The 576,716-nt window shown below is 40.3% G+C and overlaps 7 protein-coding genes across 14 annotated transcripts; 3 read left to right on the top strand and 4 right to left on the bottom strand.

Moving 5' to 3' along the window:
* Positions 1 to 15,241: 15,241 nt before the first annotated feature.
* Positions 15,242 to 18,329, bottom strand: LOC134534398 (armadillo repeat-containing X-linked protein 4-like). Its single transcript, XM_063372863.1, has 4 exons — positions 18,324 to 18,329; positions 16,162 to 16,396; positions 15,626 to 16,054; positions 15,242 to 15,534 (listed from the first exon to the last, which is right to left on the bottom strand). The coding sequence occupies exons 1-4, from the start codon at positions 18,327 to 18,329 to the stop codon at positions 15,242 to 15,244; spliced, it is 963 nt and encodes a 320-aa protein (XP_063228933.1).
* A 20,102-nt stretch (positions 18,330 to 38,431) lies between these two features.
* Positions 38,432 to 128,713, top strand: LOC134534399 (uncharacterized). Its single transcript, XM_063372864.1, has 22 exons — positions 38,432 to 38,468; positions 38,738 to 38,862; positions 70,052 to 70,278; positions 72,243 to 72,350; positions 72,393 to 72,461; positions 72,507 to 72,593; positions 72,639 to 72,725; positions 72,771 to 72,857; positions 72,903 to 72,989; positions 73,035 to 73,121; positions 73,167 to 73,253; positions 73,299 to 73,385; positions 73,431 to 73,517; positions 73,563 to 73,649; positions 73,695 to 73,781; positions 73,827 to 73,913; positions 73,959 to 74,045; positions 74,091 to 74,370; positions 89,769 to 90,070; positions 93,816 to 94,054; positions 98,940 to 99,360; positions 127,632 to 128,713. The coding sequence occupies exons 2-22, from the start codon at positions 38,820 to 38,822 to the stop codon at positions 127,749 to 127,751; spliced, it is 2,853 nt and encodes a 950-aa protein (XP_063228934.1). The 5' UTR covers positions 38,432 to 38,468; positions 38,738 to 38,819; the 3' UTR covers positions 127,752 to 128,713.
* A 12,667-nt stretch (positions 128,714 to 141,380) lies between these two features.
* Positions 141,381 to 396,821, bottom strand: LOC134533658 (WD repeat-containing protein 47). Of its 2 annotated transcripts, XM_063371197.1 has the most exons (10): positions 396,463 to 396,821; positions 344,656 to 346,227; positions 334,593 to 334,694; positions 326,880 to 326,946; positions 196,291 to 196,493; positions 165,756 to 165,925; positions 164,907 to 165,077; positions 162,560 to 162,696; positions 147,659 to 147,881; positions 141,384 to 146,580 (listed from the first exon to the last, which is right to left on the bottom strand). In XM_063371197.1, exons 2-10 carry the CDS (start codon positions 346,218 to 346,220, stop codon positions 146,435 to 146,437), a joined length of 2,784 nt encoding a protein of 927 aa, XP_063227267.1. In that variant the 5' UTR covers positions 346,221 to 346,227; positions 396,463 to 396,821; the 3' UTR covers positions 141,384 to 146,434. The 2 variants fall into 2 exon arrangements, with proteins under 2 accessions (XP_063227268.1, XP_063227267.1); XM_063371198.1 differs by lacking the exons at positions 326,880 to 326,946; positions 334,593 to 334,694; positions 344,656 to 346,227; positions 396,463 to 396,821 and adding an exon at positions 298,925 to 300,689 and having other exon boundaries at positions 141,381 to 146,580.
* Positions 341,289 to 344,220, top strand: LOC134533660 (tigger transposable element-derived protein 1-like). The gene is made up of 2 exons (XM_063371199.1): positions 341,289 to 341,496; positions 342,231 to 344,220. The coding sequence occupies exon 2, from the start codon at positions 342,233 to 342,235 to the stop codon at positions 344,042 to 344,044; it is 1,812 nt and encodes a 603-aa protein (XP_063227269.1). The 5' UTR covers positions 341,289 to 341,496; positions 342,231 to 342,232; the 3' UTR covers positions 344,045 to 344,220.
* Positions 396,817 to 464,583, top strand: LOC134533661 (selenocysteine-specific elongation factor). 2 transcript variants are annotated; one of them, XM_063371200.1, is made up of 7 exons: positions 396,817 to 397,484; positions 418,043 to 418,212; positions 431,207 to 431,321; positions 444,505 to 444,665; positions 446,027 to 446,445; positions 446,734 to 447,038; positions 461,169 to 464,583. In XM_063371200.1, exons 1-7 carry the CDS (start codon positions 397,199 to 397,201, stop codon positions 461,321 to 461,323), a joined length of 1,611 nt encoding a protein of 536 aa, XP_063227270.1. In that variant the 5' UTR covers positions 396,817 to 397,198; the 3' UTR covers positions 461,324 to 464,583. The 2 variants fall into 2 exon arrangements, with proteins under 2 accessions (XP_063227270.1, XP_063227271.1); XM_063371201.1 differs by having other exon boundaries at positions 396,837 to 397,484; positions 446,737 to 447,038.
* A 12,703-nt stretch (positions 464,584 to 477,286) lies between these two features.
* Positions 477,287 to 524,128, bottom strand: LOC134533662 (RNA-binding protein 41-like). 6 transcript variants are annotated; one of them, XM_063371204.1, is made up of 9 exons: positions 524,067 to 524,128; positions 518,566 to 518,575; positions 507,318 to 507,470; positions 502,604 to 502,864; positions 497,318 to 497,501; positions 494,168 to 494,530; positions 493,946 to 494,093; positions 485,312 to 486,208; positions 477,287 to 477,554 (listed from the first exon to the last, which is right to left on the bottom strand). In XM_063371204.1, exons 3-8 carry the CDS (start codon positions 507,458 to 507,460, stop codon positions 486,078 to 486,080), a joined length of 1,230 nt encoding a protein of 409 aa, XP_063227274.1. In that variant the 5' UTR covers positions 507,461 to 507,470; positions 518,566 to 518,575; positions 524,067 to 524,128; the 3' UTR covers positions 477,287 to 477,554; positions 485,312 to 486,077. The 6 variants fall into 6 exon arrangements, with proteins under 6 accessions (XP_063227274.1, XP_063227275.1, XP_063227272.1 ...); XM_063371205.1 differs by lacking the exon at positions 524,067 to 524,128 and adding an exon at positions 517,582 to 517,607 and having other exon boundaries at positions 518,566 to 523,919; XM_063371202.1 differs by lacking the exons at positions 518,566 to 518,575; positions 524,067 to 524,128 and adding an exon at positions 523,826 to 524,052.
* Positions 524,129 to 549,145: 25,017 nt separating this feature from the next.
* LOC134533663 (translational activator of cytochrome c oxidase 1) lies at positions 549,146 to 555,029 on the bottom strand. Its single transcript, XM_063371208.1, has one exon. It carries the CDS (start codon positions 554,906 to 554,908, stop codon positions 554,036 to 554,038), a length of 873 nt encoding a protein of 290 aa, XP_063227278.1. The 5' UTR covers positions 554,909 to 555,029; the 3' UTR covers positions 549,146 to 554,035.
* Between the last annotated feature and the right edge of the window lie 21,687 nt (positions 555,030 to 576,716).

A 576,716-nucleotide genomic window follows, 5' to 3' on the forward strand; every position in this document is an offset into this window, starting at 1 on the left:
AATACGAAAAATTTCAAAAATTTCTTAAATTTAAGTATACTTTTTTACTATTTGGAGTGTTTCCGAGCCATTCGGGGTCCTCAAACTACCCTCCCCCCACAAGGAGTCAGACCCAATAATAAAAAAATTTACCAAACTTTCGAAAACCTATTCTCTTTCGGTTTGGAGTGTTTACGAGCCATTCGGGGTCTTCAACATCACCCCCCCCCCCCCTCCTTCTCAGGGGTCAAAGCCCCAAAATTTAGAAAATTTGAAAAATCATTCTCTTTCGATTTTTAGTGTTTCCCTGCCATTCAGGGTCCTCAAAATAACCCCTCCCCCTCTGGGGACAAAGCCCCAAAATCTCGAAAATTTCAGGATTTTCAAATATCATTTCTTTCGAGATGGAGTGTTCCGAACCATTCGAGGTCCTGAACCTCTGCCCCCCCCCCCCCTTTTCTCAAAAGTGAAAGCCACAAAATTTCGAAAAATTGGAGGAAATTGTATTAAAATTAAGTCATTACTAACTAAAGTGTCCGGGGGATGGCAGAACGTTTACCCAAAGACGTGTTCTCCAACAAATTTTGGTAAGGGGATTGGGGAAATGCAAAACCCCAAAATTTCGAAAAATTTCTTAAATTTAAGTTGGAGTGTTTCCGAGCCGTTCGGGGTCCTGAAACTACCCTCCCCCCACAAGGAGTCAAAGACCCAATAATTAAAAAAATTCCCAAAATTTCCAAAAACCTATTCTTTTTCGATTTCAAGTGTTTACGAGCCATTCGGGGTTCTCAACATCACCCCCCCCCCCCCCCTAAGGGATCAAAACCCCAAAATTTAGAAAATTTCAAAAATAATTCTTTCGATTTTTATTGTTTCCCAGCCATTCAGGGTCCTCAAAATCACCCCCCCCCCCCTCTGGGGACAAAGCCCCAAAATTTCGACAATTTCAGGAATTTCAAATATCATTTCTTTCGAGATGGAGTGTTCCAAACCATTCGAGGTCCTGAACATCCACTTTTCGCTAAAGTGAAAGCCCCAAAATCTCGAAATATAAGAATATATATAATTGGATTTTAGTATGTATGACGTCGATAAACTCTTCCACCGTTTGACCGATCACCATGAAAGTTGGCACATCGAAGTGTTTTATCATGGAGAAGGTTTTTATGCTAACCATTTTTTTTGTAACTCGCCGCTAGATGGCGCTGTAGCGCATCAACTTCTAAACCTTTCAACCGATCGCCATGGGTTAACAGAAAATCATAGGTCACAGATACACAAACAGTAATTATGTGTCATTTCTTAATGTCCAACACACTGGACATTTCGCTATCCATTTTGCTGTAACTCGCGGACAATATATCACCTGGTGTTCAGCCCGGGCAAAGCCGGGTACTGCAGCTAGTTCTCAATAAAAAGTAAAAAAACATCTTACACCACATCCTACATTTTGAATTATGTCACCACTGAATCAATTATCGTTACCGATGCCATCTTGGATTCTAGAAACATTGCTTGATTCGTTATGTCCGCCATCTTGGATAACTATGACATCATCATTACACTTTTCTTTACGGCTACCATATTGGATTCTAGAAAGCTGCAATTTTCGTTTAGGTCGCCATCTTGAAAATCTTTATTAATATTCAATTTTGATGAAAATTTTTTAAAATTTATAAAAGGATTCCATTAATTAAATTTTATAAAAATATTTAAAAAAATCATACATTTACTACATGGAGCTCGGAGTTCTCGGTTCGAACATGGTAAGAGAAAAAAATAAAAAAACCATCAGATCCTTCTTCCATGGAAGCCACTTACAGACTGACCTCCCTCCACCAGTACCAACGTATATATCGTCAGCTGGTATGACGTCATGTACGCCATCTTGTCTTCGTCCGCTGGAGACCACCATCTTGTTTCGTCTGCTAGAGTGTGCTGACACCATGTTAGTATAATTTTTTTGTTCACCATACCTTTGACTTCGATTTTTTACATTTATCTTTGACCTTGACCTTGAAATTTGACCTGGACCTTGAATCTTTGACCTGGACCTTGAAACTTTGACCTGGACCTTGAAACTTTGACCTGGACCTTGAAATTTGACCTGGACCTTGAAATTTGACCTTGACATTGACGACCATCTGAGATCCACCATTTTGTGTTTAGTACTCGCTACCAGGAATGATAATTAACACATATTACCCGCTATAGGACATTGCCACAATATTGTTTTCATCTGCTGGGGGACTCCGTGTACTTGTCTGATAGAGTGCACTACTATCATACTTGTTTAAGTTTTACCTGCTAGAGTGCAGTAATAATTTATAATTACTGTGACACCCGCCATCTTATCATTTGGGTGCCATCTTGGTAATTTGTAATTATTTAGCTTGAAATTCGGGAAAAAAATACAAAATTCATAAAATAAATTTATAATCAATATACTGATTGATTCCATCGATTCCTGTTCTTGGTTCGATCCCTCGACGATGCAAAAAATTTAATTTTATATAAAAAATAACTTTAATAAATCATGTTCAAAGTCCTAAAAGAAGCATAGTTTCCAAATCATCCATCATCATATAAGCCATTACGACCACCATCTTGGATATTTGTATTTATTGACTTATAAATTCGGGAAAAATTCCAAAATTCACCAAAAAACTCACTAATTAACATATTGAATCGATGGATTCCTGTCGTCGGTTTGCTTCTTGACCAGTGACAAGTGTAACTAAATATTAAATAAATTTTAAATTTTGGTTTACATTACCTTTCGCGGAGTTTATCAATCATTCACTCTACGAAAAACAACTCAAGTCAATATACCTACGACAATTTTCGACGAATTAAATACGTTACCGATAAGCCTAACATGAAAGTATAGTTTTTGATACTTAGAATAACCTTTAAAATGTTCATGTACAAATCATCCATACATATACACCAAGCGTCTTCGGACCACGAGACCGGGTCATGAAAAATGTCAGACATATAGACCATGAACACACAGTACACACAGGAAACGGAATGAACACACAGTACACACAGGAAACGGAAAGAACACACAGTACACACAGGAAACGGAAAGAACACACAGTACACACAGGAAACGGAATGAACACACAGTACACACAGGAAACGGAATGAACACACAGTACACACAGGAAACGGAATGAACACACAGTCCACACAGGAAACAGAATCAAAAAAGAGTACACACAATACACACAGGAAACGGAATGAACACACAGAACACACAGGAAACGGAACGATCACACAGGAAACGGAATGAACACACACAGTAGCGTGAACACAGGCTTAGTTGGAATTCAAAATACAATAAATAAAACATTAAATTTTTGTAATTTAAATTTTTTATTTCTCAACGTTATTCAAATGCAGGTAAAACAAGTCATTATTGTATGTAGCCAGTTTCCTTCAGTTCTTTGAGTATGAAGGATATTTCTTTGATGCACTAATAGTTTCCTGCACAAAGCGAGCCATGTAGAAGTCTAGCCGGTCAACCAATATGTTTGGATCTTTCCATAATGTGTAATCAATCTCTTCTGCCACCATCTTCCTTGCACGTTTATAATAAATATTATGATCTCTGGTGTCTTCCGTTTTAACACCAACCACGAGGTCACTTTCATCATCGAGCCAGTGATCATCACAAGCTTGATCAGATTTATTTAATATAACACGTTTCCATCGTTTTGGTCTCAGGACACCATCACAGTCTTCGATCTTGCCTGCTTTAGGTGCTTCAGCACAGTCTTCGATCACGTTGCCAGCTTCAGAGTCACTGTAACAATCACCGTAGAAGCCATCGTCTTCAGCCAGATTACCGTAAGAATTCGTTATCGATGATGTCGAAGTTTATTCAATGTCTTCATCCATCCTTTTTAAGTGTCCGTCATTATTCCAAAGTATGGAGGATCTACTGAATATGGGCTTGAATGTATTCTAACTTTTCACGGTGTTGATACTTGCATTAGTTTAAGTATTCCCGAAGCCATCATCATCCTTCAATTTATGTTCTTCGTCACGATCGGGTCAGCTAATACCATCATGCTCAGGACAAGGAAAATTATTTACATCAACCAGCACACTCTTCCTTTGTGTAGTGTCTTTATCGATGTCCTCTATGCCGTAAGTGGGCTTGGCTTTACATGTTCTACCGTGTATTTTTAAGCTGTCAATTCGTGTTAACAACCCGCTACACCGATTACAGCTTAACATTTTGCGTAGTGGGTTTTTAACACAATCATTCTTCTCATGACAAAATCCTTGCTATAGTATCTACAGCGGCTTCCTTCCGATTCAGCTGCAGATAACAAACTATGATCCCTGGTAGCTTCTTTGACTAATGTCATATGCAAACTTACAGTTTTCCAATTGGAACAATTACTTAAATAGAATATTTTTAAATATTTTATCAGCGAGAGTTAAGTTATCTTATGCAAAACAACTTGTTGTAAGTAGTTCTGCTTGTCAACAAAAGATGACGCCACATTTTGCTTGCGGGTAAATATGGTTTATTTTATGAGGGATGCGGGATGCTCACTAACAATCGCAAAAGAAGGAAGGCTTCGCTAGACAACTAGGAGAAGGAAGTTCGTCCTTCGTGATAGTGTTTCTCATCCGTCTTATCACATATTTTTGAACTGAGTAATGTTTTTTTTATTATATTTGAAAGATTTGTGCAGTGGGAGTGCATGACTTGATGTAGGCTTTTGGACATACGCTATTGCTTAGCACATGTATGTCTGTAGAAGAAAACTACAAAAAAACACAAATGACAAAAAACACAAATTAAGCAAAAATTGCTGTTGTCAGGATTTAACGCCACACAATATTCCACAACAGGAATATGGTCAACAAACAAGGAAAAAACAAAGAAAAATGGACTAACAGAACGAAAAAACCCCTACAAATGATGACAGCACAAAAATTCCGAAACCAAAAAAATTGAACACAACAGTTGAAACGAGACAAAAAAACACAGCAAAACGAAAAGACGAAACAAACACAATAGTTTTCCAAAAAAACAAAAAACAAAAAGGGAAACGAAAAAAACCCACAAATGATGACAGCACAAAAAATATTGAACCCAAAAAATTCAGTACAACAGTCAAAACGAGACAAAAACACGACCAAACGAAAAGACGAAAGTATTGGCTATTGTTTTGTGCTGCAGGGATGTTTCTCTCATCCACATATTTTTTTAATTCAATGCTCTGCTGGCTGAAAATATTTTTATTGCTAATAATGAAAGCTGATTCTTTGATTTTCCTTTTTATTTTATCGGGTTCCTGTATGAGTGGTGTGGAGTCTTCCCAGAGAATTTTGTGGCTATTTTCCCATGTATTTTCAGCAAGTCTGGATTTTAGGGTTTCACCCTTCTTGTAGTTGTTTTTGTGTTCTTTGATTCGGGTGGATAGAGCTGTGCCAGTTTCACCTATGTACATGTGGCCAATTACACAGGGGATCTGATACACACAGTTTTGTTTTTTTGGAAAACTATTGTGTTTGTTTCGTCTTTTCGTTTTGCTGTGTTTTTTGTCTCGTTTCAACTGTTGTGTTGAATTTTTTTGGGTTCGGAATTTTTGTGCTGTCATCATTTGTGGGGGTTTTTTCGTTCTGTTAGTCCATTTTTCTTTGTTTTTTCTTTGTTTTTTCCTTGTTTGTTGACCATATTCCTATTGTGGAATATTGTGTGGCGTTAAATCCTGACAACAGCAATTTTTGCTTAATTTGTGTTTTTTGTCATTTGTGTTTTTTTGTAGTTTTCTTCTGCAGACATACACGTGCTAAGCAATGGCGTATGTCCAAAAGCCTACATCAAGTCAATGTTATTTTTATCCACCATATAAAAATATTGCAAGTGCTGATTTAGTAGTAGCAGAAATTCACTAATTAAATTTAACTGAATAAAATGGTATGACTCATTAAATAAAAAATTCTTCATGCAAGATTGATTTCTCATCTGTAACCATAAGCACTTGGAGAAAATCACCATAATATTGACAAGAATAATCGGAAGCACTTGGAGAAAACCATCAAAATATTGACAAGAATAATCAGTTGCACACGGAGAAAATCACCATAATATTGACAAGAATAATCGGAAGCACTTGGAGAAACCACCATAATATTGACAAGAATAATCGGAAGCACACGGAGAAAACCACCATAATATTGACAAGAATAATGGGAAGCACACGGAGAAAACCGTAACAAGTTTTCTTTGATATCATAAAATTACAGAAAAAAATTAAAATTTATTAATAAAATTTTTTAAATAAAAACAAAAAAATACAAAAATTTTGTCTTGTACTAGAACTCTAACTTTGCACAACAATGAGAAGTTCACAAGCTAGCAGAATCTATCTGGCACCGTTGACAACCATTGTAACACAACTGAAATGTTAACCTCGGAAGTCTTCAAGGTCTGCTCTGCGGAAGATATTGCACACATCGAAATCTCCTGCAGTGCTGGGAGAGTAGGTGTAACTGTTGATGCCGCTACCATCGGGCTCTGCGCTGTTGATGGTAGGCCTTCCATCCAGGTCGACGTTAATAGTGGTAATAATGCCATCGAGTTCTCAAGAATAGCTAGATAGTATCCTATTATGTTAGACAAGTCTAACTATCAGATCAGCACAGCACCTCATATCGTCTGGACCTCACTTATATACTCCCAGTGACGGATAAAATACATGAGTCAAAACAACCATTTTCATTATGCTTGCACTTAATTTTCCCGAAGCAGATTTCATAATGTCGATTTAGGTTATCGAGACGTGAAATTAGTTTATTACATTTAGTGCACTGAAACAGTATTATTTGAGCATTATTATTTCATGCCGACGAGCATTTGAAGTTGTGGTGAATAAAGCATTACAGTATTTTCAGTGACCTTTCGTCGTTCGTTGAAGTTTCCAATGTTGCTGGCGAAATTTCAACCGTTGGAACAGCACCTGTTGTTGTGTCCTCTGCAGCCGGCTTCGGGATCTCCTACTCCATGAACGTCGCTTCCATCGTGGTCTCAGCTGTTGATAATAAATTGTCCATCAATGTCGACATTAGAACTAAAACTAAACCTCAAAAAACTTACTGAAGAGACCCGACCCGCTCTGCACCGTGGCGAGAGGTGGACTGAGGGTCCTGTTTGATAGAGCCTCTGAAAGAGCACTCTGTTGAGTGCCTTCCAGAGACCCTTTGCAGTTTGCTTTGGAGTACCTGGTCCACTGGACCTTCACCTCCTGCCTAGGGGATAGATTTTAGTTCCTATTCTTTTTGTGGGCTTTTGCCCTGCTTATTATTATTATTATTGGTTTTGTATGTCCCACCAACCCCCTCCATATGGATGGTGGTCAGTCAGTGTGGCAGTCCAACTCTCACCTAGTTTGTCCCTATGTATATAAAATTAATTTTTTTGACGTGACGTCTAATAAATCGAAAAACGCTGGCTGCACGCACGAAAAAGTGTCCCGTAACGCACATTGTCCCGTTACGCTCATTGTACGCTTGCGCCGCATCTATCTCTCTTCCACTCGATTGGAACAAACATCGAATTGAATTTTTCGAGGCACATTAAACTTGAAACACTCCCATTAGTTTCCTACTTTTCCTATCATCGTCCATTCCTTAACAGAATAACACAGATAGGAAGAAGTTAAATAGCGAACATGTATAAAAATTATAGTTAAAATAATTTCTTCGTTAAAGTAATAAACATATTTGAATTAATGAGTGCAAATAAAAGTAAATTTATCAATTAAATTGTAGATTTCATTTCACTCCTTCTTTGTATCCATACAAAATAGTGATAATTCAATAAAAATGATTCAATTTTATTCATAAAAGTATGCAATCATTTCATCAATGTTTTGTTATGACGTTGTCACGTTAAACTATCGTCCATAAACCGACTTTACAGACAACCAATTTTTTTTACCCTATGTGCTTTTTACCGCTTTGGTAAGTCGGTCGTCCCTGTTTCTAGTTTAAGAATAATTAAACACATTTATTTGCTATGTCTATCCCCACCTAGGTAATGTTTCGCCTAGATGGGGCTTCCCTGTTTGATTCTACTGGCAGCGTCATTTTAACATATAATTTGATTACATTTGATTACATTATATTTACATTTGGTTTTATTTCCTATTGTTACCTTAAATTATTTCTAACATAAGTGATTGGGATTGCTGCTCTAAATAATTTTTATCGTTACTTTATTCGTTATACTTGATAATAATTAATCCCTACTAGTTTTGATTTGAAACTATTTCTTATCTTATGTAGTATTTATTGCCCCTGTTGACCCAGTGGTTGTCCTCCTGACAGGTCCCTCCGGCTAGCGTGGGCTCAAGGGCGATACCACCGGCACTGGCCCTGCCAGGCAGTCCCCTACTGGCGTTCTCCCCACCGGGTCGTCAGTCTTCTTGTATCCTTGTTGCGTGCAGCAGGGTTCTTGCGTCCTCTGATGTTTCGGTAGAATTTTTCCCTGATTTCTTCAACTTTTTGCGTTATTGTTTTCATATCTGTTCTGTTGTGTAATTCTTCGTTGGTGGTTCCTCTTTCGCTTTGTAAAATGATTCGGAGGCATTTTATTTGGGCTAGCTGTAGCTGTTGTATGTGCGTTTTTGCTGCCTTTCCCCCAATTTCATTACCATATAGCATGGCTGTTCTTATTACAGAGGAGTATAAGAATAGTTTCGTTTTCATTTTTATGTGGTTTGATTTTAACAAGGAGTATAATTTAAGCATTTTCCCTGTGGCTGCTTTTGCTGTCTTTTGAAGGTGCTGTTTCCATGTTAGTTTTGAGTCTATGTAGACTCCTGAGTATTTTATTTATTTGGTTTTGGGTACCATTTTGTTGTTTAAGGTGATGTCATGTTTGTCAGGTTTTCTTTTCCTCGTGCATTCCAGGATCGCACATTTTGTGGGGTTTATTTTTATGGCCCACTGTTGCCAGTATTTTTATAGTTTCTGGATGTGGCGTTGTACCAACGTCTTTGCCAATCTTCTGTTCCTGTCTTTGGCGTAAATGACGGTATCATCTGCATAGATGGTCATGTTTAGTTTCACCTTTCGGAATGTCTCTCTCTCTCTCTCTCTCTCTCTCTCTCTCTCTCTCTCTCTCTGGTGTAGAGCGCATACAGAAGAGGTGAGAGGGCTTCCCCATGTGGTCCCCAGCCTTTATTTTTCTTATGGTTGATTGGCTTCCATCTAAGTTCACTTGAAATGTTCTGTTTGTTAGATAATCTTTTATCAGTTTACAGTATGCCTCTGGGATGGCTGCCTGTATGAGTTTTTGTATTAAAAAGGTGTGATGCACTTTATCGAAGGCCTTTTCTATGTCAAGAAACATTGCAATGGTTGATTTATTCCTGTTTAAGCCTTTCAGTATAAATTTGGAGAACTTTGTGATTGCTTGTATGGTGGCGTGTTTTTGCCTGAACCCAAATTGCTGGTTTGGTAACAATTTATTTTCTGTTGCTATCTTAATTATTCTTTTTGCCAGTATTTTTGCCATGGTGTTTAGTAAGCTGATTGGTCTTCGGTTCTGTGGAAATTTTGGATCCTTGTTTGGTTTTGGTAGTGTTATCATTATTTGCTTGTTTCCAGACTGTGGGCAAATTTTCTGTTTTCAGTATTTTGTTATAAATTTACAAAAGATGTTCAAGTGCCTGTAGTGAAATCGTTTAATTGCCTCGTTTGGGATTTGGTCTGGACCTGCTGCGTTCCTGTTAGGAAGTGTTTGATTGCTTCTAGAAGTTATTTGAGTGTTATTTCTGGTACTTCCTCATTTTTGGAGTTTTCCTGGGCTTCCCTTATTATTTTCTTCGCTGTCTTTAATTGGTCCTCTTCCATTAAATCGTGGTTTGGTTCAAATTGCGTTTCCAGGGTGTCTGCTATGGCCTCTGCTTTTTCCTTAGGCGCATAACAGAGACCAGTTGTTCCATGTACAACAGGTGTGAGTGTTTTTATTTTTGTCCCGCCAGTTTGCAGTTTAGTTTCCATATATTGTTTCGGTCTTTCATTAGTTCTATGATAAAGTCTTCCCAGCATTTGTTTTTGTGTTCCATTGCTTTTTGTTTTATTTGTTTAATTCTGTTATTTGTTTACGTGTGATTGGATTGTTGTAAGCTTGATTTAGTCTTCTGGTTATATTTCTTTCTTTTATTAGTTGGTCTAGTTCTTCGTTGTTTTCATAAATGATTCTTCTTGGTGATATAATTTCGGTTGCCTGCCGCATGTGATCTTGTATAGTGTATGTAATGATTTTTACTTCTGTATCTATGTCTTCTACCTGTTCGCTTACCTGGGGGTAATTTTGTATGCTGTCTTTGAATTTTTCCCAGTTTTTTTTGCCTATTTTCCTTTCCAGTTTGTCTATTGTTCATGGTATGCTTATTTTTGCGATTATTGGTAGGTGGTCAGAGCTTAATTCTTGTGGAACTTCGATTTCTGTTATTAAGAATACATATTTAAAATATTTAGAATTTTTTCCGAATTTCTAGTATAAAAATAGCTGTTTTTCAAGGTGGTGACTGCAATGATAATTGCAACGTACTAAATTTTAAGATGTCAGGGCTTAACGAAAAGTGCAACGATGATGTCATTCACAACCTAAAATGACAGGCATAACGAAACATGCAACGTTTATATAATCCAAGATGGCGATCGTAAAGATAGGTGCAACGGTGTTTTGAATTAATTTTTTATTAAAATTTTATTAATATATTTTTAAAAATTTCAAAAATTTTCCCGAAAACTAGCATAAAAATTACGAATTTTCAAGATGGTGGCAGTAACGAAAATTGCAACAGTTACATCTTAATACAATATGGCGGCTATGACATTAATTTTCAAGGTCATGCGCTCAGAGGCTTAGGGAGGCTGTAGATATGGATTCTTAAGCCTCATTAGGGAATTTTCAAGCCGTTTTCATTTTTGAGGACTTAAAACGAGAAATTTTCCTTTCAAAAGAAATTTTTTTCCCTCAAGAGGTTTTTTTTTTTAATTTTTCTGATTATAAATTTTGGACTGAATTAAAAAAAAAAACTAGAAATGTTGGCAATTTTTGGCGAATTTTTGTTAAATTTTTTTCAAATTTCGAAGTGTAAGGTCGAGGTCAAGGTCAAGAACAAAGTCGTCTAAGATGGCCGCCGTGACATTATAATACAAGATGGCGGTCACCTCCGGCAGCTCCTGCGGAGGCCTGGACTCGGAGGAACTAATCTACACTGCGTTTTCGCTATAACGATCCGGAAAGTGGCATTTATAAAGACGAAGATCATGAAAAAATGTACATTATTGCTCATTTCTTCAGTGAATTAGCAGTACCTACATGGTGAAAGTTAAAAAGGCTAGTAAGTGATCGGAACTTTGACTATGAGTATTGGGACGACCCCAGTGAATTAGTTGATAATCTTAGACTTCTACATGCTTCAGTTAGCGTAGGAAACTATTCGCTCATCAACGAAATATTCTCCATACTCTTCTAAGAACCGAGGGAAGCCAATTACATATAATGAGTCGAACCGGAATAGAACGCGAACTTTATGCTCCCGCAAGACAATACCTTCGTCGCAAAGTCATAATTCACGGAATTAATGATTTATTCCAGGCGGACCTTGTTGAGATGATACCATATTTCCGATTGAATAAAGGATTCAAGTGCACGTTGATGGTCTTCGATGTGTATAGCAAGTTCGCTTGGGCTAGACCTGTGAAATCGAAGACTGCAACTGAAGTAGCCTAGGCCATGGCCAAAATGTTTAGCAATGGTCATGTACCGTCGCACCTGCAAACGGACCTCGGTAAAGAATTCTACAATGCGACCTTCAAAGCTTTAATGAATATTTATGGTATCAAACACTACTCTACATTTAGTAATGTCAAAGTTTCCACTGTCTAAATGTTTAACAGAACACTGAGCACCAATATGTGGCGACAGTTCACGGCTAACGGAATTTACAAGTGGCTTGATATCTTGCCGAAAATAATAAACGGTTACAACTCCACAGGGCATTCTACCACGAAAATGAAGCCTAAAGACTTAAAGGATGATCACTTGCTTCGATCAGTGTTTTCCAACACAAAGAAGAAAGAGCCACGAAAACGTGAGGGTTTCTTCGAGAAAGGTTTCACTGCGAACTGGAGTCCCGAACATTTCCGTGTGACACATGTTCGTGAATCGGAGCCTAGGACCTGCTACCTCGAAGATTTGGACCACAAGCCTATTCTTGGAAGCTTCTATGCCGAAGAGATTCATCCAACGATACGTACTTGGCGGAGAAGATTATCAAAAGAAGAAATAGTCGGTCCCACGTCAAGTGGAGGGGCTTCCCAACTGCCCTTAATTCGTGGGCAGCAGAAACATAAATCGAGAAATATTAAAGATTTTAGTAATGTGCTTGTTTTTTTTTTTGTACTTACTTATAGTTGTGTAGAATTTATGTAAAAAACTTTTTGTTTGTAAAAGATCTTGTGGTGTTTTATTTCTCGAACCTGTCACTTTTGTGGTATTTTTAATTAAATTACTTTTTTTCTTTGGCCAAGGATCGAAGCAAGGACAGGAATCCATTGATTCAATCAGTAAATTAATGAGTGATATATTTTGTGATTTTTGGCATTTTTCCCGAATTTTAATTATTCTGAATTTTCAAGATGGCGGTCAATATATCATCAGCGGCTTACTAGGGGCTGGTTGTAGAGGAATTTAAGCTTCTTTTAGGACTTTCCACCATATTTGTTGAAATTATTATTTTTGCATAAAATTAAAGGTTTTCGCATCGATCAAGTATCGAACAAAGGACAGGAATCGATCGAATAAATCAGTATATAAAATTCATTTTTTTATTTTATTTTGAAATGTTTCTCGAATTTATAGCTAAATAATTACAAATATCTAAGATGGCGTCGTAATTTTAAGATGGCAGGCGACACAGTAATAAATAATGATTACTACACTCTAGTGGGTTAAAATTAAACTAACATGACGAAAATAATATTGCGGCCTTTAGCAGACGAAACACAGATGGCGGCCTCCAGCAGACATAAAGAAGATGGTGGACGTGACATCATATTGGCTGGCGATATATATACCTTGTCATTAGTGGTGGGAGGTCGGTCTGCCGGTGGCTTCTTTGAAAGAAGGATCGATCACCATTTTTATTTTCTCCCTCTACAGGTTTGAACTGAGGACTCCAAGCTCCATGCCATAAATGCCTTAAATAAAAGATTTTTTATTAAAATATAATTAATTTTTTATAAATTTTACTTTTGTTTTAAATTTTTGGTATAATAATTACGAATTTTCAAGATGGTGGCCATAAGAAAAATTCCAATGATGGTTCATAATTCAAAATGGCGGAAGGTTCTAGAGAAAAAATGGTGGAAAGTTCTTGAAAACCAAATGGCAGAATCCAAGATGGCGGATCCAAATTGGCTACGGGGATAAAGGTTAAAGTAATATTTCAAGGTCAAGGTCATCCAAGATGGCCGCTGTGACATCACAATCCAAGATGGCTGTCAACTCGTCTGCTCCTCAGTCTGAAGACTAGGCTATTACCGGCAAATATACTACTATTAAGTTTTATTATATGATTATTTTTAATACAACAAATTAAAATTAAATTAACATGGTTCCAAATTTAAACAACCATTCATTTATTTTGTTTGCCAGTGTGAGCAATAATGCATACTTTCTAGTCATCGTTCGTTTAATTTCCTGCATATGCTTTACTCACATTTGTTATTGCGTGAAAGTATAACTTCTCGTAAAACTGCGGGTGTAGGTACAATTCTGGGACAAATATTTTCTTTTAATATTTCGAGCAACATTTTCTGCCCTGGTTCAAACAGAAATTCAATGTTTTATATTTGCAACATCTTAACTCTCGGTGCATGGCACGTGGTGGGAGTCGTTCCGTGAATGCCAAGGAATTTAAGGAACGGAAATGTGTAATACCACGGTTTTGCTATGCGTAGTGGGTGGCGCTAATAAAATTCACAAATACAAAGGGAAACTTTACAATATTAACTGTTTAAATAATTTTAACAAGCTGACCAGTAATTTAATAACATTCCTTTTCGAAAAGTAGGTCTAAAGACTGTTTCGCTTTTATTGGAGCCGTTTATTATAATAGTTTAAATGTTGCTAATCAAATGATTCAATAGTTGACGTAGCCGCCCCGGCAGTGAATCCTAGCGGCGGTCGCGGGAACTACGTGTGATTCGCGTCCAGAAATGTAATTGAACCATTTGCTAATTTTTTTTTATTTCGCTCTGGATTATTTTAAAGAATTCTACATTAAATTTCGTGTGCGACTTTCGTATTATTAGTGTATTAGCAACACGAGAAAACACGAATTTTCTCGTCACCGAGGTGAGAGTACTGAGAGACCAGCTCTTTTTTATTTTACTATTAAATTGTTTTTTGAATGTTGCAAAAAATCCACAATAAACAAAACCTTTTATTTTAAAAAAAAGGGGGGGGGGTGTCTGTAAAGTCGGTTTACAGACGATAGTTTTACTTGATAACATCATAAAAAACATTGATGAAAAATTGCATACTTTTTAATTTTCAAATATTATTAACCGTTTTTGCCAAATTTAATTTAAATAATTTGTTTAAATATAATCACAAACAATTAGTTAAAAAGCCCGCCTTAACCTGTTTGATATTATATAAGATTTTCTCACACGGCGATTGGCCGGTTCTTGCTAGCTCGGCTCAGGCGGAACGTGACAATGAGTCATGCTTTTTCGTACGTGCAGCCGGCATTCATCGATTTATAAGATGTTATAACGTCAAAAAAAATAACTGCAAGTCACAAACGATATCTGAAAGGAAGAAGCCTCAGTTTAGCTTGAGACTGGCTGTAGTTTGTGCACACTCCTGCGTCCCGGAGCTAACGAGCAGTAGTTGACGCACAGCCGCAGAGGGCGTAGGGCGCCGGACTCCAGGCTTGGCCGAGCCACGCCCACGCTAGCCCATGCTTATTTTCGCTGAGCGTGAAGGCGGGAGGCCGGATATAGCGCTGGCCCGCCGCCAGGCGCGCTGCCGCATTACATATTTCCTGCGCGACAACCACTTCCCGACTCGGCGCGCCGAATAAGAGCATGCCGTGGCAGCTGGAGCCGCGGTAAATATAGCGGCACCTCCATCGCCCTCGGCGGGTTCGCCGGCCGCGTCCATCACTGGCCGTCACTGGCCGTCACTGGCCGTCACTGGCCGTCACTGGCCGTCACTGGCCGTCACTGGCCTCCACTGGCCTCCACTGGCCTCCACTGGCCTCCACTGGCCTCCACTGGCCTCCACTGGCCTCCACTGGCCTCCACTGGCCTCCACTGGCCTCCACTGGCCTCCACTGGCCTCCACTGGCCTCCACTGGCCTCCACTGGCCGTCACTGGCATCCACTGGCATCCACTGGCCTCCACTGGCCTCCACTGGCCTCCACTGGCCTCCACTGGCCTCCACTGGCCGTCACTGGCCGTCACTGGCATCCACTGGCATCCACTGGCATCCACTGGCCGTCAGTGGCCTCCACTGGCCTCCACTGGCCTCCACTGGCCGTAACTGGCCGTAACTGGCCTCCACAGGCTTCCAATGGCCTCCACTGGCCTCCACTGGCCTCCACTGGCCTCCACTGGCCTCCACTGGCCTCCACTGGCATCCACTGGCCGTCACTGGCATCCACTGGCATCCACTGGCATCCACTGGCCTCCACTGGCCTCCACTGGCCTCCACTGGCCTCCACTGGCCTCCACTGGCCTCCACTGGCCTCCACTGGCCGTCACTGGCCTCCACTGGCCTCCACTGGCCTCCACTGGCCTCCACTGGCCTCCACTGGCCTCCACTGGCCTCCACTGGCCTCCACTGGCCTCCACTGGCCTCCACTGGCCTCCACTGGCCTCCACTGGCCTCCACTGGCCTCCACTGGCCTCCACTGGCCTCCACTGGCCTCCACTGGCCTCCACTGGCCTCCACTGGCCTCCACTGGCCTCCACTGGCCTCCACTGGCCTCCACTGGCCGTCACTGGCCTCCACTGGCCGTCACTGGCCTCCACTGGCCTCCACTGGCCTCCACTGGCAGTCACTGGCAGTCACTTCCACTGGCCCCCACTGGCCTCCACTGGCAGTCACTGGCAGTCACTTCCACTGGCCCCCACTGGCCTCCACTGGCCTCCACTGGCCTCCACTGGCCTCCACTGGCCTCCACTGGCCTCCACTGGCCTCCACTGGCCTCCACTGGCCTCCACTGGCCTCCACTGGCCTCCACTGGCCTCCACTGGCCACCACTGGCCTCCACTGGCCTCCACTGGCCTCCACTGGCCTCCACTGGCCTCCACTGGCCTCCACTGGCCTCCACTGGCCTCCACTGGCCTCCACTGGCAGTCACTGGCAGTCACTGGCAGTCACTGGCAGTCACTGGCAGTCACTGGCAGTCACTGGCAGTCACTGGCAGTCACTGGCAGTCACTGGCATCCACTGGCATCCACTGGCATCCACTGGCATCCACTGGCATCCACTGGCATCCACTGGCATCCACTGGCATCCACTGGCATCCACTGGCATCCACTGGCATCCACTGGCAGTCACTGGCAGTCACTGGCAGTCACTGGCATCCACTGGCATCCACTGGCATCCACTGGCTTCCATTGGCCTCCACTGGCCTCCACTGGCCTCCACTGGCCTCCACTGGCCGTCACTGGCCGTCACTGGCCGTCACTGGCCGTCACTGGACAGCAGTCATGCTGTTGCAGCTTAAGGTGGTCGAGTGTGACATCCCGAGGTCATCACAACAACGGTTCTACTGTAACATCTTGTGGCTCAAAACATGCACCAAAGGTCAGCACACCTACGACCCGATGACAATGCATAATATCCCAGTGTAGAATTCGTCTATACGCATTGTCCTCACAAATTATCTACGCCCATATTACAGAATATCTGCAAGGATTAACTCAAAATTTACTGTTTCCATACTTTCCGCCTAGTATGTAGGATCATTGATTCAATGGATCCAATGACGTTGTTCCGCTGTATGTGTAAGTTTATTGCGAATGAGGAAAGCTTCCTCTTTAAGTTCTGACGGAATTTGCTTGTGAGTCAGTTTTGAACAGTCGGAACTGCCACGTGGGTGCAAGGACGGTGGACTGATTTGTCGGAAATGATAGACTGATAGACTGACGAACTGATAGGTTTACATGAATTCTGACGCGGGCTCGAGAGCACTCAGTTACGAACTGCCGTGTGTGGGAACTATAAATGCAAGGTATCACTTTTCTCCTAATCATTAATTAGTCAGAATTTCCGGCGCCTCCAGCCACCTCATTAGTTAACATCAATAAGTTGTTTCAGGAGTAGTTTGTCTTCCAGATGGCTCGGGGTTGGCACTTTGAGAAGAACTGAGGGATGCCACGTCATCGCTCTGATTGTCGGGGTTATTACTTGACGCAAACAAGCGTTCGTTTTGGAGACGTCCGTAGAAAAGGGCTATTGGACAGCCGGAAGGCCAAGACACTGTGTTGAAAATACGTTCATAATCAGATTCAGCAACTGCTAAATAAAATGAAGAGTAACTATCGTTAAGGGTTTTCAGTTCGACCACCTTTTAAGTTCTGCGTTGTTGTATGGCACAATGTCGGTCTCTTGGATATCTGGTTCAAAACGGGAAACAAAAATTTTATTTCATGTGGAGCCTGGTGCTTTTGGATATTGTTTTGTTTTTAGGTGCCCATTGTTTCTGACGGCGAGTTAAACTTGTTTCTTGGCGACATCTTCTTGGGAGTCACGGACCCAGATTGTCCAGGTGGTTTCTTCACGCAACTGCGCACTTCAAGGAAGCCATCAGCCTCAGCAGCTGACTGTGATGCAATGTGGTGACTGGGTGCTTTGCAGAGGAAGGCTACCAGTAGTATAATAGTTCCTCCGAGGTCAGGGCCCAGGGTGAGGTGCCGAGGTGCCGACCGCCATATTGGATTGTGACGTCACGACGGCCATCATGGATGTGTGTGACCTTGACCTTTGACCTTTACCTTGAAGTTGTCCTTCAAAACTTGTCAAAATTCGCCAAAATTTTCCAAAATTTACCCAAAAATCCTCAAACATTACCTAAATTTCCATTTTTTTTTTTTTAAAAATCCTGCCAAAAAATTTCAAAAAATTTGATAATTCAAAAATTAGGATTTCGAAAAACCTCAAAAGTCTTTTGCCTTAGAAAGAACTCAAAATCCTAAAAGCTGCTTAAAACTCCTAAGAGCTAGCCGCTTTAAGCCGCTGAGGTCATGACCTTAAAAATTAGGATGTCATTACCCCCATCTTTGATTATGACATCACCGTTGCAATTTACGTGACGGCCGCCATCTTCAAAATCTTTATTTATTTTCCGTATTAATGAAAAAAATTTAAATTTATAAAAAAGTCAATTAATAAAATTTTAATAAAAATATTAAAAAATAAACATTTACGACACGGAGCTCGGAGTCCTCAGTTCGCAACCCGGTGAGGGCAAAAAAAAAATTGCGATCGATCCTTCTCTCACAGCGGCTTCTGGCAGACTGACCCCCACCAATATTTACCATGCATATATATCATCATGTAGTATGAAATCAACTCCGCCATCTTGAAATTCTGTAATTTTTATGTTAGAAAATCGGCAAAAATTAAAAAATCATTAAAAAAATTAATCAACCGAATTAAATAATAAAGATCCTTAAAACCACCGTTGCACTTTTCGTGACGGCCGCCATCTTTAAAAGCCGTAATTTTAATGCTAGAGATTCGAGAAAAATTCCAAAATTCATTAAATAAATCACCCATTAATTTACATATTGATTCGATCGATTCCTGTCCTTGGTTCGATACCTGATCGATGCAATAATGTTTAATTTTATGTAAAAAATAATAATTTCAATAAATCATGATCAAAATTCTTAAAGAGACTTTAAATACTCTACTACCATCATCCTTTAAGCCATCATGTCCGCCATCTTGGAAATCCGTAATTATTTAGCTATAACTTGGGAAAAAGTTAAAAACTCATTAAATAAATTTACAACCAATAAAATGAGTAATTAGATCGACTTACGTCCTTGCAACGATTCTTGAAGGAAGAAAAAATTTGAATATAAAAAAAATTAACATAATAGTGGCAGGTTCGATAAATAAAACAAGACAAGTTCTTTCACAAAATAAACTTTATTACATAATTTATACTTTACTACAGGATCACTTGCGAAGGTTAGTAATCTTATAATCATTTAGGTCTGCATAGGCGTGAAATGACTAATTCTTAGCTCCAATCGGTTTATACTAGAAAGAGTCCAACCAGAACCTTTACAGAGTTAGTCCTCCTCTTCTTGACAGAGTTTCTGGATACCGTTTTTAACAGTTTGCTTCACATCGTCAGAATTGTAAATTACTGCAGCCGATGTCTTGAATGCACACTTCTTCACTTCGTCTTCGAAAGGGTATGGTTTTCCATATATACAGTCCAACCAGAAGTTATATTTTAATGGACCATTTGTTTCTACATCATCAGTAAGCTGATTGATTATGTCCTCTTGATACCTATCATCAAGAAAATTACAAATGTATTTCGACTCACCTAGCGTATTTAGATAATAGTAATCAATTTTCCACTAAATGCAGACTGCGCCAAGTAGAACCCATTATCATTCACTTGTAATGCGCCGAACAGAGTCTTAGGTTTATTTTCATGTCCAGACATTATAGCAATTATAAAGGCAATATTTACACTTTATATAAAGTAAATATTTAATTTCCTTAAATATTTATTTTGTTTAGTTACATTTTATTCCGTATGTTTACATTTGTAATCTATGATTAATTCAGACTGTAAATTTCTTTGATTATCGTTTTGTCTATGTATTACTCTATGCTATATTTATTTTAAAATATTATCAAGGCTAGCATAGCAGTATTTTTTGAAACAACTATTAATTTAAAGATGAACACGTCAGTAATGGTTAGTAATTTTACAAGTTTTTGTTTTAACAACAAACTAAAGAAAACCGTTTACTAGTGACTGGGAAAATATTCTTTTAGAACGAAATGAGACTTGATTAAGACAACAGCTAGAACGCAACGTTGTTGACATTGATTTATAATTGAATATTTTATAGAAGATTGTAAATTGTTATTAATGCCAATATTAACGGAGTTTGAAGAAAATAATAATTTTAATCGACGAAGATAATACTCAGACATCAAGATTTTAAATAATTACTTAAGAAGAGAAGTCGACAAAAATCCGTGTCCAAGAGATCGCCAAATGACTAATTTGATTTGAAAACTACGATAGACTGTAGTGTTAGCGAGACATCTTGAGGGTTTTCTGCAGCGGCGACAATTGCATTAATGTGCGTATTGGCGAGAAGCAGTACGAGCTCTTGTTTCGAATTAATGATTATATGCTTGTAGTCCTCAGCGAATCCAAGAAGCATGGACAGAGGAACACAAACTTCTAACTTCCCTTCGGCATAAACCGGAAGCTTATATTCATCCTCGAGGGCCCAATCGGCCATCTTTGCAGCAGACAGTTCATTTGGCGTGAGCGAAAGGTAATTTTTCATAGCAGATGTTATGCCTACATCTCTCGTCTGGTCCACCTCGACGCCATTGAGTACATATGTAATGCGCTCGATTAGGTGAAGAATACCATTGCAGCATATTGACGTTGTTGTCGGGTGCGTACCATCCGCTTTTGTCAGCATGCCACTTATACGTAGAAATGACTGCGAAGGTAAAGTACAAATATCTTGGTGCTGTACAGCAATGCGTACCTCCGATGGTAGTTCGTACGGTCCGAGCAGGAAAGGCTGGTACTCGTGTAATTCCATTTTCGTAATGCTGTCATCAAAAATGACCGGATCTTCCACATTGAGTATTTCGTCTTCCATATTTATTCGGCACTTGTCCAATACTAAGAAGATACTTTATGCTGTTAGGTGTTAATACGCCGATGTCTGGTAGAGAACTGTTCTTATTCATGCCAATGCGATTTCTTTTATAACTGTTCGGTGTTACGAACTTTATGCCCATCGCTTCAAGTGCAGACGTAATGTAATTTCTTCGTCTTGAAAATTCACCAAACGTCCTCGCTGGTCAACGATTCTGACAACGACTTCGTGTGCGCACTTCACGACGACTGGAACGTAAATGATACTTTGCGGCACTTCAACCAGTTTATATCCTGGCGGGACCATCGGCGAAAACTCGTGCAGCATGCTGCTTAGTCTTCCGTTGAGATACGTTCCACTTGCCAAATTACAGTTTATTCTTATGACATTCACAGGCAAAATGTTTACTGCCCGCGTAGATTCGTATGTTCTTCCTGTATCATACATCTTTGATTCGAATCCGAGCATCGTACCTATGTTCCCAGGTTTCGTAAAGTCGACATTTTCACTGCATGTTAGAATGCTTTTTTGAGTGTTTGGATTTCCACGCAGTTGAAAGTCTATATCCTGTGGTAACATATCCCTGATGTAATTTGCAATGTCGTCAATTTCGTAAGAGCCAACAGGTAACCGTATTTCATGAGCGGTCCCATCGCTATTCAGGAAGCAGATCTTGCAATTTTCTTCGTCGATATTCGGTATGGCATTATAAGTTTGAAAATCTACGAGTCCGATACACCATTCTCCATCTAAATTTAGAGGCAGGAAATGAACCGCCCGCAGCTCAGATGCGTGACATGTCAAGGTAAGTGTTATCGACATGACTAATAAATTATCATCACTGCACAACCTTTAAGTAGCAATTTTTATCTGTCAGCTAATTTTTGTTTGTTAAAAAGCGAAGACACAAGTGTCCGCAGTTTGTTTGATTAGGCTTCTGTTCGGTTTCGTAATTGTAGAACAATGTAGTGGTTCGACCCAGGTACCGCCTAAGTTCTGGCGGAGGCCGTAAATTTCCAAAACTATCGTAGTACTCGGTCATTTTTCCAGACTTTATGTACGCCACCCAGTGCGTGCCGCGACCCGCTGACGTATCTAAATTATGGTGCGCTCATGTGTCTTTGGCTTGCTGGGTAAAGTGTCTCGCATAAACACGCCTCGGAAATTTGGTATTTTCAGTTTTCGAGCGTACCTGATCAAACCTATATTGGTGAGCGGACGTTTCGGCAAAGAACTTAGGATTTTTTCATTCGTTTCTTCCTTATGCCTCGACCTGATTTGTGAGGTTGCAAGTACAGTCCTGCGCCGTTTTTTTTACCCATGGTAATGGCTTCCATGCTGGCATTGTGTCGCTGTGCTTCTTTTAACTGCTTGCGCTCATTCTTCGAAGTGTTGACTGCCCGCACTATACCGCTCGTTGCACCGATGAGGCCACCGAGAGCACCCAATGCAGGCAAAATCAAAGGAAGAAATCCTCCTATAATCTTCTTGTCGAGTGTCTAATTTTTCTTGGCTTTTTGCACGCCTGTACCAGTCTTGCGTTTGGTCTTGCATGAGTTAGTCTTTGACTTGATGGAGCTGGCTTGACGAGCACCCAGTCCTAATTTCGTCTTTGCCTTCATGATTTTAGATACGCCCCACGCTGCGATTTTCTCTCCTAGTCCCGCGTTCGACGATTTACTTATATCTTCGGCTTCCTGTGCCAATATCTCGTCGGCCCGGTGTCTGGATTCCAGATCCTTGCTTAATGAATATGCGATATTGTGCTTCTTGCACTTTTCGTCGAGAGAATTAATGCCCACGTCACCGCGAGCTAACCTTTTCGCTAGTTTAGTGCCGGGGCCGCAGAATCTGTAGCCGGGAATGTGTAGCTCGAATGGCAGATTGTTTATCAGCGAGTTCACGATTCCTGCACCGATGTGTTTTTTGTTGTTACCTCTTCGAGTCATTGCGCACAACTGACCAGAAAGTATAAATGTGTTTGATTTTATACAATTTCGTCAGTACAATGCAAGTCGTCACGCAAGAAGTGTGTTTGCCCGTGCACATTACGCAAGACGATGTATTTAGTGCGCGTGAAACACGACATGGCTTACTGTTGCCTTCTGCCGTACGTTGCATAATAGCGGGCCCGTCAAACTGCGGCAAAACGTGCATTCTACTGAGTTTATTGGAGGAAACCAACGGTCTTTGGTTCGAAAATGTTTACCTCTATTCCAAATCGTTGCAACAGCCAAAGTACCAGCGCCTAACTACGGTTCTACAATCGGAGGATGGTCTGGAGTATTTTCCATTTAATGATAATGCAGATGTGGTACCTCCAAGCGAAACAAAAGCCAATTCCGTGTTTGTTTTCGACGATGTAATGTGCGAGAAGAAAGGCATAATACAAGAGTACTTTTCCATGGGCAGACACTCCAAGGTAGACTGCGTTTACCTGTGTCAGACGTACAGTCGTATTCCAAAACATCTCCTACGAGACAACGCGAATGTCATAGTGCTTTTTCGCATGGACGAACTTAATTTACGTCACGCTTATGACGATCACGTAAACACCGACATGACATTCCAGGAATTCAAAGACATGTGCTACTTGTGTTGGAAAGAAGAACACGGATTCCTAGTTATAGTCCAAGATTGGCCTCTATATAAGGGCAGGTACAGACGAGGTTTCGATCAGTTTATCGTCAAACATGAGTCATAGCATTTCGAAATTCGGTCGTAGCAGCAGACATACTGTATGTCACGACTCTGATATCCACAAATACATTATACTACTGGCTCAAAAAGTAGAAAGTGTGAAAAAGGAATTACTAGAGTATCTCGTTGCCATCGACCAGTGTGTGGAAGACTCGGATTCTCGCATTCGCGACATGATCGAAGTATCGAATGCACAAAGACGTGACGATGTGAGAACTTTTCAAAGTAGTCTGAAAGCATCACTATCTCACTTGTCAACAAATTCAGATTTAGCCAAACACAAGAAAGAAGTTTCTGTGAACGAATAAAAAAAGTATAAAAGTAGATCTTGCAATATGTTTCCAGCCAGTACAATGTCGGACCTGGCCAGTGACCTTCATCGAGCTATACAGTCTGTTCGTGAAAAATATTTACTTGCTAGACGAACCAAACTTGCACGTGAGATGGAAAATGAGGAGATATTTAAACCAATCACTAGTCGCCTCGACGAACTTAAAAAACAAGGAAGAACCAGCCATCATTGTGAAGTCAGAAGTTGAAGATGAAATGCCAACTGTAAAGAAGAGAAAGTATGAACCAGATCGAGAAGAAGAGGACTTAACAAGTACAGAGTCCATGCACAAGAAGAAATTACCGAAAAAGGGACATCAATTGAATACAATGGTCCGACCATACCTGATATCGTTTACGAGCCGGAAAATTGACGCGACCTACGGAGTGTACAGAAAACATAATAAGTGGTTCCTCGGTGCTAAAGAAATAGACTTTCTACCAGGAAATATCGTGCGCGTAGAAGCGTTCAAAATGCGCGGGAATCCGGGTCTGTACGAATTGCTGTTTCGCAGGGAGCCTAAAGGATATTCTCACAAAGACTTACAAGAGTAGAAAAAACTGCTAGAGCTAACCAATGCACATTTTCGCGATAACGATCCAGATAGTGATGTATATAAAGTAGTGATGGGTCGTTCGTGAACGATTCGTTCAAAAAGAACGAATCTTTGAGAGAACGAAAGTAGTATAGGAATGGGCATCCGGGGACAGGGTGCAGGGTGTGGAGCCGAGAGCCGGCTCCGCCATATTGGATTGTGACGTCACGGCGGCCATCTTGGATGGTTGTGACCTTGACCTTTGACCTTGACCTTGAATTTGGTCCTCAAAAATCGCCAAAATCCGCCAAAATTGGGCAAAAATTGCCCAAAATTCCTCAAAATTCGTCAAAATTTACATTTCTGTGAAAAAAATTCCGCCAAAAAATCTCAAAAAATTCCTGAATTCAAAAATTAGGTTTTCGAAAATCCTCAAAAGTCATTTTGTCTTAGAAAGAACCCAAATTCCTAAAAGAGGCTTAAGCATCCTTGTTTACAGCCTCCGATAAGCCTCTTACGTCATCTAGGATTATGACCGCCATCTTGGATTATGTCGTCACCGTTGTAGTTTCCGTTACGTCCGCCATCTTGAAAATCTTTATTTATTATCCGATTTTAACGAATTTTTTTTTAAAAATTATAAAAAAATTCAAATAATAAAATTTTTATAAATTATTTATAAAAAATATACTTTTACGACACGGAGATCGGAGTCCTCGGTTCGAACCCGGTGAGGGCAAAAAAATTAAAAAATGGCGACCGATCCTTCACTCACAGTGACTGCTGGCATACTGACTCCCACCACTTTTTTCAAAGAATATATCGTCACCTAGTATGACGTCATGTACGCCATCTTGAAATTTGGACGTCATCTTGAAAATCTTTATTTATTATCCGATTTTAATGAAAAAAAATCCAAAATTCATCAAAAAATTAACGTATTTGAATTCTGTTTGATTATATCGATGTACGTCCTTGGTTCGATTCCCGGCGAGAGTAAACGGTCGATCCTTCCTCCATGAAAGCTACCTAGACTGATCTACCACCACCAGTACCAAGGTATATATCATCAACTGGTATGACATCATGTCCGCCATCTTGTCTTCATCCGCTGGAGACCACCATCTTGTTTTCGTCAGCTGAGTGTGCCGATACCATGTAGTATAATTATCTGGTCACTAAACTTGTGTCCTCAACTGTTGACATTGAACATTGACCTTGAACTTTGACCTTGACCTTGAAATTTGACCTTGACCTTGAAATTTGACTTTGTCCCTGAAATTTGACTTTGTCCTTGTCGACCATCATGGATCCGACATTTTATGTTCAGTACACGCTACCAGAGGATACCACCTGCTGGAGTACGCCATCTTGTGTGTGTACTTGTATTATAGAGTACATTTCCATCTGGATAATTTTATTCTAACCCGCTACAGTGCAGTAATCATTTATTACCGAGGTGCCCCCGCCATCATGAAATTCGACCGCCATCTTGAAATCATGTAATAATGTAGCTAGAAAAGCGGGAAAAAATCCAAAATTCATTAAATAAATCACTCATTAACTTACATATCGATTCGATCCGCTCCAGTCCTTGGCTCGATCCTCGATCGATGCAAAACATTTAATTTTATGAAAAAAAAATAATAATTCCAATAAACCATGTTCAACATTCGTAAAGAGACTTTAAATCCTCTACTACCATCATCCTATCAGACGTCAAGACTACCATATTGGAAATTCGTAATTGTAATGCTAGAGATTCGGGAAAAAGTTCAAAACTCATTAAATAAATTTGTAATCTATATATACTGATTGATTAGATCGACTAAGGTCCTTGGTTCGATCCCTTGTCGATACAAAACAACTTTAATTTTAAAAAAGTACCAGAAAAGTGTAAGGTTCGAGGAATAAAACACCTAAAAGTCTTTTACAAACATAATATTTATCACACAATTTCTATCCTACTACAGAATCACTTGCGAAAGCCAGCAATCTTATAAAAATTTAGCCCTGCATAGACGTACAACGACTACTTCTTAGCTCCAAATGGCTCCAAATGCTCCAAACGCCTCCAAATGGCTCCAAAAGCTCCAACAGCCTCCAAATGCTTAACACAGTTCCAAATGGCTCCAAATGCTCCAAACGGCCTCCAAATGCTTGACAGCTCCAAATGTTTCCAGCAGCTCCAAATGCTCCAAATGCTTGACAGCTCCAACAGCTCCAACAGCCTCCAAATACTTGACAGCTCCAAATGTTTCCAGCAGCTCCAAATGCTCCAAATTATTGACAGCTCCAAATGCTTCAAAAGGCTCCAAATGCTCCAAATGACTCCAAAAGGCTCCAAATGCTCCAACAGCTCCAAAAAAAAAGGCTCCAAATGCTCCAACAGCCTCCAATGCATAACACAGCTCCAAATGGCTCCAAATGTTCCAAACGGCCTCCAAATGGCTCCAACAGCCTCCAAATGCTTAACACAGCTCTAAATGGCTCCAAATGCTCCAAACGGCCTCCAAATGCTTGACAGCTCCAAATGTCTCCAGCAGCTCCAAATGCTCCAACAGCTCCAAAAAAAGGCTCCAAATGCAACAGCCTCCAAATGCTTAACACAGCTCCAAATGGCTCCAAATGCTTGACAGCTCCAAATGCATAACACAGCTCCAAATGGCTCCAAATGCTCCAAACGGCCTCCAAATGCTTGACAGCTCCAAATGTCTCCAGCAGCTCCAAAATGCTCCAACAGCCTCCAAATGCTTAACACAGCTCCAAATGGCTCCAAATGCTTGGCAGCTCCAAATGCTTCAAAAGGCTCCAAATGCTCCAAATGGCTCCAACAGCTCCAAAAGACTTCAAATGCTTCAAAAGGCTCCAATTGCTCCAAGAGCTCCATCTTCAATTGGTTCCAACTGATTCCTATTACTTTTATCGAACTTGGCATGATTACTAACATGTCTTTATCAGTATACATTTTGACTGGCAGTGGTAACGTTTTTTACACCTTTAAGTTATAAGTTTTATTTAGAAATCAGATTTCGATAAATGATAGCTTCCATCTGGAAAGAAAATATATTAATTTATCTTCAAGTTTATACACATACATTTAATTTAATCCATTATTGTATGTAGCCAGCTTCCCTCAGTTCTTTGAGTATGAAGGATATTTCTTTAATGTTCGAATAGTTTCCTGCACAAAGCGATCCATGTAGTAGTCGTAGCCTGTTAACCAATATGTTAGGATCTTCCCATGAGGTATAATCAATCTCTTCTGCTGCCTTCATCATCCTTGCATGTTTATAATAAATGTTATCTCTGGTGTCTATCGTTTTAACACCAACCACAAGGTCACTTTCGTCATCTTGCCAGTGATTATCACAAGCTTGATCAGGATAATTTATTTTATTACGTCGTTTCCATCGTTTTGGTCTCAAACCACCATCACAGTCTTCGCTCTTGCATGCTTTTGGTGCTTCAGTACAGTACTCAATCATGTCAGCCTCAGATGTGTCACCACAATCTTCAATCATGCCAGCTTCTGATGTGTCACCACAGTCTTCAATCATGTCAGCACCACAAACTTGATCAGGATAATTTATTTTATTACGTCGTTTCCATCGTTTTGGTCTCAGACTGCCATCACAGTCTTCGATCTTGCCTGCTTTAGGTGTTTCAGTACAGTACTCAATCATGTCAGCCTCAGATGTGTCACCACAATCTTCAATCATGCCAGCCTCAGATGATTCATCAAAGTCTTCGACCTTGTAAGCTTCAGGTGGTTCTCCATCTTTCACATTTTCATGGAGACGACTAGATATTGGAGTAAATATATTTTCATTTCTAATGTGGTTACAACTTCCTTCGTTTGTTTTAAATTTTAAATTATTATCTTGATCTAGATCAGTAATTTTAGCATTAGCTTTTTCGCCTTCGTTCCTCTTCCGCGATGTTGTAGCCCAGTCTTAGTTATCTTTATTCATCTTAATTGTACAGGTCTTGTAATGTCTATCCAAGTAATATCTTCTACCAAAGGATTTCTGACACTGACTGCAATGAAATGGTTTTTGACAAGGACCCAAATTACACTCGCTTCTCTCATGTCGTTTAGCATTCTTTCTCAAGGTAAACACCTTGCTACAGTATCTACAGTGATGACGTTTTGATACAGCAACAAATCCCGTTTCAGGATTCATATTAGTTATTGAGACTAATGCCAGATGCAAACTAAGAGTTTTAAATTAGATATATTACTTAAATAGAATTTTTTAATTATTTCATCAGCGAGAATTAATTTATCTCATTCAAAGGTACTTGTTGCAAGTAGTTCTGCTTTTCAACAACAGATGTCGCCACATGTTACTTGCAGGTAAATAATATTTAGTTCTTTTATGCGGGATGCGGGATGCTCACTAACGATCGCAAAAGAAGGATGGCTTCGCTAGACTCCAATGAGAAGAAAGTTCGTCCATCCTGTTAGTGCTTCTTAGATTTCTCAGAGATTATTTGACTGAGTAATGATATTTTTTTTTAAATTTCCACCTGATAAAAATATTACAAGTGCTGATTTATTGGCAGAATATCAATAATTAAATGCGACCTTGAATAAAAAATGACATGACTCATTAAGTAAAAAATTCTTCATGCAGAGATCAATTCCTCATCAGTAACCAGAAGCACCCAGAGAAAACCATCAAAATATTGTCAAGAATAATCAGGAGCACACGGAGAAAACTACCATAATATTGTCAAGAATAAACAGGAGCACACGGAGAAATCCACCATAATATTGACAAGAATAATCAGGAGCACACGGAGAAAACCACAGCAAGTTTTCTTTGATATCATAAAATTTCAGGAAAAAAATAATACTAAAAATAAAAATAAATTAATAAAAAATTAAAAAAAAAAAATACATAAATATATTCTGCTAGCTTGTGAACTTCTCATTGTTTAACAAAGATAGAGTTCTAGTACAAGCCAGAATTTTATGTATTTTTTATTTTATTTTTTTTTAATTTTTTATTAATTAATTTTTAATTTTTATTATTTTTTTCCCCTGAAATTTTATGATATCAAAGAAAACTTGCGGTGGTTTTCTCCGTGTGCTCCTGATTATTCTTGTCAATATTATGGTGGATTTCTCCGTGTGCTCCCGTTTATTCTTGACAATATTATGGTAGTTTTCTCCGTGTGCTCCTGATTATTCTTGACAATATTTTGATGGTTTTCTCTGGGTGCTTCTGATTATTCCTGACTAGACATCAGATGGTTTTCTCCGAGTGCTTCTGGTTACTGATGAGGAATTGATCTCTGCATGAAGAATTTTTTACTTAATGAGTCATGTCATTTTTTTTTTATTCAAGGTTGCATTTAATTATTGAAATTCTGCCAATAAATCAGCACTTGTAATATTTTTATCAGGTGGAAATTTAAAAAAAAAAAAAATATATCATTACTCAGTCAATAATCTCTGAGAAATCTAAGAAGCACTAACAGGATGAACGAACTTCCTTCTCCTTGGAGTCTAGCGAAGCCATCCTTCTTTTGCGATCGTTAGTGAGCATCCCGCATCCCGTATAAAAGAACTAAATATTATTTACCTGCAAGTAACATGTGGCGACATCTGTTGTTGAAAAGCAGAACTACTTGCAACAAGTACCTTTGAATGAGATAAATTAATTCTCGCTGATGAAATAATTAAAAAATTCTATTTAAGTAATATATCTAATTTAAAACTCTTAGTTTGCATCTGGCATTAGTCTCAATAACTAATATGAATCCTGAAACGGGATTTGTTGCTGTATCAAAACGTCATCACTGTAGATACTGTAGCAAGGTGTTTACCTTGAGAAAGAATGCTAAACGACATGAGAGAAGCGAGTGTAATTTGGGTCCTTGTCAAAAACCATTTCATTGCAGTCAGTGTCAGAAATCCTTTGGTAGAAGATATTACTTGGATAGACATTACAAGACCTGTACAATTAAGATGAATAAAGATAACTAAGACTGGGCTACAACATCGCGGAAGAGGAACGAAGGCGAAAAAGCTAATGCTAAAATTACTGATCTAGATCAAGATAATAATTTAAAATTTAAAACAAACGAAGGAAGTTGTAACCACATTAGAAATGAAAATATATTTACTCCAATATCTAGTCGTCTCCATGAAAATGTGAAAGATGGAGAACCACCTGAAGCTTACAAGGTCGAAGACTTTGATGAATCATCTGAGGCTGGCATGATTGAAGATTGTGGTGACACATCTGAGGCTGACATGATTGAGTACTGTACTGAAACACCTAAAGCAGGCAAGATCGAAGACTGTGATGGCAGTCTGAGACCAAAACGATGGAAACGACGTAATAAAATAAATTATCCTGATCAAGTTTGTGGTGCTGGCATGATTGAAGACTGTGGTGACACATCAGAAGCTGGCATGATTGAAGATTGTGGTGACACATCTGAGGCTGACATGATTGAGTACTGTACTGAAGCACCAAAAGCATGCAAGAGCGAAGACTGTGATGGTGGTTTGAGACCAAAACGATGGAAACGACGTAATAAAATAAATTATCCTGATCAAGCTTGTGATAATCACTGGCAAGATGACGAAAGTGACCTTGTGGTTGGTGTTAAAACGATAGACACCAGAGATAATATTTATTATAAAATGCAAGGATGATGAAGGCAGCAGAAGAGATTGATTATACCTCATGGGAAGATCCTAACATATTGGTTAAAAGGCTACGACTACTACATGGATCGCTTTGTGCAGGAAACTATTCGAACATTAAAGAAATATCCTTCATACTCAAAGAACTGAGGGAAGCTGGCTACATACAATAATGGATTAAATTAAATGTATGTGTATAAACTTGAAGATAAATTAATATATTTTCTTTCCAGATGGAAGCTATCATTTATCGAAATCTGATTTCTAAATAAAACTTATAACTTAAAGGTGTAAAAAACGTTACCACTGCCAGTCAAAATGTATACTGATAAAGACATGTTAGTAATCATGCCAAGTTCGATAAAAGTAATAGGAATCAGTTGGAACCAATTGAAGATGGAGCTCTTGGAGCAATTGGAGCCTTTTGAAGCATTTGGAGTCTTTTGGAGCTGTTGGAGCCATTTGGAGCATTTGGAGCCTTTTGAAGCATTTGGAGCTGCCAAGCATTTGGAGCCATTTGGAGCTGTGTTAAGCATTTGGAGGCTGTTGGAGCATTTTGGAGCTGCTGGAGACATTTGGAGCTGTCAAGCATTTGGAGGCCGTTTGGAGCATTTGGAGCCATTTGGAGCTGTGTTATGCATTTGGAGCTGTCAAGCATTTGGAGCCATTTGGAGCTGTGTTAAGCATTTGGAGGCTGTTGCATTTGGAGCCTTTTTTTGGAGCTGTTGGAGCATTTGGAGCTGCTGGAGACATTTGGAGCTGTCAAGCATTTGGAGGCTGTTTGGAGCATTTGGAGCCATTTAGAGCTGTGTTAAGCATTTGGAGGCTGTTGGAGCCATTTGGAGGCCGTTTGGAACATTTGGAGCCATTTGGAGCTGTGTTATGCATTGGAGGCTGTTGGAGCATTTGGAGCCTTTTGGAGTCATTTGGAGCATTTGGAGCCTTTTGAAGCATTTTGAGCTGTCAAGAATTTGGAGCATTTGGAGCTGCTGGAAACATTTGGAGCTGTCAAGCATTTGGAGGCTGTTGGAGCTGTTGGAGCTGTCAAGCATTTGGAGCATTTGGAGCTGCTGGAAACATTTGGAGCTGTCAAGCATTTGGAGGCCGTTTGGAGCATTTGGAGCCATTTGGAACTGTGTTAAGCATTTGGAGGCTGTTGGAGCTTTTGGAGCCATTTGGAGGCGTTTGGAGCATTTGGAGCCATTTGGAGCTAAGAAGTAGTCGTTGTACGTCTATGCAGGGCTAAATTTTTATAAGATTGCTGGCTTTCGCAAGTGATTCTGTAGTAGGATAGAAATTGTGTGATAAATATTATGTTTGTAAAAGACTTTTAGGTGTTTTATTCCTCGAACCTTACACTTTTCTGGTACTTTTTTAAAATTAAAGTTGTTTTGTATCGACAAGGGATCGAACCAAGGACCTTAGTCGATCTAATCAATCAGTATATATAGATTACAAATTTATTTAATGAGTTTTGAACTTTTTCCCGAATCTCTAGCATTACAATTACGAATTTCCAATATGGTAGTCTTGACGTCTGATAGGATGATGGTAGTAGAGGATTTAAAGTCTCTTTACGAATGTTGAACATGGTTTATTGGAATTATTATTTTTTTTTCATAAAATTAAATGTTTTGCATCGATCGAGGATCGAGCCAAGGACTGGAGCGGATCTAATCGATATGTAAGTTAATGAGTGATTTATTTAATGAATTTTGGATTTTTTCCCGCTTTTCTAGCTACATTATTACATGATTTCAAGATGGCGGTCGAATTTCATGATGGCGGGGGCACCTCGGTAATAAATGATTACTGCACTGTAGCGGGTTAGAATAAAATTATCCAGATGGAAATGTACTCTATAATACAAGTACACACACAAGATGGCGTACTCCAGCAGGTGGTATCCTCTGGTAGCGTGTACTGAACATAAAATGTCGGATCCATGATGGTCGACAAGGACAAAGTCAAATTTCAGGGACAAAGTCAAATTTCAGGGACAAAGTCAAATTTCAAGGTCAAGGTCAAATTTCAAGGTCAAGGTCAAATTTCAAGGTCAAGGTCAAATTTCAAGGTCAAGGTCAAATTTCAAGGTCAAGGTCAAAGTTCAAGGTCAAGGTCAAAGTTCAAGGTCAAGGTCAAAGTTCAAGGTCAAGGTCAAAGTTCAAGGTCAAGGTCAAAGTTCAAGGTCAATGTTCAATGTCAACAGTTGAGGACACAAGTTTAGTGACCAGATAATTATACTACATGGTATCGGCACACTCAGCTGACGAAAACAAGATGGTGGTCTCCAGCGGATGAAGACAAGATGGCGGACATGATGTCATACCAGTTGATGATATATACCTTGGTACTGGTGGTGGTAGATCAGTCTAGGTAGCTTTCATGGAGGAAGGATCGACCGTTTACTCTCGCCGGGAATCGAACCAAGGACGTACATCGATATAATCAAACAGAATTCAAATACGTTAATTTTTTGATGAATTTTGGAATTTTTTTCATTAAAATCGGATAATAAATAAAGATTTTCAAGATGACGTCCAAATTTCAAGATGGCGTACATGACGTCATACTAGGTGACGATATATTCTTTGAAAAAAGTGGTGGGAGTCAGTATGCCAGCAGTCACTGTGAGTGAAGGATCGGTCGCCATGTTTTAATTTTTTTGCCCTCACCGGGTTCGAACCGAGGACTCCGAGCTCCGTGTCGTAAAAGTATATTTTTTATAAATAATTTATTAAAATTTTATTATTTGAATTTTTTTATAATTTTTAAAAAAAAATTCGTTAAAATCGGATAATAAATAAAGATTTTCAAGATGGCGGACGTAACGGAAACTGCAACGGTGACGACATAATCCAAGATGGCGGTCATAATCCTAGATGACGTAAGAGGCTTATCGGAGGCTGTAAACAAGGATGCTTAAGCCTCTTTTAGGAATTTGGGTTCTTTCTAAGACAAAATGACTTTTGAGGATTTTCGAAATCCTAATTTTTGAATTCAGGAATTTTTTGAGATTTTTTGGCGGAATTTTTTTCACAGAAATGTAAATTTTGACGAATTTTGAGGAATTTTGGGCAATTTTTGCCCAATTTTGGCGGATTTTGGCGATTTTTGAGGACCAAATTCAAGGTCAAGGTCAAAGGTCAAGGTCACAACCATCCAAGATGGCCGCCGTGACGTCACAATCCAATATGGCGGAGCCGGCTCTCGGCTCCACACCCTGCACCCTGTCCCCGGATGCTCATTCCTATACTACTAACGAAATCTTGCGATTCGTTCGCGGTGTAAAGAACCGGCTCTTTGAGAGCCGGTACCTTGAAAGATTCGGAAGAACGAAAACGCGGAGAGAACGAGAGAACGAGATGAGAGAACCGGCCACGCGCCTGGTCTGATTCGTTCGTGAAATGATTCATGACGTCAGGAGTCTGAAGAATTAGTAATCACAGCGTGCGCATGTTCACAAGAGCAAACGATAACTGATCAAATAAAATAGTGTAACATGAAAAGTATCTATACCTGAAAATGTCAACTGTTAAGTAGTGGTTTAAAATTGCTTTTTCACATTCACATACACAAATTTGGAAAAAAAAAACGTATGAATTAAAAATAACAGGGAAAGTAACTACAAATGTTCACACTTACCATTTTTGGGTTAATTAATGTACTTCATTTGTTTCTCTACATACTGAATCGCAGTAGTAGTATTAAATTTTTGTCTTTTTTTCTCTAAATGTGTTGGTCTACATGTAAACACTTTACTGTCACTAGAGTGTAAATAGCCTATATATTAATATTTGTAACTTAAAAAGTAATAAAATTTAAATAATATTGTTTCATATACGCAACTGTGATTCACTGGCTACGGAAAGCAATGTTCAAATTCAAATACAAAAACACGTACCTAATACTCTAAAGGATGAACGAGTTACGACACCTGATAAAAGAGCCAGATCCCATACACAGAAAAGAACAAATTGACCGAGATGAACGAATCGTTTCACGGTACTGATCCAAAAGAACCGATTCGGTCAAAAGAACCGTTCTGCCCATCACTAATATAAAGACGAAGATCATGAAAAAATCTACATTCTCGCTAATCTCTTCAGTGAACTAACAATACATGGCGAAGGTTTAAAAAAGCTAGAAAGTGGTCAGATATTTGACTATGTATATTGGGACGACCCCAATGAATTAGTTGATCGCCTTAGAATTCTACATGCTTCGCTTAGTGTAGGAAACTATTCGCACATCAACGAAATAGTCTCCATACTTGAAGAACTGAGGGAAGCCGGCTACATACAATGAGTCGAACCGGAATCGCTCACGAACTTCATGTTCCTGCTAGACGAAAATACCTTCGTCGCAAAGTCATAGTTCGTGGAATTGATGATTTATTCCAGGCGGACCTTGTTTAGATGATACCGTATTCCCGATTGAATAAAGGTTTCAAGTACATGTTGACAGTCATCGATGTTTATAGCAAGTTCGCTTGGGCTGGACCTGTCAAATCAAAGACTGCAACTGAAGTAGCCAAGGCCATGAACAATATTTTGCGTTATGGACGTGTACCGTCACACCTGCAAACGGACCTCGGGAAAGAATTCTACAATGCAACCTTCAAGGCTTTGATGAAGAAGTATGGCATCAAACACTACTCTTCATTTAGTAACGTCAAAGCCTCCGTTATCGAAAGGTTTAACAGAACTTTGCGTTCCAAGATGTGGCGCCAGTTCACGTCTAACGGAAATTACAAGTGGCTTGACATCTTGCCGAAACTAATAAGCGAGTATAAATCCACGGTGCATTCTACCACGAAAATGAAGCCAAAGGACGTAACGGACAATCGCCTGCTTCAAACAGTGTTTTCCAACACGAAGAAGAAAGATCCACGAAAGCGTAAAGCTAACGTCGGTGACATTGTGCGAATCTCCAAGCAGAAAGATGTCTTCGAGAAAGGATTCACTGCGAACTGGAGTCCTGAACTTTTCCGCGTGACACATGTTCGTGAATCAGAGCCTAGGACCTACTACCTCAAAGATTTGGACCACAAACCTATCCATGGCGGCTTCTATGCCGAAGAGATTCAGCCTACATTGTATCCCGATACGTACTTAGTGGAGAAGATTATAAAACGACGAAATGGATGGTCCTACGTCAAGTGGTGGGGTTTTCCACCTCGCTTTAATTCGTGGGTGGCAGATGCAGAAATCGAGAAATCCACAAGACTTTAGTAATTTGTCTATGTTTTTTTTTGTACTTGTAATAGTGTAGAATTTATGTAATAATTTTTTTTAAAAGAACTTGCGGTCTTTTTTATTTTCTCAAACTAACACTTTTGTAGTATTTTTTTAAATTAAAGTTGTTTTGTATCGGTCAGGGATCGAACCAAGTATCGATTCTATAGATAGATTAATGATTGATTTTTTATAAATTTATGGGTCAATATATACAAATATCCAAGATGGCAGTCGTATCGGCTTATAGAATGATGGTGGTAGTTGATTTTAAGCCTCTTTTAGGATTTTGATTATGATTTATTGAAATTATTATTATTTATATAAAATTAAATGTTTTGCATCATCCAGGGATCGAACGAAGGACAGGAATCGATCGAATCAAGCAGTATATAATATAGTATATAATATATTATATTGCCAATTTATTTAATGAATTTTGAACTTTTTCCCGCATTTCTAGCAAAAAATTATGGATTTCCAAGATGGTGCCAAAATTTCAAGATGGCGGGTGTTACAGCAATAATAAATGATTTCTGCACTCTAGCAGGTACGAATTAAACTAACATGTGTCAGAGCACTCTAGCAGACGTTACAATGATGATGGCTACCAGCAAACGAAGACAAAATGGCGGACATGACATCATACCAGGTGACGATATATATGCATGGTAAAAAGTGGTGGGGGTCAGTCTGCCAGCACCCACCACGGAGGAAAGATCGGTCGCCATTTTTATTTTTTTGTACTCGTCGGGTTCGAACCGAGGACTTCGAGCTCCATGTCGTTAATGTTTGTTTTTTTAATATTTTTTATTTAAATTTTATTTAATTTTATTATATAATTTTTAAATTTTTTTCATTAAAATTGAATAGTAAATAAATATTTTAAAGATGGCGGCCTTAATGGAAATTGCAACGGTGACGTCATAATTCAAAATGTCGAAAAACACAACGCCAGAAAGTTCGAGAAAACAAAATGACATCATCAAAAATGGTGGATCCAAGATGGCGGATCCAAGATGGCCGCCATGATCTACTTGTCCGTTACATTGTGTCCCGTTACGCTGTGTCCTGTTACGTTCATCCAAGATGGCCGTCGTGACATCAGAGCAATCGGTCGTTGACCCCGGCTCCAGCTCCTCGCGCTCCTCAGCCTGAAGCCTGCGCTCTGACATACATTTACATACAAATTTTATATATATATTACACAATCCAACTGCTTATGAATTTTAAAGTTTGTGTTACAAAATAACATTTTATTTCTGGTTATGTGCTACATTAATTTTAATTAACAATTAAAAATATTAAAAATAATGTGCAATGTGTAAAAAAAAAACAATCCTACAAACGAAATATTTTTGCAATTTATGTGTGAAGAAATTAAATTCCCTAGGTCCATGATGTAAAAACAAACATAAATTAATATGGGTTAGTTTTTTTTTGTCGTGAAATACAAAGGTTTTATTAAATTTTTTTCCTGAAAGCGAAGAATATGTATCAGGTGTAACAGTATGTATTATATGCAGTAAAGTAATTCGTGCTTGTAGTAAAGCAAAAATTCTCAAGAAAATATCTCTTAACATAACATTACACATTTATTAAAGAAAGGCTGTCAATATTAAAGTTAAGTAATTTTGTTCCAATATAATCCTCTACGATACTGTCAGGAACGCGAAGACAAGGCCGCAACGCGCGCCAGACACCCGGGGCCTGGTGGGCCCACACGGCCACTAGCGACACGTGAGCTTACCGTTGAGGCTTAGCCACTCAATCTCCTTACCGGAACCCCGCATGAAGTGGCGTGAATAGGCATCGTTTTTCTGGATGTTTAGGGTGTCGGGTCGGCCCGGAATGACGCGACATGTCACAACCACTCCAGACTGTTCCAGAAAGATGTCAACAGGTACATAAGCAACGACGCCGGCCTCCGCGGGAGTTCCGAGTTTGGAGAGTTCCGAGAGTTCCAACATCAATGCCTTTTGTGCCCACAAGGGATAGTGCATCATACAAGCATGTTGGCCCCTTAAGGGTACCGAATCCAGGGAATACCATTGATTCCTCTTAAGGTGTGGGGCTTATCTTAATTTATATTTAAGTTTATGCACAATATTTTAATTTTAAAACCACCTTAAATATACTTACAGAGCAGTTCAAAGTAAACACTGACAATTTACAACTTGACTAGTAAATGTAACTTTAATATTAACGTCATTTTATTACAGCATTTTTAAGCCTTGAGCCACCTTATGTGCCATATTTTTATTCAAGGGTCTGTGAAGTGTTAGCTATTAGGTTCACATAATATTAGTTTTGGTTCTTTTGTGCTGTTTGGCAGAAGACTGCTCTCTAACCCCACTTTCCCGCCACCGCCACCACGAGGCAGTCTTCAGTCTTCAACAAGCGATGGTCCAGGGCAGATGCATCGTCCTTCTGTTGTTCTCATTGACTACAGTAATTTTGGTAACTATAAATTTTCGTCCTAAACTTTTTTTACATTTTTCCTCCGCGTCTCCCTGGAATGTTTACCATGCAAGGCTTAATTCGGCCTTTATTAACTTCACTTGCTGTGTGATCCTTCCACCGTATGGTCCAGAATTTACGGTGTTGGTCGAATCCAGCCCACCGTTTTTAATTTACTGTCGAGAATACGTCTGCCGGCATCAACAGAATTTGTAATATTTCAATATAATTTTGTGACTCACCGAAGCAGGCTAGAGTACATCGTCATCATGTCAATTAATGGTACTGGCAGACTCCAGTAAAGCCTGTGCAAGACTGTCGCTAGTTCTTATCTCATTAAAAGTTAAGTGCAAAATGTATAATTAAGCTCTCAGTGATGTTGCATAAACATTAATGTATAATGTTCTGTCTTGTTCTGTGAATTTGTAACTTCGCCAGTTACAAACTTTGCAGTGTAATGCAAGTGTGTAACATAAACTGAAACATTTTCGAGTTGTGTAGTATTTCATATTTGGTAAATGTAAAGTATTCTCCACCATGGACTGCGACCAGCCAAACATTAATAAAATAATGTGCTTCCCCAACCACTGCTATCATTCAGAGAACCTATTCAGCCTAATCTGGGATGCAGAATGCCTAGTGTGCATTTTGACTTCTAATTAAACCTTAGCCACCAGGCCTAGTGGGCACGCTGGGTCAGACGACCCACGAAACATCATTGGTTAGCTGCAAGAGCTAGCCTGACGCAGTCCCGAAACAAAATCATTCTCGCAACCCACATTTGGCTTAACCCAGGTCTCGAACCCAGACAAGACACAGATGAATTTTAATAATGTAAATAGTGTAATATTTTTTAACAGGTTACCGTTCAGTGTCACATAAAGTTGTGTCCCTGGTGGCAGCCAGATGCGCTAGTGCACTTGAGAGGCCAAGTTGTAGCCCCGATTATAGGCCGGCTGCTGTTCCTCCTTCTTGTCCCTCAGTGGTCGCATTGCGTGGTCCATTTTTGATATGGCTTCTTGCTCAGGGAAGGTGGGGAGGAAGGAAGGTCTGGGGAGGATTGGTGGCAATTCCCAGAGGGTCACTACTGGGCCAAATAGGAGGTTAGAGCAGTCCCCGAAAATGCGCTACATAATGATCGCTCCAGGAAGGGAGGTTAGAGCAGTTCCCCAAGGGTCACTTCTGTGCCGCAAATTTGAAATATTAGGCACAAATTTATTTTCACCTAAATTCCTTAATATAAACTAAACGGATTACCTCTGTCAAAACATTTATTGATTAGCTACTATAAAGTGGCTTAACATCAAATAACTCGAATATACTTAGACCCATTCTAATGAATGTATAAAATAAAAGCAAAATAAAGAATCATTTAATGTTAAATTATGGGTGCGAACAACTTCTAAGAAGTTGTAATAAACTGAATCTTTATATGAATTAGAAGTAAACAATAAAAGTGTGTGAATGTGTTGACTTAAATATGAATGCCACAATATTAGTATCGTGAACTGAAAACAAAGGTTATTACTTTTCAGTGTCCTTCAATTAATACAACGTGCTATAAATGGTTTACTTCATACCAGTAAAATATCGTAAAACTTATTGAACCTATTTTATTAAATGTCTTCAATTATTGAATGAATTATATACAGAATGAAGTAATTTTCATTATCCTAGCTATTCAGTAAGTAGAGCAGGGTATGCCGTGGTGATGTTTGCTAGATTTATAGATTATATGAAATACAATATTTAAATAGTAACTCAAGTTATGATAGATGTAAACATTCTGGTACTAGATGGAAATGGTGTGTCGACTGACTTTAAGGATTTTAAATATTCCGGAGTGTTTGTTCTGCAAAGGTAGTAAATTATACGAGATTCCTTAAGAAAGATACGACCGACCTGTAGTAATAGTTCAGGGTAATAGAACTATGTAATATGGTTTCTGACTTCTTAATACTGGAACTCAGCATCGAATATTCCGCATCTTCATCCTTGAAACACCAGCGCAGCAGTTCCGCGTCTTCGTCCTGGGAACGCCTCTCTGCAGTTCCACGACTTCGTCCTGGGAACGCCTCTCCGCAGTTCTACGACTTCGTCCTGGGAACGCCTCTCGGTGGTTCTGAATGGACTCGAACTGATGATTATTCCGTAGCTTTCTATTTCTTCGTCCTGGGAACGCCTCAATATTTCTTATAATCTTCCTAGCCGTGGTTCGTTATCTTCATCCTGGGAAAGCCTGAATACTTCTTGAAATTCTTCGTATAAATAATTTATTTTCTTCTAACTGGGAACGCTTGAATAATTATTATAATCTTCGTATAAGTTGTCATTTCTCTTAAAATCAATAAATATTTTCAAATTATCAGTAGAATAAATTTCTCCTATTATTTTATGCAATTCTTCTAAATAATTAAAATGCCATAATTTTCAATTTCTTCTGTAATGCAATTATACGTCCTGCTTTTACGAAGGTTCGAATATTAATTCTCGTTTTCGTTTTCTCCGTCAAAATTCCGAACAAAACTTTTATTTTCGAGCAATAGTTTTTGTTCTACCGTCTTCGTCCAATACCAGAGTTTTTTACAAAATTTAGTTATAAAATATTAAGCATAAAACTTGAAAATACATTTCTTATTGGCTTAACAAAATATCTAATTACTTGAGCAAAGAAGTTTAATACTAAAAGATATACCTGCAAAATTATTAACTTATAGTTCATAGAGAAAGAAAGACACGTACACTGAAGTGAAATTATAAAATATAACACATTAATTTTGTTCCTCCATCTTGTTTTATAAAGTTTCCAAGTTCAACCTTTATAAAACTTTGCCAATTGTTCATCCTGATCGAATCTTTCCTATCAGAGTCCCACGATTATTTCCTAGCACCGCAATTGAGGACCCGGTGTGATTTTGCAAAGCTAGTACTATACATAATTTTTCTTCCCGCCTCAGGCCACGAACACGACCAGTAACAGTGTCCGGCTTCGTGACCGAGAGTGCTTTTCTCGCGTCCTCCAAGTGTAGTCTTCTTCCCAGAGCTCAACTTAGGTTAGCAGCTCCAGTCATGCCCCATTCTAATGTTCCAGGGCTGTCGCGCACGTATAGGTGCCCGGCCTAAGACATTTTTCACGAACCAGCAGATTCCCCCCTCCATATTTTCCACGAACCCCAGCCAAAGGCACTGACCGGCACCTTCTCTCCCGGTGAGCTTAAAAAAAGGTCTACTCACTGACCAGTGGAAAGCCTGCCTTCGCCATCTCGCAGTAAAAATGACAACTACTTAACTTTAGTTCCGTGACCTCTGCCATCTGCCATTCACACCTCTCTAGTTCCCTTCTAGCCCGACAGAGCACGAACCAGCTGGGCCTATAAGTGCCAGGCTTATGCTAGTCCCTCTTGCGGGACTTTTGTGAACTAACCTCTAGTCTGAAGTAGCTTGGCTTCTGGGTTGTAGCCGCGTCCTTGGCGAATATTTCACCAATGCTTCGGTCGACATTGCAGTCGCCATCATCAGGGAGCAATACTGCTCCCTGATAACACTTCATAGTTTCTCAACCACTGAGAAGCTTCCCTCAGTAGCAGCCCTCCGATGTGGTCGACCCATTCAGTCTGGGGAGTACCCTGGACAGCATTGCCTGTTCCCATTGGCAGAGCTGCTAGGCGGGATCTTCATTGTTCTTTCCTCGGAATGGTCTAGAGGCCAGTTTGCTTTTGGTACTTCTGGACATTCCTTGTGGGTTCCTACATATCTCGTACTTGAAGGAAAGTTATACAAGGTTCAGCAAGGTGTTTTCCCAGCCAAGGCAGAGCAGATGATCATCCCGATGGCAGTTCGGCAGGTGGTAAGGACTATGGTGGTCCGTGTATAGTCCGGGGTGAAACATCGCCAGGATACCACTGGTGTAGGTTTCTGATCCTGCAGTTGGTCTCAGCAGGGGTGGCACACATGGATGAATTGTTGTGGGTCGATGTCTTGATCGGCCCGCCCTAGACATTGCAGGTGGTTGACGTGTCCCGGCAACAGCGTCCAGTGCTGGAGTGGTGTGAGGTTGGGTGAAAGTCCTCCCTGGGCGTAGTGTGCTCAGACATTGTCGCCGAACAGCTCCTGCAGGCGGGTAGTGCCCAATGCTGAGAGGGGCTATGGAAGGGAGGGGTCCGGTAAGGAACGAGGAAGGGGTATTAGTTGGAGTACTAGAGCGAGCTCCCGAAGGCCGCCCCAAGGGGGTGGAAAGGTAGGAATCCTAGAGCGGGCTCCCAAGGGCCGCTCCAGGGGAAGGGAGTCAAGAGCGAGCTTCCGAGGGCCGCTCCAGGGGAGGGGAATCTAGAGCAAGCTCCCGAAGGCCACTCCAGGGGAGGGGAATCTAGAGCGAGCTTCGAAGGCCGCTCCAGAGGGAGGAGGGAAGAGATTCTAGAGCAAGCTACCGAAGGCCGCTCCAGAGGAAGGAAAAGAGTGAGAGGGGAGAGGAGAGAAGAGCAGAAAGCAATAAGCCAAATTCCAAATTCCTGCTTTTTTTTTTTGTTCTGGCCTGCCTTCATTAGTCCAAGGCACGTTATGTCTAAGACTAAAGGTTGATAGGATTGTCAGTCATGCCCACCAGGTATGGTGCTACTGACTGCAAAAAGTGTTGGGGGAAATCCTTTATTAATTCATTGGGGCCATTTTTCATTAATTCCAGTGTTCACCCTTTTTTAGGTGGCATGGGTGAACACTAACATTCCTGTGTGTCAGGTGTCTTGATGAGTGGGAAAAACCAGAGGTCCCGGTGTAAAAAACCACTGATGTCATGCCGAGTTCTGGAAGGCGTGTTGAGCGCCAATCTTCTAGTCGTGGAGTTGAACCTGGTAATCTTCTTGGAGGTGGTCTGCTGTAAACGAAGCAATGATACTGCCGGGTATAGGTACGGCTAAAGCCCGGATGAGGGGATTGTGATGGGCAGGAAGTCGGAGGGCGAAGCGGCCAACTTGACGACGAAGGTAGTAGGGGATGCACTGGACGTTCGCCTCTTCTAACAAAATGCGCCGAGGAGTGCACCGGGGCAGTCCAAGGAGAAGCCGAAGTGCCAGGTAGAAAGCAACGTAGAGAGGGCGAAAGGCAGTTCGCCTGGCGGTAGTCCAAATGGGGGCAGCATAAGTGAGAAGCGGCACAAAGTACAGCAGAAGAAGGTTCACACGTAGTGGGAACGGTAGTGGTGTGCCAGGCTTGAGTACCGGGGCAAGGGTATGGAGGGCGCCCTTCGCCTTACCACTTGCGATCCTGATGTGGGTGTGGTAGAGTAGGTGGGAGTCCAGTGTGACTCCTAAGTATTTGGCAGTAGACTGCCAAAGAATGTCAGCACCACCGAGTGAAATCTGTTGCATGTGGTCATCCTGTAGGTGACAGAAATACACAGCTTGTGTCTTGCTGGTGTTGAGCTTGATGCCGATGGATGTAAAGAAGCGACTGACGGTCCCGAATGCGGTGCGTAGGTGATGACTGAGTTGCTCATCCGTGTAGCTGTGCGCAATTAAGGCCGTGTCGTCTGCATACAACGTGATTGTCGTGAACATCGGGACAGGGATGAGGTGAATGAAAAGAGCAAATAGGAGCGGGCTGAGCAGTGATCCTTGTGGGACCCTGGCCGCAATGGGCCGCAGTTGAGATACGCAGTCCTCCACTCGAACGCAAAAGGTGCGGCCGTAGAGGAAAGAATGAAGAATCCTTAGGAGGTGGTGGGGAATGTATGCCGCTATCAGATTCGCAATGAGGACGCCGTTGTGAACAGAATCAAACGCACGCTTGAGGTCCAGCAGCACTAAGCCGCACCGCTGCTGTTTGTTGAAGGTGGTATGAATAACTCTGGTCAAACAAGCTAGCGAATACATGGGGCGTGGAGTGGTTAGGCCTGAAGCCAAACTGAAAATTTGGCAGTAAGTGTTTCTCTTGCACCACGGTGGAAAGACGATTGTAGAGAATCCGTTCGGCAATCTTCGAAAGACACTAGAGAAGAGATATCGGTCTGTAAGTGTCCGGTAGTTCCGGGGGTTTGCCCGGTTTCGGGATTAGCACAACGACGGCAGTCTTCCATGTAGTGGGGTACACGGCGAGCACTATCATGCTGTTTAAGAGTTTCGTGAGGTACACAATCCCAGCCCGCGGAAGATGCACCAGAACAGCATTGGGAATACCATCCCGGCCTGGGGCCGTCGAAGTGCGTAGGCCCGAAATGACCATCTGAACTTCGCGCGGGGTGACAAGCTTAATGTCCGGTGTATGGGCCAAAGGCGGAAGCGCAAGTGAGAGCCCGGGTTCAGCAGCATGCAGTGTATCATCCGATGATGATGAGGAGGATGATAAAAGCGGCATGGGTGCAGCACGAAAGGTGGTTGCGAGGTGCTCTGTAATCGCGTCTGCCTCTCTGCTGCAGTGTTAGCAGTGCGCCCGCCAGAGGTAAGCGGGGGCACCTCTGGTGTGGAGGCCTTGAGGCGGCGAACGAAGGCCCAGACTGTTTCGCTCCTGCGAGCGATAGCACAAAGTCGGCGTTCTTCTTCGAGAGCCCACCACCGCTTATACAGAGTTCGACAGCATGACCGCAAAATCTTGTAGCCATGCTGGTGGAGTGGGTCCCGTGTGTGTTGCCAGAGTCTGCGAATGCGGTTACGAATGCCCAGCAGTGTTCGCAAATAAAGCGGGAGTGGGTTGTTGTGCACTGCAGAGTCCTTCAGGGGGATGGAGGCAGATGCCGCAGATTTGATCACTGACACTAACTGTACGATCCAAAGGTCCAGATCTCAGGGAGTACGGATGGAGAAGTCCAGGATTATATCGCGAGTTATGATCTGCTGGAATTGGCACCAGTTTGCTTGCTGGAAGTTAAACCTGGGGGGCGTAGGACGAAAAAGAGGTTGAAGGTGGATGTGGCCGATAACTGGATAGTGATCCGAAGTACCAACACACACAATGGTAACATCAGTGATCGTGAGGTTGCTGGTGGTAATGAAAAAGTCAAGAATATTCGGCAGGCGGTTGGCAGCCGCTGGATAGTATGTGGGTTCCTCCGGGGGAAATATGCACAGCGGCGTGAAACGTAGGTAGGAGTAGAAATGGGCGCCTCTCCGGTTGGTTGTGGGACAGCCCCAGTGGCAGTGCCTGGCATTAAAATCCCCCATCCAAAGAACACGCTGGTCCAGGGGCCGGATGGATTCCATGTCCGCGATGGGAAACTGGTGCCCAGGTGGTATGTAGGCTGTGACGACGGTGGTTGGAGTGTACACATCCTGCAGGCGGATGGCAAAAGCCTCGATGGTGTCCAGAGGAGGCAGCCGAATGGCATGGCACCGGAGAGAGGAACGCACGAGAAGTGCGACCCCACCCCCTCGGTCAATACGGTCCTTGCGATAGATGGTGTAGCCGGGAAGTGACAGTCGATGTTGTGGGGTGAGCCAAGTCTCGGTGAGGGCTACGATGTCGAGGTGACGAGTTTGTAGCAGTTCGAGAAGATCCCCCATATAACAAGCGAGAGAGCGCATGTCCCAGGTGGCGACCTTAAGCCGTGTTGCCATCAAAGAACGAACACAGCACTTCGAACAAGATCTGGAACTTCTCGCTGTTGGTACATGCACTGTGCAGGCGGTGGACTGCCGCCCTCACAATGGGTAAGAACACACGGAAAGTGTCTAGTAGTTGACGCAGTTCCTTCATGAAGGTAAACATGTCGGAGATCTGAGCAGTAGGCAATTGAGGAGTGTCAAGAGTAGGTACGTTGCTGGTCTGTCGAAGGTTGGCAGCAAATTTCTTCGGAGCCTCTAGACCGGAAGTCGACGGAGGTCGTTGCACCGCAGGAGACTCAGGTGGTGGAGGTCCCTTGACCGTGGTTCGAGAACGCGACAAAGTGCGAGGTTGCAGAGGTGCCTCGCCAGGGAATGAAGCTTATGGGATGGCCGGAAAATCTGAGCTCTTAAACATAGGAGCTTGAGAGCTTTACGCAAGTGGCGGTGCCTTAATGCTTGCCTGTGTCCAAGCTTGTCTTCGAGGGCACAACTTTGAACCACCCACATGAGGGCCCTCGCAGTTAGGACACTTAGGGGTGCAGTCCGGTGGATGAGGACAGTCCTTGCTAAGGTGGGATTCGGCACACTTCATACATTGAGGCATCCTGTAGTAGGCCCGGGCTGAGTGACCATACCGCTGACAGTTGAAGCATTGAGTAGGGCCGTTTGGGGTGTAGCGGTCCGCTTTCACCAGAAAGGGGCCGATGTGGCGAATGGCATGTAAATCCCGTTCCTGTGTGCGGCCCTCAAGGGTTATTAAGTAGAGCGGCATGTATCCAGGTGATCGGGTGATCTTGGGGTCTCCCAGTTTCCGGATCTTGGCATCGTGGAAGCCCTGGGAGGCCAGACTATCCTCAATGTCTTGAATATAGAGTCCTTGGGGCAGCCTAAATAATGCCTTCACATTTCGGGACGACATCAGTGGATAGGTAAAGGGTTCCATCCCCTTATCAATAAGAAGCTGAAGGAGTTTTGTGTGAACTGCAGGTGTAGAGGGGTCGAATCGGATCTTATGCCCTGCTTGGTGCACCTGAAAAGTTTATGACTGTTGCTCCAAAGAACAAAGGAAAACCATGGGCTTGTCGCCCAGTGACCCGCGACAGTAGATCGAGGGAATTTTCGGTGGCCGAGAAGGATGGTGCTGGGTGCTAATAGGGCCATGACGAGAAGGGTGCTTGGTGCGAGTAAGGCCAATACGAGTAGGTTTCTCGGTGCGAAGAGGGCCAAGAATACTCTGGCTTTGGTTTGGTGGTTGAGTGATGGTGTTCCTCCGGAGCTTTAGTGGGCGGTATGTGCCCTGAGAGGTGTCCTTTCTTGTAGCTGTCTGTGCGGCAGAAGCCCTGGTGTAAGAGTCATCGGAAGATGACTGTCGGAGGGACGGTTTGCGCTTGGAGTTCTTGACGTGCTGAGAGTCAGTGTTGAGATCGTCACGACTGGAAGCCTAGTCGGCTGCGGAACCTACGGTGGACATCTCGCCACCATCATCAAAATCTGTGAGGTTGCTGAACCGACTGCCGAACACTCGTGATGAGGGGGTGCCACGTTGGGAGTAGTCATCCATCTGTTCCTCAAGGTGAGACTCAGCGACAGGGTGAGGCTGAGAGGATGCGAGCCCGCAAGAAATTGTTTCATCGAGCAGTGGACGATCACAATGGGTGGGAGCGTCATCTATCACTTGAGTAGGTGGCGTCTCAGGGATGAGCCGCACAGCAGATATGCCTGGGGGGGCATCCCGTAGAGCCTGGGGCTTCGGATGAGCAGAGGCTATGTCACTAGTCAGCTCTGGAGAGCTGGTGTGTCCATTAGTGAAGGGTCTGGTCATGCGTTGCTTCCGAACATTAAGTGAAACAAGGTTCGAGTCTAGTCGGGTATGTGAGCGGAGTCTTTTCCCTACTGCTACTGCGCACTTGCAGGGGTCAAAAGCACTGGTCTTACGACTACGACTATCAGAACAGTTGGATGATCTGCCCGACCTATCCGATTCTCTGGCCTCGGTCCTCCCCCGGCTCGGGATGGGTGCAGACTTTTGCTTAGGTCCATTCCAAACCTCAAGCAGTCCGCCCCCTTACCCGAAGAGGGTTCGGCGCCAGAAATAAAGCTAAATCAACTATAAGATCACTGAAAAAAACACAACTAAGCTAAAGTCCGCACTGCGCGCTGAATAAAAAGAAAATTGTCAGAAAACTGCACTGAAATAGAAAAGTAAATATTAGCTGTCACAACCAATAACACCCTCAATTCCCAGATTTCTCTGGAGTAAGGATCTCTGGCTAGGTAAATTTATACCTAGCTTAAATACAACTTCTCCACACATTGGTTACTGATACAAGCGATACACATTATACAACAGGTCATCAGTTGTCCCCCCAGTAACCCGCAATTAAGAACACTATTTATTTATTACGAACACATAGCACTGACAAGCATCTTACATGGTACATTAATTATAAAACATATATGCACAGTAATAAATGTCAATAATGCTTGATGCCATCTAGGTATGGGTTGCGGTACCACTCGTCGCCTATACCCCAAGGCTTGTATAGAGAAGCCTGTAGGATACTGCTTTCTTTGCGAGGTGGCCATGTTGGTTTCAGAGGGAGGAGCATGTAGCACTCATTCCAGGAGCCCGAGCCCAAACGCACGACACGACAATTCGCCCCCTCCCTCTGTGGCCTTGGCCTGGATCATCGCACTGGCCAGAGGTCAGTAACCTGAGCTTCAGTCCCAGGACTGACCCCCCTACACTGGCCACTGCACTATGCTGAGGATGGCCGGTAACAGGGCGGTCTGACCAGCCTTTCCCGTGGCCGTAGGGTCCTGGAGGTACGGTCTTGTCCTGGTGGAGAGGGGCTAGTAGGTTCCTGGTGGTTCGGGGTTTTTTGACTGATGTTTTCTGTCTCCATGACTGCAGGTGAATCCTGTTCTGGGAACTCCAAGTTCCTCGGTCTGGAAAGGACTCTTATTCTGGTTGCATCTTGCCTTTATGAAGGCGCCGCTCAGCGGTTGTCTCCATGACTGCATGGTCGATTTCCCCTTTGGGGTTCCTCCTTTCTGGCACCACTGAAAACCACTGCCTGAGTTAGTTTGGCTCAGCTTGGTTGTGGCAGAGTGTGGGGAAGGAGTTTATTGTGGTCGCTGTTCCCCTTGCGCCAACATAACCATAGCGAGGTCTCTTTGTTGTTCTGTGCAGCTTCTAGGATTAGGGTTAACACCACTTGGATTAGGGGCATTCGAGACACATTCCTGTGGTGCCCCAGTTAAGAGTTCGGCGGGACGTTCGTCCGAAGTGTACAGTTTTATCTTCGAAGTCCAATGTCACCTGCTGCTGCGTGAGCCAATCTTGGCCCAGCACGAGTTCTTCTCGAAGGTCCTTTGCGACTAGACATGGGATCTCCATCTCCACATCGGCTATGCAGCATTGTACCGCAGCATTGCCCAGTAAGGTCATGGTGGATCCCTGAGTTGGGACTTAATAGGGGTCCCTGTTATCTGCAAAACACTCTCGCGCACAAAATTAGCGGTGGCGGACGAGTCAATAAGGGCCTGAATGGGCTGTGAGTCCAGTTGCACCTTGACTCTTGGCAGTTCTTGTTGTGGGTGGAGCTGTGTGCACATAAGGCTAGGGGTTGGTCTACTTTCGAGCCGAGCTTGGGATTTGAGCTCTTCTGCCTTGGGTGTAGAGCTTGTTGGCACCACTTTTTCCCTCCAGTGGCCTACTGTGTTGAGGCTGTTCCTTTCAGACTTTTTGCAGCGGAGCACTGGGCAGTCTTGGTGAAAGTGTTGTTCAGGACAGTGCCAACACTTCGGCAATCTTTTGTTAGTGGTAGCATACTCTTGTACCAGGCTTGGTGGTGACCAAGGTTTACATGTTATAGTGCCTCTAGTCTCAAGACAGTCTCGCTGCACAGCAGTGGCTCGAACCATAAGTTCGGATAAATTTTCGGGAGGTGGATGCCGCAGAAATGGCCGTAGGTTGGGCCGCACCAGCTCCAACAAGGTAGGGAGAAATTCATTTGGGTCTCTCCCTGGGTGTAGCCTCTCATAAAGTTTCCTTTTCTGTAGTAAGAAACTTTCGACATCTCCTTCCTTTTGTTTGGTACCATATAATTGGGCGGTAAGCTTTGCCAGTCTTGGCTGGTTTCCAAAATGGTTCAGGAAGCCCTCTGTGAACTCTTCCCAGGTGTCATACAGCCCCTCATGGTTATTCCACCATCTAGAGGCTTCCCCAAGTAGTAATTGACCTATCATGTCCACCCATTCGGTGGGGTGGATTGCATATGACCGTAGGGCTTGCTCCCATTGGTGTACAGATTGCACAGGGTCCTCATGATACTGACCTCTAAAGGGCCGAGGTGCACTTGCAGATCTTGTACTTGAAGGTGCAGTGGGATTAACTCTACACTGGGTGCAGGTAAATGACATCCCAGCAAGGTCCAGTGGTGTATCTTCCCAGCCTAGACAGGCGAGATGGTAGTCGTGTTGGCAGGTCTGGCAGGTGACGAGGACTAGGGCTGTCCCAGGGCAGTTCGGCGCAAAGCACCGCCGGGGAGCTGGAACTGTTGGCTTCTTCTCCACCAGAAGTTGTCTGCAGGGCTGGCATATGTGGATATACACTTGTTCAATGACTTGTTCCAGGAAACCAAGGCATTGTAGTTGAAACTGGGCATTGCAGCATACACAGGGAATGCTGGGTCCATCTGTTGCACTGCAGCGAGGTGCTGCACAGGATCCAGACATCTTTCAGATAGGTTGGGTGCCACCAGGTGTTTTCTGCACTCCTGGAAGTGGATGTTGCTCTGGCTGTGATGAGAAGCTCTAGCCGTGGTAGGTTGTGGTCCTCAGCCTATCTAGACTGACATAGGCCCCACGTTGGGCGCCAAATTGACATGTCCCGGCAACAGCATCCAGTGCTGGAGTGGTGTAAGGTGGGGTGAAAAACCCCTCTGGGCGTAGTGCCCAATTCCGGGAGGGGCTATGGAGGGGGGGGGGGTCCGGTATGGAACAAGGAAGGGGTATCAGTCGGAGCCCTAGAGCGAGCTCCAAGGGATTGGAGAGGTAGGAATCCTAGAACAGGCTCCCAAGGACTGCTCCAGGGAAAGGGAGTCTAGAGCGAGCTCCCAAAGGCTGCTTAAGGGGAGGGGAATCTAGAGCGAGCACCGAAGGCCACTCCAGAGGGAGGAGGGAAGAGATTCTAAAGCTAGCTCCCGAAGGCTGTTCCAGAGGAAAGATGAGAATGAGAGGGGATGGGAGAAGAGAGGAGTGGAGAGGGGAGGAGAGTAGAAATCAGTAAGACAAATTCCAATTTTCCTGCTTTTATCCCCCAGATTTTTCTGTGGTAGGGATCTCTGGCTAAGAAAATGTATACCTAGCTTAAATACAACTTCTCCACACATTGGTTACTGATACAAGCGATACACATTATACAACAGGTCATCAGTTGTCCCCCCAGTAACCCGCAATCAAGAACACTATTTAGTTATTACAAACACATAGCACTGACAAGCATCTTACATGGTACATTAAATATAAAACATATATGCACTGTAATAAATGTCAATAATGCTTGATGCCATCTAGGTTTGGGTTGCGGTACCACTCGTCGCCTATACCCCAAGGCTTGCGTAGAGAAGCCTGTGGAATACTGCTTTCTTTGCGAGGCGGCCATGTTGGTTTCAGAGGGAGGAGCATGTAGCACTCGTACTAGGAGGCCGAGGCCAAACGCAGGACACGACATGGTATAGGGTCCTGCAACATGCACACGTGATGCTTGGTCCCTCCTGGGTATTGCAGCTGGGTGCGGCAGTTGTAAATCAAAGGAAAGCCCCATTTACTTACAGTTATCATATGTTCCACAAATGCATTTTCCTCCTGTTCGGAAAAAATTGTAGGCTTACCTACCTTTTGATCATGTTTTGTGTGCAGTCGGTTGATGAATGTTCCTTTTGCAATTTTGAAGTGTTTTGCAGCTTGTGTTATGGACATGCTTCCTGCTTTTACTTTGGCCATTGCAATTGACACCATCCCCGCTGCCTGTCTCTTAAAATTATTATATTTAAATTACGTTAAAGGGAATTTTGACTCGAGGGCGGGGTTCTTTGCCTCGTGGCTGCAGGCAGGGACGCGTCTAAAAAGGGCCCCCCGGGCTGTTTTTGCCACCCAGGATGCCGTAACTATTGAAAAACACACGTAAACGTAACTGGTTTTATTGCTGCATCACACGTTACAGTACTTCACCTTGTACAGTACATATTTACGTGACTGGCCGTATCATCGTCTACCTTCTCATCTCCGCTCACACGGCCCATGGGCGTCGAAAGGATATATTTTTTGGGGAGGACTTCAATTGATTTAGTTGTTGAGGAATATTTATCTCTTGGAAAAAAAAGCGGGGGGTCCGGGGTCCTCCCCCGGGAAAATTTTGGGTTTGTAGGTGCAAAAAGGTGGTTTTTAGGCATTCTTCTTTCCTTAATATTCTAATTATAGTTGGTTGCAATATATAAAATATTTTTTATAAAAAATATTATCAGAGAACAAATTTGTAAAAAGGCAGTTAACATATCTTCTGGTGCTATATCCACACAAAATTATTAATTTAAACATCAGGAGAAACCTGAATTTTACACATAAATGCCGCAGCACCATTAAGAATATTTAACACATGTACACAAACATAAGTAATAAAGTGGTTATATTCACTATTATTATAGGAGGGGACGAAATTGAAGACTTTTATAATGGGGGGGACGTGCCCCCCCCCCCCCCCCCCCGTCTACCTGGTTGCGACGCCCATGCACAGCCCTCGATTGGCGGTACTGATTAGCGTCTGGCGGAATTCTGGAAGACTACCACTACCACACCGAGGGGTGCAGGCTATCCTGAGAGTGATGGTGATGACGATTAAGGCACGCTGCGAATTTAGTGGATAGGCAGTGGTAGCCTGGACGGTAAGTTAAAAGAAGGTTCACTAGTCACTGATTAAGGAATTAGACAAAACACTGGAATTAACATTTACACATGGCTGATGGCGAGAACTAACACTAACATTTGAACGATAGAAATTACGTAGTACTCAAATGACTCGTAGTCGAGTTACATACATTTAATTATGAACTGCGCGACACGTCGTACGGCTGATTTAGGGCCGGCTGTGGAGCAGATGAAATCGTATTTGGAAATATTATCTATTGAAGCTACATGTTGTTTCTGGCGAGAGAAGTGAAGGCTCCACGTGCGTGGAGCTGCCAGCCCTGGTGAGTGCTGGAAGGCTACTGACGACTCTCCCTGGCAACCCGGCCAGGGAGGGGAAGAAAATCCGCGGGAAGCTATGGAGCACGGGAAGATGATGCTGGCCAGTTTTGTGAATGAAGAGAGTTTACAATTGCATTAATTAATTATTAAGGAAGATTTAACATATTAAATTTTTAATTGGTGTTTGTACTTTAAATTGCATGTGCACTGAATCCCCTTTTGCGCATTGCCACACCTGGCCAGGCGCTTCGTATACACAGCCGGCCGTGACATATGTCATGCCGTTCGAGGCACTGCTCCCCCTACTCTACATTGCACGCGCGGGTGTGTTCGTAGCACTAGCCCTAATTCAGGTGTTGAGGACACATAACGGCCTGTGCTCTCAGAGGGAGCACCGACGGCGGCGTCACAATGTTGAGGACATCTTTAGAAGTACCTTGACGCCAACCGCCGGTGCTCCCTCTGGTCCGCAAAGGTCGTTATGCCACAACAACACTGACTCCGAAGTGCGGCGAACACGCCCGAGCGTGATCTTCACAAAGTGTGAGAAAGTGCACCGCAACGAACGCCGCAGCGACGACAGCGCCTGGCCGGGTGTGGCAATGCGCCTAACTAATTATATATAATTATTTGTCAAGTTTAAACAACTAAATTAATAACAATTTAAAAGAGGATTCATGTAAGGGAAATTATGTCTAATTGTTTTATAAGCATATATTTTGTAACTTGTCTTTAAGTCCAAAACTGGCCAGGTCGGTTTTCCCGCGTTTCACGTGGTTAGGCGCGAGGCCGCAGGGCGGTCTCGCGCTCAGTTACCGTCTGGGACTCGAAGGGGTCGGACGCTCCGCGATCGTCGGGTCTTCAACTTTAGCATCTCTTCAACATTTCAGCAATAGTGTAAGTTTTCGGAAACCTTTTGATTAACTCGGCGCCGACCCCAACCCAGTCGCACGATATTTCGTGCGGCTCTTAATTAATTTAAATTCTTCCCACCAGGGAGCTTTACTTTTCATACGTAAATCCATGTCCAGTTTAAGGACCGCGTAATAGTGGTACGCAGTTTCCGGCTAATGAGCCAATGAATCGTTATCGTCGTAGATCCTCAGTAATAAGTGTTGAGAATAACACTGACTAACTTTCGTCTTGTAACTTTCTCCGTTTTATTGTGCAAAGTGTAACGTGTAATTAAGTGACTAACTTTTATGTGTAAGAATGTTTTACGTGCACGTCTTCAGTCGGCGTGCCCACGTAATTTCAGAGACGTTAATCTCGTAGCAGGCTAGACTGCAAACTATCCTGAGCATAGGATCTTTTCTAAGTATTTACGTGCCAGCCTAAGTTGTGGCAATAACCATTCATTTACATGCTAAACCTTCCATAGGGACGTGAAGCCACGGTTTCAGTGTGTCAATATAACTTTGCAATCTATCTTGGTCGCGCGAACCGTCACGTTTAGAGATACGCGTGTCATAGCGGTCCGACAACGGACGCGGCCAGTCTCGGGGCGTATGAGTGTATTGATACTGAATAAAGTGCAGTGTCCTATAAATCGTTTACCATTTATTTACAAGGCGTCCTGGGTGGCCTGAACAGCCCAGGTAATTTTTGAACGTAATTTTCAAACTCCGAGACGCGCTCCTGCCTGCAGCCACGAGGCCGAACCCCCGTAAAACCCCTGAGATATTTCACATTATTAATAATTAAATAAAAGCTAAAAACAGGCAGCGGGAGTAGCGTCATTTGGCGCGCAACTAGTGTGGCTTTCGAAAAACGAACTTTTGAACGTTTTTCAAACTTTATAAGGAACATCAAAATTAATTCAGCACAAGTGAGTTTAAGGCCGGCAAGTGGCAGTCAGTATTTGTGACATTTTATCATTCCGGGACTATTCATTAAGGAACATTTGTATTTTAAAACATTTTAAATTTACTTTCATTACTCGACGCGACGGTCTCACGCCAGGGCGACAGCGGAAGCCGGCGCGCCAGGACACGGGAGACGGCGCCGCGAGATAGCGACGGGAGACGGCGCGGCGAGATAGTAACGGGAGACAAGGAGATCGGTTTCGCCGCGACGCGATAACGCCGGCACCGCGGGATACGGCCGGGATCGGTTGCACGGCGTCTCACCGCGATCGGTTACGTCTCGGAACCACGGGAACAGCGTGCCACGACCGCGGGACACCTGGAAAACGCTTTCTCCGTGTCGTAAGGGGGTAGGGGCCCATAATGTCCAACGCTACTGTGTGAAAAGGTTTCTGGGGCCTGTGAGGGTGCTGCTGCTCCTCTCCGTCAGCGCGGCATGCCTTACGCTGCTGACAAGCTTGACACTCACGTACGTGATCCCTGACATTCCGGGTGACCCCCGGCCAGTGGAATGTTTTACGCAATTCGTCCAGAGTTTTTTCCGCACCTGGGTGGCCTGCTAAGTCATGATTGTGAAAATTTTTTATGGTAGCTTTTCGTGCTCCAATGGGTACGTGGGTGTGCCAGGCCTCCATATCCCCTGGCGTGCATGTCTGTAATACGCCATGTACGCACCGCTGATAAGAAAGCACGTGCCGGCCACAGACCTCCACAGCCTCCTGCGTTGCCGTGTCGTCCTGCTGAGTTTGTCGCACAGCCTGCAGTAGGTCTGACAAAGTGTTTGGGGGCCTATTGTCTGGCTCGGGGTTTGCCTGGGTGGTGATATACAAAGCTGCGAATGGCGGGTTTTCCAGAGGTGTCGGTGCACTACCCTGAGGGGGCAACAGGTCCTCCCAACTGTTGTCGTCCTGGTATGTGGTGTCTGGGTCTGGGTGACGGGACAGCTCATCTGCTAGCTGGTTTTCCCATCCCGGCACATGCTCAACAAAAATCATAATTCTGTAGTGTCATTGCCTACCTTGTGAACTTAGATTTACTGCCTTGCATAGAATCTAACCACTTCAAACACTTACTGTCTGTGTGTAACGTGAAACTCTTCCCCTCCAAGTGGTGCCGGTACTTCCGCACTGCCCACACGACTGCAAGGCACTCTTGTTCGTTTGCGTGGTAGCAGCGTTCGGCTGGCCCGAACTTTGCACTGGTGTACTCCACCACGTGCCGTTCCCCATCCTCACCCAGCTGGTAGAGTACCGCCCCCATGCCTACCTGACTAGCATCTGTTTGGAGCCCCGATGTGGCATTTGTGTGGCGCACATGTCAGGCCTATCTGGCCAGCCGCTCGAGGACCATGGCAAGATGCTGTGCATGCTCCTCCCATGTCCGTGACCAGATGATCACATCGTCCAGGTAGGCCGTGACAAACTTGCCAACAAACCCATCCAGGACGCGGACCATCATGGTCTGGAAGGTTGCAGGGGCGTCCATCAGCCCGAACGGCATGGCACAGAACTGGAATCTGCGAACGTCGGGGCCAGTGAAGGCGGTCTTGGGGCGGTCTTCTGGGCGTACGGGCACCTGCCAATATCCGGACTTTAGGTCCAGTGACGAGAAGATACGGGCATCCCCCAATCCGGCCAGTGCATCTGTGATGTTAATTAAATGAGGTGGTGCAGGTACAGTAATTGAGTTTATTGGTTTAAAATTAATGCAGAACATAAGTGAGCCATCTTTCTTCTTTGCCATTACCACAAAACAATTATATGGCGACTCACTTGGTTCCACGACCCCATCTCTCAGCATCTCGTCAATTTGAGCCTGAATCACCTCCTTCTCTCTGGGCTCGAAACCAAGTGGTTTCAAGAACCGGGGCTCGTGGGTGCAGGTGGGGATGGTATGCTCGGTGACATTGGTGCGCAGTAACATGTCAGTGGCTGCAAATACCTGGGGCTGCTGGGCCAAGACGTCCTCAAACATTGGTACAAACTCACGCGGGTCCTCTTTGCGTAGATCGGCCAGTGAGACAGGGTATGTGGGTTGTGGGGGGGTTGGCTGTCCCAGGCAATACATGGTCCTCCGGCCCTGCCGGTCTACGTGCACCTTACCCTCTCTGACATCGATCGTGGCATCCTCCTGGACCAACCATGGTAGGCCCAGGATGAGGTCGTCCCTCAGGCCTCGTACCACCAGGGCAGTTGTTCGACTGGACTGATTCGCATGGTGACAGTTACCTGGGCGCGCCCAGATGTGAGCGTGCAAGTCCCCTCTGTGGCCAGCTGGATGTCCTCCTCGCTGGTCTCCAGGTCCCCCTCTGGCACCAGGTGGGTCGCGATGTATGTGTGGCTGGCTGCGGTGTCCACCAAGGCCTGAACTGGATGTCCGTTCAGTAGGACAGGCACCCGGAGCAGCGTGCCGGTGTTGTCCCCAAGTCGTCCCAGCCTGGACGGTCCGTAGTCAGGCACAGCAGGGGCGACCGATGCCGTCGGTGGTGCCTGTTGATGGGTGGTGCTCGCCGACGACCTGGTGCGGGATGCTGACAGGTGACGCGCGCCGTGGCTGTCAGGCGTGGCAGTCAGTTGCGGTGCAAGTGTGCGTGCTGGGCGTGTAGTAAGGGAGCAATGGCCAGCTGTTCTTCTGCTCCCTACTGGCGGTTTCCAGTCTGGTGTTCCCTGCCTTCCTTCTTCATCCATACCTCGGACCTGGTAGGGCACGCATTGTGCCAGTGGTATTTTTCTGTCCTGCAGTACCGGCACCGCGGTGGCCGACCGGCCCCTCCCTCCCTCCTGGTCTGGGCGCCGCTCTTCACGACGATTCGCTCGCTCCTGTCGCGGCCCGATGGGGTGCTGCAGGTTCTGCAGTGGCGGCGGGCCCCCATAAGGGACTAATGCTCGGGCATCTGCCGGTGCCACTGCCTCCCAGGGTGTTGCTGATCTCAGCACTGGTGGTGCCCTGCGCATGGCCCCGGCCGAGCGTAGATACTCCTCGATTTCCCTGGCCAAATCAATGAAGTCTGCTAGTGGTAGCCCTGTGGCTCTTCGCAGGAACGGCCGCAATTCCGGCACGACCAGCTCGCACACGATTGACGTGACTCCGCTCATGAGCTAGGTTCCCCCTAAGCGCTGATGTAGGCGAGCCTTGTTGTAGATAAAGGCTTCGACCTCTTCTCCTTCCGCCTGTGGGCGGCAGAACAGCTGACGTTGCGCCTCCGCGCGTGCCCTTTGGTTCGTCAAATCGTCGCTCCACTGTGGTGGCAAACTCCTGCCAGCCTGCGTAAATGTCCCCCGTTTCGGCCCACCAGGCCTGGGCTCTGCCCCGGAGCTGACCACTGACCCGCTCCACCAAACACTCCACTGGCACGTTCAAGAGACGTTCACAACATGCCTGAATGAAGACTCGCGGATTTTCGTGGGCTTGTCCCGCAAACTCCGGTAGTGCCGCCGGTGCCCCTACTGCTCGGACAATCGGTTGTGCCTGTACGTGTCCTTGTTGCACCACCTCGTACTCGTACTTGTGACACATAAAAAGTCATTCTCGGAACTGGAGAAATTCACCCCGATCGGTTCACGCGCATGCTTCACTATCCCGCATCCATGGCACTTAGCTGTTTCTCCAGGCTGCCCGCGACAGCCAGCTGCACTGCATGTTTCCTGTTGCCCGCGCCTCTCTCTCTGCTGATCTGACTCCGTTTTAATGTTCAGTGAACATGAACATATTTTTCCCGCGTGATCAATCGTAGCTCGCGGCAATGAACACCATCCGCACCTGCCCTCCATGTCCACAGCAACTTCCCGTATGTCCTGCATGACGTCACCCGATTCACACTGTCCTAACAATGTCACAATAATGTTCTCACAATGTTCGGTAGTTATCTTGACATTATCGCGCGCGGCTGATGGGCCGACTTGGGTTGGGTTACACGCAGAGCGGAGTTGCGATAAGGTGCGGAGCGGAGTCGAGTTGCGATAAGGCGCGTAGATGCGAGCGTGAGATGCATAACTAAGAAGCTTCTCAGGTCATCCCTTATCTGTAACTCGCCGCGCCGTCTTCCTGTTCCCCCGTTCGTACTGTCGCGTCACTGGGTTTTACCGACTTGAAAAATTTTGAGTTTCTAACTTGAGAAAATTTGAAATTTTTTAAGTCGTGGCCACACGAGAAGGGCGCCAATTGACATGGCCGTGGCTAGTCCCTGTCATTAGTGGCACGTCTCCGGCTGCTCAGGGGCGGTAGATTAGGGTTCGTGCCTCGTGGCCTAAGGGATCTAGCCTGCCCAGGATGACTTCAGGAAATAAAAGTTCGCATGAAGTTTCCGGGTTTTATGCACGATAAAACATACCCTTTACATGGGGCTACCGCGGTCCCGCCTGTGGCAATCTCAATAAGGGCGATGCCCGGTTCCGCGCGCTTTAATTTCCCCGCACACTGCAAGGGGCGTCACACCCGTACTGTAATCGCGACTAAAAAGGCCTAGCTGTGGAGCGACGTCTCCTTGCGTCCATCTCCCTGTGTCTCCCGAGCGCGACTGCTCCCCCACGAGCCGCGACCTTGACTCCCCTCCTCCATGAGCATGCGGAACGTGCGGATTGGCCACAGGCGAAGAACCACGGCCTAGGCGCCTGGTGAATAATACGAATAAAATAAATAAAAAATATGAACTATAAAAACAAATTAATCTAAAATGAAATACAATACAAAATAAGTACATGCAAAAGAAAACACAAGTCTACACTGCACCCTCGGCGAGTAGAAATACTTCCACGAAGCACCACTCGGCAGGAGAAGGCATTGGCGTGACATATAGGCCTGTAAGAGTTAAGGAGGCCTTTGGGCCGACGCCATTCCTTCATCACTTTTATTTTGTTGTTCCTTCATCACTTTTATTTTAAGGGCTATTATAAAATCCTTAACTCAAAACTTCTTTGCATTCTTGATCTGTTACTAATATTAGAAAAAAATATTCACTTAATGTAGTATTATGCACGTAAAAAGGTGTTAAAGTCTTCGTAATTATCATCACTTGGGTGCCATTTTACACCCATGATATTACACTTTGTAAATATTTGTTAAAGTACTTTGACCAGTCAAAGTAACCCCATTTCACATAAAAATTTGCCATGTTTTAATGAATTATGATTTCTGCATACTAAACATCCATTAGCATGTAAATATTTATTGTAATCCATGCAGGATAAATAATTTGTACTTATTTATCCAAATCGTAAAACACTGAAAAACTGTGAAGATTTCCTTTCACTACGCGGATTTTATATGGCTTCTAAGGGCGCGGTTACACGGGAGTCTGAACTACTTCAGGCAGTGGCGTAGCCAGGATTTGTGTATGGGAGAGCTTAAGAAGCATGGTTCCCCCCCCCCCCCCTCCACGGTATTAAAGTGGTGGGTTCGGGGGTCCTCCCCCGGGAAATTTGGATTTTATGGTGTAAAAAAGTGCTATTTTAGCAGTTTTCGGTACTTAAATTTAAATATTGTATAGGTAAAAATTTTATTAGTTTTAATATGAGATTTGTTTGAGTGATGAATAAGAAATTAATTAAAAATTTTGCTAAGGGGGGTGGGGGGTTGAACCCCTAAACCCCCCCCCCCTGGATTCGCCCCTGACTTCAGGTGAACATGTTCAGCTGTTGAGTGTGGTTACACACAGTCTGAACATGTTTCGTTCGAGGCCATTTCCCATTTAACTTAAACAGGTTGGCAAAGTAGTTCAGATCGACATATCTTCTACATTAGCCTCTGATTGGCTGTTTAGAATATAAACACAAGTTAAAGTAATATTTTACCAAATGCAACAAAAAAAATCAATAGGTTCAATAGGTACCTACATGTTTACCTGAAGTAGCTCAGGGTCCCGTGTAACCGCGCCCTTATTAGCATTGAGGTGGGTCGAAAAGTATCAACCTGATACTTTGGCACTGATATGCGCCTGTATCAGGAACGGCAAACGAGTACACTTGAAAAATATCAGGTACTTTAGTATCAGTTCAGAATTCGCCTGGAACAACACCACGGCCAATGTGCGCAGAACCCGATCGCAGATGACGGTCACTTGGGCGGAGCTTGTGTAAGGGGAGGGAGCAGGAACGACGAATAAGGGATAAAGAAGGGAAATAATGTAGGGGAGGAAGCGCAGGGGAAGGCGTTGAAGGAGAGGCGCAAAGCGAAATTGTTACGAGTCGTTTGGTTATTGTCCCACGTCAAAGTATGCTCAGAGCACAGTGCGTGCACAGACTCGTTCAATAATAAAACTAATGAAATTTTAATATTAAAAAGTACATTAATACAAGATATAATATTTATATTTGTGCACCTAACAGCTATGAAAATGCAAATAAATTCTCAGTTGACACTAATAACAGATGTAATCAACATTAGGACTTTTTTTCCGAAAACAATTAGTAACTAGTGTTTTCATACATTAAAAGATTACGATTTTATAAAAAATTAAAAATTAAAAAAAAAAAAACTGATACGTACATTAGTGAGCATACTATATCAATGTTTACGTTTAAAATGTTTCTTCAGATTAGTCGATGATGATTTATAACTCAGTTTTTGTTTACACAAATTACAATTAGCAAACTCATTATTTTCCGTAAAAAAATTCCACACAAATGAAGTCTTTTTCGTGCACTTATCCATTCCTTATTTCACTATAAAGATACTAACTACAAAGCATGACAGCCCGCAACAATGTACATGGTGATACACGGCCAGGACGAACTGCAGTGACTGTTGAACTGATTGATACTGGCTGTATCAGGTGGGCATGAGAGTAACAGAGGTAGAGAATTACCGGGCGTGATAAATAATGTATCAGATTCTCCTTCCGGTCGCACGGTCTGCGTACCCGGAGCTTTGTTGCTTCCTGGGACCGTCTGATACAGAAGTATCAGAGACTTGTAACTAGGTACATTACTGTATCAGTATTAGGTTGGAACAGATACCGAAAATTGCTGTAACAACCCACCTCTAAATTAGCATCAAATATAACAGATGAACATCTTAGATAATATAAACATGTAATATTGTGTAAAGCTTTTTTAGTCCATAGAGAGAATTTAAAAGAGGTCACATAATGGAAATTACGCCATGTTTGATATGAGAATTTTGATACAGTTGTCACCAGAGGTGCTACAATATTTTATTACTTTTTGGTCAAAGTAACCCTACTTGACAGTTCTCTATACCCCAATTGTATGACATACAACATAGCGATGTAATTCAATAAATAAATAAATATGCTGTCAACAATTTCTCTATAAGCGAGTCTGATTAATACAAACTAATGAAATATGACAATATGGGAAACTCTGACCAAATAGCATTGGTGAAGAGTCAGACTTTAATGCATTACTTTTTAACTGTTTTACACTCTAAGCCGCTAGATGTCACTACTGTAAGTAGTTTGACGCACTTACAAACATAGGTACCCTCCACACCGCCAGGTTCACTGCAATCAATCTCACGTATTTTGTTACGAGTTTCCTTTCCCTTATTTGTTTATAAAAAATGCTAATCTATGGGTTTCCCGTTTGGCACCGGCTATGAAAGAGCTGCTATGTCATGTAAAATTTATTCTAATATAGTGAAAAGTGATGTTAGAAAACAGTTTCTTAGATTTATACCAGGAAGAAAAGCACCCGTGCAAGTTTTTAACTATAGACATTTATTTATACTTGGTCGTAAAGGAATTGAAAAGAGCAGGGAAATCATGCTCATTGATAAACACGTATTGTTTCAGTTTAGTTCTGCTCTTAGAAGTGCTGCTTTTCACGGTGCTTTGGTTCAAAATCTTCGTAATATGAGCAGTGATACCGAAAGCTCACGTGTGTCAGACACTACTGCTGAGGAGTACTCGTCGATCACTGTGTCCGAGATGAAAAAAGTGTTCAAATATAACGGCGTTAAAGTCGAAGATGGATTTGCATGTTTTGTTGTGGACTGCCTTAGCTGTATTAGTAGAAGAAAAGACTCGGCTGTCCCAGGGAAAATGTACGTCAACAAGACAACTGGTATGTTTGTATTTTATTACTTTGGCTAGGAACTCGGTATTAGTAAACTACTAGATTTCCTGAAACATTAATCACAGAATGATGTCGATTCCGGCAAGTGCAAAAGTCTATTACATGTCAAATCAAAAATTTAAAAGAAATGAATGACGTCATAGGAGTAGGCCAATGAGGTTGGAATCCAGTAAGCAGTGGAGTTGACGTTCATGTGTGGTTTTTACTTTCTTTGGGAAGTAGTTAGTGACAGTAAAGGACATTACAGACAGTGTGTGATTTGTAATGTTCGTGTTTTGACTAACTAAAGGTTACAGAAAATATAGTAAATGTAGGCAACAAATGTGTGTAATTTGTTAATATACTATTTTGGAATTGGTTTGAAGAGAAAAGTGTAGGCGAAACACAGTTTATCATGCAATTAGGTCAGTTATGATATCATTATAACTACATTCTTACTGAATTAATGGAGAAAAATGTGGGTTTTGGCCAGAGTATTTTTCAAATAGGTTTTGTGATAATTAAAATGAAGACTAAAATTCCACCCAATCTAGTTGAGTTTTTGATACCGGTATTTCTTTTTTTGAAATGAAGACTTCACAATTAATTTTTCATGGTACCTATCATTAAGTAGACTACAATCCCACCTAGTATAATTTATTTTGCAATACAGGTATTTATTTTGAAGAGGAAGAGTTCTTGAGGTAATATTTTATCGGTATCGTAAGTAAAATACAGTCTCACCCGGTCTACTCTATTTTGCGATACACATATTTTATTCTCATAATTTACCACTTTTCCACCACTCTTATTTTTCAGTATCATGAAGTTTTGTAGGAGACAGTGTGGTAATATTCTTACATCATGGCTTTTCCATGAATAAAATAATACATTAAGAAAATTATTTTTTGAAAATTAAATACGTTTATCTATTTACCCTGAATACAGTGTTTCTAAATCCCCTACTGTTTTCAAAGAAATCACCATTTTCAGTTTACATTACTATACATGTGCATTGATGCAGCCATCACCATTTTTAAACGTTATTATATTTGGAGACACAGGATTGCAAACCTAACATTCACAACAGTCTATTCCAAGACCGTGTTCGTGCATGTTCAGTCTAAATATAAGAATTACATATTAAATATACATATTACATTATGAGAATGGTCGTTTAGATTAGGTTAGCTCCATTAAAAATACTTTAAATATTGTGAATGTTTGGTTAGGTTAGTATAGCTACAAAGAAGTACTGTAAAATATTTTTAATGGTTGTTTAGAAATTACCACGTAGTGTAGCATCAGTTTACAAGTCCATTCCAAGGCCTGAACAGTTCCAAAGTTCACCAAAGATTACAGAAGTTCGCAGCTCGTACAAACAAATTTAGTACCACACAGGGCCCCCACATCATTTTGTGGGCCCAGTTGCTATAAGGGTGTCTACTGACCTGGAAAACCTGGAAAAATCAGGGAATATTGTAATCAGGGAAAAATCAGGGAATTTTTTTAAAAATCAGGGAATTTTTGTTTGGTAGGTTGTAGTTGGCAATACGTTTTTTGTTTATTGATCTGCTTGCATTGACGTAGCATCAAGTGAATCACGCCCAATTTTTTTATTTTTGAATGGAAAATAACGAACAGTTCCCACGTCCATTTTCTTTTATTTACCATCGGATTCGGAAGTGGCGTTAAATCATGTGATACAAACTGGTTCAAGCTGGTCTGTTATCCTGCTGACGTACGTGCTGTGGCATGTGCTTCCCACGTTCGGATTATACCGACAGGTGCATCAATGGATGCCCTCAACGTAAACTGGGCATTTTTGTTAGCTTTGAAAATACATATCACAGACACTTTTGGTGAAGATTCGCCATCGTTGCTACAAAATTGGTAGCTGTGGGCTTCATACGGTCCATGGTGCTTTCAAAACTGGAATTTCTGATATACAATTGGACGTTGTTAGTTTTTTGAGGCACAGTTACTATATGTTTATGCATGTACCTACCTGCAAGGAGGGCAGATTACATTAGAATAACTGGATCAGAGCTTTTTTCCAATAAATTTTGTGCAATCAGATGGAATACTGCAGTTGCTGAGCGTGCCATGAAAACTTACCCCACCTAAAGAAATTTGTTAGTGAAGTTTCTATTTCATCTGTGTCTTTCAGTGTAGTGATAAATGCTCTTGAAGAAAGTAAAATTGACATTCTTCTACTCTTTGGCATCAGAGCGGGAATTGTTTCTCACAATGTTCCAAAGTAAAGCACCCATGGCACCTTTTCTCTATGATTCACTGGTAGACATTTTATTAGCTTTGGCAGGAAAGTTTTTTAAACCAGAGGTACTGAAGAGCTTTAGGGAGAAACGCAATGTATCTCGGTTGGATGTGGATAACCAGGAAAATCTATTGACTGCTAACAATATCAAGTTGGGTTATGCAGTACGCCATGCCATCAAGAAAGAGAAATTACCAGTAAAGTCTGTCCTGTTACTGAAAAATTATGTTGGGACTTGTCTAAAGGTTATGGTAAAAAAACTTCAAGACAAAAGTCCCCTGAAGTACAAACTTACCAAGGGAATTTCCTGCTTATGTCCGTCTGTGGCTTTAAATTCGGGTGTGAGGAAACAGCGTGTGAATTACAGTTTATAATGTTGTCTTCAATAAAAGTGGCTATAAGGACAAGAAGCTGATAACATTGAGTGATCATATCAGTTGGTATGTTCCTCGCAAGATTCTGAAGCACTGTTCTCGTCTTTTTCTCGAGAAGACTGGCGCCTTGATCACTTGTGGATGCTCATTTTAAGGCACATACAGTAGCTGCCAAAACAGGCCTTCTAAAGTTTGTGAGGATGTTGTTGGTACTTTCCCATGGAAATGCATCATTGGAAAGAGGATTTTCAGTAAATTCTAATTTGCTGACTGAAAACTTGCAGGAAGAAATACTGATCGCACAAAGACAGATGTAAGAAAAGGAAGCTACAGACAAGAAGAAGGCAGAAAAAGAAGAGTTGAAGAGGAGATCAAGGCATTGCAGTTGAAGAAGGCTCGAGTGTTCAATTTGGCTCATTCTGAAGCAAGTGCAATAGACGCAAAAGTTGAGTCACTGCGAAATTGATGGGAGCTTCCTTTTACTTATGTTTTTGCAAAAGTAAGTGTTTGAAATATTTGTAGCAGCATGTTTTGTTTGCCATCAATTGAGTCACTTTGGCCACGTCTGGAAGAAGGTATTTTTTTACTAATTTAAGTGAGTTGAAATACTTTGAAACCCGTCAATGTACTGTTACGCAGTTTTTTCAGTTTCGTGGAATGTCGTAATTGTTACAGAAAACCTGGAAAAGTTCAGTTTTAGACCTGGAAAACCTGGAAAAATCAGGGAATTTCATTTACTAGATCTGGTAGACATCCTGTATAAGTCATGATGCCCTCCCCTTTTTTTTTCTAACACAGATAAAAACATTTTTTTTTCCTTTATGTACATTGTTTTTGTTATATTTGTTTTTAACCTTTTAACAAATATTTTTAAAACTCAATAAAACTAGTTTTAGGCCAGTGTTTCGATTGTCAACGTAAATTTATTTTGAATAATGGCGAATAAATGAGTGTAAGTGTTCTGCACTGTCAACATGGTGTCACGTCAATTGGTGGTGGTTTTGTTACTCACAGTTGTAGATTCAGACACGTTCTGTACGCACAGCATATTCCGAATAATATTACTCTGGTGTAATATTTAATTGGTACCTAACTAAATTTAGGCCCTAATGTTAAATTGTTTTCTATGATTTATTTAAAATTGTCTACTTTTTTGTTTTAAGTTTTTTTTCTTTCCTTCGTAGGTACCCTAGACCTACGGGCCCCGTTGCCATAGCAACGGTAGCACCGGCCATGTGGGGGCCCTGGTACCACATATTATAGGATGAAAACATGCATGAAAGATGTCTATATCATCTTTCATAGACTTAGGTGACTGAGAAATTGGAAAATAGACACAATTAAAATATTCCAAAGTGTGTGGACAGTTGATTAGGTGAGGTAAGCTACATAAAAATGTTGTGAAATCGTGTGAACGGTTAGTTAGTTCTGGATAGCCACATCTTAAATTGGTAATTCCTAAGCAACGATTAAAAATATTTTGCAGTATTTTTTATTGTAGCTACACTAAACTTACCAACCATCAGCAATGTTTTAAAGTATTTTTAAAGAAGCCAACCTGACCTAATTGACCATTTTCAATATTTAATAAAGTTCTCCAAAACATACACACACAGACCCACATGGGAAAGCAAAAAAATGCAGGTGGCCACGTCAATGCACATATATTCTAAAGTAACCTATAACCGGTGATTTCTCAGAAACCAGTTAGAATTTAAAAACGCTCTTTCAGGGTAAATAGAGGTATATGTCTTTAGTGTTTGAGAAGAGGATTTTTGAAATTTACTATTTTAGTCACAGAAAAGCTGCGATGCAAGAACTACACTAATATTATAAATGTGAAAGCTAATGTGTATGTTTTTTACTCAATCATTCTCAAAACGCCAAATGGATTTTAATGAGATTTACCATGCAGCTAGCTCATAATGTGGATTAACACGTATGCCACATATTACTACAAAATTCCATTCCTATTGGAGTGAAAAAGGGGTAAATTAATTTTTGTAACAAAAAATTATAGTTCTTAGACATCGAAACAGTCAGTTTGTGTAATTTTTCTATGTCCGCGAAACATTCAACGAGGGGAGACAAAAAAAAATTTGAACTTTTGTCATAAATAATTTATTTAATACCTTTTTTTTACAAAATTCCTTCAGTCACTTTCAAAGTACTCTCCATTAGATGCAATGCACTTGTCAAGTCTTTACCCCACTGTTTGAAGCACCACTGGAACTCTTCATCTTTGATATCCTCCAGTAGCTGTTTTTACCGCCTCCGAATCATCAAAACATTTTCCTTTTAGATTTTTCTTTATTCTCGGGAACAGGGTAAAGTGGCACAGGGCTAGGTCTGGCGAATACGGAGGGGGGAACGACAGAACACCCCTGAGAGGCCAAATAGCAGTTAACTCGTACGGCCGTGTGTGTGGGATGTGGTCGTCATGAAGGAACCAGTCACCTGATCGCCGTAGTTCCGGGCATTTCCTCCACACATCCTCTCGCAAACATCTTGAAACTTCCAAATAAAAGTGCTGGTTAACAGTCTGGCTAGAGAAGCAAATTCCCCATGCACAATTCCTCGAACATCAAAAAAGACATTTATCATAGTCTCTTGTCTTGCTTTTGTTGGTCTGAGGGAGTTGGGAGACTTCCACTGGCTTCACTCTTTTTTAGTTTCTGGGTCATCCCTGTAACAACTCATGCCACCTGTAATGACTTTGGTCAAGAATTAACAGATGCTGTCTGGGCAGCTATTTGGTGAAGGTATCTACTAACCCCATCTAGGGGGAGAACTCTGTATTACGTCTACGAATGGCAGCACACTCTCAATCCATTTTTTTTGGGTCCGCTCTCGTATAGTACGGTCTGGCAACTTCCTATCTTTCTCCTTGGTGAGACCCGTCTGCTTATTGGAGCTCGCAGTGGCTAGCCAACTAACAGTTTAATTTTGAGTTTCAGCAATAGATGGTGTTGCCTTGAATTAAAACATGCTTATCTTTTTGTGCATTAAAACATAACTGCCTTACATTTGATGTAGGTTTGTTTTAACCTGTTTTCACAAACTAAGTAAATAAATACTACCTTCATCCAAGAAAAAAAGAAGGTTTCTGCAGGATAGTTTTTTCTCTAATCTCTGTAACAAGTCAATCCTGAGGTGCAGTAAGTTTTCTTTGAGTGCCGATAGATGGCGCTGTGCTACCTTTCTATGATTTCGATGTTTTCTTTTCGAATAGCTTTCTCTTACAGTCGACTTTGTATTTGTTTTGGATTAAACTGATTTAGTTATTTATCAATTTAGTTTTAGGTTATGGGTAAATTTTATTAGTGACATTGAAGTTATTTTTATCATGACTCGCAAACGCAAGTTGAATCTTTTGCAGAGCGCACAAAAAGCTCGAACTAAGAAGTTAGCCAGACACAAAGCAATGTTGCTTCATGCTGAACAGCAGAGAATTGAGCAAGTGAAGCATCAGACAGCTGCTCGAGTAGCTGAGAACTCTTTGTGTCTTTTAGGCCGGAGTCAGTCAGACGGCTTTGCCAACAATTTGCTCTACGTCGAAGTGCCAAGGATTTTGCATGGAATGCTTCAAGGAAAGAGTGAAAAATTGGCCTGTAGTAATTATAGTCCAAACTCTAAAGTATAACAACAAATAATAAAAATTTGACCAAATGCAAGTGGTAATGATCTAAGAGTTGACCAGTTTTTTTAGTTTAATTTAATTGTCAAACCGTGGGTGGCAGATAGTTTTACTATAAATTTGAGTTGTGCCTTAATTGCATAACTGAGATGGTTTTCCACGAGAAATTGATCTAATTCTGTTTGAGTGTTTCCAGAGCAGATAATAGGTATGAGTCATGATGTCGGTCGCTGCTGGCAGGGTTCTTCTGCTGCGGGCGGTGCCGCGTGGCGGGCCAGTGGGAGGCCCTGGGGGACCTGATGCAGGCCCGCGGGGAGGGGGCGGCACTGCCCCCGGGCCTCCTGCCCGGCCGTGCTGCCTCCGAGGCGGGCCGGCAGTGGCAGCAGCTGCGACGCTCGTGCCCTGCGCTGGCCGAGCTGCCGCAGCTCCAGCGAAGCAGCCTCCTGCGCAGCTTCCATCTGCCTCAGGTCAGCATAACCAACATTATCAACACGTACCGAAATGAATCGCAAACCTAGTATAACAAACAAAATGACTTCATACAATACAAATGAAATTATGCTTTTTTATGAAATGTACTTTTTGTTAGTCAATCCCAGCACTGGTTGCTTGACCATTCTAAGAAAATTTGATAATTTGTGACTTTTTAACATTCTGTATTGACAGTTTAAAACTGGCATAATTAAATTTTTATCCTCACTGGTTTCATTATGGCAGCCGTTTTGTTGCCATGGCGCGTGACAATTTTTTACATCTACAAGGGTTTGCCTACATTGCCATATCTTAGCTTTGGTAGGTCATTGCATGATGAAACAAAATCTGAGGTGTTAAGCACATTATATACCACAATTCTGATCATAAACCATCTTTCTAAAAGACTCAATCTTACAAACTTTGAAGGTTGAACCTCTGCCTCACAATAGCAGAAATTTGCATTTTCATATTTTTTTTTTTTCTGAATGAAGGCAATATGTGTTGGGCTTCAAAATATTTTTGGAAGTAGGCGTACTTATGTAATAGAAGTGTAAACACAAATTATTTGGAGTGTGAGACTTTGCTACTTTTTTTTTACAAGCGTGTTAAAATGTATTTTTTTTTTCCTTCATATTTGTGCTTACTTTACGGCTTAATATCTCCTAAATACAATAAACACTGCCTTAACACAATATAGTAATGCACCTAAAACTTTCAAATTTTTATCCTTACTTCACATAAGCGTCATCTCATCATGAACCACCATCGTAGAATAAGGATTTTCAGTTTCTTAGTTGGAAAATCACTTCACTTGAAAAAGGAATTGCTGATTGGCTGGACTGCCGCTGATTAACATCTTCAGGCACAACAATCACACTAATAAGCCGTCAACAATACTATATACATGAGGAATAGTACTGCTTTTTAAATACAATCACACTGACTGTTATAGTTTATATAAAATTAATAGTAAGTTCAATGACAGGGTAAATAGTTCTTATAGAGTTTTGCGTATTGATAAATGTGGCATGAGGCATAGAGTTAATGTGTGGTAGATCTGACTTAAGTTCATAGAACTAATGTTGCTTAGCAGGGCTAAAGTGATTAAAATCATCAAATATCAATAGGTAATAAAAGATAAATAAACACATCTGTGTGTGTCATTTCGGCACAGGGGCAGTGTTAAAACCTAGTGTGTTGTGAGTCATCTGGCTGTTTATTTGCAAAATATTTTTGTTGGCAGTGGCTAGAAAGTCTTTTAAGACAGGATGTCTTAAACAGTTTATTTAATAATTATTAAATATATGTGCATCTAAGTTTTCACAACCTCAATGCTGCAATTATGAAGACCTGCTGTCCCGATGCACAAGGACACAATATTTCCTATACACTATTTCATGGCTTACTACAGGTTTAGAGATTTGGTGGGCTAAAATATTAAATTCTATCTTTAAATGTTATTGGGATTGAAAAATTTCTGTCATAATAAAAAAAATATATATAAGTAATATGATATTCAAGATAGCTTAGATGGGAATCACAAGTAGGAAAAGTGAAGATTGTTAAATGGAAGGTGTCCAGTGTATTGATTATTGCCGGTTCTACCTTGAACTTCTGATTAACGAAGAATGTTTGCCATAATTTCTTGCTTCTTAGATTTGACAGGCTTCCTTGGGCATTTTGAGTGTGAATAGGATGAAGAATGGAATTGGTACCCTGTGTATAGAGTCGGTAGGAGACACTGGAAGGACCCACATAGCATAGACGTTCTTGAAGAAAAAGGGAGTGAAGGAAAGGAGAGTGAGTGGTGTGACGGTGTGCACAGAGCGAGTCACTGCCCCAGCTGGAGGGACGGGTGCACTCGGAGCGGCAGGAGCTGTACTTCCTGCTGCTCGACGGCGAGGGCCAGGTGGTGGGATACAAGAGGCTGAGAGTTGTGGTGTGACGGTGTGCACAGAGCGAGTCACTGCCTCAGCTGGAGGGACGGGTGCACTCGGAGCGGCAGGAGCTGTACTTCCCGCTGCTCGACGGCGAGGGCCAGGTGGTGGGGTACAAGAGGCTGAGAGTTGTGGTGTGACGGTGTGCACAGAGCGAGTCACTGCCTCAGCTGGAGGGACGGGTGCACTCGGAGCGGCAGGAGCTGTACTTCCTGCTGCTCGACGGCGAGGGCCAGGTGGTGGGATACAAGAGGCTGAGAGTTGTGGTGTGACGGTGTGCACAGAGCGAGTCACTGCCTCAGCTGGAGGGACGGGTGCACTCGGAGCGGCAGGAGCTGTACTTCCTGCTGCTCGACGGCGAGGGCCAGGTGGTGGGGTACAAGAGGCTGAGAGTTGTGGTGTGACGGTGTGCACAGAGCGAGTCACTGCCTCAGCTGGAGGGACGGGTGCACTCGGAGCGGCAGGAGCTGTACTTCCCGCTGCTCGACGGCGAGGGCCAGGTGGTGGGGTACAAGAGGCTGAGAGTTGTGGTGTGACGGTGTGCACAGAGCGAGTCACTGCCTCAGCTGGAGGGACGGGTGCACTCGGAGCGGCAGGAGCTGTACTTCCCGCTGCTCGACGGCGAGGGCCAGGTGGTGGGGTACAAGAGGCTGAGAGTTGTGGTGTGACGGTGTGCACAGAGCGAGTCACTGCCCCAGCTGGAGGGACGGGTGCACTCGGAGCGGCAGGAGCTGTACTTCCCGCTGCTCGACGGCGAGGGCCAGGTGGTGGGGTACAAGAGGCTGAGAGTTGTGGTGTGACGGTGTGCACAGAGCGAGTCACTGCCTCAGCTGGAGGGACGGGTGCACTCGGAGCGGCAGGAGCTGTACTTCCCGCTGCTCGACGGCGAGGGCCAGGTGGTGGGGTACAAGAGGCTGAGAGTTGTGGTGTGACGGTGTGCACAGAGCGAGTCACAGCCTCAGCTGGAGGGACGGGTGCACTCGGAGCGGCAGGAGCTGTACTTCCCGCTGCTCGACGGCGAGGGCCAGGTGGTGGGGTACAAGAGGCTGAGAGTTGTGGTGTGACGGTGTGCACAGAGCGAGTCACTGCCCCAGCTGGAGGGACGGGTGCACTCGGAGCGGCAGGAGCTGTACTTCCCGCTGCTCGACAGCGAGGGCCAGGTGGTGGGGTACAAGAGGCTGAGAGTTGTGGTGTGACGGTGTGCACAGAGCGAGTCACTGCCCCAGCTGGAGGGACGGGTGCACTCGGAGCGGCAGGAGCTGTACTTCCTGCTGCTCGAGGGCGAGGGCCAGGTGGTGGGGTACAAGAGGCTGAGAGTTGTGGTGTGACGGTGTGCACAGAGCGAGTCACTGCCCCAGCTGGAGGGACGGGTGCACTCGGAGCGGCAGGAGCTGTACTTCCCGCTGCTCGACGGCGAGGGCCAGGTGGTGGGGTACAAGAGGCTGAGAGTTGTGGTGTGACGGTGTGCACAGAGCGAGTCACTGCCCCAGCTGGAGGGACGGGTGCACTCGGAGCGGCAGGAGCTGTACTTCCTGCTGCTCGATGGCGAGGGCCAGGTGGTGGGGTACAAGAGGCTGAGAGTTGTGGTGTGACGGTGTGCACAGAGCGAGTCACTGCCCCAGCTGGAGGGACGGGTGCACTCGGAGCGGCAGGAGCTGTACTTCCTGCTGCTCGACGGCGAGGGCCAGGTGGTGGGGTACAAGACGCTGAGAGTTGTGGTGTGACGGTGTGCACAGAGCGAGTCACTGCCTCAGCTGGAGGGACGGGTGCACTCGGAGCGGCAGGAGCTGTACTTCCCGCTGCTCGACGGCGAGGGCCAGGTGGTGGGGTACAAGAGGCTGAGAGTTGTGGTGTGACGGTGTGCACAGAGCGAGTCACTGCCTCAGCTGGAGGGACGGGTGCACTCGGAGCGGCAGGAGCTGTACTTCCCGCTGCTCGACGGCGAGGGCCAGGTGGTGGGGTACAAGAGGCTGCTGCGGGAGGAGCCCCGGGAACAGACTGTGCCGCAGACGGGCTGCGGTGGCGTGCTGGCGTTGAGCCCTGACGGGGGCGCGAGCGAGGATGCAGCCGTGCTGGTGTCCAGTGTGGCGGACCTGCTGGCCCTTGCACGGCATCACATTCCTGCACGGGTTGTCTGCCTGCCTTACGGTCAGTGGCTTTTCTTCTGTCAGTTCACATTAAGCAATTTTTATATTGTGTGGATTCTATTTTCAGTTTTAGTTATTTTACATCATATCAAAGAAATGTTTTTTTTCAAATTCATGTTAAATAATTCAAACATAATTGCACTATTTTGTAGGTGATGCAATATATAGTTTTATATATATTAGTATTTTTAGTTATTGAGATTTTTTGTGTTAGACTCAGTAAAATATCTAAAAAAAATTTAATGATTAAAATATATTTTTTTGAGATTTAAAAAAATCTTGGCTCTCAGTATACAGCATTTGTTACGAGTAATTTCATGAACAGGAAACGGAAGTCTGTGAACCGACATGTGACACAAAGATAGTGGACCCACTGTGCTGCAAATTAGGGATTTCGTTGGCACACTTTTACACATTTTTATTTATTCATGTTTTTGATGAGCATCAAGAGGCCCATCTTTAATTTATGTACCCAATGGAGACCTTGTAATTTAACATTCAACCAGTTGGTCAGACCACTGCGTCCAGACGCATCACGTCACCCACTAGACCTCAAGCGCCCGGCGCAAATGCTACATCTTTAGTTACATCCGGGCTCCAGTTCTCGTCGCACCAGACACGCACGGCGCTGTGCATCCAGCCTGCGTAAGCACGGTTCCCAGCAACTCTGACGTTCTCTCCCCCGTCCCGCCCACCTACGACGTCAGCATGATTCCCCTTGCCTCTCTCCGGGCCCTAGTCGCCAGCAACCCCCTCCCCCTGAGGCCTCGAGGCTCCTGTTGCCATCTAGTGGCAAGGGCTGGGAACTAAGGCATTGTTCCAGTACATGACACTTCGTCTGTGCACGAGTTGATCTAAGTTTCGCTTGGACGGTCAATTACTTCAGGATGTAGTTCTCAAACGAATGGGAGAGTACTCCCAGACTTTGCTACTTTTAATCATGTAGTGTTGTGCAACTTTCCTTTGTTTCCCTGGATTATCTTTTCACAACATTGGCATCTCGGCCGTCGCCACGGTGTGACCACTGACCGGCCCACAGTATTGGTAAATGGAAGCTATTAGGTATTTGTGAATTTCATCCCCAACGCCTCTCTAATTACCTGCATATAGTTTTTTAATTTTAACTCTTTGTGGTTTATTGTGCAGTGAGTGTCAGCTTCCCCCCATTAACTTTCACACACATCTGTGCCACTTATATCTTCCTGTTTCGACACCCACCCTCAGTTCGTGCTTTAGATGTGCGGCTCTCCCCTAATTTCTGACCGGCAGTCCAGCTCAAGTCAGCTACTGCCTGCAGTGTTTACAACCACAGGTACAGAGATATATCCTTTTATCATGATAAACCATCTAAAAGACTGATTCATCTAAATGGGTTTATTAGATATAAGAGTTTACAAAATCTTAACTGTTGTTTTGCAAGTACATATAACAATTATTGTTAAGGGGCCCCTCTTCTTAAAATAGTATAAGTTTATTTAAATCTACATGAAGAAATGCATAAAGTTTTGTTAAAAGTAAATAATTTAAAATTCATCCAAGAAATAATTACCAGTTTGATTGTTTATTTTTGAAATGTTTAAATTATTATAACGATTTTAGAAAAATAAGTAAACAAAACTATCTTCCAGGGTAAATCTCTTTTAATTCAAGTTCCCTGCATATCTAGTAATTCCCTAATATATTAAGGCGGTCCCACCAAAGGTGTTTCAGCCCTTGTGATAGGTAATGTTCAAAGAATAGACATTAAGATCTTTCATAATTAATGAGACATACTTCCACCATCTGTCTCCTTTCTATTTTATACTTGAGCAGTAAATCTTTTTATTTCTATTTCTGCACACAACCCCTTTATTTAAACTAGAAAATAATGATAAAAAATATTGTACATGTTGTATGAATAAATTACAGGGGTATGAAGTCTTAAGTAGCCGCCTTAGTTATAACTAATTCTATTGTGTATTCACTGACTCAACTAAGATGTCTCACTACGTTTAGCAACATAAACCTGTATATAGTCACTTTCGTAAACATTAGGGGACATACCAAACATATTGATGTGCTAAATAAAACTTTCTGATAGTGAAACTACCCTGAAATATACTCGGTAAACTAAAATGGCCATAGTAAAAAGTAAATTCAAGTTTTAAAATACCTAAGAAAATTAATTATTATACATATTCTGTTTCAAAATTCAGAAGTGGCCTAATAGCACGGCGGTAGAGCCCGCACTTGTTAACCTCAAGGGATTTGGTTACAATCCTGTTGCTGGGAGTTTTTTTAACTTTTTTTTCTTCTAAATATAATATTGAAGCGTTAGGATCGCCGCTTCTTTCAAACTCCGTGCGTCTGCGCGGGCGGCGGCTGTCGTCCCCTTCTTCCTTCCTCCTCCTAGTGTATGCCTGTTTGCTTCTCGCCTCCCCTCTCCTCCTCCGTTCGGAGCATGCGCGCTGCGCGGCACATATGTTATAAAAGCAGACGTTTTCAATTTATTCTGTCTTGTTCTTCTTGTTCTTCTAGTATCAACTAGCTCGTCAGACCTATTTTAGTCTCTTGTGAGAGCTCGAGTGGTTGTTAGCCAGCATGTAGTCAGTCAGTTAGACTTTAACTTTGTACGACGTGCGCGACCTCGGGGGAAAGAAAATGTAAGTTGGAGTAAGGCGGTGGCCCTTGCCATAATGTAAACGTTTATTGAATTTTGTGTGTTTTGTCTAAATTCCTTTTCGATCGCCACCTGGAAAATTACTTTTGGTTTTCATGTAACTTGAATTAATTTAATTTAACTTCACTTGTTTGTAACTGTTCTCCCCTGAGTCGTCGACGTACGTAAAACGTAACGTAAATATTCTTTTTTAGATAATGTAACTTACTTTTGTAACGCACGTAATGCGCATAAGGCAGTGGGTTTTCCCTGCGTTTTGACAATCTTGTAATTTGGCAGTTTCAATGCGTCTACCGCGCATGTTTTGTACCACGATGCGCCGGCGTAAAATCTCACCTTTTTTGTAGCCTTGATAATTGCTCGTTCTCTTTTGCTGTGTGTGTTAAGCACTTGGTTTATTTGTTACGTAAATGATTACCTTGTTATTTATTTTTGTTAAATTTTAATAAGACTTAACAAAAATAAATAACAAGGTAATCATTTACGTAACAAATAAACCAAGTGCTTAACACACACAGCAAAAGAGAACGAGCCATTATCAAGGCTACAAAAAAGGTGAGATTTTACGCCGGCGCATCGTGGTACAAAACATGCGCGGTAGACGCATTGAAACTGCCAAATTACAAGATTGTCAAAACGCAGGGAAAACCCACTGCCTTATGCGCATTACGTGCGTTACAAAAGTAAGTTACATTATCTAAAAAAGAATATTTACGTTACGTTTTACGTACGTCGACGACTCAGGGGAGAACAGTTACAAACAAGTGAAGTTAAATTAAATTAATTTACATGATTTCCAAAAGTAATTTTCCAGGTGGCGATCGAAAAGGAATTTAGACAAAACACACAAAATTCAATAAACGTTTACATTATGGCAAGGGCCACCGCCTTACTCCAACTTACATTTTCTTTCCCCCGAGGTCGCGCACGTCGTACAAAGTTAAAGTCTAACTGACTGACTAAATGCTGGCTAACAATTACTTGAGCTCTCACAAGAGACTAAAATAGGTCTGACGAGCTAGTTGATACTAGAAGAACAAGAAGAACAAGACAGAATAAATTGAAAACGTCTGCTTTTATAACATATGTGCCGCGCAGCGCGCATGCTCCGAACGGAGGAGGATAGGGGAGGCGAGAAGCAAACAGGCATACACTAGGAGGAGGAAGGAAGGAGGGGACGACGAGCCGCCGCCCGCGCAGACGCACGGAGTTTGAAAGAAGCGGCGATCCTAACGCTTCAACTCCCCTGCCCTGGAACCACCGTGCTCGTTGCCCTCGTGAGAAACAAATTCAATGTCCATTCTAAGTTATAGGTTGCCAAAAAAAACTTGAAGTGTCCACGGAGAGGTCTGGCTGCCAGTCCATTAATTTCCGATAATTTTCAAACACGTACACATACAATCCAAAAACATACACGTTATTAAATATGCCATTTATATAGGCCAAAGATTCTTGAATATACAGTAAAACCCCTTATTTGCACTTTTCAAGGAACCCCAAGGAAAAAGTGTAAATTGCGGGAAAGTGTAAATTGTGGGAAAGCACTTTTATTGGCAGTTAATGCTAAATTTTAGCTTAAAAAAATGTATCAGCATTTACTGGTGCTACAAGACAAACAATAGTTGTTTACAACACATTTAGGGCACTGCAAAAATATAATTTTCTTAAATATAAAAAACAATGCAACATAAAGCCTACATTAAATTTTCTCTAGTACAGTTTTATAGGTACATACTAGTATAAATTCAACACTTTTTAAAGAAATCTGAAATTTTTGTTTGACTTCTTTTGTTCAGTTTGTATGGTCTGAATTTCTTTTTCCAAGGAATGAAGTGCATCAACTGCATTTTCACTGTTTGGTGCACTGAGAATATAATTCCTTAGAGTCTGTAGGGCTTGAAGTGCATCGATCGTCGTCGGTATGGGAGTTTCCACTTCCGAATCATCATCTTCACTACTTTCTTGTTTTTCTGCCAGATGACTATCAACAATGTCCTCCACAGTCTGGACTTCACAAGTTACAACATTATCATCCAGTTGTACATAGTCAGTGAAGTCTCCATTTTGTGAAAGTTGCAGATATTCTTCTTTCACTTTATCTGCTCCAGGCAAGTTTTCACTGGATCCAGCACTCTGTCCACTGTCAACAAAGAAACCAGCTTTCTGGAAACAGTTGGTTATAGTTTCTGGTGTAACTACCTTCCATGCTCTTTCTGCGAAATGTAGTGCAGTTAGTAGATTTATTTTCATTTGTGTTGGGTCCTTGCCATTGTCCAGCATGGCAACTGCTCTGGATACAATGCATTTGCGGTAATAGCACTTGAAAGAGTTGATGATGCCCAGATCTAGGGGCTGGGGTGTGCTTGTGCAATTCGCAGGGAAATACACAATCTTCACATTCCTCAGCTCTATGTTTATTTTGTGGGCAGGGCACTGATCAATGAATAGCAAGACATTTCGGTTACGCAGCGCCATTTTTCTGTCAAAAGCTTGGATCTGTTGCTGAAAAAGAGACCCTGTCATCCAGGATTTATTGTTTGCTTCATACAAAGTTGGCAAAGTTTTAATGTTTTTAAAACAACGTGGTTTTTTTGATTTGCCGATTACAAACAACGGAAATTTTTCAGAACCATCAGCATTTGTAAGTAAGAGAATGGTAATGCGATTTTTGCTCAGCTTGCCACCATGGCATTTTTCCCCTTTAAAGCATAATGTTTTATTAGGCAATACACAGTAAAACAAACCTGTCTCATCAGCATTGAAAACATCTTTAGCTGAGTACCCCTCCAACTGTTCCTTGAGCGACGTGTTTTTCCAAACATCAGCAGTTTCCTCGTCCACACTCTTGCTTTCACCACACACAACCTTATAAACAACATTATGGCGTTGGCGAAATCTGTCTATCCATCCATTAGAAGCTGAAAAATCATCAATTCCAAGCCTCAAAGCAATGACTTTTGCTTTCTCGCGTAGTACGTTGCCATTGATTGGAAGATTTGAAGAGCGAGCACAAATGAACCACTCATACAACAAACTTTCAAGTTCTTTAAATGTAGAGTCTTTCACGTACTTGCGCTTCTTCGCACTAGGCCCGCATTGGGCAGCATTTGCTTCAATAGAACACCTATTTTTAATTATTGTGTTTAAAGTACTAACAGGAATATTCAGTTCCTTGGCCAAAACCACTCGGGTACCCACATGCTTGTCAAACTTCTCAATAATTTTAATTTTATCTTCAATAGATAAAGTATTTCGTGGAACTTTATACCTATCCATCTTCAATCAAAATCTTGCCATAAATAATATTGTGAACGATAAAAAAACACGTGCTAACCAAAACGGACGTTGACTAATGTAAACAATGAAAGCCATCATAGATATGTACTGTACATAATGCAGCACTACTAAATATACGTACTGTGTATGAGCGCTTTCCGGTAGTATCGATAGCTCAGCGCTTCGGACTATGCTCTGCTACGAGAGTGCTCTATGACACCATAAATAAAACCGTTTGTGGTTCTGCTACGAAAGTTCTCTATGGCAGCAAAGATTAAAACGTTAGTAGAGGAGAGGCACCATAGAACTTGTCGATACATCAAAACGAAAGGTTACAGACAATAGGCGAACTACTTCAAACTTTTCACATCTATGACTAACGTGACTAGTATTTACATTTTTACCATGTTTTGAAACGTACATTCCGGGTTTTTTGGTTACGTAGCAGTGTAATTTCAGGGAAAATGCAACATGAAAGTTAATGTACAATAAAACGGACCTACATAAAATGACGTTATTTGCGGGAAAACGTAAATAACGAGAACGTAAATACGAGGTTTTACTATATGAATATCTTGAATATACAAAGTCCCAATACAATGGTATCTTCATAGTCATAGTCATAACATTGGTTTCTTCAGCGCTGAAGATAATTCTTGAATTTAGCGGGACGTCCCAGGAAAGTTCACGTTCAATTGATTCGAGCACCAGAGTTCGAGAGTCGACAGCCGATGCGCCTCCAGGCACAGCATGCGTCAGGCGTCCCTAACCCAGCGTGCAGACGGGCGCCTGGCTGACTCGGCTCTTCACCTCGCACCCCTGTCGAGCGAGTTGCATGCTCACAGGGGCGAGGGCTTCTTTTGCGACTCGTTCACGGCCAGTGTCGCGGCTCCAGACGAGCGGGATGAGGTTTGCACACCAGCACGTCAGCACGTCGGCACGCCAGCACGCCAGCGTCGCAGAGTCGACGGCAGCTCGCTCAGCCAGCACAGCCTCGAGAGTACCGCGGTGACTCAAAGAAGGCTCCTCAGGGCGGGCCCCTGCCCTGAGAGGCAGCGTATGGCCGCACTGCGACATGTGTACGCGGTGTTCCAGATGGCTCAGGCGGCAGAAAAGGCGGGCGGCGGCGTAGACGTAACGGCGAACGAGCGGGCATCAGCAAACACGGCGGTGCGGGCAGGCAGAGGAGCGTCAGGTCCTCAGCGGTGCGCATCCTCTTGTGGGCGTGGCGTACTCGACGAGGAAGGGGGGAGGGGGAAACGATAACCAAACAAGCTGAAAACAAAAAAAAACAAAGCCAGACGCGCACGCCTAACAACTTCAGGCCATCAAGGCTACACATTAAATTTCTTTAATTGCCCAACATGGGCCTTTCTGAATTTCTTAGAGCCCGCAACAAAACAGTGTTGTCACATAAGAATCTATTTATTACGTACGGACCAACGTACGGAGGGATTAATTTAGAATTTATGTTATCAGCCAACTTAGGCAGCAAAAAATTCTTAACTAACACAAGGTCTCCAATTACATAACCGTGAGGTCTCCGGGAAGCGTTATACAAATTAGCCACAGCTTGGCGGGCCTTCGTGAGGTTGCACGCCACACTATCAAGCACGGCCTCCAGTGACTCGTCATCAGAGGTAGATTCCAGAGGCGGCAGTCCCCACAGGTTAAGGAGGAGGTGGGTCAACTCTCTACCAAGGAATGGGATCGAAGGAGGGAATCGAGTAGCGGAATGAACAGCTGAATTAAGCCCTACTTTAATAAAATCCAGATCACTATCCCATAGCGACTGATCATCCCTGTAGAAAGCTGTGAGAATACCCTTAAGCACTTTGTTTACGCGCTCAGATTGATTGCCCTGGGGACAGTAAGGACTGCTGTAAATAGGCTTAATGGCCCATTGAAAACACGTCTTTAAACTGTACTGAACGGAAATAGCGTGCGTTATCACACGTTATCATGGCAGGCGCACCAAAAAATTTCCACACCTGGTCTCGCTAGGCTCTGACAATACTAACGGCTTTCATGTTCTTTAAGGGAATGAGTAACACAAATTTAGAAAAAATGTCCAAAATGACCAAAATACAACTATTACCTTTTTTAGAACGTGTAAGTGGACCGAAAATGTCTATGTGAAGCACATGCCAGGGGGCAACAGGAGCATCAGCGCAATACAAGCAGACTTTGGCACACTGCGGGGGCTTCGAGACTTGACAATCTCGACAAGATCCCACGTGTTTTTGAACATCAGCTCGCAATTCAGGCCTAGCTAAGTGCGCGCTAATTCGACGAAAAGTCTTGTCGATGCCCAAGTACGCACCCAACAAGGAGTCATGAAAGTATTTCAATACCATGAGGCTAAGGGAGGCGGGAACAACAGCCTTCTTTTGCCTACCGGATGTCCCGGTATAATACATTATACCCTGTTCCTCAATGTAAGGCATGGCTTTACCGGCAATCAAATCCTTACGGATTTGAACACACAATGGATCCTCCTGCTGACATTGCTGAATGCTGAGAAATGACTCGGGAAAAAACTTTACAAACGGCGGCACAAATCGGCTTTGATTCAGCCGCAGACGAAACATGAGTGTCAAACTCATCCGGGGAAAACATTCGCGAAAGCGCATCAGCCACTACATTGTCACTACCCTTAATGTGATGTAATTTAAATTTCAAGCGAGACAGCCGCAACACCCAGCGCCCGAGCTTACCAAGCTGGTTCGGATGGTTAAAGAGCCAGCTGAGCGTGATTGTCTGTGAATAAATCAAATTCATGACAATCAAGATAAGACGCAAACTTCTCAACGCCAAATAAGCACGCTAAGGCTTCCTTCTCGTATGTACCCAGACATCGTTCCCCGTCAGTGAGTGTTCTACTGGCATAGGCGATAGGGCGTAACCTATCGTTTTCAATATGCCCAAGGACGGCACCTACCGCGATGCTTGATACATCTACCTGGAGTGCGAACCTGCGTTGAAAATCAGGTAGATCTAGACAGGGGGAGAAGACACCAAAGCCTTAAGGCTGTCAAAGGCTTTCCGTTGAGCGTCGCCCCACTCGAAAACAACAATCTTTTTACGCAGCTTATTCAGCGGGCTACAAACCGCCGCGTAATCGGGAATGAAACGAGCGTAATATCCCGTCATGCCAAGAAATCTTTGAACTCCTCGTACGTTCTTAGGAGGAGGGAAATTTACAATATGGGAAACTTTATCGGAATCCATGATCAATTTACCTTTAGAAATGATGTAACCTAAAAATTTCACGTAATCTTTACCCAAGTGAATTTTATCGGGATTTACCATTATATTAGCGGCTCTGAGGCGGTCAAACACTTGACACAAATGTGGTTTATGCTGTTCCAGATTAGCACTGTAGACGATAATATCGTCAATGTAATTAAATACTGATTTGTATTTCAAGTCACCTAGAATGTGATCTAGCACTCGGCTCATCGCCTGGCTACCAAAAGACACACCCATAGGCACTCGATTGAATTGAAATTGCCCCCAAGGGGTAGAAAATGCAGTATATTTGCGACAGTCCGGATGCAAGAGACACTGGTGGAAACTAGCATTTAAATCAATGACGGAAAATATGGCGGCATTCCCTAGATGTTGGAGGGCGCGCTCTACGGTTGGCAACTCGTAGCCGTCCTCCTTTATCTTATCATTAAGTTCCTTATAGTTATGAACCAGCCTAAATTCACCAGCCTCCTTCTTAGGGACTAAAAAGGACGGTGAACTAAAATCGGAAACAGAGGGAGCAATAACTCCTGCATCTAAGAGACGATCGATGATATTTTTCAACTTTTGTAATTTAGGCGGTGAAATTTTATGTCCCTTTGCCCTGACGGGAGTCGTGTCCTTAAGATAAAATTTGTAGGGCATGACATCACACCTGCCTATCCGGCTGGTAATTACGTCAGAATACATATTCATGACGTCAGCTATAACCGCGTCCCTATTGATGACGTCAGAATTGTCGGCGCACGACATGACAATAGGAGTGGAGTCCTGATGAATGAGTTTGATTTTCTTTGAAGGATGAAAACCGAATACTATTTCCCGATTAGCGACGTCTAACAAACATCGCGTTTTCCCCAGAAAATCTAATCCTAGAATGAGCGGGTGACATAACCCGGAAACAACATTAAATCGCCAATTCCACGAGAAACCCGCGATTTTTAAGTAAAGTTCAACTTCTACGTCTGACGTAACAATCATGCCGTTGGCGACACAAATTTTTACGTCAGAGCCGGTACTAACACGGCTTAACAAATGCGGAGATTTGATGCAACATGCATCAAACAATTCAGAACTAATTAATGATCGGGTAGCACCAGAATTTTTTAGGGCCGGAACAATTTCGCCAAACAGACAAACGTGTACAAAATTATTGTACAAAAGATGAGCGGCTTTCCTCAAGTGACGACCGTGGCGACCACTCGCACGCCCGGTCAAGGCCCGTTTCCCAGACATTGATTTCTGTAATGCCCTGTGCGTTTACAACGGTAACATTTTCGCTGTTCGCGGTTCACAGCGGGCTGCGTGCACTCAGACACCGCGTGGCCGAATGTACAGCAGTTGGCACACCTGGGACGATTAGAGAATGGGCCGGACACATTAGCCGACTCTGTGCGTCTGCCGGCGGCCTGACTCGCCGCGGCAGAGGGATCACTAACACTAGCCGCGCACTCAACGTGTCGCGTTGCGCGCACGGCGCGAGCGGGTTCAGAACTGACATGCGAAGCGGACTGAAAATTAGAAGATTTAATTTTAGAAGTCGAAGCAATGCTACCTGGCGTAGGCATGGAAGGAAAATCCTCCTGATACTTCTTAATAGCCAATAATCTATTCTCCACGTCTGAGCTCCACTTGCGGAGAGCACTCAGACTGGAAGGAGGGCTTAGCATAGCGCTATACTGTAACACGAGCGGTGACATGTTGCCTACAATAGCCTGAGTTAATTCAGCCTCAGAGGGAGATTCAATTCCAGGACCTCGGCATAGGCCACAACGGAATTAATGAACTGTAATAAGGGCTCATCAGGCTTCTGAAACCTGAATACTAGCTCACGTTTACACGTTTCCAAAACACGTGGCGGACAGGCGAACTGTAACACAGACGTCTTGAACTGCGGGAATGTTAAATTCCGGCTTATGGCGTCAGTGAGCAGTGGCAAAAATGCCGCGCCACAGAGGCTTAAGAGAGCTTTCAAAAGCTCCGCCCCACAGACTAGTTTCAACCCAGCTAAGCGAGCAGCCGCAATCAAAAATCTAGAACCGCACGCGGTTCACAACAGTCTAGACGAGGGAGAAGTTTCAAATTTGCAAAGAAAACCTTTTCATTAAATCTAGAATTAGACACAGCAGGATATGCGGGGGTGGGGACTTGCCGAGACGGTACCTCTTCTGACGATTCCCAGGCGCGTCGCACGTGCTAAACAAGCAACCCACGAAGGGTAGCCACAGTTGCGTCATCCTCGAACGGAACAGCTTCCTCAGTTAGGACCTGGATTAGGTCGTCTCTCTGTAAACAGTATATCCACCCGGTTGCCGGAGTCCCCATGGTGCATGAAAAAAAAGAACAAATACACGTTAAACACAATCCTCAGCAGAGTGACGCAGTTGTAATGCCTACAGGCATTATTGTTAAAAATTGTTGTTGTGTTACAAATACCCGTTCGCAATCCTTGCCATGCTATGGCGTTCCACCCCGTCCTTATGCCTGTAGGCATTACAATATAATAATGTTAAAACAGCTCAATAAGGTTAAGGTTTGTTTGGAAGAAGAATGTGCAGAATGATTTCAGGCATTTAAGCTAAAACAAATATACAAATATAATATTTACTGTTATAATATGTGTTTTAAATGTCTCAGGTTAATATTTTAGTAATGCCATAGAAGTATAACTCTTACTTGTGCAAACTTATAGTTTTAACTGTTAAGTGAATTTTACACAAGATGGTTATTATTTTATTAAAATTATTTGTAGAAAATCAGGTCCAAAGTCAGGGTTTCTAATAGTTTAACATTTCCAGTTGTTTCATGCTGCTATTAGAAATGAGCAGTATTTACAATAACCACTATATACAACGGGTATGAAACAATGTTTCGTTACGTTGCTAGGGCTCTAATAACTGGTTATCGAAGAAAGAGAATCTAATTCTCATCTGTGCTGTAGCACACATCGCTCGATCTAGCAAGCAAATAGAATAATGTAACTTCAACTCGTGTGCTGCCGCTAGGTATCGCGATATGTGCATTTCATTAGCGAAGGACCAGTACTTTGCTATCGATTGTATCGATTCTCAAACAGCAACATCTATTTTCTGAACGAAGCTATCTATGCCGTGCTTTTCCTTCACACAGTTATCGGTTGTAAAATAATAGTTTTGCAGTTGACATTTATAAGTTTTTCAAGTAATTAAGCAGTTTTTAAGTTCTTCACATTGTGACAAATCTTCAAATGTAACATTTTAAACGTAAACAGTCCTGTGCTCTCTATCAACATTTTAATAACTATTTCTCAGTTATTTGACAGCTATCAAGAAGTGGCAGTTTTTCATTATTTGTAATGGTTCTTTTTAACAGATTAACAGTTTAAAGTTGTTTCATGTGTGCGTCAATAGGTTATAGCACCTCCACATTAAAGTTAAAAGCGGAAAATGTCATTCATTCAGTCAGTAGAAATTTCTTCGTAATTACGCAAATAAATAAGGTACTCTGAACAAATTATATATAATTACATCTGCAGCCGCAACAGAATATTCTTTTTTTTTTTAATGAAAAAAAAGAAAAGAAAAAATTCTGTTTTGGTATTAAAATTATGCCATAAATTTGATAAGTGTAAAAAATTTTTGTCGCTCTTTGCTAGTGGAATAGTGAATGACTGAAAACAGACCTTCATGCCCAATAACTGATAACATCAACCATCTAAATAACAAGTTATTCATTCAAAATCCACTGGACTCAATCGACAAACAACAATATCAAGAAGAACCCTAAAAGTTTTTGGAGATATGTTAAAATAATGAAAGATGGTTATTATGAATAACTTTCTCTTAAAGTAAATGGGGATATATCAAATGATCCGAATGTGGTAACGAATGTGTTTGCTCAGTATTTCTCTAGTGTATATGTAACCCCAAATACTTCTCCCCCAATAACTACATCGGTCATGTCTGTTGAGACTATAGCTGTGCCTAAAATTTCTGAAAGTCTAATACTTTGGGCAATTAAGGACTTAAAATCAACTAAATCCACTGGTCCTGATGGCATTCCCAATTTTATTCTTAAAGACTGTGCCCATCTTTTAGTACCCCTACTTTATCACATTTTTAACACCAGTCTGAAAACGAATATATTTCCCAATAATTGGAAAATAGCAAAAATGATTCCTATTCATAAAAATGGTTCAAAATTAGACGTCTCAAACTACAGGCCAATATCATTACTTAACGGGTTCTCCAAAATTTTTGAAAAAATTATAGCTAAATTTTTAAATTTTCAACTTAGTAATACTCTCACCAATAATCAACATGGTTTCAGGTCTGGTATGTCTACTACCACTAATCTTCTTACCTTTCTTAATCCTGTATATAATATAGTTACAAATAGGGGTCAGGCCGATGCCTGTTACTTCGATTTGGCCAAAGCCTTTGATACTGTAAACCATTCCTTACTTCTTATTAAATTATCCCATTTTGGTCTCTGTGGAAACTATATCAATTGGTTCTCAAGCTACCTATCCAACAGAAGTTTTTTTGTATCGATCAACAATCATAGATCTTCTCAGTATAATGAATGTTCTGGTGTTCCCCAGGGAGGTACTCTTTCACCTCTTCTCTTTAATATATTTATTAATGACATTACACAAGTACTTTCCTACTCTACTGGCATTCTTTTTGCTGATGACCTAAAAATTTATAAAATTATTTATTCCTTAGAGGATTGTGAATTATTACAAGAAGATATTATTAAAGTTAATAATTGGTGTCTAAGAAACTTGGTCAAACTCAACAAAGATAAAACCAAGGTTATATCTTTCACTAGGAAATACCACCCGATTAAATATTCATACAAATTAGCGAATTCTATCATCTCTCAAGCCCACTACACAAAGGATCTCGGTATCATCCTTGATTCAAAACTATATTTCCATAAACATGTAGATTACATATATTCCTATGCACGAAGAACTCTAGCGCTTATAAAATTTATTACTTCGTATGCAACCAACTCAGACTCACTTATCTCTCTTTACATGGCACTTATAAGATCAAAATTAGAATATGGCTCTGTTATCTGGAATGGTATCAACTTAACAGATACTGAAAAAATCGAAAGTATTCAAAATAAAGTTATAGATTTAATTATTACAAGGAATCTCCCACGCCCCATTTGGACACCTCTGGTAGACCGTAGGGCCTATCTTGATGCTCTTTTTGTTCATAACTGTTACATTCATAAATTCAGATGCCCTTATCTTCTTGAAAATACTGCCTTAAGAATTCCTCAATTCAATTCCCGCTTACGCTCTACTCTGTGTACTCTTATTACTAATAATGATATTATTTATAGACTTATAACAAATTACAATAATATATATTTGAATTCCAACAGTGTTTAATTATATATATTCTGATTTATGTCTGTCATAGCTATATTATTTTTCCTTCAATATCTCTTAACATTTAATAATTTGATTTTACCTGTATTAATTATGTTTGTATTTGTTTTTTATTTTTGTTAATGACCTAGTTGTTGTTGTTCTTATTCTATATATCTTTGTTTGTCTTGTTTATGTATTTGTGTTTCTGTGTTATAAGCTTTTTTTTTTTTTTTGTGTTTTCTGTATTTTGTATTTTAGTTTTTTTTTTTTCGTGCCCACCATAAAAGTGTTTCAGCTGTCGGTGGGCATGTCACAAATACAAATAAATAAATAAATAAATAAATAAATAAAAAACCATAACTGCCATAAGTGGTATTCGAAAATAACCATTTCACTCATTCCTAGCCACTATGTGTGTAAAGTATGTTTATGATGCGCAGCCAGAAATTTTGTTATTTGAAAAGTGAATATTTAATTTATCACAATTGGCATTATTTTAAAGAATTTCACATTGAAATTTGTGCCAGAGTTTCATATTATAAGTTTGTTTGCAACATGAACAACATGAGAACACGTGAGTCAGCTTGTTACCGAGGTCAGATGTTTACATGCGTTGCCCGAGCTGAACACAGGGTGATATATCGTCCGCAAGTGAAAGCAAAGTGGATAGCGCTGTGCCACACAAGAGGCGCTGCCCTCCCTGTAGAGGCGGTGGTAGAGGGAGCCGTGTCTGATTGGTCGGAGAGTGCTGGTTGGTCGCAGGGTTCGCCCAGCTGCCACAAGAGGCGCTGCCCTCCCTGTGGAGGCGGTGGTAGAGGGAGCCGTGTCTGGTTGGTCGCAGGGTTCGCCCAGCTGCCACAAGAGGCGCTGCCCTCCCTGGAGCGGCACTCGAAGCTGGTGCTGTGGCTGGGGGGTGACGCGGCCGGCTGGGACGCAGCACGGACCTTCGCGAGGAAGCTGGGAGAGCGTCGCTGCCACCTGGTGCGTCCCACGGTGGGCCGCCTGTCTCCCCACGAGGCGGTGCGGGCCGGCCTGGAGCCCCGGGACATCGTGCTGAGCGCCAGACCCGTGCTGCACCAGGCCATCACCACCTTCAGCAGCCTGCGCGAGGACGTGCTGTCGGAGCTGCACAACATCGACAAGGTACAGTGTGCTTCCTCACACATGTCCTAGTTTTACAACCTTATATTATTACAGTTTAATTTAGACTATTTACAACAAATGATACATCAAATTGACTGTAAACTAACCTAGTTAATCTTACAAATGTTCATTATATTCACCTTTAGTTATACGGCACACATCCAACCTAAAGTCCAATCGTTTCCACACTTTTGTTAAAACGTTGGAGAAATAGAAGGGATGGCCACTTCAGTTCTGTGCCTGAACTCTGGCAAAACATTAGGTAGCAGCAGAATGTAGACACTATCGTTTATAAAGCCCCAAAGGAAAAAAAAATTGCATGGCATTATGTCAGGAGAACATGGAGGCCAGCAAAAAAGAGCTCTGTCTTCTCGACCATTATGACCAATCCAACGGTCAAGGACTTCGATGTTCAGCCACTCTCGTACAAAGAGATTCTAATGGGGAAGGGGTCCATGCTGTTTCCAATTAAAGTTTACAAATTCATCCTCTACTAATTGGGGAAATAGCTATTCGCAGTATTTGTGCATGTCCTTATCTAAAAATGTTTGAGTTACTCTTTAATTGTGACCTTGAACCAACACACTGCAATGCTTACAGTTGATACTGTTAAATTTTATAACTGGGACATTATTTTATGGACACACTTTATTTCAGTACTTTGCAAAAGTTATAATACTATAATTTTTTTTTTTTTTTTTTTGGATGTATTAGTTTGGTTTACTGTGAAAATCTATTCTTAGTTATAATTAAATTGGCTTTTAAAATTTCCATACCTCCTTTAATTTATTCTAATACAGTGGATAATACTTTTTATTATAATTTTACTTGTCAGCTAAAGAAAAGTAAATGCTGAATTAATTATTTTATATATTTTCTATTATGCAAATATACAGAGGCTGGAGGCGTGTATAATTTATTATATAAGATTTTACTGTCTATTTGTTTAATCATCACCTTTTATAAAGATTTCACCATCTTTAGAGGACCATCTTACTCTTATTAGGGAGATGCTCAATGTACAGGGAACTTGAATTAAGAGCTACATTTAAACCTCGTCTATCCAGAATTACTGTAACCAAAGACAATCCATACAATCGAAAATCCCGATAATCCGTATTATGTTGGTGATAAGCAAAACAAAATCCTTAAATAAGCACACTTACTGTTCATTACAATAAAAACTAAGTTTTGTAAATATAATACCTAGTATACAGGCCCTGTATTCTTTACAGGACTTAAAAAAAATATAAAAGTAACTTTTTGCATCATTTCTAAACAGATAATTCATCCACTTCTTTTTCAAACATGTGTGGCATTTGAATGAAGCAGAGTGATGGGAATGCTTTATCATCCTGGAGTGGTGTTGGACTGACGCTAGTGCGCTTTCTTAAACTCATCAAAAAGCATTTTATTACCACAATTCTACCATCTATGAAGGAACTGTACATTGAATCTAACTAAAACGTGAGTATTTGGTGTACCTACAGTTATGATCTTTCTAATGTAGTTAAAAATAAAATTTATGTAAGCATTAAATAAAATGTCAACAAATCTGATTCGGATTATCGGGAGAACCAGATCGATGGCCGGATAAACGAGGTTTCACTGTATACCCTGGAAAATGGTTTTCTTTACTTATCTTTTTTAAACTGCATTACAATAATTTAAACAGTTCAGAAAAAGTTATACTAATAATTATTTCTTTGTTTCTAGGATTTTTTATATATAAAAAAAAATATTCTTTTCAAACTTTTGTGCACTTGTTTACTGTAGATTATTTACAAAATTTTGAATTATTCTAAAAGAGGGGCAAAACAAAACAAATAAAGTTAAACATTTGTTAATCTTTCTTGTAATGTACTCAAGGAGATTTAGAAAGGTTATCATATGTTTGGTTGGAAGTAATGCTGGGTGGGTACAAGCAGTTATCCAGATTGTAGTGGCACAGGTGGACCCAAGAGCCAGTGGGGACGGTGGGACCCACTCCTCAACGAACCAAGTAGAGTTAACCATAACAAGTATAAAGGCAGGCAACTCATAGCACGGAAGAAAAATTTCTAGGCGTCAGTTTATGAAGAATAACTTTCACTTTCCAATACTGTGATTTGGCATGTAATCTCACCATGATGACTAAAAGATGCCAGTCTTGCTGAAAAGCAGAAATGAAGCAAGAATACTACCTTACTCTAATGAAGAAAAAAGAAGACAATATAGCACCATCCAGTATGGCTGCTGCAATGTCACATTGGCAGAAATTATTTGTGCCTTGTTGTAGTCTGCAGGGGAAATGTTTTGGAAATTTTCTAAATTTTTCTAGTTGGGCTGTAACTGAGAACTACAAACTTAATTTCGTAGGAATACTTTTTGTTTATACATTTTTTTAATTTTTGTAATTTTTCACTTAATATTTCTTAAATTTTGGTTAAATATAAAGTTTTTTCAATATAATTATGGTTTCGAAACAAGGACTCTTAAGTCTAGGACATAAGAAATATTTTTATTTCAAATTGAATTTATTTATATTTTTTTAATTCTCTCTTTTTTAGTTTATAAGTGAAAAAAGTACCGTATATACTCGTGTATAGCGCGCCCTTTTTTCCCCTCAAGTAAAGGAAAAAAATAAGGATGCGCTCTATACACGGAAAAAAAAAGTTTGGTGGGAAGGCGGGGAGGAGTGGAAGTCATTAACTGCCGGGTGACGGGTGACGTTTCTGGCCAGCCCCCACACATACGCACAGCACAAGCAACAAGGCCTCTGTTTCTCACACTCACACACACACACACACACGCACGCACACACACGCGCGCACACACACACTCTTGTTTATTTTTAGACCCCCCTTTACAGAAAGCCAGCTCAGAAGCTAGTAAAAAAAGAGAGAGAGAGATTGTTGTCACCAGTTCCCCCCCCCCCCCCCCCTTTGCCCAATTTCTTCGCTTCCTCCATTCCTCGTCCCAGCAGCGACAGGTGAGTCATCTAGTCCTCCGCGCCAGCTTAGCAACGTAGCGCGGCACGCCTCCCTCCCTCCCTCCAACGTACCAGTTGTGACGATAGAGCGCTTCATTATCTTCCGTCTACACAGTAGAGTTTAAATATTTTCCTGACGCATCACCACACATCAATTTAAATAATCAGGTACCACAAAATGTTAGTAAAATTTATTTATGGGGAAAAAAAATTTCAATTTTTTTTTCTTTGGAATTTGTTGCAAAAATCGTGGTGCGCGCTATACACGAGGGCGCGCTATACACGAGTAAATACGGTAATAAGGATGTCAAATTTTATCCGGGGTTGAGGTTACGGTCTCTGGAATCCAAAATGGCAGGTCCCTTGCTCTGGCCCTGGAACTGTTCTCCAGCCTGGAGCCCGTGCCAGACTCCAAACCTGCACTACTGTTAACATATTTACTTGCATAGTTTTACTGCTGCAAAATCTCTCCATTAGACTCGTCTGAAATTCATGCAACTTTACTATCCTTAGATTAATAATGTATACCTTGTATGAATGTCGTGCTTGACTGCTGTTTTTTTATTACATTTAAGAGGTTAAAAAATGTTTAGAAGTTGGCAATTTATATTTTAACATTATAGTTAGTAAAAACAGAAATTAACCAATTTTTTTATTGGTTTTGTTTAGTTTCATGACAGTGGAGTCAGGAAACAATTCTGTGATTTTTGTGTTCCACATTTCAAATGTAGTTGAGTGATGTGAATTTTGTAGCTAAGTAGAAATATTTTGTAGGTGGCAGGTGTAAAGTGGAAGCGGTTCCAAGCACTGAACCGCATCCTGAAAGGACACCGACGAGGGGAACTGACCGTGTTGACAGGACCCACCGGAAGTGGCAAGACGACGCTCGTAAGCGAATTGTCTCTGGACCTGGCGTGCCAGGGCGTCAACACGCTGTGGGCGAGCTTCGAGATCCGCAACACGCGGCTGGCACGCACCATGCTGCAGCAGCTGGCCGGCAAGCCGCTCGACAAGTACGTGCTCCTTGCAGCCTAGACACGCTACGTACACAACCTAGCAGCAGCTGTTCTCCTTGCAGCATGTTTGCTTTCTGGTTTCCACACCTCCGGGATAATACACCATGCTGCAGCAGCTGTTGGCTTGGTTGTTTACAGGTACAACATGTGTCTTTTCTTGCTTTCACACGACTGGATTATACAGTTGTTGATGTATGAGCCAAGACAAGCAACTCATGTATGGCACTATCTCATTGTATCCATCAGTGGAATATAGAGTTCATAAGATTACCTAGTTAATAGTTATAGGAAAACAGAAAAAGTAAAGGCAGTATCAATTTTTTTAACAAACATTAGCGGTATAGCCACAGTGATAAATTAAATTATGTTGGTTTGCTATATAGGTTGCTATATTGGTTGTCTGTATCTAGTGGAACAATATTACTTAGGCTAGGTAACCAAATGAGAAAGTTATTATTTTTAATTTACCTTGCCTCTAAATTTGTACCAATTGAGTATTTATATTAATTTTATTCTGAATAGATGTAAAGATTCAGCTTTTACAATGTTAGAAAGGAAAGGCTGGTCACAAGGTTACATCATGGAATGCGAACTGACATCTGAAACACACTATCGACTCTGCACCAGGACGGCAGGAGCCGGCCCAGTGAGCCCCGAGCTCACTCAAACAAACTTCGGCCTCCCTCCTACTTTCCAGGAGGTTTTGGTGCAGCCGGCCCGAGATTTCTCAATCAGGGTACAAACAAGCTGAGTGGACCCCACGTAGCTTGCGCCCCGAGGGACAGTGCCCCACACTTCGCCACAGAGCGACCCAGAGACGACCGGGCTCACGCCACACACTGGTACGTGCGACGCCAGCACAACCACCGCCCGGTCAACACATACACCCGTCACCGAGTTGCACCACAGTGCGACGGTGGCAACCCACACGCGGCCTGCACCAAGAAACACAGAAATTTAAAGACGGCCATGCCGAAAAATTCTAGAACGCGACAATATCATGAAAAACACTTTATTACTAAATCAGTACAATACCATCAGAAAATGTTTAATATATATCACCGCAGTTTGAGATGCAAGGTGTATAGATGAGGTGTGGGCGGGGGGGTACGGAGCGTGCGCTGTGCTCTCGCAGGGACTTGGACTAACTGGAGGTGTGGGCGGGGGGAAGAGCTCCCTGTGTGGTACGGAGCGTGCGCTGTGCTCTCGCAGAGACTTGGAGTAGCTGGAGGTGTGGGCGGGGGAAGAGCTCCCTGTGTGGTACGGAGCGTGCCTTGTGCTCTCGCAGGGACTTGGAGTAGCTGGAGGTGTGGGCGGGGGGAAGAGCTCCCTGTGTGGTACGGAACGTGCCTTGTGCTCTCGCAGGGACTTGGAGTAGCTGGAGGTGTGGGCGGGGGGAAGAGCTCCCTGTGTGGTACGGAGCGTGCCTTGTGCTCTCGCAGGGACTTGGAGTAGCTGGAGGTGTGGGCGGGGGAAGAGCTCCCTGTGTGGTACGGAGCGTGCCTTGTGCTCTCGCAGGGACTTGGAGTAGCTGGAGGTGTGGGCGGGGGGAAGAGCTCCCTGTGTGGTACGGAGCGTGCGCTGTGCTCTCGCAGGGACTTGGAGTAGCTGGAGGTGTGGGCGGGGGGAAGAGCTCCCTGTGTGGTACGGAGCGTGCGCTGTGCTCTCGCAGTGACTTGGAGTAGCTGGAGGTGTGGGCGGGGGGAAGAGCTCCCTGTGTGGTACGGAGCGTGCGCTGTGCTCTCGCAGGGACTTGGAGTAGCTGGAGGTGTGGGCGGGGGGAAGAGCTCCCTGTGTGGTACGGAGTGTGCCTTGTGCTCTCGCAGGGACCTGGAGTAGCTGGAGGTGTGGGCGGGGGAAGAGCTCCCTGTGTGGTACGGAGCGTGCCTTGTGCTCTCGCAGGGACTTGGAGTAGCTGGAGGTGTGGGCGGGGGGAAGAGCTCCCTGTGTGGTACGGAGCGTGCGCTGTGCTCTCGCAGGGACTTGGAGTAGCTGGAGGTGTGGGCGGGGGGAAGAGCTCCCTGTGTGGTACGGAGCGTGCGCTGTGCTCTCGCAGTGACTTGGAGTAGCTGGAGGTGTGGGCGGGGGGAAGAGCTCCCTGTGTGGTACGGAGCGTGCGCTGTGCTCTCGCAGGGACTTGGAGTAGCTGGAGGTGTGGGCGGGGGGAAGAGCTCCCTGTGTGGTACGGAGTGTGCCTTGTGCTCTCGCAGGGACCTGGAGTAGCTGGAGGTGTGGGCGGGGGAAGAGCTCCCTGTGTGGTACGGAGCGTGCGCTGTGCTCTCGCAGGGACCTGGAGTAGCTGGAGGTGTGGGCGGGGGGAAGAGCTCCCTGTATGGTACGGAGCGTGCGCTGTGCTCTCGCAGGGACTTGGAGTAGCTGGAGGTGTGGGCGGGGGGAAGAGCTCCCTGTGTGGTACGGAGCGTGCCTTGTGCTCTCGCAGGGACCTGGAGTAGCTGGAGGTGTGGGCGGGGGGAAGAGCTTCCTGTGTGGTACGGAGCGTGCCTTGTGCTCTCGCAGGTACTTGGAGTAGCTGGAGGTGTGGGCGGGGGAAGAGCTCCCTGTGTGGTACGGAACGTGCCTTGTGCTCTCGCAGGGACCTGGAGTAGCTGGAGGTGTGGGCGGGGGAAGAGCTCCCTGTGTGGTACGGAGCGTGCGCTGTGCTCTCGCAGGGACTTGGAGTAGCTGGAGGTGTGGGCGGGGGGAAGAGCTCCCTGTGTGGTACGGAGCGTGCCTTGTGCTCTCGCAGGGACCTGGAGTAGCTGGAGGTGTGGGCGGGGGAAGAGCTCCCTGTGTGGTACGGAGCGTGCGCTGTGCTCTCGCAGGGACCTGGAGTAGCTGGAGGTGTGGGCGGGGGAAGAGCTCCCTGTGTGGTACGGAGCGTGCGCTGTGCTCTCGCAGGTACTTGGAGTAGCTGGAGGTGTGGGCGGGGGAAGAGCTCCCTGTGTGGTACGGAGCGTGCGCTGTGCTCTCGCAGGGACTTGGAGTAGTTGGAGGTGTGGGCGGGGGAAGAGCTCCCTGTGTGGTACGGAGCGTGCGCTGTGCTCTCGCAGGGACTTGGAGTAGCTGGAGGTGTGGGCGGGGGGAAGAGCTCCCTGTGTGGTACGGAGTGTGCCTTGTGCTCTCGCAGGGACCTGGAGTAGCTGGAGGTGTGGGCGGGGGAAGAGCTCCCTGTGTGGTACGGAGCGTGCGCTGTGCTCTCGCAGGGACCTGGAGTAGCTGGAGGTGTGGGCGGGGGAAGAGCTCCCTGTGTGGTACGGAGCGTGCGCTGTGCTCTCGCAGGGACCTGGAGTAGCTGGAGGTGTGGGCGGGGGGAAGAGCTCCCTGTATGGTACGGAGCGTGCGCTGTGCTCTCGCAGGGACTTGGAGTAGCTGGAGGTGTGGGCGGGGGGAAGAGCTCCCTGTGTGGTACGGAGCGTGCCTTGTGCTCTCGCAGGGACCTGGAGTAGCTGGAGGTGTGGGCGGGGGGAAGAGCTCCCTGTGTGGTACGGAGCGTGCCTTGTGCTCTCGCAGGTACTTGGAGTAGCTGGAGGTGTGGGCGGGGGAAGAGCTCCCTGTGTGGTACGGAACGTGCCTTGTGCTCTCGCAGGGACCTGGAGTAGCTGGAGGTGTGGGCGGGGGAAGAGCTCCCTGTGTGGTACGGAGCGTGCGCTGTGCTCTCGCAGGGACTTGGAGTAGCTGGAGGTGTGGGCGGGGGGAAGAGCTCCCTGTGTGGTACGGAGCGTGCCTTGTGCTCTCGCAGGGACCTGGAGTAGCTGGAGGTGTGGGCGGGGGAAGAGCTCCCTGTGTGGTACGGAGCGTGCGCTGTGCTCTCGCAGGGACCTGGAGTAGCTGGAGGTGTGGGCGGGGGAAGAGCTCCCTGTGTGGTACGGAGCGTGCGCTGTGCTCTCGCAGGTACTTGGAGTAGCTGGAGGTGTGGGCGGGGGAAGAGCTCCCTGTGTGGTACAGAGCGTGCGCTGTGCTCTCGCAGGGACTTGGAGTAGCTGGAGGTGTGGGCGGGGGAAGAGCTCCCTGTGTGGTACGGAGCGTGCGCTGTGCTCTCGCAGGGACTTGGAGTAGCTGAGGTGTGGGCGGGGGGAAGAGCTCCCTGTGTGGTACGGAGCGTGCGCTGTGCTCTCGCAGGGACTTGGAGTAGCTGAGGTGTGGGCGGGGGGAAGAGCTCCCTGTGTGGTACGGAGCGTGCGCTGTGCTCTCGCAGGGACTTGGAGTAGCTGGAGGTGTGGGCGGGGGAAGAGCTCCCTGTGTGGTACGGAGCGTGCGCTGTGCTCTCGCAGGGACTTAGAGTAGCTGGAGGTGTGGGCGGGGGAAGAGCTCCCTGTGTGGTACGGAGCGTGCCTTGTGCTCTCGCAGGGACCTGGAGTAGCTGGAGGTGTGGGCAGGGGAAGAGCTCCCTGTGTGGTACGGAGCGTGCGCTGTGCTCTCGCAGGGACTTGGAGTAGCTGAGGTGTGGGCGGGGGGAAGAGCTCCCTGTGTGGTACGGAACGTGCGCTGTGCTCTCGCAGGGACTTGGAGTAGCTGGAGGTGTGGGCGGGGGGAAGAGCTCCCTGTGTGGTACGGAACGTGCGCTGTGCTCTCGCAGGTACTTGGAGTAGCTGGAGGTGTGGGCGGGGGGAAGAGCTCCCTGTGTGGTACGGAACGTGCGCTGTGCTCTCGCAGGGACTTGGAGTAGCTGAGGTGTGGGCGGGGGAAGAGCTCCCTGTGTGGTACGGAGCGTGCGCTGTGCTCTTGCAGGGACTTGGAGTAGCTGGAGGTGTGGGCGGGGGGAAGAGCTCCCTGTGTGGTACGGAGTGTGCCTTGTGCTCTCGCAGGGACTTGGAGTAGCTGGAGGTGTGGGCGGGGGGAAGAGCTCCCTGTGTGGTACGGAGCATGCGCTGTGCTCTCGCAGGGACCTGGAGCAGCTGGAGGTATGGGCGGACCGGCTGGAGCGCCTGCCGCTGTACTTCACCACCTGGCACGGACAGCAGGCGCCGCGCGCCGTCATGGAGGCCCTGGAGCACGCCGCCTACGTGCACGACATCGCTCACGTCGTCATCGACAACGTGCAGTTCCTGCTGGGCGTGGAGTCGGAGGGCCAGCACGGCGACCGCTTCTGGAGGCAGGACGCGCTGGTGGCCAGCTTCCGTCACTTCGCCACGCACCGCAACTGCCACGTCACGCTGGTGATGCACCCACGCAAGGAGCGCGACTCCGACGACCTCTCCGTCAGCTCCATCTTCGGCAGCGCCAAGGCGGCTCAGGAGGCCGACAACATCCTCATAATACAAGACAAGAGGCTCAGCTCTGTGCGCGGCAAGAAGTACCTACAGGTCAGTGCTCCTCGCTGACCCCGGAGTGTGCATCTCCGCAGACAGCCCGTGAAGGACAGGACAAGAGTATTTGACTATCGCGTTCATCCATTCTTCTTGTCACTGCGTGAGATGTGCTGTCCTGGGCTTTTGTGAGGCTATATCCCCCAGGGCATGTACGTGTCGACAGTGCCACGTACACTGGTGCGATTCACTCGTCCATTTCATATCTTTATATATATATTTCTTGTGTGCGTGTGTATGTCACTGAACTCCTCCTAGACGGCTGGACCGATTTTGATGAAATTTTGTGTGTGAGTTCACGGGGATTCGAGGATGGTTTAGATTCACAATTGGATATTTTATCTCGATTCTGAGTTAAGAAAAACTAAAAAAAAACACGCTTTAAAAGCAAAAATTGCAACGCATTATTAGAAGCCATTAAGTTTTGCTATTGTAAGGAACTAAGTAGAGAGTAAGAAAAAAATAAAGATCCTGACAGTTTATAGCGTCGCCATATTTGTTTCAATTTTCAATACCCTTTTTGTATATTACAATTTAAATTGCAGAAAAAAAATCATGTTTCATAGCCACACAAATAGTGAGGATGGTTTAGATTCACAATTGGATATTTTATCTCGATTCTGAGTTAATAAAAACTAAAAAAACACGCTTTAAAAGCAAAAATTGCAACGTATTATTAGAAGCCATTAAGTTTTGCTATTGTAAGGAACTAAGTAGAGAGTAAGAAAAAAATAAAGATCTTGACAGTTTGTAGTGTCACCATATTTGTTTCAATTTTCAATACAGTTTTTTTATATTACAATTTAAATTGCAGAAAAAAATCATGTTTCATAGCCACACAAATAGTGAGTGTGTGTCATTTCTCTATGTCCACGAGGTCTCGCTGCGTCAATTTTCTCCTTGGAGCGAACCCGTCCGCTTAATTAAATAAACAGCTTTTATCGTTGAATGATTTCATGATTTATTTAATGAAAATATGCTCTCATAAAAAAATTAGTTAGATAGACATTCAATAGGTGTCTTTCTCTCACTCTCTCTCTCTGAAATGTATGTAGCTTGCTCGCGGGTCAGTAATACAGATAATCTTTACATTCTAGCTCAAGATGGAAAAAACAGTAAATGTGGTTTACAAAGACATTTTATGAGGTGTCTTCCCGTCATTACATTTGAAAGTAGAAACATATTTACTCAAAATTTAGGTAGTAACATATTTTTATTGCAAAGACTGAAATAGAGGTGAGAAAAATTATCATTTGTGAACATAAGAAAACTACTACAACTGTATCAACTGTTATGTTTGTGGCCATAAGTGGCATGGCCACTTGATTTTATATTTATTTTAATTAATGTTGAATTATGGCTGTGACGTAATTTTAGTTTTAGTATTTGCCCTTTTTCTTTTTTTATAAGTATTGGTCTTTTATAAGTTTTGTTAATCTTATTTTTAAATATGTTTTTATAATATGTTTTTTTAAATGGTTTAGTTTTTTGATATTTAATTATATCGTTTTGGACTTTGAATCATAATACGGTGTACGACACTCCCCCCCCCCCCCCCCCCCCCCCCCCCCCCGGTGAAGATTGAAATGGACTGTTCCAAGGCAATAAGGTGGTGGGGGAAATACGTCAAGAGGGACGGAATGAGCTGTATGAGAGAGTCGTCAGCTGATCGCCGTGGTGGACGTGTATGCGCTTCGGGCGTGACGAGCGCGGGTGATGGCTCGTGGTATTGGGCCGGCGGGGACTCGTGAATATTTTTTAACATAAATCAGCTGGCGTATATTGAACTTCGGCAAATACTTAGATTGTGGCGGGTGCTGCCAAGAGGATGAAGAGTCTACGCTACTTTTTTTCGTTAATGAAGCATTTAGCATGTGTGCTAAAGTACAGCCGGCTAAACTCCGGGCCAGGAGGTCCGGGGTGGGATGCGACGTACAACGTTTAATCCAAGTAAGTGATTCCGGCTCCGAACTTTTGCCCCTGGTACCCCGGGGCGTTGATATAAACTTTGCCCACCATAACAGCGAACAATTTAAAAATGATTTTTGCCAAAAGACCCTAATTCCCACGTCGAGTGTATGTTGCATCCTCGTACTCATTTTTACCGAACCTTCAATCAAGCATGCCATGAAGCGCCGTAAAATAAATTCACCCGGGTGTAATCAAGATGTTTTAGAGAGACATTAATTTTTACTTTTACTTGAATAGTATTGTAATTTATTATTTATACATATATATATATTTTTAGAACGGTTTTTGTATCAATGTCTGAATTTATTTATGCGTTTATTGCAGTATTTATTATTTATTGGTATATATTAAAACATGGCTATATTAAAAGCCTCTATAACTTTATAGGGCAAATGGTTTTAGATATAATTGTAATTTTTTTGATATTTGGTCGTAACTTAAATTCCTTACCATGCTCATGCGCAAATGGTCTCATTAAAGTTTTTCACATTTCGAGTAATTACGTTCTTTTCATTTTAAATGCTATTAATCTGATCTCTTCCTTTTCTAAAAACCTTTTGAATAATTTATTTATGAATTTTGGGGCACTCGTTTTTTGGAGCAGCGTGCAAAATAATAACTTAAAAAAGATAAACAAGATTGGAGTGTTAAAGGCTGTTCCCAGACGGGTGTCTAACTTGTGGTGGTGTGACACCGGGAGTGTCAACCGCGACATGTTATAATGTTTAAATTTCTAAATGGTGCAAGATAATACAAAATTCCATGCGGAAAAAGTCGTGGGCAGCAGATACGTATAGTTATAGGTGTGGGGCTATGCATGCTGATTTTTCATATACTGCATGGATGCGAACATGTAAGAATAATCTATCTATCTTACTATAATATAACAGTACTTTTTCTGTCTGTATGTTTGTACGCGATTTTGATGAAATTTTGTGTGTGAGTTCACGGGGATTCGAGGATGGTTTAGATTCACAATTGGATATTTTATCTCGATTCTGAGTTAAGAAAAAATAAAAAAAACACGCTTTAAAAGCAAAAAAAACTAAGCATTGTTGATAATTAGCCTCCTTGGCAACAGGCTTTTGCATTGTTGTTGCCTTCTGCGTAACCATGGGAAAGGTTTTTGGTAACGGCAGTGGCGTGCCCAAGAGGAGGGGTATGTATAATGAGAAGATACAAAATGTCCAGCGTAGAAATACTTACCGCCATATCCATATCTCACAAAAAGGACATTTGGGCAGGACAATGTCTGTCGGGTCCGCTAGAAAGATATATAGAGATATATATGTAGAAAGATATATAGAGAGATAGAGATATAAATAGAAAGATAGAGAGAGTTATAGAGATATACATAGAGAGATAGAGAATTAGAGAGATAAAGAGAGATGCTTAGTATACGTTTAAAAAATTACAAAAAAAAAATTGAGGCATTGCAACGCATGCCGGGCATTATCTAGTTTTTTATATATATAAGTAGTATATTTTACAGAAGTAAGAATAGTATTATAACTAGGGATGGGCCGGTCGAATCCTCGAATCCCACCGAATCTCTAGTATTCGAAAGATTCGAGATTCGAGGGAAGAGATTCGGGATTCGAGGAAAAATATTGATGTAAATGTAGTACTTTAAAAACTTAAATGCTTACAGTTTACTTGGACTGTTTACGTTTTCCTTGGAACACATCCTATTGACGTACTGTAGAACCTCGTTAATGGTCGGGACAGAGATAATCACGGATTACCGAATTTCACGGACTAGCGATTAAAATCCCGGAAGATCTTGTCAAGCTTCTCAGACACCGGTGTGCAGCTAGGTTAAGGCCAAGGTCATGTGACGTAACATCTCCCGAGGCTTACTGCGCCTTGGCAGCACATGGATAAGAAATAGTAAATTCCCCATTATTCGTGTTAATTGAAACCCGCCGATGCCCGGATAATTGAAATCCTGTAAAAAAAAAAATTAAACCCGGATAATCCGTTCAGGGTAAGGGCCGGCCATCTTCGAATTAGTATCTCGGCTTAAAAAAATACAGCACTGCCTAGCCATTAGTTTACGGTCATTTACAACAGACGAAGAGAGAAAGATAAGATCGTGCTGACCTTGCACACATAAATTTTGGGTACCCCCCCCCCCCCCCTCCTTCGTACAGCCGAATGCCAGCCATACACGTCACTCGCCAGGCGCCTGCCGTGCGTTGGCGGGTGGAAACAAACAAAGGGTGATGGGAAGCAGAAGTCAGGACATCCCCCTCAAGTTTAAAGAGTGACAAATGTGACAGCTGAAAGGGGGGTGACACAAAGGGTCGGTACAAACAGTGTTGCAGAGTTTGGCGCCCACGCGATGGCTTGTAGTGTTTGCCGGCCGCCAGCCCGCTTGGCGTGACGTTAATTTTAAGCGCTGACAATTTTTACATCTTTTTTTTTTTTTTTCTTCTCTTTTAAATCGTCCCAGATTATCCGATTCCCGAATTAGCTCATCACGGATTAACGAGGTTCTACTCTATTGTACTTTTAATTTGATATTATATAAAAAAATTATGAAGCATGTACTGATTTGGGAAACATACTTTATATTAATGAACATGGATGCATTGCTGGTACATTGGCATTAAATAAGGCATAAATCTCAGATGTATTCTCAGAATATGCTAAAAAATAAAATAAAGCACATTTAGGATCTAGACTAGTAATATGAATCGTGTTTTTTTTTTAATAACTTTACCGAGAAATCTGTTACTTAGTAATACAACAATAATGCCGACTTTCATCGCAAGTTACGGTCGCACATGTAGTAATAACAATGAAATAATGAATGACAAAAATTAATACATTATACAATTACTAGTGATGGTTCGAATCCGAATCTCGAATCCGAATCCCAAACAGTACCTCGAATCCACCCCTCGAATCCGAATCCAGTTCTCAAGGGTTAATTATAAAATAATTTATAAGTTAAGAGAAAATTAAACATTATGCCGAATTATTTAACCCTTTAAATTTTTATTTAAAAAAACAAGGATTTGACATGGTCTGGATCAAGACGATTCCGTTTTTGGTCACATATGTTTCCTGCAGTGCTGAACAAACGTTCAGAGAACACTGTCGCAGGTGGTGAACACAAATATTTTTTGGACAGTTAATGTAGCCTGGGTGAACACGCAGACTGAGTTTTCCAGTATTCGAGAATGTTTATTTCTGGGTTAACTGTAGGATCACGTAAGAATCTGGTCACTTCATCAATTGCTGTAGAATCCGATTTGGTGGATTTAAGGCATTCAGGCATTATCTGTGAGTACAGTGATTCATGTATCCATGGGAATTGGAAAACAAAATTCAACATCTGACGGAACAATATTTTGTAGTTACCAACTTGACATTTGTTTAAAGTCCCAAATAAAGGTAAACACATTCCTGAAATATTTAATGGAAACTAAAAGGCGCCATCTTGGCTTCAATGGTTTTAGGCCATAAGAAATATTGTTGTGCGTCTTTTAAAATTAAGCCTCACTAAAGCATAATGATTAATATGCCCGAAGTTAAAAGTGACGGGGTGTTTTCTCTAGTTTACCCATTAAAATTTTTTATATTAATATTAGTTATTTTTATGTTGCTTAAAATAATGGCTAACAAATTCATTGGTTGGCCATCATGGAATTCTCAGATAATACATATTTTAACGTTGGTAGTCTACACAAACCAAACTTGGTCCTAAAAAAATTCATAAATAGAACGTATCAGAATATTTAAAATTGAATTGCGATTAAAATAATAATTGTATAATGTATTAATTTTTGTCATTCATTATTTCATTGTTATTACTACATGTGCGACCGTAACTTGTGATGAAAGTCGGCATTATTGTTGTATTACTAAGTAACAGATTTCTCGGTAAAGTTATTTAAAAAAAAAAAAAACAAGAATCATATTTAGTCTAGATCCTAAATGTGCTTTATTTTATTTTTTAGCATATTCTGAGAATACATATGTGATTTATGCCTTATTTAATGCCAATGTAGCGACAATGCATTCATGTTCATGAATATAAAGTAAGTTTCCCAAATCAGTACATGCTTCATAATTTTTTTTTATATAATAACGAATTAAAAGTACAATACAGTAGAACCTCGTTAATCCGTGATGCGCTAATTCGGGAATCGGATAATCCGGGACGATTTAAAAGAGAAGAAAAAAAAGAGAAGTAAAAAGTGTCAGCGCTTAAAATTAACGTCATGTGGGCCGGCGGCCGGCAAACACTACAAGCCATCGCGTGGGCCGCCAAACTCTGCAACGCTGTTTGTACCGACCCTTTGTGTCGCCCCCCTTTCAGCTGTCACATTTGTCACTCTTTAAACTTGAGGGGGATGTCCTGACGTCTGCTTCCCGTCTCCCTTTGTTTGTTTCCACCCGCCAACGCACGGCAGGCGCCTGGCGAGTGACGTGTCTGGCTGGCATTCGGCTGTACGAGAGGGAGGGGGGGAAGTTGCAAGGTCAGCACGATCTTATCTTTCTCTCTTCGGCTGTTGTAAATGACCGTGAACTAATGGCTAGACATTTTTAAGCCGAGACACTAATTCGAAGACGGCCGGACCTTACCGTGAACAGCCTTAACCCAGATGCACGCCGGTGTCTGAGAAGCTTGACAAGACCTTCCGGCCTTTTAATCGCTAGTCCGTGAAATTCGGTAATCCGTGATTATCTCGGTCCTGACCACGTATTAACGAGGTTCTACTGTACCTCAATAGGATGTGTTCCAAGGAAAACGTAAACAGGCCAAGTAAATTGTAAGCATTTAAGTTTTTAAAATACTACATTTACATCAATATTTTTCCTCGAATCCCGAATCTTTTCCCTCGAATTTCGAATCTTTCGAATACTAGAGATTCGGTGGGATTCGAGGATTCGAGGATTCGACCGGCCCATCCCTAACAATTACATATTAATTTAATCACGATTCAATTTTAAATATTCTGATACACATTCTATTTATGAATTTTTTTAGGACCAAGTTTGGTTTGTGTAGACTACCATTGTTAAAATATGTATTATCTGAGAATTCCATGATGGTCAACCAATGAATTTGTTAGCAACACAAAAAATAACTAATATTAATATAAAGAATTTTAATGGGTAAACTAGAGAAAACACCCCGTCACTTTTAACTTCGGGCATATTAATCACTATGCTTTAGTGAGGCTTAATTTTAAAAGACGCACAACAATATTTCTTATGGCCTAAAACCATTGAAGCCAAGATGGAGCCTTTCAGTTTCCATTAAATATTTCAGGAAAGCGTTTATCTTCATTTGGGACTTTAAACAAATGTCAAGTTGGTAACTACAAAATATTGTTCCGTCGGATGTTGAATTTAGTTTTCCGATTTTCGAAGATACATGAATCACTGTACTCACAGATAATGCCTGAATGCCTTAAATCCACCAAGTCGGATTCTACAGCAATTGATGAAGTGACCAGATTCTTAGTTGATCCTACAGTTAACCCAGAAATAAACATCCTCGAATACTGGAAAACTCAGTCTGCGTGTTCACCCAGTCTACATCAACTGTCCAAAAAATATTTGTGTTCACCACCTGCACAGTGTTCTCTGACTGTATGTTCAGCACTGCAGGAAACGTATGTGACCAAAAACGGAATCGTCTTGATCCAGACCGTGTCAAAATCCTTCTTTTTTTAAATAAAAATTTAAAGGATTAAATAATTCTGCATAATGTTTAATTTTTTCTCTTAACTTATAAATTATTTTATAATTAATCCTTGAGATCTGGATTCGGATTCGAGGTACTGTTTGGGATTCGAATTCAAGATTCGGATTCGGGAAAAATGGGATTCGACCCATCACTAATTAAGTAATTATGTATAACTATTCTCCGTTCACTCTTACCTGAGTTTTGGAATAAACAAAGCCTTTTGTAAACAAACATTTTCATTGGCTGCCGGCCGCCACGCACATTATTCTAGCGCAAGAAATAGTCCCTTGGTTACGTACCATTTGTAAGTATTTTTACACTGCCTTTTTTATAACAATTGTTGTTATATAGCATTATAGCATTTCACCATTAATATCCAATACAGTTTAATGTGTCAGCAAGTATTTTCTTACAATTATGTTAGCAGACGCCATGTGTACAGTGTACAGTTGATGCCCAACGCAACAGTTGTATTTTGGATTCGCGCGCGCACGGTTTGTTATGGCTGACGCCGGACCGAGTTTTGTAAAGCACAGAACGGGAAAGCCTTTGAAAAGTGCACAGAAAACTATTGTGTTGAATGTTTTTAAAACATTTTCAGACAAATATCCGGATTGTCGTGTGATTGATATCGCGAGTTTAACTGTGGAATTTACGGGTGTTTCGAAGAACAGTGTGCTTCATGCAAGGAAAGAATTACAGGACACTGGGACATTAACAATTCCCAGGAAGAAAAGGAAACGTGAGTATCCTGTTATCAAAACTTGTGATGATTTTGTGAAGACGGCTATTAGGCGCAAAGTGCATAGTTTTTTCTTCGCAAATGAACCACCTACGCTGAACAAAGTGCTACGGTGTGTTAACGATGACCCTGACTTCCTAATTTCAGACGAACAACATTTTATAAACTGTTAAAACTTATCGGTTTTCAGTACGCACAGAGAAGCAAAACAAATATCATAAATGATAGGGACGACATTTCACTATGGCAAAGAAATTATTTAACCAAAATCCGTGGTTACTGACAACAAGGACGCAAAATATACTATTTAGATGAAACGTGGGTGAATGAAGGGCATGCTACAAACAAGTCTTGGAAAGATTCTACAGTTAAGAAGAAGAGAGAAGCTTTTCTCTCAGGACTGTCTACAGGACTAAAAAAAATCCAATAAGTAAGGGGCAGTGCCTTATATTGCTTCATATTGGTAGTGACAGTGGTTTTGTGGAAAACGGTGAGTTAATTTTTCAGTCAAAGAAATCCGGCGATTATCATGAACAGATGAATGGTGACGTTTTCCGGGATTGGTTTGAAAAAACATTGCCAAAATTAGAACAGAACAGTGTTGTTGTTATGGACAATGCGTCCTATCACAGTGTAAAGTGTGATCGTGTGCGAAATCATTTGTGGAGAAAACAAAGTATTATCGAGTGGTTACAGTCAAAAAATATATCTTTCAGTGCAACGTCTTTGAAAGTGGAGTTGCTGAATTTAGTTCATACAGTACGTTCATCTTTTACTGCATATGTGATTGACAACATCGCCGAGAAAGCGGGGCACACTGTACTTAGGCTACCGCCGTATCATTGCAACTTGAATCCAATCGAACTCGTGTGGAGTCAGATTAAAGGTTACGTGACACGTAATAACAGAACATTCAAGCTAAGCAAGGTACGTGATTTGGTAGCCACAGCTTTGTCTCAGATTACTCCAGAGAAGTGGAACGACTGTATTCGGCACGTAATGAAAGAAGAGGTAAAAATGTGGAATTGGATGGTATCAGTGATATTGTCGTTGACAGTGTTATAGTTCCTCTCGGTGACAGTGACGAAGATAGTGGTGGTAGGGTCTGGAAGGGATAGCACCACTGCCAGATAGTGATTAGGTGAGTACCAAATCGTAACACTATCATATTGTTGTCTTACGTTACGGTGCTATTATATCGATTATTCAAAAAATAAACATTGTTTGCTTTTGTGTCCTGAATGGTAACTGCACCATTTTCCTGTTATATTACTTTTCCGTTATTTTATTATCACTGACTGTACTGAAGTGTGTGTGTTGTAACTAGTGCTTGGCGCGCAAGATGAATTCAGCCTATCACTTGCTGACGCGGCACAGTGATACGACGGTGTTTGTTTATTTCAAAACTCAGCTAAGAGTGAACGGAGATTATAACACATACAGTACTTAAACTTTCAATAAAGTTGGAAATGGTTGTGATGCAAAACTAAGAACTGTGATCAACACTTTATGAATTTAGTTTATATGTTTTTTACCTGTGATTAAAGTTTTCATTAATGATCATTATGGACTAAGTAGAAAAAACAATAAATTTTTTAATGATGCTACTATCGTGTGTCATCATAAGCATTTCTTCACTGTCAGTATGCTTTATGCACATTCGTTAATGTTCTGTACCACTGGTTGTTGGTACTCTTGTGGATTGGCTATGTTGTAACGTCTAACTACTTGTTTCATGTTCACATTTGCTCGCATGTAACAGTTTTCCTTGGTTACTTCTGTAACTTTAAAGGGTCCGTCTACGTCAGAAAAAGTTTCTTCGCAACATGTTCCCACTTACTGACGTTCGCTGTCCTTCTTAGAACTAGATCGCCGACCTTGAAGTGGTTCGTGCGTGAGGCAGGCTTCCACTTCTTGTGTGTGTCTGCTTCTCATCTTAGTCAAAAATTACCTAGTAATTTACTCTATGAAACTCGTTATGAAAACTTATACAATTTAATGAAAAGCCTTACAGCCTCCAAAAAATGGAGAACTACACAAAAATGAATCAATGCACACATGTACATATGTATTTAAATTCACCATATAATCTAGGGGCTAGCAAGTGTATAGTAAATATTCTGATATAAACTCTAAAACATCCCTGAAACTAACATTGAAACATAGCTTCTTTAAAATTGGAATTTACAACTTAGGCCATCACGTAAATGAAAGCTCCTAATCACAAAATACATGATGTATCACAAACTAGAACAAACACTAAAAAGAATGAACACAAACATTACATGCTAAAATCACTATATCCTTAAAACTAATTAAAACAATTTTTAAATTTAACTAAAAAAAACAATCAAATTTGGTTTGAGAAAAACTAATATGGCTATGATAATTTTTTATTAGCTTCTGTTTCCAAGATACATAAACATACCACATATGGTCCCTTTACAATTTTACAAGGAAAATGAAATAAGTCTTGCCTCACAATTTCTTAAACAAAATCATTATCAATATTGTCTGTATTTGAGAATAAATGTGGTATTCCATTTTAAAGAATAGTTTCTGTATCTGGATCTAGTAGTTACTTCATGAGAGTGTTTCCTTATATGGCCTGCCTCTTGTATTTCAACTCCAGGACATTTCTGTACACAGTCCAGCAGTAGTAGGCTAGCATTGATTCACTACAATGGTCCTAATTCTCTACTCCATCGAAGAAATGTCTTGGTGGAATCTCTCCCTGAAACGCCCCTCGCGCCTCAAAATTAAATTATTTTAATTTAATAAATAAAACCTTTGAAACTGCTGGGTTCACAAATATTAAGAAAATTAAAGTTATTTACCAGAGGGGGCACGAGGTGGTGAACAAGACAAATTTATACTCCCTGCACACAGTCAACTTGGGAGCTAGTGGATCATTTAAATAGGAAATAGGTGAATATGAAACAAATAAATCACAATATAGGTAGGTTGGTCTATAGGTTTCCCGGTTTATTCAGCATAATTAAGTTCAACGTGTTTGTCAATAGTTTTAGATTAATTAAGTTTCACAAAGAAAGGTATAGACAAGATTTAAAACTTACTTAACGGTGGGCCGGCCCGATATTATTAAAACAATTTATATTATATTAATTACACATCATCACAGAACAAAAAAATTGAAATACTCCACCATATTAGATTCTTTCACTGATTACATTGTTTATCGTTTCTGCTTATTTTACATATTCTCGGGGATTGAGTTATTAAGTCCCTGTTCGCTGGTTTGTATTTTAATAAATTTAGTTCATTTTAAGGGAGCGATATATTTCTAATATCACCCGGATCTTCAGAGTATGACATTGGGCCGGGAAAAATTCTCTTCTTAAGGGGACTCGGAGCTCGATGTCCCGAATAACATGCTGGGAGCAAATTCGTCCCCCAGCACTAGGACCCTGTCTGAAACACAAGTCAAATTCCAAACAAATTAGACCTGCTTCCAGACAGTCAAACACAGTCGGCGCGAAAAGGCCAACAAACGGGAATTCGGGGAGGGAAAAAAAACCGGAGTAACTCACCAAACAGGGTGTGGCTCCAGGGCTCAGGAGATGTCTCGCGCCGACATCAGAATGGCGCGGACCGAGAAATGCGCGGATTACGCGGCAGTAATCGACATTTATTAAAATAAAAAAAATTAATAAAATTTAACTAAAACATGACTTTTTTCTAATCACTACTACTGACTGGCTACTGTTCAACTGGGATCACATCCCCGAGACAGCTGACACATCCTTAATTCAAGGCGATTCCGTTGTAGCCGCGACAAGAGACTGCGAGAAGGTCTGCCCGACCTGCAGCGCGGTTAGTAGCCAATGTCAAAGTCCCTTGGCGGCGGACAATGCTCCTAATTAAAACGGGCGCTAAGGCCCTAGGGAAAAGGAGGGGGAAGGTTCGGTTCTAGGCTGAAAATTTCCGAAGGAGTCCGAGGCGGGCGTGACAACAACACGACATGCGCGCTCTCTACCGGCGGTAACAGGAAGCTACAAAGAATCGACTTTAACTGGACGCGACTAGAAAGCATAGGGGCTTACGGCGCTGCGGAGCTGCTCTCTAACGGCGTAAAGGGGAACTAACGGAGGAGGTGAGCTGAACCGCCGCCAGGTGTCACTGGCGTTGTCTCTGCTCGCTGGCCACCAGGGCCGAAGTTACTTTTTCAGTCACTAGGTATCGTGGAGGGCTCTGTAGGGCAAGGGCGAATGTCCTTGGAGTAGGCCACTGCCTTGGCGAGTTCACGCCAGGGCAATGATCTTGGGCTAAATTCTTAGAATCAAGAGGGGGTGTAGGTGGAGTAAGGGGTGGCAGAAAACGCAACCAGGCTGGGAACGAGCGTCCACTGGATACTCAGCCGTGCCTGAGACTCGCTGATCTAGGCGGCCCTCTAAGAACTACAGCTTGCACGCCAGAAGGGCTCTCTGCAGATGTAGTTATGTAGCGAACTAAAATTACGGACCCCGGGCGTGCCTGTAAGCGGGAGAAATGTCATCCAAAGATCAGATTGGCCCCTGAGACAAGGTGCCTCTGTCCACTGGCACAAAGTTTAACTACGTAGGGTACACCAGCCTAACAAAGTGTAAAACACCCTTTTGTAACCAATCAATTTGAAAAATAAAATTTCCAAAAATAAATTAAAAACTATAATAAAAGATAAAATAACCGTGCCGAAATCCTAATTTCCGGCACATCCCCATGCTCATCACTTACAGCTCCACAATTTAAATTGAAGTGGTTGCTTCCTCCTTCATCGTTTTTCGGCACTGTACAGCATTCCTTCCCCTCCTTTCCCCTCCTCTCCTCCCTTCCCCTTTCCCCTCCTCTCTCCTCCCTTCCCTTCCAGCTCCGACCTCCCTCTGAAACTTCCCCTTCCTACCCCCCCCCCCACCCCCTCTTGCTATCTTCCCCGCCGCCTCACCAGCGCTCACTGTCTGATAGTTTTCCCGGCCTATATATTGTCCGGCCCCTAGCGTACTCCTTGCAGTCGTTCTGTCTCTAGACTCGAAGGCTGTCACTGCGGCGGTGGCTCTGCGTCTCGGTATGTACTCGGCTGTGAAACTTAACGTCTGTATTTAGGTATTGTTCTTGCTTGCGCGTTGTGGCCATGCCTTAATTTTTTATTGCTGCCCTGTTAAATGTAATCGCCACCTATGTTTGGACCTTTCAGGTCATTTGGTTTGGTTTTGTCTTGCTCACGCCTAGTACTGCCTGTAGCATGTTTGTAACGTCTCTGCGGCTATATATGAGCATGCCACGATGGGATTGGACACTTCTTGTCAAGCCGCATTGTAAGTTGTCTTTTGATTTTGCCTTCAGTTTTTTCGCCTAGCGGCCCATATTACTTTTTCTGCCACTTTAGAGCGCTTTGCCACCATGTCTGCTTTACTCTTGCTCACCTTGTTGTATTTGTGTGTATGATTGTATTTGTTTTCGGCGTCCCGCGGGAGCGCATTAGGATTTGCCCCAATGAGAATTATAAACTGTTTTTCATGTCATGTTGCATTTTTGCTCTAGAGGCAATTTTATTATGAATAAAATTGTAATGGTATTTTCTAAAGTTTTATATTTTTTTCTTTGCAAACCAGCTTCCCACTGTCGTTGGGTTTTAATGTAAAAACCCCCCTGCTTCTTTTGTCTATGTTAGCTGTAGTCGACTGGACTTGCCTCCAACCGGCTTCAAATTGTGTTTGTTTTTTCCATGATACAATCAGCATTTCATCAAATTCCTTACAATGTTTTTCTAACTTTACTGAAAACGAAGTGTGCTGGGAGTGGGTCAGGCCAAAGCCTACGTCTGATCATGCAGGGTCTCTGCCGTGCAGAAAGGGTAACACGCAGCATGTGCTAGATGGGGATTGGCCAGCCATGGCAGAATATGATGCAATGACTAACTCCTCTTTCAAAAACATGAATGATAAGAAATTGTAGTAAATAGTATCATTAGCTTATTTAACTTTCATATTATAATTTTGCCATTAAAAACCATGAGCGATTTTCTGGGAAAAAATTCAAGTGGGAGTGAAGTAAATGTATTTTTAGAGACATATTGCAACCCAGAGAATGATATTTTTCGAGCAGTTCTTTGACCAACTGAGGATAGTTATCATCTCTCCTTTTCTCAAGAAATCCATGCACCACTCCTTTGAATGCTTCCCAAGTTACCTTTTCTTTTCCCTTTAGTATTTGATCAAAATTAGCATCTTTCAAAATTTCACGGATTTGAGGTCCAACGAAGATTCATTTCTTGACCTTAACATTACTTAATCAGGGGAATTTCCCTCCTAAGTAATTGAAATGTTCTCCTTCCTGGTCCATAGCATTGACAAAGCTCTACATTCATCCTAGCTTGATGTGTAAAGGGAGGTACGGTTTTTGGATCTATCAAAGGCTCATTTTGGACTTTTTGACTTTTTTTTTCTCACCAGGCTTAAAGGTCCTTGCTGGCATCATCTTTTATGTAATGAGACTTTCTATCTTGGCTATCCCACATGCATAGAAAGCAGCAGTATTTGTTACAGCCCAACTTCAAAAAGTAAAGCAATAACTTTCAAATCACCACAGATTTTTCATTTATAGTCAGCATATTTAATTTAATCAAGGATTGTTTTCATGTTCTTACATGTCTCTTTCATGTCAAACGCATGTCTAATTGGGATAGGAGGTAAGTTGTTACCATTTGTACAGTTACACTGCTTTCAGTCTCAGTTTAAAAGACTCTATAAATAGCCTCCACTCATTTGGGTCATGAGGTAAACTCTGACATACCATAAGTCCTTTAACATTAGTGCAAGCAATGAGGCCATGTCTTTTCTCATGAAAAAAAGGCCAATCTTCCTGAAGACTCCTGTTTTTCAGTGATCCTGACACCTGTTTGGAGGAGATCCCATTGCTCTGGCCTGGACGCCAAATGTTTGACTTTTTCTTTTGGCAAGTCAAGGTCTCGAGCGAGCGACCTCTCTCGGTTCCCTCTGACTTTGTTTGTGAGGTCACCAATTCATCTACCACAATCTGGGTCGTAGGAAGAATCAACTTTGATGGTTTTTTTTTTAAGAGCCGTCATGTTCTTCCTCATAATCACTCTTCTTGATATTACAATTTTTGGGGGGGTTTAGGAACTGGTAAAGTTTTGGAATGTGCAACAGCCTGAATGGGTGAAAGAAGATTGGGGTACTGTACTTTTTTTTTTAATGACCACCCACTTGAAATAGACACGGGTCATCATGCAGAAATAACAGTCCCATGGTTAGTTGGCTCTCAGCAAACATAGCTATAGCAAAATGCATTACTCGTTTCTTTATGTTCAACCACTCCCATGTGTGGTGCTAATGATGTATCCTGATCACATACCTTTACACCAAAATAATGGTAGTAAGCAGTTCTCACCAGTGGGCTCAAGATCTGTGTGTCTGAACTGAACATTTTATATTACCACAAATGTAATAAAAATTGTCCACTGCATTGGCGCATTTCCGTGGCATTTTTTTAATTTTTTTTTTTTAAAAAAAAAGACAGTCTGAAGGAGAACAAATTCACAACTGCACTGCTTGCCTATAACCTCCAAAATCGATGTCATCTGTATAAGTGTGAATCACAGTATCTGTTTGTGTGAATGACAGAATGACATTCTAGCATGATGCAGCCAACCTTCCAGCACTGAATTTCACACTAACCAAAAATTATGATTTAAATAGTCAATATATTACTCTATCTCAGATTCAATAGCTAATTAAATTTTTTTCATTGTGATTTTCGTGTTCAGCGTGCAAAAATACATTAACCCTTTCACTGCTATTGACGAGGGTAGAAGCTCACTATGTTGTTGCTAAGCTGTGTTTGTAGGTGTTGCATCCTCTGTGCTGAACTAATTTTTTATGAAATCATAAAATTCAGATCCTTCTGTTTGATCTCACTGGCGAAGTTAACATTATATATAGTATATAATTTTAATTTTTGGAATTTTATTATTTTCAATTACAGTTTTTTTTTTAATTTTTAAATTTAAATTTTTAAATTTTTTTTATTTTAATAACTTTTTGTGTTCTTATGTTATCTTTTATATTGAGGCATATGTACATAAAACAAACCACAAATCTTTAAAAGTTTGCTTTTGTGTGGTATATCTCAAAGCAAGGCACAATACATAGTGAAGCATCACAGGTCTTGCAGCAGTAGCGTGTTTCCTTACGTTTCTTGTTCTTTGTGCATACTATACATTTCCTTGTTGGATTTTTCTTAGATGTCATCTCTAATACTGATGGTAAATGTCTTCCGACTAGGCTGGTTGGATGTTCTTTGTTTGATCGCCTGCCACTTTGAACAGTTTTTCGAGAATTTCTCTTATGAGAGCAAGCTGAAATTGGGCTATTGTTACATTTTTCCCAGTCACCGTTTTGTACAGAATATAAGAATTCAGTACTGCAATGTCTAGGAGGTGAAAGAAAACCTTCTTGTACCATTTTACAGATTTTCGTACACTCTCGATACAGGTGATGATCATCTCAGAACTATCAACTGCTCCCATGTTTTCATTGTAGTCCACGATGCACTTTGATTCATTACCTTTTCTCCATTTTTGCGCGAAATCTCCATCATATCGGCACTATGGCATGTTGTCAACATGTGAACCTCTTGTCAATCACACCACTTTAGCGCTAATAATTTTTCAGACGACCTGAAAGTACACTAGAACCTCGATAATCCGAGCTGGATGGGACCAGGGCCAACTCGGATTATCAAAACCTCGGATTATTGGAAATACGAATAAAAACACGCAAAATCAATTTCTAATACATATGTTGATGTTTTAATAAAAAGGAAATACAAACATATTAAAAGGCAGAATAGAAATATATACATAATTATTATTTTTTAAAATAATCTATTATTGTTTTTTGTTTTTTTAATGCTCCTCGCTTCTCAGCTGCTATTGTGCTCCACTTCTTAAAAAACATTACGTCATTTGGCGTGACGTCATCTTGCTGCTCCACGTATTCGAGTGCCTTTTCTAAGCGTAGAAACCCATCTGCATGGCTAATTTTTTTGTTGGTTTCTTCTTCCCCTTGTTCGTCTTTTTCGGTGTCCTCATCCCGGTTGTTGACCATTTCAATAATTTTCTCATCCGTCAATTCTTCAATTTCATCACTGTCTAACCACTTCTTAACCTCTTCAGCACTGGATTCCATTTCGCAGCCAGGGATTGCCTCCATTAAATTCAATAGTCATATTATCACAGTCATCTTCAACTGTTTCTTCTTCTTCACTTTGTGAAACTCTCGGTTTTATAAGTTTTGACCAGGATTTCTGTATAGTTTCCTGTTTAATTTCTGACCACGCATCAACTAACCAAGAGATAACGTCTTTTATATTAACTGTTTTTAGCATATCTACTAATGAAATTTCTTCTTCTTGCAAAATAAATGTCAGAAGCATGCGTCTGTACTTTTTCTTTATTGTCGCAATGACGCCTTGGTCCATAGGTTGAATGAGGCTAGTCACATTTGGGGGCAGGAAAACATTTTTAATTTCATCACTTGACAGCTCTTCTACGTTTGGATGGGATGGAGCGTTGCAATAACCAACAGTGCTTATCTCGGTAATTGTTGTTCTTTTAAAAAAGTTTCTACTGAAGGAACAAATTCCTCGAAGAACCAATTTTTAAAAATGGTCGTATTCATCCACGAGTTCTTTTGATTTTTGTATGCGACGGGTAGTGCGTTCATATTTACATTTTTAAAAGCTGTAGGTTTTTTTGACTTTCCTATCACCAAGGGACGAAGCTTATCCCAGAGGCATTGGAACATGGCAGAACAGTAATTCGTTCCTTGCTCTTTTTATGCCCAGGAGCGGAAATTTCGTCTTTGGATGTTAGACTCTTGTCAGGTAGCATTTTAAAATTTAACCCAGTCTCATCACAGTTATATAATTGATCATGTGTGAAGCCCCCTTCTTCGATCATGCTTTGAAATTTTTGAATGTAGTTTTCAGCACCAGCAGAATCAGCTGAAAGCTTTTCTCCTGTGATATGCAATTGCCGCACACCGTATCTTTTTTTCCATTTATCCAGCCATCCTTTACTGGCATTAAAATTGCTTTCACCTTCTTGTAATTTATTACTAAAATACTGCGCTTTTTCTTGTAATATAGGCCCAGAAAGAGGGACACCTTTTTGCCACTGTGCTAAAAACCATGAAAACAAAGCTTCACTTGTTTTTTTGTACTCACTTTTTTTCATACGAGATCTGGATGTTGTAGCCTGAGAAAGATTTTTTTGAGTTTGCCATAACTTCAATTTCTGTCTGTTGCGCCTCCAGTCACCCACGGTAACAGCACTCACTCCTAACTCACGCGCAATTGTTTTTAGCCGCTCACCTTTATCAACCCGCGTCAGCGCTTATAATTTATCACTTAATGATATTTCAGTATGTTTTCTTTTACTCATACTGGTTGGTAATAGAACTGGGACGTAACTACATAGATGTGCTCACGGCGAAGAACTTATTAGGAACTAAAAATTGCCCTCTGGAGGGAACGTGGGGAAGTGTCGAGGGGGCGGAGGGTCTAGGCCGACGGAGAAAAGGGTTTTCCCCCAATGTTCTAAAAATAGATTCTTGCGACTTCTGACAGAGGTGGGCTGCTACCTGCTATGTACAGTCACTTACCCAACTCACCCCATCGGGCCTTCCTCCTCTACGTAGCCCTGGCCGTCCCTACGTGTATGTGTGTTTGCAAAATTCGTATTTTTTTCTTTCTCATAACCCCCGAAACTGACTCGGATTATTGGGAACTCGGATTATCGGAGCTCGGATTATCGAGACCCTACTGTAGCTTCTCCTTTCTTCAGCTTTTTGTCCATTTTGGGCGTTTGCTTCCTTGTTTTTCTGACTGTGCCAATGCATTTGTACCATTGCTATGTAGCCATTCAAAAAGGGTAGGACTTGAGTACCAATTATCGAGATAAACAGTTTGTCCTTTTTGCAGGTATGGTTTCAGTAATGTTGCCACAACATTGCTAGATTTTCCTAGGTTCAATCCTGCCTCTTCAATGTCAGACACAGCACCAGTGTAGATTATAAAATCTAGCACAAAACGAGTGTCACAATCACACAATACAAATATTTTTATACCAAAAGACTTCTTTTTGAGGGAATGTATTGCTTGAAAAATAATCTTCCCTTGAAGAGCAGGAGAGACTCGTCAATACACAAGTTGGCAAATGGATTCATTGCAGATCTGAAGGTCTCCCTGAGACTGTCAACAAGTGTGCAAATTTTACCTAGCCTATCACCATTTGCAGGAACTTTGTTGTCTGAAAAATGCAACATTCTCAACAATAAAAGAAAACGGTCTCGGGACATGATTTCTGGGAAAGCTGGTGTTTTTAGAAGAGCGTCTCAGGACCATGTTTATGCTGATTTTTTTTTGTTCTTGGTATAAGCATGCAGACAGCTAAAAATGTGTACATTTCCTCCCAGTTGGTCTTTGCCCATTTACTGAGGCGGGAATGCTCAGATGGAGAGGTGCTTTCAACAATGAAATCAAAGTACCTATTAGTTTCTGTAGCAATATGCTCCATAACTGACTTTGAAGAAAATTGGGAAAAAAAATTCACTAATGTTTTCAGCTTCAGTCAAACAAGTTTGATTACCAGAACTTTTTTCTTCAAAATAATGAATACGAGGCACAAATTCACCCTGTTTCCAAGCTATTTCTTCTGGTCTTATTTTTTTTGCTGTTGGTTCTTATTCCTGCTCTTCATTGCTCGTTTCACTTTCTGACTGTGAACTAGGGAATCTTTGCTTCGCTGGTGATCATGTCATCAACGTGGAAGGACCTGGTTGTGATTTATCAGATTCCCAACCATAGTCCCTGCTTGAAATGCTACTCACATCGTCGCCATCACTATCTGCAAGCATTGCTAGCAGCTCCTCATTTGTGTATTTTTTTCGTGCCATGGATAAATACTACAAAGAACTAAATCAAAATTTTACATACCGTTTATACAGAACCACTAAAAATACGATCCTCTTCAAAGAACCAAAAACATGATCAACTGGTAATAAACAACTATGAATACTCGTAAAGAATTCAAAATAGCGCGAGTTTTGTCATTTCTGCAACCAAACAAGGCATACACAATAAGGTGTGAAAATATTTCCCGAGCTCGTAAAAACTAGTAATGTAAGCGCTATCTATGTGTGAACAAAAAAAATAACTGTCCGAGTTGTAAAGTACAAACACGACACAATCGACTACAGTTCTCTCGAGCATGCACACGCGATGCGACACGTACACACTCTGTTGGGAAAGAAAACATTTACCGTATCTAAACTCTCAAACCTCGAATGCAGGCCACGAAGATCGATAAACACGACATAAGTTACAGAAAAGGCCACTAGATAGTGTTGGTTTATAGACGTACTTATAGGTCTGTAGCAGTGAAAGCGAAAGTAGCGAGACGAATATAGTCATCCTTCGCACAGGCAATGCTATTTCGATAGGACGGATATATTCGTCCTTAGCACACACAGGACACAATTTACGTACGAATATATTCGTCTGTAGCAGTGAAAGGGTTAATATCAGCTATTTTTGAGAACGAAACTTTTTTTTTGTATGTCAGTTATTAATGGCAAAGGGTGTAAGTTATGGAGATCTGAAAAACATTTTAGAATACAATGTTACATTAAACTTTTCCAATGAAATTGTGTCATTCAACTTTCTGAATGACTTTAAAAACCAGCTGGCTAACATTATTTGTTAATTTTGCAGTAACTTTTTTATATGTACTAATCACATTGGAACAAATTAGATAGAATGCTATTAGGCAAAGTCTGTTTTGAAAGAATTGGGTTTGATTTGAAGAGAAATAATTTGATAGCTTCTTTTCAGTATTGTAGATATTGTAGGTAAAGCTGACTCCGATAAAAAAACTAAATCACTTTCCTGTGAGTGCCGGATGGACGAGAGAGAATGGAGGGCGAGGCAAGCAGGCATTGCCAAGGAATACCGGGAGCTGTCAGTCCCGAGAAGTGTGGTGGCGTTTCCATTCTCGAGAAAGGTGCTTGGACCTTGGACCCCTTACACAAAAAAAAAATTGCGCAAACATTGTCAAGAGACCTGGAGGTGACACAAGAATTAAAATTTATTATTGCAACTAGCTGACTACTCATGGTGAGCTTGATCCGGTAAGCCATTAAGGTGAAGACAACCAGGAAAAAAGCTACTGCATTATCGACAAAATGGTACGGAGGTAAAAAAGGAAAATAATTCCCAATTTAAATTGACTTCATCTTGTGATCAATTGCTAATGTGGTTCTGGCTGTAGAAAACTGAAATACAAAGTCAAATAGTCACATATGCCAGCCAACACAATACTGCAAAGGAGGGGTGGAAAACACTCACAGTTACATGTTCGTAGTAATTCATGGCACTTTGATTTGCTTCACTTCTGTTCTTGTGATGTGTTGTGGGCACGCCATTAATGTAGTTTACCTTAGATCTGGTTCTTGTGTTTTTATAAAAATTGATTGTTTCGGCCCAGTTACCATCAAAGTTATTGTTTTTGTTTAACGTATATTCTTTAGTCTGTCGAATCACCACCTAATGCCATTGGAGTTTAAAACAATTGTTTGAATTGAATTCCTATCTTTACATGGTTCATATTTTTGGCCTTATTGACTCAGGCAACTAGGGATAAGTTAATTGAAATTTTACCCCTCAATGCAATGACCTGTGTAAGCAGCTTAGTTCTTTCTGGGCAGAATCTTCTGTCATATACAGTTTGACTTGCATTTCGTAACTATTCCTTGTATATGGTACACAAGTTTGCTCTATGGTTTTATGTATATGCTTACTTGTGGTGTCAGCAAGTTCCAAGTGTACGCCAGGTTTAATACATGGTTATTTATTCCCTGGTAGTGAATGGCAGGTCTTTTACGGCACTCTTACACTCGCCACATTGGGTCTCTTGTAAACAGAAATTTCACTGTAATTGACACGTAATCTTGTCGAATTGTAATATTGATTTTTTTGCTTGTGCTTTGTAGAGCATGTGTTCTAGTTTTTGAGTTTACCATGTTTCATCATTTATCTATTGCTATAATATTCAATAATAGAATTAAAATTGTAAACTACTAACATTGGTAAATGTGTAGCCTTTGGGTGCTCAATGTTTTTTTCTGAAGTGTAAATATTATATAAAGCCCTGAAAAGATTCTTTTGAGGCCTGGTTATTTATTACCCGCATCTGAGACTTTCCTTCATTCCCTAAAACAGATTAAGATCCCTTTTTCTATTGTGATGCCACACACAGAATAACTATGCCCTGTCTTAATTGGCACCACTTGGTTCATACTTCTGTGAATTATTATTTCTGCAATTTTACTCTGCATAGTGTACAAGAAAAACATAGAACTTAAAGATTGGGTAATAAATAAAATAAATGTGGTCATGAAAACACATAACCTGTATATAATGTGATGTATAAGGGGTAGATAAATATACAATAACAGCAAATGCTAAATTGTAAAATAATTGAAAAACTTTATTATCTGGTAATTTAAAAATATTATTTTAATTAACCAAAGACCCATGGGTGTCGCAACCGGGGGGACACGTCCCCCCCAATAATAAAAGTCTTCAATTTCGTTCCCTCCAATAATATATTTAGTTTCGTAGTTATATTAAAAATATGATTTCTGTGATACAACCCATATGTTGCGCATGGTGCTTTTAGTCCAATCATGATAATGTGAGCACTGTGTTTTTACAAATTTGTTCTCTGAAAATTTTTTTTATAAAAAAAAATAAATTATATATTGCAATCAACTATAATTAGAATATTTAGGAAAGAATAATGCCTAAAATACACCTTTTTGCACCTTCAAACCCCAAATTTTCCCGGGGGAGGACCCCTGGACCCACCACTTTTTTTTTCCAGGGGATGGATATTCCTCAATAACTAAATCAATTGCAGTCCCCCCCAAAACATATATCCTTGCGACGCCCATGCAAAGACCAATCTGCAACATATTCACCAAAATAAACTTGGCAGGCAGGCAGATAAAAAAAAATTTGCAAAAATAATTAATACCTGCAAATACTTTGGGCACAGATTACACCAAACGTTTATATATTTCACTTTATAAATTTCACAGTTTATGCCTAGTTCAGATCGGTAGTTCACTAGACAGAACTAAAAGAACTTCTGGCCTATGGCTGTTTATGCTCGTGTGAATGTAAGTGTGTTTTAAATAAATATTGGTCTCAGGGCACAAAAACAAAGTTTGCAAATAGTAGCTTGTACTTTAGGCCGCACAATAAACATTAAATTACACTTGTCTAGTTGTGTAAATAGACCTAAATCTGGTAGGCATGACTAACATTGGTGACCAACGAATTCTCTCAATATGGCCTACCTGATATTTTCGAAAACTACAAGCCATGAACATCTTCACAGTATTGAAAACATTGTGATCGCTTGTGGGTCGTGCATATGTAAGTTGTGAGCTCTGGTATGTGTTAACTGTAACACTGTGTGTCGGACTGAGGAGTGTGACAGTATCATTCACTTTACCACCATTGAGAACGACCATCCTGCAGCACCCAGCACTGCCAACTGAACTACGGGAGTCTAAGCTCTGGTGATTCTGGAGACGGTGAGCCCTAGACGAGACCAAGATGGATGTCATGCCTTCAGATGAACCGGACCTACAGTGCTCGTCCTGTGTTTGGAATGCCAACAACGTCATATTGCAGAAACATTCAGACAGTGACTATGGCTCTGATAGTGACACGATTTAGGCTATGGAACTTATGATACGATCATTTCCAGACAGATCCTGTTGTACTGTTCGATATGTCAAACGTACATTATAGGAGGATCCGCTCTAGTCTGCACTGCATTGAACATGAAGTATGTCTTAATGAACGCTTGAGTGTGAGGACCTAAATTGTGTTAGTGGTCTTTGCCACCCTCATGCCATATTCCCTCGTTCAGTGGCTGAACGGTGTCAAGAAACGAGACATTACTGCTGTAGCCTACTTACATCACCACAGTGGCCGCTCTTGCATGATACTCCACGTTGCTTGGCTATAATGCATACATTGACTGACACAAACGTCTCTGGAACTGTTACCTCCAGTCCAGAAGGGCGGGAGGACAAGGGGTGAAATCTCAGAAAGAGGTTCTAAAGTTCGAGAAACAAAAGTTCTTTTATTAACAAAAATTGTAATAACATCACATCCTTCAATACACGCATTTTCATATATGACAACCTTCTGATTTCTTATTTTGAAGATTACAGCAAGTGCCCACGATGTCTGTGAACAGATAAATATAATTAACAATATCGGATCACAAATATATGTCACACACATTAACTTAACGCTTTATTATAAGGCAAACAGCAAATTATATTAGCAGAAAAATATGAACATCAAATCAATTGGTTTTTGGGCACATTGAATATTACGTTAACTGTACTAACATGAATTTAACGTTGCCAAACAAATCAAATACGATTAAAGAATAGGAAAATATGAAAGAAAGAGAATTGACATGAAATCTCTTATAGTACAGTTTATATTAGGGGTGAGCCGATCACCACATTTGCCGATCATGCCGATGCCAGAAATGTGGTACCGATCATGCCGATTTTTTTGACCGATTAGTGCTTTTTTAAGTTGGTTGTAAAATATGCTCCGAATTACTTAAGTTAAATAATTTTACTTGAAACTACTCATTACTGAATACCCTAAACAAATAGGTTACATATATTTATATGACAAACTTTTGATTTAGACACTGATTATTAGTTGTTCCCCTAAACTAATCTGAAAATCTATTAATCCCTTTAACAAAATTTATAACACACTGTTAACCAACTAATCATCATCGTCACACCATTCGAAAATGAATGTTTGTTTACATTTTTCCGCTTTTTGGCGCGATTTAAAATGCTTTCTGCTTGATATAAGGACGCTGTTCCAACTATATGCCAGCGCCCCCGGCTGACGTGGTATGGCCACTCACGTAAGGCTGTTCCAAACACCGCCACCGTTCGCCCAATCATCTGCGTGCTTTTGTATTTATCGGGTGTCGCTGTTCCAAGGTGACGTCAGTGCCCCGAGCGGTGTACGTAGGCCTTAAAACTTCGCCTGTTTGTCTTATCTATCCAAACATTATGCCGGAAAGGAAAATAAACGCCGTAGTTTTACGTATTTTTACAGTATATTTTTGAGTTTAACATTATAACGTGAGCGTGTGTAAGCTTTTGTTTGCTTTAGTGCATTTATGACTAATGTTCAGTGGCGGCCATGTTGCGGTGTTTGTTTATCAGTGACGAGACAGTATTTTACCCAGTTTTTAAATTTCGCTTAAAAACACTGCGATTTTGCGTTTTAATACTAAATTTCGTGTAAAAACGCTGTGTTATGGCGATTTCGCGTTTATCGTCGTTTAATCGCGATCGCGAAAAGAACAGGCCCCTATGCATGACTTATTAAACAATTTGGTGTGCTTTTGTTTACTATTTTTTAACAAACGTACTTTTCATGAATATGTTTATTTTTTAAGAATAACTTTACTTAATTTTTTTTTCTGCAGAAAAGATTAAAACACGTAAGTAACGTAAGTGTTACTTTAAAACGTCAAGCAACAGTTCTGAAGCAAAAAATATGTCGGCGCTTTTGTGTTACGTAGAGATTTTTTTGTCTTCAGAAAGCGGTAATCGGCAAAAAGGATCGGCATGCATGAAGCCGATCATGCAAATGACCAAAATAACCAAAATCGGCCGATCTTAATAATCGGCAATCGGCATCGGCTCACCCCTAGTTTATATATACGTAACTAGTTTACATTCTCATTCTTCGTGGTCTGATTCTTTAAAGTTCAACTGTGTTTATGGTGTAAGTATCAATGGCTACTTGACACTTAAACTGTTCCCGTTCTTACACACACGTTCTTACACCCAGCGAGTCGTATTCAACAGTCTCCTGGTTACTGACAGCGGTATGCCGTGACGCCCCGCCAATATTGCGGCGAACAGTCTTTATTATTATTCGGCTCGTCAATCGTTCAACGAAGTAGCTGCATTTTGTAGTTCTATCAGGAGTGATCGTGTAGTGCGGAAACTTATAACAGTTCAGTCGAATCCGTTACGTAAAACTACGTTGGTTACGTTACAGTAAGCCTCAACGTATTGCAAGTTGGTACACTTTACGTTATGCGATATTCGACCTCTCCTCCGTCTCTTGCCACGCTGCCCCACTGCCGTTCTACTTTCAACACCAGTCAAACATTTACTTTACTTATCCCGTAACCTTTACGAGACAGTTCCCTTCATTCTACAGACGAGGCAAATTTTCTATTTCCTCACTATGCGAAAATTCTAAGTCCAAACTAATGCGACTTAATTTATTCTAAGTCCCTCGTGGACTTGTAATATTTCTACTGGGTTGCAAAATCTTCAGAGTCCCTTACGGACTTAGATTCTGACGACGGCTCTTACCGTTTTCTTCCTGAAGCGGTCGCCACGTCGTCGGGCAGCGTGACGGAGGAGGCCGGTGGTGTAGATGGTAGTCACTGCAGGTTCATGCTGCTGGGCCAGTCGGAGACTGCCTGCAGAAGCGTTGGCTGGGTCGGTTTATATAGTCCGCCGGGGCCCGACCGAGGAACAGTCTGGATACCCGCCGGCGGAAGTACGTCATCGTTGGTTGTTCCGGACGAAGCCTGCGAAGCTGGGCGGAGTCGAAGCGGCCCGAGCGGCCCCGATGTAGTGCCGTCCGGCGCGCAGAAATCGAACATTGCGGGCCCTTGTGCTGCGGGTGGTATCCATCAGATAGCCAGGGGCGCTGCCTGGTAGTCGTACAGTTAGGCAGTCCGAAACTGCGTAACACAACTAAACACATAACATACAAGCAGGAGTCTATAAATAATTTACAGGTTATGTTGTAAATGATACTGAGGGAAAAAACGTTGAACTGTTGTGAGAAGTGATCCCAATTTTCAGAGTTCATCCAACTGTTTTATTTAATCATAAATAAAAAAATACGAAGGTCGGTCCAGGTACTGTGGTGTGAACTATGAAGAAACTCGTCAGTGTTCCATGAACTGTTCTGGTGTACGGATTGTGTAGCAGAAATGGCTGCCTTCCAGCCTAACAACAGGTACCCTCCGGTTTTGTGAGACATAAGCATAGTGTAATATTCCACCTGGTTGCCAGGAATTCAAAAAAATTTATTCTGAAAGGTGTAATGGTATTTTTCATACAGTACAGATTCTGAGGCCCTCGATAAATGATATTCCTTTCGAAATTATTGGCTTTCCAGATTATAATCGGTGCCCTGTATATCATCTGCAGTCGTGCAAGTTCACAACTAGCGCTCTCAGCTTCTTAGGACATGCAGTCATAGCACATACTGTGCATTGCACATGTGAACAGGATATTGTACCAAGTACTCTATCAGTTATATATTTGTGTAATGCATAACTTGCGTTTGTAAGAAAGTAAATGTCCGATTTTATGTTTTATTAGCGTCGCATACTTATGAATGATTTCCGATTCGGTAGCATCGGAAAAAGTGCAGTTCCCACAACCCAGCCCGTCTGACCAAATGCAGGTGTTCACTCGCAAGAGAGCAGGTCGGCACCGCCTGGCATCGCTGTGGAAAATATTATCGTTATTTAAGAAAATGAAAAAAATATGAAAAAAATATAAAGCTAACTGAAACCGAAATTATAATTTGCGAAACGTTAGTTAGAGATAAGTGTTTGTATTCTCATGCACAGGTACCGCCTGATGCAGGGGGCATGTCTGCCGGCAGGTGGCCAAGAACCGCTACACGGGCGACCTGGGCGTGGTGGCCCTGGAGTTCCACAAGGAGGGGCTCAGCTTCGCCGCGCGCAAGAAGAAGGCAGAGAAGCCCTCGGAGCCGTCCTCGTGAGTGCGCTCGTGTCGCAGCCTCCCATTCCAGCTCGTGATCAACTTTTAGACTTGTTCACTTGTTTAACTTCCACGAAATGAAAAATATATACAGTGCATAGTTTTTGCATAATTAGCTGCCAAAGTTACATTTTTAACGTTTTTGGGTTGGACAAATAAGGAGAATTTAATTTAATGCAGAAGTGAAACTTTTTAGGTTTAACTGCAATGCCACTGGCTTCTTCAAGAAATGGTTTGAATTTATTTCAGAAAATATTAATTAATTTTACTTGGTATTTCAAAATTCTCAAATTTGTTACGATTTTTACAGCTTTTTTGAGTTTTTGTGATAGAAATGCAAACCATATCATGAAGTATCCAGTGGGATTGCAGTTAAACCTAAAAAGTTTAATTTCCGCAATAAATTAAATTCTCCTTATTTGTACAACCCAAAAACGTTAAAAATGTAACTTTCGCAGCTAATTATGCAAAAAGTATGCGCTGTATATATTTTTCATTTCGTGAAAGTTAAACAAAAGTCTAAAAAGTTGATCAGTGATTAATATAAATATAAATGGGAGGCACCCCTTAACTATTACTTACAGTCTTATGTACACAAAAATTATTGTTACTGTGAGGTAAATGCAGCTTTACACAGTTTTCAGTGAAATGTGTTTGTATTAACTGTAAAAAATTTACAAAAAAATTTTAAGAATTTTTTATTTTTTTTGTAAAATCACTTTAAAATGGGTTTCCATTTGGTACCTCAAGTAGTCAGATCACAGAAACCTTGGAGGGGTGTGTAACTGTACATTTACTTTTAGCTACAGTCTAGGTAATAATTGTTACCCATCCATGCACAATTTTTCTTTGTATAGTACTGAGATATGCAAGTTTTAATTATTTCACAGTTGCAGATAAAGCTAAAGTAACTTTATCAAAACATGTGCTGTCTTTTTTCTTTCTAAACTGTTATTTAATGGATCTTCACTTTGTGAAATAACAGTAGTAGTAAAATATAATTTACATATTGATTGAATGGACATGAACTTGTAGGTTTTGATAAACCAATGTTGCACAAACATATTAATTTATTTTTAATCATTTACATTGTTTGAATACAGCACAGGTATAAATTACTGAGCTGTGAGTAGCACTCAGAATGGAAATAAATATTTTATCTTTAAAATTTAAATGCTCTGTAATGTAGAGGGGGTTTGTAGATAACGCACACGCGCGTGGCTGACTGCGTGGCACGGACGGGTGGTCAACGAGGGGAGGGGGGATGTGGGGCTCGCCGAAACAGAGATAGTCGCGGGTGGCAGAAGCTGTGCGGTAACAGAGAAGGGTGAAGTTTGGTAGCACATTCACAAATGTGTCAAGCAATAAAATAATGCCTAAACAGGATAAACAACGTGAGACTGAAAACCAGAAATGCTTGCAGGAATTTAAAGGAAAAAATAAACTCAAAGCTTAAAATAGAAATTAGTGTCTGGTAAGTGGTCCCTTTTGGAACGTGACTAAAAAATAAATGCAATGTCCTTCTGAAATTATGATGGTGTGCAAGTGTGCAGCTTACAATAGTACATATGTACAAAATTATATTATAAAGTAATAAATGTTATAACCATAAATTTTTTTAAAAAAAAAATTAAAAGAAAATGCCTTGATGTGATGAAGCAAGGATAACCAAGAGGAGCCATGCTCATGTGGCCTTTGGCTTCTTTTAAGTTAAAAATAAGCACATACCTAGATCTGGAATCCTACAAGGCAACTCAACAAAGGCGGAAGCCAAAATGCTTACTAAAAATTTTAAGTATAACACCCACAACATATGAATAAGAGTAAAGTGGATAGTGGGAACTTTCCTACAATAATAAGGCAAAGAAAATGGCTTGAAATATCTTCCTTTAATCTAGAAAGATTATTACTATTATTTTTGTTATATCAACATGTTTTCCTCTAGGTCATCACACATATAAAGAATATAAGGCAATTCTGTACACTGCAAGTCTTTTGGTTATAACATGCTCGTGAATGACCATTTGTTATTAAAAAGCAATATTATACGTATAATCAGACTGGTAAATTAACAAAAGGAATTATACTAAGCCACCCACAAGTGACATCAAGGTAAATGTGTGGGTTGAAACATGAACTAAACCACAAGGATGGCTGCATTCACCGGAAATGCGCGGAATGACGAGCACCGTCGCAGAAAAATGGTTGATAACAATCAACATTGGTGTTACTAAACACTACATGATAAATAGAGGATGAAGGGTAGGGAGACATTCCTTCGTGCCGAGATTACATACTCACAGACAGTACCGTAGCCGGCTTCACTGACTGGAAAGGCGAATAAGATATCGGGAGTAGCCCGGGTGATGTCATAGACTGTGTCGAGCATAGAGCGGTGACTGCTGCTTACAGCAAGCTTACAATCATATTTGAAGGCAGCTGTAGGGCTCGTGAAAGGGGCGGAGCCAAGCCAATATTGGGAGGGAGCTAACTGTTCTCTGATTGGCCCGAGGCCCTTAGGTGATCAGCCCCTGCCAAATAATGAACTGGGTTGAGCCGACTTTTAGTTGGTGAGCAGGCCGGCAGATAGCGGCGCCCAAGTAGCCAGTTGAACGGTGTCGCGCCCTAGTGGTCAGAAAAGTAGTTAACCGGAGCAAAATACCAAGGTCGGCCGACAGATCTCACTGAAGCTCGCTGTTAGGCATGGAGATGACTAGGGAGGGGGTCGGTCATTGCTCGGCCCTGGAACTTCCTAGAAGCGCAGTTGGGTTGGTGGGGGGTGCAGGACTCCCAGTAGGTCCAGGAGGTGCCCTCACCTGAGTCTAGTCCCGCCCACCCCCGGCCCCATCCTCCTCGGGTTAGTGCACAGGGAGTTTCCCTGTCCCCATTTCTATTTTAAAAAAGTAATTACCTTTTTTGTCTTTCTAACCTTGTTATTTCCACCCTTTGCAGTAATGGTTTTTTTACTTAAAAATTACTTCAGATAAAAGTTTTAAACAATATTTAAAAAGTTTAAACAAAAGTAAACATTGATTCAATAGAGTACATGGCAGGAAAGTTTTATTAATTTTCTTATTTGAAGCCCAGGATTTTTCAACCCCATGCAGCAATGATTTGTCTAATAAAAAATTGATTCAGACAAAAGTTTTGGATAAAAATTATTATAATATTGATATATAATTTGTACGAATTCAATGTTGTGCCATCAAAGGGAGTTATGATTTTTTTTTGTCCTCCTACCCTTGTTTTTCCAACCCCTTGCAATTATGGTTGGTTGTATCAAAAAATTTTCAGACAAAAGATTTTGGTGTTACTTCTACGATTTATGGTACTGTTACGATTTCCCGCTTGAGTTCGTAAAGGATAGCCCAATTAAAGATTTTTATCACACACACAGCTTTATTTATTACCACTTCTTGTCACTTACAAATAATCTTCTAAAATGGCAGATAATTAACTACACTTAAAGAAATGTCAATTCCCCAGTCACTCGTTTCACACACCTCGCTGGGCCGCACTTCCGGCGCAACTCTCGCCGCAGCACCCCTCGTGGGTCTCCGCCGCGGGACTCCGCCGCCGCCGTCACACCCTTCGCCGAGATCCCACACGACGACTCGCTCGCAACTTCACTCGGGACTCCGCCGCGCCCGCGACTCTATCGCCCGGAAACTCCCGACTCCGCTGAACTCACTCACTCCCTGTCCTGGAACCTTCGTCCAAGGACTTCGCCACTCTGCCGCACCCGCGGCACTATCGCCCGGAAACTCCGCTGCGGGAGAACTCCCCACTGAACTCCTCTCGAAGGTCGGCCCAACCTCCTTATATAGCCCTTGGGTTCCCGTCCAGAACAATCGAGCATATCTCCGAGATATCGCGTGACCTTCGCCGTCGAAATGCCCAGAAACGCGTCGTGAGTCCTCGAAGGACGCGGCGGCTGCTCAAAGAACGCAGATAAACTCAACAAGCATCGGGTTCCCACAAAACGCGCCGATAAACATGTCTAAGTCCTTTTATTCCGCAGTGCGGCCTCTTTTAAGTAACTCGATCTGAGGCAGGTGCGCGCTGCGACGGTCAGGATGTCGCGAGACAGTATGACACGAGATACCAGGGAGAGGATGCGGGTGGAAGGGGGGCGCAGACAGGCCGAACGAGCACGGCGAACTCCAAGCACTGCAGCCAAGCGCGATCGTAACATTGCCCACTCCTTAAACCTGTTCGTCCCGAACAGGTAATGCATCTCCTCCTGGAGGTCCCCATGCTACTCGAAGTTTAGGCCTCCTGCCTTTCCTCCATCGCGGGCTGTACAGTCTCACCAGATAACCCTCTTTCTCATTAGATGTAGCTTCTCTTGTCACCCGGCGACACTTCTGCGTCGCAGATGCCCCATGTCGTTCAGCCAGCTGACCGATGCCTTGGACGGACCCGATACTCTTGAATGCATTGCTTATTGCCTTCCAACAGTTTCCTTGTTCCTTCCCTTTTTCTCTCCATTTCTTCTCTCGCAGCTACTTGTTCGCACAGCATTTCCCAGCTCTTCTTCGTCTCTTCTTGGTTACTCTTCAGCTTTTCTTGGCATTTTCCTCTCTCTCTTTCGTTTATCTTCATTTCTTCTTTTTCAATGTTCCTTACTTTGTAACTCATCTTCACTACTTCTGTTCTTTTCTTTAGCTCTTCTTTCATCTTCATGTCCTGGGTAATTTCCTCTTCGCTGTTCTCTTCGCTGTTCCCCTCTAGGCTGGTCTCCTCTTCGCTGTTCTCTTTGCTGTTCCCCTCTAGGCTGGTCTCCTCTTCGCTGGTCTCCTCTTCGCTGGTCTTCTCTTCGCTGGTCTTCTCGTCGCTGGTCTTCTCTTCGCTGGTCTTCTCTTGGCTGATCTTCTCTTGGCTGGTCTTCTCTTCGCTGGTCTTCTCTTCGCTGGTCTTCTCTTGGCTGGTCTTCTCTTGGCTGGTCTTCTCTTCGCTGGTCTTCTCTTCGCTGGTCTTCTTTCTGCTGGTCTCCTCTTCGCTGGTCTCCTCTTCGCTGGTCTTCTCTTGGCTGGTCTTCTCTTCGCTGGTCTTCTCTTCGCTGGTCTTCTCTTCGCTGGTCTTCTCTTGGCTGTTCTCTTCCAGGTTTATCTTCATTTCGTTCTTCTTTTCATTCTTCATTTCTTCCTGGCCATTCTTCATTTCATTCTGATCCTTCTTCATTTCCTCTAGGCTATTGTTTGACCCGCTCTTCGTTTTTTCATGATGGTCCTTACCCACATTATTTTCACTCTTCACTTCTTTCGCAGAGTTCTTCATACTGGTTATCCATGCCCTCATGTCATTCACCATTTCTTCCAGGATAACCCTTATCTTCCTGATATCTTCTACATTTAACTCTTCAGCAGCCATCTCTTTCTAAAGCATTTACTAATTAATCAACCTAAATAATTTTTTTTCTAATACTGTTCTTAATTTTAAATGACCTAGCCGAACCTTATTAAACTAAAAATATCTCTCTTACATTCAAAACTAACACTGACTACAGTATACTCAAACTAACTCTAGAAAATTTCAAATTCACTAAAGTTCTAAACACTAACTATATTCTTGTAAACTAAATTATATCCTTAAATTTTATTCTAATACTCTAACTGAATCCTAAATCTATTAATTAGGGCTATCCCACTTCTGACACCAAAATGTTACGATTTTCCATGGGGGTTCTTAAAGGATAGCCCAATTAATAGATTTTATTTCACACACACAGTTTTATTTATTACCACTTCTTGTCACTTACAAATAATCTTCTAAAATGGCAGATAATTAACTACACTTAAAGAAATGTCAATTTCCCAGTCACTCGTTTCACACACCTCGCTGGGCCGCACTTCCGGCGCAACTCTCGCCGCAGCACCCCTCGTGGGTCTCCGCCGCGGGACTCCGCCGCCGCCGTCACACCCTTCGCCGAGATCCCACACGACGACTCGCTCGCAACTTCACTCGGGACTCCGCCGCGCCCGCGACTCTATCGCCCGGAAACTCCCGACTCCGCTGAACTCACTCACTCCCTGCCCTGGAACCTTCGTCCAAGGACTTCGCCACTCTGCCGCACCCGCGGCACTATCGCCCGGAAACTCCGCTGCGGGAGAACTCCCCACTGAACTCCTAGGTCGGCCCAACCTCCTTATATAGCCCTTGGGTTCCCGTCCAGAACAATCGGGCATGTCTCCGAGATATCGCGCGACCTTCGCCGTCGAAATGCCCAGAAACGCGTCGTGAGTCCTCGAAGGACGCGGCGGCTGCTCAAAGAACGCCGATAAACTCAACAAGCATCGGGTTCCCACAAAACGCGCCGATAAACATGTCTAAGTCCTTTTATTCCGCAGTGCGGCCTCTTTTAAGTAACTCGATCTGAGGCAGGTGCGCGCTGCGACGGTCAGGATGTCGCGAGACAGTATGACACGAGATACCAGGGAGAGGATGCGGGTGGAAGGGGGGCGCAGACAGGCCGAACGAGCACGGCGATGCCAAGCACTGCAGCCAAGCGCGATCGTAACAGTACATTAAAACAGATGTGATATTTTCCATATTATGGGAGTTAAAGCAATTTTCTGTTTTTCAAAAAATCTCCCCATTTCTACCCCTTTGGTCGGATATTGCCGATTAATGAACTCAAATGAGATTTTCCACTACTAGGTTTTATGTATCAGTTTCAAAGTGATTTGTGAAAAATTGCTTCAGTTATCATGTTCACAAAACTCTTAAATATATATATAATTATATATAAATACATACATGTATAAACTTTTGAGTTAAAAATGGTTTTGGGGTCTATGGACAATGAAATGAAAAACTAAATACAAATTTTCTGAAAGTCATACCATGGTAACGGCTAAATAGGTAGAAATCAACATACCCCAAAACAGTACGTTGCATCAAAAAACCACAAAAAAAAAAGAAAGAAAACACTAAAATACAACATAAAAAAATTAATTACTCACATCAGAAACCACAAAAAAAAACATCATAAAACAATGGAAAATACATCATAAACTAAGATATTGTTTCACAACAGAAAAAAAAGGCAGATTTTTTTTTCTTCAAAATTAGTTTATAACATAATCCAATAAAAACCAATGAGTTCAGTGTGCTTTGACATTGGAAACTAACAGGATACACTGATATTTTTTTTTGTTTGGGCACCAATTGCTAACAAGATTCAATAAAATACAATCAACCATATTCGTTACAAAACAGGAAACAAATGATATTCATGTTGGGTTTTGTTGGTTTCTGTTTTAAATTTTTGGTTGGGTTACCTTAAGTTAATATGTAATTAAATTTAACAGCAATCAACCATGTATTTACTTCCAATCTGTTTTGATAACTTTTAGAACTATTAAAACAAAGATTAACAGTTAAGACTTCAATTGGATGGTGATCCTAATCTTTCACGCCAATTATAAGAATCAAATTTAGTTTGAAAAATGTGGAATGAAGTCTAATTGAAGTTTGTTTATCCAATAAATTAATAATATATTTAATATTTGTCAGACTATCAACCTTTGCTTTACAGACTTGTACAGAAAACATTTAAAATATGAAGTTAATAATACCTAATTGTTTGAATTGCTAGTTGCAGTATAGCAATTTTTAAGCACTCTGCTTAAGGAACCGCTGATGATACGCCCCTCGTGCCCTAAAAGTATATTATTTTAATTTAATAAAAAAAAAAACTAGGAAACAGCTAAACAAAATTATAAAGAAAAATACAAGTATTCAGTGGCGTGTGTTAGAGTTATTGTGTGGGTAAGCTGTCTCACCCATCCCCGACCTTAAGGCAGGGGGTCCGGGGGTGCTCCCCCGGAAATATTTGGATTTCTAGGTGCAAAATGGGCTATTTTTGCAGTTTTCCTGGTAGAAATATAAAATGCACTTGGCCAGCAAAATAGTTTTCCAAGTAATGGGCAGCCTGTTAACCACTCATTTTTCGAATGTAAATTACCATTAAAATGTCTAACAAAAGATTTTCCTGTTGTTTTTATGTCTAAATCAGGAGTCGGTCTCCCCACTGCCAAAAGCTTTTTTTTTTGTCTTTGAAAGAAAAAGAATTAAAATCAGTTCTCAAAAAATTGCAAAAAACAACGCAGTGGCTGTGTTCTCGGCTGGGGCCGGGTTGAGAGTCCTGCTCCATCCCGGACAGCATACGCTGCGGAACTCACAGCTTACCTTGTTGGCACATGGACGGCAGTCGCAGATGAAGTTTACATTCTCACTGGCTAGCACTTAAAACGAAAACAGTAAATAACAAAACAGTATAAAATGTTCCTTAAAACGGACACTGTTGCGCAATGAAAAATTGCCTTATAAGTTGTAAAAATAAAATTTGTACCGGTATTTGTTTGTTACACGACACAACGCAACTTCTGCTTTCCGACGTGCACACACAGCTAAGGCAAGCTGCTCTGGCTACAGCGGGCCTTGAGTGAACATTACCGAAGTAGTCTCACGAAGATACGCGAACCCTTTCCCCCCCTCCGCCCGGCCTCCTCACCCGCCCGGCTTTGATGTTACCATGACAACCGGGTGACACGCTACCCGACGCGCCCGCTATGGTGATCGGATCACATTGGCACACGAGATGAAATTACCAGATAGCAAAAATTATTAAATTACGCCAAGCAATATAACAGGGTAAGCACTGCTTACCCAGCGTCTATTGAATACACGCCACTGCAAGTATTACCAGAGGTGGCACGAGGTGGTGAACAAGACAATTTTATACTCCCTGCACACAAGCAACTTGGGAGCTAGTGGATCGTTTAAATAGATATACTAGTTAAATGATAAATAAATAAACACTACATAAGTAGATTGGTCTATAGGTTTCCTGGTTTATTTAAAAAGTAAATTAAAATAAATCTGTTTACCATTTGTTTTAGTTTCACCATAAAAGGATATTAACAATATATTAAAGTTATTAAAAGGGGGCCGGCCCGATATTATTAAAACACGTTATACTATACTGTTAACAAAAAAAATGACATTTTATAGCAGGTTAGGTTCGTCCACTCATTACTGTAACAATTTCACATATTCCTATTTGATAAGTTCTCTATGGCACTGCTCGCTGGTATTTATTAAGATAAGTTCTTTTGTTGCTTGTAGAGAGAAGTTATTTTTTAAATATCACCCGGGGCTTCAAGTTGTACATCTGGCCGGGAGGAAGCTCTTCTTAGGGAGAAATGAAGCTGGAGGTCTTGGACAACAGATGGGTGCCATTTCGGCGCCCAAATGTTGGACCATGTCTGAAACACATGCCAAATTCCAACGAATTAGACCTGCTTCCAGACAGTCAAACACAGTCGGCGCGAAAAGGCCAACAAACGGAAATTCGGGGAGGAAAAATAGACCGAAGTAACTCACCAAACAGGGTGTAGCTCCTGGCCTCGGGAAATGTCTCGCGTCGACATCCGAAAGGCGCGGACCGAGAATTGCGCAGATGACGCGGCAGAAATCATGATTTAGGAAGATTAAAAAAAATTAATAAACTTTAAACTAAAACATGACTTGTTTTCTAATTACTATGACTGACTGGCTACTACTGAATTTTGAAGCTGGGGTCACATCCCTCAACACAGCTGACTACATTCCTTATTCGAACGAGTTCGTCGTTGCCACGAAAAAGCCTCTTAACAGAGGTGACGCCGAGATGATGCGGTAAGTAGCCGAAGTCAGAGTGCCGCGATGGCGGACAAAGCTCCTAATTAAAACGGGCGCTCGGCGCTAGGGAAAAGAGGGGGAAGGTTCGGCTCTGGACCGAATACTTCCGGAGGTGACCGAGGTGGTCGTAACCACTTCAGTTGTTTGTGCCGAAGGGCGACTGCTGCGGTCTCTACCGGCAGGCACAGAAAACAACATACAATCGACTCTTACAGGACGCGAGTGGAAGGCATAGGGCCTTATGGCGCAGCGGAGCTGCTCTCTTACGGCCTAAAGGGGTCAGAAGGAGGGGGGGGGGGGGTTAGCAAGGTCGCCAATAGGTGTCGCGGGCGTCAGCTCCACTCGCTTGCGACCAGAGCAGACGTTACTATTTCTGCCGCTAGATGTCGTGGGTAGTCCATCTTTGCACATATTTTTTCTATGGCAAATCGTCCTTGAAGTCGGCCACCGCCTGGCAGGTTCACATCAGGTCAATGATCCTGGCCTAAATTCTGAGAATCAAGGTGGGTAGCTGTGGGGGAGAGGGGGTACAAAAAATGTAACTGTGCTGGGAACGGGGGTCCACGGGATCCTCGTTCGTGCCGAGACTCGCTACTCTCAGCGGGTCTCTGAGAAGTAGAGCTTGCAGGCCAGAAGCTGCTCTATGCGATTTTAGTCATGAAGGGAAGTAATGTTACAAACCCCGGATGTGACTGTAAGCGGGAGAAATGTCAAACGGGCTGCCAACGACGTCTAGACTTGCAAAAGATCAGATTGGTCCCTGAGAAAATGTGCCTCAGTCCACTGGCGCAAAGTTTAAGTAAGTAGAGTACACCAGCCTAACAAAGTGTAAATCACCCCTTTTGTAACCAAATTATAGAGAAAATAAAATTTCCAAAAATAATTTAAAATTATAATAACAATTAAAAAAAACATGCTGAAATACCTAATTTCCGGCACACTGAGTAAAGGTTGTAATAATAATAGGGGTCAATTATAGTTATTAATTATATTATGAAGCAAAGGTAATATTTTATATAAGTAAGCAAATGGGACCAATTAACATATAATAAGTAAAATAGCAAATTCAAATTAACTGTGAACGCAGTGTTACACAAGGCAACACAAAATTTTTTTCCATACAGTAATTTCAGTTACTGAACCTTTGGTACACAGTTATTCACAGTAGATCCATTGTTGCAGTCGGCTATTTATTCCTGGACAACAGGACGGGCTTTCCCTAGATGTGAACTACACTGGATTGATTTCAGATGTCTGACAGTAAAAACTCTTCTTTTAACTTAAATATACTGAGCAACATTCCAAGAATCTCCTTTAGCTTAAATTAGTTCATACAACACCAGATTAAAATATATGTCTGAAGCACTTAGTTATTTTTGTAGTAGCTACGTAGCTAAGCAAAGTTATATTTGAGGATTCTTCTCAAAATTATAAACTACCTTTTTCATCAGATTACAAATCTTTGTGGAAATTCGTAAAATCGCTCGTGGATCCATTTTCAAAAGTAACTAGCTTCTTTTTCCAGAGATACCGCTATACTTTTCTGGATCAACTTTAAAAAACACTACTCTCTGTCAGGTTATCTGCTTAGTTTCATCTTTAGTTTCATTTGTCATGTGTTCATCTGTGCTGTATAGTGTACAGGTACTTTGCATTTGGCATCACTTAATTTTGGCTTGTTTTATGGGAGTTTTGTTTTCATTCTTGTTGTCCGTTCTTAACATTTTTCGGTGACATAAAGTGTGAACCAGCAATGGTGTATGTCCATAAGAATGTTCCAAATATATGCTACTTCTCCTTTTATAATTTTATTTTCAAGCTGTAGTACTCTTTGCAAACACAAAATGAAAAAGTTTCTGCAGTTTCTTCTGGGTGTACTGAAGCAAGCATAGGACTGTAATGAGTATCCCACATAATTGAGCTTTGGTTGCACTACCAGTATCAGTATCACTAACAATGAAAGTGGAGTGTCTGAGTGTTTGATGTGTGTCTCGTGGGATATTGCCACAATATGTAAGCAGTTAAATGGGGCTAGATGCAGTGTGCCACCAATTAGTATTTTTGGCAATTATAAGTTTGAATTTTTGAAAAATAATGTTGCTAGTCATTCTTTTGCTGCAAGAACTTAAACTTTTTCCGCCTCCTGTACACTCCCGTTTAATCTTTGTCAGACCTGTCTCCCCAATCGTTCCCAGCATAAATATAATTTTGCCAACCATCTAATGGCCTAGCAAGTGCTATTGCCTTATCCCCGCTTTGGTGCCGTCCGTCGCCTGTAATTATCCTCCGAGCTGTGACAAGAACTGCTATGTCCTGCAAGTTACCAGAGCAGGCTGTTTCTAAGACCTCGCCTGGCGTGAGCACTCCATGGCATGATCTCGAGTCATTTTCACGAACGTCCAGTCACGCCTCCGGTCTCAGTAGAGCCTCGTTCCCACTGTCACCGCAGTTTACGTATGTGTAATAATATTAGTATTTACTAATATTAATATAATTACATTTTTATAATTTAACAATAACAATTTCATGTTTAATTTTTATATTTGATTAGATTTAACCTAAAATAACGTAAATATGCATTTCACTAAAACGTTATATCTTAGAAATTCGACCTCTTAGGCTGCTCAGAGCAGTGGTTGGCCAATAACCCCTGCCTGTCTCGAGGCCATGACTCCAGTCTCAGAATGTACCGCCTCTGCCCTCTAGTGGCAGAGTTGAGAGTTATTTCCCTTGGGTGTTTGAACGCCAGCTAAACGCCTGCCCCCTGGCACCTCACACAACAAACAGTGCCCCGTAGTTAATTTCCAAGCCACCAGAGCACTGCACTAGTCCCCTCCATAAGCCCAATGCTTCAGCAGTCTCCTCGTGTGAGTTGATCTCTCTTTGTTTCGGACACCCCTCAGTAGGTCTTGCTGACATCGGCCAGTAGCCCAGTACCACCAGGTCGTGCTGACATCGGCCAGTAGCCCAGTACCACCAGGTCGTGCTGACATCGGACAGTAGCCCAGTACCACCAGGTCGTGCTGACATCGGCCAGTAGCCCAGTACCACCAACTTCGAAATATCCAAGATGATATTTATCGACCACTCCCTCGAAAATCTTCAGAACCTTTCGGTCCAGAAGCCGAAGCCTCCCCTCTTCCTTTGATTGACGTCATCTTTTAATTACGAGTCGCTGCCACCCCAAACTTACTCCGCACCGCGAGAGCATACTGACCACACCGCATCGCCGGCGAGCCACACATCAAGACTTCGCTACGGTCGTTGTTTAAAAATGTCATCAGCTAGGCAAGGAATGTGATCCCCACAACTTTGGTAATTAGTAATTAGTCCGTCTGTGTACCTCGTAGAAGTAGTCATGCTTTGTTCATTATACTTCTTAATATTTTCTATATTTTGAATCATGGAAACATCAGCGACAACCGCATGTTCACAAGCTCTGCACCCTGGCTGACGCTAGAAGCCATCTTCTCCCTGTTTGACAGGGTCCAAGGGCCGGATGCAGACCTAACAACACCACCCTTGAGTCCTTCCTCCAGCAATCAGGACGACTAAGGCGCCCTGACGGCTCGTTAGCAGCTCAACTTCGGCCAGCGAACGTCAAACCTCCAGTCCTCCAGCTTTTTTTGATATCTTCAGAATAACATGAAATCACGACGTTGAAAGGATCAAAATCCAGAAATTTTACTTTCGGAACTTTAATCGCTGCAAGTGTGCTGGGATTGTTAATAACTAACCGGTTTATTGTTGCTGATTTTATTTTAATTGTATCTAATGATTAACGGTAATTTTCTAATTAGGGCCGGCTCATTCTTTAGATAATGTAGTTTTAAATATATGTTAATATAATCCAATAATTTTAATATATTTGTCAATCAATTTATTAAATATTATTTTAATGTGAAAGTAACTAAAAGTTTAATAAACATAGAGGTACTTATATCTAGACGAAATCATTATTTTGCCTTTTGAAACTAAAAGATCCACTAGTTACACAAGTCATCAAGAAAGAGTGAAGTGTGACAAAAAGATAGCATAGCTTGGTTTACTGTTCACTGAATGAATTATAATTTGGCATGCTGGACCCAGGCTCTGATGAACTAGATGGTTAGCATAAGAAGGGTCGAAGGTGTCCTCATTAACACAAGATAACATTTTATGTCTGCCAGACTTGAGGACATTAAAAAACTCAGTATTTTTTATTTTTCATGGCATTTAATTGCATTTACAACAGAGTGAGAAGTGTCAAAGTATTTTTTGCAAAGTGTACAAAAAAGCTGAAAATGCATATTTTACTAGCTCTTCGCCATAATTTCCATTTCTCCTCTTCCAACCAAATGTCTTGAAAATGAAACTTTCCTGGCACTTTTATCACTGGTAAAAAACAATAAATGCATGCAACTTTGCTGAAGCAGTCTACCACAAACCTTTTGAACAGCCAAATTTCACATATAAACATATGTATTAGTAAAAATACAAAACAAAATAAACACATTAAAATACGTTGGTTCAGTAAACACACATCCTTAAAACAAGATTGTCACCTCTTACTGGAACACTTGATACATTTATAGTAACTTTTTACACAAAAAGTGTTAATTCAGCAATATTGTTTACTTATTTCTAGCTTCCTTTGCATGAAATAAATGCTGACGACTCACCACATCGTACAGGCTTGTGACTCCATGTTGCCATGATGAAGTATAGCCTGATATTTCTGTTCTTTGATTGATTCTTGCAATGACGAAGATAATTTCTAAATAATTTTACCGCCATATACCACAGATGGTTTACACAGGATGTCATAATAGTAAAACCTTCTTTGTTGTAGGTATATTCTTAAGATTCTTCAATGAAAACTAGTGTAAAATCAGCGATGGCAAATATCCATTTAATATATTTAAATCATATTTTATATTTGTTTAAAATTATATTAGTTTTTACCGCTATGCTGAAATAAGAACAAAATTTTTTACATACAATTAAGCTATAGTGTCTGATAAGATAAAATAACGTTAAACAGCTGCTTACAAACACCCTCAATGATATTGTGAAAATTACCTCTCTTTATGTAACACAAAAAAATCTTAATATGTGTACTTCTAAGACTTAATCGGGACATTCGTGAGCATCTGTTCAATACCATGACTTTTTAGGGACTAGTGACTATTAGACACCCTGATTGTAGAGTAAATCAAAATACTTGCTGCAGTAAGTCCATCATCATGCAGATGGAGATTTTTTTTATCGCGCCATCATTAGGATGGCAGTCCATAGCAGTCAATACAAGAGCGCGTAGTCTATATTTGCAACTATATATACAATATTAACATAAAGTGGCGGAACCCCTTAAATGTTCTCTGGGAAGAGATGTGACTGTATGTGCCTGAAACATGCGAGAAGGCACACTTGTGTTGGGCGAATGGATCCAGGGGTGATGGTAATGCCAGTAAGCATTGTTCACGACTGTTTTTGTTTTAGCAGGAATTGAGGCGTGGACCCCTATTGACTTCTACTGTTAGACGCAGTATTGCAGGAATTCCAAACTGTGTAATAAATGTGTTTTATTCTCTCTTCTGGTCATGTCCTGCTTGACTCACACCTAAGATGGTTCATGCGACATCTGTAAAAAGCTGGTTTAGCATCTATCCATGATTTGCATACAACTGTGGTTGCATATCTAAGCTAGGTCTATAACATAAGTAGACAATCCTTTGCCAAGCAATTGGCTGCCCTGCCTTACGTCAAGATGACGCAAGACTTTTTTGAGCTTAAGGAAATTTTACCATCTACACACGTTGAGTACCATATAAACCCACGTACCACCCGCACCTTTTTTCAAATAATCGGGTTCGAAAAAGTAGGGTGCGGGTGTTACACGGGTCTTGGGCCATTTTAGCGCGGTGACAAAATAACGCCGGCGAGACTGGAGATTGCTGTGATAGAAAAGAGAAGTAGGGGAAAGGAGGGGAAGGAAGCGGCAGACAGTCAAGGTCACATTCCTCACAGCGTTGTCACGCTGCAGCTTCGCTGGTTACAAACGCGCGCTCCCACGCATAGAGTAAATAAAGTACGCACTGTCCTACGCTCATTTGCAAAGTACCCAGTGGTTTTACACGTGTGTTGGCTGCAACTATTATAATGAATCGTAGAGTTGCGTTCTTTCACAGTTGCGGAAAAATTAAAAATAATCAGTGAAGCGGAAGAAATCGGTAACCGTGTTGCTGGGCGAAAATATGTCGACGAATCATGTGTGAGGGATTGGAGGAAAAGTAAAGACAAACTGTTTTCGGCCAGTGGCGATAGACGTGCGTTCCGTGGTGCGGTAGCAAAGTTTCCGAAGATAGAGGAAAAACTCCACGACCACATCAAGACAGACGGCAATTCGGGTGCGCTGTAAGCACGGAAATGTGTTCGCTAAAGGCGCTGCAAATTGCTCGTGAACTTGGCGTGGGTGAAGGCTTTAAAACAAGAAGGAACTGGATGCGCAGGTTCATGGTAAGAAAGGGTTTGTCCATGAGGCGGGTACTACAATCTGCTAGCGTTTACCGACAAGCTACGATGAGAAATCAATAGCATTTCAGAGTCATGTGTTAAAGCTGCGGAAGCTGTAGAATATGCCACATTTAGGCACAAGGTTTTTTATATGCATGTAATAAAAATAGTTTTTATTATGCGTGGCTCGGACTCGCGTGCTTTATCGTTTATTTTGTTTGAACGAGGTCATTGCCCAGCGCACGATAATGGACGCGGAAGATTGTAACTGTAAACAGCTGGGAGCTGGGCAAGGTCACGCGCATACTCGGCGTGTTGTTATCGTTCGCGCGCGCCGATGCCACGTTCTACTCGCGCGATGTTGCCACATTGAAGTAGCCTGCCTTCTGTACACTTTTAACGCAAATGCCGAGGCTGTAATAAGTAGCATAGTACTTTTTTGGTAATTCTTTACGATTTGTTACTGGTTGAAAAGAAAAGAAATCACGACTAAATTATTATTTTTTCCATGCAGATTTGCAATAAAAACATTTTTTCCCACCATGGCATTCTAAAAATAAGGGTGCGGGTCTTACCCGGGGGCGGGTGGTACGTGGGTTTATACAGTATTTGCATAACTTTTCTGCTCTCAAGGTTTTTGCAATTTCAAGAGAGGTTAAAAAAGGCACAGTGAAATAGCTAACACAAAATGAGGATATCAACGATTCATAAAGATGGTCCTTAAACTCATGGGTGAGATTACCAAGGTTGTTAATGAGGAAACAGTCTGTGATAAAGTTTCACCTTACCAATCTAGTGTCCTTGCTATGCAAAAATTCTCTTCGTACTGGACTGCACAGTGCCACCTACCTGCAGACTTTAGAACCAACCATGCAACATGGCCAACACTTGCAGACTACTGCTGGTCCACTACTGCAGATGATGCTCATCCAAAATGTACACCTAGTTCTGAGATGACCACTGTTCGTCCCGGTATGGCATACTGGCCCAACTCGTGCAATTACATGAATAAATGAGTATTTCAAACACAATCTGTATGTTTGTAGGCCCCACGACCAGATTTTAAATTTTATTTTTAAGATGCGATTAAAATATAAACACAATAAAACGTTTTCCAGAAATAATGCATATTAAAATTGTGGTTTTTATTTTTTATAAAATAAAGAAATATTCCCTCTGTTGATATCTATATATCAAATCTTAGTTTTCAGTTTAACAGAACAAAAAAGCACCTTTGAACATCATTACTGATGATGATGGAGCAGATACCTTGGTTCAGTGAATATTCGCTACATGTACGGGTTTAAAAAGAATATGAATACATTGTACAATATCAACAAATCAGATGTAATACAACAATGTTTTAATCAGATGTAATACAACAATGTTTTAATCAAATGTTTTTTTTATTTACCAATTAGTCACTTTAGATGCAAATGAAGGCACAATAAACACAGTATGTGAAGAACGTGTGTACCTAATTCGTAACTGAAGTTTGACATCTGTGGTTTTTTTGTAACAAAAAAATTAACAGTAATAGTTCACATTTTCAGATCTTCATGCGAGCAGAATCACCTATCACCACTCTTGGTCATCAATATTTTAAATTATGTTTCTAGAAAGGCTCAATATTGGCATGAATAAATAATATTGCCTGAGTAGAAGTTAATTTTGATAAATTTTGCTGAGCATAGTCATAAAATAATAGTTTACTAACACTATGTTAATATGTATTATAATCTCTTTTCTCAGGAAAATGCTTTCACCCGTGACTTCCATATATATTTTACAATTTCCAAGTTTCCGGGAACTCCTCAGCCAAATTTTTACGATGAGATGCATTCCATACAAACCTAAAATATTAAAAAATTACAAATATTGTACATGAAACTTGATAAGCAAGTAAGTAAAACACATGATTTAGTAAATATAAAATTAATTTTTTTTAGATAAACTTACTTTGATTGATTGAAATAAATATATTGCAAAAATTTCAAGCTTTTAGACATAGCACCAACTTGCCACCTGACAGTGGTGCTCTTTATTTGTGACCTCGTATTATCAAAGTTCTGTAACGCTACATGCAACATACCATAAACTAAATAAATAATCTTTTCTTAAGTACTATTTACATTTAAAGGCAATATATAACATCTATGCACTTAATTTTTGGTGAGTTGAGCTGAAATAATTTTTTTTTAACTTGTCACATAGTAAGCCTAACTGTTACAATTCATTCTTAAAACACTACCGACAGATTTAAAAATAACTTCGCAAAAGAAAAATTGTTTGAAACGCAGTTATCTACACGAGTGACCGTTAAGTATTAAAACACTAATTTAATATTTGGTTTATATCAATTACATACCTTTTGAAAGATTTACAAATAATATTTTAGCTACATATGCATACAATAAAATATAAAAATTTATAAATTATTAAATAACTTCAAAAAAAACTTGGTTTAATTGAAGATTGTGTGTAAGAGTAAGAGACGGGCGGTCAGACGGGCGGCAGGGCCCACAGCGTGGCCGTCTTGTCGGCGCTCGTGCTCAGGAAGGAGAACTCGCTGGGGTGCCAGCGGCCCGAGATGACCTTGTCCTGGTGCTGAGCCACCACCACGCTGGGCAGCGGCAGCGTGAGGTCCCCTGCAAGCACGCCGCCGGCCTCCGGTCTAACACCTCTCCTATCTCGCGGGACGGCAGGAGCTTACGTCTACCAGGGGTAAAACTGTGGTAGTGGTCACATCACGAAGATATTTAACAATGAATGAAAACAACGCTCAGGGTACCGTATTTAGTCTGCAATTTTTCTAAGAACCATATATTTAATAGACTTTAAATCATTATAAATTTACTTCCCATCTGAGACGGGGAAGAAAGTTTATACTATTTTAATGATTAAAAGGAAACTCATAATAAATTACTCTTTTCGGAAGGCAAGTGATTGGTGGAACAGAAGAAAGGCGAGAGTACAGACCTAGAGAGAGACAATAGCCGTGCAACAGACGATAGTACGGGTGACATTTGGAGGCTCTGACTCCTCCTGAGACAATCCAGCAGAGTCTGATGCGGGAACAGGAGAGGAGAGAATACTAGCCTGCCGAGAGTGGTCAGGCTGTTGTAACTTGCGCAGAGCGATAGCACGGGTGGATATTGGAGGCTCTTTGTAATACTTCTGGAAAAGGAAGTGTTTGGGATGCAAGCTAGCTGTGTTGAGAATAAATATTGTCTGACTATAAGCCCTAAATTGAATGAATATAACAATTCAATTCAGAATAATTATGTATAATTTATTATTAGTAAAATAATATGTACTTTAAAATAGTTCACTAGTTATAGTACTTATAGTGTTATAGTGTGTTAAAATAAACAATTATTTGGAATATTTTGTGCTCTTTTACCGCACTATAGTGCCAATAACAAGCTAACAATACAAGTGTCTCCAAACCATCTGGCCTACTATATTAACACAACTTTATGCACTTAATGGATTCTTTAAAGCCATAAAATATAATTTGAGCCATCTCACCTTATTACTGTTAAGTACATAAACTGTTCACTTTATACATATCATAGGATTAATAGAACCATAAACTTAAGAACCTGGTACACATTCAGCTACACATGCAGGCATTTGGCTACACAGAGGCTACATATACAGGATTTTGACTACAATGGCTCAATTTACAATGTGAAGGCAAGTGGAAGTGAAGCGAGAGACCACCTTGCAGGTCGGTGAGCACCAGCTTGTTGTCGTAGCCGGCGGTGAGCAGGTAGTAGGCGCTGGGCGAGAAGCGGATGGACCGCACGTCGGCCGAGTGTGGCTTGAAGCCCTGGACGCTGCGGCAGCCCCGGATGTCGTACAGCACGCAGCTGCAGTCCTCGTGGCCCGACACCAGCAGGCGTCCGCTGGGGTCCACGCACACCGCCGCCACCGGCGAGCCCGCCTGCGCCACACCGCACACACCTCGCCGCTGTACATACACACATCACCACCTGCGCCACACCGCACACACTGTAATGGGGCATACATCCTTTACACCTCCGCCCATGTCACTAGCGCTCGACCTGACTCGAAGGCGGCAATGACAAAATATCCCAAGAGCATGTATGATGCAACATAAACCAGGGTGTGTTCTCTCCCAGGGATACTGAGTTTTAGAAAATGAATCTAGTCTTCCATTGCAACTAACACAGACAAAGAAGAACCATATGGCAGGCCTCATGGTAGCTGCCTTTGGCAAAGCAGGAAGGGGCAGAGAAGATGGCCAAGGATGGGGTAACAGAGCCATCAGCAAGTCCCTGGACATCCCCCGTCGTTCTGGCAGCAAAGAAGGACTGCGTGGACTACAGGAAGCTGAAAGAATTCACCAAAAGGGCAGATACCACCTTCCACATATTAATGACACTCTGGTCACACTTGCTGGCACTAAGGGGTTCTTGACACAGGACTTGAAGAGTGTTTACTAGCAAGTGGATTGTTCCCGTTCACTGTGCTGCCATTTGGATTGTCATACTCCTGCAACGTTTGAAAGATTGATGGAAAGTGAGATGCATGACTTGACATGGAAAACATGCCAGGTATATCTGGATGAAATTATTGTGGTGACAATATAGTTCCAACATGAAGTACTACAGGATGTCCATAAAAGAATGTCCTAGTTTCGATGGCGTATTGTAACAGTTTAATATAGACTATTTCACTATTTACAACAAACCACATGTTGGATGTGTAAATAGTGCTTGCCCTGGATTTGTGTTGTCTGATCCAAGTGTTGGACGCTTCAAATTCGAATATGGCGCCATTTTGCTGCCATTAGCTCAAGCGATCCTGGTGGCCACCGGGAGAGACTCAGTGTGTCATCTGGTACCGGCGTCATCGGACGTCCGGCTATCATTTTTGACTTTCACAACAGTTTCAGTACGAAACATTTGGTCCTCCGGGCCGGATCAATCCGCTAACCGCGATTACTGAACTATCGGGCTCGGTTCTAGTTACGTGGAGAGATTCGGAGTGTTTGTTTGCGTTGTTCGTTGTACAGAGTCTTCTTTGTCCGTCGTTGCGCCGCCATAAAAACGTGAATGGGTTATCTTAATGTGCTATTAGCTTCCTGTGGAAGGGAAGATAAGAACTGAGTGCGTAAGGGAAGATAAGAGCTGCCTTTATCATACTGACGGTGCAGGTGCTGACGAAGCCCTTTGTGTCGTGCCGCACTATTATTTCTTATCATTATTTCTTATCATCTTTCCACGGTAACCAGATACTGATAATGACCGGTCTGCTATAAGATTGCGTGTTTTCTAAGACTGGCGGTGAAATATGACTTTGAATTATTAAGTAGACCGTTGACATAGATTTTGCCAAGTCTTTGTTTGGCATTACTACAGATATCGATACAAAATCGATTCACAGGACATGGAAAATCGATTATTTAAACATCACTCGGTTCAAAATTGATTTTAGTTAAAAAATCGATTTTTAGCTGAAAAATCGATTATATTTAACTTATATATTTTGTGCTCCTATTTTTGACTGAGTGTACTTCAGTAGAATAAACACAACCATGACTGACAGTGTTTCAGCTCTGGAGCGACGTCTGGAGCGTGCCGAAAACCGATTACAGCGTGCCGCGGATCTGGCCAAAAGGGTTACTACAGACACTTCCAAGCAGTCATTATTCTTTGCAACCTGTCGGGACTTATCTCAGCTTCGTAATTGGTTTGAAGATGACCATTTGGCTTATGAATTGGCATGCAAGGAGCAAGTTGATTTTGATGACACATGGCATACAAGTAGGCTAAATCACTTCGACGATCTTTATTATGAAGTTAATGCAATCTGGGACACATTAGTGCAGGATTCTAAGAAGCGGAACAAAGAAACACGTAATCAATGTGCAGCTGGGTCGTCACCCCGTCTGCCAGCTATTGATTTACCCCACTTTCAGGGTAATCCAACAGAATGGCTCAGCTTCTCAAATCTGTTTGAGGCTCTGGTTGTAGACAACCGAAGTCTCACCAATGTAGAGAGACTATCTTACCTAAAGTCATCTTTGTCTGGTGACGCGTTGGCAGTAATTCAAGCATTACCCTTGACTGATTCGAACTATAGTATTGCTTGGGAACTACTGTCTAAGAGGTACAGTAACAAGCGCTTGATTGTTTCATTGCACATTGAAGCAATTATGCAAATACCATCTGTGTCATTAGAGGCCCCAGCATCAGTGAATAAGATCATGTCTCTTCTGGCAGAGCACATTGCAGCATTGCGAGTGCTGGATGTCAATGTTGAAAAATGGGACCCGCTGTTGCTGCATATCATTGAAGCTAAGCTGGATAAGGTTTTGCATAACCAGTGGGAGCTGTTTATTAATGACAAGGGAGCAGAGTTACCCAAGCTTACCGAGTTTTTGTTATTTTTAGAGGGTTACCGTCGTGCAGCTGAGTCACAGTTAGTGACGTCTGGGAAAACCTTTAAGAGCAAGTCGTCTATTTATTCTAAGCCAGCTTCAAGATATGTGCAACATGTCATTCGCAGGAAACACTGTTTCCAAGTCAGTGAAGTGTGTCATATGCAGTGGACCTCACGAAATCTCCCAGTGCCCCAAGTTCCTTGAGTCATCCCCAAAGGAAAGGTATCAGATGGTGAGGTCAGGAAACCTCTGTTTGAACTGCTTGCGAACGTCTCATCATGCAAGTGCATGCCTTTCGTCTTCTCATTGTCGGTCTTGTGACTCTCGACATCACACACTACTTCATTTTAGTGACATGCGACCACAGTCACCAGACCATGATGGTGTGAATGCGTTGTGTGTTTCATCTCCTGGACAATATTTGGCTGCATCCGAACTGCATAATCAAGACAGTCCATCTACGATTTTGCTGTCCACTGCACTCATAGAAATTCCAGTCAGCTCTGGCAGGACTCACACAGTTCGAGCACTCTTGGACTCTGCCAGCCAATCCAGCTTCATGACAGAAGGTTGTGTGAAGAGGCTAGGCTTAATACGTCGAAAGGCAGCTCTGCCAGTCTACGGTGTTTCCCAGGTACCAGTGCATGTCGCTAGGGGAGTAATTGACTGTTTAGTGAAACCAGTTGGTCAGGAGGGTCCACGATTGTCACTCACTGCCTTCATTTTACCTAAGATCACCGGCTCACTGCCTACAACACAACTGAACCCTCATTCATGGGATCATCTTTCCCATTTGCAACTAGCTGACCCTCACTATGCACAGCCTGGGCCTATTGACGTGCTAATTGGGGCAGATCTGTTTCCCTATGTGCTGAGCGGGCGCACACTAAGTCTCAGTACCCAGGTCCCTGTAGCGATTGACACTGTCTTTGGATGGGTAGTGATGGGGAGAGTACCCACATCTGCAGTATCGCTCAGTTGTGTATCACTTCATTCTATTACACCAACACTTGATGACACAGTTCGGCAGTTTTGGGAGGTGGAAGAGGTTATTGTACCCCCAAAGCCTTCCTCTGAGGACATTCGATGTGAACAGATCTTTCTCGAGACTTGCAGAAGAGATGAGAATGGTAGATATAGTGTGGCCTTACCTTTCAAGGAGCCTTCACCTCATTTTGAGGAATCACGTGTTCAAGCACTCAAGCGTTTTCACTACCTTGAACGCAAGATGAACAAAACCCTCATTTTAAGGCATCCTATGTAGAATTTATGTCAGATTACGTTGACCAGGGTCATATTTCAATGGTTCAAGAACCCCAGTTGACTACACCGTCGTTTTATATTCATCACGGAGTTTTGAAACCAGACAGTAGTACAACAAAGTTACGTGTGGTCTTTGATGCATCGGCCAAGGACAGCAAAGGAACTTCTCTGAATGATCAATTACTTACGGGACCCAAACTGCAGAGGGACATAGCTGACGTTCTTCTCTCATTTCGAGATCATGCAGTTGCATTTACTGCTGACATACGACAGATGTACTGTCAGATTCTAGTTCAAGAGGAATTCCGCGACTGTCAACGAATTCTGTGGCGACCGTCTGATGATGATCCAGTTTGTGAGTACAGGCTCAACACTGTGACCTATGGCGTGTCATCTGCACCCTACCTTGCTATCCGCACACTCCATCAACTGGCTACAGATGAGAAAGATAGATTCCCTCGGGCATCATCAGTCCTCCTAAAGGACACGTATGTTGATGATGTTGTAACTGGAGCACCCAATGCACGTGAGGCTATCTCATTGCAAAGAGAGTTAGTTGACCTCCTCAAGGCTGGCGGTTTTCAGTTGCGAAAATTTGCCAGTAATGATTTATCTCTGCTCTCTTGGCTTTCCAAAGACTTGGTGCAGGGCAGCAAGGCTCTCCCCTTGGACAACACTTGTGGACTTCCCACCGTCAAAATATTGGGTCTGCAGTGGCAATCTGAAGTGGATGCATTCGCTTACAATGTTCAACCTACTTCCTCGACAGCTACGAAGCGAAGCATACTGTCCGACTTGGCGCGAATATTTGACCCTCTAGGTTGGCTGTCACCTGTGGTCCTGCTTGCAAAATGCCTCATTCAGCACTTGTGGATTCGATGCATAGATTGGGATGACCCTCCTCCTGCCGACATCCTTGCAACGTGGCAGCGGTTCCAGCGAGAGCTTCCTATTCTGGCTAGCATCACTATTTCAAGATTTGTCCCAGTGACCCAAAGAGAACTCATACTAGAGATCCATGGATTCTCTGATAGTTTGGAGCAAGGTTATGCGGCAGTTGTTTATCTCAGAGCCACTTCACCTGATGGCTCAGTATCTGTATACCTTCTGGTTGGAAGGTCAAAGGTAGCCCCAATTAAAAGAGTGTCATTGCCTCGCCTGGAACTCTGTGGTGCTTTGCTGCTTGCTCGCACAATGCATAGGATCTTGCAAAATTACGGACCTCATGTGAACCTAGACCAAATATTTGCCTGGACAGACTCTACAGTTGTCCTCCACTGGATCCGTGGATCACCCCATAAATGGAAAACTTTTGTTGCAAATCGTGTCGGCCAAATCCATGACCTTGTCCCAGCAAAGCACTGGAATCATGTGTTGTCAGACAGAAACCCCGCTGATTGTGCCTCTAGGGGCTTGTTTCCAAGTGAGATAGCTGACCACTCGCTGTGGTGGACCGGTCCATCATGGCTGTATAAGCCACCAGAGGAATGGCCACAACTCACCGGCTTGATGGACAGCATGGACGAAACAGTGATGGAACAACGGATCTTTACCTTGCATAGTGTCAACCCGCTGGCAGACACTACGCTGCTGGAAAGGTTCTCATCTTTAAGCAAGGTCAAACGCATTACTGCCTATTGTCTCCGCTTTGTGCAACGTTTGCGCTTCAAGAAACTTCCCCCCCGTAGTCCACCAGATTCTAATGAGCTTAAAGATGCCATGATGGTATGGGTTCGTTTAGCCCAGGCTTCAGCATTCACATCTGATATCAAAGCTCTGCAAGCTAACCAACCATATCGGGGTCCACTCTTCAAGCTGTCTCCCTTCTTGGATCCTGCTGGCATCCTCAGGGTGGGCGGACGTTTGGAGCTATCAGACTTAGCTTACAACCAACGACATCCAATTCTACTGCCCAAACACCACAGATTGACAGACCTTGTAATTGACCACCTTCACATCCATCTGATGCACTGTGGTCCCACCATACTACAGTCTGCTGTGCAACGTGACTTCTGGATTGTAGGTGCTCGGGGCCTCATTCGTCAACGGCTGAAGAAGTGTACTTTATGCTTTCGAGTTCGCCCTGTGCCTCGAAACCCACCCATGGGTAATCTTCCAGTCGATCGTGTCACACAGGCCAAGCCATTTCTCAAGACAGGAGTCGACTATGCTGGATCCTTTAAAATCACCATGTCCCGACTGCGGAAGGCCCGGATCCAGGATGCCTACTTGTGCCTGTTTGTATGCTTTGCCACCAAAGCAATCCACTTGGAGCTGGCCTCTGATCTGACGACAGATGCTTTCATAGCTGCCTTTCGCTGTTTCTTGTCTCGTCGGGGGCGATGCTCTGACCTTCACAGCGATTGCGGGACTAACTTTGTCGGTGCCAGTCGCTTGTTGACTGGACTGAGAGCCTTCATGTCAAGCAAGGATACACATGACTCCTTTGCTCAGTCGCTGGTTGAACACCAAGTTCTCTGGCATTTCAATCCCCCATCGGCACCACATTTCGGAGGCCTGTGGGAGGCAGGTGTAAAGTCTGTGAAGTCTCTCCTCATAAAGAGTGTAGGTGCTCAGGTACTCACTTATGAGGAATTATACACTCTCATGACACAAGTGGAGGCCATTCTCAACTCACGGCCTCTGTGTGCTCTCTCAAATAATCCAAACGACATGGCTGCTCTGACACCCAGTCATTTTCTAGTCTTGGGGCCTCCTGCACTAGTGCCCGAACCAGATTTGTCCCACCTCAAGCTAAATCGTTTGTCTCAATGGCAACTCATCCAGCAGGCGCATCAGTCATTCTGGAAGCGCTGGCACCAGGATTATCTACAACAGCTGCAGCAACGACCCAAGAGCCTAACTGACCAAGACATCATCAGTGTTGGCACCTTGGTTCTCATAAAAGATCCGAATCTACCACCACTGTCCTGGAAGCTAGGCCGTATTGTGAAGACTTTTCCTGGCTCAGATGGTGTAGTGAGAGTGGCTGAGGTGAAGACCCAACAAGGCACCTTTCTGCGGCCTGTGGTGAAGCTGTGCCCGTTGCCCGCCCAATAAATGTTTAAAATATGCATTTTGGTGGGCGGTATGTTGGATGTGTAAATAGTGCTTGCCCTGGATTTGTGTTGTCTGATCCAAGTGTGTGACGCTTCAAATTCGAATATGGCGCCATTTTGCTGCCATTAGCTCAAGCGATCCTGGTGGCCACCGGGAGAGACTCAGTGTGTCATCTGGTACCGGCGTCATCGGACGTCCGGCTATCATTTTTGACTTTCACAACAGTTTCAGTACGAAACACCACAGATCGAATTGAAGGTAAACTAACCTAGTAAAGGTTACAAATGTTCATTATGTTCACCTTTAGCTATACGGCACACATCCAACCTTAAGTCCAAACCTTCCCACACTTTGGTTAACACACAGGAGAAATAGAAGCAATTCTGTACCTGAACTCTGGCAAATCATTAGGTAGCAGCAGAACGTAGACACTATCTTTTATAAAACCCCAAAGGAAAAAATTGAATGGCATTATGTCAGGTGAACATGGAGGCCAGCGAAAAAGAGCTGTGTCAACTCGGCCATTAAGACCAATCCAACAGCCAGGGGCTTCGATGTTCAACCACTCTCGTACAAACTAAACACACGTGGAACTGAAATTACAGAATCACTCTTAGCAAATTGCAAAACAAAATCTTTATGCTTAGGAATTGCAATTTTGCGTAGGTGATGCTGAAAGTGAGGAAACAAAAATCAGTACTCGTGCATGCACTTATCTAAAACTGTTTGAGTTAGTTACTCTTTGTGACCTTGAACCAAAACTCTACAAAGCTTACAGTTGATAATATCAAAATTTATAAATGGGACATCATTTTATGGACATACTGTCTTTCTAGGACATAAGGTATCACAAGATAGAGCACGGACCGACTCTGAGAAGATCCCCCCGCCTGTAAAGAAGTGGCCTCAACCTAAAGATAAACATAATTTAAAGAGTTTCCTAGGAGAAGGTACCTACCACATCTACTTCTTGCCTGAGGTTGCAGCTGTTGCCAGACCACTGAATAAACCGACAGAGGAGAAGAGACAGTTCTTGTGGACTTCTAGGTGTTAGGCTGCCTTTCAGAACCTTAAGAAGGCACTGTGTTCTAGCCCCATACCTGCCTGCTCACACAAACAAGGAGAATATATCCTTGATACAGATGCAAGGACTGTGTGCTGTACTTTCCCAGATTCAGGATGAAAATGAACGAGTCATAGGGTAGTACAGCTAAGCTATATATAGGCCCGAAAGTAACTATTGCATCATCAGAAGAGAACTACTAACTGTAGTTAACTGCACATTTTTACAAGTACATACTTATGTGGGAAAAAAATTCATTGTGTACACTGCCCATGTTGTGGTTCAAAAAGCCAGAGGGACAACTTGCTGGTGGCTGACCAGACACAGTAGTATTATTGCCGACCTCACAGCAATGCTGAAGCCCTCTCTTGTCGAACATGAAGTCTAGACTGCAACCATTGCAAGTGGCCAGAGAATAATGAATGAATCGAAGACATTAGATGTACGTATTGTGGACAGCAAGGACAAAGAGGACCATGCCACCCTATAAATGGCACTGCGACAAAATACTGACTTAGGGCCGATTATAGGCTGGGTAGAGAGTCACAACTAATTGAATGATGTAGATTGAATGAAAGATGTAGAATCTTAGTGCAAAAATGTGACCTCTCTTCAGCTAATAGGGAGTCACAGTAACATAGTCATGGAAAAAAGAGTCCTGCAATGTTAGAGCCCCTTTTGAGAGGGTAGCTATTGACATTGCTGGGCCATTCTCCAAGATGGTAACCGGTATATCCTTATAGTGAGTGATTATTTCAGTATGGCCAGAGGCTTATGCTCTTTCAAACCAGGAAGCCACTGCTGTGGCGTACGTACAAGTCAACCTCATTTGCAGATTAAGGGTACCGATTAAGCTGCACTCAGACCAAGGCTGCAATTTTGATTCAACTATATTCCATCAGGGTTGTCTGCTCCTGGACCACAGCCTTACAGCCTCAGTCTGACGGCAGGTGGAGAGGTGCAACAGGACCTTAGAAGAGTACCTTGCCAAGGTTGTGGCCGAGCATCAACAGGATTGGGATCAACACATACAGTTATTCCTGATGGCTTATAAGGCTATCCATAACTACTGTTTAGACTCCTGCTGGTAATGTTTTTGGACAGGAGTAGAGGCTACCCTGTGACGTATGGGCATTCTCGCCAAGAGCCAATCAGCACCAAGGACTATGCCTATCATCTCGAGGAGCATGTAACTCATACACAATGAGGCTTGTATAAGCCTTTGATAAGTGACGAATTGGATAAAGACAAGAGAGAACTTGAAAGAGGCTAACTCAACTGAATTTCAGGAAGACAATTTTTTGTACCTATACAACCCACTACAAAATAAAGGCAAATGCCCTAAACTTCAAGCGTCCCATGTGAAGTGTTGAAATGACTGGATGTGGAATAACCACATCCAGTGAGGAAAGAGGGGATGAATAAAAATAGTGAATTTGGACTGCTTGAGGGAATATGCCAGAAGAGATGTGTTGCCTGTTTGGGGCGAACATGCTTATGGATGGGGCAGTGGTACGAGACTATCAAGAAGCCAGCCAGTCTGCATGCTTTCCTAGGGGTGGGGCATGGTCCATTAGGCATTATGCGACTAGCAACCATGCCTTGCTACCCACCCCTCTGCATCTCTGAAGGTTTGGCATGATCCCAGAGTCCTGCCTGCACGAAGTGGCATGAAGTGGATGCCATTTTTTTTTGCAGCTTCGGGTATCAAGTCAACCCTGATGATGCGATACTTTGAAGGGGTGCAGACCATTCCAGAAGGGGGCTGAGGAGTTTTAAATAACGATGCCAGCCTCAGAGGCAGAAGTGCAGAGGGCGAGTAATTTCTTGGTGAGCGAAGGTGGACAACTTACGACAAGCTTTGTACATGAAGACTGATGTGGGTGTGCATCGGACAGGTAGTGGTGGCAGTGCGTGGCAGTGTGTTGACATAGAGGTGAGTGGTAAAAGATGAGCTTGTGTGAGCCACTGTCCAGCAAAGCTTCAGCAGGAGACTACATTGGGTAAAAAATAAACCTGTAGATAATGAATTGGGCTATTCGTTTCCAACCTGTTTTCCCACTTGTACCAATATTCGTGGTTGCTCTGAGAAAACAAAACATTTTAAACTACTGAGTTGCTTCTCTTAAATAAATTATTTTCTTGCCTTTCTAGAACAGACAGACAGTTACAAACTTACCCAAAATTAATTAAACCTGGCACAAAATTTCTTTTGTGCTTGCATAAGGCAGTGAAGTAGGGATTGTCCCAACAATGTTTAAGAGATTTTACTGGGTTTATCATGAATTTTGCCTCTGGCACTCTGTTAGAAAGTTTTAAAATTACCACTGTTGCAATGATGCCCTTTAGAATTGCATGTTGTTCTTCCCCATTTGACTGTATGGGAAATGGCAGAAAAAAAATTGCGCTGGCACCTGGTGGTTTTGTGTGCACACGTAATGCAACCATGTAATTTATGAGTTGGAATTTTCAGTTTTGTAAAAAAAAAAACCTGACCAGGCTTGTATTTTCCTGTATTGCTAAAGATACATGTTTTCGTTCATTTTCAAGTGAAATAATTTTGTGAGCTATTGTGTACTTCACTACAATTACATTTCCAAGTACACTCAATACATAAGTTTTCATTAGAGTTACTAAATTAATAATTGTAAGGCTAAATTTTTTTAGTTATGCGACGAAAACTCTACTGAAGAGGATAGTTTAGTATTTGGTGCCACTAGAAATGTAACCATAATTACTGAAATAAGATTGACAGCTTTATGAACTCTAAAAATAATTAATTTTTTTGTTTGCCAAAAACTTAAATATTTTTGAGGTGGCATAAAGCATAAGAATTACTGTTACTATAGATTCTATTTTGCATGTAACAGGCTTGCATGGTATTTCTGGTCCAATATATTTTGTTTGGCCTTATATTTTTTGTTGGCTCTGCTGCAAAGTTATTCCCAGATGCCATTGTGTATTATCATTGTAAAGATTATCACTTGGGCAAATATATATGCTTATTTTTGAATAGTTTTATTTTTATCCTATACTCTGATACGGGGCCGTGGCCTCCGATCTTTAATAAAACGGGTTTTTTCGTTGAATGCTCGGAATTTAAGGGCGCCATCGTGCAACGGGCACGGACCTATGCGAGACTCTTTACCAGGGTCGTGACGTCGCCCATGTGAGGCGTGATTTTAATTTCCCCCTGAAGCCAGCCTAGTACTAATATCTGCCCGCTCTCAGCGTCAGGCACGCTATTCCCTACGCCGTGGGCTCTTAGGCGTCCCACATGCCGTCACACTCAAGATGGTCACACATATTTAAAAAAAAAGAATAGACATTTAAATTTATACGCCCTTATTTATTTGGCCAACTTCGATTGCACATGCACACAATTTAAACTGTAACAAACGCCCGCGACACAAATCGGTTTAAGTGAAGTGACCAACTACGTGGTCACACCTCGACTTACGTATAATGCTTAGGAAAAAAGACCGGTAATGGTCACTATGTAATTAATCATTAAAGCAGTCCCCCGACCGAGAGGAGCTCCGAGGACTAAAAGAAAAAGATTTAAAGAGAATTAAAGACGAACAGAATTACTATGCAGAGATGAACAAGCGGTTAAAGAATATATTTAAACAGTGTCTGGCTTCGGTTTCCTTCGGTGTGCTTCGGGAATGTCCGGAAACGCCCTTATATTTAATTACACAATTTTAAATAAAAGAACATAAAAACCCTCCCGGCCGATCTGCCGTCACGTCACACTCGGGAAACAATAAAAACAATTTACAATGATGCATTTAATTATATTTAGGGGTGCGGCACACTGACTCTACAGCGCCCTCTTGCCGGGCGACCAACTCACACACACACGCACGCACTCATTAGTGGGAGATTTGAATGGAGGGTGGTGGTGTTTGGGCGGTGGCATATCGGACTCAAAGGGGCCGCAGGCCCGGACAATGTCAACTCCCTTTTAAATATATCTGGTTCGCTTGGTACTAAGGTTGTGATTTTGGTCGAATTTGGTTTTTTTTTAATGTTTGTTAAGAAATTTGTTAATTTCATTAATCTCCAATCCTTGTGTTGGCTGCCGGCAGTTGTCAATAAAAGAGGCAGTCACCTCAGGCTATCCTGGAGGCTGTCACTAACTGCATTAAATGGTCAATTAATTAATTCCAGTATAGCAAATGTTATTGAGGGACCTAATCCCAATATTCACAAATTCCTCTCTAGTCGCAGGGAACCATTTTTGGTTGTAGTTGAACTGCTGTCCACACTTTCAACATTTATTTGACACTCTGTAAGGTTTGTTAAGGAAGATATAGTTCAGGGGTCAACCAGAGTTTCTTACGTTTTGCCTCCAAAGCCAATCCCATTTTGACGAGTGACGACCCCACACAAATGTTTAATTCCACAGTTGTTCCTATGCTAATGAAGTGTTAAGTGAGTTTGCTCTGCTTAGTTCAAGCGGATTACTAGTTTATGTAAAAAAAAAAAAAAATATCTTAGAAATTAATGTTTATGTCAACACTGATAGTGACAGAAAGATGTGATTCCTATATGCATGTGAGGCAGCTAAGAATGTCCACCTGTCTATCAGAGGTCGATGTCTCCTGCACCACGATGGTGAACAAATATGTGTCTTATGTTAGCTTGTTACTACTGACGTCGACCAGGGCTACGCCCTCCCTGAGCCCGATGTGCCTCACGCCACTGCCAGCCCCCTCTGTTTCAAGCCTCCCGCCAACAAGTGTGTGCGTGTGTCCGGTCGCCTTGCGCGAACCCTTTCAGCGCCCACCCTAACTGGAGCAGTGGAGACTGCATCTTGTTTAAATAATGTAATTCTTAAATATCTGTAATACGTAATCCTTAAATCTTAATTAACTTGCAATTTTTAAAAGGTTTTAATAGTTATGTTTAACTGTCTTTAATATTAATGTACTAACGGTAAGTTCAGCACTTCCTGCGGCCATGACACCCGGGGCCCGGGGCAGTCTCTACCGTTCGCCGTGCGGGGTAGGACGCATCTCAGCACCTCGTCAACTTCAACTTTTGTTCTCAACTGACCTTTATCATCTGCCGTCGTAATTATTTTAAACTTTTTAAAGTAACCTTCGAGGCCTACCCCGGCGGCAGACTGTGATTTCAATTAATTAAAGCTCCCCGGAGCGTTTTGTATTATTGGGTGAGCTTGCACTTTTGGGGCCGGGCCACGCGGTGTCCTGGTCAGCAAGAAAGCTGGACTACTTGCTGTTTTTTGTACGCGTTATCAGTGTAAGTGTCGGCGGCAATGAAACTTAATATTCACCCGAATCGTTGCACTAAATTCTCGACCACGAGCTGCCCAGTACAGAGACAAGACCCCACTGGCAGTCGTATTCGCTGGTAACATAGCGTGCCCGCCGCTGAGAGTGGGCCGGTGAGTGCTAGCGGGGGGAAGTCGAGCCTAGCTCCACATGGGCCACGTCACGGCCCTGGGACAGTCGGTAGCCAGGTCCACGTGCCCATCCACGTGGTGGCGCCCAAGGTATACACGTACGCCGACTCAAAACCCCCCTCTCATGACACTACATTGCTTTTCTTACCAGTTATGTGCACTTTCAAGGGGAGAACTGTGTAGCTTACATGGTCTCAACCTTGATCGATATGACAAAGTAAGTATGCATTATTTATGCTAAAACTTGTTCCATGAATGTAGACTCCAGCTATTGCCGCACGTTTGGCCAGTCAGGGCTGGGCCGTGAGACTGGTGGGGATGCTCATTATAAGTGTAAGGCTAGTGTTCTACGATCACTACTTTTAGAGCAATATCTTGGATGCCTATGGAATAATTATTGGTTTTGGGGAACCACAATAGAACTCTTGTTCTCGGAATCACATTGTTTGCATGGATTGCGTGACCAAAGTAGGGTTGTCTTCATGGGATGAAAAACGGTGAATCTTGGACGATGGTGTTGCCATGCTATCGTCGGCTCACTTCTGCTTGGGCCAAACCCCCCACCTGTTTCCCCTACACGGCCCACCCTGAATGTCCACATAGATATTGGTACTATCGACTGCAGCAGTAACTTTAACATTATCCTTAAATTTTCTTAATACATTAAAACATCATCCAAATAATTGTATACATTATTAAATTTTACATCTTTCAGTACCTGGGCTCAAGCGGATTGACCAAAAATGGATTACCTTTTTCTAGTACGAATTTCATGAGTGTTTTGATGATTTAGTAACTCCAGAAGTAGGAAATGGACTACCGGCTGCTAAACTTTGACCAGTCAAGGTAAATGTTAAGTACATGATTGATTAATTTCCGTCAATGTACGAATTTTACGAATGAAAAATTGTCATACCAATTATTTTATTTGTATTTTTAACCACAAAAGCAAATTATGATGTCTACTAAAAAATTTAAAGTAGAGATTTTGCTTAGCTAGTTAACCTTGCACTTAATAATGCTTCAAGCCTAGAATTTAATAGTAAATTATTATATTAAATTTCGCACTTGCACTGATGTTAAACCCACACTGTGTTTGGACAAACATTAGCACAATGTACTGAACGAATCTTTAAATGAATTTGTTTGTACAGCTATCGTGAACCCAAGATAAATTAACAAAAAATAAGGGATAGTAACTTTTGAAATAGATCCTCTCAATTGTTTTTTAATCTTAAGCATTCTCATGCATATTTTATAATCACAGTGTGCCTGCTCAATTTTATATTCTTTTTTAAATTTCTTCAGGCATTGGCATGTACTGTAACTTAAACCGCACCTCAGGAACAGTACACACTCTGGGATGAGTGCAGGGCTGTGAACGGCGGGCCTCACCTTGGAACTGGCCATGGTGGCAGGGGTGACCATGTTGACACAGCCGCGCGTGCGGAGGTCCCAGAAGCGCACCGTCCTGTCCTGCGAGCCACTCACGAACATGGCTCCACCCCAGTTGTACAGCGACAACACGTGGCCTGAAACACACACAACCACACAGCTGCTACAACCACATGCTCTGGTTCACAGCTGTGGCACATCACACAGCTGCTACAATATACGTACATGGATTACTGTCATAACTTAGAAACACAACTTAGAAACAGCCAAGATAAAATTTTCTAAATTGTGCTAATTTATAAATTATTTCATTTTAGCTTTTGACAGTTCTAAGTTATGTTGTTTGGTACTGTGTGATTCTAAGTTGTGGCATTTATGATTTTATAAATTACATCATTTATAAGTTGTGTGGTACTATATTGTGTGTTTATAAGGAAATAATATTCTAAGTTGCGTGTTTAGAAGCTGTCATTGTTCTAAGTCATGGTATTCTAATTCACGACTTTTCTATGTTATTTCGTTTGATGTTGTATGATTTTAAGTTATATCTTTTCTCAGCTGTGTGGACCATGAAGGTTGGTATATTTTGTTGTGCTTTTTTGGCTAATATTTTTATTACCTTGTATCCAGCCCCCTTAAAAGCTTCTCTCTTTGAAAGTTAAGGGGAGCTGTATAACCAACCATCTTTACCACGATGCTCTCTATGTGTTACTTTATAAACTTCATTATTGAATATTTGCTTGTTTCTTGTTAGATGGCACAGAATGTGTATTTAATTATGAATACATAAGTTTAACAAATGTAGTATTCAAACTACACACAAATTAAATTAAAGTATTAATATCATAGTAAATTTACAAAAAAAAAAAAAAGAGGAAATGCGGTTCATTCAACTACACTACTGAAAATGATTCCCAGCCCTAGAATTTTGGTTTCACAGCTGACTTCAATGGTTTGTGTTTGTAATAATGAAGACTAGCACGTGGAACGCCCGGCGGTCTGGAGTTATAGGAGACCAGCAGACCACACTCACGAGGCCCTGCCGATCATGTTTTTACTATTGTATCAACTGTGCTATCAGTATCTTGTAGTTTAATATGCATGAACGATATTTCATTACTTGCTCGTCATTTGTTTATTTAATTTGTATTGTATTTTGTAACTTGTTTATCGTGTTCTTGTTTATTGTCTTTTATTTACATCAGCTTAATTACGTATGTTTGTTTTGTTATAAGTTTAAGTTTAATTTCACAACATGCCTTAACTTCGTCACGTAAAATAAGTGGGTAGATGAATAAATATAAGTGGCCTACGTTCTGTGTCTCTGCTCGCGGTTGTGTGCGGATAGATTCACATGACTGTTATTCTTATTCTAAATAGACGATCGGCGATGAAGACCTACATTGTATCCATACCATCGATACATGAAGCTCCTTCAGCCCAGTTCGACCTATCACCTGCACAAACATGTATGCCAACTTCGTTGGTGAATTTGATGACATTGTCAACAGCTGTGGTTACTTCAACAGGTTCAGTTCAAACAAAAGAGGAGACATCAATACCGACAGTACCACAGCATTGCCCTTGAGGTCTACTGCACTTTCAACTGCGGTTTAAATTGCATTAACATAAGACTTAATGTTATCATTACCTTGCATCTACTGTGATAATTCGTTCATAATTTTCAGCAATAGCAAGCATCATGAAAGCCACTAGTTAAATAACCACAATCGTAAAACAAACAGAATTCAATTCTTACGAAAATATTCTCAGAAAAGTCATGGCAAGACATGTAAAGAAATGGGAGATTGATGAAATCGGTGGCAATATACACATATTTTTTGTAATTTTTATTACAGTAGATATTACGTACCAAATAATGTAAGTTAAAGCTTTGTGTTGTTTTATTTCTTGTGTCCAAAACTTTGAATCTCACATAGAGTTATGCCCGGAGCCCAGGTGATATTATAGAAAATACTACGTGGGAAAAAAACAAGTATATTAAAGTTATGATTGCCTGATTTTCAAGTATTGGAGTTTATTTCCGATTTTTTAGTTTATTTTTAAGATGTTCAATATAGTGGCTAGTCACATTAATGTAACAATCTCCAAACATACAGCAACAGCTACATGTTCAATTCCCAGCCACTACCGATATATTCACTTAGCTTAGCTTCAGAACACAGCTAAGGAAAAATATTAATTTAGAAATAAAACTTTATTTCATATTAAATTGTTTCAGGCAGATTTATTATGTAGTGCTTCAGCCCTGAAATATGGTCTCATCTATAATAATGAATGAACTATGATAGGTGTTAAGACTGGGCAGTTTGTACAGAGCACGCACCTGAGTGGCCGCTCAGCGCCTGGAAGGGCGTGCCCGTAGCACAGTCCGTCACGTAGATCTTGCAGTCGCCGGCTCCACCGCTGATCAGCAGGCTGGACTTGTTGCTGGTGTCCTCCACGAAGCACAGGTCTCGCACCGTGCCGTCGTGCATCGTCAGCTCAGTCTCCTGGCCTGCACCGACACCGACACTCTGCACTCCACACTCCTTTCTCTTTGCCTAGCTGCCCTCTCCCCTCTTCCTATCTCGCTACAGTCTATACTCTCCCAACCACACCACACGTGCGGTACTCTTCCCTCTCCCAATCTCACTACTTTCACCCCTCTTCCAACCTCGCTACATTCTCCCCTTTTCCTAACTCGCTACCCTCTCACCTCTCCAAACCTCGCTACACTCTACACTCTCCCAACTCCTCTAAACTCTCCACTCTTCCAAACATACACTCTCCCCCCACTCCGACAAATGCTACACTCTTTCTTTCCTCTCCCAATCTTACACTTCCCTCTCTCACAACCTAACTGCACTCTGCCCTCTTTCAATCTTTCTGTACTCTCCCTCTCAACCATTCTCTACTCTCTCCTCTCCCAACCTCGCTGCAGTCTCTCATATAGCCATCTCCCCTCTCGCAACCAGGCTACCAACCTCTGTACATTCTCTCAAACTTACTATTACATTCTTCAAACCATGCAATAATTATATATGGCTGTTTTCACAGTACACATTTGTTTTGGAACAAACAAAATTTCAGTATTTACCAAAATATTAACCTATTTTTTTATTTTAATTTTTTGAATCCAAGTTGAACCAAATAGTTTAATGAAGAGGAAATAAACTGAGGAGTGACACGGTACCTTCCAGGTTGGAGGTGTCGGTGTTGAAGCGCATCAGCTTGACCGTCTTGTCGTTGCTGCCGGTGGCCATGAGGTCCCCCATGGGCGTCCACGCCAGGCAGTAGATGGAGCCCTTGTGGTGCTTGGTGCGCTTGAACAGCACCGTCGGCTGGTGCGTGGCGTGGTCCTCCCTGCGGCAAGCCACACCGCTGCACCACTGCACCGCGTCCGCCCCAGCCGAGCGCGCAAGAACCGGCTGACCACCGCGCGGGAAATCTTATATAATATCAACCAGGTTAAGGCGGGCTTTTTAAAAGCAGCAATTTAAAAAATTTGATATATTTGTCCGATTTCGTCATTTCAAATTAACAATTTATTGACATTGATTTGATTTCAGTTTATTTCTATAACTAATTGTTCGTGATTATATTTAAACAAATTATTTTAATTAAATTTGCAAAAACTGTAAATAATACTTGAACATTAAAAATTGTGCAATTTTTCATCAATGTTTTCTTGTGACGTTATAACGTAAAATTATCGTTCGTAAACCGACTTTACAGACAACCCCCTTTTATAAGACCTATTGTAGTTAATCACTTTGACAACGCACTTATCAAAGATGTATGTCTCAAATGCAAGCAGCACAGAGGTGTCTAAGTGCTCCGAACGTGTGCCGGAGATGCCCTTAGTGCTTCCTCGCGCTTCTTCACATGAAAATAGCAATAAAGTCGAGATAATTCGTCTTCGAAATGTACGCAAGGATATTAATCTTTTCAACACATATAATATTACTGTTTTTAGCAGAAGTCTCAAAATTTTTATATTTTTTGATTCATGTTAAGCAATTCGGGCTATGTTCCTGCACCTGTTAGCTGGAACTCTGTTTGTACACTAACACGAAATTCATAAAAATAAATAAATTCTATCTTGTCATTCAAATTATTTGAAATTTTAAAAACGGAAATTTTTCTTAGCATTTATGTGGGACAAGTTTCCAATTAAAAGAAACTTTACATACAAAATTAAACATTTATGCAATTAGAAAATAGAAAATATATGAGTAGTATGTATTGACCGATCCGAAAACTGGGTTTACGGGTAAGGAATCGGGAACCCAAAAGCCATCTTTGATTGTGGCATCATGACTGCCATCTTGGAAGAGTTTCACCTTCAAAATTTACTCAATAGCCCATAAACGAATCAAAATTAACCTATTTAGAATTTTTTTTTTGCAGTTTTGAGGTAAAAATTCCCGCTTTGGTTAACAAAAAAGCAAATAGCTTGAAATGTCCATAAAAACCTTTTTTTTTAAGTGGAAATTCTCAATTGAAGTCTTGGAATTAATGACATTTTGACTATGAACACGACTTATACTTGATACTCAAGAGTGAAGAAATTTGACTCCACAGTTATGGTTTTACATGAAAATGTAATATATATATATATATATATATATATATATATATATATATATATATATATATATATATATATATATATATATATTAAAAATTATAAGGTTAAACAAATATTAAAATAAAATAAAAATGAATTACAATTGACTTATGGAGACCCAGTTTGTTCCCGTTACAGTAAATGTATCAAATATTAGTTATAAAAATTTAATAAATCATAAAAAAATTATTAAAATAAAATAGGTTATAGGAGTTCTCGGTTCGTTAGCTAGTGAATGCACTTGTACAAATCATCAACACATACTTATTCCTTAATAGTTACAAGGTGACAGAGCTCACTGCTACAACTAGCAATAATATTATGTGTGTGTGTATGCGTGTATATAACAGTAGCCAGTGTGACATCACAGCTGCCATATTGGATTCTCATGTCTTATAGAGTGCACTACCACCATATTGGTTTAATTTTACCCACTTGAGCGTACTAGCATCAATAAAAAGATTATCAGCTACCATCTGGTCAGCCTTCTTGAAAATTCATAATTATTGTACAGTAAATTTGTAACTATAGACCATAATTTTTTTTTTACTAAATAACAAACATTTAAAAAATTACTACACAAATGTTAGTACAGTAGAACCCTGTTATAATGTTCCTGCATATAATGTTTTCCTGCTTATAATGTCATATTTTTGAAGTCCCAATATTTCCCCCATAAGGACAATGTATTTATTTCCTGCATATAACGTTCATAAATAGTGTAATTTCCTGCTTATAATGTTTGCTTTCTAACATTCAATAAATGGGGAAAAAATGTTTTAAAACCAAATTATTCCAACACTTACGATAAAAGTTTCCTTTATGTATGTTTATGTTTACAATCACTGCCATACAATACATGAAGTTTGTTAAAATACAATTTTATGCAATATACTGAAGGTATACAATGTTCATAGTTACGTGTCAGTTGGCACCCTTAGTCAATTCTTCTCTTCCTTGCCATTCCAGTGGCAGTGGCGTATCCAGGATTTTGGTTTGGGGGGGGGGGGGGGGGGGAGGCTTGACCCAGCTGAGGCTAGGCTTTATCAAGGCAAACACTAAAACAATAGTGGACCCAGATGCTTTTGGAGGGGGCTTGAGCCCCTTAGCCCCCCCTCTGGATCCACTACTGTCCAGTGGGTATTCAGATGCACGTACATAGTCCTACAATATTTAAGTTGCCAACCATTGAGCGAGGGCATAACTAAAAGTGTTTTCTATTGCTTACAAATAATTTTTTTTTTTCATTCATACGTAGGAATCCCAAAATTAAACATTTTCATGTGGCGAAGGAGTAGACGTTCTCACTCTTAATGTTGTCATCATGAATCGTGAGACAATTTTACAAAAAATGTGGCAGTGTATCTTTAAAGAGAAACAAAATTTAACCAGGGAACAAGACGAAGTTGAAAAATTGTTGGCTTGTTTCAGAAAATTCATGTATCAAGTATACTTTCTTTGGTTTTAACATTAAAGTGGTTTACATAGCTTGGTGAGTCCATTGGTACAAAGCTCGAACATTGTTAAGTGCTAAATTGAGATTTCCTGCTTATAACGTTTTCCTGCTTATAATGTTTTTTTCTTGTGCTCCCTTGAAAAACATTATAACAGGGTTCTACTGTATTTGATTTATCTTATAAATTGCAGTCCTTAATTCAAACATTGATCAGTACTGAAAGTAATTAAAGCTTAAAATCATATAAAAATATTTCCTCATTACATTTTCACGAGCATGCATCCTCACTACAAACTATGTTGTTATACAAGACAACTGTCTGACTAAATCAATATGTCATAAACTGTCATTATGCCTACAATGGAGGCTACATTTAGCACACCTTATGATTACATACCATCTCAAACTTATATGCCAAGTGTGTGGAGTTCTTTTTTTAATCTTGGCATAGCTTTCAAAAACAAGACATGACCAATATCGAGCATATACCCATAGGACGAGTTTCTCAGAACTGTCAGGCTTACAGTACGGGCATAACCTGGCAGGCTTTACAGTTATTATAAGTTGCATTACAAAATGTAGACAAAAATCATTGAATTACAGTACAAACACTACAGAAAAAAAAATTATTCACCAATAATATTCGAATAGAGTCCTATAGATACCATGCTCAACCTGTTTTATGCTTAATATAGGACCTAATAACAACCTAAGAAGATGCCTACAAATTGCTACTGATTATATGCACACTACTTTAATTAACATTAAATATACATTAATTTACATACCACTCACTAGTTCTATCATCGTATCCTGTCGACCGTATTCAATCATATCCCTCCGATCATATTCTTCCTACTGTATACCTTCGATCATATTCATTTAGAGAGGTTTGAGATTTATAAAATATAAAATCCTATAATATTTTTGAATTAATGCATATTTGTTAGAAAAAATATAAATAAAATACATAATTTTATGATGAAATAACTAAGCCTTGTTTTATTAGCATTCTTACATTGGTTATGAAGTATATGAAATGCAAGCATTTTTTTGTTCTTCGAGTGAATGTGTATGTTTATGGTTAAAACCTAATGTTGCAAAAACTGTGCCACTTTTAGTTATTTTCATGGCAGCAATATTTTTTTAAAAATTTAATAAGTTAATATTTTTACAGTGCATTTACAGTAAGAGAATTTATTTTTATTTGTGGATCAAATTTTAGTATTTTAAAATTCTTAAATTTGTAGTTTATCGAGGCTTTCGTATTTCTAAATCTCCCGGCCAGCACAGATGTTAGCCGAGCAACTTCTGTCCCTTCATGGCGAGCCCCACCAGAGTGCTCATAGAGCTCATAGAGCTCATAGAGCTCATAGAGCTCATAGTGCCACGTCAGCCCCCTGCTCTCTTCCATCGCACTGCGGGCCTAGCGCTGCCGTCCCTCCAGGCGTTGCACGAGGCAGGCAGTTGTTCTCGGGCCGTTTGTCTGTGCACGAGTTGATCTACATTTCGCTTGAACCGCCTATTACTTAGGGATGCAGTTCTTAAAAGAAATGGCAGAGTACTCCCAGACTTTACTACTTTCTAAATATGTAATGCAGTGCTTCTTTCTTTCGTTCCCTGGATTATATTTCACTAAAATTGACACTGTCGCCATGGCGTGACGACTGACATATCTACAGTATTAGTAAGTGGAAGCAATTATTTGTAAATTTCATTTCCAACAAATTTTCTGTTTGCCAACATATTATTATTATTTTTTTAAATATTTAACTCTTCGTGGTTTATTGTGCAGTGAGTGCCAGCTTCCCCCATCAACTTTCAGACCCATCTGTGCCACTTATATCTTCCTGTTTCGACACCCGCCCTCAGTTCGTGCTTTAGATGGACGGCTCTCCCCTAATTTCTGACCGGCAGTCCAGCTCAAGTCAGCTACTGCCTGCAGTGTTTACAACCACAGGTACAGAGATATATCTTTTTATCATGATAAACCATCTAAAAGACTGATTCATCTAAATGGATTTATTAGATGTAAGTTTACAAAATTTAAAATATGTTTTGCAAGTATAATAATATTTAAAGGGCTCCGCTTTTTAAAATAATATAAGTAGATATGAATCTATGGTTAAAAAAAGTGCAGTAAGTTTTATTGAAAGTATTTTTTAAAGGTTCAAATTATTATAACTATGTTAGAAAAACAAGTAAACAAAACTATCTTCCAAAGGCGTTTCAGCTCTTGTAATAGGCAATGTTGAAAGAATAGACATTAAGATGTTTCATAATTAATGAGATATACTTCGACCCTCTGTGGCCTTTGAATTTTATACTTAAGTAGTAAATCTTTTCATTTAATTTCGCAAACCCTTTCTTAAAACTAGAACATAAGAATACAAAATATTGTACATGTTGTATAAATAAATTACAGGAGTATTAAGTTTTAAAAAGCAGCATTAGATATAACTAGCTATTGTCTCTTCACAAACACAACTAAGACATCTCAAATTAATATTCTAAATAATCTTATAGTTTGAAGAAAAAAATAAATAAAAAAAAAACAGCTTTTATTGTTCAATTAACTAAAAATTAAAAAATAAAATGTGAATTTAAGTTTTTTGTCCAACAGCCAAATAATGCACCACAACTCTATATAACTAAAAATGTGGAGTGCTTGATATCATTTGTCTTAAATTTTCTATCACTATTTTAGGAAACAGTCATTACGAAAATGAAAGAAGAGAGCACCCCACACATTTAGTTATACAGAGTTATGATGCATTATTCAGCTGTTGAACAAAAAACCTAAATTTAAATTAATTTTTTTAAATTTTTAGTTCATTTAACTTAAGCAGTTTTTTTAGTGTTATTAATTATAATTAATTCTAAGTTTATTTTATTCTTTTGAGTATCAAAATAAAATAAAAATAATGAAAATGAGTATATGAAACAAAATAAAAATACTAAATATGAGTGTTTTAAGTATTTATTTGTTACAATTAATTATTAATATTCACATAATATAGTAATTTGAGCTAATGCGTCAACATTGCATTGAACATGTCTTGTTATCTTAGAGCAATCAAGTTCTTCTACTTGGAGACCATCCAGTGACTTTACGCGACTAAGAGCTACATAAGCCTGTCCAGCAGCAAAGATTCCAAATAAACAAATGCATAATCTACAGTGCAGCCTTGCATTTTATGAATGGTAGACGCCCAACTCAGTATTAATGGCAACATTCGCCTTTCAGCAGTACCATAGCTATATTTAGCTGGAAACTGAATGGCTATTTGTTTAATTATATATACACCATCTGTGCCGAAATCAACAAGGACTGAAGGAATACCTGTATAATATACTTGATCAGGCCGGAAGAGTGATAAGATAATTTCAGATATAGTATCCATATTACCATTAACGAACCCCGAGCACACATTTTCCACAATAAATCGACCCCGGAAGCACTCTAAATAGGTAGTCTAAATATGAAAGAATATATTTTAGAAATTTTAGAAATTTAGGAGCATTTACTCTTAAACCCCCCCCCCAATTATTGGAACATATTTTCCATCATTACCCGACCTTTTGGATTGGATCACTCCAAATCGAAAGAGCATTGAATTTTATAATTTTCGAAATTTTAGGTCTTCCACTCCCCACCCCAACCCGCCAACAAGGGTAACAGTAGACCTCGGGGCAAATTCCCACCATGCTCCGACCTCATGGATACACAAAAAGCATGGTTATTTCCCCACTTACCCTTAACCATATGGTCTTAAGTTATTAAAATATTGTATTGTTAGAGGTTCTTTATGTGAATGCAAAATTTCAACTCATTCGGATTTCGGAAGTCGAAAGTGGGTAAAAATTGAATGGTAAGATTTTATTTGATAGTCCATTCATACATACAGGTGAGGCAAATAAAAGCGTGGTAAAAAGGAGTGTTTAGCATGTTATCAAATAAAAGTCAGTAGTATGTATCAGCCGGTCCAGACGCAGGGTTTCAGGTGTGAATTGTGTCACGACGGCCATTTTGGATGACTTCAACTTTCAAAATTTGCCCAAAATTGTCAAAAATGAATCAAACTTTGCACAGCATTCATCAAAATTTCCAGTTTTTAGGAAACAAATTCCGTTAATATTGTAACGATTTACCACGGGTTCGTAAAGGATGGCCCAATTAAAGATTTTATTACACTACACAGTTTTATTTATTGCCACTACTTATGTCACTTACAAAAATCTTCTAAAATGGTAAATAATTAATTACACTTAAAGAAAGGTCTATTCCTTAGTCACTCGATTAAAGCACACCTCGCTGGGCCACATCTCTGGCGCATCTCTCGCCGCAGCACCCCTCGTGGGTCTCCGCCGCGGGACTCCGTCGCCACACTCCGCCGCCGCCGACGCACTTCCCCTTCGCCGAGATCCCACTCGACTCCTCGCTCGCAACTGTGACTCTATCGCCCAGAAACTCCGCCCCGGGAAAACTCCCGACTCCACTGAGCTCACTCACTCCCTGCCCTGGAACCTTCGTCCAAGGACTTCGCCACTCTGCCGCACCCGCGGCACTATCGCCCGGAAACTCCGCCGCGGGAGAACTCCCGACTGAACACGCCGAACTGAACTCCACTGCCCTGACGTCCTCGGGCATATATATAGGCCCCGGCGCAATTCCAGAACTCACGATAGCAGCCGGGGCCAGTCGCGTCATCGCGAGCCGTCCCGACGGCAGAAATCTCTCGAAAACACGTGTCGGCGACTCGCGTAACTCCGCAGCTGGCAGGTTTCGGATGTCAAACTAACAGTGCCGCGCGGGGGGAGCGGAGGGCTGGAGGGAGATAAAGCGGCGACCCAGGTGCGCACAGCACATCTCATGTTACAGCGGTATGTGATGCAGCCCAGCTAGCTCTGCACCTGCGCGTAACGTGGCCTTGCTCACGTTCGTAACAATATACTCGAAAAATCTGATGAATAAAAATTATCCTATTTCAAGGAAAGAATTCCCGTTTTAGTCCTCAAAAATTGCCACTAGCTTGAAAAGTCCGCAAAGCACCTTAAAATAAGGAAAGCGCAGCTTTAAGTAAGCACCTACAAGCCGCTATAAGCCGCTGAGGTCATGACCATGACAATTATGTTTCCATGGCCACCATTTTGAATTATGACATAATGGTTGCAATTTTCGTAACGGTAGCCTTCTTGAAAATCAAAAATTATCGAATTTTAATGGGAAATTTGTTAAAATGGATAAAAATGTGATTTATAAAATTTTAATTAAATAACACACTAAAGTAATGGAGTCCTCGGTTCGAACCTGGTGAGGGCAAAATAAAAATGGTAATGGATCCTTCCTCCACGGAAGACACAGACAGACTGATTTCGCTACACTAATGCCAAGGTATACATATCGCCAATAGTATGTCACGTCTGCCATCTTATTTCATCTGCTGGAGGCCGCCATCTTGTTTTCGACTGCTAGAGTGCACTACCGCCATGTTAGTTTAATTTTTACCCGCTAGAGTGCAGTATTCATTTATTACTGTGGTACCTGCCATCTTGATGTCATGTCCACCATCTTGTAAATCTGTATTTATTAAACTAGTAATTCGAGAAAAATTTTAAGATTTATCAAAAAATCTATTGTCAATTTACTGATTGATTCTTGCCCTTAGTTCGATAATGATCGATGCAAAAAATTAAATTGTCGCGTACCCGTCTCCGTAGAATACGTGGAGACGTGGCGGACGTCTCTCGGCCGTTTTCTTGTATTGCCCGGCGCCAGCTCTCTCGCGTAGAGCAGCCTCCTGCGGGAAGACAGGGGTGGACCGTCCGGCCCGTGTAGCTGCCGAGGGACGTCTCGCGCGCTGGAGAAATGTGCGGTGCAGGTTAATTGTGTTAGTCCACGTGTTTTGGCCCGTGGACACGCCAAATACAAAACAACACTCACGCACACGGTAAAGAAAATGATAAAAGAGATTATAACATACTATAGTACAGAAAACAAGAGCTATAATAGCGGCGAGTTTATGGAGCGTCTCGTGGCCACGTCTAGCATCGAAGGTGGCTCGCACGGGACTGAAGACCAGGACGCCGGCGCACTGCTCTCGCACGCATGGAGCGGAAGTGACGTCATTCCCAAAGCCAGGGCGCGCTGCTAACAGAGCTGTGATCCGGGCTTTAACCTCAAGGCACGGAGGTACGATGTCAGACGCCCCCCCCCCCCCCCCTGGATAAGCCCGGGTCTAGGCCGTCCGTGCTTCCACCCGAGGCAGCAGGATTGGGACACCCTCTCCCGCGGCGGTCGTCGGGGTTAGGGCCGCCTCTCTCGCCCCGTACTTGCCGGGTCGTCGCACACAAGCGCGTCCAGCTCCGAGCCTGTGACATAGTCTGCCAAGTAACGTGGGGCTCGGCGACGTCGTCGGTTGCGTCTCGGGGTCGTCTCAGCCGGCTCCTCGACTGTGACTCGGAACTCTGCATCGGCGAGGGAGGCACCACGTCCCCATCCACCTCGGGTGGGGGAGAGTGGCTCAGCTGCCTCCTCCTCATCCGGCTCGGTCACCAGAGGTTGTTCGTCCGCCGCATCGGCCTCCGCCTCGGGCATCCCGGTGACATCACAGATCTGTGTCCGCATCGTGCGTCTCCGACGGCGTTGCCTCGGACTTGTGGCCGAGCTTCCTGCTGTTTCCAGGGTCGCTGTTTCTGGGCTGGGGGTGGCATGGAACAGGCCCCGCATGCCTCGGGGCGTGATCGAGTCGTCTGATCGGGTCCCATTCCTCGTGTGTAGAGCACGCCATCTCTCGTAGTCCAGGTCTCAAATGGTTCCGCTATTTGCTTCGCGCTTCTGCGCTCATCGTCCTGAGAGGTGCGTTGGGCATCGTGCACCCGACGTTTCAGCTCAACTAGGTCCGCAGGAGGCGGGTCATCATCCACACCTAGAGCAAGCAGGCGGCAGGTTGGGTCCCTTGTGTGGTGGTGATCCGTCTCACGGCCAGGTGGTACTATCTCGTCCCAAGATACCTTGTCCTCCAGGCACGATCCCTCATCAGGGTCCCGTGACAGGGCATCCGGCAGCTCGTTTTCTACTCCTGGGACGTGCTCCACAACGAAGTCGAACGACTGTAGAAACAGCGCCCACCTCACAAGTTTGCTTTTCCGCCCCTGGAGGGTCCGCAACCACGTGAGGCATTGGTTGTCCGTACGTAATACAAATTGCCTACCCTCGAGGTGGGGACGGTACTTCCTCAGTGCCCATACCACTGCCAGGCACTCCTGTTCATTGCTATGGTAGTTCCGTTCAGCACGGCCGAACTTAGCACTGGCGTAGTCGATTATGCACCTGTCCCCATTTTTGTCTCGTTGGTAAAGCACCGCGCCCACCCCCTCGGCGCTCGCATCCGTCTGAACGTACAGCGTCCTCTCGGGGTTTATCCGTGACAGAGTGTGGCATCGGAGAAAAGCCGCCTTCAAGCTGTCCAGCACCTTCTGTGCAGCCGGTGTCCAGTGGTAGCGCTGTCGTGGTGACAACAGATCTGTCAGGGTGCAGTGAGCGTGGAGAACTGCGGGATATAGTTCCGCAGCCAGTTGGTGAGGCCCAAGAGCTTCTGCAACTGCTTGCGGGTTCTAGGGGGTTCAGCTTGTGCAATTTTCACCAGGTGCATCGGGTGCGGACGATTACCCTCAGCATCCACCACATGCCCCAAAAACTCCACCTCTCTCCATCCAATGTGACACTTCTGTGTGGCACAGGTGAGGTGGTGCGTCTCGAGCCGCTCCAGGACCAGGGACAGGTGCCGCACATGGTCCTCCCAGGTCTTGGAGAACACGATCACGTCGTCGAGGTAGGCTGTCACGAACTGGCCAATGTACCCTTCCAGTACGCGGGCCATCATAGCTTGAAATGTGGCCGGAGCGCACTTGAGCCCGAAGGGTATGAAACAGAACTGAAAGCGTCTACCATCGGGCACCGTGAATGCAGTCTTTTCTCTGTCACCTGGGTGTATTGGCACCTGCCAATAGCCCGAACGTAAGTCAAGGGTCGTGAAAACTCGTGCATTGCCCAGGCCTGCCAAGGCCTTGTCCACACTGATCTGCGGTGGTGAACTGATGGTGACACTATTCAGGGGACGGAAGTCCACACAGAAGCACATGGTCCCATCCTTCTTGGCAGCTAGGACGATGCGTGAGTTGTATGCGCTGTTGGAGGGTTCAATGACACCATCTCGCAACATTTCGTGCACTTGCTCACATATCACCCGTTGTTCACGGAAACCATATCCCCTGGGGGCTTCATACACTGGTTGGACGTGCATAGTGGGATTCGGTGTTCTGTAACCGTTGTGAGCCTGAGTGGGTCGGCAGTGGCGAAGACGCTCTGCCTTTCCCTTATGAGCCGCCTGAATGCATCCTGATACTCTGGGGGTACATCATTGTCCACATCTTTTAACTTCGTGGGCTCTCTCGGGGGAGGTGGTGCTATACCTAGTGCATACACTGCCAGGCGCTCATGTTTGCCGACATTTACTAGCCCAGAGGCCGGTGCTATCACTGTGTCATGCTCCACCAGCCAAAGCTGTCCGAGCACTAGGTCCTCCCTGAGTCCCTCTACTACAATTGCTGCAGTCTGTGTAACCAGCTCCCTCACACTCACCGTTATGATGGCGTCCCCGATGGCTGTCCCGACTTCGGTGCTCGTGGCCAGGCGCAGCGTCTCGGTGTGATGTCCGCTGGCGGTACCAAGTGTTGGGCCACAAACACGTGGCTCGCACCTGTATCTACGAGAGCGGCAGTCTGTCTCCCGTTCAGAGTGACAGGTACCCGCATCAGCCGGTCGTATGGGGTGGTGAGCTGTCCCAGTGTTATGCGTGTCTCGGCCGTGGCTTCGGGTGGTGTGGGGGGCAGAACTGTTGGTCCTACACCACCTGCTGCCCGTTTCCCGCCGGTTGTTGTTATTGCTGTCATCTTGGGCAGTCCTGATGCCAATGGAATGTGTCCTGCGGACATTCAAGGCGACACTGGGGTGGTCGGCCTCCGTCCCGCCGATTCCCAGTGTTCCGCCACTCTGTTGCGGTGGTCTGTCGGCTGCCACTCGGTGGGCCTTCGATTGCCCGAGCTACCGTCTGCCGTGGACGTTCAGGATGCGTGTCTCCCTCTGGGAGAGCGGGCGATCTGTACTGGTGTCTGGCCTCTCGTTCGGGAGTGGTCGTTATTGTCCGGCGCCCCAGAAGGCGCTGCAGGTTGCTCTCCGTGGCTACGGCCTGTCGCACATATTCTTCAACAGACCCGTTGCAATACGGCCTGAGGAAGGGTTGTAATTCTTCCCGCACTAACGCGGTCACGTCCGGCAACGCCTGCTCTGGCGCCTCCCCTGGGGCTACGCGACGATAAAGCTACAACTTGCCCGCCAGGAATCTCTCCACCGATTCCGTGTCCCTCTGCGCCTCGCCGTAGAAACGGGCCTTACAGCTCAAGACTGCCTGGCGGTCATCAAATCGCTGCATGAGACGTGTGACGAACTCCCGCCACTGCATATCGTATCGCCCCCATAGAGTCCACCACTCACGAGCTCGCCCACGCAAATGTTCGCTCGTGCGTTGTGTCCACTCCTCTACTGGCACACTGCACTGTAACATACGCCTCTCACACCATCGCACAAACTCCCGTGGGTCTTCGTGCACGAGCCCGCTAAACTCCGGCAGCACTATACGCCCGGCCCCTGTGGCAACCTACACAGCGTATGCGACTGGCGGCGCTGCCGAGTTCGTAGGCATGTCCCAGTCAATTAGGTTCGGCGATGGTGGATTCTGGTTCGGTAACATTGACCCGATGCAGTTGCCCGAGCAGCCTCTACACTCGTCACATCCCCCTTTTTCCCGGTACACAGCACTCGCTGTGTTCGCGGCTACCCTTGCATCTGCTCTGATGATGTATCCCTGTCCCACAACAACACACCCTCAGCAGTTTCTGTCTTCACCTCACTGCGCCTCAGTGGCGCGCATGTGCACGTGTTCCGACACTGCCACTCTCCTGTCACAAGGTCCCTGCGTTTCGGTAGATGACACGTCGCGCACGTAACTGTCAAACCGCGCGGCAGCATTGTTTACAAACACGGGGCCACGTGGCCGCTCCGTCTGCGCAGCCTGCCAGCGCAGGCTATCACCGTGCCCGCCCGAACACCGCCGGCGCGCCACGAAGATTACCGATGGCAGAACGGCGAAAGGGGGGAAAAGTAGGGGGTACCACGGTGCGTTATCACGTTGAAGGGGAAGGGGAAGGGACGGGATATATAATCTGGTTGCAGGACGGGAGATGGCGATGTGTTATCAGCTGAACCGTGAAACTGAGATGTGTTGGAAACGTGGGAAAGGAATGTTTGCGTCCTCGCGTTGATGAGATCAAAAATACTGTCTAAGTGGATAAGTGAATCCATCCATTGTCCCAGGTAGATTTTCACGCTGTCTGATCACTCACTGTACACTCTTTTCCCGCACTGCACGCACTCTCTTGTGAACTTGAAGTTCGCCACACGTACGGGCGCCAAATGTCGTGTACCCGTCTCCGTAGAAAACGTGGAGACGTGGCGGATGTCTCTCGGCCATTTTCTTGTATTGCCCGGCGCCAGCTCTCTCGCGTAGAGCAGCCTCCTGCGGGGAGACAGGGGTGGACCGTCCGGCTCGTGTAGCTCTAGAGGGATGTCTCGCGCGCTGGAGAAATGTGCGGTGCAGGCTAATTGTGTTAGTCCACGTGTTTTGGCCCGCGGACACGCCAAATACAAAACACTCACGCACACTGTAAAGAAAATGATAAAAGAGATTATAACATTCTATAGTACAGAAAACAAGAGCTATAATAGCGGCGAGTTTATGGAGCGTCTCGCGGCCGCGTCTAGCCTCGAAGGTGGCTCACACGGGACTGGAGACCAGGATGCCGGCGCACTGCTCTCGCGCGCACGGAGCGGAAGTGACGTCATTCCCAAAGCCGGGGCGCGCTGCGGACAGGGCTGTGATCCAGGCTTTAACCTCAAGGCACGGAGGTACGACGTCAACATAAACATATTAATAACAATAAATATGGAGGAAAGTCCTAAAAGAGGCTTAAATTCCTCTACTGCCAGCCTCCAGTAATCCGTATATTGACCACCATCTTAGAAATTTATTTTTATTAAGCTAGAAACGAGGAAAAAATGGCAAAAATCACAAAAATATCACTCATTAATTTACTAATTAACTATACCAAGAAATTAAACACCTAATGTTCTTAAAAAAACGAAATTACTAGCATTTATAGATTTCTACAGTCATCCTAGAGTATGAAGCAAGTCCAAGGACTTGTTTCGACATGTCTTTTCATGGCAGTTCCACATGACGATTACCACATTTTAGAAACAGCAACGAGTTCTCAGTTTCGTTAAAAGGACAGAGATATATTTCATGATGCCTTGCAGGTTCTATGCATACAAATGTATTGCCACCAAATACACAGCTTTATTCTGATGAATGCACAAACAGTCTGTCACAATTCCTGATGTGTCGTTTTAATCTTCAGTAGAATATAAACTCACCATGACACATGTTGCACTGAAATTTAATGTGCTCAGAGTTATTATTATTACAACTGTGTGTTATATAATTACGAATCTTCAAGTTTTTGACGCTGTCAAAGTACCCTACATACAGTCAAGTGATGAAGCACAGTCAGTTGCTGCCTCCATGGTTATTGATTTCACTGCTGCTGAAAACACTGCAAGCATTAAAATCTCCTGCTCTGCTGGAACATTAGGTGCAACTGCTGACTCTGCTGCCAAAAGGATCTGTGTCGATGCCGTTGTCGTTGTCATTGCCGATGCCAACGGGATCACTGCGTCAGCGTCGTCGTAGATGCCATCTAGGTCAAGGATGTCGATGGTACAGATGTCATCGAGTTCATATTTAAGGATGGTAATGATGCTATCGAGGTCTTCAACTTTCAAGTCAAGGTATCACCCATCCACAAATACGAACTGAGAGTCACACCCAAGGCAAGCTAGTTATATACATATTTATATGCAACACACACGTGACATTATGGAGCCGATCAAATTTCAGTTTGTATATCTACATTATTTGGAATGGACTGCCAAATAGTCAAAGCGTCAGTATAACACATTACAAAGTTTGCATTGTGACAAAAGTAACGACGTGTTCATTGGAAAGTTACAGTTTTTATTATGTCTAGCATGCTGTGCTAGCATTAAGGTTTTACCACAGTATTTATCTGCAAAAAGGTTCTTGCTTGCACTTAAAAGAGTCTGTACAGATTTCATAATGATGTTTTAAGCTATCTTGTCGTGAAATTAGTTTATTGAATTTGCTGCACTGAAACAGTATTCTTTGTGCATTGTTTGGACATCCACTTATTTAATGCCGATGGGCATTTGATGGTTTAGTGAATGATGCATCACAGTATTTGAACAGGTGCGATAAACGTCCGTCGTACGTTGAAGTCTCCGAGGTTTCTGTCGAAACTTAAAATGATGGAAAAGCACCTGCCGATTTCTCTTCTGCTGGTAAAACCACTGCTGAAACCTCTGCAGATGATGGTACAGATGATGTTCTGATGTCCACATCCATCGGCGATGCTGTCATCAGGGTCTGCACCATCGATGGTAGACAAAAACTAAATCTTACGAAACATAATGAAGAGAGCCGATCCGCACTGCACCATAATCAGAGGAGGACTGTCGTCTAGAACCTATATATCCAGGGTTGCTGGTATACTATGTGAGTCAAAACAACAGCTTTCTTAATTTATTATTTATTAGTTAAAATGTAGGTAACTTTAAACTGTAGGAATAAAAAACACACAAGTTTATTTTAAAAAATACATAAATACATTTAGGGTTAAGGCATTAAGCATTTTCGTAAGCAGTCATTAATGATGTTCGGGCTGCCTCGTCGAACTGTCTCATCGACTCAGGTTCAGACTGGTTCACCAGTCTCGGGCTCAGGAACACAGGTATCTAACTGGACATCTTCGGCGACGACTTCTTCGGTGAGACATGGACGACGATGTCTGCGACCATGGCTGCGACTTGGCTTTGACTCAGTGCTTGTTGAGACAGGATCACTGACAGAGCTAAGGCGATATGTCCGAGCGTGTGAGCATCTACATAGATGCATCGTAGGCCGCTACAGGTTGCAACACATCAGAGTTTCGTGCTGCACGTGCAGACAAGGCGACCTCTGCTTCGATGCTGGCTGGAAGGATTGTGTGCAGTCGGCACAGTTTCCAGGTTGGCAGCAATCTAGCTGCTGCTGAGTCGGTTCGTATGACACAGGAAAGTTCGAAAACTGGCAGTGTTGAGCGCTTCCATGACAGGTTTCAGTATATGTGCACACATATACGGCTTCCCAGTAGCTGTACTCGACAATGCTGAAGCTAGGTCTTCCGTACATGTTGGCAGGATGAAACGAAAACTTATTCTTGCAGGTCCGACGACAATTGAAAGCATGCATTGTTGCGCGCTTTTTATATATGCAGGCTCAGACAAGTCTAATCGCACCCAGAAAAACATTTCCGCATTAGCTGCGAGTTTGTACCGATCGACCATTTCAGCTGGTGCTTCACACAACTCGCTCAGTCATTTCTTCTGCTCAAGTCCGGCGACAAAAATGATGCCACACGGATTTTGCAAAAAAAAATATATTGAGTGTTTTTCAATTGGTGGTACTGAATTTTACCTTCGTCCCACTCCAGGCCATGTTAATATTGTCATAGCCATTCATTTGTGCGTTTACTTTATTTCGTCCAGTAGTTCCCAAGGATACAGAGACCGGAAGGTGCGGGTTCAAGTCCTGCCGTCGCCCTCGTACATAACAGTAATATCCTTAAGAACGAATCAGTTTTGGCTTTAAAACCTTGCAGGTTGCAGTACATATTGATGTTAAAAATGCTCTGTCGTAACTAAATTACTATCGCAAACGAAACAGTATTTATGACAGAATTTTCACAAGCTTGTATCGACAACTGTACGATGCAAGTCGATTGTGAAGTATCAGATAAAAAACACAGGCAATTGGTGGAATTATTTACATTCGTCTATATCTCGATCCTACAGTTGATGATGTTTGAATATATTTGATCAATCTTTTTGGAAACGTCCAACACCATCAACGGTTCTTGAAACTTTCGGGACCCAGTATCGGTGACAGTATGAGACCATAGTATGCTTGCTGAAACTTAGCATACCTTTGATATGCGAGAAGAAATATTCCATTTTCGAAGTCCATGTTCATGTCCACTTATGGGCATGGGTAGCTTTCGCTTTTTAAAAATATTTTTACATTATTTACTTGGCAGTTATCGAACAAGGAGTGGCTCACTCCTGCATTGAGCTGTCTTCCGGTCTGAAGCCCGATGATAATGTCTCTTGGTTTTTCCGTAGAGAAGCTGACTTAACTATCTAGTTAATATGCTGACTTTGAGGTAAGTAAGAATACGTTACCAGGCTCCAGGTTTCGAATGGTACATCAATGTTCTTGCCATTTTCTATGCTCTTCAGCATCTTGATACGTTCGACCGTGCTGACTTGTACGTGAGGCAGAATCCACTCAATAGACTGTAGAGTCGGCGAGACATGCTATGGATTCTCTTCAGTAGCGACAATTGCATTAATGTGCGTGTTGACAAGAAGCAGTACGATCTCTTGTTAATGATTATATGCTTGTATTCTTCAGCGAATCCAAGAAGCATGGATAGAGGAACATAAACTTCGAATGTTCCTTCGGCATGTACCGGTAGCTTGTATTCATCCTAGAGGGCCCAACCGACCATCTTTGCAGCAGACAGTTAATTCGGCATGAGCGAAAGGTACTTTTTTTATAGTGGATGTTATGCTTACATGCCGTACCGATGGTAGTTTAGCAGTCATAAGTTGCACTAAATACAGACTATATTTTTGGTGTAGTGACAGAAAAAATTGATTAAGTTTGACAGTTTTATTGTATAGCATCTTTCTTCAAAGTGAGGATTAATAGAATGCTCGTCAAAAGAAAATTGGGGGAAAAAATATTTTTTATGCAAAAATTATTTTTAGCACTGACCAAGGATTGAAACGGGGACTACAGAAATAAAGACTTGATGTAAGTTTTTGGACATACGCCATTGCTAAGAATTGCTTAGCAATGGCGTATGTCCAAAAACTTACATCAAGTCATGCACTCCCATTGCACAAATCTTTTAAAGATAATACAGAAATAAAGTTAATTTATTTATTGTAGTGTTCGTGTTGAGGTAGTGGTAGCATGTTATTATGATATATATGCTTGTGTATGCAGCCTGCCACTCGGTGATATATTCCCCTGTAGTGTGGGTTCTGTGTTGCACAATACAGTCGTGGTAGTATTGTGTATACTGCTGTCTGTGTTGTAGTGTTGACAGTGTACTGGGTTCTGATCCAGCAGTCAACCCACATCAGTCACATAAAACACAAGTACTGTAAAATAGCAATAATAATCAAAAAACAACACACACTTTCCTATAGCTTGTGACGAAACCTTAAGAGTGAGACAGGGATACTTATCTACAATGAACAAAATAATGATGTTTTTAAATATATGTTTATATGGTTCCAGAATTATACGTTTTTTTCAAAGTAAACAAATACCAAAGTTATAAGAGTAGCTTGCAAAACCTATGACTGACGAAACAATAACAATGAATAGTTGACAGCTAACAGTGTAAACAAGGTTAGTTCACGCTGTAAACAAATCTATAGTTCAGTGTTTTAATAAGACAAGGATAAGTAGTCTGTGTCAGACGAATGCAAATTAAAAACTGGAAGTTAAGTCGGACAAAAATAGTATCATCACAAAACTATAGTCTTCAAGTTACAATAGTTTCTCAGGGTTCTAGTGTGCCGTGTATTAGGGATTTAGGCACGTTTTATTTAAAATTTTGTAATCTTAAATATTTTTGGAAATATATATTTTTTTTCTTTTTCTCTCATCTTATTTTCTTTACGGCCAGGCCCTCAGCCTCTGTTCTCAGAGGCGAGCTGATTCTCTTTCCCAGCCTCATGCTAGGCTAGCATTCTGGCTAATATTTCTCCCGCCTTCAGGCACGTCGGGGCCGGTAACTTTATTTCTTCGCGTGACTACCTTTTGCCTACAGCAGCTTGTGAAGCAGTGCTGAGCCCTGCTAACTCTGTCACGAATCGGGATAAGGTTCACTAGCAGCAAGACACGACAGGAGGATCCCGTGGGCCTTGTGTCCCACAGACCATGCATTTTTTGAAGCCATCCTCCTCCTCCTGCTCACCCACCACTTTCTTCTCAGAAGTGTGGCTAGGAGCGACGACCGCACGGGTACGTTAACCGAAGTTAAGGCCATCTCAGGCTTGACAGCCGCAGTTACGATCCTGGACTTTAGCGACACCTAGCGACGGCTGTGGTAACTAATGCCACTTGTGAGGCGTCGGCAGCGCCGACACTACCGCGCTCGCGCGGAGGTAACGACAACCTCTCTCCCCTCCTTATGTCTCAGGCCGCTAGGTGGCACCACTGGTTACTCCATTACCCCCTAGCTTGACACTCTCGTCGGTCACAAGTCGATTTATTAGTACTTCTTCTCGCCACCCAAAGATAGCGCCTCAGTCGCGCAGTCACTCCAGTAAGATCTAATTTTTTTATGCCAGACACCTTCGGGTGGACTCGGTAATTTTCGGCTCAGAGCCTACCCCCCCTCCCATTCTCTAGGGATCCCGCGCTTATGATATTCTGGTGATATCCCGCGCTGAACTTACTTCGGTGCGCGCCTCCTGACTGACTGGTACCGTTTGTATCTACGATCTTCGGCGAATCATCGACATCGTATATTATGTAGTCTTCTCAGACTAGAGGGATGGAGCCCCTAGCTAAAATTATTAACCAGTCAGTAGTTTAGTTGAAAGTAGAGAAACTTAGTATTTTTATATAAATTATTTTCTAATTAATCATGATGACTTCCGTGGCTACAGCGAAACGTGGTTCGAGTCTTCGGAGACGAGACTCCCTCTCCTGAGCGCCAGGACCAACACCCTGTTTTGGTAAGTCTTGACGTCATCCCCCCCCCCCCTTTTAATTTCCCTCTATTGGCCTTTTGCGCCATTTATGTATACTGTCTGGAAACAGGTCTAATTATTTGGAATTTGAACCTCTGTTTCAGACAGGGTTCCAAGTTTGGGGCAACCAAAATCCTCTGCCAGAACCTCTGGAGTCGGTTCCTGTGCAGAATCCAACATCATTAGGCCTACTACCTCGATCACCGTCTACCTACAGCCCCGGGTGATACCCGCATAATTCTATCTTTTTATTCACGAACTCAAAAATAGTGTAACCCAAGTAAGACAGCGGACAGTAAAAGCAGTTTCAGGAGAAGAAATTTATATTGTGTTTTGCAAGGAATATATGTACAACCTTTAAAGTTACCAATTTTAATTTCATTCTTGTTTTTAAATATTTTAATTTTTGTTATACATTCAGGGCCGGCCCTATCGTAAATAAAGTTAAGGAATATCATATAATAAGTGTAATTGTGAGTTATGTAAATAAGATCACTTATCAATGAAAAACAGCCTTTACTAAGGAAAATTTAATCTATAAAAAAGAACAATGATTAATAAAATAAGGAAGTCTATAGACGTAACAGTTGTTTTTATTTATTTAATATATAATAACGATCCTTTTACTCCCAAGTATTCGTAGGGAGTCTCTAAATTTTCTTTGTTTACTACTAGTGTCGCCTCTGTTGTTGACTTTTATGGTTATTAATTGAGGGCCCCGGTAATCAAAGCTTCCAAATCTTTTAACCTTAATATTTAATTATTCTTTAAGACACTTGGGGTATTACACTAGTTTTTGATATAAATTTTGCTAGCTAGCAGTAACCCAGTGATAGGCACAATATCCGTTCAAAGGACCACTGGGCCAAACTAGATTTATAGTCGCAATGTTGGCGAACAATACCTTGTTTACAAAATGTCAATTGGACACAGATCGTCGTTCGGGAACATTAGATGGTAGCATTTATATTGTTTATGACCTCCAATGGTGTAACAAGGGATTGTTACCTGAGGTGCGTCGTGGTGGAAACAGCTGTAAGAGGCTGATGAAGCAACTTACTTACAGCTATTGTTGCGTCGCACTTACACACATGCACAGTCCTATAGCGCACCCCAGAGGTGTAGTTGCAATGGGTGCTACTAGCTGATGCTTTTGTGGCCAAGTATTCGCTCAGCCATACAAAGCCTTGCGACATAAGCATTAGTGCACCGATGTTCCGAACCCAGAGTACATGATTGCTATAAATGTGAGATGACATTGGTTGTAAAGATAGTTTGTTGCAGCACTCACTGACCCGTAGCAGTGCTGTCTCATCCTTCAACACTGCATTGTTACCGGCAGTTCGCTCGTAGGCACGAGCTGAATGTATGTGTCAGTAACACCAGTCGAGATGCTCGGACCTAGTGTGATGTGCGTGGCAAAACACCTGTCAGCAGATATGATTATGCACCCCCTACCCCCACAAACAGCGACTATGATGTTGGTAAGCTAACTTCAATATCTACAGTACCCCCCAGTGTTACCTCATGATTCGGAATCTGCTCCATCTCAGGGACAAGCGAATGTAGAGCCAGACACATTGATGGTAACGACTTCGTTGAGGTTGCGAGTGCCAATGGTAACTTGCGCGTGTTGTAACAGGTTGTTACAAACTGTGATGGTATTATAAACATGATAAGTGTCTAGAGGTGATTTGGTTTGCATAGTGTACCGAGAGCGCCAAGTAACTTGAACAGTGGCCCATTGCCCGACAGCTACTGCGCCGCAAATAACTCGGTGTGTGATGTCAGTCCCCCAGGGAAGAATAAAACAAAAAAGAGTGTAAGAACCAGAGAGAGTCCAAAGCCAACCTTTGAACATTACTGAGGAGGGAGTAAACTAACAGGCGTGACCGAGGAACGAGTGAAGCTTCGGTGGCTACTCGGAGGCGAGTTTGCTAAGACTCGCTCCAAGCAAGCATGATCGTGGACAACAGATTGTCGTCCCAAGCGAGTGCCGAGGCAGTGGCAGAAAGGGCAAGTGTGGCAGACAATGTCGAGCCCTGAGAGCGAGTGAAGGTTTACTCCGCGCCACTGCAAGTCATCCACGAGGGAGGAGCACTGGGAACCGATGGGAGAGAGGCAGACCAAACCAAGGACTTGGGATGTCCTAACTTCAGGAGCGGCCCCACGCTGCCAGAGTCCATGGACGTGGACCTTCGGGAGACAAGTTGCGATAGGAGTGAGGAGGTTAGCGAACCCTGGTACGTCCACCTGGCATCAGCTGGTGTCCTGGAGGAGGCATCTAGCACGAGCATTGACCGAGGTCGCCGCACCAGGCACTCGCTACCTCGACCAAGAGGCAGGCGAGCAGAAATCCACACGGAGCCGATCAGCCTCCGAACAGCGAATGCAAAGCAGCAAGTCGCAGCCGAGGACCATAGGCAGCACGATCAATAACGCGAGTAGAAAACTGTATTTCAGCCCACAGGTTCTGTGGGCGGTTAAGACTTGTCTAGTGCATGGAATCATGAATATAAATAATAAATGGAAATACATCTTTGCCTCAGCACCAAGTAAAAAACCTGAACCATGACTTTGTTAGTATACTTTTGGCGAGAGATGTAGCAAGCTAATGGAGATAAACCATTTCATCTTTCCGTGAAATTCAGTGGTACTCGCCATGCTTCGTTTAATACTTTGTGATAACACTCTTCTGTACTGTCATTGATAATTTTAGTGAAGGCCTTTTATTAGTAATTACAATTTGTATTTCAATTATAAGTGTGTTTTAGAGGCTCAATAGTGAATTTTGTGTATTCGCTTAGCACCATGGGGCCATCTGCAAAAGTTGGAAAATTGGGGTTAACTTTACGTATAGAGTTACGATTTCAATCATCTGTATATTCTTGCAAAACATTTGCTGTCAGTCAAAATATTGCAGCTGTACCCCGTACCTACTGCTAGTTTTCCCAATCACTGTTATCTTTAAAAGATTTGTGCAATGGGAGTGCATGACTTGATGTAAGTTTTTGGACATACGCCATTGCTAAGAACTTTTTCTGTTGAAGAAAAACTAATAAATAAAATAAATAAATAAAAATAAAAATACTCAAAAAAGATACAAAAAACACACAAAATTAAGCAAAAACAATTGCTGTTGTCAACAAGGATATGAACACCACAAAATATTCCGAAACAGGAATATGGTCAGCAAACAAAGAAAAAACAAAGAAAAATGTACTAAGAGAACGAAAAAATCCCCACAAATGATGACAACACAAAAATATTGAAACCCAAAATAATTCAGCACAACAGTTGAAGCGAGACAAAAAACATAACAAGACGAAAAAACAAACAAATACAATAGTTTTACCTAAACAGAAACAAGCGACGTTTCGGGAACTGCTATCTGCTCCCGTCCTCAGGCAGAGACGCACATGGTACGGAAACACAGGTGCGACTGAGAAGGGGCTGGAAAATGAGGGTATTTATCAGAGAAAGGGCTACATCTTGCTCAGCCAATGACAGACGAGCTGTCTCCCCATTGGCTGTGCACCATGTAGTTAAAGCGGATTGGTTATGGTGGGTTGAGTATTGGCTATTGTTTTATGCTGCAGGGATGTTTCTCTCTTTATCAAAGGGATCCACATATTTTTTAATTCAATGCTCTGCTGGCTGAAAATATTTTTGTTGCTAATAATGAAGGCTGATTCTTTGATTTTCCTTTTTATTTTATCGGATTCCTGTATGAGTGGTGTGGAGTCTTCCCAGAGAATTTTGTGGCTATTTTCCCATGTATGTTCAGCAAGTCTGGATTTTAGGGTTTCACCCTTCTTGCAGTTGTTTTTGTGTTCTTTGATTCGGGTGGATAGAGCTCTGCCAGTTTCACCTATGTACATGTGGCCACATTCACAGGGGATTTGATACACACAGTTGTGAGTTTGTAATTTTTCTGTGGCTGGTTTCACCTTGGTAACAATACTTTTAATAGTAGATTTAGAACGGAATGCTGTTTGAAGTCCATATTTATTTCCTAGGCGTCTTATTTTTTCTGAAAGCCCTTGAACATATGGAATAACTAGGGTTCCTGCAGGTTTCTCAGTTTCTGTGGATTTGAGTGTTTTGTTGGATTTCAAATGCTGTTTGATGGTGTTGACAGGGTAACCATTGGCTATGAGTTCTTTTTTTATATGATTGTGTTCAACCGCAATAGATTTCTCATCAGAACAAATAATCTCAGCTCGGTTGGTTAGTGTGTGAATTATGCCAGTTTTTGTTGTTTTGGGATGGTTGGATGCAAAATTAAGGTATTGGCCTGTGTGCGTAGGTTTCCTGTATACTTTTGTTTCCAGGCTGTTGTTTTTTTTGCTGACTAGTACATCCAGGAAAGGAATGCTACCTTTGGTTTCTTTTTCATATGTGAATTTTATTGATGGCCTCAGAGAGTTGAGGTGGTTCACAAATTCCTCCAAAGTTTCAGGTCCATGTTGCCAGACAGTGAAGGTATCATCCACATAACGGAGCCAGATTTTTGGAGGGCTATTACTTTTGCTAAGTGCTTCTTGCTCAAAGTTTTCCATAAATATATTGGCCATAAATGGTGAAAGAGAAGAGCCCATTGCCATGCCATCGGTCTGTTTGTAGAAAATATCCTTGAACTGGAAATATGTTGTGGTGACACAGAGGGTAATCATTTCCATGATGGATGGGATTGGTATTATAGTTCTGTCCTTTAGGGTTGGATCAGCTTCCAATTTCGCCTTGACAATGCTGAGTGTTTCGGCTACTGGCACATTAGTGAAGAGGCTTTGGACATCAAAACTCACCAGGGTATCATTGTTTTCTATTTTCAGTGTTTTGACTATAGAAATAAAATGATTAGAATCTTTGACAAATGTATCTGTCTGTCCTGCTAGTGGCTCAACAATTTTCAGGAGATATTTTGATAGTTTCTGGCATGGGGAATTACAACAACTGATGATCGGGCGCAGAGACATGTCGGGTTTATGAATCTTTGGAAGACTGTAAATGTGGGGTGCTTTACTGCTGTGTGGTGTCAGTTCTGATCTAGTTTTTTCTGGGATGTGATTCTGATGTTTTTTTAGAGTTTGGTACACTTTTCTTTCAATGCTGGCTGTGGGGTCTTTTACCAGTTTTGTATATTGATCTGTGGTGATCAAATCAGTAATTTTTTGCTCATAGTCTGGTTTGTCAAGTATGACTGTAGCACGACCCTTATCGGCTGGGAGGATTACAATGGTATGGTCGGATTTCAGAGTTTTGATGGCCTTTAGTTCATCAGGCGGCAGATTCGGTTTAGGTGGACCAGCTGAAGTGATTGCTGTACGCACATTCCAACGAAATTCATCTTGTTTGGCGGCAGGGAAAATAGCCACAAAATTCTCTGGGAAGACTCCACACCACTCATACAGGAATCCGATAAAATAAAAAGGAAAATCAAAGAATCAGCCTTCATTATTAGCAACAAAAATATTTTCAGCCAGCAGAGCATTGAATTAAAAAATATGTGGATCCCTTTGATAAAGAGAGAAACATCCCTGCAGCATAAAACAATAGCCAATACTCAACCCACCATAACCAATCCGCTTTAACTACATGGTGCACAGCCAATGGGGAGACAGCTCGTCTGTCATTGGCTGAGCAAGATGTAGCCCTTTCTCTGATAAATACCCTCATTTTCCAGCCCCTTCTCAGTCGCACCTGTGTTTCCGTACCATGTGCGTCTCTGCCTGAGGACGGGAGCAGATAGCAGTTCCCGAAACGTCGCTTGTTTCTGTTTAGGTAAAACTATTGTATTTGTTTGTTTTTTCGTCTTGTTATGTTTTTTGTCTCGCTTCAACTGTTGTGCTGAATTATTTTGGGTTTCAATATTTTTGTGTTGTCATCATTTGTGGGGATTTTTTCGTTCTCTTAGTACATTTTTCTTTGTTTTTTCTTTGTTTGCTGACCATATTCCTGTTTCGGAATATTTTGTGGTGTTCATATCCTTGTTGACAACAGCAATTGTTTTTGCTTAATTTTGTGTGTTTTTTGTATCTTTTTTGAGTATTTTTATTTTTATTTATTTATTTTATTTATTAGTTTTTCTTCAACAGAAAAAGTTCTTAGCAATGGCGTATGTCCAAAAACTTACATCAAGTTCCCAATCACTGGTGATTAATCCAACAAAAGTGCACCAGTATGTTCGAGCAGAGCCGTATATAGTGTCGATGGCTACTAGAGGTGTCCCCATGTTTCAGTTAACATTTAGGGTAAGATGTTTTAACTGTAATATTTTTCTTAAGTATTGTTTCGCGTATTTCTGGTTGTGGCATGTCAGACATGTCTCAGACATGTCGCTTACAGAAACAGCGTGGATTCAAGAGCAAACCAAGGCCACCTTACTGCTGCTGTTAATAGACTAGGGAGTCACGTGGTTCCGAGCTGAGTCTTGGAGCCTTGGGTAGCTGAGGCATATTGTACAGAGTGCGCAGCCACGAGAGTAGCAAAGACCCATCAAGTCAAGATAGTTTGAATTAAGTAATTTTAATGCTGTCATAAACATTTGTCGAGTCCATTTTTTTTATACAGCTTACTAGTTTACTTGACACAGACCCGGATCCCATTGTAGATTCCACAGCTAATGTAAGCGAAATACATGTTTCAAGCGAGTTACGCGAAATACTGGTGAATGCGCATGAGCACAACTTTCCCTGGGAAAATATCAAAGGACAATTTTGAGCGTGTAACGCTTTCACAAAATAATTTTTATCATTGTAATGTTTGTGTCATAAACAAAAGGAGGATGAATCAGCAGTTATCTCACGTGCATAAAAAAAAATACATCGGTGTTATAGGTTTGCCTAACCCAAAAAAACGAATTTGTGAAAATGGTTGTAGAAAATTTACAAATTCACAATAAGTGAATGAGGAGAAAATGTAATTAAGGTTAACAACATTACAAATGCAGTCGGTAGAAAGTACAAAGGACCGAGTAAATAACAGTTTAGTCGCTCAGCAATAAAGAGCTACGAGTACCTAGGCATTCTTACATGCAGATATTTTATAGGTAGGAAAAGTAACCACCAGGCGAAAAGCTGCTACTATCGTGATAGTCGCGGTTATAAAAGAGATGGTTAAAAATATATTAAAAACAATAATGTAGTAGATTTCGAAGGTGAGGGCATCAGGTCTGACACGACTACCGAACACATGCAAAGAAGTCATATTATTTGTTTAGGTTGTGGTGAACCAGGTCATATTAGGCTGGCAGATAATCATATTTGCTGCCAGGTTCTTTACCTAAGAAGGTTAAGCATAGAGTTAATTATGTGAAAAAAAGTTTCGGAATGGTTACCATGTGTAAACATAAACATTTGGGGAAGTTAGGTACTTACTTAATCGACACTAGGTCTACACACACCATGACTGGTATGTATGGTTGTAACCGTCTGTTACGTACATGCTCGATGGGCGGCCAAGAGTATCCAGTGTAAACAGTGTACCATTTAGCTTGGCCAATTGAGGTGTGATAACAGCTAGGGTGCAAGTAGTGACATGTTTGGGATCTGATGAATTCTGGTGGCAATTTAACAAATTTAACATCCCAACTGCCCAAAAAGATCGCTTGCAAGTTCACGTATTTCCCTGTGGCAGATTTTACCGGCGGGGGGGGAGGGGGGTGGGGGTGGGGGGAGGAGGAGGAGGTCGAGGAACAATAGAAAAATTAAAAAAAAAACAGCAATATTTTTTTTGTTGACCCAGCAGTAGACTATTTAATTGTAACATATATTTGGGGAGCCGAAATGTAAATTTGATGTAATCGGCGAGTAAGTTTAGTAAAAATGGCTGATTGTGTGGTCATAATAAATGTTTGGGTATATTTCATTTTGTGGAACTTTTGTGATGAAAATTCTACTGATATTTCAGTATACTGGAGAACTATTGTAGCTGAGTCAATATTAGGGTTCTGTAGTGCATAGTTTAAGTTAAGTGTTTTTGGTAATACGAAACTAAAGTAGTAGTAAATTATTATTTTAACAGTCATTAATGTGATGGATTTTTGTGTATGTTAATCTCTAACTTGACTTGAAACAACCACACGTGTTGTACTGATATGTTGGGCGCCTGCAGTGGTGTTTCTACGCGCGCGCGCGTGTGTGCGTGTACACCTACAGAGATATAAATATGCATATATATGTCTAATTTGTTTAAACATTTATCCCATTATTACGTAATAAACACTTATTAATATTTTTGTTATAAATATGAGTCTGTCGAAACACATCCAAATAATTATTGAAATAATAATAAAAAATCAAATCATTATTCTTTCAACCATTGTTCTATATTTTGAAATACATTATTTAACAAAATATTTGCAATTATCTTTATAGTGTACGACGACCCATTGAAACTGATTGACGATACTAGTATGTTCAGTTTAGAGAATACAGAACAGCCTCATGATTCTACACATGATAATCAGATAAAATCTACTCGACTGAGTTCAGGGGAATGCAATTTGAAGATTCCGCTCTTCTAGGACTACTGGTCTTGTGCCCAGCCGGTTCAGGATGTGCTGTGGAAGAAAGTCTAGAGCTACGACCCAGCAGAACTATTCACGACGCGACGGCGATTCAGCTTGGCTCCTCGCGGGATGGGCTGAAAATTCCTTTAAATGGGAGTGTCTCACCAATGCAGATAGGAATGGTAGTTGTATAGATGCCTGGAAGTCTTGCAGCACAATGGCGGATATTCGCCCGTCATGGCAGCGGAAATAGCTACGAAACACGACTCCCTATAGTCCGTATAGTGAAAACTGGACTTCTTCAACTTATTACTGGCAAAACTACACTTATTTTCTCGTTCTCTGCGCGGGATCCCTGGACGAGGGACCGCCTCACGCACAGAGAACGTCTTCTCAATCCGAAGCCCAACGCTTAAGTCATTGTTTTTTCAAAATCACCGGCCAGCGAACATCTAGGCTAGGAAGAAAGACTAAGCAACCTCGCTTCCTACTTGGCGATAGAGTTAATACTCGAACACCATAGCTAACTAGTGCAGCAAAGCGAAATCAGTAAGAAACGGAATAATATCTCAAATAGATATTCAGAAAAGAAGCATAAAATAAATCCCAAACATGAATATCAACTGATATGCTATGGAATAAGCCTGAGTCGTCGCACTAAGCACAACTCATACTTAAATACATGAAAGAAAAATATAATTATTCTTATTTAAATGACAAAGTAAACATATAACTATGAGACAAAAATAATCATGAACATGTAAACATGTCTCAATGTTTACATTAATGGCAAATTTTAATGCAATTAAGTTATGGTTTAGTGCGCGAATGTTTTGTTATACAGCCCTGATTATTCCGACATTTATCTTTATTATGGTAATACATAATATTTTTGAGTTTGAGATGCAAAGACAAGGGAGTAAGTTACACTTTTGTCGGCATTTGCAGTTATTTGGTTTTTGGTGAGCTCCCAGCAAGGGCTTCTTCGGACTGGAACATCTCCAAAGGCTTTGCTAAGGCCAAGGAGGATGTTTCACAACAATGGTAATCCACAGCAATTATCCTAATGTATCTATACTCCTAAAGTACAAATTATTTCCTCCATTTGTGTACCTTTTGGGAACAGTTTTAATTTTCGCTTGTTGGGGAGTAAAACAGCCCAGATTGTAATTCAATTCGATTGTAATCAAATAGTAATGCAAACACCCTTGCATTATACTACTGATGCTTATTCTGCTAGTGCCAAGACTGGGTACTATATGGATAGAGAACCACAGCTTATGCTGCAATGTGAAAACATTGTGTGCCTGCTACAACCTGTTAAGACTGCATATAGAAATCTTACCTTGACATTGTCTAAGATAGTAGATGCGACAATAGCACAATCTACTACGTGATGCAATAACTATCCATGGTGCTGTCTAATATGGCGGTCCCCTAGTAAATGACAATATTCCACTCCTCTCACCACCTCACTTTGATATCCCACTCGACATGTCGCGCCCCATCACCTCCTCCAATCACTATTATGATGTCATTCAGAAAACATTTCCTATCCAACCCTCTCATTACCACTATTCGTTTGATACAAAACATCGCAACCCTCCACCCCTTCCAAACACACTGATGTCATCCAAGATGGTAGCCCCAACAGACGGTGTTACATATTCCACCCCTCCCATCGTCCTGGTTTATTTAATGCCCCACTATTCACATTGTGTCCCTTCTTCTTCGCCTCTCATTTTATTACAACTCCATTTTTAGTAATGTAAGAGTGGCCGAGTGGTTAAAAGTGCAGGTGAACTCTGCTGACCTTTTTATTATGAACACTATTCGACAGTTCGAATCCAACACCCCACACTGAATTGCAAAAATATTAAATAAAAGTATCAAATCTGCGGAATTAGAGGTCTCTGGTAGCAAAGATTCATACCAACTTGAACCAATTATTCATCGCCCTTATAACTTGGCTAATTAGCATATCGCTTCCACACCCACAGCCCATGCTAGAATCGTCACTAGCACCTCCTTACTAACAGGCATACAGGCGGCCACTAACCTGAGATCAGCGAGTTTGGGGTAGGCGCAGACTCGCAGAGTCTTGGAGTTGGAGCCGACAGCGTACAGGCAGCCATTCGGGTGGAACTCTGCACAGCGCACCGCCTGGACGTCTTCCAAGCTAGTGACGGCCACGAAGCGTGGCCTGCTGGTGCTGTCATTGGTGCCGCCGTTCACCTGCGGGTGTGCTGCACGCGCCCCAGGCTGTAACACACACACACACACCTTTGGTTATCTACATGTGCACCAGCTGCTGCAACAAGACCCATGCATACCCTTGCCGCTCGCTGCTTCGGTTCACATTTGGGTGCCTATACAGCATCAGTGGCTATAAACCCAGTTTTTATAGCCGATCTTCCGATACTACTGCCACACGTACACACTGTCAATACAGCAACAATCGCCTCTGTAGCTGCTGCAATAAACATACAGTAACACCCTCAGTTGCTATACATACTGCCAAACATTTCCAATTTAAAAGAACCTCTCCACTAGTTTTTCAAATACACATAATACATAGGCTACTCAAAATGTCTGTAAAAATGATTATTTTAAAATTCTATTAATTTTCTGTATTATTTACATTCATTACATTGCATTTTACCCATTTAGTTTTCGTTATAAAAAAGACAATGTATGTCAGATGTGTATTATGCATTGGATAAACACACTGCGCAGCAGGAAACATGCTTCAATTAGGAAAGACGAGGAAAGGTGGGGGAGTGAGAGAAGACGGCACAAAGGTAAGGCATCTGTCACCAGATGGTGGATCACCAACACATTTTCGAGCTCCAACAATCAGCTACAACTGCTCCATAGGTATGGGTCACTGCAGTCTATCGGAGGGCAAGGATCGGCAGTTCTGGGCTATCCATTAGGGCAGGAGTGAAGTAGAAAGTGACAATAAAATGGTGGTGTTGTCACATTCAAGGTGGAAAAAAAAAGAAGTATATCTAGCAAGCACGCAATTGATTCATGGCGAGCTTAAGACATGCTCGGCCGCGGCCCGTGTGCAGGCGACGGAACAAATTTTTGACCGTGTGGAAGTTTTGAATGCTTGCTGAACCAGGGGGGTTCGATGCCGAGCCTCGGTGTCTCGGCCCCAAAGGGCCCCATAGTGAATGCATTAGGCCTATGGTAATGGACGGACCGAGAAAGGCGCCGCTGTGCTCGGGTGTCCCCCGGCCTTAAAAAAAAGAGCTGTAAACTGCTCGACTAGGTGTGATATGTTCCCCTAGTCCCGTTTTCCGGGGAGGTACTGAGGCAACCCTGAGGCCCTCCAGCATAGGCAAAATTGGTTTGTCATTTCTAGCAAGGGCTTCCTGCGATCGCCGCCGGATGAGTTCAGCACGTCCGGGCCTTAATCGGTTGTAAATCTGTCGGGCCCAGGTACGGCAGGTCGGAGGGTAGTCCGAGGAGACGAGGACATCCAGTGGAGTAACTCAAAAAAGTGGCAGTCGGCTAGCTGCTGGCGAATGGTCTGTCGAATCGACGCCAAGTTGGTAGTAGTACGGGAAGAATCCATGAAAGATTAAATGGTGTCCCGCTGAGGTTTCCAAGGCCCTGGATTCTGATTGGGTAGGACTAGTACTTAGTAGTGGTGCTCCGATAGCTTGGAGCAGGCTCCAAGGGTTCTATAGCCCGATGCGGAGTCGACGTGGTGAGCGACGACACAGCTCCGGTTACTAGTCTGGACACCTAGCAGAGGTTGGATAGGCCTCCACCGGACCACGGGTTCACTGGGTGATTGAGGGGTCCCAGTGAGATGTGGGAGAACGGGGTAGGCGCTAGCAATTCTGACAATGTCTAAGAGCTATGGACGCAGTCAACTGTCTGGTTAGCTGAGTGAGGCGGGCGGCCTAGGTGGTGACCAAGCTGGGATGGGTAGCCCAGCTGCTAGTCATAGCTGGAGCCCTAACACCTTTCTCGATTGCATATACAGTGTATTCCATATCCACGCCCATAGGTGCCCTGGGACAGAAAGGGTGTATGCATAAGAGAGCAGGGTTAACAAAGACTAACTAGGGGGGTTATGGGCAACTCCCCCTATGGAATTTTTGTACTTTGAACCAGCCGGTGCAAAATGAACACTTCCTGCAGAACACTTGTGTGATTACTGGGTTCGCGACAAGATGTATCCTGCCCCTGGGGAAGCCTCTGTTTAGCAAAGAGCTTCCTATTTGCACGGGGCTATCACTGGTGCTACGTCGGCTAGCCACTTGTCTAGCTAATAGCGGTTTGCATGAGCCAGGGGCATGTCTCTTGGTGCAGCAAGCGAAACGTATCGCCGTGACAGCATGGCACAGCTGTCCACTACGGCGTCGAGCTGTAACTGGCTTCGTGAGCCACGGTTCCCTGTCTACCATACTGATGCGCCAATCGGCTGTAGCACAAAAAACATGATCTACATTTAGAATATCTTCACATAAGTAATCGCACGGACATTATTGCAATGTCTGTGGTTCCTTTAACATGTTACTTTTACAGATGTCTTAAGTTTCTTTAACTTGTTCACAAATTGTGTTGGTGAATCCTGACTAATTCAGTTGAACTCTACTATACAGTTATAATAGCACAACTAAACTCACACATATTAATTTTTTTTTCACAAAAAATAATTATAAAATGTGTAACTAAGAGACTATAAGACGTACATGTGGCCTGCAGAAACAAGAAAGTTACATAGAAGAAGCAAGGAAAACGAAACAAACATCAGGGAAAAAGATTATAAACATTATGCTACCCATGCAAATATTGACACATGATAACCATGACTACAAGAATTTAAATTTAACGTTAAAATTGCAATGCTACAATACGCCTCGCAACAAAGTTGACATTAAGTTTAGGGCCTCAACAAAAAATACATGAATTAGTCATACAATTAAATACTGGGAATACGTTAAGGATTATAGCTATCAATGGAACAAGTTTTAACTGCCAAAGAAAACTGACTTCAGCTAGCATAACTCTCTAATGTCACAGAGAGCAAAATGTATCAGATACTGAAAACAGTAACGCGAGCAAGTAACGGTAAAAATGCCAGATCCATGACTAGGATCGTAATAGGGAAGAAAACCCTATAAAAAACATTATGTGCCTGTCTGGGTTACGCGTGATGGCTAATTAGGGCAAAGAAAAAACCTTACAACGAGAGATTGTAACCGACAGTTACACCAAACTAAATTTTGTGATAGCTGGCCGAAACAACGATTTATATAAATCAAAAATAAAAAAGTAAACTAACATGACTAGTTATGGCCACAACATAGCGATGTAACAAAACAAACTAAGAACAGACTTTTGACACGACTCCCCTCACACCCTCAGACCACAGCACAGGAAGATAATACTATCTGAGTAGTATATATTGGTATGTCCGGCGGCAGGAGTAGCAGTGTGGAGCCGTGAGCCGATGTCCTCCCACTAGGACTGTGACGTCACGGTGGCCATCTTGTATGACTTTGACCATCAAAATATGCCAAAAATTTCTAAAAACGACTTACAATTCCTCAATATTAGCCCAAAACCCGCCAAAAACAGCTAATAATTCTGTTTTTTATTGTAAAACCAATGGATAAAAATATCACAAAAAATAATAAAGCAAAATTTCCTTACTTCCGGGGGAAAAATTGCCATTTTGAGGGAAAATTTCCTATTTTAGTCCTCAAAAATGTTAATGGCTTGAAAATTCCATAAAGCAGCTAAAAATTCCCCATTAGCAAGCCGCACTAACCGACCGAGGTCATGACCTCTACCATTAGGATGTCATAGCCCACATTCTGAATTATGGACATCACACCGTTGCACTTTAAGCTACGGTCGCCATCGTAAAAACCCGTATTTTTAATGCTAAAACAATCGGATTGTTTTAATTAATAAAAAAATTAATTAGTTTAATTTTAATAAAAAAACATTCAGCCATTTTTAAAATCACCCGCAATCTTAAACTCCCGCAATTATTATTTTAAAAATTGGAAAAAAATTTAAAACTTATAAAAATTATTTAAGTACAATAAATATTTATTTAAAAAAACACTTAGATAATGGAGACTTCGGATCGAACCCATTTAGAGCAAAAACAAAATGGCGATGAATCCTTCCTCCTCGGAGATCACCGACAGACTGACCCCCCACCACTAATGCCAATGTATATATTGCGTCAGCTAGTATTACGTCACGCCCGCCATCTTGATTTCGTTTTCTGGATGCCGCCATCTTGGATCTAACATATTGTTTTCATCTGCTAGAGTGCATTGCCATGAGTTTAATTTTTACCCGCTATAGAGTGCAGTAATCATTTATTACTAGGGCACCCACCATCTTGAAATTTGGGCGGCATCATGGAAATTTGTAATTATTTAGCAATAAATTCGGGAAAAATTCCAAAATTCATTTTAAAAAACTTGCAATTAATATACCAAATGATTCGATCGATTCCAGGTCTTGGTTAGATATTTGATCGAGTTATTTATGGCAATGTTTGGCGAATTTTGAAGGTAAAGGTCAAAGGTCAAGGTCATCCGAGATGGCCGCCGAGACGTCATAATCCAAGATGGCGGACATCGGCTCCCGGCTCCACACTTCTACATACCAGCATTCATTGGTACTGTACTAATTTAAAAACCAGAATGAGAACGATCCGAATGACTCAAACAAATTGAAAGATTTACGGCACTGCCAGAGCGAATGTAACAATCACAGAAAAAGGAGGGACGAGCAAGAAAAAGGAACGAAGGGCGTTGTGAAGTGTACTGCCAAAGCGAATGTACCAATCATAGAAAAAAAAGAGGGAAGGGCAAGAGAAAGGTAAGAAGGACATGGAGGGGGAGAGAGGAAATACACGGAGATCACAAATGCACTGTGGAAAAGTAGGCAATTCTTACGTTCTTTACGCTAACCTGGATCAAAAGGGTAGTATCAAATGCCTATCTTTTACTAGTCACTACCTTTATATTTGACATACATGTGACTAGTTTATTTGGATTAGAATCTCTGTGAAAGCACCAAAAAAAAAAAATTCACCACAGCTAATATGGCTGCGAGATAAAATAACCAGGTTAGTTATTAAATTTACTGTCAGAAATTTAAGATTTGTAACTAAGAGATAACCTAGCTAAATAATCAAAATGCCCGATTTAATTTCTGGTAGAAAATGTTAACAAGTTAGAACTACACTTTTTTTTCATTATTCTTTTATATATGAATTAATAAACTTGAAAATTTACTGCACTGTTTTCTACTACTTTCAAAACATGAAAATATTTTAACGATTATATTTTGCAAAAAGCATAAAAAACAAATGGTATAACAGTTTATTTATTTACTTTACGTATTGTTTGAACCATTTATGGGGTATGATAAAAGTCAAACACAGTATAAAACGAAACACAAACAAACACAAAATATAAAATTACACTATAATTTCAATAAAATATAAAACAAACAAAAAACATGAACCATCAAATATAAATCCAATACAGTAAAGCATATATATTTATATAAATATATATAATAAACAAGAAACAATATAAGAAATAAATAATAAAATTTCACATTAAAATTATCATAAAAAAGCAAGAAAAAACAGCGCGAACTGTCTCATATACATTCAATATAGTAAAATGTTTTATAGAAAAATATGAAAAAATATACCTTATACATACGAGTTTATATTTTTATTTTGAAAGATCTTATATTGCACACACACACGCACACACACATAATTTTTGTACTTTAAAACAATTGTGAATGTTTAAAAGTCGTAACTCGCTGAGCTGAACACGATGCAGGAGCAAGTGTGAAGCAATACAACAGACACGAGTTCATTGAGCCTGGCATTTCCTCAGCTGACATGGAATATTGTCTGTCATTCCGTTACACGGAGCCCAGTATAGCCTATAAGGCGGCCAATCAGTACTAGTGTGGTCAGGAACTGAGGTGCATCAACCCGGCCGAAGACCAGCCCAACGCAGCGATGAAACGTATCAGAGACGTCAGAGAGAGAGAGAGGGGGGGGGAGGGGTGGAGAGAGAGAGATTCGGTTCGAGTCCTCCAACCACGGAGCGATGGGTCGTGGGCATGGACTCTGCTGTGACGTCAGTGGTAGCATCGGCGAGTCCATGCCCGTAAGCATAGCGAGTGCTGCGAGGCCACGTGACTGGGTGTCGCTGCCTGCCGGCCACCCGCTGAGCGAGCGGTCCTCAGGATTGTGACGTCACGGCGGCCATTATGGATTTCCGTGACCTTGACCCCAGCGGTCATTTTGGGTCCGCCATTTCAAATTCCGCCATTTTGTTTTCTCGAACTTTCCACCATTTTGAATCATTTTGTCACCGTTGAAATTATTGTTACGGCCGCCATCTTAAATTTCCGTCATTTTTATGCTAGAAAATCGAGAATAATATTAAAATAAAAAATAATTAATAAAATTTTAATAAAAATAATTAAAAAACACTGTTGCACATATCGTTACGGTCGCCATCTTATATTCTAGAAATGTTGCACATTTCGTTACGCCTGCCATCTTGGACGTGTATGACATAATCGTGACACGTTTCGTTATGGACACCATCTTGGATTCTAGATCGTTGCAATTTTCATCACGCCCACCATTTGAAAATCCGTAAATTTTGTGCTAGAAATTTGGGAAAAGATTTAATTATTAAAAATTTATTAAAAAATTAATTACAAACGCACTTATGTCCTTGGTTAAAACCCCGGTGAGGTCAAAAATAAAAACAAAATGACGATAAATCCTTCCTCCACGGAAGCTGCCGGCAGACTGACCTCCCACCACTAATGCCAAGGTATATATTAATATGTCATCCTTTATGACGTCATATCGCCATATAGTTTTCGTCTGCTGGAGTCCACCATCTCTTTTTCGTCTGCTAGAGTGCGCTACCATCATGTTAATTTTATTTTTGTCCGCTATATTGCAATATTCATTCATTACTGAGGCACTCGCAGGCGCGTAGGAACCGGGGGGGGGGGGGTGACCCAGGCGACTGCCCGGCCATAACATTTCATGGCCGGGCAAAGTGATGGTTTTGCCCGGCCATTGCATCAGATGAACAAGAGGCATTGTCTTCATTTCAATGCTAAGTGGTTTTGTGGGATTTTCTTGTCTGTGCGTTACTTTATTCTTTGCCGAAGATTTCAATTTAGACAGTCTCCTTACACACAGTTGCAGCTATTGAAGAATCTTCCTGGAAATGTCCCCGACACTTGTGCAGCATTCGCTGAAAAGTTGGGTAAAGAGAGTGATACGACCCGTGCTTTGCTCGATCAAGTAACTCGACTCATGATACTCATCATGACTGTGCCTGCTCCAGCCGCATCTGCAGAGCGTTCATTTAGTGCACTTCGTCGTTTGAAGACATACTTGCGATCTTCAATGTCCCAAAGACGTCTCACTCATTTGACTTTGCTTCATATCCATAGTGATAAAACTGCATCAATAGACATCAAGTCGGTTATGAAAGAATTTGTCTGCCGCAAGGACGAGAGAAAGAGCGTTTTTGGTAAAGTTTAATTTTTCTGTTGCTACTCATCAAAACATGAAGTCTGGGTGCTGTAATAATTATTTCCTTTACATCAAACCTTGTGATGCCATTTATAGTAGCTGTGTAGTTGTCAATGAAAAAATACGGATTGTTCGTACAAATAATTCTGAGAATTTTGAGAATGTTTTAATGTATTGTAAATTAAGTTATGAGGAACATAAAAAGGCTATGATAGTAATATGTCGAACGGCTCACTATTCCGAGTTTTGTTATATTGTGATTTGACTTTATCAATTTGAATGTGTTATTTTGTCATATAACTTATCATAAGATATTTAGATTTTCAGATTTATTAATGGTAAAGCAGTTTTTCTGTCACGTTTTAAATTAATATTCAGTGGACACTAGGTACACCATATGCTTGTATCAATACATTCTGAATATTGGCATCATCTAAGAATATTTAATCAAAGGTGTGTAACATTAAGAGTTCTCCTGTCCTGATATTCAAATGAATTTACTTAAGAGTGGGCAATGAGTGGGATAATGAAGTCTTTGTTAAATTGTTTACTCAAGACTCAGCCTCACTTAAATATTTGATTATAACTTGTTTTGATTATTGCAGTTGTTTGTTAGCACATATTAAGAAAATGTAACTATAGCTATAGATAGTTGGCAAAATATATTATCTCACACTACAAATATTAATCTTCAACCACCGTCATGTAGTTATGACGCAATTAGTCAAACATATTTTTAATTATAAATACATATTTGCCTTTTCTACAGCTCTAGATAACTTGATGATATCTGGGGACTAAATTTGAAGGTGCTTGTGATTTATGTACTCTGTGCAGTGGGAAAATTCAACAAATTGCCTTTAAAATGAATTCTACGAGGCGAAAACTGAAAAGTGAACATTGTTTTGTGATGCCGGCCCTTAAGTAAATTTGTTATAAAAATTAGTTAAAATTTCTGCTAGTAGTACATTCTATTTTTATGTACGAAAGATTCTTAAATAGCACCATTTTGCTCCTTAGGATATAATTTTTTTCTACCGGGGGAGATCCCCCGGACACCCCCTTTGTTAAATCCACCACTTATAATGATACTCTCCTTTGCCCCCCCCCCCCCCACCATTAAATATTTGCTTCCTACGCGCCTGGGCACTCGCCATACTGAAATTCGGACACCATCTTGGCAATTAGTATTTATTGACCTAGTAATTCGGGAAAAAATCCAAAATTCATTAAAAAATTTGCAATTACATAATATACTGATTGATTCGATTATTTCCTGTTCTTTGGTTTGATCCTTGACCGATGCAAATATTATAATTGTATGTAAAATACTTATTTAATAAATCACGTACAAAATCCTAAAAGTTACCTAAGTTCCACATAAACCAGCCTTCAGTAAGTCTTTATGTCCAACATATTAGAAATCAGTAATTATGTAGCTAGAAATTCAGGAAAAATTAAAAAAAATCATCAAAAATTCAATTATTAAAATAATATTTGGCGCGATGAATTTTCCTCCTTAGTTTGATTCACAGACAGTGATAAGGATAACTAAAGCTTAAAATAAATTTTGTATTCTGTTTCCCAATACCTTTCGAGGAGTTTATTAATCATTCACTCTAAGAAAATCATCACTAGACGAAATACCTGTCCAACGAATTAAATACATTGCCGCTATGCCTATCATGGAAGTCTAATATTTTCTATACTTAAAATACATTCCGTTTAGTTCATGTAGAATGCTATACGCATAGGCCAAATGTCTACGGATCACGAGACCAGGTCATGAACAATGTCAGTCATACAGACCAGACCTTTCCAAACCTCATGACCATCTTCATCGATAGCTGATATAACATATATCAGCTAGTAAATACAAAGTCTTCGAACTGTCAGACCTAAAGTATCGATAAAAATTACAAGCATTTAGACCAACAGACAATGTTTTTACGCTTATATGAGGACCAAAAATCCTTGAAAAATGTTTTATCAAAGCAATTTTGGCAAAGCAGTTTTGGACTAGTAAAATTCAGAGCTACTATAGAGCTACTACAGATTTGACTACGCACATTTATCGAAACGACACACATTCAACAAAAGAAAAGAACACACAGTTCACACAGAAAACGGAATGAACACACAGTGCACACAAGACATGCAATGGACATGTAATGCAGACATTGAACATGCAGTAGCGTGAACTGAGGCCTAGAAATCATAATTCGTGAAATAACAACAATCAATGTTTTTTAAATTTTCAATACAATTTATTTAAGTAAAATTATATTCAAAGTAAATCTTGTAAAACTCAACACGCTCACACCTGCGCGTCCCTGCCTAGCAGGGGCGTCGCAGCCAGGAGCGCAGTGGCCTGCCTAGTGAGGGCGTCCCAGCATGTAGCCGTCACTTTCTAATCCGGGCAGCGCCGGCGCGGTGCGCGATGTGGCGCGATATGCACGATGCTGTGCAGAGCAGGAGGGGTAGTGGTGGTAGTGGTGGTGGTAGTAGTAGGAGGAGGAGGAGGGGGGGGGAGGAGGAGGAGGAGGAGGAGGAGGAGCCGACCTCAATGCGGCCAGTCCACACTCACACACACACAGCCGTCAAGGCCAGATTGGCGCGGCACAGTCCAGCTGCCTTCACACCGAGCAGCACACTACAACACACCAGTAGCCGGCAGAGCGACTAGCGACTCTCCTGACCGCTGGAGCATTCATTTCACTTATCATAAATAAAATAAATATTTTAAATAGGCGCTTACCTCCATTTACAACTGTCAAACAAAATTAATTATAAATTAGAGATAAAACTTCTAATAACGCAGATTCCCACAGTATAATGACTTAAGATTACACGAAGATCAATGAGGAGTAAAAGACCGACACTTAAAACAAAACAAAAAAATTGCTATAATGAAGTCTCATATGCATGGTCACAGTAGGTACTAAAAAGTGGGTGTGTACATATATATCCGCGTTAGAAGTTATATAGCTGATTTGCGTAATGAAAATCTCACAAAATATATCAATTGTAGTTAGGTTACTTATGTTTATTTATGGCACCCAATATAATTTACTATGCATTATTAAATTTGGAGGTATCATTATTAGTCATAAATACATAATTGCCCCTTTTTCACGCTTTAGAGGTTTATTTTCGCAAAATATAAAATTGGTGGCTAGAAGTTTTCGTCTGTTGAAATTTGTACGCAAATTCATTTATAAAGCTTAATTAAATGCGGGGATAATCACACATGCCAACAAAGCAATATTTGTAAAAAGTTTTAAAAAAAATACATCTACATATTATGCATTTTTGGGCGTTGAAAACGTATATGGTATCAGTTTTTGTATCACCCACAGTACCCACAGAACATGACATGGGTTTTAATTTAAAATGGGAAAAATTGGATTCATAAAAAATAAAAACACGTAACTTAAACGATACTTTTATTTAAATTAGGCTAGAATTTAACCACTTCAATACAAGTATTTTACGTATTTCCTGTGCCTTTTGTCTGTAAAGCTTCTTATAAAGCTTTATATCCGGTGCGATGCATTTTGTTGTTCTCGATTAAGTGACCAACAATGATAGCCCAACATACTGGTATTCCACCGTCCCTGGTACATACCATTTCTCCATCACCTCTGTCTCCTGATGGTACCGTTCCCCCTGCTCTTCACGCACATAGTCCAAATTTCCAGGAAAAAGGTCAGATGGTTGTGTAAGAAGTGAACTTAAGGTTCAAACATCCCAGATTTTTGAACTTGTCTGTCATATCAGCTACAATAAGCTCATGGTTTGGGTCTTTTACATTGCCAAAAACTTAGTCACAACTTGCTTAAATGACATCTAAGCCTCCTTTTCCTTTGTAGTCACCCTTTTTTCAAAGTTTGAATCGAACATCAATTAACGGTTATCAGGCCCAACGTAAACCCCTTCTTTCAGTTTGCTTGCTGATAAACGGGGAAATATTTCACACATATATAAAAAAATATTCACCATCTTTAGGAAAGGCTTTTACAAATTTTTTAATCAAGCCTAACTTTATGTGTAGGTGTGTCAAAATAATCATTTTTTGGATCAACTAAAGGTTTATGCAAAATGTTATTCTCGCCAGGTGTTTTGTGGACCAATGTCAATCCCTTGCTCTGCTGTCCCGCGAACATATAAAACATGGAAACTTTGTAAATCCCCTTTGTTGACCAAGGATCATGCAAACAACATTCAAATCTCCACATAAAATCCAATCGTGAGCTGGATAGTTAATATTCTCTGAAATCATGTCAAGATTTTCGTAAGTTTCCTTCTTATGGACTGAATGTGCAACATGCAGTGAAGCACAAACAAGTTTTTCCATTGTGTAAAAGAAATTATTTAAAATTATTTTTGATGAGTCTATAAAAAAGCCTCCATTTTTCCTTTTTGTACCCAATGACTAGAGACCTGCAAAATTCGCGGATTCATTCGGTGATAGGCTAGAATTCAAACACATATACCTCTTAGATAATTTTGATATTGGCTGGACGAATCTCAACCAGTTATAAACCCTCAACCAAAGAAGGATCGAAACACAGACAAACCAGCTGAGACGACTTACAAGTCGGCAGCCAATGAACTTGCGTTATTTGCCCGAGTGTACAGGGGTATGTGCAGTCTATCCTGAAGAGTAGTATAGGATAGCCGGTCCTGAGCCTGGGTCCTGGGTGTGGATTGAAGATTGTCGACCGCCATCTTGGATTGTGACGTCACGGCGGCCATCTTGGATGGTTGTGACCTTGACCTTTCACCTTAACCTTGACATTTGACCTTCAAAATGTGTCAAAAATGTCCAAAATTGGGCAAAATTTACCTAAAATTCCTCAAAAATCGACAAAATTTCCATTTATGTGGAAAAAAATTCTGCCAAAAAATCTCAAAAAATTCCACGATTCAAAAATTAGGATTTCGAAAATCCTCAAAAGCCGTTTTGCCTTAGAAAGAACCCAAATTCCTGAAAGTGGCTTAAGCATCCTTAGAGCTAGCCGCTTTAAGCAGCCAAGGTCATGACCTTGAAAATTAGGATGCCATGGCAGCCATTTTGAATTATGACGTCACCGTTGAAATTTCCGTTACGGTCGCCTTCTTTAACTTTTTATTTATTATCCGATTTTAATTTAAAAAAAAATTAAAATTTATAAAAAAAATTCAAATAATAAAAATTTAATAAAAAATATTTAAAAAAATTACATTTACGACACGGAGCTCGGAGTCCTCGGTTCGAACCCGGTGAGGGCAAAAAAAAATTGCGACCGATCCAACCCTCACAGTGGCTGCTGGCATACTGACCCCCACCACTTATGTCAAAGTATATATATTTTCACCTAGTATGACGTCATGACCGCCATCTTGAAAATCCGTAATTATTTAGCTAGAAAAACAAGAAAAAATTTAAAAATCATTAAAAAAATTAACCAATCGAATTAAATAATAAAAATCGTTAGAAATACCGTTGCACTTTTCATTACGACCACCATCTTGAAAATCCGTAATTTTAATGCTAGAAATTCGGGAAAATTCCAAAATTCATTAAATAAATTTACAATCAATATACTGATTGACCCGGTCAGTTCCTGTCCTTGGTTCGATACTCGATCGATGCAATATATTTTTATTTTATGTAAAAAATAATAATTTAAATCAATCATGTTCAAAATTCTTAAAGAGACTTTAAACCCTCTACTACCATCATCCTATCAGACATCATGTCCACCATCTTGGAAAATTCGTAATTGACTTATTAATTCGGAAAAAGTTCATAATTCATTAAATAAATTTGCAACCAATAAAAATGATTAATTAGATCGACTTAGGTCCTTGGTACGATTCGGAATAAAGATGAAAAAAAAATAAACATAATATAATAGTGGCAGGTCCGAGAAATAAAACAACACAAGTTCTTTCACAAAATAAACTTTATTACATACTTTTTACTTTACTACAGGATCACTTGCGAAAGCCAGCAAATTTATAATCTATCATTTAGGTCCGCATAGGCGTGAAATGACTAATTCTTAGCTCCAATCTGCTTACACTAGAAAGAGTCCAGCCAGAACCTTTACAGACATAGTCCTCCTCTTCTTGACAGAGTTTCTGGATACCGTTTTTAACAGTTTGCTTCACATCGGCAGAATTGTAAATTACTGCAGCCGATGTCTTGAATGCACACTTCCTCACTTCGTCTTCGAATGGATACGGCTTTCCATATACACAGTCCAACCACAAGTTATATTTTAATGGACCGTTTGTTGCTACATCATCAGTAAGCTGATTGATTATGTCCTCTCTGATATAATCAAGAAAATTACAAATGTCTTTCGACTCACCTGACGTATATAGATAATAATAATCTTTCAATGTTCCACGAAATGCAGACTGCGCCAAGTAGAATCCATTATCATTCACTTGTAATGTGCCGAACACAGTCTTAGGTTTATTTTCATGTTCAGAAGCCATACCAATCGGTTGCTGCACATCGGTTTTCTTGCCTGTTCTCTTACGAGTCTCCAATCTAAAGCGAGGAGTCGAAATTTCTACAGGTAGTTCTTCAGTAGACACACGGACTTTACCTTTGCATTTTTTCACATGTCGTTGCAAACTATCAATACATGTAAACCATTCATGACACCCATCACAGCGAAATTTTATACGAGAAGGATTCTTCTTGCATTTACTCCGTTCATGTCTACGTGCATCATGAGAAAATGCGAACGACGTATCACAGTAGCTGCAAGGATACCGGGGTGATGAAGACGAGCCTTTCAGACCCGATCCAGAAACTAACATTGCCGCAGTTGTGCCATCTCCAGGCATACTCTTATGAACATCAATGCATCGTTGTTGCACCGAAACCTTTACTTTCTGCCGCACTGCAGGACATTGCATGTCTTCATGTGCGTTTTCATATTATCTTGTCTTGCAAATTGCTTGTGACATTTCTCACAAACAAACATTTTACGATAAAGGTTCTTGACACATTCTCTCTTCTCATGCCGTCGAGTATTGCTGCAGTTTGTGAAAATCTTGTCACAGTAACAGCACCGATGTTCGTTAGTCGTTGTTGAATCAGCAGTCTTTGAAGTTTCCATCGAGGACGAAACGAAGTTCGTCGAGTTTTCCTGTGTAGCCAGCACCACCGGCATTAAAGTCTCTTCTGCTGACGGTATCGCGACTGTTGAAGTCTCCTCTTGTGATGACGTCATCGTTGCCGACGGGATCTGCACCTTCTTCGACGTCGCTGACGTCAGGGTTCCCGTAGATGATGGTACAACATCCATCAAGTTCGTCGTTTCAGACGGTAAAGATGCCATCGAGTTCACAAGAACAGGCAATTACACGACGTATGCACCAGTAGAATCAAACTAGGTGATCCTTACACCGTCGACGTCAGTAACAAACTGAGCGACCTGCTGTCCAGGACTCGCTTATATACACGCACCGGTTGGAATAATACTCTAGTCAAATCAAGAACCAATTACTATAATACTCGAGTCAAAACACCATTTAAAAAAGAAGCACACCAAAATAAGGTAACGCATTTGGAAAAAAATTCATCAAATGAAATGAACACGCAATGCACGCACTAGCAGCTTTCATCACAAAGTTAACATTTAAATTCCATTCAAGCGAAGTATCAAGCCAATGTCACATCATATTAACATCCTATTGGTCATACTATCCTCAAAATTTCACAGTCTTATAAATCACACCAGTTATAGAAGGACTAATAGTTTATAACACACATCATTTCAGCCATTGTTTTTTAACAAATTCGAATTTAAAAATGTAAAATGTAAGTACTTGTTAAATTGAAGAACCAGATACGTAAATATATTATATACTTTATGGACACTGTAGGCACAAAAACCCTGAAAGTACATATGTAAGAATGATATTTAATAAAACTAATATTATATTGTATATTTATTTCCAATAATATACATCTGATAAAAAAAAGAAGGTTTTATTCTATAAACGCTGCATTTCGTAGTTCATGTTTCTTTGAGGATGTATAAATTTTCAACATTTTGCGAACCAAGTAGAAGTTTTAGCCTATTATCCAATCATTTAGATTGACTCTCGATGATCAATTTGGTCTCGCGTGCTACGGCTTCCATCTTCTTTACATAAATGTTATTATTAGTCTTAAAAATTTCGCGTCCGTGTCACTATCACAGACGTAAAGACATCATCACCGTAGCTACCTGTTATAATACCAGGAGCTGCATCAATATCACTCATTTTATGATAACGTTTCCACATTTCTGTTGTCAGAGATGTACCACAATCTATGATCTTGTGAGCTTTACCATATTCTCTATTGTTTTCTAGACATGGTTATCTCCATTCTCATTTTCTTTAAAAGCCTATGTGTCCAGTTTTATTATTTAATCCTTCAACCCATCATCCCAAACTCAATTAAATAATCTTCGTATATAGAAAAAAAAATCAACAAAGTTCCTTTAATTTAATCTTAGGAACCGCATCATCCTTTCCACCTATATTTTAGTTTCTTGAGCCCAAGAGTCTTTCATTATATACCATGCAGTGTTTTTCAAGAGATGTGGTATACCACCATTTCTACATACAAATCCATACTATCAATGATTTGTTTATACATAAAAAACCTTCACGTTATTTTTACATGTTTTATTAAATTATCACTTCGACTAAAATAATTACCACTCATAGTAATTTCTACAAAGAACTCTTTTCCCAAGACATTTTAACCATCATCTCTGAAAACAACCATGTCCCATCTATATTACAAAGTAAACGAGGGTAGAGGAGATAGGTCAAACGACAAGTGCTAGTCACTCATAGGGTAAGGAACATGTGTTCGATACCTATCTCAGACATTGTAGCATCTATGTATTTTTCTTACCTCATGTAGAAAAATATCTTCCTATACATACGTTTTTAAAATTATTCACGTACGACTAAGCAAAAGTACCCAAATTCAAGCTCGTTAACCTCAAATATTTTTAAAAATTCTCGAGGCTAGAGACAGAAGTTGTCGAATGAGACATGGAGACAGGCACCTGCATATGATCAATGAAAACTCGCGTGGGAGTGACAAGCTTGTTGATTGCGTCGACAGTCAGATGTTTGCTCGAGACATGCATACATCACCTCGCTAACGTTCCAACACATTACACGTAAAACTCCAGTGAAATCGTAATAAAACTCATGTAAAGTACTCGCTGGAATCAGTTTAAAAGTGCTAAACACGGATCCAGAGCAGAAAATCAGCCTACGAATGTATAACTTTCTACCAACAAAAATAAATTTGTAGCACATATACGAGAGGAGTCGAACTCCACATACCATACTGTAAAATTCGATACTCTGATAATTATAAGCGGCAAAATATTTTAAATCATGACCCCGGCCAGTATACATTATTTCCATGTTGTAAAAATTCATGTTAGTAATCAGTACGAATGTGTGAGTAATTCGGACGAATAATCGCTTACCAAGTATCCAGAATCTTACTGTTACAGCCCAGCCAGTGCACCAGCTTACTCCGAAGTGTACGCAATTGATTAACATTATTCAATCTTTTAATATCACCTCCGTAGTGTACATCAATATATGACATTACGATTTAAGACCATAAATTTTCCACAAGGCTGTTAGTTTTATTTCGGGGAGTAATAAATTATTTCTCAGAAATAATAAATGAAGTTCCTATCAGATTTGCTCTAATGTTACGGCATTACCTGTACCTGCACTTTACCAAAACATCTCCCATAAAAATCTTAAGAATGCAGATGGCATACTCAGACTGAAATAATTTTAGCAAAAAAAAAAAAACTGTCTTGAGCATTATTGGTAAAAATTAATACACACAAACAAGACAAAACGCGCATTACAAATTCGAGCAAAATTACGTGTCACATATAGTTTATTACATTAAGATAAACGACATAGGTTAGGAAAAATATATAAAAAGTTCTTTAATTCTATAATATATTTAAAATTGTACATTTATACACAAAGAAATCTGACACGGTATATATATCGTATACATTTTTCAGTCCACGCGACATTCATTTTTATTAAAATAAATTATTATATTTCGTTTTAAGAGTGACAAAATACAACTAATTCATACAGATCACGATACATCAGATCAGGAGTGTAACACCTTAGAGGACCAGAGATGATGCTAGAAACCCACCTTTACAAAATTTATAATGTTTTTTCAAGTAAAATTTTTGTGTAACCTGTACACCGCACTTCTCACACAGAAATTTGACACGGTCAAGATTTCTTCTGCAGCCATGCTTTTCATGGATACGTGTACTTCGTAGTCGTTCAAAACGTTTACCACAGTAGCGGCACTGATACAGATATTCATCGCAATTACCATCGCTTCCCCGCTGTACAACTTGCAAATGAACTTTGCTTTTACAATGCCTAATCAAATTACTTTTGTTTGTGAAATGTACACCACACGGGTCACACGGAAAGGTCACACGATTAGCGTTTCTTCTACAGACATGATTTCATGTCTTCTTGCATGTTGACGGTATTTAAAACTTTTGTCACGGTAACAGCACCGATGTTCGTTAGTCGTTGTTGAATCACCAGTCATTGAAGTTTTCATCGAGGACGAAACGAAGTTCGTAGAGTTTTCCTGTGTAGCCAGCACCACCGGCATTAAAGTCTCTTCTGCTGACGGTATCGCGACTGTTGAAGTCTCCTCTTGTGATGACGTCGTCGTTGCCGACGGGATCTGCACCTTCTTCGACGTCGCTGACGTCAGGGTTCCCGTAGTCGATGGTACAACATCCATCAAGTTCGTCGTTTCAGAGGGTAAAGATGTCATCGAGTTCACAAGAACAGGTAATTACGCGTCTTATGCACCAGAAGAATCAAACTAGGTGTTCCTTACGCCATCGTCATCGCCAGTAATAAACTGAGCGACAAGCTGTCTAAGACTCGCTTAAATATCAGCGTCCGCTTGTATAATACGCAAGTCAATACATCATCCATTGTTATTACTAAAAAAAATTAGGAATTTCAAAGAATAAAAGTTTAAAATATATATTGAAACAACTAATCGCACATCCTACATACACAGTTCATTTAGACTTACTAGAAGGATTAAGAGTCTCTGAACAATGGAACTTTCAAAAACCAAACATAATTTTAACTACCCAAATTTAAATTTTATTATGTACAGCTACACATAACCTACAACTGACTCCAAATGTCGACAACACATTTCTAAAATAATTTATACGATACCGGGCTAGGTCCAAAGTCAATTATTTTTGTACCTCTCATCTGCAGTTCAGGGGTCCTTTAGTGTTGATATAGCTACAGACAAGACATGCCCAGTACCATACATCTTAAAAAGCCTTCAGAGTCGATCCTTGTTAAGCCTTATGACAAAAGTCTCCGAAATAAGAGTCCTACTCTATAAGTTTACTAGACATTTATATGCTTGTCATAGCACACATCGATAAATATCTTCGTAAATAACCCAAAATATTATCAGACCACCAGCATTCGATTTAGACACCAACATATCCATCAACACAAGTCCATTCTACATTAAGCTCCTCACTTACTTCCACCAGTCTTCTCAGCTACACTCAGTACACAAAAACTAAAAGAAGTCAATTAACAACCTAGTATTTATGTACACTTGGTCATTTAACATGAGGTGCCCGCCATATTGAAATTTGGGCACCATCTTAGATATTTGTATTTATTGACTTATTAGTTCGGGAAAAAATCCAAAATTCTCCGAAAAAATCACACATTATTTTACATATTGAATCGAAACTTGCTTCGATCTATGGACGAAGCTGAAAATAAAATTTAATTCAATTACCAGAAAAGTGGCAGGTTCGAGAAATAAAACACCACAAGTTCTTTTACAAACATAATATTTAATACATAAATTCTATCCTACTACAGGGTCACTTGCGAAAGCCAGCAATCTTATAAACATTTAGCCCTGCATAGACGTGAAACGACTAATTCTTAGCTCCATCAGCTCCAACTGCTCCTAATGCTCCAACAGCTCCAACAGCTCCAACAGCTCAAACAGCTCCAAATGCTCCAACAGCTTCAAATGCTACAATAGCTCCAAATGCTACAATAGCTCCAACAGCTCCGAATGCTCCAAAGGCTCCAAATGCTCCAACAGCTCCAAATGTTCCAACAGCTCCAACAGCTCCAACAGCTTCAAGTGCACCAACAGCTCCAAATGCTACAATAGCTCCAACAGCTCCAAATGCTCCAAATGCTCTGGCTTGTACTAGAACTCTATCTTTGCTCATCAATGAGAAGTTCACAAGCTAGCAGAATCTATTTATGTATTTTTTGTTTTTATTTAAAAAATTTTATTAATTTTTTTTTAAATTATTTTTTTCCCCTCTAATTTTATATCAAGAAAACGTGTGGTGGTTTTCTCCGTGTGCTTCTGATTATTCTTCTCAAAATTATGGTGGTTTTCTCCGTGTGCTTCGGATTATCCTTGTCAATATTATGAAGGTTTTCTTCGTGTGCTCCCGATTATTCTTGTTAAATTTTAATGGATTTCTCCAAATGCTTTTGATTATTCCTGGCTAGACATCTGATGGTTTTCTCCGAGTGATCCTGATTATTTGTGAGAAATCGATCTCTGCATGAATGATTTTTTACTAAATGCGTCATGTCATTTTATTCAGAGTTACATTTAAATAGTGAAGTCCTGCTAATAAATTAGCACTTACAATATTTTTATTAGGTGGATTAAAAAAAAATAACCTTACTCAGACAAATAATAATATGCTATGGGACAGCTGAGAAGCATTAACATGTAAGACAAACTGCATTGTCCTTGGTGTCCAAGACAGGTAATTTTATTCAGAGTTTCGTATAAATTTCCGAATTCATATTAACAAATCGGTACTTAAAATTTTTTTATCAGGTGGAAATCCGACAAAAACAGAAGATCATTAATCAGACGATTACTACGTCATGAAACAACTGAGAAACTCTATCACACACGAAGATTTCCTTTCCCCTATAGTTCTAGCGAAGCCCTCCTTCTGTTGCATCCCACACAAAACATTGACTGCTTATACAGACAACAGAGACTGCTTATACAGACAACTGATACATGCTGGATGCTAATATGTAAGTAGGTTATCTTGTGATTCTCGCTAGGCCATGATGTTATTCACTAATTTTTTTAAATAAGGACGATGTTCTTCCTCTTGAGATCTAGGGAAGCACACCTTTTTCAACAGATCGTTAGTGAGCATCCCGCATCCAGCATAAAAGAAATAATTATTATTTACCAGCTAGCAACATGTGGAGTCATCTGTTGATGAAAGGTAGAACTACTTACAACCAGTTCTTTTGTATGAGATAACTTAACTCTCGCTGACGAAATAATTTAAAAAATTCTATTTAAGTAATGGTTTAATTTACAACTCTTAGTTTTCATCTGCCATCAGTCGCAGAAGCTAACATGTACCCTGATTCGTTGCCTGTAGCTGTATCAAACCGACATCACTGTAGATACTGCAGCAAGGTGTTTACCTTGAGAAAGAATGCTAAACGTCATGAGAGAAGCGAGTGTAGTTTGGGTCAATGTCAAAAACCATTTAATTGCAGTCAATGTCCTAAATCCTTTGGTAGAAGATATTACTTGGATAGACATTGCAAGAACTGTACAACTAAGATGAATAAAGATAACGAAGACTGTGTTCCAAAATCGTGGAAGAGGAACGAAGGCAGAATATTAGACGACAATAATGATTATGAAGAATGTAAAAAAGCTAATGCTAAAAATATTGATATAGATCAAAACAATAATTTCAAATTAAAAACAAACGAAGAAAGTAGCAACCTCATTAGAAATGAAAATATATTTACACCAATATCTAGTCGTCTCCATGAAAATGTGAAAGATGGAGAACCACCTGAAGCTGACAAGACCGAAGACTGTGATGAAACATCTGAAGCTGACATGATTGAAGATTGTGGTGACACATCTGAGGTTGACATGATCGCTGACTGTGCTGTCACAACTAAGGCTGCCATGATTGAGTACTGTGCTGAATCACCTAAAGCGGTCAAGATCGAAGACTGTGATGGCGGCCTAAGACCAAAACGGTGGAAACGTCGTAATAAAATCAATTATCTTGATCAATTATGTGATGCTGACATGATTGAAGATTGAGGTGACACATCTGAGGTTGACATGATCGCTGACTGTGCTGTCACAACTAAGGCTGACATGATTGAGTACTGTGCTGAAGCACCTAAAGCGGTCAAGAGCAAATACAGTGATGGTGAGTAGGAGTGACAAGGCGGTTCTGGGACCGATGTAAACATAGAAATGTAAACACCGACCCCAGTACCCCCATGGGCGCCGCCATCTTGTTTCATGGGGGCCGCCATTTTGTCGCACGGAGACCGCCATTGTTGTTGACATTGGTTACCAGGGCGCGCCACCGTCTGCTGGAGGCCGCCATCTTAGTTCAGCCTTTAGTTACCGGAGCGCGCCACCGTCGCTCCGAAGGCGGGAATTGTATACAAAAAAACCTGGGCACTGGGTGGATTCGATCCCGGGGACGCACCAACATCGTGGTTAGGAGACGGACGCCTTGACTACTAGACCACGGGACCAGATGAAGTATGGGGAATTAAATAACGAACATATGCTTTAAAGAAGCTATGCTTAAAAGCCCCTTCATACTAGCTATGCTTAAATTCGAAAAAAATATATGTCAATAAACCCACCCCCAACCCCTAAAAAAATATATGTCTATAAACCCCCACCACTCCACAACCGCCATGCCCTAAAAAAACCATGCTTAAAAGAAGCTATGTTTAAATTTCGAAAAGCAAACCCCCCACCCCAAGTATGCCTAAAACCCCAGCCATATTGTTAAATTATAAAAAGAACCAAAAACAACTACCACCATACTAGCTATGCCTAAACCGCTATGCTTAAAATACCGGCCATATCGTATGCTTAAACAGCCATGTATAAATGTCAAAAAAATATGCTTAAAAGCCTCGCCACTCCACAACCGCCGCCATGTTGTATGCTTAAAACAATTGACGCCATGTTTAAATGTCAAATAATATGACTATAAACCCCCACCACTCCACAACCGCCATATTTAAATATGCTTAAAAGAAGCAAACGCCATGTTGTTAAAATTCGAAAATAAATAAAACACCGCTATGCTTAAATAATACAGTCATTCTAGCTATGTCTATAAAACCCCTCCAACCCCTCCCCCACTACAAGTATGCTTAATCGCAATGTGTAATTCCCAACCACCAAATTTCGAAAAAAGACATGTCTATAAAACCCCACCCCTATATTAGCTATGACTAAAACCCTCCACTACGAGTATGCTTAATCGCCATATTTAAATTACGAAAATAAATAAAATAACGCTATATTTAAATCTAAAAAAAATACCGTCATACTAGCTATGCCTAAACAGTTAACATACGAAAATAACCCGCCATATTAGATATGACTAAAACAAACATAACCTCAAAAACCCGCGCAGAGAGAGCGAGATGTTGCCTGCTGGAGCATCACTCGTAAACTGCGCAATTATAATCCCCACATCATATTATAAGCATAATAATGTCTGTAAAAAAATGCTTTAAGTAATAAGCATAGAAATGTGTTAAGCATTTTTAAAATTCATAATATTAAGCAAAGTTAAGTTATTATAATAATGTATAAACAATGTGTTAAGCATTACGTTACGCCGAGTAAAATAAATAATAAGCATAGTTAAAAGTTTTAATAATATTAAGCATATTTAAAAACATTGTGTAGTAACTCGCTCTCGGCCAATGTGTTAAGCTTTACTGTACGTCGAGTTACATACGCCGTGCTGGAAGCGTGCGCCGGCGACCAGGAACGTATTAAGGGCCCCTTGCAGTTAACACGTAGCATTAAGTAATTAGCTTCGGCACGAATGCTAGAAATAAACTATATAGGCATAGTTAAAAAAAGTACGCAAAGTTAAAATAAAAAAACAGTTATATCCCTCCAAATAGCGGTCTGAAACATATACCAATAAGCATACATAAAATAAAAACTCACCGGAACGCACCCCCCCACCCACCGCGGCGACATGTAACAAATAAATATAAATAAACGTTGAACAAACGACCGTGTAGGGGAGCTGTAAGCCTGTTCGCGCACCGCAAATAAGCATACATAAAGGAAAAACTCACCGGAATGCACCCACTCCAACACGGCGATGTGTAATTAAAAATAAAAACGCAGACGAAAAGAGATATTAAAAATAGTAACACCTATATACGCCGTGTGGACAGCAACCCGCACAACCGACAGCGAATAACGATAAGTAAATTTATAAAATATATTACAAAGCGGGAGCGCACGTCTGTACTCCATAGACGCACTCCTCAAACTGTTTTCAAATTCTCGGTGCGACGAAAAGAAAGCTGTTTGTCGACCCTGGCCCGCAGCGTGCTATAGTAGCTTGCAGCAGATTTCACGGAACACAATAAAAAACGTACAGCCCAGTGATACATGAAACCGCCGAATGCATGTGACAAAAAAATTACCATAAATAACAAAAAAAAAATTAAAACATAACAAAAACAATCAAAATGCACTCACAAACGCAATACAGCGCAATGCAGTGAAAACTCCCATGAAATAATAAAATCGCTTATTGAGACACCATGATGCAAAGAGTAAAAATCCCTATACATAAAATAAAACAAACGCGAAACTTTAAAAAAATCTATCTACGAGAACAATATTATAAAAATACCACACTCTCCAACACACCAAATGACATGGCCCGAGAAATGACAACACAAATAAATATCAATAACCATAAAATACCTACATAATCAAAATATGTTATTAAACAACCAAAAAATACACCACAGCCCACATAAGGCCACGCGAACGAACGGCACAACACCAGAGACAAAACATGCTATTCCCATTTGTTAAAAAGACGCACATACGAGTCTTTAGTGCTAGCCCAACTAGTATACATTCATTAATAAATAAAATTCGTTATAGTATTTGTGTAGGCAATAAATAGGAAGTACAAAGCGATATAGCCACAAGACGTTATTAAATATAGTAATAAAGTGTATGTATAGCCATTAAATAATATATATATGTAAGTAAAACGTGTTATACCCTAAACTAAATACCTGCAGGTTTATACAGTCAAACTTTGTAGGAATATAAACATAAGTCGTTTTAACGGTATCTGTAATACATATGCTTATCATCAGCTCTGACTAATTTATCTTTCATATAAGTAAACTAGTTCCCGGCTATAAACATAGCATGTTATTCTAATAAACTATGTATCATTGCAAGTATAAAGACCCCAATATACCGCTAACTAATTTGAAATAGTCATACCATCATTATTAAATAATCATACAAAAATATTAAGTGTTATCCATCCTTCCCTTTCGCTCATTACATAGAGTGTGGTGTTCTAAATATGGAGTGAAAGAATATTATATGAGTCATGTTGTAAATGCTTATAAAATTATTGTTAACTTCCCATCAAGGCTAGATAAAAAAACAATCTCTATATATGGTAGACGAATAAACAGAGACCAACTATAGACTTCATACTAGTAAATAATAATTAAGGATATATCGGGGTAAATAAAATAAATAACCTATATAAATACACCCAATAAGCATAGGAAGCTCTGGCGTTAATAACAAAACGTAAAATAAAAGGTTACTGGTTCAGATAAGAATATATATTCTACTACAATGCATTCCATTAAGCATAAGAAGCACTATAATCCCATTCCGACGAAACCAGAATAGAACACACCAGTAATGTTTGTGAAAGAACACACGATGATATTCATATTAATAACCACTTAGCCAAAATCGTTTGCAGAATAACAGACATAGCAATTCCATGTCTCAAACACCACATCGCTTCGGCGATAGTCCAGAAAACACAAAAATTATATCTGCCTTCCCCAAGAGACCGCCACAGTCGCCTCGGCGAACCACGTGAGGTCACCAGTAAGTAACATTCACTTGCCGGAGGGGCAGACGGTAATAACACACACGCAGCCGCCCCCGAAAACAAGCCTCCAACAAGAAAAAAATAATATATCAAAATATCTAAAACAACAAGGATGCCTTGCAAACTATTAATTACACCACCCATGCCTTTAAACTAAGTAACGTGAACGACGAAGCCCGACAACGACTTTCAAGTGACAAGGAGTAAAGAAGGAAATAATAATTACATGATTGTAAACATGTGGTGTACGAATACTCATTGCACACCAACTATGTACTACCTACTAGTGCTAATCCATGTATTGCCAGACATAAAATAACCAATTCTCTTCTATATAAAATATCTTTACATTAAAATAAACATAGTGTCAGGATAATACTAATAATAAGTATTGAAGTAACTGAAGCGTGTACACAAACAAAACTGTATAAATCTCATCATAAACGTTCCTTGAAATTCTACCATCACATATATAATCCTTTAATATTATCATAATATAGTTACCAAAAATAACAAGTCAACTCGAAAAAACCAAAACAACGCCTACAGGCATATTGCAACCTACATCGAAACGATCATAAGACTCAAACCCAGACACTTCATAAACCCACAGAGATGGTCAGGAGAAATTACATTTCATATACTACAGATGCTGTACTAAAAAGACACATGTATGCCAATAAGAACAGGTGTAACCGCCATAACTGAAAGTAATATATAAAATAAACAATACAATAAATATCACAGCCTCAAAAAAACATAAGACAGGAGAATGAACCAAAAGAGAAATTTCAAAAGTCTAAACTGAACAGAAAATTAGGTAAATATTGACGTAAACACATGAGAGTACAATTAAGTATAAATATATATTTAAAAATTTAAAATACCTAGCGTAAAAAAAAACGCATTCAGAAAGATCAGACATCGCTTCCCCAACACAAAATGTTCGATGGTAATAGTCACAATCCCTAATAACATACATGTGAAATAGAAAGAGTTAAAGACACAGACTTTAAAAAGAGAATCACTCGTTAAAGACGTGTAAAAGTTAAAGGACTAAGCTAAATGAATATAATGAAGCGTGCGACAAAACACGTTTCCTATACTAAATGTCACATCCCAAATAAATTAAATTCATTATTTAAAAGAAAAAGGTTATTTTTTTGTTCACCTAACCGAAAGCTAAGTTTAAAAACCCATATGGAAGAGAGATTCCGCATTATAATTAAGTATATTGAAAGGAATTGCGAACTCTTGTTCGCACAAATCATTTTAATTATGTATGTTCGCACACAAGTTGAGAAAAAATGGATCAGTGTCAGAAATTTGATGTTTGCTCAAGTGCTATGTAGTGACAAGAAACGATAAATACGGAATTATGTATATTTAGATACCAACCATACAATTATAACAATTTAAATACGAAACATATAAAAAAAATCCTCGGGTATGTCGTATATCGAGAACCATACTGTCACCACTAGTTGCCTGTACACATAATGAAGTAATTATAATAATACATCCAGTGGTTACAAACATAAATATTACAAAAAATATGCACTTAACAATGACTTAGTTTATCCAGAAGCATATAGTTATAAATATATCAATTAAAAAGCAAACCAAATTACCAATAATATGGAATCACTTCAAAAAAAGGTAAACAGAGTTCAGACATTACAAACACAGAAAGGTGAAAAAACGCATCAGTAAGATGAAGCTTCAAAGACCAATTCCCCTCGCGGATAAAGGATGATAATCATTGCAGTAGCACACATTGTCCCACATATGTATCGAAACACAAGATTAGATCGTAACACACACACACACACCTACACACGACTTCCAGGATGTTTCCACCATCATGTTTGGAACCTTTATACTTATTTTAAATCTAAATTTACATTGATGAACAACGAGAACTGTAATATATAAACAACAGCACCGATAGTAGCTAAACACAACACACTTAATAGAATATTCTCCATCACTTTCACAAACCCATATAAAGACCTTAAACTCTGCCGGCCACCGCAGCCCAGCACGAGTTGCCAGACGTGTCCTTCACAGACAGAAGGGGATGCCAGTGCGCAACCAATATGTAATTATTGTAAAAGACGCATCTAAAAAATCAAACATGTACGTTAAACCAGGCTAGCAGTCTCATAGTTTAAGTGAAAACAGGCCGGAACACAACATGGTAACATAATATTAGCTATTCCTAAACCTTAAATACATACAATGTAAGAAATCGCACTAGCCAACTTAACACTCATATTCCACAAAACATAATTTCACCGAGATATAATGACACACGAATATATGCATGAATGATATATAAGTACTATACAACCCCCCAAAATTCAAAACATATTTATCAAAGTACCCTTTCAATACTAACCCCAATGAAACAGAAAATTCTATTACACCCCAAGCATTGTATATGAAAGTAAGCACAATTGAACTAGAAATAATAAATATAAAAAAAAGCTAGCGAACACACAGACAAATATTCATCATAGCACCATTGGGTGGAAAGAAGATAGTACCATCAATTTCATCTCTACAGCCACATGCATTAAGAAAAAAAATATATATATATATACTTTTATTAACCTCACAGGAATCTTTTAGTGTATAATCGTTGTGTAGCAAAATTAGGAGGATAAAATTACAATGTATTTAAAAAATAAATCTAATTACAACTATTAAAAAGTATGTGCGCTAACTCACAATTGTAAAACCATTAATGAAAAACCTACAAAACCTCTCTTCATATCTCTCTCTCTTTCTCTCTTTATCTCTCTTATTGGCTCTATATACTGGTTGCGAAATTCCACGATTGATACAATTAACTTTAGAGATAACCCCCACACCGATGCATTGTAACGTCAACTACATTCCGCTTTTGAGAGGGAAACGAGAGCAACTCGAGAACACTCGCAGGCTCACAGCAACGTCCGCCACATTTACACACAGAACTAACCACTCGTACCCACCGGATGGGATACGAACCCCGAGCAAAAGGCAAATACCTCCGCTTAAACACAATAACAAGTGATCTAAATATAGAACGATAGTGCTAACGCGAGCAAACACATTGGTTGAAAACTTTTTAGAATAATGGAAACAATACGCTCTTCAATTCTGTGTGTGTCAACTCTGGAAAATCATTACGTAGCGGCGGCAATATTTTACAACATCTTTTATAAAGAACCCTAAAGGAAAAATATCTCAAAGTATACGATGAAAACAAAAAAACGTAGTATTTGTCAGTCGATGGTAGTGAAATAATGTGAGATAAAACATTAAAATAATGTTAAATAAATATATTAATTTTTACTATAAAATGAATCCACGTATAACCATAAGTTTTTGATAATAAATCAACAAATCAACATAGATTTAAATTAATTAAAAAGTTGTAATAATAAATTCTTAAATAAATTTATTTCCTTTAACAAATTAACATATAGGTTTCAATTAATTAAAAAAATAGTTTAATGCGAAATTCACCGACGTTTCGGTCGACATTGCAGTCGCCATCATCAGGAAGCAATTATCTACAAAGTAGTTGTAATAATAAATTCTTAAAATAAATTTATTTCCTTTAACAAATTAACATATAGGTTTCAATTAATTAAAAAAAATAGTTTAATAATAAATTTTAAAATCTATTCATTTTTTTTATTATAAAAGGACTCTGCTTTTAACCATTAGTTTTTGATAATTTTCAAAAAATAAACATAAATTTACAAATAAACATAAATTTAATTATTAAAAATATTAATTCATAACAATATTATTAAAAAAAAATTGCGGCCGCAATTTTTTTTTAATAATATTGTTATGAATTAATATTTTTAATAATTAAATTTATGTTTATTTGTAAATTTATGTTTATTTTTTGAAAATTATCAAAAACTAATGGTTAAAAGCAGAGTCCTTTTATAATAAAAAAAATGAATAGATTTTAAAATTTATTATTAAACTATTTTTTTTAATTAATTGAAACCTATATGTTAATTTGTTAAAGGAAATAAATTTATTTTAAGAATTTATTATTACAACTACTTTGTAGATAATTGCTTCCTGATGATGGCGACTGCAATGTCGACCGAAACGTCGGTGAATTTCGCATTAAACTATTTTTTTAATTAATTGAAACCTATATGTTAATTTGTTAAAGGAAATAAATTTATTTAAGAATTTATTATTACAACTTTTTAATTAATTTAAATCTATGTTGATTTGTTGATTTATTATCAAAAACTTATGGTTATACGTGGATTCATTTTATAGTAAAAATTAATATATTTATTTAACATTATTTTAATGTTTTATCTCACATTATTTCACTACCATCGACTGACAAATACTACGTTTTTTTGTTTTCATCGTATACTTTGAGATATTTTTCCTTTAGGGTTCTTTATAAAAGATGTTGTAAAATATTGCCGCCGCTACGTAATGATTTTCCAGAGTTGACACACACAGAATTGAAGAGCGTATTGTTTCCATTATTCTAAAAAGTTTTCAACCAATGTGTTTGCTCGCGTTAGCACTATCGTTCTATATTTAGATCACTTGTTATTGTGTTTAAGCGGAGGTATTTGCCTTTTGCTCGGGGTTCGTATCCCATCCGGTGGGTACGAGTGGTTAGTTCTGTGTGTAAATGTGGCGGACGTTGCTGTGAGCCTGCGAGTGTTCTCGAGTTGCTCTCGTTTCCCTCTCAAAAGCGGAATGTAGTTGACGTTACAATGCATCGGTGTGGGGGTTATCTCTAAAGTTAATTGTATCAATCGTGGAATTTCGCAACCAGTATATAGAGCCAATAAGAGAGATAAAGAGAGAAAGAGAGAGAGATATGAAGAGAGGTTTTGTAGGTTTTTCATTAATGGTTTTACAATTGTGAGTTAGCGCACATACTTTTTAATAGTTGTAATTAGATTTATTTTTTAAATACATTGTAATTTTATCCTCCTAATTTTGCTACACAACGATTATACACTAAAAGATTCCTGTGAGGTTAATAAAAGTATATATATATATATTTTTTTTCTTAATGCATGTGGCTGTAGAGATGAAATTGATGGTACTATCTTCTTTCCACCCAATGGTGCTATGATGAATATTTGTCTGTGTGTTCGCTAGCTTTTTTTTATATTTATTATTTCTAGTTCAATTGTGCTTACTTTCATATACAATGCTTGGGGTGTAATAGAATTTTCTGTTTCATTGGGGTTAGTATTGAAAGGGTACTTTGATAAATATGTTTTGAATTTTGGGGGGTTGTATAGTACTTATATATCATTCATGCATATATTCGTGTGTCATTATATCTCGGTGAAATTATGTTTTGTGGAATATGAGTGTTAAGTTGGCTAGTGCGATTTCTTACATTGTATGTATTTAAGGTTTAGGAATAGCTAATATTATGTTACCATGTTGTGTTCCGGCCTGTTTTCACTTAAACTATGAGACTGCTAGCCTGGTTTAACGTACATGTTTGATTTTTTAGATGCGTCTTTTACAATAATTACATATTGGTTGCGCACTGGCATCCCCTTCTGTCTGTGAAGGACACGTCTGGCAACTCGTGCTGGGCTGCGGTGGCCGGCAGAGTTTAAGGTCTTTATATGGGTTTGTGAAAGTGATGGAGAATATTCTATTAAGTGTGTTGTGTTTAGCTACTATCGGTGCTGTTGTTTATATATTACAGTTCTCGTTGTTCATCAATGTAAATTTAGATTTAAAATAAGTATAAAGGTTCCAAACATGATGGTGGAAACATCCTGGAAGTCGTGTGTAGGTGTGTGTGTGTGTGTGTTACGATCTAATCTTGTGTTTCGATACATATGTGGGACAATGTGTGCTACTGCAATGATTATCATCCTTTATCCGCGAGGGGAATTGGTCTTTGAAGCTTCATCTTACTGATGCGTTTTTTCACCTTTCTGTGTTTGTAATGTCTGAACTCTGTTTACCTTTTTTTGAAGTGATTCCATATTATTGGTAATTTGGTTTGCTTTTTAATTGATATATTTATAACTATATGCTTCTGGATAAACTAAGTCATTGTTAAGTGCATATTTTTTGTAATATTTATGTTTGTAACCACTGGATGTATTATTATAATTACTTCATTATGTGTACAGGCAACTAGTGGTGACAGTATGGTTCTCGATATACGACATACCCGAGGATTTTTTTTATATGTTTCGTATTTAAATTGTTATAATTGTATGGTTGGTATCTAAATATACATAATTCCGTATTTATCGTTTCTTGTCACTACATAGCACTTGAGCAAACATCAAATTTCTGACACTGATCCATTTTTTCTCAACTTGTGTGCGAACATACATAATTAAAATGATTTGTGCGAACAAGAGTTCGCAATTCCTTTCAATATACTTAATTATAATGCGGAATCTCTCTTCCATATGGGTTTTTAAACTTAGCTTTCGGTTAGGTGAACAAAAAAATAACCTTTTTCTTTTAAATAATGAATTTAATTTATTTGGGATGTGACATTTAGTATAGGAAACGTGTTTTGTCGCACGCTTCATTATATTCATTTAGCTTAGTCCTTTAACTTTTACACGTCTTTAACGAGTGATTCTCTTTTTAAAGTCTGTGTCTTTAACTCTTTCTATTTCACATGTATGTTATTAGGGATTGTGACTATTACCATCGAACATTTTGTGTTGGGGAAGCGATGTCTGATCTTTCTGAATGCGTTTTTTTTTACGCTAGGTATTTTAAATTTTTAAATATATATTTATACTTAATTGTACTCTCATGTGTTTACGTCAATATTTACCTAATTTTCTGTTCAGTTTAGACTTTTGAAATTTCTCTTTTGGTTCATTCTCCTGTCTTATGTTTTTTTGAGGCTGTGATATTTATTGTATTGTTTATTTTATATATTACTTTCAGTTATGGCGGTTACACCTGTTCTTATTGGCATACATGTGTCTTTTTAGTACAGCATCTGTAGTATATGAAATGTAATTTCTCCTGACCATCTCTGTGGGTTTATGAAGTGTCTGGGTTTGAGTCTTATGATCGTTTCGATGTAGGTTGCAATATGCCTGTAGGCGTTGTTTTGGTTTTTTCGAGTTGACTTGTTATTTTTGGTAACTATATTATGATAATATTAAAGGATTATATATGTGATGGTAGAATTTCAAGGAACGTTTATGATGAGATTTATACAGTTTTGTTTGTGTACACGCTTCAGTTACTTCAATACTTATTATTAGTATTATCCTGACACTATGTTTATTTTAATGTAAAGATATTTTATATAGAAGAGAATTGGTTATTTTATGTCTGGCAATACATGGATTAGCACTAGTAGGTAGTACATAGTTGGTGTGCAATGAGTATTCGTACACCACATGTTTACAATCATGTAATTATTATTTCCTTCTTTACTCTTTGTCACTTGAAAGTCGTTGTCGGGCTTCGTCGTTCACGTTACTTAGTTTAAAGGCATGGGTGGTGTAATTAATAGTTTGCAAGGCATCCTTGTTGTTTTAGATATTTTGATATATTATTTTTTTCTTGTTGGAGGCTTGTTTTCGGGGGCGGCTGCGTGTGTGTTATTACCGTCTGCCCCTCCGGCAAGTGAATGTTACTTACTGGTGACCTCACGTGGTTCGCCGAGGCGACTGTGGCGGTCTCTTGGGGAAGGCAGATATAATTTTTGTGTTTTCTGGACTATCGCCGAAGCGATGTGGTGTTTGAGACATGGAATTGCTATGTCTGTTATTCTGCAAACGATTTTGGCTAAGTGGTTATTAATATGAATATCATCGTGTGTTCTTTCACAAACATTACTGGTGTGTTCTATTCTGGTTTCGTCGGAATGGGATTATAGTGCTTCTTATGCTTAATAGAATGCATTGTAGTAGAATATATATTCTTATCTGAACCAGTAACCTTTTATTTTACGTTTTGTTATTAACGCCAGAGCTTCCTATGCTTATTGGGTGTATTTATATAGGTTATTTATTTTATTTACCCCGATATATCCTTGATTATTATTTACTAGTATGAAGTCTATAGTTGGTCTCTGTTTATTCGTCTACCATATATAGAGATTGTTTTTTTATCTAGCCTTGATGGGAAGTTAACAATAATTTTATAAGCATTTACAACATGACTCATATAATATTCTTTCACTCCATATTTAGAACACCACACTCTATGTAATGAGCGAAAGGGAAGGATGGATAACACTTAATATTTTTGTATGATTATTTAATAATGATGGTATGACTATTTCAAATTAGTTAGCGGTATATTGGGGTCTTTATACTTGCAATGATACATAGTTTATTAGAATAACATGCTATGTTTATAGCCGGGAACTAGTTTACTTATATGAAAGATAAATTAGTCAGAGCTGATGATAAGCATATTTATTACAGATACCGTTAAAACAACTTATGTTTATATTCCTACAAAGTTTGACTGTATAAACCTGCAGGTATTTAGTTTAGGGTATAACACGTTTTACTTACATATATATATATATTATTTAATGGCTATACATACACTTTATTACTATATTTAATAACGTCTTGTGGCTATATCGCTTTGTACTTCCTATTTATTGCCTACACAAATACTATAACGAATTTTATTTATTAATGAATGTATACTAGTTGGGCTAGCACTAAAGACTCGTATGTGCGTCTTTTTAACAAATGGGAATAGCATGTTTTGTCTCTGGTGTTGTGCCGTTCGTTCGCGTGGCCTTATGTGGGCTGTGGTGTATTTTTTGGTTGTTTAATAACATATTTTGATTATGTAGGTATTTTATGGTTATTGATATTTATTTGTGTTGTCATTTCTCGGGCCATGTCATTTGGTGTGTTGGAGAGTGTGGTATTTTTATAATATTGTTCTCGTAGATAGATTTTTTTAAAGTTTCGCGTTTGTTTTATTTTATGTATAGGGATTTTTACTCTTTGCATCATGGTGTCTCAATAAGCGATTTTATTATTTCATGGGAGTTTTCACTGCATTGCGCTGTATTGCGTTTGTGAGTGCATTTTGATTGTTTTTGTTATCTTTTAATTTTTTTTTTGTTATTTATGGTAATTTTTTTGTCACATGCATTCGGCGGTTTCATGTATCACTGGGCTGTACGTTTTTTATTGTGTTCCGTGAAATCTGCTGCAAGCTACTATAGCACGCTGCGGGCCAGGGTCGACAAACAGCTTTCTTTTCGTCGCACCGGGAATTTGAAAACAGTTTGAGGAGTGCGTCTACGGAGTACAGACGTGCGCTCCCGCTTTGTTATATATTTTATAAATTTACTTATCGTTATTCGCTGTCGGTTGTGCGGGTTGCTGTCCACACGGCGTATATAGGTGTTACTATTTTTAATATCTCTTTTCGTCTGCGTTTTTATTTTTAATTACACATCGCCGTGTTGGAGTGGGTGCATTCCGGTGAGTTTTTCCTTTATGTATGCTTATTTGCGGTGCTTGAACAGGCTTACAGCTCCCCTACACGGTCGTTTGTTCAACGTTTATTTATATTTATTTGTTACATGTCGCCGGGGTGGGTGGGGGGGTGCGTTCCGGTGAGTTTTTATTTTATGTATGCTTATTGGTATATGTTTCAGACCGCTATTTGGAGGGATAGAACTGTTTTTTTATTTTAACTTTGCGTACTTTTTTTAACTATGCCTATATAGTTTATTTCTGGCATTCGTGCCGCAGCTAATTACTTAATGCTACGTGTTAACTGCAGGGGTCTCTTAATACGTTCCTGGTCGCCGGCGCACGCTTCCAGCACGGCGTTTGTAACTCGACGTACAGTAAAGCTTAACACATTGGCCGAGAGCCAGTTACTACACAATGTTTTTAAATATGCTTAATATTATTAAAACTTTTAACTATGCTTATTATTTATTTTACTCGGCGTAACGTAATGCTTAACACATTGTTTATACATTATTATAATAACTTAACTTTGCTTAATATTATGAATTTTAAAAATGCTTAACACATTTCTATGCTTATTACTTAAAGCATTTTTTTACAGACATTATTATGCTTATAATATGATGTGGGGATTATAATTGCGCAGTTTACGAGTGATGCTCCAGCAGGCAACATCTCGCTCTCTCTGCGCAGGTTTTTGAGGTTATGTTTGTTTTAGTTATATCTAATATGGCGGGTTATTTTCGTATGTTAACTGTTTAGGCATAGCTAGTATGACGGTATTTTTTTTTAGATTTAAATATAGCGTTATTTTATTTATTTTCGTAATTTAAATATGGCGATTAAGCATACTCGTAGTGGAGGGTTTTAGTCATAGCTAATATAGGGGTGGGGTTTTATAGACATGTCTTTTTTTCGAGATTTGGTGGTTGGGAATTACACATTGCAATTAAGCATACTTGTAGTGGGGGAGGGGTTGGAGGGGTTTTATAGACATAGCTAGAATGACTGTATTATTTAAGCATAGCGGTGTTTTATTTATTTTCGACTTTTAACAACATGGCGTTTGCTTCTTTTAAGCATATTTAAATATGGCGGTTGTGGAGTGGTGGGGGTTTATAGTCATATTATTTGACATTTAAACATGGCGTCAATTGTTTTAAGCATACAACATGGCGGCGGTTGTGGAGTGGCGAGGCTTTTAAGCATATTTTTTTGACATTTATACATGGCTGTTTAAGCATACGATATGGCCGGTATTTTAAGCATAGCGGTTTAGGCATAGCTAGTATGGTGGTAGTTGTTTTTGGTTCTTTTTATAATTTAACAATATGGCTGGGGTTTTAGGCATACTTGGGGTGGGGGGTTTGCTTTTCGAAATTTAAACATAGCTTCTTTTAAGCATGGTTTTTTTAGGGCATGGCGGTTGTGGAGTGGTGGGGGTTTATAGACATATATTTTTTTAGGGGTTGGAGGTGGGTTTATTGACATATTTTTTTCGAATTTAAGCATAGCTAGTATGAAGGGGCTTTTAAGCATAGCTTCTTTAAAGCATATGTTCGTTATTTAATTCCCCATACTTCATCTGGTCCCGTGGTCTAGTGGTCAAGGCGTCCGTCTCCTAACCACGATGTTGGTGCGTCCCCGGGATCGAATCCACCCAGTGCCCAGGTTTTTTTGTATACAATTCCCGCCTTCGGAGCGACAGTGGCGCGCTCCGGTAACTAAAGGCTGAACTAAGATGGCGGCCTCCAGCAGACGGTGGCGCGCCCTGGTAACCAATGTCAACAACAATGGCGGTCTCCGTGCGACAAAATGGCGGCCCCCATGAAACAAGATGGCGGCGCCCATGGGGGTACTGGGGTCGGTGTTTACATTTCTATGTTTACATCGGTCCCAGAACCGCCTTGTCACTCCTACTATGGTGGCCTGAGATCACAACGATGGAAACGACATAATAAAATAAATTATCCTGATCAAGCTTGTAATAATCACTGGCTCGATGTCGAAAGTGACCTTGTAGTTGGTGTTGAAACGAAAAACACCAGGGATAATAATATTTATTATAAACATAATAGGAAGATGAACGTAGCAGAAGAGATTGATTATACCTCATGGGAAGATCCTAACATATTGGTTGACAGGCTAAGACTACTACATGGTTCGCTTTGTGCAGGAAACTATTCGAACATCAAAGAAATATCCTTCATACTTAAAGAACTGAAGGAAGCTGGCTACATAAAATAATGGTTTCAATTAAATGCATGTGTATAAACTTGAAGAAAAATTAATATTTTTTTCTATATGGATTTTAACAATTTCTCGAAAAGCTCATTTCTAAATAAAACTTATAACGCAAAGGTGTAAAAAAGTCACCACTGACATCCAAAAATGTATACTAATAAAGACATGCATGTAAACAAGTCAAGTTCGATAAAAAAAAGTAATGTAAATCAGTTGGAGCGTTTGGAGCGATTGGACCATTTGGAGCAATTGGAGCATTTGAAGCATTTGAAGCATTTGGAGCATTTGGAGCATTTGGAGCTGTTGGAGCTGTTGGAGCATTTGGTGCATTTGGAGCATTTGGAGCTGTTGGAGCATTTGGAGCATTTGGTGCATTTGGAGCTGTTAGAGCTGTTGGAGCATTTGGAGCATTTGGAGCATATGGAGCATTTGGAGCTGTTGGAGCATTTGGAGCATTTGGAGCTGTTGGAGCTATTGTAGCATTTGGAGCTGTTGGTGCATTTGAAGCTGTTGGAGCTGTTGGAGCTGTTGGAACATTTGGAGCTGTTGGAGCATTAGGAGCAGTGGAGCTGATGGAGCTAAGAATTAGTCGTTTCACGTCTATGCAGGGCTAAATGTTTATAAGATTGCTGGCTTTCGCAAGTGACCCTGTAGTAGGATAGAATTTATGTATTAAATATTATGTTTGTAAAAGAACTTGTGGTGTTTATTTCTCGAACCTGCCACTTTTCTGGTAATTGAATTAAATTTTATTTTCAGCTTCGTCCATAGATAGAAGCAAGTTTCGATTCAATATGTAAAATAATGTGTGATTTTTTCGGAGAATTTTGGATTTTTTCCCGAACTAATAAGTCAATAAATACAAATATCTAAGATGGTGCCCAAATTTCAATATGGCGGGCACCTCATGTTAAATGACCAAGTGTACATAAATACTAGGTTGTTAATTGACTTCTTTTAGTTTTTGTGTACTGAGTGTAGCTGAGAAGACTGGTGGAAGTAAGTGAGGAGCTTAATGTAGAATGGACTTGTGTTGATGGATATGTTGGTGTCTAAATCGAATGCTGGTGGTCTGATAATATTTTGGGTTATTTACTAAGATATCTATCGATGTGTGCTATGACAAGCATATAAATGTCTAGTAAACTTATAGAGTAGGACTCTTGTTTCGGAGACTTTTGTCATAAGGCTTAACAAGGATCGACTCTGAAGGCTTTTTAAGATGTATGGTACTGGGCATGTCTTGTCTGTAGCTATATCAACACTGAAGGACCCCTGAACTGCAGATGAGAGGTACAAAAATAATTGACTTTGGACCTAGCCCGGTATCGTAAAAGTTAATTTGTCTAGTTATGTTTCGATGATGGTGAATGTGTCTTTAATTGTGTGGTGAGTGTTTAAGTGTGTCGAATCATTTGGCGATAAAGGGGAATATATGTTGAATGTGTGACGATGATTGTTAATGAGAGTCGAATTGTGTGTCAATGATAACGAATGTGAGTCAAAATGTATCTATCACTGTTGTATGTATGTCGACATGTGCATCGATAATGTTGAATGTTTGTTAAGTGCATGTCTATGATGGCGAATGTGTGTCCAAAGTTGCATTATTGATGTGTGTCGAGTGTTTTGATGTGTGTCTACTTGTGTGTAGATTTTGGCGAATGTATTTTTAATTGTGTCGATGTGTGTCAAATTGTGTATTGATGGTGATAATTTTTTTTCGAATTTAGTGTTGATGAAAGTTAATGTTCTCCGATAGTGAATGTGTCCGAGTCGAAATGTGTGTCAATGTGTGTTTATGTAATTCAGGTTGTGTGACAATGATGGTGAATGGATGTAAGTTGTGTGATGATGGTAAATGAGTGTCGAAATGTGTGTTATTGTATTGTGTGTCGATATGTGTTGGTGTGTGAGGAATTGTGTGTCGAAAATTGTATCCTCAAGTCTCGTTGTTTGAATGTGTGTCAAAATGTGTGTATGAGTTTCAATGTGTTTTATAGTGTGACAATGATGGTGAGTATCAAAAATTTGTATATATGAGTGTTGAATTGTGTCAAAGTGTTTTGACGTGTTTGTTTCGTAGTGTGTGTTTGTGTGTTATGAGTGTTATAGTGTTCTCATGTGTGTGTCGATAATGGCAAACATGTGTCAAAGAGTTAAGGTGTCTAGTTCTTTGTCGATAATGGCGAAAGTGTGTCAAATTGTTGTCGATAATGTTTAATGTGTGATGATGGTGAATGTGTGCCAAATCGTGTTGAGACAAGTTACTTTAGGACTGAAGGTTCAGTGGTAAGTTATATGCTAAAGCATGTTGAGTATGAGTGTAGGTCTCTTGATTCAAAGATATTAGTGAATAATATTGTTGTTTTTTTTTTCGGCTTTGTAATTCAGATTATTTTGACATGTATGCTCGGCAGTGTTTTTTTTTTTTTTTTAATATATTACGCACATCAGTATCGGTACTGAATGTTTCGAGATTTGGAGATAATTAGCCCTTAAGCTTGTTGGCAATGTAGTATTTAATATACATACTACATGGTTGGTGTAATGGCAGTTAGTGATATATTTAATCAGTCGGGTAGCTTATGAGTATTGTATTTTTGTTCGTAGTGAATACTAGCGGTATATTTAATCGAAAATGCAATTAAAAAATAATTTTAATACTTTTTTAGCATAAATTGGAGCAAAATGTAGCCAGATGGGGACATTGGAGCCACTTGGAGCAATTCATTGAAGAAATTTGAGCTAGTTGAAGCTATTGGAGCCTTTGGAGCTATGGATTAGTTATATAATTTATTTAGCATGAGTTTGGTTTTTCAGAGTGCTGCAAGCTATTTTTCTGTCCCAAATCCACCAGACTGTAAATTTATGATAGTGACCTGATACCTGTTATGGTTGCTATTTTGGTAGTCTATGGACTATGGGTGAGTGAGTAAAAGTTTATAGTATTAAAATTAAGCTAAGTGTTTTATTTCAAGAGATTTATATATTTAATTTTACTGCTAACACATGTTTATATGTTCCATAAAAGTAGCAATTATACTGTTAACTACTAATTCAAACTAATGAAAGAGGTTGTTTTGACTCATTACTTACAAACCGGACTAAGGGTGTATATTCACGAGGCCAGGCAATGCGACTCCCAGGTCGTTGCTCGTCTCTCTTCATTACATTACAAAGAATTTGGTAGGTGATAGTGAATCTGTATTTACAATGTTGAACTCGATGGAAGGTGTACCATTTTGGGCGGATATCATGATGGCAGCGACGCCAGAGGAGATACTGTTGATACCCCCACCAAGAGGTCGGGCAGGCTTTTGTACAAAGTGTTTCATGATGTAATGGTAACATATACAAACATGAATGTTCTGGAATAAAAAGCTCGCTGCATAAATTTTACTTTCTTGTTAAAAAAGAAACAGTAGGTCTCTTTATTTCAAAGGTAATGGTGAATAATCAGTATTATTGGTAGTGGTGGGCATGTTAATTGTATAATTTGCCCTATATGCCAATAGTTGGTACTCTAGTAGTCACAAGGTTCAACGAATACGAACTCAATGGTATGCATTACGATAATGAGTAACATTTCTTCAGCAGGACAGTTGCCTTGCACAGAGTACTTGTTTACAGTGAGGATGATTACACTTATTAATGGTTTTTTAAGCACGCATAACCTTTTTGCACTGACCAAGGATCGAACCGAGGAGAGGTATCGATCGAATCAATCAATGTATATATAAGTATATATTTAATATATTTTTTTTCCAAATTTTTTGTTGATAATTACAATTTTCATAATGGTTTCCGAGATTTCAGAGAAGATGGATGCTACGATCTAATGATTGACTACTGTATTCTAGCGGGCCTAAATTAAACTAATATAATGGCAGCGCAATCTAGCAGACGATGTGTGTAATACATACACTAGCACTACTAGTAGTAATTTGTGAAAACAAAAATGGCAGTTGAGGACTCTAGTAGACAACTTTTAAAATATGAGGCTCTAGTACTTCTAGTAGCAAGTATTAAAAAACAAAGATGGCAGCTCAACCTCCAAAAAGTGCCGCTTTATTTTCACATACTAAACATTTTAATGGTCAAATATGTGTTATTTTACATATAGCTTATTTAGTTATTAACCTGGCATGTGTTCGAATCACCTCGCTTTCAGTGTATCTTAAATTTAAAAAAAAAAATTAAATTTTTATACAGGTCATAAAACACTTTTTGGTGATAAAACGTCGCCCTTACGCGCATGAGTGTGTGTGGCACAGAGAAAAAAACAGCAGAAAAAGACTTTCTCTTTCGCTGGCAAACGAGATGATCGCTGTAGGGAAAGGGGGGAAATGTTTAACTAGCAACTAGTTCCGTCCAGCTTGCAGGACAGACGTACGACAGTAATGAGGGCTCGGCATTTGTGGCTGTAAAGGAAAGTGCAATATTTAGGAGTGCTCAAATGTAGCAGATACGGAGTTTAAGGGGCCCACCTCGTCAGGGGTGCGTATGTGTTAGTGAGGCGGGATGATAAACGCGACACTCGTTGGCATTTATAGCGCGCTATAGCCTCTATGCGCAAGGCTCTGAACTGGCGCGCAGTCTTCTCGTCGTCACAGGACAACTGTGAAATTTGAGCGGTGACCGTAACATTATATGGCGGAGAAAGGTTAGATAAAGGTGTAATGCAAGTCCCTTGAGTGCTTTCAAGAATCTTTACTGGTTGTTTTACGACTAAAAATAACTCTGAAAAACATGCATTTTAGCCATTTTAACTCTTCTAAAATTACAGTTTAAGAACTTAAACCGAAATCAAAAGTACTTTTCGACCCTGAGCGAACTCTTAAATGCTATTCGTAAGCAGACCCCACTCGGATATCTTGAGTGGTTTTGAAATCGCTTTGTTTTTCCTGAAGCTCTGCACACCGTGTGTGTGTCCGGGTAGGCGGAGCCCTTAAGGTAAACCAAGATGGTCAAAGAGATCAAGGTCATTCCATATTGTCACAGACGTCAGGAGTCATTCAAGACGGCGGCTCTTCACCAACCATCCAGTGTCTTCATACCTACTTTATACAACCGTGTATCCCCGAATGTAGACTAGAGCCAACTAGCGCAGTGTGTTCTCCCAGGCCGGTGAGAGCGCGGAGGCTACCTGGAGGCGGACGCTGAGGTCGTCGAGCGAGCGGCGGGGGCCGGCGGGGGGCGGCAGGTCCTCGTCGTCCCAGTCGCTGCAGGAGACGTCCTCGAGGGAGCGCGACCGGGGGCAGCAGCAGGGGCGGCTCGGGGGCGGCTGCAGCCGGTACAGCGGCGGCCAGGGGCGGCGCACCAGCGGCCGGTGCAGGTACGAGTCCAGCACCTCCATGTCGCGGCATCCCGGGCGCGACGCGCACTGCCCGCCTCTCGGTGAGAGCGCTTCCCCCCTCCCCTCTAGAGGCGGGAGAGAGCTGCCTCCTCTCCGCCGCCGGAGAAACTAGCGCGGCACGCGAGCCTTCGTTCCCATTCGTGACAACCACCTGCGCTCTGGCTGGTCGACGGCCATCTCACCTTCTGTCCCCGAACAACCACTCAACAGTTCTCAATCAATGTGGGTGCAATTGCGGCTTTATTTATCAACAGAGCTGCCAGCTTTACAAAAAAAAATAATCACCTGACCTTTGACCAGGATCCCATTCGAACAAATAAATGAATGTAAGTACTAAGTAGTATATGAATGGGGCAGCTGGGACAGGCGGCAGGCGGTGGTTGTGGTGGCGGTGTCAGCCATCTTGGATTGTGGCGTCACGGCGGCCATCTTTGACTCAAAATTCCTCAAAATTCCTCAAAAATTACTCAAAATGACTCAAAATTTCCCGTTTTCGAGGGAAAATTTCCCGTTTTCGAGGGAAAAATTCCCGATCCGAGGGAAAAATTCCTATTTTATTCCTCAAAAATCCCAGCGGCTGAAAATTCCAAAAACTGGCTTAAGCATCCTTAACTCAAGCCAGCGTTAAGCCAGTTTTAGGATTATGACGTCACCGTTGCAATTTTCGTTACGACCGCCATCTTGAAAATCCGCAATTTTTTTGTTAGAAAATCGGGAGAAATTTTAAAAATCATTTAAAAAATTAAATAATCGTATTAAATAAAAATCTTAAAAACCACTGTTGCAGTTATCGTTACGGTCGCCATCTTGGATTATATAAATGTTGCATATTTCGTTACACACGCCATCTTGGTTGAGTACCATGTCATTCTTACACTTTACTTTACGACCACCATATTGGATCCTATTAATGTTGCAATTATCGTTATGGTCGCCATCTTGAAATTTAGACGCCATCTTGGAAATCAGTATTTTTTATGTTAGAAAATCGGGAAAAATTCCTAAATTCATCAAAAAATTAACTTAATAGAATTATGATTGATTATATTGATTCCCGTCCTTGGTTCGAAACCGGTGAGGGGAAAAAATAAAAAAAACATCAGATCCTTCCTCCACAGAAGCCACCTACAGACTGACCTACAACCACCAATAACAAGGTATTTACCATCAGCTGGTATGACGTCATGTCAGCCATCTTGTCTTTGTCCGCTGGAGGCCACCATCTTGTTTTCGTCTGCTAGATTGTGCTGGAAACATGTTAGTATAATGTTCTGTTCTCCATACCTTTATCCTCTACTGTTGGCATTAAACTTTGAACTTGACCTTGAACTTTGACCTTGAACATTGACCTTGACCTTGAACTTTGACCTTGACCTTGAAATTTGACCTTAAACTTTGACCTTGAACTTGAACTTTGACCATGGCCTTGAAATTTGACCATGACCTTGATCTTTGACTTTGACCTTGACGTCATCATGGATCCGTCATTGTGTGTTCAGTACATGCTACCAGGAGCTACTACATGCTAGCGGTCATTGCCACCATCATGTTTTCGTCTGCTGGAGGACAACATCTTGTGTGTACTTGTCTTTCCATCATGCTAGTTTTATTATAACCTGCTACAGTGCAGTAATCGTTTATTACCCAGGAGCCCCCCGCCATCTTGAAATTCGGCAGCCATCTTTAAATCGTGTAATTATTTAGCTAGAAATGCGGGGTGAATTCCAAAAGTCTCCGAAAAAATCAATTATTAATTTACAAATTGAATCGATGGATTCCTGTCCACGGATCGATTCCTGACCAGTGAAAGTTTTAACTAATTATTAAATAAATTTTATATTCTGTTTTCCATTACCTTTCGTGGTGTTTATTAATCATTCACTCTACGAAAAACAACTCAAGTCAATATACCTGACCAACAAATTAATACAGTGCCGATTAGCCTATTATAAAAGTCTAATTTTTCAATAATTTGAATAACCTATAAGCCGTTCATGTACAAAGCCACACATATAGATCAATTGCCTTCAGTCCATGAGACCGAGTCATGTCATTATCAGACGAATAGGCTACTCATTTCAGGACCGCATGTCCTTCGTCGTTAGCTAATTATATTCAATTAATCCATCGTGACATTTTTTACACATTCTAAAGGACCAAGTATCCTTGAAAAATATTTTAGTAACACCAAGAGGTTTTAAACTAGTAAATATTAAATCACTACATTTTGTACTACGCGCAATCAACAAAAAGGAAGCACTGACAAAGAAAAGGCAGCACCATCAACGAAAAGGAAGCACCGTCAACGAAAAGGCAGCACATTAGGAAGCACCGACATAGAAAAAGCAGCACCACCAACGAAAAGGAAGCACATTTGGAAGCACCGACAAAGAAAAGGCAGCACCTCCAACGAAAAGGAAGCACATTTGTAAGCACCGACAACGAAAAGGGAACACCGTCATCGAAAAGGAAGCACATTTGGAAGCACAGTCAACGAAAAGGCACCACCGCCAACGAAAAGGCAGCACATTTGGAAGCACCGACAACGAAAAGGCAGCACCGGCATCGAAAAGGAAGCACATTTGGAAGCACCGACAACGAAAAGGCAGCACCGACATAGAAAAGGCAGCACCGACATAGAAAAGGCAGCACCACCAACGAAAAGGAAGCACATTTGGAAGCACCGACAAAGAAAAGGCAGCACCTCCAACGAAAAGGAAGCACATTTGGAAGCACCGACAACGAAAAGGCAGCACCGCCAACGAAAAGGCAGCACAATTGGAAGCACCGACAGCGAAAAGGCAGCACCGGCATCGAAAAGGAAGCACATTTGGAAGCACCGACAACGAAAAGGCAGCACCGCCAACGAAAAGGCAGCACATTTGGAAGCACCGACAACGAAAAGGCAGCACCGCCAACGAAAAGGCAGCACCGCCAACGAAAAGGCAGCACATTCGGAAGCACCGACAACGAAAAGGCAGCACCGACATCGAAAAAGGCACCACATTTGGAAGCACCGTCAACGAAAAGGCAGCACATTTGGAAGCACCGACAAAGAAAAGGCAGCACCGTCAACGAAAAGGCAGCTCATTTGAAAGCACCGTCAACGAAAAGGCAGCACATTTGAAAGCACCGTCAACGAAAAGCATCACATTTGGAAGCACCGACAACGAAAAGGTAGCACATTTTGGAAGCACCGTCATCGAAAAGGCAGCACCATCAATGAAAAGCCAGCACATTTGGTAGCACCGACAACGAAAAGTCAGCACCGCCAAAGAAAAGGCAGCTCATTTGGAAGCACCGACAACGAAAAGGCAGCACCACCAACGAAAAGGCAGCACATTTGGAAGCACCGACAACGAAAAGGCAGCACATTTGGAAGCACCGACAACGAAAAGGAAGCACCATCAACGAAAAGGCCGCACCATCAACGAAAAGGAAGCACATTTGGAAGCACAAGTTACGAGAACTTAGTCTTAGTTAGAAATCTGAATACAAGAAAAATAAAACATTAAATTTTTATAATTGCAATTATTTATTTCTTTACATTATAAAAATACAAGTAAAACAAGCCATTATTGTATGCAGCCAGCTTTCCTCAGTTCTTTGAGTATGAATGATATTTCTTTGATGCACGAATAGTTTCCTGCACAAAGCGAGTCATGTAGAAAGAAGTCTTAGCCGGTCAACCAATATGTTTGGATCGTTCCATGAAGTGTATTCAGTCTCTTCTACCACCATCTTACTTGTTTGATTATTATAAATATTATTCTCTCTGGTGTCTTCCGTTTTAACTCCATCCTCAGGGTAACTATCATTATCGAGACAATGATCATCACAAGCTTGATCCGATTTATTTGATATATCACGATGTTTCCATCGTTTCGGTCTCAGGACACCACCACAGTCTTCGATCTTGCCTGCTTTAGTTGCTTCATCACAGTCTATACCTTTGTCAACAGCCGCAGAGTCGCTGTAGCAATCACCGTAGAAGGCATCAACTTCACCCAGATTACCGTAAGAATTCGATGTCAATGATGTCGAAGCGTCTTCATCGTCTTCATGCTTCCTTTTTAGGAGTCCATCATTTTTACAAAGTAGGAAAGATCTACTTGAATTCGGCTGGAATGTATTCTCACTTTTCACATTAAAGATTCTTCCATTGTCTTCATTCTTCCATAAATCATAATCGTCCTTCAATTTAAGTTCTTTGTCGAGATCGGAAGAGCCACGACCATAATCTCTCCCAAGACAAGGAAAATTATTGTCGTAATGCAGATCACTCTTCCTTAGTCTAGTAGAGCCATCATTGTCCTCTAGCTTGTACACAGGCTTGGCGTTACAAGTTCTGTCATGTCTTTTTAAGCTCTCTCTCCGCGTAAACGACTTGCTACATCGAACACAACTTATCATATTACGTAGTGGATTTTTATCACAGTCATTCTTCTCGTGTTGTCTTCCATTCTTTCTCAAGATAAATTCTTTGCTGCAAAACTTACACCTGTGTCCTTTCGATACAGCAACAGTCACCGAATCAGGATTCATATTAGTTACTGAGACTATGGTCAGATGCAAACTGAATTAATTAAATTAGATACATTACTTAAATATAATTTTTAATTTTTCATCTGCAAGAATTAAGTTACCTCATACAAAAGAAATTGTTACATGTGGTCTCGATTATTAGCATGAGATGACGCCACGTGTTGTGTTGAGTCATAATTTATTTAGTTGTTTTATGTAGGATGCGGGAAGCTCACTATCGATCGCAAAACAAGGATGGCTTCGCTAGACATCAAGGAGAAGGAAGTTCGTCTTACATGTTAGTGCTCCACGGATGTCTCATGACATATTATTTGACTGAGTAATGGTTGCTTAATTTTTATTTACACCTGGTAAAAAAATTGCAAGTGCTGATTTAGTAACAGATATTCTCGTATTAAATGTAACTCTAAATAACACGTCATGACTCATTAGGTAAAAAATCCGTCATGCAGAGAGCGGTTTCTCATAATAGACAGAAGCACTTGAAGAAACCACAGGAATAATCAGGAGTACAGGGAGAAATCAATCATAATATTGACAAAAATAATAGGGAGCACACGGAGAAATACATCTCACGTTTCTTTGTTATCATATAAATACAGAAAAAATATTTAATAATAAAATAAATTAATAAAAAAATTTAAATTGAAAAAATTTAAATTGAAAGCAGGAATAATCAAGAGCACACGGAGAAAACCATTATATTATTGACATGGATAATCATATGCACTCGGAGAAAACCACCACACGTTTTCTTTGATATCATGAAATAACAGGGAAAAAATATTTAATAAAAATAAATAAAAAAAATTTAAAATGAAAAAAATTACAAAAATACATAAAATTCTGGCTTGTACTAGAACTCTATCTTTGTTACACAATGAGAAGTTCACAAGCTAGCAGAATCTATTTATGTATTTCTGGGACAGGCGCAGGATCCAGGATCCGACCTTGACCTTTGACTTTGACCTTGAACCCTGAACTTTGACCTTGACCTTGAAATTTGACCCTGACATTGAAATTCCACCCTGACCTTTAGCCTTGCGACCATCGATGTTGCCAACCTGATGACGTCATCTAATTTGTATGCTATTCCATATGCTAACCTAACCTAACCTAAACTAATCCATATGCTAAACTATGCTAACCTAACCTAACCTAATCCATATGCTAAACTATGCTAACCTAACCTAACCTAACCTAATCCATATGCTAAACTATCCTAACCTAACCTAACCTAATCCATATGCTAATCTATGCTAACCTACCTAACCTAAACTAACCTAATCCATATGCTAATCTATGCTAACCTAACCGAATCCATATGCTAATATATGCTAACCTAACCTAATCCATATGCTAATCTATGCTAACCTAACCTAACCTTACCTAAACTAACCTAACCTAATCCATATGCTAAAATATGCTAACCTAACCTAACCTAATCCATATGCTAATCTATGCTAACCTAACCTAACTTAACCTAACCTAATCCATATGCTAATCTATGCTAACCTAACCTAACCTAACCTAATCAATATGCTAATCTATGCTAACCTAACCTAACCTAATCCATATGCTAATCTATGCTAACCTAACCTAACCTAATCCATATGCTAATCTATGCTAACCTAACCTAACCTAACCTAATCCATATGCTAATCTATGCTAACCTAACCTAACCTAATCCATATGCTAATCTATGCTAACCTAACCTAACCTAACCTAACCTAACCTAGCCTAATCCATATGCTAATCTATGCTAACCGAACCTAACCTAATCCATATGCTAATCTATGCTAACCTAACCTAATCCATATGCTAATCTATGCTAACCTAACCTAACCTAACCTAATCCATATGCTAACCTATGCTAACCTAACCTAACCTAACTTATGCCAATCTATGCTAATCTGTATGCCAATCTATGCTAATTCGTATGCCAATCTATGCTAATTCGTATGCCAATCTATACTAATCTGTATGCCAATCAATGCTAATCCATATGCTAATCTTTGCTAATCCATATGTTAATCTATGCTAATCCATCCGCCATTTTGTATTTCTAGAAATTTCCACCAACTTCGAATCGTGATGTCACCGTTGCACTTTTCGTCACGGCCGCCATCTTGGATTCGAATTTTTTTTGAACTTCAACTGTTTGAAATTTGATGTAAACATCAGCCGCCATCTTGTTTCGTCTGCCGGTGGCCACTATCTTGTTTTCGTCTGCTGGTGGCCGCCATCTTGTTTTCGTCTGCTGGAGGCAGCCATCTTGGTTCTCAAGTTGGCTGCTAGATGTCGCTAGTATCGCGCACCAAATTCAAAAAAATGTTGTCAGAGGCGCCGCCATCTTGATTCTCAAGTTGGCTGGTAGATGGCACCACCGTCGCCATATTTTAGTTCATATAATCGATACCAGATGACGCCACCGTCGCCATCTTTAGTTCCTAGTGTTGCTACCAGAGTGTGCCACCGCCGCCATTTTTAAGTCTTAAAGTTACCGCCGGAGTGCACCACCGACACCATCTTTAATTCTTAAAGTTACTGCCGGATGGCACCAAGTGTTATGTAGTCAGTCGAGACAAGTCGGGAACGAGTCGAGACAAGTCTAGACAGTCGAGACAAGTCGAGATAAGTTTGGAACATGAAGCCATATTCTAAACTATGTTTATTTTATATATGTATGCCTTTATATGTTTAGGTTTGATGATAGAGTAATGCAAGGGAATGGCTTTTCATTTATATTTGCGACAAACAAACCATCCATCCGATTACATTATTCCAAGTGACCACATTGGATGATGACATCACGGTTGCAATTTCCGTTACGACCGCCATCTTTAAATATATTATCCGAGTTTAATGAAAAAAATTTTAAAATTTATAAAAAAACAAACTTTTACGACACGGAGCTCGGAGTCCTCGGTTCGAACCTGGTGAGGGCAAAAAAAAATGGCGACCGATCCTTCCCTCGTGGTGGCTGCAGGCAGACTGACTCCCACCACTTTTTTTTTCAAAGTATATATAACGTCATCTAGTATGACGCCATGTCCGCCATCTTGTCTTCGATGCTGGAAGCCATCATCATTGTATCGTCAGCGAGAGTACGCTGACGCCATGTTAGTTTAGTTCTTATCTGCTAGAGTGCAGTAATCATTTATTACTGTGACATCAACCATCTTGAAATTTGACCGCCATCTTGAAAATCCGTAATTATTTAGCTAGGAATTGAGGAAAAAGTTCAAAATTCATTAAATAAATCACTCATTAATTTACATATTGATTCGATCCGCTCCTGTCCTCGTGTCGATACCCGATCGATGTAATAATGTTTAATTTATGTAAAAAATAATAATTTCAATAAACCATGTTCAACATTCGTAAAGAGACTCTAAATCCTCTACGACCATCATCCTATCAGACATTAAGACCACCATATTGGAAATGCGTAATTTTAATGCTAGAGATCCGGGAAAAAGTTCAAAATTCATTAAATAATTTTGTAATCTATATACTGATTGATTAGATCGACTTAGGTCCTTGGTTCGATCCCTGACCGATACAAAACAACTTTAATATTTTAATAAAGTACCACTAAAGTGTCAGGTTTGAGAAAATAAAAAACACCACAAGTTCTTTTAAAAAAACTTTTATTACATAAATTATACACTACCACAAGTACAAAAAACACACAGACAAATTACCAAAGTTTCGTGGATCTCTCGATTCAAACAGTCTTCTTACTATACGGACTATGTCCTTTACATGACTTTAAATGTCTATTCAGTTTATCAGCTCGACATATTGGTACACCACAATTTGCACACAAAGTAGAATTATCGACTTCATTAAAAGGACAGTGATATATTTCGTGTCGTTGTGCACTTCGAATATTTGCCAATGTTTTGTTACAAAATATACAGCTTGATTCCGATGAATGTACAGCCAGTCTATCACAATTCCTGAGGTGCCGTTTTAATCTTCCATATTGAACAAACTTGCTTAAACACCTGTTGCACTGATATTTAATGCGTTCAGAGTTATTACTACAATTGTGTATTACATAATCCCATAATTCCAAGTTTTTGATCTTCTCACAGTACGTGCAGTCGGGTGATGGAACACCGCTGGTTGCTCCTTCCTTCATCAATGCCACTGGAACTGTTGACAACCATTGTAACACTGCTGACATGTTAACTTCTGAAGCCGTTGAGGTCTGCTCTGCGGAAGATGTTGCACGCGTCGAAATCTCCTGCTGTGCTGAGAGAGCAGGTGTAGCTGTAGACGTCGTTGTCATCGTGCTCTGCACTGATGATGGTAGACCTTCGATCCAGGTTGGTGTAGATAGTGGTAATGATGCCATCGAGTTCTCAAGAATAGCTAGATACAGGTCTATTATGTTATACAAGTCTAACTATCCGATCCGTTCATCACAGCAGCCAGAGACGGACTGAAGTCCTTATCACCAGGGTCTCACTTATATAGCCTCATCAGCCGGTACAACACACGAGTCAAAACAATAACCAGGTTCATTATACTCGCACTTTACTTTCTCGGAGAATTTTTTATAATGAAGATGTAAGCTATCAAGACGTGAAATTAGTTTTTTGCACTTATTACACTGAAATTATATTCTTTTAACATTATTAGAACAACTGCTTCTTTCATGTCTGCGAGCATTTAAGGTGATAGTAAATGATGCGTCACAGTATTTGCACTGACGCAATGTACGCTCTTCATTAGTTGAAGAATCCATTGCTGATGATGAAACTTCAGCTGATGGTGGAACAGCACATATCGAAGTCTCCTCCAGTGTTGTCAGGGGCGTTGCCAACGGGATCTGCTCCAACATCGTCCGCGCTTTGGTCATGGTTCCCGTAGTCGATAGTACATCCTCCATCGAGTTCGACGTTAAAGTCGGTAAAGATGCCATCGAAATCTCAAGAACAGCTAATTGACACGACTCATGCACCAGAAGAAACAAACTAGGCGATCCTTACACCGCCGGCGTCAGTAACAAACTGAGCATCCTGCTGTCTAGGACTCGCTTATATACATGCACCGTATGGAATAATACGCTAGTGAATTCAAGAACCATCAGAAATAATACTAGAGTCAAAACAACATTAAAAATAGAAGGACCATCAACGAAAAGGCAGCACAATAAAAAAAAAGCGGCACATTTGTAAACACCATCAACAAAAAGGAAGCACATTTTGGAAGCACAATCAAAAAAGGCAGCACATTATGGAAGCACAATCAAAAAAGAGAGCACATTTGGAAGCACCATCAACAAAAAGGAAGCACATTTTGGAAGCACCATCAACGTAAAGACAGCACATTTTGGAAGCACAATCAATAAAGAGAGCACATTTGGAAGCACCATCAACAAAAAGGAAGCACATTTTGGAAGCACCATCAACATAAAGGCAGCACATTTTGGAAGCACAATCAATAAAGAGAGCACATTCGGAAGCACCATCAACAAAAAGGAAGCACATTTTGGAAGCACCATCAACATAAAGGCAACACATTTTGGAAGCACAATCAATAAAGGCAGAACATTTGGAAGCACCATCAAAAAAAAAGGAAGCACATTTTGGAAACACAATCAAAAAAGGCAGCACATTTTGGAAGCACAATCAATAAAGAGAGCACATTTGGAAGCACCATCAACAAAAAGGAAGCACATTTTGGAAGCACCATCAACATAAAGGCAGCACATTTTGGAAGCACAATCCATAAAGGAAGCACATTTTGGAGGCACCATTAACATAAAGGCAGCACATTTTGGAAGCACAATCAATAAAGGCAGAACATTTGGAAGCACCATCAACAAAAAGGAAGCACATTTTGGAAACACAATCAAAAAAGGCAGCACATTTTGGAAGCACAATCAATAAAGAGAGCACATTTGGAAACACCATAAACAAAAAGGAAGCACATTTTGGAAGCACCATCAACATAAAGGCAGCACATTTTGGAAGCACCATCAACATAAAGGCAGCACATTTTGGAAGCACAATCAATAAAGGCAACACATTTGGAAGCACCATCAACATAAAGGCAGCACATTTTGGAAGCACAATCCATAAAGGAAGCACATTTTGGAAGCACCATTAACATAAAGGCAGCACATTTTGGAAGCACAATCAATAAAGGCAGAACATTTGGAAGCACCATCAACAAAAAGGAAGCACATTTTGGAAACACAATTAAAAAAGGCAGCACATTTTGGAAGCACAATCAATAAAGAGAGCACATTTGGAAACACCATCAACAAAAAGGAAGCACATTTTGGAAGCACCATCAACATAAAGGCAGCACATTTTGGAAGCACAATCAATAAAGGCAACGAATTTTGAAGCACCATCAACAAAAAGGAAGCACATTTTGGAAACACAATCAAAAAAGGCAGCACATTTTGGAAGCACAATCAATAAAGAGAGCACATTTGGAAGCACCATCAAAAAAAAGGAAGCACATTTTGGAAGCACCATCAACATAAAGGCAGCACATTTTGGAAGCACAATCAATAAAGGCAACACATTTGGAAGCACCATCAACAAAAAGGAAGCACATTTTGGAAGCACCATCAAAAAGGCAGCACATTTTGGAAGCACAATCAATAAAGGCAGCACATTCGGAAGCACCATCAACAAAAAGGAAGCACATTTTGGAAGCACCTTCAAAAAGGCAGCACATTTTGGAAGCACCATCAAAAAGGCAGCACATTTTGGAAGCACAATCAAAAAAGGCAGCACATTTGGAAGCACCATCAACAAAAGAAGGAAGCACATTTTGGAAGCACCATCAAAAAGGCAACACATTTAGTAACACAAGTTACGAGAACTAAGTCTTAGTTAGAAATCAGAATGCAAGAAATAAAAACATTAAATTTTTACTTTCAATATTTTATTTATTTCTTAAGAATATACAAATAGAAGTAAAATAAGCCATTATTGTATGTAGCCAGCTTTCCTCAGTTATTCGAGTATGAAGGATATTTCTTTTATGCACGAATAGTTTCCTGCACAAAGCGAGTCATGTAGAAGTCTTAGCCGGTCAACCAATAAGTTTGGATCTTTCCACGATGTGTAATCAATCTCTTCTACCAACATCTCACTTGCTTGTTTATTATAAATACTTTTAATATCACAATCGTCCCAGTGGTCATAATAAGCGTTATCAGATTTATTTATTAAAACACACCGTTTCCATCGTTTCGGTCTCAGGACACCGTTACATTCTTCGATCTTGTCAGCTTTAGGTGCTTCATCACAGTCAATGATTTTGTCAACAGCCTCAGAGTCACTGTAACAATCACTGTAGAAGACATCCTTTTCACCCAGATTACCATATGAATTCGATATCGATGATGTCGAAGTGCCATTATCGTCTTCATGCTTCCTTTTTAGGAGTCCATCATTTTTACAAAGTAAGAAAGATCTACTTGAATTCGGCTGGAATGTATTCTCACTTTTCACGTTAAGGATTCTTCCATTGTCTTCATTCTCCCATAAAACATCATCATCCTTCAATTTAAGTTCTTCGCCGAGATCGGAAGAGCCACGAACATAATCTCTCTCAAGACAAGGAAAATTATTGTCGTAATGCAGATCACTATTCCTTAGTCTAGTAGATCCATCGTTGTACTCTGGCTTGTACGCAGGCTTAATGTTACAAGTTCTGTCATGTCTTTTTAAGCTCTCTCTCCGTGTAAACGACTTGTTACATCGAACGCAACTTATCATATTGCGTAGTGGATTTTTAACACAGTCATTCTTCTGGTGTTGTCTTCCATTCTTTCTCAAGATAAATTCTTTGCTGCAAAACTTACACCTGTGTCCTTTCGATACAGCGACAGACACCGAATCAAGATTCATATTAGTTACTGTGACCAATGTTAGATACAAACAGACAGTTTTCCAATTGGAACCATTACTTAAATATATATATTTTTTTAAATATTTCTTAAGCGAGAGTTAAGTTATCTCATGCAAAGGTACTTGTTGTAAGTAGTTCTGCTTTTCAACAAGAGATGACACCATGTATTGCTTGCAGGTAAATAATATTTCTTTCTTTCATGCGGGGATGCAGGATTCTCACTAACGATCGCAATAGAGGGATGGCATCGTTAGACTCCAAGGAGAAGGTAGTTTGTTCTTCCAGTTAGTGTTTCTCAGATTTCTCAGGTTATATATTATTATTTGACTGAATAATGATTTTTTTGAATTCCACCTAATAAAAATAAAATAGAAGCACTCAGAGAAAACCATCAGGGATGATGTCGTTTATAAACATCATAAATTACCATTTTTTTTTTAAAAAGTCCAAATTTAATCCTGATTAAGCAAAGAGTTCTAGCACAAGCCCGCTTGTGAACTCTTTGCTTAAGCAACATGAAAGTTCTAGCACAAGCCCGCTTCTGAACTCTTTGCTTAAGCAACATGAGAGTTCTAGCACAAGCGGGCTTGTGAACTCTTTGCTTAAGCAACATGAGAGTTCTAGCACAAGCGGGCTTGTGCTAGAACTCTTTGCTTAATCAGGATTAAATTTGGACTTTTTAAAAAAAAATTTGGTAATTTATGATGTTTATAAACGACATCATCCCTGATGGTTTTCTCTGAGTGCTTCTATTTTATTTTTATTAGGTGGAATTCAAAAAAATCATTATTCAGTCAAATAATAATATATAACCTGAGAAATCTGAGAAACACTAACTGGAAGAACAAACTACCTTCTCCTTGGAGTCTAACGATGCCATCCCTCTATTGCGATCGTTAGTGAGAATCCTGCATCCCCGCATGAAAGAAAGAAATATTATTTACCTGCAAGCAATAAGTGGTGTCATCTCTTGTTGAAAAGCAGAACTACTTATAACAAGTACCTTTGCATGAGATAACTTAACTCTCGCTTAAGAAATATTTAAAAAAATATATATATTTAAGTAATGGTTCCAATTGGAAAACTGTCTGTTTGTATCTAACATTGGTCACAGTAACTAATATGAATCTTGATTCGGTGTCTGTCGCTGTATCGAAAGGACACAGGTGTAAGTTTTGCAGCAAAGAATTTATCTTGAGAAAGAATGGAAGACAACACCAGAAGAATGACTGTGTTAAAAATTTACTACGCAATATGATAAGTTGCGTTCGATGTAACAAGTCGTTTACGCGGAGAGAGAGCTTAAAAAGACATGACAAAACTTGTAACATTAAGCCTGCGTACAAGCCAGAGTACAACGATGGATCTACTAGACTAAGGAATAGTGATCTGCATTACGACAATAATTTTCCTTGTCTTGAGAGAGATTATGTTCGTGGCTCTTCCGATCTCGGCGAAGAACTTAAATTGAAGGATGATGATGTTTTATGGGAGAATGAAGACAATGGAAGAATCCTTAACGTGAAAAGTGAGAATACATTCCAGCCGAATTCAAGTAGATCTTTCTTACTTTGTAAAAATGATGGACTCCTAAAAAGGAAGCATGAAGACGATAATGGCACTTCGACATCATCGATATCGAATTCATATGGTAATCTGGGTGAAAAGGATGTCTTCTACAGTGATTGTTACAGTGACTCTGAGGCTGTTGACAAAATCATTGACTGTGATGAAGCACCTAAAGCTGACAAGATCGAAGAATGTAACGGTGTCCTGAGACCGAAACGATGGAAACGGTGTGTTTTAATAAATAAATCTGATAACGCTTATTATGACCACTGGGACGATTGTGATATTAAAAGTATTTATAATAAACAAGCAAGTGAGATGTTGGTAGAAGAGATTGATTACACATCGTGGAAAGATCCAAACTTATTGGTTGACCGGCTAAGACTTCTACATGACTCGCTTTGTGCAGGAAACTATTCGTGCATAAAAGAAATATCCTTCATACTCGAATAACTGAGGAAAGCTGGCTACATACAATAATGGCTTATTTTACTTCTATTTGTATATTCTTAAGAAATAAATAAAATATTGAAAGTAAAAATTTAATGTTTTTATTTCTTGCATTCTGATTTCTAACTAAGACTTAGTTCTCGTAACTTGTGTTACTAAATGTGTTGCCTTTTTGATGGTGCTTCCAAAATGTGCTTCCTTCTTTTGTTGATGGTGCTTCCAAATGTGCAGCCTTTTTTGATTGTGCTTCCAAAATGTGCTGCCTTTTTTGATTGTGCTTCCAAAATGTGCTGCCTTTTTGATGGTGCTTCCAAAATGTGCTGCCTTTTTGAAGGTGCTTCCAAAATGTGCTTCCTTTTTGTTGATGGTGCTTCCGAATGTGCTGCCTTTATTGATTGTGCTTCCAAAATGTGCTGCCTTTTTTATGGTGCTTCCAAAATGTGCTTCCTTTTTGTTGATGGTGCTTCCAAATGTGTTGCCTTTATTGATTGTGCTTCCAAAATGTGCTGCCTTTATGTTGATGGTGCTTCCAAAATGTGCTTCCTTTTTTTTGATGGTGCTTCCAAATGTGCTCTCTTTATTGATTGTGCTTCCAAAATGTGCTGCCTTTTTTGATTGTGTTTCCAAAATGTGCTTCCTTTTTGTTGATGGTGCTTCCAAATGTTCTGCCTTTATTGATTGTGCTTCCAAAATGTGCTGCCTTTATGTTAATGGTGCTTCCAAAATGTGCTTCCTTTATGGATTGTGCTTCCAAAATGTGCTGCCTTTATGTTGATGGTGCTTCCAAATGTGTTGCCTTTATTGATTGTGCTTCCAAAATGTGCTGCCTTTATGTTGATGGTGCTTCCAAAATGTGCTTCCTTTTTGTTGATGGTGCTTCCAAATGTGCTCTCTTTATTGATTGTGATTCCAAAATGTGCTGCCTTTTTTGATTGTGTTTCCAAAATGTGCTTCCTTTTTTGATTGTGTTTCCAAAATGTGCTTCCTTTTTGTTGATGGTGCTTCCAAATGTTCTGCCTTTATTGATTGTGCTTCCAAAATGTGCTGCCTTTATGTTGATGGTGCTTCCAAAATGTGCTTCCTTTATTGATTGTGCTTCCAAAATGTGCTGCCTTTATGTTGATGGTGCTTCCAAAAGGTGCTTCCTTTTTGTTGATGGTGCTTCCGAATGTGCTCTCTTTATTGATTGTGCTTCCAAAATGTGCTGCCTTTATGTTGATGGTGCTTCCAAAATGTGCTTCCTTTTTGTTGATGGTGCTTCCAAGTGTGCTCTCTTTATTGATTGTGCTTCCAAAATGTGCTGTCTTTACGTTGATGTTGCTTCCAAAATGTGCTTCCTTTTTGTTGATGGTGCTTCCAAATGTGCTCTCTTAATTGATTGTGCTTCCAAAATGTGCTGTCTTTACGTTGATGGTGCTTCCAAAATGTGCTTCCTTTTTGTTGATGGTGTTTCCAAAAGTGCTTCCTTTTTGTTGATGGTGCTTCCAAATGTGCTCTCTTTTTTGATTGTGCTTCCATAATGTGCTGCCTTTTTTGATTGTGCTTCCAAAATGTGCTTTCTTTTTGTTGATGGTGTTTACAAAGGTGCCGCTTTTTTTTTATTGTGCTGCCTTTTCGTTGATGGTCCTTCTATTTTTAATGTTGTTTTGACTCTAGTATTATTGTTGATAGTTCTTGATTTGACTAGCGTATTATTCCATACGGTGCATGTATATAAGCGAGTCCTAGACAGCAGGATGCTCAGTTTGTTACTGACGTCGGCGGTGTAAGGATCGCCTAGTTTGTTTCTTCTGGTGCATGAGTCGTGTCATTTAGCTGTTCTTGAGATTTCGATGGCATCTTTACCGACTTTAACGTCGAACTCGATGGAGGATGTACCATCGACTACGGGAACCATGACCTCAGCGCGGACGATGTTGGAGCAGATCCCGTTGGCAACGCCTCTGACAACATTGGAGGAGACTTCGATATGTGCTGTTCCACCATCAGCTGAAGTTTCATCATCAGCAATGGATTCTTCAACTAATGAAGAGCGTACATTGCGTCAGTGCAAATACTGTGACGCATCATTTACTATCACCTTAAATGCTCGCAGACATGAAAGAAGCAGTTGTTCTAATAATGTTAAAAGAATATAATTTCAGTGTAATAAGTGCAAAAAATTAATTTCACGTCTTGATAGCTTACATCTTCATTATAAAAAATTCTCCGAGAAAGTAAAGTGCGAGTATAATGAACCTGGTTATTGTTTTGACTCGTGTGTTGTACCGGCTGATGAGGCTATATAAGTGAGACCCTGGTGATAAGGACTTCAGTCCGTCTCTGGCTGCTGTGATGAACGGATCGGATAGTTAGACTTGTATAACATAATAGACCTGTATCTAGCTATTCTTGAGAACTCGATGGCATCATTACCACTATCTACACCAACCTGGATCGAAGGTCTACCATCATCAGTGCAGAGCACGATGACAACGACGTCTACAGCTACACCTGCTCTCTCAGCACAGCAGGAGATTTCGACGCGTGCAACATCTTCCGCAGAGCAGACCTCAACGGCTTCAGAAGTTAACATGTCAGCAGTGTTACAATGGTTGTCAACAGTTCCAGTGGCATTGATGAAGGAAGGAGCAACCAGCGGTGTTCCATCACCCGACTGCACGTACTGTGAGAAGATCAAAAACTTGGAATTATGGGATTATGTAATACACAATTGTAGTAATAACTCTGAACGCATTAAATATCAGTGCAACAGGTGTTTAAGCAAGTTTGTTCAATATGGAAGATTAAAACGGCACCTCAGGAATTGTGATAGACTGGCTGTACATTCATCGGAATCAAGCTGTATATTTTGTAACAAAACATTGGCAAATATTCGAAGTGCACAACGACACGAAATATATCACTGTCCTTTTAATGAAGTCGATAATTCTACTTTGTGTGCAAATTGTGGTGTACCAATATGTCGAGCTGATAAACTGAATAGACATTTAAAGTCATGTAAAGGACATAGTCCGTATAGTAAGAAGACTGTTTGAATCGAGAGATCCACGAAACTTTGGTAATTTGTCTGTGTGTTTTTTGTACTTGTGGTAGTGTATAATTTATGTAATAAAAGTTTTTTTAAAAGAACTTGTGGTGTTTTTTATTTTCTCAAACCTGACACTTTAGTGGTACTTTATTAAAATATTAAAGTTGTTTTGTATCGGTCAGGGATCGAACCAAGGACCTAAGTCGATCTAATCAATCAGTATATAGATTACAAAATTATTTAATGAATTTTGAACTTTTTCCCGGATCTCTAGCATTAAAATTACGCATTTCCAATATGGTGGTCTTAATGTCTGATAGGATGATGGTCGTAGAGGATTTAGAGTCTCTTTACGAATGTTGAACATGGTTTATTGAAATTATTATTTTTTACATAAATTAAACATTATTACATCGATCGGGTATCGACACGAGGACAGGAGCGGATCGAATCAATATGTAAATTAATGAGTGATTTATTTAATGAATTTTGAACTTTTTCCTCAATTCCTAGCTAAATAATTACGGATTTTCAAGATGGCGGTCAAATTTCAAGATGGTTGATGTCACAGTAATAAATGATTACTGCACTCTAGCAGATAAGAACTAAACTAACATGGCGTCAGCGTACTCTCGCTGACGATACAATGATGATGGCTTCCAGCATCGAAGACAAGATGGCGGACATGGCGTCATACTAGATGACGTTATATATACTTTGAAAAAAAAAGTGGTGGGAGTCAGTCTGCCTGCAGCCACCACGAGGGAAGGATCGGTCGCCATTTTTTTTTGCCCTCACCAGGTTCGAACCGAGGACTCCGAGCTCCGTGTCGTAAAAGTTTGTTTTTTTATAAATTTTAAAAATTTTTTCATTAAACTCGGATAATATATTTAAAGATGGCAGTCGTAACGGAAATTGCAATGGTGATGTCATCATCCAATGTGGTCACTTGGAATAATGTAATCGGATGGATGGTTTGTTTGTCGCAAATATAAATGAAAAGCCATTCCCTTGCATTACTCTATCATCAAACCTAAACATATAAAGGCATACATATATAAAATAAACATAGTTTAGAATATGGCTTCATGTTCCAAACTTATCTCGACTTGTCTCGACTGTCTAGACTTGTCTCGACTGACTACATAACACTTGGCGCCATCCGGCAGTAACTTTAAGAATTAAAGATGGTGTCGGTGGTGCACTCCGGCGGTAACTTTAAGAATTAAAAATGGCGGCGGTGGCACACTCTGGTAGCAACACTAGGAACTAAAGATGGCGATGGTGGCGTCATCTGGTATCGATTATATGAACTAAAATATGGCGACGGTGGTGCCATCTACCAGCCAACTTGAGAACCAAGATGGCGGCGCCTCTGACAACAATTTTTTGAATTTGGTGCGCGATACTAGCGACATCTAGCAGCCAACTTGAGAACCAAGATGGCTGCCTCAAGCAGACGAAAACAAGATGGCGGCCACCAGCAGACGAAAACAAGATGGTGGCCACCGGCAGACGAAACAAGATGGCAGCTGATGTTTACATCAAATTTCGAAAAGTTGAAGTTCAAAAAAAAATTTGAATCCAAGATGGCGGCCATGACGAAAAGTGCAACGGTGACATCACGATTCGAAGTTGGTGGAAATTTCTAGAAATACAAAATGGCGGATGGATTAGCATGGATTAACATATGGATTAGCAAAGATTAGCATATGGATAAGCATTGATTGGCATACATATTAGTATAGATTGGCATACGATTTAGCATAGATTGGCATACGAATAAGAATAGATTGGCATACGAATTAGCATAGATTGGCATACAGATTAGCATAGATTGGCATGGGTTAGGATAGGTTAGGTTAGGTTAGCATAGGTTAGCATATGGATTAGGTTAGGTTAGGTTAGGTTAGGTTAGGTTACATAGATTAGCATATGGATTAGGTTAGGTTAGGTTAGGTTAGGTTAGCATAGTTTAGCATATGGATTAGGTTAGGTTAGGTTAGGATAGGTTAGGTAAGGTTAGGTTAGGTTAGGTTAGCATAGATTAGCATATGGATTAGGTTAGGTTAGGTTAGCATAGATTAGCATATGGATTAGGTTAGGTTAGGTTAGGTTAGGTTAGCATAGATTAGCATATGGATTAGGTTAGTTTAAGTTAGGTTAGGTTAGCATAGATTAGCATATGGATTAGGTTAGGTTAGGTTAGGTTAGCATAGTTTAGCATATTGATTAGGTTAGGTTAGGTTAGGTTAGCATAGTTTAGCATATGGATTAGGTTAGGTTAGGTTAGGTTAGCATATGGATTAGCATACGAATTAGATGACGTCATCAGGTTGGCAACATCGATGGTCGCAAGGCTAAAGGTCAGGGTGGAATTTCAAAATCAGGGTCAAATTTCAAGGTCAAGGCAAATTTTAAGGTCAAGGTCAATGTTAAAGGTCAAGGTTTATAGGTCAAAGGTCAAGGTCAAAGACTCGGTTCAAGGTCTAGGTCAAAGTTCAGGGTTCAAGGTCAAAGTCAAAGGTCAAGGTCGGATCCTGGATCCTGCGCCTGTCCCAGAAACGGCTATATCCTACTACTATAACGGGACATTTCTCGTGCGTACATGGCTGATGAACGTAACATGACACTTTTTCGTGTGTGCAATGTCGAAGGAAGTGACATAATCCCAAGAAATCCCCCACCCTCCTCCCCTGTCCCAGGATGAACTATATATATCTACTAGAGAGCTTAAAAAGACATGACAGAACTTGTAACGCCAAGCCTGTGTACAAGCTAGAGGACAACGATGGCTCTACTAGACTAAGGAAGAGTGATCTGTATTACGACAATAATTTTCCTTGTCTTGGGAGAGATTATGGTCGTGGCTCTTCCGATCTCGACAAAGAACTTAAATTGAAGGACGATTATGATTTATGGAAGAATGAAGACAATGGAAGAATCTTTAACGTGACAAGTGAGAATACATTCCAGCCGAATTCAAGTAGATCTTTCCTACTTTGTAAAAATGATGGACTCCTAAAAAGGAAGAATGAAGACGATGAAGACGCTTCGACATCATTGACATCGAATTCTTACGGTAATCTGGGTGAAGTTGATGCCTTCTACGGTGATTGCTACAGCGACTCTGCGGCTGTTGACAAAGGTATAGACTGTGATGAAGCAACTAAAGCAGGCAAGATCGAAGACTGTGGTGGTGTCCTGAGACCGAAACGATGGAAACATCGTGATATATCAAATAAATCGGATCAAGCTTGTGATGATCATTGTCTCGATAATGATAGTTACCCTGAGGATGGAGTTAAAACGGAAGACACCAGAGAGAATATTTATAATAATCAAACAAGTAAGATGGTGGTAGAAGAGACTGAATACACTTCATGGAACGATCCAAACATATTGGTTGACCGGCTAAGACTTCTTTCTACATGACTCGCTTTGTGCAGGAAACTATTCGTGCATCAAAGAAATATCATTCATACTCAAAGAACTGAGGAAAGCTGGCTGCATACAATAATGGCTTGTTTTACTTGTATTTGTATAATGTAAAGAAATAAATAATTGCAATTATAAAAATTTAATGTTTTATTTTTCTTGTATTCAGATTTCTAACTAAGACTAAGTCCTCGTAACTTGTGCTTCCAAATGTGCTTCCTTTTCGTTGATGGTGCGGCCTTTTCGTTGATGGTGCTTCCTTTTCGTTGTCGGTGCTTCCAAATGTGCTGCCTTTTCGTTGACGGTGCTTCAAAATGTGGTGCCTTTTTCGATGTCGGTGCTGCCTTTTCGTTGTCGGTGCTTCCAAATGTGCTGCCTTTTCGTTGTCGGTGCTTCCAAATGTGCTGCCTTTTCGTTGGCGGTGCTGCCTTTTTGTTGTCGATGCTTCCAAATGAGCTGCCTTTTCTTTGGCGGTGCTGACTTTTCGTTGTCGGTGCTACCAAATGTGCTGGCTTTTCATTGATGGTGCTGCCTTTTCGATGACGGTGCTTCCAAAATGTGCTACCTTTTCGTTGTCGGTGCTTCCAAATGTGCTGCTTTTCGTTGACGGTGCTTTCAAATGTGCTGCCTTTTCGTTGACGGTGCTTTCAAATGCGCTGCCTTTTCGTTGACGGTGCTGCCTTTTCTTTGTCGGTGCTTCCAAATGTGCTGCCTTTTCGTTGACGGTGCTTCCAAATGTGGTGCCTTTTTCGATGTCGGTGCTGCCTTTTCGTTGTCGGTGCTTCCGAAAGTGCTGCCTTTTCGTTGGCGGTGCTTTCTTTTCGTTGGCGGTGCTGCCTTTTCGTTGTCGGTGCTTCCAAATGTGCTGCCTTTTCGTTGGCGGTGCTGCCTTTTCGTTGACGGTGCTTCCAAATGTGCTTCCAGTTTCGATGACGGTGCTGCCTTTTCGTTGTCGGTGCTTCCAAATGTGCTTCCTTTTCGTTGGAGGTGCTGCCTTTTCTTTGTCGGTGCTTCCAAAAGTGCTTCCTTTTCGTGGGTGGTGCTGTCTTTTCTATGTCGGTGCTGCCTTTTCGTTGTCGGTGCTTCCAAATGTGCTTCTTTTTCGATGCCGGTGCTGCCTTTTCGTTGTCGGTGCTTCCAAATGTGCTGCCTTTTCGTTGGCGGTGTTGCCTTTTCGTTGACTGTACTTCCAAATGTGCTTCCTTTTCGATGACGGTGCTGCCTTTTCGTTGTCGGTGCTTCCAAATGTGCTTCCTTTTCGTTGGAGGTGCTGCCTTTTCTTTGTCGGTGCTTCCAAATGTGCTGCCTTTTCGTTGTCGGTGCTTCCAAATGTGCTGCCTTTTCGTTGGCGGTGCTGCCTTTTCGTTGACGGTGCTTCCAAATGTGCTTCCTTTTCGATGACGGTGATGCCTTTTCGTTGTCGGTGCTTCCAAATGTGCTTCCTTTTCGTTGGAGGTGCTGCCTTTTCTTTGTCGGTGCTTCCAAATGTGCTTCCTTTTCGTTGGTGGTCTGCCTTTTCTATGTCGGTGCTGCCTTTTCGTTGTCGGTGCTTCCAAATGTGCTTCCTTTTCGATGCCGGTGCTGCCTTTTCGTTGTCGGTGCTTCCAAATGTGCTGCCTTTTCGTTGGCGGTGCTGCCTTTTCGTTGACTGTGCTTCCAAATGTGCTTCCTTTTCGATGACGAAGCTGCCTTTTCGTTGTCGGTGCTTCCAAATGTGCTTCCTTTTCGTTGGAGGTGCTGCCTTTTCTTTGTCGGTGCTTCCAAATGTGCTTCCTTTTCGTTGGTGGTGCTGCCTTTTCTATGTGGTGCTTCCTAATGTGCTGCCTTTTCGTTGACGGTGCTTCCTTTTCGTTGATGGTGCTGCCTTTTCTTTGTCGGTGCTTCCTTTTTGTTGATTGCGCGTAGTACAAAATGTAGTGATTTAATATTTACTAGTTTAAAACCTCTTGGTGTTACTAAAATATTTTTCAAGGATACTTGGTCCTTTAGAATGTATAAAAATGTCACGATGGATTAATTGAATATAATTAGCTAACGACGAAGGACATGCGGTCCTGAAATGACTAGCCTATACGTCTGATAATGACATGACTCGGTCTCATGGACTGAAGGCAATTGATCTATATGTGTGGCTTTGTACATGAACGGCTTATAGGTTATTCAGATTATTGAAAAATTAGACTTTTATAATAGGCTAATCGGCACTGTATTAATTCGTTGGTCAGGTATATTGACTTGAGTTGTTTTTCGTAGAGTGAATGATTAATAAACACCACGAAAGGTAATGGAAAACAGAATATAAAATTTATTTAATAATTAGTTAAAACTTTCACTGGTGAGGAATCGATCCGTGGACAGGAATCCATCGATTCAATTTTTAAATTAATAATTGATTTTTTCGGAGACTTTTGGAATTTACCCCGCATTTCTAGCTAAATAATTACACGATTTCAAGATGGCTGCCGAATTTCAAGATGGCGGGGGGCTCCTGGGTAATAAACGAATACTGCACTGTAGCAGGTTATAATAAAACTAGCATGATGGAAAGACAAGTACACACAAGATGTTGTCCTCCAGCAGACAAAAACATGATGGTGGCAATGACCGCTAGCATGTGGTAGCTCCTGGTAGCATGTACTGAACACACAATGACGGATCCATGATGACGTCAAGGTCAAAGTCAAAGATCAAGGTCATGGTCAAATTTCAAGGCCATGGTCAAAGTTCAAGTTCAAGGTCAAAGTTTAAGGTCAAATTTCAAGGTCAAGGTCAAAGTTCAAGGTCAAAGTTCAAGGTTAAGGTCAATGTTCAAGGTCAAAGTTCAAGGTCAAGTTCAAAGTTTAATGCCAACAGTAGAGGATAAAGGTATGGAGATCAGAACATTATACTAACATGTCACCAGCACACTCTAGCAGACGAAAACAATATGGTGGCCTCCAGCGGACAAAGACAAGATGGCTGACATGACGTCATACCAGCTGATGGTAAATACCTTGTTATTGGTGGTTGTAGGTCAGTCTGTAGGTGGCTTCTGTGGAGGAAGGATCTGAAGTTTTTTTTTTTCCCTCACCGGTTTTGAACCAAGGACGGGAATCGATATAATCAATCATAATTCTATTAAGTTAATTTTTTGATGAATTAAGGAATTTTTCCCGATTTTCTAACATAAAAAATACTGATTTCCAAGATGGCATCTAAATTTCAAGATGGCGACCATAACGATAATTGCAACATTAATAGGATCCAATATGGTGGTCGTAAAGTAAAGTGTAAGAATGACATGGTACTCATCCAAGATGGCGTGTGTAACGAATTATGCAACATTTATATAATCCAAGATGGCGACCGTAACGATAACTGCAACAGTGGTTTTTAAGATTTTTATTTAATACGATTATTTAATTTTTTAAATGATTTTTAAAAATTTTCCCGATTTTCTAACATAAAAATTGCGGATTTTCAAGATGGCGGTCGTAACGGAAATTGCAACGGTGACGTCATAATCCTAAAACTGGCTTAACGCTGGCTTGAGTTAAGGATGCTTAAGCCAGTTTTAGGAATTTTCAGCCGCTGGGATTTTTGAGGAATAAAATGGGAATTTTTCCCTCGGATCGGGAATTTTTCCCTCGAAAACGGGAAATTTTCCCTCGAAAACGGGAAATTTTGAGTAATTTTTGAGGAATTTTGAGGAATTTTGAGTCAAAGATGGCCGCCGTGACGCCACAATCCAAGATGGCTGACACCGCCACCACAACCACCGCCTGCCGCCTGTCCCAGCTGCCCCATTCATATACTACTAATGTACTTTTCAAAAATATTCATTATAAATATATATAAAATATGTAGTAATAGAAGCACTTACGCCATCGTCTTCAGAGATTTCGTGTCAATGTATTTTTTAAAACAAAAACATTTATATACACCAATTCATACTAATAATAAAACTGTTCGACGTAAAAAAAAAGTCACATTTGATGAAAAGATGGAAAAACTATTGGAAATGGCTATTTTTTAAACATTACTTGAAAAAATATATATTGCTTCAAAAACTGTTATCTGTTAGTCCTATGTCTGTTCCGTCATCAATCGAACACTACTGGAAAGATTCTGATGAAACTTTTTATAGAAAGGTCTTTAGCTAACTTAAAAACTAGGCTATACAATATGACAGAATTCACACTCTAAGAGGGTAAAAACGGGTAAATATGGTTTTAAGATCATTATATCTACGAAGCTACTAAAGCACAATAAAACATATTGGGTAACAAAAAAATAAATAATACTACCAATCAAAATTTTAGAATTTTTAGAAATGTAATCCCTAATGGGTGTAAAAGAACTAAGTATGGTTTTAAATTTCTTACCTCTATTAGAAATAGAGGTAAGAAAGTAAGAAATTACAAAATTTATTTGTAGTTACATAGTGTATTTTTTTTTTCATTCATCAAATTTAATTTATTAATGGTGAAAGGGGGTAAGTTTTGATTAATTAAAAAAAAATTATCTATCTGAAATTAATACAGTAAGACCTAAAATATGTGGTAAGCATAATAAAAATAGCAAAAAACCAATTATTTGTTTTACTATTTTCCGATATTTCCAATCCTAAGGGATGTAGAGTGGTAGGTTTGGTTTTAATAAAATTAATGAATACTTAATAATCTACTAAATTTAAAAGTAAGAATGTAGGAACGAATAAAATGAATATAGAACATATTTTGTTTTTAAAATTTTCAAAGTTCGTTCATTAAGAAGGTGAAATGGGGGTAAGTATGTTTTTTATCATAACAAATGACATCTGCACAGAAAATCAAGTGGGAGGTGAGAACCGAGCACGAACAACAAACACACACACAAATATGTACACTTATCTTGTGTGTTTTTTAATAGTTTCTCAAGATTCGACTGCAGAGGGGATTAAAAGGGGATAAATGCGGTTTTGTAGTTACACACCCCCACACAGAAAGAAATTCAAGCGAGATGTAATAAAATAAGCATGAATAACTTAAATAATTAGTCACGTAGGGTGCTTTATCATTTTTCAATATTTTATTCCAAAGGTATTAAAACGGGGTTTAATTAGCATTTATAGTAATAAATAATACCTCTTAGAAAATTCCACGATAGGTATAAAACTGACCACGATTATTATTATTTTCTATGTGTAAACAATGGCATAACATTAATTAAAATAAAATAAGCACATTTTCACAATTTTTTAACATAGTTACCTCATTAAATTAAAAAGAGGTCAGTGTCATTTCATCAAGATTAAAAGTATCTTCGAACATTAAAATGGGAGTTATAAAATTGGGTAGGCCTACTTAATCTAAACAAAAATTTAACATATTAATGCATTCACTTTTGAACATATCAATCTTAAACGGTTATTTTAAGAGTTAAATTTTATATTCACCTGTAATTTTATTATTTATTTGTAAAACAGTTTGTAATTAACCACATAATTTTCTTACAGTGGTGAAATATTAGCAACGCCCTAAAATTGCACCAGCGAAACCACGGGCTATTGGCTGGTTGTTTAATACAAAAATACTTCAGTAGTAAATAAGTGCATATTCTGGGACAGGGTTCCGGGTGAGCTTCGACCATGCAGGTCAATGACCGACCACCATCTTCGATTTTGGTGTCTAAATATTCTGTTTTTCATTTAAAAAAAAAAAGGACTTTAATAATATCCTCAAAACGTCACACAGTGCCCTATTTTCGGAGGAATGTTTTCTCCGAAAGGATTCATTCTCATCTGGGGCATTTATCCTTTAAAAAAACAAGTCATGACCTTGACCTCTGGTCACTATCTTTAAAATCTTTAATTTAAATATAAAAATACTGGAGCCGCCATCTTGGATTCGCCATTTTGTTTTCTGCCATTTTTTTTAGATCTTGCCAACATTTTTAATTAAGATGTCATGTTAGCAATTTTCGTTACACGACCATCTTGAAAATTCGTAATTATTATCAGAAAAATTTGGAAAAAATTTTAAAATTTATAAAAAAATAATGAAATTAAAATAAAATATTATTTTAAAAAATGCACTTACATCATTGAGTCCACCGTTCGAACCCGGTGAGAGCAAAAATAAAAATGGCGACCAATCATTCCTCCACGGCAGCTGCCGGTAGACTGACCTCCCACCACTAATGCCAAGTTATATATATCACCAGCAAGTATGAAGTCGATTTCACCATCTTGTTTTAGTCTGCTAGAGGCCACCATCTTATTTTCTTCTGCTACAGTGCGCTACCGTCATGTTAATTTAATTTTTACCTGCTAGAGTGTAGTAATTATTTATTATGAATGGGGCGCCCGCCAATTTTAAATTGGGAAGCCATCGTGGAAATTCGTAATTATTTAGCTATAAATTCAGGAAAAATTCTAAAATTCATTAAATAAATCTACACTCTATATACTGATTGATTCAATCAATTCCTGCCTCTGATCAATACAAAAATTAATTAAATAAATATTACATCAATTTAACATAAAAGTGACAGGTTCTAAAAAAACTTTTTTTACAAATAAAATTTATTAAATTATTTCTACTCTACTACAGGAACACTTGCTAAAGTTAGCAATATAATAAACATTTAGTTCTGCATCAGCTTGAACTAACTAATTCTTAGCTCCAATCTGTTTACTGAAACAGAGACCAGCCAGATCCTTTTCCTACATAGTATTTTTCATCCCGTCAGAAGTTCTCGATACTGTGTTTAACAGACTGCTTCACATCGTCGGAATTGTAAATGGGAGATTCACCATCTTGAATGCGCACGTCTTCACTTGGTCCTCGAATGGATATGGTTTACAATACTCACATTTCAGCCACAAGCAATATCTTTATAAAGTCCATGCGTTGATACTTCATCAGTAAGCTGATTAAAAATGCTCAGCTTAATATCGTCAAGAAAATTACAAATGTCTTTAGCTCCAACTGTCTTTGGAGCCAACAGCTCAAAATGTTACAAGTGCTCCAATTGTATATGGCTCCAAGTACTCCAAAAGTCAATGCTCCAATTGCTCCAACAGCTCCAAGTGCTACAACTGCTCCAAATATCAAATTGCTCCAAGAGCTTCAATGCATTTTTTGATCGAACTTGGCATGATTGCTAGTATGAATTGAATATTACTCTCCATTTTGTTAGACAACGGTAACATTTTTACATCTTTAAGTGAGAAGTTGAATTACGAGAACTCGGCATTAGATAGAAATCAGATTTAGAGAAATGAAACATGCACTTTTGAAATCAAAAATATAATTTTTTTTTTCATTTTATACACATGCAAGTAATACAAGTCATTATTGCATGTAGCCAGATTCTCTCAGTTATTTAAGAACGAAAGATACTTATTTGATGTGCGAATAGTTTTCTGCACAAAGCGATGCGTAATCAATCTCTTCTGCTGCTATCATCTTCCTTGCATGTTTATAATAAATGTTATTAAGATTACTGGAGTCTTCCGTTTTAACACCAGCCTCTTGGTCACTTTCGTCATCGACCCAGTGAGCATCGCAAGCTTGATCAGAATAATTTACTTTAACACCTCGTTTCCATCGTTTTGGTCTCATCGCTTCATCATAGTCGTCGAACTTGTGAGCTTCAGGTACGTCATCAAAGTCTTCAATCATGTCAGCTTCAGATGTTTCATCACAGTCTTCGATCTTGTCAGCTTCAGATCGTTCTCCGTTGTTCGCATTTTCACGGAGGCGATTATATTTTAGTGTAAATATGTTTTTATTTCCCATGAAGTTGCTATTTTCTTCATTAATTTTAATCTTCAAATTATTATTATGATCTAGGATAGTATTTTTAGGAATATAATTTTTACATTCTTCGTAATCATTATAGTCGTCTAATCGTTTGCCTCGTCCCTCTTCCTCGGTGTTGTAGCCCAGTGCTCGTTCGTTATCTTTAGTCACCTCAGTTGTACAGGTCTTGCAAAGTCTATTCGAGAAATATCTTCGACCAAAAGAATTTCTAACACTGACTGCAACTAGATGGTTTTTGGCAAGGACCCAAATTAGACTCGTTTCTCTCATGTCGTTTAGCATTTTTTTCTCTCAAGGTTTACTCCTTACCACAGTATCTACAGCGGTATCTTTTTGATACAGCTACAGGCAACGAACCAGGATACATGTTATCTTCTGCAACTAATGTCAGATGCAAATTGAGAGTTTTCAATTGGAACGATTACTTAAAAATATATTTTTTTTCATCAGCGAGAGTAATTTATCTCATTCAAGAAACTTGTCGCAAGTAGTTCTGCTTTTCAACTGTAACGGGTGGCATGGGCGCCCGTGCACACGGCCTTCCCTCCCTCTCTTTCCCCCCATTAACATTTGCTTGAAACCCCTCCCCTCCCGCTCCACTCCTTTCGTTTCTTCGGTCGGCGGTTGACGACGCTAGCGCCACCTGGGTAGTTTTTATAAGGGCTTGTTCCCTCTTCCTCTTCCTGTTTCGACGCTGGGACTCCGCCCGATCAACACTCTTTTGCTCTCGCTGATAAGGTACGGTTGATATTGACTTTGAGTGATTTCTGATGGGGCGCGGTGGCCGCCCCCGTTTTTTTAACGTAAATGTTTTAAATTTTCCTTACTAGTTTTTTTTTTTTTTTTAAATCATTGTCTTGGCTGCCACCTTCTAAATTCTGTTTTGAGTAATACTTAGAGTTTTTCCTCCTTTAGTCAACCGTGACTCGCGAGATGTATTTGTGGTTCGCGCACTGCGAGACAATTTTCGTGACGGCTCTGTAATTTACCCGCTAGGATAGGAATGTTAGTCCCAGCGTTGGCAGCGAAGCTTGTCACTTTTTATTCTTTGTGTAATTAATGTGCGCACATTCTCTGTTTGTTCTTTACCAAGTCTTTCCTTTTTTTTTATAACTATTTAAAGTGCAAATTTATGATGTACGGCGTGTTAACCACCTTTGTATGTCTGTGCCTTGAGGATCATTTAAGATGGCTCGCTTTGTGTAATATGGGGCTTTCTGCCGCGTGTGTCCAATGAGACTGAGTGTGATTCTCAAATTTGTAACCCTCAATATTTAGTGTGAATTTCTAATATGTATTGATAAAGGAACATATTTAATGACGAGGGACAGTAACGTGTTAATAAAATAAAAATAACTTTACACATACTTGAGATCATGATGGAGTATGCTCTTGTCAATAACTTTCTCTTGGAAAGCATATTAATGTGAAATTCCCATGTTTGAACATATGTAATGAACTTTGGCAGTTGTTGATCGCCCTGGATAAACTATTTAATAAATTGTTCTGGTAACAGTCGTTTTTGGAAATCCCTCGTTTACTTGTTATAGCACTGTTGTTTATCCCTTTTGTTACGACAATCAGATTAACCATTCTGAGAGCACCCCTCCCAGAAGGGGCCTATAATATTATAGAAATACTGTTAAAACACGCGTGGGTGCACAACAACAGATGGCGTCAAGTGTTGCGTAGTGGCAAATATTATTATTTTTATGTGGGATGCGGGATGCTCTCTCGCGATCGCAAGAGAAGGAGAAGGAAGTTTGTCTTGCATTAGAGTGTTTCTCAGCCATCTTACAAATATTATTGGACTGAGTAATGATTATTTTTAATTCCTCCTAATAATAATATTGTTAAGTGCTGATTTAGTTACAAATTCACTAATTAAATGTAACTCTAAATAAAATTGCAGGACTCATTAAGTAAAAAAAATTTCATGCAGAGATCGATTTCTCAGAAATAACCAGAAGCACTCGGAGAACATCAACATATGTCTAGCCAGGAATAATCAGGAGCATACGGAGAAAACTAACGCACGTTTTCCTAAATACATATCAGTAAAAAAAATTACATAAAAACGAAAATAAAAAAATAAAAAATAATAATAAAAATAATTACTTATGAATATTTTAAAAATTAAAACAAAACTAATTTTTAAAAAATTAAAAATAATTCTGGCTTGTGCTAAAACTCCATCCTTCCTCAACAAAGGAAAAGTTCACAAGTTGGCAGAAGCTGTTTTTGTACCGGAAGTGAATTGTAACGGAAATGTTAAATACGGTCTTGTCATCTCAGGAATGTTATAAATCTCGAAAATTTGGCATCGCATCGCAGTATTTATTTATTTTTAAATAAAACTTTATAATAGTACAATCCTTCATGACTTTATGATAAAATGTATAGCCAGTAAAAGAAATAATGACACCTAAAAATACGTTAGAATTAGGCATTACTATTTTGAAAACCCTTAGTTAATAGTTAAATGTATAGACAGCACAGCGTTCATCATACTGTAAAGCAACAAAGTGTTACTCTACATATATTCGACACTATGAAAAATGAAAGAATTTCATGCTGAAATATTTACTGTTAAATATAAAATGTTGACTCAGCTCAATAAAGTTAAGGTTTGTTTGTAGGAAGTATTTACAGACTGATTTCAGTCGTTTGAGCAACAATAAATATACAAACATATAGTGTCATAAATGTGTTTAAAATGGTTCATGTTAATATCTTAGTAATGCCATATAAGTATTACTTCAACGTGTGTAGCTGAGTACGCGCTCCCTTTTTATGCGAAAGAGTTCAATTATAACATACTTTCAACAATTATTTTAAAATAAGAATTAACTGTTAAATAATTTCAACAAGATTGGCAATATTTTAATAAAATTCCTTGTCGAAAATCAGATCCAAAGCCGGGGATTTGTATTTTTTTCTAGCATTTTTCACTTTGATCGTAGCCGTTTCATTGTTTAGTTTAAAATGTTTCTCTGCTAATAGAATGGTTCGATAGTCGACGTAGCTGCTCCGGCAGGGAATTCTGGCGGCGGGAGCGGAAACTACGTGAGATTCACGTCCAGCAATGTAGTTGAAAAAATTGGTAGTCTGTAAAGTCGGTTTAGGGACGATAGTTTAACCTTTGAATATATATACTGTATAGAAGTCGCCAGCCCAGGTTAAAATTTCTAATACGGTTTTGAGGTAGTTGGTTAATTCACCGCCGCAATCGCCACCATCTCTAGGGCATCGACTTGTGGTGGTCCCTAGCGAATAAGTGTCGAACTCTTCAAACACCCCTTCCCCCTCCCGTTGAACGAACTTGAGCTGCAGTGAATGATGGGTGGGGGGTGCGGGGAATGACAGCGGGCGACAGGGCTGCGCTCTAACATGTAAATAACCACTAAGACGATACAGGGCGTTACGGCAGCGCACTGCAGCGGTGAAGTTCCCAAGCTGCTCTCATACGCTTCTGAAAAACGTAGAGTAAATCCTATCCACTCGCGACTTCTATACAGTATATATATTCAAAGGTTTAACGTAACAACGTCATAACAAAACATTGATGTAATGATTTCATACTTTTATGAATAAAATTGAATCATTTTTATTGAATTATCACTATTTTGTATGGATACAAAGAAGGAGTGAAATGAAATCTACAATTAAATTGATAAATTTACTTTTATTTGCACTCATTAATTCAAATATGTTTATTACTTTAACGAAGAGATTATTTTAACTATAACTTTTATACATGTTTGCTATTTAACTTCTTCCAATCTGTGTTATTCTGTTAAGAATAGGACGATGATAGGAAAAGTAGGAAACGAATGGGAGTGTTTCAAGTTTAATGTGCCTCGAAAAAGTCAAATCGATGGTTGTTCCAATCGAGTGGAAGAGAGATAGATGCGGCGCAAGCGTACAATGAGCGTAACGGGACAATGTGCAAAACGGGACAATGAGTCATCCTTTTTCGTGCGTGCAGCCGGCGTTCATCGATTTATTAGACGTTGTCACGTCAAAAACATCATTTGCGTATATGTATCATACTCGGCATTATTTTAAAGAATCATATGTTTAATTTCGTGTCAGATGGCAGATTTTAATATTATAAGTGTATTTGCAAGATGATAACACATGAATTTGCTCGTTACCGAGGTAGGATGTTCCACAACATTGGCGAGCACTGGAAGACTCGCTCACATTATTTTTAACTTAACATCTACACAACATTAACCAATAACCAATTATAGCCAGCCGAAATGAAAGCAATCGAGAGCCAAATGTCAACAATCAATAAATCTCTTAGTCGCGTAGTAATTTTTTGTAAAGTTTTCACCGTTTTTAGTTCTAGGTGATATGTGCCATAAAAATCACCGCTACAATTATAAATTAGCGAAAAATAAAACAGCTACCTATATAGTATTAAAGTGCAACTTTTATTGTGAAAAATAGAATAAAATTATATTTAAAAAACTAAAAAAAAACATGCTTTCGTTGTTTAATGAGTTAAAAAGTAAAAATAAATCTTAAAATTTAATTTATTTGTTCAACAGTGAAAGACTGAACCATGAATCTGTATAACGTAATTTTTTACAAGCTTAAAATAAGAATCAAGTAATAAAAAATTAATTTTAATGAAAAAGCGAGAGGTACTTGATAGCAGATGTCTTAAATTTCCTATCACAAATGTCTATTCGTTAGGATAGTCATTATGAAAATGAATGAAGAGACCAACGCACGCTTGATATCAGTTAAAAAATTTTACCACTAATGGCTATTCTTTGGACCAGAGTAATTATGAAAATGAAAGAATAGAGTACCTTTTATTAGATTAAAATTAATTATTTTGTTTATTACTTTATTCTTATTTTAAGATTATAAAAAAAAATTAAAAATGACTTTATACAGACAGAGTCGTAGTTCATTCTATCGCTGTTAAACAAATTACTTGAAATCAAAGTTTTTTGTTTTGTTTTTAATTTTAGTTCATAAAACAATGAAAACGTGATTTTTTAGTTTTTTAATTTATTTTACTTTTTATTTCATATTGAATTAATTTTTTTTATATAAATTCCTCGAAATGCACCACAATATAAATTTTCAATGTCCCGAAAATTCGGGGGAACCGACCCCACCTCTCGAGGGTATCCGATGGTGCCCGATGGTGCCCGATGGTGCCCGATGGTGCCCGATGGTGCCCTAAGGCCTCAGAAGCACGTCGAAATCAACGTACAGTAGAACCTCGATTATCCGTGATCCGATTAAACGGGTATTGGGTTAACCGGGTTGCAATTTAAAAATTTAACTTCTTTTTCGGGGGGGGGGGGGGGACAAGCCCGCGAAGTGTAATTCATCATGTAAAATCGATCGGATAACAATGAAGATGATGACGTGAATAACAATGAAGATGATGAAACACCCGGAGAAAAAATTGCAAGTTCCCATGCATATCAAATTGTAAATATAATTACATTTAAACTGTGTCTTTTAAGTCATTACAAATAATTTAATTCAAATATATTTTCAAAATTAATAACTAGTGTCAGTAATAATACTTGTACATTTGTTTTGTACTAATGACTTAGGAAATTTTTATGTATTGTATAACATAAATACATTTGAATTCGATTATCCGTGATTTTCACTTATCCGCGCTGAACTCCCCCCCCCCCCCCCCCCCATTACCACGGCTAGTCAAGGTTCTACTGTACTTCAATTTACCGACTTTAAAAAAATCGGGGGAAAATGATCTCTCCCTTAGGGGGAAGGGGAGGGTTAGGTCCCCGAATGGCTCGGAAACACTACAAATCGAAAGAGAAATGATTTTTGAAATTTTGAGGCATTTACCCCCCCCCCCCCCTTTCCCAAACAGCTCGAAAGTAGTGGTTTTTAGCCCTTAATTCGAAAGTAGCTGTTTTCTGCCCCATTGACTTCACACCCTCTCTTCAGGTTATAGTCAAAAAGGTATATTGTATTTTGTCATTCGGATTACATATACTTGCAATTTTTCAAATCGATAAGACAGAAGTAGGTCAGAATCGACCTTCAAGATTTGATTACATAGTTACAAGTGAAGATAATAAAAGTGTGTTAAAAATATATCACCAAATATCGTAATACAACAATATGGGAAACTCCGGCCAATTAGCATTGGCAAAGCGCGAGACAAAACACAAACTTATTCGGGATCTCGTCCCGTTGCAGCAGCACAGTGTTGTACTTCGGCCTGCTCCAGTGCACGCACTGGCCTGTAGTACTCCTCCACAGTGGCAGTGTGAATCATGAGCTGGTCATGGCCGCTATTTTACACATCATACCGCTAGATGCCACTACTCTAAACCAATTTTAACGCACTTGAAACGTAGGTAACACTACCCAACGCCAGGTTCGCTAACATCATTTGTATCGTGTATTTCTTACCAGTTTTCCATATATTGTCCCTATCACAATATTTAATATCGCCTCGGTCGTAATTTTTTGAAAAACCTAAAATTTTAAATATATTTGATGCCATGTTTCAACACAACCAAATCTTTCATTCCTTTCAAGCTGCTCTCGCGTTCTAGAGAGATAAAAAAATGTACAAGTTTTTAAGTATAATCATAATCTTTTAAACAGGAAAATTTTCATAAAAATCGGTCTAGTAGTTTTTGTGTGATGCTCAAACAAACAAAGACGTGATGGACACTCCAAGCGATAACGCATTTCAAATTGCAGTCACTGCCATCTATTGAGGAAATGCAAAACTAAACTGTTATTAGTGCTGTTAGTTCGCTAGCCGCCGCGAGCTTCACTAAGCGAACGGGATAAAGATTGGAATAATATTTGGAAAAATGTGGTTTTTATGTAACATCTCCAGCTCCGGACATCGTAGCGAGATAAAATATACACCAATATTTTAAGTCAAAAAATAAGCTTTTAAACACAGAATATTTAATCAAAATCGATTCAGCAGTTTTTGCACGAACAAACAAACATACAGTTACAGTTTTATAAAAGAATAGAAAATGTGATGTTTATCTGTTTTATAGCAAAATTGTGCCTAAAACAAAGCCTGCATTGTCCAAAGAAGGAAAAACAATAAGGTAGTCACTGCTACAAAAGTACGTTTAGAAAATTGAAAGTGACCCAATTTTATTGGCTGAATACAAAAAGAAAGAATAAGACTGAAGTACCCCCCCCCCCCCAAAAAAAAAAAAGAAAAGACAACAAAAACCTGTTAAAAATATAACCCCTCGTGAGCAAAGAACGATTCGAAAAAAGTGGAAGAAGTAATAATCCGTTTATAGAAAGAACCAAAAAGTTAGGAAATTCTGTGATAATTACGTTGCGCCAAATATGCCACCTTCTCTGACGAGTCTTTCCTGAGGAAAATAGAGCTCTAGGAAGTACAGCAGACTGAAACAAAGGATCAAAAAGGCAAAGAAAGCACTCACGCCCAAAAGCAAAATTGAACAAATGGCAGAAGATTCTAATCAATGGAGATTTGATAACAGCACCATAACATACAAATAGTTATGAAACAATAATCCTTGGGAAAAAATTACAACAAAGAAAAACAAAGTACCTAAATGATAGATATGAAGATGACATTAATAATCTCAATGCCGCAAGAAAAAAAGAGTGCATTACCCGCAATAATATTAAGAAACTAATTGAAAAAAAGAAACTGAAATTGTGCCTGTTAGACTCTTTAAAACTTTTATATAAAAGGTTTCTTCAAACAAATAACTTGATAATTGGGCAGTAATTATTTTGTTAGTTACGTCAGTTTTGTGTTGTGCCCCCTACCTTACATGTTCTACATGAAAACATTGATCTGAAACTATCTGTTTTGAAAAATTCAAAACTTCTTGGATTCGGGAACTATCAATCAGTAGGGCCTATTACAGATACTCTGTTGTGATCGCTATTCATAAAAACATTTATCTAAAACATTTAATGGCTGCTCCAAATAACCTTACCCAGAGCAGAATTTGTTAACAGTGAAGACATCTTAGTGAAACAGTGGACTCGCGATAGGGAAATGATTATAGACCCAAAAAAAAAATAATAATGTTTTGTCACAAAGTATAAAAAAGAGACGAAGAGAATAAAACCTCTAAATTTGATTATACAACTGGAAAATGATCTAACAAAGTTTTTCAATGATGAAGTGAACATTGTTCACAGTAGTGTGTAAATGAGGCTCCGAGCCCTGGCGCTGGCACATGGAGCCGGGAGCCGGTCCGCCATCTTGGATTGTGACTTCACGGCGGCCATCTTGGACACAAAAATTCCTCAAAATTCCTCAAAAATGACTCAAAAGTTCCCGTTTCGAGGGAAATTTTCTCGTTTTCTTCCACAAAAATTCGAAAATTAGGATTTCGAAAACCTCAAAAGTCGTTTTGCCTTAGAAACCACGAAATTCCTAAAAGAGGCTTAAGCATCCTTGTCTACAGCCTCCGATAAAATTCTTAGGATTATGTCGTCACCGTTGAAATTTCCGTTACGGTCGCCATCTTGAAAATCTGTATTTTTTATGTTAGAAAATCGGGAAAATTTCTAAAAATCATTAAAAAAATTATTTAATCGAATTAAATAATAAAAATCTTAAAAACCACTGTTGCACTCATCGTAACGGTCGCCATCTTGGATTATATAAATGTTGCATGTTTCGTTACGCCCGCCATCTTGGTTGAGAACTATGCCATCCTTACACTTTATGTTACGACAGACATATTATATCCTATTAATGTTGCAATATCCATAACGCACGCCATATTTGCCTTTTTTTATTTTTTATCCGATTTTAATAAAAAAAAGTTCAAAATTCATCAAAAAATTTACTTATAAGAATTCTGTTTGATTAGATCGATTTCCGTCCTTGGTTCAAATCCGCTAAGAGCAAAACAAATCAACAGATCCTTCCTCCACAGAAGCCAACTTCAGACTGACCAACCAACAATATCAAGGTATATATAACATCAACTGGTATGACGTCATGCCCACCATCTTGTCTTCGTCTGCTGGAGGCCGCCATCTTGTTTTGCCTGCTAGAGTGTGCTGGTGTCATGTTAGTATAATTGTCTGTTCACCATACCTTTAACCTCATCTGTTAGCATTGAACTTTGACCTTGACCTTGAAATTTAACCTTGACCTTGAAATTTGACTTTGACCTTGGCGTCAATCATGGATCCAACATTTTATGTTCAGAACATGCTACCAGGAGCTACCGCCTGCTAGTGGTCATTGTCACCATCTTGTTATCGTCTGCTGGAGGACACCATCTTGTGTGTACTCGTCTTACCATCATGAAAGTATTATTCTAACCTGCTACAGTGCAGTAATTTATTATTACTGAGGTGCCCGCTATCTTGAAATTTGGGCGCCATCTTGAAATCATGTAATTATTTAGCTAGAAATGCGGGAAAATTCCAAAAGTCTCCGAACAAATCAATTATTAATTTATAAATTTAATCGATGGATTCCTGTCCACGTTTCGATTCTTGACCAGTGACAGTTGTAACTAATTATTAAATAAATTTTAGATTCTGTTTTCCATTACCTTTCGCGGAGTTTATTAATCATTCACTCCTAAATTCACCGATAAAAACACTCATTCAAGTAGTGATTGATTCAATACTTGGTTCGATCTATGGTCGAAGCTAAAAATAAATTTAATTTAAATACCAGAAAAGTGTAAGGTTCGAGAAATAAAACAACACAGCAAGTTCTTTCACTAACATAATATTTATTACATAATTTATATTCTACTACAGTATCACTTGCGAAAGCCAGCAATCTTATAAACATTTAACCCTGCATAGGCGTGAAATGACTGATTCTTAGCTCCAATCGGTTTATACTAGACAGAGACCAACCAGAACCTTTGCTGACATAGTCCTCCTCTTCTTGACAGAGTTTCTGGATACCATGTTTAACAGTTTGCTTCACATCGTCAGAACTGTAAATTACTGCAGCCGATGTCTTGAATGCACATTTCTTCACTTTGTCACCGAACAGATATGGCTTTCCATATATACAGTCCAACTACAAGTTATATTTCAAAGGTCCGTTTGTTGCCACGTCATCAGTAAGCTGATTGATTATGTTCCGTCTGATACTGTCAAGAAAATTACAAATGTATTTCGTCTCACTAAGCGTATTTAGATAATAGTGGTCTTTCAATGTTCCACGAAATGCAGACTGCGCCAAGTAGAAGCCATTATCATTCACCTGTAGAGCACCGACAACAGTCTTAGGTTTAGTTCCATGTCCAGATGCCATAGCAATCGGTTGCTGCGCATCTGTTTTTTTTTTGCCTGTACGCTCACGAGCCTTTAACCTAAACCGAGGAGTCGAAATTTCTGCAGGTAGTTCAGCATTAGACGCACGAACTTCACCTTTACATTTTTTCGCATGTCGTCGTAAATTATCAATTCGAGTAAACCATTCATGACACTCATCACAGCGAAACTTCATGCGAGAAGGATTCTTCATGCATTTGCTGCGCTCATGTCTTCGTGCATCATGGGAAAATGCAAACGACGTATCACGGATGCTGCAAGGATACTGTGGTGATGAAGACGAGCCTTTCAGACCTGATCCAGATGTCGATGTTACTGTGTTTTTACCATCTCCAGGCATACTCTTATGAACATCAATGCATCGTTGTTGTACCGAAACCTTTACTTTCTGCCGCATAGCAGGACCTTTGCATGCCTTCATGTGCGTTTTCATACTATCTTTTCTAGCAAACTGCTTATGACATTTCTCTCAACCAATCATTTTACGATAAAGGTTCTTAGCACATTCTCTCTTCTCGTGTCGTCGAGCATTGCTGTTGTTTGAGAAAATCTTGTCGCAGTAACAGCTCTGATGACCGTTAGTTGTCAAATCAGCATCCATTGAAGTTTCCATCGAGGTCGAATCGTCGTGGTTTCCTGCACAGCCAGCTCTGTAGTCATTAAGCTCTCTTCTGCTGGTGGTACCTCGACTGATGAAGTCTCCTCTAATGTTGACGTCTTCGTTGCCAACGGAATCTGCTCCACCATCGTCGTTGCTGACGTCAAGGTTCCCATAGACGATGGTACAACATCCATCGAGTTCGACGTTAAAGTCACTAAAGATACCATCGAGTTCGCAAGAACAGGTAATTGACACTACTTATGCACCAAATGAAACAAACTAGGTGATCCTTACACCGTCGACGACAGTAACAAACTGAGCGACCCGATGTCTAGGATTCGCTTATATACATGCACCGGATGGAATAATACGCTAGTCAAATCAAGAACAATTTACTATAATACTAAAGCCAAATCAACATTAAAAATAGAAGCACCATCAACAAGGAAGCACATTTTGGAAGCACAATCAATCTTGCCTGCTTTAGCTGCTTCAGCACAGTCTTCGATCACGCCACCAACTTCAGAGTCACTGTAGCAATCACCGTAGAAGGCATCGTCTTCACCCAGATTACCTTAAGAATTCGTTATCGTTGATGTCGAAGTGTCTTCATAGTCTTCATACTTCCTTTTTACAAAGTATGGAGGATCTACTGAATATCGGCTTGAATGTATTCTCACTTTTCACGGTGTTGTTACTTCCATTAGTTTCAGTCTTCCCGAAGCCATCAGCATCCTTCAATTTATGTTCTTCGTACGATCGGGTGAGCTAATACCAACATGCTCAGGACAAGGAAAATTATTGTCGTAATGCAGATAACTCTTCTTTAGTCTAGTGGATCCATCGTTATCCTCTATGCCGTAAGTTGGCTTAGCTTTACATGTTCTACCATGTCTTTTTAAGCTGTCAATTCACGTTAACAACCTGATACACCGATTACAGCTTATCACTTTGCGTAGTGGTTTTTAACACAATCATTCTTCTCATACCGTTTAGCATTCTATCTCAAGGTAAACACCTTGCTACAGTATCTACACTGATGTTTTGATACAGCTACAGACATCGAAAGCTCCAGAAGGCATCAATTGTTCCTACAGCCTTTTCTTTCAACTGCACCAATGATATTTGGCTAGAATTCTACGAGGTCCCAAGACATCACGACTACGCGACTACGAGCCATGAGGTTACGAGACTACGTGACTACGAATCTTCAAGTTTACGAGACTTCGTGACTAAAATACCACGTGGCTACGAAACTACATGTCTATGAAGCTACAAGGATACAATTCTCCTCGGCTACAAATGACTGCAAGTCGACATGGCTACAAGACCACTTGGATACAAAGCTTCAATTCTACAAGTCTACAAGTCTCCACCAACTACCTTCGAGTGTATAAAGCACCAACTACTCAAGCCGCATTATGTTATAAGATTACATGACTACTTGTTTACGTAGCTACAAGTCTACGAGGCTCCAATGCTTCATGACTACGAGACTACGAGCCATGAGGTTACGAGACTACGCGATTGCGAGTCTTCAAGGTTACGTGATCGCGAGGCTATAGAACTACGAAGCTTTCAGATCACATGGTTACGAGTCAGCATGGCTAAAAGACCGCGTGGCTACGAAACTGCATGACTCTAACTGACTACACTAGCTCCATTCAGTGGTGAGAGTTAATTTATCTCATGCAAAATAACCTGTTTAAAGTAGTGTCGATTATTGTCAACAGATGACACCACATGTTGCTTACAGGTAAATATTATTTATTTATTTTATGCAGGATGTGGGATGCTCACTAACGATCGCAATAGAAGGATGGCTTCGCTAGTCACCAAGGAGAAGGAAGTTCGTCTTGCATGTTAGTGCTTCACAGATGTCTCATGATATTATTTGACTGAGTATCTTAATAAAATTAACTGTCTTAACCACCAAGTTCAATGCAGTTTGTCTCAAAGCATATTATTTGACTGAGTAATGGTTGTTTATTTTTGAATTCTACCTGGTAAAAATATTATAAGTGTCAATTTATTAGCAGAATTTCACTAATTAAACGTAACTTGAATAAAATGACATGACTCATTAGGTAAAAAATCCAAAATGCAGAGAGCGGTTTCTCAGAACAGAGAGAAGCACTTGAAGAAACCACAGGGATAATCAGAAGCACACGGAGAATACCACCATAATATTGTCAAGAATAATCAGGAGCACTCGGAGAAAACCATAAGATATCAAGCTAGGAATAATCAGAAGCATTTGGAGAAAATCATCAAAATATTAACAAGAATAATCGGGGGCACACGGATAAAACCACCATAATATTGACAAGGATAATCAGATGCACTCGGAGAAAACCAACACCCGTGTTCTTTGATACCATAAAATTACAGGGGAAAAAATATTTAATTAAATAAATAATAAAAAATTTAAAATAAAAAAAATACAAAAATACATAAAATTCTGGCTTGTACTAGAACTCTATCTTTGTTCAACAATGAGAAGCCACAAGCCGAGGAGAATTGTATCCTTGTAGCTTCATAGACATGTAGTTTCGTAGCCACGTGGTATTTTAGTCATGCAGTCTCGTAAAATTGAAGGTTTTTGTAGTCACATAGTCTCGTAACCTCATGGCTCGTAGTCGCGTAGTCGTAATGTCTTGGGACCTCGTAGCATTCTAGCCAAATATCATTGGTGCTGTTGAAACACAGTGTAGATACAGTAGCAAGGTGTTTACCTTGAGAAAGAATGCTAAACGGTATGAGAAGAATGATTGTGTTAAAAACCACTACGCAAAATGATAAGCTGTAATCGGTGTATCAGGTTGTTAACGTGAATTGACAGCTTAAAAAGACATGGTAGAACATGTAAAGCCAAGCCCACATATGGCATAGAGGACGATGGATCCACTAGACTAAAGAAGAGTGATCTGGATTACGACAATAATTTTCCTTGTCCTGAGCGTGATGGTATTAGCTCACCCGATCGTACGAAGAACATAAATTGAAGGATGCTGATGGCTTCGAGAAGACTGAAACTAATGGAAGTAACAACACCGTGAAAAGTGAGAATGCATTCAAGCCGATATTCAGTAGATCCACCATACTTTGTAAAAAAAGAAGTATGAAGACTATGAAGACACTTCGACATCAACCATAACGAATTCTTAAGGTAATCTGGGTGAAGACGATGCCTTTTAGGGTGATTGCTACAGTGACTCTGAAGCTGGTGGCGTGATAGTAGAATGTGCTGAAGCAGCTAAAGCAGGCAAGATCGAAGACTGTGCTGGTGGCCTGAGACAAAAACAATCGAAACGACATAATAAAATTAATTATCCTGATTAAGGTTGTGATAATCACTGGCTCGATGACGAAAGTGGTGCCTTTTTAATTGTGCTTCGAAATGCGCTGCCTTTTTGTTGGTGGTGCTTCCAAAATGTGCTGCCTTTTTGTTGATGGTGCTTCCAAATGTGCTGCCTTTTTGATGATGGTTCTTCCAAATGTGCTGCCTTTTTTAATTGTGCTTCCAAAATGTGCTTAGATTTTGTTGATGGTGCTTCCGAATGTGCTGCATTTTGTTAATGGTGCTTCCAAAATGTGCTTCCTTATGTTGATGTTGCTTCTATTTTAAATGTTGATTTGACTCTAGTATTATAGTAAATTGTTCTTGATTTGACTAGCGTATTATTCCATCCGGTGCATGTATATAAGCGAGTCCTAGACATCGGGTCACATAGTTTGTTACTGTCGTCGACGGTGTAAGGATCAACTAGTTTGTTTCATCTGGTGCATAAGTCGTGTCCACCACGGTATTCTTGCAGCTACTGTGATACGTCGTTTTCATTTTCCCATGATGCACGAAGACATGAGCGGAGCAAATGCATGAAGAATCCTTCTCGCATGAAGTTTCGCTGTGATGAGTGTCATGAATGGTTTACTCGAATTGATAATTTACGACGACATGCGAAAAAATTTAAAGGTGAAGTTCGTGCGCCTAATGCTGAACTACCTGTAGAAATTTCGACTCCTCGGTTTATGTTGAAGACTCGTGAGCGTACAGGCAAAAAAAAACAGATGCGCAGCAACCGATTTCTATAGCATATGGACATAGAACTAAACCTAAAACTGTGGTCGGTGCTCTACAGGTGAATGATAATGGCTTCTACTTGGCGCAGTCTGCATTTCGTGGAACATTGAAAGACCACTATTATCTAAATACGCTTAGTGAGACGAAATACATTTGTAATTTTCTTGACAGTATAAGACAGAACATAATCAATCAGCTTACTGATGACGTGGCAACAAACGGACCTTTGAAATATAACTTGTGGTTGGACTGTATGTATGGAAAGCCATATCTGTTCGGTGACAAAGTGAAGAAATGTGCATTCAAGACATCGGCTGCAGTAATTTACAGTTCTGACAATGTGAAGCAAACTGTTAAACACGGTATCCAGAAACTCTGTCAAGAAGAGGAGGACTATGTCAGCAAAGGTTCTGGTTGGTCTCTGTCTAGTATAAACCGATTGGAGCTAAGAATCAGTCATTTCACGCCTATGCAGGGTTAAATGTTTATAAGATTGTTGGCTTTCGCAAGTGATACTGTAGTAGAATATAAATTATGTAATAAATATTATGTTAGTGAAAGAACTTGCTGTGTTGTTTTATTTCTCGAACCTTACACTTTTCTGGTATTTAAATTAAATTTATTTTTAGCTTCGACCATAGATCGAACCAAGTATTGAATCAATCACTACTTGAATGAGTGATTTTATCGGTGAATTTAGGAGTGAATGATTAATAAACTCCGCGAAAGGTAATGGAAAACAGAATCTAAAATTTATTTAATAATTAGTTACAACTTTCACTGGTCAAGAATCGAAACGTGGACAGGAATCCATCGATTAAATTTATAAATTAATAATTGATTTGTTCGGAGACTTTTGGAATTTTCCCGCATTTCTAGCTAAATAATTGCATGATTTCAAGATGGCGCCCAAATTTCAAGATAGCGGGCACCTCAGTAATAATAAATTGCTGCACTGTAGCAGGTTAGATTAATACTTTCATGATGGTAAGACGAGTACACACAAGATGGTGTCCTCCAGCAGACGAAAACAAGATGGTGACAATGACCACTAGCAAGCGGTAGCTCCTGGTAGCATGTTCTGGACATAAAATGTTGGATCCATGATGGACGCCAAGGTCAAAGTCAAATTTCAAGGTCAAGGTCAAATTTCAAGGTCATGTTCAAATTTCAAGGTCAAAATTCTATGTCCAGGTTCAAGGTCAAATTTCAAGGTCAAGGTCAAAGTTCAATGCTAACAGACGAGTTTAAAGGTATGGTGAACAGACAATTATACTAACATGACACCAGCACACTCTAGCAGGCAAAAACAAGATGGCGGCCTCCAGTGGACGAAGAAAAGATGGTGGGCATGAAGTCATACCAGTTGATGTTATATATACCTTGATATTGGTGGTTGGTCAGTCTGTAGGTGGCTTCTGTGGAGGAAGGATCTGTTGATTTGTTTTGCTCTTAGCGGATTTGAACCAAGGACGGAAATCGATCAAATCAAACAGAATTTTTATAAGTAAATTTTTTGATGAATTTTGAACTTTTTTTTATTAAAATCGGATAATAAATAGAAAAAGTCAAAGATGGCGGGCGTAATGGAAATTGCAGCATTAATAGGATCCAAAATGTCTGTCATAACGTAAAGTGTAAGGATTGCATAGTACTCAACCAAGATGGCTGGTGTAACGAGACATGCAACATTTATATAATCCAAGATGGCGACCGTTACGATGAGTGCAACAGTGGTTTTTAAGATTTTTATTATTTAATTCGATTAAATAATTTTTTTAATGATTTTTAAAAAATTTCCCGATTTTCTAACATACAAATTACAGATTTTCAAGATGGCGACCGTAACGGAAATTGCAACGGTGACGTCATAATCCTAAGAGTCTTATCGGAGGCTGTTGACAAGGATGCTTAAGTTTATTTTAGGAATTTCGTGGTTTCTAAGGCAAAACCACTTTTGAGGTTTTTCGAAATCCTAATTTTCGTATTTTTGGGGAAGAAAACGAGAAATTTTCCCTCGAAACGGGAACTTTTGAGTCATTTTGAGTCATTTTTGAGGAATTTTGAGGAATTTTTGTGTCCAAGATGGCCGCCGTGAAGTCACAATCCAAGATGGCGGACAGGCTCCCGGCTCCCGGCTCCACGCGCCAGCTCCAGGGCTCGGAGCCCCATTTACACACTACTATAAAACTATTAACTATAAAAATCTATTACGCAGCCACTCTCAAAAAAGGATGCAGTAAGTTAAAACATTTGGATTTCTCCAAAAAATTCCCAAAAAAATGTAGCTAGTAAATTCAAGCATTTCAATTTTGGTAGATCTCGAAAACAATTTTCTATGCACACAGTGGTTTCGACATCTTCTCAATGCACTGCGGTACTTCTTTAAAAATGATAAAGGAAATGATAGTGACCTTAAATGTTTGAAAGGAACACTCCTGGTGCATCAAGCAACGAGCGAAAATTATAGTCCAAAAAAATCATAATATCACAGAGCTGTTTCTATAATAAAACTTTGATCACTACAAATTGGGCAATCTGGAATACAGAAACAAATCAAATCGCTTTCAAGTGTCTGTTGTTTTTACGGATTCTGAAGAAGATATTCCTTTCCTAAACCTACGCAAAAGCGAAACTAAAATTGCACAAGCAGATACTAGTATGGATCAGAGAGATAAATTGAAAATAACTTATGACAGTGCTGATTATGTTTTAGTCGAATTGTTGAAAAACAAAGAATACTGTTATGCTGCAATTTCCTCGTGTTATGTATGAGAATATACGGTAATGTTTCTTAAAGTATGTAATGAAGGAAAACTCTTTAAATTAGATGTAGACGATTTTGCCTATGTACCTTATCAAGATGTAACTGAAAAACTGCCAATTCCAAGTTCGATTATCAATGGTTATAGGGTGTTTTAAAATTTTTAAAGGGCTGTTAATGTTAGTATAATATAATAGTTCCTCCTGGCCCAGGCTTCAGGCTGAGGATTGGAGGATTGTCGACGTCCTCAAAGTCAATGTAAAAGGTTAAGGTCATCCAATATGGCCGAAATGACATCATAAATCAAGATGTCATGTCATTATGTCATTTCGGCCATATTGGATGACCTTAACCTTTTACATTGACTTTGACAATCAAAATTTGTCAAAAAAAACTCTACATTTGCCAAAAATTCGTAAAATCCGCTAACCTTCCAGTTTTTTGGAAATAAGTTCTGCCAAAAAAATCTAAAAAAAAAAATTATTTTGAGGGAAAATTTACAGTTTTGAGGTAAAATTTCCCATTTTGGTCCTCAAAAATGCCAATGCCTTGAAAATTCCCCAAATATAGTCAAATTCACTCGCGACAAACTGCCCTAAGCCTCCGAGTTCATGATTGATCTAGACCTTTAGAATGTCATGGCCGTCATCTTGAATTATGATGTAACCATTTCAATTAACGTTACGGCCGCCATCTTGAAAATCTGTATTTTTATACTACAAATTCCGGAAAAAATTTATAAAACAGTTAATTAAATTTTCAATATAAAACATTCTGCCATCTATTGTTATTATGTCACGGCCGCCATATTTAAAATCAATAAATAGTATCAGCATTTAATAGAATTTTAATAAAATCCCCACTTACATCATGGAGTTTTCGGTTCGAACCCCGCGAGGGCAATAATAAAAATGGCGTCGGATCCTTACTCCATGGAAGCTACCGGCTAACTGACCTCCCACCACTAATGCCAAGGTATATATATCGCCAGCTAGTATGATATGTCCGCCATCTTGTTTTCGTCTGCTAGAGTGCACTGCTACCATGTTAGTTTAATTTTTACTTACTAGAGTGCGGTAAATCATTTATTACTGTGGCACCCACCATCTTAGAATTTGGCCACCATCTTGTAAATTCGTAATTATTTAGCTAAAAATTTGGGACGAATTCCAAAATTCATTAAACATATCTGCAATTAATGTACTGATTGATTCGATCGATTCCTGTCCTTAGTTCGATACTTCATCGATGGAAAAAAATTAATTTTAAGTTTAAAAAACTCATTTTATAAAATATGGTGGAAAATCCTAAAAGCAGCTTAGGTTCCTAGTCAACCAGCCTACATTAAGTCGATAAGGGCATGTTGTCCGCCATTTTGAAAATCCATAATATTTGACCTAGAAATTTGGATATTATTACAAAAATCATCAAAAAAAATCACTCACTAATTTACTTAGGTATATATTCGATCGATATCCTTCCTCGGTTCAATACACGGTCAATGAGAAAATTGATTAAATATAAAATAAACTTAAAATAAAGGTGACATGTTCGAAAAGACAACCTTTTTTTTACAAATATGGTTTATTAAATAATTTATATTTTACTACAGGAATACTTGCGAAAGTTAGCAATCTAATGAACATTTAGATCCGCATCGGTTTACTTAAGACAGAGACCAGCCATATATTTTTACTACATAGTCTTTTTCTACCCGACAGAGTATCTCCATACTATGTTTAACAGACTACTTCACATCGTCCGAATTGTAAATGGAAGTATTCACTGTCTTGAATGTGTATTTCTTCAGTTTTCTCTCGAACGAAAATGGTTTGCCATATACACAGTCCAACCAATTTACGATAGGAAAAAAGTCACACAGAAAAAAGTCGTGGGATCCATCAGTCTTTGGCTCTGTCTTTGGCTCCAACAGACTTTGGCTCCCACAGTCTTTGGCTCCAACAGTCTTTGGCTCCAGAAGGCTGTGCAAGGGTATGATTAACTTACTTTAAACAATTACATGCATAAATGACTAATTAAACAAAGAAAATTCATTATTAAGGAATATTTTCGTTAGTAAATAGATAATGTGATATTTTGTAACATGTGTTACAAATAAAAGTAAAACAATACATCCATACATCTTATTTTATTACAAAAACTATATTTGTCATCTGTCCCTAGATGTCTAAATTGACAAACTAAATTTCCCATAAAATACTACATAAAGTGCCTGGCCCTTTCAAGTAAACGAAACAAACGTATTACCCATTACATACACTAATGGCGAGATCCACCAGCATCTAAAACATAGTTAAAATAATTTATTTCCAAAAGTTACCCAAATTTTATGGAATCACTCACAGTGTAATACTGCAATAATTCGTTCCGTGTTTTGCCAATAAAGTGCACTAGTGTCAATTAGCTAATAGCTATCACAGCATCCAACATATTGTCCGCCCTGATAAAATTCAATAATTAACAACTACAAATTTCGGAAAAATGTAAAGTCACATGTGTTTTGTAATCCTCCATACGTATATTACCTGGTAAAAAGTTTTTTTTTGTGCTAGGAACCATTTTTTATGTTTTCTGTACACTCCATTGGTGGTGTCATCATGTAAACTCGTGAAAGATCTGAAGCATGGCCAAAGCATTGCATTAACTTGGTGTCCACATTTCTGTAATTTTCTCTTGTGCATTAACTGGGTACTCATAAATTCTTCTTCTTCTTCTTCTTCTTGAGCTGGTTCATATTTTCTTTACTCCGCAGCTGGTACCTCGTCATCAATTTCTGTCTTCACTGTGATTGACGGTTCCTTGTTCTTCTCAAGCTCGCCACAGTGATTGATTTACGTATCTCTACATTTTACATCTCACGAGAAAGTCTGGCTCTTCTGGCAAGTGGATGTTCTGCAAGGACAGACTGTATAACACGATGTAGGCAGACTGGCCAAGTTCGACCATGTGCTAGTTGAAAACAAAATATCGCATAGGCTCTTTTTATAGTTATAATCGTCCACTGTAATTTTATCAACTTCTTCCATTAACGATTTAATTACATTTTGCAGTTTTAAGCGAGATCTGTTTGCGTTGTCAAGCGATATAGTGAGGCATTCATACTAGTTTGGAAGGCCTTCCCATCGGGGAAGCCTTTTTTTCACAGACGAGAGAGCCAAACGTCCGATCGCGCATCTTCGGTTTTTTTTTTTTTGTTCATTGTAAGTAAATATTGCGGTGTTGATAAAAGTAAAGACCATAAACAAGGCAACGGTATTTATTTGTACGCCGCCATATTTTTCGTTTGACGTGTGTCCATGAATGTTTATTTTGGACAACTCATGATAACTAATGGTCAATTAAGTTAAGTAAGCTACATTATAAATACTTTAAAACATTGTGGACGGTTGATTTGGTTATGATAGCTACATTAAAGATACTGTGAAATCATGTAAACGGTTTCCTAGCGCTGGATAGCTACATATTAAAAAGGTATTTGCTAAGCAACCATAAAATGATTTTACAGTATTTTTAATGTAGCTATACTTACCTAATATAACCAACCATCCACAATGTTTTAAAGTATTTATAATGTAGCTAAACTATTCTAATCGACCGGTTTATACCATGAGATAGAACAGCGTATGACGTATGAGTAAACTACATCCCAAATAAATACACCTGTTGTGGTACGGGAAAAAAAGCGAGCATGAACTTCGGGGAACTTCAAGTGTGGCTCTCTCGTCTATGAAAAGAAGGCTTCCCTTCTAGTCGTCACATCTTTGTGCATTCGATACTTCGATCATGACACGAATTCGAGAAGCCGAGGGCTCCACGCACTGACCGATGGCCACCAGAACCTTTATAATCTTTGACCATGTAACAAATGTACTAGCGAATGTCCGAGTCGTGAGCCTTGATAACAGTATACAGTTCGTCTTCAGTACTAGGAGCGTGAATGCTGCGACCGAAGATACTTGAAGATATGGGTAAAAGTCTGCAAACTGTTCATTTCGAACTTCATAAGTGGCTGAGAAAAAAATAAATAATAAAGAGGTTGAATTCATGTAAATTTAATTTAATGTACTTCTAGCATATGATACAACAAAGGATCAATACATTTTTTTTCAGTTTTAATGGTTTTATTGCGGTTTTTTGAAAAACTAGAAACCAGAGGAATGATGTAAAAACCAGAGGAATGATGAAAAATCTTATAAATTACACAAACACACTACACTACTTGGAGCAATAAAATCCAGTCTTTACTCCTAAAAACTGTTGATTCCTTTTCTGTAATATCTAAGTTCAGATACAATTAAATATAGCAAAAAAAACGTTTGGAAATCAGTATTTCACCAGCTAAAAGTCATACTTATTAGAGAACGTCCCAAATGCGGAAAATTTATAGTTCAAACATGTTCAAATACATCTACTACAGAACTAAACTGGTAATACACTCTATTACCGCGCAACACTATTGTTGGTGCTGGTAATATGGAAACAATTTGTTCAAAATTCACATGTGAAACATCATTTTCATCTAGTTTAAACACTTGTCTGGTACCTTGTAACTTGCACTCTCGCATAAATGTCACACTCACTTCACCATCATCGTCCATAGTATCTTGCGTTACAGCTACATAACGATATGGCACATGATATTTCTTTCTCCCCATGCTGCTGGCTCCTTTTACTTCAACTAGTATGTAAGTTCCACTTATAATGTTAATAGCACAGAAGTCTTTTGTCTGGTCTCTGTCCGTTTCAATTTCATCATCTGTGTAAACATCCGTGTACTGTATTTTGTTCACTGAGTTTTTCAAATCACTCATACCAGAATAACCAGGCTCATCCTCAGAAGAACTATTTTTGTCATCTTTTAAGTAGCTTAGCGTTCCCATGTCATATTTAACACATTCGTCCATGAAGGAACTAAGCTTCCGAAAAAGCAGTACACTATAGTGGCATTCATTTTTTACTTGATGCACTTGCATTGTCCCAGGGAAAAGTTGAATTTGTGTTTGGTCAATTTTAGCAGAGAACTCTTCAATTGACATCTCGGTTACTTCAAAGATTCTTACTGCTTTCACATTTTCTATAATTCCTTTAACAAAACACTCCAAATTTGCGACATCTTTCCCCTCAGCAACAAGTCTATCTGCTGTTCTTTTGCATACCCCACTTATGCCATCTGGTGCACCTTTTCCATGACCAGACTCTAAATAATTACAAGTGAAATGTTTGAGATTTGGGTATATCTCTTGTAGTTTAGTAGCTAAAGTATAAAACATGGTTTTATTTCTGTACTGTGTGGAAGGGCTGTCACTGACAAAGTGTAGTGTGTCAGCACCACAGGTATCTTCAATGTGAGCTAATACCGGCTGTAAGTGAGCCCAGATAGCAGGCACATCATGGCACAATGATTCAGACAGTACAGAAACTTTCACTTTTCACTGTATCATTTACTTTACTATAAACTACCACAGTATGTAATGTAATTTGTTGGCGTGATCCCCCAAAGTGAAATGACTTTGTCTCTTCAGCATATTTAAAGCTGTAGTTCTCACTAAAATCCATATGGATCACTACTTCATTTTCTTTCATATTTTTTTTCAATGCTGTGATTGCTTTGTACTGGTGAAGCTTCCTTCCCTGATGTTGAAGGTATTTGCCAATACTTGCTTCAAACTCCTGTATCAAATCTTCTACCTTGCCGACTTACTTTTCTTTGGCTTTTTTTGTTACAGTTTTTTGATTTTCTGATTTCTTGTCAACAAATGTTTCCCTTTTACTAATCCACTTGTACCAGTATGTTAACATAGATATATCTTTACCGGCATAGCTCATTTGAAAGGACTTGCAACTATCGCATATACGCAGAAGGCAATCCTGTGTTTTCTCTTCACAGCATAAATCTTTCACAACAGCTTCAAGTGAAGTTATAATTTCAAGTCGTTTAAGAGCTAAAACGAGGAGTTCCATGTTGGCACAGGTTACACACAAGCATGTGTCACGTTCTGAAGCATTCATTTTCTTAATCCAGAATGGTTTTCTCCTACAGAAAAATTCATAGCTAACTGGTAGTTGAGGAAAGGTTTTCAAATATGCCTGATGTAAATTCTTCAAAGTATTGCAAAGATATCTCTTTTGTTTCGTGACTTTGTGTCTTGTAACATAGTCTTCGTCCTGAACAAATGCGCCAGTTGATGTCCAACTACAAAAAAAAATTTAATTTCATGACTTGCTTGATTCATTTTTGTACAGCTCGATTTCCTTTTGTACTCCAGAATTGAAATTCCTTGTGCTTGAGAAATTCCACGACCACATTTCAGCACATGCTTGCAGTAATTAAGAAGATGATACTTCTTAATAATTTTGCCTGATAACACTTTTTTAAAAACCTGCTTTTCTTTTTCAGATTTCAAGGTTTTGTAATTCTCCCGCATTTGTTCTGCTGCAACTTCTGCAAAGAGAAGTTTCTTCATTATTTTTGATTTGTCATTTTCTTGCAACATCTGTTTTGCTCGTGTGTTGGGTGTGGGAGGGACATTTTCTTCATATTTACGTTTAAATCTTTGAAACTTTTTTTTGTATTTTTCTGCTTTCTTTTGCAGTATCTGTATCATTTTGTTCTTCTTTTCTAGTTCCCTACTTCGTCTCTTTCTGTTTCTCGCTGCTCGCTTCTTTCCTAATACTATTGGACGTGCCTGCGGGCTATCGTTTTTTTCAGTTTGAGGTGACGCCTTTTCAATGAGAGTGTTTTCTTCTTCTATATTTTTTTTCTTCTGTCTATAACGCTTAGAATTTAACTTCCATTGCTTGCGCTTTTTCCGCTGTTTACGTGGAGACATTTCTTGTATAGGTTTTACAGTTTTACTTTGTTTTTTCTTGAGATATTGAATTCTTTCTTTTTCTTTGAGTTTTTGCCTTCCTACAGGATCTTGCTTGAGTTGCTCATATCGTCTCCTTTCTGCTTCTCTCTTTTTCTTCAATTTCTCCTCACGTACTGTAATTTTAGTTTCTTTGACCTTCATGATTAATACACCTGTAACAATAGAGTAAATTGTTACTTATCTTAGTAATTGCACATGTATCAGACAAAGGATCATTATATCATTAAACATTCCCGGACGTACATTACAACTCTGAAATATTTTAAGATTCTCACTGTATTATTTAGTCAACAAATATTTTAAAAATTATTTGCTTTTTTGAATCTTCAATATATTTTTACATAATTAAATACTTAATTGTCAGATTCCTTCCTTTCGTGAACAATACATAATATTGATCTGGTTCAGCAGGAGTAAGAAAAGTTCTGTTGTTCAAATCTGTTTCTATGCTGACAATAAACTATTATTTAAAAAAATCAGGGTTAGAGACTTTTAGTACAATTAACAATGACTTTAAGTAAAATTATTCTATAAAAGTCATTCCTCTGGAACGTAGCTCATTCCTCTGTCATTTATAAGCCAGAGGAATGACTCCAGAGGAATGATGAAAGTTGAGGTTATGTATTAAAAATGCATGTGTCAGTCTGTCAAAAACTATTTAAGTCCACATAGTGGAAAAACAGTTCCTTTAAAAGATTGTCCTAAGCAGCTAATATACATTTAAAGTGAATATAACAACAAAATTTCACTTACCAGAGGAATGATGCTATGAAGTGTGACATCCATAAATTCTAGCCATCTCGTGAAAACAAATCCCACAACATATAAAATGGAGGGAAACTGTTTGTAGCACAGTGTTGCATTTGACAAGAACAAAATTTCCCTCCAGACATCAACCCATATACTGATCGAAACCTTGTCGATAGCTGCCCTTATTGAAAGGGCCAGTCCTTGAATATAACGATAACGATAGGAATTTTTCATGCATTCTGAGATTAAACCCACAAAAATTAAATAAATATATATATTATTTTACTAAATAAAACTGGATGTTTAATATTCTAGCAAAAATAAGTTGCAGGTTTATATTTACATTCATTCACTAATCAATTGTATTGATAGGGCTTGGGTTCGGCATTTTGACGTTATATTGGATGCACGTCGCTTGACTGCATCACAATTAGTTCTTGGTCACAAAAACTTTCGGTCTCAGCAACTGTTCTACCGGTGAGTGTGCAAATAATTTTCTGAGACAGGTCAATGAGCTGCCTACTACTCTTGAAGATCTGAAAGTGCTGCGGCGAAGGAAAAGATTCGGGCCTCGTCGGACGGAGCTATATATATATATATATATATATATATATATATATATATATATATATATATAATTATAAAATATTTTATATATTATAATATATAATAGATTATATATCATCTATAATATAATATATAATATATAGATGATTTATATATGATATAATATATTATATACAATTAAATTTTATATTCTATTTACGAATTACAAACCATTTTGGACGATCAAACTTCCTTCATGGCATACATCCCGCTGGGCTCACTACGGCTCCAAACCTCTCAGTCGGCAGCAAACAACCTGTGATATTCCTCGAACTCAGCTCATGTCTTAGAGGAAGAATAACACCAAAGAACTGGTCTACAAGTCCAGTGTCTGTTCGACAGTCGCAGGGCACTGCGCAACAGTTCTGGACCTAAGGCTTCGGTAGATTGTAAAATCAAATTAGATTTAATTAATAACTCTTTCTGCTCACTGAATCTTCTCGAAAACGTCAATTTTTTTTCCTTTTTTAAATTTTGAAGTCATTCCTTCTATAAGCAGTCATTCAACTACTTTAACTTCTCAGTGTAATTTCAAACTACTGTCGAAAATATGTTTTTAACTATTTCAACAAATGCGCATTCACTCTTATTGACAAATATTCACGGAATTTGTTTATTTATAGTCGTAGAAATTGTTTAAAAAAAATTGAAAACAATGGCAGTGCATAAACAGTCCCTGGCTATGGCTGATCATAAACTGTTCTTTTCTAACACAGTCCTGTGTCATATGCCGCACATGGTAACTACATTTGATCAAACAGAAACGTTCATTCAAAACTTCAACGAATTCGAAACACAATTATATATATACATATATCGTTTTACAATAAATGAAACATACCCCACGATATTGTGTACAAATTGAATCATCTGTGAGAAGTATTAGACCTCTAAATTACTATTTTTTTTTTGCAAATATCTTAGTAGGAAAATTTAAAAATTACAAAGCTTATTTTCCAGTGGTCACTAGAAAAACTTCTGAGAAATGACAGACTCAAATAATATAAATAATATTAATTTAAAACAAAATACAAATCTATAGACAGTTGATGGAAATGAAACAGGAATGACAAGGCACTAACTCGATCATGAAACCAGCACAGCCACGTGTCTGGAGGACCGCGTGTTTCCTGTGCCAACACGCACAGAGTAGCCGTGGTCACAGACGTCGCCTCTGGTCCCATGGGCAGTCCGTGTAGCATGAACGACTCCGGTTACGAACATGATAAATACCTTAGGCCGATATAAATGTGAAACTTGTTAATATTTTTGACGTGACAACGTCTAATAAATCGATGAACGCCGGCTGCACGCACGAAAAAGTGTCCCGTTACGCACATTATTCCGTTATGCTGTGTCCCGTTACGCTCACTGTACGCTTGCGCCGCATCTATCTCTCTTCCACTCGACTGTTTATAAAGTGAAGTGAAAAGTTAATGTGGTTTTCATTGCTTATTACAACAACAATTTCGGCAATGAAGGTTAATTATTCTTGCATTTTAAAAATCTGATTACTAGTATAATTTCAAGTATTTATTCTATTATTATTAAAATAAAAATGATTCAATTTTATTTATAAAGTATGCAATCATTTCATCAATGTTTTGTTATGACGACACGTTAAACTATCATCCGTAAACCGACTTTACAGACAACCAATTTTTTTTTAAAATAAAATTTAAAAATCTGAATTTTTTTTTTCATTTCTAAATATTTGAAGGTACCCACAAATGAAACTTTAGTTTTAGTTCTAAAACATATTTAACCAAACACTTAAAGTGAAAATATTTATTTATTGTCTCGACTAGCGCTTCAGTGGGGACTAGCCGGAACGATTCTCAGTAGACCGCCAGCATCCGTGTAGCACGGGCCTGCTCGTGTAGCTATTCCGGTGAATCTTTTTTTTTTTTGCTGATTATTTAAAACTTGATGGCATCAGCAACTGAAGTCCAACCCATCACCTACAACAGCGGCGACGCCTACTGACTCCATCACCAACAGACATCCTGAGACCTCGGAGGAAGAAGTTACAAACCGCCTACTGTGACGTGGATACGGGAGACTGACTGCAGCAGGTGAGGAGTTTACCACCGCCTCTCAACAATTATTACTTCGTTTAATTATTTTTGCTTTATTGTTCTATTTTGCAGTGATTGGTTTAGATAGTTAACAGATGGTATATTTATTTTTCTAAGCTACTTTCAGTTTTAAACGTTTTTAGTTTAACTGCATCTTATATATTTCTTGCATTTAATGAATTTATCTTTTGCAACAGTATCTGTTTGTTCTGCTGACTGGTACTCCTGCTCATAAAGCGTGTGTAGGAGGTTCGGGCAAGGCACAGCGAGGAGGCGAGTGGTCACATGTGAGCACGTCGCTCTTACCCCTGCTGAACATTCTCTACTGCGACTACAGTGCTTCAGCACGTTGGAATTCAATGACGAGCAATGTAACAAGATAATTTAACTTCACTCCAGTTTCTGAACTTCGCTTTAATTTTTTTTTTTTGGCGTGACGTCTAATAAATCGATGAACGCCGGCTGTACGCACGAAAAAGTGTCCCGTTTAGATCGTTGTCCCGTTACGCACATTGCCCGTTGCGCTGTGTCCCGTTGCGCTCATTGTACGCTTGCGCCGCATCTATCTTCCACTCGATTGGCCTATGAATCTACTATTATATTAAATAGGTTAAGGTGGGCTTTTCAAAAGTAGCTTTTGTATTTAGTACTTTAACTAAACTGTTTTTTTATTAATTAATTTTTTTGGTTATCTTTCCATTTTTCCAAAATAACGAGCAATAAACAAAAAAGAAACATAAAAGATAATATAAAAAAATATTTAGAAATTTTAATATCAAGTTAAACCGCCTAAACGACTTGCAAGGGAATATGCTATTTTATGGAGCCAATTGGACATTCCAATTAAACAATCACTTTCATTCAAAAAGTTATAGAAAAAATAATCTGTTCGTTAAAGTAATAAACATATTTGAATTAATGAGTGCAAATAAAAGTAAATTTATCAATTAAATTGTAGATTTCATTTAACTCCTTTGTATCCATACAAAATAGTGATAATTCAATAAAAATGATTCAATTTTATTCATGAAAGTATGCAATTATTTCATCAATGTTTTGTTATGACGTTGTCACGTTAAACTATCGTTCGTAAACCGACTTTACAGACACCCATTTTTTTTTTTCCGGGAGACAGAACCCCAGAAGTAACTGTGTACCTTTTGACCATGAAGGCAGCTATGTTGCTCTTGCGTCATCCACCTCTGCCTTGTGATCTGGACATGCAGACTATGTTTTCCCGTAACGAACATTTGCACGTCATATGCAGTGTTTCGCGCGCATGTACGTAAGATTTCGTAAAGCCATTCACGTTTGCGCTCAAGTTAAAGTTGTATAGTAAAGAGACACTGTTTTGGACTGAAATTTCGACTGGCTACCTTTATGCTCTCGCATAACTTACAGTGCTTTAGACAAAAGAAAAAAATAATTGTGTGTTGTTGATTGAAAGTGAAGTGCACAGACTGCACTTGCCGGCATTTATGGAGCTGATTCTTACATGTTTACGTTAAGCCTGCGTGTGTGTCGACGGGTGGACGTTGCGGAAGTTTAACTTCCTTACGTTACACCTGCGAGAAATTGTACCTGTCTAAAAGTGGACGACTTATTTTTGGACATAAGGTAAACGATTTTTTTTCTGAGAACTCTAACTTAAAAAGTATCATTTTTAAATGTTAATTATTTCAGGTTTTGTTACTAACTGAACTATAAACATGAATTACATGATTAAGACGATGAACTTACTTTGTATTACATTGCTTACGGTTGAGTATACTTTTACATTTTAGCTTAAATGCAAAGGAAAGACTCGTTTGTAAAAATGTAATTTTGTATTTTTTAATTATTTACAATTATATTTCCAAGTTAAATATTTTCAAAATCATGACAGACACGCCTAATTATTTCGTAATTTTCACCTCTGCTGCCCTTTGAAATATTCTTGTGCGCAACTCAGTGTTTAGTGCTTGAGGCTTGGTTAATGCACTTAGTTCTGAGCGTTTGGCGAAATCTTGGGGAATGTAAGATTTCCCTCCTGGTCACTAGAACTTTAATTTTTGTTTTACTTTATGCTATTTGAATTTAGCTTCAATTTTTTCCCTTTCAGTATTTCGCATTTCTTTTGGAAAGCCTTGATGAAATCCATACCATCAGCGCGAGTGACAACGATAATCAAGGAGGCAACAACTGGAGGTATTCCCTCGCCCAACTGTGTCTACTGTGTACTGTGACACATTGTAAACTCGAAGGTTCACAACTGTGTTAGATGTCAGCGGTGCAAAGTGCTGCAGCCACCTTGGAAACCTGAAAAGGCAAGTTATGTTTTAAAGACTGCATGTACATTCACCAGGAACAAACTGTATCGTTTGTGATAGGACATCTGCACACATGATCAGTTCGAGGCATTGTTAAATATTCACTGTACTTATAAAGAAACCGAGCACTCTTTGGTGTGTGAATATGTGGTAATCAAATGTCACGTTGAACTGTCCTAAAAGACACATCAAGAAATGCAATGGACTTACTTCACGCTCAAAGAGGATTGAAGAAATTGAGAAAAACTAGATAAGGGTCAATACTTTTTTTTATTGAAGTAGAGAAAATTTTACATTTAAAAATAATGAATGTGAAAATAGTTTTGCTGTATTTCATGTAACCATGCATATGATTAATTCCAGGACTAGTTACATAAAATAATTACATATGAGATAACTTAATTTAAAAAATTATTAATATATTTTTTTTTAGCTGAAATTACCTTTTCGCACCAACCAAAGTTAGAACCAATGACAGGAATTAATCAAATCAATGCATTAGTAAGTAATTATAAGAAAAAAAAGAAAGGTCATAATTTTATCCAAAATCTTTGGTTGATAATTAGGGATTTTTAAGATGGCCGAAAGGATGGCAGACATTATAATTGTTTATTATAATAATATCAAAACAATAAGATGTAACTTCCATGTTACAAAAATTCACGACAGGAGAAACTTTAACTGGGAACGAATCACAGACCTCTACAGTTTCTATGACTACGAAATGCTGATGAAAGCATAAACTCACGCCCTAGCTGATCTAGCATGACAGAGGTGCAGGCTACAAGCCACACTGTAGGGTCTGAAAGCACTATGTCACAGGAGCGAAGGAAGGCACTACGACGCAAGAGGCTTGTCTGACTGACCTTCATGCGGCGGTAGATCTCGTCCCAGATGGCGTCCTCGAGGCTGCCTCCTAATACAGACGCGCGACGCCCCATGTCCAGAGAGTCCGTCGACATGCGGCGCCATGACCCGCTTGAGCTGGTCGAGTCGCGGCGTAGCGACGCCAAGGATCTGTCCAACGAGTCCTTGCGTATAAGACTGCCCGAAGACTTGGCAAGAGAGTCCTTCCTCAGAGGTGCCGTCGACATGCCCCAAGAGTCCTTGCGCAGAAGACTGCCCGAGGACTTAGCGTAAGAGTCCTTCCTCAGAGTTGCCGTCGACATGCCCAACGAGTCCTTGCGCATAAGGCTTCCCGAGGACTTGGCAAGAGAGTCCTTCCTCAGAGGTGCCGTCGACATGCCTAGGGAGTCCTTGCGCAGAAGACTGCCCGAGGACTTGGCAAGAGAGTCCTTTCTCAGAGTTGCCGTCGGCATGCTCAGGGAGTCCTTGCGCATGAGGCTTCCCGAGGACTTGGCGTAAGAGTCCTTCCTCAGAGTTGCCGTCGACATGCTCAGGGAGTCCTTGCGCATAAGGCTTCCCGAGGACTTGGTGAAAGAGTCCTTCCTTAGAGGTGCCGTCGACATGCCCAAAGAGTCCTTGCGCAGAAGACTGCCCGAGGACTTGGCGTAAGAGACCTTCCTCAGAGGCGCCATCGACATGCCCGAGTCCTTGCGGCGCAGAAGACAGCCCGAGGACTTGGCAAGAGAGTCCTTTCTCAGAGGTGCCGTCGACATTCCCAGGGAGTCCTTGCGCAGAAGGCCGCCCGAGGACTTGTTGAAGGAGTCGCTGCGCATCAGACTGCTGGTGGACGTGCGGTGGCCGGCGGAGGCGCCGCGGCGCCACGGGGCGGGCTGTGCCGCGTGCAGGGTCGGCATGGACTGACGGCGCGGGCCCAGGGCACGAGCCCCGTGCACACGACACGCGCGCGCGTCCAGCTTCGTCTCCACCACGATGTGGTCGCGCACCCAGCGCGGCACGGCCTCCTCGTCCAGGCTCACGCCGCGGAACAATGTCTCCAGGCGGCACACGTCGGCCGCGCCAGGCCCGGACATGACTGCGACTGTGGACTGCCCACAGCGTGACTCAGCCGGCGCGTTGGCGCCCAGCTGCCCCCTCCACCCGGCCTTATCGGGCGAGCCCACACTCTCTCCGCGCGTCGTGGGCGCTGTTCTGGACCGCGAGCAGCCTTCAGTGTTGAGACATCTCGCTCCACGCCTCCTGGACCCGCGCTCTGGCGCAGATGTGGGGCGGTGCCTCGCAGCACCTGCTGGCCGCTGTTGGTGTTGACTTACACTGCGAGGCCAGTTGAGTGCTCGACGAACGTACATAGAGATTAGTTCCCGAATGCATCGTGGTATATGTTCTCTCTAACAGAAAGATTCAGTTAAGTTAAACATACGTGCTGCATCTAGGCTGGACAAGAAATAAAAATGAATAATAAAGCCATTTCAAGGCAATCATTTCTAGCTGTAAACACTTGTTGGCTTTCAATCACAACTTCTCAAAAAAAACCTTGACGAGACAACGGCCGGCTCTGGCAGATAAGAGAAATATTAACAAGCAAAATTGTACAAGCATTTAATATAACATGGCGCCAGGCAAACATATATGATGACTATAGACCTTTACACTCTTGGATTGCAGTACACAGCTTATGGCGAGCGTTGTTGCCAAATCTCTCACACGTTACGAATTTTAGGAGACGTGTTTCTTTAGAATTATGATTGTAACAAAAGCATTTTAAGAACTCATATCGTAATTTATAATATTTTATACTATAAATTATATTAAAATTAATAAGAAATTTGTAATAAATCATCACATGTTTTACTATAACTTACACGAAACCATTCACACACATTCATTGGTACGGATTCATACGAAATACTAAAGTGAAATTGTAAAGTGAACTTGATAAAGACATTAATAACACATACCTTTTAATCACTATCACTACTGCTAACCGAAGTCGACACCCCTTCCATAAGAGCAGCACAGGGCTGACCAAAATAATGAGGCTGGGGCAATGGAGACGACTGCGATGAATTTGATAAAGACACAAGCTTATCAAAAACCTTTCCTCGTCATCTTGAAGTTTGTCAGCTCTCCACAGCTCTTCTTCCATGTTTTTCACTTTTTCTACATATTTTCGCCAGTTTTCTTTTGGTAAGTGGCCATAAGATAGTGTTTTAATAACTCCATATATTGCACCTTGAAAGTCGTTATGCAGTCTTACGAATGCTTTAACTTGGGTCCATATCATTTCAATGATACGGGGCAAGTGAAGTACAGTTAGTCCTATGCTTTTGGATATTTCTTCAAGTTTGTATTTTTCGTACTTATGCCTTTCCCATCCTACTATGTGTAGCAAATTCCACTTTATCACACTGGTATCATTAGCAATGCTTTTCTCCGCGAGCCTGTCTTATTCCTCCCACACGCCAACGTTACACCGGAATCCTGCTATGGCATGATGCATTATCTCAAACAATAGATCCCCCTGGTTGTGTTAGGCAAACGTTCTTTCTGCAAACCACTTTTCATACCCATCTACAGCCATTTTATCTGTGTTATCTTCGCACAAGAAAGTAAGGGCAGGGTTTTGAACCAAACCGTCCTCATTACACACATGCACTAATACAAAACGCGCGCCACGTCCTGTAGGAGGTTTAAGGCCTGCAATATGAACTTCAATGGCTGCCTGTCGAGCGATCTTCGCTGTTGTCTCTTACCATGCCTTTTCCACACTGAGCCCTCGACTCGTTTGTATAGAAACTGGCTTTCCTAAATCCGCAAACCTTTTTACTTCTCTCAAGTAGCTATGCCACCACCGAGTTGTGTCGCATGTTCCATAAATGGCCTTGTTTCCGCTTCTTAAAAACTCAACCCCAATGTCGTGAAGGAACCCTTACAGGGTGGTACGAGAGAAATTTGGCAGTGATACGTCACTTTTCACTTTTGTTAAAATAACATTTAATGTTAGCAAACAAAAAAGTGTGAACGATCTGCCGTAACCCACTCTGTATAATGCCATCGTAAATTTGTTTACGGGGATTTTTTCTGTTTGCCTTTCCTTTTCGGTTTTACTTTACTGGTGTACTTAGGATACCACATGCCGCTGCATTTCAGACCAAAGGGCGTAAATGGTTAATTCGGAACAGCCAGCTGCCTTGGAAGCTTCCTTGATTGCGTTGTTCACAATCATGTTTTTTTTTTTTTAAATACTCAAATACTTTCAACCCAATCTTGCACTCCCTCTCTCGTAGCCCACCAATGTAGTTTCTTTTTGGTGTTACACCTTCCATAGTTCACATTTATGTAATCCGCATCAAGCCAAAAAAAACCTCACAAATGAGAATAATAAAACCCTTCAAAAGTGAAACTGTATCGAGTCACTGAACAAACCGGGTCGCTTGGTCGCGAGACACGGCACTGATAAGCAGGTTGGTATCCAGACATGCGTGTCAAATGAAATAGCTGACTAAGGAAGCCATACAAACACACGACTATGTTTCCTCTTACGAAGCGGTTTTGGAGCGAGCCTCCATGAAGCGCCCTCTTGCACTGACACGCTTTCATAGTTATTACACGAAAACAGGAGTAATTTTGATGGTGTTGCTTTTAAAACCAAATTATATTCATTGTGAACATCTTTCACTCTTTCGAATCCCATCTATCTTTAATTGCAAAAAACTTTGCAACTTTTTTGAGAAAATGCATTTTAGGATTTTAAAAAAATTATATAAATGAAACATGGAGCAGTTTTGTCTTGAGATTTATTTGGTGGAGTACTAAAATATTAATTCATTTTGAAAAATCTGAATGGAATACACCTGTTCGTTAATTGTTTTGATGTGATAACATTTTGGAATACTCCAAAACAGTTCCCAGTGACTAATTTATATTTCTTTTTTCTTCGGAACCTTAAAATGCAATTAAGCATGCAAATTATAAATCGCCTAATGCGCATTTTGATTCTTTACAATATGCAAAAATGCTTTATCCAAAAAATACAATCTTAAATTCTTATGACATGGTAACATCGCACGAAGAGACAAGGACGGTAGTTAGCGTGTGTTTAAAAGAAAGAGAAAGTGTCAATTTACTTCCACACTGCAATATAAGAGTGGGATGCTCTATAGCAAAGACGTGACATTTGATTAATCTGCAAAGATTATGGCTGAAATTATTATTACTGTTAAATTATTATTATCATCATTATTATAGCCTGTGAAAGTGCTTCGTGGCATCTACTGAACACCAGAGAAGGGGAGCAGGCCCGTCGCGCTCCACATACCAGCTCTGGCTCGTGCATGCAACATGTGTGTCCGGACCCACGTGGCGGTGAGCGCTACACACACAGTACCCCATTCTCCACACCATGCATGCAGCTTCATAGCTGCTGAAGCGGCACAATATTCTTGTATACAACTTTACTTCATACTTATTAAAAAAATTGATGTAATAAAACAGCATGTCTGATATTTAATCCACAGGGTTAACACATTTACCAAAGATATTTCCATTAAATTTTATACTTGAGTATTTTTTGACGTGATAACGTCTTATAAATCTATGAACGCCGGCAGCACGCAAAAAAATTGTCACGTTCCGCCTGAGCCGAGCGTGTAAGAACCGGCCAACCACCGTGCGAGAAACTCTTCTATAATATCAAACAGGTTAAGGCGGGCTTTTTAACTAATTGTTCGTGATTATATTTAAACAAATTATTTAAATTAAATTTGCAAAAACTGTAAATAATATTTGAAAATTAAAAAGTATGCAATTTTTCATCAATGTTTTCTTATGACGTTATCACGTAAAGTTATCGTCCGTAAACTGACTTTACAGACAACCCCCCTTTTTTGTATAACTAAAACATATATCGTATCACAACTTCTCCAGCAATCCTCACATGCAGATCGTAGACAGTCGCTACCCGCTCAAACACTGGAGACACAGTGTGTTTCTACTGCCGGATCAACCTCGCCTCGCTACTCAAGTCTACAGGCAGGAAACACCCGCACTGCTCACTATCTATGAAACACGCCGAACATCTCTTAGTGCTTCACTGTGACCTACGATCAACATATGCACATTATAAGCTATTTGAACTGGTTTTTATTTAGTTACACAGTGATAAGTGAGTTAGTGTTTTTATTCGAGGTATCTCTATAAATGGATATGTAGTTATTACTGTTTAACATCACTTGCATCAGCCACTGCACATTTTATACTTAAAAAATTCTTATTACAGTTTTATTTTTCATTTATTAAGTTAAAATAGATAACAAATGGAAAAGTCTAAAAGTTATATTTTATTTTCATAGAATTATTATTTTATGTTTGTAGTGTTTCATGGGTTTATTTAAATTTATAGCTATTTTAAAGCAATGTATTTGTTTAACTTTGTTTAACTATTTTCAGACAAAAAAAACTTGAAATGTTATAAAATAAAGGTTGAAATTTGTTTGAATATTATAAAATGTGGTGAATTTTGATCTAAAAACTAAGTTAAACAAAACTTAAAGTTTATTGAAAATATTTTTGAAATTTTATATAAATATTAGAAAATGATCTAATTCGTTAAGTGGGCCAGGATGTTACATATATGTACTACTTTATATCCTTCCTGATGTCTGGATAACATCGTAACTTCATTGAAGAACGTGTTTGCAAATTACAATGATTCACAGTTAGATTTAGTAGGAGACAATATATAATCTTTAGATAAATTTACAATAAAATACTTCAAATACTCTAGCTAATCACGATTTTAAAATTTATATTAACAGATATACGCGCATAATACTTTTCCATAAAACCCGTATTAACCATGTGTTCGCAAACATTAAACTTAATGAAGTTTTTGCTACAGTGATATACACAAATATTAGAAATCATATTGCAACTACTTTCAGATATAGTATAGTGTTAAAGGTATACTACAAGAACACCGTGTAAACAGTTTTAGATAATAAGATTTTATGCGCTTTACTAGAAACCGAATCTTGGAAAAGTGTATTAAAACATGATAAAATTGGTTTGATTAAGTCGATTAGAACAAGAGACAAAATTAAGTAGCAGTTAAATAAACCATTTAACACACAATTTAAACGCTCCTACTGTAATTACAGAAACACGCAGACTCAAAAAGTGAAAACATTGATAGCAACAAGTTTTAAATAATGATAAAATAATAAATGCTACGTAAAATCCTAAAGAAGCTTGAATACAATGCATGCAAATTTTACAAATATTGGAAATGACAAAGATTTAAAAATCACTAAAATAAAAATCTCTAAAATTATCGAATAACTGTTAAGTTATTACAAAAACATGTCTAGAATCTTTGTTTTTAGCACCCATCTCAAAAATTATATAAAAATTATTATTTTTAAAATGGGAAACTCAAGTGCTTTGGGTCCTGATAATATCAGGGAAAAATGCTAACAGAATACAAAGATAAGTTGTGCAAAATCAGTAACTCATATAGCCAACTTAATTCTTAGTTTGAATTTATATCCTAAACTGCTAAAGGAAGCGATTGTTATACCCTTAAATAAGAAGGGTAGCACTGTATTTTTTTTTCTCGTAATTTTTTTTTTAATTTCAGAAGAAATTCAATATTAAATTTGAAAAATTTTAGAAACATGTTAAAAAACAATACATGTAATTTCTAAATAAAAATAAAATAATTTATTTAAAACCATAAAGGTTTATAAAAGATTAGTACTAGAAATGTCTTAATTAATGTAATAATTTTTGTGCGCAAAGCAAAAGAACAAGACAAAACATGCATTGGTGTAATGTTGTATCTTTCAAAAGGCTTTTAATACAGTTTCACATAAGATACTTTGGGATAAATAGTTATTTTAGGTAAATGGGGTCTGGCAAATAAATAAATTATTTAAGAGTTACTTGGAAAACAGGTCTCAAAGAGTAAAAGTAAATAATAAAATGGGACATTCTTTAAACATAAATATATAGGAGTCACATGTAGCAGTATTCTTGGCCTAATATTGTTTCTTTTATAAATATATTTATATATATAAATGCTTAGAGTGATATTAACATAAATAAAAAGTTTCATATGCAGATGATACTACAATACTGTTTTGTTTTCTTCTGACAATTGGCCTTCCAAATTTGAAATGGCCGATAAAGATGTAATAAAAATTAAATCTATATACGAAAATAATTTTCTATCCCAAAATATTTAGAAAACTAAATATACTACGTTATATGAAAACATTTCTTTGCCAACCTAACGAACAAAAACTTGAAATTCATTTATAAAATAAGTGTAAAATGCGGAAAATGTAATGTCATAGAAAAAAAGTTAAAGTGGTAAAATATTTCTGCATGGTGCTCAACCATTTTTATAAAATAATACAGATATGTCTTTACCTTACAAACAAAATTACAATTTTGATGTATAAATTTGTTGAAGCAAAATCGGTATTATCTGTTGACGGAATCCCAATTGTTTACTTAGAAATTATTCGAGATTTTCTGCAATATGTTATTGTTACGAGATTCTAGCGAGATGCTCGCCAGCTTGAGAGTAGGGCACTGTCCATTACCGCTACACACATAATCCGGTTAGCAATGGCGCCTCGCTTCCCCCCTCCCACAGCACTCTGGGAGTTCTAAATGGTCCGAGAGCCCCGCCTGCATGATGTGGCGTAATTAGAACTCCATTGTTCTGGGAGCTTCGGGTGTCAAGTCCACCCTGATGACGCGACACTTGGAGGAGGTGCGAGAACATTCCAGAAGGAGGTTGAGGGGTGGAAAAACCGCGACGCCAGCCTCCGAGGAAGTGAACTGAAGAGGGCGAGCGACCCCTTGGAGAGCGAAAGTGGACGACGAGAGACCGGCTTTTCCTTTATGAAGTTTCGTCGCTACACACTGCTTCGGAAATGAAGCATCCTAGACTGTGGTGGATGTGCGGAGGACGAGTGAGTAGTGCGAGGCAGTGAGTTGGAACAGGGGTGAGCGGTAAGAGACGATCAGCATAGAGTCGCGAGAACCACTGTCGAGCCGAGCTCCAGTGGGGAGAGTGAATAGTGTGAACCTTATGAAAGAGCAATAAATTTGTGGAGACATTTTCTTGGCTTCTGGGCGTAGGCCGTGTCAGGTAATTCTCTTGCGACGTTTCGACAGTCCTTGCAGCTGCCATCATCAGGTAGACTAAGTCTGACTGACTGGTGCAGAGGATGCAGGTCCTTTATAACCTGGTGTCTGGGTGGCTGTTTTCTGGTTTGCTGGGCTGGTCGACCAATAACAGGCTTGCTGGCTCCTGATTGTTGAGGTGGTTAGCCAATGGAAGGGTTCTAGGTTGGGTGGGCTGGCTGGCCTCTTCTGGTGGAATTGCCTTAATTTCCCTCTGGTCTCTAGTTTTTACATTATCCACAAACAGATGTGGCCATATTTTACTAAGCCAGTAGCCATTTTCCCTGTTGATGTTGTTAGGGTGTTTCATATTCTCTATTGCTTCTCTTACTGTTCTCAGGCGATAGTTTGGGATGTTGGCTATTTTGGAGGACCTGTGAAAATCGATGCAGTGTTTGGTTTCCATGGAATGTTCTGCTATGGCTGACTGTTGGTTCTCGTGTTTGTAGGCTCTGATATGTTCTTTTATTCTGGTTGTGATTCTTCTGCCTGTTTGTCCTATGTACACTTTCCCACACGAGCAAGGTACTTTGTATATTCCTGCCTGTTCTTCGGCTGGTGTTTTGTATTTATCCGATCCCAGAATACTATCTATCTTGTTTATGGGTTTTGAGATTGTATGTATATCGTGCTTTTTGAGCAGTCGAGCCCGTTTATCAGTTGTGCCTTTGACATAAGGCAAGATTGCTATGTTCTCCAGGCGTTCTTTTTCTTTTTTGGAGTTTTTGGGTCGGTTTTTGATGCTCTGCTTGATTTCGCGGCGTGAGTAACCATTTGCTTCTAGAGCTGCATTGAGGTGTTTTATTTCTGCTTCCAGGTGTTGTTTTTCACATATCGTTTTTGCTCTGTGGGTCAGCGTGGATATGACTGTTCATTTATGCGATGGATGGTGATGAGAGACTGCTTACATATATCTGTCAGTATGAGTAGGTTTCCTGTAGACTTTGTAGCCCAGTGTGGAATTCTGTTTCTTGTAGGGCAAGGTTGCCTTATTCCGTGATATCCCTAACTCCGTGATAATTTTTGTTTTCTTACTCTGGGTCGAGTGGGTAGTAGCACGTAGTTCCATGAACAAGCAACAGATAGCGCGGGATGTTTTCTTTGGAAGATATGCGATGGCACTGCGTTCGCGCGGTTTTTTGCTCAGACAGTGCACAGTTTTTTTGAGAGTGAGTGTTTTACAGTTGTTTTTTTCATCTTTCGCACACCAGCTGAGTTATCGGTTTTTTTAATAAGGTAAGTCCATTGGTATTTACATTATTCTTACACTGCTTTTTTCTGCAATGTGAGAGTGTATTTTATGTCATTCAGTTTTTACAAATGAGCTGGTCTAAAAAAGTGTATGTGCTTTCCCGTTTCACGTTTTTTTTTTCGTTTTGTGTGCACTTCACTTGATGGCAACAACCAACATCAAGGGTTCGTGTATTAATATTTTTGTTGAAAACTTCTTAATGAAGGCTGTATTTTATTCTTGACCATGTGTAGCTGATCCCTATTAAGATAAAAAAATATTTTCATAGGATATTAAATAGGCTTGGAACTGTAAGTTGAAGGTCTCATGCATCACACATATCACCAGAGGTTCTCCTAGTGGCTGAAGAGAATCATACTCACATTTCCGTCCCACACTGCACATTTACTGCAAGCATTGGATGTCGCTGTCTTTGGTTCCTTAAAAGCAGCATGGAGGGATGAACTCGATAAATGTATGCGAAGAAATCCAGGTAAATCTCCCAGTCGGTATGACTTCCATTCTCTATTGAATCCATCATACGAAAAGAGTTTTACGCCACAAATTATCCAAGCTGGTTTCCGTAAAACCGGGGTATTCCCATTTAACAGAGACGCCATTGCTCCTGAGGCAACAGCTCCTGCTATTGTTTCCAACAGAAATTGTGGTGAAGAAGAAGGACAGCTTGTTTCAGATGAGTCTCTATTGACCTTCCCAACCTACGAGACACCAAGTTTGCGCACACCTTCCAGGAAATCGCAGTCTGCCAAAGTTCACACAGTTTCACCAACATTGAAATCTGATGCTGGTCCATCACGCAGCCATGACACCAGTCCATCATGTAGTAAAGTTGCCAGAAGAAGCCTTCGCAAGAAGAATCAGTGCCCCAAAAATAAATCCACAATGCTATCTGTTGACAGTGACGATAATTCATTGTGTTCTATCTGTAAACATAGTTATGAATACGATGTAAAAAAACAACACAGGTTCTAAGTGGATTCAGTGTTGTTTTTGTCTGCAATGGTACCACTATGAGTGCGATGGTATTGATGATGAATTTGATGACGATGTTTACATGTGTTCTCAGTGTTGAGAATAATTAGCCTCCAGGGAAAAGTTGTGAAAAGGTCTACTGAAGACATAAAATGTTTATAACTATCATTTCCTTTGTAAAAAGTTTCCATTTTTGGTTGTTAATACATTACTAATGATATAATTGCAAAAGCAACATAAATGTTTGGTTATTTTTGACTATTAGAGAGTATCACGGAATTAGGATACCACTATCACGGAATAAAGGCACTTGTCACGGAATAAGGAGCCTATGCTATTATTGATTTGAAAATTTATTCTGTTGTAATGTGTACTCAGAAACGAGTGAAAGTACACTGAACTTATTGATAATATAGTAAGTTTCACTTTAAAAATTGGTACATTTAAAAAGTCTCTCAGTAAGTTCACTGAACTGTAGTAAAATTTATTTATCACGGAATAAGGCAACCTTACCCTACACCAGGAAATCCAAGAAGGGTTTTAATTTTGCTCTCCCCGGGTTCAAAGCGAGGACTCTGCACTCCTAGATGTAAGTTTTTTTTAAAATTAAAATTGCATTAAAATTTGATTAACTATTTTTTATATTTTAAAATTTTTCCATTATAATCGGATAATTATTACAGATTTTCAATATGACCGCCATAACGAAAATTTCAATGGTGACATCATTCAAAATGGCGGAAATTCTAGAAAACAAAATGGCAGATTTTACATCATAATTCAAAATAGTGGAATTCAAGATGGCAGTATCTAAGATGGTGGATCCAATATGGCCGCCATAATAACAGAATCCAATATGGCGGACATAGGTCCCTGGCTTGTCACCCAGAACCCAGCCACCAGACATACATTCATGTACTACTGAAATAGTATTCAGTTTCGTTTAGTTGGTAAATTAATAAATTATAATAAATTATTCTGATTAAGCTTCTGATAGCCACAAGGTCGATGGCGATTTTAATGACTAATGCTGATGTTAAAATAGAAGACTTCACATATATTAAAGTATTAATAATAAACATGTAAAGAATATGATAGCAGCAGAGGATATTGATCACATGTCATGAGAAGATCCTTAAATATTGGTTGACAGGTTTAGACTTCTACTTGCTCCCCAAAATACCAAAAATTTATCCATCACCAAAGACAAATGGACTATACTTCGTGAACTGAGAAGTGCGGGTAACATACAATAATGACTTGTTTTACCTGCATGCACGTATTAAAAACTGTAATTTGAAGACAAAGAGTTTGATGTATGTTCAAATGTATGTACTCATTGTTGAATGTGCAAAGTCGAGTCTGTAGTCAGGAATGAGCTTTCAATGGTTCAAAACCTCATGGTCTTTTAAGTGAAAAGCATTTGTCTGGGATAATAGTCCTATAGTAAATGTAAAACTTGCTAATTTTGCCTTTCAATACGAAGCTTTTTTTCTTTATGGTTTTATACATGTAGCCATGTACCTCATCTGATTGGTTAATCTTAAATTTAAAGATAATAAGAATACTATGTTCCAAAAAATTATTGAAAATGGTGTTTTGACTCGCTGATAATGAAAATGGTACTTGTTTGACTCATATCTTATACCAGTCGCTGCAAGATTATAAGAAAAACTGGATGGCGCGACTCTCATTTTGTTACCGACTACAGTCGTGTGAGTATAATCTATTTTTACTTGTCTGATGCGTAAGTTTAGTAACTGTCTATTCTTGAAAACTCAGTGCAATTTTTTACCATCTTCAATGCAGAACACAATATTAGCTATACCATCACGGCACATATCCTGACGACAGTGATGTTGTCGACGACGTAGAACACGGTGGAAAGTGATGATGCCAGCGAGATGCAGATATCGTTCGCAGCGACGTCGACGACAGTGCAGATCCCGTTGGCACCGTCGACGACAACCATGAAGACCTCCATATTAGCGATGCCGACGATGGCTTAGATACTGTTAAAATCGTCGACGACAACCATGAAAACCTCCATATCAGCGATGCCGACGATGGCTTAGATACTGTTAACATCGTCGACGACAACCATGAAAACCTCCATATCAGCGATGCCGACGATGGCTGAGATACTGTTCGCATCGTCGAAAACAACCATTAAGACCTCCATATCAGCGATGCCGACGATGGCTGAGATACTGTTAACATCGTCAACGACAACCACGAAGACCTCCATATCAGCGATGCCGACGATGGCTGAGATACTGTTGGCATCGTCGACGACAACCATGAAGACCTCCATATTAGCGATGCCGACGATGGCTTAGATACTGTTGGAATCGTCAACGACAACCACGAAGACCTCCATATTAGCGATGCCGACGATGGCTGAGATACTGTTCGCATCGTCGACGACAACCATGAAGACCTCCATATTAGCGATGCCGACGATGGCTTAGATACTGTTGGAATCGTCAACGACAACCATGAAGACCTCCATATCAGCGATGCCGACAACGGCTGAGATACTGTTGGCATCGTCGACGACAACCATGAAGACCTCCATATTAGCGATGCCGACGATGGCTGAGATACTGTTGGCATCGTCGACGACAACCATGAAGACCTCCATATCAGCGATGCCGACAACGGCTGAGATACTGTTGGCATCGTCGACGACAACCATGAAGACCTCCATATCAGCGATGCCGACGATGGCTGAGATACTGTTGGCATCGTCGACGACAACCATGAAGACCTCCATATCAGCGATGCCGACAACGGCTGAGATACTGTTGGCATCGTCGACGACAACCATGAAGACCTCCATATTAGCGATGCCGACGATGGCTGAGATACTGTTGGAATCGTCAACGACAACCATGAAGACCTCCATATCAGCGATGCCGACAACGGCTGAGATACTGTTGGCATCGTCGACGACAACCATGAAGACCTCCATATTAGCGATGCCGACGATGGCTGAGATACTGTTGGAATCGTCAACGACAACCATGAAGACCTCCATATCAGCGATGCCGACGATGGCTGAGATACTGTTGGCATCGTCGACGACAACCATGAAGACCTCCATATTAGCGATGCCGACGATGGCTTAGATACTGTTAAAATCGTCGACGACAACCATGAAAACCTCCATATCAGCGATGCCGACGATGGCTTAGATACTGTTAACATCGTCGACGACAACCATGAAAACCTCCATATCAGCGATGCCGACGATGGCTGAGATACTGTTCGCATCGTCGAAAACAACCATTAAGACCTCCATATCAGCGATGCCGACGATGGCTGAGATACTGTTAACATCGTCAACGACAACCACGAAGACCTCCATATCAGCGATGCCGACGATGGCTGAGATACTGTTCGCATCGTCGACGACAACCATGAAGACCTCCATATTAGCGATGCCGACGATGGCTTAGATACTGTTGGAATCGTCAACGACAACCATGAAGACCTCCATATCAGCGATGCCGACAACGGCTGAGATACTGTTGGCATCGTCGACGACAACCATGAAGACCTCCATATTAGCGATGCCGACGATGTCTGAGATACTGTTGGCATCGTCGACGACAACCATGAAGACCTCCATATCAGCGATGCCGACAACGGCTGAGATACTGTTGGCATCGTCGACGACAACCATGAAGACCTCCATATCAGCGATGCCGACGATGGCTGAGATACTGTTGGCATCGTCGACGACAACCATGAAGACCTCCATATTAGCGATGCCGACGATGGCTGAGATACTGTTGGAATCGTCAACGACAACCATGAAGACCTCCATATCAGCGATGCCGACGATGGCTGAGATACTGTTGGCATCGTCGACGACAACCATGAAGACCTCCATATCAGCGATGCCGACAATGGCTGAGATACTGTTGGCATCGTCGACGACAACCATGAAGACCTCCATATCAGCGATGCCGACAACGGCTGAGATACTGTTGGCATCGTCGACGACAACCATGAAGACCTCCATATCAGCGATGCCGACGATGGCTGAGATACTGTTGGCATCGTCGACGACAACCATGAAGACCTCCATATTAGCGATGCCGACGATGGCTGAGATACTGTTGGAATCGTCAACGACAACCATGAAGACCTCCATATCAGCGATGCCGACAATGGCTGAGATACTGTTGGCATCGTCGACGACAACCATGAAGACCTCCATATTAGCGATGCCGACGATGGCTGAGATACTGTTGGAATCGTCAACGACAACCACGAAGACCTCCATATCAGCGATGCCGACGATGGCTGAGATACTGTTGGCATCGTCGACGACAACCATGAAGACCTCCATATTAGCGATGCCGACGATGGCTGAGATACTGTTGGAATCGTCAACGACAACCATGAAGACCTCCATATCAGCGATGCCGACAACGGCTGAGATACTGTTGGCATCGTCGACGACAACCATGAAGACCTCCATATCAGCGACGTCAACGATGGCTGAGATACTGTTGGCATCATCCGATAAACCGGAAGACTTCAAGTGTTGGTGATTCGTCAACAACTACCGAGCATCGATAACATTACTGTGTCAAGATTTTCTCGAATGGTAGTAATGTTCGAAATGAGAAAATTAAAATGTGCTAATAATCCTCTTCGCACAATATTCAACTGTGTGAATGTCGCAAGTAGTTCGCAAAGAACTGATAATTAAAAACGACATGCCATAAACTGCCCACTAAGTGATTCCCCGCCAAAAGGGCTGAGATTGTTACTGCTGAAGACTCATGTGAGTGCATTGATGAGGAAGGATCAGTGGCGTCTCGTCAGGGCAAGCAAGGCAAGCAGTGCTTGCCCAGGCAGTTTGCAGACAATGTATTTTTTAAATAAATATTTTATTCAGAATAGTATTTTACTTTGGCTCGTGCAGTTAGGTGTATGTATTTTTTACATTATCTTCTAGGGACCCAATACTGTGCGCTGTGCGCTATACGAAAAGAACTCGTCGACACACAAAACATGCTGTTTTAGAAGCGTTGCTAGGTTTAGAAGCGCTGGTAGGACCGCTTTCAGCAGAAAGGCTGCCGCAGTAGTTTCATTTCGGAAAGGGGGTGGCATGGTACAAAGGTTCGAGGAGGGGATTGGCTGTAAAAACACGTGGTAGAAGCTACGAAGGTAGCGCTTTCTTGCCGAACTCAAGCGAACATGGCCGAAGCAGACGGTGGAATTCTTCCGCCGACTGCTTCGGCTATGTCCGCTAAAGTTCGGCAGGACAGGTGGCGAGGTGGCGTTTCAGTCGGCGGTCGTCTCTCAGGGCGCGCGCATCTCTCTCGTGGGCTGTTGGCTGGGAGTTCCCTGCGCCCTATTGGGTAACCAAAGGCTGGCAGTGCGTGGGGGATTTGTGGGCGTACGGGAGGCGGTCTAGCAGTGCCAACTGCTACCGACCGCGTCCCGCGGGTGGCGGATACGGGATCCCAGCTCGAGAGTTGCAATCTCGCTGGAGTGACTGTGAATAACCACGTACCAGTTAACAGAGTTTATGATCACGTATGAAGATAGTTTATTTTGTGTTGGTACAAAAAATACCAACATTTAATTTTTACTATTCTAGTACATTTTTATGAGCTTCTTCTCTTTATTTTAAGTACTTACTTTGCCATGTATTGTCTGTTTATATATTTTGTACCAGATATCGATGATAATACACTAACACTCCCACTTAGTATATAAATAATGTAGAGTAGGTATTTTATTATCAGAAGAATGTATGCCAAACATTATTATTTTTCAAAAATAGTTTATAATTTTAAAAAAATGTCAATTTTTCTACCTGTGGAATAGTCAATGTTCAGTTAAGAAAACTACTTAAATAGCACCCTTTTGTACCTTTAAATCCATATTTTCCCGGGGGAGGGCCCCCCCCTCCCCTCCACCGTGTTTTTGGGGTGAACGAAGTTGTTGCTTTCCCTCATGTAAACCTCACGCCTCGCCACTGGGAAGGATACAGCCACGAATACAAACAATATGTATCCCTGTAACTGTTCTAAAGACTTTTGTGTTCCCTCGAGGCAGGGCCGCAACTAGGGGGGGGGGGGCAAGCGGGGCATACGCCCCGGGCTCAAAGCTGTGGGGGCGCCGAAATTGCTTGCATTGTAATTTCTACTACAACTGTTAAGGGATCGTCCATTAATCACGTGAGGCTTGAAAAGGGGGGAGGGGGGCTGAGGTCGGGAAAAATCACGAAATATCACAAGGGGGGAGGGGGGTGTAGAGATATATCACGTGTATTTATTTTTTCGCGCGATTTCTACTAAACCGAAAAGCGACGCGTGACCTTGATTCGCCGTAGCCAGGCAACAATATCCCCGGCCGCCGCAACATGAACCACCCGGCTCGGCTTGCCAGTCGCCAGTAAGACTGTGATTTTGGCGCCGAATACATGCGTAAATCACATATAAGCCTTTCCTTTATTATTTTTATGCCAGTGAGAATAAACCTGCAACCTTAATGTGTGTCTGGACATTTTTATCACTGTGCTTAATTTTCCAGAATTAAATTAGATTATACCTATATTTAAAGATAATATTCTGAAATTTTTAAAAATATTTTGTACCAAAAAATACACGTGATTTATTGGGGGGGGGGGTAAGTCTAAAACCTCACCACAAAGCACTAGGGGGGAAGGGGGGTTAAAAATTTGCTAAAAAAAAATCACGTGATTAATGGACGACCCCTAACTGGTAAAAAGTTTTTTAACTTGCATGCCAGGAATGTCTAATCTGATTTACAATATAACGTCTCAACATATATTTAATGAAAAAGTCTAGTGATTATACGGACTACTTTATGGACATAGCAGGTTCATGCATGGAAGGTACAGTAGCACAGAAACTGTTACATGTAGGTATGGAAAATGCTTAAATAGCACCATTTTTCCGTGGGAGGGCCCCCGGACCCCCCGCTAAATTGGTGTGGTATGTGCAAAAAAAGAGGGGGGAGGGGGGGGGGCGCATGAATCCATTCATGTCCCGGGTGCCAGAGACTCCAGTTGCGGCCCTGCCTCGAGGTGTCCGAAGACATGAGAAGAGAGAATGTGCGTGGAACCCATTACGCTCTGTTTTTCACAGTAATGTGTCATATATGGTTGTTATATTACATTTAATTAAGAGGATATTTTATTAAATATGTTTTACCTAACATAACCTATTATTGCATCAAGAATCGAACCGGTGACCGTAATCCATTGAACTGATTGATATAATAATGGGTGAATTTTTTAATGATGCTCAAAATAATTCCTGAATTTCTGGGTTAATTACAGAAATTTAAGATGGCCATCAAGATTGCTGGTCTTACGATGGTCTCGTAATAAATACCACTGCACTATAGTGGATGAAAAACAGACTAATAATGCGGCTGTGATCCCTAGCAGATGTAAAGATGGCTGACATGTCATACTGGTTGGCATTATATCGGCCCTGGTAGCAGTGGTGGGAGATCAGTCTGCTGGTAGCCTCCGTGGAGGAAGATCATGTAGCCATTTTAATCGAATGACCTCGTCGGGTTCTAACCACGGACTCCAAGCTGCATTACATGTGCGTTATTTATTTTTTATAATTATAATTAAATAATTATAAATACTTTTTATTCTCAAATTAAATGTTTACTCTCGCCTGTGATCGAGCTTAGGACCGCGATCGTTTGAGGAATGAAATATTGGAAATAAATGTTTTTCTAATTTTTTGTAATTTTATCTGATTTTTTGGTCAAAATTCATAGATTATCCAGTTTATGATGAAGGTCAAGGTCGATCTCATGATGGGGCCTCTGGGGAAAATTTTCCCTCTCTGAGGAAAATTGCCCCTCTTCCAGGAAATTTAGCCTCCTCGGAGTTTCGAGGGCAAAAAATGGAAAGATTTTCCCTCGAAAAGAGAATTTTCCTCTCGAAATAGAGAAATTTTTATAAATTAAATTTTAGAGTAATTTTAAGGAAATTCTAAAATAAAATGGCCACCATGACCATCTCCTGGCTCCTCACTCAGACTCCAGTAGCAGGGCCGTCATTCCTGTACCACTGTTGTCTGTGGCGTGTATTACGTCACCTGTCTGTACAAAAACCAATATTCCCCAACATTAAATAATTTCCACCCCATCTTCACTTTTCATGTCCAAGCCTTCATTCATAACTGTGGCTTATTTAGGAATTGATAACGTTTTAGCCTCGAGAAAAGGATATGATAGGCTATTCCTTAACCACTGCCCGGGCAGTCATTATTGTGAAGCCGAGATTTAGCGCCACGCCGTGCTACCCCGGCTGTGTATCTGCAGCGTCCACAGCCACGGTGGGACCTCCTAGGGAGCTGGTTCTGGACAGCTGGACGTGTTGGCGATGTTACGTGTCCAGTAGAGAAACGTCTGGACTGTTATATTCACATCACTCACACTAATGACCAAGATGTCGACCATACGTTCAGCTTGAATCATTCACTCGAGAAAGACTGCAGGGTTGTCGTGTGTGGTTTGTCACCACGATGTGAATATCAGACCTTGGGAACCACACACAACTTAGAACAGTCATAACTTAGAAACCTCGAAAAAAAATCCACGTAACTTCGAACTGTCATAAGTTAGAACGATCATAACTTAGAAACACGTAACTTAGAAACACGTAACTTAGAAACACGCAACGCAGAATCACGCAACGCAGAATCACGCAACTTAGAAACACGCAACGCCGAATCACGCAACTTAGAAACACGCAACTTAGAAACACGCAACGCAGAATCACACAACTTAGAAATGTTGTAAGGTAGAAAATCATAACTTATAACTATCACAACTTAGAACTATCACAACTTAGAACTGTCATAACTTAGAAACACGTAACTTAGAAACACGTAACTTAGAAACACGTAACTTAGAAACACGCAACGCATAACCACACAACTTAGAAACGTCGTAACGTAGAAAGTCATAACTTAGAACTATCACAACTTAGAACTGTCATAACTTAGAAACACACAACTTAGAACAGGCATAACTTTAAGATTCTATCTTGTGTGTTTCTAAGTTGTGTTTCACAGTTGTGTGTTTCTAAGTTATGACAGCACCCCTCAGACCTTCATGATACAAGGAGGCCTGCCCACTTGTGGCAGGACCGCGAAGTAGAGCTGGAAATGGATCCGCACGGGCTATGTCCCAGTTCACTTAGGATTACACCACTGTTCTTTGTAATCTCAATGTAAAAAGGGGAAAAAATACAAAAAAAAACCGTGCCATGCCTCGTATACTAACGTCTAAAGCACAATTGTGTCGCTGTAAGTCATGATGATAGACTTTATTAGTTTTTTTAAACTTAAAATGCATTTAAATGGTTCAAATATATTACGTTTGTTCTGTCACGTCAGAAATTAGTTGGAAGGAAATAAAAACAATTTTCAGCTACTAATTTTAAATACACGATGGTGAGAATCATCCACCCTAAATATTCAACATCTTTCTCTTTCAACACCACCACAGCATTGAAGATCCATGTGTTTACAAATGAAATGACAAGGTGCACTGAAATTCCATTTGGTTATGTATTTGCTGTTTAGGTATGAAGAATTTTTAAACATGCTTTACTACCCATAAGTAACCACACACACTAAATGCAAAATTCACACGTGGAATTGCCCCACACTGTTGTCCTAAGTTTTTAAATAACAATCTCAACCATTAGTTTTCTTAAAATTTACGAATATCTGTATTTAATACAATGCATTGCACCATCTAAAAGTATCCATATAAAAGCATACGTTGTCCGCGTGATAATGCACACCTATAAAATAATTATTCCGAATTATTTAAACTGAATATTTTTTTTTTTTCCTTTCCTTCACTATTGGCTTGTTGCAAGAGAGAGTATTTTACTTTTCGTCTCGTTAGAAAATTACAAAACAGAGTTGAGAAGTTTCACTCCAATAATGTTAGATTACATTGATGTCCGGCGCGAGAACAACTGCGCAGGCCGGTGGCAGCCTTATTAGGAGCGGCCTATACCGCGTGCTGATGGCATCCACGCAGATTCAACCTTCCTTCAGCGCGCTATCAAGGCCGCCAACCACGCTGCCGCCTGCGTAACATTTCCCTCCCTCTCCTTCGAGTCAATACTTCACACACATGACATTGCTCAAACGTTTCAGAGACAAGGAGGGCTCGGTACCGAACAGAAAGATCACCTCAAAAAGTGTTTAACTATAATGTTTACAGGCTTTCACGACCGTGGTCTGAAGTAGCTTGGCTTCTGGGTTGTAGCCGTGTCCTTGGCGAATAATTAACCGACCTTTCGGTCGAAATTGCAGTCGACATAATCAGGGTCGGTGAATTATTCGCCAAGGACGCGTCCACAGCCTAGAAGCCAAGCTACTTCAGCGTTTAACCATGTCTACACGCTCGTCCTTATCTGAATACACCGATTCCAAAATTAATATTTTTATCTTTAATATTAAAGGCAAAGCGTTTTGAGATATCAAAATGATATTTTGGGGGTTCTACTAAGATTTAGATAGCATCATACCAATCAGCGTGGGCTTTGCGATGGTGGAGCCCACGTCCCGTCTTGGTTGCGAACACCCGCGCACAGCCGGGAAACTCACAACCAAATCCATCAATCTCTCGGCCATGACCAGATGGTCCTACATCCTCCTCTGCTGCTGGCACGACGACACCAGTGGGCGCGTCGTATCGGGGGCTGCCGCCATGAGGCAAGCCCACCATCCGAGGCTTGTTTATATCATCCTGAGCCAGCATGAGGTACCTTCCGGGGTGACTAGCCCCGGGTACCATCGCAGAGGTAGCTGTTAGCTTCACCCGTTCGGCATTGCTCCATACTGAGATTACTAGTGGCGGGACCCAGAGGCCGCTACTTGCTAACTATGACTATGGTGAGTCATAGTTACTCCCGCTTGGTATCAGACCGACTACTGGGACTAGAAGCTGTGGCATCAGCCTTCCCGAGGTTTACAAACTGAGTGGACAAGCACGGCTCTCCCCCTCCACCCTTACTCACATTTAAATACACACATGTTCTGTCATAGGGACACAAATGTTTGCTTAATGACCGCGATGTTCAAAGGGCGCGTGGAAGCGAGAAGTAGGGAAGTCACAACGCGATTTTCCTGCAAACAAAATAGTGTTAATGGATTAAGTTGTAGTCTGATCTAATTGCTTCTCACTGTGCGAGCATCTTCGGCATCTGATTGAAGATGATTTCGTTCCTTCAGTTTTGTAAAGAATGATCTTTGAATTAACATGTCACACAATCAACGAAAAAAATCAACTTTGATGAAATCCTGCGAGAATTTACGATGAGGATATCAGAAAGAGTCAGTTGTTGCAGTTTTTGAAGTGAAACCTTTTTACAGCTGGTGGAGTAATATCAGAATCACAGGGTAACGGAAGTGACTAGGTAAAGTAGTTACAGTGTGTTACGTTTGTAACTAATATTGCGCGATGGCGCAGGGTTTACAAAAACGCTGTGAGGAGAATGAATAACTAACAGAGTAGAGAGTAAGATGATCTTTGCAAGATTTGGATACTTTTTTGTACTTTTGAAACTCGTACTTAGCAATCTAGACTCTAAACTTTGAAGTTGAATACGGTTTTAGTATTAACTGTGACAATTTGTATGGAGATTTCCAATAGTGTTACAGGTATGTATCATATTGTTACGATTTTTATAATCGTTGAGTGCGAAGAACTGGGTTCGTACAGGGATAGCCCTATTATTTATTTTTATTGCAGTTTTATTGACTGCTAATATTTACAACACTAATACATAACCTTACTTAAAATGCCTACTAATCAATGACTCGCACTCAGTATCTCAAGTCCTTACACACCGCACACCTCGCGCAACTCTCGCCGCAGCACTCCTCGTCGCACTCCCCTTCACCGTGCTATCTCGCGGAGACAGGCGTCCAGGCTTATATAGACCCTGGCGCCCTTCTAGAAGTGACGAGCGCGGCTGGCACCAGTCGCGTCATCCCGCGCAGACCCGACGGGCGAAGCGTCGAGAAGGGCGTCGGCAGTTCGCATGATGGCCCGCGGAATTCCCAAAGGCCGTCCGGCACCGGGGCAGGGCACCGAGTGGTGAACGGAGAGGAGGAGGTGTAGCGACGACCCTTGTAATCCGGGCAGGAACCAATGTCATTTCTTACATCAATGGATGACGCATGACGCCAGCCAGCTCCGAACCAGTCGCGCGTCGTGGCCCTGCTTGCACTTGTAACACTGCCCCCTCCATAAACCAGTTATCCCTGAACAGGTAACATAACACATCCTTTCCAGCATATTCCCTCAAATGGTCCAAACGTACCACTTTCATGCGTCCCCTCTTTCCTCTCTGGATCCGGTATACCACATCATTTAGGCGCTTCAAGTATTCATATGGGCCTTCCCATGATGCTTAAAGCTTAGGGCACCTTCCCTTCCTTCGTTGCGGGTTGTACAGACACACCAAATCGCCCTTCTGAAATCCGGTTGAGTTAGCCTTCAGTTCGTACCTCGTCTTCATTTGATTCGTCGCTAATCGAAGATTCTTGTGAGCCTTCTCTAGACGATTTACATAATCAGTGGTGCTGGTCGGCTCCTTGAGCGGACGACCGAACTTACATCACAGGGCAGCCTCAACTCCTGTCCAAACACAAAACTCACAGGGGTCTGCCCAGTAGAGGTATGGATGGCAGACCTATTGACATCAGGAACAACTGCGTGTGTTGATCTCAATCCTGTTTGATGCTCGGCCACAACCTTGGCAAGGTGTTCCTTCGGAGTTCTGTTGCACCTCTCCACCATGTCAGCGGACTGAGGGTATAGGCTGTAGTCCTGGTTTTATTTATTCCCAGCAACCGACATACTTCCTGAAATATTGTCTACTTGAAATTGCGACCTTGGTCTGAGTGGAGCTCCACTGGTACCCCAAATCTGCAAATGAAGTTGTTGACTATTGCATCTGCAACAGTGGAGGCTTCTTGATTAGAAAGTGCATAAGCCTCTGGCCACTTGCTAAAGTAATCCATTGCTACCAGAATACACCGGTTACCGTCTTTAGACTTGGGAAATGGTCCAGCGATGTCGATGGCTATCCTCTCAAAGGGGGCCCCTACATTGTAGGCCCTCATTTTACCACGATTTCGGTGTTGTGGCCCCTTTTTAGCCGAGAATGCGTCGCATTGTCTACACCAAGCCTCCACGTCCTGGCGACACCTCAACCAGTAGTAGCGTTGACGAGTCTTGGCTAGAGTTTTGTTCACCTCTAGATGACCACCAGAGATACCGTTATGGATTTCCTTCAATACATCTGCCACTAGACTCTTTGAAAGTAGTTACATGGTAAATACTTTTCCATTTGGACTCTCCCATGGCCTCATTAGTAGCCCATTCATAATTCTCAAGGAATCCCACTGAGCCCAGAAAGCTTTCACAGCCCTTCGGTCACTGGAGATTTCATGCCATTTTGGACGTCCAGCACCACTCTCTAGCCAGCTTATGATAGGTGCCAGGTCAGGATCTTGCCGCTGCGCTGCCTTCAAGCTGGCACTATCCAATTTTTCTTCCTCGTTAGTTATCGTTGTTCGCCGAATATCTTCGATCCCCTCATTTTTCTCTACCATCTTGCAATGGTTGAAGTCTGCCTTGCACGGTCTTCAAGGAGAGAGCATCGGCATTGCTGTGAATTTGGCCTTTCCTGTGTTCTATCCGACAATCATATTGAAGTATCTGTTCGATCCCCCTAGCAAGTTGTCCCCCCGGATTCCTGAATTGTAGTAGCCACTTAAGTGTGGCATGGTCAGTGCGTAAAAGAATTTTTCTCCCATATAAATATTTGTGGAAATGTTGCAAAGACTTCACTACAGCCAATAGGGTCATTCCATGGAAAAGCACCCAAAGGTGGTTCCTGACACATTTTGAAAAAATTTTAATTTTTGTCACATAAAAAGTACATATTCCAACAGTGAAAACCTGAAGGTTTTTATCTGCCCCCCATTTTGATTTTACAGACCAAACTGGCCACTGCATTGTACCAAAATTTACATTTTCAAGCCTTAATGTTTTGTTTACTATATTAATAACTATAAAAGATACGAAGTCATGTGCGAAGTCATTGCAAAGAGGAGACTTAGGGCTATTAATAATGCCACTATAAATAAACAGAATGTTATTTACATGTCTTCATTTATAGACATGAATGTTGAACTTGAAATCGACTTTTAGTTAATTTTCAAAATTCAAAAACAAAATGAAGCCCTGAGGCAAGTAAGTGTACATGGAGTACTTGGCAATGGTGTATTGTGAAAAGAATGTACTCAATCCCTTCTTGGTGAAAAAAAAAATTCTAAAGTTTGTGTTTTTGGAGAAAAAAAATCTATTTTTTTAAAGAGCAATAAAAAAGGGGCAACTGCGAAAATTCTAAAAATTTGGCAAAACATTGCCATGGTAACCCTTAACACGACACTAAAATATATTTGTGTTTTTTTTTTAATTAGTTTATTCTCTGTACAGACTAAAAATGCAAAAAAAATTGTAATTTTGTTCCGAATTTCTACGTCAATAAATACAAATTTATTACATGGTGGTCATATTGGCTTTCTTGTTGCTGGTATATAAGGAACTTAAACCGCTTTTAGGATTTTAAACATGATTTATTGAATAAATATTTTCGTCTATAATAAGTTTTTGCCTTGTCCTGGGGTCGAACGAAGAAGGATAGGAATCGTTTGAATCGATTGATGTATTAACGAGTGGTTTTATTTTCATTAATTTTGGAATTTTCTTAAATTAATAGCTAAATTTATACAGATTTTCAATATAGTGTATAAATTTGAAGTTGGCGGTCATATCGGCTAACTGGAGGCTGATATATGAGCAACTTAAGCCATTATTAAGCTTTTGTACATAATTTATTAAATAAGCATTTTTTTAAATAAAATTATTATTTTTTGCATTAATAAAGTATCGAACCAAGGACTGATATCGATCAAATCTATCAGTAAATAAAAAAGTGATTTTTTTTTTTTAATATTTTCTGAATTTCTAGGTTAATTATTACAAACTTTCAAGATAGCTGTCAATATGTCATCACAGGCTTACTAAAAACTGGTAGTAGAGGAATTTAAGCTTATTTTAGGACTTTCCACCATATTTATTAAAATTATTTTTTACACAAAATTAATTTTTTTTGCATCGATAAAGTGTCGAAAAAATACGGGAATCGATAGAATCAATCAGTATATTAATAGGTGACTTTTTTAAAATGATTTTTGGAAATTTCCCCGAATATCCAGGTCAATTAGTACATATTTCCGAGATGGCCAAAAAGATGGCAGGCGCCCTGGCACTAAAAATTGTTTGCACTCTATCGGGTGAAAATTAAACTAATATGGAGGCAGTGCAATCTAGCAGACGAAAACTAGATGGCGGACATGACATCATAATAGCTGGTGATATATATGCCTTGGCATTAGTGGTGGGAGGTCAGTCTGCCCGCGGTTTCAATGGAGGAAGCATCGGTTGCCATATTTATTTATTTTTCACCGAGTTCCAACCGAGGACTCCGAGATTCATGATATATTTTAAAATAATATTTTATTAAAATTTGATTTTTTTTTTGTAATTTTAATTTTTTTTTCCAAATGTTTCTGATAATAATTACAGATTTTCAATATGGTGTCCGTGGTGTCATAATCCAAGATGGCAGGATGTTTTTTTATTTAATTTTGAAGTTTATATAAATTTTAAATATTTTTCTAAATTTTTAAAATAGACCTGATGAATTTTCGACATGGCGGTCGTAACAAAAATTGAAACTGTGACATATTTCTAAATGTCAGAAAGTTCTAGAAAATAAAATGGCAGAAAGTTCTAGAAAACAAAATGCTGGATGTGAATTTCAAAATGGCAGAATACGAGATGGCGGATCCAAGATGGCCATCGGAGTCAAGGTAATCCCAGATGGCCACCATGATAACATAAACCAAGATGGCGTCGATAATTCACAATCCACAGCCTGCAGTCTGGCGCAAGAAATATAGTCATATACTACTATTGTGTATTATCTAATTAAAAATTTTCAAGTTTTTGATGCTATCACAGTACATACACTCAGGTGATAGAACACAGTTAGTGGCTGGCTCCTTGGTTTTATTTAGTTCACTGCTGCTTAAGACACTGCATACATTAAAATCTCCTGCTGCGCTGGAACAGTAGATGCAACTAATTATGCCGTTGCGTACAAGATCTGCGTAGTCGCTGCTATCAGGGTTCCCAATGTCGATGGTATACAATCCATCAAGTTTGTCGTTAAAGATGGTAAAGTCGTCATAGAGCTCTCGAGAATATATGATGGCCACTGTGATGTCAAAATTCAATATGGCAGCCGTAACGAAAATTGCAATGATGATGTGATCATTCCAGATGGCTGCCATAACATCAAGGCGGTCGGTCATTGACCCCTCATCATGCTCCTGGCCCTGGAACCTGCGCCAGTATCCCCCAAACTATACTACTACAATTGTCAGCTCAAATCTTCCATAGAATCAAACACTCAAGAAATAACATGCTGCCCAAAATTACTTCCTAAAAGTCAAGCTGGCTAATAATGTAACATTTGCCGTGTTAATGCAAAACAAATGAAAATGTATGTGTATGGAGAAGGATATTCGGAGCGAAAAATGAACCAAATGGTGGCCAAACTTACATTTTATAGTGGAAATTTGTTTTACATTCAAATTTGGTTTCAAGCCTTAAAATTTTAAATCCTATTCGTGGCCTGTTCTATATTAGGTTTCTTAAATAAAAACTGGAATTCAAACAGCTTAAAGGGAATGTCATTCAACAGTGGCGAGTTTAGAGGAGGGCACAGGGGCACATGACCCCCCCCCCCCTCCCACGAAGGGTTAAATATGCATTGGATAATACGACTTCTGAATTAATAAACAGGAACTATACTAGGTCCAGACTACCAGCGACCCACCCAGAAGTCATGCCTGGATCTTCCCCCGTCACTCAACATTTGAAGAACCAAACACACCCACCCCCCCCCCCCCCCCCAATTAGATTTTAACACAACTCACAAGACAATTGTAGCACCTATATGGACATCCATGTACTGGATTGCACGTTTGAATCTATGTAAAGACAAACGACACCATTCTGTTAAAGTGAATCTACCCTTAACATACAATTCTGAGCACACAAAAAATTGCCTAGTGGTGTTTTAAATTAACAAGTGACAAAATCCAAATGTTGATAAGTCTTCTGGGAGACGTGTGTCAGTCACTTGGAGTTCGTGTATATACAGGTGTATAACCAGCTAGGCGAATGCTGAGTATAGACTAGTCTGTAAATAACCATGGGACACACACATTTTAACATCATAAAAATGTGCAGGTAATTCACAATACTTAAAGACCGGCTAAAAAAAACACCATGTATTCTTAGGCACAATTCATTAATATGTTGCCCAGAATAGAACAGTGAGTTACCTTGACTGCATCATAGTGGTCATTGTGCACTCCAGCAGGACTGTCTACAGCACAACTGGCCTGGCCCCTGCAACATATACCACACACAATTAACACCTGCATGGTCCTGCCCAACATGAAGTACTTAAACCTGCATTGATTACTCCTACACGCTGCTGCCTATTTTAGATTACTTTTGTATCCTGAATTCTCCTGTCTGTCTTTTTTTTACTTACCTGCAGGTTCCTGCCCAAAAAATTTAAATGGCATAGATATTCCATTTCCTGCCAGACATACATCACTTTACATTACTACTTGCTCCCTTCTGAGCTACATTTCTTCACACCCTTGCATTATCCTAGCATGCTTACGTGAAATATAAATTATGGTACACTCTTGCCAGGGTTCTTACAGGAACTTACAATTAACTTTCAAGGACTTTCCAAGGACTTTTCAAGGACTGTACAATAATTTTTCAAGGACCACAGTAAAAATAAATTATATTAGCTACATCAAATTTTTACTTAAGTAAGTCAAATTAAGTTTAGTTTCGCAACATTTCTATTTCTGCTTTTGTATTTTTAGTATGTTAAGTATGTTTTTCTACTAAATTTAATCCCTACCTAAAAACCTACGTAACATTCACACAATACCTTAGTGATTTTTATATTCTTCTAACTTCTCACATAACTGTCTGTTTACTTCAGCAAGGGATGCAGATTTTTCTTTGGCTGTTCTTCGAAGGCTGTTGGACTTTGACACCATGGTTAAACTACCGGTTGCTTCCGCCTGTTCAGAGAACCTATCAGCTGATTTTGTGAGTTCACAAATATCTGCTTCGATTCTTTGTTTCTTGGTCTTGAGTTCATCTATTTCATCTGTGATATTTTTTCGTTTTAACTTCTGCTGTTCTGTTTCTTTCTTGCGCCTTTTCTCTTCCAAAAAGCTTTGCCATTTTTGGCGTGCGCTTGCTGCTGAAGCTATCAGATCATTTGTAATGTTTACATTTGAGGCACCACCAACAGATGTAACATGCTGACAAATGATTCTCTGCGAAATTACTGTACGGTCATGCATGTTTTCTACTTCAATTTGCCTGTTAACTGAGAAACCTCTCTCAACAGAGGCTTGTCCATGTGACAAAATCAGCAGCATTTTCATCACACACCATAATCCTACGTAGTTGGAACTAGAGTTTGCACTACCAAATAACAATGAATCCAAACGGTCAGCTTCAGGTTTGAAATTTCGAAACTGTGATGACGAACCAAACTCCAGAATAAAATCTTTGTAAGCTGAAAGTAATGCATCGCAGTCTGTTTCTTCAACTCGCCCTGCATCTACCAAAATTTTCAATACTAATGAAAACCGGGTAGTGCAAATTTTTTGGTCATTCATTTCTCTAGGGTCCAAACAACTGAGGTTCCTAACAACAGAATATTGTAAAGGACACTTGTTCAACAACTTTTTCACAATTTCCAAGAGAAAATCACGACATTCCATTCGTAACTGTATAATGTCACGATCCTTGCTTACATTCTTGTGAACCAAATCTTTTACTCTATTTTCTGCAGCAAATCCTAAATAGACTTTGGTTGCTGGCAAATGGTTTTCTTTCTTTGCAACTTCAACTCTGACAAGTTTGCCACAAGAATTTGCATTCTTCATAATATCATCTTTGATAAACCTTTCCATTAGGCTTCGCAGCAATTTCAACATATCTTCCCCTAAAAATGGTTGAACTGGCTTATCAGTTTGATATGCTATCAAAAATGGTTCCACTTCTTTGGCAATTGACTGAAATACTAGCAGTTTTACAGGCGTGAGTGGGTCAGCTGCCGCTTCTTTGATGGCCATGAAAGATTTGGTGTTGGGGTTGGGAACATTTTTGTCTGTTACAGACTTTACATACTTGAGCATATGAGGCCACATTTCAATAGCACGAGCTGCAACTATCGAATTCTCTATCCACCTAACAGCACAAAATTTTAAAGGAAAAAGAGTACTACTGGTCACATTCACATAATCTTCCCTCCTAGCTGGAGAGTCCTTAAAAAGATAATACATACTTGACAAAATTCTCTCCACATCCCAGGTAGATGAAACTGATCCATACTTAAATGCACCATGAAGTATGTGTAACCCACAACTGCCAGTTTGTATCACTGTTTTATTTGTGTCTTTCTTCAGTTGATCACAAACCATGTCGTAAAATTTCCAATTGACATTTGGACCATCCATGGAGAGCTGCAGTAAAGGCATGCTGGGAAGAAAAATTTCAGAACTGAGTTTTTCATACGAACTAAACATGTCTTCTGCAGTTGCATGTCCCAAGAAACTAGAGTGCATATAGCATGAGACGACTTTGTCGGTATCCCAATATCTAATATGGTAATCCAATTGCTTCTGATGAAGTTTTCGGTTAACACTCTCGTCAAAAAGCAGAACATACGAATCTTCCTTTCGAATTTTTTCCATGAGTAAGGACCTAAAATAAGGTGCTATCCCAAAACAACACATATAGGCACACTTTGTTTCTCCCAACGAAAAGCCTTTGGCAACACTGCTATCAGGAAACATTTGTCTGAACAAGGGCCCAATATCCTCACAGGACTTGTATGAAAAATGGTTACTGCATACTTTAAGGGCCCACAGAATTTCTGCTTTTAAAGTGTCCTGGCCAGTAATAAAAGAACTAATCAGGCCTACCTGCTGATCTTGAGAATTCTGGATATCTGGTTTCACGACTGCTAAACTTGTAGATTGGCCATCTTGTGAAGGCTGTTTACCACCGAGATATACTTGTATTCCAAGTTTTGGCTTCTCACTTGCCAGAGCGACATGTTTCTTCCCACCCATATAGGGTTACCAGACACTGATAATAAAAAAGGAGGACATTCATCTCGCAAAAGGAGGACATTTCACTAAAAAGGAGGACAATATATTTTCTTAAAATGATTCTTAAAATTGATTACAATGGAGTACGATATTTTACAATGTTTTGGCATTTAATACAGTTTCAGTATAAAGAATCAAACATACTACGCATATTAAAAACACGTGCTTCTGCATGTGCTGCTACCTGTCAAGCTGTCATAGAACTACTTACTAGTGGAGTGACTCTGCGGACAGCGCATTAGTGCGCACCGCGTGCTTTACTCAGAGTGTAACTGCAGGAATTATCTCACTTTATAAAAAAGCCGGACATTTTGGAGCATTAAGGAAAATCCGGCCGGACGCAAAAAAATACATAAAAAGGAGGACATGTCCTCCTTTTGCCGGACGTCTGGTAACCCTACACCCATATGACTCGTTAACGCCGATACACCCATGTTACTGATATCGAAAACACTACTACATAAAACACATTTGGCTTTATTTCTGTCAGTCGTTTTTTGTAGCCATTTTCTGAATTTTGGGTTACGTAACCACAAATCGTTAAAAGTACAGTTTCCAGGCATTTTGAGAAAAAATGTTAACAGTATCTCTCAAGTTGCATAGGTACATAAAAACACCAAAAGCACTATCAAACACGTTGAAGGAAAATAATAAGAGAAAGTGTGAAAAAATGTAGTTTTTACATACGACAGCCGCAAAAATTAAATCAAAATGCAAACAAATAGGCCATTTGATGCAAATATCAAAGCCAGCAAAAAAATCTTTTCGCAACTCGTAGGAAGTATAAACTAAAAACGAAGTCGGAACTGATATTAAAACATTTCTAGAAATAACACTTTTCCCTTTCCAATCACTCCGACAATGCCATACAATTACAGAAGCATGTAAATCCGGAAAAAGTACAAAGCAAAACCACCATCTTGCATCTAACTTCTTTTGTTTGTACCACATTTACCATACTATACCATATTTATCCTGCATATTTTAAAAATCGATACCACAACTACCACGCGATACCACATTTACTCTTGTGTACCAAACTATATCCAATAACACAGTTACGCAAAGCAGTATTACGCACCATAACCGATAAATGTCGTTGCCAATAGAACACGAGAAATTCCCAAATCCATTTTTTTTTTTTACGAAAATTCACTCGGTTATCGTCTGTTCACGTCAAGAAAATTATATTCTAGAAATAAGAAACAAATTATGGTTTTGTATTCCTAAGCTAGGATTTTAACGATGGGAAACTAACTGGAATATTATGTTACCTGAAAATTCAAGGACTTTCCAAGGACTGGATTGAATTCAAGGACTTTTCAAGACCTTTTAAGGACATGGTAAAAGTTCCAGGACATTCCAGGACCGTACGAACCCTGTCTTGCACAGTTGAGCCAAAAATACCTTACTTTACACTCCCTCAATAACTATTACTCTAAACTCCTGAATGCTCCTGCCGAACATACATTACTTTACTCTCTTGCATGCTCTTGCATCTAGAACAACACATAATTTTAATTCACTGGCACACATTGATCCAAGTAACACACCTTGTTGCAGAAGAAGTTGGTACTTCCCCGAATCATCAAAGGCTTTGCTTGTGCATGTTGCACATAGTGTACCCAGCATTGCCTCACCAGCTGCTGAATATATTTAGTCGAGACAATAATATTGTCACGTTTCAGAATTTTCCAGTGCCACCTAATTAAAATGTTTAATGTTCCGGACTATGAGTGGTGGCGTGACTCGGTGATCGGGGGCACGAGGCTATTGTTGGCACACGCTGTGCTGGCTGTGGTGTTTCAACAGCTGTCGCCTGGCGTGTCCATCTGCTGAGAGCTAATACTTTTAAAATACAAAAAATAATAATATAATATATAGTTAAAAAATGTTCCACTTAAAAAATATTTTGTAAAAATCAATATTTTGTAAAAATCAACTTAACTATATCCAGAATGAAATTACGCAATATTGAATTTTTTAAAGTAACATAGGTACTAAAACACAGAATGTGATGAGCCTTTCCGCACTTCAACAGGCACCCTAGTCTAAAAGTCCAGTTGAACACAGTTGGTTGACGGAGTGCTCTGTGACAGAGGTGTCGACTTCCTGCTGAGGCAGCCGGCGCTGACACGTCGCAACTCGAGCGCGCTCGTCCGGCGCAGGCTGGCAACACCGCGGCGTTATGGCATAAGTAGTGTATGCTTCACCCGCTTGTTGCAGGCGAAAAGAGGGTCTACTAGCTAGCCCAAGCCCTCATTACGAAATTTGGGTTAGGTAGTGCTAAAACTTTCTGGAAATGAGTGGCACAGGCGTTTTAGGCGGGTGTTGCCCATTGCTCAGGGCTCACCTCGACTATCGTGACCTAAATTAACAAATTCACGATTGAAGTTTCAGTCAGTAAGTTAAATTTACGGCTCTCTTGGGCCGTCGTGGCCTATGTTGTTACTGCCCTTGTGTAGTTAAAGAAAAACCGTATTTAATTTATTTATAAAAGTTCTGGAAGCTGCCTTATATGGGATACACAGTAACAACTGAATAATCAGAGGACACAATGGAGAAACATTTAAAATTTAATTAGTTCTCACAATAGGAACTAACAAGGTGGATCGTATTCGAAGTGAAAAACAAAATCTGGTTTGCTTATCTTCTACCTGTTTTATTGTTAATTAAGATTTGTTATATTTTCTTTGGGTATTCATTGAAGTTACAAAACTACCCTTGAGAGAATTAATTATAAGGAGGGCCCGGGCCGTTAGTAAATATCAATTAAAACTATCTGGTAAATTTTACAAATTTTAACAATCCTATTTTCACCAAAATAAATTTAACATTAATAAATTTAATTGATTTAAGACATTAGTTGTTCTGATCGGTGTTGGAGTATATATTCACAATATTCCACAGAGGACTGTTCACTGGCTGAGGATAACTAGGAGATTCTGGCATTCTTCAATTCCAGAGGGACCGGCGTGAATTTTGTAGGTTGAATTTTGAAAAGTTTGTAATAATTCTTGAATTGGGACTTGAAAAACTCTTGAACTGGCTCTTGCACCCCAAAGGAACCAAAAAAGGGGTCCAGTGGTCAATAATCCAAATAAATAGAAAAGTTAGGGCAAAAGATGAAATGGGGAGGCAACTATAGCCAAAAGGCTGTTACCAGTCTGGGGTTGGAGTGAAGTGAGTCACTCCCTCAGGAGAGGGGCGCGGGTGGTCGCGGTGAACCGTCGCGAGACATCGCAGGCACTAGCTACTCGGCTGAACTGAAGCGACTGGCCAACTAGATGAATAAAACATTTAGGGAAAACTACCGAACTTAACAGATTACATCTCTTAATTTAGTTACAGCCGAAAATGTAAAAGTCGCGGGCGACGAGCTCCGGCGCAGATCAAAGGAGAATGGGGATATTCTCCAAATGGTTTCTGGGTTAAAATAGGCAGTAAAGGTAGGGGTAAGGAAAGGTGAGGAATTTGGGCATAGTCCTGTCGGGCAACGTTAGGAGTAGAAGCTAGGATGACTCTTTACTGATAATGTATTCACAATTTTTATTGATTAGAAAAATAATAAATGTGAAAATATATTTTTATTTTTTATTATTTTATTTTAAACTTAACACGGTAGCCAAAATAGCAACATACAGAATTTTCTCTATTAAATAATGGCGGAGTTTTTAAATGGCTTTCTTTGGATGTTTCAAAAAATCAATATGGCGGCTAGTACTGGCACCACAAACTGAACTTTGTTTCAGTGCCCAAAATTATACTAAATCTGTCAAAAATAAACTCTATTTCCGCCAGGCTTTAAAATATACTGCATGTTGTGTACTTTTCTATTCCAAAACTGTAACCGAAATCCACAATTCAAGAATCCAAGCAGACAAACAAGCACTTTCTTCAATAGCTTAGTTAACAATTTTATCATTTTCTACATGAACTTACAGTTCTGGCATTTGTATCTGTGACTGTTTTTGCTTTCAGTTTATTGCTAGAAATATAAGTATTTATAGCATAGGCAGTACATGTATTTCCACGAAAAAAAATGGATCAAAATAACAGTTAAAAATCATTATCTTGAAAGTGAACTAACACATACTTGTATATTTGTTCGGTACAAGGGAATCCCAGGTAATTTTCCATTGCTTATGAATTATGGAATTATTTTTTGCAGCCAAAACACAACACCTTTCAGGCATTGATAAATGAATTTTATAGCCATTAGTACGCAAAACTCACCAAAAAAAGGTGTGCAGGAAAGGTAACACCGCCCAAAGTGAACTGTAAGCTAGACACGGGAGGCGAGATGGAATGTAGGCACCAGTGAAATTATGCATGTTGCTTTCCATACTTAATGCGCTATCTTATCTCGAGCATTATGCATACCACAAAGCTCTTAATCAACCACAACTATTTTTGTTACAATACATATAATTAGATGCCAACTTCCTAGTTTCGCTCTCATCTCATTTAAGCATACCGAGGTGAAATATGTATACATATATGCAAAAAGGGTAATAACGTTCATTCACAAAAGGCATTCTTTAAAAAAAAGACCTTAATAATAGAATTCATTTAGCAATATTCTTTTGCGAGGATCCACCAAACAACAGTGCGAGGAAAAGGTAAATCATTTTTTATGAAATATTTCATTTATGATTAATGTAAAGGATTTTTCTATTTTCTGAATTGATTAAAGTAAAAATACACTTCAATTCTACATTAACATAACATGGATAGCACATAGTAAAATTTGAACAACATGGAACCATGAGTTTAAAATATATAGAAACAGCAATTTTACAATAACAAAACGGTAGAGGTTACATAAGCACTGACCTGGAAGAGTTGCAGGTGCCATTGAGGGTGGGATGAGCTGGACTGGGTACAGCAGCTGGGGTAGGACTCGTGTGCACCACCACTGTGCCAGTGCTGTTTCCACTGGAACAACACAGCCTCTATCAGACACAACAATCCATGAAGTCACACCACCACACAGATACATCATTGCCGCCTGGTTGTAACAAGTATTGCATATTGATATAACTGCATTCATCATCTCAAAAGTAGGTTTCATTTCGGAAGTTACATCCTATCCATCAAGCAGTGCAAGAAAACAGTGGATTCACCCTCGCCACAAGTACTTCTCAACTCGCCACAAGTAAGGCTCCTCTCTGAATGGTTACCTGGTCTAACCTGCAGTGCCATCACACAAGGTATCTTCAACCATGCTGCAAATAATGTTTAACTTATATCTGATGCTTTACGTACAAGAATTCCTATCACAACTGATGCTTTCACCCCTGTGTAATGGATCTGACTCCCTGGGAAAAAGTGCCTGTCTCATCTAAGCCAGGATCTAACAGATATATGAAATTTTGAAATAATTGCAAATGCATATACTCTCAGCACCAAAGCAATAATACTGTCTCGTGGTACCAGTGGTTATTAGCCAGGAAGTCCTCACTCTTCGGAATCCGTGAATGTTGTAAAAGAGGTATATGGTCAAGAGGAAAGGTCCTATCTGCAGGTTACAGCAAATGGTCCGGAAACCTTACTCGGAGTTTAAGAACTACCGTGCCCTCAGGCATTATATAACCATGAAGTTCCAAAATGCATATTGGTAATGGCTATAATGGGCATGACTACTGCTCTACAAAGGTCCACAACCGGGCTGAAAAAGTTGTAAGCTCCAGGGAGTTGAAGATTGAGGATATTTGAGGAGCTTGGCCTTCGGGTATTAAGTATGCTATGCAACTCTGTGGTCTGGAATGGGACATTTAACGTGTTAGCTAAGGGAAAACAGTCTGAATTGTGGCCAGTGACCAGGCAACAGTAATTTTGTTGTTAACATTTTACATAAAATAAGTTTTAATCTATTTTGTATTTTTATTGTATTGTAAGTATTTTAGGCAGCCCAGACTTAAGCAGGTATATTTTTTTTAATGACAGTCTTTTAATATTTATGTTAGGTTATTCAATAAATATAAATGTCAAGCCTTTTTAGATATTCGCTCTTATATTTAAAAAATGAATATTTAAAGACTGAGACATCGAGGTAGACACTCAGCGCACAAGTGCGCTCGCTGCGAGACTTAGTTTATTAATAAATCTGTAGATGGTGCCACTGTCGGCCATGCGATCAAACAAACTGCTATAGCCCGTCCCACTCTTAGATTGCAGTACACGGCTTATGGCGCGCGCTGTTGCCAAATCTCTAACACATTTCGAATTTCAGGAGATGTGTGTCTTTGTAATTCGGATCGAACAAGAAGCATTTTAAGAAATCATATCGTAATTTATAATATTTTATACTATTACACATTTAAATTTGTAATAATGCCACTTTTATGTAAATTTCAAATAAAAACTACATATTACAGACGAAAATTTCTTATAGTTTTCTTTTATGTTCTAAAAATCGCATATATATATCACATTTTCATGGGCCCGATAAATGCCGTATTTTTAGACAAGTCATTTCCAATATGATAAATAAAATACGGTAATGGAAATTCTCTGTCGAGTAAGTTATGGGAAAAATCCGAACAATTGGGTCGAAATGGGGAAGATTTTTTGAAAAACAGAAAAATCGCAACAACTCCCATAATATGAATAATATCGCATCCGTTTTAACGTATGATAACTCAGAGTACCTAATGCCAAAAAATGTTTTCTAAATAAATTTTTGATACGACCAGCCATAACTGCATGGGTTCAAAAAAATATTTTCACCGGACAAAAAAAAAGTATTTGCCTTAGTAGACACCTTATCAAATCTGTTTTAATGGTTTGTAAATATCATAATTATTTTCCAAAACTTTGTCTAAAACAATATTTGATAAGATGCTTGGTGTTGAGAAGGATAGAAAAATAATTCAAAATGTTGTACCATGATTGCTATTAAATTCCTTCGTATTTATTTCATACATTTTACATATTATATAAAGATTCTATTAAAAAATTTTTTGTAACAACCATTACTGCAAGGGGAAGAAGAAAATATGGGTTTAAGGATATAAAAATTCCTTTTTTTTTCTAATGTAAAGAAATACAATCATCAAAATCTTCCTGCGCCTTTAGGCCGTGCTGATAAGGAATTTTTTTTTAACTTTAACTTACAACAAGAATCTGTTCACACACATTTCATTCATAGGAATTTATACGATAATTGTAACGTTAACTTGATTAAGAAATTAATAACATCACATACCTTTTAATCACTATCGCTACCGCTGACCAATGTTGATACCCCTTCCATAAGAGTAGCACAGAGATGACTAGAATAATGGTAAGCTTCCTTAATTGCATTGCACACACTCATATTTTTTTAAAAATACTCAAATACATTCAACACAATCTTGCGCTCCCTCCCGCGTAGCCTACCGATATAATTTCTTTTTGGTGTTCTATCTTCCATATTTTATATGTACGTAATAAAAATAAATGTAGAAAATAATATCACGTATGTTAATATATAATTTGTCAAAATTATAACTGCAACGAGTCACCGGACACAACGCGTTGCTTCGTCGCGAGACGCGATACTAACTGGCAGGCTGGTTTTCAGAAATACGTGTCTAAGGAAATACATGGTTGACTAAGGAAGCCATGTATTCGAAATTGCTTGCAGGACAGAACCCCACTTATCTAAACACACGACCCTGTTTCCTCTTACGACGGCAGCGCGCGCTCTTGTACTGATAAGACACATCTTTAACAGATATTTCCACGGAAACTGTAGAAGCAATTGAGATGGAGCTGCTTTTAAAAACTAATTAAATTAATTGTGAACATTTTTCACGCTTTCGTCCCCCATCTATCTTTAACAGAAATAAAGTTTTCCGCTGGTCAACTTTTCGATGTGTCAGTTTGTGAGAAAATGCATTTCAATATATTAAAAACATTATTGAAGTGAAACCTGTACAGTTTTTGTCTTAACATTTGTTCGGTTGCGTCCTAAGGCATTAATTTATTAATAAAAAAAATCTGAATGAAATACACATGTAGGTTTTTTTTTTGATGTGAAACATCTCGGAATACTTCAAAACAGTTCGCAGTGAATAAGTTATGTTTTTTAATTTTTTCGGACACTTAAAATATTGTTAAGTATTCAAAATAAGCATTGCCTGATGCGTATTTCGATGTTATACAATATAAAAAAAAGCTTGGTCCAAAAATTAAAATTTAAATTTCGTTTGATATTTGGCAACAACGCACGAAGAAACAAGGACAGCGCTAACGGCAGTCAGCGTGTGTTAGAGAGAGAGAGAATGCGCCCATTTACTTCCACACTGCAATCTAAGAGTGGGATGCTCTATAGTCAGGGAAGTGCCAGGGCCTGCCTCGTCAGGGGTGTATGTGTGTTTGTGAGGCTGAATGATAAGCGCGACGCTCGCTGGTGCTTCTAGCGCGGTGTACATAGCCTCTACGCACAACGCTCTGAACTGACGCGCAGTCTTCTCGTCGTCACAGGTTATATGTGAAATTTGAGCGGTGACCGTTACATTATATTGTGGATAAATTAAAATAAAAGCAGTGGCGTAGCCAGGATTTGTGTATGGGGTTAAAAGGCATACCGCCCTTCCCCCCCCCCCCGTATTGAAGCGGGGGGTCCGGGGGTCCTACCTCGGGAAAATTTGGATTTTAAGGTTATTAAATTGTGCTATTTTAGCAGTTTTCGGTACTTAAATTTAAATTTTGTAATGTTAAAAATTTTATTAATTTTAATATGAATTTTGTTTGAGGTTTTTAATAAGAAATTAATTAAAGATTTGGTGCTAAGGGGGGGGGGGGGTTGAACCCCTACCCCCCCCCCCTTCTGGCTACGCCCCTGGTTAAAAGTATAATAAGTCCCTTAAGTGCTTTCAATAATATGTACTGGTTGTTTTACGCCTAAAAATTACTCTGAAAACATGCGTTTTAACCATTTTAACTCCTCTAAAAATACAGTTTAAAAACATAATCCAAATCAAAATTACTTTCCGGCCCTCAGCGAACTCTTAAATGTTTTTCGTAAGCAGCCCCCAATCGGATGTGTTGAGTAGTTTGGAGATTGCGTTGTTTTTCCTGAAGCTCTGAGCACAGTATGTGTGCCCGGGTGGGCGGAGCCCTTGGTCGGCCTCACGCAGGGTGTCCACGGGAAGTGGGTCTGTGGCGAGCCCATCAGCTGAACCGGGCTAGATATGTAACGACCATTTGCTGAAAACTTGCAAGTGCATCATGTACAGTTGGCTTGTACCTGGTTGTGATTTACGTCGCTACGAACCGAGTGTTAACCTGATTCAACTTTTACCGGTATCAGTGTTGGATCCAAGAAAGAAGGCACTGGGCACAGAGCATGCAAGTAAACTTGGTTGGCATTTTACCAAGTGCGCATGACTGTGGACTGTTGCATCGTTACATGTTGGTAATTTAAAATCACTTGTGTTCAACAGCAATGTGAACCTGCAGGGAAATAAGCAGGGCACACCATTTAATATTGATTTTCTCAATTTAACATATTTGAGGAAGAGGCCTGATCCAGATATTGTTTGCTAATATTGCTGCTTTTAAATTGATGTGGTTTATGAAACTTTTAAGTTTTGGCACCGAACATGAACTTTTACTATGGGTATGTGGATTTCCGGGAACAGTAAAAAGGTTGGCTGTGAAAAGCTGAGATTCGAGATTTAAAGGTATTTAGGATAATGAAAGCGACTGGAATTTTTATTAAGGAATTTAAATATATTTGCATATAAAAGTGTTTGAATAATTTTTAGTATTTTGCAGGATGTACTTTTTTAAAATTATATTTTTTAGGCACATTATAAAAGATAAGTGAATTTTTACGATCACACACACCATGTAACTTAATTTTCCCTGGATGAAAAAAAAGGCTACATACAAATAAAAATTATATATATATATATATATATACACACGTGCTTTTAAACCATATATTTTAGTGTCTGATACTAATACTAGTCCATAAAATTAAAAACATTTATTGTGAATATTATTGATAGGAATTGTGTTTATAAAAATCTTTTCAAGTGTATTTATATAAGTGAGGTTAAGTATACTTCTTTAGGCATGTTATGAAAACATGATGAGAATTAATTTATCGATGTGCGCAAACCATGCAAAAAAATTGACAGGATGAAAAAAGCTACATAAAATAATTCTAAATGTTCTTTTAAATAATATACCTAAGTAATTGGTATTAAAGACTGGTCCATATAATTAAAAACATTTATTTATTGTGAATATTGGTGATATAAATTGTGTTTATCAACTTTTAAGTGAGGTTATGTTTCTGTATGTATAATTTATTTGCATTAAAAATTATTACATTTGTAATAAATGATACAATTAATAAATTAGATAAACATTCAATATATTTAATGTTTTTTATTATTAATTCTAATTTATCTAGACTATTTTACTAAATGAAATAATTAATGTTATAGACATGTTTATATTAATACTGAATATTGAACATTTAATTAAAAATTTAATTTGTTTGAATTTATACTTTACAATTGTATTTATAATACCACTCTAGTCGTTTTATTATTTTATTTCTATTAATTATTTGCACGCAAAATTAAAGTTGGTTTATCATGCCCAGTAAGTATAAGTTTAGCCGAACTGGGGGGCAGCTTACACAGTTTAAACACTTTGCTTATTACATATCGCATCTTAGTTCCTGCGCCCGCCTGTCCTCGAACTACTATTTTACATTTACTAACAACTTATTTAACATAGCCTTTATAAAACTATCTCAGCCACAAATACATATTCGTACTCAGATACAGAAGTATACTTTTAAATGGAGGATATAATATGTTTATTTACGTAACTTTGCATATTATCAAAAGCAAACACGTGAATAAAGAAAAGACACAGTCACTGCCTTTGGTAACAGAGCATCCCATTTTTTCATGTAGCATCTCGGGAAACAGCAAATATCTTAAAAACCATTATCACTAAACCAGGGTTCTCACCCAGAATAAAAGGCCATTGTTGATAACTGTCACTTATCTCGTTCAAAAAATGCCATATATGCTACAAGGTGTAAGATGTTCACTATACCCTAATGTATTTCAAAAACTAGCTGCAATACCCGGCGTTGCCCGGGCTGAACACAGGGTGTAGTAGTAATTGTCTTCTTAATTTGAATGTCAAGTGTGAAAATTAATTTAAATCACTTTCAGATCCCGCCAGACGTTGTTCTGCCAGTTTATAGCTATGTGCCAGGTCTGTATTGAATTTAAACTTTATAAAGCAATACAGAAAAAGCTGAAAAATAAGAGATTACTAATATTGGAAAGATTCCATTATCTAGCTAATGCTCGGCCTGCATTGCAATGCCTCATTCAGTTTTGTTTTGTAATATGTTTGAAGTAGTTCCACATATACAAATCATATATCCATCTCTCTATATATATTTATCTCTATCTACATCTATGTATCTCTCTATCTCTATTTATCTCTTTATATACATATATACTTCCCACTATCTCTATATCTTCTATATATAAGGTCCCTGATGGTAATATGGCCATGTTGGTAATATGGCCATTTGGCTGCCATTGACTTAGTTCGCGCGGATACCGATAGAATGTGCTGGCATGTTCTTCGGAACACCATTGTCGAGAGCTCACAGAGTTTCCGAGTCCGGGCAGCACGCACACCACCTGGGAGACGCCATTTTCATGGGTTTTTGCTGCGAGCAGAGAACTCTTCTTATTTTACTCCGGTAAGTTTATATTTTATTTTAATAGTGTACTACTAGATATTGTCAGAAATTTGATGTCTCAGTGCGTAGATTTCTATGCTTATTTAAATGTATTTTAAAAAGATTTATTACCTTCAACCATTTAAAAACTATAATCGACTTTTTGAAATGTCACCCAGGTTGTTAATATGGCCAACCATGTGGCCATATTAGCTGCAGTTGGCCATATTAGCAACATTTTGTGAATGAAATGGTTTATACATACTGTATGGCCCCTCGTAGGTAAATTGTTATTAGTGTATGTGATTTTATTATTTATTACGAGTTTATTTATAACTGTAATTAATATATACCTTTACAGAGACAAGTAATAAAAATTACAGAAAAATGTGTACCTCACACAGGATACCTACCTAAAATGACAACTTAAAAAAACTCCTTAGATGCCATCACTGGGTATATTTAAATTGTTTTTGTCTGGTGCATTTTTGCGGGAAAATATTTATTAAAGTGCACAATGGAAAATATATTTTTAAGAATAATATGTAAAAATGTAATGAAGTGAAAATATCATGAAACTTTTTTTGCAGGAAAATATTTATTGAAAGAGCATACTGGATATTATATTTTCAATAATTCTATATAAAAATTAATTAAATTACATAAAAAAAATCCCGATACATTAATTATGGCGCCAAAAATAATAACTTATAATTAAATTGTAACTAATGTTAATTCTTTGTTTTTTGTTTCAGAAATGAATCCCTTCAATCCACAAAAGAAGCGGGGTAGTTGGACACAAGATGGACTCAGCAAGGCAGTAGATGCTGTAAGACTTGGCAACCTATCTGTTAATGCAGCAAGTAAAAGGTATGTCGTGCCTAGGCGAACCCTTCGCCGTTATCTTTCCAATAACCAAGATGTTAAATCAAAATTGGGTTGTAAGGCCACACTCAAAACTGAGGAAGAGAGGGAACTTAGCAGGAGAATAATTCGTCTAGCAAATGTTGGTTATCCACTCACATCAAAGATGCTCAAGTTAAATGTTTTTAAATACTGCCGTGAAAATGGGATAACTCACCGGTTCACTAAAGAAACTGCAGGTCGCTACTGGTTGAATAGCTTTTTGGCCAGAAATCCTGAAATTAGCAAACGAAAAGCTCAAAGGCTAAATCCTGCCCGAGCTCAAAAGCTTAACAAATTCATAGTTGGAGACCATTTTGAAAAATTACAGAATGTCCTTGCTGAGAACAAGTTTTTAAACTTCCCTGAAAAAATATTCAACATGGATGAGAAGGGTTGTAGGTTACAACTGCACAAAGATCCAGAGGTTTTGGCGAAAAAGGGGTCAAAGCGCGTCCACATTGTTGCAAAGGAACGTGGCGAGAGTGTTACTGTTGTAGCCTGTGGTAATGCTACTGGAAATGTCATTCCCCCAATGATCCTATTCCCTGGATTAAGAAAAAATCCAGCTTGGGAAAAAAATTTACCTACAGGTTCAACAACAATAATGACTCGAAAAGGTAGCATGACAACCGAATCTTTTGTGTCCTTCCTGAATCACTTCTCTAGGTTCAAGCCAAGTGGGCCTTGTCTTCTGATTTTTGATGGGGCTAAGTCACATTTAGACTACAGCATATGTGAAGTTGCAGAACAGAATGAAATTATTTTGTACTGTCTTCCGTCAAACACGACTCATGAGTTACAGCCTTTAGACAAAGGTTGTTTCCGAAGTTTTGAGATTTTTTGGGATCAGCACACACTCCTTTATTTTAATATGCACAAAGAACAGCAAGACATTTCTAAATTGAACTTTGCTGATGTTTTTACACCAACATGGGAAAAGTCCATGACACAAGCAAACATGAAAAGTGGATTTAAGGCTACTGGCATTTTCCCCTTCAATCCGTTCGTGATTCCAGAAGAGGCCTTTGCACCCAGCATAGCTACTGAGCTTCCACCACCTAACACAAAAATGGCAGACGAAACTGTAACCGCTTATGCGTTGCAGGAACAACATAATTCCAATGACGACCATTCATTGGCAGGTCCGTCTGGTCTACAGACAAATGTTAGCCAGCTTGGTTCTAGACACAGCACCAGTTCATCATCTGATTCAGATATCACAGGAGACTTGGCACAACCTTCAAGTTCTTCAGATTACTCTGATAGTTTGCATATTCCCGAAAGTACTGCAAATCTGTCCAGGCGTGGTTCCATTGGAGAAATGCTACCTACACCAAAGAAAAAACGGAAAACCACACGGGTTATGAAACCTGCTATAAACAACAGGGGTGTTGTACTGAATAAATCTTTATTTGAAGATAACAAGGATGTAAAGTTAGATAGCAGCAAGAACAGTGGAAACAGCAAAAAATATAATACAAAGTCTGTTCGCCAGATAACTGCTTCAAAGAAGTCTGAGAGTTGGTACTGTGCAATTTGTTGCAATGATGAAGTGAAGGATATGAGACTGTGCGGAGTTTGTGAAATATATGTCCATGAAGAATGTGTTGGCCTCACCAAAGATGACAAAGAGTTTTTTATTTGCCCGAAATGTTTATTATAGTGTAAATATTTTGAAAGAGACCAATATGTTACTTGTTAATATCATATTTTATCTACAATCAGACTTTCATTATCAAAAAATAATAAAACTGTATTTTTATATGTTTTAAAAAATATATTTGCTGTTTATTCTTATGTATGTATAAGTAAATATTAGTAAATATTCATCAGAAATACAATTTATTTATGATTTGTGCTAATAAATCTTAATTTTCAGCTTCCTATAAATCATTGGCCATATTAACATCACATGCTTTTAATATGGCCCAAATACATGTATTTATTATTTTGCAGTTATTTTATAATGACATGTATTAAAAAATGTTTTGTTAATGGTTTTTGACAAGAAAAACCCTAGATATTATGTCCATCAAACACTTTTGGGGATTTCCCGAAAACTAGATAAAATAAAATTAAACAAAGCTTAACATGGCCATATTACCATCAGTGACCTTAAGTCTCTTTATAGCTCTATACTTCTATAGGTATATCTCTTTATCTAACCAGTAACAAACATACATACATACATACATCCATCCATCCATCCATCCATACTTACAAACTTTCGCGTTTATAATATTAGTAGGATGTCAACGTGGCAGCAGTACTGACCTGGCAGAGTCATGTAGGCGGTTGTCGGCGGACTGCAGCTGTCTCACCAGCTCCTCTCTCTCGCGGTCCTTGGCTTGCAGTGTGTCCTGCAGTCTCTGCTTCTGCCGCTGGAACTCCTTCAGCAAGTCACCGCTGAACTCTTGCTGGTGCTGCTGGTGCTGCTGGTGCTGCTGGTGTTGCTGGTGCTGCTGCTGATCGCCTGCCGGCCGCTCCGACAGCGAGTCTCTGCGCGAAGACCGCGTGGTCGACGAGCTCATGGCCGGGGACTCGCGCCCCCGGTGCTCTGGCGTAGATGCTGCCGACAATGCTGGAGGCTTATTGTCCGTCTTACTGGCTCCCGGTGACACCTCCGAGATGGAAGGCAGCTGCTGCTGCTGCTGCTGCTGCTGCTGCTGGAAATCGGCAAAGCTGCCACTGAGGAATACGTCGCTGCCCTCCCCATCAAACAAGCGATCCACAGAAGTGTTCATGAGCTTGGAGTTCTTGTAGCCGGTGAGGTGAAAGGAAGCGAAGGACGAGCGCGACATGGTGCTTATGTCACCGGTGGACAACGCCATGAGCATGGCACCATCTCGTTCGGCTTGGCAGGCACCGCCGGCGGACAGGCCGTCGAGGGCAGGCAACAGCGATCTCGACATGGCATCGGCAGCAGAACGAGGTCGCGTGAAGGGCATGGCCGAGTGGGGGAACAGCTTGGGTTTGATGGGCGTCACCAGCATGTGCTCCGTCCACGAGGTCTCCAGCGATGGCCTCTCCAGCTTCTCGATGTCCACGTTGAGCGTGCGCTGCTCGAAGGGCACGGAGAAGGTGTCGGGAGGGATGCTCTGGAGCCACGACAGCAGGCTGAGGTCAGAGTCGGCGTAGGCAGCGGGTCCGTCCAGCAGGCGCGAGAAGGTCATCTCGTGGTGCTGCGTCTCCTTGCCGCCCACGGTGGCGCGCGCCTGGCAGTAGCTCACGCACGACTCGTACAGGATGCCCTTGATGAGCAGGTGGATGAGCCGGTCATTGCGGGCCGTGGCGCTCGGCTGGCCCTTCTTCTCGCCGGGCAGGAACTTCTCGACGAGAGGGAACACTTCGCGGAAGCACTGCACGCGGGCGCTGCTGGGGTTCCAGTCCTTGTACTGCATGTGGTCGGAGAGGCGCGGCAACGTGAGCAGCAGGCACAGGTTGGAGTAGTCCTCCTTGGTGGGGGCCACCCGCTCCAGCTCCTGCAGCACCTTCACCACGTCGCCCACGGCGCCGTCCACGTTGATGCCGGGGCCCGCCGCCTCGGACTTGATGCACAGCAGCTCCACGTACTTGTGCCTCAGCACGGCGTAGCGGAAGCGACGCGCGTCGAACAGCTCGAGCGTCTCCAGCGGCTGGATGAACTCCAGCACGTCGTCCCACTGACCGTCGAGGATGAGCTGGCGCAGGAACAGCACGTCGTCGGAGTAGGCGCCGTTTATGACGCCCGTCTCACGCTCCAGGCTCATCTGCGAGATGTGCAGCTCGCGCGTGTGGAGGAACTCGAGCGAGAGTCGCACCACATCCTCCTCGCGGAGCGTGAGATGCGCGGACGGCATCTCGTACCTGCAACACCACACATCTGTCGGTCAGCTGCCGTCTTACCCCTGCCAGAGAAGCACGTTACAGTTATGTACAAAAACACTTACAATGTATGACCCATGAAACTGCATCGAGTTCAAATGCACCACTAACAGCTCTAGTACCGTAAAAGGATCGTTTCAAAGTAAAAGGTCAAAGACAAGACCCAAAACGGCACCAGTTGTTCTCTTTTTCGGTAACAGTCCTTAAATCAACTAAAAAAAAATATTTTTTAAAAGTTTGATACTTTAGGACATTATTTCTCTTTTACTAGGAATATTCATCTCTTAAAAAATCATAAATATTGTCATTATTCCTAGGATGGGACGAATTCCAAATGGGTTAAAAATATGCATTGCACAAATGTAACACTTCAAGAGCAAAGTTCTATCCATTCTACTGAGAGAGAAAAATATGTCGAAATGTTGAATTTTTGGCAGTAACAAGGAGTGTGTATATTCATTAGATCATAAAACTCAATAAAACGAGATATCAAGTATCCATAACATACGAATGCCAACTTCCTAAAATTATTTTGATGTGGGGATTAATTGGAGATTTTTACCACCTAAATTTTAATTTAAGTCATTACTGGGACTTCAGTGAAAATTGCATGCTCCCATAATGTGAAGAGATGGGAGGAATGTCAGATAACCAAACTAGGGATGCCAAAGGGCAAACTTGCTATTAAAATTATTACAAATATTTTCCAAGACATTATTAAAAGAGCACAGTTACCAAACTAATAATTCGGGTAGTTGTGTACATAGGGTAGTCCTATCATAAATGCAAAGCACAGACAAATAGTAAACGACAAATTCTAACTATGTAGATTACAATCATTGCAACAAACTATTATTTTAGGGAATAATAATACATAATTTGTTACTATTAAACCAAGCAAAGAAATAATGCATATATAAAAGTAAATATGACATTAATGTCACAAATAAGAATGTGGATTGCAAATATATTTATTTATTTTAATTTTTTAACATGCCCACGAACAGCCTAGGGCTTAAGCGGTGGGCACGACACATACATACAAGTACAAATAGAAAAAAGAAAAAAAAAAGAAACAAAAATGGTCACTGCAAGTACCTGGACACTCCCTACCGTCGACAACAAAGTAGGTTAAGCTCTACCTGGGGTGAAACCACAGCAGGTAGGCACATTCACGTTTGGCCAACACACGAATACAAGCATGCCAGATACTTAAAGTGACCAAAAACAAAACAGAAGAACAGAAACACGACATACACACAATGGAATATAAGAACATAAAATTTAGGGACAGATAAATTAGAACACTAATAATCAACAACAACAACAACAATAATAATAATAATAATAATAGCAAAAATACTAACAGGAAAAACCTTCACGGCAGAAAAGACGGACAACTCCGGTCCCTGCAGTTTGGCTGGGATGGGACATCAGGGACATCAGAGCAGCCCCTGTGCTCTCTTAGGGGAGAGGCAACCCACTCCTTCCCCCGGCTGCGCTTACAACTACCGCAAGTGATGAACATCAGAATTATTAATATAAGCATATATAGGGGTAAATATCAAGTACATAAATATAATTATAAGCTAATAAAATGTCCAAACAAGGAATCTTTCAAAAAATTGAAAATCCAAAATAAATACCAATTAAACTATAATAACAATACTAAAAGGTTTTTAATGTTGACATATAATTGCATATTTATAAAAATTAAATTTAAAAAAAAATTCATGAATTTACTGTACTTGTGAGTGGAGTGGGTGTGGTGATTAACATTTCGATTTCATGATTTGTTTACTGTAGTTCAAGATGAGTCTATATATAAGGTCGTTATAGTTTTGGAGAGTACAGAAAGTTAGAAGTAAAGAGTATTAAATTGAGGAATTTTTAGCCTAGTATTATCGAGAAAATATGTACAATTAATTTTGGAACAATAACCATTTTGAACAAAGATTAGTGAATTTAAATAAGCTCTACGGTTAACAAGGGGAATCAGATTATGTGGAGGACAATCCTCAAGAATCATTAGTTGGATTAATCTATTTTGAATATGTAATGTTGATGTCATTCCAGATTATTGAACAGTGTTCCAATTTAGAAATAATTAATGCGAAATAAAGGGATAGAACAGAATCCGGATTAGTAGCATAAAAAGTAATAAATTTAATAAAGGCAAGAGTTCTATGAGAACAAAAGTATTAATAATAAACATATCAATGAAAAAAAAATTGTAGTCTAGAATGATACCAAGATCATGAATAAAGAGAGATTTGCAATTAAAGTGTTTTCTAATAAGTGGTCAAATTTAACTGGCTGCTATTTCCCTGTAAAGGATATAATTTTAGTTTTATCTTTATTTATTATAAAACATTTCTTGCATCAATTATTGACTTCTATGGTGTCATTTTGTAATAAGAAGCAATCATTAATACTTGAAAATTTCCTGAACATTTTTAGGTCATCGGCAAAAAGTACTTCAATAGAGTCATTTCGAACCGGAGTGACATAATTTATAAATATATTAAAAAGGAGAGGTGACAACGTACCTCCCTGAGGAACACCAGAACAATCATTGAACAATAAATAATTATGATTGTTAATAGAGACTGTTTTATAGGTAACGTGAAAACCAACTGACAAAATTACTGCTTAAAACCAAATTTGATAGTTTACGAAGTAATAAAGAATGATTAACTGTATCGAAGGCCTTGGCTAAGTCAAAGTAGCAAGTATCAACCTGTCCTCTATTGGTGACTTCAAATTACATAAGATTAAAAAAAGGTAAGTTGGTAGCTGTCTTCTTCTAAAACCATGCTGATAACAAGATAATTTTCTTTATTATTAATGTGAAAATTTAAAAATTGAAAAATTACTTTCTCAAAATTTTTAGAGAAGCCATTAAGGGCTCCGCCTACCCGGGCACACACACGGTGTGCAGAGCTTTAGGAAAAACAACGCGATTTCAAAACTACTCAAGATATCCGAGTGGAGTCTGCTTACGAAAAGCATTTAAGAGTTCTTTGAGGGCCAAAAAGTACTTTTGATTTCGGATTAAGTTCTTAAACTGTATTTTTAGAAGAGTTAAAATGGCTAAAACGCATGTTTTCAGAGTACCTTTTAGGCGTAAAACAACCAGTACAGATTCTTGAAAGCACTTAAGGGACTTGCATTACACCTTTATCTTCATTTCTCTGCCATATAATATTACGGTCACCGCTCAAATTTCACAGTTATTCTGTGACGAAGAGAAGACTGCGCGTCAGTTCAGAGCCTTGCGCTTAGAGGCTATACCGCGCTAGAAATACCAGCGAGCGTCGCGCTTATCATCCCGCCTCACTAACACACATATACCCCTGACGAGGCGGGCCCCTTCCTAAGTAATGAAATTGGCAGATAGTAGTATGTCAATGGGGCTCCTGGGACTGGCTTCTGGCTGTAGAGCTTGGAGCCGACCGCCATCTTGGATTGTGACATCACAGTGGTCATCTTGGATGACCTTTGACCATGACCCCAGCTGACATTTTGGATCCGCCATTTTGGATGTCATCGCCACCATTTGGTTTCTCGAACTTTCACCATTTTGAATTCCACCATTTTGTTTTCTAGAAGTTTCCACCATTTTTAATTATGATGTCACTGTAGCAATTTTCGTTAAGGCCGCCATCCTAAAAATCTTTATTATCCGATTTTAATAAAAAAGTTAATTTTATAAAAGATTTATTTAATATAATATTAACAATAAATATTTTAAAACACTGTTGCACATATCGTTACGGTCACCATCTTCAAATTCCGTAATTATATGCTAGAAATTTGGGGCAACAAATTTAAAATTGATAAAAAAATTAATCAAAATTTAGGCCTAGTTAAAATATTTTAAAAAAGCACTTACATCATGGAGCTCGGAGTCCTCAGTTCGAACCCGACCTGGCGACCGATCCTTACCCCACTGAAGCCACCGGCAGACCCTCCCACCACTTATGCCAAGGTATATATATATATATATATATATATATATATATATATATCCAGTTAGTATTTTGCCATGACCGCCATCTTGAAAAATAGTAATTATTATCCGATTTTATTGAAAATTATTAAATTCGTAAAAAAAAATATTAATTTAAATTTAATAAAATATTATTTAAGAACACCGTTTCGTGTTTCGTTACGGTAGCCATCTTGGATTCGAGATTGTTGCATTTTCGTTAGATCACCATCTTAAAAATCCGTAATTATGCTAGAAATTTGGAAAAAAATTTAATTAATCAAAATTTAACTAAATATTATTTCAAACGTGCACTTACATCCTCAGTTCGAACCCGATGAGGTCAAAAATAATAAAAAATGATAGATCCTTCCTCCATGGAAGCCACTGACCGATTGACCTCCCTCTCTTTTCTATGATTGACCTCCCCCCACTAATGCCAAGGTTTATATATCGCCAGCTAGTATGACATCATGGCCGCCATCTTGAAAATATGTATATATTATCCAATTTTAATGAAAAAGTTATAAAAAATTAATTTATCAAATTTTAATAAAATATTATTTAAAAAACGCACTTATGTCTTTGGTTCGAACCTGGTAGTCATAAAAAAATGATAGATCCATAGAGAAAACTAAAGCATGTTTTTCTTAATACAAAAAATCACAGATAAAAAAATAATCCAAGTGCTCCTGGCTATTTTTGTCAATATTTTGATGGTTTTCTCCATGTGCTCCTGATTATTCCTGTGGTTTCTGAGAAATCGATCTCTGCATGAAAAATGTTTTACTTAATGAGGCATGCAATTTTATTTTTGAGTTACAATTTAATTGAGGATTTTTGCTACCAAATAACCTAACTAAAAATATGCTTTATCAGTTGGCAATCAAAAAAGAAACATCCATTACTCAGTCAAATAACATACTTTGAGAAATCAGAGAAGCACTAGCATGCAAAACTAACTTCCTTCTCCTTGGTGTCTAGCGAAGCCATCCTTCTCTTGCGATCGTTGTAAGCATCCCGTATCCCACATAAAAGAAAAAAAATCACCTCAACACAACACAAGACGACATCGTTGGCAAGAATCGGTAATATTTGCAACAAGTTCTTTTGCATTATATAAATTAACTCTCGCTGATGAAATATTAAAAATATATATATTTAAGTAATGGTTCCAATTTAAAACTCTTAATAAACATCTGCTATTAGTCTCAGTAACTAATATGGATCCTTGTTCGGTGTCTGCCGCTGTATCTAAAAGATACAAGTGTACGTTTTGCAGCAAGGAAGTTTTCTTGAGAAGGAATGGTAGACAACACGAGAAGAATTACTGTGTTAAAAATTTACTACGCAATATTTTATAATGTGTTCGTTGTAGCAAGTAGTTTATGCGAATAAAGAGCTTAAAAAGACATGCTAGAACTTGTAATGCAAAGCCTGCTTACAAGCTAGAGGACAACGATGGATCTACTAATCTAATGAGTGATCTTAATTAAATCAATAATTTTCCTTGTCTTGAACGAGATTATGTTCATGGCTCTTCCGATCTCGAGAAAGAACTTAAATTGAAGGGCATTGATGATTTGTGGAATAATGATGAAAATGGAAGAATCCTTAACATGAAAAGTGAGAACACATTTAAGCCGAATTCAAGTAGAACCTCCGTACTTTGTAAAAATGGCGGACTCGTAAAAAGGAAGCTTGAAGACGATGAAGAATCTTCGACATTAACGATTTCGAATTCTTGCAGTAATCCGGGTGAAGACATTGACTTCTACGATGGTGACGACAGTGACTTTGAGGCTAGTGACAAAACCAGCAACTGTGAAGCTACTAAAGCGACTAAAGCTGTCAGGAACGAAAGCTGTGATGAAGTCCTGAAACCGAAACGGTAGAAACATCGTGATAAAATAAATAATTCTGATCAAGCTTACGATGAACACTGTGAAGATAGTTATCTTAAAAAAATTAAGAACCGACATTCCAGGAAGATGGTGATAGCAGAAGAGAGTGATTATATGTCATGTGAAGATCCTAACATATTAGTTGATCGCCTGAGACTGTTGGTGGCATCTGTTCGTAGAGGAAACTACTCGCATATTGATGAAGTATCGGCCATACTTAAAGAACTGCGGGAATCTGGCTACATACAATAATCACTTGTTTAACTTTCATGTGTATAATATTGAAATATAAATCAATTATTTAGTTGTATATGTTTAGTTATATATATTTAGTTATAAATGTTTTTTTTATTATAAACTGATTTCTAGCTAGGACTGAGATCTCGTAATACAGCTACCTCTTCATTTGTTGTGCTTCTAAATGAGCTTCCTTTTCGATGTTTGTGCTCATTTTCATTTATTGTGCTTCCAATTGTGCTTCCTTTTCGTTGATTCTGCTTCCAATTGTGCTTCCTTTTCGTTGATTCTGCTTCCAATTGTGCTTCCTTTTCGTTGATTGTGCTTCCAAATGTGCTTAATTTTTTGTTGATTGTGCTTCCTTTTCGTTGATTGTGCTTCTAATTGTGCTTCCTTTTCGTTGATTGTGCTTCCAATTGTGCTTCCTTTTCGTTTACTGTGCTTCCTTTTATTTGATTATACTTCCAATTGTGCTTACTTTTTTGATTGTCGATCGTTAAGTCTGTACTCAGGGCATGATTGGTCAAATGGTTCGGGAATGTTTGGTCTATTTAACTGACATTGATCATGACCTGTTTAAAATGTTGATCGCATATCGGTGAATGAAACTTCTTTGTACGAAGACACTTGGCCTATACTTATAGCATTTTACATGAACTGTTCGGAATTTATTCTAAGTATCGAAAAATTAGACTTGTATGTTAGGCATAGCGACTATGTATTTAATTCGTTGGACAGGTATTTTGTCTAGTGGTGTTTTATATAGAGTTAATAATGATTAATAAACTCCACAAAAGGTAATGGGAAACAGAATATAACATTTTAAGCTTAAGTTAAACTTATCACTGGCCGAGAATCAAACCATGGACATAAATCTATCGCATCAATCATTATTATAATAAGTGAATTTTTTGATGATTTTTGGAATTTTCCCCGAATTTCTAGCTGAATAATTACACATTTCCAAGATGGCACCTAAATTTCAAGATGTTGGGCACCTTAGTAATAATACATGATGATTGCACTCTAGCAGACAAAAATTAAATTAACATGGTGGTGGTGCATTCTAGCAGACATAAAAAAGATGGTGGCCACCAGCAGATGAAAACAAGATGGCGGACATGACGTCATACTAGCTGGCGATATAACACCTTGGCATTAGTGGTGGAAGGTCAGTTGGTCAATGGCTTCCATGGAGGAAGGATCTATCATCATTTTTTTTATTTATGACCTCGCCAGTTTCAAACGAAGGACATAAGTGCCTTTTTTTAAATATTATCATATTAAAATTTAATTAATTAATTTTTTATACATTTTGAAACATTGTTTTATTAAAATCGGCTAATATATACATATTTTCAAGATGGCGGACATGATATCATACTAACTGGCGATATATAAACCTTGGTGGGAGGTCAGTCGGTCAGTGGCTTCCATGAAAGAATCTATCATTATTTTTTTTGACCTCATCGGGTTCGAACAGAGGATGAGTGCATGTTTGAAATAATATTTAATTAAATTTTGATTAACTACATTTTTTATAAATTGTAAATTTTTTTCAAATTTCTAGCTTAATAATTACAGATTTTAAAGATGGCAGACATGACATTATACTAACTGGATATATATATATATATATATATATATATATATATATATATATATATGCCTTGGCATAAGTGGTGGAAGTGGAGGAAGGTTTGGTCGCCTTTTGACCTCACTGGGTTCGAACTGAGGACTCCGAGCTCCATTACATAAGTGAGTTTTTAAAATATTTTTATTAAAATTTGATAATTAATTTTTTTTATTCACTTTATTTTTTTTTTCCAAATTTCTAGAATAATTACGGATTTTCAATATGGCGACCTTAACGATATGTGCAACAGTGTTTTTAAAATTGTTATTAATAAAATTTTATTAATTGAAAATTATTATTATTTTTTAATTTTTTTCATTAAAATAGGACTATAAAGATTTTCAATATGGCGGCCATAGCGAAAATTGCAATGGTGATGTCAATATTAAAAATGGCGAAAAGTTTTAGAAAACAAAATGGTGGAATTCGAAATGGCGAAAGTTCGAGAAAACAAAATGGTGGCGATATCATCCAATATTGTGGATCCAAAATGGCCACTGGGATCAAGATATAGGGTCATGGTCAAGGTCATACAATATGGCCACCGTGATGTCACAATCCAAGATGGTGGTCGGTTCCAAGCTCCACAGCCAGAAGCCAGTTTCAGGAGCCCCATTTACATACTACTGCAGATAATTTGATACATTAAATTTATAACCTTTTTTTTAAAACAGGGATTATTTATTACCTTAGTTGTTTTCCATTCACTAGATAAAACTATAGTTTTCAAACTAATATTAATAATATTTTGCGAAATAGGTACTAAAAATTGGGAACAACCTTTGATATGGAAATTAGGAATACTGTAAACATTAGGTTATATTAACATGTTTAACTTTATTAGTGTTTCAGTGTCATATGTGTATTTTATCTGTAAATATGTTAAACTACATTTTTCATGTGTTAAGTATTGAGTTTGTGCATGTGGGACGACACAGGTTAATTCATAGAAGTTCAAGTGGTATTTATATTGGGATTTATTTCGTATTTGCTGTATATGCTTTTTAAAATTTGATATTCCGTTTCCTGCTATATTTTGCATCAGTGCACGTTATAACACAGTCTGCCAGTATTTTATCCGCTCGCCAAGTCGGAAGTCCCAGCATAGCTGCTCGTTGTCCGGCGAAAGTAAGGGAATGGCACTAGACGATAGGGAGAGAATGGAAGGTTGTGAGCTCGGGTTCTGCACGTTCAAGACGTCTCACGTGTGAGGGTCAGTCCCGCTGATCCAGGGACACCGCACTGGGGACATGAAGCTGCGTGGCGAGCTTTGCTGGAAGTACAAGTTGAGGAACACAGACCTAGGGTCGTAGTCGCTTCCATAGCACATCCACCATCGTGTGTTCCAAGACTCCAGTCCAAGCATATGTCACCATGGGTAAAACCAACCCTTTATACCAATTTGCATCCCAACCTTTTAGCATCATTCCAGCAGTCGTACATTCTACAGAGTCATGGTTGTAGATTTTTTTCAAACATCGAGTTAAGAGTCTATCCTGATTCGGTTGAGAACAGCACCAGAGGTCCTGTAATACCAGAGCCTCGTCCACACTATCCCTGAGTTACGCCGAGTATATTTACCCCCGTACACTGTGTGTACTTTAGAGACTGATACCTATTCTCAGGATGAACACAAATTTTATATCAGCTTCTTAATGATCGTTCTCCGTGTAAGTAATAAATGTTTGAAGAGTTTACAGAGTATGTGAGTAATCTAACATTTTATTTCAATGTGTGAGTTGACCTACTTCATCGCTAGCTGATGTTTGAATACAAAAAAGGTTCAGGTAATTATTTTGTAGTATTTAAATACAGAACACAAGATTTAAGAATGATTTCAGTTAATTACTATTATATATATACTAGTAAATGGATATAGCCGATTCTGGGACAGGCACAGGATCCAGGATCCGGCAGCCATTTTGGATGACGTCATCGGCGGCCATCTTGGACTCAAAAATTCCCTAAAATTCCTTAAAAATGACTCAAAATGACTCAAAAATTCCCGTTTTGAGGAAAAATTTCCCGTTTTCGAAGGAAAAGTTCCCGTTTCGAGGGAAAATTAGGATTTAGAAAAACCTCAAAAGTCGTTTTGCCTTAGAAAAAACCCAAAATCCTAAAAGCGGCTTAATAATCCTTTGAGCTAGCCACTCAATTAATAAAATTTTAATAAAAATATGAGTCCTCGGTTCGAACCCGACGAGTGCAATAATAAAAATGGCGTCCGATCCTTCCCTCTTGGTGGCTGCTGGCAAACTGACTCCCACCACTTTGTACATAGTATATTTATCGTCAGGTAGTATGATGTCATGTCCGCCATCTTCAAAATCAATAATTTTTATGTTAGAAAAACAGGAAAAAATTAAAAATCATTAAAAAAATAACTAATCGAATTAAATAATAAAAATTAAATAAATTATTACTTAAAACCACTGTTGAACATATCGTTATTGTCGCCATCTTGGATTATATTTAATTGTTGCATGTTTCGTTATGCCCGCCATCTCGGTTGAGTACGATGTTATCGTTACACTTTAAATTACGACCGCCATATTGGATCCTATTAATGTTGCATGTTTCGTTATGGCAGCCATCTTGGAATCGTGTAATTATTTAGCTAGAAATTCGGGAAAAATCCATAATTCATTAAATAAATCACTCATTAATTTACATATTGATTCGATCAGTTCCTGTCCTTGGTTCGATACTCGATCGATGCAATAATGTTTAATTTTATGTAAAAAAATAATAATTTCAATAAACCATGTTCAAAATTCTTAAAGAGGCTTAAAATCCTCTACTACCATCATCTTATAAGCCATCATGTCCACCATCTTGGAAATTCGTAATTTCAATGCTAGAAATTCAGGAAAAAGTTCAAAACTCATTAAATAAATTTTGCAACCAATAAAATGATTAATTAGATCGACTAAGGTCCTTGGTACGATTCTGGATGCTAAAGAAAAAATAAATATAACAACAATTTAACATAATAGTGACAGGTTCGTAAATAAAACATCGCAAATTCTTTCACAAAATAAATTTTATTACAAAATCTATATTTTACTACAGGATCACTTGCGAACGCCCTGCATAGGCGTGAAATGACTAATTCTTAGCTCCAATCGGTTTATACTAGACAGAGACCAACCAGAACCATTACAGACATAGTCCTCCTCTTCTTGACAGAGATTCTGGATACCGTTTTTAACAGTTTGCTTCACATCGTCAGAACTGTAAATTACTGCAGCCGATGTCTTGAATGCACACTTCCTCACTTCGTCTTCGAATGGATACGGCTTTCCATATATACAGTCCAACCACAAGTTATATTTTGATGGACCGTTTGTTGCTACATCATCAGTTAGCTGATTATGTCCTCTCTGATATCATCAAAAAATTACAAATGTCTTTTGACTCACCTAACGTATTTAGATAATAGTAATCTTTCAATTTTCCACGAAATGCAGACTGCGCCAAGTAGAACCCATTATCATTCACTTGTAATGCACCGAACACAGTATTAGGTTTATTTTCATGTCCAGACGTTATAGCAATCGGTTGCTGCACATTGGTTTTCTTGCTTGTACGCTTACGAGTCTCCAATCTAAAGCGAGGAGTCGAAATTTCTACAGGTAGTTCTTCAGTAGACACACGGACTTTACCGTTGCATTTTTTCACATGCCGTCGCAAACTATCAACACGTGTAAACCATTCATGACACTCATCACAGCGGAACTTCATGCGAGATGGATTCTTCTTGCATTTACTCCTCTCATGTCTTCGTGCTACATGAGAAAAAGTAAACGACATATCGCAGTAGCTACAAGGATACCTTGCTGATGAAGACGAGCCTTTCAGACCCGATCCAGATACTGACGTTACCGCAGTTGCGACATCTCCAGGCATACTCTTATGAACATCAATGCATCGTTGTTGAATATAAACCTTTACTTTCTGCCGAACAGCAGGACCTTTGCATGTCTTCATGTGCATTTTCATATTATCTTTTCTGGCAAACTGCTTATGGCATTTCTCACAAACAATCATTTTACGATAAAGGTTCTTGACACATTCTCTCTTTTCGTGTCGTAAGCATTGCTGTTGTTTGTGAAAATCTTGTCACAGTAACAACACCGATGTCCGTTAGTTGTTGAATCACCAGCCATTGAAGTCTCCATTGAGGCTGAAACGAAGTTCGTCGTGTTTTCCTGTGTAGCCAGCACCACCGGCATTAAATTATCTTCTGCTGGTGGTACCACGACTGTTGAAGTCTCCTCCAGTGTTGTCAGAGGCGTTGCCGTCGAGATCTGCTCCTTCCTCGTCGCCGTTGACGTTAGGGTTCCTGTAGACGATGGTACATCCTCCATCAAGTTCGACGTTAAAGTCGGTAAAGATGCCATCGAGTTCACAAGAACAGGTAATTACGCGACTTATGCACCAGAAGAAACAAACTAGGCGATCCTTACACCGATAACGTCAGTAACAAACTGAGCATCCTGCTGTCTAGGACTCGCTTATATACATGCACAGGATGGAAAAATACGCTAGTCAAATCAAGAACCATCAACAATAATACTCGAGTCAAAACTAAATTAAAAATAGAAGCCCACTCAACGAAAAAGGCAGCACATTTGGAAGCAAATTCGACATATGAAATGGACACGCAATGCACGCACTTGCAGATTTCATCACAAAGTTAACATTTAAATTTCATTCAAGCGAAGTAGCAAGCCAATGTCACATCATCATATTAACATCCTATTGGTCATACTATCCTCAAAATTTCACAGTATTATAAATCACACCAGTTATAGACGGACTTATGGTTTCTAACACACAACATTTCAGTCATTTTTCTTTAATAAATTCATATTTTAAAATGCAAAATATACATGGTAAACGAAGAACCAGGTACGTAAATATTTTATATACTTTATGTACACTGTAGACGTCAAGAGCTTGAAAGTACATATGTAAAAAAGATATTTAATAAAACTCATATTAAATTGTATATTTATTCCCATTAATACACATCAGATCAAAAAAAGTAGGTTTTATTATATAAACCTCGAATTTCTTAGTTCATGTTTCTTTGAGGACGTATAAATTTTCAGCATTTCGCGAACCAAGTAGAAGTTTTAGTCTATTCTTCAATCATTTGGATTGTCTCTCGATGAACAATTGGTCTCATGTGCTACGGCTTCCATCTTCTTTACATATTTGTTAATATTAGTCTTAAAATCCACGCATCCGTGTCACTATCACAGACGCAAAGTTATCATCATCATCATCGTAGCTGTCATCAATATTATCATGAGCTGCATCAATATCACTCATTTTATGATATCGTTTCCGCATTTCAGTTGTCAGAGATTTACCACAATCTATGATCTTGTGAGCTTCACATTATTCTCTATTGTTTTGTAGACATGGTTAGTTCCATTCTCGTTTTCTTTAAAAGCCTGTGTGTCCAGTTTTATTATTTAATCCTTCAACCCATCATCCCAAACACAATTAAATCATCATAGTATACAGAAAAAAAATCAACAAAGTTCCTTTCATTTAATCTTAGGAACCGCATCATCCTTTCCACCTATAGTATAGTTTCTTGAGCCCAAGAGTCTTTCATTATATACCATGCAGTGTTCTTCAAGAGATGTGGTATACTTCTAGTTCTACATACAAATCCATCCTATCATTGATTTGTTGACACATTAGAAAAAGAACCTTAAAGTTAATTTTTACGTGTTTTATTAAATTATCACTTCGGCTAAAAATAATTACCACACATAGTGTGTTATTACATTTCCTTCTTCATCTGCAATGCTAAGTTCCTTGATAATAAATCCATACTGACTAGAGAAGCCTTGGAGGTTTACACATTTCGTCATGGTGGTCGAGACGAGACTAAGCCGGTAATGTACTGTCAACTCTTAGATAATAGACGACACAATCTACCTTGTTGCAGGATGTCTCGATGATGTCCGGAGCCTCCTCGTCACAATCACTGGTGCAGTGATGACCGAAGGTGCAGACCTCTAGTTGGAAGTAACCATCCTCGGTGACGTAGTGCACACGGCAGAATCCGGGCGTTACTTCCGCGTACTTTGCAGTTGGAACGAACAGCATTTGCTTGAATTTGTAGCAGCAGCTCTATACCCACACGACTATGTGTTGACTGCTGTGTCTAGGGTGTTGACCTCAATTTATTCCGCTAGGACCACCCTCCAGTCCAGTCACATGTACCGTTGCTTCCGTTGTTGTCCCCCGCCTTGCTGGCGACCTCCAACATTCCAACAAGGTGATCAACCATCCTAGCCCTAAGCATGCTAGCATTGTGTCTTAAGATCGGACCTGGACATCCAAGTTACAAGAGTATAATATACTCTGAAATACATAATAAAGAGAAAATTGATATAAATAACATTATACTTTGCTTAATAGTTCCAGAAGTAATGAACGCACTGCTTGACCAGTGACAGGTGTAACTAAATATTAAATATATTTAATATTTTATTTTCCATTACCTTTCGTGGTATTTATTAATCATTCACTCTACGAAAAACAACTCAAGACAATAAACCTGACCAACGAATTAAATACATGCCTTACATGAAAGTATAATTTTTCGATAATCTGAATAACCTATAAATCGTTCATGTACAAAGCCACACATACAGGCCAATTGTCTATGGACCATGAGACCGAGTCATGACAATATCAGACGTATAGGCTAGAAATTTCAGAACCGCAGGACCTTCTTCGTCTTTAGATAATTACAGTCATTTTGACCATCATGAAATTTTAATACATACTAAAGGACCAAGCGACCTTGAAAAATATTTTAGTAACACCAAGAGGTTTTGAACTAGTAAATATTCAGACACTACATATTTTACTACGCGCAATCAACAAAAAGGAAGCACCATCAACGAAAAGGCAGCACAATAAAAAACAACAGCACATTTGTAAACACCATCAACAAAAAGGAAGCACATTTTGGAAGCACCATCAACAAAAAGGAAGCACATTTTGGAAGCACCATCAAAAAGGCAGCACATTTTGGAAGCACAATCAAAAAAGGCAGCACATTTTGGAAGCACAATCATTAAAGGCAGCACATTTGGAAGCACCATCAACAAAAGAAGGAAGCACATTTTGGAAGCACCATCAATTTTTTTTAAAAAAGTCCAAATTTAATCCTGCTTAAGCAAAGAGTTCTAGCACAAGCCCGCTTGTGAACTCTTTGCTTAAGCAACATGAGAGTTCTAGCAGGATTAAATTTGGACTTTTTTTTAAAAAAAATTGGTATTTTATGATGTTTATAAACGACATCATCCCTGGTGGTTTTCTCTGAGTGCTTCTATTTTATTTTTATTAGGTGGAATTTAAAAAAAAATCATTATTCAGTCAAATAATAATATATACCCTGAGAAATATGAGAAACACTAACTGGAAGAACAAACTACCTTCTCCTTGAAGTCTAGCGATGCCATCCCTCTATTGCGATCGTTAGTGAGAATCCTGCATCCCGCATGAAAGAAAGAAATATTATTTACCTGCAAGCAATACGTGGTGTCATCTGTTGTTGAAAAGCAGAACTACTTACAACAAGTACCTTTGCATGAGATAACTTAATTCTCGCTTAAGAAATATTTTAAAAAATATATATTTAAGTAATGGTTCCAATTGGAAAACTGTCTGTTTGTATCTAACATTAGTCACAGTAACTAATATGAATCCTGATTCGGTGTCTGTCGCTGTATCGAAAGGACACAGGTGTAAGTTTTGCAGCAAAGAATTTATCTTGAGAAAGAATGGAAGACAACACCAGAAGAATGACTGTGTTAAAAATCCACTACGCAATATGATAAGTTGCGTTCGATGTAACAAGTCGTTTACGCGGAGAGAGAGCTTAAAAAGACATGATAGAACTTTAACGTTAAGCCTGCGTGTACAAGCCAGAGTACAATGATGGATCTACTAGACTAAGGAATAGTGATCTGCATTACGACAATAATTTTCCTTGTCTTGAGAGAGATTATGTTCATGGCTCTTCCGATCTCGACGAAGAACTTAAATTGAAGGATGATGATTTATGGAAGAATGAAGACAATGGAAGAATCCTTATCGTGAAAAATGAGAATACATTCCAGCCGAATTCAAGTAGATCTTTCTTACTTTGTAAAAATGATGGACTCCTAAAAAAGAAGCATGAAGACGATAATGGCACTTCGACATCATCGATATCGAATTCATATGGTAATCTGGGTAAAGAGGATGTCTTCTACAGTGATTGTAACAGTGACTCTGAGGCTGTTGACAAAAGCATAGACTGTGATGAAGCACCTAAAGCTGACAAGATCGAAGAATGTAACGGTGTCCTGAGACCGAAACGATGGAAACACCGTGTTATAATAAATAAATCTGATAACGCTTATTATGATCACTGGGACGATTGTGATATTAAAAGTATTTATAATAAACAAGCAAGTGAGATGGTGGTAAAAGAGATTGATTACACATCGTGGAAAGATCCAAACTTATTGGTTGACCGGCTAAGACTTCTACATGGCTCGCTTTGTGCAGGAAACTATTCGTGCATAAAAGAAATATCCTTCATACTCGAAGAACTGAGGAAAGCTGGCTACATACAATAATGGCTTATTTTACTTCTATTTGTATAATCTTAAGAAATAAATTAAATATTGAAAGTAAAAAATTTAATGTTTTTATTTCTTGCATTCTGATTTCTAACTAAGACTTAGTTCTCGTTACTTGTGTTACCAAATGTGCTGCCTTTTTGATGGTGCTTCCAAAATGTGCTGCCTTTTTTGATTGTGCTTCCAAAATGTGCTGCCTTTTTGATGGTGCTTCCAAAATGTGCTTCCTTCTTTTGTTGATGGTGCTTCCAAATGTGCTGCCTTTTTTGATTGTGCTTCCAAAATGTGCTGCCTTTTTGATGGTGCTTCCAAAATGTGCTTCCTTCTTTTGTTGATGGTGCTTCCAAATGTGCTTCCTTTAATGATTGTGCTTCCAAAATGTGCTGCCTTTTTTGATTGTGCTTCCAAAATGTGCTGCCTTTTTGATGGTGCTTCCAAAATGTGCTTCCTTTTTGTTGATGGTGCTTCCAAATGTGTTGCCTTTATTGATTGTGCTTCCAAAATGTGCTGCCTTTATGTTGATGGTGCTTCCAAAATGTGCTTCCTTTTTGTTGATGGTGTTTCCAAAAGTGCTTCCTTTTTATTGATTGTGCTTCCAAAATGTGCTGCCTTTTTGATGGTGCTTCCAAAATGTGCTTCCTTTTTGTTGATGGTGCTTCCAAAATGTGCTTCCTTTTTGTTGATGGTGTTTACAAATGTGCTGTTGTTTTTTATTGTGCTGCCTTTTCGTTGATGGTGCTTCCTTTTTGTTGATTGCGCGTAGTAAAATATGTAGTGACTGAATATTTACTAGTTCAAAACCTCTTGGTGTTACTAAAATATTTTTCAAGGTCGCTTGGTCCTTTAGTATGTATTAAAATTTCATGATGGTCAAAATGACTGTAATTATCTAAAGACGAAGAAGGTCCTGCGGTTCTGAAATTTCTAGCCTATACGTCTGATATTGTCATGACTCGGTCTCATGGTCCATAGACAATTGGCCTGTATGTGTGGCTTTGTACATGAACGATTTATAGGTTATTCAGATTATCGAAAAATTATACTTTCATGTAAGGCATGTATTTAATTCGTTGGTCAGGTTTATTGTCTTGAGTTGTTTTTCGTAGAGTGAATGATTAATAAATACCACGAAAGGTAATGGAAAATAAAATATTAAATATATTTAATATTTAGTTACACCTGTCACTGGTCAAGCAGTGTGTTCATTACTTCTAGAACTATTAAGCAAAGTATAATGTTATTTATATCAATTTTCTCTTTATTATGTATTTCAGAGTATATTATACTCTTGTAACTTGGATGTCCAGGTCCGATCTTAAGACACAATGCTAGCATGCTTAGGGCTAGGATGGTTGATCACCTTGTTGGAATGTTGGAGGTCGCCAGCAAGGCGGGGGACAACAACGGAAGCAACGGTACATGTGACTGGACTGGAGGGTGGTCCTAGCGGAATAAATTGAGGTCAACACCCTAGACACAGCAGTCAACACATAGTCGTGTGGGTATAGAGCTGCTGCTACAAATTCAAGCAAATGCTGTTCGTTCCAACTGCAAAGTACGCGGAAGTAACGCCCGGATTCTGCCGTGTGCACTACGTCACCGAGGATGGTTACTTCAAACTAGAGGTCTGCAACTTCGGTCATCACTGCACCAGTGTTTGTGACGAGGAGGCTCCGGACATCATCGAGACATCCTGCAACAAGGTAGATTGTGTCGTCTATTATCTAAGAGTTGACAGTACATTACCGGCTTAGTCTCGTCTCGACCACCATGACGAAATGTGTAAACCTCCAAGGCTTCTCTAGTCAGTATGGATTTATTATCAAGGAACTTAGCATTGCAGATGAAGAAGGAAATGTAATAACACACTATGTGTGGTAATTATTTTTAGCCGAAGTGATAATTTAATAAAACACGTAAAAATTAACTTTAAGGTTCTTTTTCTAATGTGTCAACAAATCAATGATAGGATGGATTTGTATGTAGAACTAGAAGTATATCACATCTCTTGAAGAACACTGCATGGTATATAATGAAAGACTCTTGGGCTCAAGAAACTATACTATAGGTGGAAAGGATGATGCGGTTCCTAAGATTAAATGAAAGGAACTTTGTTGATTTTTTTTCTGTATACTACGATGATTTAATTGTGTTTGGGATGATGGGTTGAAGGATTAAATAATAAAACTGGACACACAGGCTTTTAAAGAAAACGAGAATGGAACTAACCATGTCTACAAAACAATAAAGAATAATGTGAAGCTCACAAGATCATAGATTGTGGTAAATCTCTGACAACTGAAATGCGGAAACGATATCATAAAATGAGTGATATTGATGCAGCTCATGATAATATTGATGACAGCTACGATGATGAAGATTATAACTTTGCGTCTGTGATAGTGACACGGATGCGTGGATTTTAAGACTAATATTAACAAATATGTAAAGAAGATGGAAGCCGTAGCACATGAGACCAATTGTTCATCTAGAGACAATCCAAATGATTGAAGAATAGTCTAAAACTTCTACTTGGTTCGCGAAATGCTGAAAATTTATACTTACTCAAAGAAACATGAACTAAGAAATTCGAGGTTTATATAATAAAACCTACTTTTTTTGATCTGATGTGTATTAATGGGAATAAATATACAATTTAATATGAGTTTTATTAAATATCTTTCTTACATATGTACTTTCAAGCTCTTGACGTCTACAGTTACATAAAGTATATAAAATATTTACATACCTGGTTCTTCGTTTACCATGTATATTTTGCATTTTAAAATATGAATTTATTAAAGAAAAATGACTGAAATGTTGTGTATTAGAAACCATAAGTCCGTCTATAACTGGTGTGATTTATAATACTGTGAAATTTTGAGGATAGTATGACCAATAGGATGTTAATATGATGATGTGACATTGGCTTGCTACTTCGCTTGAATGAAATTTAAATGTTAACTTTGTGATGAAATCTGCAAGTGCGTGCATTGCGTGTCCATTTCATATGTCGAATTTGCTTCCAAATGTGCTGCCTTTTTCGTTGAGTGGGCTTCTATTTTTAATGTAGTTTTGACTCGAGTATTATTGTTGATGGTTCTTGATTTGACTAGCGTATTATTCCATCCTGTGCATGTATATAAGCGAGTCCTAGACAGCAGGATGCTCAGTTTGTTACTGACGTTATCGGTGTAAGGATCGCCTAGTTTGTTTCTTCTGGTGCATAAGTCGCGTAATTACCTGTTCTTGTGAACTCGATGGCATCTTTACCGACTTTAACGTCGAACTTGATGGAGGATGTACCATCGTCTACAGGAACCCTAACGTCAACGGCGACGAGGAAGGAGCAGATCTCGACGGCAACGCCTCTGACAACACTGGAGGAGACTTCAACAGTCGTGGTACCACCAGCAGAAGATAATTTAATGCCGGTGGTGCTGGCTACACAGGAAAACACGACGAACTTCGTTTCAGCCTCAATGGAGACTTCAATGGCTGGTATTCAACAACTAACGGACATCGGTGTTGTTACTGTGACAAGATTTTCACAAACAACAGCAATGCTCGACGACACGAAAAGAGAGAATGTGTCAAGAACCTTTATCGTAAAATGATTGTTTGTGAGAAATGCCATAAGCAGTTTGCCAGAAAAGATAATATGAAAACGCACATGAAGACATGCAAAGGTCCTGCTGTTCGGCAGAAAGTAAAGGCTTATATTCAACAACGATGCATTGATGTTCATAAGAGTATGCCTGGAGATGTCGCAACTGCGGCAACGTCAGTATCTGGATCGGGTCTGAAAGGCTCGACTTCATCAGCAAGGTATCCTTGCAGCTACTGCGATATGTCGTTTACTTTTTCTCATGTAGCACGAAGACATGAGAGGAGTAAATGCAAGAAGAATCCATCTCGCATGAAGTTCCGCTGTGATGAGTGTCATGAATGGTTTACACGTATTGATAGTTTGCGACGGCATGTGAAAAAATGCAACGGTAAAGTCCGTGTGTCTACTGAAGAACTACCTGTAGAAATTTCGACTCCTCGCTTTAGATTGGAGACTCGTAAGCGTACAAGCAAGAAAACCAATGTGCAGCAACCGATTGCTATAACGTCTGGACATGAAAATAAACCTAATACTGTGTTCGGTGCATTACAAGTGAATGATAATGGGTTCTACTTGGCGCAGTCTGCATTTCGTGGAAAATTGAAAGATTACTATTATCTAAATACGTTAGGTGAGTCAAAAGACATTTGTAATTTTTTGATGATATCAGAGAGGACATAATCAATCAGCTTACTGATGATGTAGCAACAAACGGTCCATCAAAATATAACTTGTGGTTGGACTGTATATATGGAAAGCCATATCCATTCGAAGACGAAGTGAGGAAGTGTGCATTCAAGACATCGGCTGCAGTAATTTACAGTTCTGACGATGTGAAGCAAACTGTTAAAAACGGTATCCAGAAACTCTGTCAAGAAGAGGAGGACTATGTCTGTAAAGGTTCTGGTTGGTCTCTGTCTAGTATAAACCGACTGGAGCTAAGAATTAGTCATTTCACGCCTATGCAGGGCTTTCGCAAGTGATCCTGTAGTAAAATATAGATTTTGTAATAAAATTTATTTTGTGAAAGAATTTGCGATGTTTTATTTACGAACCTGTCACTATTATGTTAAATTGTTGTTATATTTATTTTTTCTTCAGCATCCAGAATCGTACCAAGGACCTTAGTCGATCTAATTAATCATTTTATTGGTTGCAAAATTTATTTAATGAGTTTTGAACTTTTTCCTGAATTTCTAGCATTGAAATTACGAATTTCCAAGATGGCGGACATGATGGCTTATAAGATGATGGTAGTAGAGGATTTTAAGCCTCTTTAAGAATTTTGAACATGGTTTATTGAAATTATTATTTTTTTACATAAAATTAAACATTATTGCATCGATCGAGTATCGAACCAAGGACAGGAACTGATCGAATCAATATGTAAATTAATGAGTGATTTATTTAATGAATTATGGATTTTTCCCGAATTTCTAGCTAAATAATTACACGATTCCAAGATGGCTGCCATAACGAAACATGCAACATTAATAGGATCCAATATGGCAGTCATAATGTAAAGTGTAACGAATACATCGTACTCAACCGAGATGGCGGGCATAATGAAACATGCAACAATTAAATATAATCCAAGATGGCGACAATAACGATATGTTCAACAGTGGTTTTAAGTAATAATTTATTTAATTTTTATTATTTAATTCGATTAGTTATTTTTTTAATGATTTTTAATTTTTTCCCGTTTTTCTAACATAAAAATTATTGATTTTCAAGATGGCGGACATGACATCATACTACCTGACGATAAATATACTATGTACAAAGTGGTTGGAGTCAGTCTGCCAGCAGCCACCAAGAGGGAAGGATCGGACGCCATTTTTATTATTGCACTCGTCTGGTTCGAACCGAGGACTCATATTTTTATTAAAATTTTATTAATTGTGTGGCTAGCTCAAAGGATTATTAAGCCGCTTTTAGGATTTTGGGTTTTTTCTAAGGCAAAACGACTTTTGAGGTTTTTCTAAATCCTAATTTTCCCTCGAAACAGGAATTTTTCCCTCGAAAACGGGAAATTTTTCCTCAAAACGGGAATTTTTGAGTTATTTTGAGTCATTTTTAAGGAATTTTAGGGAATTTTTGAGTCCAAGATGGCCGCCGATGACGTCATCCAAAATGGCCGCCGGATCCTGGATCCTGCGCCTGTCCCAGAATCGGATATATCCATCTACTTATACTATCTCAAACCCATAACCGCAAAATATATATTAAATATTATATATGTATGTATACATAAGAAAAGTGTTCATTATGATTAGCAAATGTTAACAGATTTGAAATCGGGCAAATATAGTTATATGCGTAATATTGGGATAAGTAAAACACAATATTTTGAATTTAAGGGTTTTGAGAATTTTTTTTTTTAATTTCTGCTTATTTTCACTAGTGAGTGTGACAATAATAGCTATGTGACCCTCACAATACATAATGAAATTGGCAGATAATTTGATACTAGTGAAAACTAGAGTTTTCAAACTAGTATTAAAAATATGTTGCAAAAGAGATAATAATAATTGGGAACAACATTTGATAATGTAATTGGGAATACCATCAAGACCTGTGGATTTAGATGTTTTTTTAAGGCCTTAATGCTCCAATATACTAGACTTTCAGTCATTGAAGGGATAGGTATAGTCACGGAAGACTGGTTGAACAAATAAACTTGTGGATTACAATTAGAAGATACATAGATACTAAAAAAATACTGAGCAAAAACATTTTATATCACAATTGGATTACAAGATAAAACACCTTTAATGTCTAAGGAAATGAAGTCCATACTATACATGTCATTATTTTTACATACTGCCAATAATTTTTGGGTTGATTGTTATGTTATAGTTAGTAGTTCTTGTCCATCGAATATTGTCAGGTATTGTTCGATTTTTAATTAATTTACAGAAATAATAAAAGCACGAATAATAGTATAAACTATTTATTTTATAAAATTTGTGAAAATGCTTCTCAGATTTTAAAGCTCTCAGTAGGTAGCTCTCTGAAAACCAAAAAGGTTATATGGATCATTTTTTTTAGGGATAGGGGAAAAAATGTTAATTTTTATCAGATAAGCAGTAAATTAATTCTTTAACAAATTGTAACTGTGGTATATTTGGCTAGTTCAGGTTGCCTGCATGGCTAGCCAAGCGGATATAGCAATACAATAAGCACGGCCATGATGTCTTACATACCAGTGAAAAAAAGTGTGCTAAAGAATGTACAATAAAACATAACATTGGCAACGAGGATGGGATACTTCACCGGTGTGTTTGTTTTTTGAGAAAAAAAAAGAAAGAAAACCAATAAACAGTTTAAAATGTCCAGTTTCAAGGTGAAGAAATTCGTCCCCAAGGACGATTCATGGGACTCGTACGTTGACAGGTTAGAATAACTCTTCATTGCCAATGGCCTTGGGAACAAAGACGAAGATCAGGTAAAACGACAGGCAGTTCTTATTTCGTCAGTCGGCAAAGAGACTTACGAGGTTCTGCGAAATTTGTCGGAACCAAAAAGGCCACACGAACGCAGCTACAGTGAGTTAGTGATGTTGTTAACGGGACATTTTTCCCCGAGGCCTTCAGTGATTGCAGAGTGGCATAACTTCCATAGACGGGTCCAACAGGAACAAGAGACGGTGTCTGAGTTTGTAGTGGAGTTGCGAAAGTTAACTCGATTTTGTAATTTCGGGACATTCCTGGATGCTGCCCTGCGTGACCAATTTGTTGTTGGGCTGAAAGACAAAAACATTACGCACAGATTGTACCTCGAATCAGATGACCTAACTTTCGAGAAGGCAGTTGCGCTGGCAGTTTCCTACGAAGCCGCGGTAGGTAATGCTTCTCTTGGGGGGATCGGAGCAAGACAAGTTTGGTCTCTCACGACCGTGTGTCGTTCGTAATGAGCATGATTCTGTTCACGTTGTGAAAGTAAGCACCCAAAGGGGTCGATAGAACAGGGGGCATAGCCAGCCCCGAAATCAGAGCTCTGGTCAGTCCCAGTGTCAGGGTTGTGGCAACACTAATCATGCAACAGTGCAGTGTAGGTTCAAAGGTTACAAATGTAACAACTGTAAACAAGTTGGTCATTTAAAGAGAGTTTGTCCTAACTTGAGTGGAAAAGAAAAGGGTGAAGCTGCATTTCAAAATTATGTTTTGCAGGACACTTCAGGCGGTGCTAATAGTGTTCCAGATGAAACCCAGTTCTCTGCCTTGTTTCAAGTGTTACGTACACAATACGCTAAGCCAAATCCATGGGTAGTGTCGGTGAATGTGGGAGACGTCCAGTTAGATATGGAGATCGATAGTGGTGCCGCAATATCAGTAATCTCGGAACGAACATACAGGAACCTGTTTTCAACCTACCCCTTGTAAGCTACTAGCGTTAGCCTCAAGTCGTACACTGGGGGTGTTATTAGTCCATGCGACACCATCAAGGCAAGTTAATGTACAAGGGCAGAAGAAGTCCCGGGTGCTGGATCTTTGTGATACCAAATGGCGGTCCCCCCTTGTTAGGCAGAGATTGGTACGAGGCGTTGCAACTTCCACGGCCGGGAGTTAATCATGTAAGTGTTTCCCCTAGAGATACAGACGATGTGGAGGTGTTGAATACTTTGAAGAAGTACCCGTGTCTGTTTGATAATGGGTTAGGAACATTTGCGGGGAAACGTGTGTCCCTGCGCATGAAGGCAAATACAGTGCCAGGATTTTACCCCCCAAGGACTCTTGCATTTGCTCTTAAAGCTAAAGTCGATACAGAGTTGGTCAGGCTCCTGCAGCTTGGCATTCTTCGCCCAGTTATGTTAAGCTCCTGGGCAACCCCAATTGTCCCTGTTGTGAAGAATGATGGAAGTGTTAGAATTTGTGCAGATTTCAAAATAACTGTAAACCAGCACCTACTAGCAGAACACTATCCATTGCCACGGGTAGAGGAATTGTTTTCTAAGTTACGAGAGGGTCAAGAATTCTCAATAATTGATCTTTCTCAAGCCTTCCAACAGTTACAGCTTGACAAGCCGTCACAAGAATTGTGTACTATAAATACCCATAGAGGGCTCTTCCAGAACACCAGACTAACATTTGGCATAACCTCGTGTCCAGCAATATTTTAAAGAACCATGGAACAAGTTCTGCAAGGATTAGATGGCGTCATCTTGTTCCAGGATGAAATCTTGGTCACTGGGACTTCCAAGGAATAGCACAGGGATCATTTGCATGGGGTGCTGCAGTATCTGCAAGAGCATGGATTCAAGGTAAATGAAAGGAAATGTAAGTTATTTTGCTCATCTGTTAAATTCCTGGGCCATAAAGTTGATCAGGATGGGTTGCACATGTGCACAGACAAGGTTGAGACTGTTGTGGAAGCACCCGTGCCCATGAATGTTAGACAGCTGAGGGCCTGGTTAGGGTTAGTAAATTATTATGCCCGATTTCTACCAAATTTGTCCACCGTATTGGGCCCTTTACACAAGTTGCTACAGAAAGGGTGTAAATGGTATTGGTCCCAAACTTGCCAAGATGCCTTTGTAGATTTGAAGAAGTTTGTTGGTGTCCTCGCGCATGATGACGCATTATGACCCAAGCTTGCCTTTAAAGTTAGCGTGTGATGCATCACCATACGGGGTTGACGCTGTCATTAGTCATGTATTCTTTGATGGATCGGAGAAACCCACTGCATTTGGCTCTCGTACATGGTCGACCACAGAGAAAAATTATTCACAGCTGGATAGAGAAGCTCTTGGAATTGTGTTCGGTGTTAAGAAATTTTTCCAATCCTTATATGGGCGTGAGTTTCTCTTGGTAACAGACCATCAACCATTGATTCACATCCTTGGAGATCATGGTGGTATTCCTCAACTAGCTGCAAACAGATTACAATGTTGGGCTGTGTTATTACAAGGTTTTGATTATACAGTTCAATATGTCAAGGGAGACCACAACGGGAATACAGATGGGCTCTCCAGACTGCCACTTCACAGTCTGGAAATGTCTGAACAATTTTCGTATCTGCATGTGGGCGTAAAGGAATTTCTGCCAGTGACTGCAAGGGCTATTAGGCTGTCATCAGAACGAGACATTGTTTTAAGTAAATTAATAAGGTATACGTCAGGGTGGATGGCCGAGCAACATGGAAAACCACTTAGAGGCATTCTACAAATGTAAACATGAGCTGGCATTGGAGCAAGGCTGTATTCTTTGGGGCCCCAGGGTTATCATACCACAAGCACTATGCGACAGAGTGCTACAAGAATTGCATAGCAGCCATTTCGGCATTTGTAAAATGAAGGCATTAGCACGATCCTACGTGTGGTGGCCAAAAATGGACCAAGATCTGGAAAGGGTAGTTTCTCACTGTGATGCATGTCTCCAAAATAAAGCAATGCCAGAGAAATCAATCCTCTTGTCCTGGAGTTGGCCTAACAGGCCTTGGCAACGTGTACATGTGGACATAGCAGGTCCTTTTATGGGAAGAAGTTTCTTGGCGATTGTGGACAGTCACTCTAAATGGCCAGACGTTTGCGAATTGTCTGGCATAAGCTCAAGTGAAGTCATCAAAAAACTTTGTGGGTGGTTTGCTACATATGGAATCCCAGAGCAGCTTGTTTCGGACAATGGAACGCAGTTTTCGTCAGCAGAGTTCGACCAATTTTGTCAGTCTAATGCCATCAAACATACCTTCTCCCCACCATATCACCCGGCAAAGAATGGGTTAGCCGAAAATATGGTGAAGACCTTCAAGAATAAAGTCAAAGCTCTTGTACATTCCAAAGTGCCCTTAGCAGAAGCATTACCTCGATTTCTTCTCACATATTGTATCACTTCACATTGTGCAACTGGCGAGTCCCCCAGTTCTTTGCTGTTTGGCCGAGTGATTCGTAACAGACTGTCCTGCTTGTTGCCATCAGTTTCTTCTAAGGTGGTGGCACGCCAAATGCCATCAACACATCAGTCTCACCGCACCACAAATTTTGATATAGGGAGTGCAGTTGGTTTCCATGCATATGCCGATGTGCATAAGAAATGGGCCAGAGGGGTCATAGTTGACAAAATGGGCCCACTCTCTTACAAGGTTCAAGATGCAAGTGGAAATGTTTTTCGTAGACATCTAGAGCAATTGCGCAGTGTTCCCCTAGGTCCGATGACTATGGATGGATTTCTGGAAGGAAGCCAGGGAGACATACTGGGGGGAAGGGAAGATGGAAGGTGCGACGGACGTAATGTACAGTGTAGGGAAGGAAGCAGTGAAGATCATAGTGTGGCCAGTGACAACGCAGATGATGATTGTGCTGTTAACATTGAAGAACGTGTTCAACCAGAAGTGAACGGTGGTACTGACAGTGATTTTAAAGGGTTTCTAGTGTGTAATAACACGTCAAGCAGTGGGGGGAAAGAACGACGATATCCTACGAGGAACATAATTCAGAAACAAAAGGTTGATTTGTAATGTATTTGCCATTAGAGGTTAGGTTCCTTCTGGATTTTTGGACTTGAGAGCAAGCATATGTTGTGCAAACTATTGAAATTATGTTATATTGAATTGTGTACTCCCTAATTGTAGATTTATGTTTTGTGTAAACTCAAGAGTGATGTGGCAAACTCACATCTCCCATATGGTGGGAGGAGTATGGTATATTTGGCTAGTTCAGGTTGCCTGCATGGCTAGCCAAGCGGATATAGCAATACCTTGAGCACGGCCATGATGTCTTACATACCAGTGTAAAAAACGTGTGCTAAAGAATGTTCAATAAAACATAACAGTAACCTAAGAAATTTCCTGCCCCCTGCAACTGTTAACAATTAACTGAGAATGTTTTATGTTGATGCTATCTTATTGTTTCATAATTTATTTATTTTATTTATTTATTTAATATTTGTTGCATGCCTACCTACAACTTATGGCCTTGGGTGGTAGGCACGATACAAACAACACAGATACATGCAGACAGAACAAAACAATACAATACACACAACATGCAACATTTAACAATTTCAGTAAATAATTTCATTCCAAATTTATAATGTAGGAAATAAGAAAAACACCAAAAAAATTAAGTTAGGTATAATTGTATTTTTTTAAATTTTATTTTGCTATCTAATACAGGAAAGAACCTTGCATATTTATTGTAATTTTTAGTGATTCTTAATAATAAATAGATCATTTGTTTTACTTAACGTACAAATTAAAGATTGCTTAAGACTATTGAAAGTAGGTATTCTAACTCCAGTATTGTGAAGAAAATAATTACAATTAATTGTATTTTTGTAACAATTGTGTACAAATAATGCATCTAATATTTCTCTTCTTAATAATAAGGAACCAAGAAGGGAGTGTAAATCTACATTTAGATTAATGTTACTTTTTAGGTTTATAATTTTGATCAGTTTGAATTGTATTTTATCCAATTTGTCACTATCTGATTTATTAATGGTATTCCAAATCCCAGAACCATATTCAAATTTAGATCTCACCAAGGATATATTAAGACTAAGTGTTGAATCAAAATAAGATGCATTAAATGTAATATATTTAATCAACGCTAACATTTTATTAGCATTTGATCAAAGTGTTTCAATATGATTGTGAAAGAATAATTTTGAATCTAGCAAGATACCGTACCTAAGTCTCTGACACAATTTGATTGTCTAGTTTATATTCAAATACAATAGGATGATATTTTCTTGAGAAGGTTATAGTGATGTGTTGAAGTAAGTGACAGTCATGTAATGAAGTAATTTTTCTATATATTTTTAGGTTATCTGCAAATAACAGACCAACAGAATAATTTAGTGCTTTGGTTATATCATCAATAAAAATGTTGAAAAGAAGGGGAGAAAGGGTACCACCTTGAGGTACTCCAGAGATAGCCATATGTAAATCAGATTTAGTTTTATTAATAGAAACAAAGTAATTCCTATCTTTCAAATAGCTGCCAAACCATTTGCTATATTTGTCACTCAGTCCCATAATGGATAATTTGCTGAGTAATATCTGATGGTTTACTGTGTCAAAAGCCTTTGCTAAATCAAAATAGCAAGCATCCACTTGGCCTCGGGTTTATAACTTCAGAATAAATTGGATTTATGAAAGTTATCAGATTGGTAGTAGTAGATTTGCCAATTCTGAAACCATGCTGACAGTCAGATAGTTTATTTTTGAGATTGAAATCAAGGTACCGTAAAACGGGGCTACTTTGGCCCATTTTTTAAGATTTTTAACTTTACATTGCTGCCGAAACTTAATGAAAATCAATAAGAACTTTTGTTAGCAACCATTATATTCTCTAGGCTTTTGGGATTGCGTGCATATGACATTAGTTATTACTGTGATCCTTTTTAAAAGTTCAGCTTGGTTTTTGTTTTGGGTCAAAGTTGACCCTTTGTTAGGGTAACTTTAGCCCATCCTCACAATTTCCTTAACAGAACCAAGAAAAACCTGTTTTGGGACAAAGTAGCACATGGATTTGAAAGAGAATGTTAAATAGAAATGGTACATTTAAAACTATAATGTTCTGCCTTGATTTTTGTTGTTTAAGGCAAACTTCATACATGTAAAATGTAAATTGAGTAAGCAATACACTGTTATAAGAGTAACATAACAGTAATCCTGCCTATACTTATAATTATTAATTGCAATGACTTAGGCAACAATATCTCAAACTATATTATATGTTAACAGAGAAATATCCCCTTTTAATCATCTTCGGGGGTTCGATGCATTGCAGAATATCACACCAATTGTAAAATAGGCTGTCTTTATTTTTCGGCCACTTCCAGGCTTTTTTGGTCGGCTCCATACAGTCAACTGTAGCACCATAATCGGTTACATTCACAACTAATCCAGGATATGTGTGTCCATCCCACTGCACAAGAACAAAACTTCCTACCTTCACAGAGTCATTTACAGAAACCTGTTGCGTCACATCCTGCACAGATGTACTGGCATCGTCACATGCATCAGATTGGCGAGTTCTTTTGTTCCGTGATGATGTTAATGGTACAAAGGTTCCATATTCTGATGAACATTCACTGCTACAGAAGCTGAAATCACTATGCCCTGTTGATGCAATACTGAAATTGTCAGAATCTTCTTCTGATGATGATTCGTCGCGTTTCTTTTGTTTTCTTTGTTTCTTATGTGTTCTTTTATTAGGCTCATTTCTTTTCGGCATCTTACTGCCACCAGAAGATTGTTCCAGTGGAGTGATGTTCTGCTCAGTAATACTCTGTCCAGATGGCACATTCAGTTTTCTTCTTTTGGTGTTTCTGGGCTTAACAATGTCATTTCTTGTTTGCTGTAGCTTCAACAAGAATGTTTTTCCCACCAAATCCAGGTTTACTGCTGTTGATTGTTGGGGAAGACGTTTCAATATCTCTTCTTTGTTAACTGGATACACTCCTGCTTTCTTGAATCCCGAAATTTTGTTCGCAGATACAGTGTTTTGAAGTTCATCAAGCACTTGTTTTAGCAGCTTGGGGAACATATCTTTGGGTAAGATGCTCACAGTTTTCCCACACTCAGATTCTTTCCAAACAGCAAATGTTTTCCGCCATTTAACTTTATGTGGTCGGAAATAGGCAACGTCCAACAGTTGGCTTACATGAGTAGAGTTTGGTGGCAAGCACACAAAATGAATTTTGTTCTCCTGACACAATTTTAAAACGTTTAGGCTCAAATGGGAGGAAAGATTGTCACCAATCACAACTTTAGATCCCTCTTGCCTTTTCAATATAGGAAGAAAATGAGAGCAAAACCATTCTTCAAACGTTGCTAGGTCCATCCATCCGTGTTTCGTCCTGTTGTACCTGCTTCCTGTGGGTCCTCCCTCAGTCCACGTGGACCACAAGTGTTCTTCTTTGTATATAATATAGGGTGGAACATTTTGTCCAGATGCATTCGCACAAAACATGACTGTTGTACTTGATTTTGACGAGTTCATTATTCTTTCAGGGTATTTACAGCCCCTTCTGCATATGATCTTCTTGCGCCCAGGATCGTCGGTCAGGTTCGTCTCGTCAAAATTATAAATGTTATCAGGAGGAATATCTTCGACCAGTTCCTCTAAGTTGCTAATATATTGAGTTATGGACTCTTCATTCACTGCAGCACGAATTCGTTTTATGTTCGAAGCAAATCTGACTGTAAGCTGACTATGTCTTCGCAAAAATGACTTCACCCAGTCGATCCCTGGCAAGTTGTTTTGAAATATTGGCACAACTTTCCCTTGTCTTGTTAAATAAGCCTTGACAATGTATCTTAAATCTTGTTCGTCAACTGGAAACCCATATTCACAAAGCTTGTCTAAATGACTTGCAAATGCGAGCTCCTCTTCTGCAGTGAAAGACTTCGGGTGGCCTGGTTGTCCTGGAAACTTGTTCTTTAGCTTATTCTTTATTGTACTTCGGCAGATGTTGAAATGTTTTGCAGCCTGTCTTTGAGTCATTGCACCTGATTGAATAGCTTCCAAGCACTTCTTCATATTTTCTTGGCTGTAATCTGCATATCGCCTACTTCCAGGTTGCCTCTGATATCCTCTCGCCATATTCATCAATCTGTAAATGAAAAAACCTATCTTAATTTTTAGTTATTTTTATATCTACGAAAGCTATCATTTTAATGTAACTTTGCTCTTAGAAATATTGTACACAGTTAAAAATATTCCTCAAATATACTACGGAAAGGTGCTGATAAAAAATTCCCCAGAAAACTCATTCAATGATCCATAAATTAATGGAAGTTGTTAACAGTGTAGCTCTACCGCATCTATGTTCTACTAATTAAATCACACGTTCGTAAAACGAAACGGAAATAAAGGTTTTAAGTCAGCTTATCACCTCAGGAGTTGACACTGAATTACAGTTTCTGAAACACAAATGTCCGGGAAAATGTTCACCAATAGCTATAAATTCAGGTACTATTTTTAATTTGAAATGTAGTAAATTTTTGTGTGTCGAGAGCAAACTTATACTATATGTCGCGAGTTGTTTAAAATTAATTACAAGTACGTACACCGAACAAAATAAAAGTGTTGGGGCTACTTTGGCCCACGAAGAAAGTGGGCCAAAGTAACCCCTTTTAACACGAAAAAAGCAACAATTGTTTTCATCACCCGAAACAAAAAAATTGTCTCACTTAAAGATATAAACAATACATAGGGTACAAACATGTATATGACACTTTCGAATTAACTACTTACCAAAGCCAAAGTGGGTATTGTTACACTTCCACATTCAGAAGTTTCAGCAACACGAAACACGCAGTCAACTAAGTGTTACGCAACTGACAGTGCTGCGAGCTAGCGGAGAGAGTGATAACCATTTCGAGGGTATATTTCCTTGATCGATGATCCTACCTAGCGGACAGACATAGAACTAACACAATCTGCGGCGTTTCATCCAAATAGAATGTGTTACAATCTCTTTTTCGTTTTGGGCCAAAGTAGACTCCCAGGGCCAAAGTAGCCCCAGTTTACGGTACTTAAATATTATTTTGTCAAAAACTTTAGCAAATCCATTTAAAAGAGAAATAGGCCTATAATTTGTGACATTAATTTGCTACCTTTTTTATGTATAGGAATGACCTTGGCAGTTTTCCATATATTGGGGTAGATGCTGTTTTTAATACTGCTATTGAAGATAAACTGAAGGATAGAACAAGAACCAGAGTTATGAAATTAAGAATACCATCTGGACCTGTTGACATAGTAGATTCCAAGTGTATTTGATTCCCCAAAGTACAAGACTCTTAGTAATAGTGGACACAGGAATGGAGCATGGTTTCTTCTATTCTGCATATTCATTTAAAGTATTTTAATTGTGTTTCAATATTCATTATTAATTTTGGTTAGGTTTTACATAAAGGTGAATGTATTAATTTTTTATTAATACTTTTTCACTTTAATTTGTTTGGTCATTTAATCATTTAAAGTTAATGTCTATTAATTATGTGTTTACAATAAATTATAAAGCACGCTCTGGGCAGTAAGACTGGGACATTCTAGAAGTTTTAGAAAGAAAAGACACAGGCGCAACACTCGGTCGCCACCAAGTTGTTTCCCACGCCTCAAGTTAGTGCGTTGTTGGGAAAACCCAGCACATAGGCGCGCGACTGCCTCGCCAGCCAATCAGGGCGAGCCATGCGATGGTGTGATGCCTCTCACCAGATTTTCAGAAAAAAATATTCTCGTAGCATAATATTCCATATATGGTCATTTTTCTAAATCCTATCTTGTGATTGGTCAGTTGTTTTCGCCTTTGTCAGGGAAGACAACTTCGTTGTTCAACTAGTTGTCGCTCGATACCACGTGTGGTCGCATCGTCGGCAACTCAGGAATTTCCAAGAGGATTCATGAAGTGACAATGTAACACCTGCTGTCAGGGCCAGACCGAGTTGCAACACTTTTTTTTTGTATTTTTCAAACAATATTCAATTAGAAATTTGACCCCAGGCATTGGCCCAGGGTGACCGTTATCAATTCCCCCCCCCCGCGGGAAAATTCTGAGGGATGATGTACCTTGCTTAGCAAGCTTAATTTAGGACTTTTTATATATATATAATATATTATATATATAATATATTATATTATATATATATATAATATATTATATTATATATATATAATAATATATTATATTATATATATATATTGAGTGGCATGAAGCTAAGAAGGTTAACTGGAACTGTGATTGGTATGTAAATTTGTTTTGTCAGTAAGTAATCATACAAGTTAAAAACTCTTTTTGAAATGATAAAAACTTGTTCAATTAACGAACTTTAATCGGAGGACTAAACTGTGATTTGTACGATTATAAGTTCAAGTTGTTTTGTTTTTGAAAGAAGTAATAAACAAAGGAAGTTTAAAAACTCTTTTATTTTTTGAATAAAATCTTTAGAAAATAACTAACTTTGGTTAAAAGACGTAACTTAAAAACAATCTTCAAGTCTCTATATACAAAATTAAGTTTTAAAGTGTCCTGTAAGTTTTATGGGTTGTTTTGCTGGACAAACCTGTAATACAACAAAGTTAATTAACATCAGAAGAAATATAAACAGTAAACCAGTAATGATTCTTGATTGAATTATAGAGACCAAGAAAATCACCTTTTTTTGTAGTTTCTAAACACAGATTACTTTTTTTGGTGAGTTCATCTAAAGTGATGATGTTTAAAGCCAGATGATAGTGATCTTCGTTAATAAGTACTCCATTTGCTTGAGTCACTAAACAAAGAGGTAATTTTGTTAAATAGATATATGAGAGATTTTTAGATGACTGTGTTTTACTACACTTTCTTAGATCGAGGCTAGATGCAAAATTAAGTAAATGATTTGCCTTAGTTTTTACATGCGTGTGCAGAATGTTAGAAGAGTCGTTGTTGCTCCAATCAATTCCGGTAATATTAAAATCACCAATAAGCACTACGTCTTCCTGACAGGAGATAATTTTATATTATAAAAACTATAATTTTTAAGGCACAATTCACCAGTAATATCCGGGGGTAAGTAGATATTAACGAGAGTTAAGGTATTAGTAGGAGTTGTTTTTATTTTCAGCCAGACTGCTTGAACAGCGGACATAATTAGGTTGAATAGTTGAAATTACAATAAGATTAATCCATACTTCAAACTTTCAAAAATAATTTCTGTGTACCTGTTATAGTTTGGATTAATGAAAATTTATATTTCAAATTTTTTAACTTGTTCGAAATAAGATATAAGATGACAAAATTAATTATTTTTTTCAGATTTTTAAAGTCCGTAACCCTTCAAAAAAGCAAATCTCAGGGATGAAAATTTTTATTAAATACAACGCATTAAGGTAGGTACACATTCACACAAAAGTAAAATGGAGAATAGATTTATTTTGCAAATGATATGACTTTGAAACTAGAAAATTTGTTATTTTTAAAGTCTAACTTGTAGGTTAATTTTGCTGACTGGGATACAATTTTATTTCAATGTGTATTGGAGATAATAAAGGCTGTATCTTCCTGAATAAACTGGTTTATGTTTCATCAATCTTGGTTTCACCAGTTCCAAGTAACACAAGTTAACACAAACCCTTACAAATGCAAAATTCAACATGTTTTGAGAAACTCAAATGGCTTCCATCAGGATTAAGAAAAAGATAAAAATTTAAAATTAGTATTTTTAACAATCAAATCATGTAGGAATCAACAAACAAACATCATGTAATTATAAAATGGTCATGCAACCAATTATTGTTTTTTTCAGGATCACTTGACATGGAATGACCCTTCACAAGTTTTAGTTTTGTCGAGGATATTAAGATTTACCTTACTAAATTATATAAATAAGCATCATTTACCACAAGATTAATGCATACAGAATCATGCTAACAGGATCAAGGGATTAACTTGGATATGCGATATGTAATTTTTACCCAAACGTTCTCTCATGCAACTTTGAAAGGGCCTATTGATGAAAAGTTTCAGGTAAAAAAAATTTTATGTTCGAGATCATGGCCTAAGTATACAGGCCTGTACTATCTGCGAACAAAATTAAACATAGTATGAAATTTGTTCTAAGTTATTTATCATAATTAAGGAGCATGGCTTGCTAAATTTGATCACGTGGTTTAAAATGTTCACAGATGCTAGGAAGAAACAAGTTAGCGAGTTCTGTGAAGCAGAAACATTCCCGTAGCTTTTCTGCCAATTTTACATTCTAACTTATCTCATGTAAGCATTAAAATAGCAAAATTCTTTATTGAAGATCTAATAAAAATATAATGAATATAAAAGGACTTATCTCATCTTAGGTGACTAGACCAACCCCTTCCATAGTAGTTTTACGAGTGTTTACCCATAAGATTGTTAAATACCCTAAATTTTCAAATCCCCAAAATTATTCACATCTGACATTGGTTATCTGCTGTGTAGCAGAAAACATTAGTGCTAATCTAGCATGAGTTTTGATGGTAGTTTGATATTCTGAAATGACAAATTGCTCAATTGTGTGATGAATGGCTGCCCAAGTAACAGTAAAAAAAAATGTTTTTAAGTAAAACAAAACATTTATTTTAAAAATGATTACATGGGAGAATTGACAGTATTAGCACAAACAAAGACAAATTTTAACAATGTTTAATGCTTAAAGCTAGTTGGGTGGGGTTCAATGAGGGGAGTGGTCTTCAGTAGCCTAGATTTCGAAGATAGACACCTATATCGTATCCGTTACCATGGTGCAACTTTCGGAAATTTTTTTAATGGTTTTTTGTTCCATGGTAATAGACCAACAAATACCATTGTCATATCAAAAGTGTGTGGATGTATTGTAATATAGCATAATTCCTGCCCCCTGCTACTAATAACACAAACTGAGAATGTTTTATGTTGCTGAAGTTTTCTTCATGTTTCATAATTAATTTATACTCAAGTTTCTTCTATTATACATAGGCATTTAAGATATTTTGTTTGTCCTTAAGGGGCATTCCATGCCAGATCATCCAGCCAAGATACAAATTGTCCACCCCACCATCTCAGATGTGGATGAAATTCGGTACATGGTATCTTCAGACAAATATAGCCCTTCAAAGTTTCCCTCTGTTTGGTGGAATGTTTTTAATCCGCAACCAATGTCGAGTGACACATCTTGCTTCAACTTACATTTGTAATAACAGTTATTAATGTATAATCGTGAAATTCATCATACTTATTTTATGTAAATATAAAATATCACTCATTAAGTGTAATTAAATGCCCAGTACATGCAATTTATGTTACAAGTGGAAAAAATGCATTACCAAAAATCATAAACATCAGTTCAGTAATCCTATTATAACTTTTTTTCTATTAATCTTTAAAATCTCAGGCTTAGTACCACTAGAAAGAGCACATTTTATACAAAATGGTGAAATAAAATTTGTGGATATTTACCTTCCTTCTTTATAAAAGCAAGTTATTTGTGAAAGAAGTGGTTAACATTATTATAAATCAGTTTTAAGATTACAAAATAATTTGTTCATGTAAAAGCAAATTTGTAGTTAAATTTTTATTGCAAAATTGTTTGAAATATTGATTTAGCGGTTTTGGAAATGCACATTTAATATGTATATAATATATATATACATAATATGTATATATAAAAAGTAATATGAAAAATATAAATTAAAAGGAGAAGAAAATGTTTAAAGAAAAGTTATGGTTCAATTAATGTTTGGTCACTCAATTAGTTTGCATAGTATTGCTATGTAATATATTGCATCATCTAAATGTTTAGGTACAGTAGGGTGATCTCGTAGAAGATATTAGTCGGTCACAGGTTGTCTAGTGTGTGGGAGTCTAAGACTGTTAATGTTTATGTGTTGACATGTACTGGTTTTATTTATTTTTGATAAGTTATTTGCTTTGAATTTTCTGAATGAAGTGGGTAAAACTGACAGTTTTTTTACAATCTATGAAAAGTGTAGTGTAGGTCTTTTTATTAATTCAGTGTGGCATATAAATACATACACAGACAATATGATAATTCTTAAAATTGCTGAACTTCTGATAAAGTAAATATAAATTCTGCTTTAAAGAATAAATGGATTCATATTGCATTCAAATTCAAGAATATGTTCACATAAATATGCATCACTCATTAAATATTATGGGGAAGCATTTAAAAAATGTTATGACCCAGCAAAGAAACACAAAAGGTCTATAAAAGGTGGCATAAGACCTATCTCTTTAAATGGGAAATCAAAAGTAGCAGCAGTTTTGAAGCTACCAGAAGATGAATTGCAGTCTGAAGGAAGTACTGATGAAAACTTACCTGAAGAGTCAGATATTAAGAGGAATGCAAGTGACCTTAAATTTTCTAATCAGTCAGACGAAAGAAAAATTGAAATATGCAACATCCGTAAGGGAAAAGTTACATATTTTATCAGTTGCACCTGATTCCTGGTCACAAAAGAAAAATTCAACAGAATTCATTGTTTCAATTTTCTGCAAGAAAATCATGCCAGTTTTACAGCAGACTAATGCCAGGTGCCAAAGATAAGGTTAATTTATAATGTTTATGAACAAAAGGGCATAATACACTGCAATCTTAAGGAACTGCACACAGTATACAGAGAGAAATTTCCTTTTGATAAAGAAGTATTTTTTTAATTCTGTGAGCTGCGGCCGAAATGGTGTGTCACAGTTGGTTAGCCAGGTACACATTCAGTGTGTGTTTGCTCAATACACCAGAATCCAATCATTTTAAGTTCTATGAATTTAGAAAAATCAAATTTACTGTTATGTGATAGTGAAACCATGATTGCATCATACCGCAAATTTGAAATAAGTGGAACAAATTTATTTTTCACCTAAAAACCCTTAATATAAACTTTGTTAGCCCATTGGTCATCCTGATCAAATCTTTCCTATTACAGCCCCGCTACGTTTTCCCAGCTCTGCAACCAAGAGCCTGGTGTGATTTCTCCAGCCAAGTATTAGACATCATTTCTTCCCGCCTCAGGCCATGAATGGACAAGTAACAGTGTCTGGCTTCGTGACCGAGAGTGCTTTTCTCAGCGTCCTCTCAGGGTAGCCCTCTTCCCAGAACTCAGCTTAGGTTAGCAGCTCCAGCCATGCCCCATTATAATGTTCCAGGGTTGTTGGGTACGTATCAGCACCAGCTCAAATACATTTCTCACGAGCTAGCAGATCCCCCCACCTTTCATCTTTTACAGGATCTTCACCCAGAGCACTGACTGAGCCTTAAATTCGGATCTCGGCAAGCCAAAATTAAGGACATCTTGCTGGCTGGGGAAAGGTCTGCCTTCGCCACGAGATGGCGAAGATGCCAACTACTTTACTGAGCCATTCCACCTCAATTCAGGCAGTTAGCAAGATAATGTGTCAGGTCACCATCTCAGATTTGCTTTAAAAAATTACAGCAGTTACAACCAGTGCAGACAAGAAGTATGCCAAAAGGATTTTGTCCCAAAAAATTTTTTCCCCATGTTATAGCCTTTTGAAGTTGGTTCAAAATCAAAAAAGGTGGAAAAAGGAGTGTTTTTTAAATGAGCGGCATTTCAAAACTATTTTACTGATTTTGTTGATTTTTTTTTTATTTTGTACCTATTATAGTGAACTACAGAGTGGAATAGTTCCAATGAGCCCAACGACAATATCTTTAAGGGGGGGAAACTAAAAAATTTGGCAAAAAATTTAGATTTTTTTGGATTTTCAAAAAAAAAAATTTATGTGGAATAATCAATTTTCATAAAAAGTAATTCTGGTAATATGTAGACCTATTACAGTAGTTTTACAGGAAAAATTGTTTTTAATTCTATGATGCATGGAATTATTAAAATTTAACTTTAAAATTTTCAAAATTTGACAAAAGTGCCATTTTTGATTGAAAATTACTGAAAAACCCCATATTTTAAAAATCTGAAAATTTGTAACTTTGTAGTCCTCACCTTTATTAATAGCATGCACTTTGTTGGATAGTGTGTTTTTGCCTGTAAACATTTCTAGAATTTTTTGAAAATGTAATGTCATTACCTTTTGTATGTTGTGCATGCTCAATTAATAAATGTTTTGTTGGTATCTAAATAGTATGTGATAATTTGTAACTGGTTTTGTATGAGGGGAAACCTTGGGAAATATGAAGGGGGAGTCCCTATCTGAATATTCCCAGGCGCTTGCTGTAAGGGGAATCCCTGGTAGCTTGAGGGAAATCCCTGGTGACCATAGGGGGAATCAACTACAAGACTACAAGGGAATTCCCAAACTTTTGCTGTTACAGTTGTGTTGTGTGTGTTCATGGGTGATGTTCAGCTAGTGAACTAAATCATGTCTGACTTTCATAGTACGGAGAGAATTAAATGTGTGGACTACATTAAAAGGCACAAAAAAAGTGTGTATAAAAGTAAATGTGTGAGGATGTGTAAGGTGAATGATTTAGCAGATGATATTCAAAAGTTTGTGGGTGTATCTGTTTCAGTAAATAAAAATGATATTTTGTGTAGCAACTGTGTTACTTTTTATAAAAAGAAATTTCTGGAACTTGCTGAAGATGCAGAAGAAACATCCACATCAGAGAATTTTATTCCGGAGGATGAACTAGTAAGTGTGTTAAATAGCAGTCTCATTAAAACATTAAATGTAGAAGTATCACCATTGAAATTCCCTTCAGAGGTGAGATTGGATAGGAGAGAAGGTTATGCGAGGAAAAAGAAGATAAAATTAGTTGATGAGTTAAAAACTTCTGCTGTGAACAAATTACAAGACATATATCACGTGCATCTTTCAAGTGAGTCTGATGATGAAATGCCTGTGTGTGTCAATTGTAGTCTATGGTTTTCGAATATTGACTCAGCTCTTCATACTTGTAACTACAATGGAAAAGTACAGCTACTAACATTGGTACCACAAACATTTAGTAAAACTGTATTGAAGGAAAAATTACCTTCAGTGTCAAAGTACCTCATTGATAAATGTCGCACAGTTATAAAAAATAAGGGAATTTATGCTCAACCTGACCCCTATAGTGGACATCCTTTACCTACACAGGTACAAGATCTAGCATTATCATATTACCTAGAAGATAGTAAAGACTGTTCAAGGGAAAGTCCAAACAAAAAAGATGTTATTTGCATTAAGGATGGTAATGGCGAGAAAGTAAAAAAGGTTAAAAGATTCATGACAAGGTCCATCAAAGATTCATACAAAGCATTCAAAAAAGATAATCCTCTTATAGAAATTAGTCTTTCAAAGTTTTATGCCTTACGACCAAGATGGGTGAAAATTCAGCCAGAACAGACTGTGTGTTCTTGTATTTACTGCAGTAACATGCAACTTATCTGTGTAGCTCTTCGAAATGTAACAAATAACCAAATTGATGAAGACTATCTTCTACTGAAGTGTTTGTGTGACGAAACAAGGAATGAAGATTGCTGGCTCGAGGAGTGTGGTGACTGTCCTGGCACAGAAACATTAACTGTTGAAAACTTTGGCTTGGATGAAGGGGAAGAAGTTACATTTGCGATTTGGGAACATGGTGACCTCATAAAAAAAACTGTATCTGTAAATAATTTTCAGGAACATGTAAGGCATTGGGTTAAAAAAGCTATTCCTCACAGTTACATTAGGAAAATACAAAGGGAAGGAATAGCTGAAGCAAGAAGTTCTGTCCAACAAAATAATGCTCTTGTTTTACATTTTGATTTTGCTGAGAACTGGTCAGTTGTATTGCCTGATGAAATCCAAACTTACCACTGGCAAACTGATCAGCTTTCACTGTTTACCTGTGTTGCATACTTTGGTGCGGAAATAAGAAGTTTTGTTATAGTATCTGATGATATAGCTCACGACTCTGCTCACGTTCTCTGTGCTTTAGAGGTTATAAAACTGGAAATTTCAAAATTTTGTCAGTTAGAACTTTTGAGTTCAATAGTGTACATTACAGATGGGGCAGCTGGACATTTCAAAAATAGGTTTCAGCTGTATGAACTATGTAAAAATACTCAAACTGTTGAAAAAAAATGGATTTTTTCTGCTACAGGGCATGGCAAAAGTGCATGTGATGCAATAGGTGGTTTGTGTAAACACTTTGCAACTAAGTTCAATCTTCGGGCAGAGTGTGTTAATGCCATTAGAGATTCTGCTTCATTTGTTGCTGAAGTAGGTAACCTTGTACCAAAGATAACTCTATTGGCTCTTGAAAGTAAAACAATTCAAACGTATAGGTCATCTAAGGAAAAAGAATGGGCTACTGTAAAACCAGTTGTTGGAATACAATCTAAACATTACTGGCTGATTAAAAATGAGACATACATGGGACGCACAATTAAAGATAAAATAGAAATAGTTGTACAATCTAACCAGATTAAAACACATTATTCAATAAATGATTTCCAAGTAGGCCAGTTCGTTGCTTGTGTATACGATTAGAATTGGTGGATGAGACAGATCACTGGTATATCTAAAGAGTTGAACGACATGACAGTGTCTTTTATGCATCCCCATGGTCCAGCTAAAGGGTTTCAGTGGCCACAGGAATCTGGAAAGAAGAAGGATGAATGTCCGGTGCCACTACAAAATGTTTTGTTAGCAGTAAGCAATCCTACTCCACTTGGACAATCAGCAAGACTCCACACTTTCGACAAAGCTGAGTTGATGAAGATCCAGCAGATCTACTGTCTTTAATCAGCCAAATAATATTTTAGGAAGTTTGTCAATATATGTTACATATAGTTGAGGAAGGGTAAGCAGTCTACATATAATTAATTATAGGTACATATTGTTGGTTTCAATTTTACTTTGAAATTTTGGTTTTCATGCAAGTTAAAGAGTATGCATATGTATTATATGTGTGTATATGTATTGTGCATATTATGTTAATGTGATAATGTATACACAGACTCTCCTTTTGTAATTCCCAAGGTTTCCCCAATTTTCAAATTACATCTCACTTTTTGGAAACTAACAAAACATTTGTTAATTGAGTGTGCAGACCTTAGAAAATGTAACAAAATTACATTTTCAAAAAATTCTAGAAATGTTTACAGGCAAAAACACACTATCCAACAAAGTGCATGCTATTACTAAAGGTGAAGACTACAAAGTTAAAAATTTTCAGATTTTTAAAATATGGGATTTTTGAGTAATTTTCAATCAAAAATGGCACTTTTGTCAAATTTTGAAAATTTTAAAGTTAAATTTTAATAATTCCATGCATCATAGAATTAAAAACAATTTTTCCTGTAAAACTACTGTAATAGGTCACATATTACCAGAATTACTTTTTATGAAAATTGATTATTCCACATAAAATTTTTTTTTTGAAAATTCAAAAAAATTCAAATTTTTTGCCAAATTCTTTAGTTTCCCCCCCTTAAAGATATTGTCGTTGGGCTCATTGGAACTATTCCACTCTGTAGTTCACTATAATAGGTACAAAATAAAAAAAAATCAACAAAATCAGTATAATAGTTTTGAAATGCTGCTCATTTAAAAAACACCCCTTTTTCCACCTTTTTTGATTTCGAACCAACTTCAAAAGGCTATAACATGGGGAAAAAATTTTTTGGGACAAAATCCTTTTGGCATACTTCTTGTCTGCACTGGTTGTAACTGCTGTAATTTTTTAAAGCAAATCCGAGATGGTGACCTGACACGCTCCTGCCTGAATTGAAATGGAATGGCTCTACTTTAGTTCGGCAAGAAGCGAAGCCTCTAGCGACCGCCACCACACCTCTCTCTATTTTCCTTTTAGCCTGACAGAGCGCAAAGGGTCCCATAAGTGCCAGGCTTACGCTAGTCCCTCTTGCGGGGCTTTTGTTAACTAACCCTGAGTCTGTTTCGCCTAGGGCCTGACGGAGCACGCTGCTTTCAGAGCGCAACAAATGACCTCTGATGCCCCTTAAGTTATGCTACCAGCCACCTTTTTTTTTCTTTTGGTCGGCGGAGCGATCTCTCGACCAAAACCTCCAGCCATTCAGAGGCCAGTTCTCACACTTCCTAGGCCTCCGGGCCCCTAGCGCGAGTTTCAACTACATGCAGCCCAAAGGGATGATGGATTCATCATTCTGATGTCACTGTGGGCATTTCTTTCCGGTACTTCTCACCTGCGTCCCTTTCACGAAGCAGTCTCGCAGCGACTAGCTTAAGGGATGTGATCCCAGGGAGTCCGGGAAAGATCCCTATTTTATTTATTTTCTAGATTAATATTCATGTATGGATACAATATGATATGGGTGTCTACCTTCAAAATCTAGGCTACTTAAGACCACTCCCCTCATTGTACCCCACCCAACTAGCTTTATAAGTACTAACATTGTTAAAATTTTTCTTTTTTTGCGCTAATACTTTATATTCTGCCACGTAATCATTTTTAAAATAAATGTTATGTTTTACTTTAAAAATATTTGCTTTTTTACTGTTAATTGCACAGCCATTAATCATGCAATTTAGCAATTTGTCATTTCATAATATCAAACTACCATCAAAACTCATGATAGATTAGCACTAATGTTTTCTGCTACACAGCAGATAACAAATGTCAGATGTGAATAATATTGGAGATTTGAAAATTTTGGGTATTTAACAATCTTGTGGGTAAACACCCTTAAAACTGCTATGGAAGGGGTTGGTATAGCCAACAAAGATGAGATAAATCCTTTTATTCTCATTATATTTTTATTAGATCTTCAATAAAGAATTTTGCTATTTTAACGCTTACATGAGATAATTTAGAATGTAAAATTGGCAGAAAAGCTACGGGAATGTTGCATGAGAGCATGTTTGGGAAAAAATTACATATCACATATCCAAGTTAATCCCTTGATCCTGATAGCATGATTCTGTATGCATTAATCGTGTGGTACATGGTGCTTATTTCTATAATTTAATAGGGTAAACCATAATATCCTCGACAAAACTATAACTTGTGAAGGGTCATTCCATGGCAAGTTATACTGAAAAAAACAATTAATGGTTGCTTGACCATTTTATAACTACATGAATTTTGTTTGTTGATTGCTACATGATAAGAGTGCCTAAAAAAACTAATTTAAAATTTTTATTTTTTTCTTAATCCTGATGGAAGCCATTTGAGTTTCTCAAAACATGTTGAATTTTGCATTTGTAAGGGTTTGCGTTAACTTGTGTTACTCGGAACTGGTAAAACCAAGATTGATGAAACATAAACCAGTTCATTCAGGAAGATACAGCCTTTATTATCTCCAATACACATTGAAATAAAATTGTAACCCAATCAGCAAAATCAATATGTAAGTTAGACTTTAAAAATAACAAATTTTCCAGTTTCAAAGTCATATCATTTGCAAATAAATCTATTCTCCATATTACTTTTGTCTGAATGTTTAGCTACATTAATACACTGTATTTAATAAAAAATACTAACCCTGAGATTTGCTTCTTTTATAAGTTACAGACTTTAAAAATCTGAAAATTAAAAAAAAAAAACTATATTTAACATCTTATAATTTATTTGGAACAAGTTTAAAAATCTGAATTTTAAAATTTCATAAAACCAAACCATAATAGCTCCACAAAAAATTGTTAATAAGTTTGGTGTGTGCTAAATATTATGTAACTAGCGCACATCAGCGGCAGGACTCAGGTTCGCCTAACGGTATTTGCTGTTTTAACGCGTGTGTGTGGGACAACCTTACGGGCCCCCTTGGTGAGGAGAAGAAAGGCAGTACATCGGCCTTACCACCATACACCACCATGTCGGACGTTACGCGGACAGACGGCAACGCAAGTGCACTGAAGGTAGAAGTTCTGTATAACCTGAACAAAATTTATTGTGCTCTGTGTGCTCGACCCAAATACATTGGCGGAGTAATAGGAGCGTCATGGGCGGGCACATTTTTTTGTCTGGAGCTGCACGCTAACGATTTACCACTTAGGGTAAAGACGATTGTACTGGACTATCTCTAGTGTACGTGTGTGATGTGTGATGGGCCAGTACGCGAGGCTACTTGATAAAACAGTGTCGCGCCTTAAAGCCCGTGAAATGTCTTGCTAAGGCCAAGATGGACAGTGCCGAGAACAACTGGTGCCTCTGCGCGCTGCACACAGCAGACAGAGAGCAGAAAAACAGCGCGCAGACCCGCGGGTATGCCGTCCCGGTAGGGCACGTCGAACTCCCTGAGAACACGGGCATGACCAGCGACGACCCCAGACAGTTTACCAACGCGTGTTGTGGTTGGCTGAGTCCTTAAACGTTCTGGAGGCAGAGTGTATGTAATGCTTTATGAGCCGATGCTAAGACATTGTAGACAATCTTCACACGATTTGACATGACTTGGGCAGAGTTCATCAGGCACTTCGAGTCCCGGTTTGTGGACACCCAGACGGAGTTGAAGGTGCGAACCGAGTTGTTTTGCCTCGAACAAAGACACATGGAGGGGGCCTAGGTGTACGTGGTGTTCCCGATGCAGGCGCCGGAGGAGAACATGGAGATGCACCCGCACTTGCGCCACGCCAATGCCATTCTGCCAAGGACTTCATGGTTCGCCCGAGCGGTACAGCAAGGTATGAAAGCTCTCAGACCAGCCAGGACCAGGGCAGCGACGCAGACGTAAAGGGAGACGACCACCTTTAACACACAGTTGTAACACCATACGTTACGCCGCAGGTGGGAGGGCGCTGCGACGACATAAGCTCTGACAACCGCTCACTGCCAATCTGGCGTCGGCGTGCCATCTGAGCAGGACGGACAACTGCTGCAGTGCAAAAGGGACCCAGTCAGCACCTACCACTGGCATCACCACTGCCCGGTATGCAAATGATTCCACCCTGACCAAGAGGCTCCACAACAGCCGGGATACTGTCCGAGCCAGGGGAGGGGGGAAGCTCAACCATCCTCCACCCCTCCCCCTCAACAACAAGCACCGACAGGGAACCTCCCAAGGTCACGTCAGCTCCGCAGAGGGCAAACTTCTGCGAATCCCTGTCGCAGCCTTTTTTTTAACAGTTGCTATACCTGACATGGTTTGCATGTAACCTACATGGTTTGTATCTAATACGCACGAAACATTCAATTTGCACAATTTCAGGTCTCACCATGGAAGATACGAAGTTGTCAAACCTTACCATATGACAGTTTTGCGGACATAGAGAAATGACACACATTCACTTTTTGTATGTCTATGTATAACCTATGATTGTTACAGTTATGAGAATAAATTTACCCATAGCAATCTGCAGCACTCAGGTTCGCATACAGTAGGTATTTGCAGTTTTGGGGCGATTGAAGTGACGAACCTCGTCGGTGGTCATGTCTCTCGCCACCCGAGGTAGAAACCACTCCGCACTCCGGGGACTTCATCCTTTGTATTTACCGACCTCTGTAATTATGTCTCATACGTAATTCATCTCCAATTGTTTGTTAATATTCTCAGGCCTACCTCGGAGGTGCAGCTGCTTAATTAATTAAATTTTTCTCCCCTTGGCGGACGTTTGTCATTACCACAAACCTCTGGGTGGCCCGGACCCTGCGTAAGCCGGTCGTGCCGCAGGGCGCTTCGCAGTGTGAAACTTTTTTTATATTAAACCCTAGTGTACGTGGGACATGTAGAGAGTACCGTATAACCTCACGTTGATCTCATGCATCTGACCACGTGTGTATATTCAAGTTCTTAGCGGCGACAGTGAGATCCCACGTGAGTATCCAGTACAACATACCAGACACTTAGAGCAGGCCAGGTTCTGGGGAAAAACGAGTCACGTCCCCACATGGGCAATGTCAAGCTGAGGAAAGTGTCCCCACCGGGTCAGTGGCCCCTAGACGCTGTGGCGCCCACTAGCTTTACCAACTATTCAATAGGTACCCATCTCCGCATCACAACTAAAATATAAATATACCATCTGGTATTGGCACTCTGCCAATGTTTTTGTGTCATTAGTGATACTTTAGAATTCAATACAGCTACAATCCATGCTTTCAACAGCATCCGGTACCTACATCAATTCAAAATGAATCTTCAGCATAATAAAAAGGTTATTATTTTTCTGAGTTTCTGGTCAGTATAAAAACAAAAAAATGGTTCACTAACTTATGTTCACCATAAGACAGATTTTAATATGGAAGCTGAATATAATTTTTTTTTATTGCTTCATGTCATGGTAGAAACCTGAAGTGCTTCATTTCTTGACAAACTATGGAATATGAAATTAATTCCATTACAAAAGCTGTACAAATATCACTTCACACAAGAGATTCTATTTCATGTGTATATGGTGGTAAATTATGGCTGGCAGAGGTTAATGACATTAGTGATATAAATAAATATGTGCTTGAAACAATTTATCGTTCTGCCAACAAGAATAGTTTTTAAGAAAAAGCAGAAAGACCATACTTGGGTGCCCATGAACAATATTTTAAGAAATCTAAGTGCCTTAGAACTTGAAACAACTACTGGAAGGACACATAATATTTCCCCAAAACTAAGTGAAGAAATATCAAAACTTCTTAAAGAATCAATTTATCAAGTTAGAATGATAAACATGATCAAGTGTTATATATGTGTTTTATAAAATAGTGACTTAAGATAGGTACTTCCATATCATGTGAAATCTGAAGTAACCATGAAACATATTCAAATTATTCAAATTCACTAAACATTTAAAGTTTGCAAAAGCTACTTTTCATGTAAAAAAAAAAAGGTATGTTCATATGTAATACCTACATAATATTAGTTGAGATCATATTATAATTTATAAATGATAATAATACATAGTCAAATCAATTATTCATAATTCTCAGCCAAAAATTATGTTTTTATAGAAATTTTAAGGTCCTTTAACTTCTCTAGCAGATATTTATCTAAAAGATGAAATTTTTACAGCAATATAAAGGGTTTATCTGTAAAAATTTCAGGTTTTTAAACTCGTTCCAACTAAGCTATAAGATGTCAAAATCAGGTTTTTTTTTTATTTTCTGATTTTGAAAGCTTGTAACTCTTAAAAGAAGCAAATCTTAAAGTTGTAATTTTTTATAAATACAATGCATTAAAGTAGCTACTCGTAAAAGTAATATGGAGAATATATTTCTTTTGTGAATGATTTGCCTTTGAAAATGGAAAATTTGTTTTAATTTTTTAAAGTCAAATGTTTAGGTTGATTTTTGCTATTTGAGATAAAATTTTCCTTAAATGTGTACTGGAGAAATAAAGGCTGTATCTTTCTGAATAAACTGGTTTCTGTTTCATCAACCTCGGGTTCACCAGTTCTGAGTAACACTAGTTAACGCAAACCCTTACAAACGCAAAAATTCAGTATGTTTTGTAAAACTCAAATGGCTGCCATCAGAATTCAGAAAAAAATAAAAATTTTAATTAGCCTTTTTGGACTCTCTAATCATGTAGGAATCAACAAACAAAATATCATATGATTATAAAATGGTCAAGCAAGCACCTCTGGATAACTCGACATGGAACGACCCTGATATAAAAATTAATTATGATCTTAAGTTGATTACAAATGAAAAACATTTCCACACAAAACCTGACCATTTGTTTGAATTGTGATATTTGAGTTTTTGTTATGTCCAGGATCTTTTGACGTACTAAATAAAAACAGCAAGTTATGTACCACATGATCAATATGTACAGGGCAGCGGCAGAATATTGGAGGGGACTATGATCCCTACCCTCCATACCCCTCCCACAACTAAAAATAGGTATCTTCAGAGACATCCAAAATGCATTAAAATAAGGGTTTATTACTTGTATAGATGTCTAATTTTAGATGCCCCCTTTAACTGGGAGGTACCTATTTCAAACTCACCACCCAAAACCCTTCTGTTATCCACCCCCACCCCAACTCCCTCTATTCCCTCAAAAATCACCCCTCCCAATATGTTCCCGCTGATACAGGCATATAAATTTCTGGCCTTTTATAACACTAACTTACTAGATCTAAAAATAAGTAGCCTAAATGCTGAAAGTGTTCCTGGAAAATAAGTTAAATAATAACTACAGTGAAAGCTTGGTATAGTAAGCTAAATAAATAATATGTAACATTTTTGTTAAAATACGAAAATTATATAAAAAAAATGTATTTGTTTACACTTAAAGCCTTTCACTTAAATAATTTCCTTACATGTTCCCGGAGCTCCTACATAAAAAAATACTTAACTACGCTATTCCTAGTTAACTATAAAATAAAAATTATTTTACAAGTTTTTAAAGTAATAATTGATTCTTTCAATGTTACGTATACTCTACCTACGAGCGCTTTTCAAATCGGCGACGTATGTCTACCGGCAAGAACGTTAAGTTCGTTAACTTGCACCTGCCTTACTTCACTTGCAGATCGGACAGCCCTTGTGATATCAATTTCAGAGTCTGCACTACAAACGTATTCCGACAAGGCCTTAGATTTTTTCCCGAATTAATTATTCATACCCACTGGAGAGAAATTGCAGCAAACTATTCTATGACATTGATAGGTAACAGAGTAAGTAAGCCCTCAGTTATTTTGATTTTAGGTTAAGCCACATCAAAAATGTAATGAACTAGAGTGGACGTTCAACTCATCCACGAATGTTACAGTTAAACAACTAAAAAACAAAAAACCAAAAAACATTCTACTCGTGGTTCAACGAAATTAAAAAGGAGCAACAAGTAAGTTTACACCTAAACCAGTAAGAGCATTCTCAAGAATCTCACTACGTGTTTTAACACTCACCACACAGTTCTTCAAAAATATAGTAAACATTCAATTAATACGCATGGATAATCTTTAACTAAAACAGGTACGAAACAGAGGTTTCAATTAATTGCACAATATCAACTCAATTTAAACTGCACGCAATATCGCCCACGCCTTGACAAACTACGGAACTAATAACACACATTAAATTGTACGAAACTGAACGTCAAGACTCATAGATCGTTGACCGTAAATAAACAATGTGTCGTCTACATTTTATTTTGACGTGTCCTGCCCGTACCGAGCCAAACCACAACAGCTTTAATAAATAAATAAATGACGATCTTAGCCTAATCATTGACGCCAATGTTTCAGAACAAAACACACTTTAAACTCCTGGATGTGTCAGAAATGCGTAAGCCCGTTTATAACTTAAACTGCTTTTAGAAAACTAATGTTCTTGTAACATGTACTCAATTTAACGAAAGATTGATTAAAATTTGATCTATTTCAGAACATAATAATATGTAATAAAATAATTTGTTTAACAATAAACGAGCCTTTTTTTTTGTTACTATTTTGTACAATATAACAACAACCATACCTCTGCGATTCGAGTGTTTACGAAATCCTACTCATAATTTTAGACTGTCAAAAATTTAAAAAAATAAAGTTGTATTTGATTATTTGGTGTTTTGAGGGTATTTTTAGATCATTAACTGTTTCGTAACTGCGTGATCACTGACGGGTTTACATTTAGTTCAGATGTGAAATGGATGAAATAAACACGGACGACTTGTTCAACTTCAACGTGGGTATTCTGGGGCACGTGGACAGCGGAAAGACGTGCTTGGCCCGGGCCGTGAGCACGACGGCCAGCACGGCCTCCTTCGACAAGAACCCGCAGTCCCAGGAGCGCGGAATCACCCTGGACCTGGGCTTCAGCTCGGCCGTGCTGGAGGTGCCTCGGCACTTGGCCGACAGCGGGAAGAAGTACGTCCAGTACACCTTCGTCGACTGCCCGGGCCACGCGTCTCTGATTCGTACCATCATTGGAGGTAATCACCTTGAACCTGTGGAGCCAAGATTACAGTGCTGTCCAGGTTTCACGTTGTACCTACAGGCTGGGCACAAAGTCCCATGACCCCCCTACTAACATGTTAAATGGTGAATATGTTGAACCAATACACAGTACCACCAATACATATACACCAGTTTTGTCTTTAACTGTCCACAACATCTGTTTGCATCCCGTCATTCTCCGAACACAAAAGAATTCGGCGCCACGTTCTGTGCGACATTTTGCGCAGCATCGCTGGAGTAACCCTTTGAAAAGCCTGCCTCACGGCCTCCTTCAAGTCATCAACATTTGCATACCGCTGCTCAGCAACAATGTCTTTGATGAACCCCCAGAAAATTGTTACATGTTGTGAGGTCGGGGCTACGGGATTGCCAGACAAGTGGAGCTGGTAATGCAGGTGATCCACGGCCGATCCAGCGTTCTGGAAACACCTCATTAAGATATTCACGCACTGAAATGGCATAATGGGGAGGCACACCATCTTGTTGAAACCAGCGATCCTCTCTAATACCTTTGTCATCCAACAGGGGTATGAACCAGGTTCGTAACATCTACTTAAGAGTAATGATGTTGGTTTACGGTTCCTTCAAAGAAATATGGACCGTAAATCTGTTTGCTATCCAATGCAGCCCATATCATTAGAAAAGGGGGGGTAACGGGACTTTGTATGATTGGGGGTGTGTTGTTCACCTCGGAGAAAGGGAAGATCTCACTCCAGGCACATGCTATTGTTGGGTTATCGCCTAGGTTAGTGTGTTCTCGAGCACTACAAATGTTACTCTATTTACCCATTAAGCAAATACTCCGATATCACGGCTTTTTATAACGGAAAGAAAAAAATCCGAAAAACTTGGTTTTCACACATTACACACGTCCCGGTAAATATGTAGTTGGGCGGTATTTGCGAAAAAAAATGTTAAAAATCCGAAAATACTTTTATTAGACGCTCTTCAACTTCCAATTTTCATTAAAAGCGGCTGAGGTAAGAAATTCCAAATACTTTAGGAGATATCAAATTTTTAAATTTCATCATATGTAGTTGAGCGGTATTTGCGAGAAAAAAAATGTTAAAAATCCGAAAATACCTTTAGTAGATGCTCTTCAACTTCCTCTTTTCATTAAAAGCGGCGGAGATAAGAAATTCCAAATACTTTAGGAGATATTGAATTTTTAAATTTCATCACAATTATACCAGTGCATTCATGTGGCATTCCACATTGTTTCTTGTTTACGAGTATCTATTTTTTTATTGGATAATAATGTCACGTGATTGATCGTGATAGGCCAGAATTCAAATGAACCAATACGTGATTATTTAGTTCATTTTATTTTTTTAAAACAGTGTTTAATTACCGCCTCCAACTTAGGCGAGTTTGTAACGTTTCTAATTTTAAAGTCTTATTTTTTATTGTTGCACAAGTAATAAGTAACAAAAAAATTTTACGTGAGTTATTACTGTTCATCCTTTGTCCCGGTTTGTTAGGTCAGGTCAGTTACATTATAAATACTTTAAAACTAAAGAACCATTGAAATAATTTCATATTATTTCTAATGTACGCTTAGTTTCAAAGTATTTATAATGTAACTGACCTGACCTAATCGACCATTTTCATTAATTAGGCATTCACAAACACATGGCAAAATAAAAAAATGTGGCGGTCGAATGATAAACACAGGTCTTGTATGCAAAATAAGAACGGCGATATCTCCTAAAGTATTTGGAATTTCTTATCTCCGCCGCTTTTAATGAAAAGAGGAAGTTGAAGAGCATCTAATAAATGTATTTTCGGACTTTTAACATTTTTTTTCACAAATACCGCTCAACTACATATGATGAATTTTAAAAATTCGATATCTCCTAAAGTATTTGGAATTTCTTACCTCCGCCGCTTTTAATGAAAAGAGGAAGTTGAAGAGCGTCTAATAAAGGTATTTTCGGATTTTTAACATTTTTTTTCGCAAATACCGCCCAACTACATATTTACCCACGTCCCTAAATTTACTCCAAAGGGATGGTTTCGTAATTCCTACTAGTTTGTGAAAAAATAAAATTTTTATTTCTTGCATTACAATGCCTGTGCTTTTATGTTGCCGCAAATATTCATTGTTTACCCACAAAAAATATGAATATATGTTTTCCATGTACCTGAGACGTTCCTGAATTAACCCTGAAAGGAAGGTTTCCTAATTCCTACTGGTTTGTTGAAAAATAACAGTTTACAGTAGATATTACAATACCAGCATTTTCGTGCTGTCACCATATGGGTTTAATAAAAAAAAGTTTTGAGAACTTTAGTCAATGTAGATGTTGTAATAATGAAATTATTTTAAATAACAACTGTATTGTAATTTTAAGGAATTTTTAATTATTATAGTTAATGTTTTTTTTTGTTTTATTAGAATAATTAATTGTATTACAAAGTGTTTGAATTTTCTTATTGCATTCAAAGTACAGCACTATTTTGAGTCATATAACAGATGGGTCTAATGGGAGGCAAAAAATTTGAATAGAATTGTTAACGTTGTTCATTTTCTGTGAGGAATACGTGCTGTTCACTGAAGTAGCTGAAACATTGAATTTTGCAGTATTTCCAAGGAATTCTTTGATTACAGCCATTGTATGTTCTGTGTTTGATATGGCTGGGGTTTCATGTATCCCAATTTATTCCTGGATCCTGAAAGCTTGATCCTGATGGCATGATCCTGTTGGCTTGATACTGTGGTACCTACATGCTTGCTGTTTTAATTCAGTACATCGAAAGGTCCTGATGGCATGATCATATTGGCTTGATCCTTTGGTACATGCTTGCTGTTTTATTTCAGTACGTCAGAAGAATTATGATTGTATGTAAAAAAAATCCTTTTTATTCGACTTACCATCATAATTCATTTTTGTGTGACAATGTTTTTTTTTATGTATGTACCTGTTCTTCTGATGTAGGTACCGAATTAAAACAGCAAGCATCATGTGCCACAGATCAAGCCAACAGGATCATGCCATCAGATCTTTTAACGTAATGAAGAATTAGCATATTTTTAACTCTCCATAGTTAGCTACACTTGTGCTGAAACAAAGATATACACGACCGCTGGTAAACAATGATTGGCGACGGCAGTATGAAAACACAGGTATTGTAATTTAAGCTTCAAACTGTTATTTTTCATGAACCAGTAGGAATTAAGAAACCATGTTTTCAGTGTAAATTTAGGAACATCTCTAGTACTTAACATATTTTCCATTTTTATTTACTTTTTGTTCCCCGAAGCCACGACGTTCAAAGCTGGTATAGTAATGTAAGATATAAACTATTATATTTCACAAACTAGTAGGAATCAAGAAACCATCCCTTCAGGGTAAATTTAAGGATGTGTGTAGTATGTGAAAACCATGCTTTCCGATTATTTTTTTCTTTTCGTTCTTAAAAGCCGCGACGTCCGATAATTCCCAACTCAATAGTGAGCAGAGCCATGAAGTGAAGGAAAATTGTTTTGTAGAAACCCTAAAAATGAGAAAAATTTTGATGGGTTCGTATGGGGATAGCCGTATTCAGTTTTATTACAGTTTTATTAATCACTAATATTTGCATTACTAATAAATAATTGTACTTAAGAATGTCTTAACAGCAATCTCTTGCACTTAAAAATGTTTATTCTCAAGTCACTCAATGTCTGCCAAGTTCCACAGTTCGCACTCCTCACTGGAGCTAGGCTGACAGTGGTTCGCCCCTCACCTCGCGCCTGTCCACACACAGTCTCGCGCCACTCAGTCGCACTCTCACGGTCCCGTCGCTCCTCGTGCTTCTCTCGGTTGGGGGGGGGGGGGGGGGGGGGTCTCTCATCCTCTTCGCAGATGTCGCTTTTCCCTTCACTTGCATAACTCTCCGCACTCTTGGAACTCTTGCCGCGGAGGCCGGCATCGCCCTTTTATACTCGTGGCGTCTTTCTCAGAGGGACGAGAGCGGCTGTGACGTGTCATCCCGGCCGACCCAGCACTCGAACAGTCCAGAAAGGCGACGCTTATTCACACCATTCCTCGCGGGGGGCGGCATCTGTAAGCCCAGAATTCCCAGCCCACTCGTAGTGACAATATCCCGAGGCGGGACGGTGCACGTGAGCGGAGGGAGGGGGTAGCGAGGACCCTTGTAATCAGCCAGACACGCGTGGTATGCCTTAGTCAGTGGCCGTGTGGGCCGCCAGCCAGCTCCAAACCTGGTACGCATCGCGGTCTTGTCTCTCGTGTTCGTAACAATATCCATATGTATAACAAACTTACAAATAGCAAAATAAATGATTGGCCATTAAACATAATTGAATAATTGATCTCGTCAAAATTTTTTTGTTACATCCATCGTTCAAAAAACCTTGTGGTTACAATTTATTTTGGAAAATTGCAAAATAGGTATATTTGAAAAAAAAATTAGGGAAATTTAAAATTTTAGTCACGGAAATTGTAGTACAGACAAGCTTATATACCTGTGCTTTGCTTCAGAAGTCTACAGGCACTCTGCCACTGTTCATCAGGCCCTATAGAAGGCCTCTCTCATGGGAATGCCTTGCTACGCCTTGAACAAAAGAAAACTGTATCTAATTTTGAAAATCAACTTATGAAAAAATAATTATAAGAGCTAAGATAAACTGAAATAAATATGAATCAAGAAGCCGTATTTTAAGGGCCTTCATATTCTCCTGTATCTAACCATTAATGTGTCAATATGATAACAAAGATGATTACAGAGAGACTGGATTACGGAATGACTGACTAGAAATAGGCATCAACAATGCAGTAGCTGTTGCCAGGAGACCAAGAAAGCATTCTAAACAGTGCTGCTGTCGTTGCCATGGAGATCGCACAGAAAACGTAATTGAAAATAGCTTTGTGATACACACGAGAGACGAGCAGACAAACTCTCTCCTTTATTAACACATGTCAGTTTGTGTGCACACCCTGTTGAAGATGCATTTTCAATTTCAGTTAGACTCCAAGACACTTTAGGATCAGGAAAATTTTTGTGTAAAAATCATTTAAAATGAGGAACTGATAAAAAAGTGCTTGAAGTAGAATGATAACCCATACACAGAAGTTTAGGATGGAAAATTAACTACATAATTAATTCAGAAAGTATGGTAACGTATCTTAGTTGCAGGTTAACATGGACTTGTGCCACTCTGCTTCTTGCAGAGGAGTGCTCAAGCGTGAATGGAACACCTATCTGCCTACAGCTTTTCACCCTTTGTATTAAGTAATTTATTTAATAAAAAAGAGACAAACTAAAGATAAAATTTGTTAAGGTGCCACTCGTGGCGGCACCTCTTGATACGGGGGCCGTAGTCTCTGATATTTACTGACTGAATTTTAATGCGTGCTCGGGTTTTATGGGCGCCACCGTGCCACGTGCACGGACCGATGTGAGACTCTGACGTCGCCCATGTGAGGCGTGATTTTAATTTCCCCCTGAATACACCTAGCATGAATCCCTGCCCGCTCTCAGCGTCGGGCACGCTATTACCTACGGAGTGGGCTCTCAGGCGTCCCACACGCCGTCACACTCCACGTGGTCGAACAGATATAAATAAGAAAATAATACATTAGATTTACACACCTGATTATTCGGCGAATGCAACTTACACACGTACACGATTGAAACTGTTTAAAACGCCCGCGGCACGAATCGGTTTAGGTATGAAGACCCCCACGTGGTCACATCTCACATTCCGCAATACAAAAGATAAAAGACCGTTACTGGTCGTAAGACAATTAGTTATACAGTCCCCCGACCGAGAGGAGCTCCGAGGACAAAAAGAAAACGATTTATACGGAATTAAATGGAAACAGAATTACTTGGCGGTGAAACAAACGGTGAGGTCCCCGGAGTGCTGGCGCGTCTACTCTCGGTCGTTGATGGCGGCGGACTGGGATGAGATCATGGCTCGGCTCGACTAACATGGCGTCCTCCCGCCGAAACAATTGCAGTTAAAAGATATTTGCGAATTTGTGCCACAGGAAATAAATTAACATGACAAGAATTATTTAAATATTACGTGACAATTTTTGAATAAAGAGAAAAGATTGTACAAATTATAATTATTAAGATTTAAATTTAATTATTGTCTGGCTTCGGGTTTCCTCGGGAATGTCCGGAAACGCTATGATATTTTAATACATTATTTTAAAATAAAGTACATAAAACCCTCCCGGCCGATCTGCCGTCACGTTGCACTTAGGGAATATAAAAACAAATAACACAATTATATTTACTTATGTTTTAGGGGTGCGGCGCACTGACTCGACAGCGCCCTCTTGCCGGGCGAACACACACGCACGCACACGTACGCACGCTTAGGCGGGAGGTTTGAATGGAGGGTGGGTGGTGTTTGGGTGGTGGCATATCGGACTTAAAAGGGGCCGCAGGCCCGGACGATGTCAAATTGCTGCATGTAGATGTTGTGCCCCTGTACTTGCTCTGATTGATATCTGGGGAAACAGTTTTGAATTCTTTCACTTCATTGGGTTGATAATTTTTAAAGAGCTTTAACTACAACATTGTTAATAATGTTTCATCAATATTTAGGTCTACTGACTCAATCCAACCATGACCTTCATTCATACATTCATAAACCCATTTCAACTAGTAAGTTTTCAATCTTAGTTTTAAATTAAAAACACACAGTAAATGTGTAAAAAATATTAAAGTCCTGAAATGAAATTTTTATACTATTGATGTTTTTGATTATTTATTTATTCATTTATTTGTTTGTTGTGTTAATTGCATTATTTTATTTCTAGTAATACTTAAAACATTTAATAGAGGGGATCAAATGAAGTTCAATGATTTGTGGGTATAAATAATAAAAAAGAGAGTATTAATTTACAAAAATATAAAAATCGCTAGGTTATAAGAATTTATGATAGGACTACAATTTTTTATTAAAATTTATTGCTTCTTGTAAATATTCAACAAAAAAAATTTGAATATAAAAATAATTAAATTAGTAAAAAGGTTACATGAGGGAATCGTAGCAAATCTCCCCCCTTAAAAATATTTTTAATTCTGTCCAATATAATGCTGAAATTTAACTTGACGTGGGATAATTACATAAACAATAATTTATATCAAACACTTAAAGCCACAAAAGATTTTGAAAAAGACAGAATTAAAAGGGGGGAAAAAAAATGTAAAGTACGTACTAAAAATAGTTAGGATTGGATGTTATTTAATAACTTTTATTTTTATTCCCTTCATTTTATTAATTTTGTTATTATAAACAGTATTTTACTTTGATCTGTAAGCCGTATCTACGAAAAATTTAGTTTACTGTATTGTGTATAAGGGTTATATTGCAGATGTATTACATGAAAAGTAATTTTCACAAATGTGTAATTTTCATATAAGTAAGTTCTTGATAATAGGAATTTAGAAACATTTGTGTGTAACATTACATTGCTATCTGTTGCGTCATGCCAAGGAGATGCGTGAAAAAACAACTGACTGTATGCTGTATTATTATGTGACTGAAGTGTATTTCCAGTGATTGTCCTGCGACAAGATGAAGTGATATGCCACTCACGCTGTGATGTCTACAGTGTCTAACATTGTGTCAGATGTACAGATCAGTATGTTAGTAAACAATTTTGGTGGTCGCAACAAAACTGAACCTAACTTGGAAAAATAAATGTATTATTGTATTGGTACACATATGTTGCTACAAGATCAGCTGAGCTAATTGTGCTCCGAGTCTAACTAACGTTGTGTGGACTAGCTGTCCTGATCGTAGACCTACTGCAAGTGTTACGTACCCGCCGACCAACCGTGTGTGTCCTAAGCTTCAGCATTAGGAGTGCAATCTACAAGCAACAAAACACTGAATATCACTACAAAGCAGCATGCAAATCTTATTTACTAAGTTACCTGGGTTCGGATGTCCAAGATATGTTGTGTAAACACTTCACTGTGTAATGTGAAATTATATTTGTAATTTATCAAGAGATAAAAAAATTTTAATTGAAAAATTTGTGTATGATAAATTTTCAGATATATGAACACTACTGAGAAATGAAATACCTGCAATGAAATTTCTTCGTTTCCAAGTTTTATTGACAAGACTCATGCCCTATACAGGTGTGTTATGTGTCATCGCACACATTTGTTTTGTTTTGTTTGAGTCACGAAGTTGATGGGAAGAGCACACTATACTCTGTGGGTCTCTTGTTGCTGAAACAAAACAGTATCTCACCTTTTTGTCGCGGGATTTTATATACACTGCACCTAGAGACGATACACATACGAACGTGACAAAACATTACTGCTGCAAAACACTATGTAGCACAGAGTTATGGTCAGTAACTATTAGGGCCTAAATGACGGACCAAGGGTGATATGAGGATGATACAGCACACTAAAGCCAGCGTCTGCGATATGTATTTTCCACACAGTGAGAAGTGAATGATATTGGAAATGTGAGCTGTGTAAGAGAGAGCCAACAAGTATTAGAGTGCCATGTTTGAGCGGTGTGTAGAACTACTCATCTGGTTTTAGCTAACAAGATACCAGCTGTTGCTAGGAAAAAAAGAATGAAAACACACTCTTAGAAGAAAAAAAATTGGTTGTCTGTAAAGTCAGTTTACGGATGATAGTTTAACGTGACAACGTCATAACAAAACATTGATGAAATTATTGCATACTTTGATGAATAAAATTGAATCATTTTTATTGAATTATCACTAATTTGTATGGATACAAAGGAGAAGTAAAATTAAATCTACAATTTAATTGATAAATTTACTTTTGTTTGCCCTCATTAATTCAAATATGTTTATTACTTAAACGAAGAGATTATTTTAACTATAACTTTTATACATGTTTGCTATTTAACTTCTTCCAATCTGTTAAGGATAGGACGATGATAGGAAAAGTAGGAAACGAATGGGAGTGTTTCAAGTTTAATGTGCCTCGAAAAAGTCCAATCGAGTGGAAGAGAGATAGATGTGGCGCAAGCGTACAATGAGCAAAACGGGACACAGCATAACGGGACAATGTGCGTAACGGGACACTTTTTCAAGCATGCAGCCGGCGTTCATCGATTTATTAGATGTCACGTCAAAAAGAAAAACCACGAACTTGACCTACTTATTCTAGCAGGAAGTAAGAAAAGAGAAAAATTAAGTGACCAGCTCACCTCTGCAAACAAATCAGTATTTTTAAGCAGGTGCTAAAAAGTCTAGCAAAAAGGAAAAAGCAAACCAACTTGAACTGGTACAAAAACATTGTACATAATTGTTAACTGTAACTCGGTGTTTTAAATAATCTTGTGATGTTTTGAGAATGTTATACATTATGAATATCAAATAATATGAAAATATTGATGATAAGATAATGTATTGTACACTACTGTTAGTGCACAATGAAATATGATTTAAGTGAAACAGATAATGAACAGATGTGGTCTGTTGTCATAAATGACATGTTAGTATATATCAAACAACACATTTGGTATTTTAATTTTTAAATATTTATATTTAAAATTAAATGTCAAACAAAATGCATTTGGCTTATAATATTAATTTAACATTGAGGTTAAGTTATTTAATTGCTTTCTCTCATTTAAGTATAAATTGATGTTTATGGCCTGAGTGATCAGCGGCAAGAACTGAAGATTTTGTGTATGCAGATGACCCCGTGTACAAGTGTGTAGGTAGACACATGACTATTAAACAGTGAATAGTGAGTTTAACCCTAAACACCTATACTGTCTGTGCGATAGTAAACAAGTCGGTTCGCTACGATTGTGCACCTATCATGGAACCCAATCCAACGTGAAGTGCTCCGCCACATCACGTCAATCAGCCACGCCTGTCGCTGCCAGGGGCCACCTCGCGCCTTGAGGCACAATCTCCACTGAAGTTCAAGTTCACTAAAGTAGCTTTGTGCCTGAACCTATCACTGATTGGCTGAATAAAAAATTCTTGCTGAGAAAAGAATGGCAAATAGTCTGGAAGTAATGGTTGAAAATAACTTAATATCTGGTTTGTCAGTGACAGTATGAAAGAAGAATATAAGAGTAGTAACCCATCTTGTTTCAAGAAAATGTTATCTTTTCAAAGACGTGAAACACCATTGGATGAATTTCGGACTGGAATAATTCACATTTCCAATTAATCATTTTCAAATTTGATGGAATTTGTGAAAATGGGTTTTGATAATGTCTCATGGAAATGCATTTCTGTAACATGGCTTTTCTGTGAACATTGAATGTATTTTGGGAAATCAGGAAGAAAATGTTTGGTGAGACAGTGATAAATGCAGAAGTAGTTCACAAATCCCTTGCTGCAAGCAGCATGAAATGCCGTTGCTCATTAGTCATTATGCATGGAGGAAAAAATAAAAATTGACCAATTGCAATTAATTGTAGCAAGAGAGAAGAAATCCCATACCTTCTAGAAAGATGAGGGAGCTAAAAACAAACTTTTGCAAACTTGTAATTTTTTAGGAATATATTTTCTTAAGCAATATATTGTGTGTACATAAGTCATATACACGTAACTGAAGATTCCATTTCTTGGAAGTGAGTGACTGAAATAGTACTAAATTTTGTGATAACGAAATGTACAACTACAAAAAATGTGAGAAATATTTGGATGCTTTAAAGATTACTTTTAAAATTTTAATTTGCTGAAAATGGAGCTCATCAGTTTAAAAAATAGGTATGTCCCAAAATAAACTTAACAGTTTTAACTCTTCAATTTATCAATTTTTTACAAAATAAAGATGTTTGTTTTACTCCTAATGTCATCTTGGAATGTCTTACTTGAATATGTATGTTTACACGAAGCATTCCTATGAGATTAAAAATGAGAAATTTTTATGGTTTTGCTGTAGGTAGTTTATATATAACATCAATAAAGAAACTAGTTTGTTAAATTTAATAAATTGTCTAACTTTTTTTTTCAGTGGGACTTGTTTTTAAATAATCAAAATCTGGAATTTTTAAATTCAGACCCTTTAAAACCTGGAAATAACCAGGAATTTATAATTCCACATACAGTAGACACCCTGTTACTCATGTGTCGAATGGTGCAGTCTTCGATTTTAAACACGTTGTATTAAAAGGGCTGGTGAAACTTTTGCTCTAAATAAACGTAATTTGGCGTAATTTACATGTCCATTCGCCATGAAGTATGGAATCATAAGTTTTACAACATTAAGATGCACCTTCCAGTCACCTGTTTTCTGTCACCAAATATTTACGAACATGAGTCACCATTTATATGCAATGAATCCATAACTTGGATGTAGCACCACATTCTTTTGACTTTTAAAATTCTTTGTTGATAAATTTAGTGGTGAAGCCAATAGTATTGGTGTTTATGCAAATAATTTCTCTAGTAATGTGTGAAATACTGAAGTCCTTTAGTAGGTTTTCAATTCCTTTCTTTTCTCCTTTTCTCTGGGATTCATGTCAGTGTTATCCAAAACCATAGTACATAAGGCAGTAGCCGCCAAATGGTTGATCGTGATCACACAAGAGAGGGGAGGGAAGGGGAGGAATCCCAACTATCTAAGGATGTTGCTTTCTACTTGAAAACCCTCTTAAAACTTCACCAACACAAACTGGAAAACATATTTCTATTAATATAATATGTAGGAACTACCAGTTTGTTTGTGCTTGAAAAATATTTTTTTTTGTTGTAATTTTTCTGTGTTATTCACCTAAATTTTAAAATATTGCTTTATCATGGAAATAGTCTCAGTTCATTAAGAAACAAGTAAACTATACAGACCTGCCAACTCTCACGATTTTGGTGTGAGGCTCACGATTTTAAGGTCCATCTCACGCCCTCACGCCAAAATAGTGTTTCCTCACGATTTTTTGGGGCCCCAAGATTTTGTTTGTAAAAGTTACAAAACAAGTTTTACGAAAGCTTACAGTAACCCGTTTCCATGAATACTCGAGTCACGTAAAGGAAGCAATTTTGCGTTTTGTAGCATGTGCCGTGCTGATTTTTCTATCTCGCATAGTGGAAGAGGAGACATTGTGAAACATGTCGCTACAAAAAAACACAACTAACACGTGAAGTGTATTGCTTCCAATAAAAAAATTAATTTTGCTGTGAACAGTGATAATAGTGTTACACGAGCAGAATGTTATTTTACATCTTTTTTAGTTGCGGCCCTGCTTGATCACTACACGACAGCGCTAAATTATGTTCAACTATATTAAATCTGCAACCTATAATTTGTTGAAATAAATTTTGAAGCAGAGACCATGTAACATATTTACAGGTATGTCACTTAAATTTAAAGATTCTCATTTGTTGTTTTTTATTTCTAACTTGTATTTATGGGCCTGAAAATTGTTATCGAGGACCTCATGATTTTTTTAATTTGAATGTTGGCAGGTCTGAATTATAGTTGACAATACCTCACTCTACCTAAAATGTATAAATTGTTTTGCAAAATACCACCCTCCCTTTTTTTTCCCAACCCATCAAGAGGTGCAGTTGTCTCCCCCAAATTTGGCCAGACACTGTAGATCTCAATTCCTACTACTAAAACCAATTTAGACCAAAGTTTCATGAACATAAAAATTATGTTATTTAATTTAGTCAATTTGGGTCTTATTTTTCCTGAACTAACATGGAATCAGTTCTAGCCATTAGTCCTGTAGTCAAAGATCAGTGCAGTATTTTTTTGTGCAACTGTGGTCTATAACTGGCCCGATTCCCTTACCAAAAAAAACCTTCATTGGCAGATAGAAGAACTTTTGAATTTTTTTTCCTATTTTCAGTTTAATGTATTCATAATATTTTGTCAAGAACTGATGAAAATGCTGCACTTTTGGAGGTTTTATATTACCAAATGTAACAAGAATATAAACATTTCTTTCAATACACAGTGTAGAATAAAAATTATTTTTATTTAGTTAATTCGTAAATACTTATATAACTCTAGGTTCCTTTTTTAACTTTATTATATTTATTTAGTTTTTTCAATTGAATTAAATAAAATTACAATGGGAGAGTTAGGGCATTTTATTTGAAATAAAATAAAATTTCATCTTAAAAATAACTTTAATGTTGATACTTAAACTTAAGCTACATTTTAGTAATAAAATTTCCTCATTAAAGTTTTTAACCTAGTCAGGATTTCAATAAACAGTGCCAACTTATTATTTATGTATTTATTTATTTATTTATTTTCATTGGTAAAATGTCCACGACAGTTAGCACTTTTATGGTGGGTACGACAAAAAAGCAGAGAAAACAAGTACTTAACACATACACAATAGGTACAGGCACTGCTGGCAGGCTGGCACTACGCACAGGTGGGCGTTACCCGCAGGTACACTACTGTGCAGATATGCACCCCCTGTAGTCAGCCACAGTGATAAGCAGGCACAGTACACAAGCAGTGACCTCAAAACACATATACATTAAGGCCCCCGCCTACCTGGGAACACACGCGGTGTGCAGAACTTAAGGAAACACAACGCGATTTCAAAACTACTCAAGATATTCAAGTGGGGTCAGCTTACGAAAAGCATTTAAGAGTTCGCAGAGAGCCGAAAAGTACTTTTTAATTTGGTTTAAGTTATTAAATTGTATTTTTAGAAGAGTTAAAATGGCTAAAATGCATGTTTTCAGAGTAATTATTAGGCGTAAAACAACCGGTACAGATTCTTGAAAGCACTTAAGGGACTTGCATTACACCTAATGTTCATCTCTCCGCAATATAATATTACGGTCACCGCTCAAATTTCACAGTTGTCCTGTGACGACGAGAAGACTGCGCGCCAGTCCAGGGGAGACACCGCGCTAGAAGCACCAGCTAGTCCCGCCTCGCTGACACACACACCCCCCTGACGAGGCGGACCCCATAACATAGACATTAAAATAAGCAATAAATAATGTATGAAATATGTAAATTAACATAACTAGAACAAGTACTTAATTACAGAACAATTGAAGAATAAGGGTTATAAATAAATTAAAATAAAGCATCTTTATCTGAATTATTAAAGTAAAGTAAAGTAAAGTACAAAACATGGATTTCAGTCGACTATTAAACTGGGTTATCAAGTGAAGCTTTGCAATTAGGTTTTGAACTATAGTATATGTATACAAAAAAGAGAATACAACAGATCCCAACAGTGACTTACAACAACAACAAAAACCAACAAAATACAATCAAAAACACTAGAATACAACAGTAAAATTCCTTATAACAGAATACTAGAAAACAACAGAATGCTTTACAACGGAAACCAAAAGAATAGAATAAATATCAACAGACAACAACAAAAAACCAACAGACCACAATGGAAGGCACTAATTTAGAACTTAAAACAATAGAATACTGTACAGTTGAAGCCAACAAAACACAATATAACAATGGAAGTCACTAATATAAAACAGGTAACAACAAGACTTACTTTCTGCTGAAACCAATAAAATGCAACAGGATACATTTGGAAACTATTGAAAACAGCAGACTCCCAACAAATTTATTTACAAAAAAAACAGAATACAATCAAAACACTAGAATACAAAACCAACCAAAAAATACCTTTCTACAGAAAACAACATAAACAACATAATACAATGAAAAACACTAGAAACAACAGACCCCAAAAAGTGACCTGCATTGTAAAACCACAAAAAACAATAAGATACAATTGAAAACACTAAAATACAATGAACTTATAGAATTCCTTACAACAAAAAACACCAAAAACCAACAGAAAACACTAGAAAACAACAGGTACCAAAATACTTTTTTACAACAGAAACCAACATAATCCATCAGATACAATGGAAAAAATTAAAACCCAATAGAAACTAGCATACTGTTTCACAACAGAATCCAACAGAATACAATGATATTTTTTTGTTTGTAAGCAATTTCTCCCAACAGAAATCACTGAAACCCAATAAACCTATTGTGTTTACAACAGAAACTAACAGGATCAAATAAAATACACTTGATCATACCTGTCACACAACAGGTAACACTGAGATTCCTGTTGGGTTTTGTTGGTTTTTGTTGTAAATTTTTGGTAGGGTAGTGTGAAATCATGGCAGAAACGCTTTTATTAAACAACAGAGTCGGGATTTACATTAACAGGTTGTATATTCTTTCTAATAATAGGAAACATTAACTCTATGTTTTTTTTTTTTTTAAATCTTATGAGTACCTACTGAAATATGTTTCCTATATGAATAACATTATTAGTTTGTGAATCAGAAATGTTGGTAGCACCTACTTAGGAATGTTATATTTTATGCCCTGTTATTAAACGATGTGTTACGTGAATTTTTAAAGTTAATTTTACATTTTTTAATCTGAAAATATTGAACATTAATTTAAATGTACTCCAAATAAATACTGTGAATGGGAGTAGTGTCTTGATTAAAATAGTAGTTGGCAAGAACACTTAACCTGATTGGAAAATGAATTATTTTAATTAACAAACTGTGTTATGGAGAAAAAAAGTGTTTGATTAATGCTGTTTTTTAATATGCTCTGTTTTCTTGTAACAAATTAGGGCGTTACTTCGAGGGGCGGGTGTTACAGCGTTTGTCTAGATAGTCTAGATTTATAAAATTTAAACAGTTTTTTTGACATTGCTATAGCCCTGTGTTTTGGTTATCCGTAGACGCCTTGCCAATCATTACCCCTGATTATATTATAGGGAGTCTACTGTATTAAAAAATAAAAATACCATTTACGAACAATTTCAGGAACTGCAGAAAAGGATGAAACTTTCAGGTGCGCAATTTAAACAGCAAAAGTGAGAAAAAGGAGGTACAGAAAGAAAATCTGGCGGGTTCTTCACTGCAATTTTTAAGCAAACCAGAAAATAAGAAAACAAATTAATTGTCAAGATTTTTTTGAAGGATTTAAAACATTTATCGGCATATTTGGCTTTTTCAGCAATAACTTATTTAATTACTCCAATGATGAATTAACAAAACATTGCAAAAATTTAAATCTGAACCTTAAAGAGGATTCAAGTAGTGAAACATTGATGGTATTGATTTGTTTAGTGAAATCAGTCTAATGATCCACAAACCCTATTGCAATATCTTTTTACTAATGACTTAATTTCAACATTTCCGAACACAGCAATAGCGCTAAGAAATTACTCTCATCGCCGGTTTCAGTTTCATTTCGTGAATGGTCCTTTTCAAAGTTAAAAATTATATAAAAAAACTAGATCAACAATGCACCAGCAAAGATTAAGTCATTTAGCTATAGTTTAAATTGAACATAAATTCTTACACAGCTGGATACAAGAAAATTGATATATTTTGCAAACATAAAAACAAGAAGAGTTCAATTTCTGTAGATAAATATTTAGTAACCAAAAAAACTAATAAATAAAAATAAATAGTTTTTCTTTGTAAGTGTTTTTTTTTCCACACCCTTATGAGACAACACTAAAGAGCCCAACCGGCAACTGTGTGACCTGGCAAGGAAATTCAGCACCAACAGGGAAAACATCTAGCAACAAAGTTTGGAACTAAATTGAGGATGGGAAGGGGAGGAACCCCCCTCCAGACACCTATCAATATCCTCCCTCAAAACAACAGTCTTGAGAAAAATCAATACTTGACAGGGCATCCTGAGTGGTTGGGAAGGGAGGGTGCAGAGGGGGTGCGGTGGTAATGAGTCATACACACATATTGGGATTAGTGGGGTTCTTAATTGTTATAGTTGACAGGAAAGGGGGCAGAGAGGCATAGTAGTGAGTCTTGGTGTTGGAGGAGGGGGCTAGGAGTCATACACATATCAATGAGAAGTTATTGAGATTAATAGGTTCTTCCTTGACAGGTGGCAGGAGTGGGGTGGAGGGCGGACACTAATTATGATTAATGGGCTTTTAATTGGTCCATTGTGTGAAGCCGGAGGTTTAGGTTCATCATGACAGAATAAGTTGAAAACATCTATACAACTTACGATCTAAAGTGCTTCCCAAAGTTGGTATACATCTTTAAAGTTGGGGCTAATCAACATTTATATTGTTAACAATAGAGAAAGTATTGTTACGAGTGGCGAAAATGGGTTTGTAGGAATAGCCTAATTAATTTTTATACAGTTTTATTTACTACTAATATTTACATTTCTAACTAAATCACCACACTTAATGTCTGTTCACAAATCACTCACACTTAAAAATGTATGTTGATAAATAAATAAATATATTTCCAGTCCACAGTTCGCACTCCTCACTGGAGCCAGGCTCGACAGTGGTTCGCCCCTTACCTCGCGCCTGTCCACACACAGTCTCGCGCCACTCAGTCGCACTCTCACGGTCCCGTTGCTCCACATAGCGCCGTTCTCAAAGAGGGTCTCTCGTTCTCCTCGCTGAACTCGCACTTCACTCAACTCGCACTTTCGAAACCGATTTTGTCATGCAAGTGACTAATGTAACTGGATGACAATATTCCGGTGGTATATAAAGTGAAGGAAAATTTACGATTTCTCCAGGAAGTATACAACAGGCTTCACCATACCCATTTTGAGTAAGGTCCTAAGAATTGCTTTCTATTCCAACATTAGGTAACATTCCTGAGACATATTGTATCGCAGGATGGAGTGCGATAAGATCTTGAGAAGATCCATTCTGTTAAGGAGTGGCCACAGTCTAAGGACTCTGTACTTTATATAGGCGGTCTGTACCTGGGTTCCTGATAGTGGCATACTCACTTCATCATTGACCGAGGACAAGAGACAATTTATATGGACATCAGCATGTAAAACTGCCTTTAAAAAACTCAATAATCCCTGTGTACTAGCCTAATGCTTGCCTACCCTGGTCAATATGGAGAATAAATACTCGACACAGATGCAAGCAGAGATGGGTTGGGTGCTGTACTTTCCCAGGTTCAAGATGGATATGAATGAGTAATAGCATACTATGGCAAAGTTTTGTCTAAGTTTGAATGCAACTATTTTATCACAAGATGATAACTCTTAGCCATAGTGATGTTTCTGCAACATTTCTACAAATATTTATATGGGAGAAAATTTCTTTCTACGCACTGACTATGCCACATTTAAGTGGTTACTAAAGTTAAAGAATCCAGGAGGTAAACTTGCTAAGTGGATTGAAAAGATACAGCAATATGATTGTTGGATATAACACAGGAAAGACCGAAATCACAGCAATGCAGATGCCCTCCCACGAAGACCTTGCAAGGTAGAATGCAACCATTGCAATAGGAGAAAGAAAAATGAGGGGATCGAAGATGTTCGGTGAACAACGATAACTAATGGGCTAGATAGAAAGAAAATGCTCGCTTGAAAATAGCACAGCAGCAAGCTTGTGTCTTGGCACCCATTGTACCTGTAAGCTGACTAGAGAATGGTACTGGATGTCCATTAATGAGGGCATGGGAGAGTCCAAATGGAAAAGTAATTACCATGCAACTACTGCTTCCAAAGTGTCTTGTGGCAGAGGTTTTGAAATTAATCCATGATGGCACCTGTGGTGGTCATCGAGGGGTGAACATATCTCTGGCCGAGAACCATCAATGCTGTTATTGGTTGAGGTGTCGCCAGGACGTGGAGGCTTGGTGTAGACAATGCGAAGCATGCTTGCTAAAAAAAAGGACACAACACCGGAGTCATGGTAAAATTAGGGCCTTCAATGTAGGGGCCTCCTTTGAGAGGCTAGCCATCATTAACTCTGTGCCACCTACCCAGACTAAAGATGATAACCGGTATATTCTTTTAGCAATAGATTACTTCTCTAAGTGGCCATAGTCTTGTGCACTTCCTAACCAAGAAACTACTACTATTGCGGGTGCATTTTAATCAGCAACTTCATTTGCAAATTGGGGGTACCAATGGAGCTCCACTCATACCAAGGTTACAATTTCGAGTCAATATTATTTCTGTCGGTTGCTGGGAATAATGAAACCAGGACTACAGTCCTACAGTCTCAGTCCGATGGCATGGTGGAGAGGTTCAACAGAACTCTCAAGGAACACCTGGCCAAGGTTGTGTCCGAGCATCAACAGGAGTGGGATCTAACACCCAGTTGTGCCTGAATCTCATATAGGTCTACCGTCAATGAATCCATTGGGCAGACCCCTGCGAGTATTGTGTTTGGACAGGAGTTGAGGCTGCGCTGTGATGTCCACGCAGAGAGCTGGCCAGCACCACTGATTATGTGAATCGTCTAGAGAAGTGAATGGAGCTTAATTATGTAGAAGCCTGCAAGTATTTTCCATATGTGATAATCGAATGAAGACGAGGTATCATCTGAAGGCTAACATAACCGGATTTTTGGAGGGCCTTTTGGTGTGGCTGTACAACCTGCAACGAAGGAAGGGAAGGTGCCCTAAGCTCTAGCAGCATGGGAAGGCCCATATGAATACTTGAAGCAGCTAAATTATGTGGTCTACCGCTGCCAGAAAGGATAGAAGGGTTGGATGCATTGGTACATTTGAACCGATTGAGGGAATAGGCAGAAGGAATTCGTTACCTGTTATTTTAGAACCCGTCCTATATGCAAAATATTTAATGGAAGCTTAAGTCGCACACCATGTCAAACAAACGTGGCTGCGATACTGACGTTTTCTTTGACGTCATGGGACGAACATGTTTAATGGATACAGGACCATGGTGTGCGCCAGTTTCGGAGCTGGCTGTTGGCCCCACATGGCTACTGATGTCACTCGCCATCCACTGACGTTACTGACATAAGGCATGCCATGTGCCTGGCCAGATTACAAGGGTCCTCATTACACCCTTCTCCCTTCTGTTTCCCTCTCACTGTGATGCCTCAGGCCATTGTCAATGATCCTTTCAGCCGCCTGGGAATTCTGCGAGGCCGCCGCGCGTAGTGGTACGAGTAAACAATGCCTTTTTGTACTGTTGGGGCGATGGGTCTGTCTGGGATGACTTGACACATCACAGCCGCTCTCGATCCTTCGAGTTGGATGTCTCTGCGGGAATTCCACGAGAGTTCTGAGAGTTCGGTGAGTTCCACGAGTGAGGAAATATGCGACATCGGCGAAGATGGTAAGAGACCCTTTTCGAGAACGGCGCGTTAAGGTTGATGGTACAGTGAGAGTGCGACTGAGTGGCGCGATGCTGTGTGCGTGATGACAGGTGCAAGGAGAGGGGCGAACCACTGTCAAGCACAGCTCCAGTAAGGAGTGCGAACTGCGGAACTTGACTGACATTGAGTGACTTGCAAATAAACCTTTTTTAAGTGCACATGGTTTGTGATCGGACATTTTAAGTATAGTTATTTATTGGAAATGTAAATATAAGTTATTAAAATTGTAATAAAATTTTTGGGCTATCCCTTACGAACCTTGTTTTCCCATACATTATAGTACTCATAACAATATTTATCTTTCTTGTCTGTTATTGAGGTTTATTATGACATACAGTGTAGTCAGCAATATCAATGGGTTCATGATTAATTTTGCTTATAAAAATTGTACAACCTGATGCTGTTGCTTGTGTATTGTGTTCCACCCAAGGGAAGGAGAGAATGGTAACTGGTGTATTCCGGCGACAGGCTCCCAGATAATAGACCTGATGCTGTTGGTGGTGGACGTGCTGAAAGGAGTGCAGACACAGACGGCCGAGTGTCTCGTCATTGGCGAGGTGACGTGTCGCAAGATGATCGTCGTGCTCAATAAGATAGACCTGCTGTCCCCAGAGAAGAGAGAGGCCACCATTCAAAAGGTCTGTCCATTAAAAATTAGCATTTTACTGTCTTCTTTTAATTTAAATACAATTGAGCAAAAATTCAATTGTATACCAACATTGTGCTTTAAGAAGTAGGTAAGAGATTTTTTTTATGTATAACATCTTAGCTCTCTGTGTATGGCATTTAGTGGGAGTAATTTCGTGAATGGTGATAACCAAAGTTCACAAATACAACGGGAAACTTTTATATATTGATTGTTAAGTGAATTTTAACAACATGTGCCATATTTTAACAAAATTCCTAGCCGAAAATCAGGTCCAAATCTGGGGTTTATTATTTTTTCGAGTCTTCTTCGTTTTTGTTGGAGCTGTTCCATTATGTGGTTTAAAATTTCGGTATACTAATCAAATAATTCAATAGTCAATGTATTAGTTGTAGGCAGTAATTTCTAATTTATTTTGATCACAATGTGACCAAATGTCATTAAGTAGTGTCAGAGTTTAATGTAGACTGGGAACTTCCTCTTGTTTTGAAGTATGCGAATGCGGCGTGATCTGCATCCATGCCCATGGGGGCCCCAGGGCGGAAGGGCCTAGGCTAAGAGCGCTGGGTCAAAAAAGAAAAGGGGGGGAAACCCCTTGCACGACATAATAATGTTTCGAAGGTCAAGTGTCCAAAATTTCATCAAGCTCGAAGTAAAACTGTAGAGTTGTATAAAAAAAAAAATATTTGTAAAATCTTCATTTATAGCTGCAGATGTATGTACACACACATACACATACAAGATGAGAATGTGTGTACACACACCTACACATACAGGATGAGCTTGAATTCAACCGACAAGCTTCGGCTTTAGTTTAATCTCGACAAAATAAGTTGAAAAGTTTTTTTTTACGATTTATGGGTGGTATATGTCTTTAAGTTGTGGCTGAGGAAGTATTTAAAATAAAACATGGAATGCCTGGATTATGTTCAATTGAAGTATATCCTACAATCATTGTATATTTGTGACTGTAACATAATTATTTCATGGAAATAATTGGGGGTAACACCTTTATTTCTCACATCATTTTGTGGTGTGTTACTATTCCCAATTATTTCAAAGAAATAATTTTGCTACAGGGACAAAATTCGCTGTAGTTGTAGAACTCTCCACTTACCTAAACATGATCTGGACGCTCAGTGTTCTATCTTAAATACTTTCTATATTATTCACAATAAACATGTTGTTCAGCCCCAACTTCAAAGACATATGCCACCCTTGGAAAGCACTTTAGACCATAAGTTGTATGGGTGTTCTTCACTTATTTTGTCGTGGTGAACCTGCAGACGAAGGTGTAGGTCGAATTGAGACACAGCCTGTATGTATACACATGCATATAACATAGAATATGTATATCTGTGTGGCTGTCTGTCGTTCACGTAGCACGGAGACTAAATTCCTACAGCCCTGGTTTAATGTGTATCTCATAGCCTCTTTTTTTCTTTCAAAATTTGATTTGATTTATTCAAGTGTTTAGGCGGTTTTATATTTACCTTGTTTTTCCAATTATTTCCGCTTCTAATCATTTCCAAAGAACGATTGTCCACACTTTTTGTACACCTTATGTACACATAGACGGCATGAGTAAATTTCAATTTAAGCAAATGAGTTAACATTTATAACTGTTGAATATGTTGTTTGTACATAAAGGAAAAAAGATTTACAATAATGTGCTACTTTCGTGTCACATCGCTCACCTCGTGGTACAGCAAGCACACTTCCCATAATCTGGCACATTTGGGACTTTGCAGGTGTCAGAAAATTGAAAATGCTGAATTGTCGGACGGTATCGCCCAAGATAGCTAAACGTTAAGTCGTACAGCAACTGATTTAGGGAGGGGCAGTGTTACGAATGCAGACAGGACCACGACACACTCCAGGTTCGGAGCTGGTTGGCGGTCTAGCATGGCCACTGAAGTCACGTGCCGTCCACTGACGTTAGGCATGCTGTGTGTGTGGCTGGAATACAAGAGTCCTCTCTACCTGCTTGCCCCCTTCTGCTCTCATCACATCATCCCGCTTCAGGCCATTGTCAATGGCTCTTTTAGAGGCCTGGGAATTCTGCGGGTTTCCCGAGGCCGCCGCGCGGTGTGGCGCGAATAAACACCGCCTTTCTACGAACTTCAGGTCGGCCCTGGATGATGTGACACATCTCAGCTGCTCTCTTCCTTCGAGAAGAATGTCAGAATGTCACGGGTATATAAGCGACAACGCCGACCTTTGGAGGAGTTCTGAGAGTTTGGAGGGTTCCGCGAGTGAAGGGAAGTGCAAAATTGGCGAAGAGGTTGAGAGACCTCCTCGAGAGTGGCGCGATGTGGAGCGACGGGACCGTGAGAGTGCGACTGAGTGGCGTGAGACTGTGTGTGGACAGGCGCGAGGTAAGGGGCGAACCACTGTCGAGCCTAGCTCCAGTCATGAGTGCAAACTGCAGTACTTGACAGTCAAAAAGTGACTTGTGAACATACCTTTTTTTAAGTGTGAGTGATGTGATCAGATATTTTTAAGTGCGTTTGTTTATTAGTAATGTAAATATTAGTAATTAATAAAATGTAATTGGGCTATCTCTTACAAATACAGTTCTCCCCAAAATAGATCATAACAATATATGTATTATTTAATTCTTATTCTTGTATGTGTCTCGATGGCTGTGTGGTGAAAGGTGTAAGTTTTTCATACCAGATGTCTGATTTGTATTGATTCCAATTTATTCTGTATAAAAAATTTAAGTTAATATATCTATAAGGGTCATAGCTGCACTGGCATTATGTGGATTGGAGAGACCGATGCGGTGCACTCTAGGAACAAACAACAGAAACAAAGATGGCCATATATAGCACAAGTAAACAATATGGTGGATATTACATCATTCAAGATGGTGACCTCTATTAGACGAAAACAAGATTGTGTCCTCCAGCAGATGGAAACAAGTTGGCGGCCTCTAACACATGATAATAATTTGGCAGCCTTCAGCAGAAATAATTGCAAAATGAGGAAAATTCTAGAAAACAAAATGGCGGCTATGATTTAAGAGGGCGATAAAGGGCTTCATTTAGAGCTGTTTTAGTGGTCAATGCGACCGCAAGTAGAGGTCAAACCAGTTAATGCAGATGAATGAGATTTTTAAACATCATTGAAGAAATGTATAATGAATGATGCTAGTTGTCAGAATGCGGTTAATGTTGTTATTAATAAGCAAAATTAATTAGTAAAAAGTTTTATATTAGCGCAAATTTGACAACTTGCAGAAAATAAAGTAATCGGAATAACAAAAAAGTAAAAACTGAACGATTTACATGTAACATTCTTTTATAGTATATGATTTTTGGAAATAATTATCTTCATATAATTGTGAATTACTTGCACATGCATAAGTCACTGCACATTCATGTTTGAGCCGAAAATTTGCCACTTCACTGTTTGGAGATAGGACACTTTTATTCCATCCCCTCAGCAAGACCCGAGCGCTGTAGATAATCCTCGCCATTAGAGTGGTCGGGTTCCGGCTGTTACCTGCGCCTTGTTGACAAATATGGGAAGGGGTGTAGAGGAAGGTCTGGTTTTCGATAACACATGTCTTGTCGGGTTACTCTGCATTTCTCTTGTCATTGCATTCGCGTCCACCTCATTTACATTATTCTTAGAGTGTTCTTTGCACATATATATTTTATAGTGCCGTTTATTTACAAATATTTAACTGGATTGTGGATATACAATAATAATTTTTAGTTTCTTTTAGGTTACTTGGCATACATCTTATTTTCAACCAAATAATAATAGTTGTATAAAAATGAAATGAACTAAATATACCGTGGGATATTACTTTGCAAGGCATTTATTGGGGGATAAGTTTTACAGATTTTGCAGTTCCAACACTTATAAACACAGCACAAAATACGAATAATTACACAAAACTGTAAAGCTGATTTGTAAACAAAATACATAAGTTACAATAGTTTACCTTGCGGTTACATACAAATTGATAATATACATAAAAATATTACAAGTTTTCAAAGCTATCATGTTGTTTCATTACGTAGCATATAAAAGTACTAGCTGCAGTACCCGGCTTTGCCCGGGCTAAACACATGGAGCTTTATTGTCTGCGTGTTAAAGCAAACTGGATAAGGCTATATATAGGTTAGTGTGTTGGACATAGAGAAATGTCACACAATTACTGTTTGTATGTTTATGACATCTGATTTTTTGTTTACCCATGGTGATCGGTTATTTATTATTTATTATTAATTATAAACACCATTAATCGAAATAAAAACTATCATATCTCTCAAGTTGGAAAAAAATACACATAAATGCCAATTTTCATCGAAATCGGTTGACTTGGTGAAGAGTTTACTGGAAACAAACATCAGGACACTGGATATTTTATATATAATGTATCACATATATAACACATGTATATTTCATGAATAGTAGTTACTGAAGTAAAAAGGTTTTTCCTTTATTACAAAATAAAATACACAATATAAACTATTCATAACTTAATTTCTTCTTGCTTTTAGCATTCTCAGATGTAGTTTCTGCAATTGGCGTACTTTCTTCAGTCTTCCTTTAACCTTAAATCAAAATAAAAAAAAACACATTTTTTTTATTAATAACACTGCCTGAAGCTATACACTGAAAACGACCCATGAATACTTTAAATAATTTGTGTACTTATTTTTCTCTCTCCAATTTGCTAGATTTTTACCTCTATTCCATTTTCTTCGCACAGACAAATGCAATTTACCACGAGCATTACCTTTTAAAAAACGTGCGTTTGTTTTCGCCATTTATAAATGAAAATCCATTCATATATTCCGAGCTAACACAGCGACAGCAAGGAAAACTAAATCCGACTGTCTCGCAGTGCCACCCCACCCCTTTCGGTCCTTATCGTGGGACTGAGAAGTGTCGCCTATCGCGAGGGACTCAGAGCAATATCGGTCTTACGCACAATATCAGGCGCACATGTTACGCTTCAAGCAGCTGGAATTTCTAGTAGCTATTTATCCCACTCTTAATAATATAAAATGGCAGCCAGGGTTATTTTAAATATATAGGTCATCTAAAATAGTTTCTATGAGGTTACAATCCAAGATTATGTTCGGCACCAGGCACAAAACCCTGCATCCTGTGACAGAGTCTCATTTCTATACTATTGACAGCAAATTTAGTTTTGGTCTGTGTTTATATAAATTGTTTATCCTTTTGTTTCTTTCAAACAAAATTTGCTGCCAAACACCACAGTTGCTGTACGACTTAACGTCTAGCGATCTTGGGCGATACCATCCGACAATTCAGCATTTTCAATTATTTGGCACCTGCAAAGTCCCAAGTGAGCCAGATTATCGGAAGTGCGCTGTACCGCGAGGTGAGCGATGTTACATGAAAGCAACACATTATTGTAAATATTTTTGACGTGACGTCTAATAAATCGATGAACGCCGGCTGCACGCACGAAAAAGTGTCCCACTACGGATGTCCCACTACGGATGTGTGCTGTTTGCTCATTGTACGCATGCGTGGCATCTCTCTTCATGCTCATTGTACGCATGCGTGGCATATCTCTTCCACTCAATTGGAACAACCATCATTTGACTTTTCAATCATATTTTCGTCGTTTGAATTATTAATATTATGTAATTTAACGATCGTCCACCGATTTTCAGTACAATCGGTACGGTTATTTAAAAGTAATGTTGAATATTCAAATACGTTTTGAACCAACAATGGTGTTTCACAGTTACACATAATAATTAAAATTACACCCGGGATCTTTTGCATAATTTTTTAAAAAATATTGTAACACATTATAAATAAGTTTGGTGTGTTTGGGATGCGTATTTGTTTTAAAATCGTGTTATAAAAACGAAATAATATTATTCCCCTACCGTGAACAAAATTTTTATAAATATGTATATAACATCTGAAACTATCATTTTTTAAGTATGGCCTCGTGGCCGTTCGGCCAGCATCGCAAAATTTCAATCCATAGGATGACTGTTTGAATCCCGGCAGCTGCGAATTTTTTTTTGTACTTGTAAAAATAAATACGGCGCACGCAACATTTCAAAAGTAATAAATATATTTGAATTAATGAATGCAAATAAAAGTAAATTTACTAATTAAATTATACATTTCATTTCACTCCTTTTATCCATACAAAATAGTGATAATTCAATAAAAATGATTCAATTTATTCATAAAAGTATGCAGAGGTAGATTTTATCATACAAAAGATAGAAAAATTTAAAAAAAATTCTTCCTCAAAGAAAATAATATTTTAATGCCTAAATGGCTTGGTTTCAAAAACCTATTACGGCTCAGTCTCAGGCTGAATATGATATTTTCTTTTCTTCTGGATCAATCATTTCATCAATGTTTTGTTATGACGTCACGTTAAGCTATCGTCCGTAAACCGACTTTACAGACAGCCAATTTTTTTTCCTTTGTATACAAACAACATATTCAACAGTTATGAATGTTAACTCATTTGCCTAAATTGATATGTTAAAATAAATGTGTATTACGAATTTAAGATCAATGATATCAGTTTAATCTTAGTCCCTGAGGGGTTGATGTAACAGGCACAATGTGACTGTCGTAAACTCTAGATTCTCTAAAAAAAAAAAAATTAGGAAAGATTAATAGTTGATTCAAAGCCCGGGTGTCGATCACTCGAACCCACTCTAGAAGCTAACCATTACAAAAGAAGGTCAGTGCTAATATACAAACTTTTGTATTGGAAGAAAAAATTGAATTCCCATAGCAGTAAAATCCGTGATAGTCTATGGTGGTCACAAAAGATTTCAAAGTCAGCTGGAGGGCCTTATTCAACATTCACACAGCTAGGAAGTTAATGAAATTTAAGACACTAAAAAAATATGCGTAATAATAATAGTGAATACTTTTTACTAAACCTTGTTTACGTGCAACAGTCAGGACTTTTTCTTTAAGACACAAGCAAAGGGCAAAATGTTTATTCACAATGATTATTTTACACTCATCAAATACATGGGCCCACCAAGCAGGGGCGGATCCAGCGTTTGATTTCAGGGGGGCGAATGTATGTTTCAAAAGTATTTAAAATGGGAGAGTCCGGGGGTCCACCCCACGGAAAAATTATAGATTTTCGCATGCAAAATGGTGTTTTTTTATAGCAATTTTGTGCTTAAAATGTCAAATAAATTTTTGGTATAGTCGGTAAAAATTTTCACAAAAAATTAGTTTTTGTAAATGATAAAGTTAACAGAAAATAATAAATAAAATACAATAATTAATGAATGGGCATAACATTTGTAGTAATAACTAAAATTAAAATGTCTTGTACATATAATGATTGTGCATAACTAGAAGTTGCAAAACAAGAGTTTTTCTTTATCAATCTCGCAGCCATAATGGATATGCAATAATGCAAGTTCGGTCAGTCTGTCTTCCTTTGTGGTAGATTTCAACCACATCTTAAGTCTTCTCAATGTCGAAAATGTTCTCTCTGCCGAAGCGACACTTACGGGTAAGGTGACTAAAATTTTCAGGAGAATGTAGATGCCTGGATACAGCTCCTCGTCACACGAAGCGAGAACATCGAGAGCTGTGGAGGGTATTGTATTGTTAATTTCTTTCTCACGAGTCCACTTCGCCTCCCATGATCGAACCTCGGCATTAAGTTGTCTTTCCACATATTCTAGCCCATTCACTCCAAGGAGAGAGCCATACTTTATAGAAATTTTTTTTTGACATTTACTTGACTAGAAGAGGAAGTTGGTAACAAAGCTGACAGGCTGTGAAGCTGTTGCGTTTCTTCCAAAAACCGATGTTTTAAATCTTCCACAATGTGCTCCAGAATGGAAATGAATACATCTCTTCGGAAATATTCAACAGGGTTCGTTGATGGGTAATTTTGTCTGTGTTTTTGCCTTTTCACAAGTCGAGGTATAGTTATATCTACACCAAGCTCCTGAGCAAGACCATCAGCTTCGTTCAAAAGTTGAGAAAATAGCTCTTCGCACTATGTTCATTTTGTATTTAGAACATAAAGAGTATCTGCCAGAATATCTTGGGCAACCTTAAGTTCTATTGAAGTCTTCTGATATAGTCTACTCAAAGGAAGAGTGTCTCCCAGTATATCAGATAAGCAGATGACTGTGACAATAAATTCACTCTCACAAAGTGCAGTCAAAAAAGTCTTTGCTTTTGCAGTACTTTCAGCATCTTTACATGATGCGACACACTCTAAAGCCTGAGCTACTTTCAGAAAAGATGTTCGGAACTGCACAACGCCATCGTGTCTTTCGATCCAACGAGTTTCACACAGTCCAGAGAGTTGGTGACATAAAACTTTCTTGAGTAAAGCTGAGCATTTTGATGATGCAGTGAAGAACGAGATTATCGTTTTCATTGTTGCAATAGTATTTTGAACTGCTTGGACGCTGGAAGATTTTGATATGGCCAAATTAAGAGCGTGATTGTGACATGGACAGTGAACAGCATTCACAGCTTCTCGCCTGACTTCAGCCACAGCACCACGAATTTCTGACACCATGACACTGCACCCAATCTGTGGATATGCTAACACAATGGCTTAGGTCAAGACAGTGATGCTTTAGAGCAGAAAGTACTACTTGCCAATATCTTTGCCACTTACAGTTGGTTCATATACTTCATCTTAGTCCTTGTCCTCACTGTTCACAAATTGTCGAACATTTAAAAATTGTAAAAAATCTTCGTGCACTGAATCTTTGTGTACATACATCTAAACAAGTGTTAACTGGGACTCGTGAAGCATCAGTAGTTTCGTCGAACATGATGCTACTTTCACTGAACACTGTCCTGTCACTGACTATACAGCTATACAGTAGGTTACTGCCGAGAAGGCAAGGCAGTCATCTGTTGCCGCGGCGTATAGTTGTAGAGGGGGGGGGGGGGGGGTTGGTTGTGGTCGCACTGCAACTCTCCTCACTCCACCCTCCACTCCAGTAACGGGACAGCCCAGCTTGTCGCCCGCCACGCCACCCCCTTCCAACATTCCAAGTCACGCTTTTCCCTTGAGCTCAGGAGAGCTGAAAAGATGAAGGATGAAGGAAACATGCGCAGAGTGAAGTTACTCTGAGTCAATGTGGCACACAGCTATCAATATTTCGGTTTCATGTAAGACATTGCGCGGGTCTTTATGTATTTGGCTACATAGATTTTGATTCCCTGGGTGAAGAGGGGGGCGAGCGCCCCTATCGCCCCCCCCCCCCCCCCTTGGATCCGCACCTGCCACCAAGGTACCAATAACACTAAAAGTTAAAGCATGACAAATAGATGATTGTACAATATTAAAAGTAAAATAGAAAGCAATAAATCGCCATACAATTAAATACTGGGCAAACAATGCTACAAAATAATATACAAGCCCAAAAAGATTTAAGTGCAATTTTATTTGACATTCCACAAATTTTTTTTTGCTGCACCTACTTTGTTCAAAATTTATAGCAAGTGCACAAAAGTAATGGCTGCTTCTTAAACTCGACATCTGAATGAGTTGACTAAAGAGTTCACAAGTGTGCCGGAAATTTTGTATTTCGACACTTTTTTTTTCTAATTTTATATAATTTATATTATTTTTGGAAATTTTATTTTTCTTTATAATTTGGTTACTTTGGGCGATTTACTTTTTGTTAGGCTGGTGTCCCCCTTTATGCCAGTAGACCGAAGCACCTTTCCCAGAGACCTATAGGATCTTTTGCAGATCTAAGACTTTGTTGGCAGCCCGTTTAACATTTCCCTCGCTTACAGGCACGTCCCAGGCCTGTAACGTTACTTCACTTCATGACTAAAACTGCATACAACAGCTCTGGACGAGTTGTTACCATTTCTCAGAAGCGAGCTGACCATAGCCTTTACCGTCACGAATACGTATTAGGTTCACTCCCCTGGAGTCTCGTCATGGACGCTAGTTCCCAGCATCGTTGCGCTTTTGTCCACCCCCTTCCCTCTCAGTTCTAAGAATTCGCCTAAGACCAATGACCGGTCATAAACCCCAGCAGACAGCGACCGTCTCCAAGGGCGACTGGCATAAAAAATGTGTGTGCCAAGATGGCCCGCACACGACATCTAGCGGCAAACTCGCTAACCGCCCAGCCAACTTACCCTGTAGGCCGCCAGAGCGCAGCACCTGACTGCTCCTTTATTCCCTTGTTAAAGCAGACGCCTCAACAGGTAGCGCTAAGGTCGGCCAGTGCTACCAACTTTGAGACATCAGTCAAAGTTTTTTTATGATGCCCACTCGGGGAACTTCAGAACCTTTCGGTCCGGACGTCCCAGTCCCCCCCCCCCCCCCCCTCCACTTTTGATCCAACAGTTACTTTTAATTACGAGACGCGGTTCTTCGCGTGACACTTCACGTCGCGACTGCAGACGGACCATTTGCGATTATCGGCGAGTCGACGAGACACTGCAAGACTTCCATCCGGCCGCAACCGACTATGTAGTCGCTTAAATAAGGGATGCTATCCCTGTAATCTTCTTCATGTAGTTTAGTCCGTCTGCATAGTACAAAGAGTAATAGTTATTTTTTCTTTTAAATTCTTTTTTTTGAAATAATGAAAACATCCGCGCCCAGCCGCGTATCCGCGGGATCCAGTTCCTGGCTGGCGACGCATTGGTAAATAGAAGCCAACTTCCCTGTCTGGTGAGTTACGATCCGCGACTTTCCTCAACCTCCCCTTAACTTTTCCGGGAATTTTCTGCCCCGTATACTGTCTGTGTTCTAGTTCTTATCAGTTTTGATTTGGACTGTTCGCAGACAGGGTCCGAAAGCCGGACGCCGAATTGGCACTTTCATCTCCCTTCCTCAACACCATACAGGCGCCCTGGCATCATGTTTCCGCGTGATCTCCGGGAAACGAAGCCCCGACCTCCGGTGCTACTGTGCCTTTCAACCTTTTTTTGAACTTTCCTAAATTATGCCGTCAGACGCAGTTCATCATATAAACATAATTTCTGGACTTTCAGAATACTGGGATAGTTTAAACATATTTGTATTTTTTTATTTATGTATTTTTTTAAATGAAACTTTTTATAATTGAATTTAGGGTCGACCCCTATTTTTTCTTAATATATCTGAGATCTGTTTAAGTACTTAATTGATATTGTATGTTTATATATTTTTTTAATATCTGTTATAAATTTTCGTTTAATAAATTTGAAGTAATTATATTCAGACGGAATCACACCTTGTTTCTGTTCATTTCTAATAACAATGTGGAACCTTAAAGATCCCCAGCACACAAGTTAATCGCAGCGCTAATTCTCATAGGTCATAATACATACACAACTTAAAGTTTGGAGTATAATGGTGAAAATACAGGATATCGCAGAAAGAGGAAAAACATGAAGTTCGCCTTCATGATAACTTGAGCCATGTACACAATGTTAATCTGTACGATCATTTTCAGAGCTGAGTGAATTTCTGCCTACTGTTAAATCTACCTAAGTTTTAGTCTGAAAATGTGTGCGACAGCCTCAGGAAATTAACAGTGGCATTTCCCAAGTAGTATGCACGCACCAAGTCGTAATGTTTGCAGCCCTTACCCACAGAAAATAACAGTACATACACGAAAAGTCATGAGACAAATTTCACTGAGTTGCATGCGACGTAAAATGTATACTCCACCGATGCTTTGTTTTTGGCGGCCCGTAAACTGCATGGGGACTTTTCCAAAACCATGCGAGAGAATCCTATTATGGTTTGCATATCATTGGTGTACTTGATTGATGTGTAGCCATTAATGTCTGTGTTAAAAGCACACAAAATGCAGACTTCAATCTACGTCAACCTCGCCTGAGTGTGGCTGGGCTATAGAATCCACCGCACACTGCTACCACACACGCCTGGCTGTTCTTAGGTCCGCGAAGAAACTCAGACCTTAAAATGTGCAACAGATTTCCCAGTTATCATTCAACTAGGTACTGGCATTTCACATCAGCTACAGTCATGGGTAAAAACTTGACACAATCCTAAACTCAACTCGTACTGCCTTAAAAACGCATAAGCCAGTCATTGAAATTAAACAGCAGTAAAAATTATTGAGTAGACACGGGATTAATGCACCGACACCACAAATGTTGCTTGAACGTTAAAAGCGTTGACAAAATAAAGTCCATGTACAGCTCGATTTGTAGCCATTGTTTAGGCCGTGACCCCTTACTTGGTGAGTCGTCGGCCTCCTGAAGTGAGGTCGGGCACGGCTCGGCCCCACGAAGAGTGGGCGAGCTCGCAACCCAGCAGGAGTAGTTGCGATGCCCGGTGGAGGCTCGGCGGTGGCCATGCCCAGCGATGCCTCTCAAGCCCTGATACCCGGTACATATTTCCAACTGATCACAAGTGTGGACTACCATCATATTAGTTTAATTATTACCCGCTAGAGTGCAGTAATCATTTATTATTATTATTATGGAGACACTCCCCATATTGTCATTTGGGCACCATCTTGGAAATTCGTAATTATTTAGATAGGAATTCGGGAAAAATTCCAAAATTCATTAAATAAATTGGCAATAAATATACTGATTGATTCGATCGATTCCCGTCCTTGGTTCGATCCCTGGACGATGCAAAAAAAAAAATATTAATTTTATGCAAAAATAATCATTTCAATCAATTGCGTTCAAAGTCACTTTCCAACACACCATCGCAGCGCCAACGTCGCAGTCAGGCACAGAAACAAACGTATACACCGTAGTCTCCTGTACGCACATTCAGGCGCACAAACACAACAAGTAGATATTTCCCTAAAAGTCTTTGGCCACTGAAACTAGCTTAATTTAATAGTAAACAGGCTGTAACAGTAAGGAAATAAAATAATTCAATAAATTAAAGTAAATTAATTGCAATGTAAAAAATGAAAACTGCAGAAATATTAAGAGAGAGGCCTTGGCCCATGTCACACAGGTAATCAAAAGCCAAACACACAGAGTAACATGACCTGAACCTGTTGCAGATAAGCAAGAAAATGAAACTAACACTGGAAGGTTCTGTGTTCAGAGATGCTCCAGTGGTTAGTGTGGCTGCCAAGCCTGGAGGAACTGAGGCCCTCCAATCAAATGCTCCTATTGGTGAGTACTGGTAAGTGTTCAGAGACACTGCAAGTGTGTGCATGGACATGTGGCAGACAGTCCTAAGGACCTCCCATCAAGAGATTCTATTGGTGAGTAATGGTCCATGTTCAAGGACACTGCGGGTGTGTGCATTGCTACAAAATAGGAGGTCCTTACATACTCCCATCAAGGTGTGTACTGGTCTATGTTCAAGGACTCTGCGGGTATGTGTGTCCAAAAGGCAGGAGGTCCTAAAGTCCTCCCATCAAGAGATTCTATTGGTGCATACTGGTCTATGTTCAAGGACACTGCATTTGTGTATGGTCACAGGACAGGAGATCCTGAGGTCCTCCCATCAAGATATTCTATTGGTAAGTGTGTGTATGGTCACAGGACAGGAGATCCTGAGGTTCTCCCATCAAGATATTCTATTGGTAAGTGTGTGTATGGTCACAGGACAGGAGATCCTGAGGTCCTCCCATCAAGATATTCTATTGGTAAGTGTGTGTATGGTCACAGGACAGGAGATCCTGAGGTTCTCCCATCAAGATATTCTATTGGTAAGTGTGTGTATGGTCACAGGACAGGAGATCCTGAGGTTCTCCCATCAAGATATTCTATTGGTAAGTGTGTGTATGGTCACAGGACAGGAGATCCTGAGGTTCTCCCATCAAGATATTCTATTGGTAAGTGTGTGTATGGTCACAGGACAGGTGATCCTGAGGTCCTCCCATCAAGATATTCTATTGGTAAGTGTGTGTATGGTCACAGGACAGGAGATCCTGAGGTTCTCCCATCAAGATATTCTATTGGTAAGTGTGTGTATGGTCACAGGACAGGAGATCCTGAGGTTCTCCCATCAAGATATTCTATTGGTAAGTGTGTGTATGGTCACAGGACAGGAGATCCTGAGGTTCTCCCATCAAGATATTCTATTGGTAAGTGTGTGTATGGTCACAGGACAGGAGATCCTGAGGTTCTCCCATCAAGATATTCTATTGGTAAGTGTGTGTATGGTCACAGGACAGGAGATCCTGAGGTTCTCCCATCAAGATATTCTATTGGTAAGTGTGTGTATGGTCACAGGACAGGAGATCCTGAGGTTCTCCCATCAAGATATTCTATTGGTAAGTGTGTGTATGGTCACAGGACAGGAGATCCTGAGGTCCTCCCATCAAGATATTCTATTGGTAAGTGTGTGTATGGTCACAGGACAGGAGATCCTGAGGTTCTCCCATCAAGATATTCTATTGGTAAGTGTGTGTATGGTCACAGGACAGGAGATCCTGAGGTTCTCCCATCAAGATATTCTATTGGTAAGTGTGTGTATGGTCACAGGACAGGAGATCCTGAGGTTCTCCCATCAAGATATTCTATTGGTAAGTGTGTGTATGGTCACAGGACAGGAGATCCTGAGGTCCTCCCATCAAGATATTCTATTGGTAAGTGTGTGTATGGTCACAGGACAGGAGATCCTGAGGTTCTCCCATCAAGATATTCTATTGGTAAGTGTGTGTATGGTCACAGGACAGGAGATCCTGAGGTCCTCCCATCAAGATATTCTATTGGTAAGTGTGTGTATGGTCACAGGACAGGAGATCCTGAGGTTCTCCCATCAAGATATTCTATTGGTAAGTGTGTGTATGGTCACAGGACAGGAGATCCTGAGGTTCTCCCATCAAGGCATTCTATTGGTAAGTGTGTGTATGGTCACAGGACAGGAGATCCTGAGGTCCTCCCATCAAGATATTCTATTGGTAAGTGTGTGTATGGTCACAGGACAGGAGATCCTGAGGTTCTCCCATCAAGATATTCTATTGGTAAGTGTGTGTATGGTCACAGGACAGGAGATCCTGAGGTTCTCCCATCAAGATATTCTATTGGTAAGTGTGTGTATGGTCACAGGACAGGAGATCCTGAGGTTCTCCCATCAAGATATTCTATTGGTAAGTGTGTGTATGGTCACAGGACAGGAGATCCTGAGGTTCTCCCATCAAGATATTCTATTGGTAAGTGTGTGTATGGTCACAGGACAGGAGATCCTGAGGTTCTCCCATCAAGATATTCTATTGGTAAGTGTGTGTATGGTCACAGGACAGGAGATCCTGAGGTTCTCCCATCAAGATATTCTATTGGTAAGTGTGTGTATGGTCACAGGACAGGAGATCCTGAGGTTCTCCCATCAAGGCATTCTATTGGTAAGTGTGTGTATGGTCACAGGACAGGAGATCCTGAGGTCCTCCCATCAAGATATTCTATTGGTAAGTGTGTGTATGGTCACAGGACAGGAGATCCTGAGGTTCTCCCATCAAGATATTCTATTGGTAAGTGTGTGTATGGTCACAGGACAGGAGATCCTGAGGTTCTCCCATCAAGATATTCTATTGGTAAGTGTGTGTATGGTCACAGGACAGGAGATCCTGAGGTTCTCCCATCAAGATATTCTATTGGTAAGTGTGTGTATGGTCACAGGACAGGAGATCCTGAGGTTCTCCCATCAAGATATTCTATTGGTAAGTGTGTGTATGGTCACAGGACAGGAGATCCTGAGGTTCTCCCATCAAGATATTCTATTGGTAAGTGTGTGTATGGTCACAGGACAGGAGATCCTGAGGTTCTCCCATCAAGATATTCTATTGGTAAGTGTGTGTATGGTCACAGGACAGGAGATCCTGAGGTTCTCCCATCAAGATATTCTATTGGTAAGTGTGTGTATGGTCACAGGACAGGAGATCCTGAGGTTCTCCCATCAAGATATTCTATTGGTAAGTGTGTGTATGGTCACAGGACAGGAGATCCTGAGGTTCTCCCATCAAGATATTCTATTGGTAAGTGTGTGTATGGTCACAGGACAGGAGATCCTGAGGTTCTCCCATCAAGATATTCTATTGGTAAGTGTGTGTATGGTCACAGGACAGGAGATCCTGAGGTTCTCCCATCAAGATATTCTATTGGTAAGTGTGTGTATGGTCACAGGACAGGAGATCCTGAGGTTCTCCCATCAAGATATTCTATTGGTAAGTGTGTGTATGGTCACAGGACAGGAGATCCTGAGGTTCTCCCATCAAGATATTCTATTGGTAAGTGTGTGTATGGTCACAGGACAGGAGATCCTGAGGTTCTCCCATCAAGATATTCTATTGGTAAGTGTGTGTATGGTCACAGGACAGGAGATCCTGAGGTTCTCCCATCAAGATATTCTATTGGTAAGTGTGTGTATGGTCACAGGACAGGAGATCCTGAGGTTCTCCCATCAAGATATTCTATTGGTAAGTGTGTGTATGGTCACAGGACAGGAGATCCTGAGGTTCTCCCATCAAGGCATTCTATTGGTAAGTGTGTGTATGGTCACAGGACAGGAGATCCTGAGGTCCTCCCATCAAGATATTCTATTGGTAAGTGTGTGTATGGTCACAGGACAGGAGATCCTGAGGTTCTCCCATCAAGATATTCTATTGGTAAGTGTGTGTATGGTCACAGGACAGGAGATCCTGAGGTTCTCCCATCAAGATATTCTATTGGTAAGTGTGTGTATGGTCACAGGACAGGAGATCCTGAGGTTCTCCCATCAAGATATTCTATTGGTAAGTGTGTGTATGGTCACAGGACAGGAGATCCTGAGGTTCTCCCATCAAGATATTCTATTGGTAAGTGTGTGTATGGTCACAGGACAGGAGATCCTGAGGTTCTCCCATCAAGATATTCTATTGGTAAGTGTGTGTATGGTCACAGGACAGGAGATCCTGAGGTTCTCCCATCAAGATATTCTATTGGTAAGTGTGTGTATGGTCACAGGACAGGAGATCCTGAGGTTCTCCCATCAAGATATTCTATTGGTAAGTGTGTGTATGGTCACAGGACAGGAGATCCTGAGGTTCTCCCATCAAGATATTCTATTGGTAAGTGTGTGTATGGTCACAGGACAGGAGATCCTGAGGTTCTCCCATCAAGATATTCTATTGGTAAGTGTGTGTATGGTCACAGGACAGGAGATCCTGAGGTTCTCCCATCAAGATATTCTATTGGTAAGTGTGTGTATGGTCACAGGACAGGAGATCCTGAGGTTCTCCCATCAAGATATTCTATTGGTAAGTGTGTGTATGGTCACAGGACAGGAGATCCTGAGGTTCTCCCATCAAGATATTCTATTGGTAAGTGTGTGTATGGTCACAGGACAGGAGATCCTGAGGTTCTCCCATCAAGATATTCTATTGGTAAGTGTGTGTATGGTCACAGGACAGGAGATCCTGAGGTTCTCCCATCAAGATATTCTATTGGTAAGTGTGTGTATGGTCACAGGACAGGAGATCCTGAGGTTCTCCCATCAAGATATTCTATTGGTAAGTGTGTGTATGGTCACAGGACAGGAGATCCTGAGGTTCTCCCATCAAGATATTCTATTGGTAAGTGTGTGTATGGTCACAGGACAGGAGATCCTGAGGTCCTCCCATCAAGATATTCTATTAGTACAGACCTGCAAAATTCGCGGATTCATTCGGTGATAGGCTAGAATTCAAACACATATACCTCTTAGATAATTTTGCTATTGGCTTACTGTTCATCTGGACTAATCTCAACCAGTTATAAACCCTCAACCAAGGAAGGATCGAATCACAGACAAACCAGCTGAGACGACTTACAAGTCGGCAGCCAATGAACTTGCGTTATTTGCCCGAGTGTACAGGGGTACGTGCAGTCTATCCTGAAGGCCATCGAAACCACGAATTTTGCAGGTCTCTATTTATAAGACGTTATCACGTCAAAAAAAATTATGTACAAAAGATTCCTTTGGAAACTTAGATGCCAAGAAATAGTCTGTAATATACTAAATTAAAGATAGTAACTTTGTAGACCTACAACACATGCCTAAGGTTATTTTTTTTGCATATTTTTACTACGAAAATGAAAATTGCCGCATAATTTTATGTTTCAATTGGTGTTTCATTCAAACAAATTTCTTTTTAAACCACGGAAAATATATTCGAATATTCAATTTGACTTAAGTTCGTTGTTCATTGCTTACTAACGCGCGCAGTTAGCAAAAAAAAAAAAACTTTTAACTATTGGAGGTACTGGGACAACACAATAATCCCAACCCAGTATTACTGCGAGCACTATTTTGTAGTGACACAGTTGTTTTCACGTAAATGTGCAAATTTACAAACATCTGTAATATCACGTGAATATTTCTGTTCCATTTACAAAAAAAATTACAGCGTAAAGGAAAATTTATTTTGCATTATGTCATGGGCCTACGCCATTGGTAGAGACCTGTAAAATTCGCGATTTAAAATCCCTAAAGGATAGACTCCATGATCCTCTACGTACTCGTGCAAATTACATCTGCTGATTGGTTACCGACTCGTAACATCTGTTGACTGGAATGATCGTGATTCGCTAATTCTTCTGTTAAAGATTTTTCATTGGCCCAGAGTCCTTCAGATAAACTGTGGCCCAATCAATGAAGCAAAATAATGCCAAAAGTATTTGGTTTCTATCCTATCGCGAAATGAATCCGCGAATTTTACAGGTCTCTATCTATTGGTAAGTGTGTGTATGGTCACAGGACAGGAGATCCTGAGGTCCTCCCATCAAGGCATTCTATTGATGATTGCTGAGGTCCTCCCAACCAAGTATTAATGTTATATTTGTGAGTACTGGTCTATGTTCAAGCACACTGTGAGTGTGTGCATGGTCACAAGTTAGATGGTCCTGAGATCCTCCCACCAATAGATTATTTTGGTGAGTACTGGTCTATATTCAAGGACACTGCTGGTGTGGGTGTGGCCACAAGAGAGTAGAGCCTAAGGTCCTCCCATCAAGAGAATATATTGGTGAGTACTTGTCTGCAGCGTCCAGGGATCCCTAGGTCCAGTAGCCTACACTTCCACGCTGAAAGACACACAAATACAATGCCCAATATGGTTTAGGTAGCCAAAGTCGGGTGTTCTGAACATAATAGTTGAGTGATCTTAAACAAGAGAACAAGCATAATTGTATTAACTAGACGTTATTCTTATTTATTTTCCAAATTAGGTGATAAAACGTCAATATTAAGACAAATCTCAAAATGCAAATATGTGATTAAATATGAAAACAGCACAATAATGTACAATAAATAATATGACTTTAACGAAATAAAAAGACTAATGCAGCAGCACGCTGAAAAAATGCATATACATGGATATGCAATTGGATATATTGTGCAGCAACGCGTAATATGCAAATACAATTACAGTACATTTTTGTGACATGTTACAGCAAATGACCGACCCATGGGCAAAAGGGCAAGCAAAAGACTAATAACCCACGTGAGAAGGCATATTTCACAAACATGGAAAAGTCCGCATTTATGAAATCTAACGGGGCGAACTCACGAACAAGCAACTTCGTAGACGCGAGAACAAGCTATATAAATATAAATTTATTTCATAGTCCAGACGGGGCAAGACTCAATACAGAGCAGAAGACATACCAGATAAGAATTTAAGAATGTACTGATCACTGCAAAAATTTAATTACGGAATCGTAACACAAAAAAAAAGAGAGAAGGCACTTGAGATACACACTTACCAGACATGGCCTTGCAACGCTCGATGTGGAAGCACCTCGCCCATCACGCACTAACATCAAACCAATTACAGGTAGCTAAACACAGGAATTTGAATAGAAAAAAAAGGAAAGAAGGTGCATGAAGAATTTATAAACTACGTTAAAAACACGGCTACCCTTGCGCAACACAGACCATTCTAACACCGCAGCCGTTGCAAAACCATGACGGTTCGTGATCTTGTGCGATTAATTACGGCAAACCTATCACATCGCAGACAAAGTATTCAGCAGGAGCTGAATCACAAAACCCTAATGCTGCGACGGACTGAGGACGAAGAAGAAGAATCGTCCGACGGCGAACCAACACTATAAAGCCTCCTGCCTACGCCACTGCGCAAGCGCCCCGGCGAGGTAGGGGAAGAAAAGGCACATCACAAGAAGGAGGGGAGGAAATGGGAAGAGGACCTATGACTGACGGGAGGTCGGCAAACGCGCGCATGTTTGAAACAGTAGCAGCAGCTGCTGCAGGTCTATGTTCAAGGTCACTTCTGGTGTGTTTGTGGCCATAAGGCAGGTGCTTCTGAAACCTTCCAATCACATACTTATATTGGTGAGTAGGGGTCTGTTTCCAAGACACTGCGGGTATGTGCGTGGCCATATGAGAGGAGATCTGGAGGCCTTCCAATGTAGTAATTTTCAGGAGAGTCCTTTTTTGTGTTCAGAGATGCTCAGGTGGTTTGTTAGGCCGCCAATCCAGGAAGCTCTATATAGGTAGTAGGGAAACTAACCTAGAGTCATTTTCCCCCTCTTTTTTCCTTGAAGCTAAGCACACTTCTTAAATATTAAATTAGTTGCCATGGGTGGGTTTTTAAAAACCCTCTTTATTAAGTGAGGTAATGCCTGTCTCAACTTGCTAAAAATGTAATAGCTGAGAACTCTTAAGTCCTACATTTTATGAAACATTTTATAACTTTATTTGCTTATATTAGTTTTTATGTTACTAGCTCAATCTCGTTTTATGAATCCAGCAATTGAACTAGCCTGTATGTACTTTAATAGTAGTATGCTTATGCCATTTCAATAATAGGGGATTGGGGATTAAGATTAGTGACCTTTGACCTCTGACGTCTCCAAATTCCTCATACTTTCCCGAAAATCTACATATTCCCCAGAATTTCCTGTTTTTCCTTCAAATCTTCCCATTTTTACCTAAAAAAGTTCCCATTTTCCTTTTAAATTTTTATCTTTGCACTATGTTCTAAGTAACCACTCATATCCACGTAGTTGCTTGGTATTCCATCTACCAGCCACACAACAAGCCACCATTAGGATAAAGGAGAAGTTATCTGATTGGTCAGTTCCATCATGAATAATTGTTTAGGGTTGTCCATATTGGTTAATTTTAATTTAATTGTAAATATTAGAGTACCTAATGGTTTGGTATATCCCAGTACTGCTTGAGTGTATGTACATAAACCGCCATAAGTATTATATCATTTTGGTCGCCATCTTTGATTATATCATTTCTGGTTGTGATGTTGTATTATGTCATTTACAACCACCATCTTGAACAAGGTCATTATTACCTTTTCCATAGCTGCCAACCCTGAAAAATCCAAAATCTTGAGGATTTTCAATTTGTGATTTTTTGCTGTGGTTTCGTGAAAACGCTTAAATATATCTAACATACAATATTATAGGCACTGATGTGTATAAATGCATATTTCACGTCAATCACTTAAAACTGTTTCCAAAAATCAATAGGAGCAAATGCAAACAACTTACCTACATTAGAAGATCATAAATGTAAACCTTCACAGTTCACACGTAGGTCTGCACACAAAATGATGTTATTTTAACTCGATTACATTTGTAGTTTGTTAGAGGAAACATTTATATGTATAAAAAATAATGTAACTTTAAACTAATTTTGATTATAAAATTGTAAATTGAGGTTGGTTTAGTATTTCAGCACATGTATGGGCCTACAAATTAAATGCAGATAATTTTCACTTCTTCAATGACATGCATGTTGAAGATTTATCATTCTTTAAAAAATTTGCATAAAAATTCTGTTCATAACAAAGTCCTCTCTGTGATGATTTCAGTTTGACCAGTTTTTCTAGAGTTGCATCACACATTGATGCTCTGAATTGGGTTCTTGTTTTCTTAATTTGTGAAAAAATCCTTTCACACTCTGCATTGCTGTGTGGGATACAGAGAATGGCAAGCATTGCCCTGGAAAGTCTGCCATATTTTAAAGTATTGTCTGGATTTTTTATTTTTCCGACCAATGACCACTTCATATCCATTCTGCTCTGTTTTACCACCTCTTCTGGAATCTCTTGCACCTGAAAAGAGCAAAACTCTGTTTCCAATAAGTCTACTTCTGAATCCATATCTTGGTCTTCATTCTTCACCACAATACTGGGAAACTTTTCAACAAAGAACCTTAGACTGCAGAAAGAAGCAGTACGAATAGAGTTCATGTCTGCCACTTCTGCGTGTGTCAATATGTCACTTTTCAGTGGAAACATATAAGGTAGTACTTTGTATTTCATCCTTTGCCTAAAGACCAAAGCAGAGTATAAAACATAAGACTGCAACAACTGACATCCCAAATACTAATTAAAAATAATTTTTACCAAGGATAGTAGGCCCAGACCATTCAACTATATAGTCTGAAATAAGAAAAAGGATTTGACAGACTAAATTCCCAAAGTCATACACCAAGTATTGTAAAATTATTATTTTTTTCATATATTCGACTTTAATTACAAACACTTCACTTTAATTTAATCTCAATTCCTCATTACGTTTTCAATTTACATTGTCTCTAGGAAACACAATAATGTCTGAAAAAATTACTTATTAATTTTAATAGTCATAATTTATTATACATGTACGCCAACATTATTATTAATATCCCTACATGTCAGAATATTCACTCATTTTGCATACAAAATAAGATTCATATTACAATTTGGTTTGGTAGAATAGACTTTATAATCATCATTATTATTGAATAAAAGGTTTTAGTCTTTAAATTCTTAGGCGGGTCAAATTAAGCAAAATAAACAGTTTTTTTCATTAGTGGTGTATTTGTTTGCAAAATTTATTATACATAGTTTTACACAAAAGTAGGAAACATATCAGTATACATCTACTTCTGTAGTGGGTCTCAGCTCCAGATAGTTCACCGGAGCCAGCAGTGATAACATAGTCCAAGGACATCGGAGTCCTCCGCCACCCTGGATCTCTGCACACGCCAAAGGCTGCCATTTTGGACGATTGTACAACCGCGACAGGTTTCAGCAGGCACACCAAATCCCCACACACTGCACACCGCGCTTCTCCGTACACGATTTTACCCTGGCTTGGCACTGGGCAAGTATGGCGCCAGTAAAGTAATCCGAAGGAATTGCCATTATTTTGTAGGTTACAAAAAAAAACTTTAATTTATAATCCTATCGCATTGGTATGCCTTTTATTCCATACATATATACTCATGTGAGCATGTAATTTAATTGTTGTGCACCGTGCCATGGGCCATATTCGCAAGAAAATATTGTTCTTTCATGTAGGCTACATATTATTTTAATTAGTACTTGTGTTGTGTTAAACAGTGTTATGTATTTTTTTTAGCAGTGTTACTATTTTTTCTGGTGTAATGTGGGGAGAACTGGGTTCGTAAGAGAAAGTCTGAATAATTTTACTATGGTTTTATTAATTACTAATATTTATATTAATAATAAATAATAGTACTTAAAAAAATTCCTACCTCAAATCACTGGCACTTAAAAATGTTTATTCTCAAGCCACTGAATGTCTGCCAAGTTCCACAGTCTACACTCCTCACTGGAGCTAGGCTCAACAGTGGTTCGCCCCTCACCTCGCGCCTGTCCACACACTCAGTCGCCGCACTCTCACAATCCAGTCGAACTCCACGTCGCGTCACTCTCAGAGGGGTGAGGGGAGTCTCTCACCCTCTTCGCCGATGTCACACTTCCCTTCACTCGCGGAACTCATCGCGGGACTCGCGTGTAGGACGGCTTCGCTGCTCAAGTACGAGTGGGTCATCATTTCAGAACCGAAGAGAGCGGCAGTGACGAGTCGCGTCATCCCAGGCCGACCCGACACCTGAAATATCGAGAATAGCATCGCTTGTTCACGCCACTTCGCGCGGCGGCCCACGGAATTCCCAAGGCCACTCAGCGATAGATAACAGCGCCGAGGCAGAACGATGCGCGTGGAGCGGAGGGTGGAGGAGGTAACGACGACCCTTGTAATCCGGCCAGGCGCTCGTGGCATGCCTTACGTCAGAGGACGGCTCGTGACGTCAGTGACCGTGCGGGGTCGCCAGCCAGATCAGAACCTGGCATAGCGGTCTGGTCTCTCGCCTTCGTAACAATATGTATTCACAAAATGTTGTATCTTGCATGTAGAATCGAAGGCGGAAGTGGTGGTAGTATCTCACGAATGTGCTCACCCTGGCTCTCCGTCACATCGGCTCCCTTGTTAAGCACTTAGATATCAGACCACGATCTGAAACAAAATCCTTAAATATTTTATTCTGTGTTTTCAGGGGTTGGGGACTATCAGTATTACTAGAGTAAGCCATACTTAGTGTAAGCCATACATCATAAATGGAGCAAAAACCCATATACATCATACTTATTACACTATCATACTTATTACTTAACACATCATACGTATTACGACGATGTTAGTTTACTAGAAAAAAAATAATGCTTAGATTAACATTGACACACACATAGCAACACTAAAATTGCCCAACAATGATGAAATAATGCCGACATCTTGCATATCAACAATAATAAAACCCGTCCAAGTCACCAAAAAATAACTTATTGATTATTTTAATGGAAAAAAGAACAGGGAATACCCATGATGAAAATCCAACAATGAAAAAAAATAACAGTGAAAACAATAATGAACAATAGTATAGCGGAAACCTGACTATGAAAATCCAACAATAAAAAATAGAATAAAGGAAACTCATAGATAGGGAAAAAAACCAACAATAAAAAATAACAGGAACACCTAATGATGAAAACCCAACAATGAAATAAATGAAGACACCAACAATGAGTGGATAGATTCAATGATGAAAATGAAGTACCACAAACAACATGGATGCATAAATTACTCGATAAAAATGCAGCATCACAAACCACGAGAGTGCATATGTCATATAAAACTTATTATTGGGAACTCGATGGCATTTTTGCCATCATTCACACCAACCTTGATGACAAATATCTAGGAAAACTAGGAAAAACATAGAACCATCCCAAATGCATTGCATCATAAGCACAACACAGAAATGTACCATTCCAACAATAACCACCGCCGCCGCCATACCACCTCCACCACTGCCGCCACCACTACTCACCACCACTAACCACCACCAACACCACCAAATAAGAATTATTGAATTATAAAGAAGAAATGTACAGCCCAAACTCAACCTTCCAAAAAAGCATTGTATAATAAGAACAATGCAGAAACGAGCCACAAAACAACAAGAACCACCACCAAATAGGACCTCTGACTCATAAAGTAGAAAAATACCAACCCTATCACCAACCAACCATCCAAAATGTTTTGCATCATAAGTCCAATGAAAGAACATATCACCCAACAAAAATGCATTGCAACATAACCAAAATAATGAGGAATACATTCCATCATAACAATAATAATTCAGGAACATACCAACCAAACCCCACATCCACCATACCAACCAAGAATGTAGAAATGTACCACCCACCGACATCACCACAATCGCCTCCTCTTAAACCAATTTAAAACTGACACTCACATAAAGCCATTGATAATAAATTGATGAAAAAAGTTTCAAAAAAGTATAAAATAGTATCAAAAACAACAGGAGTGCATAAAAGCAATGATGAAAAAAATTTTGCACCACAAACCACATGGGTGCACAAATCAATGATGAAAAAACATGGCATCACAAACAACGTGAGTGTACAAACTCCACGATGAAAAAACGTAGTACCACAAACAATGAGGGTGCATTAATTCTCCGAAGACAAAACATGGCACCAAAAAAAAAACAGGGGTGCATGAAACCAATGAAGTATATACCGTCGATGCTTAATCCATCGACAAAGGCTAGGTACACCATCACCAACAGAGACATGGGTGGCTACCAAGTGGCAAACACTAGCCCCACACTCGTATTCCTGAAGGGCCTTCTCAGCTACCGTAGTGGCCCGGGGCCCACGAAGTCCCCACCGTGCTACACCCCTACAGAGAGTCAACATACGAGTACAGACATCAGTTTCAAACTGTGGCTTGCCAGTCTTCATAAGTTTTGTATTATGTATTATATATTCTTGTTTTATATATACTACTATATATTATATTCTTATGTTTATTATTCATTCTATATATCCATACGGTAATGTATTTATTGCATCATTACATGGGTTGATCAGTTCTACTTTCTTTTGGGAGCAGAGTGTTGGTTGTTAGGGATAGGCTATCATTATCAGTCGCCAGTAGAACGTTGAACAGAACTACTCTCTTTTTGTAACAGTGTGTCAGTAGAAAGCTTATTGAACATGAGTTGAGCAGAACTGCAGAGTGTGGTGGTCCGCAGGGCTGCAGGGTCTGATGGAGACCTTGAAGGGGCTGACCTTCCTGCCGCAGCGAGACTCCTCCCTGCCGTTCCTCATGGCCGTGGACCACTGCTTCCCCATCCGCGGCAAGGGCAGCGTGCTCACTGGCACCGTGCTGCAGGGAGCCGTCCGCGTCGGCGACGTGAGTGGCCTGCGCCCTTGTGCCATCTTGGATCCTACAACTTGTTACCATTTTGTTTTCTTGACATTTACACCATTGTGTTTTGTACAATTTTATTTTATTTTTTATTTATCACATAATATCCGCCAAAATGATGACATTAGAAAATTTGTAATATTTTTTAGGTTGTAAAAATTATTTAATTACAATTCAATAAAATTTTAATAAATAACTCACATTATGGGCCGTGGAGGTTCTGCGTTAGATCTCGCCAAGGGCAATTTCTCCATGGAGACATGCAGCATACTGACCCTTATTACCCCCTACCACCTTCACATCAGTCACCTGCTTCACTTCTTCCCGCCAGCTTTACCCACATCCATACTCATTTCTTATTGGTTGCCTCTCATTTATTATTTATGCTGAATTCCTATTGCTTATGAATCCCTAGGTTATTTATCTAGACTTAATGTTTATCTGATTCCTGCCGCTAAGCTCATTTGGATAATAGTTATAAATATTTGACTTTTAACACTTTTTTATTTTTTTACTTTTTCAATTTATAGAATTTTTATTACGTGACAGCATGTTATTTTAGAAATGAAATTTGCAATAAAGTTTAATACATTTTTTCTTTCGAAATTATATAATTTTTTACACATGAATTCAGATGAGAAAATTGTGTCAGAGAAATGAGGTTATGTCAGGAAATAAGTGGAAAAAGAGTGGTAATCATAAGTAGGAAGTATTGGTTTACCCAACCAGGAATGCTAAACCATTCAACAACCAGTCTTAAAATTCACCTTTCCTGTTTTCCAGAAGTCCCAAAAAATTAAGCAAATTCATTCGTTTGCAGGGTAAACATACGAACAGTGAGAAACTCGTCGACTGTGTTCAAGCGGCTTGTGAAAATCTTCCACGTGCCATTGTTACGAATACACTTTATCTATGAAGTGTTCGCTGATTTAATGGCTAGCAGGAAGATTTTCTGAACCTGGTAAATGATAACTTGGAAGGAATATTACCTCCGCTGGATCTTTTTGAATGAAGCCAACATTACATGACAGGTCCACTCCAGTTTCAGTCAAAAGCAGCTTATTAATGAGAATTCGAGACTCACCGTGAAGCTTTGGATGTATCATAGATGGAGTTTTTTTATTTGTTTCTGAGTGCTTAGTAAATAATAAACCGAGAGCTGCATTTCATTGTGTAGCAGGAATGATATTTTTGTTTGTGCTGTAGGACACAGTCTGCCAAGTCTGTTGTATAGCAGATGGCCTCGGAGTATCTCCTAAGGTTGGTCCGATGGAGTACCGGCACACAGGGGCACACAGGGGCACACAGGTGCACACAGGGGCACACAGGGGCACGTGGTGTTGCAGGTGGTGGAGGTAGCCTCGCTCGGCCTCGCCAGGAAGGTGCGGTCGCTGCAGATGTTCCGCAGGCCGGTGGAGCAGGCGGGCCAAGGCGACCGCCTGGGCATGTGCCTCACCCAGCTGGACCCGGGCGCTCTGGAGCGGGGCATGGTCTGCCTCCCGGGCTCCGTGCCGTCCGTCCGCCTGGCCGTGGCGGCGGTCAGCAGGATCCAGTACTTCAAGGGCGCGGTGCGCAGCAAGGCCAGGCTCCACGTGATCCTGGGCCACGACACGGTCATGGCCAGGCTGACCGTGTTCGGGGAGCCGGGGGCGGGGCTGGAGGGCTTCCACCCCTCCCGGGAGTACCGCTACCAGGAGGAGCTGTCGGAGCGGCCCCAGCTGGTGCTCCTGGAGTTCCAGCGGCCGGTCCTCATGCCTCCCCGCAGGTGAACCTAGTGTTATACAATTGCCTGTAGTTGTTACAAATGGAGCTAGTATTTTCTTTTCTAGCTTTGTGGTCATCAATTACTTATTGTGATCAGTTTGGGCTCAAAAATTAAATGGGATTATGTTACCTCACATGGATCTGCCATCTTTGTGTCACATTACCATTCATCGACTTCCATTCCATTTTCACGAAATTATTCCTACCGGTATGTTTACACATCAAAAGTATTTAACTATAAGCTTGATAGAAGATCATATTTTGATAAATTTGTACGGATTGTTGGCAGAAGTGTGGTGATTGGCTGTCGACTGGATGAGGATGTGCACACAAATGCATGTCGCCTAGCTTTCCAAGGACATGTGGAGGCGCAACTGGCTAACGCGGGTACCCTGCAGATTTACAAGGAAAAAAGCCGCGTGGGTTGCGTGCAGAGGGCGGCCTCGCAAGACGAGGTGGTGGTCGCAGGCCTCTTCCAGAACCACACCAAGTCCCAGCAGTTCCTGGGACTGAAGGTGCAGCTGTCCACTGGCGAGGAGGGAGTTCTCACCAGCACATTCGGCCAGGGTGGCAAGGTCAAGGTGCAGGTACCAGGTACGTACTCAACTCACACCTTTACAAGCGGACCAACACCCAGCAGTTCCTGGGACTGAAGGTGCAGCTGTTTTCCGGCGAGAACGGATAGGCCTCCACCAGACCACAGGTTTACTGGGTGTTTGAGGGGTCCCATTGTAATGTAGGCGCCAGCAAAGCTGATAAAGTCTAAGGGCCAAGGACACAGCCAACTGTCTGGTTAGCTGAGTGGGACAGGGGCTGGGATGGGTAGCCTCAGCCTCTAGTCATAGCCAGAGCTCTAACACCTTTCCCTACTATGTGGTGTATTATGTATCCACGCCCGAGGAGGCCCTGGGACGGAAGGGGCTTATGCCGAAGAGAGCCGGGTTAACAAATAAAATTTAGGGGTCAACCCCTTATGGAACTTTTTATGTATGTATGTCCTCGGGCCAGGAGGGAGTTCTCACCAGCACATTCGGTCAGTGTGACAAGATCAAGTTGCATGTGCCAGGTATGTTCTCACACTTTTATAAGCAGACCAACCCCAGCAGTTCCTAGTACAGGAGGTGCAGCTGTCCACTGGCGAGGACTGGTTTCTCTCGTGACAGTGCACCTGCTCACAAAGGCTGAGGGGGGACTTGTGGTCCCACAGAGGTATCGACATAGTTCTGGCGAAGGTGTCGTAGTACTCAACCTTTTACCAGTCATAATATATGCCAACTGTCGATGTGTCTTAGTTAATAATGGCACACTCACGAGTCTGGCTTTGCAGGTAAATTGTGTCGAATAAACTAGCCTCGGAAATTTGGTATTTTCAGTTAGCGAGCATACCCAATTAAATCTATATACGTAGGTGAGCGAATTTTTTTTGCAGAGACCTAAGGATTTTTTCACTTGTTTCTTTCCCATGTCTTGACTTTCTTTGTGAGGCTGGAAGTAAAGTCCTGCATCGTTTTTTTTTTTTTTACCCATGGCACTGACTTCCATGTTGGTATTGTGTTTTCTTTAGGGGTGTGCGGGATCCCGACGCTTCGGGAAAAAAGTCGGGAATATAGGCTTCCCGAAATGCCGGGCGGGAATTTTATTACTCCCGAATTTTTCGGGAAATTGTTTAAAAATTTACAAATGTTTACTAATCATGTGAAAATGTTTTCTATCAATTCAAACTGTTTTTACAACAATATTTTTTATGGATTTGTACATTTTTGAAGGGTTTCCGTACTATTTAAACGCAAAACATCTTTTAAACGTATGCCGATCGTAGCGACAGCTGTGGTGTGCAGTGAATTATGATAATCGTTTACACATATCTAAATGGAATATAAAAAACGTACATGGAGTATCTTAAATATTGTATGCGTTCATAAATATATTTCTTCTAGGGTAAAAATTTGCAGATACGTGAATAGTCAGTTATATAACATTATTGCTGTCACCATCGAATACTTAACCTAAAACCACTGTGTCCCCTTCAACGACCTAGAAATACATAGACTGCTGGTACATATGCTTTCAGCGCCATTTGCTGCTGTCGACGGCAATCTCTGGAACTACTCTTCGAGTGAGTGAGACAGAAACATGTTTTGACAGAAGAGGGGGCAAGATCGTATCCATTGTTTATTGTTCCTTATGGACAAATGAAACTACTAGTTCGTTTTTCAAGTCTAATTATTCGTAACAAGTAAGGTCACCTTACAAAATGTGTAATATAAAAGCAGCACAATATAAATAATACAGTGAGATTCAATCAACCGCTGTGCCTAGTTGGAATTTCCGTAAATAAAAGTTTGTTATGGTCTTGTATTGACAATTTTATCCCCGCGATTTCGCTTATCTTGGCTCACGCAATGTATTTGTAAATGTACCGTTTTAAAATGATTTACGTAACAATTGAATTAAGCAACTTTTTAAGTTAAATAGGCCTAAGTTATATAATAGTTCAGTTGCCGAAACACTGCGTTTATAGTTGAAAGGTCTTTTACATGACAAGGTCCGGTATAATCTACTAGGATGCAATTAAAGAATAGTGAATTGAAATAACACAGCTGTGCTTGTTTCCTTAAAACTGAAAGTGATCGTAGGTGTGTGTGGTGAACTATAGTATGCTCACAGAACTATCCTGCCCCAACATTTGTCTAGCTAAGCACGTGGAAGTAAGGTCCCTTAGCTACTTGCAGCATGCATAGCTTCTTTCTGTTCCAGTATCGTATGTAGCAAATAATAAACGCTACATATCTAAAATACATTATGTACACCTTGGCTAGAACATACAATTTAGCAGAACCCTGTGGAAGGCAAGGTAAACATACCTTTAAAAAAAACCTAAGTGGCTGTATTTTTTACGACGAAAGAGTTAAGTTCATTTTCTTTCACAGTTAATTATGGCCTAATCACCACTAAGACTATCTGTGTTGTGATGAGTTTGAAAGTACATATTTGTGATGTTACCTCGTGCATTAATAGATAACAAGTTTGTTTATTTTTAGGCTTTTATAACAGCAACTTTTTTCCATTTCACAAGTTTTATCAGGCAAGGGGTGAGAAAGAGGACAAAGAGAGAGAGGAAAACCACTATTACAGAAAGAACAATAAAGGAGTGTAATGAGTTGGGGAAGGATGTGGTTAAGGTGACTGAAGCAAGGGAGTTTCAGAAAATGTTGAAGGGGCTGAGGGATTGAGATGTTGGTAGAGGCAGTACTTGCTACAGGGCTGAAGGCCAATTGCAAGAGAAATTCAAATTCATTTCAAATACATAACACCAAGGTATTCTGGGATGGATTCCTAGTGGTTTCACCTCAGACTACCATTATGTCGAAATTGTTTCAAACAATGCATTCTCTTGCTAATCCATAACACTCTGTACTCATTTCATTCTACACAAATGCTTGTATTGTACCTTACACATAGCCTATTTTTAAATGAAGTGCCTAGGTAGCTACACAGAGATTGGCATTAATTCAGGTTATATATTGAGATCAAAAAATTTAACATGACTAGCTGACATCAAGTAATCAAAGAATGCTTGCTAACCCTTCATTTTAAATCATCATGATCATATGAAAAAGTGAATGTTATCAGATAGCTTCCTGCACACCTATTTTTTTTTTTTTTTAAATTTTTTGTTATTAGGGCTTTCTTGAGCCTGACTCAGTTTTTATAATCAAAATACCCTTTGATTTATTTTGAGAGTAATGTTTTAACATGTTGTTTAGGAGTGTGAGCATAAGACACCTGTATCACAGTTAAGTGCAATTTTTAAGTTAATATTAACTTAAGTAACCATTTTTTCAATTTTAAATTACTTAATAATAAATATTACAAAGTAATTGTTGTACCAGTAATTATTACAGAGAAATAAATTGTAACCAATAATAATGACAATTGTAAATAACTTGGAATATTCCTTGACATATCAAAAGTTTTTGATATTGCTGAGCACAAATTATTTGAAAAACTGTAGGACATAGATATAAAAGGTAGGTATTAGCAAATAAATTACTGTTATCATATATGACAAACAGGAAGCAGATTTAACTATTTATTTTCGCCTTGTGAATCCCTCTATGTGTCTTTCAGACAATAGGGATATGAAGCATGTCAATGATACATAGATATACATGGTGTAATAATTAATATATTACAAATACATATATACATGATGAGAAATCTATGTACATACACTTTGACAAATATGTTTAAACTTAGGAAATAAGCTACTTCCCTTTTAAAAGTACTGAGTTGCAAAGCTATTTACATTACAAACATGATGTGATCTGCATAATGTAGCTAAAACAACCAATTAATAAATATACACACACAAGTGATCATACACCATTGCATACACATGCCCTCCTTTAAACTTTATTTACATACATACAGAAAAGAAATACTGAGTGTATAAATGGTATGTTTACCTTTTTTAAATAAAGTTTAAATATTCATGGATGGTATAAAAGTGTGAGCTTAGAGTAAAGCCATCAATATTTATATATGCAAGTTCCCAGCTTTTCATATGATTTTCAGAGATAGTTGAAATAATAACAAAAAAAAATCTATATATATGTACACATACACACACACATTGCATATCACTCACAAAAATACTCAGGAGTCCTGCAAGGTCGTTGGACCTCTTCTGCTCCTGATATACATTAAAGACAGAACTACTGCAGCCAAATGCAAAGTTACATGGATATATCGTTGGCAGATTCTGCTATAAGGCGTGAAGTCAAATAACCTGATGGTATGTTTAAAACAATTTATCTCCAAAACTGAAATAAAACCAAGTGCATTTTTCTCAATACGAATGTATGTACATCAAAACACTACACCGTTGTCATAGCAGCGGTAAAAACTAGGTCAGCCTCCGACAATATGGTGAAATAATTTGCAGTGACACATATATGCACATCAAAGAAGTAACTCTTGAACTAGAAATGGCAATGACTTGGTCAGTTTTAAGTGACAATATAGTGGATAAATCAACAGTAACAAATGTACATACATCAAAACACTTGGTCTGTTGCAAGTGTCACTAGGCTACAGTAAATAAACCAATAGTAAAAAGTGTATTTTTTATGAAAACACCTTATCATTCCTTTGGTATTGGCAACAATTGGTAGTGACAAATACATATTTAACTCACTAACAAAATTGGCTCTAGCAAAGTTATATAAATCAACACACAAAACTATAAAAATAACCTAAGGAAATAATTACAAAATTGAAACCTCCCTTTTTCTGTACCCCATAAAATGATTGAATAGGGTTACAAAATTTACAGAATACTATAATGTCATAACAATCAAAACTTGACATCTCAATCATAAAAGTTGTTTTAGCTACATCATAGTTTATGTGGAGCATAACTGCACTGACTAAACAATGTTGCTAAAGTAAATGTTTACAGTTTTATCCACAGCCCATGTTTACCAGATGCACGTAAAACTCTGTTCCTACAATTGTAGGCAACACACGAATTCAGCATATCGACGCTTCGTAGCCTCTTGATCATGGCTGTTACAACAAAACTGCTAACAAATATCTTCAAGATAAAGCTTGGAGGAGATAAACATATCGCTTGGACCACAATAAACCACAAATTCACGTTCGTTTCATAAAATTACAGTCACTTCGCCATGCTTTCCTTGCTTTGGGATGGAGGTTACCGCTTTGTTTTGCCCCCTAAACTGTCAAAGTCCATCATAACCAACATCATAACATTGAGTTTCAATTGGAATCAAATATGGCGTCCTATTAGCAGTCTGTGTATTTCTAGGTCGTTGGTCCCCTTAGACACAAACAAAACACATGCGCAATCCAACCTTTTCGCCAAAGATATAAGAAATACTAGACTTGCGTTACATAACGAAGCGTAACCGTTCTCATTACTTGATATTAGTGGCGATGTAGAGAACTGTATTGGCACTTTGAAAAATATGAAATCACGTAGTTTTACACCACTGCTCACGAGTATCTAAACATCTATGATTTTGCTTTGGGAGAAAAAAATAGTTGTTTACTGTTTAGTTTGACGGAGTTCGGTTTTGACTGCGAGTGATGACAGTCGTTCCTGTGCTTACTCGCGGTTAAGTTGGACAACTCGTTAAATGCAGTATTAGCGGAAGACATTGATTATGATCGTATGGAGGTAGTGTCGCGCAATGATGTAAAGCGAAAAAGCATAAGTGAAACCTGTGATCTGATCGCACGAACAAACAAATCATGCAGGCGTGACGTCCGTTTAAGTAATTCTTTGGGCGAAGAAATGTCCGGCGACGGACGAGACCGGGTGGACGATCAACAACGTGGAAGTGGGTACGTACCAGGTGGGAGCGCACGTTACCCTGATTCCTGTAGCGGTCCTTTCATTGTAGTAGTAGAATCCCTTGATAGTAATATCGGAAACTTGCACCCGATTGCTTTAGGTAAAAGAATGCACCCTAATCGTTACATATTGCAAATACAACAAGCAGGTCCAAAACGGCTGAAAATGTACTTTAGTACGGCGACAGCTGCCAATCAATTTCTGGATTCTGATACACCAGGCTAGATGAACCTGCGAGCAAGCATCCCCATGGGTCTAACGAGGAAACAGGGTATCATGTATGGTGTTCCTTTGGATGTTAGTATGGATGAAGTCCTCGACGGATATGAAAGCGCTACCCACAAACTCCTGCATGCGGAACGTCTCGCCAAGCATATCCAACGCGATGGACAGGATCTTCGGGTACCCATCAAGCTCCTCAGTCTCACCTTTGAAGGGCAAACGCTGCCTCCATATATTAGTATTTATAAAGAAATTTACAAAGTGACCCCTAAAGTCCAGAGCGTCACCATGTGTTATCAATGCCACCGATTTGGTCACACTGCCAAAAACTGTCGTTCCACGACTCCTCGGTGTGCTACCTGCCTTCATGTACATGGACAGGCCTGCCCGACAGTTGATACACCACATTGTGTCAACTGCCGGGGACCACACTCGGCTCTCAATAAAAAGCTCTGCCCCATGTGGGAACGTGAACGTGAAATCAAACGGCTAATGGCTTATCATAATCTTTTGTATGCAGATGCGACAAAAAAGTTACCACCCGGTCCATGTGTACCGGAACAACAGGTCCATTATCCTATAATAGGGTTCCCTGTTCTGCAACCCCATCTCCAACATACAGTTTCCACCCACAACAGTACACCTGTAGAGGTTCCCGCACCACAGCCGACGTTTGCTCACGTGACCCAACGCACCATGCGACGTAAGACTGTGCCAACACGTCCCGATGGCTATACCACATGTTACAAGGCGATCCCACCCGTCATTCCGCTGGACTCCCACACAAATGGCGACATTCGCCAATATTACGCGCAGTTCCGTCCTGAAGTGCCAGACGTCACTATCGGACCAGTACACAATCCACACGCAGGTGAGCACAACCTTGAACACCCGCCACCTACCCCTACAGGCACCGAGCACACTGTTCCTAATGATAAAGTACAGAATATCGTCAATATGATTGAGGGCTTGGTCAGCACTGCCAAGACCGACCATACGTTCGCCGTCAACAAGGATACCTTGATGGAGGTTCTCCTCCGCATTTTGAACCTATAATTCAATCTTCTTGTACCATCTCACTTCCTTTCAACCTTAAGATACTACAATGGAATGCTAGGTCATTGATCGCTAATCGATATCCCATGGAACACTATCTACACCTACACAACGTTGATATTATATTGCTATGTGAAACCAGACTTACGGACAAATACACAGTCAGGATACCAGGATATCAACTATACAGATCTCACAAACCTGACCGGGGTACTGCTATTTTCGTGAATAAATACTTTAGTGTAGCGGAAATATCGATTCAATATCCACCCCGTGCTGACAACATTGATGCTGTCGCTATTCAGATCCATCACCGACACTTCGTTTGGGCCATAGTTGATACACTCTATGTCCACCCCAACTCCTCCATTGATGCTGATACATGGGACCTTTTCTTCCGCCAATTTCCCACCCCTGTAGTAATAGGTGGGGATTTTAATAGCCACCATTCCTCTTGGGGTAATGCTTATTGTGATGCAGCAGGCCGGACATTGCTTGATTTTCTTCATTCCTCGAGCTATATGGTCATGAATGACAAACGCCACACTCGGTTAGGTTGCTACCAACAACAATGTACTGCTATAGACCTAACTCTCATTTCTACAGATCTCGCGGGGCAACTTACCTGGACTGTCTTAGAGGACAATTGGGGGAGTGATCATTTTCCCATATTGTTGACTACGCAGGTCGGCCAACCTTTGCCTCCTCAACAGTCTCCAGCAACAGCCAAGTTTCGTACCCATCAAGCTGACTGGAGTAAATTCCGCGGCCTTCTGGCCAATATCGCCCCTTTTGCGGACATAGGCCTAGGAATGGTAAATGCATGTTACGACTATTTCTACACGCAAATCTTGCATGCCGCTCATCAAGCCATCCCTCTAACATGCCAGACCGCTTGTCGTAAACGTAAACCCACTTGGTGGGATGATAAATGTCAGACTACAAATACTGCACGACTTACGGCCCTTAAAACTTATAAACACTGCTCCACTCTCAGTAACTACATTGCATTACAGAAAGCACAAGCAGTGGCGAAACGGACATGGAAGGGGGTGAAAAAGGAAAAGTGGCACGCCTTCTGCACATCATTTTCGCGGTCTACTCCCCTGCCACAATTATGGAGGAAGTTTAAACAATTTCGGTCTAGCAAAGATTTCTCTTATGTGACTCCTATCCCTGATGTCATAGTACCGGCCTTTATGCGGCATATTGCCCCGGATTATGTTATGCTCCGCCTACGCCGCCCCTGAATAGGCATATAGATCATACTGCCTTAGTTATGCCTTTTACGCAGCATGAGCTACAAACTTGTATACGTCATACTCCTAATACGGCGCCGGGAGTTGACAAAATCCCATATGTGATGATTGAACCTCCCTGAGAAATGTACTTCCTACTTATTACAACTATATAATCACATTTTCGTTCATGGTGTAACTCCGTTAGCCTGGTGGGAATTCATCATAATTCCTATTAAAAAGCAGAATAAACCGCTGTTAGCCCCTACTTCTTACCGGCCCATTGCACTCCGCTCATGTCTTGCAAAGGTTTTTGAAAAACTATTGAAAAATAGGTTACAGTGGTGGTTGGAAAAGAATAAGCTCATCCGACCGGAGCAGTTTGGATTTCGGCCAGGTATCGGTTCACACGAGGCCATACTGTCCTTATTGTCAAAAATTCATGCTGCCTTCAAGCTAAAGAAAATATGTACCGCGCTCTTTGTAGACCTGGTATCCGCTTTCGATAATGTTAACTTGACTGTATTGTATGAGAAGCTGTGCCATATTGGAATTCCTACTCAAATTATTAAATGTGTACACGCTCTTTTTTCTGTCCGACAATATTACCCAATCACGTCACAGACACCATCGTCTGCACGCATAGTATAAAATGGCCTTTCACAAGGCAGTACATTGAGCCCACTCCTGTTCCTTTTGTATACCCAAGACTTAGTTTATCACATTGGCCGTACATCCTATAACATTACTTATGCAGATGATATCGTGATATGGGCCTATAATACAACATATCAGGGAGCTCAGGACACGCTGTGTGACACTCTCCACAGGCTTCAGGCATGGACTGATAGCAATGGATTAGAAATATCCCCGGCGAAAAGTAAGGTCGTGTTTTTTACGAGGAAATATAAACCACACAATTTTCCACCCTTCCAACTGCTGGGTCAACCCTTACCGATTGTGACAGAAATTAAATACCTAGGTGTGGTATTTGATCATCGTTTGACGGGTAAAGCCCACATTAAATATCTAACGCATAAATGTCGGAAGCGGATTGATCTGTTAAAAGCTCTAACACACCGCACGTGGGGTGCAGAGGTCAACTTATTAAAACTATTTTATATTACCACTATTCGGTCGGTGCTCGATTATTGCTGTTGTGTTCTTTACAACCTCTCTCCCACCAGGAGTGCTGAACTGGAGAAGATACAGAATGTTAGTATGCGGATCATTTTAGGTGCCTTCCCTTCGACGCCTATCCCATGTATGCAATTCGAACTGGGACTTTGTTTGCCACTAACCCTCCATAGAAAGTGCTTCCTGGGGAAACTTTGGATACACTCAAGGGCATCTCATGTTGCCAGTTATATGCGGGCGGTGGACAAACTGGATTTGGATATTCCGGACGCTCTTAAACGAGCAAAGTCCCATATCGTTTCTACGCCCTGTTTAAACAAATATACTTTAACATATGATATTACGTTTCAACCGCTGCGAACACAGGTCATAGGTAGTAAGGAACAACCGTCATATCTAACCGCTCAGGAGTTCTACGAAAGCGTGAATCACGTGCATTTGCATCGAACTATATATACAGATGCTTCCAAAACAGACACAGGGGTAGGAGCTGCCTATTACGATAGTCACAATAAAACTACTGGCTTATATAAACTGCCCCCTATAACTACCATTTACTATGCTGAAGCGTATGCGGTCTTTAAGGCGTTGCAGTATGTGCTCCGAGAAAAAATTCACCAATCTATTATTCTGTCAGATTCATATAGTTTAATTCAGTCTCTCAATTCCACCCCCCTTCCTAGAGAACCTGTGGTCTGGCTTATTAAGGAACTTTCACTCACCTTGTGTAGACTTAACATCAGTGTACAATTTTTCTGGATACCTATTCATATCGGGATTCACGGGAATGAAATGGTAGACCGCCTGGCCAATTTGGCTCGATGCTGTGGTAGTACGGTTCCGGCGGTATCATATAATGTCCTTCTCCCTTACCTCGACCGGCTCATTATGAAGGAGTGGGATGCCGTATGGAGACGCTATGCCAGGGATAACGCAACAGTTTACGCGTCCTTATATCAACATAGACCGGTCAGCACGGATATCGTCTTTGATAATCAGCCGCGTCACCTTGCTGTCTTATCATTTCGACTCCGATCCAATCATACTGCTGCCCCTGCCCATTTGCATAAACTCGGTATTCAAGACAATTCTGACTGCACATGTGGTGCTGTCCTGGCGGATGTTAATCATTTACTATTTGAATGTCGTTGTGTCCGTTCGCGGGATAACCTCTATGCTCAACTTAAGAGTCTTAATTTGCCTTTGCCAATGGCGTACCCTTCCTTGTTGTTTACGTCTACTTGTGAGGTCTGTATAGTTCTGTCCCATTTCCTATTCGAGAATGGCATCCACATATGAGTTAATGGTAACGCCCTTGGGTCCCCTGTCCTTGGTGACCGGTGTATTATATTAACATTTGACCTTATTCCATGGCCTTCTTTCCATTGGTCGATGGGCCTCGACCGAGAAGATAGTTAGCAATGAATAGTTCCTGCTAGGTATTCCTACCATGCCCCTCCGCCTACGTGCGCTCCGCCTGGTATATATTTCAGTTGGATCACGCCGGTGTTGATCTCTAGAAGAGGCGGTTTTTTGCAGCGAGATATTGAAGACATCTGGTTGTGAGGGACCATAAGCCGTGTTGACCACGTGCGAGTATAGTTCTGGTTGTGGGCGAAAGCCGTTAACCAACAAAACAAAACAAAAAAAAAAATTTAGTTTAACGGGCTTTGTCGGCTGACGTTACGTTATTAAGGCTTGTGCAAAGTATCTGTTCCTATTTTCGATGCCGTTGTACATTAAAACAAACTAGCAGCCTACAAATAATAGATGTCGCAACCGATCAGCTTGTTACTTGTACACCTAAAAGTGTTTAGAAGTATTTTGAACGTCTGACAGACAGTAAATCCCTGGAAAAGTATGTCTCGTGTGAAAAATTTTTTTTGAGATGCGAGCATGGTACGTCTGGCTATCAAAAAAGAATTTGAGGATGCTAAAAAGTATGAAGTCGCCGCTGAAAAAAGGGCAAGTGAAGCAGACAAAAGAAATAGCAGAAAAAAAAAAACAACTAACTTTGCAAGAAACGTTTAAATGGCCATCTTCTCATATTATCATTAAAATTTTGCTTTTTTTTTTTTTTTTTAATTTTTCCGATCCCGTCCCGTTTCCCGCGGGAATAATTTATTTTTCCCGAAAATTTCCCGCAGTACAAAAACCTATTCCCGCACACCCCTAGTTTTCTTGCTTCCTCGAACTGCTTGCGCTCGTTCTTCGAAGTGTTGACTGCCCGCACTATACTGCTTGTATCACAGATAAGGCTGCCGAGTACACCCAATGCAGGCAAAATCAAAAGTATAAATCTGCCAGTAATCATCTTATTGATAATTGTATTTTTTTCCTTGGCTTTTTCCGTGCCTACACCAGTCTTGCACGAATGTGCCTAGCTCTTGTGGATCTTGGCATGGCCAGTACTCATTCCTTATTTAGTCTTGGCCTTCATGACTGTCGATACACCCCAATGCCGCAAATTTTTTCTTCTGTTTCAGCACCTGGCGATTTACTTGTATCTCAAGCTTCCTGTGCCAGTATCTCTTCAGCTCAGTGCCTTGATTCCAGATCCTTGATTCCCGATCCTTGCTGAGTGAATACCATATCGTGCTGCTTGCACTTCTCATCGAGAGAATTTACGTCCATGTCACATGGAGCTGGTCTTTTGGCCACCGAAACTATATTCTGGAAAGTGTAGCTCGAAATGTAGGTGTGTTTTGGTTCTTACCTCTTCTGTAAATTATGCACAACTGAGCTACAAGTATCATGTGTTTGCTTTTATAGAATTTCGCCAGTACAATGCAAGTCGTCAAGCAAGACGGTTGTTTGCCTGCGTGCATAATGCAAGACAGTGAAGCCAGTGTGTGCGAATCGTGGCATGGCTCTTTATTACTCTCTACCGTACGATGCATAATGGTAGGCTCATCCAAATATGGGTAAACATGCATTCTACTGAGTTTGCTGGAAGAACTTAATGGTCTGCCCAACTTTAGTGGAGACTGTAGCCTGCCTGACACATTCTTCGAGGAGAAAGTGAAGGAAGTCATTCCTCCAGGGCTCGCCAGAGTTAGTGGAGGAGTCATCAGCTTCTGCACCTACCACGAGGTTCATGCATGTTGTGTGGCAACTGAGTGTTGCAGCCTAGAGAAAGATTTGGTCATGACTCATGAGTGATCACTTGTGTCTAAGGCACTCTACCTCCTACCATCAGAGAAACAATGAATCTGACACTATGAATAAACTAACAGAAGAAAAAAATATATAATATGAATTTGTGTCGCCTACCTAATTGCATGAACATGTAAATATGTTTTCTTACAACCTACACTTTACATAGCTGATAGTGCTTCCACCGTTTCAAAGTGAGAGAGAGAGAGAGAGAGAGAGAGAGAGAGAGAGAGAGAGAGAGATTGAGAGAGAGAGAGAGAGAGAGAGCGTAAGCATAATTTATTTACCACATAATTTTTATCAATTACATATATAATAAACATTATATGCCTATAAATGAGAACAAACATTGTTCTTATAAGCATTCTTATAACAGCATGAAGCCTTGTTTACAAAAAATTAGTAACATATTCAATAAAGACAGTATACCTCTAACAAAGATCTATCGTTACATATACTATAACTATTAAGAATTTAAAATATAAACATATTTCATAAGTATGGTAGATTATAACAGAAATTTTGCACTCCCCTTATAATCATTTTATTATACTATAAAGAATTTAAAGTTATAAATGTTTGATCAAGATAGTATGCCTAGAGCTCAGAGCTAAAACTATACTACTTACATATATTACTATAAACAATTTAAGGATAGTTATACATATTTAATGAACATACTATATCTATGCCTATCATTATGTGCATATAATACACCACTCAATCCAAAATGGAGTGCACTGAAAGCTTTCCTTGTGAACTATGTACCATAACAGACTGAAAGCCCCTCCAATATGGCGACACGCTCTGCCAACTACATTTTAAATTTAAATGTGGCACTCTCTTCCAACTACTTTTATGAAAATTAATTGTGTCGCTTCCTAGCGGCTGACACGATCATTCAAGATGGTTGACTGTGTTGCCTTCTGGAAGCTTGTGCTGGAATTAAGGATGGTACCCTCTGGGAAACTAATTTTGTGGATTTTACATTTAGAGCTTCCTACCTATTGCATTAAAGACATACTGTGAAAGCATATATTCCTTAAGTGTTTATTCCCAAACTGATCTCTCAGCCCAGTGTCAGCCTCAACATGCTTGTATCCCTTGATTCGGGAGCCAGCCACTGCAGGATTTTTGTGCAAATAACTTCCCTAAATTTTCGGAATCAAGATGCCACCATCAGCAGATGACATCATCATCATCATCATCATCATCCCCTCCACAACTTGTTTGAATACCACAGGTTAATAACCTGTTGACCTAGATCAATGGCCCATGCTTTTGGAGGCAATGTTTACCAATGCCTATTTTTACCCCATCGCCCTCACATCATAGATGTGTTCCAGAACCGGCTAGCTCCAACTACTTATGTAAATATATTTAGGCTCCAATACAGGAAGACGCATTACAGTTCATCACAGAATTGTTCAAGATCTCACTTCCAAACTAACTTAATTAATATCGTAAGATTCTAGTGTATCATCTAGTGTGATGAGTTCTGCGAAGAGAAGTAAGAGGTGTGTGTTGGTGCAGGTGGGCTGCTGCAGTCCACGCTCGACCGACTGGCCTCCAAGAAGGGCAGGAGGTCGGCACCAGAGGGCACTGTTGCTGCCGAGCCTGTCCGGGCCACGCTGCACTTCAGGAGATACGTGTACGACCCACTTAAGAGGATCGTGCAGGCCTCGTAGTGATGCTCCGAGTACAGTTGTGAAATACATGCGCGCGTAAATCGAGGAACAGACATTTACGTATTAACTAACTGCAGTTTCCAACGTAACTAATCAAAGAACAATTTTTAAATGAAAATATTTGCTGATAGAACTTACATCACTAGCATTGTGCCTATGCTGCAAACATCTGCATTTTTCCACGACATTATTATACATAAATGCGTAAAGTTACATAGCTGCTTGCTTAACTTTTCTGCGGTGCTCCATCTGTTCCAAGGCATTGGCTACTCGCAGAGCATAGTTGCCATAAAGTGGGAGGGTCCCTAGCTTGGCACAGTAAACATACGCCTGTGTCCTTGTGCATATGTGGTGCACTACTCAGAGCTATAGTTGTTCCACTGTGTCAGAGTACTCGTCACTGACTGAAGCGCACAGAGTGCAGTTCCCAGCTGCCACGCCATGAAACGTTCGCCTCTGCGACTTTGCATTCCGAACCATCCTTCCCCCTGCTTGTCTGTGAAACAGAATTCAGCCAATCATCTTCAAGCGTGGCATTATCAAATATTATTTTTTTTGTTCAGATAAACATATGGTGTACCTACATGTGCTATGCCAGTAGGGTTAAAATATGTACATTTCAACTGTGATAATTCTGACTCCTTCTAGGAAATGTTAAGATGTGCTATGTTTCAATTTGTAAATACAGTATAACCCCGATTTAACGAAGTGCTACGGTAACCGAAAATGTTTACTCTAAATCGATGTTTCGTTAAATCCGATTTACCGATTTTCAATGACCCCCGCACTCATAATCGCGTCCCTACCGTTTCCATATCGTAGACAGGGTCGACGGCGATATCTTGTGCTGCCGTGCTATCTCAGACTTCGTCAACTTTCCATCTTAAACGTGTTTGATCTCGCTCGTACGGCCCCCGGTTCGTACGAACACCTCAGTCGTACGTACAGATTTTCAGAAACCGTGAAAAATTAGGCAAAAAAATATATGAAAAGTGTAAGAAATACGTTAAAGTTTATTAAAATACAGTCGCAACCTGCAGCGTTTATAACAAATACGAACTACATACACATTGTGTCACAGTAAAAAAATTTTAAAAAAAATGGCCGCAAATTGATGGAAATAGCGCGCCGTACGCGGAGAAAGGTAATTAATTGTACTCAGTCAGCTGTTGTTACGGCGTGGCGTAGCCGCCGGCTGGCTCTCTCTGTTCGCTGAGCTGCGCATGCGCTGTATAACTCACTCAACTCTCCGCCCAGACTCGTGACCTTCCATCAGCAGCCAGCCAATAGACGCGAGCTTAGCGGAAAAAAAAATAAAAGCTCCACCGCCCGTGTCCCAGTTTTGTCCAGTTCTAATACCAGTAACATAAACGAATCGTCAAAAAAACGTAACAAAGCCGATATCCAAAAACAGTAAATAAAGTCATGTACAGTAGAATCCCGCCGATGCACGCGGTAGTGTCTAGCTGAGCTCGGTGTTTCCACTATCGCACGAAAAGCCGTCTCAGCTGCCATGTTATCTTACCCGCCCGCACGCACGAAAAGCCGCTGTGGTAGCTTCTGCGAGTGCGTAAGAAACTCGTCCGGCCAGGCTGGCGGTAGCGGTGGCTTGACGTCATATGACGTGACGCTTACCTCTCCCATCCCCTGCTAATTCTTCAAGGCTCATCCCTCCCAGAGCTACAAACCATGTAAACCCCCCCCCCCCCCCCTTTTTATCAACTAACATTTCAACACATTCCCTCCCTTATTACAAACTTCTGCGTGAGAAACTGTCAGCATCCTCCTCCCCTCCCACACCGCGTGCGACAAAAGCCAGACTGTATAGTCCATTCTCGGTAAAATAAATATTTTTATGGGCTTATACGACTGTCCTTCGCCGTTAATAAATACTTTATAAGTTTAAGTTATTATGATACAATTTGTTTATTAGTCACACAGCAGTTTCTGCTGAAAAATCACTAATACCTCGAATTTTATTGAATAGAAAAATTTAGCAGGGCCGTAAATATATTTATTTTAATGCATAGTTACTTTTCCATCTGCATTCCAACGGTTTTTTTTATCCCCCGCTGCGAAGGGACGTGGGAAAGATAATTGCTTGAGCTGTCAAAATAAACATCGCTGACGGCTAGGGTGGGAGCGCATCCTGTCGGTCTGTCGCTGTGATTATCTACTCCAAAACATCAAAGTCCGAACAGCACTTATAAAAAATGTATTCCAAATACTAAACACCCGCACAAAGCTCTTACTGAGAATAATAATGGCGTATTGGTGTGACGTGGTTACAAGTTGAAGAAACCTGGAGGATGGGAAAAGGAATATTTGGAAACGTGTGATTATTGGCTAGCACTGTTACTATGCGGGCGTGATTGGAAGATAACGTGGTGAGTCAAGCCAGGAATAGAGAAGGGGGAGGGGGATGCGGACAAAGAAACCCTTCATGACGTCATGTGTCGCGGACAGTCTATCTATCCAGGCGCGCGCAATGGCACGCACCTACGCAATTCAGTTACAGCGCCCGGAGTTTTTAAGCAATTTGAACAATTTTTATTTTTATTTTTTCGTGATTGGACAGATGATGCACAGGCACATATTAATATATAGTACCTCCATTCTATTACTGACACCACAGAGTGTATTTTTTAATAAGTTTCCGTTACAATTTACTTTCATTTTTTGGAAATCTATATTATTATTTTAATAAATTGGTGTTTTTTGATGGTTCCTGAAAAGCTTTACGTTAAATCGCTGTTTTCGTTAAATCCGTGTTCGCAAAATCGGGGTTCTACTGTACTAGTGTGTTCTCTACGTTAGTTCATTTCCTTTACCTTGGATATAATATCTATATAGCTCTATGAAACAAATTTTGGGTTTTCTTTAAAATTCTAAACAACAAATTGACTTATATGTTTGGCAAATGAAATAGTATTTTATTTATTTATTAAATAAGATCATGTAATATTATGGTAATATAAAATACAATATTGTATCAGAATTAATGTGTTTCAAAAGCATCTAATAAATTAAGGAGAATTGTATTTAAATAAAACTTAAGAATGTAATATCTATATAGCTCTGGCCAACAAGTTTTGAGTTCTCTTTAAAATTCTAAAGAACAAATTGGCTTATGTGTTTAGCAAATTAAATAATATTTTATTAATTCATGAAAGAAGATTCATGTAATATAAAATATAATGTTGTATCAGTGTAAATATGTTTCAAAGGCATTTAATAAATTAAGTAGAAATGTCTTAAAACTTAAGAAAAATATCCTAAGTGACTCATGATGAGTTTTTGACTATTAATATTATTTAAGACTATAAATTGTTTAGTATTAACATCAACCATTGGTGCCCAACAACTTTATTATACTGAAATTTTAGTAATTGTTTACCCATATTGGAGCAATATCGTAACACAACTATTAACTAGATGTACAACAGTTTGTGACATTTCCTGGCCCATATGTGGAACATGCCATCACAGTCTGAGTACATTGACAAAAGAGAAACATTTGAGCGAGTCCTTATAAACATAAAAAATATAAATAATAATAATAAAATGACAGGTACGGCTTGACCAAGACCTTGAGATCATTCGCGACACATTGCTGCCAAATAGGTTGTGTTTGTATATCTCTGTAACATTTATACATCAAAGTCATATAACAGTTATGTGTGAAAGAGCTATCAGTGTTTTTCTTTAAAAACATAAATTATACAGAAAACCTTAACTCACAAAGAAAAACAATGCCTTGAAAAGTTATGAGAACAGCAAGTACTATACACAAAAAAGGCCTCTGTAGAAAATTTTCAATCATTTTGGATACCAAATTTTCTCCCCTGAACTCTATTGTTGTATGCACAGCAAAAACATTCTCTCTCTTCAACAGTAGAGTACTTTCTAGCGGATAAACATCTCGGACCTATAGGAGTATACTAGGAAAAGCCCCTTTATTTTTGCAGGTTTTTTTTAAATAAAGGTTTTCAAACAAATTATTGCATTACCTAAAACTATAGTGAAATAAACGAAGAATATGGTAAAAATAACAGTAACAAGTTGTTACGGGGGCCGTAGTCTCTGATATTTACTGACTGAATTTTACTGCGTGCTTGAATTTTATGGGCGCCACCGTGCCACGTGCACGGACCGATGTGAGACTCTTTCCCAGGGTCGTGACGTCGCCCATGTGAGGCGTGATTTTAATTTCCCCCTGAATACACCTAGCACGGATCCCTGCCCGCTCTCAGCGTCGGGCACGCTATTACCTACGCAGTGGGCTCTCAGGCGTCCCACACGCCGTCACACTCCACGTGGTCGAACAGATATAAATAAGAAAATAATACATTTGATTTACACACCTGATTTATTCGGCGAATGCAACTTACACGATTGAAACTGTTTAAAACGCCCGCGGCACAAATCGGTTTAGGTGTGAAGAACCCCACGTGGTCACATCTTACATTACGTATTACAAAAGAGAAAAGACCGTTGCTGGTCGTAAGACAATTAGTTATGCAGTCCCCCGACCGAGAGGAGCTCCGAGGACAAAAAGAAAACAATTTATACGGAATTAAATGGAAACAGAATTACTGGGTGGTGAAACAAGCGGTGAGGTCCCCGGAGTGCTGGCGCGTCTACTCTCGGTCGTTGATGGCGGCGGAATGGGGTGAGATCATGGCTCGGCTCGACTAACATGGCGTCCTCCCGCCGAAACAATTGCCGTTAAAAGATATTTGCGAATTCGTGCCACGGGAAACTAAATTAACATGACAAGAATGAATTAAAATTATGTGACAATTTATGAATACTTGAAAAGAATAATACATATTATAATTAATAAAATGAACATTTAATTATTGTCTGGCTTCGGGTTTCCTCAGGAATGTCCGGAAACGCTATGATATTTTAATATATTATTTTAAAATAAAAGTACATAAAACCCTCCCGGCCGATCTGCCGTCACTTTGCACTTAGGGAATATAAAAACAAATAACACAATTATATTTACTTATGTTTTAGGGGTGCGGCGCACTGACTCGACAGCGCCCTCTTGCCGGGCGAACACACACGCACGCACACGTACGCACGGGTAGGCGGGAGGTTTGAATGGAGGGTGGGTGGTGTTTGGGCGGTGGCATATCGGACTTAAAAGGGGCCGCAGGCCCGGACGATGTCAAAGTAACACTAGTACAGCATTGGGGCTCCTGCTACTGGTTCCTGGTTTCGGATTGTGGATGGGGTCAATAACCGAACACCATGACTTTATGGTGGCCATTTTGGTCACAAATTTCCTCAAAATCCCTCAGAAATGACAAAAAGCATCCTCAAAATTCATGGAAATTTTCGAATTTTTTCCCTCAAAAAATCTAGAAGGGCCAAATTTATACTGAGAAGGGCAATTTTCCTTAGAGTGGGACAACTTTCCTCAAAATTCCCAGCTGAGGTCATGACTTTGACCTTGACCATAATCTTGAAATTCTTTAATTTTTAATAGTGATGTGCGAGTCTCGGCATCATCGAGAACGAGTCGAGATAGAAATTTTCTCGATCTCGTCTCGAGATAATTTTTTTGTCTCGGAATTTTTGAGAATTTTGTAAACAAGAAATAGGTTAGGTAATATAATATATTGAGGCAGCATTTTGTGTTGCTTGTTGAAATAATTAACATATCTTCAACGTAACGTAGATCGAATAAAATAAAATATACTTGTTACGCTAGTATACACAATAAATTATTAAAAAGTTAAAAACGAACAACTTCCGTTCACAAGTCACTACATGAAACGGTAAACGTAAACAATGAATTGTGCTGTGGTTATCACATTAAATTACAGAAGAAAATGATTATTTTCCGTTAATAAAACCAACATTAAAGTTAAAAATAAATCATTTTCGGTATCAATATCAAGTATCAACGTAAAACGGTAAGGTAAAAAATAATAATATAAACATGACTGCAGAATTCTTCCACGATTGCATTTTGTTTTATGGCCTTAGGTTATAACCACGGCCAGCAGTATATAACAAGCAACATGATGTTTAAATTGCTGTCCGTATCGATAGTGACATATCGATAGTGGCGAATGTTCAGACTTTCATGATCAAGTACCGTCCATGACTCAAGGAAACTGTATAGACTATGGAGTCAATAACGTATGTTTACATACGACAGTAGGCAAATAAACTTGAGTGTAAAGGTAAAGTTGTAATTGCAATTGCAATTGTGGATACTTGATAAAATTATTGAATACAGTAGAATCTCGTTATAGCGAGCACGGTAATAGCGAGAACACGGCTATAACGAGGTATTTTTGAGGAATTTACGGCGTGATCTCTTGTAGCGCGCTTTTGTTATTTGTCTGCTTTATCTCCACCTAGAGGTGGGTCGAAAAGTATCAACCTGATACTTTAGCACTGATACGCGCCTGTATCAGGAACGGCAAACGAGTACACTTGAAAAGTATCAGAGACTTTAGTATCAGTTCAGAATTCAGCTGGAACAACACCACGGCCAATGAATACAGTACCCGATCGCAGAGGACGGTCACTTGGGCGGAGCTTGTGAAAGGGGAGGGAGCAGGAACGACGAATAAAGGATAAAGAAGGGAAAGAATGTAGAGGAGGAAGCGCAGGGGAAGGCGTTGAAGACTTGAAGGAGAGGCGCAAAGCGATATTGTTACAAGCAGAGCTGCCACTCATGGGTTTTTCCACCCAGATCTGGGTTTTTCCAATGGTGTTTGGGTTTCTGGGTTTTTAAATAATGAATTCCAACAATTCTAGGTTTTTTATAATTTTAATTATTTTTATACCTAAAACAATAATAAAGGTAGTAGCTACTGTATCTGTTGCAATATCTGTTTGATAAATGCAAACAAGTCTATGTGTTTCACACACAAAAATACATATAAACACAAAACTAGTTTTCAAGAAGCTAAGTCGAATATTAAATTAGACACATTCTTCAAAGAGGCTTGCAGAACACAAAACCAATGCAACAATTAACCTTCAAACCAATCTTGTAGAATCAGACTCTGAATAAAGACTAACGTACATGATGCAGTTTTATAAAAACAATTACCGGTTTAAAGAATGCAGTGATGGTGTTTGTTTTGTCATGTATATATTTGTAGGTTTTTTTATGATATGTGCTGGTCCAAGAATTACTTATACAGGCATTTTGCTGCAGTGTAATTTTCTTGTATTGGTTGTATTTAACCGTTTTCAGTCTTGTAAGGTAATTAATTGTTTTATATTAAAACCAGTTATGTTTATATTTTTGAATTAGTACGCAAACATTTTCGACGATAGCATTTTAGACGCATCTGGGTTTTTTACCCATGTGTCTGGGTTTTTTTGTAGGTTATCTAGGTTTTTCATGAATATCAGAGTGGCAGCCCTGGTTACAAGTCGTTTTGTTTATTGTCCTACTTCAAAGTACGCTCAGTGCCCAGTGCGTGCACCGTCTCGTTCAATAATAAAACTAATGAAATTTTAATATTAAAAAGTACATTAATACAAGATATAATATTTATATTTGTGCACCTAACAGCTATGAAAATGCAAATAAATTCTCAGTTGACACTAATAACAGATGTAATCAACATTAGGACTTTTTTTCCCGAAAACAATTAGTAATTAGTGTTTTCATACATTAAAAGATTACGATTTTATAAAAAATTAAAAATTAAAAAAAAAAAAGATACGTACATTAGTGAGCATACTATATCAATGTTTACGTTTCAAATGTTTCTTCAGATTAGTCGATGATGATTTATAACTCAGTTTTTGTTTACACAAATTACAATTAGCAAACTCATTATTTTCCGTAAAAAAATTCCACACAAATGAAGTCTTTTTCGTGCACTTATCCATTCCTTATTTCACTATAAATATACTAACTACAAAGCATGACAGCCCGCAACAATGTACATGGTGATACACGGCCAGGACGAACTGCAGTGAATGTTGAACTGATTGATACAGGCTGTATCAGGCGGGCATGAGAGTAACAGAGGTAGAGAATTACCGGGCGTGATAAATAATGTATCAGATTCTCCTTCCGGTCGCACGGTCTGCGTACGCGGAGCTTTGTTGCCTCCTGGGACCGTCTGATACAGAAGTATCAGAGACTTGTACCTAGGTACATTACTGTATCAGTATCAGGTTGGGACTGATACCGAAAATTGCTGTCCCAACCCACCTCTATCTCCACCCCTCTCGCTCGCCACTAGACATCTTGCCGTTGACGCGTCACATTCTTCAGCCGTGCAGTCGCCACCTAAGTGCGTGGCTTAAAAATAGAATCCCATCCTTTCTTTCTTTTATCAAACTTCCGTTAGTTATCTGTGCCGTGTGTAGACAAAGTTTGAGATTGGAACAGAAACAACGTAAGAAAGTATTTTTTACAAATTTGAAATATTTTTGTTTTTATAATCGCGTATTTTCACGTTTTTTTTTTTTTTTTTTGGTTATCTTAAAAGATATAATATCAAAAAGCCGCTGTAATGAAATTTAATTGTTTCTTGGTTAACAAAAACTATTAATTATCAAATATTGTTAATTGTTTATATTCTATTTATTATTATTTACGCGACGTCATACTGTACGCGTACGCAATACGACTGGATTCGTTGCTGCAACATAACATAGCATGTTATGCGGTATCAGAAGTAACGAGTAACGTAACGATAGTAACGAGTACTAATTGTTATAGTAACAAACAACGATCATTTTGCCCTTCGGGAAAGATCGGCAACTCAATGTTTAACTCTGTGTCCGAAGTTTCCGCCGCCGATCGCAGCGCGCTCGTACAGTCCCAGCGGCAAGGTACGTAACTATTTCCAAATGCGCGCGAAATTTGAATAGCTTTTGCCTCACTTTTTCTGTTGCCATAAATTTGCTATTGATGTGTGTATAATTTTCGAATGAGAAAAAAGTATATCAATACAGAAAAAAAAAACCTTAATTTTATTAACTGCAGGTTTAGAAAATTACATTTTTGAATAAGTATATTATTTCATTTCATTTATTATGTATGTGGGCTAGTTATTTTCTCAAATTATTTCATATTTAACAAATGTATTTTTTTTTTATTTTTTAAGTACGGATTCTAGAGCATCATAACCTATCAACATTAATATTTCAGGATAAATTTTTTTTAAAAAACATTGGTATGCATGAAAGCCATTTAAGGATCTAGTCAAATATTGTATTAGGACAATATGGTAAACATTAGGCAATTAGCATTGGCGAAGCGCAAGACAAGTGACTGCAGCACCTCTGGTGACATGGAGTGAAGAATGCCCAGCATAATTCAAATTTACATGCATCTTAATGGCAACTTGGTTAGATTTTTAACTTTTGTTTTTACCAGAACTTTCAAGTAAACAAACATATTAAACACTGTTGTTCATGAATTCACAATACCAGGCAATGTTGAAAGGTATGTGTCAAAGACAGATATGTTTAAACATATGCAAAATGTTATCAACATAAGTGAACAAGTAGTAGTGTCCAATCGGATGTCTGTTTTATTTTTCAAGGACACTGGAACATTTAATTTTAGCAATGGAAGACGGTTTTAAGAATTAATCTTAACTTCTCAGCTGGAAATAGCCTTAATTTTAAATAAAAAATCATTAAGTAAACAACTTATAACGTATATAAATTAGGCGTGGAAGACTGAAGATGAATGTGTGATGTAAAAGTTGGGGGAATAGTTACAAGGAGATAGTGGGAGGCTATAGACGTCCATACAAACTAGAAGTGTGAAAAGTTATTGTTTTTTTTTCAAGAATGATCTGAGCATTAATAAGGAATATGAGCTTGGCAAAAGTTCCATATTGCGCATCCAAGTTTATCCCTTGATCCTAATGGCATGATCCTGAATACATTGATCCTGTGGAACATGATGTTTTAATTTAGTACATTGAAATATCCCAAATAAAATAACAACTGTGACAAGGAATTATGATTGTATTATCAGATCAAATAAAAATTTGAAATTTTTTTTTACTTTGTAACTTTGTATTGTAATAATTTTTGTTACGTCCAAGATCTTTCGACGTACAGTACTATATTAATACAGCAAGCATAATGTATCACAGGATCAATCATAAAGAATTATGCCATCATGATCAAGGGATGAACTTGGATACGTGATACGGAACAATTACCAACTACACACGATTTACCAAACCACCATTTCAAAATTTGGTGATTAAGCTCTTTAAATCATAAAACCACAAGAGAACATAATTAATGCCTAGCACATACAATTATGAATAACACATGTCTCAACAATGAGAACTTTAAACACACTCGGTTGTACCCTGGGAACACACTAAAAACATGAAAAAAAAAAAAAAAAAAATTGAGACATTTAAATTGTTTTTATTTCACGTAACATAGTATACATTCTAAGCAGAATTTTAAACTTAAAAATAATTTTAAGTTTGTGCTTGACATACCTACTAATAATAAGTCATTAATTGCATTGTACTATTACATGGTGATAGCACAGACATCTTCGTGTTTATTAAGATATCTGCTATGAATGTTTAGTAAATATTTCGCCTTATTACAACCATAAACTTTTCATCTGTGGAACTTTAATAATATTAATATTTTTTTTTTTTCATCTGCATTGTTGTAATTTTCGTTAATTTTTTTACCGTTTATTTTTTATTCTGACCATCTGTTTAATTTGTAAATTCAATTAATTTTATTCTAGTTCCTTACCGTATTGTTGTAACCAAAGGCCATGAAAGGATGTTATGAACCATATATATTGGGTATACACGTATCTCAGCCACACAGGAACAGGAAGTAACTTAAAAAAGTGTGATTTTTGGCGTTACTACGTGTAGGCTAAGGCCTGACGCCTGAACAATTAAAATTATGAAAAATATGAGTTTAGGGTATCGTCGGTGGTGTACATTAATGAAATTGTTACAACTAAATATCTTAACGAACTGTAAGTAATATTTACTTGGATTTAAAGCAGTTATGTCAATTATAAGCCAATTTAAGAATTGCTTAGCTAGGGACGCCATAATTAAGCAGTGTCGCCATTGTTCAAGGCTTAAGCGGCCAGTATAAATTTGCTTACATGCTTATAAATACGTGAGATTTCTAGCCAAACAAACTATATTGTTGCAAAAGTTGATAAAACTGAACTTCAATTAGATTGTGTATATAACATAATATAAAGAGAAGTAATTCTACTTAGACACCCAGAAGTCCTACTTTTAAGATAATCGTACTCCCGCTGAACTAAAGCCGTGTAATTCTATTTAAAATAGAATTTAATTTGATATTAAACTCTCTAATTTTTAACTCACTTTGAAATCATTTGATTTATGAACGATATAAATTTTGAAACAACTACTGGACTTAATTAAATCACTTTTGAACTTTTGGGTGTGATCTGTGCCAACATACATCCTAAGACATTTGAACTGCAAATAATCTCCAGGAAAGATTTGTCACAATATAAATTAAGAATTTTTAAGTAAATTCATATTTTATTGTTGAGTATTAAAATTGTTATAACTCCACCAACCTTAAATTCTTATACACACTTGGAAAGGATGAATATATACATTTCTTATAATATTTTCAAACTTACAAAAGATTCCTAATTATATCGTTGAATAATATTGTTAATTTTCATATGTATCAAGAGTCAGGTTCAGGTTATGTATGTCAGTGTATGTTTGTTATTGAAAGTGTTGCTGTGTTATGTTTACTATCTATGGTTCAAACTATTAAACTTCAGATTTTTCACCACTCTTTAAATAATCAATTTCCTATCCACATAATATACAAATTTCTTACTCCATAATTAAAATACTATATATTTCCATAGTAAACTACAGATTGGATTCGTCAGTTGTTACCGTCTACTATTGTTTATTTGTTAGAGCATTGTTTCTAAGGTTTTTATGCAATGTTATATTATTAAGTTTACGAAGGTATCAACAACACAGTACCTACACTTTTTTCCTCCACCCTGTACTGCCTTCTCTCCCTACTTCAACAATAAATTAAAGAAAGAGAGAGATAGAATTATTAGTGTAACAAAGGGAGGTGCAGAACAGAGGAAGTGGCGCCGCAACGTGTGGGGCTCGAAGAGAATCCCTAAGTAGACTACCTCTCCAAGGTAAAAACACAAGATGTCTGTTAATAAGACCTATGAATTGAGGAGTCGGTCAGAGCTCAGCAACAACCTGGAAGATCTCTCAGACCACGACAGTATACAGGAAGGATATGAGCCTGTATATCAACTGGTAATGGAGGTACAGCCTGAACCCAGCACACCAGAAAGAAATGAATGTCACAGAGAGAGTGGGACAGCTACAGCCACACCTACAGCTGCAGCTGAAGATGAGCAAGCAGCGAACATGACTCACACCACCACACCGACCGAGAACCTGCAGTCAACTGAGTGGTCTAGCATTATGTTGTTATTACAGAACGTGGCAACTATAACAAACCGGTTGGACGACAACGTGGCAGCTATCACCACCCGTTTGGACGCCAACGCTCTGGACAACGCACAGAACATGGCAGCTATCACCAACCGTTTGGATAACAACGCACAGAACGTGGCAACTATAACAAACCGGTTGGACGACAACGTGGCAGCTATCACCACCCGTTTGGACGCCAACGCTCTGGACAACGCACAGAACATGGCAGCTATCACCAACCGTTTGGATAACAACGCACAGAACGTGACGCAGCTTACTGAGAAGATTGACGGAGTCAGAGGTCAGCTGGACGCAAACCTTTGCGAGTTGAAGAGTGAACTCAACACCAGAATAGAGGTTCTAGATCATCAGCTGCAAACAGGCCTCAGTGACCTGGAGGGACGTTTGGATGCCAGATTACAGGAACAATGTCAGTCGGTGGGACAGCTGGCCAACCAGGTACTGACACAACAAGAAAGAGTTGAGAACTTGGAGTCACACACTACCTCCATGATTCGATCAATGGAACTGGTAAGAATAGAGGGGCGAGACCAGTCACAGCTACTCCAGCAGAGACTCGCACATATAGAGGAGACAGCAGTCACTCTGCAGTCACGAATGGAAACAGTAGAGTCAGGGGCAAGATCAGCCGCTGAACAAGCTGCTCAAGCATGCACCAGCTCACTACAAGAACAGAGGCAACTGAGAGGGGAGGAATTACATAATCGGATGACAACTGCCAACTCCTCCAGGACAGAGCTACCCAACCTACAGCCTACCGTGACTGCCAGTTACCCTTCACCACCAGCCCCAGTGGTTACCTCAAACGCCACACCACCTCATCAGACCCCATCTTGCAGTACTTCACATCTTGATCAGGTGGCTCTGATACATCACCCAGCCAAACATTGGGCTGAGGCTATGCCTACGTTCTCTGGCAAATCCTTAGAAAATCCAGTTAGGTTCCTCAACAAATTTGAGGAATATGCCCGAACCTTTGTACTAAGTGACAATGATAAATTGAAGTGTTTGAACGTAGCCCTTAAAAGTACTGCCTTTTTCTGGTGGGAGTTGCAAAGCCTGCACATCAAATCCTACGAACAATTCAAAGAAAAATTTAGATCCCAGTTTTGGAATCTAAAGGTACAAGGGAATTTGAGGGCCCAGCTACACTCCGACAGATTCGACAGTAGGAAAGGGAGCAGTCTGGAGGCGCACCTTTCATCAATGTATGAGCGCACCAGATATTTAGACATTACCATGTCAGACGATGAATTCATCGCAACCATGCTGACACAACTCCCTATCGCCTACCAAATACAAATGTCGGGACATACCTACAAAGATGTTACTGAGTTTAGGGACCATGTTCTGGCTGTAGACAAACTACAGAGATTACAGCGAGGTCAAGGTGCTAGAGAGGAATCTGAAAGAACACCTCACCAACCACCCAGTAAGAATGTGCCAGTGCACAATTACTGGCAGAACAGGACCAAACAGGACCAGCAGGCAAACGTGCACACCTTGACGTGGGAGAGTACAGTCAAGAGTGATGAGGACCACAACCAAGGGCATCTCGCTAAGAAACGAAAGGGCAAGTATACCCATAAGAATAGGCATAACAAGCCCTACAACAAGACTATCTGGTGGTCGAACAAACATGCCTGTAGTGATGGTGAGGATGGCCACCACGGCCAGCGCTTGGGTAAAACATCTGTTGAACGGCCCCCCAGGAAGGTCACGTACCCCCATCGTTATGCAGATTCAGATGGTGAGGCTGACTACCGTCACCAGAGTCAACGCCAATTTTACGCTGACTATACTAGGGGTAAACATGACTTCCGCCAGCCACATCTCAAGAACCCCGCCAGCCCAGACAGAAGCGGCAGACCACCGAGTCATCACAGCTCGTCTGGCGGCATACAAACTCATTTTGCATATCCACCACCCTCATTCTCATCACAAGAACAGTTCCAGCCACAACAAGGCTATTTTCAACGTAACGCACCAGTGAATCCTGTTGCTGCAGAGTTTCAGGCAGCAGTAAACAGGGCTGCTAATGGTCCAAGTAATTGGACAGGGCCTAACCCAGCAGGTTCAGCTGCCCAGCAGTGCAGCCAGAACAACCAGGATAGAGCGTTAAACTAGAACGGGTCAGGTTTGCATCGCCCCGAACTCATACCCGCTATCCAGAGCCTACATGTCACCCCTTATGAAGCTCTGTATCTGGATAGATCGGTGGCGATCGACCCGCTCTATATGCCCAAATTTGACAAAGAAACCGATTACGAAGAACTACCCACAGGCAGTGAGGTAGAACATCTGATCAACAGTCGCCTACAGTCTGAGGCACAAGCAAGGCAAAGAAGGAAGAAGGCTTCGAAAGTCGAGCAATTTAACATAGGAGAGCTCGTATTATGCAGGAGTGCAAGTGTGAGCAAGAAATGGGACAAAGTCACCAAGAAGTTGTTCTTGCTGTTCAAGGGACCCTATGTGGTCACAGACAGGATACATAACAACTGCTATGAGTTGGCAGACCCTGCCACCAACCACAGCATAGGCAGGTATAACCTAACCCAGCTAAGGGCCTACCACAAGCCTATGGTCCCACAGTAACAAGTGTTATTTGCTTGTGTCAGCTACTACAATAGTGTTTAATGGTTTTTTTTTCTTGGGGAATTAAGTAACAATATAAGTGCACATGTTACCTACACTGCGCAGTCCTATGTAATCAAGGAATTGCACATCAAGCACTGTAAGTGTGTGAAGCTAAATGTTTTGTGTCCAAGTCAGGACCTGTGCTAGCCAAGGTTGTACGGTATGCTGTATTTGTTAGTGTAAGGAAATGCACTAGTCTGGTTGCCTGATGAGCTTAAAACCAGTGTGTTGTCTCGTGACGGTCTAAGACTAAGGCTCTGCCGCACTGGGATTTGTTGTACAGCACTAACCTAGGGTTATTATGGTACCGTAATGTATGGCTATGGCATAACCTAAATGGGTATGAAGCTTCGGTGACACATGTGAGCAGGACTAGATGTCTACTAACAGTGTAATCATGTGGTTTACTCTGAAGAAAAAAAAAAAAACCTACTGATCCACTATAGTGTGAGCTAACCAACCTAACAAGAGTGACTACTATGTGTTAATTTTTTTTCGCCGACCAGCTGTGTGACTCCTAAGCAGTACATGCACATTGCGTACTACAAGCACAAGAACACTTGCAACTACTAAGCCATGCACACTCTAACTGCTAGTTACCTGCAGATATGATACTCCTTCTTGTAGCACTCTGAGCCTTAGCTTGTTGCTGGATCACCCACAAAGCTATCTTATTAAAAAAAAAAAAAAAAAAAAAAAAAAAAAAATTAATAATATTTTGCAATTTAAAAAAAAAAAGAAAGAAAGAAAAAAAAATTATGGAAGCTTGATATGAAGAAATTTGTGTGATTTATTTTGCTCTATCAGAATGAAGAGAAAAAAAAACTGCACTGGAACTAATTTATTTTGGAATTTGATTTTATAAATTATGGGCACAAATTAATTTTATGAACTCCGAATATTATTTTGATGTGTAACACATAATTCGAAGCACTGTCATCTTGAGGATCACACTTTCACGCGAGTGACGTCACTGTTGTTCAGCAGCACATGATGATGTGATTGTCTTCTGAGTGGTTATCCACAGTAGCAAGGAACACTGGTGTTGCGAGAGAAAGTCCGCTCTTATGCTGCCCAGTTGTTGAAGGAAGTCACTGTAACAGAATTGTGACAAATGTATAAAAGTGCAAGAAATTTTTATATGTCAGGGTAAATAGGTGTAACACCTGACTGGAAGATCATGAACATTCTTGAAATGATATGAGACTCCGCATCAGCCAGTAGCTGACAGCCTACCTAACAAGACAACAGCATTCTGCAAGTAATCTACTGTGCAGCTGTGTCCAGAGTAAGATAGTGAGAGACTGTAAACCACCAGCTGAAAACCTCACCATACTCAAGAAAAAACACTGAAATTGTCCAAGACTGCATCTGAATTATTATTCATCTGTAGAACACTATGTAATAATTTTAGGCTTGGATAATAATAATATCTGTCAAGATATCATAAGAACTGATAAGGTTATGAAATATGTGTAACAAACTGTAAAATAATAATGACTGTTGCATCATAAGAAATGATGATATTCAATTATGTATAACTTTAATTATGTATATAATTTTTCAACTGGTTAATCTTGTGTGTAAATATTTTTCTTGTGTTATGTTATTTAATAATCTCTTAATATGTTGTAAGAAATTGTAATAATACTGATAATTGCATTAGTAGTCAACTAATTTACTCAGTAAATCACAGGTTAAATGCTGTGTTGAAACCATTGTAAATATGAATAATATTTTTTTTTGTGGAATAAAATTCCAATCATAATACTGTTATGTAGCAGTAAAATAGGCTGAATAGCAATTGTATGCTACATTATCATGATATCTAATGAGGATAATTACAAAAAAAAAAAAAAAATGGTGTAAATCAACACTGATAATTATTGATATGGTAATTACAAGTTGTAAACAAAACCAGAAAACTAATATAAGGTTATACCACTGACAGACTAGTCAACCAATAAGTAAACTAGCAGTACAATTGTGTAAATATTGTGTTCCTATGATAATCCACAATTATAGCATTACTTTGATGTTGAATAATTAATAAGATTTTATCTTATTGTTGCAATGTATAGTATATTATTAATACGTCAATAATGACAACTAGAATTTATTTTCTTTAAACAATTTGCTATTTCTCGTAACGAATATAATTTTTTTTTGATTAAGTAATTAATTTTCGTAAAAGTGATTAAATCTTTCCTGGTTATTTACACCAATCCTACTGTGAGAGCGACTTCAAGCAGCAACCAGTCAGCACAGAACATTGTTATGTTTACTGTTAAAGTGAGTTATGGAAACGCGATATACTAGATACACACCTGTCATGTGCATAGTGCGGAAATAACCACGAGTGTAGAACACGGAAATATACTTAGCGGTGCGATGATGGAGCTGGCCTTGCTCCTACTAGACATTAGGTTGACGCCACGTATGCTGACACAGCGGCGTCAGCATGAGACCTCCGTCTATTCCCCGTTGATACCATCCCTGGTCAAGGGCTGGGACAGCCCACGGGCCACCTGGAGAGCCGAGCCCGGCACTGTAGCGGACATCGTCAGGACCCGCCACTGTCAGCCACTAGTTCTCACGAGCGCAGGTCACCCGACACGGTACATCCTGTTGCCGTGATCAGTAGCCGACACCCCCCTGCGGTGGCGTGGAGGTATCGTTATCGCCTGCCCAGTGGTGTGGCAGCACACCACGACGCTGTGGTGAATCCGGGAGAACCACTGAGTGTTAGTATTGGTGCACCTGACACTACCTAGCCGAGCACTACACTCAACTGTAAGTAAACCTACCAGTGCTATGTTCCTGCTTGATGTTCTTCACCATCCCAACACCCTATCAACAGCACGACTACGAGACGACGGAGTTTTCGCGCCATTTACGGAGCGCGAAGCAGCGAGGTGTCTACTGCGAGACGGCTGACACGAGACTGAACAGTCACGCCACGCCTCGGCCGCCGGTTGATCGCTGATTAGCGCGCCACCCAAACCCCACCTCCTTGCCAATTCTCAACCGTCGCTTCGAGTAACGGTCGCACCTGCTGTGTGTGAGAGAGACAGATGGGTTAATAATAAACCGGCGATCTTATGCTTTGTGCTCGCTTCGTTTTATGATTATCCCATGGGACAGCATCTGTACTATTACATGGTGATAGCACAGACATCTTCGTGTTTATTAAGATATCTGCTATGAATGTTTAGTAAATATTTCGCCTTATTACAACCATAAACTTTTCATCTGTGGAACTTTAATAATATTAATATTTTTTTTTTTTCATCTGCATTGTTGTAATTTTCGTTAATTTTTTTACCGTTTATTTTTTATTCTGACCATCTGTTTAATTTGTAAATTCAATTAATTTTATTCTAGTTCCTTACCGTATTGTTGTAACCAAAGGCCATGAAAGGATGTTATGAACCATATATATTGGGTATACACGTATCTCAGCCACACAGGAACAGGAAGTAACTTAAAAAAGTGTGATTTTTGGCGTTACTACGTGTAGGCTAAGGCCTGACGCCTGAACAATTAAAATTATGAAAAATATGAGTTTAGGGTATCGTCGGTGGTGTACATTAATGAAATTGTTACAACTAAATATCTTAACGAACTGTAAGTAATATTTACTTGGATTTAAAGCAGTTATGTCAATTATAAGCCAATTTAAGAATTGCTTAGCTAGGGACGCCATAATTAAGCAGTGTCGCCATTGTTCAAGGCTTAAGCGGCCAGTATAAATTTGCTTACATGCTTATAAATACGTGAGATTTCTAGCCAAACAAACTATATTGTTGCAAAAGTTGATAAAACTGAACTTCAATTAGATTGTGTATATAACATAATATAAAGAGAAGTAATTCTACTTAGACACCCAGAAGTCCTACTTTTAAGATAATCGTACTCCCGCTGAACTAAAGCCGTGTAATTCTATTTAAAATAGAATTTAATTTGATATTAAACTCTCTAATTTTTAACTCACTTTGAAATCATTTGATTTATGAACGATATAAATTTTGAAACAACTACTGGACTTAATTAAATCACTTTTGAACTTTTGGGTGTGATCTGTGCCAACATACATCCTAAGACATTTGAACTGCAAATAATCTCCAGGAAAGATTTGTCACAATATAAATTAAGAATTTTTAAGTAAATTCATATTTTATTGTTGAGTATTAAAATTGTTATAACTCCACCAACCTTAAATTCTTATACACACTTGGAAAGGATGAATATATACATTTCTTATAATATTTTCAAACTTACAAAAGATTCCTAATTATATCGTTGAATAATATTGTTAATTTTCATATGTATCAAGAGTCAGGTTCAGGTTATGTATGTCAGTGTATGTTTGTTATTGAAAGTGTTGCTGTGTTATGTTTACTATCTATGGTTCAAACTATTAAACTTCAGATTTTTCACCACTCTTTAAATAATCAATTTCCTATCCACATAATATACAAATTTCTTACTCCATAATTAAAATACTATATATTTCCATAGTAAACTACAGATTGGATTCGTCAGTTGTTACCGTCTACTATTGTTTATTTGTTAGAGCATTGTTTCTAAGGTTTTTATGCAATGTTATATTATTAAGTTTACGAAGGTATCAACAACACAGTACCTACACTTTTTTCCTCCACCCTGTACTGCCTTCTCTCCCTACTTCAACAATAAATTAAAGAAAGAGAGAGATAGAATTATTAGTGTAACAAAGGGAGGTGCAGAACAGCATACACAAATAATCTTTGATTGTCTCTCTATAAACGTTAAGATAAAGCTTAAAAAGTGCATACTAAAGTATTTTTAGGTAAACATATATGTTAACATCAGCACAAAGCTGGTTCAAACTATAGTGCCACGTGTACGATAATTACATTATTTTGGATAATTGAGCATGCAAAACTACAGGAAATAAGATGTATTAAATTTTTTCTTATTACAAAACCAATGCATGGATTATGGATGATTTATTTTCCAAATATTAACCATTTTCCTTCCTTGATTGTTTATTTTTTGATAGGCTACACTAGGTTCCTAAGGGACTCTAAATTAAGTTCCCATAAGCCAAGATAGATGATCTTTTAATTTTAAAACTTAATGTAATGTAAGAAATGAGTGCACAAAAATTATAATTAAGCTAGTTAAAAAAAAACTTCTAACTTTATATACAGCCTATCTGTCCACTGTACCACGATAACATTATGAAACACAAGTTATAAATGTATTTTAAATTAACAGAATTATACACAGCCTTGTGAGTGTCCATTTGTTTTAAAATAACGTAACACAGTTCTCTTAAGCTGGAATCACAATGCCCCGACGGCCACGACACGACAGGCCCGACAAGTTCAATAGCCAATGAAATACAAGCTCGCCGTGACGTCAGCCCGACAAAATACGCACCCCGACGGCCCGCAAGGAATAGATTATATTTCTAATTTCGTCGTGTCGGGGCCCGACAGAAAAGAAAACGGCAACGGAAAGGAAACAGCACAGAAATAAATTTCAAAAATATTTACCTACTTGGTAAATCTTTTTGCTGAAAAGTGAAATTTCGTTTTACGTGTGGGTGAATTGAAAAATTTGTAGCTTGTCTGTTTGTATAAACATTAACAGATATCATCGTGTTTATGGTTAAAGACGTTATTTTAGAATCCATCTTTTAATTTTTCGTTTCTTTTTAATTCTTCGCACAGCTAACATCAGGAGTATTTTTCTGTCCCTCACTGACATATCTTTATCTTGTTTCCTTGTAACTATAATAAACTACTCTTTGTTTTACAAATCAAATTAACCTTACTTCGTATCGCAGACGACTGAATTTTTTTTTTTTACACTTCAACTGTCAATAATAAATAAAAGAGCCTACTTTGTTTTTAGCGCTTTCTATAATGCATTTTAATTGAAGTATTTAGCTTGGCACGATTTGCCGAAGGCCAAATTGAAAATCGTTGGGTTATTTTTGTCGTGGTATTGTGACCCTACACTTTTAAATCTGTCGTGCTGAGATGCTGCACGACAGTTTGTCGGGCCTGTCGTGTCGGACCCGTCGGGGCATTGTGATTCCAGCTTTACTGAACGGATAAAGTCATTTAAATTCTCAATGTTCATGCCAACCAGAAGTTATCCATTAGAAAATTAAAACAAGAACAAACCTTTGGCCATTTCAATTTTCACAATGCACTGCTATCATGCAAGGCAAAATTCACATAGCATATTTTCTTCACTTGCTGAAATGTTGAATTTGTTGTTACCTTGTAATTTTAAAATTAAATTACAACTTTTTCTCCAGACAATGGTGGGCAAAACTTGGGTTAAATATTTGTATTAAAACTAATATTGTCCACCATTGAATGCTGCTATATTTACAATCGACAGCGCTCTCATGTAGTCCCAGCGGACACACAGGGAACTAGAAAGAGTGGGCATGTATTTGCCAATGTAGTTTCATACGGCTGGTAACAAATACATACGGTTACGCATTTTTTCGTTACTTTTACACCTCTAGTCGGCACTACCGTATTTATTTCCGAATCGCTAGGGCAGTTTTCTTGTAACTTTTGTTTCGGTCAGTTGTTGGGGTATCTGTCCAAGAAAGGGGTGGTGATGGTTTGAGTTTAATCCCAAATTTATTTTCTAAAAAAGTTGACAGGTTTCTTTAAATGAAAAAAGTATAGTTTTCCAGCGACTATTACGTTTGAGGCGTACGTGCGTTGCCGCAGCCGCACTCCTGCTTTTTTGTAAGGAATTAAATCGTTGTGCTACACTAGCACCACCTGTTAACAACATCCCGAACCAACATGGCCGCCAGCAGACAGCCCGCGTCAGCAATAGATAGCAGGACAATGCTGCGTCGGCCGCGGGCTGAGATGCTATACTTACGTGGCTTGATAGGGTATTCTGGTTATTTTGACGCAATCGGTGATCGCATCCGTTTTTATGGGGTATCGTTTTAAAGAAAATTCACACATCTGCTCACAGAAATTAAGATTTCGTTAATATAACCTGTTATTTTCCAATTATACAGGTTTAAACACAATTTTTATGCTATTTTCGGTTAAATTTTATTTTTTGGGGGCCAAAATTTGTCCAATTCGGTTATAGCGAGGTTCAAACCCGGAACCGTGACACCTCGCTATAACGGGACTCTAGTGTAATTATGTATGTTTGTCAGATTATTGAGTTTTACTTTTTTGGATCATATTATCCTGTTAACTAAAGTACAGATTTCTCGATCTCGACTCGATTCTCGAGAATTTTTAAATTGCTTTCTCGATCTCGTCTCGAATTCAAAAAAGTCTTTCTCGCACATGCCTAATTTTTAACCAAAATATTCTAAAAATAAATAAATACATGTTTATTTAAATTTTAAGTTACGTTATCCATTTCACTCCTAACTTTGATTCTCGTCGAAAGTAAACATGTACTTCATTTATTAAAAAATTAAAAATACTTAATTATAATTTAAATAAAATTTTAATAAAAAATATTGCTTATGTCACACCCGGCATCTTAGATTTTAAAACGTCCTGTCGTTTTGAATAGTGATGTTACGTCCACCATCTTGAAATTCCGTGAATATTGGCTAGTAATTCGGGAATAAACTTAAAATCAATCAAAACTTCATTTAATAAAATTTTCATAATAACGCACTTAATTCATGGAACTCTGAATCCTCGGTTCGAATCCGGGAAGGTCGTTCGATTAAAAATGGCAATGGAAGCTATGAGCAGGCTGACCTCCCACCACTAAGGCCAAGAAATTCATCAAAAAATCCTCGATAATAAATTCCCTGGTTTGATCGATTCCAATCCTTTAATTCAATCTCTGATCAGTACAAAAATATTTATTCTGGGTAAAAAATATATTTAATACATAATGTTAAAAATCCTAAACATGACTTAATTCCTCATCTACCAGCCGCTAAAGAGAAACATTTGAGCAAGTCCTTATAAACAAAAAAAATATAAATAATAATAAAATGACAGGTACGGCTTGACCAAGACCTTGAGATCATTCCCGACACATTGCTGCCAAATAGGTTGTGTTTGTATATCTCTGTAACATTCTTGTGTATTAGCCACCATTGTAATGGCTAACGAATTATTCATTAGTCAAATTATGTTTTTCAAGGAACTAACTTCTTTATCATGTTTCTTGTTATAATGTTTTGTTGGCTCAGTTTCCAGTAACTATAAAAGTAAAATAAATAGGTGCACAGATATAGATGAAATTGCATTTGATATTTATGTATTTAAAACTAAAAGATCCACCAGTCTCCCAAAGTTTTTCCAAGGAGACATTTACGTTACACAAGTGTAGAGAGAAGAGTGTAACAATTGCTTAATGTGACTCTCTTACGTTTTTAAATCAGACACATAACAGTAATTTGCATAAATCGATACTCTGCAATTAAAAAGAAATGACAATCACTTACAGTTTCAGAACACTATGCAGTTTGGTCGATAATGATTAATACAATTAATTTCAAATTAAATAACGTTGATATTTGCTTATGTTCTTTAAATACCGTTCATAACAACTGCTAATCCCACAAACTTGCAATATACATAAATTAAAATTAAAAAATTTATGGAAAAAAAATAATTGTAAAATAGATGCTCATTTGTAGTTATAATATTTTTGAACTTATAAGCAAATATATAATTTAAGAGACACATGCCATATAAGAAATAAGTATGCTTATACTACATATATGATAAATATCAAATGTCTTTAGTCAAATTACATGTTGTTGTTATTCTTTGGTAGGAAGGTTAAATTTCTACCTTCAAAGAATATGAATATGATGCAATTAAACACTCACCTCAGCCATAACCATCTCTGCGAGATGCACTTCACATCACATGACAATAGCGCATTATTAAAAGTCGTTACAGGAATTCGAAGTAAATCAAATTTGTAAAAGTTTAAAACTCTTAAATCAAAAAACACACATCTACACAACATTTTCTCCCCTCACTAACACTATATCATTCAAAAGGGTGTAACCGAATGCCCTCACAATAGCCCACTCCACAGCACTACTCATACTATCCATCAAATGCTCTGACCACACAACTGTTCGCGAACCCAGCTCTAAAGTTGATAGTTTGTCATAGGTACGTGGAAAATAACTCTCTCACTGCAGCAGCAATATTCTCCTCAGTCAGAGTGGAGGGGTTCACAGGTACATCTGCGATTTCTTCCCCGGATTCTTCGTCTTCGTCCATCGCAAGAGCTTCTTCCTGGTCACTAGCCTCCTCCCAGCTCGCATAGGACTCTTTCACAACAATCTCCTCATAGCTGGCACGGCACATCACTAGCTCTGTTGATAACTACGGATGATACGTTCTGAGGGTGCAATGGTTCAACCCTTCCCACCCCTCTACCATTTCTATTTCAGTCCTGTTCATGTGTCCAAAGCGCACGCTCCTCTGTCCAACAGCAGTACAATTTTTCAAGAAATAAGTTTAATATTTTTGGTAACAAATAGAAAATGAAACATTTTGTACAGGTAAAGTGTGGCAATTTAAAACTCACAAATAGCATTTTAAAACTACAGTAATTGAACACAGCGCCATGTCCTTGGCTCATGTGACGTGCTGAGTATCGCACACAGCGGTACTTCCCGGGGGAGATCGGCCAAACTGGATGACGAGCGGCTGGCCTCTCCACACGACGCCATTGACTGCCTCCAGAGCAGCGGCCGCCCGTTCCACACCTGCCGCACACACGACCACACGTGCTGAGGTGCAGAACAAGGCAGCGTCACTGCCAATACTTCATTCTTTAGGACAATATTAAATACATATTCACAATTTCATGATGTTTAAAATTCATTGTAACTCTAGTTCACAGAAAAAAATTGCAGTTTTATTTTGCTTCTGACAGGCAGTATCTGATTATATTTACCAGGAAAAAAAAGACACACACACACACAGATAGATATTTATTCTTAAGGAATGCAGAATTTACTTATCTAAAAACTAATCTTTGAAAACAGATTTATATAAGTACAGTGAAACCTCTTTAATACAAACCTTAAGGGACCTAAAATTCTGCAGTTTGTATTAACGAGGTTTGTATGAACAGGTGCATATGCTCACATTAATAATAATCGACAAAATCAAGTATTGATTTTTTACTCGAAAATTAGTCAAATAGAGAATTAAAGAGGCTTGAAAAATTCATTGATTTTTTTCTGCACTTTTTTAGTTGCATAAATGTCCTTTACTGCACTGCAAAGTTTGTCGAAGGAAGACAAGACATCAGTGTCTACATCACTAGCAGCCAGAACATTTTCCAACACAATTAATGCTGAAGTGGACTTCACTCTAAGAATTTTTAAAAAATATTTCAACCTCAAAATTAGTCAGAAATATATCAGTTACTTGTCATTAAAGTTAAATCAGTTGAAAAATAAATAAAAATGGAAGTATTTTACTTAATTCAATTTATACTTGCAAAAAAAAACATACGCACAATAAATCTACATGGAAATTAAAGTCTTTTTCAATATCCTGAAGTCTGAAATATGTTTACTCATGTCATCAAATGTAGAGCTGTACTGAAGAAGCCGATTTTGCCAATATTTAGTTGAATCGGCATTTCTGCCGACTTACGATACGCTTGTTAATTTTCGGCCGATATTACTGAAAAACGAGAGAGACTGCCATAACCTAAAAATTCACGATTACCCTTTTCGCTTTTCGTAGTAGTACTGCATTTTTTCAGATCGCATTATTTCTTCACAACATGTGCCAAACGTACATATAAAAATTTAACATCCTATTTTTCAATAATGTTCTTTATTTTTAATATGTCATAAATAAATACATTACCGTCACGGTAAATATACATCTCGGTTGTTACGGTAACTGTAGTGCAAATGTGGTAGCTATCGTGCTTCTGTAGTAATTATGGTATCGACAAAGAATCTTTAGTTCTTTTTATGGTAATTATCTTAGGATAACAATTGGGTTTGTATGTAGTTATGGTACATCATCCAATTTCTTCGTAAGTTGTTGTTCATTTGTCTTTTCTTCATATTTACGTGCTCCATTACTTGGCTGAAGATTTAAGTTGATTTTTACTACTGTATACTATCGTTACTGTTTTTATGATGGTTTCTTTCTAAGAAATGGTTATTTCTGCAAAATCTTTATGGTTAAACGATCATCTATTATAATTTATAGTGACGGGACCACATATTTTGTACAATCAATGCGGACAAAACGATAATTCGAACATCGGTACAAGCGGACTTTTTTAACCTTAGTTGTATGGCAATTTTGCCGGGACCATAGAAAGTATACGATAAACACGGACAATCGATACATGCGAGTTCGATAGATAGAGGTTTGACTGTAGACCATTTACCGTACAAATTATTTGCCGTTAACAGAATTATAGTGAAGCTGCGTGCACGTGATTAAAGTGTGCGATTCTTGTTCTAAAATTTAATTCGGTTTATTCGATAATAAAACAATAGTACACTACGTGAGCGGACGTGAGGTTACTTCGTAATACATAATAACGAATATTTCGTATTAACCGTATTGATTGACATTAAATATGCTATCCCAGTCTGAAGGGGAATTAAAAGTGTTCGAATAAACGCGAACTTTGAAATAACCGGTATTTTATTAACGAGGTTTCACTGTATTCAACTCTTTATTTTTATTCAGGACCAAAAATGATACCTTCAAATTAATGATGCAATAATACATTCAAACCAAATAAAATAATTTTCATTCATAAAGTAACTAAGCACAATGTGTGGAAAATGAATTTTTTAAAAATGATTTAAGAGTAATGGATAGCTGCCACACTTCAAGAACATTTGACAAATACTTGTTTTTGCTGGGTATTTAAAACAAACCAATGTTATTTTGTTTGAAATAGTTAAAACTATAATGCTTATTTCATATACTTTCATACATCTGATTGAGAACATGGTACCCCTAATGTTGGAATCATGCAACAGGCATTATGTGACTGACATGACACATAAAAATTATCTTCCTACCAATCATGCACAACAGGCAACACCATAAAATAGTATTATGTTGTAATACTAAACTACATGAATGTAAAAACCCAGATGCTGAAAACTACACAATCAATAGTTCCTTTGATATTTTGAGTTCTGTATGATCAGCAACCATTTTCTAGGAAGTGCTTCTTCTGTATCTGTAGTTTTATGATTTCTTTATTCTTGTTTAATGTTCATGTTTTCTTGTTTACACGTTTAGGAATTTTGTTACATTTATAAATAATTGCAATTAAAGTAAATATTGTTCTCGACAAATATACAAGAAAAGCCAGCGCTAGTATTGCGATGAACTATCTGTTGGTGTTCATTAAGCCTGTGATTATGACTCAGTCTTTATAGAAGTGACATCCCAAGCAGGATAAAAATAGTCATGCTTCAGAATAAGTTGAAAATTGGCTTGTGGGTTTCATAAACGCTTGCTTATTATTAATATACAGTCAGCCGGCTCATATACCTATATAACTTAGCGGGTCACATATCACAAGTCAGTGGCGAGACAGCTCCAGAGCGGGATGGTTGTCGAAGGCCTGCCATGCCATCAAGAAGGCATCACTGGAAGGTCTGCACAACTACGGGCACTCCACAGTTCTCTTTGAAGCAGACAGAGGGAAGCAAGCCACCACCAACTGTTTGTCATCCTCGGAGCCCACAGCTGTGACGTGATAACCGGTACAAGACACACTTTCGTGTGCTTGCGCAGGAAACTGACACATACTCATGAGCTCCTCTAAACCTTACATTTAGTGGCGGGGGGGGGGGGTTTGGGGGTTTAAACCCCCTCCGAAAATGTGAAGAAAAAATCTAGAATGGAAAAAGTAAAAACATTCCCAGTCCCAGCAAAATAGGTACAATGATCTATAGGCAGCGCTCAATCTACCAAACTTTGTGAGAAGTTTTCACGCCAGTGTATACATTATGGTGTTAGTATTACATTTGTAGTCTGCTACCGTGAATTACTTTAATTTTTTTACAAATTAGGTTGTGTTATATAAAAACTAAGAATTGTTTGTGCGCTACGTTTAACTAAATTTTTGCATAATTTTGGACTGTATTTTTTGCAGTTTTAACTAGAAATTATATGTGTGAATTTTATACCCTTTGTTTTTACTCGTAGAGTGAACTTAATTTGTGTGTGTGAATGCAGCAAAAAGCAAACCATCGTTGTCAGTGATTTAAGTTGCACAGAATGTGGACTTTAATGCATGATATGATTCTCATGGTATTAAAATAATACTGATTTTGAGCGGACGAGACCCTGGGTTTGATAAAGGTATCTTTGTTTGATTCTTGTCTAAAACAAAATTTAGTTCCATACTAAAAATTATTCTTTTTTCTACCAGCAGTATATTCAATAATTAGATACAAAAACTTCTTAAATAACAACAATTTTCACCTAGAAATCCAAATTTTCCCGGGAGAGGACCCCCGGACCCCCTCTTTATTTTTGAAACCGGTGTTCCTTCATAAAAAAACAAACTTAACCCCCCCACCCCCCAAAAAAAAAATTCCTGGGTGCGCCTCTGCTTACATTCGTACAAATACAAAAGCTCTTAGGAATTGGGTGCCGGCCGGGCCAAATTGAATAAGTTATTGCATGTACTTAAAGGACCAGTGGGTCAGTTCATGTCAATTAAATTTAGTTAAACCTATACAAGCTTCTGTGTATGGACATCGGGTATCATAGATTAAGTGGCTTGGTCATAAACTAAACCATAAAAAAAGTATCTTTTTACCAACAAACTTAGCGTAAGATCCTGGTTTTGGATTAGACTTTATGGGAGTGGCATTTAACAGATAATAAAGAACTAGTATACACAGGAATTTCCTGTTTGTCTGCAGTTAACTATGGGTGATGCCTTTAAAAGATAAACAAAGAATAACCATGTACCATTACATTACTATCCAGTTAAACAAGCCAAGTTTACTAGCTGAAAACCATGAAGTTACCAACAAAAAAGGGATGGCCGGCCATGGTATAAATACATCCTTACTTTAACTAGATTAAGGTTAGAAAAAAGCTATTAGAAATAAGTTCTTTTGAAGTGAATAAGATCATCAAATTACCTAATAGAAACAGATAAACAAATAGGGAATTTAAACTGTAAACTTAACTATGGAAATGTTCTTCATAATCATTTATGACATTTTGGAAGCACCATATTCACTTACACTAGAGCGAGAGACACAAAGTTATGGTTTTACAATTTAAGTTACATGTTCATAGAGACGAGACTAGCTGCGGAGAGACGAAGATGGTCGCGCAATGGTGAATGGCAGGACAAGGGCCTGGAAGTGTCTGTGTCAGGACCTAGAGTGTGGCTGCAGGCCCATCCAAAGAGATGGACTAGGTGTGAAGTAGAACCCACACTTCACTGAGAAAATGAGCATGTGCAGTGAGCAAAAAGGAAAATACGGCTCAAAATGCTAGGAGAAGAAACTGGAATGAGTGCAAATAATAAAAAGAAGTCTTACCAATATCGGTGGGTAACTTGGAATCTAAGCTATTATTGGGGGGTGGAAACACCCAAAACAAAATTAGACGAACTTTAAAATAAATTTCTAGCAAACTACATGATGAAAACAAATGCAAAGAGAGAGAGGAGGAGATTAAATTAGCTTATTATGCGACTAAATACCCTACAGACACCATTCCCGGCCAAACTTTCGATGAAAAAAAAAGAGCTACAGAGAGAGAGGTTCAATCAGGTTTTACACACCAGAAGAGACAGCTTTCGGAGGGATAACTGCCACGCCCCTTCAAAGGAGCGCTTTTGGGACAGTAATAATAACCAGATGGAGACACTTCATCACACTCAACTACAGATGCCTAGCACATGCACTCTCTATATGCTCCATGTTGCAATGCTGTAATGTGTACAATGGACTAGAGCACATTTCTGGGGCTGTGTGCACACGTGCGCTGTGTTACACTACATGCTGGAGTCCGCTCTTATGGCAAGGTTTCAAGCTCACCAACGGTCTACTGCTGGAATCAAGTCTCAGGATCACATATCTGTTGGCAGTGCAGTAACACCTGCACATACTTTTTACATAGTACGATGCGTGGTACAGAATTTCACTACCCACAGAACAATTTTCCAGTACTTTATCTGGACTTGGTTACTGACTTAGCAAAAAAAACTTTTATCACATAGCATATACCGTATTTACTCGCAAATAGGTCGCCATCGCAGATAGGTCGCACCCATAATTTGAGGTCTTGAATTTGGTATTTAAGATTCCCCCCATATAGATCGCACCGGTAATTCATTACACATACGCATTGCACCACAGTAAAAAAAAAATTTAAAAAAAAGGGCCGCAAATTGATGGAAATTTACCATCAATAGTGCGCCGTGCGCGGAGAAAGGTCATTGTACTCGATCAGCTGCTGTTACGGCGCGCCGGCTGGCTCTCATTGTTCACTGAGCTGCACATGCGCAGTATAACTCACTCAACGCTCCGCCCAGACTCGCAGCCGGCCAATAGATGTGAGCTTAGCGGAAAAAAATATAAGCTCCACCTCCCGTGTACCAGTTTTGTCCAGTTCTAATACCAGTTTATTGGTATACGCACCAGTTTTCTCGCTGCCGTGACATGTTCAAGTTTACGTTCATCTTGATGTCTTGATACCAATAATTAATTAATTACGATCCCCAGAAATAAATTGTTAGTTTAAAAAATATGCGTCAACTGTACAATACTTCCGAAATTATAAAATACGTATAAAACAGTTACCAAGACTCCGCTCATTTTATCTTGTGAAGTTTGTCTCGTACCAGTATTTCGGCTAAGTTGTGACATACCGTATATACTCGTGTATAGCGCGCCCTTTTTTCCCCTCAAGTAAAGCAAAAAAATAAGGATGCGCGCTATACACGGAAAAAAAAAGTTAGGGGGGGGGAGGCGGGGAGGAGTGGAAGTCGTTAACTGACGGTGACGTTTCTGGCCAGCCCCCACACATACGCACAGCACAAGCAACAAGGCCTCTGTTTCTCACACTCACACACACACACACACGCGTGCGCGCGCAAGCTCGCACATCATGGTCTCTTGTTTATTTTTAGACCTCCCCCCTTTACAGAAAGCCAGCTCAGAAGCTAGTAAAAAAAGAGAGAGAGAGAGAATGTTGTCACCAGTCCCCCCCCCCTGCCCACTTTCTTCGCTTCTTCCATTCCTCGTCCCGGCAGCGACTGGTGAGTCATCTAGTTCTCCGCGCCAGCTTAGCAACGTAGCGTGGCACGCCTCCCTCCCTCCTTCCCACGTACCAGTTGTGACGATACAGCGCTTCATTATCTTCCGTCTACACAGCAGAGTTTAAGTAATTTCCTGACGCATCACCACACATCAATTTAAATTATCAGGTACCACAAAATGTTAGTAAAATTAATTTATGGGAAAAAAAATTTTTCAATTTTTTTTTTCTTTGGAATTTGTTGCAAAAATCGTGGTGCGCACTATACACGAGGGCGCGCTATACACGAGTAAATACGGTAAATACAGTATCAGAACTTAACAATCAGCCACGTTTATACATTCGTGACTTTAAGTTTTTCCCTCGTGCATTTTAGATTGTCTCCCGCTATGATTACTCGGACTTTTACATGCCTAGGCTTAAATTATTACTTGTTTAGAAATAAAAGCAACTTTTCATGTTATAAAATATGTATATTTTGCGATTTAAAATGTTCATTGCCGACTATAAACGTTACGTTTTTCACAATGTTTTTAGGCCTACTAGCTGATCTTATCTACTCTTAAAGTACCCACAGTATTTTCTGGTTTGTTTATGGTTGTTACGTGACGTAAATAGCGGGATGGATTCGATTTTTGAGACGTAATTTGCGTGAAAGTATTGTATTGGACTAAATGGGAACCAAACGGGACCTGAAGAATATAGTGCAAATAACGGGAATACGTAAATAACGGTAACGTAAATAAGGAGTTTCGCTGTTTGTGTACATTGTAAATAAATTTGCCTATACGTATATAAACTTCTTTTTCTCATTTTAAAGCAAAATCTTGCAAAAAAAATTCCTCAAAATTTTTTTTAATTTTTTCTTCACATATAGATCGCACTTCATTTTCCCCCCATCAAATCTGGTAAAATTGCCGCGACCTATATGCGAGTAAATACGGTAATGTGAACACTCATATTTTAAGGTCACCAGCCCTAATGATTCATTGCAAACTTGAACGATGTAAGTGAATAGATATTATATAAAAAAAACAGTGGTTTGATTCTTGATACTTGAATACCTTTTATAATCAAGGGTATCATGGAATTAAGGATATCAATTGAAACAGCCCTCCAAAATATTTTTATTCTTAACTTTATGATGGAAAAAACTACATTGTTTATGAGAGACGGATGCAAGTACCTAAGTGGACTTTGTAACTCACTTGGAAAGGTAACGAATGCTTGGCCTCTCATGCGCCCGGTCATGAGTCGGTAGGTCAGCTTGCGCCCGGACTGGTCTTGAAACCGACCAAACAGCGAGACCAGGTCCTCTTCCTTCACACTCCTCTGCAGATTCTTGATGAACAGGACCTCGACAACAAAGGCGACACGTCCACGCCCTGCCACTGCTGGGACGAAGAGCTGCGAGCAGCGGAGAGCAGTACCTGGGACGGCCGGCCGGGGCGGTAGTCGCAGAATCTCGGCAGCCTGCGTAACTGGTCCTCGCTCAGGCGGTCCGGCCGCGGTCCAGGGTCCTCCCGCGCGCAGGCCCCCACGAACGGCTCCCCTCCACGGGCCACCTCCGAGTCCTCTCCCCCGCCGCCCGTCGGGAGCTCCTCCAGCGCCACGATCCTGCCCTCCCTCACCGTGTACAGCCGCTGGGGCCGGCAGGAGCGCACCCCAGGCACTGTGCCCCTGCTCTCGACGCGACACGCACAGCGCACGTCCCAGCCGGAGCCCGCCGTGTCCCCGCACGAGCAGCGAGCCGGCGGCACGACACGGCGCGGCACGGCGGGCCTCGGGTCCACCTGGCGGGCGAGGGCACACACGTGTGGCTACTGTACCTCAGTTCTGTTCCATAGTGAGTCTTCTTTCATCATACAGTGTTTCAACATCCACTTGCTTCTAACTGGTATACAAGCGCCAACATAAAAATTGACGAAGCTCAACGACTAAAAGTATTGTATTTGATTCTTATTCAAAGAATTCAGAATTTAAAATATTTAGGTTAAATTGATAAGCAATTATAATTCAACTCATAAAGGATACAGAAAAAAATTGTTTACCTAAATAACATTCAAATATCAAAATGATTTCACAATACCATGTCATGAATTCAACATGAAATAATTATGCAAAATTTAAGTTTAAGCATTCCTTCTTTCTGAATCGTAAAGTAAAATATCCTCTGACTAGTCAACCAAGGAAGCAATGATTCAAAAGAAACTCTTATCCCTTTGGGTGTACACTGGGTGTTAAATGTTAATCAGAATAACAGCTAAATGGAAGCAACTCTAATCAGTTTAAAACACAAAGTCATTAAGTTAACATCTGATAATGACAAATTTTATGTTGACAAACTACGAAATTTGATTGTCACCAAATCCAATAGTACATCAAACAATCACATAAAACACTAAAGCAAGTACATACCCTGATTCAGTACATGTCCTAAATAAAGTCTATTGACCACATGATTTAAATACTACAGTATTAATTCCTTTTCACCATTACTGTTCATCGGTGGTCCTCAATAGTCTCAGCTTCAGTGATGATATTTACAACAACTTGTAGTCTTCTACTAGTTCTACTCCCAGCTGCTGGAATATGAAGTATGTAGTAGAAAGTTCTGTCTTAGAGTTGAGAGCACTCCGATCCACCACAATAGCCCCCCAAGATACTTCTTCAGTGTGTTTATCGAAGTATGTACAAACACTTTGAATATAATGTTCTGGGTGTAGTTCCAAGGTGCTGCCACTGCCGACAACTCCGGAATAAATGCACGCAACCAATTAGCCAGTCCCAGGAACCACTGAAGCAGTTTCCGCGTGCGTGGCGGGTCTTTGTTGATGATGGCCTCTAACTTCTTGTCAGTCCGCCAGTTCCCCTCGGCATTAACGACCAGTCCGAGGAAATCCAATTCCGTGGTGCCCAGGTGGCATTTCTCGTGATTGCATGTGAGGCCGTGCATGGCGAGGCGCTCCAGAACTAGTGCTAGGTGGTGCGCCTGTTCCTCCCACATATATCGTCCAGGTATGCAGCCACAAATTTCCTGGAATAGTTATCTAGGACTCGCGTCATCAAGCTCTGGAGTTTCGCGGGAGCGTCCTGGAATTGGAGAATTGGAACATACGCCCGTCCGGAGTCGTGAAGGCTGCTTTTTGACCGTCTTCAGGCCGTATAGGCACCTGCCAGTATCCTGATGTTAAATCGAGCGAAGAGAATAATTTTGCATTCCCTAGCCTGGCCAGTGTGTCAGCGATTTTCAACAAGGAGGATCTGGCATTTACTGTCACTTTGTTGATCGGTTTGAAGTTGACGCAGAAACGTAACTTCCCGTTCTTTTTCTCCACCAGTACGACCTGAAGGCTGTAGGGACTCTCGCTAGGTTAGATGCCGTCACGCAACATTTCCTGGACTTGGTCTAGGATGGTCTGTCTCCCTACGTACTTCAGTTATTCCATGTCGGGAAGGAACAGGTGAAGGTCAAGGAAGGGAGTTCAGTCCAACCAGGCTTATTGGGCGAAACCCCGGTCGACGTCAACATTTTAACAATACAAACAGAAACTTCTAGGCAATCTCCAGTTACCTAACCTCTGAATGCACTCACTTGGAGCCAGAAACTGAATGTATGAAGTGCTATCACAACAGAAATAGGTAAAGAAAAAGAGTCTCTAAAACAATAAACACTCACATCTATTTATTTCTTGTTAAGCCAATTTTTACCTAAAAGTAACACTAATAGGCTTTAAAAAAACAGCATTTATGCTTCTTTTGTTAATATACTTTCTATAGTACATAATAACTTCAATAAAAAAAAGAGAGAAAAATAACTGATTCAAGTTTAAAGTAAACATACGCCTTTCATACGGAACATGGCAGAACAAAAAAAAACTAGCCAAACATTAATACACCATTTCACAAATGATGGTGCAAAAAATCAACATGGACTGTCTTAATTTTTTTTAAACTAACAATAAAAAAGAGACAATTATAAAAATAAGACTACATCAAAGTTTTATACGATTTTCTGCATAATTACAATGGACAGTCTTAAATTAATTATATAAAAGGTACTACTTAATACTGAAGATGTTAATAAATAAATAAAATTTAGCAACAACTGGGTGGAAATTAAAATTAAGTAACTTTTACCAGCATTTCTATGTATTTCAGAAATTATTTAAGACTTTGTGACCTGCAGACAACATAAACACACACACTGCGCATCCAAGATACTGCACACTGTGTCCCCATACAGGGAGAGTCAACTTGAGGTAGCACAGCAGAGCAGAGAAAAAAAATATATAAAAATGATATACCTAGCAATTTAAAAAAATAACATTTTGGTAACTTTAAAATGTAAATTAACTATAAACTACACAAATCATCAGAAATTTTACTTTTAATTATAAATGAATGCTTTCCTACAATATATACATGTATAAAAATAATGTAAAGTTTATAGAAACTGGATTAAAAACATTTTGCAACACACCCTAGCAATAATGGTACACAAAATAAGAACCTGAATTCAGGCCTCAAAGACAATCATCACAGGTGGTGGACGATGTAGTACAGGGACAAGCACCTACCTGTCGCCAGGACACGCGGTCCAGTAGCTGCTGCTCCAGGGCTCGCAGCTGGTGGATGGGGTGCTTGGGGGGGCGAGTGTCCTCTCTGGCTGGCCGACAGGACAGTGCGAACTGGTACAGTCTGGTCTCCTTGCTGCACGCCTTTTCTGCGCCTGCCATCTCCAGTTCCAGCCGCGTGGCTCTCCTAAAGGCAGTTTTACCCAATCAACATACTCTTCTCTGTGTTGTCAATATAGGTGAGATGTTACACAATTTTTTTGTGGTTATTTATGTACTATGTTTTGTTTTGACTGATGGTTATATTTTTAACTCCATTTGTGACTTTTCCGACCCCTGCCCTTCTCAGCTTACAAGAATATTCTTGTGAAACAATATTTTTCAGTAATTTATATGGTTCAAAGATATAGTGACTTAGTTTTGTATTTGCATTTATTTTAACATATTATTTTGATGATTGTCTCATATTTATTTATATTTAGAAAAGCCATTGATCTATGTGTTTACTAATTTTCACAAGGTTTGGCTAGGTTACCATTTATGTGAGCAATTTTCAATATTTTATTTCATTGAATTGTTTTTTTTTATAGATATAATTTTAAATATATGTTTCAAAGTGTGTTGGTGATGCTTCTAGTATGTAGTACAGTAGTTTATGAGAAAGAAAGAATTACACACAATGCCATAGTTTCAAAATAATAGATGAATTTATATCATATCCCGTGTCAGAGAGACAGACAGGTCTTTAGCCAGGACTGTGTGAAAGCTATTTGATCGGGGAATTATATAATACTATTTGTAAAAGCAATCTTTGTAGCCAATAGGAAGGCAGCTATTCATGGGATGTATTCGGTTAGTACTTTTGTGTGTATATTTGGTTCTGTGCTTTATCTGGCTAGTCATTGCTTGGACTTTGCCATGTGAGGTTGCGCTGGACAGTGGCTCACTAATTCATTATTGTTATGTGAGTGAGAGACAACGTTAACGGTGTGGTCTGGGCTGTGGTGTTAAACAACTTGTTTGTCGAACATGACCACAGTCTTTGGCAGGAGCCCATGATGGAGCACTGTCCCACTTTCGAAGACCGATGGCTGTCCTTGACTCAGGCCGGGGTTAGTGGCCGGTCAGTGCTCGGGGCAGCGTTCCCAGGAAAGGCTGGAGAGAGGGGGAGGTGGAAACTGCACGACAGTGGGAAACTAACTCTACAGAGGCCAGACGTGCCGGGAGGTTGAGTAAAACGAATCGTGAGTGTGCCTTAGGTGCTTGCCTCAGGAGATTTCCAAGAAAAACTGGGCCCTGGAAAAACGCAGGGATAAACCGTCTTCATCCCGGCTCGGAGGAGAATTACAGGTGACGGGCGTGCATCAAAACGGGGATAAGACAAGCCCACATTCTGGCTCGCTAAAAACTCTGCAGAAATCAGATTTAGGGCTGGGAATGGATTGGGGAGACTAGCCTGTCAAAGATTAAGTGGGAGTGTACACAGAGCGAAAAAAGTTTAAGTTTTAGCTGCAAAATGACTGGTAAAATTATGGTTCCAAATTCAAAATTGTGCCAAAAAATGCTACTTGGCGGCACAAGATGTAAACACTGCCACCACCCCTAGCTGTCATCGGAAGAGCATTGTCAGATCAGAGTACTACCTGAGTGGAAGGGGCACTGATATTGTCCAGGGACCACGCCTCACACAGCCTGATGAAAATACCCTTTCCTTCCACATCCATACTCCTCCATACTCCATACTCCATACTCCTAATACAAATGGTTGCCGGTGATGTATAGGGAATCTATTATTTATTTCTAACAGCTTACCAACTCCAAAGAGAGCGCAGCAGTTTAAGTGCCACACTCCATTAATTTTTTTAATAAATATTTACAATTCTTTCTTTCCTTTTCACCCCCCAAAGACTTTTGTTATTTTTAGCTTCAGTTTCCATGGTTAATATGTTTTTTTGTTAATTAACCACCGAGTGGACGATGGCATTTATGAACACACTAATTTGAATGCAATAATTTCAGTGAGCCAAACCAGGGCAGAGGTGGATGACGGCGGACAAGTCAAACAGTAGCGATGCCAGTCCCTCGGTGTCCTGACTACAGACTCGCTTGGATAAAATTAATACTGGGAACCTTCATGAAACATAGGCAATAGCTAATTAAACCACAAAACCTTTTTTTAAGATGCGCTTTATGTTTTCTTGGATACATAGCAGAAAGTACTAGCTTGAGTAGCTATACAACAAACAGGTCCTTCCACAATCAACATTGTTTACAATTGCTTTGGAAACATGATTGAAAATGCTCAAGCAATACTGAGCTCAGAAGCATTGTAAGCACAGTGTCCAAGTGCTTTGCAACCCTGTGTGAAAGTTCTTTAACAATATGGTGACCAAAGTCTTTGACAACACTGTGTCCATGTTATTGGCAACACTGTGTTTAGGTTTATGGCAATGCTGTATCCAACAGATATTCCAACACTGTGAAGGGTACTTGTTGGAGATCAGCAAATAACCTCCAACTCACGCATGGATAAACTATAAAAAGTACCCTCACAAAATATGTACCTGAAAACAAATGACAAAGTCCTAAGCTGGATTAGGAATGGCTACTAGAGGTGTGCTATTGTAGGTATAAACAAAAGTTAAATATTATCTTTACGTCTTCTTTAATTACTATTCCTTCAACTGCAAATAGGTACATCATAAACAGATACAAATAGTTTATTTCACAAAATACAGTTGAATAATTTGCATATAATACTGATAATACTGTATAATACTGATCCCTGTAACTGTAACATTCATAACTTGCACAAAATAATAAGCATAACATGAAACTATTATATTTTACATTATCAAGTCCCGCAATCGGACTCTCGCAAAGCAAAGCTAGCCAGCTGTGAATATCAAAAAGAGGAAGAGTCAAATAGAAACAGCACATTATGCCACAAACAGCCTAACTTGTTAACGTAGACCAGACTAATATAGAACTGGCACAGCATGATACAGTTACTACCAAAAAAAAAGGAGAAAAAAATTGAAAAATTATTTAACCACAAAAACCGTACGTACCACGAGACTACTCAACATGGTTACCCTACTGCAGAATACCAAACGTAATTTCCAAGTGGCAAGCCGAAACAAATAATTTAGAAGAAATTTCATTAAGCTACATAACGATCACCTGACGTTAAGAACAGGGCCACAACCTGTTGGTGCCCAAGCACACAAACCCAAGTTCCGCGAAGGAGCTTACCATGTCGAGAGCTCGCCAGCACCGTACCCCTAACTGACTTAAAGAGTTACAAAAGGAACTATGTACATGCCGCTCAAATGGAAAGTGACCCGACACTGTCGGTGGCTACAGCTGAACAGGCCTCGAGACCCAGCGCCGAAAATCCTCGAAAGCAGCGCCCCAGAAGGGGAACCGCGCAAGCGCAGTAAACCGAAGGGTGGGGAAACAATTACCAATTGGCAGGAGATGGAATCGTGACGTATCTAAAGGGGAAAGGAGGGGGAATGGGTAGGAGGGGTGACAACTACGCCGCGCAGAAGTCAAAGTACATGACGTCATTACAACTGTTTCCATTGTCGTTGGCAACATTTTGTCCATGTTCTAGGCAACACAGTGTCCAAGTGCTTTGGCAACACTTGTGCAGGTGCTTTTAGATTCCCGTATCCAAGGTCTTTGGAAACACTGCATCCAGTACTGAGTACAGGTGCTTGGGCATAACTCTGTCAAGCTGCTCTAGCAACACTGTGCTCAGGTGATTTGTGCAATTAATTTGTCAGTTAAGACCCTCGAATGGTTGTTGAGAGTTCTTTACTCAGTTTTCAAGGATGGTGACTACATCAACTGTCAATTCAACACATTATTTAATTCTTTTATATGTAAAAACAATTTTGTCCACACACCTACCATCATTCAATTAACATTTTTCTTGGAAAGTAAACATATATCATCTCATTGGTATAGAACAACCCTGCAACTAGAGACCAAACTGTCCTCTGTGTCATCAAACTTGCTATTGAAAACACTAGTTTTACTCCTTATTTATAGTAGAATAAAAATAAATTCATGTTAGGTAATGTTTTAAAAACATATTACATAATGGGCTTGTAACATTGCAGAATTTCCGCCCCCTACTATTTTTCACGTTTGAATAAAACTATTTTATGTTTAATGTTTTTGTGAATATTTTATAATTATATTTATTATGCATCATTTTAAGTATTTTGCTGGTGTTTTAATGATTATTATTAATTTATATTATGTTTAGTAAGGTTTTATTATTTGTGTACTTTATAATTTCTAATTGACATGTATTATTAAGGTTCTTTATATCTTTTTAGCATAGTATGGATAGTTGGACGGTAAATTTCCAGAACAGTCTGGAAAGAGTGAAAAGAAAGAAAGGACATGGGCGCGACACACTGTCGCCAGCAGGTCAGTTATTCACACCTCGAGATGGTGCGTCGTTGGAAAATGCCAGCACGTGGACGTGTTACTGCGCACCAAGAAACTGGAACTTTTGCTGGGCGCTGTCTCGCCAGCCAATCAGGGCGGACCTTGAGGTGGTGTGATGTGTCTCCCCATGCCAGTATTTTTCAGGAAATAATATGACTGGTCGGTCGGCCCACGGGGTCGCCTCCCTTTGTTTTGTTCTCGTAAAGGGACGGTAACTGCGTGGTGCGTGTCAGTTGTCGTGTCGTGTCGGACCGGTGTGGCGTCTGGCTGCGGCAACTCACAATGAACATTTGTAACTTGTAACAAGAATTTTTTTTTTAAATATAAACGAAATTTTCAGAGTATTTTCAATTGTGTATTTGTCATTATTAGGGGTTGCCGAGCCGGGCCAACCTGGAATGTAACAGGCCGAACAAAATTTGTTAAATTGCACTGTAATTTAAGATGCATAATTTTTTGTAAGCATTATATTGGCTACTTTTAATATACAGTAAAACTGTTTGAACTCATTAAGTAGTGAAAGAAAATAAAAAAAAAATGTTTAATAAACTATAAAAACAGTGACTTACCTTGATAAGCTTAAAAATATCTAAATGCTAATAAACAATGTAAAACTTAAAATAGAAGTTATACAGTAAATGTATAAAGGATAATTTTCATAATCTCAAACAATTATATTTTTTAAAAGTATGATGCCAAAATGAATTTAAAAAATTGGTAAAACAATTATTTTTGTAAAAATTTTGAATATTTATCAATTTGTTAGCGTTCTAGACGTAATATGAACAGTGAATCACAAAGTATGAGACATGCAGCACTGACCCGTGGAGAGATGACGCCGGGGGCGCAGGCTGCAGTCTGTGCTGGATGTCGGCCAGACGCTCCCGAGCCACACGCCCCTCCAGGCAGGGCCGTGTCTGGCCGCACAGCAGCGACGCCTCTTCCTCCGAGAGGCCGCGAGACCGCAGCTCAGCCCAGCGCTCCCTGTCCTGGAACTGCTGCCAGGACGTCTGCCCCCGGGCCCCGCACGACAGCGCCCCCACCTCCAGCCGCCGCTCGTACTGCCGCTCGCACCGCAGCTGCCTGACGAGGACACTCACGCTAGCACTGCCACTCGCAACACTGCTGCCTGCCAGGCACATGCATGCTCGTACTGCCGCACGCACCGCAGCTGCCTGGCGAGGACACTCACGCTAGCACTGCCACTCGCAACACTGCTGTCTGCCAGGCACATGCACGCTCGTACTGTCGCTCGCACCGCAGCTGCCTGGCGAGGACACTCACGCTAGCACTGCCACTCGCAACACTGCTGCCTGCCAGGCACATGCACGCTCGTACTGTCGCTCGCACCGCAGCTGCCTGGCAAGGACACTCACGCTAGCACTGCCACTCGCAACACTGCTGCCTGCCAGGCACATGCATGCTCGTACTGTCGCTCGCACCGCAGCTGCCTGGCGAGGACACTCACGCTAGCACTGCCACTCGCAACACTGCTGCCTGCCAGGCACATGCACGCTCGTACTGCCGCTCACACCGCAGCTGCCTGGCGAGGACACTCACGCTAGCACCGCCACTCGCAACACTGCTGCCTGCCAGGCACATGCATGCTCGTACTGTCGCTCGCACCGCAGCTGCCTGGCGAGGACACTCACGCTAGCACTGCCACTCGCAACACTGCTGCCTGCCAGGCACATGCACGCTCGTACTGCCGCTCACACCGCAGCTGCCTGACGAGGACACTCACGCTAGCACTGCCACTCGCAACACTGCTGCCTGCCAGGCACATGCATGCTCGTACTGTCGCTCGCACCGCAGCTGCCTGGCGAGGACACTCACGCTAGCACTGCCACTCGCAACATTGCTGCCTGCCAGGCACATGCACGCTCGTAATGCCGCTCACACCGCAGCTGCCTGGCGAGGACACTCACGCTAGCACCGCCACTCGCAACACTGCTGCCTGCCAGGCATATGCACGCTCGTACTGCCGCTCACACCGCAGCTGCCTGGCGAGGACACTCACGCTAACACTGCCACTCGCAACACTGCTGCCTGCCAGGCACATGCACACTCGTACTGCCGCTCGCACCGCAGCTGCCTGGCGAGGACACTCACGCTAGTACTGCCACTCGCAACGCTGCTGCCTGCCAGGCACATGCACGCTCGTACTGTCGCTCACACCGCAGCTGCCTGGCGAGGACACTCACGCTAGCACTGCCACTCGCAACACTGCTGCCTGCCAGGCACATGCACGCTCGTACTGTCGCTCGCACCGCAGCTGCCTGGCGAGGACACTCACGCTAGCACTGCCACTCGCAACACTGCTGCCTGCCAGGCACATACACGCTTGTACTGTCGCTCACACCGCAGCTGCCTGGCGAGGACACTCACGCTAGCACTGCCACTCGCAACACTGCTGCCTGCCACGTACTACTGCTCGCACCACAGCATGACTGCAAGGGACATGCACACTGAACTACCACTCACACCGCAGCTGCCTGACGAGGACACTCACGCTCGTACTGCCACTCGCAACAATGCTGCCTGCTAGGCACATGCACGCTCGTACTGCCGCTCGCACCGCAGCTGCCTGGCGAGGACACTCACGCTAGCACTGCCACTCGCAACGCTGCTGCCTGCCAGGCACATGCACATTCGTACTGCCGCTCGCACCGCAGCTGCCTGGCGAGGACACTCACGCTCGTACTGCCACTCGCAACACTGCTGCCTGCCAGGCACATGCACGCTCGTACTGCCGCTCACACCGCAGCTGCCTGGCGAGGACACTCACGCTAGCACCGCCACTCGCAACACTGCTGCCTGCTAGGCACATGCATGCTCGTACTGTCGCTCGCACCGCAGCTGCCTGGCGAGGACACTCACGCTAGCACTGCCACTCGCAACACTGCTGCCTGCCAGGCACATGCACGCTCGTACTGCCGCTCACACCGCAGCTGCCTGACGAGGACACTCACGCTAGCACTGCCACTCGCAACACTGCTGCCTGCCAGGCACATGCATGCTCGTACTGTCGCTCGCACCGCAGCTGCCTGGCGAGGACACTCACGCTAGCACTGCCACTCGCAACATTGCTGCCTGCCAGGCACATGCACGCTCGTAATGCCGCTCACACCGCAGCTGCCTGGCGAGGACACTCACGCTAGCACCGCCACTCGCAACACTGCTGCCTGCCAGGCATATGCACGCTCGTACTGCCGCTCACACCGCAGCTGCCTGGCGAGGACACTCACGCTAGCACTGCCACTCGCAACACTGCTGCCTGCCAGACACATGCACGCTCGTACTGCCGCTCACACCGCAGCTGCCTGGCGAGGACACTCACGCTAACACTGCCACTCGCAACACTGCTGCCTGCCAGGCACATGCACACTCATACTGCCGCTCGCACCGCAGCTGCCTGGCGAGGACACTCACGCTAGTACTGCCACTCGCAACGCTGCTGCCTGCCAGGCACATGCACGCTCGTACTGTCGCTCACACCGCAGCTGCCTGGCGAGGACACTCACGCTAGCACTGCCACTCGCAACACTGCTGCCTGCCAGGCACATGCACGCTCGTACTGTCGCTCGCACCGCAGCTGCCTGGCGAGGACACTCACGCTAGCACTGCCACTCGCAACACTGCTGCCTGCCAGGCACATACACGCTTGTACTGTCGCTCACACCGCAGCTGCCTGGCGAGGACACTCACGCTAGCACTGCCACTCGCAACACTGCTGCCTGCCACGTACTACTGCTCGCACCACAGCATGACTGCAAGGGACATGCACACTGAACTACCACTCACACCGCAGCTGCCTGGCGAGGACACTCACGCTAGCACTGCCACTCGCAACACTGCTGCCTGCCAGGCACATGCATGCTCGTACTGTCGCTCGCACCGCAGCTGCCTGACGGGGACACTCACGCTAGCACTGCCACTCGCAACACTGCTGCCTGCCACGTACTACTGCTCGCACCACAGCATGACTGCAAGGGACATGCACACTGAACTACCACTCACACCGCAGCTGCCTGGCGAGGACACTCACGCTAGCACTGCCACTCGCAACGCTGCTGCCTGCCAGGCACATGCACGCTCGTACTGCCGCTCGCACCGCAGCTGCCTGGCGAGAACACTCACGCTCGTACTGCCACTCGCAACAATGCTGCCTGCCAGGCACATGCACGCACGTACTACTGCTCGCACCACAATTGAATGCCAGGAACACTAAATACAACTAACACTCACACGAAAGCTACCCGAGAGGAACACACATGCACTAAGCTTGCACCAAGCTACCTGCCAGGGAAACGCACAATCGAACTGCCGTTTGCATCACAGACCACTGCAGCTAACACTACAGCTACCTGCCAAGGAACGCATGATCTAACTTTTGCTTCCATCGCAGCTGCCTGCAAAGTACACGCATGGACGTGCCTGCCAGGGCCACCTTCGTTCCAACTGCCACTCACACCGCAGATGCATCAGCGAAATGCACACTTAAACTGCCGGTCACACCACTGCCAACTGCCGCCTGCACTGCAGATGCCTGCCAGAGACATGCATGCTCTAAATGCCGCTCGCACCACAGCTAACTGCCTCTCGCACTTTCATTTCAGTTACAACTCTGCAGCAACGGACCCAAACCTGCCGAAGGGCATACAGTATTTCATTATTTTTAACCTGTAAACTTAATAAATTAATTTACTATATGTTTTTGAGGCTGGAATAACTATGTCATAATTTTGGGAGTGTAATTATGTTTTAATAGTAATATGTTAATGGAAGAACTTGAATAGCCTAAATGCTGTTTTAATTTGGAGTCAGATGTATTGTCCAGTGGCCTCTGCAGGCATCGCTCACCCCAGTCTTGTGGCTGCATATACCCGCTGAGATACACAATGTTTAGTTTAAAAGTTCCTTAGTTACTGATTGAAATATATAACAGCTTATTGCTGTTTTTCATTTTCAAGTGGCTGGTTCTAATATAACATGTTCCATCTCCGCGAAGCAGCGCACTATGGCTGGGCAAACAGCAGTGGCCACTATCACACACACACACGTCACGTCAGATGACGCACTGCCTTGCACTGCAATGCTGCAGGCAAATAAACCCACGAGGATGGGGTCACGGAGCTGAAATAATACGCTAACACTTCAATTATAAATCCTCTGTTTTTTTCTGCGAGAAGCCACTGAAAATGAACCTTGTGCGAGCCCAATAAATGTACAAGGCGCACCATGTTTTGGCTTGTTTCGATGTCAAACGGAGATCGACATGTACTTATGAGGTATCACTTTTTCTTGCGAGACATCTGAATGCTGAAATTAATATTTTAATAAAACTTGTCAGTTTCGTGCAAACGAAGGTTAAACACGGGTTTACAGATTAGAAGGTTTGGGTTGGTTAGGTCTACATAGGTACAAATTCCAATAAAGAATCCTTTTCTCAGTAACCATGATCGGTTGTACTCCTCCATGCAACATTGTTGAGCACAGAGCAAATGAGGAGAGCCAGAACATGACAGGCACTTACTCCTGGAGGCTGAGGCTTGTGTTCAGCTGCTTGTCGACCAAGTGCTTGATGAGTCGATCACCCTCCGACTCCAGGTGCTCCGTGGCCTCGTCCGTGCCAGCAGCACGTCTCTTGCGAGGCCTCGTGCCCCACACGGCTGCCATCCCCGCGCTCCTGCGAGAGAAGCAACTGCTTCGCACACTCGGCATGCACTCGTACTGCCATCGGGTCCCCACAAGGAAGATGTCGCAGCAAGCAAAAAATTAACAACACTATTTTATACTTATATTTCCAATTTAATGAATGATTTAGGAAATTATATTATTACCAACAACCAATCTTCAAAAGTTGACTCTTTATCTGTATGATTTATTCCATGATGTTTTTATTCACGTCCTTATATTTGAAGCAATTTAATATTAAATCAAGTAAATACCTGAGAACTCAACGATGCAGTTTATTTTAAGGAATAATTTAAAGCAGTAGCTTCTCAGGTTTTGGAACGCTAGAGAGGATCTGAAAAGCATTTTTTTTTTTTTATAAATGGCAAGGAGAATAGTCTTTTGTTACCTCCTTCACTAAACGTGCCCTCAGGCACTGCACTTGATTAGCCTTCCTAAACCTTTTTCAAAAGCGTTTCCTTTTCGGAGGCGAACCCATTATATTATGTCTGGTTTTTTTTTGGGTAATTGACATTTATTGTTTCTTCTCTGATAAAATAACGTTGCGCTTAATTTGCGAAAACAATTGTGCCCATCTCAGAAATAATTTGAAACCTTTTTGTATTTTGTGTAACATAATTCATTTTAAAAGTGTACATGTTAAAGCCGGTGGGTTTCCTCAGCATGCTCCTGAACTGCCTACCGTCTGGTTTGCCCCTGCAGCCAGCAACAACCCTCCAACAAGTACTGTCAGGAACAGTTCGCATTTGCCACTGCACTTACGAAACATCTCTTTACAATTGTTCAATTAGCATCTGCAAGTAGGCTAACGTAAATACCATGGAAAACACTAAAAAAAAAAGGGACCCAACAGAATTTTATTTAATTTTTTATTTGAACCGAGATGTATTTTATTACATTAATTTTATTATCAATTTATATATAATAAAAAAGAAATCCTGCTCTTTAATTACACTTCAATACTTGGTTTTTTGATGGTTCATAAGTAAAATTTGTTTGCCTATTTATGAGTTTAGGGTCATGATAATGTATTTTCATGGCATGTTTTGCTACATAGTATTTTTTTATATTTATGTATTAAGTTTCATAAGGCTTCTAAAAGTTATTTTTATTTGAATTCACACTTTTGGATATATTTTTATAGTGTATGAATGTGGTTGTACATACTATTTGCTAATTTCCTTTGTCTGAAAGCACAATGATATAACACTTTTGTAAATTGCATCAGTCTGTTAGAGATAGATAGAGAGGCATATGTCTCTTACATGAGTGTGATAGACATCATAGATTCTCTAGAAACACAGTAAAGAAGTCACAATGGATTCAGGATGGTTTTCTCTACTCTTAAGATGTTTTGTGATTGGCTGGCATGTAAAATATGTGTTGCGATGGGCCACTGTCTCATGAGGAATGTTAGCTTATCATCTGCCGTTATGTTCAGTTTCATAAATAGCTGTGGTACATAGGTCATGTTTTCAGGCAGTTAGGTGACTAATGTCACATCTGTGGTCCAAACACTGCACCTTAACTTCATTTTGGTCCAATTTTAACTAGAATATTTTACCACAGACGACTACAAATAGGTCCCGGCAAAAATGAATGTAATGTGTTTCAGTTTTTGCCTCATGTGAGCAATGGCTTCTTCAGGTTCATAGTCTATTGTAAGAGACCATGGAATATAACCATGGTCCTGTCAAAGCAAAGTACCTTCAAACAAAAGCATGGTTAGCTGATTTAAACCACAATGGTTTAATAAAAAAAAATGTTTTTTTTTTTAAATAATTTATTTCTAAATATAATATTATTTTAATAATTTTTATGAAAGGTATAGCTCCACTCTAATAACTACAAAAGTTTTCTCATTAATGTATCTTGTGATTTACAGGAACAAAAAATTACATATTAATCAAGATCTAATAATTTATATTATATGAATAAGTTAGAAATCATACCCAGCCTCATAGTGCTCTAAAATTACAAAAAAAATTAAATAAATGATCCCTCTTTTGTGGGGAATCTTCAACTTTACTGTAAATCCCCATTCTATGGGAAACACCCATTCTATGCAGAATCCTCCTCCTGTGGGGAAATACCCTTTCTGTGGTTAGGTCCCAGTCAGATGCGCAAATCTGCTGGACTTCAGTCCTTTCATGTTATAACTTTTCTCGTTCAACATGAGTGGCAGAGAGCAATATGTTGCATGGCTTTCATTTGAAGAAGTTAAGAAGGAATTGAGAAAAGGTGTGAGGGCCAAACGGAAAAAATGTGGCACTGAACTGGAAGATCAAGTCCTCAGAATGAAAAAACACCTATCGTATCTAAATGTAAAGTTCAGCTATGCAAGTTGATGAATATGATAGGTACAGGTATTGCAACGGGCTACTTGGGCGCCCGTGCACACGGCCTTCCCTCCCTCTCACTCCCTCCATCCCCTAACCCCTTCCCTCCCCTCGCTTTCCCCTCCTGTCGTTTCTTCGGTGGTAGCTGACAACACTAGCGCCCTCTGAGCTTAGTTTATTTAAGGCCTTGCGCCCCCTGACTCTTCCTGTTTCGACGCTGGGACACCGACCGATCTACACACCCCTTAAGGTACGGTTGACTTCAAATTGAGTGATTGCGGAAGGGACGCGGTGGCCGCTCCCGAAATGTAACGTAAATGTTATAATTCTCCTTTCTTGTTGTTTCGAAATTATTGTTTTGGCCGCCACCTTGTAAATTCCAATTAGTATTTTCTGTGGCTTCTTCTCCCGTTGTCAACCGTGCCTCGTAAGATGTTTTCGTCATTTATCTTTGTTCATTTGGTGGTGTATCCCAGCGTCGGCAGCCAAGGTGATCAGGTTTAATTTGTTACGTTCCCTGTTCGTCATAAGTATTTATGGGGCAGAGTTAAATTTTATATATGATATACTGTATGTAAACTTTTGTTCAAGTTGACATCGCGTCGTGTAATAAGGGTCTTATGCCCCGTCTAATGGGACCGTGTATAAATCATGCATCAATAATTAATGTGTTATAAAATTGAACGTGTGTAATTATCTTCTGTAAGTGTTGATCGCCTTGAATTTACTATGTGAATAAATTGTTTTCATAACAGACGTTCGGGAAACGTCTCGTTTGATGGTAATTGCACTGTTGATTATTTGTTTGTTGTTAGTGCAAGGCAATCAGTTTACCACTCTGAGAAAACCCCTCCCAGAAGGGGCCTAAAGTGTCATAGAATTTTTTCACTACCACGCGGGTGCAAATCTGCGCTACTCTGCTGTCTCAGAGTTTCTGTGTTTTCTGTTTGTCTGTTTCATGACCATGGCTATTGCCGGTGGAGTGTCGTGAATTTACCAACTGCATCGTGAGGACCTGGTGCTCCACTTAGAGGAAAATGGGCTTACTGTTGCCCCAGGGGAAACCGTGGTTTCCATGCGGTCCCGTCTCGTGCAGTTTGTGCGAGAGTCGAGTGCCTCCCCCCCGGGAGACCCGCCGCGGCAGTCTCCTCCGGACGTGAGTCAACCCAATTCCTCATTCAATCAGAAGTTATTTTTCTCCACTCTTAAATCGCTTCCTTTACTGGGGGAGAGCAAGCCTGAGGGCGTGTTAGATTTTATTATTGCCGCCGATAGATTAAATAAGTTACAGTTGGTTTCCCAGGAGGCGTTCATGAAGGCGCTCTTAAGTAAATGCTCAGGCATTTTTGTGACTAGTATTACACAAGCTATTTTGCAAGGCTTGGAATTTTCGGCTTTCAAAAAAACCATCATCCGCACAGTGTGCCCGCCTAGAATTTTGGATGCCTGTAAAAGGGACCTAGTATATAGGTTCCAAAGGCCGGGGGAATCAATTGCTCAGTTCGTCACTTCTGTGACGAATTATGCTGATGCCCTGGAGCTGAACATGCCCGAGCCGGAGTTCGTGCAATTGCTTCTAGGTAATTTTTCGCCTCGTGTTTTGGAGCATTGTGCTATGCTAACTCCGCCTACTACCCTTGTGGGTTTGCGAGCTTGGGGGGATGAAGTGGAGAATCGTCTTAGTGCGATAGAGAAATACCAGGCCGAATTCCCTCAGCCTAAACCCAGGGCTTCTAGATTTGCTGAGAGTGGGGAGGAGGTACGTGTTCACGGCGGGGCCGTTAGACATTCATCGTTGTGCGTGAACGGCATGCTTGATCGTTCCCCCATCATACACGACGCGAGTGTAAGCGAGTCCGTTGCCGGGGCTTACGCGCCGTGCCGGGAGACCCGCGATCGCTGGCCGTCGGTAGCCCGCTCGCCTAGGATAACCCAGCCCGTGAAGGTCGAGTCCGTAACCTTGAATGCGCCGGATCAAGGCGCGGCTATTGGCGGACAGTTGAACAGCCCGCACGCGGCCTTGAACTTGCCGAGGCGGCAGGCTTTCCCTTTCACCGAACAGACATCGGGTCGTTGCGCAAACTGTTGCGCCTTTGGGCATCGGTCCGCGCACTGCACGAGTCCGTCCCTTGACTTAAGGGAGCGGAGATGTTTTCGGTGCCAGCGCATGGGTCATTACCGTGCCGACTGCCCGGGAAACGAGCAGTGACGGGTCGCAAGAAAGGGCGACTCCGTCGATTGTATCGTAAATCCTTTCGACCGCAGTATCTACATTACGTTCCCCTTAAGATTCAGGATTATTTTTTGTCTGCCCTCGTCGACACGGGAGCCACTCGCTCCGTGATCAGCGAAAAGCTGTTTAATTCTTTGAGTGATAAATTTCCCTGTTTATCGCGACGTGTGATGGATGACGTCACAACGGAGTTGTGCGTCGCTAATGGAGAAGTTATGAAAGCTTCCAAGTCTGTCGTCTTACATTTTAAAATTAAGGGATTTTCTTGGGACTGGGTCTTTAGTGTTGTGCCTGGCCTTGTGCCTAATCTTATTTTAGGCCTGGATTTTTTGAGCCATTCTCGTTGCGTGTTGAATATTAACAGGCATGAATTACATTTCGCCTTTGCTCCTGATGTCACAATTTTTTTAAAACATGAAACGCATGCCCCTATCGTCTTGACTTGTCGCGAGCACGATTCGTCATGCGAGCGAGACAGAGCCATTAGTGATTTAGTTAGTTCATTTCCGGACGTGTTTACCCATAAATTGGGAAATTGTGACATCCTGCCCTACCAATTTTTTGTTAAAGATGAGATCCCAGTTTCCAGTCGCTATCATAAAGTGTCGCCGCCCAAGTTGCAAGCGATGCGGGATATCGTTCATAGGCTATTGGAGGAAGGAGTTATTACGCCTTCTCAATCCCCGTATAGTACCCCCACCTTCCTTGTGCAGAAGAACGGCACTGACTGGCGCCTAGTGCATAATTTCAAACCGTTGAATGATAAGATTGTTGACGATGTCTGGCCTCTTCCAACCGTGGAGAGTGCCTTGCAGCACCTGGGAAAAGCCAGAATTTTTTCTACGATAGATTTAAACCATAGTTTTCATCAAATTGCCTTGGATCCTCAATGTCGTAAATACACCGCTTTCTCCACTCCGTTTGGTCACTTTCAATTCAACAGGATTCCTATGGGTGTCAGTTTTGGGAGCCAGGCTTTAAGTCGTGTATTGGACCACGTTCTCAGTGATTTAAAATTTCAATTTGTTTTTAATTATATCGACGATATAATTGTTTACAGTGAATCCTTTGAAGAACATTTAGTACATCTAAGAGAAGTTTTTACTCGGCTCCGAGCTGCTAACTTAACAGTAAACCCTAATAAAATTTCTTTAGGTAAACATTTTGTTAAATTCTTGGGATATATTATTTCGGAGGGTAGTCTGGTAATGGATCCGGAAAAGATCGAGCCCATTGTAAATTTCCCACGTCCCAGAAATTTGAAGGGCGTCCAGCGTTTCCTGGGAATGCTCGGTTATTTTTCGAGGTTCATTCCGGATTTTGCCAGCATTTGCGCTCCCTTAAATTGTTTGCGCAAGAAAAACACCCCCTTTGTGTGGGGAGAGGAACAGGAAGAGTCCTTCTCTACGCTCAAGACACGTATGGCCTCTCCACCCGTCTTGGTTTTGCCGGACTTTAATCGGCGGTTCGCAGTTCAGGTCGACGCATCTTCTATAGCCCTGGGGACGGTGATAGGGCACATGGAAAACGGCAGGCTACGACCTATTGCCTTCGCAAGTCGAACCTTGCTGGAGTCTGAGCGACACCTTGGGACGTATGAAAAGGAAGCTTTGGCTATTCTTTTTGGCCTGGAAAAATTCAAAAGCTATCTGGACACCCAGGTTTTCGACCTTTATACCGATAATAGGGCGCTGTCATGGTTATGTAATCACCCTCATCAACTAGGAAAATTAGGTCGCTGGATCCTTCGCCTTTCTCGTTTTCATTTTGTGATTCATCACATTAAGGGATCGGAGAACGTGGTTGCAGATACACTTTCTCGTATGTTTTGCCCTGACGAATTTGAGGTTGATCTGCCACCTCCCCCCGAGCCTGTTGAATTTTTGTCCGTCTGTAAAGTTTTTCCAGAATCCTTTGTAAACATTAAACAGGTGCAACGCGATGACACATTTTGCATTCAAATCCATAAGGATCTGCGTGATTCCAAGCCCGTGCCATTTAGGGAGGAACAGGGTCTATTGTATTTTGTAGGTGATTCGGGTCGATCCCGGAGGGTAGTGGTCCCGTTAAGCTTAAGACCTATGCTTCTAACCTACTTCCATGCCTCTCTGGTAGGCGGACATCTGGGCATAGAAAAGACGTACCGCAGGATTGCGGGACATTTCTTTTGGCCGGAGCTCCGCAAGGACGCGCGTGATTTTGTCAGATCCTGTGTGGACTGCCAGATCTCTAAGCCCCCCCATAATTCCAAGGTAGGGCTTTACGGGGCTGATGCGCCGGTCGCGCCTTGGCACGTAGTGCATATTGATATTTTTGGTCCCCTTACGCGATCTCGTAAGGGAAATATGTGTTTGCTCGTAGTTCTGGATATTTTCTCGAAATACGTGATTCTGCTTCCACTTAAAAATATGAGAGCAGTTACGATAGTCAAAACTTTGAAGGAACAGGTCTAGAAACTTTTTGGACCCCCTTGTATTTTAGTTTCCGATAATGCGGCTTATTTTAGGTCCACCGTGTACAAAGACATGTGCTTTGAATGGGCGATCAAGCCTGTATTTAGTACGCCTTATTTCCCGCAGGGCAATCAGTCAGAAAGGGTCAATAAGGTGTTAAAGGGGATTTTGACGTCTTTTTATCGTGTCGATCAGACCGTGTGGGATGAGGATTTGGACTTTATTAACGTGGGTTTGAACTCCGCCTTCCATTCTGCCTCCGGACATCCCCCCTCGGTCCCCTTCCTGGGGAGGGAACTATCCCACCCCTTACTCAACCAGTGGGGACTGCCGCCGCTGGATAGTTCTTTGAATGTTTCTGAGTTGGAACGTGTTCTTGATGACGTAACTTGTAACCTTGCGAAGACACGTAAAATTGTTATTGCTAGATACAACGCAAACAGAAGTCCGCATAACTTTGAGACAGGAGACACTGTTTTGTGTAGATCTTTTGTTTTGCCTTCCTTAAGTGATAAGATTAATGTCAAGCTTTTGCCACCTTTCAGCGGTCCCTTTGTCATTAAGCGTTTTCTATCTTCAAATACTGTTTTGCTTCAAGACAATAAGTGTAAACAAAAATTTAAAAAGGCACATGTGTCACAATTAAAAAAATTTGTACATTAGAGCATGACGCCCTTTGACTGGCAGGTCGCCTTGCTCCTCTGTGATTAGTGTTTGTTAAGTGATAGGTGCTTTCGTGATTGGCCTTGGGTGTCGTTTGCTGCCGGCGAGGCTTTGTTTTTTTTTTTTTCAGCTGTGAGCGCGCCGTGCCTTCCCTTTCCATTCTCCTGGGCTGTGCATGGAGGCGCCTCGTCGGCGGTGATCATCTGCTCGCAGCCTCGTTCGTCATAGAGGTCATCGCTTCCTCTTCGTCTTGCTCCCCGCCCCCCCCCCCCCCCCCCCCTGCTGCCTGCCTGCCTCGCTCGTTGCTGGGAGATGTCGCCTTCGCATCTGTTTGGGATTCTGAGGTGGCTTCCCGAGACTTGGCCAGCCTAGGCTGAGGCCGCTCTCGTCGATCTGAGCGTGAACGTCGTCATCCTGACTCCGCCACCTCGCTCTTCTGATGCTGAAGGGCTACCTTGGCTCGTCGTGCTGGAGACTCCATCCGATTCGCAGTGTGGCGTCCTACGGGAGGCGCTCCTGGATTTCGCTCCATGGCTGGAGCTATCTGCGCTCGGCCGCCCGGGCGGCTGAACTCCGCCGCTGAATAGCTTGCGGCCGCGCGCCGCATCTCCCCGAAGTGGCCGCGTGCCGCCGTCGCCGAACGTCTCTGCGCCCGTCCAGACCTCTGAAGACGTCGGAATCCCGAAGAAGAGGCCTACCGCCTTTTGGTTTAGTTTATTTTTGACTCTGGGTAGCAGCAGTCTAGGGGTGGGGAGTTGCAACGGGCTACTTGGGCGCCCGTGCACACGGCCTTCCCTCCCTCTCACTCCCTCCATCCCCTAACCCCTTCCCTCCCCTCGCTTTCCCCTCCTGTCGTTTCTTCGGTGGTAGCTGACAACACTAGCGCCCTCTGAGCTTAGTTTATTTAAGGCCTTGCGCCCCCTGACTCTTCCTGTTTCGACGCTGGGACACCGACCGATCTACACGCCCCTTAAGGTACGGTTGACTTCAAATTGAGTGATTGCGGAAGGGACGCGGTGGCCGCTCCCGAAATGTAACGTAAATGTTATAATTCTCCTTTCTTGTTGTTTCGAAATTATTGTTTTGGCCGCCACCTTGTGAATAAATTGTTTTCATAACAGACGTTCGGGAAACGTCTCGTTTGATGGTAATTGCACTGTTGATTATTTGTTTGTTGTTAGTGCAAGGCAATCAGTTTACCACTCTGAGAAAACCCCTCCCAGAAGGGGCCTAAAGTGTCATAGAATTTTTTCACTACCACGCGGGTGCAGTATAATCCATCAACAGAACCATGTTTTCTGTTTCTTGTTATTTCCCCCGAAAACATGGTTGTGTTAAATTTGCTACATATTGTACCTAATTAATATGAAACAAAGTCATTTAGGAATATATGAAGTTTTCATTCTTAACTTTAAACAAGTCACATATGAATAATATCAGTAAGCCTGCTCATATTTTATTTTGCTTTAGATTGTGTTTACATTTCAAACATTGTATTCAAGTTGACTTTTATTAATGATTTTTGATAGCCTAAAATAATATTTTAATTATTTTGGTAGCTTAAAATAATATTTTATGATTATTAAAGATTTTGATAGGCCTAGTCTAAATATATATATATATATATATATATATATATATATATGTTTAATATTATTCTGAAATTATTTCTAACGATATTATCATGATGTATTAAACAGGGGTGCCCACAAGGGGAGGTAACGACGCAGACTGCGTCATTACATTTTCAGAGGGGGGTGGTTAAAAGACGAGAAAAATGTATATATTATTTTCATTATTATAGCTTCTAATGTGAAAATACGTTTCTGGTGCTTTGATAATTGAAAGGGATCTTGTAAATCAAATTGGCAACCCCGCACTTTCCTGTCGGTTCAGGATGGAAATATTACCTGATATGACCAAAATTATTATTAGAAAATTAGTTTAAATTAATGCAAAATGTGATAAAATATAATACTAATAAAGTATAATATTATAAAATCATTGAGTAGGTAAATCATTGAGAAAATGGCATAAAAAATTTCGGGGGGGGGGGGGAGGCGCATCATTAGGTTAGGGGGGGTGAGTCATAGCGTTTGGGGGGGGGGGGGGGGGCGCCTCTGTATTAAAGCCCAGTGCAATATTGATACTTGCTGCATAATTCTAAATTCTTAATTTCCATGTGTGATCCCAGCTTTATGCAGTTATCACTGAAAACCTGGCAGTAGCAAAGCATGTAACTAAGTTGTCTATAATAGGTTTAGAGTTATTAAGATGAACTGAGGTTAAAAATAAATTTTTTTACGAGCAATCATTACCGCAAGAGGTGCAAAAGTACTCATACACAATACCAAACATGGTAAAAATGTAGTTGAGCGGTATTTGCGAAACAAATTGTTAAAAATCCGAAAATACCTTTATTAGATGCTCTTCAACTTCTTCTTTTCATTAAAAGCGGCGGAGATAAGAAATTCCAAATTATTTTGAAAATCGAATATTATTAAATTGTAGGATACCTACATTATTTCTTAACATTCAACTTGTACAGGAAAGACAAAAGTATAGCAAGTAATTAATTTTATTTAACTCAAGTCACAAAAGTTGAGATTTACAGAACGTTTGCATCTTTGTGGTCGAAACAGGGGCGTAGCCAGGGGGGGTTTTAGGGGTTCTAACCCCTCCCCTTAGCCCCAATTATTTTTTCTTAACTGAAAGCAGGTTAACTAAAAGCCTGGGTGTCTTACTGCTATCACCGGCCACTGCACTGGAGGGGAAGAGTAAGTGAGCCCTACCGATTCTCCTTCCCTTCCCCTACCTCTGTCGCGAGCAGAAGCTATAAGGTTGTGACGCCGTGACTGGTCCCAAGCTTTCAAATATCCTACACCTATTGTATTTCACCAGCGCGGTAATTATAAGCAGGTGGTGACTGGGTAACTCTTCAAGCTAAAGCTAATTGTTTCCAGGAATAGGCCAGTTCTGCCGAAAACCCACCATTTATATTCCTTTTTTTGTATTGTCGAGCTTCGAGAATGATTTATGATTTTGAGTGGACGTGGACAAGGCACTTGGATTGATTAAAATATATTTAATTAATTTCTTACTTCATCACTCAAACAATTTTTTTTATTAAAAAATTAATATTTTTACCATTACAATATTTAAAGTTAAGTACCGAAAACTGCTAAAATAGCACTATTTTACACCTTAAAATCCAAATTTTTTCCGGGGGTGGACCCCCGGACTACCACGTTTTATTGGGGGGGGGGGGGGGGGCCCATTCTTCTTTAACCCCCCCCCCCCCATACACAAATCCTGGCTACGCCACTGGGTCGAAAACACCTGCTTTTCCAGATGTGATTCAAAAGTATTAAAACGATAAAAAAAAAAAAAAAATCTCACCGCAACGTTCAAACACACGTCGATTTTTTTTTTTTTTTTTTTTAATTGGATAGTGGCCTACAGCATGAAGCCCACGGCCATAGTTCAGAGTGTCGGGAGCATGTTAATCAGAAGAGGAGGCTAGAGAATAAACTACATCTTCTTGGTAGAGGCCCGTCTACCAAGGGTGGAGTAGGCCGTGGAGCATGGAACAAGGAGTTGGGGAGGGCCGGTCACCAAGGAAGTTACAAGAGCAACCCCAGGGTTAAAAAGTGATACCATTGGACAAAAAGTAAGCGATGATTGCCAAATATGCAGCGTGGGTGGAGGTGTATACCATATTAGGGTATGAAAGTGGGGACGGCAATTCCAGTTCTTGAAAAGTACGTAGGAGGTGTGTTCTCGCACTCAAACGGGGACATTCCAATAAAAGATGCTGAACATCCGCAACAGGAGCCCCACAAGGGCAGGTCGGATGGGGTGTCATGTCCAGTCGACAGAGGTGCTCTGGAGTCAGAAGATGTTCGGACCTAAGACGGAAGGACATGACCGCCTGACGGCGAGAAGCATATGGGGGAAGAGTTTTGTAAACTGGAACCGTAGAGGGATGGAGAGAAGGGTAGAGTGATGAATGCGTGTGGGCATAAGCAATCCAATCCTGGAACATAATCTCCTTGAAGTATCTCTTCACGAGAGGGAGCAGAGGCTGGTACGAGGCAGGTTGTACTAGGCGACCGGTGGATATGGCTAAATTAGCCATCTTATCTACAGTTTCATTTCCCCCCAAGCCCACATGGCTGGGAACCCAAAGGAATGTAACAGGGCCCGAATGTGGTTCAATTTGAAGGCAGAGGTGTTTAATACGTAAGAGAAGCAAGTCGGAGGTCTGATGAGATGAGCAGAGGGACGTGAGAACGCTGGCAGAATCGGAAACAATCAAGGGAATGGGAACCACGTGCGACAGAATATATTGTAAGGCCATAAGTATTGCATACGCTTCGGCATAGTAGATGGAAGTGTATTCAGGAAGCCTGTAAAGTCCAGATCGACCGTGCGAGGAGTCAAACCATGCTGCACCCACACCATCCTGACGTTTAGAGCCGTCCGTATATATGCGAGAGGCAGAGGGGTAGGAAGCTAGAAGGTCCAAGTATATTTGCCGAAGCACCGCGGGGGGTTTGTCTTTACGACCCTCTATACGAACCAAGGGGACATAAGTAAGAACATCAAACGAGTAGCAGTATTTATAGCCATACGGTCCAGGATCAATGGATCGAGCAGCTGTAAGAACTGGAGTGGGGATGTCATATAGGGCGTCCATAGCCCGTCGTAAACCTGGCAGCCTTACGATACGAAGGTGAACCCAATGGCGGGCATATAGCATACGGCGATATAAGGATAATGGAATAAGGCCTAGTTCAATGTACATATACATGATAGGTGTGGATTTAAACGCACCTAGGATGATTCGCATAGCAGTATTCTGAAGTGTTTCCAACCTTTGCAACTGAGAAGTGGACGCGTACATTAATACCTGGCTACCGTAGAGAAGGATCGGTCGGATAGTAGAAATGGAAAATGAGCGAAGACTACGGACATCAGCCCCCCAAGTTTTCCCCGCTAGAGCCTTAAGGAGGTGTAACCGACGAGAGCATTTATCAATGACATAATTAATGTGAGCGATACCGAGCATCCGTTGATCTAAGAAAACACCAAGGTATTTGATGCACGGGACTATAGGTAAGGGAACACCATCCAATGAAATAGCATGAGCAGGCGTCGTAACCCGTTTTCGTGTGAAGTGTATTATCTTCGTTTTCGATAAGGACAGACTGAATCCATGCGTTCCCAACCAACTTTGAGCCTGAGTGAGGGCAGCTGAAAGAGTAGTACTAGTGTCGAGAATAGTAGAACCACGATACCACAACACCACATCATCGGCGTACGCAGTTAATTTAGCCGAAGTTCCAATGTGAAACATAAGGTCCTGAGTATAAAGAAGGAAGAGAAGAGGGCTAAGAGAGCTTCCTTGCACTAATCCTTGGGACACCTGTCGGGTGTAAGGTGCAGGCCGTACCATCCGCGGTGTATAAGTACGAGAAGAGAGTAAGGCAGAAAGGATCCTGATAATCTGACGAGGAAGTCCTAATTTGCATAGTTTCGAATACAGGATAGGAAGTTGGACATTATCAAAAGCCGCAGATATGTCCATAAATATGGCAGAGAATATCTCTTTACGTTGAAAGGCTAAACGAATTTGGGAGTAAAGGGAGCAGATTGCATCTTCAGTGCCCATACCAGAACGAAAGCCAAATTGTTCTGGACGAAGGAGGTTATAATATTCGAACCACCACACCAACCTATTTTTGAGTAACTTCTCAAACAATTTAGCCAAGCACGAACGGAGAGCGATAGGTCGATAGGAGGTGGCCTCAAGAGGAGACTTGCCTGGTTTAAGTATCGGAAGGATGTAGAATTCGTGCCAGCTAGGTGGAATAATGCCAAGCCGTAGAATGAGGTTAAAAATGTGCAATAAGAAGGACTGCGCATTGACAGGAAGATGACGGATCATACTATAAGTAACCAAGTCCGGTCCGGGTGCAGAATCAGGTGTTGTCTGGACACATTGAGAGAATTCTGAAAAAGAAAAGTCTTGTAGGAGCGAGGTACAGACCTTATCCTTTGACGCGGGGCGAACCGGAGGAACGTCAGCGAGGAAAGGCGGAGGGGAAACTGTAGGAGGAGCGACCAGTGACATGAAGTCATGGAGTAAATGGGGAGGCAGAGATGCCCAGGCCGTGGATGTGAGACTATGTCTAAAAGTATTGAATTGTCGCCATAACGTTTTCAGAGAGGTAGAACGTGAAAAAGATTCACAGTAAGATTGCCAGTGAGATTGTTTACGCTTTTTCCAGGTTAATTTAGCAAATGCTTGAGATTTCTTAAGAAGTATAAAGTTATCCAAAGTAGACCGTGTTTTGTACGTTCGTAGGGCGTTTAAGCGCTGCCGATTAGCACTGGCACAGTGTTCATCCCACCAGGGAGCCTTACTTTGTTTATGTACAGGACCCTTTAACCGGAATGGCATAGATGCACGAGCTGCTTGGAAGAGGTTATTATAGAAGCTAGAGTATAAGCGAAGGAGGTCATCATTGGAAGAGCAGAACGTAGCTGCGGTCCGAGATTCCAGCCACGAAGAAAACAAAGTCCAATCGGCCCGTGATGTAAGAAAAGTATAATACCAGTGTGCTTCTGAGTGCCTTGAGGTAGTGGGCTGTGACGTGGTGATAAGAATAGGGAAGTGGTCACTGCCCCAGTTGTCCGAAAGAACCTCCCATTTAAAGTTGCCAGCCAGATTAGACGTTATGAAAGAGAGATCGATTGCAGTAGAAGACGCAGTAGGAGGACCCATCCAGGTGTGTTGTGTACCATTTAACAGAATATAAGGAGACGTATGTAAATAGTCAAGAAGATTGATCCCAGCTGCATCATTAGATTTGTTGCCCCAGTAGATATGATGGGCATTAAAATCACCCCCAATGAACACAGCACCATCGAATTGTTGAAAAAATTCTTCCCAATCTTGAGATGTATACGAAGATCGGGGGTGGACATAAATCGAGACAATGGTGAGTGGAACATCATCAAGGAGGAGCCTGATAGCGATAGCATCTACGCGTTGCATAGAGGGAGGGTAGGACACGTTAATTTCCGTGCTGGGATGTCTTCGAGAGACCAGAATTGCCGTACCCCTATCCAGCTTTTTCGAGAGGTATAAGTTATAGCCGGGAAAAGTAACATGATGTCCTGAAGTTAAGAGAGTTTCTGTAAGAAGAACTGCATCACATGAGACTGTAGAGTGAAAATGGAGCAGGGGGAACCTATTAGCCGAAAGAGATTGCACATTCCACTGAAGAAGCAAGAAGGGGTGTCTGAGAAGCATTGTTAAACGAGCACCTGGACAAAAGCCGCGATGAGGCTTTCTTTGTCGAAGGCGTAATCAGTTTCCTTTTTAGCTGTAGCTATCATAATTTCAATGGTATCGACCAATGACTTAAGTTTTTCCATGTTAAGCCTTAATCGTGTGGAGTGTGGAGGTGGAGCTACGTCAGAAGAGGAAGTGTCCTGTAGGGCATCCTGTGAAGGATGACGCGTATGCATCATAGGGGGAGAAGAGGACAGTCCTCCGTCGGGAGGCCCCGGCAGTGCCACACCATTGGTGATGTCAGGCGTGTAGGGCCGAAACTGAGAATAATAATGTTGAAGATTGAAAGAATTCTGACTTGTGACATCCGTGATCGGTGGTACTGCTTTATAGCAAACCCTGTACCCATCCGGTCGAAGGGGTGGATGCAGGGAGTCTGAGTGAATAGCCTGTGCGTAAGAGTGATCAGAAATGGGAATGTGTTGTGGACCGATAGGTGAAGGCTGCGTCAGAGGGGGGAAGCTGGTGAGTCTCGGCAAGTGGTGGGGATCCATACGATCTTTAGGTAATGGGTATATCCGACCAGTAGCGCGCTGTACCTGCTGTCTCGCATCCGAATATGAGAGATTATTGTAGGCCATGACCCGTTTTATCTCCCTCTCAAATTCCCAAGCAGGGCACTTAACCTTGTCCGTGGAGGGGTGGTTACCCCGGCAGTTGACACATAATGGAGAATCGTTATGGGGACATGTATCCAAGGAGTGCTCCTGAGAGCAAATTGCACATGATAGAGCCTTAGATCGACATAACTTGATCGAGTGACCAAAACGATGACATCGATGGCATTGAAGGACTGACTGAACACGAGGTTTGACGATGAAACGCTCTTTAAAGATGGCAATATATTCGGGAAGAGTTTGTCCCTCAAACGTCACTTTAACTAGTTTAATGGGCACCCGGGTATCGGGAGCTATATATTTAGTCAACCGCTCAAGATGTATGACGCGTTGAGAGGACTCGATACCCTCTAGCAGATCGTCGATAGCCACGTCCAAAGGGATGCCATAGATCAATCCCTCCCGCTGGATTAGACCTTGGGGAATAAGACATTTAACCTGAAGCGACTTGACTTGATCCGAGGTAACAAATTGGTTCGCTGCCTGTAGGGTAGCGAAGGTAATCTTCAGCCTGTTAGGCCCCGAGCGCTGAATTTGGACAATATGAGGGTTAGGATGAAGTTTTTTGCCAATGGTCAAAGGGTGTAAGTTACCTATATTATGTTGCATTGATTCTATCAGGACAATATATGGGCCAGGATGGTTAATGGGGTAACGACACTCTGAACGATGAACATACCTGTTATTAGGAGAACTGTGTTGCTGTGGATCTGCATTCTTATGAGCTTTAGCTTGTCTATCAACCTCAGTAACTTCCTCAGTCAGCAATTTCCTCTTAGTGAAACTACTATTATCCACCTCCATAGTTAAATGTTCGGTAACCTGCAAATTTACATCATGCTGTAATTCACTATCCAGACTGACCACAGATTACAGTCTCTGTGAACTGTCGCACTCGATGGTCAAAACCCGAATCCAAAAAACACACGTCGAAAATACGAACAAAATCTTGTCATTGCAAAGTGGTACCAGTGTTGCCAACCCTTCAGCAAAACAAGTCCGTACGAAAACGAAAATGTCATTTGGACCGTATTTTCTGATCCAGGTCCGTACTTTTTTTTTTACGATTATATTAAAGAAAACTATTGCACAATGATGACTTCATGATTTAATTTTGCCATGAAATAGAATTACGAAATAAACGAAATAAAATCTTGTTCTTAACCAACACAAAGGTGGGTTTACGATTGAAAATTAAGAATTAAGACTTAAAACTTAGTCTTGTACTTACCATATGACTCTATGTAAAACTAGTGGAATGGTTTATGATTGTCGTGTGTGAATTTTGACGGGTCGTGTGCGAACCATATGATGACTTAAGACTTAACAGAAATGGTTATATTTTATATTTTTCGTTAAGACTTAAGGGAAGCGACCAATCACAACAAACCGGAACCTTTCAACCGGAAGTTTATGTTTAATTATTGGACCGAGCGAGGCAGTATTTTGGGTTAGAATTCGTATATTTGTCATTTGTAATCATCATCCATTTCGAAAAATAGATATCCCATTCGTCACTAACCTATTTGAAACCTGCTTCTCCGTTTCGAACAATGGCCGACCATGTGTTTTGTGCTGTGATTGGTTAGAATTAACGACTTCTATGTCAATCATAAACTGGAAAATGTAGTTTTGACTTAATCGTGTGCTCGATGTTAAGTTATCATTCTTAAGGAAATCAATCGTAAACCCAGCTTTATGGAATAAACGACTTGTAACGTCACAACCACGGTCACAACAGATTGCATGATGGGAAGAAACAGCAGTTTTTTTCACAAACAACCGCACGTCTGCCGCGTTCTGTAGTAGGATCAATGCTACTTGCTTGTAACGCGACTCCAGCTAACGAAAAAGTGATAAATGGAAGAAAACATAAGTAAGAAGAAGCGAAATTCTGGCGAAGCGTACATTTCTGCAGGAAAAGGCTCAGCTAATGTACCACGCCGGGAAATGTCTGTAGAGGTGTGTAATATATTTAATAAGAAAAGTTACAGAATAAAAAAGTCATAGAAGCGATATGGATGGGCTTTATCAAAATCTTTTTCTTTTTTTTTTCTTTGAAATGGCATCAGAGCTTGTTTACTCCGTGTTGATGTTTGGTTATAGTGAAACTTTATTAAACAAATGTTATTTAAATATCTGTCACTGTAGTATTCCTAAATAGTGTTACAGTAACTTACTAGACTTAATTATAACCAATATTTTATTTTGTTCTCAGGTAAACTGTAAGTGCAAGCTTTCATGTAGGACATTGCGCCCAGATTACCGTAGTGAGCTTTTCAGGCAGTTTCAACTGCTTGCTGATTATGAGAAACAGCAGGACTTCTTGGCACGGTTTGTTCACCCTTAGGTGATACAGAGGAGGAGACATGGCACTTATGACCATCCTAGTGAAAGTAGGAGACAGCATAAATTTACTTACTTCTTGCCACTGCCAGGTGGTTCGGTGTGCCAGAAAGTGTTTTGTAACACTTTTGGAGTCACACCTTGTCGAATCCAGTTGTTAGGAGGGAAAATACTAGCAGTAGCCACACACTTTAAGGATAAGAGAGGGGGTTGACGCCGTCGTCGGTGCTCCCTCTGAGAGCACAGGCCGTTATGTGTCCTCAACACCTGATCTGTGCCGCACCTCGAACGCGCCCGTGCGCGCAACATAGTGCAGTGCCCCGAACGGCGTGACGTCAGTCACGGCCCCCTACGAGTGCAAAGCGCCCGGCCGGGTGTGGCACTGCGCAAGGGTATTATTTATTCATGCATTTGATAAGATAAACAGAGACTAATAAATCTAAAACCATCAATAATCAATGTTAATTTAATAATCATTTTATAAAGGGTTATCATTCACAAAACTGGCCGAAGTCATCTTCCCGCGCTCCGCAGTTTTCCCGCTGAATTTCCCCCCTCCCTGGCCCCGGCGGCCAGGGAGGTTAGCCAGTCGCCATCCAGCACTCGCCAGGGCCGGCAGCCCACGCACGGGGAGCTCTCAACTTTCGCGCCAACATCACAGTAACTACAATAGGTAATTATAGCCAAATCATTTTAATTCAGCTCCCCGGTCGGCCCGAATCGACCGTTCGAGACCCCGCGCGGTCCTTCAATAAAGTGTGCAGTCCGACACAGGACTTTTAGTGTAATACGTAAGACATTAGGTGACCCCTCGTGGCACCTGCGCCTCACGCTGTAAAGTCCCACATCGGGACGTAGTTCATCGCCCACGCGGGGCGGCACTGCGCCAAACGCGATACCAAACTTTCAGACGAGTCATTAACTGGGACGTGCCACGGCCACGCGTGTGATATCCTGCCAGATTCCACCGTGTCCGTACCCAGCGTAACGTGGCCCTCGCCACCACGCGGAGTAGCCGCCTTTGTATACCCATCTGTGCGGGACTGACCACAGTGATTATAGTGTAATGTGTTATCTTAAGTAATTTTGCGGGACCTATCGCCCACGCATTTCACGTTGCGTCCACGTACTTTCGCATAAGCCGGAATAGGTTCATCGTGTGCGGAGCTTAGGTCGACGATGAAGCGGCCAGTTACGTGAGCGTGTAACGTGTAGATTGTGCGACGGAATAAAACAGCTAACAGTACGTGTGTGTTTTATTAATAAGGCGTCCTGGGAGGCCATAACAGCCCGGGGAGTCCTTTGTCGACGCGTCCCTGCCTGCAGCCACGAGGCCAGGAACCCCACCCTTGAGACCCAAAATTAAGCAAACAGTTTAAATTCACGTAAAATTTAGATCAGGCAACGGGGACGGCGTCAAAATGGCGCCCAACTAGTGTGGCTAGAACATCACCAAACTCTTTCGACAAACAAGCCAAGAAAACGAAACGGAAAAATTAGCAGACAAAGGGCTCGAGTAGGAATAGGGCAACAGTGCGCAGCGTGGCAACACCGCGCGACGGAGCGGCGCCGCGCCGGCCGGACAACCCCCCTCCTCCGCCACCTACCCCGCGCAGTACCCCTCCCCTCCTCCGCCCGGAACCACCCCTCAGCCCGCACGTCACTCCGCTCACCACCCCTCCCCACCACGCTCCACCCTCAGGTCAGCTGTGAGGGGTGACGTAGGACAGCCGCGAGCCAAGCACAGTGGAGCAACAAGGTCATAAGTCACCATGAGTCACTGAAGATGAACGACTTCCAGGAGGCCTACGAGGCATGGGCAAGCGAGGGCTACCCATGCCCAGGGTACAACTGGGAGTACGAGGAACAGGACGAGTGGGAGGATGACGTCACCGCAGAGTACTCTGAGGGGCCGGAAGTAGACTGGATGCCGCCACGATTGTACCACATGACACAGCACGCATCGCCGCTTCCACACACGGCCAGCCACCACGCCGCTGTCGCCGCCCCCGACGCCGCCCCGCCATATGGGGCGGAGACGACATCACCACAGGTAGAGGAAGGCACGCCCATCCAGCCCCTGTGGTACAATTGGCACGCGGGGATCGGGTGGACACGTCAGGACGACGCGGACGTGCAGCCTCCGAAGCCGCCCCCTGTCGCCGCGCAGGCGGCGATCGAGCCAGCGGACACAGCCACAGGGAGATACAGTCCAGATCACCAGGTGGCGGATCACACGCAGCGCCACTGCGGATCCCGAACACCACCTCCGGCACCACCGACGACGCCGCCCCCAGCCACCGAGAGCGCAGCTGGTGCGGCCGCGCGTCGCGAAACCTCGACATCGCGACCTAGTCCGGCAGAACACCAGGTGGCGGATCTCACACAGCGCCACTGCGGATCCCGAACACCACCTCCGGCACCACCGACGACGCCGCCCCCAGCCACCAAGAGCGCAGCTGGCGCGGCCGCGCGTCGCGAATCCACCACATCGCGACCTAGTCCAGATCACCAGGTGGCGGATCACACGCAGCGCCACTGCGGATCCCGAACACCACCTCCGGCACCACCGACGACGCCGCCCCCAGCCACCGAGAGCGCAGCTGGCGCGGCCGCGCGTCGCGAAACCACGACATCGCGACCTAGTCCGGCAGATCACCAGGTGGCGGATCACACGCAGTGCCACTGCGGATCCCGAATACCACCTCCGACACCACCGACGATGCCGCCCCCAGCCACCGAGAAAGCACGTGGCGCGGCCGCTCGTCTCAAAAGCGCCACTTTTCGACCTAGTCTGGCAGACCACCGGGTTGTCGACGCCGTGCCACAAGGCACCGAGGCGGACTTGACAGCCGCCGCCGACGCCGCCCCCAACTGCCGTGAAGGCTCACGGGGGGTGGGCGCGATGCAAACCGGCCGTGCTCCCACTCGCGCCACAGAAGGCGCCATACCGTCGCCTGCCGCGGAGGGCGCCACCACGCGCGCTACCTTGGGCGCGCCGCCGCCTGCCGCTGAGGGCGCCACCACGCGCGCCACCTTGGGCGCACCGCCGCCTGCCGCTGAGGGCGCCACCACGCGCGCCACCTTGGGCGCACCGCCGCCTGCCGCTGAGGGCGCCACCATGCGCGCCACCTTGGGCGCGCCGCCGCCTGCCACTGAGGGCGCCACCACGCGCGCCACCTTGGGCGCGCCGCCGCTTCCGCTGAGGGCGCCACCTCGAACGTGCCGCCGCCTGCCGCCGAAGGCGCCGTCACGCCGCCGCTGCCCACCTCGGCCGCAGCTGACGCTGACGCACAGGTACCTGACGCCGCCCCATGGACAGCCGCCACGGGTCTACCAGGTCAGTGTGCCGGCGTATCTTTAAGTGTGTGTGTAAGGTGTTGAGGCACAGAACGGCCTCATCGAGGGGGGGGGGCATTTGACGCCGTCGTCGGTGCTCCCTCTGAGAGCACAGGCCGTTATGTGTCCTCAACACCTGATCTATGCCGCGCCTCGAACGCGCCCGTGCGCGCAACATAGTGCAGTGCCCCGAACGGCGTGACGTCAGTCACGGCCCCCTACGAGTGCAAAGCGCCCGGCCGGGTGTGGCACTGCGCAAGGGTATTATTTATTCATGCATTTGATAAGATAAACAGAGACTAATAAATCTAAAACCATCAATAATCAATGTTAATTTAATAATCATTTTATAAAGGGTTATCATTCACAAAACTGGCCGAAGTCATCTTCCCGCGCTCCGCAGTTTTCCCGCTGAATTTCCCCCCTCCCTGGCCCCGGCGGCCAGGGAGGTTAGCCAGTCGCCATCCAGCACTCGCCAGGGCCGGCAGCCCACGCACGGGGAGCTCTCAACTTTCGCGCCAACATCACAGTAACTACAATAGGTAATTATAGCCAAATCATTTTAATTCAGCTCCCCGGTCGGCCCGAATCGACCGTTCGAGACCCCGCGCGGTCCTTCAATAAAGTGTGCAGTCCGACACAGGACTTTTAGTGTAATACGTAAGACATTAGGTGACCCCTCGTGGCACCTGCGCCTCACGCTGTAAAGTCCCACATCGGGACGTAGTTCATCGCCCACGCGGGGCGGCACTGCGCCAAACGCGATACCAAACTTTCAGACGAGTCATTAACTGGGACGTGCCACGGCCACGCGTGTGATATCCTGCCAGATTCCACCGTGTCCGTACCCAGCGTAACGTGGCCCTCGCCACCACGCGGAGTAGCCGCCTTTGTATACCCATCTGTGCGGGACTGACCACAGTGATTATAGTGAAATGTGTTATCTTAAGTAATTTTGCGGGACCTATCGCCCACGCATTTCACGTTGCGTCCACGTACTTTCGCATAAGCCGGAATAGGTTCATCGTGTGCGGAGCTTAGGTCGACGATGAAGCGGCCAGTTACGTGAGCGTGTAACGTGTAGATTGTGCGACGGAATAAAACAGCTAAAAGTACGTGTGTGTTTTATTAATAAGGCGTCCTGGGAGGCCATAACAGCCCGGGAGTCCTTTGTCGACGCGTCCCTGCCTGCAGCCACGAGGCCAGGAACCCCACCCTTGAGACCCAAAATTAAGCAAACAGTTTAAATTCACGTAAAATTTAGATCAGGCAACGGGGACGGCGTCAGGGTGCACGTACTGCCAAGAAGAACGAGGAATGGAAGGCGAAAATTGTTGAACATATTGGGTCATTTCCAACCATGGAGAGCCATTATTCAAGGAAAAATTCTGATAAACTATTTCTGAGTCCCGACTTAAATGTCAGCCGCATGTATCGTGCTTTTGTTGAAAAGTATTGCTCAAATTATGCAGTGTGTCCGGTTTCGCGGCAATAGTATCATCAAATTTTTCAAACCAACTGTAACATACGCTTCCGTGCTTTGCGAGTGGATACATGTTCTACTTGCGATAAACTAGCAGTACGGATAAAAAATGGCGGGGATAGGGAAGCTTCCGTAATGCAAGAGCTGCATCACCGTAAGGCAGAGAGTGCTGCAAATGGAATGAAAAGTGATTGTGAAAATGCCAAACAATCAGATGCAAATGTTGTTTCTTTTGATATGCAGCAGCAGATGTATCTGCCTCAGTTAACACACACTTAAATGTATTATTCCAGGCAGATAGCATGTCAAAACCTTGGTATACATGACTCGGACAAAAGACGAGGACACATGTGTGTGTGGACTGAAGATGTCGGGAGCAGAGGATCATTGGAGATTGCCCATTGTCTTTTCACATACTTAACAACAGAAGTATAGAAACAAAAGAAGAAGTTAATTTTGTGGTCCGATAATTGCGCAGGTCAAAATAAGAACCAGATTCTTCTTGCTATGTACCTGACGCTGCTGTCAAAAGGGATTTTTGCAGAGATAATCCACAAATTCCCAGTCAAAGGCCATACTTTCTTGGATTGCGATAGGGATTTTGCAGTCATAGAGCGATGCAAAAAACGATGCACAGCACTCACCTTGAAGGACATAATCAGTATCATTACTGAATCAGCTATCGAAAATCCATTCATGGTGACAGTTATGACAGAGTTCATTGATTTCAAGGCATTAGCTAAGGAGAAACTATCCTCTGGTAAACTGAAAATATCGTCTGCTTCTCAAATAAAAGTATCTTCTGAAAGATTCGGTGATGTTCTCATAGCAACAAGTCACAGTGATATTGCTGTGTGGTCGGATCCTGTCAATGTCCTGAAGCCTGGTGTTACATCAACAGATTTTCTAAACTTCCCATTGGTTGCATCCAGGACTAGATTAAGGCTGCCTGACAACAAGAAAAAAGACATCAGGAACATGCTGGACTATGTTGCTGGCAATGCAAAGCAGTTCTTATTAGTTGTCCTTAATGAATGCCCTGAAGTTGTGTCCGAAAACCAGTGATAGTGTGCAAGAAAACTGTGAACTGAAAAAGTTTAGGACCATTTTCATTATTGTTTTTTTCCTAAGTTGTCTCATTACTAAAACATACTATAAAAGTATGTTGCTGAATCATCTTAATATTTTGTAGACTAGTGCTTCCCATCGATTTATGTATTTTGCATTGTGTATTAATCTATTTTTTCTTTTCCCTGATCATAGAATATTTTGCATATGTGGCACTTACAACATCTTGCTTGGCACAAGAAACAATACATCAGTATTATACTTGACTATGGTAATGGCCATGAAATACAGAATACTCTTTATAAATGCCCTGAATTTATGCCAGAAACCCAGTGACAGTGTGCGATTAAACAGTGGACATACAACGTTTTGGAACATTTTTCATATTTCCATTTTATTATTACACATAAGTTTGTCAGATAATGTAAGTATACTTCCAGGTATTATTGATGCATCATATAAACATGTATATGAGTGTATCCCATTGTGTTATTTATATTTAAATATATATTAATCACATTTTTCCTTCTCCTGAACAATTTAGTCAATGGCACTTACAATGTTTTGGCATGGCAGTTTTCATATGTTTAAACGCTGAGAAATCTGCGAGAAGTACTCCTTTATTGTCAACAGCAATAAGGGTTATTTTCGTCGACTCGTTTATTATGGATGAAATGCCTAGGAACAAAACTTTTGCAATCTTTTAAAATTTATTGATGAGAGTGAATTAGATGTATAAAATAATGTATAAAAACTGTTCAGCCCATGTTATTAAATACGTTTTCAGACATTATTAGTGCAAAATCAGCTGTTCCTACCCATGATTCAGTGCACAAATGCTCTTGGTCAAGTCGTCTATTGAGTAATATAACACAACGTCGGGTCATACATTAACGTAAATGATATGTGTAAATCAAAAATCTTATCACTGCTGACGTCGTCCGACCGAAGGCCACCCTAAAGCCCGACCTGCAACCGCCAATATCCGACCCCGCTAATGTAACGCGCCCCTAGCCTTGGCCCACCCGAGTCAGGCGAGCGCCGCGGAACATAGGTATAATCAACGCCCTTAACTTAATCGGCAAGACAAACTGAGTCACGTACATGGTATATTCAATACACATTAAAGAATACGCCACTTTAAATTAACAACACCGTGCAACACAAGTGCGACGTAGGAGTGCCCGGTTCACTCACGTGTGGTTTTTTAGTTAAACAGCTGTGAGTGCTCCCCTTGCGGCCTTCAGCCTGATTTCAATAGTGTAATATGTCACTTAATTAAAACCACCCCAAATTAGCATTTATCATTCGCCACTGGAGCAGTCATCAAGCGACGAACAGTCTCAAGTGTAACTCTGATTATTCAAACTTATTTTATACAAACTTGTTACATCTAACTTCTAAAACATATATTTATATTGAGTTAATTACTAAGTTTTATTGTGTGAATTTAGAGCCACTTACATTTTGTTATTAATATAATTTTTTACGAATAACGGAACTTTAGAAACTCTGGCGCGACAGGATGCTCACCCCTCCCCTCGCGCCAGGGCCAGACCCCAGTACAGCGCGACTCGCGGACCGGGACAACCTCACGTCCCACGGGGAGACATCATCCTTTGTCTTCACTGAACTTCCATCTGGTAACTATAGTCAAACTTCGAAACCTTTTTTTAATTACTCCCAGTGTGCGCCCGGTCCTTTTCCTGTGTAGGGCCTATCCCAGCCGCATTACGCGGGGCCGTGCAATATACGCCACGGGCCGACTCCCGCCATACCAGACTTTCAACTAACTGCCGAGTGCACAGGCACTGGCTAAATCTAATCGAAGACTTTACTTAATTTAATAGTGAGCTGCGGTCCACACAGGTGGGCCCGTGCGTCGCCGTTCACAAATTACAGGATTGGCCGACTCCAATCAAACTCTCTCCCTCAACCTCGACTGGTGTGAGGACGTAACTTTAGTGACGGTGCGTCAGAGTGCCCAGTGTATAATGACAGTGTACTTTATGTAGGGAAATCGTGTGAATGTAATTGCAAGTGTAACTACTACGTAATTAAACGTCCACTCCGCACACTCCGTGCACGACGTGTAAACGATATTGAAAAACTGTGTACGTTATTTGCAAAACCCCCCCCCCCCCCAAATCCAGTTAGGGCTCAGCATCCTATGCTGTGTAGGGCCAGTGATACATCAGTCATTAGGGACCCTTAACATCACGACCACCACCGCCGTTCCTAGTGGCCCACGCAGGGGCCTTCGGACCTCACGACCCACCTCGTGGCTAACCACCGCGTTAGCCTGGCGCCCTCCCGGACACGTTTCCCCGCAAGAAAACAACTCTCCCGCTAGGAACACCGCCGAGTCTCGAACACGAGAACCCGGGCAACGGAACTGCTTATCAAAATAAAATATATTACAAACCTGCTGAAACCATTGCCCCACTTGACCTATTAAATTAAAAACAAATCCTTTTGGCAGATAAAACAATGAAAACATGCCTTGTCACTTATAAAAAGAAGAACGTTACTCACCAGATATAATTATTCAAAGGTGATATCACAGTCATCGTCGCTGGTAGTTGCGTGCGATGTTGAACTGTGTTCAGATGTGCGATTGTAGCATATGTACTCTTTTTCTCATGCTCTTGAGCATGTCTTCTGTTGGGTTGAATTTGTCACACGAGGAGTCACCACTTTTAACACATTGGTTCGCAAGCATATAACCATTTATTGTAGACATATTAAGCCAGTTTCTACTTTTGACTTTAATTAAATTCATTCTACTAAATACATACCCTTTCACACTCTGTGTTCGAATGCAGTAGAGATAATGCAGACAGTGCAAACCTTGACAAATTTGAAAACTGTTTTTCCCCACAGTTGTCCTCTAAATTTAGTAAGTGAACCCAAAATTCATCAGGCTTGACTATGCTTTTGATGAAAAATGGTAAATCAGTAATAGGTAATTTTCGCCTATCATCATCAATTTTTTGAAGGAGATTGTTATCTTCAAATGGCGTGATCCTGGGTGTTTACTGCTAGTGATACAATTGAAGGCGAAACTTCTCTAATTACATTAGAGAAAGCATTTTTAGGTGTTAGAACAGAAAGAAGAGGAAGAAGGTTGTCATCAAAATTGTATCTTTTCTTTAACTCCAAGCAACCTATCTGCAAAAACTTTTTGCATTTATGAACAAAGTCTTTTAGAGCAAGTTTGTTGTCGGCTTTTTCTTTCTTTTGAAAATACTTCATTACTTCAACACCTAAATACAAACTTGAATCGGGAAGAAACTTGCTCACCTTATTGGGGTCAATTTCAGATATTTTTGTTTGCATCACGTACGTCCGATCCATGAAACACAAGATAATGTCTTTCATTGAACCTTGCATTTTTTCATGCAGTTCTGTAATCACAAACTTAGAGCTCTGAAAATACTTATTGAATGAAGTAAACTTCGGCAAAACCCACACCAAAAATAAAAAATACAATTTCAGAAATGGATCATTTAAACGTCTGTGAATTTCCTCAGTTGCTATTAACCGTTCGGCTAGATACTTGGAATTAAAATACAGCCGTAAAGCCTCCCATTGTTCTACAACTCTGACATCAACAGCCTCCAAAGAAAGCCATCTCGTTTGAGATGGATGCAGTAACTTGTGAATGGGTAAATCAAGAAATACTTTAAATTCGTGAAACTGTGCTTGTCTTTTAGCACTGGCACCAAAGAAATTATAAATGTTTCTTACTAAATCTTCACAATGTCTAGGAAGGTACTTGCATGCCTCACTAGCGCAAAGATGCAATGAATGGCAAATACATTTTAGAACTGTAATATCAGGACAATGTTCTTTAAAACGACTCATTACTGAATTTTGAGCACCCATCATTACATTGCACCCATCAGATGCAAATCCAACTATGTTTTCAATCGGAACATTGTACTCCTTCAGCGAGTCAATTATGCCTTTGAACAAATTCTCACCAGTTACCCTTTCATACGCTTTCGAATAGTTTCCCAACTCAAAGACATTACAAAGATTCCAGAATCTACTAACTATTTTATTTCAGTTTAAATCAAAATATCTAACTATAATACATTATATTTTAACAAATCCTATGTATTTTGATTCGTCCGTCAAAATGCTAAATTTTGATGATTATTAGAGTTTTTAAATTTCTTGCCTGTGGTTTTCGCCAGACATTACTTACAACAGCTGTACACTTAGTACATTTCATGTGTATCACGTCGGCGATTTTCGAGTCGGGAAAACACGATTTAAAAACTCCCTCTGAATGGTCCATTGCCATAAATGGTATGTTATGCTCCGCAAAAAAAAAAAAAACCACCAACTTAATTTCTGTGGTGTGCGCTAGCTTCTGAATGTCAGATATAGCAGTGTCAGTTTTTTTTAGAAACGAACTAATTTCACTCTGGCTTGCTGCAGAAACATCTTTTAGTTTGTTAATATGATAATCACTTTTGCAGTGCTTTTTAACGGAACTAAGTTCTCAAATGAAAGAAATATTATACACTTTACATTTCGCTTTTTCAGAACTACAGGGATCGCTGCACAACCAACCTTTAAATTAGGGATATGTTTCCCAAACCTTTCTGTACTTCTGTTTCCTCCTTGTTAGCTTTGTTGAAGATGAAGTTTTTACTTTTTTTTGGGGTAGGAGGACCACATTCGTCATCGTCTGAATCAGAACATTCAGATCTCATTATTATAAAATGCAGTAACTCGTAAAAGGAAAATAAAATAATGTGACGGAATAAATACAGTACTTCTCGAGTTTTATAATTAAACACGATTTTCTACATCGCGCACAATTCACTCGTAAACTTTTTTATCGCGGCGCTTTTACCAACTCCGACAATGAAGAAACGCAACGGCCACGTACTGCCTTTCTGTTACTACTGGCTCTTATTTTATCAGCGTCCAACTCCAACCAGTCAGTACGGGCATTCCCTTTCGGTAAAAAATTACGAAGCGCCGTATTCCCCGCATGGTAGCCAATATAATACGTAGAAGTGTATGAAATGTTGAGATTTTCAAAACTAGTTACATATTATTGAAACAATTGTGGCAAATATTTTATTGGGTAGAAACCACATTCTACTTGTGTTGATTGGACCGTACAAATGGCGTACGATCCAAGGGCAAGACCGTACGTCCATATACACAGTGAAATTACTGTACATGTACGGTCAGGACCGTACGGTTGGCAACGCTGAGTGGTAAAGAGTCTCAAATTCTGGGGTTTCAGCGCTCCGTGTGAAAAGTAGCAGAATTTTTAACGAATGAGTCCAGTCGGCAATGTTCATGTATGCTCGTATCTTTTCGCCTGTCTTAAGTATGTGCTTCGTCCAGTGGTAAAGTATGTCAAATCTCTTGCTTGAGCAAGAAGTCTTTATAAAGCTCATTTTGTTCATGGACTATGAAACAAGGATAATGAAATCGCTGCCTTGAGGAAAAAAAAAACAGTCTTCAACAAGAAAATTAAGACATGTTTTCAAAACACGACTAAGAATACTAGCCTTAAAAACCCTAGAATTTTTAAGCGAAAAAATTTAGTTAAAAATCATAGTGAGGGTTATTTAAATGTGTGTTTTCAACTAAATAAAGAATGTGCTTAGAGAAAGTATATTTCTGTTTGTGTTTCGATCAAAAAATGTGTCATATATTGTATTTTTTATGAAGAAATATTCAAAAAACTTTTATCAAACTGTTTTAAAATAAATAAGTTGCCGTCGTCCGGGGTCTCGGGCTCGAGTCCCGGTGTGGCTCCTAGTGGGAAAAGGCGGTTCTTGATCTGTGTTGTCCGGGTGGGCGCCAGACTAGCTCGTTTCTAGTCGTGAATTTGGGGTCGTGGATGTATGTGCCCCTGCGTGGCCCACTAGGGCCGGCGGCGGTGTTGCGTGAGATGATTTTAAATAAGAGACGTGGAGTTGAGGTGGCGGTGTCGTACCTTTTATTCAGAGGAGCGAGTCGTACACAATACAACACTCTACAGAGGTCCCCGGGGGGGTTTTTTACTTGTTATTCCGTAGCGCCGTATTGTTTGTGTTCCGCGTTACGTGGCCTCGGATGCTGTTATGTCTCAGACGTCTCACTGGGTACGCAGGTAACGTAATTTCGTAACACAAAGGCGGGACACAAAATACACTGAATTAAGGGGGCGCGTACAAGTTACGTGGCACTCGTTACTCGGGTAACGTAAGTTAGCAATACAAAACACAGGATACAAAAATACACTGGATTAAGGGGGCGCGCACACGTTACGTGTCACTCGTTACTCGGGTAACGTAAGTTAGCAGTACAAAATACGGGATACAAAATACACTGAATTAAGGGGGCGGGCGATTGGGGACGGCCAATCCCGTATGCAAATGTCTCAGCGCGGGTGTTGTGCCCACTGTGGTGAAACACGCACCGCAATTAAGTTTGTCCAAGTTCCCTTGCGGGTTGTGGTCAGCGCCGTGCGCGTGACCTTAAATAAAGTTCTGTACGTTGCGGGAGACGGCCCGTGCCGTATGCTGAAGAGCAGCCCCGCTGACCAAGTGTGGTGCGGGGTGTCCTTAAGTTGATGCGGCCGGATTAGGTCCTGGACCGAAAAAAGGGACCGGGTACTCACGGAGAGGTTAAGTAATAAAAGGGGTTTTGTTAATTAGTGACTATATTTACCGGACGTTACTTTCAATGTAGACAAAGGATGTTGCCTCTCCGTGGGACGTAGGTCCGCCCCGGTCCGTGAGCTGCGCTGAACTGCCGAACTGGCATGGCGTCCGAGGGAGGCTCGGCCTCTCTCGCGCCAGGCGTGACCTCATTACGCTAGACTCCAAACGGGTGTGTCTGGAAGAGATTTTATTGTCGCTAAAATCCTAATTTAATGTTTCAGGAGGAATGGGTACGGTTCTTCTCTTGTCTACTCAGGTTTCCGCGGTTTTGCCTTTAATTGCTGTTCGGCTCGCCTGACTCGGGTGGGCCATGGCCAGGGGTGTGTTCCGTTAGCGGGAGCGTATACTGGCGGGTGCAGGTCGGGCTCTGGGGTGGTCGTCGGCCAGACGACGTCAAAGTTCATATTCCAATTTTTTAAATAATACTTTAGTATTTTAGTGTTCATAAAAAATACATATTACAATTTACACATATAAATGTGACTATCTTTATTTCCTTTTTATTGGATTGAAACAAACCCAAACCATTAAAACATACGATTATTACATATTAATTATGATAATTCAATTATTCATAAGTATTGCAAGGCCCCTTTCTATTTATTCGACAAAGATAATACAACATGATCGGGCATCTTGTCTCATCCGCCATTTTTTTTGCCTTGGCCAAAGTGACACCCTCAGCCCCGGGTGCAACACGACTCGCTACCCGGTATATGGCCCACAAGGGGTAGTGTCACCACCTGCCCACAGATGGCAGAGGACTGGCAATAGTTATTAAGTGAACTTAATAACTCACCTATGAACGACTAGGGCGAGGGTAAATATCATGTACATAGCGATCGGATTATGATAAATTGTATAGTTAAATGTAATGCTTACACATAGGTATGTGTAGGATATGTGTTAAATCTCTGATGGAAGTGTAGACTTTGTGTATATGTACTCGGGGTCAACCAGACCTGGCAGCTCTCCTTCCCCAGAAAAATCTGGGGAATCAAACCAGTGGCAAGAGAAATTATAATATTATTGCTACTTCCTACCCTACTACTGCCCCCCCCCCCCAACCTTCTCTCACTCCTTCCTCTGGAGAGGCCTACGGGATTACACTCTAGAATCCCTCGCTGGAGTGTCCCTCGGGATTACGCTCTAGCCTCTCTCTTCCTCTGGAGTGGTCCTCGGGATTATGCTCTAGGTCTACTATCTTTCCCTTGGAGCAGCTTCTGGGATTACGCTCTAGGTCTCCTATCCTCCCTGGAGCGGCCCCTGAGATTGTGCTTTAGCCCTCCCCCCTTTTCCACTCTATGCCTAGTAAGCGTGCAGGGCGCAGGCACCTCTGGCAACGTCAACCTATGTGCCGCGAGGAGAAGCTGCGGTTAGCCCACCAACACAGCTACTTCATCGGTGCTGTCGAACCGAGCCCAGTGTACAGCCCCAGCCACTCCTACCAACTTTCACCTGTCCCCTATTGCCCGCCGAGTTCACCAATGCCTTCCCCCCTCTTCCCTCATTTGCCTGTGCTCCACTTCCCCATCGAAACCCGCATCAGTATCCTGCTTCCTGTTGAGATTCCTGCCCTTCCCCTGCGCAGGCCACTGCCACCATGCCCAGCAGACGACCTGCCTCGAGATCCGAGGCCCCAACCTATCTCCGTTCGGCTGGCTGCCCGGCTACAGGCGCTGTTCGGCAGGGACGACTGAGGCCGTCGCTCCCCGGGGGTTTTCACCCCCACCTCAAGCTCCTTCCAGACACTGGCCCATCGCCGGGACACGTTAATTTGGCGCCCAACGTGGGGCCCGAATTAGTCTAAGAAAACTTTCGGACTCGAGCAGCCAGAGCCAACACCCGCTTCCAGGAATACAGTAAACACCTGGTGGTGCCCTCCTTCACCCAGATGGTATCCCAACCATGCGCTGCACCTGGCTGCAAAATCCAGGAAGGACCCAGCCTCATATGCATCTGTTGCAGGGCTCCTTTTCACCTGCAATGTCGGGATCAAGCCGATCGGAACCCAGAATCCCAAGACTTCATCTATGTATGTCACTTCTGCCGAGAACAACTACGAGACCAGAAACCATCTCCAGGGACACCTCGGCGATGTTTCGCCCCAAACTGCTCCCAGACTGCTCTAGTTCTCATGACGTGTCAGACCTACCGTCTAGACTACCACCTTCTGCCTGGGCTGGGAAGACACCCTGCTGAACCTTGCAGAGCTATCGTTCAAGTACGAGACCTGCCGAGAACCCCAAGACAAACCCAGACATAATGACAGCCAAATGGCCCTCCAGCCATTCCGTGGACAAGACATTAGGACCCCTCCCAACAGATCCGGCAATGGGAACAGGCATTTCAGTCCCAGAACACCCCCCAGACAGAATGGATCGATCAAATCGAAGGACTACTGATGGGCGAGGCCACTAGATGGTGGAAAACTCATAAGGACTCTACGACACCTGGGAGGACTTCGCCTCGAGTTTCGTGAGCCCTTTCGGCAGTCCACCGCTGATCGCGGAACTTACTGCACAATTGTTCAGCCACAAACAGAAGGCAAGCGAGGAGATTGAAAGTTTCTTGATCCGCAAGAAGAAACTGTTCGAACGCCTATACCCTGACCGGAATGTCAAAGAATTTCTACCTACGGTCCTAGAACTAGTGAGGCCCAATCTGCGGCCATTCCTCAGATACCCAGCCCCGCAGGACTGGTCCGAACTACGCCTCCGAGCCACTGCTGTACAACTTGACTGCCAGGAGAAGCGAAGTCCACATCCTAGTAAAACTGATGCCTCCCCAACTCAAGAAAAGAAAAAAAATTCGCCCTTCGTCAGGAATTCCCAAAGTGCTGGTACTGGCCAGAGCGGCATTTCAACGCAGATTGCCTAGTGCGGCACCAGGAGCAGGACAACCAGGACCAGAAGGCCCCACCGGGAAATGCCTAAGGGGAAGGAAATGTGCCTCCGGAACCATCCCCAAGAAAAAGGAGGACCCGTGGTTTTCATATGCGATCACGAGAGAATTCGAGGGAACGGGCCAAGTAATGTTATCGAACACAACCACCCTCGGCTCCTTCCTCGCCTATCTGTACAACTAGCCAACAACCAGATATATGGCCTCCTGGACTCCGCAGCCACCACCAGCTATGTGAAAGCCAGATGGGTTCAGCAGACTGGAGCAGCCATGGCCCCATAACTACAATATGCACAGCTGGCACAATGGAATACCCGTATTGCCATCCAAGGCCGGGCCTCATTGACATGCTACATTGGGGATAGGGAAGTGACAGTGTCTTGCTTGGTAGCAGAAGAACTCCACGAAGAACTGATACTGGACCAAGATTGGCTCATTGAACTGAAGGCAGTCATGGATTTTGAAGCCCAGAGAGTGTGCTTCGGAGCAGCTCCATGTCAAACCCTCTACTGGGTCACTCGGGGGGGGGGGGGGGGATACCACACCACCCGTGCTAACATTAGCAGATCTACATCATGGATTCCACGAGCCTCTGCAACCACAGCTACTGGATACACTCCGACCCTATGGAGCTGTATTCCTGTCTAGTGGGAGACTATCACGCACATCCAGTGCTAGCCACCAGATCATGCTGAAGGATACCCACCCCATCTACACCAGACCAGGGGCCCCCTCTCACCATAAACACAAGCTGATCACGGAGCAAGTGGCAGAGATGAGGGCGGTGGACATCATAGAGCTCAGCTGATCTCCCTACAACTCCCAGATCATGATTGTAATCAAGAAGGACAAAACACCGCGATTCTGCATCAACTTCCAGCCCCTAAATCATGCTACTATCAGCGCAGCCCCACCAGCCGTGAATATTCACGAAACCCTAAAAGACATTGGGACGGAACACGTTTTCTCGACTCTGGACCTCAAGTCCGGCTATTGGCAAATCCCCATGCACCCGGAATCTAAACACCTGACTGCATTCACTACCCTAACCGGGGAGTGGTATCAATTTAAGGTCATGCTTTTTGGCCTGAAGAATGCCCCGACCACGTTTCAACAGATGATGGTGCAGGATGTGCTGCCTGACCTCATTGGGAAATTTTGCTTCGCATACCTGGATGATGTCATAGTATTCTCCAAATTTGGGAGAAAAACCTCATCCACCTAGCCCAAGTCCTGGAGCGATGTCAGCTACACCACCTGACCTGCCATCTAAACAAATGCCATTTCGGGAAACAACTGGAATATTTAGGAAACCTGGTGTCATCCGAAGGAAATGAGGCCAATCCTGAAAAAATCAAGGCCATCATGGAAGCCAATGCCCCCAAATTCATATGCCAGGTCCGAAAACTCATCGGCCTCTGCAATTGGGTAAGAGCATTTGTGCCACATTTCGCCAGTATCTGTCGGCCTATTACTGACCTGCTGAGTCCACAAAGATGCTTCCATTGGGGAACCACCCAGGATCAAGCCTTGGCCTCCCTTAGGGAACAATTCTCCCAGATAAAGAAGCTTGGCCGGCCCGACCCGATTCAGCCCTTCACATTACAGGAAGATGCCAGCCAACTAGGACTGGGAACCAACGCCTGGGAATCGTATGATAATATCCTATGCCAGTGCCAAACTCTCCCCCATGGAACAAAAATACCATAGCAACGAGCTGGAGTGCTTGGCAATTATGTGGGCCATCAAGAGGTTTCGACCCTACCTAGAAGGACCAGCACTTTACGCTATGGACGGACAACCGGGCACTTACCTGGCTAAGTTCTGTGAAAGACAGCAAGTCCAAACTCGCCTGCTGGGCACTACTACTACAAGAATTCGACTTCTCCATTGAACATTGTCCTGGATAACAAAATGAGTTTGCAGATGCCTTGACACCCCCCCCCCCCTGGATCACTACTGGATGACAACTTCCAATATTGTGACAGGATGGTCATGGAACACGACTCCCTGCTGCTGCCTGAGGAAGAAGAGATAAACCTCCAACAGAAATCCTGAGGGAGAGTCACTGTCAGCTCGTACAGCAGGGCGAACAAGCAGACCAAGGGATCTGTTGACTAGTACAAAGGCTACAGGACCTACAAACCACACCACCTTCCAAGAGATCCCCTGCTGCCCAACAGTTCATCCGAACCCATCGCCTTCACCAAGTTGGCTTAATGAGATGGCCAGAGAAAGGGACCAACCCCCAGCTACTGATTCCCTGTGACCTGAGGCAGCATGTATTAAAGGCCTATCATGATTCAGATCTCGCAGGCCACCCTGGCATGGCCGAGACCCGGAGGGCCATCCAAAAGAACTACACCTGGGATGGAATAAAGAAGGATTTAGAGGATTATGTAGGACATTGCCATCTGTGCAACACCTCTAAAGCCAACCGCCAAGCAGGGCCAAGCCACCTCCAAACCCGCCAACCCAACAGAATCTGTGAAACAGTGGCAGCCGACCTCATGGGACCCTATCCTAAAAGTACCCAAGGGAACCAATTCCTACTAGTAATCACCGACCTATTCTCACGATGGGTGGGGGCCTTTCCAATAAGAACTTCCAAAGCACCGAAATTAATCCAAATTCTAGAGAATAAAGTCTTCTCCCACTGGGGATACCCCAGACGAATCCTTACTGACAATGATAACAATTTATCAGGATACAGTGGACCAAGGCCTGCAAGCGATGCCAACTAAACAATGGACCATGGCTCTGTACCACCCCCGAGGAAACCCCACAGAGCGGAGATACCAGGAGATTAAGAAGGGACTATGCCTACAGCTCCACGAAGACCACTGGCAATGGGACTCGCACATCCCGGCGATCTTATTCTCCCTGCGGACCCGATATAATGGGGCCCTGGGATGTAGCCCCAGCTACTTGCTAATGAGAGAAGACCTCGCCCGGCCTGGAGACTGGGAACTGCGAGGGGCCCGAACCCAGTTCCATGAAGAAGCGGCAGGGAAAGGCTCTAGCCCCGACACCGAAGCCAGGCAACAAATCACAAGGTCACACCAGGCCCGATACCTCCAACGAACCCAGCCAACTACCCCACCAGAAACCCGGGAATCCGCACTCTAAGTAGGGGAGCAGGTCTACTAGCGGACACACCCCTTGTCTTCCCGAGAAGATAACTTCTATGCTGGCCTCATTACAACCTTGCAGGGCCCAAACCCAATAGTGGGGAGGCGCGGACAAGTGTTCTACCTCGAACTGAATCCTTGCAAAACCATCAAAGTTCACCAAAAGGAACTGCGGAGGGTCCAGCTGGGGAGTTCCAACGAGACGCCTAGTCTAGATCAGGATAACCGTCCCGAAACTCTGCAAGCAGAGAAGATATCGGCTGAACTCCAGGACACTTAGCATGACTACAGCCCCACCCCATTGAGACACCCCAGTCTTGAAAGGAAGCTACGGCCCCAGGAATGCCTTGCGAAACCCGCACATTACCGGTGACCTCTAGTTCAGTGTAGTGGCCAGTGTAGAGAGCACCATGCTGGGACTGAAGCCCAGTGTGCTGACCTCTGGCATGTGCGACAATCCTAGCCGAGGTCACAGGGGGAGGGGGCGAATTATCACGTCCGCCATTTTTTTGGCCTCGGCCAAAGTGACACCCTCAGCCCCGGATGCACCACGACTCGCTACCTGGTCTATGGCTCACAAGGGGTAATGTCACCACCTGCCCACAGATGGCAGAGGGCTGCAAATAGTTATTAAGTGAACTTAATAACTCACCTATGAACAACTAGGGCGAGGGTAAATATCATGTACATAGCGATCGGATTATGATAAATTGTATAGTTAAATGTAATGCTTACACATAGGTATGTGTCGGATATGTGTTAAATCTCTGATGGAAGTGTAGACTTTGTGTATATGTACTCGGGGTCAACCAGACCTGGCAGCTCTCCTTCCCTAGAAAAATCTGGGGAATCAAACCAGTGGCAAGATAAATTGGAATATTATTGCTACTTCCTTCCTGTCTCCTGCCCTCCCCCCCCCCTCTCTCTCACTCCTTCCTCTGGAGTGGTCCTCGGGATTATGCTCTATGTCTCCTATCCTTCCCTGGAGAAGCTTCTGGGATTACGCTCTAGGTCTCCTATCCTCCCTGGAGCGGCCCTCGTGATTATGCTCTAGGTCTCCTATCCTTCCCTGGAGCGGCTTAAGATTGCGCTCTAGGGCCCCACCCCCTTTTTTCTCTATGCCTAGTAAGCGTGCAATGCTCAGGCACCTCCGGCAATGTCAACCTCCATGCCGCGAGGAGGAGCAGCGGTCACACCACCAACAAGGCTACTTCACCAGTGTCGTCGAACCGAGCCCAGCGAACAGCCCCGGCCACTCCAACCAATTTTCACCTGTCCTCTATTCCCCGCCGAGTTCACCAACGCCATCCCCCCTCTTCCTTCATCCGCCCATACTCCTCTCCCCAATCGAAACCCGCATCAGTATCCTGAGGTTTTTTTGACTCGAGGTCTTTTTTTGACCTGTCAACTCTCGGGGCGCCCTTTTCCCGAAGCAGTATGGCGGATGGTCGTTTTACTCGCGGGGGCAAGTTACTCTTAGGTCACTTAGGTCATGCTCTCGATGCTCTCCTCTCGAGGAAGAGTTGCGAGGGCAAGTCGTCTGCTGGTTGTATTGGCGCAACTGACGATGGAGTCAATATGTTATCAAGCTACATTTGGTGATGACGGTAATATTTTAATAAATGACGACCATGAAGCGGAAAAACATTTCAATATAACTTATTTGGCGTCCTTTATTTAACAATCACAAGATTTGCAATCGTTTCCTAGTACAGGTTAGCTTATGCATACCACAGGCAGTTTATAGTCAAAAAGCATATATATATTACCTTCATCAAGCTCTCATATTTTGTAGTCCAATATATGGTAAATCAATAGAAGCTTCATCTTCAGATGAATCTTCATTTCCAAAAAAATTTCTCACAATGTCTGCTATATTTTCCGCCATCATGGTTTTACAACAAATAGTGTTTTCTTCGTGTATTAAAAGTTACCGACTCTTTTCGCCCTCAGGTCACTTGTTACCAACTCTTTAAACTCCCGAGGAGCACGAGACCTCGAGTCAAACAAACCTCTGCTCCCTGTTGAGATTCCTGCCCTCCCCTGTGTCGGCCACCACCACCACGCCCAGCATACGACCTGCTTTGAGACCCGAGGCCCCAGCCCATCGTTTGCCTGCAATGGAATCCTTACTTGCATTTCACTACATGGCCTCACTTGTGTGTGCTTTATTTATTTCCTGAACACACAAAAAAGTTTATCAAAAGTTTCTACACTGCATTCTACTTGAAGTATGTGTATTTTTAATGAAGATTTTATTAGCAAGCTAAGGTGTTAGTAAACTTGCTAATTTTTTTGCCTGACTGTCCAAGCAATACAATTTTTCGTAGGGTTGCTGGCAAAAGAATTCAGCTAAGTACAATCAATTCTCTAATGACCTTTAACAGCACAGCCTGAGGATTCTGAAAACATACTTCAACAACCTGGCTTCTATTGGATGTTTCACTACAGTCTTTTCCTGAACCACATTCTTGGTTTGAGAAATCATGAAGTACACAAAATACATCTTGTTCACCCATTCGGATGATGCCTCATGACTGGAAGTTTTGCCTGCGGGACTGCCATGTTGGTTCCGACAGCAAGGACATTAGCCTGTTCATGGATGCTACTGGAAGCTTGCGGATTACACTGGTGTGGGGCCGTTCAAGTATTACGCAAGCAGATTTATTACAATTATTTACCCCACCCCCCATCCCCCTTGTCAACAAAAGTAAGCAAAGCTCTTACCCCCCCCTCCCATTCTTACATAAACATTGTTGTTTGCATTTTTCTTTTAATGTATTCTGTTTTTTTTTTAATTGATTTATGAGCAGCAGTTATAATTCTAGAAATAAGAAAATAGTACCGAAACGAAACAATAGATTGACGGAAGAAATGTAGACAAGTGAATAGCGCGGCAATTCCCCTACTCAGTTCTAAGCGAGTATCTAAACGTATACATTATTTTGTGGGAATTCCCAAAACTGCGTTTCGTTTTCAAACATAGACAATGTGTGGGTTGCCATATGTGTAAAAAAGTAAATAACTACTGCTGACTTAATCACCATCTAGACACCCTCCCCAACCCCCCCCCCCATGTCATCAAAAATAAGCAAAGCAAAGACCTTCCCCCCCCCCCACCTCCCTATAGTGCTTACGTAATACTTGAACAGCCCATGGCATGTGTGTGTGCTGGTTATATATGAAAACTTGAAGCAAGCAATCTGTGTTACCAGACCTGATCATCAGTGTAACTGTTTTCCAAATAAATGGGCATGAATATATTTTGAGACAAGGCAGGTTCTATGAAACATAACCATGAGATCGTTGTCTGCAGAAGAACCGCGACAACTTGTGAGTTGTCCCGAGGATCGGCAGACCATGATTGTGTCTCCACAATCAGATTTTAAGACATGGACGTATTATATTGTCAACACAAATAATTTATTGAGCAATGTTACAAAACATGTTTCTTTTGAACTTTGAGCAGTATTAAGGCTACTGTTGTTAATGATATCCTGAGTTCTCTGATACAATTTCCTTTTGGAATAATTTTTATAATTTAACAAACCTTAACAAACCTTCATAATTGTAATATATTAGTCTCTGCCAACTGAAGACTAGAGATGCATATTTTACTTTTTTTTAACATAAATTATTTGTGTTAATGATCTACAACTTTAGTAAAATTAAAATGTGGCACATTATTTAAAATGTATTGGGAATTTGGAATCAGGTAGATGCAAGAACAAAGAGGGCATCTGTAAGATAACTAATATCACAGCCAAGATTTATCTTTAAAATTTTAGTTCGAGAATTGAAATATAGTAATCAATCATTGCCTTATCGTCACTAGAAAGAATGCTCTAAATTCCTACAGAGGTTTTTAAATTTTACAATCAAAGACGAGAGAAAACCAATTTTGAAATTTATTGCTGCCAAGTTTTTATCAACAAACTATTTTAAGTCTCCTATAGTTAAGCGATTAATTTATTTGTTCAATGGACTGCAAAAAAATTCTTTATGTTACTAATTTTTTTTTAAAAAATAACTACCATACTTTTCCTCACTTTGCTTTTGGTTGTCTGCTGCTTCCAAAGAGCCGTCTCCCGAAGCACGACCCCCAATCACAACTACGACCTCTGACTGTGAAGTTAGATGCGTGTCAACCATCTCCTGAACTACGACTTCCCTGACTAGCAAGCCTGCATGCATGACAGGAAACTCAGAAATCACGACCCCCAATGACAACTATGACAAGCTAGCACGCAAGCAAACACTCTTCCAAAGAGCACGACCACCAATGACAACTACCAACTCCCTGACTGACAAGAGCGCATGCGTGCCAGCAATCCCCCTAATGCCCCACCCCCACTCACAACTATGACCTCCCAGACTGACAAGCTAGTGTGCATGCTGTAGTCTCTCTCCACATGCAAGGGTGTGTTTAAACTCTACAAGTGAGAAAAAGCTGCGTACAAAACCTATGTCTCAAGTTAAATATGTTCGCTACTATGCAAAAAAAAAACGTTTCACTAAGTTTGAACAACACTTATGCTTGGATACAGTAATACCAGCTAAACACACACAAATACTGACATTAGTGATATAATTACTGAAAATTGGGCGCCAATGCAGACCATTGAGAACATTTAATTTTAAGAACGTTACTTTACTCAAGAAATGAAATGACGTAAACATAATTTGTTCAGAAAAACCACAGCTTTATGATTTTCAAAATAAATCGGCACAGAATTTAACATCAGAGTATGCAAAAGATAATTAAATTTTCAATTACTTGTTTAAACTTACATTATAATAAGTAAATGTTGTGGTCGTACCAATAAAGAGATTATTATCAATTGAAGTATGTAGAAATCTTTTCTTTAATTATCAGTTCAAGTATGCAAAATTATTTACTTAGACACTTGAGTATCAGTATTAACAGTTACTTGGATTAGCAGCATTGATAGAGTCATTGTTCAATAATAACGTTAAAGAGAAACTATCTCTGGTATCTTCTAAGTGTATTAAGAAAACGGCAAAATTGAATCACAGCACTTAAATAGGTCACAAAAAAAGTAAAAATTTAATATGAGGAAATAAAGCAGAAGATAAAGTGAGACTTCATTTGAATGTTAGCTAAAAGCATTCCATCACTACACAAGATCACTCAAACCACATAATACCGCTACACAAGTAACAACGTAACACAATTTACCTTATTTAAAATCCACAATTACTCTTAGGAACACCTTAATTCCTACTTTTTGGAATTGGTAGTCCTCGCCGTTGGTCGATGGTGAGTAGACTGGTCTCCGCCACACTACAACGACAATAGTCCTGGGATCTGACGAAGCTCGAGACAGGGTGTGACTACTCTTCAAGAGCAGGTATCTTTCCGCTGCAGCAGAACACACAGGATTCAAAATTCTGTACTGCGACTGCCGATGATTCTCCGACTGGTCGCTGGATAAAGGTAAGTAGTTCTCGCCTCTTCTTTTACTTAGTAAACCAATCGGAACTGGGTCTCACTGGATATCGGGTCTTAAATGCAGTTTGGGATGAACTTTCACCAGAGCATTTTTATCAACGTCAGTTAAACTGGTAAACTTATTACGACGTGTAGGTCAGTTCACCACATATCCACCTTAACACTCACAAAATAATATATTCCACAGCACTATACAATACATAGTCACAATATCTGTCACTTCAATCAAATATTTTTAATGCTGTATAGTCTTCTTAACACCAGTGTTTCTGTTGATCTCTTAATGACTGAATGTTCCAAACGAAAAAACTTTGAGTCCATCGTCTTTTTTTTTTTATTAATAGAAATTCCTAGCACAAACCAATTCGGTAAGTACTGACCTGACAATGCTTATAGAGCAATACTTAAGACTACCTACAAAAAAAATATTTTACAAATACAAAATGCATTAAGAGTAAAATATTTGAATTCTATGGTTGAAGTTAAAAAACAAATCAATATTTATAATTTTCTGTGTTGAGATTTCTCCACGGAGCCAGCAATCTCCTGAAGCAACTACAACGTCCCTGACTGTAAAGCAAATACTTGTGCCAGCAATTACCTGAAGAAAGACCTCCACTCACAATTAAGACCTTCCTGACTGACAAGCTAGCATGGGTGCCAACAATATTGTGAAGCATGACCCTACTCGCAAAGTAACATTTCCACACATTTCAGTTCTTTCCTTTGATTTATTTCGTTACAATTCAAGCATTTAATCATTGAAATTTGATTATATTAAAACATTCCTATTTCTTTACAAATGGGTTCTTTTGATGCTCCCAGACTGACAGTTAGTGTGGGTGCCGTCAAACTCCAATCACAACAACGACCTCCCGCGCTGACTAGCTAGCGTGCTTGCCAGCAATCTCCCGAAGCACGGCCCTACTCGCAACTACGACCTCCCTGACTGACGAGCTGTCTTGCACAAACGTGTCCACGAGCTGAGCGCAACTCGCAACTGTAAGCAAGCCCCAGTCCTGCCAACTTCTTTACGATACTTCTGCCATGTCTCAGTCAACAGTGATGGCTAACAGCAGCACGCCTGGAACAATTACCATCATTCTCAGCAAGACTAAATGAAAATAAAGCTGAGTTTTTTTTTCTTTTTCAATTTGTTCAAGGACCAGACAGTGATATGCTAACTTATTTAGCCTTGCACTTGAGGGAAGCGGACGGATGAACGAATGGAGTACAATTCTTATATGAGAAATTTAACAAACATTCTTGGCATGATTCTGGAATTTCGAGATACAGGGTTTTCTGTGATTCTAGCGAAGAGTTTACCCAACCTGCATTCAAGCATTCAAGCATTCAAGCCCTCCCGCCCCACTCGACTTCATTACCTGCGAGGACTCGCCAGTAACTGCACCCATGCCCCAGACCAGGAGTCCTCCCAGGCACCAGTCGCACCAGGCCAGCAGACACATTAATTAAATAAGTACCTTTGAGGAAGAAGTTTGGAGTGTTTAAAAAGAATACTTTCAATGAAGCTTTGAGTCTGCTTGAGTACTGATATTTTTAATGAGCACCATTAATTTAACTATAACTATTTAGTTGCAATTTTCAAGCAACCACACACACATTATGTTGTGATCATAAAATCTATAAAGGAAAACTGCCATGCATCTACGTGATTATTGTTTATGGGCGGATATTTAAAGCAACTTTTTTGTTTCCTTTGTAGTCTTCGATATCAAGCATCAACAAAGCTTCATGTTCAACTATACCTACTGACACTGTGAAAATACAATATTTTCGTTATAAAATCATTTCAGAACCTATTCTTTCGATGAACAAATATTTTATAACAAACTGTCTTTTACTGATATAAGGCCATTAGCCAAAGACTTCTCGAATGTGCACACTACCAGACAACTAGCAGTTCTGGTTTGATGTAATTTAAGATTACCAAGTATGCTTTAGCTAGCCATGCACATCAACTATAGTAATACTTTACTATTTAATAAACTGCTTATCCCGTTAGTAGGGGTGGTAATGACGTAAGCGATGCCATATTGGTGACGTTATCAGTATTGTATTGGTATCGCAATCTATAATTATTGCAGCATTGAAACTTTGTTATTGATTTTTTAATTTTAAATAAAGTTAATTCGCTAGATAGTATAATTTTACTTTCATATTTTGATATTTCGATCCTAACTTTCCTCTGTTGATAGGTGTAGATGTCTATATTTGGATGTAGCCTATAAGTTAAAGTAGCCTAAGTTAAAGCAAAAAGCATCATGTACCACAAGGCCAATACCATCAGGATGAATGCATAAACTTGGATACATGATATGTAACTTAAATCGGATAAACTGTATAACACTTTATTTCACAACACTGATGAACAAAGTAGGCTTTCAATGACTGTTTAGTTTCATTGCTGATTTCGTATTCTCTGGTGGCCTGGAGTGTTGTTTTTCTGTATTTATTGTTCTGGTAGCAACTGTCGCCTTATCAGTTTACTGTGTCAGTGCTGTCATTTTTTCTGAATAAGTTCCTTCCATGAAATTCTCTCTGTTGTCTAAACATCAGCTAATATTGGCTTGTTTGCAGTGTGTGTGTATATATGTAGTCATTTTTTTGTCCATTCCTGGGGCTATTCTATGACAACCAGCATAGAGCAGGAATGATGTATCTGACCAACATATTATGGTAAAAGAGTTTTTCTAAAACAAACAATTTTTGACGTGATAACATCTTATAAATCAATGAACGCCGGCTGCACGCACGAAAAAGCATGACTCATTGTCACGTTCCGCCTGAGCCGAGCGTGCAAGCGAAAGCGCGGAACAAGCGATAGAGAGGCACCATCGGCCTAAGCGTTCGGCTTGTGACGTAACTATCTCTCTTCCACTCACGTTATCACGTAAAATTATCGTCCATTAACCGACTTTACAGACAACCCCCTTTTTTATGGATACTGTAAGAAACATTATGAGCTATTTAATTTTAAATCCAGTTTTGCACACGCCAAACACACATGGACTTACGGCAGTGTGTGACTACTGCCTGCACAATGCATTAGCTGTTTCTCCTAGCATGCAGTTTGTGTGTGACGTCCATTACCGCATACTTCAGCATTTAGTAACACTGGCTCATTCAAGCTTAATAAAACCAGACTGAAAACTTGAAAATACATCCATTTCACAAGTCAATGGTCAATTCATGGTAACTGTTAAAACTAACTTAAGGGGCTTTTTTAAAAAAAATATTTTTGAGAACTATTAATGTTGCTTAAGGCCCTGGCACACTGTCAAAGATTCGCTTCCAACATGTTGCGTCAAATAAAGTTGGAGGGTTATGACACCACTAGCGCAGTCATGTTTGTGTGACAAGTTGGATGGCTTGAGTTTCCATCAAATATTTTACACACAAGACAGGTCGGATGTTGCATACAATCAGCCAATCAAAGTCATGCCTAGCGAAAATGGTAAAACGTCTGTTTCCGTCGCAACAAATCTTTAAAATGGCGAAGAACACATTAAAGAGGTTATAAAGTTGAAATGAGATCACTAATATTGTTAATATGACTGTCCTGTGCGAAATAATGTTATGTGTAAACAAGAAATGTGTGTCCATATCTTTTAAAAAATGACAACATTAATTTTATTATGTAACAGGTATTATTGTGGGTTAAATTTATTGATGTTTTGAAAATTGTAATATACTTAAAAAAAATAAGTCCAAAAATTCCATTCTGCACTGTAAAAATAATAATATGAATAAAAATTGATAATGTTGAGAATGCTCAAACGAAAAAAAAAGTTGATAGTGTGACATGATTTAAAACATATTTGAGGTTAACTGGCCAAATTTATCTGATGGAGATAATTGGGAGCCATTTTTTTTCCAATACTAACCCTCCAACTCTATTGTCAAATAATATATTGGAGACAAATATTTGACTGTGTGACAGGGCCTTTAGTCATCCCACAGAGGGTTTTTTTTATTATCATATTTTAAGATTCTTAACTGTGGAGAAAGCAATGAAGACCGAGGAAATCAGTAAGAACTAATGCAAAAGACGACTGTTGCATGTGCAGAAGGTACTACACGAGAATAGATATTAAGCTTCATATCCAACACAACATAAATTTGTCCTAAGATTATGCTGACTCAATAAAGCCAGCGGAAAATAAAATAATTTAAAAGAAAAGAAAAGAAAAAAAACTGCTAGCAATAGTACATCCCAGAAGGAAAATAACAAAGTGTAGGCCTAGGTTAAATTGTAGATGCCACAAGACTTATTTTGTTGGTTGATTCACCTTCATTTAAAACTGCAACCTGTTTAAAATCATCATTAGTGTGTAAAGTATGGAACCTTAAGATAATGCTACTGTCGACAGTACCGAATGATAACAAACAACTGCTATATTGTGTATATAGTACCTATATTGCTATAGTGTAACAAACATCAAGCTATATTGTCATAAATTGCTATGACATCTGGATAGTCTTCTATCTTCTGATACATGATGCTCAGTGCCTCCATGTCCTCCTCCCTCAGCTCCACCAATGTGCGGGGAATGTACTTCTGTCCCGCGAAGAGGACCTTGTAGTGCAGCTTGCCCAGCTCCAGCTCCACGTGTCGAGTCCGCCCCAGCGCGCACGAGAACTGCAGGACGGAGGTGGCCTCGTCTACTTGTACCTGGTCCACGTCCTCCGCGCCCGCCTGGATGGCGTGCTCCACGGCCGTCTCCAGGGACACGTGCGGCTCCTGCAGCACCTCCACCACGCTCCTCAGGTCGAAGGCGTGTCGCCAGCGACCCCCCTCCGACAGCGTCGCCACGCGCGACTTGCGCACCACCGGCGTGATCTCGTACTTGGCCTTCTGGAAGTTGTCCGTCAGCAGCAGCACCAGGATCACCGAGCCCCCGGGCCCGCTCACCTCCAGCAGACACTCCTTCGTGTCCGCCTTCGCGTTCACCGCCAGCCTGATGGCGTTCTGTATGGTGGCCATCGGCATGCTCTGCCTCCTGGCCTGGTCCATCACCTGCTGGAGCTTGGAGTTGAGGCTGGGGTCTGCGCTGCCGCCCTCTTGCACGGCCAGTCTCAGCATCCTGTTCATCTTCGAGAACACTGTCGCCTTCTGCGAGTCCTTCGACGCCTTGATGTGCTTGATGTTGCTCCACTTGTTGTGTCCTGCATAGCGTCTCCAGTCTCCAAACCCTATCTTCGGTTTTATCTTAAACAACCAATAAATTTTTTCAATGCGTGACATAACCCTTCCTTGCAACTCTTTACTACTTTTGTAAACAGATAAGTTGTTTTTGTTAACAACCTTCATGATAGCCAACTTAATTTCACTTTACAACTCATAATTCCCTCATGGCTACGTCATGTTAATTATACGCCCAAAACATTGGATTAAGTGTGTGTGTGTTGTAATGAGAAAACGGTTCTAAACGACCTTATTTCATAGAAGTGATCGCGCTGAAATTCAATTTCGGGACTTATATTAGCTCAGTTTTACCCTATTCATTTGGAGCGAAATTACCTCGTACTTATACAGCTTGTCAAAAAAACAAATCAGCATATTCGACCTGCAAATAAAGTTTACTTACATATGTTAGTACGATATGATTTTTACCCATTCATTTTGATCATGTTTGATAATATTAATAACTTGTGCCTGCTTCCCAGTAATTATATTTATCTGAATTAAGTTTTAAAACCCAACTACATAAACCTGCCAAAATTCAAACGTCTTCAATAGGAAATACAGTTCGTAAACAAAAAAAAAAAAAACAGTTAAGTACTTTTTGTAATTTTATGAGGAAAATAAAGTTCGTAGATAATTGTTTCTGATACTTGTTAATTACGTTTCTGATAATTATCTCGGCATTATTTTGACTGCAGAAATCCTTTATCTTACACAAAATAATGTGAAGTGATTTTGTAGAAAAAATTTTTAAAAAAAGTACTTTTAAGCACTACTTGTTCCGATAAACGTTTAGTATTTGCAATGTCGCTAACCTAATCAAAAATTCAATCCCTTTTAAGGTAGTTCTAATGTCACTAACCAACCATTTAATATACTTTAAAGTTGGCACTTTTTTCTAATGTAGCCAACTTAGCACTAACTGTTCATGCCATTGACACTATTTCAAATGTATCTTACCAAATCAACCATTTACATTATGTTAACACTTTTTTTAATGTAGCTGCACTAACCTATCGAATGTTTTAATGGTTAACTATGACGCCAGCCGCCGGTGCTCCCCCTGGGTCGCACAGGCCATTACGTCGCAACATCACTTACTCGAATTGCGTGTGCAACGAATACGCTCGTGCGTAATTTGCGCCGCGACGAACGGTAAGCCAACCGAAGCACCCGGCCGGGTGTGGTAATGCGTTAGTGTGTGAAAATTTTGTAATTTTCTATTCTTTCCATAAACCAAAATAATAACAATTTTAGAGATAATAAAAAAATATAAGAATTGTATACCATTGTAGAATAATTATTGTATATCTCAAATTAACAACTAAGTCCATAACTGGTCGTGGTTGTTTTCCCGCACTCCACGCGTTTTGGCGGAGGTTCGCGCCGTGCTTTTTAGGCAGTTGCCTTCCGGCGCTCACCAGGGACGGTCACTCCGCGCCTGTCGCGCAGACATCATCATGCCAAAACCAAAATTTAGGCAACATGGCGTAAGACCATCCTAAGTAATGACTTTTGTATTCGCAATCCAGCCGCGTCACGGCAGTCATCAGTAACAGTCACGCCGCACAGTTTTTTTCCCGTACATCTAAACATATTTGCAATCTATCACGAACTTTGACTTATTAATATGACGTCGTCCGGCCGAAGGCCACCCTAAAGCCCAACCTGCAACCGCCAGTATCCGACCCCGCTAACGGAACGCACACCTAGCCATGGCCCACCCGAGTCAGACGAGCGCCGCATAACTTGGGTATTATCAACGCCCTTAACTTAATCGGCAAGACAAACCGGGTCATGTACACGGTAAATTCACTACACTTAATGAATACGCCACTTTAAATTAACAACACCGTGCAACATGCAGTGAGCAAGTGCGACGTAGGAGTGCCCGGGTCACTCACATGTAGTTTTTTACTAAAACAGCTGTGAGTGCTCCCCTTGAGGCCTTCAGCCTGATTTCAATAGTGTAATATGTGACTTAACTCAAACCGCCCCAAATTAGCATTTATCATTCACCACTGGAGCAGTCATCAAGCGACGAACAGTCTCCAGTGTGATTCTGATAATTCAAACTTATTTTATACAAACTTGTTACATGTCATTTCTAAAACATATATATTAAGTTAATCATTAAGTTTTATTGTGTGAATTTAGAGCCACTTACATTTTGTTATTAATATAATTTTTTACGAATAACGGAACTTTAGAAACTCTGGCGCGACAGGGAGCTCACACCTCCCCTCGCGCCAGAGCCAGACGCCACCCATACAGCACACAATGTTTCAGTAACATGTATGTGATATTGCAGTAACATTACTATGTTTCGAATAGATTACATTTCATCTGTCATGTTTCTGGAATATTTCATAAACATTTCATTGGACACATAGTACTCATGTCTATAAATGAAGTTTCAGATACATTTCAGCAAGATTCCTTTGGCAATATTACATTGTGGTTGATTCTGAAATGTATCTGAGACATTATATTGAAACTTCCCATCATGCTTGTTGGCACTGAATAGGTGGATAATCTTTGGCACTGAAGTTTAGAAATCTTTGTCTTTGTGTAATATTTTTTGTTTTTGCGCAGTATTTTGGTACTTGGATTTTTATATGTGGTGAATAAATTGTAAGTTTGAACATTATTTATTTCATGTTAGTTTACTATTTTTTTTTACTTTCGCACTTAAGCAAGTACCGGTATAGAAACAATCTTTTATGCGTCTTCGAAATGTGTAAAGCTGTAGGTTAAGGAATGTCGGTATGCGTATTATGCTCAAACATTCCCGTGCCATATTTATATGTGCGCTGTTTTCAGTCTGATTTTTAATTTATGTGATGCATTAACAGGATATTCGCGATTTAATCAAATTGCTAAAGCATCTAACAAGTTTTCTACTTACTGTAGCTATGCCGCTATATGGTCGTTGACTGTAGAACACGAATGCTAATGTATGGGTTAGTCCCTTTAATGTTATCTTTAGTTAAAAATCACAAATATAGGCTTATAGGTTCCTAAATATTTTGGTTTAAATAGCATTTGATTAAACCAATTTATTTTATTCAGTTATCACCTTCGGGCTTTTATAATATACTTAAGTAAATATATTTCATAACCTATAATATGGACGGCTTTTATATAAATGGAACCAAGCGCCATTCAGTCATAACTGAGAAAAGACTGTTTAAAGTTTCCATATGTCAAAAAAATAATGAAACATCTACATAAAAAAATCACTGTAAAATATTTTAACATGTATAATAAGCTGCTTTATTATTATGCATAACATTGTGAATTCTCTTCCTATCATAGTTTAATCAGTAAAAATGGCTGTTGGTTCTCTTTGAATAAAACAAAGTACAGTTTCTTTAAAAAGAACCAAGTATAATGGAACATGAATGCCATGGTCATGTTGTCAAACAAATAATACACCATTTTAATTACCTTAATACCCATCGTTCAGTAATTGTCCATTGCAAATCTACATAATCAGTCTTAAAACAATCTGGCAAGTGTTCTTCACCTGTCGGATATAAGCTTTGTGTTAAAAATGCCAGATACCCTGAAAGCATAACTTATACCATATGAGATGTCAAATAAATCACAAAAATGTTCTTAAAAGTCTGTTGGTTATGAGAAACTATTACATACACATTTCAGCATAAAACACATAAGCAATTCATTATTCATCTTCCATTGTGAAGTCTGCGTTATTCCCAAAGCCATCTATGTCATCTTCAACCTCTGTACTTGACTGAAATTTCTGATAAAAATGCCAGACTCCTTGAGGTATAAGATGACGAATAGATTTAATATCCTTAAGCTTTTCCTTACTTATAGGCTTTCCTTCAGGCCACAGGGAAATTAATTTAGATGATTGAAATCCATCTGAGGGTCTCCCTCGTCGCTTGTTTTTGTTAATGTTAACATCAATGAAAGTTTCTTGAGAATGGCTGGTCTTCATCTGAAGAACTTGTGGTTTACATCTCTCCAATTTGATTTGACGAACTGTGAGCCAGTTAATTTTATTTCCTTCTGTGTCAATCTTCCTGTTGGTGATCTCTTTTTCTATTTCACTGGTCCCTTTAAAGTCGTCATTCTGCATTTGTGTCACAACAAATTTTCTCTTTTTACGGCATCCTTACATTACCTTTATGTAGTCCTCCAAAGTATATAGTCGCTGTTGTTGTTTTAGGGCAGATTCCACATCGCCAAAATCAGAATCATTCGGGAGATAAGTGTGACCTGAAACTAAATACTTAAGTGTTACAGAATTCAGTGAGTTTAGTTCATCAAACAATGTGCTCATCATTAGTACCATTTTGATATTCCTATTCTGGCCCCCACACGAGTCAGACCACAAAATTATGTCTGTGACATTCCTTCCGACATGAGTAACAATATGCTTTCGCAAGCTGGAACCCACTTCTTGGGCACCTCTTCCGGCAGTGCCTTCTACCCAAACATAAAATAAACTTTTGGATTCTTTCCCAGAGTGTATCCCAGTATTATAAACCCATATTTGCCTCTTGTAATAAATTATATTTGTTGGGATTCTAGGCAGAGGCAATGTTTTCTCCATGTCATAACATAATGTTTCCACATTTTCACATTCCTTTGCAGTCTTAAGATCATGATTCATTGCATCTCTTGCTTCTTCAGCTTCTGACTGATGCACATTTAAATCATTCATAATTGTTTCCTTTTCAATGTTGTTGCAGTTTTGCATTGCTGCATGAAATCTGTCACATGCATTGCAGGTATCTTTTTTCAGCTTTTTCCGTTTGATATTAAAATCTCTGTGAAGTATCATTCTGTAGTAACTAAAACTTACTGCTCCATTTCCTTCATTTTCCTCTTTGTATAATTCATACATTTTTGATTCTGTAAGTTCTGTAGATAGGTATTCTGTATCACCACTCACTCGCCGACAGTAGTGTAATTTATACCTAGGAAACTTGTTGATGTGATCCTTAATTTTTTGAATTTCAACTGGAGGAATTCGAGGCACACCTTTTCCGTGAGTTCCTCTCTTGTCAGTTACACAATCGGAGCGAATTTTGTTTAGTGATGTGTTGACTCGTTTTGTTGATACTCCCAAGGTATGAGTAAACATTTCTCTGCAGACATTCACTTTATCCAGTTCGTATTTTCTAGTGTATTGTCGTTTGTTAGATGATGACCTCTTTCTTTTAACATTTACCTCTTGAATATGTGCAGCAATGAAAGCAGTCTGGCAATCATAAGATCCTAAATCCCAAAATTTCTCAAACATTTTTTTTCTGGAATCAATATTAACATTGTCTTTACATCGTTTGGGGCAGTTGCAATTAAAATCATTGAATTTCTTGGGACTACAGTAAGTACCTTTAACTACGAAATGAGGTTTGTTGCTGTCTTTTAGTTTTTTCCGTGACTGACATGTTTGACTTACATGCTTTCGTTTTCTCCCCTTTTTAGGTCTACCTCCTTTCTTATATTGAGTCGTTTGTCCATCTAACTTTTCAGGTACATTACTATTATCTTCATTCTCTTCCTCTATGTCTTTGGTCTCTCTATGTTCACCTTCATTGCCTGAATCTAAATGTGGAGTGTAGTCTGGATCTTGAACACTATCATCCCAGTCTTCATCATCATATGTATGATCCTTTTGACAATATGCATCATGATCTTGAGGGATTCTACTCTGTAAAAAAACACACAATAACAAATCTAATATTAACTTATAGAATTTTGTACCCTCAAGTATTTCAAAATCTATGTTGAATTAAAAACAAATTGAACCCCATTCCTCTAAGATATTAGTGTCAAAAATATATTTATGCACACAAAAGCAATACAAAACATAGTGTAGAGCTTGACATGATGTATGTATATGCATATTAAAAATTTGAAAATGATAAATATCAAAGCAGCATCAAACAAGCCACATAAATGCATTCATACCTCATTGTTGTAACTATTTTTATTATTATGTTCAGGAACACTGCCAATAAGAGGCCGACCCATATTAGCACAGCCATTATCATTGTTGGTGGTTGCAGAAGCAGCTTCGTCAAGTTGTGCATAGTAGTATAGGAATGTATTAGCTGGCACAGGCTTCAGGCTGAGGTGCCGAGGTGCCGGTCCACCATCTTGGATTTGTGACGTCATGGCGGCAAAAATTCCTCAAAATTCCTCAAAAATGACTCAAAATGACTCAAAATTTCCCGTTTTAAGAAAAAATTTCCCGTTTTCGAGGGAAAAATTCCCGTTTCGAGGGAAAATTTCCCGTTTTATTCCTCAAAAATCCCAATGGCTAGAAATGTCCTGATAGAGGCTTAAGCATCCTTAACTCAAGCCTCAGTTAAGCCTCTATCAGGATGTGACCTTGACCTTTGACCTTGACCTTGACCTCGATGGCCATTTTTGATCCGCCATTTTGGATGACGTCATTTCGTTTTCTAGAAAATTCCGGTGATGTGTTTTCCGCCATTTTGAATTATGACGTCACCGTTGCAATTTCCGTTACGGCCGCCATCTTTAAGTTTTTTATTTATTATCCGATTTCAATGAAAAAATTTTTAAAATTTATTAAAAAATCCATTTAATAAAATTTTTAATAAAAAATATTTAAAAAATATACTTTTACGACACGGAGTTCGGAGTCCTCGTTTCGAACCTGGTGAGGGCAAAAAAAAAATTAAAAATGGCGACCGATCCTTCCCCCTATGTGGCTGCAGGCATACTGACTCCCACCACTTTTTTTCCAAAGCATATAGATCGTCATCTAGTATGACGTAATGACCGCCATCTTGTCTGCGATGCTGGAAGCCATCATCATTGTATCGTCGGCTAGAGTGCACCAACGCCATGTTAGTTTAATTCTTACCCGCTAGAGTGCAGTAATCATTTATTACTAAGGTGTCCGCCATCTTGTCATTTGACCGCCATCTTGAAAATCCTCAATTATTTAGCTAGAAATTCGGGAAAAGTTCCAAAATTCATTAAATAAATCACTCATTAATTTACATATTGATTCGATCGACTAAAGTCCTTGGTACGATCTAGGACGATGCAAAAAAATTAAATATAACATCAATTTAACATAATAGTAACAGGTTCGAGGAATTAAACACCACAAGTTCTTTTACAAACATAATATTTATTACATAATTTCTATTCTACTACAGGATCATTTGCGAAAGCCAGCAATCTTATAATCATTTAGTTCCGCAGCGGTGTGAAATGACTAATTCTTAGCTCCAATCGGTTTATACTAGACAGAGTCCAGCCAGAACCTTTACAGACATAGTCCACCTCTTCTTGACAGAGTTTCTGGATACCGTTTTTAACAGTTTGCTTCACATCGTTAGAACTGTAAATTACTGCAGCCGATGTCTTGAATGCACACTTCTTCACTTTGTCATCGAACGGATATGGCTTTCCATATATACAGTCCAACCACAAGTTATATTTCAAAGGTCCGTTTGTTGCTACATCATCAGTAAGCTGATTGATTATCTTCTGTCTGATATCGTCAAGAAAATTACAAATGTCTTTCGACTCACCTAACGTATTTAAATAATAGTAGTCCTTCAATGTTCCACGAAATGCAGACTGCGCCAAGTAGAAACCATTATCGTTCACTTGTAATGCGCCGAACACAGTCTTAGGTTTATTTTCCTGTTCAGACGTCATACCAATCGGTTGCTGCACATCGGTTTTCTTGCTTGTACGCTCACGAGCCTTCAACCTAAACCGAGGAGTCGAAATTTCTGCAGGTAGTTCAGCAGTAGGCACACGGACTTCACCTTTACAGTTTTTCGCATGTCGACGCAAATTATCAATTCTAGTAAACCATTCATGACACTCATCACATCGAAACTTCATGCGAGATGAATTCTTCGTGCATTTGCTCCGCTCATGTCTTCGTGCATCATGAGCAAATGCGAACGACGTATCACAGTAGCTGCAAGGATACCGTGGTGATGAAGACGAACCTTTCAGACCCGATCCAGATACTGACGTTGCCGCAGTAGTACCATTTCCAGGCATTCTCTTATGCACATCGATGCATCGTTGTTGCGACGAAACCTTTACTTTCTGCCGCACAGCAGGACCTTTGCATGCCTTCATGTGCGTTTTCATATTATCTTTTCTGGCAAACTGCTTATGACATTTCTTACAAACAAACATTTTACGATATAGGTTCTTGACACATTCGCTCCTCTCGTGTCGCCGAGCATTGCTATTGTTTGAGAAAATCTTGTCGCAGTAACAGCACCGATGTTCGTTAGTTGTTGTCGATTCGGCATCCATTGAAGTCTCCATTGATGGCGAACCAGCGTTCGCCGAGTTTCCCTGTGCAGCCAGCACTAGCGGCATTAAAGTCTCTTCTGCTGGCGGTACCACGTCTGTTGAAGTCTCCTCCAGTGTTGACATCGACGTTGCCAACGGGATCTGCTCCACCATCGTCGACGCTGACGTCAAGGTTCCCGCAGTCGATGGTACAATCTCCATCGAGTTCGTCGTTAAAGTCGGTAAAGATGCCATCGAGTTCGCAAGAACAGGTAATTACGTGATTAATGCACCAGAAGAAACAAACTAGGTGATCCTTACACCGACGACGTCAGTAACAAACTGAGCGACCTGCTGTCTAGGACTCACTTATATACATGCACCGTATGGAATAATACGCTAGTCAAATCAAGAACCATTTACAATAATACTAGAGTCAAAACAACATTAAAAATAGAAGGACCATCAACGAAAAGGCAGCACATTTGGAAGCACCGACAACGAAAAGGCAGCACATTTGGAAGCACCGACAACGTAAAGGCAGCACATTTGGAAGCACCGACAACGTAAAGGCAGCACATTTGGAAGCACCGACAACGTAAAGGCAGCACATTTGGAAGCACCGACAACGAAAAGGCAGCACATTTGGAAGCACCGACAACGAAAAGGCAGCACGTTTGGAAGCACCGACAACGAAAAGGCAGCACATTTGGAAGCACCGACAACGAAAAGGCAGCACATTTGGAAGCACCGACAACGTAAAGGCAACACATTTGGAAGCACCGACAACGAAAAGGCAGCACATTTGGAAGCACCGACAACGAAAAGGTAGCACATTTGGAAGCACCGACAACGAAAAGGCAGCACATTTGGAAGCACCGCCAACGAAAAGGCAGCACATTTTGGAAGCACCATCGAATAAGGAAGCACCGACAACGTAAAGGCAACACATTTGGAAGCACCGACAACGAAAAGGCAGCACATTTGGAAGCACCGACAACGAAAAGGTAGCACATTTGGAAGCACCGACAACGAAAAGGCAGCACATTTGGAAGCACCGCCAACGAAAAGGCAGCACATTTTGGATGCATCATCGAATAAGGAAGCACATTTGGAAGCTCCATCAACTAAAAAAGGCAAAAAGGAAGCACAAGTTACGAGATCTAAGTCTTAGTAAGAAATCATAATACAAGAAATAAAAACATTACATTCTTATAATTTAAATTATTTATTTTATTGCTTTACATTATACAAATGCAAGTAAAACAAGTCATTATTGTATGTAGCCAGCATTCCTCAGTTCCTTGAGTATGAAGGATATTTCTTTGATGCACGAATAGTTTCCTGCACAAAGCGAACCATGTAGAAGTCTTAGCCGGTCAACCAATATGTTTGGATCTTTCCATGATGTGTAATCATTCTCTTCTACCACCATCTTCCTTGCACCTTTATAATAAATATTATGATCTCTGGTGTCTTCCGTTTTACCACCAACCTCAGGGTAACTTTCATGTTTGAGACGGTGATCATCACAAGCTTGATCAGATTTATTTAATATATCACGTCGTTTCCATCGTTTCGGTCTCAGGACACCGACACATTCTTCGATCTTGGCAGCTTTAGGTGCTTCATCATAGTCTATGTCTTTGTCAACAGCCTCAGAGTCACTGTAACAATCACCGTAGAAGGAATCGTCTTCACCCAATTTACCGTAATAATTCGATGTTGATGGTGTTGAAGTGTCTTCATCGTCTTCATGCTTCCTTTTTAGGAGTCCATCATTTTTACAAAGTAGGAAAGATCTACTTGAATTCGGCTGGAATATATTCTCACTTTTCACGTTAAGGATTCTTCCATTGTCTTCATTCTTCCATAAATCATCATCATCCTTCAATTTAAGTTCTTTGTCGAGATCGGTAGAGCCAAGAAAATTATTGTCGTAATGCAGATCACTCTTCCTTAGGCTAGTAGATTCATCGTTGTCCTCTAGCTTGTACGCAGGCTTGGCGCTACAAGTTCTGCCATGTCTTTTTAGGCTCTCTCTCCGCGTAAACGACTTGCTACATCGAACACAACTTATCATATTGCGCAGTGGATTTTTAACACAGTCATTCTTCTCGTGTTGTCTTTTATTCTTTCTCAAGATAAACTCTTTACTGCAAAACTTACACCTATGTTCTTTCGATACAGCGTCAGATCCCAAATCGGAATTCATATTAGTTACTGAGACTAATGCCAGATACCAATTGAGTGTTTTAAATTAGATTCAATACTTAAATAGAAATTTTTTCATATTTCATCAGCGAGAATTAATATATCTCATGCAAAAGTACTTTAAGCATGTAGTTCTGCTTTTCAACAACAGATGTCGCCACATGTTGCTTGCAGGTAAATAATATTTAGTTCTTTTATGCGGGATGCGGGATGCTCACTAACGATCGTAAAAGAAGGATGGCTTCGCTAGACTCCAAGGAAAAGGAAGTTCGTCTTGCATGTTGGTGCTCCACAGATGTCTCATGGCGTAATATTAATTTGACTGAGTAATGATATTTGTCAATTCCACCTGATAAAAATATTGCAAGTTTTGATTTAGTAGCAGAAATTATCGAATTAAATGTAACTCCAATTAAAATGACATGTCTCATTAGACAAAAAAAATCCATGCAGAGAGCGGTTCCTTAGAATAGTCAGAAACACTTGAAGAAACCACAGGAATGATTGCAAGAACACGGGAAAAACCATCAAAATATTGTCAAGAATAATCAGGAGCACACAGAGAAAACCGCCATAATATTAACAATAATAATCGGAAGCACACGGAAAAAACCATCATAATATTGACCAAATTAATTGGAAGCACACAGAGAAAACCACCACAGACACAGGCACGGGTCGCTAGCTCGCACAGCTCCACACTGCACGCCACACCCGAGACTTACTAGACACTTGCTCACAAGCTCGTGCGGGCTAGCGACCCGTGCCTGTGTCTGTGGTGGTTTTCTCTGTGTGCTTCCAATTAATTTGGTCAATATTATGATGGTTTTTTCCGTGTGCTTCCGATTATTATTGTTAATATTATGGCGGTTTTCTCTGTGTGCTCCTGATTATTCTTGACAATATTTTGATGGTTTTTCCCGTGTTCTTGCAATCATTCCTGTGGTTTCTTCAAGTGTTTCTGACTATTCTGAGAAACCGCTCTCTGCATGGATTTTTTTGGTCTAATGAGACATGTCATTTTATTTGGAGTTACATTTAATTCGATAATTTCTGCTACTAAATCAAAACTTGCAATATTTTTATCAGGTGGAATTAACAAATATCATTACTCAGTCAAATTAATATTACGCCATGAGACATCTGTGGAGCACCAACATGCAAGACGAACTTCCTTTTCCTTGGAGTCTAGCGAAGCCATCCTTCTTTTACGATCGTTAGTGAGCATCCCGCATCCCGCATAAAAGAACTAAATATTATTTACCTGCAAGCAACATGTGGCGACATCTGTTGTTGAAAAGCAGAACTACATGCTTAAAGTACTTTTGCATGAGATATATTAATTCTCGCTGATGAAATATGAAAAAATTTCTATTTAAGTATTGAATCTAATTTAAAACACTCAATTGGTATCTGGCATTAGTCTCAGTAACTAATATGAATTCCGATTTGGGATCTGACGCTGTATCGAAAGAACATAGGTGTAAGTTTTGCAGTAAAGAGTTTATCTTGAGAAAGAATAAAAGACAACACGAGAAGAATGACTGTGTTAAAAATCCACTGCGCAATATGATAAGTTGTATTCGATGTAGCAAGTCGTTTACGCGGAGAGAGAGCCTAAAAAGACATGGCAGAACTTGTAGCGCCAAGCCTGCGTACAAGCTAGAGGACAACGATGAATCTACTAGCCTAAGGAAGAGTGATCTGCATTACGACAATAATTTTCTTGGCTCTTCCGATCTCGACAAAGAACTTAAATTGAAGAAGGTTGATGATTTATGGGAGAATGAAGACAATGGAAGAATCCTTAACGTGAAAAGTGAGAATATATTCCAGCCGAATTCATGTAGATCTTTCCTACTTTGTAAAAATGATGGACTCCTAAAAAGGAAGCATGAAGACGATGAAGACACTTCAACACCATCAACATCGAATTATTACGGTAAATTGGGTGAAGACGATTCCTTCTACGGTGATTGTTACAGTGACTCTGAGGCTGTTGACAAAGACATAGACTATGATGAAGCACCTAAAGCTGCCAAGATCGAAGAATGTGTCGGTGTCCTGAGACCGAAACGATGGAAACGACGTGATATATTAAATAAATCTGATCAAGCTTGTGATGATCACCGTCTCAAACATGAAAGTTACCCTGAGGTTGGTGGTAAAACGGAAGACACCAGAGATCATAATATTTATTATAAAGGTGCAAGGAAGATGGTGGTAGAAGAGAATGATTACACATCATGGAAAGATCCAAACATATTGGTTGACCGGCTAAGACTTCTACATGGTTCGCTTTGTGCAGGAAACTATTCGTGCATCAAAGAAATATCCTTCATACTCAAGGAACTGAGGAATGCTGGCTACATACAATAATGACTTGTTTTACTTGCATTTGTATAATGTAAAGCAATAAAATAAATAATTTAAATTATAAGAATGTAATGTTTTTATTTCTTGTATTATGATTTCTTACTAAGACTTAGATCTCGTAACTTGTGCTTCCTTTTTGCCTTTTTTAGTTGATGGAGCTTCCAAATGTGCTTCCTTATTCGATGATGCATCCAAAATGTGCTGCCTTTTCGTTGGCGGTGCTTCCAAATGTGCTGCCTTTTCGTTGTCGGTGCTTCCAAATGTGCTGCCTTTTCGTTGTCGGTGCTTCCAAATGTGCTGCCTTTTCGTTGTCGGTGCTTCCAAATGTGTTGCCTTTACATTGTCGGTGCTTCCAAATGTGCTGCCTTTTCGTTGTCGGTGCTTCCAAATGTGCTGCCTTTTCGTTGTCGGTGCTTCCAAATGTGCTGCCTTTTCGTTGTCGGTGCTTCCAAATGTGCTGCCTTTACGTTTTCGGTGCTTCCAAATGTGCTGCCTTTACGTTGTCGGTGCTTCCTTATTCGATGGTGCTTCCAAAATGTGCTGCCTTTTCGTTGGCGGTGCTTCCAAATGTGCTGCCTTTTCGTTGTCGGTGCTTCCAAATGTGCTACCTTTTCGTTGTCGGTGCTTCCAAATGTGCTGCCTTTTCGTTGTCGGTGCTTCCAAATGTGTTGCCTTTACGTTGTCGGTGCTTCCAAATGTGCTGCCTTTTCGTTGTCGGTGCTTCCAAATGTGCTGCCTTTTCGTTGTCGGTGCTTCCAAACGTGCTGCCTTTTCGTTGTCGGTGCTTCCAAATGTGCTGCCTTTTCGTTGTCGGTGCTTCCAAATGTGCTGCCTTTACGTTGTCGGTGCTTCCAAATGTGCTGCCTTTACGTTGTCGGTGCTTCCAAATGTGCTGCCTTTACGTTGTCGGTGCTTCCAAATGTGCTGCCTTTTCGTTGTCGGTGCTTCCAAATGTGCTGCCTTTTCGTTGATGGTCCTTCTATTTTTAATGTTGTTTTGACTCTAGTATTATTGTAAATGGTTCTTGATTTGACTAGCGTATTATTCCATACGGTGCATGTATATAAGTGAGTCCTAGACAGCAGGTCGCTCAGTTTGTTACTGATGTCGTCGGTGTAAGGATCACCTAGTTTGTTTCTTCTGGTGCATTAATCACGTAATTACCTGTTCTTGCGAACTCGATGGCATCTTTACCGACTTTAACGACGAACTCGATGGAGATTGTACCATCGACTGCGGGAACCTTGACGTCAGCGTCGACGATGGTGGAGCAGATCCCGTTGGCAACGTCGATGTCAACACTGGAGGAGACTTCAACAGACGTGGTACCGCCAGCAGAAGAGACTTTAATGCCGCTAGTGCTGGCTGCACAGGGAAACTCGGCGAACGCTGGTTCGCCATCAATGGAGACTTCAATGGATGCCGAATCGACAACAACTAACGAACATCGGTGCTGTTACTGCGACAAGATTTTCTCAAACAATAGCAATGCTCGGCGACACGAGAGGAGCGAATGTGTCAAGAACCTATATCGTAAAATGTTTGTTTGTAAGAAATGTCATAAGCAGTTTGCCAGAAAAGATAATATGAAAACGCACATGAAGGCATGCAAAGGTCCTGCTGTGCGGCAGAAAGTAAAGGTTTCGTCGCAACAACGATGCATCGATGTGCATAAGAGAATGCCTGGAAATGGTACTACTGCGGCAACGTCAGTATCTGGATCGGGTCTGAAAGGTTCGTCTTCATCACCACGGTATCCTTGCAGCTACTGTGATACGTCGTTCGCATTTGCTCATGATGCACGAAGACATGAGCGGAGCAAATGCACGAAGAATTCATCTCGCATGAAGTTTCGATGTGATGAGTGTCATGAATGGTTTACTAGAATTGATAATTTGCGTCGACATGCGAAAAACTGTAAAGGTGAAGTCCGTGTGCCTACTGCTGAACTACCTGCAGAAATTTCGACTCCTCGGTTTAGGTTGAAGGCTCGTGAGCGTACAAGCAAGAAAACCGATGTGCAGCAACCGATTGGTATGACGTCTGAACAGGAAAATAAACCTAAGACTGTGTTCGGCGCATTACAAGTGAACGATAATGGTTTCTACTTGGCGCAGTCTGCATTTCGTGGAACATTGAAGGACTACTATTATTTAAATACGTTAGGTGAGTCGAAAGACATTTGTAATTTTCTTGACGATATCAGACAGAAGATAATCAATCAGCTTACTGATGATGTAGCAACAAACGGACCTTTGAAATATAACTTGTGGTTGGACTGTATATATGGAAAGCCATATCCGTTCGATGACAAAGTGAAGAAGTGTGCATTCAAGACATCGGCTGCAGTAATTTACAGTTCTAACGATGTGAAGCAAACTGTTAAAAACGGTATCCAGAAACTCTGTCAAGAAGAGGTGGACTATGTCTGTAAAGGTTCTGGCTGGACTCTGTCTAGTATAAACCGATTGGAGCTAAGAATTAGTCATTTCACACCGCTGCGGAACTAAATGATTATAAGATTGCTGGCTTTCGCAAATGATCCTGTAGTAGAATAGAAATTATGTAATAAATATTATGTTTGTAAAAGAACTTGTGGTGTTTAATTCCTCGAACCTGTTACTATTATGTTAAATTGATGTTATATTTAATTTTTTTGCATCGTCCTAGATCGTACCAAGGACTTTAGTCGATCGAATCAATATGTAAATTAATGAGTGATTTATTTAATGAATTTTGGAACTTTTCCCGAATTTCTAGCTAAATAATTGAGGATTTTCAAGATGGCGGTCAAATGACAAGATGGCGGACACCTTAGTAATAAATGATTACTGCACTCTAGCGGGTAAGAATTAAACTAACATGGCGTTGGTGCACTCTAGCCGACGATACAATGATGATGGCTTCCAGCATCGCAGACAAGATGGCGGTCATTACGTCATACTAGATGACGATCTATATGCTTTGGAAAAAAAGTGGTGGGAGTCAGTATGCCTGCAGCCACATAGGGGGAAGGATCGGTCGCCATTTTTAATTTTTTTTTTGCCCTCACCAGGTTCGAAACGAGGACTCCGAACTCCGTGTCGTAAAAGTATATTTTTTAAATATTTTTTATTAAAAATTTTATTAAATGGATTTTTTAATAAATTTTAAAAATTTTTTCATTGAAATCGGATAATAAATAAAAAACTTAAAGATGGCGGCCGTAACGGAAATTGCAACGGTGACGTCATAATTCAAAATGGCGGAAAACACATCACCGGAATTTTCTAGAAAACGAAATGACGTCATCCAAAATGGCGGATCAAAAATGGCCATCGAGGTCAAGGTCAAGGTCAAAGGTCAAGGTCACATCCTGATAGAGGCTTAACTGAGGCTTGAGTTAAGGATGCTTAAGCCTCTATCAGGACATTTCTAGCCGTTGGGATTTTTGAGGAATAAAACGGGAAATTTTCCCTCGAAACGGGAATTTTTCCCTCGAAAACGGGAAATTTTTTCTTAAAACGGGAAATTTTGAGTCATTTTGAGTCATTTTTGAGGAATTTTGAGGAATTTTTGCCGCCGTGACATCACAAATCCAAGATGGTGGACCGGCACCTCGGCACCTCAGCCTGAAGCCTGTGCCAGCTAATACATTCCTATACTACTGTGCATCATGTGTAGTTACCTGTAATAACACAGATTTGATAGGATGCATACTGTGTTATTTTAATGTAGGTATAACATTAATGCAATATAAGCCTGCTGAGTTTTCTCATACTAACCTCTACGAAGTGAGCTGTCTCCCAGTTTTCTAATACTCCCCATGGTACCTCAAGAACATCCTGAATTGTCATACTGGCACTCTCATTTTCATTGTTGGTTGTTGCAGAAGTAGCTTCACCTTCATTATGTACCTGTAAAAATATAGCTTTTTTCACATGTCACTAGAGCATTTATAAGTAAAAATACAACCATACAGTAAGTCAAATTAGTAATACCAAACTAACCTCTAAATCTACTGGCTTTTTGGTTTCTAATAACTTTAATGGTATTTGAAGAACATTTTGCTTCTTTTTTCTCTCTTCATTGTTTATTTCTGTACCACATGCCAATTCTACCATGTATCGCCCTCTTTGCAACAATCCAGACATCGTTAAAGTGTACAACACATCTATTACCTACTTATTACATTCCAACAGCTGTTTGATTTCACAATATTATTACTGTACAATCACTATAATATCACTTGGTTCTTTTTAAATCAAGAAAGAAAATACACATTAAATTTTCTTTAAACAGAACCAACCGCCAAATGTCACTTGGTTCAGTTTAAATAAAAGTAGAAAACCTCTAAGCAAAATGGTTGTTGGTTCAAGTGCTCACAGATAGCAGCACAGACTAGATATTACTTGGGTCTATTTTTTAAAAGAATTTAGCGTGTTTCATGCATTCAGTTATGAGGATATCTCAAAAATGTAAAATATGGCGCTTGGTTCTTTTTATATAAAAGCCGTCCATATGTAGTTAAGGGTAATTTATGTTTATTTACTGTGCACAACACATAAATTAATTATGTTGTGTTTATTTTAATATAAATATTGAAGTGTTTAATTTTAAATAATTTACAATTCTACTGGTTAAGTAATTATTTTTTATTATGTTCCACACTCTGTAGTACTTACATCGTATGTTGTAGGCCTACGTATTACTATTAACGGAAATTTAATAAACTATTATATCTGGCTTGTCATAAATGTAATTTATTGTAAGTTGCCGTCGTCCGGGGTCTCGGGCTCGAGTCCCGATGCGGTTCCTAGCGGGAGTGGCTGTTGCGAATGTAATGAGTCCGGGTGGGCGCCAGACTAGTTCTGGTGCTAGTCGGTAGTTGGGTCGTGGGGTCGATTGCCCTGCGTGGCCCACTAGGACCGTCGGCGGTGTTACGTGGGTCTGAGAGATTCCCTACTCGGCGGTGGTTGGGGATAGCAGGTTTAAAGAAGCGTACGCTGGAGTGAGTTAATAAATGACGTGTGTCATTTATTCAGTCGACAGTGGCTCTGGTGTAACGTTGTCGGTTACACGCCACGTCGCACAATAGGTGACGTTACAAGATACAAATTACACAATTACACTCAACTGAGTCTGAGAGTTACTGAATTACCGTAGCACAAGTTTACAAAAGGAATGTTACACGAGGTTGCGTTATATAAGTTCACGAATGTTACGTGGAGAGGTGCGTCGCACAAGTTTACAAAAGAAATGTTACACGAGGTTGCGTTGCACAAGTTTACAAAAGAATGTTACACGAGGGTGCGTTGCACAAGTTTACAAAAGAAATGTTACACGAGGTTGCGTTGCACAAGTTTATAAAAGAATGTTACAACGTCAGTAGTTGTTCCGTATTATCGTGTCCCTAGGCGTTTCTGAGCCTGACTGCTCAACGAGGGGTGAGGGTGATTGGAGGCGGCCAATCCCGTAAATCTGCGTACTGAGGCGGTGCTCGCGTCCACGGCAGTGGAGCGCGGACCGCAGCTAAATTCGCTCAAGAGTTCCCTTACAGGGAGTGTCAGCGCCGGAGCGACTGAGATTAACAAAAGTTCTGTCCTCGGGAGTCGGCCCGTACCGGATAGTGCACCTACCCCGCGGACCAAGTTTGGTGCAGGGGGGGGGGGGCGGTGTGATATTTATGCGGCCGGATTAGGTCCTGGACCGAAAAAGCTGGACCGGGTACACACGGAGAGATTATTAAAAATGTTTTGAAGAATGACTATAGTTACCAGAAGTGAACTCGGTGTGGACAAAGGATGATGTCTCTCCGTGGGACGTGCGTCCGCCCCGGTCCACGAGTCGCGCTGTACTGGCGTCATGTCATGGCGTCCGGCCGAGGCTCGGTGCCCCTCGCGCCAGGGTTGACCTCATTACGTTAATTTCTGATCTGATAAGTTAATAAGAGAATTTAATGATTTTTAATTCTTATATAAATTATAAAGGCTGAATTAAGGTCATTTGTCCCTTCTATGAATTGAAAGTTATTATATTTAAGAATTATTGTGTTTGAATTTTTTACGTCACACCAGCTACTGTTCGTTTCTTGTCAGATTGTTCTGGTGTGGTTAATGACGCAACACAAGGTTTGAATAATTATGTCATAAGGTCTGATTGATTGATTCAGGCAGGAGGCCGCCAGGGGAACACTCACACGCGTATTTATGTAGTTGCACACGTGAGTGCCCGGGCACTCCTACGTCGCACTTCTGTCAATCGACTTTAAATTATTACGTAATATAGTTTAATAATTAGTGTTTGTTTTTATACGTGGTTGATTGAAGTGACGGTCTGTTTATTTGGGGAAGGCCGGGTTCTACCTTAGTTGTTGGTGGCTCGCCTGACTCAGGTGGGTCATGGCTAGGTGCGCGTTCCGTTAGCGGGGTGAATACTGGCGGTTGCAGGTCGGGCTTTAGGGTGGCCTTCGGTCGGACGACGTCAAACCCCCCCCCTCGAGAAGCCCGACCTTGCGCCGCTAGTGACCCCGCTACGTGGGGGCGCCCCTAGCTTCGGCAGCAGCTCCAGCCAGGTGGTGCTCGCGGCGGCCGCAGCTGGTAGGGCCTGCGTACTGGATCCAGGTCGTCCCACGTCGAACAGCCGGGTGTTGGCTCGTCGGCGTGGTCCGGCAGCTGATAGGGCCCGCGCTCTGGACCTGGTGCGTCCCGCGTCGAGTGCCCGAGGTAGTCCGGCAGCTGGTAGGGCCCGCGCTCTGGACCTGCGTGGTCCCGCGTCGAGTGCCCGAGCTGGTCCGGCAGCTGGTAGGGCCCGCGCTCTGGATCTGGTGCGTCCCGCGTCGAGTGCCCGAGGTGGTCCGGCAGCTGGTAGGGCCCGCGCTCTGGACCTGGTGCGTCCCGCGTCGAGTGCCCGAGGTGGTCCGGCAGCTGATAGGGCCCGCGCTCTGGACCTGGTGCGTCCCGCGTCGTGAGTCCAGGTGGTGGGACGTGGGCGGGGGCCCGTGGCGCCTTCCCCCGTACGTAGTCGTCCAGGTACCTGGGTGGCCGGCGGTTCCTCGGGGGGAGGTTCCCTGGGGCGTCTCCTGGGCCTGGGGGCTCCTGGGGCGATGTGGCGGCGTCTGGCTGTAGGTCGTCCGGGGCCGAACGCGGCGTAGTGTGGTACGGACGTCTCTCCCGTTCTGGGATGCCAGGCGGCCCCAGGTCGGTGGTCTCATCGTCTGGCTCCGTCACCACGGGAATGGTCTCAGCCTCGTCGTCCTCTGTCGGGGTGCTGAGGGGGTCCGGAAGCTCGGTGATCGAGAGTGTCTCGACGCCGTCCTCTGGCGGTCTCGGTGTAGTCGTGGGATCGTCAGTGTCCGGAGGCCACTCGATGAGGGGTCCTTGGGGCTCGTCTTCGCGGGTAGGTGTCCCGCTAGGCTCGTGGGCTACCTCTGGTGCCGGTGTGGCCGTCGTGTCCTCGTACACGAGCGTCCGTGGTCGGCTCTGACCAGTTGGGCTTCGTGCCGGGGTGGTCTCGGCGGGCGTGTCCCCCTCAGGCGCTCCCTCGGTGTCCGGTGTGGGTGCTACCTCCTCGTCGGGGGGGTTCTCCCCGGGTAGGTGGGCCAGCCGCAGATCGTCGCGGTGTACCTTCCTGTCCCGTCTCCCGCCGGTGCGTACTAGGAAAGTGGTCCTCCCGAGCCGTCGGCGTACGGGGTGGGGGCCGCTCCACCTTGGGGCGAGTCCAGCGCAATAGTTGCGGGGCGCGTTGGAGAGGGGGTGCACGCGGACAAACACCTGGTCGCCTACCCGCACCGCAGGCGGGGGGTGTTCGGTCGTGGGTGTTATTTCCTGTGCGTATCGCCTCTGACGTTGTCGAGCCTCGTCGTGTTCGGCGGTGCGCCGCCGATCGCGGTCGGCTGTGTCTTCCGCCGGGTGGGGTGGTCCGTGAGTGGTCCATTCCCCTGGCAGTGGCAGGTTGTGCCCCTGCACCATCTCTGCCGGTGTGCGGCCGGTGGCGGCGTTGGTGCGTCTCCGGACGCAGAACAGTGCGTCTGGCACGTGGGTATCCCACTGAGTGTGGTCCGCCCCCAGTCGTATGCGCAGTTGTGCCTTCAGCTCCTGGTTCCGTCGTTCGGTGGGGTTTTCCCTCGGGTGGTAGGCTGGCGTCGAGTGGTGTTCGACCTCGTGGTCGGTGCACCAGGCCTTCCACTGACGGCCCAGGAACTGACTGGCGTTGTCTGTTAATATGGACTGGGGGTAGCCCCAACGTGACATAAACTCGTTGGTCAGGATGTGAAGTAGAGTGGTGGTCCTGATGTTGCTGCACGGGTACGCTTCGGTCCACCGCGTGAACAAGTCCGTCACGACAAGCAGGAAGCGTTTCCCGCGAGGCGTGCGGGGGTAGGGACCCATCACGTCCAGTGCAATGGTCTGGAAGGCGGTGGTGGGCTCCCTGGGCCGTTGTTGCTCCTCCCCGTCCCGTCGGCGTGCCTTTCGTCTCTGGCAGACCTCGCACTCGCGTACGTACTCACGGACGTCGTGGGTCAGACCTGGCAAGTGGTAGTGTCGGCCCACTTCGCGGCGGATCTGGTCCGTCCCGGGGTGCCCCGCGAGGTCGTGGTCGTGGTGGAACCGCAATGTGGCCTCTCGAGCCTCCGTGGGGACGTAGGTTCGCCAGTCGCTGTGGTTGCCTGGGGTCCGCGTCATGACTACGCCGTCCTGCACACGCCAGGTACCGTGCTCGGCCGCTGGGATCTGTCGACGTCGGCGGTCGGCGTCGGCTGACGTCTCCTGGGCCTGGCATACGCGCCGATACAGGTCGGCGGCGGTGTTGGGCGGTCCTTCCTCATCCTGGGCGTCGGCCGTGAGGCGGCTACATGTAGTGTCACCGTGTTCGGGTGGGTTTGGCGTGACTGGGGGTAGCATGGCGTCCCAGTCGTCGTCGTCCCGCAGTTCGGTGTTTTGGTCGGGTTCTAGTGATAACAGGTCGGGCAGCTGATTTTCGGTGCCGGGGACATGCTCTACCTCAAAATCAAACGATTGGAGAAACAAGGCCCACCGAATCAGTTTGCCCTTCCTGCCCTGCATTGTGTGTAGCCACG

Source organism: Bacillus rossius, chromosome 7 (assembly GCF_032445375.1).
Source record: "Bacillus rossius redtenbacheri isolate Brsri chromosome 7, Brsri_v3, whole genome shotgun sequence".
NCBI classification, from domain to species: domain Eukaryota; kingdom Metazoa; phylum Arthropoda; class Insecta; order Phasmatodea; family Bacillidae; genus Bacillus; species Bacillus rossius.

Coding starts and splice junctions, on each gene's coding strand:
- LOC134534398 (XM_063372863.1), bottom strand. Junction 16,055..16,161: donor GCCAGTGGGGGCCAGTGGAA/GTGACTGCCAGT, acceptor AGTGACGGCCAG/TGGAGGCCAGTGACGGCCAG. Junction 15,535..15,625: donor GTGGAGGCCAGTGGAGGCCA/GTGGAGGCCATT, acceptor ACTGACGGCCAG/TGGATGCCAGTGGATGCCAG.
- LOC134533660 (XM_063371199.1), top strand. CDS start 342,233: ATGAATCCCTTCAATCCACAAAAGAAGCGGGGTAGTTGGACACAAGAT.
- LOC134533662 (XM_063371202.1), bottom strand. CDS start 523,950: ATGGAGGTGGATAATAGTAGTTTCACTAAGAGGAAATTGCTGACTGAG. Junction 502,865..507,317: donor ACAAGCCTCAGCCTCCAGGA/GTAAGTGCCTGT, acceptor TGTCCTCGTCAG/GCAGCTGCGGTGCGAGCGGC. Junction 494,531..497,317: donor ACCGCGTGTCCTGGCGACAG/GTAGGTGCTTGT, acceptor CTCGCCCGCCAG/GTGGACCCGAGGCCCGCCGT.
- LOC134533661 (XM_063371200.1), top strand. CDS start 397,199: ATGGATGAAATAAACACGGACGACTTGTTCAACTTCAACGTGGGTATT. Junction 418,213..431,206: donor GAGAGGCCACCATTCAAAAG/GTCTGTCCATTA, acceptor AACCTGTTGCAG/ATAAGCAAGAAAATGAAACT. Junction 431,322..444,504: donor CCAATCAAATGCTCCTATTG/GTGAGTACTGGT, acceptor GGTGGTCCGCAG/GGCTGCAGGGTCTGATGGAG.
- LOC134534399 (XM_063372864.1), top strand. CDS start 38,820: ATGCATCGTCCTTCTGTTGTTCTCATTGACTACAGTAATTTTG. Junction 73,782..73,826: donor TCGATGGCGAGGGCCAGGTG/GTGGGGTACAAG, acceptor CGGTGTGCACAG/AGCGAGTCACTGCCCCAGCT. Junction 94,055..98,939: donor GCCGGCAAGCCGCTCGACAA/GTACGTGCTCCT, acceptor GTGCTCTCGCAG/GGACCTGGAGCAGCTGGAGG.
- LOC134533658 (XM_063371197.1), bottom strand. CDS start 346,220: ATGCCGTCCGCGCATCTCACGCTCCGCGAGGAGGATGTGGTGCGACTC. Junction 162,697..164,906: donor GGCGCTGAGCGGCCACTCAG/GTGCGTGCTCTG, acceptor TGTGTGTTTCAG/GCCACGTGTTGTCGCTGTAC. Junction 147,882..162,559: donor CCACCATGGCCAGTTCCAAG/GTGAGGCCCGCC, acceptor GGTGTGGCGCAG/GCGGGCTCGCCGGTGGCGGC.
- LOC134533663 (XM_063371208.1), bottom strand. CDS start 554,908: ATGAAGGTTGTTAACAAAAACAACTTATCTGTTTACAAAAGTAGTAAA.